Below are 454,097 nucleotides of genomic sequence, written 5' to 3' on the forward strand. Positions count from 1 at the left end.
ACTCTTTGTACTGTCTTTGCATCTCTTACCTAAGTCTAAAGTTACTCTAAAATGTTTTATAAACTGAATGTTATTAAATTATCAAAATTAGCATTAAAAATTATTCCAAATAAAGCATAGGCCAATCTCCAGTATCTCAAACCATTCACATCAATGACACATGATTTCTCAAATATCTTTAACATTGGTTTCTTCACCACATGCACAAGGTCTTTAGGTATAATGAAATGTGAGCTACATTGATAAAATGCGGAACAGGTTTGATTATTGCCGGCTGAAAATTGTATCTTAAATCCTTGACTGCTTTGTTGGACAACTTCATGGTATTTGACTCTCAGAGCAAATGATCTACATCTTCTCAGTCTTCTATTTTCACACCACTGCTGGTGCTAACGGTTCTACTCAGATAACATTCTTCCAGAGTTGAAGAGGCTTACTTTCAGGCACACGTTAATACACTATGTGTATACTCCATACAGTGCATCCACCCATACCTGAGCTTCCTCTTATTCTTCATATTCCAAGCAAGAAAAGAAATCTTGCCTAGTTTGGGTCCTTAGAGCAGCTGCATCCTTTGTATCACCTAGCTTTGTAAGCCACAGAGCCTCATTTCCACTGTACTCTGTTAAAAGTTAGAAAAATCCCCCTAGTTGTAGGATCATCTTTAGGAAAATAAGCTGCCACATTAGGATTTCCCATTCATAAAGTAGTTTCAAGAGTCTTCTGCCAAGATGGTTTTCCTTCAATGCAAGTACAATAACTTGGCAGCCAGTTTTTTTCGGTAAGCTCCCCGTTGTATGTAGAATCGTACAGGTCAGCCAGCTAGCCACGCCAAACCACCTTCACCTCAGAACCTGCCCACCTGCCTCCAGGCTGCCGCCTCTGGTAAATTGCCTGCTTCTGCCGTAAACCTTAGCTTAAATGATACCTCTTCTTTGGAGCCCTTTTTAATCTCTTTCTGCATCCCCCAAATTGATTATTTCTTCCTTTAGGTCACAAACAGCATCAATTTTAGTGCTTATGTAATACTTTGTTGCACTTCTTTTCATTATCTCTTGACCAAGTAACTCCCTTGAGGACAGGAACCATGGTGTATTCATTGCCTGGTTCTTGGGAGGCTCTTGATGCTTACTGGTTAAATACAAATGACCTTTACATTCTATTTCTGGACTTCATAGTTACAATGTGAAATTATATTAAGCAAGGAATCACAACAATCTAATTCAGTTCATAAAATAGTATTGGGCAACTGAAAGGGTGGACTTGCTAAAATAACCAAAAAAGGACAATTACAGGAAATTATCTAACTCATAGTCTCTCAGTAAGGACTAAGATCAGTCATATGTGCTTTCAATGTCTCCCTCTGCCTCTCATGCTGACGGGCAACCTGAGAGGACTCTACTTTCATGACATAAGAGAAGAGCTAAAGGAAATGTAAATTTTTAGAGCTATTGACTAAAAACTGCCTTTTAGAACTTGGTTGTTACGGCCTTGAAAAGTTCCTGAATGGCCAATGGAGGGCGCAAGCTACAGGTCTCACTTTCCCAAATTGTATGTTTAGGTCAGAATGCTGACGAGATCACAGTCACATGGTGATAAGCCTGTCCGCTGCTAAGAAGAGGAGTGATATGATAGCAACAGTTACCAGTGCCCTGTTAATTTGGCCACAGCCCTAAATCTTCACCCCATTTACAACCTCAAAATAAAAAGCCTGAGTACCTGATTCTGCCAGCACTCTCCTACCTTTCTCCCTTCTGTGTTGGCCCTTTTCCATCTGGAAGGGTAAAGTAGACTTTCTCTTCTTTCTATTCTAATCTTTGTCAGGGGAAAGTTTTCTCAAAATTCACATCTACCAGCCCACACTCTCACAGAATCTTTATAATCATGTATTCTTTATCAGGGGTCCTCAAACTACTCCCCGCAGGCCACATGAGGCGGTGTGATTGTATTTGTTCCTGTTTTGTTTTTTTACTTCAAAATAAGATGTGTGCAGTGTGCATAGGAATTTGTTCATAGTTTTTTATTTTTTATTTTTTTTTTTGGCTTTTTTATTTTATTTCGTTGCTTATTTTTTATTTCTTCACTTTTTTTTTTTTTTTTGTTGAGACAGGGTCCCACCCTATGCCCCTGAGCAGAGTGCGGTGGGCGTGGTAGCTCACCACAACCTCAGACTCGGGCTGCGGGCACCCGGCTGCCTCAGCCTCCGGAAGCCGCTGGGATTACAGGCGCTCGCCGCGGCGCCCGGCTGGGTTTTTCCATTTTTTCACGAGTCGGGGGTCTCACTGTCGCTCAGGCGAGTCTCGAACTCCTGAGCTCAAGCGATTCTCCCTCCTCAGCCTCCCACAGTGCTGGGATTACAGGCGTGAGCCACCGCGCCCGGCCATAGTTTTTTATTTTTTTAACTATAGTCCGGCCCTCCAACGGTCTGAGGGACAGTGAACTGGCCCCCTGTTTAAAATGTTTGAGGACCCCTGCATCGATCACTATCCCAGGAATCAATTCACTGCTTGGACCACAGCAACATATTTTCTATGTTGGCACTATTTCACTTGGTAATCTGTAGTCATCTTAAATACAATATCTAAAGTAATTCTTTCTCCCCACCTTCCCCACTGAAAAGAGAAAAAGAACCGGGAGGGGAAAAGGAAGGAAGCAAAAAGAAGAAAAAAGGAAAAATAGTAACCATATTTTGCTCCTAACTCTTCTAGCTCTTTCAAGTAATCTCTGATTCAAGACTTTTAGAGACTAAGGGAACCTCAGAGCATTCAGGATAAAACGTGAGTATAGGTGAGGACACTGAAGTATGAAGAAGCTGAATGGGGCCAGGCGTGGTAGCTCATGCCTGTAATCCCAACACTCTGGGAGGCTGTGGCAGGTGGATTGCCCTGAGCTCATAGGTTCAAGACCAGCCTGAGCCAGAGCGAGACCCCCCACCTCTGAAAATAGCTGGACATTGTGGTGGGCACCTGTAGTCCCAGCTTCTTGGGAGTCTGAGGTAAGGGGGTCACTTGAGCCCAAGAGTTTCAGGTTGCTGTAAGCTATGACACCACAGCATGCTGCCGAGGGCAACAAAGTGAGACTCTGTCTCAAAAAAGAAAAAAAAAAAAAGCTGTATGACTTGTCTCAGTTCTCTTAGCTGTTTTGGATAAGAAAATAGATGTGGAACCCAGAGGCTTAAGTCTAGTACCCCTAACCTACTAAGTCTAACCCCTTGGTTCTTAGTCATGACAATGCATTAGAATCACCTGTGCATTTTGTGAAAATAGCATTTTACTTAGTCTGGAGAGCTGGGCCTGTGAATGTGACAAAGCTGCAGATCTGATGAGGCATAAAGCCTTACTGGTTTTCTGCAGCCTCTCAGGCTCCCTCCTCAGTTTCTGCCCTTATTTCCACTTTGCTAGACTATACCCTAACCCTCCGAGGCCAGCATCCATGCTTCCATCTTTCTTCTTCTAATACAGTTTTGCCAAATGGATTTCCTTAAACTATTTTTACTGTCCCCCTAGTCTAAAATCTTCAATGGCTTAACCCAAAGATTCTGAACCCCCAGGGCATAGAAAAGTGAACTGAGCTCTTGTTTAAATTTTAATTTAAAATTTAAAACAGCTCAGTGCTGTTCCCAGTGGTTAGGGCACCAGCCACAGACACCAAGGCTGGCAGGTTCGAACCTGCCTGGGCCTGCTAAACAACAATGACAACTGCAACAAAAAAAATAGCTGGGTGTTGTGGTGGGTGCCTGTAGTCCCAGCTACAAGGAAGGCTGAGGCAAGAGAATCGCTTAAGCCCAAGAGTTTGAGGTTGCTGTGAGCAGTGACGCCACAGCACTCTACCTAGGGTGACATAGTGAAACTCTGTCTCAAAAAAAAAAAGAAGTTCTAATTCTTCCAATTGTTAGCAATTCTGACTTAGCAGATCTGGGGAAAAATCCTGGGAATCTGAATATTTAACAAGCATGGGGCAGTAGAAAGGGGGTTAATTCTCACACAGATGTTCCAAAAAAATGACACTATGAAACATACTCCTGTATTAAAATAAATGTTAGTTCTTCAACCAAGCGTTTGTGGCCCTCTACCATCAGCCCATCCTCTTCAGCCTTATTGTTTACTTCTTCCCAACTCCTATGAGCTCTCAATAAAGCATGTTGAATTTCAGCCCTAATTCTACCTCTTTCCTTTACTCATGTTGTCCCCTTTTCCTGGAATTCTTCACTTCTTTACTACCCTCAACATACTCCTCCCTGTATGAATATTACGCATCCTTCAAGGCCCGGTTCAAAGTCTCTGCCATGAAAATGGCCCAAGTCCTCTTTCCCATACTGATTTCTCTCCACAGATCTATGGTAGTGAGTGTTACATGACATAATTTAGCAGTAATATCTTGTCTTATCAGACTTCTGAGTGAGGCCCACCTTCACTGTGTAAGGAGCAAGTCATATTTCTTATCTGTCATCAGGGCACCTGACCTCATAGAAACAAAGTAAGCTGCTTAGTAAAATATATTTAATTATCTTGAATAACTCAATGATTAATTTGTATTTGTCTTTTTGTTTTACAGTCAAAAAAAGTGAAATAGAGTGTCTCATAAGACTTTTTCACCGCTTGGTGGGAGGAATTGGTGGAAGATTGGGCAACACTGGGCTAGACTGTAACACATTTCGAGCCATCCTGCACAGCATGTTTGGAATGACTGATGATATGTTGATGAATAGGGGTAAGAAGTCGTAAGAGACTAAAATGGGCCAGTCTTAGATATGTGTAGCAAATATGTATGTATTCAAATTTCATCAAAGACTTTGAATTTTTTCAATGCCACATGAGAAAAGCATAAGTCTGGCAAGTGAAGGGCTGCAAATAATAATTGGCTTGATTGTACGGATTATTTTTAATACAAACTCACTCAGAATTTCATATCTCATAGCTGTTCAGCTCTGAGAAATATACTAAACTAAATAAGCCAGCAGTACTGTTTTTTTGTTTTTGGTTTTTTTTAGAATTTTTTTTTTTTTTTGAGACAGAGCCTCAAGCTGTCACCCTGGGTAGAGTGCTGTGGCATTATAGCTCACAGCAACCTCCAACTCCTGAGCTTAAGCAATTCTCTTGCCTCAGCCTCCCAAGTAACTGGGACTATAGGCGCCCGCCACAACGCCTGGCTGTTTTTTTGGTTGTAGCTGTCATTGTTGTTTGGCGGGCCCTGGGCTGGATTCGAACCCGCCAGCTCAGGTGTATGTGGCTGGCGCCTTAGCCGCTTGAGCCACAGGCACCGAGCCAGTACTATTTTTTAAAAGATAAGCAGACTGTGACTTTTAATCATGATGCCTTTAGTTTTACGTGCTATAGACATAAATTATCAAATGGCTTCTTTTTTTCCCTAAAAATGAAGCATGTATCAGTCAGTATAAAAATGGTAGTGACTCATTATACTGGAAAAATCAAAGAACATATATTTAAAATAAGAAATTGGGCTGGGCGCAGTGGCTCACACCTGTAATCCTGGCACTCAGGGAGGCCAAGGTGGGTGGATTGCCTGAGCTCACAGGTTCAAGACAAACCTGAGCAAGAGCAAGACTCCCTGTCTGAAAATAGCTGGGCATTGTGGTGGGTGCCTATAGGCCCAGCTATTTGGAAGGCTGAGGCGAGAGAATTGCTTGAGCCCAAGAGTTAAAGGTAGCTGTGAGCCATGACACCAGCAGCTCTCTACTGAGGATGAAAAAATGAGACTCTGTCTCAAAAATAAATAATTTAATTAAATAGGAGATTATTTAATGTGATCCATCCAGTTAATTTCAGTAATACAAAGGGTGCAAAAAAATACGTATTTTAAAAGAGGAAAATACTGTTATTAAAATTGTAATACTCAGGCAGCGCCTGTGGCTCAGTCGGTAAGGCGCCGGCCCCATATACCGAGGGTGGCAGGTTCAAACCTGGCCCCGCTGAACTGCAGCCGGAAAATGGCTGGGCATTGTGGCGGGCGCCTGTAGTCCCAGCTGCTCGGGAGGCTGAGGCAAGAGAATCGCTTAAAAGCCCAGGAATTGGAGGTTGCTGTGAGCTGTGTGATGCCACGGCACTCTACCGAGGGCGATAAAGTGAGACTCTGTCTCTACAAAAAAAAAAAATGTAATACTCAAGTCACATTTGAATTCTTCAATTATAGGAGATACAACATGTAATATACAAGATAACATGTTATTGACGTTATATTGAGTATTATAATTTTAAGACAGATTTTCCCTTTCTTAAAATGTGTACACCTTTTTTGGCACCCCCTGTAGATTTTTAAATGTACACTTTGATGAGTTTCAACACAACTATGAAATCATCACCACAAATAATTAACATATCAATCATCTCCAAAACAGTAAATATTTTAACTTATTTTTGTATAATAATACTAAGATTTCATTGGTAATTTAAAAATAATGTATTTTAGGGGTGGCACCTGTGGCTCAAGGAGTAGGGCGCTGGTCCCATATGCCAGAGGTGGCGGGTTCAATCCCAGCCCCGGCCAAAAAAAAAAGAAAAATAATATATTTTAATAATTTACCTTTAGGTACTGTGCAGACATTTTAGAACAGAATTCCCGTCACTCTTTATAAAATAAAAATTACCACATTGATTAGCTCCAGTTTGTTTCTTGACTCATAGTAACTGTACAAAACATCACAAATGAAGGTCATCATTGCTCATGGAGAAGAATGACTCTCTTCTGACCAGGCATGGTGACTCACAACTGTAATCCCAGCACCTTGGGAAGATCCCTTGAGGACAGTAGTTTTAGACCAGCCTGGGCAACACAGTGAGACTTCATCTATACAATAAACAAAAAAAATCAGCAGCACATCTGTAGTCCTAGATACTTGGGAGGCTAAGATATCAGGATTGGTTCAGCCCATTGTTTGAGATTACAGTGAGCTATGACCACTTCACTGCCCTCCAGCCTGGGTGACAGAGGGAGATCCTGTCGAGACAGAGAATGAGAATGACTCTTGTTTTGTTTGTTTGAGATAGAGTCTCAAGCTGTTGCCCTTAGTAGAGTGCTATGGTGCCACGGCTCACAGCAACCTCAAACTCTTGGGCTTAGGCGATTTTCCTGCTTCAGCCTTCCAAGTAGCTGGGAGTACCAGCGCCCGCCACAACAGCTGGCGATTTGTTGTTGTTGTTATTGTTGTCGTCGTTTTAGCAGACCCGGGCTGGGTTCGAACCCGCTACCCACTGAGCTCCAGGTGCCACCGAGAATGACTCTTTGGTTTTTTGTTTGTTTGTTTGAGACAGAGTCTTGCTCTGTATTCTGGGCCAGAGTTCAGATGTATGATTATAGTTCACCTCAAACTCCAGGCTCAAGCAATCCTCCTGCCTCAACCTCCCAAGTAGCTGGGACTATAGCCTGTGCCACCATGCCTAGCTAATTTTTCCGTTTTTTATAGAGATGAGAGTCTTGCTCTTGCTCAGACTGGCCTCAAGTGATCCTCCATGCTCAGCATTCCACAGAGCTAGGATTACAGGCATAAGCCACTGCACCCTACCACATTTCTAGTAGTTTTGATTCTTTCATGAAGACTGAAGAAACCTTATGTTCCCATTAATATGAAAGAAACGTTTTTCTATTTATTCAAACTTATATTAATAAACTATAAAATAGCATTACCTTACAGTATACTTGTCCCTTCCTTTTTTTCAGTGTTTTTTGCATTTGACAAAGACAATGATAACTACATAAACGTTAAAGAGTGGGTTAAAGGATTATCAGTGTTTCTTCGAGGGACTTTTGAAGAAAAGCTAAAGTGTAAGATTTCTATATGTGATTATTGGCTTAGTACTATATATTGGTAATTTTTTATTTAGTGACTGCTTAAATATAATATTTCAAAATATAAAATCAATGTCCTCTATAGCAATCTTATACAAATAGTGCATGGCAGCTTAAAAAAAAACCAACAGGTGAAATGAGTGGAAGGATTATAAAGTAAAAGCCCCCAGGGGCCTCAACACTCCCTTCACTGATTCTGTATGCACAGTGTTACTTGGCTTAAGTCCCAGGCTAAGAACAGCAGCTAGGAGCCAGGGCTTGTGCTAATTCTGACCAGCTGGCAAGGCTGAGCTTTCTCAGGCTGCCTCTGGGCACAGGAGGAAATGGGCCTCACCATGGGCCAGTGCATGTGTTACATAGGGGCCATTCCTTATCTTTTCATCAAAGAAAATGTGAGGAGTTGATACATGACAAGATAAAGCACGCATTACCACCCAACATTCATACTTCCATGTTAGAGTTGGTTTAGATGACTGACAGTAGAGGGAAGTGAAGAGAGGGTAACAAGACAAGCCCCAAAGGAGGACAATATTCAGTGGCGCTGCCTACAGAAAAAGGAAGGTTATGAATTCCAAAGACAATAATCTTCCAATTTACAATTGTGCCTAGAATTTGCTCTGACTTGTACCATTGGGGTAATGTTCGTTTCCTATGCTTTACCCCTCTGGTGTCAAGAATTTGGATGAGGAACTCTGGAAAGAGAATAGGTACAATTTGTTTATTTGTTTGTTTCTGTAAAATATATGTATGTAATTTGGCATCTTTACCATTTTTAAGTGTATATTTTAGTGGTAAAAGATACATTTATATTCTTCCCCCCTTTATTTCCTCTTCCCCACTGCCCTTCCTTGCCTTTGGTAACCACCATCCTACTCTTTGTTTTCATGACATATACTTTTTCTTTTAGAGACAGAGTCTCACATTATCACTCTGGTAGAGTGCTGTGGCCTCACAGCTCACAGCAACCTCCAACTCCTGGGCTTAGGCTATTCTCTTGCCTCAGCCTCCTGAGTAGCTGGGACTACAGGCACCCGCCACAAGGCCTGGCTATTTTTATTTTTGTTTTTGCAGTTTGGCCAGGGCCGGGTTGGAATCCACCACCCTCAGTATATAGGGCTGGTGCCCTACCCACTGAGTCACAGGTGCCACCTGACATATACTTTTTCAACTCCCACAAATGAGTGAGAACATATAATATTTGTCCTTCTGTGCCAGGATTATTTCACTTAACGTATGGCCTCCAGGCTTGGCACCCATAGCACAGTGGTTACGGTGCTAGCCACATACACCAAGGGTTTGAACCTGGTCCAGGCCAGCTAAACAAAGACAACTGCAATAAAAAATAGCCGGGCATTTGTGATGGGTGCCTGGAGTCTCAGCTACTTGGGAGGCTGAGGCAAGAGAATTGCTTAAGCCCAAGAGTTTGAGGTTGCTGTGAACTGTAACACCACAGCACTCTACTGAGGGCAACATAGTGAGACTCCATCTCAAAAAAAAAATATGAGCTCTAGTTCTGTGCATGACAAGATTTCATTCTTTTTTTGTGGGTGAATAATATTCCATCATATATTTATGTATCTCATTTTTTTCATCTGTTGATGAGCATTTAGAATGAGTCCATATTTTGGCTATTGTGAGTAGTGCTGTAATAAATATGGGAATGAAGGTATGCCTTTGATACATTGATTTCCTTTCTTTCAGATATATACTCTATAGTGGAATTGCTGGATAATGTACTAGTCTTATTTTCAGTTTTTTGAGGACCTTCAAGGAACCATTTTAAGTAGCAATTTTCAAGGGAAAAAAGTGCTTAAAATGTGTAATTGCTTAAGAAAAGATTAGAGTTATATGTATGTGAGCAAATTTTTATCCCTTCTTGTTCTTCCACTTGAATTTGAATTTGGGACATTGAAAACAAATTCCTTAAAGATAACATTTTAAAAATTGTAGCAGAATATTTTCAATTATAAAATTTCTTTGACACTTAAAATTTGTTTCCTCCACTCTAATTTTTTGTGAGATAACATTTAAATATAGTTTCCACTTGAATTTGCTCCAATGTTCTTATAGAAAAGTCTCACAGAGAAGTGAAAAGCTAAGTTTCATGAATGTAAATTCTTGTAGTAATAGTAACAATAATACTCATTGAAAATGGTTGTGACAAATTGTCTTCCAACCCTTAACTCTGAGTTAAGGGTTTTTGTCTTTTGAGGCTAGGAGTGTTTCCTGCAAACAGCAAATGGATGGGTCGTGTTTTTTAATCCAATCAGCCAATCTGTGCCTCTTCAGTGGGAAATTGAAGCCATTAACATTTACTGAGATAATTGATTAGTGTGGTAGCATTCTACTCATCTTATTTGTGAAAGTCCATTGCTTAGTTTTGTCTTTTGCATCATTGTGGAAGCTAGGTTCTGTCCTTTAATTTCTGGGTGCTTACTTTGCTGGTGGTCCATTGTGATGGTCAGTGTGTAGAACAGGTTGAGGTATTTCTTGTAGAGCTGGTCTTGTTGTGGCAAATTTCCTCAATGTTTATATATCAGTAAAAGATTTTATTTCTCCATCAATTTTAAAGTTTAGCTTATCAGGGTATAGAATTCTGGACTGGAAATTGTTCTGGTTAAGTAGATTAAAGGTAGATGACCATTGTCTTCTGGCTTGAAAAGTTTCCTTAGAGAAGTCTGCAGTCATCCTGATTTGCCCCTGTAGGTCCATTGGTGCTTACTCCTGGCAGCTTGCAAAATCTTTTTCTTTGTCTTGACTTTGGACAGGATCATCACTATGTGTCTTGGAGAAACTCTGTGTGAGTTGAGGTGACCTGGGGTCCCATATCCCTCTTAAAGGAGTGTGTCAGAATCTTTGGTGATATTTGGGAAATTTTCATTTATAATATTCTCTAGTATGGCTTCCATTCCTCTGGGGTATTCTTCTTCCCATTCTGGGATGCCTATAACTTGAATGTTTTAATGCTTCACAAAGTCCCATAATTCTGTCAGTAAATGTTCTGCTTTCTCTCTTTTCTTTTCTACCTCTTTAACTATCTGAGATATCTCAAGAGATTTGTCCTCTACCTCTGAGATTCTTTCTTCTGCTTGATCTAATCTGTTGCTGATACTTTCTATTGCATCGTTAAGTTCCCTAATTGACTGCTTCAATTCCTTCAGCTCTGCTATAGCCTTTCTATATTCTTCATATCGTTCATCTCTTTTTTGATTCTGTTTTTGTATTTCCTTTTGGTTATTTTCCACTTTGTCAGCAATTTGCTTCATTGTTTCCTTCATTTCCTTCATTGTTTTCATCATCTGTATTTTAAATTCCCCTTCTGTCATTTCTAACATTTCTTTATAGGTGGAATCCTCTGCAGTAGCTACCTCATAGTCCCTTGGCAGGGTTGCTCTGGACTGGTTTTTCATGTTGCCAGGATTTTTCTGCTGATTCTTTCTCATGAGTGTTTTCTTTTATCTGTTTCCTTGCCCTGATTTTCCTTTCACTTCCTCTTGATCTTTAAGTTACTGTGCCTCTGGCCTAAGATTTCATTGAGTCCAGTTCTCCTCATGAAGGTCAGAAGTCTCTCACTTTCACTCTGTGTCCCCAAAGGGATGTTTCTGGGAGATCCCATCAGCCAGAGATGCCTGGAGTCTTCTCACCCTGATCTGTGATGTCCAGTTTCAGAAGATGAGATCTTTTATCTGTTGCTTCCTGAGCCAATTACTATTCTGTGGCTGAATTGAATCTATTCTGCTGAATTGAAATCAGCATCTGGAATCTCTTTTTTTTTTAAACATATTTTTTTTATTTTTTTTTTTTCTGGTTGCAGTTCAGCTGGGGCCAGGTTTGAACCCACCACCCTCGGTATATGGGACTGGCGCCTTACCGACTGAGCCACAGGTGCCACCCTGGAATCTCTTAATCTGTCACTGCCTTTGGCTTCCCACATATTTAAACTTTACATGGTATATCATTCTTTTTTTAATTTTTTTTGCAGTTTTTTGGCAGGGGCTGGGTTTGAACCCACCACCTCCGGCATATGGGGCCAGCGCCCTACTCCTTTGAGCCACATGCACTGCCCTGATATATCATTCTTTTTTTGCTTCAGGAACAAGGATTTTTGTCAGTAATACAAATGGCCAATTGGGAAGAAACCAAACACAGATACTAAGCTCTTCCAGCAGGGCCAGGTAAATGGAATCCAGAAGAAAAGAGGGGTTGTACTCTTATTTTCAGATACATGTGGATTTAAAGCAACTAAAGTCAAAAAAGAGGCTCATTGCCTGTGGCTCAAGCGGCTAAGGCGCCAGCCACATACACCTGAGCTGGCGGGTTGAATCCAGCCCGGGTCACCAAACAATGACAGCTGCAACCAAAAAAAAAAAAGAAATAGCTGGGCGTTGTGGCAGGTGTCTGCAGTCCCAGTTACTTGGGAGGTGGAAGCAGGAGAATAGCTTGAGCCCAGGAGTTGGAGGTTGCTGTGAGCTGTGATGCCACAGCACTCTACCCAGGGCGACAGCTTGAGGCTCTGTCTCAAAAAATAAAAAGACAAAGATGGTCACTTCATATTGGTCAAGAGAAAAATAAAACAAGAAGACATTTCAATTCTAAATATTTATGTACCCAATTCAAATGCTCCCAGATTCTTTTTTTTGAAAATTTTAAACATTTTTATTTTATTTTATTTTATTTTTATTAAGTCATTTGTACATAGATGATAAATACATTTATCCCATTATGGGATTCAATGAGTTGATTGTTTGTACAAATTGGAGTGCTTACAACCAGCTAATCAACATAGCTTTCACCCTATTTACCCAATTATAGCATTAAGACATTTGTGTTCTACACCTGATAGATCCAACTTGTACTTGCAATGTGTTCCACAGGTATGGTCCCCCTACTAACCCTCCCTCTATTACCCATCCTCCTCCCCACTCCTGTCCCTTCCCTCCTTCATCCTAGGCTATAGTTGTGTTTCATTTTTCTTTTTTTATTTTTATTTTTATTTTTCTATTTCTTTTCTGTGTTTCATTTTTCATATGCAAGTGTGAGTAATTATAAATTGGTTTCACAGTAGTACTGAGTACACTGGATATTTTTTTTCCATTCCTGAGATACTTTACTAAGAAGAATATTTTCCAACTCCATCCATGTAAACATAAAAAAGGTAAAGTCTTCATTTTTTTTAATGCTGCAGAGTATTCCATGGTATACATATACCACAATTTATTAATCCATTCATGAGTCTATGGGCACTTGGGCTTCTTCCATGACTTGGCAATTATGAATTGAGCTGCAATGAACAATCTGGTGCAAATATCTTTATTGCCAGATTCTTGAAACAGACCTTACTTAGTCTGAGCAATATGATATCCTATAACACCATGATAACAGGGAACTTTAACACTCCTCTCACAGAGCTGGACAGATCCTCTAAACAGAAATTAAACACAGATATAAGGGTCTTAAATGAGACCCTAGAACAACTGTGCCTGGTAGACGTATATAGAACACTCCACCCCAAAGATAAAAAAATATACATTCTTCTCATGCCCCATGGAACATTCTCCAAAATTGGTCATATGCTAGGACACAAAACAAACCTCAACAGAATCAAAAGAATTGAAATTTTACCTTGTATCTTCTCAGACCACAAGGCACTAAAAGTGGAAAGCCAACAAAACGTTCAACCCCACACAAAGGCATGGAAATTAAACAACCTTATGCTGAATGACAGTTGGGTGCAGGAATAAATAAAAAAGAAAATTATTAACTTGAGCATAACAACAATGAAGACACAGCTACCAAAACCTGTGGGATATGGCAAAAGCAGTCCTGAGAGGAAAATTTATCACTTTAGATGCCTACATTCGAAAAACAGAAAGAGAGCACATCAACAAACTCACAAGCCATCTTATGGAATTGGAAAAAGAAGAACAATCTGAGCCTAAATCCAGCAGAAGAAAAGAAATATCCAATATTAAATCAGAGATTAATGAAATTGAAATCAAAAGAATCGTTCAGAAAATTAATGAAACAAAGAGTTGATTTTTTGAAAAAATAAATAAAATAGATAAACCTTTGGCCAGACTAACTAGAAATAAAAAAGTGAAATCTGTAGTAACCTCAATCAGAAATGACAAAGGGGAAATAACTGATGAATAACTCTGAATACTACCAGAAACTCTATGCCCAGAGATTTGACAATGTGAAGGAAATGGATCAATATTTGGAATCACACCCTCTCCCTTGACTTAGCCCAGATGAAATAGAGCTCCTGAACAGATCGAAGAAACAATAAAAAAATCTCCCAACAAAAAAAAATGCTCTGGTTGGGCGGCGCCTGTGGCTCAGTGAGTAGGGCGCCGGCCCCATATGCTGAGGGTGGCGGGTTCAAACCCAGCCCCGGCCAAAACTGCAACAAAAAAATAGCCGGGCGTTGTGGCGGGCGCCTGTAGTCCCAGCTGCTTGGGAGGCTGAGGCAAGAGAATCACGTAAGCCCAAGAGTTAGAGGTTGCTGTGAACCGTGTGACGCCACGGCACTCTACCCGAGGGCGGTACAGTGAGACTCTGTCTCTACAAAAAAAAAAAAAAATGCTCTGGTTCTGATGGCTTCACACCAGAATTCTATCAAATCTTCAAAGAAGAGCTTATTCCCTTACTGCAAAAATTATTCCAAAAAATTTAGGAGGAAGGAATCTTCCCCAACACATTCTATGAAGCAAATATCACCCTGATACCAAAACCAGGAAAAGGCCCAATTAAAAAGAATTTCAGACCAATTTCACTAATGAATATAGATGCAAAAATTCTCAACAAAATCCTAGCCAATAGATTACAGCTTATCATCAAAAAAGTCATACATCATGATCAAGCAGGTTTCATTCCAGGGATGCAAGTTTGGTTTAACATATGCAAGTCCGTAAACGTTATTCACCATATTAATAGAAGTGAAAAGAAAGACCATATGATCCTCTCAATAGATGCAGAAAAAGCATTTGATAAAATCCAGCATCCTTTTCTTATTAGAACACTGAGGAGTACAGGCAAAGGTGGCACATTTCTTAAACTGATCGAAGCTATCTATGATAAACCCACAGCTAATATTTTACTGAATGGAGTAAAACTGAAAACTTTTCCACTTAGAACTGGAATCAGACAAGGTTGTCCTCTGTCACCGTTACTATTCAACATAGTGCTGGAAGTTCCAGCCAATATGATTAGGCAAGACAAGGAAATAAAGGGCATCCAATGGGAGCAGAGGAGGTCAAAATCTCCCTCTTTGCTGATGACATGATCTTATACTTAGAGAACCCCAACGACTCAACCACAAGACACCTGGAAGTCATCAAAACATACAGTAATGTCTCAGGATATAAAATCAATATCCACAAGTCAGTAGCCTTTATATAGGACAATAACAGCCAAGATGAGAGGCTAGTTAAGGAAACAACTCCCTTCACCACAGCTTCAAAGAAAATGAAATATGTAGGAATATACCTAACAAAAGAGGTGAAGGACTCTATAAAGAAAATTATGAAACCCTGAGAAAGGAAATAGCAGAAGATATTAACAAATGGAAGTATATGGGCAGCGCCTGTGGCTCAAAGGAGTAGGGCACCGGCCCCTTATCTCAGAGGTGGCGGGTTCAAACCCAGCCCCGGCCAAAAACAGCAAAAAACAAACAAACAAACAAAACAAATGGAAGAATATATCATGCTCAAGGCTAGGAAGAATCAACATTGTTAAAATGTTTATACTTCACAGAACAATCTACAGATTCAATGCCATCCCTATTAAAATACCAACATCCTATTTTCAAGACTTGGAAAAAATGATTCTGCGTTTTATATGGAACCAGAAAAAAACCCATATAGCTAAGGCAGTTCTTAGTAACAAAAACAAAGTTGGGGGCATCAGCATACCAGATTTTAGGCTGTACTACAAAGCCATAGTAGTCAAGACAGCATGGTACTGGCACAAAAATAGAGACATGGATATTTGGAATTAAATAGAAAACCAGGAATGAAACTAACATCTCACAACCACCCAATCTTCAATAAACCAAGCAAGAACATACACTGGGGGAAAGACTCCTATTCAATAAATGGTGCTGGGAGAACTGGATATCCACATGTAAAAGACTGGAACTGGACCCACACCTTTCTCCACTTGCAAAAATTGATTCAAGATGGATAAAGGACTTAAATTTAAGGCATGAAATGATAAAAATCCTCAAAGAAAGTATAGGAAAAACACTGGCTGGAGATATTGGTCTGGGGAAAGACTTCATGAAGAAGACTGCCGTGGCAGTTGCAACAATAACAAAAATAAACAAATGGGATTCAATTAAACTGAAAAGCTTCTGTACAGCCAAGGAGACAACAACCAAAGCAAATAGACAACCCACCCAATGGGAAAGGTTATTTTGCATATTTTGAATCAGACAAAAGCTTGATAACTAGGATCTATAGATAATTCAAATTAATCCACATGAGAAAAGCCAACAACAACAAAAAGAAAAAAAGAAAAAGGAAAAAGCCAACAATCACATTTATCAATGGGGAAAAGAGATGAACAGAATTTTCTCTAAAGAAGACAGACAAATGGCTAGCAAACATATGAAAAAATGCTCATCATCCCTAATTATTAGGAAATGCAAATCAAAACCACCCTGAGATATCATCTAACCCCAGAGAGAATGGCCCACATCACAGAATCTCAAAACTCTGGCGTGGATGTGGAGAGAAAGGAACACTTTTACACTGCTGGTGGGACTGCAAACTAATTCAACCTTTTTGGAAGGAAGTATGTAGAACCCTCAAAGAACTCAAGCTAGACCTCCCATTTGATCCTGCAATCCCATTACTGGGCATTTTTTCCCATCTACCCAGAAGGGAAAAAATCCTTTTATCATAAGGACACTAGCACTAGACTGTTTATTACAGCTCAATTTACAATCGCCAAAATGTGGAAACAGCCTAAATGCCCCCCAACCCAAGAATGGATTAACAATCAGTGGTATATGTACAGCATGGCATACTATTCAGTGATTTAAAAAAAATGGAGCCTTCACAGCCTTTGTATTAACCTGGATGGAAGTGGAACACATTATATTTGGTAAAGCATCACAAGAACGGAGAAGCATGAATCCTATCTATTCAATTTTGATATGAGGACAATGAATGACATGGTGGGGGGTGGGGGAAGGGCAGAGCAGAGAGAGAAAGAAGGAGGAAGGAGGTGGGAGAAAGGAAGAGCAGAGAGAAGAAAGGAGGGAGGGGGGTGGGGCCTCGGTGTGTGATACACCTTGTGGGAGCAAGGCATGATTGTAAGAGGGACTATACCTAACAAATGCAATCTGTGTAACCTGATTTCTTGTCCCTTCAATGAACCTCCAACAATAAAAAAAGAAAAAGAAAGAAAATGGTTCTGACACTGAATGCAGCTGTACATGGTTGTACAGCATCACACTATAAAAAAACTTTCCTCCTCAAATCTGACTTCCTAAACATGTTTCGTATATATTTAAAGATACGTTTATTTGGGGATAAATACTACCTCTGGTAGGGTTGTGTTGCAAACTCATATGTATGCTATAGACTGGAGAAATTTAACAGAAAGACACAACTAATATGATAACTCTGGAGATTTATTCCTGACTTAGCTTTTGCTAAAACATTTAATGAGACTATAAACTCCACAAGAGCTCCATCACTACTGTGTTTCCAGGACCTGAATAAAGTCATTTATAGGATGAACAAGTGAACTTTGGTGCTTACACCATAGATGTCAGTCATGGAATTCACTCCAGAAAGAGGTTATTTGATAATTTTGGAGAGTGCAGATAGGCAGGCCCAAGGAGATGACTGGCTCACTATCCAAATATACTGAAGAATGTTCCTTTGCAGTGATATAATGAAGTGTGTATTTTGTTTTTTTATTATATGTAAGAAGAGAATCATAATATTGGTACAAATACAGATAGATACACATACATTTACACGTGTGTGTATATACACATTGCCTGATTAAAGGTTTAAAAAATTAATCTCTTTTATTTCAGCTTTATAATATTTTTAGATCTTCAATATATATTTTTTTGAGACAGAGTCTCACTATGTCGCCCTGGGTAGAGTGCCATGGCATCACAGCTCACAGCAACCTCTAGCTCTTGGGCTTAAACGATTCTCTTGCCTCAATCTCAATTAAAATCTGGAAATTTTAATATTTTTTTTCCACATCACAAGAGATATCTGGGTATCTTATAGTAAGAAATATAATAAAGAATGTTTCATTCCAAAATCTCTCTACTATGCAGTGGATTCAATTGATAATCGTATGATGTATAAATTGTTTTTATCCTTTGGTGTCATCTATTGAAATACAGAGTGTCTCAGTCACCATATATAGAAAAAATGAACAAACTCATGTTACATCTTATATATTTTTAATATTTAGATATCAATACGTAAAGATTTTGTGAAATTTTGTATGAATATTTTGTAAATAAAGGTACATTTAGCTACAATTTCCCCTTTCCCTACGTATGTATGTGCGGCAAACTTGGGGACACTTACTAAAGAGAAGACTAATGACGTTCTTATCCAAATCCTTTCAACTTCTTGTGCTTTAAAAGTCTGTTTTGAAGTTTATTATTTGGATGGAGATGGTTACATTTCTCGAGAGGAAATATTTGACATATTGAAGGACAGTCTACATCAACAAGCATCTGAAGAAGAAACTGATGAAGGAATACAGGAGTTGGTAGATATAACAATGAAGAAAATGGTAAGAAAGAAACACTGTGATGCATAATATTCAATCAAGTGGATGTTGAATAAAGCTCAAGATTTAAAAATGATTTATTTTCCTCCATGATGAATATAACCTTTATGAGGGCTGGGTTTTTTTTTTCCTTCTCTGCTCTATCCATTGCCTAGAACAGTGCCTGGCTGTTAATGGGTGCTTAATAAATACTTATGGAATAGCTGGATGACTAAATGAATCACTATACAAAATGGATGTTAGCAGGGTGCGGTGGCTCACGCCTACAGTCCTAGCACTGTGGGAGGCCAAGGCTGGTGGATTGCCTGAGCTCAGGTGTTCAAGACCAGCCTGAGCAAGAATGAGACCCCATCTCTAAAAAAAAAAAAAGCTGGGTATTGTGGCAGGCACCACCTGTAGTCCCAGCTACTTAGGAGGCTGAGGCAAGAGGATCACTTGAGCCAAAGAGTCTGAGGTGTCAGTGAGCTATGCTGCTATGACACTCTACCAAGGGTGGCAAAATGAGACTCTCAAAAAAAAAATGGATGCTAATATATTATTTTAACATATTTTACTATCAGTTAAAACTTCATTAATTTGGGAGGACACCAGATTCAATTCATGTGAATTGTATGCTACTCTATTTTTTCTTCATGACCTCACTCCTCCCATCCATCTAAACACTCATTACAATAAAATAACCTAATAAAAATAGTTAACCCTTACAGAGTGCTATGTATATGCCAGGCCTTCAGAGATGTTAATGTATTAACTCATTTTATTCTTAAAACAACCCTATGAAGTAGAAACTACTATGTATTATCTCCATTTTGCAGATGAGAAAACTGAAGTACAGAAAGGTTTACCCAAGGTCATCCCAGAGAATGGGGTGCAGAATTCATCTTTCAGTGAAACCTTTAGTATCTCCTTATTATGGACAACTCTGTTGAAGGTGTTTGGACCATGTTCACCCTTTTCTTACTATGACCCTAAACTGGATACTGTGAGGTTTTGTGAATCTAAGGCAGTCCAGGCCCAGCTCACCTACATTACTCTGAAGTTTAGGAAAGAAGTATCTGATGAAGAAATATCTGATGGGGGCTTCAGAGTCTCAGATTCAGCTATGCAGGATCTAGAATACCCTCTTCTTTTAGAAATGCTCTGACTAGCGACTGCTAGCGCTGGTAGAATTCTTAAGAGACAATATGTCTCCAACTACAACCACCTTCTTATTTTTATTTTTTTGCAGTTTTTGGCCGGGGCCGAGTTTGAACCCACCACCTCTAGCATATGAGGCCAGCATTCTACTCCTTGAGCCACAGGCACTGCTTTTTTTTTGAGATGGAGTATCATTATGTCGCCCTCGGTAGAGTGCCGTAGTGTCACAGCTCACAGCAACCTCAAACTATTGGGCTCAAGTGATTTTCTTGCCTCAGCCTCCCGAGTAGCTGGGAATACAGGCACCCGCCACAACACCCAGCTATTTTTTGGTTGCAGTTGTCATTGTTGTTTAGCAGGTCTGGGCTGGACTCGAACCTGCCAGCCTTGGTGTTTGTGGCTGGAAGCCAAGCCGATGCCTTGTTTCTTAATAGAGCAAATACACTTTTATCCTTTTTACCTGATGGACTCCCAAGTATTCCTTTGAAGAACAAGTCCTAAAAAAAAATTAAACTTGAAAATCAGTGCCCTATTGTACTTATCACAAAAGTAGCAATATAATAGTGGGCATCTTCTCTTTTTTGTTTTATATCTCCAGTTAAAGTACTTTAGGGGTAGGAATACACTTAATATATCTGAGGTAACTCAGATATGCCAATAATAGGAAGAAAGTAAGTTGCCTCCGTAAATAGATGACCTTTTGATTTAAATAAATAGTGCCTACAGAAGTGTGAACTTATAGTTTTACTTGGTAAAACCTATTAGCTATTTTCATGCAAAGTTTCAAACTACTCTATCATTTATCAAGTATTTATTCCTCTTTAGGATTATGACAAAGATGGCAAGATATCATTTGCAGACTTTGAAAAAGCAGTGAGAGAAGAAAGACTTTTGTTGGAGGTGTTTGGACCATGTTTACCAGAAACAAAGGTACAGTTACAAGTGCCAATAGCCCAAATCAGTTGAGGACTTCTTAAAATTTCAGGTTAATATGAGCGTATACACAATTAGGTTATATACATTGCTTTTGTAAGGTTAAAGTCTGTGTTGTAATTGTGTCCTTCACCCAGGAAATGTGCCATATACCGGTGCAATGTACTTGTCAGGTCAAAAATAAACCAACCCAGTTTGGCGCCCATAGCTCAACAGTTAGGGCGCCGGCCACATGCACCAGGGCTGATGGGTTCAAACTCAGCCCAAGCCAGCTAAACCACAGTGACAACTGCAACAAAAAAATAGCCAGGCATTGTGGACAGCATCTGTAGTCTCAGCACCAAAGGAGGCTGAGGCAAGAGAATAGCTTGAGCCCAAGAGTTTGAGGTTGCTTTGAGCTGTGACACCACAGCACTATACCGAGGGCAATAAAGTGAGACTGCCTCAAAAAAAAAAAAAAAAAAAGGAGGAAAGAAAAAGAAAGAATGAAAGAAACCAACCCCTTCCTCATATTTTAATTTAGTTTTTCTCTCATGTGAGCATGTAGTTGTTAATCCACTAGTTTCAAATTGGTTAGGAAGGTGTTACTTGCTAAACACTCGCTTCTGTGGGCCCAGAGCCCCCTGTTGGAGTTCAGACAGTTATAAAAGCTCAGACCTATCTTAGTGTTATGGGCCCCAAGACAACTCTACTATTTCAGTGACTATATTCAACAGACTTTTATTGAGACTAGCTGACAGCAACCTCAAACTCCTGGGCTCAAGCAATCCTCCTACCTCAGCCTCCCAAGTAGCTGGAACTACAGGCAAGTGCCACTAAGCCTAGCTAATTTTTTCTATTTTTAGTAGAGACAGGGTCTTACTTTGCTCAGGCTGGTCTTGAACTCCTGAGCTCAAGTGAACTACTTTATTCTTAGAAAGGGCCTTGCTCTGTTGCCCTAGCTGGACTGCAGTGACATGACCATAGTAGCTCACTGTTGCCTCAAACTCCTGAGCTCAAGGCATCCTCCTGTTTCAGCCTACCAAGTAGCTGGTACACCCTACCATGCTTAGCTAAGTTTTAAATTTTTTTGTAGAGAAGGGGTCTTGCTATGTTATTCAGGCTTAAACCCTACATTTGAATTGTCTGGAAATGTTGGTAAAATGGAATGTGTGGGCTTGTAGTTCAGCTGCTAGGGTGCCAGCCACATACACCAGACCTGGTGGGTTGGAACCCAGCCTGGACCTACCAAACAATGACAACTACAACCAAAAATAGCCGGGCATTGTGGCGGGCACCTGTAGTCCCAGCTACTTGGGTGGCTGAGGCAAGAGAATCTCTTAAGCCCAAGAGTTGGAGGTTGCTGTGAGCTGTGATGCCACAGCAATTTACCCAGGGTGACACAGGGAGACTCTGCCTCAAAAAAAAAAAAAAAAGGGGGGGGGGAATGTGTGAAAGGCAGGCTTTCAATTTGAAGAGATTGATGGGGCTCAGTGCCTGGGGCTCAAGTGGCGAAGGCGCCAGCCACCTACACCTGAGCTGGCAGGTTCTAATCCAGCCCAGGCCTGCCAAGCAACAGTGATGGCGGCAACCAAAAAAAAAAAAATAGCTGGGCGTTGTGGTGGGCGCCTGTAGTCCCAGTTACTTGGGAGACTGAGGCAGGAGACTCGCTTGAGCGCTGGAGTTGGAGGTTGCTGTGAGCTGTGATGCCACGGCACTCTACCCAGGGCGACAGCTTGAGGCTCTGTCTCAAAAAAAAAAAGAGATTGAGGGGTGAAAACAGTACAGATTAACGGACTGAACTGGCGTAACTACTCAGAACAGGTAACAGTTCTTCACCTGCTCCCTGAGAGATCATCTGTAGCTCAGTTATCTCCAGCTTTTTTTTTTTTTTGAGATAGAGTTTCACTGTTAGCCTCAGTAGAGTGCTGTGCCATCACAGCTCACAGCAAGCTCAAACTCTTGGGCTTAAGTGATTCTCTTGCCTCAGCCTCCCAAGTAGCTGGGACTACAGGTGCCCACCATAAGGCCTGACTATTTTTTTGGTGCCGTTGTCATTGTAGTTTAGCAGGCCCAGGTCAGGTTCCAACCCGCCAGCCCTGGTGTACGTGGCTGGCACCCTAACCACTGAGCGACAGGCACCAGAGCCACCAGCTTTGCTATTCAAAGTGTGGTCTGTGTACAAGCAGCAGTGACATTACCTGGGAACTTGTTCCCTCACCCTCTTCCCACCCTCTCCCCCTGAGTCTCCAAAGTATCTGATAGCACTCTCATACAGTACACAGTATATACGTGGTCATACATAGTACTCTCACTGCATACATGCAGTGTTTGTTTTTCTGTTCCTGGGATACTTCACTTAGGATTTTGGCTTGCATTTCCATCCAAGATGCTGCTAAAAACATTTCTTTTCTTTCTTTTGTAGAGACAGTGTGTCACTTTACCGCCCTTGGTAGAGTATGGTGGCGTCACACAGCTCACAGCAACCTCCAGCTCTTGGGCTTAGGTGATTCTCTTGCCTCAGCCTCCTGAGTAGCTGGGACTACAGGCACCTGCCACACCACTCAGCTATTTTTTTGTTAGTTTGGCCAGGGCTGGGTTTGAACCTGCCACCCTCGGTATATGGGACCGGCGCCCTACCCACTGAGCCACAGGCACTGCCCTATTTTTTGTTAAATCATAGCTGTGTACATTAGTGCAATCACCTGTACCCATTCTAAGATGCACCATAGATGTGGCCCTACCCATTACCCTCCCTCCACCAAAACCTCCCCCCTTCCTTGGCCCTTTCCCCATAGTCTTGTGCTATAGTTGGGTTATAGTCTTCATGTGAAAGCTATAATTTAGCTTCATAGTAGGGCTGAGTACATTGGATACTTTTTCTTCCATTCCTGAGATACTTTGCTAAGAAGAATATGTTCCAGCTCCATCCATGTAAACATGAAAGAGGTAAAGTCTCCATCTTTCTTTAAGGCTGTATAATGTTCCATGGTATACATGTACCACCATTTGCTAGTCCATTCGTGGGTCAATGGGCACTTGGGCTTCTTCCATGACTTAGCAATTATGAATTGGGCTGCAATAAACATTTTGGTACAGATGTCTTTGTTATATTGTGACTTTTGGTCTCCTCGGTATAAACCTAGTAAAGGAATTATAGGATCCAATGGCAGGTCTATATTTAGGTCTCTAAGTGTTCTCCAAACATCCTTCCAGAAGGAACGTATTAGTGGGCATTCCCACCAGCAGTGTAGAAGTGTGCCCTTTCCTCCACATCCACGCCAACATTTCTGGTTCATTATTTTTTATGGCTAAATATGATTTCATTGTAGACCAGAGGTGCCAAAAAATGTATCCACATTTTAAGAGATGTCACCTATGCATTACTTTTTGAAATTAATTGAGATATGGCAGAGATATGTAGTATGATGTTCGCACAAAAAATGGGGTTAATCAAATGAATGCTAGCGTCACCATACCACAGAAAGGACAGGCAAAGAAAACAGCAGACGCATGGTTGTCGTTCAAGGAACACAAGACCATTTTGAAGTGGTGTTTGAAACTTGAGAACGTCATGAAAGTACAATGACAACACAGGTGTCAGTATGCAGCAAAACCTCCAACACACCTAACAATTAATTGCATGTGTTTGTGGTAAGTTTGAGACACATGGTACTGATGTGCACAAGGGAAGATGTGGGAGGCCTCACACAGCAGCCAGTCCTACTTCTACTACAGTGTTGAACAGTTCACATGCTTGCCATGGAAGTCTACCACTGTGCATGACATAGGAGTAAGCAGAATAAGCAACCATTCTTAAAACAGAAAAATTTTGGAAAAGTTTTCATTCCAAGATTATTATAAGCACTGAGAAGTGAGCGCTTACCTCCAGAATTAGCCAGGACAATGGACAGATGAAGTGCTGCCACTGAGTTTCCCCCATGTTCTCCTGACTTAACACCCCTTGACCTCTACCTATCGGACTTTATAGGATGTGGTGCACCACAGAAAACCGGCCACCCTGGCAGTACTTCCTAATAGAACTGAAACACAATGCTCAGCAATACAAGTGGATACTTTGGTCGACGTTGCTCAAGTAATAGTTCTATGTATCAGAACTGTCCAAATACTGATGGCAACCACTTTGAGTACCTCTTGTAATTGCAGAAATAAAATGTGACTCATATTCATTTATCAGTATATGTTGTTACAATTTTAATATTTTTTTCCTTTCTTAAAATGTGTACACTTTTTTAGCACCCTCTGTGTATATACACATTTTCGTTACCCACTCACTAGTTGATGGGCACTTTTCTTTTCCCAAAGGTTTCTTTCATCATGATCAAATAGTGTGTATGTTGGTGGGGGTAGGGAGGAGTGCCAGCTTCCACAGGGTCACAGACCAGGAACCCATGTAGGCATGCAGAACCCTGTAGCAGCTCCTCCCTTTAGGGCTATCAGAGAATTTTTTTTTGAGACAAGAGTCTCACTCTGTTGCCTGAGGTTAGAGTGCCATGGCATTGGCCTAGCTCACAGGAATGTCAGACTCCTGGGTTCAGTGATCATCTTGCCTCAGCCTCCTTGAGTAGCTGGGATTACAGGATCATGCCACAATGCAATTACAAGAGGTACTCAAAGTGGTTGCCTGGCTAATTTTTTTTTCCTATTTTTAGTAGAGACAGGGTCTCACTCTTGCTCAGGCTGGTCTTGAACTCCTGAGCTCAATGGATCCTCCTACCTTGGCCTCCCAGAGTACTAGGATTACAGGCGTACTGAGTCTGGCCAGAGAACTTTTCTAAAAACTGTGGTATAATACACCTAATATAAAATTGACCATTTTAACCATTTTTAAGTGTACAGTTCAGTAGTTTTAAGTATGCTCACACTGTAATGCAAACAATCTCCAGAATGCTTTTTCTTGGAAAACTGATCCTCTTTATCCATTAAACTCCCCAATCCCTCCCCACAGCCACTGTGATCAGAATCCACATTTTAACAAGATCCTGAGGTGGATTCATAGCACCTTATAGTCTGTGAATCCTGATCTAGAATGTAATTTATTCTTTGCAATTCTATGTTTAGGTCTCCAATACACCTTTTACCTGAGATTTCAACAAAAAATAGATCTAAATACTTCACAAGAAAGTAGAGGCTAATCCCTTGCCTGCAGCTTCTTTTAGTATCATCCACCACTTACAGCCACCCTAGCAAATTTGGATTAGTACATCATGATAACTAAAGTTGGATCTTATTTACTGGCATGTTTGAATTCAACCAATGAGGCAAGCTGCCATTAAGGATAAGGAGAAGTTCTAAACAGACGCCATGTACAGCATATAGTATGGGCCTTCCCAAGTTGTTTTATCAGTCAAGTAAGTGGGAACAGTCTGAACACATGTGGATTTCAACCACATGGTCCACTAGCAGAGAAAAGTGTGGATATGCCACAGTAGTGGTAAAAGTCTACAATTTACAAATACTCATGTTTTTGATCGCAATAGATGAAGTAAATTCTTCTTAGAAGTTAAAATAGTAAGCTTCTAATTTCAGCTTTCTTCTAATACTTAATTTTTACTTTTTTACTTTACAGAAATGTCTTGATTTTGAAGCCGTGGCATTCAGAAACATCCTGACTTCTTGTTTTTGAATGTGAACCATTCAATACTTGTATGAAAATCAGAAACAGATCCTGGTTGTCTACCTTCATTTGTGTTGTAAAGTTTCTATATTTGCTTCAATTAATTTACAAATAGTTATGACAATGTGAGAGATAATGTTATATATGACACGAACAGTTTCTGTTAATATGAAATATGGATCAAAAATAAATGATTTTAGATAATAGTTTGAATGAAATTACAAAAAGGAGTGCATTAAAAAATACCAGCAGTAGAATCACTTGAAGTATTAAAATGATAGGTGAAAAATAAAAAATAAATATTCTCTTTAAAAAATAATTGACTTGCTGCATGCAATCTATATTCTTCTTCTTTGTTTACATGGAAGACTTGTATGGACATCTTCCAGCTTATCCTCTGGAGGGTTTGGAACAGATGAAATAACCTAGTTAAAAAAGAAGAAAAAAAAAAAAAAACCATTAAAACTTAGTTTTTCTAGAAGAGTAAATAAGTCGGCTGGGTGTGGTGGCTCATGCCTGTAATCCTAGCAATCTGGGAGGCCGAGGTGGGTGGATTGCTTGAGCTCAGAAGTTCGAGAACAGCCTGAGCAAAAGTGAGACTAAAAATAGAAAAAACTGAGGCAAGAAGATCCTTTAAGCCCGAGTTACAGATTGCTGTGAGCTATGATGCCATGACACTCTACCCAGGGCAATAGCTTGAAACTCTGTCCCCAAAAAATAAAGAGTAAATAAGCTGTTAAAAGAGGTAGGAGATATATCCAGTAGTTCAATCCTTACTATCACTTATTTCTAGGACAAGTTTTCACTGTGTTACCCAGGCTGGTCTAAAACTCCTGGGCTCACGTGAGTAGCTGCGACTACAGGTGCACACTATGCACATTGGCATCACTGTCAAGGCTGAGTAGGCCCAAGTTCAAGGCCCAGTATATAACCTAAGCACACAGCAAAGTTTTTTGTTCAAACATTGATGATAGTAAATTTCTAACACCATTTAAAAACACTGAAGGTAAAAAAGTAAACATAGGCTCTACTTTAACATTCCTTTCTAGATCTAAAGTCACTTGTTATTTTATGGATGCAGAGAGATATCTTGGTTTTGCATTCTTGAAACAACAATGTTTGATTTAAAGACATGGATGCTTGTGTGGTAGGTGGAATAAAACCTTTAGACAAGTAAGTAGAAAACAGTATGATCCTATTTCCTAGGAGAAAAATGAAAACCAAACACATCATCAGAACAAGTGGACAATAAGTTAAACCAGAGTACCATTTGCTTCATTTCAAATAGAAAATTATTAGAACAATCATAAATTTTATTGAAATTTCTTTTTTTGTTCTACAATTTTTGTATCTAGAATTTAGACTTCACACTTTTTTCCTGAAAATGCAATCAGCTCTGGCTGAGTGAATGTATCAATATTAATGTATCAATATGGCTCAGTTCAGCCAGAACTGAAGGAAGTAAAGGGTGCCAGCACAAGATGAAAAACTTAAGAAGGCTTAAGCATAAAAACTGTGCCCATGGATTTTAATTATTTTAAACAATTCCTCATCTTTAACCAGACAATAATTTTTCTGTAAAAAACGTACATAGAACAAATTAAGCTACCTTAGCCTCCCTGTTCACACTGTAAAATACGTGTGCAACTATGTGAACAGCACTTTCTGAAACCTTGGATTTATAGGTAATGGTCATGATCTTCAGTTTATAAAGTGTCTTTCAAAACCTAATGTAAATGCTAACTTTTATTTGTTTTTAGGAAATGGAAAATGATTATTCAACATTTTGAAAAATCTACCTAAATAACATAATCTAGGTCTAATTATTTAAGAAGTTTACATCTGGGCGGCGCCTGTGGCTCAGCGGGTAGGGCGCCGGTCCCATATGCCAGAGGTGGCGGGTTCAAACCCAGCCCCGGCCAAAAAAAAAAAAAGAAGTTTACATCTGAAGGGCGGCGCCTGTGGCTCAGTTGGTAAGGCACCGGCCCCACATACTGAGAGTGGCGGGTTCAAACCCGGCCCCGGCTGAACTGCAACCAAAAAATAGCTGGGCGTTGTGGCAGGCGCCTGTAGTCCCAGCTACTCGGGAGGCTGAGACAAGAGAATCGCTTAAGCCCAGGAGTTGGAGGTTGCTGTGAGCTGTGTGAGGCCACGGCATTCTACCGAGGGCCATGAAGTGAGACTCTGTCTTTACAAAAAAAAAAAAAAAAAAGTTTACATCTGAAATGTAGACTTGGAGGCCCAATAGAAATCTCACCATTTTTTTTTTCTTTTTAAAGATAGATTCTCACTCTGTTGCTTGGGCTGGAGTGAAGTGGTGTCATCATAGCTCATGGCAACCTCAAGCGAACTCAAACTCCTGGCGCAAGTAATCCTTCTGCCTCCGCCTTCTAAGTGGCTGGGACTACAGGAATGTACTACCACACCTGGTCACTTTTTCTATTTTTGGTGGAGATGGGGGTCTCCTCCTTGCTCATCATGGTCTCAAACTCCTGATCTGAAGCAATCCTAGGCCTTGCAAAGTTGTCCTAAGATTACAGGTGTCAGCCACCATGCCTGGTCTTTAACCACTTTGACTATGATGTAATCTGTAATAACTTTGAATTTAAGAAAAACAATTTATATTTTCCTGATCAATTCCGGCTCATATTTAGATCTAGGAAACTTATAAAAAAAAAAAAAAAAAAAAAGGAGGCACTGAGCTCCACTGCCACAGATTGTTTAAAGCAAGGATTCAGTACCAAAGCAAATAAATGTTAGTCAAATTCAGTTAATTCAACAGAGGAACTGTATGAAATAAAATCTTAAAAGTAAAAAAAAAAATTTATAATATTATAGTCACCACAATTCTCCATTTACTTTTTTTTAGTTTTATAGCCAAATTGTCTCCATAAACAGTTTTTTTAAGTGATCTTACCTCTTTAAGTTTATTCCGAATTAAATTTGCTGTTGTATTCAATGAGTCATCATGCATGTCCACTTTCGGTATGTCTGGTAATAGAGGCCCAATTATAACCTCATTTCTACTTGTGCCTGTTTCAAGAAAAGTTCCAAGTTTATGATCGTCTTCTCTCCTTCTTTTCCGCTCTTGAAGTTGTGTTGTCCTAGGCATAAATCTGTCAACTGCCTCTGAAGAAGTAATAGATTTTTGTGTAACAGAGCAGGCCACTGAGTTTTTAAAAGCGTTCACCTGCATTTTCTGCAAAGAGTCACTGTGGTTACAATGCTCCACTGTTTGATCACAGTTTCCACCATCCTTAGAGTCTGAGTTTGATGCTCTGTCCATGTGCTCTCTGGATGAACACGTACATTTTGAGGAGAAATAACATAAAGGCAATTCACAAGAATAAGGAAGACAAGGATTTGAGTTTCTTGTAGAAGCATTCAAAGCAGCTGCACAAAATCCAGACATCTCTGAATGGAAGTTTTGTCGAAAATCTTTTGTGTCTTTACGCTCCGCAACCAGTTTCTTCTTTGTCATGTAATGGTCTTTGTATTATAATATAAAGGTGAGGGAAAGAGAAACAAATAGTTCACTTACTGTTTTCATCATTCCAAAATAATACAACTTTGAAAACAAACATCAATTTAAAATGTTAACATTCTACTCAAAAAACTTTATTTTGGGGGCAGGGAATACATTCATAAATTCATACATCTGAAAGGTAAAAAGGATAATAAGGTATCTGGTATCAAGCTTCATCCTTTCCTTGCTCCCTACAGACCTGGTTTCCATATCCACTAAGTAATCACTGTTCTTTCTTACTTACCTGTCCAGTATATCTTATTTTTATCTCTTCCTACCTATATCTCTTTTTCTCCCCACTAAAAAAGGTAACCTATAATATCCATTTCTCTGCACCTTTGCGTTTTCCATTTAACTGTAGATCTTATAGAGTCTTTCCATGTCACAAGTAAAGCTTCTTTTTCCAACAGTTTCAGAGCATTTGACTACATGGATGTATCATGCTATTTAGTTTGTGTTTTTAGCTATTAAAGGAAGCAATATCCTGGGCCCAATTTTAGGGGCTACATAGGCCTCTTCCCTGGTCTACCCTCCTAAAGGCAGAATGCACCTCCAGAGTGGAATGTGGAAGGTATGGAAAGATGAAATTAGCTACATGTGGATGTTAATGTTAATACATGGGAGGTACATTATTGTAGTCTCTCTACTTTTGTATGTTTTAAAATTTCCATAGTAAGTTTTTAAAAAATGAGACTAAATATACAGATATACCAAGTAGATGCTAGAATGCTGCAGATGAATGGAGAGCTTGATGGACTGTTAGAATGGAGGCCAAACAAATCATAGTAACTACATCACACTGCCACTTAAGCCTGCAGCAACAGTGATTCTAATTCTTCGCAAGTCAACAAGCAAGGCAAAAAGGTCTTAAGAGGAGGGGAGCAAAGAACAAAGATAATGCTATCTTGCTATCACAGACACTGAGATGAATAACGCAAAAAGCAAGCTCTGGACAGAGACTCTAAAGCAGTGGTTCTCAACCTTTCTAATGCTGCAACCCTTTAATACAGTTCCTCACGTTGTGGTGACCCCCAAGCATAGAATTATTCTCGTTGCTAATTCATAACTCTAATTTTGCTACTGTTATGAATCATAATGTAAATATCTGATATGCAGGATGTATTTAGGCGACCCCTGTGAAAGGGTCATTTGACCCCCAAAGGGGTCGCAACCCACAGGTTGAGAACCGCTGATATAAAGACTTGGGTTTTAATCTCTTATTTTACTCCTAATTTATCTCTAATGATATAGGCCAGTTATAAACTTTCTGAGTCTTAGTTTCCTCACCTCTCAAAATTAGGACACAAATCAGATAATCTGAAAGGTCTTTCTCCAGACTAATACTTTGTAATTTCCTTTGCTACGCAAACATGCATGTTTTTCTGATGCCAGTTATTTAGGTATCTGACAAGTTAAAGTTAAATGTCTAAACATGACCAGGCATTCTCAACAGCTCTCTTGCCAGAATTTAGGTAAGTTTTCCAAGCTTGTGACTGATTACAGAAGTATGTGGGACATTCAGTCAGCTGGTCACAAGTAGAATTTTTCCATGACTAGCAGATGGAAACTATCAGCAAAGCATAATTGTTTTCCAACGGCTTCGGGTCAAAGGCTTAATTCCTTACTGGGACACAAGGCCCTTCATGATTCACTTAACTACTTTTCTAAACTCTCTCCCTGAAACCTCTGTACTTTGTTTATACTTCACTAATCATAGTTCCTTAAATACAAGATGCTCATTTATTTCTCCGATGTTTAAACATGCTGCCTGCATAACCTTTCTATCTCTTTGGAAAGACCCTTCAAGACTCAGCCAGTTCTCACATTCTGTAGGAAATTTTTTATGAACTAACATTTCTCCTTTCCCAGCCCAGATTATGCATTACGCTGCACAGAACCCTGTAGTTTATACTTATTGAATACTGTGATTATTATTTACTTGCTTCTCTTCTCACCAGACTGGGAATTGCATGATGGTATACCTAGCAGAGTGCCTGACATGGAGGGAACATTTAGTAACAGGCTTTCCATACCTTTATCTTTAGTAGTTCTTCCTATATATACCTTTCTTTCTTCCAGTTTTTTTCTAGTTTCTTCAACTGTTTCAAATTCTGGAGCATAGCATACATGAAGCAATCCTCCAAAGAAACTCTGTTCATCCATTTTTCTCTTGGCTGTCCTGAACAGAAATATGTGATAGCATGGTTTATTAATCTAGATTTACTTAGGATGAAAGTTTAATTTGTATATAACACATAGATACATGATCTAAAGAGCAAAGTCCAGCTTTGTTACATTATATACATCTTATGGACTGGTAATCCATATGCTCTGCTTGTGGATGGTATGATCGTACTGACCCAGTGTGTACCCTTAAAGCAGAAGTTCTCAACCTGTGGGTCGTGACCCACAGGAACTGTATTAAAGGGCTGCAGCATTAGGAAGGTTGAGAACCACTGCCTTAAAGCCTTCCCTTCCATTCCCTTTCCCAATGGTGTTAGTAGGTTGTGACCTAAGCCACCTAGACATATCCAGACCCTCTTTAACTAAGGACGCAACTGGTTGGCCTGAGGTACATAAACTGTGGTCATATAATAGAGCTTGTCTCTGTGTTAAGTTAAACGGTGCTTGAGAGTTAATTCATACCCATTTTAGCCTTTTCAGCAAAGTGTGTTTCTATACTGGGATTCACATATTTAAAAAATCAAATTAAAAACACTATAATTATAAAACTTTCGCAACTAAGCAGTGAGAAAATGAGAACATTATTTATTCAATAAATATTTATTGAACATCTATGACTGGCCAGGCACAATAAATTTAAGTACTTCTGTATTCAGGGATAATGATGAGTCTCTAACATACGCCAGGCAATGTCACAAGTGTTTCATTTGAATTAATACCTCACAACAACCTTATGATGAAACTGTAATACTGGGACATTCTGTAGCTGGCCATGCTCATACACTAATTTGTGCAGCTAGTATTCAAACCCAGATGTCTTACTCCAGAGCCTCCTAGAGTAGGTGCTGTGGAAAATACAAATCTGTAGCAAATATGCTTCCCAAACCATAGGGAGCTGTCAGGTTGGTTAGGGTAAGTGAGATCACATATAACAGCAGCCCAAGGGCGGCACCTGTGGCTCACTGGATAGGGCACTGGCCCCATATACCAAGGGTGAGTTCGAACCCAGCCCCGGCCAAACTGCAACAAAAAAACAGCCAGGCACCTGTAGTCCCAGCTACTTGGGAGGCTGAGGCAAGAGAATCGGCTAAGCTCAGGAATTGGAGGTTGCTATGAGCTGTGACCCCATGGCACTCTACTTAGGGTGATAAAATGAGACCCTGTCTCTTAAAAAAAACAAAAACCAGCAGCCTGAGAACAACATATGACCCCATAAAATCAAGTGCTTTGTGGTAGACTATGAGTTCTACTGATAGCATACAAAACATGAATTGTAATAGCCAAGAAAGGATGGGTCCCAGAGCAGATTAGTGACAAGAATAGGGGTCAACATAAAAACAGATTACAAAAAAAAAGCCATTACAGGGCAGCGCCTGTGACTCAGGGAGTAGGGTGCCAGCCCATATACCAAGGGTGGCAGGTTCAAACCCGGCCCCAGCCAAACTGCAACAAAAAAATACCCGGGTGTTGTGGCAGGCGCCTGTGGTCCCAGCTACTCCCGAGGCTGAGGCAAGAGACTCGCCTAAGCCCAGGAATTGGAGGTTGCTGCGAGCTGTGTGATGCCGCGGCACTCTATTGAGGGTAACAAAGTGAGACTCTGTCGCTACAAAAGAAAAAAAAGCCATTACAAACTTTAGCCTTATTGGAGCAGAGGGTCTGTTATATAACCTCAGTAGGTCTTTTACAGAAAAGCAAAAGCAAGCTTAACAGAATTAAACAACTTGTCCAAGGTCATCAAACCAGGAAGGAGTGGGACTGAAAAACTTACTCCAAACCCTATTTTTAATCCATCACACTACAGCACAGAAATTGCTAATCCTGTGATGGGATGGTGCTTTGGTAAGTTTAACCTTTAAAAAGACTGGAGGAACGTAAAAGTAATATAAGGCCATAGTAAGTTACTGGGTAATTTAGGTAGAAGGAGGAAAACCTGGGGCCAAAATGATAGTACTAGGAATGAAGAAAAGGAGGCAGGATGCTTAACTTGCATATTACCTTGCACTCTGTAAGTTCACAAACTTAATAAGATACACTTCAGTAAAGTCTTCTGCTGGGTATTCATCTAGAGCATTATACTGTTCAATTGCACCATATAGAGCAAATCGCTCCACCAATTCTTTCATCGCTCCCACTGCAGGAACTCCTTGTATTAATAAGTACCGAGATTCCAAATTTATTGTATATACCTAAAAGAAACGAAGACTCATTAAACTGTTTCGCAAATAAGCCTAGAATAAATCTGTCTCTGTTTTTAAAACACAGAGCTTTGAAAACAAAAAATAATCTGTTCCAAACCAGTCAGCAAAACCCCAAAAACAAAAATTTTGCTACTCCCTCTGGACAAAAAATAACATACTCCCCGTGGGAGGTTATCTAACTGAGGCATATAACAGAATATCTTCAGACGACATTTTTTTCCATAAGTTGAGTCTGCAGACGTTACTGGGAAGAGTCACTCACAAATACTGAGTGCTTACCACATACCAAGCAATACTACAAACACGGAAGAGCCAATGATTAAAAACAAACCCTGTTCTCCTGGAGTTGATCTTCTAATAGTTGAACAAAGGGGTGGTAGGAAACTCTGGTATTTGACTCGGGGTACTTCACGCCGTCTCCTTGAGATACATACCTGACAGCAGCCTTGTCAAGCCCTTATTTAGTTAGCCCGGCCTTGTGGCCACTTGAGCTTACATAAAGCTGCCGAGGATAGCGAATGAAACAAGTATCACTTTACCTTGACTGCACGAGGCCGTCGTCCCTCTCGGTATTTGGCTCGCGTGTCGCATACCTCCCTCTGGACGTGATGGTCAAATAAGCCCCCAAGCTGCCCGCCACCCGACGCCATCTTGCCCGCTTTGGTCAGCTCAAGAACAACAACATCCGCCTTGCTGACCTCCTGTTTATCCAATAAGAGAGCTGAATGGGTGAAAACGTGCCAGGATTGGCTGGAGAATCGACTGCGTCGGCTATCGTTTCCTGCGCGAGAGGACTGGGTGAACGAAGTGCTGCCTCCTAGCGTCTCGGCGGAGAGGTCCGGTGGGTGCCAGAAGCTAGTTTGTCCCATCCCCTACAAGCGCACCGCGAGAGGCGCAGCGGGGAGGGGGGCGGGGCCTCAGGGGGCGGGGCCGATCGATCTTTCGAGCTACGACTCCCTTGGCCTGCCCGGGCCGGGGTCAGCCGCAGCGATCGGTGGGCGACCCGGGACCGGTGCTTCTGGACCATGTGGGGTAGCGATCGCCCGGCAGGTGCTGGTGGAGGCGGGGCGGCAGTGACTGTGGCCTTCACCAACGCTCGCGACTGCTTCCTTCATCTGCCGCGGCGCCTAGTGGCCCAGCTGCACTTGCTGCAGGTAACACGCCGTCCCCGGGACGTCCTCTGCAGCCTCAGGTTGGACGAGACCGAGGCCTTTTAGGGACTTAGCGTCTGCTTGGGACTTTGTCCTCAGTGGGGGCACCGGCTGCCTTCAGGACGCCCCTGATCGGTGTAGAGTCCAGACTGAGGGCCCCTCGAGGGCAGGACCGTTCTGGGTAGAGTCCACTTCTCCCACCTGGTCTAGGACACCCCGGGCCGTTAACTTGTCTTACTCCAGGTCTTCTCAATCGGTGAAAATGGGCTTTGAAACGTCCTAATATTCTACCTCTGTATTCAGAAATACACTTTAGAGTGGAAAAGCTCTTGAGAAGTCGTTTATTTTTATTTCGAAAAATGTTTTACCTGCAGTCTATTTCCAGTTACCTGTGCTGCTGCTTTCTATACCTTAACAGGGATTGAGCACCACGTCCCATTAGCAGGAAAAGTTATAATGATGCTTCTTGCCAGCATCATTGGAACACAACTGAGGTGTGCTAAGAACGTGCGGTGGAATTCTGTATACCTGCACGTAATGTAGTCAGGATCACTGGAACCTCTGCGGTCTGCAGCCCGTCTGGACGTTGTGGGATCTCACAGTTATACCTACTAGGAGATACGGCATCCATATTTTCATAATCAAAAATAGAGGCACAGGGTCTCGCAAATTTGAGTGTGGGGACAAAGGGATAGGATATTTGAAATCTTACAAATCGGGGATAGTACCCACCACTGGCTAAGCCATGCAAGAAATATCTAAGTTTGCAATAATTTCAAGCATCTCATTTTTTCCACTTTAGCTATTTGACTGTAGTTATTTTTCTAGATTTTTTTGTCAATCTTTCAAAATAAATCAAATGCAGCAGAATCTTTTCTTTGTGTTTTTTTTTTTTTTTGTTTGTTTGTTTTTTGTAGAGACAGAGTCTCACTGTACCGCCCTCGGATAGAGTGCCATGACGTCACATGGCTCACAGCAACCTCTAACTCTTGGGCTTATGTGATTCTTTTGCCTCAGCCTCCCGAGCAGCTGGGACTACAGGCTGTTTTTGTTTTTTTTTTTAAACCTTTAAGTAGGTAATCTTTTGGCCTCGACAAGTTTCCTTAATGGCTAAAGAAGAATCAGTCACTGTCACCAAGTTCTAGGTAGAATTTGGCTCAGTGCTGTCTGGATGAACTTTGATGACAATTCAGATGAAATCTCATCTTTACATGCATCACTAGTAAAGAATTAGGTTGTCTTGATCTTTGTTTTAAATTTTGAGCCTTCAAGAAGTATTCATAAGAATTAATACATATCATATCATATCACTTTGAAATGTAAATGTATTCAGCCCTAGAATAAACTGTTTCTATTCACCTATAGCAGCAGAATATGCCAATTTTTCTTTCCAGTTATCAAAGTAATATACATGTCATCTAAAAAAATTGGAAAGCATGGAAAATTATTAATGGGAAAGTAAAAGCTACCCATAATTTCGGAACCTTAAGGTAACTAATACTGATAGTTTAGGTCAAATCTTCCAATTTTATTTTTAATCTTTACTTTTAACAGAAATGAGATCCTACCTACACCCATAGAGTTCTGTGTCCTGCTGTTTTTAAATAATGTTATGAGTGTTTTATTTTGTTAAAAAGTAATTAACATTTTAAACTGTTAAACAGTAGCCTAGCACAAGTTTGCCATAATTTTAATTGTTTGTTGTGATTGGCCATTTAGTTTGTACTCGGTTTTTAGACATTAAAAGTGATCCTATAATTATATTTTAATAAAATGTTAAAAATAGCACACCTTTGTTTATAAAATATTGTTTTCACTTCCAGTTATTTCAGATAAACTCCCAGAATTTATTGGGTTAGAGGGCAAAGAGAAAGCAGAAAAGTTCACAAGTTGGGAGTTAATAGGTTGAACTATTGTATTTGGGCTGAAGCATTGAGTACAAATACAATATAGATAATATAGTAATGGAACAATGGTTTTCTGGCCTGCGTAATGCTTACCTTGAAGCTTGTAAAAATACAGATGTGCTGGTCTTTCCTCAGACATACTACAGCAGAATCTTTCAGAGTAAGCTTCAGGCATGTGTAATTTTACTTTATTTTGGGACAGAGTCTCACCCTGTTGCCCTGGGTATAGTGCCATGGCATCACAGCTCACAGCAGCCTCACACTGTTAGGCTTGAGTAGCTGGGACTGCAGGCGTATACCACAGTCCCTGGTTAGTTTTACAGTTTTAATAGAGACGGGGTCTCCCTCTTGCTCAGGCTGGTCTCAAACTCCTGAGCTCAAGCAATCCACCAGCCTTGGCCTCCCAGAGTGCTAGCATTACAGGTGTGAGCCACTGTGCCCAACCTCATCTGTAATTCTAAAAATATCTTCAGAAAAAAAAAAAATCTTCAGGCTACTTAGATGCACAAGAGTTGAGACTCACTGTTCTAGAATCGTAAAATGTTAATGGTGGAAAGGACCTTAGTTATCTAGGGCATTAATGAATTTAAGGGAACTGGCACTCTTAGGCCAGTACCATTTCCATGCGGTTAATTTGCCTTCTTGTCTATCGCTTACCCTGTGAAATCCAGTTTAGCTTTCTGTCTGTTTCTTCTATAACCAATCTCCTTCCCTCTTCTGTTCTCTTACTCATGCCATTCCTCTAAAGCATTTTTACTCCTTCTGTACAAATTCTGTGCCTTTAAAAAGAGTGTAATCGTACCTCCTCCACATAGCTTTCCAATTTTCCTTTCCCCACATTTGTCTCCTTTTCAAAACATCACTATTGATTTTATGTAACAGTTCTCATTTGTTAAACTCTATTCTGTGTTTCAAGTACAGTCTTCTCTTGTTTGCCTAAATCTTTATTTCAGGATTGAGTAGCCGGTACATGCTTTAAGTTAGGATTTCTCAGCCTAGGCACTGTTGACGTTTTGGGCTGGATAATTTCTTGTTTGGGGGGCTATCCTGTACATTGTAAGATGTTTATATACCCTTGGCCACTATCCACTAGATGCAGAAACCACTTTCTTCCCACAGTTGTGACAACCAAAAATGTCTCCAGATGTTGTCAGATGTATACTCGAGGCCAAAATTGCCCCGGGTTGAGAACCACTGCCCCCACTCAGTAACCTTGTCAAGCCACTGGGCTTAGGACTTGCTATGATCTCAGTAGGGGGAAAAGATTCATATCCATGTTGAATGCAAACAAATGAACCAAACATTGCCACCCAGATATGGCCACACATTTTGTCATTTCCCTTGTGTTAGCAAGAGGTACATATCCTAAGGCCTTGGACCTGAGAATTCTAAGGCATTTCCAACCTAAGGTTTCATCTGAAGATTTTCTTTGTGATAATACTGATACCACAATTTGGGCTAAAGCAGATTATTCATATTGATTATTCTAATCAATTATTCATTGATTAGGTTAAACTCTTGGGACAGAGGTACCTTTCTAGCTATTTCTCCCCTCTACCTGAATAGTGAAGGACTCTGTGATTCAAGGTATTTTTCACATAAAAATGAACTCAGAACATTGGTCTGCAAAGGTCACTAAATCTAACTGAGCCAATTTTATGACTGTATTGAGCTAGTTACTATATTATAACCAAATGAATAATTGAAGTATTTTCCTATTTAATAAAGTTGATTTTTCATTTTATTAGTGAGCTAGTAAAGTTCTCTTTTTTTTTTTTTTAACATTTCAGGGTATAGTTCATATTTCCTTATTTAATGTCTCTGGTTTTAAAGGTTCACATGAAATAGGAGAATTGATCTGGATTATATCCAGATCACTGAATCTAGGGGGCTTGGTCACCTTTACACTTGTAGCTTCAGCTCACACAGTGACAGCTGAGATAGGAACTTAGGACTTATTTCTAATTGCAAATCTAGGGCTCTTCCTTCTTTATCAAACTGCACTCGAAAAGATTATGTGTCAGAACTGTTCTGGTGGACTGTTCTGTGAAAATTGTGAGAAAAATTATATTGCCTCAGAAGTGGCTCCAGTGTCCTTTTTTTTTTTTTTTTTTTGGCTGGGGCTGGGTTTGAACCCACCACCTCTGGTATATTGGACCGGCGCCCTACTCCTTGAGCCACAGGCGCCGCCCGGCTCCAGTGTCCTTTAAAACTCATTCTGTTTAAAGAAACATAAACGGTACCTAGTTTTGAGCTAGTAAAACTTCATGTACATGAATGAATTTGATAGTTAATATTTTAAATTAACATTGATAGAAATGGATGAATTTAATAATAAATACTGAAGTTTCCTCATGTAATAATTCTTGATGGCTATTAATCAAATATTTACTTTTTATTAAAAAAATGACATATGTGGCTCGGAGCCTGTGGCCCAAGTGGCTAAGGCACCAGCCACATACACCTGAGCTGGTGGGTTCGGATCCAGCCTGGGCCCGCCAAACAACAATGATGGCTGCAACAACAACAAAAAAAGCCAGGAGTTGTGGCGGGCACCTGTAGTCCCAGCTACATGGGAGGTGGAGGGCAGGAGAATTGCTTGAGCCCAGAAGTTGGAGGGTGCTGTGAGCTGTGATGGCACAGCACTCTACCTAGGGCGACAGCTTGAGGCTCTGTCTCAAAAACAAAAATAAAAACAAACAAAAAAATGACATATGTGTGAAAATGCTCCCAATGCAGTATTAAGTAAAGACAAACTTATTAAATTGTTCCTTTAGTATACAACTATGTAAAAAATTAACTTTCATATAGAATAAATAATTAGCAAGAAATGATAAAATTGTTCACATAATTGTCTTTTTCTGGAGGGAGTGTCAATTCTTTTTTTCCTTCCAAGTTTATATATTTCCCAAGGTTTCTATAATGAGTTTATAATTTATAATTTTTTAATCCTGGAAAACACTATTTTTAGTCTTTGGCCACAGATTTACACATTTCATATGATTGCTCTTTCAATGAGAATAAATTGTATATTTTGCTTTTTGAAACTTATACTTCCATAGTTCTATGAACCTTTAATATTATTCCTTAAGAAGCCACAGTATACAACATTTCTGGAAAGGACACACAATGCTATGAGTAATTATCTCTGAGAACAAGGACATGTCTTCACGCTTTACCCTTTTATACATTTTGTGTGTTTACCATGCGTATTTATTACTCTTCTAATAAATAAGTAGATAAATATGAGATTGTATAATCCATTTGGTTGGCGTTTCATAATTCTAAAGTCTATATGTTATTAAAGACCTTGATATATGTTTCTGATTCTGTACTTCTACATAATTGTTATATATATGGCTCAAAGGCTGTGTAAGTTCAGTGACTGCATGTTACCATTTTAAGTTCTGAAATGTTTGAATCAATTTATAATGCTATCCTAAGAATATAAGGGTATTAGTTTTACTCATTAGCATCACCAGCATTAGTTGTTGGAAATGAGTATGGGTTTTGAAATGTTAGGACAGATGTGGATAACAGAGAGCTGTCAACTGTCTATAGTACTCTTTGTGTGTGTGTGTGTTGCAGTAATAGTTTATTTTTATGTGGACCTTGAAAAATATGTAAAAACTTTAAAAACTTTTCGCCTCCCCTCTTCTCATGTGAATAGAATCAAGCTATACAAGTAGCCTGGGATCGCCAGCCTGCATTTTTGAGCTGGGTGGAAGGCAGGCATTTTAGTGATCAAGGTGAAAATGTGGCTGAAATTAACCGACAAGTTGGTCAGAAGCTTGGACTCTCAAATGGGGAACAGGTAAGTGCATCATATGATCACAGTAAGTTTCTTCCAACTTTATGTAATATAGCAAGGAAAATAAAAGTTAAGATTTTTTTTAGAGAAGGTGAGATCACACCTAATTTATATGCCATTATAGCTAGTCTAGGAGATTCAAGCTGACTTATTTATTGTTAGATCATTATCTTATAGTTTACCGTGCTCCCAACTTAATTTTTTATTTTACTGTGACTCATTTTTCAAGTCTTTAATTTTGTTTTTGATGTTATTTTTCTTTATGGATTACTGGGTTTTACTTACTATTATTGGACTTCGTTTCATTTGTTTCTGACATACTGTCTAATCTTCCATGGTCTTACTTGATTTAAAAAAATCAATTCTAGATGGAATTATTATTTTTTCATTTTTGGATTCCCTTATGCATTTAATGTGCTTAAATTGTAAACCCCCAAACTTAAAGACATGTATCTATTTTTGTTTTATGTTCATCAATTTATTCCTTTAAAATTTTTTAAACTATAGAAGTAATGTGTATTCATTGTAAGTATTTTACAATTGAAAGTAAAAAATGAGTGTTTGCCTTTTTCCCAACCCTAGCTTCAAAATGAATTTTTACTGTTTGGCAGGATCTCGCTAGATCTTTAGTATTTAACAAATGGGATTATACATATTCTCTGCAACTTTTACCCCACAAAATATATCAGGTACCTCTTTTTATATAAGACAGACAGTAAGCATTGAACCTTTCTCTATTGTAGCAGTGCTGATCTCCCAAAGAATCATTGGAAGAAACAGAAAGTGGCCTGGCTAGCTCAGGAGTCCTCAGTTCTTGGTAGACAGGAATTTCCTTGTGCTTCCTCAGAATCAGTCTCCTGTTCAGTAAGGAAGGTACTGAAAGGAATTTCATTGAGGAATCTGAGAAAGGCGCTCAGCAAAATTCTGCTGCAATCCACAAAAGCAGAGAGGAAGGGCTGGTTACTTAGAATATTTAACATGCCAAGTCTTTGAGGTCACTCCCTTAAACCATGGATATGCCTTTAAAAGGGGAACGGAAGCAAGATGGTGGACTCTAGCTTATTCAGACATACCAACATTGGTTTGTTCTGTAGAATAGAGTGAGAGGGTATTTACTTCTAGCTGTGAAGGATTTTACTTTTGCATAATTGTTCTTGATTTCTTTTTTAGTGTATTTTTCACTTTTCTGGAAACAGCATGGTTTGAAGTTATGAAACTAACAGTTGTAAAACATCTGGAAATAATGAGAGTGTATGTTAGATCAAACTGTGGCTTGACCACATTGTCATTTCTTCTTGTATTTTTTCCTTACATGTCTTCCTTTTAATGATTATCTTTATTGTTGCAAAATGTGTGTTGCGCTAGGTTGTATTTTTCTTTGTTTTATAATTAGTTGTGAAATAATTTTTCCTGAAATGGTGAGTATATCAAGGCCTAGCTAAGAATAAATACTTAAAATTTGTCACACAAAAGACTATATGCACACTCTCACACACCAAAAAAGATAAAAAGGTGACCTTTTATTTCCTAGGGATACATAAAATAAAAGCTTTGGCAATTAGTTTTAAATTTTCAATTTGTTTCTAGGTGTTTCTCAAGCCATGTTCCCATGTGGCCTCTTGCCAGCAAGTTGAAGTAGAACCCCTCTCTGCAGATGACTGGGAGATCCTGGTAAAAAAAACAAGATAAAATGATCTCATTTTAAAGTTCAAGTGCTTCAAAATATCTGTAGAGTTCTCTTTTCTGGACTTTCTTGTGTCTTCTGAGGTGGTTGGAGTTATAAGAGAGAATTGGTGGAGAGCTGATGTATGACATGAGGATTATAGAGACTGACATTGTACTGTGACTCCAGGTGTGCTAGCGCACACCTGTGATCCCAACCTCTCAGGAGACTGGGGTCAGAGGGTCACTTGAGCCCAAGAGTTGAAGGGTGCAGTGAGCTGTGATCATGCCCCTGCAGTCCAGCCCGCATGACAGAGTGGGACCCTGTCTGCAAAAAAAAAAAAAAAATTGTACTGTATTTGGGTTCCATGTTAAATGAGTAGATTTAGCTGTGTAAGATGATGAGTATGTTAATGTATTTCACTATAGTGCCCTTTTTATTATCTATTTGTATCCCATATCATGCTGTATACCTTAAATATACACAATGAAATTTATTTTCATGGCATGGACAAAATGTAAAGGGAGTTGATTTTTTTTTCTGTTGGTTCTAGGAGCTGCATGCCGCTTCCCTTGAACAGCATCTTTTGGATCAAATTCGAATAGTTTTTCCAAAAGCCATTTTTCCTGTGTGGGTTGATCATCAAACTTACATATTTATCCAAATTGGTAGGTGCTATGTCAATATCTGCTTTCATGCTCTACACCACTGTAGCCCTGAGTCCAAAGTAGAAATGAACATGTACTCATGAACTTTATTCTCTACACAGTTTCACTAATGCCACCTGCCACTTACGGAAGGCTGGAAGCTGACACCAAACTCCTCATTCAGCCAAAGATACGCCAAGCCAAGAAGAATGCATTTGCAAACACAGAGGATGCCTGTGGGAAATTTCATAATTATGGGGGATACCAAAAAGGAATGACAGAGGAAATTCCAACCAAGCAACTTCAGTCAAATACTGTACAAGTCATGGGATCTAATAAAACAGAATCAGAGATTTTGGTGAACTCATCATCAACCTCAGGCTTATGGACTATGATAGGAAACATTTTTTCTTTTGGATCTAAGAAAAAACCGGAGACATCCTGGGGTTTAACTGAGATTAGTGCATTCAGAAATGCACAGTCAGAGGTGGTTCCTCTAGATAATATTTTCAGAGTATGTAAATCTCAACCTCCCAGTATACGCAGTGCATCAGCAACGTCTGTCTTTCACAAACACTGTGCAGTCCATGTGTTTCCGTGGGACCAGGAATATTTTGATATGGAGCCCAGCTTCACTGTGACCTATGGAAAGCTGGTTAAGCTACTTTCTCCAAAGCAATGGCAAAGTAAAACAAAGCAAAATGTGTTGTCACCTGAAAAAGAGAAGCAGATGTCAGACCTACTAGATCAAAAAGACATTAACTCAGATCATAGTGAAGAAGCTGGTAAGGCCTGTGTGCTACAGGTAGTCTGGAATGGACTTGAAGAATTGAAGAATGCCATAAAATATACCAAAAGTATAGAAGTTCTCCATCTTGGGAAAGTCTGGGTGGGTGGAAGTTTTGTAAATTATTGGGGGGAAATTTTATGTTGCTTAAACTTCCTCAAAAGTATTAGTTAGAATATTTTGTATATAGGGCAGCGCCTGTGACTCAGTGAGTAGGGCGCCAGCCCCATATACCCAGGGTGGCAGGTTCAAACCCAGCCCTGGCCAAACTGAAACAACAAAAAAATAGCCGGGCTTTGTGGCGGGCGCCTGTAGTTCCAGCTGCTCCGGAGGCTGAGGCAAGAGAATCACCTAAGCCCAAGAGCTGGAGGTTGCTGTGAGTCCCGTGACATCATGGCACTCTACCGAGGGCGATAAAGTGAGACTCTGTCTCTACAAAAAAAAAAAAAAAAGTATTTTGTATATAAATTGAAAGCCAATAAGAAAGAAAGTATCGGGCGGCGCCTGTGGCTCAGTGAGTAGGGCGCCGGCCTCATATGCCGATGGTGGCGGGTTCAAACCCAGCCCTGGCCAAAGTGCAACAAAAAAATAGCCGGGCGTTGTGGCGGGCGCCTGTAATCCCAGTTACTTGGGAGGCTGAGGCAAGAGAATCGCGTAAGCCCAAGAGTTAGAGGTTGCTGAGAGCCGTGTGACACCATGGCACTGTACCCGAGGGCTGTACAGTGAGACTCTGTCTCTACAAAAAAAAAAGAAAGAAAGTATCTAAAGGTTCTGGGCTGGGGTGGGGGGGGCACAATTTTGCTTATTAGGGCAAAGCCCAAGTTCAGGTAAAGATTATGTATTTATGGCCAAATAAGCTTGGACAGTACAGGCCCAGAGAGGTCAAAATTACTTGCCTGACGTTGCATAGCTAATAAGTGATAGAACTAGGATTCAAGCCCAGACATATTGGCTCTGGATTCATGCTCAGCTCAGAGTGCCCTACAAAGCTTCACGGGTCTTAATGTTTGCAGATTTGTTGCCAAGTTCTTGAAAGTGAAGAAAGAACTTGTTACATACTGGGGGAAATGCCCAGTGTAGAGAGAAATCCGTGGCATGAGATAACCTTCCTGCTCCCTGTGATGGCACCTGGGCTGGAATGCACCCAGGAATGGGTTAGCCTGTTGAGATCTGCTCTCTAACTTGAGTATAACTTGGAGAGGAAGTGGACAGGGTAACCAGTATTCTACCTCCTTATCCTCACCCCTCAAATATTAATGCTAAATGTTAAAAGTCTTTATTTCTCCCTCGTATTAGAATACAGGATGCATAATAGACTGGCCGTTACTCTGTTTCAGAAGATTAAGAATGGGCCTCAGTCCTTTCCAGCTTGTAAGGTTTCAGTTGGTGCAGTTAGTCTGATGAGTTTTCCTTTGTAAGTTCCCCGATGTTTTCACCTTACCGTTTGTGGGAGTTCCTCTTTCACATTAACTTTCATCAGGTTGATGGCTCTATGTCGTGTGATCGCCTCTTGACTATGACTCTCCCAGGAGTCTGTTGTACTTCTAGTACCTAGATGTCCAGATTTCTAGCGTGACCTGGGAAATATTCCTCAGTTATTCCCTCAAATAGGTTTTCCAGCCCTTGTGTATTTTCTTCTTCACCCTCAGGGATTCCTGTAATTCTTATGTTGGCCTCTTTACATACTCCCATATTTTTCATAGGCTTTGTTCGTTCCTCTTACTTCCCTGTTCTTTCTCCCTGACTAACTTGTTTAATTCAAAGGTTTTGTCTTGTAGGTCTGAGATTCTTCTGCCTGGTCTAGCCTATTCTTAAAGCTTTCCACTGTGTTTTCTATTTCCCGAAATGAACTTTTCATTCCAGAAGCTCTGCTTGATTTTTTTAAATAATTCAATTTCTTCAATGAATTTTTCTTTCATTTCCTGCATTGTCTTTGTGGTTTCTTTATGTTGGGTTTCTATTTTCTCTTGTATTTCATTAAGCTTCCTTACAATGCATATTTGAAATTCTTCCTTGGTCATTTCAATATTTTCATTTTGGGTGATTTCCATTGGTATGGAGTTATTGTGTTCTTTTGGGGGTATCCTTTCAATCTGATTTTTTTATATGTCTGGAGTTCTTTTGCTTATTCCTTCTCATCTGGAGAAGTTGTTGCTTCTTATTTTTGGATTTTCTTTTGTTTCTCTGTTAGCTTTAAACTGTCAGTTTAAGAGATACCACTACATCCTCAAATTCCGAATGTCAAATGCTGAACTCATTAAGATTCAGTTGGTACTGCCATTAGATGGACACATCCTCTTGTTTCCTTGAAATCATGTGGTGAGGATAGCGTGAAAAAGTCCTGATGGTCGCAGGCCTGGGAACCAAGTTGAGAAAGCAGTAAGAAGTCTGCACTTCCCTCTCTACTTTAAAGATTGAAGGGCCATAGGCAATGAGAAGTGACAATAGTTGAAATCAGATACTAAAACAGGCTTGACTTGAAAGATCAAAATAAATCACTTGGAGATATGACTAACAAATTAACATTGACTTGAGCCTTTATTATTCTGTGAAGTATAGTGGATTTCTTTAAGTTTTTAAGTCAGGATATGCACCTTAGAGTTTTTATTTTGTGCTTTTTTCTACCAAGAGAGTTGCCTTTATGACTTTCAGTGTTTATATTTGAGATGAGAAAAATTTTGAACATCCTTTATTGAGATAAAATTTAAAGTATATAATTCAGTCACTTTTAGTATATTTCAAATTTTACCCTTTGCCTTTTCGATTAAGTTTTTGTCTGGATTTAGTGGCACCTCCTGCACATTGACTGATGGGCTTTGGCCATTCCAGCTTTTTCATTGGCTCTCAGCTTTCATAGATGAAGACTGCTTAAAGATTGCAAATAACGTTTAATTTGACTGTAATTGTACTGTAGTTTAAAAGATGATTTTTGTGGATAGAGTCAAATACAGTTATTTAAAGCTCTAATTCTGAAGAATATGTGAAGGGAAGGAAATAAATCTGTGGGAAAATTTAAATATTTATGGTATAGTAGTATCTGCACATCCGTCTGGTTATATACTATTGCTATCGTCTGAATGTTTGTGCGTCCCCCCTCAAATTCATGAGCTGAAATCCTAATCTCTAAGGCAATGGTATTAGGAGATGAGGACTATGTAAGGTGAGTAGGTCATGAAGGTGAAGCCCTCATGAACAGGGTTAGTACCCTTGTAAGAGAAACTCAAGGGAGCTCATTTATCCCCTCCTCAATGTGGAATATAGCAAGAAGACCCTGTCTGTAAAGAGGACCCTCACCAGATGCCGTATTTGCTGGCACCTTCATCTTGGACTTCCCAGACTCTAAAACTGTGAGAAATAAATTTCTGTTGTTGATAAGCCACCCATTTTATTGTATTTTGATATAGCAGCCCAAACGGACCATGACAACTATGGGTTTCTGGGATAGCTTCTATAATTTCACCTGAATTCGTAGAATACGAATTATGCTATGAAATATTTCCCAATCAAGCTTTGAATATACTTAACGTTTTTGTTTATGTATTTTTAAATTTCAGATGCCAGATGACCTGATGAAGAGACTAAATATAGAAATGCATGCAGTAGTCAGAATAACTCCAGTGGAAATTACTCCTAAAATTCCCAGATCTCTGAAGTTACAACCTAGAGAGAATTTAGTGAGTTCAATATATATATTATGTCAAAATTCTCTTACAGGTGTTTTAAATTTTCTGGTTGCTTTAGCTGAGTGATAAGGATGTTGTACTTCTTTTTGATAGAAAGACAAAGAAGTCTTTTCTTAACATGTGTTAAGATATATATAACATAAGATATGCCATTTTAACCATTTTTAAGTGTACAATTAAGGGGTATTAATTACATTAATAATGTCATGCAACCATTACCACTGTTTTCAAAATTTTGCCATCACCCTCATAGAAACTTTATATTCATTCAGCAATAACCCCTCGTCTTTTCTCCACAGCCCCTGATATCCTCTAATCTATGTATTACTTCAAATTTGCTTATTCTAGATATTTCCAATAAGTGAAAGCACATATTTGTCCTATGTATCTGACTTAATATACTGAAAGTTCATCTATCTCGTAACATGTGTCAGAACTTTACTCCTTTTTATGGGTAACTAATATTCTCTGTGTGTGCCACTTTTTTTTGTACATTCATCTGTTGATGGACACTTGGGTTGTTGGCTATTGTGAGTAATTCCGCACACGTTGTGTGCAAGTATCTGTCTGAGTTCCTCTTTTCAGTTCTTCTGGTTATATGCCTAGGAGTAGAATTGCTGAATCATATAGCAGTTCTGTGTTTCATTTGTTCAAAAGCCAAAAGGTCTTTAATAAACGATAAATATATATGTTGTGCCAATGCAAATTGGATAATTTTGGCTTTTAAGGGAATGATATTTTTGCTGTACCCATGTAATTTTTAAAAATGTCTGCCTTGCTTCAATATTAATATTGCAGCTTTAAAGAGTACTAGACTGTTTTACTTTTCAACTCAGTTATTTCTTTGGAAACTAGTATGGTCAGGAAATGAGATATTGAACTTAATTTAACGATATTTTTAGGCCAGGCATCGTTGCCTCTTTTGCACTTTGGGAGGCCTATTTAGGAGGATCACTGAAGCCCAGGAACTAAAGACTAGCCCGAGCAACATAGTGAGATCCCGTCTCTACAAAAAATAGGAAAATTAGCCAGATGTGGTAGCACATTCCTGTAGTCCCAGCTACTGAGGAGGCTGAGCCAGTAGGATCACTTGAGCCTTGGAGTTTAAGATTGCAATGAGCTAAAGTAACACCACTGCACTCTACCCTGGGCAACAGAGTCAGATGCTGTCTCAGAAGCAAAACAAAACAAAATTGTTTTAATATAGTATTACCATTTGTATCAGTTTGAGTTAGCAGTTCCCACAAATTTTAAAAGAGAAAAATTACTGTTGTATTATATATTCAAGAAAGTGAACACACGCACATCCACACACAACTCCAAGCCTAGAATTGAGGATTTTGCTTTTCTCCTCTACAGTGGAGGGAAATGAGAGAGAATGGGGTTGGAGTGGGTATTGAGTGAGCCAAATTATGTTTTGTGTTTCACAGAAAAGGAGCATTTAAAACTCTTCCGCTTAACATAAATATTGCTCAGGCCCCACTGTACTCATTGTATGTGTATTAACTGTAATGTAAAATCCCAAATCTGTACCTATAGAATATGAAGATCATTCTCTGCCTTTGTTTGGAAAGATTTACATTTTATTAAAAGGATAAAATATAAAAAAAGACTTAAAGTTCAGATATGAGGATAATTCGTCATTATTCTTTTCTTTTCTCTGGCAGCCTAGGGACATTAGTGAAGAAGATGTAAAATCTGCGTTCTATTCATGGCTCCAGCAGTCTACCACCACCATGCTTCCTTTGATAATATCAGAGGAAGAAGTTATTCAGCTGGGAATTAAAGATGGTGGGTAAATTTGTTACTTTGACTTTTTTTAAAAAATACTTCTTTTTTTGCTTTATTAAAGACAGGTCTGACTCTGTCATCAGGCTGCAGAGCAGTGGCATGATTGTAGGTCACTGTAGCCCCGAATTCCTGGCCTCAAGTGATCCTCCCACCTCAGCCTCTTGAATAGCTGGGATGACAGGTGTGTGCCACCACACCTGGCTAGTTTTTTGGTTTTTGTAGAGAGGGGGTGCCCCAGGCTTGAACTCTTAGCCTCAAACGATCCTCCCACCTCAGCCTCCCAAAATTCTGAGATTATAGGTGTGAACCACTCTATCTAGCCAATCATGCATTTTTAATTGTTTTTCCAACCTGTGACACATATGAACAGTGAAATATGTAAAATTGAACAGTAGATTTTACATATTGAACAATGCCTTTAATTTAAATACATTTGACATTTAAACTGTTAAATTATTTCATCTCAGTTTCATACTAACTCTCCATTTACTACTTTCTTTTTAATAGGGTTGAAGGAGTTTTCTCTGAGTATAGTTCATTCTTGGGAAAAAGAAAAAGAAAAATATATTTTTCTGTTGAGTACCAATCTGCTACAGAAGACCACAATACAAGTAATTGCAAACCATTGGATATTTACTAAAACAATGCGCCATATGTGATTATTAATAAAGTATGAATTTCCTTTTAACACCTTGTATCCTGAAGTATGTTAGAAACCCACACAATAAGAGTAAGGAATAACTTGATTTAAAATATTTTATTCTATAATCTTTTAAAATTGTTTATGCAAATTATTTAGAGATGAATGTCTTAGCACAATAAAGCTTCAACAATAGAGTTAATTGTCTTAACTCGCAAATGGATTATGATTTAAAATTCTTCTACTATTGAAACAAAAGAAAACTTAGTTTTAAGGGTGTGATTTTAAAAATTTCTATTTTTACATGTAAGTTTGCCGAACATTTTTTTTGACAGTTCTTAGATTCTCAGCTTGACACAAATATTATCAGATCACTTTTCTTCCAGAAGTATTTTAAAAGTGGTCTTTTTAGAATATTATTTTTTAGTTAGGCTATTCATTCTTGTCATTATAGAATTAATAATGCTCTAGTTCAGAATTTCAGTGGTTTGTAACTAGACACTGTTTCTTTACTTTTAAAATATAATTGAAGCAATACAATTCAGAGAAAATACAAAAAGAGTAATTCTGACACAAATTATAATTGCACATAAAGATATATCTGCTAAATGTATTAAGCTGACTTTCTTTCTGTTTATTGACCATAAATATTTATGTTCCCTGGATGAATAAATTATTATTGTCAAGGGTGTTTTAAATAATTACCTTGCATGTATAATTTATCTATTCTCTCTGGCGTAACAGAATCAGCAGTTCAGTTTTCTGGGACCCTCAAAAAACAGGCAAAAGACATACTTTGAAATGTAAAACTGATTTTTCCTTGCTACCATAGGTCCTTCTAGATGCTATGGTAAAAGAAGAAAACAGTGAGGAAATTGACTTTATTCTTCCTTTTTTAAAGCTGAACTCTTTGGGGTAAGAAGTTATGGCCAAACTAGTACGTTTAAAACAGAGACGTGTTTTGACACTATGTCCGGCAGGCTTTTCGCGTGTAAATATTAAAGTGCATGTTAATGTCAATGAGTTGTCTTCCTAATGCATTAGTAGATATTCTTCCAAAGATTGTCTCTATCTTCACACCTCGTTTAGTATTGTAATTTGCCTAATCTTCTTAGATAACTACAAATCTAAAGCTTACTAGAAATTTTTCTTTGAGAGTTGATAATTTGCGATTATGTTGATTATCTAACAAAAAGTCACTAGGGGTATTTGTGTTAAGACAGAGTCTTTAAGGAGTTCTATTAGGGAAAAACTTTTAGTTACTGCATATGTTAGGAATCAGATTTGGCATTAATATTTTCATTGTCTTGCGTAAAAGAGAATTTCTAAGATTTTACTCTTTTAAAATTCATTAATTAGACTGAGAAGGAAAGTTTTAGCATTTTTGATAGCTGGATTTTATCCTGCTCCAGTCTTTTATCATGTAACAATTTGTGTATTTTGCAGAGGAGTGAACTCCTTAGGCAAAGCCTTCATGGAGCACATCACTCATAGCCTCCTGGGGCGCCCTTTGTCGCGGCAGCTGATGTCCCTTGTGGCAGGACTTAGGAATGGAGCCCTTTTACTTACCGGAGGAAAGGTGTGTACTTAAAATATGCTCACTGTCATGAATAACTTTTAATTTCTCTTTCTTTGGGTTTTAATCACATATTATATAGGGTTATTAATATGAGATATGGATAGCATTCATTTATTGACTTATATTTTTGTGTGCCTGCTATTAGGTATTGGGGGAATGATAATGAATTACTATATCAAAGGGTAACACTCTACCCAAGGGGATAAAAAAAAATGAAATTAAATGAGAATAAGTTTCATTTATCTAGAAAATTTATTTAATATTTATATTCCCTTCTATTAATATTTAGTGATGCATTATCTATTTTGAAAGGTAAAAATTTAAATATTAGTGATTGTTTAAGAAATTATAAAAAAATGAATTTTATGAGTATTTTATGTCTATGCACTGTAATGGACACTGGGTGTAGCCAGCTTCTAGCATATTACCAGTTTAAAGGAAGAGACTTATATTTCTGTAACACCTGCATATTCGGCCCAGCCTCTACAGTGAGGTATACTTATTGATTGAGGAGTCCGAATCTTGGTGGTTGCCACAATGACAGAAGATATTTCTGTGATTGAATATATTGCAAACTCTTATGAAAAATTATTTTCTAGGGAAGTGGAAAATCAACATTAGCCAAAGCGGTCTGTAAAGAAGCATTCGACTCTCTGGATGCCCATGTGGAGATAGTTGACTGTAAAGCTTTACGAGGTATGAATATGGTAACACACTACATGAATCCTTTCTTTTCTTTCTTTTTTTTTGAGACAGAGTCTCAAATTGTCACCCTGGGTAGAGTGCTGTGTGCTATGGCGTCATAGCTCACAGCAACCTCCAACTCTTGGGTTCAAGCAATCCTTTTGCCTCAGTTTTTCTATTTTTAGTAGAGATGGGGTCTTGCTTTGTGCTCAGACTGGTCTCAAACTGGTGAGCTCCAGCAATCCACCCCACCTTAGCCTCCGAGAGTGCTGGGATTACAGGCATGAGCCATCGGGCCTGGCCTACATGAATCCATTCTTTAGTAGAAAGATGGAAATGTTGTTATTAATATGATAAACACAAATATCATCTAATCTTTAATTTTTTTGTTTATTATACAGTGACTGAAATTTCTTAGAAATTTTAAGTCTTGGCCTTTCTTATGTTTTTGTTTTTGTTTTTGAGACAGAGTCTCACTTTATCACCCTTGGTAGAGTGTCATGACATCACAACTCACAGCAACCTCCAACTCCTGGGCTTAGGTGATTCTCTTGCCTCAGCCTCCCGAGTAGTTGGGACTACAGGCGCCTGCCACAATGCCCGGCTATTTTTTTTGTTGCAGTTTGGTCGGGTCTGGGTTTGAATCCACTACTATCAGTATATGGGTCTGGCACCCTGCTCACTGAGCCACAGGCGCCACCCTTTCTTACGTTTTGATAAAATTTCTAAAACTCTCCATATTTGATGGAGGCTTTTTTTTTCATAGCCAAAACTCACAGACCATATTCCTAGAAATGCCAACTTACACCATGCTGAGAAAGTATTTAGAATATACTGTAGTGGTACAAATGATCTCTAAATTACTATGGGAAACTGATAGAGTGATTGCCTTAGGGAAGGGAACACGGGTGGCTGTGGACAATGAGGAGACTTACAATTTCACGTAGTATCCATACTTTTGTATTTTTTAAAATTCTAGGCATTTACATTGTTAATTATTCAATTAAATTAACTCAAAATGGTTAGCTTTCCTCCCTTGGCTGCTACTACAGCATGGTCCCAACTAGTTTTTATACTTTCAATCTCATACCTGGTAAATGATAAGAACGGAAATAGCCTTTGAAAACTCATCACTTTATCTGCAATAATGGTGGTTTTCAGGCTCTGTCCATCTTTGAGTCCTGCGGGAAGCCTTAAGTGAAGACTTTACTTTAGATCTAAGTAACAGGAAGTCTTTATAAAGGCTTATGAATTTTTGTGTTTTCTATTCTTTGAAAGTTAACTTGGTAACTCACAGAAAGTTCAAAGCCAAATTTGTGATTCAGATATAGCAGCTGTGGGGTTTCTAGGCGACTACATTTCCGTTCAATTTTATCTGAATCTTGATCCTTTATTCTCATTTATGTTTTCCCACATCCTGTTTTTATTTAACTATTTTATTATAAGCTATTGGAAATTCTCTATAGAATGAGACTGGGTATAAATAAATACATAACATACAAAAATTATAATAGCAAATTCCTTTTTTAGTTTTATAAAATTTGGCACTTACTGAGTCCTCAAGAAGTGTATTGAACAGTGAGTGTATTGAACAGTGTTAGTGATTAACGAGTTAACTGGTATATTAAAAAATACATTGAATTTTCATAGTTAAATCAATATTGAGGCAGCACCTGTAGCTCAATGGTAGGGGGCCAGCTAAAGTAACAATGACAACTGCAACAAAAAAATAGCCGGGCGTTGTGGCGGGCACCTGTAGTCCCAGCTACTTGGGAGGCTGAGGCAAGAGCAACGCTTAAGCCCAAGAGTTTGAGGTTGCTGTGAGCTGTGATGCCATGGCACTCTATCTAGGGTGACAGCTTGAGACTCTGTCTCAAAAAAAAAAAAATCAATATTGAGCTTTTCTAATGCTTTCAAAAGGGCACCCTGAATTTTCCCAGCATTGGAATAACATTGAAACCATTTTATATCTCCTACATTAAGGAAAAAGGCTTGAAAACATACAAAAAACCCTAGATGCAGCTTTCTCAGAGGCAGCATGGAGGCAGCCATCTGTTGTTCTGCTGGATGACCTTGATCTCATCGTTGGACAGCCTGCTGCCCCAGAACATGAGCACAGTCCTGATGCTGTGCAGAGCCAGCGGCTCACGCATGGTAATGCATCCACTGCTGGCTTAAGATCCTTTCCTTTTGTTGGTTAGCACTTTTAGTCTTCATCACAAGTCTCTCTTCAAAGAATAGTTTTTTTTTTTTTTGTGGTTTTTGGCCGGGGCTGGGTTTGAACCCACCACCTCCGGCATACGGGACTGGCGCCCTACTCCTTGAGCCACAGGCGCCGCCCCAAAGAATAGTTTTTTTTATGTTACATTAAGTGTTGCTCTTGAGACCACTGGTAGCATTTTACAGCGGTTTTTTATTAACAAAATTGGTAGAGTAAAAACAGTACCCTACAATTCTGCAACTTCAGGGTTAGTATTGAGAGCTTTTCATTCTCTTTTATTTATTAGAAATTGTCTAATTTATAGATTGTTCATTTGACAAATATTTGTCTTCTCAAAGTCTAGAAGAAAGAAAATGGTTTGTGTACAGAATGATATAGTTCTGTTAATGGTGGCCGCCATGTATCACCTGCCCTTTAAGGGATGTTTAGAGAAAGTAAGTAATTTGACCAGGGTCACCAACTAGGAGGTGATAGGCTAGACTATGCTAAAAGTCTATACAAGGCTTTTTAGAGTAGTTTATAACTGTGCTGAGCTTTGGTAGATGCCAAGGAAGTAGGATTGCTTGAGGCCAGGAATTCAAGACCAGCCTGAACTAAACTGAAGGTGAGGTAGGGTAAGGAGTTATCAGGGAAGGCTTTCAAAGTAGTTTATAACTGAGCTAAGTTTTGATGGAGGAATGGAAATTAACTTGAAGGAGTTTCATGCTAATGAGGAAGCAAAAGAAGTGAAGTGTGGTCTACAGGCAAAGGCACAGAAGGACAAGACATCACGATATGTTGGGGAAAATACTCCACTGACTGGAGTTTACAGTGTGAAGAGAGGACTGGGGGGCAGGAGAGGTTGGAGAGTCTGGCAGTATTAAGCTGTTTCAAGGTTTTAAGTGCTGTAATAGATACAAAATATAACCACAGTGGCTTGGGTTATTATTAAACTAGTGTTAATCCCAAATTTTGAATTTTATAGGATCTGTAAAACTAGTGTGACTACTCTCAAACTAGACCTTAAATATTGGGTCTCTTAGTCTGGTGTTAAGGGAGTGCTGCAGCTCTCCAGGGCTGGACTCAACTAGGCACTGTTCATGCCTGTTTCAGTTCTGAGTTCACTTCAGATTTGATACCAAACGTGACAAGACCTGTGTACAAAGAGGCTGTTCAGGAAGTCATCAGAATATGAGCTGGATTTTGCTTAATAAACAGAAAACAATATGAAAATTGGTGACCCACTTACTTTATAAGATCTAGGAGTAGACGACCTCACTGTTGTGAGTACACGGTCTGAGTTTACAGTATCTCCTAGGCCTCCCGTAGAGCTTGGCCCATACCAGGTCCTCAAGTGATAAATCAGTGACTGAAGGGATGGACTAATTTTTAAAAGGCAGGAAGGAGCTATACCATACATAACTCCACCTTAAAGCTCAACCTGAGGGTATCATTATTTTTAATGAATGTATAATTTTAAAATTTCATGTTTCTTTTTCATGAGCTCTTACATGATACTGCTTGATTCCAGCTTTGAACAATACGATCAAAGAATTTATTTCCATGGGGAGTTTGGTTGCACTGATGGCCACAAGTCAGTCTCAGCATGCTCTACATCCATTACTTGTTTCTGCTCAAGGAATTCACGTATTTCAGTGTGTCCAACACATTCAGCCTCCTAATCAGGTAATATATTACTTATAAAGATATTGAAATATGTACCTTTTTATAGAAATTATTTATTTTATTAACGATTTATGGCTTTAACTTATGCTTCTATTAATGATCTTAAGAATATTTAAAAGTTAACATTTTAACTTTTAGAATTGGGTGGGTGGGATGTCTTATGTCTATAATCTTAACCTCTAGAGACCAAGGCAGGGGGATCACTTGAGGCCAGGTGTTCAAGACCAGCCTCAGCAAGAGCAAGACCCCATCTCTACTAAAAATAGAAAAATCAGCCAGGCATTGTGGCCCACACCTGTAGTTCAAGCTACTCGGGAGGCTGAGGCGGGAGGATCACTTGAGCCCAGGAGTTTGAGGTTGCTGTGAGCTATACTCTAAGCCGGGGTAACAGATAAGACTCTGTCTTGGGGTGGTGCCTGTGGCTGGAGGAGTAGGGCACCGGTCCCATATGCCAGAGGTGGAGGGTTCAAACCCAGCCCCGGCCAAAAAAAAAAAAAAAAGACTCTGTCTTGTCTCAAAGAAAAAAAAGAAAAGTTACCATTTGGTACATATTGTGCTAGAGGTACAAATTACAATTTATAACCGTCTGAAATATTAATATATATTTTGTAAGGAAATTATGTTTTTGAAAGCAATATTTCTTCTGAATGGGAAGGAAAAGTGAGAAATACAGATAGATGTTTTTTAAAAATATGATCAAACATTTTTTTTCTACCAGCACATATGGTCCTTGGTCCTCTTTGGGGATTCATGCTCCTGAGGGTTTTTATGGCAGAGAGCTGAAAGAAGTATGCTGAGGCATATTTTAAACTATTGTTTAAAATCTTCACCTAGCATCTACACTAAATATTCAGACCCTGTGTTAATTGACTTACTGAAGAACAAAAGTAATATACCTATTATTAAGTATAATAGTATGATAGTGATATTAGCCTTTGAATATGTTTTTAGAAATAAGTTTTATAATAACCAAAAAATGGATCTCTTTTTTTTGTTGGAGACAATCTCACTCAGTCAACCTGGCTAGAGTGCTGTGGCTTCATAGCTCACGGCAACCTCAAACTCTTGATTCATCCTCCCGAGTAGCTGGGACTACAGGTGCCCACCACAATGCCTGGATATTTTTTAGAGACAGGGTCTAACTCATGCTGGTCTCTCAACTCCTGAGCTCAAGGGATCCTTCTGCCTCAGCCTCCCAGAGTACTCGAGTTACAGTCATGAGCCACCACACCAGCCCAAAAAACTGCCCTTAAAGGAACCATATATCACTAAAAATCCTTCTCTCTGGAGAAAGAAATGGCAATCATTTATCAATGTGATTTTTTTTTTTTACAACTTTATCGAGATACAATTTAAGTACAATAAACTCACATTATTTAAAGTATACAATTTGATCCGTTTTACCATATGTATATATCATAAAAGAAATCAATCATCATCACAATTAAGACAACAAACATTTCTGTCACTCTTGGAAATTTCCTAGTGCCCTTTTGCAATCCATCCCTCCCCCACTTCATCCCCAGGCAACCACAAATCTGCCTTCTGTCACTATAGATTATGTCAACCTGATTCTTCAAATATATGTACTAAAATGTACAGTTGAATGAAATCATAAATTTGAATTTTGTGTTTTTTCTTTAGGAGCAAAGATATGAAATTCTGCATAATGTAATGAAAAATAAACTGAACTGTGATATAAACAAGATGACTGATCTTGACCTGCTGCACATAGCTAAAGAAACTGAAGGGTTCGTGGCTAGAGACTTTACCGTGCTTGTGGATCGAGCCATACATTCTTGTCTGTCTCATAAGAGTGTATCCAGCAGGGAAGGTATGTTTTACTAGCAGATCCTGAACCTGGAATCTGCTTTCTATTGGGGAAAAATGTAATTATAGTAAGGCAAGAATTAAATACATTCCATTGTAGTATTTGAATAAGTAGTCAAAAATTAGCGTTTGTAGGCTCAGCGCCTGTAGCTCAGTGGGTAGGGTGCCGGCCACATGTACTGAGGCTGGCGGGTTCGAGCCTGGCCCGGGCCTGCTAAATGACAATGACAACTGCAACCAAAAAATAGGCAGTGCCTGTAGTCCCAGCTACTTGGGAGGCTTAAGGCAAGAGAATTGCTTAAGTCCAAGAGTTTGAGGTTGCTGTGAGCTGTGACGCCAAGGGTGACCTAGTGAGACTCTGTCTCAAAAAAAAAAAAAGAATTAGCATTTATAGCTAAGATAATGGCATATATTTGAAATATGGCTACCAAAAGAGGTTTTGTTTATTTTTAAACAGAATTAGTTTTAACAACATTGGATTTCCAAAAGGCTCTCCGAGGATTTATTCCTGCATCTCTGCGAAATGTCAACCTGCATAAACCTAGAGACCTGGGCTGGGATAAGGTTGGTGGGTTACGTGAAGTTCGGCAGATACTTGTGGACACTATCCAGTTACCAGCCAAGGTACTTAAAAAAAAAGTAAATACTTACCCCCAGGGGAACCACTGAATCACTGGCTTTGGCTGTCTGTGCTTGCTTGCCCAATCTCAATTTGATTCAACAGGTATTTACTGAGTTGCCAAATAAATGTCCAGCACTATTTTTGGTGCTTCAGCAGGTTTTAAAAAGTATTTGATACATTCCTTGCCCCTAAGAATGTTAAAGGGATGCTGAGATAATAGTTACAGTAAATACATTGTGATGCAAATTTCATTAATTCTGTTTTGCTTGAATCATTCAAATTATCCTGAAGCAAGATGAACTGTCTGCTGGGATTTGAACAGAAATAGATAGAAATAAACTTGGAGGTGTAATAGTCACCGAGATCCACAGGACTGGTAGATTAAGCTAGATTTGCAGACTCTGAGAGTTCTAGCGAGGCAGAGTCGGCAGGCAGCATAGACCAGGCACAAGGCAGGGTAATGGGGGCAGATTTAGACTGTTTCTCAGAAGATAGGATGGTAGAATCTAGGAGATAGTGTGTTTTGAATGAGAGATCAGGGGTCCATGCAAATAGGTAAAAGGATATACATACAGGTGAGTAAGGACCAAGGACCTTGGTGATATGAAACTGGATGACAACTCCTGAAAATAGTGGCTGTGAGGGCATGGGATACGTTGAGCATAGCACAGGATAGGGAGTTGAAGCCTGTATGAGAGAACACAGATGTGAAGTAGGAGCCAGCAGGGTGTGACCCGATGTCAGGGCTGGCATCAATCATTAGCATCTGTATGCAGTCCATGGAGACCATGTGCATAGCTGCTGACTTTGGGCCTCGTTCAGATTAGAAGGAGGCAGAAGGGAGTTGGAACTCTGCCAGCAGGTGGAACAAGCAAGCATACCTAATAAAGGAGACCCACATATTGCTGACAGAAACCTCGTGTTTGGTTCACCTGTTCAAAAACTTCTCTTGGTGTCTGAATAGTCGGATTTAGAAGGTAATTGAGAAGCATTTAATCCCGTATTTAGCCTGGAGACTCTTGGGAAATTTTTACTGTCTTTAATTGAATATATTTAATGGACACAGCTGTCATAACTTGCCCCATTGAATTATACAAGTGTAAGTAATATTAATAAGTAATAATATACTTATTAAAAGATTGGGTTTTATGATTAGTTGCATAATTGTAATGAATGAATTGATTGGTTATACATTGAATTATAAAAGTGTAAGTTGATACACTTAGTAAAAGATTGGTTTTAATGTAGTACTTTTACAGTGTTTTTAAATGACAGGAAAAATGGAAAGAAGTTCCAATGTATTTATATGCATTTTATCTAGAATGTCTTCCATGGTTCACTTGGGGAAAATCTATGGCAGTTTCTTTGAGTTCATTTACTATTTTTAGCAGGAATTTTATTTTCTACTGTTATGCTTGCTGTCTATAAAGAAAGGTAGCATATGAAGCCAGGAGACAATCAAATTCATGCCCATGTAGGAGAAAAATTTGTTTCAATTCAAGTTAGGGGGAGGGGGGAAAGAAGGCTTTGGGGGTACTCTCACTTAACGGGCACAATGTAGGGGTGCATGGCACACCTTTTGGGTACAGACACAACTACAAGAGCGACTCTATCTAACAAATTCAAATATTGTGACCTGGTTGTTTGTCCCCTCACATTAACCTGAAATTTAAAAAAAAGGTAGCAATTATCACCATCTGAATACTTTTCTCCTATATATTGATCTTAGTCACTTCTGTTTAAACTTGACCTCTTTTTCTTATTTTTTTATGTTTCTCAGTATCCAGAATTATTTGCAAACTTACCCATACGACAAAGAACAGGAATACTGTTGTATGGTCCTCCTGGAACAGGAAAAACCTTACTAGCTGGGGTAATTGCACGAGAGAGTGGAATGAATTTTATTAGTGTCAAGGTTTGTTGTGCATATTATCTTTACTTTTTCTTTTTTTTTAAATTGTAGTAAAATTTACATAATGTGAATAACCATTTTAAAGTATACAATTTAGTGGCATTTAGTGCATTCACAAGGCTGTGCAGCCACCCCCTCTCTCTAATTTCAGGACTTTTTCATCCTAGTTCTTCTCATCCCCTGGCAACCATTAATCTGGTTTCTGTCTCCAGGGATTTGCCTGTTCTGTTTATTTCATATAAAAGGAATTATGTGGTATGCAACCTGTGGGCCTGGCTCCTTTCACTAAATGTAATGACTCATAGTTCATCTGATCACAGCGTTTATCAGTACTCGTTCCATTACTCAATATGACTGAGTAATATTCCATTGTATGTATATGCCATACTTTGTTTATCCATTTATCACTGCAAACGTTTGAGTTGTTTTCACCTTTTCAAAATACTTTTTTTTTTTTTTTAATGAGTTTTTTTTTTGTTTGTTTGTTTTTTTGTAGAGATAGAGTCTCACTTTACTGCCCTTGGTAGAGTGCCGTGGCGTCACACAGCTCACAACCTCCAACTCCTGGGCTTAGGTGATTCTCTTGCCTCAGCCTCCAGAGCAGCTGGGACTACAGGCACCTGCCACAACGCCCAGCTATTTTTTTGTTGCAGTTCGGCCGGGGCTGGGTTTGAACCCACCACCCTCGGTATATGGGGCTGGCGCCCTACTCACTGAGCCACAGGTGCCACCCTCAAAATACTTTTAAAGGGTACTATTTTTTTTAGTATTTTCAAGGGGTACTAGTAATTTTTGAAATACTAATTAAGAGGTACTAGTGTTTTGGTCAAATGGATATCTTGTATAGTAGTTAAGTCTGGGCTGTTGGTATGCCCATAACCAGAATAGTGTTCCTTGTACCCAACAGCAAAGTTTTTATCCCCTATTGACTATTATGTTTTTTCTACCTATTGACTATTATGTTTTTTCTAACTATTGACTATTATGACTATTATTGACATTTGTATACAAATTTTGGTGTAAACATGTTTTCATTTTTCTTTCTTTTTTTTTTTTTTTTGAGACAGAGCCTCAAGCTGTTCCCGTGGGTAGCAACCTCCAACTCCTGGGCTCAAGCGATTCTCTTGCCTCAGCCTCCCAAGTAGCTGGGACTACAGGCGCCCGCCACAACGCCCAGCTATTTTTTGGTTGCAGCTGTCATTGTTGTTTGGCAGGCCTGGGCTGGATTCGAACCCGCCAGCTCAGGTGTATGTGGCTGGTGCCTTAGCCGCTTGAGCCACAGGCACCAAGCCGTGTTTTCATTTTTCTTGCATGTAAACTCAGGAGTGGAATTGTTGGTGGTAGGGTAATTCTCTATTTAACTTTTTAAGGAACCACCAAACTGGTTTTTGTTTTGTGTACCATTTTACATTCCCACTAGCACTGTGTAGGAGTTCCTGATTTTCCACGTCTTCAACAGCATTTCTTGATTGTGGATTAGTCTCACATTTGGAATCTGGTGGGGCGGTGATCTGTTTATTAAAGTTGTATGAAATTGAGTAATGAACCACCTCTCTCACGGGGCTTATATATTCTTGCTTAAGGCAAATCCTCATGCATTGCGAACAGACTTATATTAATAAACAAATACTCAGATAAAAGGGCAAACTATACTTAAAGGCAGAAGGAAACCTAGAAGACCAGAGGCTGGAGACCATTCTGAGGCAGAAAGGTGGTTTTTATGGTTCTGTTACTTGCTGGCTATGTGTCACCCTTGTTGTGTCACACTTGGTCTAAGTTTGTTCAGGTGTAAGGTACTTGTGGAAAGTAAGGGACATGCTAGCAGACCGTTTTGGGTAACATCTCACACAGTCCACCACTAGTAGGTTAGTGTGGCCTGGCGCCTAGGATCTTAGCTGGACAGTTTTAGCACCCCAGTAATACTAGTTCACCAAAGGGTGATTAGATTCCCAGGTAAAGGAATCATATATTGTATCCTTATTCAAAACTGATTGATAATCCGAAAGCCAGCTTAATAGTTGGGTTTTGCCTACCCGCTTTTATCACATGGTCTTGTGAGCTGGATACATGGATAGCCTGGCAATGGTGGGGAAACACTAAAACTTTAAAATTGTTCTATCTTCCTTTTTCTTGGGGAAACCATGACTTTTCTTTTTTTTTTGTAGAGAGAGAGTCTTACTTTATTGCCCTCAGTAGAGTGCCATGGCGTCACACAGCTCACAGCAACCTCCAACTCCTGGGCTTAAGCGATTCTCTTGCCTCAGCCTCCCGAGTAGCTGGGACTACAGGCACCCTCCACAACACCCGGCTATTTTTTGTTGCAGTTCAGCCAGGGCCGGGTTTGAACCCGCCACCCTCGGTATATGGGGCCGGCGCCCTACCGACTGAGCCACAGGCGCCGCCCCATGACTTTTTATACTTGCGCTAGAATGTAGTTTCGCTACTTTTTAAAACATATAATTTTCAAGATTAAATCTTGTGGATTATTCCATTAGGGAGGACACTTATCCAGTCCCCCTTTAGGAAGCCTTGAAATTACAATTTGCGGGTGGCACCTGTGGCTCAAAGGAGTAGGGCGTTGGCTCCATATGCCAGAGGTGGCGAGTTCAAACCCAGCCCGGCCAAAAAAAATAAAAATAAAAACGAAATTACAATCTGGGCTGAGTTCTCAGTGGAAAGGTCTCAGCAGGACAAGGTGGATCCTGGGAGGCATGCTTCAAAGATAGGTTTCCTTCACTGACACCATTATGTTTCCTTGTTCCTATTATTTTACCTTAGTTATTGCTTGTAACCTCCTCTAATCCTGTAGTCCTCTGACCGTATTGAGGGAATGTAATTAAGTACTAATATATTAGTATTAGTAATATGTTCATAGATGTCTAGATGGCTGAGTATTAGAAATTTGTTATTTTGGTCACACATCCTGATCAGTATTTGGTCTTTTGGAAGTAGTGATTTTTCACTGGAGATTACTTTAGGACCTATTCATATTAAGAGATCCAAATTTAAGGAAGGACTATTCTCATTATTGATTTTGCTATATGTAGAGAAGCTCTTTTGAAAGTTTTTCAGTTGCATTTCAGGAAAGATGATGTATTTTTCCACTCTTGTCCAAGTAAATTGGTTTCAGTAATTGAAGATACTAGCTAACGTCATATGTCTCTACATATTTTTTTTTTTCTTTTTAGAGACAGAGTCTCACTTTATCGCCCTTGGTAGAGTGCCATGGCATCACAGCTCACAGCAACCTGCAACTCCTGGGTTTAGGCGATTCTTTTGCCTCAGCCTCCCGGGTAGCTGGGACTACAGGCACCTGCCACAACGCCCGGCTATTTTTTTGCTGCAGTTTGGCCGGGGCCAGGTTTGAACCCACCACCCTCGGTATATGGGGCTGGCGCCCTACTCACTGAGCCACAGGCGCCGCCCATCTCTACATATGTTTTTTGTAATCTCCAGAGATTTGAGATAGATGGGACTTCGTCTCTAAAATTTTTAAACATTCATTTCTTCATTCAACAAATGATTATTCAGTGCTCACGTGGCAGGCTCTGTTTCTGGCATTGGGAACTTAGCAGTGAACAAAACTGCCCTTTTGAGTTTATGTTTTACTAGTGGAGACGAGCAAATAGACACATGTAACATATAATCTGTCAGGATCAGATGGGGAGAAAAGCAGGGAAGTGTGGAGTAACTGGTGTGGGTCATCGATGGGGTTGTCTGGCAAGGTTTTTCTGAAGATTGGCAGAATTCTAAATGAAATGAAGCAAGAAGCCATGAGAATATCTGGGGACAAATGTTCTAGGCAGAAGAAATACCAAGTGTAGAACTTGTGGTATGATATTTATTACAGCACATATTGCTTTTAAAAATGTATTTAAGAGGCATTCATTTAATCATAATAAAAATTTCCATGGATTTATTTAGACTTAGTAAAAAATCAAAGTTATGTTTTCTTTTCAAATAATTTCGTTTTATCTCAGCTCTAATTTTATTTTACCTAATAGGGGCCAGAGTTACTCAGCAAATATATTGGAGCAAGTGAACAAGCTGTTCGGGATATTTTTATTAGGTTGGTTGCCTATGTGTTTTTTTTTTTAAATAACTATTATTACCATTCAGTGCTTTGGGGATTTTTATGAAGAACTGATGTGTGAAACCTGTGAATTATTAATAAATTAGAGCAGCAGTTCCCAACCTTTTTGGCACCGAGGACCAGTTTCATGAAAGACTATTTTTCCATGGTGAGGGAGTGTGAGTCTGCAAGCAACTGATTTGTTGTGGTCTCTGTGCACTTAAACCCCTCTGCTAATGATAATCAGTATTTCAGCCACCCCCCAGGGCAAGTATCACCACCTCAGCTCCCCTCAGATCATCAGGCTTTAGATTCTCATAAGGAGCATGCAACCTAGACCCCTCCCAAGCACAGTTTATGGTAGAGTTCATGCTCCTGTGAGAATCTAATGCTGCTGCTCTGACAGGAGGTGGAGCTCAGCGGTGATGTGAGTGGTGGGGCGTGGCTGTAAATACTATGTACAGATGGAGCTCAGCTCGCCTGCCTGACTGCCCAGAGCTCAAGCTGTGATGTGAGTGGTGGGGCGTGGCTGTAAATACTATGTACAGATGATGCCTGACTGCCTGCCCATAACTCCTGCTGTGTGACCCAGTCCAGGTCCACAGCCAAGGAACAGAATTAGAGGAAAAGGATTCTGTCGTACCAAGTGCTACTTAAATATAAAACATTTTAGATACTACATTATGGAAATTATTTAGTTTTATATTTACAATGGAACTATTCATAAGTGATTATTCAGAGAATTCTCAGTAGGTCCTTATATGAAGCAAATAATTACCCCAATTTATCTCTAATTTTTAACATTTCTAAATTACTTTTTTCCCTAATTCCTAATTTGTCTCTTATAAATCAAGATTCCATGTGGCCAATTTAATTATAATAGAGTATAACTATTATGGCATATACTATATAAAATTGCATATGAATACAAAAGATAGTATTTTTTTTGTTTTTTTGGGGGGGCCGGGGCTGGGTTTGAACCCGCCACCTCTGGCATATGGGACCGGCGCCCTACTCCTTGAGCCACAGGCGCCGCCCCAAAAGATAGTTTTTAAAGGAGAAAATATTTATTCAAATGTGATGGCATTATGGGGAATTTTTTTTTTTTTTTTTGTAGAGACAGAGTCTCACTTTATGGCCCTCGGTAGAGTGCCGTGGCGTCACACAGCTCACAGCAACCTCCAACTCCTGGGCTTAGGCGATTCTCCTGCCTCAGCCTCCCGAGTAGCTAGGACTACAGGCGCCCGCCACAACGCATTATGGGGAATTTTTTAATTGAAAAGTTATTTTGTGAAAAAAAGTTACTTTGTTCCATTCTTCTAAAAATGTTATTATAAAAGTATGTAATTAAGAGAATGTATATAGCCAGACGCGATGGCTCGTAGATGCAATGGCTCACACCTGTAATCCTAGTACTTTGTGGGGAAGATAGCTTGAGGCCAGGAGTTCAAAACCAACCTGGGCAATATAGTGAGACCCTGTCTCTACAAAAAATTTAAAAATTACCTGGTCCTGGTAGCATGTACTTATAATCCTCACTTCTGTGGAGTCTCAGGCAGGAAAATCACTTGAGCTCAGGAGTTTGAGATTACGATGAGTCATGATCGTGCCACTGCACTCCAGCCTGGGTAATAGAGACTCCATTGCCAAAAAATTAATTAATTAATATATTTGTATATGTATATAATTACTTTGTGATCTGAATTGTCTGAGATTATTTAAATGTGAATTTAAATATTTAAATGTGAAATGTTGTTTATTTTTCCCAGAGCACAGGCAGCAAAACCCTGCATTCTTTTCTTTGATGAATTTGAATCCATTGCTCCTCGAAGGGGTCATGATAACACGGGAGTTACAGACCGAGTAGTTAATCAGTTGCTGACTCAGTTGGACGGAGTAGAAGGCTTACAGGGTAATAATTATAAATACGGAAATACACTGTTATAACAAAATGTCACCAGGTTTTAGAAAAAAAGTGTTCTTTTTCCTTCCAGGTGTTTACGTATTGGCCGCTACTAGTCGCCCTGACTTGATTGACCCTGCCCTGCTTAGGCCTGGTCGACTAGATAAATGTGTATACTGTCCTCCTCCTGATCAGGTGACAATTTCATATTTAGAGTCCAAAACCCAACAAATGCTACACTCTTTGCTTGTGAACTTTACTTCTGCCAGGTAATAGCAATTGTCCTTAGAAGACCAGCTTTCTTAGGCAAAGGCTTCAATCACTGTTTGCTCAAAGCATAAAAAGATTCTGAATTAGATGCAAAGCCTTTCTTGCCATTTCCATGCTAAGTGAAAACTTTACAATCCTTCAATGTTGGCTAATTGGAAAAAAAGGGCAAGAAACCTTTGTCCACATTCTGTGTTCAAAGATCACACCCTCCATTATCCTGTCAAAAAACTCTGATACAGAATCAAGCATATGAACAGTGAGCATGTGCAGGTTTCATAGAGATATGATTTTCAACTGTTTCTAGCCCTATGTTGTTCCAAATCTTGTTTTCAAATTTAGAAACTAATGAATAAATGAATGAAAGAACAGATAAACAAATAAACAAAGGCATAAAGTATCTGGATATATGTCACATGCAGCTATAACTTAAATTATTTTGATTTTCCTTTTGAAATGTTTTCTTGGCACACTTGCCCAAATCTAGAGAATAAACACTGTCTGAATAAGAATTTTTTACACTGAATAGTTAAGAATGTTGATTTTCATTCATTTTACTACATCGGTTCTTTCTGTTAAGGAAAAATTTCCAAGGAAAATAAATAATAGACTGGTGGTACCTTTCTCAACTTAGTTGTAAAGTTTTATTAGCTATAGAAAGTTAATGTATAAAAAAAAATCATAAAATATGCAGTTGAAGATAGTACTTAATTTTATTTTTCATTTTTTAATTAGTTAGGTTTTTTTTCCTTCAGGTGTCACGTCTTGAAATACTAAACGTTCTCAGTGACTCTCTGCCTTTGGCAGATGACATTGACCTTCAGCATGTGGCGTCAGTAACTGACTCCTTCACAGGAGCTGATCTGAAAGCTCTCCTTTACAATGCCCAATTGGAGGCCTTACATGGACGGCTGCTCTCCTGTGGACCCCAGGTAAGTTATATGATAAGATTGTTATTATGACATTTTATGAGTGATAAGAGTAGTTCAGTGTCAAAATTTCAACCTTAAAAAAAATACTACTTTTTAACAAATTTGAGAAACTATATAAAAATTAAAGTTGGCTGGGTATGGTGGCTAATGCCTATAATCTTAGCACTGTGGGAGGCTGAAGTGGAAGATGCTTGAACCTGGGAGTTGATGGCTGTAGCAGTGAGCTATGATGATGCCACTGCACTCAAGCCCAGGCAGTAGAATAAGACCCTGTCTCAAATAAAAAAGAAAACTTTAAATTTCCCATTAGTTGAATGTTCTGTAGTTGGAATATATGGATTTTTAAGAGAGTTGATAATCATGATGAGTTTGATTACCTAGATATTGGCAAAATTATGTTAATATTTGAAGGGATATTATTTAATTTGGGATATGTCCTCATCATTCTTTGATCACTTCCTTGTAAGATAACAGTAAGAGGTTCTTGGTTTATCTTGTACTTTCTGTACCCCGACCTTAGGATCAGCTTTTTCTCTAAAGATAGTTATTTTGATTTGAATATTTATAGTGTATAATTTGAACTCTGTTACATCATAGCCTTTACCATATGTTTTCTAGGAATTATTTTTCTGTATACTCCTCCTCCTCACATTCATTTTATTTTATTTTTATCTTTTATTTATTTATTTTTTTTTTGAGACAGAGTCTCACTTTGTTGCCCTCGGTAGAGTGCCATGGCATCACAGCTCACAGCAACCTCCAGCTCTTGGGCTTAGATGATTCTCTTGCCTCAGCCTCCCTAGTAGCTGGGACTACAGGTGCCCGCCACAATGCTTATTTTGTTGTTGTTGTTGTTGTTGCAGTTTGGCCGGGGCCAAGTTCAAACCCACCACACTCACTATATGGGGCTGGTGCCCTACTCACTGAGCCACAGGCACCACCCAATATTTTTATCTTTTTATTTTTTGAGACAGGGTCTTCCTCTGTTGCCCAGGCTAGAGTGGTATCATCAGAGCTCATTGCAACCTCAAAGTCCTGGGTTCAAGTTATTCTCTTACCTCAGTCTCCTGAGTATCTGGGACTGTAAGCACTAGCCATAATGCCAGCTAATTTTTCTACTTTTAGTAGAGACAGGGATCTCACTCTTTTTCAGTCCGGTCTCAAACTCCGTGGCTCAAGTGATTCTCTTGCCTTAGCCTCCTGAGTATCTGGGACTATAAACACCCTCCACAACACCCAGCTAATTTTTCTATTTTTAGTAGAGTCAAGGTCTTGCTCTGGCTCAGGCTGGTCTTGAATTCCTGGGCTCAAGCAGTCCTTCCTTTTCAGCCCCCAAAGTGCTAGGATTACAGGCATGAGCCACCACACCCAGGCTCTCTCAAATTTTGTTGAAGATGTTTACCAGGCTAAAACTTTCTAAATCAGATGCTCCCAGGTTTTTGCTATTTATTTTGTCTATTTAAGTTATTTTTTCCTTGTTTGTAGAGTACTCTATAATGAGAAAGTACTCTATGACATGCTTAATTCATCAATTTGGAGTAGAAAATTATGAGCTGAAAGGCACAGGCGTGAAAGTGAAATCTAGAGGTCTGAGTCCTAGCTTTGTAAGCAGACTTTCTGGGGAGAATGGTTGGCAAATTATTTATGCTTTCCATCTTGTCTCTCCTTATTTATTTATTTATTTTTTTCAGACAAAGTCTCACTGTCACCCTTGGTAGAGTGCAGTGGCGTCACAGCTCTCAGCAACCTCCAACCCTTGGGCTTAAGCAATTCTCTTGCCTCCCAAGTAGCTGGAACTACAGGTGCCTGCCACAGCGCCTCGCTATTTTTTTTTGTTATTTTTTTATTTTTTTATTAAATCATAGCTGTGTACATTAGTATGATCATGGAGCAGCATACAATTGGTTCATAGACCGTTTGACACATTTTCATCACACTAGTTAACATAGCTTTCCTGGCATTTTCTTAGTTATTTTGCTAAGACCTTTACATTCCACATTTACTAAGATTCACATACACCCTTGTAAGATGCACCGCGCCTGGCTATTTTTTATTGCAGTTGCCGTTGTTGTTCAGCTGGCGTGGGCTGGGTTTGAACCTGCCAGGCTGGTGCATGTGGCTGGTGCCATAACCACTGTGCTACAAACACGGAGCTGTCTCTCCTTATTTTAATAAATTTTTACCATGTGCCTCAAAACCACTAGAAAATTAATAAGAACTTTTTGAAAAATGCCTTCAGTCTCCTTGTATCGCCCTGTTAGAATGGTGTCTATGTGTATTATTTATTTCGGAGTTGTGAATTATTGTGATCTTTAAGCTAATTGTCCTTCTGTATATTTTAGGATGGAAGTTCCAGCTCTGATAGTGACCTAAGTCTATCTTCAATGGTCTTTCTTAACCACAGCAGTGGCTCCGATGACTCAGCTGGAGATGGAGAATGTGGCTTATATCAGTCCCTTGTTTCTCTAGAGATGTCTGAGATCCTTCCAGAGGAATCTAAATTCAATATGTACCGGCTCTACTTTGGCAGCTCGTACGAGTCAGAACTTGGAAATGGAACCTCTTCAGATCTGGTATCTTGTGCAGTCATTACACAGTTCTGAAGTAAAAAGCTGTGTGTTGGTGTAAAGTTGGACAGTGATTTGGCTCCTAACTAGCCCCACATATTCTTTCTGGCTGGTTGGTTCTTCAGTAAAATAGCCTTGTTTTTCTTACACACACTAATGAGTAATTTTCATTCCTTTTTAAAATTTTTCAGACAGGGCTGAGGGCAAAGGGGAACCAAAGGTAGTGAGGAGTGGGTGGTTGTGGTTAACCTTTGCTTTTTGTCAGGTTTGTCTCTCCATTAGTGATGTTTAAAATAGATCTTTAGTAGCAGATCTATTTTATAGTAAACTTAAATTTTATTATTACAGAAAAGTTGAGGATCATGAGAAATTTGATAATGTCAAAGATCTCTGACAATAAAATGTTCATCTGTTTGTGATAGTTTCATGGAAAGTATAAAGGAAAATGTTTAGATTAAATGTGAGCAGTATCACTGTTCTACTAGCATTTAACCCATTCCTCTTCTCAATTAATAGTGGTTCACTGTTACTTCATTGCTACATATTACAGTTTTACACATATTTAGTTACATTTTTCTTGGTTTTCATACATTTACTTTATTGATTCAGGTTTTAAAAATATAAAAGTAATTTATTTTTATTCCCAAGAATAGCAAGGTAGTGTTTCAATTCTAGTTTTTAATTCTGTTTTCTATCTAGAAATATTCTGGGACCTTAATATAACTTTATTTACTGAAAACTAAGAGTAAGGCACATTTTGAATTCAGAGACAAGCAAATTAATTGTTAATGGAAATTCAATTTTTACTTCTGCACTCCTAAAGTTTTGGGTGTTTAACTCATAGCTACTACACTTCTTTTAAATTTGCTTTTCAAATAGTCAAAATATTATTTTTTATTTTAAAAAACAACTTTAGGCTCAGCACCCGTAGTACAGTAGTTACAGCGCCAGCATTAGTGTGTTGGGCATTAGTGTGTTAGATTTAAGTAACAAAGCAAAAAAACAAAGCCTGCATTAATAACAGTTTTCATTTTATGGTAGTTCTATAGCATAGATACCAGTGAACCTTTATAGAATATGAACATTTAAACTTTATTAATTTCAGTTAATTGAAATGTGAATGTAACTATGTTAAAGTTTTATTGCTTAAAATTTTTTGTTTTTATCTTTGGTAAACACATAGTTTTTTTCTCTCTTCTTTTCTATTCCCTCCCACACCCCTCCCCAACCCCCCCGCCCCCGCCTGTCTTTCTTCTTTCTTTACTGTAATTAACCACGCAGAGCTCACAGTGTCTTTCTGCACCAAGTTCCATGACTCAAGATTTGCCTGGAGCTCCTGGGAAAGATCAGTTGTCACAGCCTTCGATGTTAAGGACAGCTTCACAAGAGGGCCACCAAGAACTCACCCAGGAGCAAAGAGATCAACTGAGGGCAGATATCAGTGTCATCAAAGGCAGATACAGGAGCCAAAGTGGAGTATGACTGTTTTTTTTTTTTTTTTGGTAGAGACAGAGTCTCACTTTATGGCCCTCGGTAGAGTGCCGTGGCCTCACACAGCTCACAGCAACCTCCAACTCCTGGGCTTAAGCAACTCTCTTGCCTCAGCCTCCCGAGTAGCTGGGACTACAGGCGCCCGCCACAACGCCCGGCTATTTTTTGGTTGCAGTTAGGCCGGGGCCGGGTTTGAACCCGCCACCCTCGGTATATGGGGCCAGCGCCCTACCGACTGAGCCACAGGCGCTGCCCGGAGTATGACTGTTTTTCTCCACCATTATAATTGTTGAAACTTCTTAAAAATTGTTGTTCTTTTTTATATGTATTTCTTTGATTTGTAAAAGATCTATATAAACAAGAGACCAAAACACACTGACTCAGTCAAACCGTTGTTTGTTTCCTCGCTCTCAAACAATTTTTAGTTACCCTATGAGAAAGGAAATGTACTGACTCTTGAAAAAGCTGCTACTTTTTGTATCACACCCCTGTGTTAACTTTCTACTAATTTCCTTTTTCATTTAAGGGGGATGAATCTCTTAACCACCCAGGACCAATCAAGACCAGTCTAACTATCAGCCAGTCACACTTAATGACTGCACTCAGTCACACAAGACCATCCATTAGTGAAGACGACTGGAAGAATCTCACTGAGCTGTAAGTACAGATTCTGATTTGGAAGTAGAGGTATTATGACAGTTGACATAGTTATTCACATAAGCCTTTAAAGTTCTTTCTTTTTTTTATTTTTGAGACAGAGTCTCACTACGTCCCCCTCAGTGGAGTGCCACGACATCACAGCTCACAGAAACCTCCAACTCTTGGGCTGAAGTGATTATCTTGCCCAGCCTCCCGAGTAGCACCTGCCACAACGCCCGGCTATTTTTTTGTTGCAGTTATCATTGCTGTTTAGCTGGCCTGGGCTGGGTTCGAACCCGCCAACTTTGGTGTATGTGGCTGGCACCGTAACCACTGTGCTACGGGCACCGAGCCTGAAGTTGTTTTTTAAAATAAAAAATAATATTTTGACTATTTTAAAAGCAAATTTAAAAGACATGTCGTAGCTATGCATTAAACACTCAAAACTTTAGGAGTGCAGAAGTAAAAATTGAATTTCCATTAACCAATTAATTTGCTTGTCTCTGAATTATTTATAAAGGGCTATTTTAATGTTAGCAACTTTTTTCTTTTAATTACAAAACTTTTTTGACATAATTTCATAATCTATGAAGTGACGATGACATTGCTATGCTACAATATTAATTTTTGGACATTTAAATTATTTCCAGGCTTTCATTATTTATAAGCAATGTACTAATGAACTTTCTTGTAGCTAAATGTTTTACATATCCTTAATTTTTTCACTGGGTTGGAGATAGAATTGTTGTATTACAGAGTGCTCACCTATTTCAAGGCTTTTGAAATGTGTTGCCAAACTTCCTTCCAGAGCACAGTACGATATGAGTGCCAGTGCTGCTGCACCCTCACCAGCACTGATTGTTGCGGTGTTTTCTTGAACCTGTCCCATTGGAGAAAAATTTTATCTTGTTTAACAATTTATATTTCTTCTATTAAAACTAGATAGAAGTTTTACATATATATATATAATATATATATTATTTTTTTTTAATTGAAATAAGAGCCTCGGTGGTGCCTGTGGCTCAGTGAGTAAGGCGCCGGCCCCATATACCGAGAGTGGTGGGTTCAAACCCAGCCCCGGCTGAACTGCAACCAAAAAATAGCCGGGCGTTGTGGCGGGTGCCTGTAGTCCCAGCTGCTTGGGAGGCTGAGGCAGGAGAATCGCGGAAGCCCAGGAGCTAGAGGTTGCTGTGAGTCCTGTGTACATCATGGCACTCTACTGAAGGCAGTAGGGTGAGACTCTGTCTCTACAGAAAAAAAAAAAAAAGAAATAGGAGTCTCACTATGTCACCCTCGGTAGAGTGCCATGGTGTCATTGCTCACAGAAACCTCAAACTCCTGGGCTCAAGTGATTCTCTTGCCTCAGCCTCCCAGGTAGCTGGGACTATAGGCGCCCGCCACAACGCCCAGCTATTTTTTTTGTTTTAGCAGGCCCAGGCTGGGTTTGAACCCACCAGCCCCGATGCATGTGGCTGGTGCCCTACCCACTGAGTTACAGGCACCACCCTGAAGAAGTTATGATTTTTTAACATTATCCATTGTTATTTGTATTTTGTCTTTTCTAACTTGTCTCTTCAGCTCCTTTGCTCCTTCTTCTATTGGAGGGCAACTTAAAAAACTTTGTAAAAATTCTCTAATTTCTATTATAAGAAATATTTTCTAATTGGTTATGTTTTCCTTTCATTCTTAAAATATAATTTTGTTTACAAACACTCCATTATCATTTGTTTTGTAGTTATAATATGAACATATATTAAATGCCATCTCTCTTACCTTTTTTAAGGTATGAAAGCTTTCAAAATCCAAAGAAGAGAAAAAATCAAAGTGGAACAATGTTTCGACCTGGACAGAAAGTAACTTTAGCATAAAATATACTTCTGAATTTTTTGAGGTGGGGGGAAGAAGATGGGTTGTCTCTACATTATAACAGTAAAAAATGGTGTCTGTAAATTTCTCTTTGATTTAACAAATTTGTTCATCTGTAAAATCACAGCTTGGTAAATTTACTAGGATTATGTAATGATCAGGATTATTTAAGATTAATACTCTAGAATGAAGTTTGTATATTTATAACAGATTCTGTATTTTATTTCCTATAAATCTGTGTTGAAATGAAATAATGTTGGCCAAATGGTAACACTAATTTATTTCTCCTTTGAAGGAAAGACAATAGAAAATGTAATTAAGTAAATTTCTTGGAACTCACAGTTGCATATTCAACATCTTTGCAGCATTTAACAGATTTTTCTGCTTAGCAACTTCTTGACTGCTTTGGAAAATAACTAATTACCTACTGATCCAATTATCTCTTCTTATTATATCAGAAAATGGAAAATGTACATACATTTCAAATGAATTTAATTACCCCCTCAACCAGAAAAGACATCACATCCCCCTAATATGCTACATCTATCTCCAAATCCATTCCTCTCCTGGTTCCAGCAGGATTTTATCTTGATATTCTCTAATCTGTGAATTAAATTGTAAAGCTACCATCAATACAAACTGTGTATCTAATAACTAACTTTGTGGTACCAGGGTAGAGGAAAAGAGAAAGTTAATTAAAATATACAAGTGTATATTAAAAGTTAATTAAAATATACAAGTATTTGTATTTAAAATATAAATATATAAGACAGAGATGACTTATAGTTAGTGACGCTTACCTCTTCTGCAGGAAATAGGAGGCCATAGTTGATATTTTTTATTTCTCTATTACTTATTCCATGTTCCTCTGACTTCAAGCATCGCATCATTGGATTGGAGAACTTTTCTAAGTGGGATTGCCTGAAACCTTCATTCCATCTGACCCGTCAGTAGGCCTGTCTGTCTAAGGTTGCATCTTCCATTAAATATGCTCATTGGCCAGTATGGTCCATGAGGTTCTAGCTATACTTCCCCCATCCATACTCCATGGTTACGTCAACTCTGTATTCCTTCACTAGAATCAGTTTACTCAGCCAGCATCATAACCCTCCCCCTCCAAATCATTGGAATTATTGCTATGTTCCCTAGTAGAACCATTCCTTCTTTGGTTACCTCCAAACCAGCAAAGCCCAGAATCACAGGGGATGGAAACAAAGATTTTATGGTGTAAAACTGAGAAGTGCTATTCACCCTTGCACTTTGGTTCTCAGATCCTTGACTTGGGCATTGTCCCTGCTTCACAGTGTATACTAGATACACTGCATCTCATAGAGCAGTGCCTGGGCCTCAGAAAGAGTTGTCTCCCCAGAAGTCCAGTTATTGCAGGTTGATAGGTGTTTATGTTGGTGAGTTTCGTAGGTAGTCACTGCTTTACTCTTGTCACTGTAAAGTGAGTTTCACAATCAAAAGCATAAAAGCTAACATAAAAGCATTTAGTAAGTGCATGAAAGGTATTCACAGAAGTTTGGAAGATGGACAAAGCAAATAGAATTCCAGTATATGTCCCCTCCGCAGAGGACGAATTGCTGCCTCTTCCGTGATAGAAGGAGGTCAGATGTAACCAACCTGCTGCCAGGCTCTACCCCTAGCAGGGGTGTCCAGCCTTTTGACTTCTCTGCACCACATTGGAAGAAGAGTTGTCTTGGACCACACATTAAATACACAAACATGAAGGAAAGCTGTGAGCAAAATAAAAAAACTTCATGCATAATTTTTGTGATATCCATCATCACAGATAAGCAAAGAAGTCCTCACATAATCCTCATGTGGCCTACGCCTGCAATTGAACACCCATGGTTGGTCACTGCTACTGATAAGCATGATGTCAGGATAGCCAGGCAGCCAGGTCAGCCATGCTGAGGGTATGTCCACCTTATGGAAGCCACACGGGGACTCACCATCCCTGCCACCTGGACCCCTTTGTGTATGTGTTTAGTAAACAAGTACCAGGTAGCTGGAAGAGAAGCTGATTAACATTCATAGAGAGGTCATCTAGGCCACCTGATTATTAGAAGCACTAGGACCTTTAACTGAGCCTTCACATGGGACACAAGTGTTCTTCCTCTATGGGCCCATCCCAAGACCTCTGGGCATACCTTTCCCCAGACCTCACAGCCAATTGTGCTCTTTCTAAATTTCTGACTATCTAGTTACCAGCCACTATGAGTCTGCACTGATTATTGTATCAGCCACCTCTCCCTCCCGATAAAATGGAAGAAATATGTTGCTCAGAAATCCTGTTCCCTTGGAAGATTTCCTATCTCCACTGTTTGCCAATATAGCAGTAATGCCTTCACTCTGAAAAGCAGGTCACGGTGTAATTCTGGGTCTCCAGGAACTGGTGTTAGTACAGACTTGTCTCTGATGAGTCCCAGGATAAGTGGTTTTGTGAGTGGCCTTGGCTCCTTTGGGAAAGACTTAGAGAAAAGAAGGTTTCTGGCAAGAACTTACAGCATTACTGCAGGGCTTTTTCCCTGAGATACCTGGTTTCTTCATTCTTGGTCTGACATAGGCCTGAAAATTGGGTGCAAAGCCATGACTATATTGTGAAGACTCAAATCAGGCATTTGTTAGTAACAGGAAGACCTTTGTTTTTTCTTGAGATGGAGTCTTACTTTGTTGGCCTGTATAGAGTGCCATGGTGTCATAGCTCATCCTCAAACTCCTGAGTTCAAGTGATTACCTCCTAAGTAGCCCCCACCACCAGGCCTGGCTAGCTTTTTCTATTTAGTAGAGATGGGGTCTCACTCTTGCTCAGGCAGTTCTCGAACTCCTGAGCTCAAGCAATCCACCCACCTCGGCCTCCCAGAGTGCTGGGATTACAGGCATGAGCCACCTCGCCTGGCCAAGACGTTTTTCTTTCTTAATTTCATATTAATATGAGGGTACAAATGATTAGGTTACATCATTTACATTTCTAAGGTAACAGGAAGACTTGTAAATTGTAAGAATCCAGTAGGATCCTTGCTCATGTACAGTATTTTGTTCTTAAGGGCACCACACTTAAGCAGCACTGAAGATGCCTGAAGTTCAGACCACGGTAAATAACGTGCTGGCTTTACTGCTGGTCGTGGTACTGGGCCTTTCACATGCCAGCCTGACCTCTGCCACCACAGGAGCCACACACCCCCACTACAATTAGCCCATTTCTATTGCAGCATCTCCCATGTGCATCCTGATGTTGAAGATTCTATAGATAAGCTCATTCAACATCCAGTCCAACACCATCTTCCCGGCCTTCCATCAGAAAGGGAATCACTGAGTCACATGATCTCTGTTGCAGCCACATGTGACTATTTGACACAGAGTTGGGCAATGAGTGTAGGTAGAAGTCCCTGGCGAAGGCTTCCTTTGTGGAATGAGGCACAATGCCTGCAGATACAGCCACCATCTTGCAAATATGAGGGTGAAAAACCACAGGCACCTGATGGTAGGACAAGAAAACAAAGGATCCCCGTTGTCTGATGGCATCACTGAGCTGACATACCAGACTGAATGTCTTACTCCTAGATTTTTTAATGCCTGAGACAGATTAGGCCCCTTGTTTACTTCTCTGAGAAGAGCCCAGAAGCAATCTCCACACCAGATGACATCATCCAGTTGATGTGTCTCAAAGTCGGCCCATCCTTATACTTCCAGCTTCCCCCAAACCCCACATAAGATCAGCAGTCTGCTCTGCTAAGGGAGCTTGGGCCTGACTGGCATAGCTCTCCCTGACCATATAGCAAGCAAATTCTGCTTCGTATTTTAACTTCAGGTATTGAGTTGGGGCTGGGGATGGGAGGATCCTTTGATCCTAACCTGAAATCTAGCCTGATTGGGGGAACATCCAGTAGAGCCCAGATTATCAGTTTACTGGAATTTTCAAAATTTTATTTTATTATAATTTTTTATTACTATACCCAATGCTATCAGTACAGGCAGTCCCCAGGTTACAAACAAGATAGGTTCTGTAGGTTTGTTCTTAAATTGAATTTGTATGTAAGTTGGAACAAGTACATTGACCTATTACCTGTAATAGCCTCCATTTGTAAGTGCATGATGTATATCAGTTGAACGTTTGTAACTTGGGGACTTACTGGAATAGCGTCTGTTTGTAAGTACGAGTTGTATATAAGTCAGATGTTTGTAAGCCAGGGACTACCTGTACTATATTGCAGATTTTACAGGACCAGGTTTTTGTCTGCGCTGCTCCCTGTAGTAACCTAGAACAGTACTTTGCACTAGAAATCACTCAGTAAATAAATAATATTTGTGAATGAATTTTTTTCTCCACTGAAATTAAGATAATCTTTTGAATAAAGAAGAAAGATGTTAAAGACAAATGAAAATGGAGGCCACAAGCCAACCACGTGATAAAAACTTAAGTCATCCCAAGTCACTGGAGTAAAAGTTGAAGAGGGAGATGGCATTTAGAAATATGTTCCATTGTTGAACAACGAAACAGGGATGATGAAATGAGATAATGTGTATGAACATGGGCACAAAGCATGGGCCAGTTCATGGGGGAGGAATTAGTAGAAAACCAGTGTCCCTTCCATACAGAATTTCCTCTTGGCTTTTGTAAGTAGAGAACCTCTTAGACTGTTAAGCCACAACAGTAGCCCCAAGTGTAGTGGTACAGGTTATGCCTTCCTCAAAGATTCCTGGGGGAGTTGAGAATGAAATCCAAAAGGCCAGGTACAGGTGGATTGCCTGAGCTCATTGCCTCTGCTCAAATACAAAACAGAGTTTGCTTGCTTTATAGTAGGAGAGAGCTCACACCTGTAATCCTAGTACTCTGGGAGGCCAAGGTGGGTGAATTGCCAGAGCTCATGAGTTCAAGACCAGCCTGAGCTAGAGTGAGACCCCATCTCTAAAAAAAAAATAGCCAGGCATTGTGGTGAGTGCCTGTAGTCCCAGCTATTCCGGAGGCTGAGGCAAGAGGATCACTTGAGCCCAAGAGTTTGAGGTTGCTATGAGCTGTGATGCCATGGCACTCTACCCAGGGCAAAAAAGTAAGACTCTGTCTCAAAAAAGAGAGAGAGAGAATGGAATCCAGCCTCCAGTCTCCATGGTGCTCTGTGCTCTAGTTTGGATCTTTTTTTTTTTTTTTTTGGCAGTTTTTGGCTGGGGCTGGGTTTGAACCCACCACCCCAGTATATGGGGCTGGCACCCTACTCCTTGAGCCACAGGCAGATCTTGATCAACCCAAATGGCTGCCATTTTGAAAATTTCACAAAGGTACCAAAAGTACTGAGAGCCTGAGTCAAAATTTGACCAGCTTCCTTTCTGTTCCAAATTTAGGAGTAGCACTGTAAGGATTAATATGAATTAAAAACAAGATGCTTAATTCCACCTGTTGAAAATAAGGCAAGAAATTTTCCTCCCTTCTCTTACATATCAGAACATTAGCTTAGAAAACTTTTAAGTACTTTCTCAGTCTCTTTGACATACGTATTTTTTAGAAACTAAATAAAACTTTTTTCATTTTTATGACCTAGGAATGTTTTTCTCAAGGCATGGGCACTCTGTCTTTGAAATATACACATCAGGAGATAGCACACCTCTCCCAGTTTCTGTGGGAGGCCTTAGCAGCCTTACTTCAGCAGGCACCTTGCTCCAAGTTGTAAAAGTACTTCCTGTCATAAAGATTTGAGTTTGCAGCTCAATTCACAATAGCCAACCGAAGTGCCTGTCAACCCGTGAATGGATTAATAAACTGTGGTATATGTACACCATGGAATACTATTTAGTCATAAAAAGATGGAGACTTTACATCTTTTGTGTTTACCTGCATGGAATTGAAGCACATTCTTCTTAGTAAAGTACCACAAGAATACAAAAACAATTGGTGTCACCAGTAGCTCAGTGGGTAGGATACCAGCCACCCAGGGTGGCAGGTTCGAACCTGGTCCAGGCCAGCTAACAACAATGGCAGCGGCAACAACAATAAAAAAATAAGGCAGCGCCTGTGGCTCAGTGAGTAGAGCGCCAGCTCCATATACCGAGGGCGGTGGGTTCGAGCCCAGTCCTGTACAAACTGCAACAAAAAAATAGCCGGGCATTGTGGCGGGTGCCTGAGGCAAGAGAATCGCCTAAGTCCAAGAGCTGGAGGTTGCTGTGAGCTGTGACGCCACAGCACTCTACCAAGGGCAACAAAATGAGACTGTTTCAAAAAAAAGAATAGAAAAGCAAGAATCCAATGTACTTAATTCTAATACGAAACCAGCAGATAAACAACAAACACAATTATATTCAAGTGGGAGGAGGGGAAGAAGAGAGAGGGGAATGGGCGGGAGGGTGGGGGATTGGTAAGCTCTTACCTGATGGGTACAAAGAAAGGATATAGAGCACATCCCCTGCACGAAAGGCTCAAGTACAACCTGAACTTTACCTTAGAAATGCAAACGATGTAACCTAATCATTTGTACTCTCATATTAACCTGAAATTAAAAAAAAAAAGATTTGAGTTTGTTTTTACACCATCCCCAAAGTTGATTAGATAACATAAATGGTCCCCTCAATTGCCAGGTAAAGTTAGGATGAACTGTGTGTGACCAATTGTGTTGTCAATTTCTCTTAGTTTAAACTAATTATTGTTTATCTTGAAAACATACGTGATGGGTTGTATATGGTGGCTATATAAAAGCGTGAAATTTCCTTCTATTTGTAATCTCTTAGCAAATTGTGATATGCTTCACATTCTGGTTTGATGTTGACTCAATAAAACTGTTTCTTTTCTCTACTACCTTTGTAGAAAGGATTTCTAGGTTAAGAGAAGATTCTTTTAAAAATTATATTTCTCCAACAGCAGCTTCACCCTTTATTCTAAAATGGCTGTCTTTTTTACTCACACCTTTGCTATGCATGAAAAATATTTAAGATATAATGATGTTTTTGTTATAAACCTTCCTCTCACCGAGCTTTGGCTAAACAGGTGGCTCACAGAAGTTAGAGTAATTGTTATAGAAATAGTGAAGATGGGCTTATACCTCTAATCCTACACTCTGGGAGGCAGTGGCAAATGGATTGCTTGAGCTCAAGAGTTTGAGACCAGCCTGAGTGACAGCGAGACTCCCCTAGCTGGGCGTTGTGGCCGGTGCCTGTAGTCCCAGCTACTTGGGAGGCTGAGGCAAGAGGGTCATTTGAGCCCAAGAGTTTGAGGTTGCTGTGAAGTATGACACCACAGCACTACCCAGGCTGACAGAATGAAACTGTCTTAAAAAACACACACACACACACACACACACACACACACACACACACACACCCAAAAATGAAGTTGTTACAAAAAGTTGAGGTTATGATTGCAACTTTTCTGTCATGCCAATCTGTCATGTTGGATCAGAAACACAGGTTAGTGATTCCCACTTCTTTTATAGAAAGAAAGAAAGAAAGAGAGAGAGAGCGAGAGAGAGAGAAAGAAAGAAAGAAAGAAAGAAAGAAAGAAAGAAAGAAAGAAAGAAAGAAAGAAAGAAAGAAAGAAAGAAAGAAAGAAGAAAAAGTGAAATCATGTAAATTCAACCATATGCAGGAATTTTTTTAAAAAATAAAATTTAGGTCGGGCATGGTGGCTCATGCCTGTAATCCTAGCGCTCTGGGAGACCAAGGTGGGTGGATTGCTTGAGCTCAGGAGTTCGAAACCAGCCTGAGCAAGAAAGAGATCCCGTTTCTACTAAAAATGAAAAACTGAAGCAAGAGGATCACTTGAGCCTAAGAGTTTGAGGTTGCTGTGAGCTATGACCACACAGCACTCTACTAGGGCGACAAAGTGAGACTCTGTCTCAAAAACAAATAAATAAAAGTAATAAAAATAGAATTTAGATTTTAAATTTGCATTAGATTCTTTGGGACACAGTACTGTTATTTCTCAGAGTAGCATTTCCCCAATTTCTTTTGGATTCTATGTAGGGCAGTTTTGCAGTGACATTATAGTGCTGGTTCCATGATACTTACTTTGCTTCTTTAGGCCTCTGATTCCCTTTCTGTAAAATGAGGGAATTCGATTAGATGGTCTGTAAATGTATATGAATCTTTGAAAAGCCGTTTTCTTCATTTGGCTCATGAGCCACAAACACATGTGTATCTATGATAATTTTGCACTTAACTCAAAAAACTAAATCCTGGGGCGGAGCTTGACCGGGCAGTTCTCTCACAATGGCTCCCTGCGGCCCAGCTCAGCAGCTCAGTCTGGGGCCCCCTAGACAATGCCCAACATTCTCCCACTCCTGCTCAAGCTCTCCCTAAGGCAGTTCAACTGAGTGCCAAGTCCAAAAACACCCAAACAGTTCACAGCTTTTCAAGAAATCCTGTCTTCTAAGCTAACCCTAAAGCTACCTTTCTGCAGAAATTAGACTCAAGAGGAATCTTCAGCCCACAGGGACAAGAAAGCTGGTCCAACTCAGTGACAGAAGCTAAAAGCTGGGCAGAGCAGAACTCACCAAGAAACAGAGCTGCGATTTCCAGGGACATCCGGGCTGGTGAGCTGCAGTTATCCTCAGAAAGAGTTTTAAGATGGGCTGGTGATCAGTAGAGACTGATCACTTCAGGGTGCAGTGGGAGGAGCTGGTGAACCCCTGGACTCCAGTAACAGATTAAGGATCCATCCTGAGGTTTGAGTCTTCAGTCCTGAGTCCTGTTCTGCCCTGGACATGCTAGAAGCAAAGGCACAGTCCTCCTGGGCCTCCTGTTCCTTGCCCACAGCATAAGGATAATCATACTTGTATCTCACAAATGTTCTGAAGAATAAGGTCAAATTTTTGATAACCTTCGAGTTTTGTAAAAATAATATCATAATATTATGTTGTCACCTACTCATTACTGATGTTATCATTATATTGGATTTTTTTTTTTTTTTGCAGTTTTTTTTTTGGCGCGGGCTGGGTTTGAACCTACCACCTCCGGCATATGGGGCCGGTGCCCTACCCCTTTGAGCCACAGGCACCGCCCATTACATTGGATTTTAAGCTCTCCTTTTGTCTTTGGATTTTAAGTTCTCCTTTTTAGAATACCTTGGCTGATTAGCCCCCTGATACTTTAGTTATTCCTGGATTCTGTTGCCATTTTTGTTGCTGTTTGAGAGTTTATCTATTTTAACCTGCTTGAATAAACATTTTTAATTCTTAATAAAAAAACAAACAAACAAAAATCCAAATCCTATTTCCTCGAAGCGTTCAGCGTGGAAGCCCAGAGCGAACTCTGGCGGCGCCGCGCGGCGTCGCTGGCCCGACCCAGGCTCTCCGCGGGCCCTCCCCGCCGGTCTCCTGCGGCCGCCCGGTCCGCTGACCCCCGCAAGGTCAAGCGCCCCGCAGCTGCAGCACTCCTGCCGTTTTCTGAATCCCCAGTGTCTTTCTAGACTTTTATAATCCAAGACACAGGACTTATGAGCACTATTCTAGGTGGAAAACCAGAGATGAGACAGGGAGTCCAAAAGCTCGAAGTTGGACGTGACCTTTGCGGAGGGGACCCGCATGCAATGTGGCTACGGGTCTCAGCCATCTGACGCTACAGTTTGTCCCATAGAAGCATCAGATTAGGAGACATAAATCCCCAGTGTATAGAGTTCGTAACTGGATCGCACCTCTCCTGAGCTCTCACGCCCTTATTTCCAGTCACCTAATGGATACAGGAGTCTCTGGGACGCCTTAGAGTCGTCACGTCACTAATCAGAACAGAAGCAACAGGTGCAATCGCCTGGAAAGAACAGCTGATTTTTCATCTCCCACAAAGTGACGCTTATGTCTTCCTCGGCCACCCTCCCTCATTCTCTATTTTACAAATGATTATTAGGTTTCATTGACTTTATCTCCCTTATTTTTTCCGGGTGGGGACTACAGGGGCTCACCGAGCGCAGTGCAGTGACGCCATCGTGGCCCCCTGCAGCCCGGGGCTCCTGGGCTTCTCCCGCCTCAGCCCCAGAGCAGCCAGGACCACAGGTACGACACCGCGCCTAGCTATATATACATATATGCATTACAGAATGGACCATTTTAACCATTGTTAAGTGTACAATTCAGTGTTAAGTGCATTCATCACGTTATTCAATGGCACTACCATTTTCAGAACTTTTTAATCACCCCAAATAGAAACCTTGTACCCATAATATTCCTCTCTCCCTTCAGCCCTGGTGACCTCTATTTTGTCCTTATGAATTTGGCTATTCTGGGTAATTCATATAAGTGGAATTATTCAATATTTGCCCTTTTGTGTTTGGCTTTCTTTTTTTTCTTTCAGAGATAGTCTCACTTTGCTGCCCTCGGTAGGGTGGTGTGGTGTTACAGCTCATCACAGCAACCTCAAACTCCTGGGTTTAGGCGATTCTCTTCCTCAGCCTCCCAGGTAGCTGGGGCTACAGGCGCCTGCCACAACGCCCGGCTATTTTTTTGTTGCAGTTTGGCCAGAACTGGGTTTGAACCCGCCACCCTCGGTATATGGGGCCAGCGCTCTACCCACTGAGCCACAGGCGCCACCCTTGTGTTTGGCTTTCAAGGTTCATCCCTGTTATAGCACATCGCAGAATTTCATTCCTTTTTATGGCCAAATAACATTTCATGGTGTATATATATATGTTTCGATAATCCATTCATCTGTCAATGGACATTTGTGCTGTTGCCATGTCCCCTGGTTAGCTGGACTGCTGTCCCGGAATACCATAAACTCATAAACTGGACAGCTTAGCCAGCAGACACTTATTTCTCACAGTTGTGGAGGCTGCAAAGTTCAAGATGAAGGTGCTGGCAGCTTTGGTTCTAGTGAGACCTTTGGTCCTGGCTTGCAGACAGCCACCTTCCGGCTATGTTCTCACACAGCGTGGAGAGTTAAGAAGGCTTCGGTCTTTTTTTCCCTCTTCTTATAAGGACGGTAATCTCATTATGGAGGTTTCACCCAAACGACCTCATCTAAACCTAATTATTGCCAAAGGCCCTTCCTCCTGATACCAGCATCTTGAGGTAGGGTAGGCAGGGCTTCAATATATTTATGGACATATTTACTGAAGCGGGGAGAGGGAAGGACACAAACATTTAGCTCACAATACCAGCTTTTGACCTAGGTATTTATTTTAAAATAGCATTTTTTTTCTTATATAAGTAGTGAATGCTAGTAATACAAAATTGAAAATGTATGAAGAAGAATATAATGTCCCTGGCCTGGGTAGAGTGGCATGGGGTTGGTGGTCCCCATCTCATAGCAAAGCAACCCCTTGATTATCCCAGCTTAGCTTTTGGTCTGCGCCCATGTCTGGGTCATGTCTTGGACAGATGAAAAGAAAAAAAATTGTAATGAAAAAGAATATAAAATGCACTGTAATTCCAACTATGTCAATTGTGGACATTTTATTTCCAGTTTTCTTTACATGCATGTGTGTGTGTGTGTGTGTGTGTGTGTGTGTTTTCTACCAATTTAAAATCTTTATGTAATTTTGAGTCTATTTTTTGTATCAAATATATATATTTTTTTTTTGGCCGAGGCTGGGTTTGAACTCACCACCTCTGGAATATGGGGCCAGTGCCCTACTCCTTGAGCCAAAGGTGCCACCCTACATTGAATATTTTTATAAGCATTTCCCCATGTTACTAAACATTTTTTTGTAAACAGTACCTCTGATGATGCATAAAATTCCATTACAAACATATCAAAATTAATTTTCCTATTGTTGGATCTTTAGATTGTCACTTTTTTTTTTTTTTTTTACTATTTTAAACAATACTGGAAATGACTTTTTTTTTCTGGAAATAACTTTTTTTTTTTTTGTAGAGACAGAGTCTCACTGCGCTGCCCTTGGTAGAGTGCTGTGGCGTCACACAGCTCACAGCAACCTCTAACTCTTGGGCTTACGCGATTCTCTTGCCTCAGTCTCCCCAGCAGCTGGGACTACAGGCGCCCGCCGCAAAGCCCGGCTATTTTTTTTGTTGCAGTTCGGCCAGGGCTGGATTTGAACCCGCCACCCTCGGCATATGGGGCCGGCGCTCTACTCACTGAGCCACAGGCGCCGCCCCTGGAAATAAATTATTTTATTTATTTATTTTTTTTGTGGTTTTTTGGCCGGGGCTGGGTTTGAACCCACCACCTCCGGCATATGGGACCGGCGCCCTACTCCTTGAGCCACAGGCGCCGCCCAGAAATAAATTATTATTATTATTATTATTTTTTGTAGAGACAGAGTCTCACTACTTTATGGCCCTTGGTAGAGTGCCTTGGCATCAAACAGCTCACAGCAACCTCCAACTCCTGGGCTTAAGTGATCCTCCTGCCTCAGCCTCCCGAGTAGCTGGGACTACAGGCGCCCGCCACAACGCCCAGCTATTTTTTGGTTGCAGTTTGGCCGGGGCCGGGTTTGAACCTGCCACCCTCAGTATATGGGGCCGGCGCCTTACCAACTGAGCCACAGGCGCCGCCCGAAATAAATTATTTTTAATGTGGATTTTTCTTTTTGTTCTTGTCTTATTTATTATTATTATTGATAAGATGTATTAAAGGACATTAGAACTTTGTGAATCTCATACAACTTTAGGACACATACTAATAACATGCTTATTTAAATATAAGCCAAAGAAAGTTAAACGTTATTCGGTATTTGACAATGCTTCCTGTATGGATTTTCATATACCAAATAAGGCTGCTATGTAGCTCTTAAATTTTCAGTGGCTATAATATTTAGAAAGCTAATGCAAGGTCAGAAATTTGATTTTGAAAAGTTTGTCAAATATTAAAGGTTTATAACATTTATTGTCATAAAACACTTATTTTCATAAAGTACGATCTCAAGCTACTATAGAATAGTCATTTTTTCAGCCAAAGTGATAAACATTTCAAAAAGCAAAAAATATTACTCTCATAACTTTCATGCTTATTTAGTTTTAATAATTTGAAGTATTTTTGAAACTTTTGAATTAGGCAAATTATTTTTCCAAAAGCCACTTTTCTATGTCTCCTTATAAACTTTTTTCCCAAGAAAAAAAATCTACGTGCATTTTTTTCCTTCTGTGTATATAATTGTTTCTCTTATATTTGGTAGTTTTTTTATTTGTTTGTTTGTTTGATTGTTGGGGATTCATTTAGGGTACAAGAAGCCAGGTTACACTGATTGCATTTGTTAGGTAAAGTCTCTCTATATTTGGTAGTTTTGATTACATGCATTAATTATAATATTAACTCTTAGTAACTCTTACTTTTAATCTAGCGAGTTAAAGTAACTTTGTGTTGTTATCAGTCCCTAATTGTATTAGTATGCCTAAATATATTTAGCTTTCTCTCTCTCTTTTTTTTTTTTACATATACACGTTTATTTGGTTTTTGTCCGTGTTTTATATCTTCTTAGAATGGATTCCTAGAAATGGAATTATGGGAATAAAAGGTATGGAAATATTTTTAAGATTATTGATACACACTGCCTTTCCAAAAGGCTATGCTAATTTACATTGCCACCAGCTGGATGGGGTGTCCTCTGTGCCTCTGAGATGGTTCCTACTGGTCTCTGCTCTGGAATTCACAGCCTGTGTGGGCCCCTTTAGTTGATCTATGTGACCAATAACATAGGGCAGAAGTGATGGGATGTTACCTTTTCCAGAGTAAGTTATAAAAAAGATGGTGGTGTCTGTTTTGGGACGGGCATGTGCACCATGAGGGATCATTTGCTCTGGGAAAAGCCAGGCAGTGAGCAAAGCCAGGGAGAGGTCCACACAGTGAGAAACTGGGCCTCCTGCCAACAGCCACAAGAGGGAACTGTTTCTCCTGTTTCATTGCTTTTGCTTTTTGATGTACACAAACTTTGTTTATCATCTAATCTCTCTTTCCCTATATACTCTCCTTCCCTACCTTTTAATTAAAAAAAAAAAAAAAACTTACCAAATTAATACATATGTATGGTAAAAAGTCAAATAATTCTATATATAGAATTTTTAGAGTGAAAAACATTATAGAATGTTTACAGGGCAAAACAGGGGTTCCCTGCCTTCTCCTTCAGTCTCAGTAACTGTCTCGGGTGGAATTTGATCAGAGAAACAACCACTGGGAGCAGGATCTAAGAAATTTTATGTGATTGTGAGAGCTCACTGACCGGTCTATGGAGGGCTGTTGCTTCTGTGTTTGGAGGTGAGGTCTTAAATGAGCTGGGCCCACCGAGAAAGGAACAAGAGACACACCCTCACCAAGTCTCCGCCTCAGATGACACAGGTGATCTGCAGGAGAAACTGTGCCCTTACCTGGAGCTAAACGTGCACCTGGCCCAGGAGTTGCTGAAGCTACAGTCACTCCTGAGTTCTTTCCCAGAATCATGGCGTGAACATAAGAAATTAATGAAATCTTTGCATTTAATTTCTGAGCTGATCATTTAGCTCCCTTGCAAAAGTTTAAGAACTACTATTTATATAATGTTCCATATATGTATGGGGCTAAAAACCAGTGGTCCCTCACCACCAGTTGGACAGTGTACAAATATGTGTGCATGCCCTTTGTAGAAAATTTGGGAAAATACTGAGAAATATAAAGCGGAAAATAGTAGCTATAGAAAACCTCTGCTGATGCACTAACATTCTGGGAGTATTTTGTTTGTGGAATTGATTTTTTTGTTTGTTTGTTTTTTTCCCAGAGGCAGAGTCTTACTCTGTTGTCCAGGCTAGAATGCAGTGGCATGATCATAGCTCACTGCAGGTTTGAACTCCCGTGGTCAAGGGATCCTCCTGTCTCACCCTCCCGAGTTGCTGGGACTACAGGTGTGCACCACTTGGCTCAGATCTATATTATACAGTTCTATTTCTGCTTTTGTTCTCATATATTGTGAACCTGTCCCTTATCACTAACAATTTTCATTTCGGATGCACACACACGCTGTATTTTATCTAAACATTCCCTTCCTGTTGCTCATTCAGGTTTCCTCCTCCCTGGCATTGACCTTCCCCAGGCTTACATTTCTTAAGGGTGGGAGGTACACTCTCCTACAAAAGGTATGGCTCATGGCTAGGCACTGTGGCTCATGCCTGTAATCCTACCACTCTGGCAGGCTGAGGCATGACAATTGCTTGAGCTCAGGAGTTCAAGACCAGCCTGAACAAAAGTGAGAGCAGTCTCTACTAAAAATAGAAAAATAGGCAGGCATTGTGGAGGCTGCCTATAGTTCCAGTTACTCAAGAGGCCGAGGCAGCAGGATTACTTGAGCCCACGAGTTTGAGGTTGCAGTGAGTTATGCTAATACCACAGTACTATAGCCTAGGCAACAGAGTGAGGCTCTGTCTCAAAGAGAAAAAAAAAACAGGTATGGCAGAGACATCTGGTGTGAAGGAGCACATTTTTTTTTTTTTTTTTGCAGTTTCTGGCCAGGACTGGGTTTGAACACGCCACGTCCAGCATATGGGGCCAGTGTCCCACTCCGTTGAGCCACAGGTGCCACCCAGCAGCACAGTTCTTTTTTTTTTTTTATTGTTGGGGATTCATTGAGGGTACAATAAGCCAGTTACACTGATTGCAATTGATAGGTAAAGTCTCTCTTGCAATCATGTCTTGCCCCCATAAAGTGTGACACACACCAAGGCCCCACCCCCCTCCCTCCATCCCTCTTTCTGCTTCCCCCCCATAACCTTAATTGTCATTAATTGTCCTCATATCAAAATTGAGTACATAGGATTCATGCTTCTCCATTCTTGTGATGCTTTACTAAGAATAATGTCTTCCACTTCCATCCAGGTTAGTACGAAGGATGTAAAGTCTCCATTTTTTTTAATGGCTGAATAGTATTCCATGGTATACATATACCACAGCTTGTTAATCCATTCCTGGGTTGGTGGGCATTTAGGCTGTTTCCACATTTTGGCGATTGTAAATTGAGCTGCAATAAACAGTCTAGTACAAGTGTCCTTGTGATAAAAGGACTTTTCTCCTTCTGGGTAGATGCCCAGTAATGGGACTGCAGGATCAAATGGGAGGTCTAGCTTGAGTGCTTTGAGGTTTCTCCATACTTCCTTCCAGAAAGGTTGTACTAGTTTGCAGTCCCACCAGCAGTGTAAAAGTATTCCCTTCTCTCCACATCCACGCCAGCATCTGCAGTTTTGAGATTTTGTGATGTGGGCCATTCTCACTGGGGTTAGATGATATCTCAGGGTTGTTTTGATTTGCATTTCTCTAATATATAGAGATGATGAACATTTTTTCATGTGTTTGTTAGCCATTCGTCTGTCATCTTTAGAGAAAGTTGTATTCATGTCTCTTGCCCATTGATATATGGGATTGTTGGCTTTTTTCATGTGGATTACTTGCCCATTGATATATGGGATTGTTGGCTTTTTTCATGTGGATTAATTTGAGTTCTCTATAGATCCTAGTTATCAAGCTTTTGTCTGATTGAAAATATGCAAATATCCTTTCCCATTGTGTAGGTTGTCTCTTTGCTTTGGTTATTGTCTCCTTAGCTGTACAGAAGCTTTTCAGTTTAATGAAGTCCCATTTGTTTACTTTTGTTTTTGTTGCAATTGCCATGGCAGTCTTCTTCATGAAGTCTTTCCCCAGACCAATATCTTCCAGTGTTTTTCCTATGCTTTCTTTGAGGATTTTTATTGTTTCATGCTTTAAATTTAAGTCCTTTATCCATCTTGAATCAATTTTTGTGAGTGGGGAAAGGTGTGGGTCCAGTTTCAGTCTTTTACATGTAGACATCCAGTTCTCCCAACACCATTTATTGAATAGGGAGTCTTTCCTCCAAGGTATGTTCTTGTTTGGTTTATCGAAGATTAGGTGGTTGTTAGTTTCATTTCTTGGTTTTCAATTCAATTCCAAGTGTCTATGTCTCTGTTTTTGTGCCAGTACCATGCTGTCTTGAGCACTATGGCTTTGTAGTATAGACTAAAATCTGGTATGCTGATGCCCCCAGCTTTATTTTTATTACTAAGAACTGCCTTAGCTATACGGGGTTTTTTCGGGTTCCATACAAAACGCAGAATCATTTTTTCCAAATCTTGAAAGTACGATGTTGGTATTTTGATAGGAATGGCATTGAATATGTAGATTGCTTTGGGAAGTATAGACATTTTAACAATGTTGATTCTTCCATCCATGAGCATGGTATGTTCTTCCATTTGTTAATATCCTCTGCTATTTCCTTTCTGAGGATTTCATAGTTTTCTTTATAGAGGTCCTTCACCTCCTTCGTTAGGTATATTCCTAGGTATTTCATTTTCTTTGGAACTATGGTGAAGGGAGTTGTGTCCTTAATTAGCTTCTCATCTTGACTGTTATTGGTGTATACAAAGGCTACTGACTTGTGGACATTGATTTTATATCCTGAAATATTACTGTATTTTTTGATGACTTCTAGGAGTCTTGTGGTTGAGTCTTTAGGGTTCTCTAAGTATAAGATCATGTCGTCAACAAAGAGGGAGAGTTTGACCTCCTCTGCTCCCATTTGGATTTCCTTTATTTCCTTGTCTTGCCTGATTGTATTGGCTAGAACTTCCAGCACTATGTTGAATAGTAAAGGTGACAAGGACAACCTTGTCTGGTTCCAGTTCTAAGAGGAAAAGCTTTCAGTTTTACTCCATTCAGTAAAATATTGGCTGTGGGTTTGTCATAGATAGCTTCAATCAGTTTTAGAAATGTACCACCTATGCCTGTACTCTTCAGTGTTCTAATTAGAAAAGGATGCTGGATTTTATCAAATGCTTTTTCTGCATCTATTGAGAGGATCATGTGATCTTTATTTTTGCCTCTGTTAATATGGTGGATAACGTTTATGGACTTGCGTATGTTAAACCAGCCTTGCATCCCTGGGATGAAGCCTACTTGATCATGATGAATGACTTTTTTGATGATAAGCTGTAATCTATTGGCTAGGATTTTGTTGAGAATTTTTGCATCTATATTCATGAGTGAGATTGGTCTGAAATTCTCCTTTTTGTTTGGGTCTTTTCCTGGTTTTGGTATCAGATTGATGTTTGCTTCATAGAATGTGTTGGGGAAGATTCCTTCTTCCTCAATTTTTTGGAATAATTTCTGCAGTACAGGAATAAGCTCTTCCGTGAAGGTTTGATAGAATTCTGGAGTGAAGTCATCTGGACCAGGGCATTTTTTGGTTGGAAGATTTTTTATTGTTTCTTTGATCTCAGTGCTTGAAATTGGTCTGTTCAGGAGCTCTATTTCTTCCTGGCTGAGTCTAGGGAGAGGGTGTGATTCCAAATGTTTCTCCATTTCCTTAACATTGTCAAATTTCTGGGCATAGAGTTTCTGGTAGTATTCAGAGATGATCTCTTGTATCTCTGTGGGATCAGTTGTTGTTTCCCCTTTATCATTTCTGATTGAGGTTACTAGAGATTTTACTTCTCTATTCCTCATTAGTCTGGCCAATGCTTTATCTATTTTATTTATTTTTTCAAAAAAACAACTCCTTGTTTCATTAATTTTCTGAATGATTCTTTTGTTTTCAATTTCATTGATCTCTGATTTGATTTTGGATATTTCTTTTCTTCTACTGAGTTTAGGCTTAGATTGCTCTTCTTTTTCCAATTCCATAAGATCTCTTGTGAGATTATTGATGCGCTCTCTTTCTGTTTTTCGAATGTAGGCATCTAAAGTGATGAATTTTCCTCTCAAAACTGCTTCTGCAGTATCCCACAGGTTTTGGTAGCTTGTGTCTTCATTGTTGTTCTGCTCAAGGAAGTTAATGATTTCCTGTTTTATTTCTTCCTGCACCCATCTGTTATTCAACAGAAGATTGTTTAATTTCCATGCCTTTGGGTGGGGTGAAGCATTTTTGTTAGAGTTGAGTTCCACCTTTATTGCCTTATGGTCTGAGAAGATACAAGGTAAAATTTCAATTCTTTTGATTCTGTTGATATTTGTTTTGTGTCCCAGGATATGATCAATTTTGGAGAGTGTTCCATGGGGTGATGAGAAGAATGTATATTCTTTATCTTTGGGGTGGAGTGTTCTATATGCGTCTATCAAGCACAGTTGTTCTAGGGTCTCATTTAAATCTCTTATATCTTTGTTTAATTTCTGGTTAGAGGATCTGTCCAGCTCTGTAAGAGGAGTGTTAAAGTCCCCTGTCATTATGGTATTATCAGATATCATATTGCTCAGACTGAGTAAGGTCTGTTTCAAGAATCTGGGAGCATTTAAATTGGGTGCATAAATATTTAGAATTGAAACATCTTCTTGTTGTAATTTTCCCTTGACCAATATAAAGTGACCATCTTTGTCTTTTTTGACTTTAGTTGCTTTAAATCCACATGTATCTGAAAATAAGATTGCAACTCCTCTTTTCTTCTGAATTCCATTTGCCTGAAAAATTGTCTTCCAACCCTTGACTCAGAGCTTTAATTTGTCTATTGAAGCCAGGTGTGTTTCTTGCAGACAGCAAATGGATGGCTTGTGTTTTTTAATCCAGTCAGCCGATCTATGTCTTTTCAGTGGGGAATTCAAGCCATTAACATTTATTGAGATAATTGATAAATGTGGTAGTATTCTATTCGTCTTATTTTGTGAGAGTCCATTGCTTAGTTTTATCTTTTGCATCAGTGTGGAGGTTAGGTTCTGTCCTTTGGTTTCTGAGTTCTTACTTTGCTGCTGATCCATTGTGGTGGTCAGTGTGCAGAACAGGTTGAAGTATTTCCTGTAGAGCTGGTCTTGTTGTGGCGAATTTCCTCAATGTTTGTATATCCGTAAATGATTTGATTTCTCCGTCAATTCTGAAGCTTAGCTTAGCAGGGTACAGAATTCTGGGCTGAAAATTGTTCTGTTTAAGTAGATTAAAGGTAGATGACCATTGTCTTCTTGCTTGGAAAGTTTCATTAGAGAAGTCTGCGGTCACTCTGATGGATTTGCCCTTGTAGGTCAACTGGCGCTTACTCCTGGCAGCTTGCAGAATCTTTTCTTTTGTCTTGACTTTGGACAGGTTCATCACAATGTGTCTTGGAGAAGCTCGGTTAGAGTTGAGGCGACCTGGGGTCCGATATCCCTCTGAAAGCAGTGTGTCAGAATCTTTGGTGATATTTGGGAAATTTTCTTTTATAATGTTCTCTAGTATGGCTTCCATTCCTCTGGGGCATTCTTCTTCCCCTTCTGGGATTCCTATAACTCATATGTTGGAATGCTTCATAAAGTCCCATAATTCTGACAGTGAATGTTCTGCTTTCTCTCTCTTCTTTTCTACCTCTTTTACTATCTGAGTTATGTCAAGAACTTTGTCTTCTACCTCTGAAATTCTTTCTTCTGCATGGTCTAACCTGTTGCTGATACTTTCCATTGCATCTTTAAGTTCCCTAATTGACTGTTTCAGTTCCTTCAGCTCTGCTATATCCTTTTTATATTCTTCATATCGTTCATCTCTTATTTGATTCTGTTTTTGGATTTCCTTTTGGTTATTTTCCACTTTATTAGCAGTTTCCTTCATTGTTTCCATCATTTCTTTCATTGTTTTCAACATGTGTATTCTAAATTCCCTTTCTGTCATTTCTAACATTTCTTTATAGGTGGAATCATCTGCAGTAGCTACATCATGGTCCCTTGGCGGGGTTGTTCTGGACTGGTTCTTCATGTTGCCTGGAGTTTTCTGCTGATTCTTCCTCATGAGTGATTTCTTTTATCTGTTTCCTTGCCCTAATTTTCCTTTCACTTCCTCTTGCTCTTTAAGTTCTCATGCCTGTGGACTAAAGGTTACAGGATCAGAAGGGTGAGAAGGTTGAGGAGCAAAAAAGGGATGAAAGAAAGGAGGACCGAGTGATAAGAAAAAAAAGAAAGATAGAGAAACGAGAGGGGGTGGGGATAAGGAATATTGACAAAAAGAAGAGAGGCACAGAAAGAGAGAGACAGGGCAATATAGGTGTACAGTAGGGTACTTTGATACAAGCTTAAAAAAACCCCACCTTCTGGGGTTGCCCAGTTGGGTGGTTCCCTTGAGGTCAGTAGCTCTTTGCTAACCTGATCAGACACAGTACCCCACCTCCACCAAGTAGAGAGGAAAGACAAAAATGCTATAAATCAAACCAAAACAAGCAAACAGAAAACTTTACGGGATAAAACTGGGTGAAAAACCAAATAATAGCGGTAGAAACACTAGCAAAAATGAAGTTCTAGTTATTGAAAATGGCAGCAATGGGAAATTATAATTAAACTAGAAAAATTGAGAAAGAAAAGGATCTGTATGGAAAAGGTTGAAATTAAAAAACAAAACAATATCAACAACATCAAAATAAACAAAAAAACCCAACCAAACCAAAAAAAAAAAAAAAAACACACCCCAAAACAAAGCAGTATGTATATGTTATTAAATATTGTCTGGGCAACACGTGGTCTTCTGGGGTATGAGATGTTAATCACAGTTCTGATACGACTGGAGGCTGCTCATTTCTCAAACCCCAGCAGGTAGACACCCTAAATCTCTCTTCAGCCCACTTAAAAGGCACTTTGAAATTTTAACCTTCTGAGCAGAAGCTTTCCCAGGAAAGTGCTTGTCGCTGGAATCACTGCTGAAGTGGCTATCCACTTACCCAGTGTGCCAAAACCGGTCTCACTCTGCCCCTGAGGGTTAGGGCTGCAAGGCGGCTCAGACCCCACCCTTAGGCTACTTGGTCGCTGGGTTACCAGCTCCCACCCAATTCTAGCTCTGTGACCCTGAGGGCAGAGCTTGCCGGGGCAGACCGCTCACAATGGCTCCCTGTGACCCACAGCCAAACACTATTAGCTCCGTCTGGCTCAGCGGCTCAGACTGGAGCCCTAGACAATGGCCAAAGTTCTCCGCACTCTCGCTCAGGCTCTCCCCAAGGCAGTTCAACTGAGTGCCAAGTCCAAAGACACCAAAACAGTTCACAGGTAAGGCCTTTCTGGTTTGCAGTCTCGCTGCTACTGAACTTACAGTTGCGGGCGGGTTTAGACGGATTGAACACACGCGACCACTTGCCGGTTTTCCACTGTTTTAGTCCTCCTCTTGGGGTCCAGAAGTCTCTCGCTGACTCCCTGTATCCTCACAGGGGTGATGATTGGCAGATCCCACCAGCCAGAGATGCCTGGAGTCCTATCTCCCCAGACTCACGGTGCCCAGATGCAAGGAAGCTATTACTCGGCTGCCATCTTGCTCCCCCTCCCCATTCTTCAGTTTTTCTAAAATCTATTTATTGATAAAGAATCTATCTGCTCCATTCTAAGTACTATAATATTGTTTTTTGGTTTCTATTTTAAAAATTTATTATTTTTATTTATCCATTTTTAACCAGTTTCACTCTATCACCCTGGGTAGAGTGCTGTGACATCATAGCTCACAGCAACCTCAAGTACTTGGGCTTGAGCAATCCCTCTTGCCTCAGCCTCTCCAGTAGCTGGAACTACAGAGGCCCACCACCATGCCCGGCTAGTTTTTCTGTTTTTAGTAGAGAAAGGGTTTCACTCTTGCTCAGGCTGGTCTCAAACTCCTGAGCTCAAGCAATCCACCTGCCTTGGCCTTCCAGAGTGCTAAGATTACAGATGTGAGCCACTAGGCCTCGCCTGGTTCTCTTTTTAAATATCATTTTTGGGTAGAAAGCACTAAATTGTTTAAATGACATAAAATAATTCCAAAGCAAATACATAGTGAAAAATACATTTTAATCCCAAAAATTTGAACACTGGCATTTACAAAGTTATTAACCATGTTATTTACAATCAGTTTTACGATAGCACCTGTGAACAGAGAGATGACTATTCACATGGAGCTACCTTCAATTGCTTCTTTCTAACTCACAAACACTGTGTAGAAATAAGGTAACACTTAAAGCTACTATAGCTCAAAATCATCATGATCCACTTTGATTCTGACAAACCTACCTGGGGATGAAGAAGGTTTGTAATCAACAAATTAAAACTGTTGATGACTGTGCTATAAAATCCTGTGGTTTGGGAGGAAGCTTCCTTTTGGCTCAAACAGTGAAGAGCAACTTTCTATCAAGATCAACTGAAAGAGTCTGTTTTTTTCTTTCCTTCTTTATTATTATTATTTTTTTTTTTTTTGCAGTTTTTGGCCGGGGCCGGTTTGAACCCATCACCTCTAGTATATGGGGCCAGCACCCTACTTCTTGAGCCACAGGCGCTGCTCTAACTGAAAGAGTCTGAATGCCTGTTTGTGACAAAAGAACTAGATGAAAGTTTTTAAAAACCTAGGCTAATAAAATCATTGACAACTTTCCTTATGCTTAAAGCAGCCAAAAGTCTGGCACAACATTTTCTAGATGAGAAAATGAGGCTGTGTGGCTTCATGATAGATTCTGTTGGTCACAGAAACATTTTATTTGATTAAGCATTTGGTCTGGAATGCAAACTTTAATTAATATATTCTTCTTATAGAAAAATACAATCCATTTTATGACTTTCTAGAAATAAATTAGGGGGGGAAATAGACACTACTTGTTCCTAATATCTCCCTGGAAATGACAGTCTTGCTGGAGAAGACATACACATATAGAATATAAAATTTAATTTCAAAATATATTTCATGCTTGTCTACTTTTAATTTTTTAAGTAGTTATAAATAATCTAATCATTACTAGATAGTAGGGAAAAAACTTCTTCCATTTAAGAATTTCATTAAAGAAGTATGTGGCATGTCCTGTAATAGTACAAATACAAAATAACTGGAAATTCAGTTTTAATTTGTTAATTACAAGTGATTAGCAACCGTTTCCTTAATAGTTATTGCAGGAGTAGGTCCAACATGAGTCCATATGTAGCCCTTCTCTGGTCTGGTGGGAACTGTGGGGAACGGTGATGACCGTGACTTGAAATACTCAGAAGGTGCGTGACAAACAAATTCCAAGTATTCCATCTTCCTTGGAAGATCTTCCTCTGGCCCTAGAAGGGAGCCAATGGAAAGGTTAAACACATTTTGGAACATTTATATCATTTTCGGAAAATGATAAAATTCCTAAAGCCTGGGAGAGAACACCCTAGGGGTGACCTGACATTAGCCCTCAAAATGTGCATTACTCTGAAATTATTCTCCATCATCCTTTCTTCTTCTTTTACTTACAGGGGTCCTCAAACTTTTTAAACAGGGGGCCAGTTCACTGTCCCTCCGTTAGAGGGCCGGACTATGGTTTAAAAAAAAAAAAACAACCTATGAACAAATTCCTATGCCCACTGCACATATCTTATTTTGAAGTAAAAAAACAAAACGGGAACAAATGCAATCACACTGCCTCATGTGGCCTGTGGGCCGCAGTTTGATGACCCCAAGGCATATGACATGCTCCCCAAAATAATGACTCCACAGAGAAAGGATTCTAAAAATAATACTGAACACTTCTATAGTGTTATTATGTGCCCACACTGTTCTAAGTACTTATGTATATCAATACTTTGAATCCTCATAACACTGAGGTAGGCACTATTATTATTTCCATTTTATACATGAGGAAAGTGAGGCAAGCCAGATAAAGGACCCTGCCAAAGTCACACACAGCTGGTAAGTGGCAGGGCTGTGTTCTGACCTCCAGACAGGGATGAGCATCAGAATCTGGGGATTAGGAAGAAGAGGTGGGAGAGGAGCCCTGGAGGTGATCTGGACACATCACCGCCTCTGCCAGGACTCTAACCCACAGATTAGGCAAGTGAAGGTCCACTGTTCTTTATATTTATCAGCAGAAAACCACAACTGTTTGGTCATGTAACAACTTGATATGTAGGTGAGAAAAACAGCAGTATGCTGCTTGTCCCTGGAGTTCTCTCTAAAAAAGAGAAATTTATATGTTTTTTTCTCAGGATGCAAAAGTAAGGCATGCTCACTGCAGAAAGACTGGAAAGTTCAGGGTAACTTTAAAAATCAGAATACTTTCACAATTCTATTAGCAGTAACTTCTTGTGAGTCTACATCAAGAATTGTTTGTACACAACTTTTGGAAGCATTGAAATCAACAAAAGCACAGTGGCTGCCATTCCCTATACGATATGCTATACGAGGTCTATGACGGCACGTGTGGCATGCAGAGCGATGCATACTGAGGCTCTAAGATTTTAGAAATAACTGGAACTGTTCTTTCAGACATTATTTTTGAATATATTTTTATAAGTAACCTAAATAACTTAGTTCCTGAGCAATAAATTATTTTAGTACATAATTTGGGAAAATCTTATCCATATCACTTTTTAGTAGGTATACATTGCTCTAACTTAAAATAACTGGTAGCATTCAAACTCCAGCTTTAAAAAATGTCTCTCACATTTTCTGTAAAACTCTTTACCTTTTTTGGAGGACAGAGTCTCACTTTGTCACCCCTGGTAGAGTGCAGTGGCTTCACTGTAGCTCACTGGAGTCTCAAACTCCTGGGCTCAAGTGATAACTCTTCCCTCAGCCTCCCTAGTAGCTGGGACTACAGGCATGCCATCAGGCCTAATTTTTCTATTTTTAGTAGAGACAGGTCTTGCTTTTGCTCTAGTTGGTCTAGAACTCCTGAGCTCAAGCGATACTCCTGCCCCAGCCTCCCAGAGTCCTAGGATTATAGGCGTGAGCACCATGCCCAGTCTGTTGTGACATTTTTATACAGGTACACAACGTAAATTAATTGAATCAGGGTAATTGGGGCATCCATCGTGCCAGACATTTAACATTTCTTTGTGTTAGGAACATTATAATTCTACCCTTTTAGTTATTTTAAAGTATACCCTACTCACTTTGTTGTGCTATCAAATATTGTCCACTCTCTATTTTTTTATCCATTAACCATCCTCACTTTATGCCCCCCTCCCCACCTCTCATAACCATCTTTCTACCCTCTGCTGTTGTTCTCACCTATATGTATCAATTGTTTTTAGTATGAGTGAGAACATGCAAGATTTGTCTTTCTGTGCTTTGAAGCCCTAACTTCTCAGGTGATAGTAATTGGAGATGGGACCTTCAGGAAGGTAATGAAGGTTAAATGAAGTAAAAACATGGGGCCCTAATCCAATAGGACTAACGTCCTTATAAGACACCAGAGAGCTCTCTCTCCAGGTGCACACTCTGAGGAAAGGCCATGTTAGGATATAGCAAGGAGGTGGCCATCTACCAGCCAGGAAGAAAGCCCTCGCCCAGAAACCAATTTTACCCAGATCTTCTTCTTAGACTTCAGCCTCCAGAACTTAGAAAAAATAAATTTCTGTTGTTTAAGCCATCCAGTCTGTGGCATTTTGCCATGAACGCCCAAGCCAACTAGTACGTTCTTTTATATAACACTGCAGAATTAACTAAGTTCAAGAACCCACACCATTTGCCAAACCCACCTATGATGTAGGATGCGGGATCAAACTGGTCTCTGGGGCTAGAGAGAGTGGGAATCAGCCACGTCAGCGCCGCACTCTTCTCACAGTACTGGTCCTGGATGAAGCCCCGGATCTGAGCGTAGTACGGCTTTCCATCTTGTTCATCAATCACAGAAACAACATCACCAATCTGGTAATATACTCCCTGAGGGAAATAAAAGATAGTCCCATATTTAGAACAAAAATAGAACAGTACTACAGTGATGAATGAAACTTCCTTAATATGAAAGCAAGTTTTCAAGGTAGTCAATAAAAGGTCTTAGAGATGGTCTAATATATATATATTTTTTATTTTTTATTTTTGGGATACAGAGTCTCACTATGTTGCCCTGGGTAGAGTGCTGTGGCATTGCTCACAGCAACCTCAAACTCTTGGGCTCAAGTTATTCTCTTGCCTCAGCCTCCTGAGTAGATAGGTATCATTTATATTTTTGATGCCAATTTCTGAAGTTGTTTCACCTTTGAAAAAATTATATACATACACACATGTGATTATATGATAATTTACATCTGGGAAAAACATTTGTTCATTATTTTTATTTTATATCACAGCAATATTATCCCTACTTTTAAAAATGGACTATAATTTTTTTAGAGCAGTTTTAGGTTTGTAATAAAATTGAGCAGAAGGTACAGCGATTTCCCATATGTGCCCTTCCCCATCCAGGCTTAGCCTCCTCCTTTGTCAATCAACATCCTCCACAGAGGGTACACTTGTTACAACTGAGGAACCTGTGCTGACACAACACTATCACACAAAGATGACAGTTCACGTCAGTGTCCACTCCTGGTGCTGTATATCCTGTGAGTCTGGGCAAATGTATAATGATATGCATACACCATTACAGTATCATACGGAGTAGCTTCACTGCCCTAAAAATCCTCTGTGCTCCATGACTATCCCTACCTTGTTAACCACAGTCTTGATGCTGTGACTTGCTGTAAGCCGTATGAGACAGAGACTGCAGCTGAGGCTCCTTTATCAACTCAGCAGTCTTTGTTTTTTTTTTTTTTTTTTGGCCAGGGCTAGGTTTGAACCTGCCACCTCCAGCATATGGGACCGGCACCCTACTCCTTGAGCCACAGGCGCCACCCTCAACTCAGCAGTCTTTTTCTGTACTGCCTTGAAAATCTGTGCTTACCTGGTAAAAATGTACTCTACACATTTCCCTCCCTAATTATCCATTCAAAGAAAATGAATTGAAACTGAAAGAAATGAGAGAAACTCTTCAGATCATCATCAGTCTTCAATTTGCCATCCATCTCCCAGACCCATTGTTTGTCTCTTCTACTCCCCATTCAGTTTCATATCCTCCTAAGAGACAATACTGGTACTTCTGGCATCCAAGGCTTTGTGTTTTATTCATTTCCTGCTCCACTGTATACCCAACTAATCTGTGTATGTCCTGTGTTTAAACCTTCCTGATGCCTCTGCTATCCCATGTCCTCTTCCCTGATCTTGAACTGGAGATAACCTCTCCTTTGAACATCCACAACAGCTGACTGAAATCTTCATGATGCTCAGCACTTCCTTAAATGAATGTAGTTGTCAGAAGGCCACACTGTCATTGACTGTGGGGATACGTACTTCATCGCTGCTGCCCCAGAAGCAGGGCCTTTGCAGTAGGTAAAGCTTCAGGGGTGTGTACATCACCCATAAAAACGATTCTGAAGAAGTATTTCCAGTAACTGAGCTGCAACATGAGCACCTGATAGGCCAGGAGTTTCCCCTGGAGGATCTTATCCGTGTGTCTGAAGTGACTGTCACCCTGGATCACTCTGAATAGGTCTAATTAACGCAGGTCATGGTCCACTAATTGCTGGCTCCTACCCATCACCAGGTGGTCCTTCCTCCCAGCTACTACCCCATATTTCTATTTTATTTATCACATTAGTAGTTTGCATTTATGTTTTGCTTTGTCCAAATATATCACAGGCACTCAAACATATGCTGAATAATTATTACTCCGAAACACAGAGTAGCATGCAAGTGGTTAATATGCTAACACCTTAGCACCATTTCTGGACTTAATCTGGAAACTGCACATTTAGCTGTGAAGGTAACACACAAATCTGAACATGTGATGATCATCTTTACTATTCACTAAGTACCTACTCTGAAAAGTGCCTGACAGATATGAGTTCACTTGACCCACTGAGGTAGTTACTATTCACCATTCTACAGATGAAAACATTAGAGAGGTTGGTCCCGATCACACAGCCAGTGACAGCAGGAACTGAACCCTAGGCTTAGGCTCTGGTACCAGACTACCTCACTCTATGACATGCTGACTATATGACCTTGGACAAGTTAATAAACCTCTTTGTATCTTACTGTCCTCATCCAGAAAATGTGGATAATATCACCACCTCACACAGTGGACTGAATGAAATAAAGCATGTAAAATGCTCAGTGCCTGATCCACAGCAAGCTCATACTAAATTTTAGCCATTTTATTACTGACAATTTATGAAATGCTGGAAATACAGGAGAGACATCTGCCTGTGTACAGATTGTTTTTGACTATACAGGTTGTAGGCTAAAAAAATAAAAACGTGGGCGGCGCCTGTGGCTCATGAGTAGGGCGCCGGCCCCATATACCGAGGGTGGCGGGTTCAAACCCAGCCCCGGCCAAACTGCAACAAAAAAATAGCCGGGTGCTGTGGTGGGCACCTGTAGTCCCAGCTACTCGGGAGGCTGAGGCAAGAGAATCGCTTAAGCCCAGGAGCTGGAGGTTGCTGTGAGCTGTGTGATGCCACGGCACTCTACCGAGGGCGATAAAGTGAGACTCTGTCTCTACAAAAAAATAAAAAAATAAAAAAATAAAAACGTACACTTAAGGGCATAATCACTTGCTTTCCCAGGGTCTGATCAACTTGGATCAGGTATAAAGTACTAACTCACACCACCTCCCCCTAAGTGGCAGTTTACACCCACAAGCACCAAACAGCCTTGAATGGCTGCTGCCAGGCCCAGAGGTTTTTCTGTTACAACAGCTCCTTTCCTAAGACTTCCAGTTTAAAAATAACAGTATGTCACTTCTCTCAATGAAGCATCAGATGTCCATGGGCTTTGGCCCCAGGAAACCGGACCTTCTCCTTCTTTTCTGAAAACATCTTGGATTCTCTCACCATGGACTTCCAGTAAGTTTCAATCCCCAATACTGCCCCTATACCTGTCATCTCTGCTTAAAGGCGTTTTAGAATCTCTGGGCCTACTTTGCCCATTAAACATCCCAGCTTACATCCTCTGCTAGTCCCAATCCTACTTCTGTCTTCCTAACCCTTCAATGCCAACACATTGACTAAGATAGCTTAGTTTTTCATGGCTCCATACTATACATTAGCATTTTAAGAACAATCTCCACAATCTACAGTAAAAAAATACCCAAGCCTCTCATATCACATTTCAGTAGGCAACTCCTCCTTCCATCCCAGTTCTGGGTGAGACAGTTACATTTGGGGGAAAATAGTTTAGAACGGACAAAAAGCATAACCACACCTTATACAAATATGGAATAAGAGACCTTTAGAATAATCCAACATTTTAGCAGCACATTATACAATAGGCCCAATTCTTTCTTCAGTAACTCTATAGAAGCTTACCTTGTAGAAGATTGATTCTGCAGTGATTATGGTGGACACTGACTCTGGAGCTTTGATGGGCTATGAAAAAACAAAAGTAAAAACATCAGCACATTCATAGTACGTAAGCATGCATAGGCATTTTCCCAGCCCTATCCAAGAATTCAGTCATTTGAGAAATGTTAAAATTTGTTGTTTGGTTTTACAAAGTGAAAAATTATCTCCTTGAAGACATTTCCTATTTCAATTATGGAACTGCGCCACTCCACATCAATTTTTTAGCAATCCTGAATTAAGGCTTTAGGAATTTTCTTGGGAGTTCTTTGAAATTTGCCATCTTCCAATAATGGCAAACTTTGAAATCCCTTCTAAATCTGCAATATACCCTTCTGTGCCACAACGTAGTGGGTAGGCCTCTCCAATCTGTCCTACTTGAGACCAGCTTTGAAGAAAGGGGTTGCAGAGATGATGAAATAACTGCAGATAACACAGTCCATCATACTTAAAAGGAATATATGTGATACAAATAAAAACAAATGAATATTTAACATGTTTTGTCTGGTCAAATGTCTAAATTACAAAAACCTCAAATTAGGGATAACTATTCTCAGTTAAGACTCTGTCATCTGCACAACAGTCTACTGCAGGGGCACTCTGTATTTTATACATATAAATGAATATGTCCATCTTCAGAAACATCACTTGCTAGTGAATGAAACAATCCTGTTCTGAAAGGAAAGAATATCATACTGAGGCTTAAAGGAGATAGAGTATTGTCCACTGTCCTCTGTGTTTATAGGAACAGTGAGAACTTACTGCAAGTAAGTACTTTGACTACCTCCTGCACATCCTTCAATAATAATCTTTTTTTTTTTTTTTTTAGAGACAAGAGTTTCACTTTGTTGCCCTTGGTAGAGTGCTGTGGCATCACAGCTCACAGCAACCTCCAGCCCTTGGCCTTATGTGATCCACTTGTACCAGCCTCCTCAGTAGCTGGGACTACAGGAACCCACAACACCCGGCTGTTCCTTTTGTTGTTGTTGTTGCAGTTTGGCCGGGACCAGGTTCAAACCTGCCACCATCGGTAAACAGCGCCAGCACCCTACTTACTGAGCTACAAGTGCTGCCCTCCACAATCTTCTTATTGCAGAAAAGATAAAGAAGGTTTAGCAAAATTTTTAATTCTTCTTTTTTTTTGTTGAGATAGAGTCTCAAGCTATCGCCCTGGGTAGAGTGCTGGGGCGTCACAGCTCACAGAAACCTCAAACTCTTGGGCTTAAGCAATTCTCTTGTCTCAGCCTACCAAGTAGCTAAGACTACAGGTGCCCACCACAACACCAGGCTATTTTTTGGTTATAGTTGTCATTGTTGTTTGGCAGGCCTGGGCTAGATTCGAACCTGCCAGCTCTGGGGTTATGTGGCTGGTGCCCCAGCTGCTTGAGCTACAGATGCCAAGCCAAAATTTTTAATTCATATTCATCAAATTCATAATCCATTTTCTGGGCCTATAATAATAGAAGAATATGGGATGATGAGTTCCAGTATTATTATTTAATTAGATCTTTAAAGAATGAAAAAAAAAAGTTTGGCAGGTATAGCTGGCCATCTAAAGAACCATAATCTCTCTTCTTCCTTGGAATAGAGAACCCAATAAAATGGGTTTAAGGCTGATGTTTCTTTTAAATTCATATTTATATTTTCAAGGGGGGGAGCTAAAAAAATAGAAAGGGTATTATTAACTTTATAAACACTAAGTCTCTTGCAATAAGAGCTCTTTCCCTTTGGTGAGTCTGGACCACTCCCCAGCATACTGCAGAAGTTTCCAAGGGAAGACTCCACATTCAAAGGTGAGAAAAGAAGGCAGCAGCAGGACTCACTATACACAGTCATTACAGTAAGAGGCGTTGTTCATGATCATCTTACATTTTTTAATTTAAAAATATGTCTTCTCCCTTTTCCTTTAGTAGAAACTTTCTTTTCAGCAGCTGGAGTAGATTTGTATTTAGTGTTTCTGAGCCGAGCAGACCTCCTGTGAATTTCCTGCTTACTCTGTTACGTAAACAAAGAACAAAAAGAGAAATAAAAACTGTAGAAAGGTTACTGTCCCAATACAACCATCTTACATGGATCCCAGAGTATGCACTTTATAAGGTCATTTAATGAACACTTATGCTGTCATTTAAAACAATGACATAATATCCTACTTAATAACATGATACATAACAGAAATAATCTTTATTAACAGGGAAAAGGTCCAGGGCCTACAACATCGGCTGCATGATCCTGTTTACGACTGTGTGGGTACTGGTCTCTTGAGATGCCTGGTTGCTCCTACCCCAAATATTATTACAATGGGGCAATTTCTGAAGGGCTTTTAAGTTTCTTGCTTCTTTATACTCTGAATTTCTCACAATAAAAAGAGATGCTTAGGAATGGGCCAACCAGTGCAGCCTTCCTCAGGCGGTGAGGAGGGGCGTCCAGGTCCCGCAGGGGCAGCGCGATCCGGGACGCCCGCGCCCGGACAGCCTCCGCGCGAGGGAGCTCACCTGCTTGGCGCCGCCGCCCCCGTTGCTCTGCGGAGGGGTGGCCGAGGTGCTGGCGAAGGTCGCCGCGCCGAAGCCGCCGCCGCCGCCGCCGCCGCCCCCCGTCCCGCCGGCCGCCCCTGAGCCGGCGCCCCCGCCGCCCGCGCCGCCCCGGCCCGTGCAGTGGTGGCAGAGGATCTCCCCCTGCGGGCCCTTCTTCCACATGGATGACGACGTGGTCTTGCAGACGCTGCAGGTGGGCTTCAGGCCCAGCGGCATGGTGGCCGGCTCGGGCGGCCCCCGCGGGCGCAGAGACACGGGAATGGCGGCCGCTGGCCCGGCCGCCCGCTGGCCGGCCTGCCTCTCCCGGCGACAGGAAGAGCGGCGAGGCGCCGAGCGGTCCGCCCAGGGACTGGGCCGTGGCCGCTGCCCCCTGGAGGCGGAAAGCGGGTCCCGCCGGCTCCGCACCCAGCCCCAGCCCCAGCCCCGGGAGGCTGCGGCGCCGGGAGGCGGAGCCAGGGCGGGGCGTGCCTGACCGCGGCCGCGGAGGCTTCCGTCGGTGGGCGGGGCCACGCGGGCCGCCCGACCGCCTGACCGGAAGAGCAGTACCCGCAGTCCGGGCGCTCGCTGCAGTTCCGCTAGCTGTCGCTTAGGGGCGGGGTTGTCAAACTTTTTTGGTTTACGGAGTAGACATGCCAGGTAAAATATAGGATGCCCAGTTAAGGTGCATTAAACATAAACAACACATCATTTTTTAGCATTAATGTGACCGATGGAATAATTGGAATAATCGTTGTTTGTCCAAAATGCATGATTACCTGGGCGTCCTGCATTTTTATTTGCTCAATCTGGCATTTCTATTCAGGACTCCTGTACACTCTTAAAAACTGTAATTTAGGCTCTGTGCCCGTGGCACAGTGGTTACGGTGCACAGCGCCAGCCACGTACACCGAGGCTGGCGGGCTTGAGCCCGGCCGGGCCAGCTAAACAACAATGACAACTGCAACAACAACAACAAAATAGCCGGGTGTTGTAGCAGGCACCTGTCATCCCAGCTCCTTGGGAGGCTGAGCCAAGAGAATTGCTTAAGCCCTAGAGTTTGAGGTTGCTGTGAGCTGTGATGCTCCAGCACTCTACAGAGGGGTGACATAGTGAGACTCTATATTGTAATTTAGACACTATCTCTCGAAATATTTTTGCTTATGTGGATTATATCCATGAACATTTATGTATTTGAAATAAAAATGCAGTTTACAGTCTAAAATGTCAAGAGGACACTGCTTAGTCATTGGGTCACGTCATTAAATATGCCAGTAAGAAAATGAGAGTGGAAAAGGCAAATAACTGGGTTAGCATTGTTGGAAAACAATTTTGACTCTGAGGACTGCCTGCGAAGGTCTTGGGATCCAACAGTTGACAACCAACTGAACTAGGAAGGCGCTTGATTTGAAACCAGATGGCTTCTATTAATGTCCCCAGTCAGAATGGGCCTAGCTGGAGAAACGGGACTCTCCTCAGCTTCACTGGGTAGAGCAGTGGGTGCAAACCCTCTTCATGACCCTGAGTTATCTAGACTTGGTATCCTAGGACAGATAGATCGTGATGAATATCTTGGGTTGGGGAAAGAAACGTGCATTAAATGCCTGTAGCGAAATCTCACTTAGTGCTGATAACAACCCTGGAACGAGGTACTATCCCTGTTTAACTGTTAATCAGTCATCACTGGAGTACTGCAGTTTGGACTGGCTGCCATCACAGCACCTGCTCTTGGCACCACCTCTTGGCTTTTGATAGCCTCCAGGGGCGTGGCTCAGTCTTCCTGGCTCTAAGTCTAAGTTTCTGCAACAGTAAAACAAAATGACTTTCGGCCAGGCGCGGTGGCTCATGCCTGTAATCCCAGCACATGGCAGGTCAAGGTGTGTAGATTGCTTGAGCTCACAGATTCGAGATCAGCCTGAGCCAGAGTGAGACCTCATCTCTAAAAATGGCCAGGTGTTGTGGTGGGCACCTGTAATCCCAGCTACTCCGGAGGCTGAGGCCAAAGAATCACTTGAGCCTAAGACTTTGAGGTTGCTGTGAGCTGTGACACCACTGTACTCTACCGAGGGCGACAAAGTGAGACGACTCTGTCTCAAAAATAAATAAATAAATAAATAAATAAATAAAACAGTAGATAAGATTGTGGCCTAACAGCTTCTATCCGTCTTTATTTTCTTTATAAAGCCTTGCATGGATGTAAAAATATTAAATAAAATTTCTATATTCTCTCTTGTTAAGCTGTCTTAATGCTAATTTAATTCTCAGGTCCAGCCATAGAACCTAACAGGATAGAAGGAAGTTTTTCTTCTCCCACAATGCACTCTGTGAGGAAATGTAGGTACTGAGTTCCAGGCTCCTTAATGTATCTGTCTGGCTAACAGAATGCCTCTCCCTGCACCTCATCTGCAAGTTGCTCTCTCTCATTCACTGAAAACTTCCACTCCTAGCTCACCAGCTCCCTGTCTACTACAGGACACTGTTCTGGGTGAGGTCAACATTCACAAATACAGTTGTCCCTCAGTATCTGTGGTGGTTTGGTTTCAGGATCCCTTAGGAAAACAAAATCCACACTTGCTCAAGTCCCTTATTTAAAATGATGTAGTATTTGCACATAATCTCTAGATTACTTATAATACCTAACACAATGTAAGTCCTATATAAATAGTTGTTACACTGCATTATCTTTTCATTTCATATTTTTATTTTGGCATTGTTCTTTTGCATTTTTATTTCTTCGAATAATTTCCATCTGTGGTTGGTCAAATCTGTGGCTACCACAGGATGACAGTATAACCACCCAACACCCAGCATCTCCAAACCTCCTCATCCCACTCATTTTTTTTTTTTTTTTTTGAGACCAAGTCTCACTTTGTCGCCCTGATGGAGTACCGTGCTGGGCTTAAGTGATTCTCTTGCCTCAGCCTCTCAAGTAGCTGGGACTTCAAGCGCCTGCCACAACACCCAGCTATTTTGTTGTTTTTGTTGCAGATGTCATTGTTGTTTAGCTGGTCCTGGCTGGGTTGGAACCCACCAGCCTTGGTGTATATGGCTGGCCCCATAACCATGTGCTACGGGTGCTGAGCCTCATCCCACCCAGTTCTATCTCTTGTCTTTGTCAGTTCCTAAGTCCTGGCTGGACTCTGTAATCTTCTGAGATCATTGGGAAGATTTATATATCTTTTCTTATAAATTTGCTATAATCTTTCAAAATGAAGTATAATGCACATAACTGTAGAGTATACATCTCATATGTGTACAGCTTAATTATCACAAAGTAACCATACCTGAATAACTGAATCAAGAAACAGATGCCCAAACCATAGATTTTGTAAATTCCCTTTATTAGGTTAAGGAAATTTCCTTCTATTTCCAATTTTGTTATGAATGTGTAGGATTTTTTTTTTATAAACTTATTTTATTTTATTTATTTTATTTTTTTATTTTTTTTGTAGAGACAGAGTCTCACTGTACCACCCTCGGGTAGAGTGCCGTGGCGTCACACGGCTCACAGCAACCTCTAACTCTTGGGCTTATGCGATTCTCCTGCCTCAGCCTCCCGAGCAGCTGGGACTACAGGCGCCCGCCACAACGCCCGGCTATTTTTTTGTTGCAGTTTGGCCGGGGCTGGGTTTGAACCCGCCACCCTCGGCATATGGGGCCGGCACCCTACTCACTGAGCCACAGGCGCCGCCCGAATGTGTAGGATTTTATCAAATGGTTTTATCTATGAGATGATCATCAGCCTTTTTTCCCCTTTTATTAATGTGTGAATTACACAGATTCTGAGTGTTAAATTAACATTGCACTTCCTGGAATGAACCCAACTTGGTCATGATGCAGTATCCTTTTTGTGTATTGCTGGGTTTGGCTTAGTAGTATTTTGGAAGGCAACTATGTTTATCAGTGCCATACTTATTTACTACTATTTTGTTTAAGATTTTTACATCTATGTTCATGAGTGACATGGGCTTGTAATTTTCCTTTCTTGTATCTTTGTTGGGTTTCAGCATCAGACTGTGTCACCCAAAGTTAAAGACTTGGATTTTATTTTGAATGATACAGAAAACTATTTGAGTTCCTTTTTTTTTGAGACAGAGTCTCAAGCTGTCTCCCTGGGTAGAGTACCGTGGCTTCACAGCTCACAGCAACCTCAAACTCTTGGGTTTAAGTGATTCTGTTGTCTCGGCTTTTCAGGGGACTACAGGTGCCCACCACAATGCCCAGCTATTTTTTGTTGCAGTTGTCATTGTTGTTTTAGCTGGCCTGGGCCAAGTTTGAACCCGCCCGTCTCAGTGTATGTGGCTGGCGCCCTACCCACTGAGCTACAGGCGCCACCCTATTTGAGTTTCTTACATGTGCTGATGTGGAAAAATCTCCTGTACTATTAAGAAGAAAAGAAAGCAGATTATAAAACAGTGTACAGCATAAGAACATTTTGTGTAAATTGAAAAGTTTTGTGTGTGTGTTGCCTTTTCATAGTCATTATAACTAAAACTAACAACTGTTGACGATTGATGTCAACAGAGTGATGAAGGAGGGAGATTTGTTCATTTTGTACCCTTTTGTATTGTTTGACATTTTTTAAACACATGCACCCAAGCATTCATTACTTTTATTAGAAAAATAAAAAGAAGAGACAGTATCAAATAGGAAAAGAGGAAACAAAAGCAGGTTTTTGATCCTAAAAATCTTTTCTTTTTTATTATTATTTTTTTTTTATTAAATCATAGCTGTGTACATTAATGTGATCATGGGGCACCATACTCTAGTTTCATAGACCATTTGACATATTTTCATCACACTGGTTAACATAGCCTTCCTGGCATTTTCTTAGTTATTGTGCTAAGACGTTTATATTCCACATTTACCAAGTTTCACATATACCCTTGTAAGATGCACCGCAGGTGTAATCCCACCATCCCCCTCCCTCTGCCCACCTCCCCCCCCCTCCCTTCCCTCCCTTTTTTTTTTGAGACAGACTCTCAAGCTGTCACCCTGAGTAGAGTGTTGTGGCATCATAGCTCACAGCAACCTCCAACTCGGGCTCAAGGGATCCTCTTGCCTCAGTTTTTCTATTTTTAGTAGAGATGGGGGTCTCACTTTTGCTCAGGCTGGTCTCAAACTTGCGAGCTCAAGCAATCCACCTGCCTCAGCCTCCCAGAGTGCTGGGATTACAGGTGTGAACCACTGCACCTGGCTGACCCTAAAAATCCTCTCCCAGCTGGAGGCAGGGATGCACAGTAGATAGTGCCTGGTTCAATGACTGACAACTGGACCTTCTTTCCAAAGCTCAGTTCCTCATCTATCCGTGAGGATGAGATTCTGTCCACCTCAAGGTGGTGTGAAGACTGTCTGTTAGTGTGCTTGGCACACGGTCCGGATTCAGTAAGTGAGGCTTCTCCATGCAGCCGGAGCTACAGACTCACAAAACTCTTGTGCATATGCAGCGGCGTGTGTGAAGACAGATAATGGCTATAAGTCAGAGAAGGTGACTGGGGGTCAAATCAGAAGATGAGGGAAATGGGTCAGAGAAAAGAAAGAACTCAGGACTCTCCTGTTCCCTTGGCCTCAGGAAGAACATGGACCATAGTAGGCCAGGCCAGGGCTGCCTGAGGTGCTGGGGAGAGATCTCAGACTAACACAATATCTCAGTCCATTTGTGCTGCTAAAACAAAATACCTGAGACTGGGCAATTTATAAAGAACACATCTGGAGGCTGGGAAGTCCAAGATCAAGATGCTGGCAGGTTTGGTGTCTAGTGGGGGCCCATTGCTCATAGATGGTGCCATCTATGTGTCCTCATGTGGTAGACGGGCAGAAGCACAAAAGGAGATGATGGTGGAGAGTTCTTCCAGCCATGTTATAAAATTACTAATCCCAGCTGAGGACAGTGGCTCATGCCTGTCATCCCAGCATTTTGGGGATGCCTAGGAGTTGGAGATCATCCTGAACAACACAGCAAGACCCCACATCTTTAAAAAAAATTGCTTTGTGACCCTAACACTCTAGGAGGTCAAGGTGGGTGGATTGCTTGAACTCAGGAGTTTGAGAACAGCCTGAGCAAGAGCAAGACCCTGTCGCTACTAAAGAAAAAAAAAAAAGGAAAAATTACCCAGTTGTTGTGGCAGGTGCCTATACTCCCAGCTACTTGGGAGGCTAAGACAGGAGGGTTGCCTGAACCCAGGAGTTTTGGGGTTGCTGTGAGCTAGGCTGATGCCATACCACTCTAGCCTGGCAACAGACTGTGTCTCAAAAAACAACAACAACAAAGATTGGTAATCCTATTTGCTCAGTCATGAGAGTTGTACTTCATGACTCAATGTCCTCCTAAAGGCTCCTGTAGCACAGCTCGGCTCCTGTAGCACAGTGGATACTGCACTGGCCACATGTACCAAGGCTGGTGGGTTTGAACCCAGCCTGGGCCTGCCAAACAACTGCAACAAAAAAATAGCCAGGCATTGTGGTGGGTGCCTGTAGTCTCAGCTACTTGGGAGGCTATGGCAAGAGAATCACTTAAGCCTTAGAGTTTGAGGTTGCCGTGAGCTGTGACACCACGGCATTCTACTGAGGGCAACATAGTGAGGCTCTGTCTAAAAAAAAAAAAAAAATAGAAAAAGAAAAGAAAGAAATAAAGACTCCATTTCTTATTATAGTGACAATTAAATTTTAGCATATGAATTTAGAGAACCCATTTAAACTATAGCACACAAAGAGAAAGATCCTCAGTCTGGACCCAGAGGACATTTTCAGTTGGAGCACTTGGAGACAATTTGGTACACAGGGAATGTCGAAGAAAATCCTGGTGGTGATGGGTGATGGGTGATGGGTGTGTGTGTGTGTAAGCTGTGACCACAGAAACAAATAATTCCTAAGGTCTTAAAATTTACAGTAAGGGAAAAGAATGATGCTAAATTCCCCAGAGGACTGTCAATGTCAACATGCAGTCTAATTTGCATGTTCATTAATTAAAATTCTTAAGATTGAAAAACAGAGCAAAAGCATAAAATATATCCCAGGACTATTTTCAAAGCGATCATGTTCACCATATTTGTGAACGTGATCTGCTCTCACGTTCACTCCCGCTCTCTGATGAGTCTGGGCGGAAGTGGTTCCTTGACCAGGCACGCCCTTGTCTTGGATATCTTGGGAGACACGTCACTGAGTCTTTACCTGTCAGTGAGGATAATAGAACATACCTCACAGGGTCAATGTGAGGATTAAAAGAGTTAGTACATGTGGAGTTGTAAACAACTTTGAGATCTAGTAAGTGCTTGATTAATGTCCATTATGAGGTTGGTAAGAAAGAAGGAAGAGTTGGAAGAAGCGTTTCTTCTGACCAGATTGTGGTCACCAGTCGTACCCCGACATGTAATCCTGTGAATCATGTGAATTATATTTTGGAAAAAGATCACTCAGGATATTCTCTCTGCCCAGAATGTGCTTCCTCCCAACTCTTCACACCTAATCCTAACCATCTTTCGAGAGTCAGCTCAGACCCACGCCAGAAGTTGCGTTCTCCTTCCTCTAACTCCCCAACTTTGAGTGGCTGTTCTTCCTATGCTCTTCCCCCTTCTGCCTTAGGTATCACTGTGTGTCTCCTCCCACGGGCTATGAGCATCTTGAGGAAAGGACTTGTGCCTTTTTCCTTGTGTTTCTTCTACTTTCCCACTCCTTGCCCATAGTAGATGCACGCTAATTAGTGGTTTAATGAGTAGACACCTACTTCAACCAGCCTTTTCTCAGCCACAATCTCCACTCGGGAGGACTTTCTACTCCCACTTCTCTCCCTGACGAGAAACTCGGGAAAGGGGGCTCATCGTAGTAGCCACCACCTAGTCATCAGACTTCTCTCACCAAATTGCCTGAATCAGGCTCCTCCACGGCTCCCCAGTGGCCCGAAGCCCGCGAGTAGCAAGGTCTCTCTCTGTGCCAGGCATGGGAGACACCAATATTATCTTTTTTTTTTTTTTGAGACAGAGTCTCAAGCTGTTGCCCTGGGTAGAGTGCTGCGGTGTCACAGCTCACAGCAACCTCCAACTCTTGGGCTTAAGTGATTCTCTTGCCTCAGCCTCCTAAGTAGCTGGGACGACAGGCACCTGCCGCAACGCCTGGCTATTTTTTGTTGCGGTTGTTGTTGTTGTAACTGGCCCAGGCTGGGTTCAAACCACCAGACTTGGTGTAAGTGGCCGGCGTCCTACCCACTGAGCTATGGCTGCGGCAGCCAATATCATCATTACTGAGCAGGAAAACCAACAGCCATTTTGATCACAAATGAGTCATACTTATTTGAAAGAATTGCGAGGGGTCTCTGATGGGCTGCCCTGGTGAATTTTCATGACCGTTTTCCTCCTGCGTGGTCAGGGCACACCACATCTTCCGGTGGCCTCTTGCTCCCTGACATGGAATTGGTTGGGAGGTTTGGTGTAGGCCTCCCTAGTCTCAGCATAGAGTGCACTGGCATAGCTGTTAGGCCAGAATGAGGCTGGGCACATTGGGCTTAACTTAGAGACCCTCTCCTAAGCTCCAAGTGCCCCCCTCCAACTGCCACCCCTCTAACTGTCGCTCAGAACCTTGCCTCAACCCCAGCACCTGCCTGTGCTTTGGACGACGGCTGGCTCTGGAGCTGGGAGAGCTTTCTGAGGACCAGGTAAAGCTTCCCTGGGTGATTCAGGCACCAGCCAAAAACTATTTACCTTTGGTTTTTCTTTCTGTTTTTGAGCACTTTGAAAATTTTGCTGCCTCTCCTCCTTCTGATTGCAGGTCACTAGGCAGGAAACTAACTTGGTTATTTGAGCATCTTTTAAATGCTTCTCAGCTTGTTGTGAAAACTGCTTTCCTCGGAGGAGTGCCAAACTTCACCAAAAAGAGACATATTTCTTTTTCTCTTCAAAATGTAAATATCTTTTTTGTTATTATATAAGTAATAAATGCTCATTAGAAATACACAATTCAGGGGGTGGTCACCAACTGGGCGGTGTTAGAGATAATCATATTAACAGTTTGTAGCATTATTCCAGTCTCTAGGACTGCGTATGTAAACCATGAATTCAGCTTTCCTAAGTAGTATTCTCTAAGCTTACTTTTTATTTTTGTTTTAATTTTATATTAATATGAGAGTGCAGATGATTAGGTTACATTGTTAGGTAGAGTCCTAAGCTTTTTAAATTCAAAAGTGTGTAATAGTGAACTTTCCACATTAATCCATTATATTTGTTTTTTTTCCTATGCCAAATTCACTGTTCCCCTGCTGATGGATATTTAGACTGTTTTAAATTTTTGCAGTTACAAGGAATGAGGCAATGAACTTCTTTATACATGTATTTTTCCTATTTGTCTAAGTATGTTTATGGGAAAAATTTCTGAAATGTGGCCGGGCAAAGTGGCTCACACCTATAATCCCAGCACTCTGAGAAGCACTCTGCTTGAGGCCAGGAGTTCAAACAGCCTGAGAAAGAGTGAGATCCCATCTCTACTAAAAATTAGCCGGGCATTGTGGCAGGTGCCTGCAGTCCCAGCTATTGAGAAGGCTGAGGCAGAGGGGTCGCTTGAGCCCAGGAGTTTGAAATTGCTATGAGCTAGGCTTACTACCACACTCTAGCCTGGGGCAACAGAAAAAGACTATCTCAAAAAGAAATTTTTTTTTTTTTTTTTTTTGCAGTTTTTGACCGGGGCCAGGTTCGAAACCACCACCTCCGGTATGTGGGGCTGGTGCCCTACTCCTTTGAGCCACAGGCGCCGCCAGCAAAAAGAAATTTTTTTTTCTTTTTCTTTTTATTTTTTTTTTTTTTTTTTGAATGGTGATAACTTTTAATAGTTTTATAGTGACAACATACCAATTTTCATATGTGTACATACATTTAAATAGACCATAAATACCCATATGGCAGAATATCTACCTCTTGGCAGAAAAAACATCTTTCCAACTAAACAGCCTTAATACTGAGAAAAACAAATGTGAGGTAAGTTTTCATAAAAAGTGACTATACCCTATATTATTTTTACTGTAAAAATTCAAGTAGTTATAAAATCCTTGTCTCAAAACTCAAAAATGGAACTGTAACACACATCTTCAAATGAAACAATATTTTGATTATAAATAGATAAAATAAATAGTTACTTCTGCTGAAATTCAATCATGCCATTATTTTCATGTATGTCTATATGGGATTTTCATTGTGAATAAGAAATACCTGTCCCTTTTTAAATCAAAGTATATTCTAATTATGAAAATGTTATTTCTTTTAAAAGATCGCTTTTCATAGGATACACACTGATTAGTATTTTAGTTTTTAGGAACATCTTTAGAATGAGTACTGGCCTTTTAACTGCATCAGTTGAAAAGTCAAATTCTATTTTTTTCATTTTCCCTAGTTATCCCAAATCCTCTTTTCTCATGTTCAATGTGCAGGACTTTTAACTGGCACCAAGTAGTCCTCCTATAAAACCCAATTTTTTCAAAGTAATCTTCCAGTTTTCCACTTTCCAATTAACCCCACGGAACACATTTAATGAAAGTCATCTGAACAGAATACAATTTGAATCAGAACAAATTAACTTATTTTACATTATGTAGTGACCTATGCAATCAACATTCAATAACATTCAGTGTTCTCAGAACGAAATTTGTCCTTTTAACAAGACAATATATATAAACTAAATAGTATACAGTGCTCTGAAGTTGGCACTGAAAAGTAAAAAAACAAAAACAAAAAAAACCCGACACTGAACTGTTTCTTTCAGCCTTAATGTTATTTTCAACTCCTTTTATACCAGGCTGGGCAATGACCTTCAGCAAAAATAACAGAATAATTCTCTAACTAAAAAGTGTTGTTTTCAAATAAACAAAGTAGTTCTACAATGTTCTCACAGCCCCAAAAATGACATATGAAAACCCCCCCACAGAAATTCTTCTGAGGTATTCCATCTTCACTTCTCAAGGGCATCCACAGCAAGTGAATGCTCCTTTTCACTCCTCAATTACATGCAATGAGACCTCTCTTCGAATTTATGAAATTTGTACCACTTGCACCTATTGTGGGAAACTTCCCTTTCGAAGGAGTCCCCTTATGCACAAGTTTTTGTTGCAGTCAGGTTCCTGAGCAGAAGAATTTGGTTATCAGATTCAGAAGTTTCTGCCGAAAATTCAGTTTGTCTCCCAGTCTCCTGAGCTGAGCAGCACACTCCTCTTCCAGCTCAGTGCGCGCGGGGCTCGGTTGCGCGTTCTTACGCGCCTTCTTCCCGGCCATCTCCGCAAGTGCCGCCGCGAACGCTGCTGCGGATGCCGGGGTCTCAGTCTCCCAGCCCGAGCACCTCGGGCGTCTGCAGGATGCGAAGTGCGCGCGGGCAGCCGGGCGGGACCGGGTGGCGGTACGGGAAAACCGAGAAGCACGAAGCTACCAAACGCACAGTCGTGCCGGGAACCTCTGAGGTCCCCTTTTTTTTCTTTTTAAATGTAACTGTTGGATCTAAAGTAATACACATTTTGAATTTTGATAGATGATGCTAAATTGCCATCTGCCAAAAGTTAATGCACCCGAGGGGCTATCCCAGGGCTACCTTACCCACTAGTCACAGTAGGCCCAGGGCCCAGGGTCTGTGACGGTTTTAGGAGTCATGAAAGTATTATAATTTTTTTTTTTTTTGAGACAGAGCCTCAAGCTGTCGCCCTGGGTAGAGTGCCATGGCATCATAGCTCACAGCAACCTCCAACTCCTGGGCTCAAGCGATTCTCCTGCCTCCACCTCCAAGTAGCTGGGACTACAGTTGCCTGCCACAACGCCCGGCTATTTTTTGGTTGCAGCCATCATTGTTGTTTGGTGGGCCTGGGCTGGATTTGAACCCTCCAGCTCAGGTGTACGTGGCTGGCACCTTAGTCACTTGAACCGCAGGCACCAAGCCGAAAAGTATTAGAAATTTTTTAAAAATCAGAAGGAATAATAGAATTTAATAATAAATATATAGTATATAATGAATTTAGCCTGGATTATATGCATTTTAATACCAATGCAGTCATAAAATATAATTTTTTTAAAATTCTTTTTATTGTTGCAATTTGGCCAGGGTTGGGTTTGAACTCACCACCCTCAATATATGGGGCTAGCACCCTACTCACTGAGCCACAGGCACTACCCCATAAAATATAATTTTTAATAGTTTTGTGGAAGAGGGCATGAGGGCAAATGTGTACAAGGTCAATGAAAGTCATAATGTAGCCCTGGAGTATCTTCATACCCTTGCAACTCTGAGAATTATCTTTATAATCTTTGCCAGTCTTTTATGCAAAAAATGACATCTCACTATTATTTTTACATGCAATTCCTTGTTTTTTTGTGCAGTGTTGTCTCCTCCTAAATTTACTGACCATTTATTTTTTATTTATTTATTTATTTTTTTTGTAGAGACAGAGTCTCACTTTATGGCCCTGGGTAGAGTGCCGTGGCCTCACACAGCTCACAGCAACCTCCAACTCCTGGGCCTAAGCCATTCTCTTGCCTCAGCCTCCCGAGTAGCTGGGACTACAGGCGCCCGCCACAACGCCCAATTTTTTCATTGCAGTTCAGCCAGGGCCGGGTTCGAACCCGCCACCCTTGGTATATGGGGCTGGCGCCTTACGGACTGAGCCACAGGCGCCGCCCATTTACTGACCATTTAAATTGTCTTTATGAATTGCCTGTGTATGTTTTCTCATCCTTTTACTAGGTTGCCCATCTTTTCCTCCTTAAAGTTCTTTTTATGGTATAGCTAACTACTGGACATATCCTCTTGACAATTTTGCATTTCAGATTTATTGGTATCCTTTGTAATGGCATCTAAAGTGTTCCTATACTCCACATCTGCCAAGCATTTCTTTCACGGTATCATTCTTACAAAGGTTTATGTAAATATTCTTGTATCTTCTTATAGAATATCTGTGGCTATTATCAGTTTTGATAATATTTTTAGTTCATCTGGAATGCATGTTTGTCTAAGATGTGAAGTACCTATTAGACTCTTTGTTTGCCAAGTACATAGTTAATTGTTCTAACACTGTGGGACAAAATTTGCAATTCCACCTTTATCAGATATTAAATTCTCATATAGATGCCATTATTGAATCTCTTCCAGCCTACTGATCCCTTTATCTCTTGCCACAATACTACCACAATTTTAATTATAAGGTTCTGTGACATTTTGATTTCGGCTAAAGTGTACCACCACCCCTTCCCCTATAATCCTTTTCTTTCACTTTTTTTCTTGATTATTCTTATACATTTGCTCTTTCTGATAAACTTTAGAGCTACATTTTCAATTCATTCCATCTGAAGGATTTTCAAAATTCAGAGATTAATCTGAGGGGCATCTTTACCACACTGCACTCGCTTCTCCAAGAGCCTGGGCCCAGGCCTGGGGAACCTGTGGCTTCAAGGCCATTATGTGGCCTTCAGGATCCTTGAGTGAGGCCTTTTGACTGTATCCAAATTTCACAGAACAAATCCTAGTCCTAGCACTCTGGGAGGCCAAAGCAGGTGGATTGCCTGAGCTCAGTGTTCAAGATCAGCCTGAGCAAAGTGAGACCCCATCTCTACTAAAAACAGAAAAACTAGCTGGGCGTTATGGTGGGTGCCTATAGTCCCAGCTACTCTGGAGGCTGAGGCACGATTGAGTATTGCTTAAGCCCAAGAGTTTGATGTTACTGTGAGCTATGATGCGATAGCACTCTACCCAGGGCAACAGAGTGAGACTCTGTCTAAAAAAAGAAAGAAAGAAGGAAGGAAGGAAGGAAGGAAGGGAGGGAGGGAGGAAGGAAGGAAAGAAAGAAAGAAGAAAAGAAAAGAAAAAAAGATTTATTCTGTGCAGTTTGGATTTGGTTGAGGAGCTGCACTTGTGGGTCTAGAGCAGTGGTTCTCAACCTTCCTAATGCCGCGACCCTTTAATACAGTTCCTCGTGTTGTGTTGACATAAAATTATTTTTGTTGCTACTTCATAACTGTAATTTTGCTACTGTTATGAATCGTAAAGTAAATATCTGATATTCAGGTTGGTCTTAGGCGACCCCTGTGAAAGGTTGAGAACCACTGGTCTAGAGTGCTAAATGTGGCCGTGAGGCTGCAGGTTCACCTGTTTCCAGTTGGCCTTCAGCCTGTCCACGCCTTTGCCATCTCGGAAGTCTTCTCCTCAAACTTCTGTGTGGCTGTCGGTGCGACAGGCAGCCAGCAGCAGGGGCTTGCCTGAGTCTTCATGTTCCCCAGGAGATAACAGAGACCTTTCGATTTGCCATGTTGCCAACCAAATCCATTTAGTTGTGGTTTTCTAAGAACTGTGTTGAGCCTGGAAATTGGTGTGGCAAAGCTTGCCACCACCTCTCATCTGATTTCTAGTCTCTTTCCTTCCATTTTGGCTTGCTCTGGGCCATTCTCCTCCTTGTAGCTGTAGTAGTCTTTCTGGGCAGACCCTAGTGGTCCCCTGCTAGAAAACCCGCAGTGATGCCCCATTGCACAAGTTTCCTGCTGTTACAAATTACAGTGGACCTAATGTCTTTAAACAACAGATTTATTATCTTACCCTTCTGAAGTCTAAAACCAGTTTCACTGGGCTAAAATCGAGGTTTCGGCAAGGTTGCATTCTTTTAGGAGGGCCCATTTCCTTGTATTTTCTGCCTGCGTTCCTTGGCTCATGGCTCCTTCTTCCATCTCCAAAGACAGCAACTATGTAAATCAGACATCTGCTTCCACTGTCTTGTTTCCTTCTCTCATTCTGTCCCTCCTGTCTCCCACATGGAAGTATGATTATAAGAACTCCTGTGGTTGATGGGGCCCACCCAGATAATCCAAAATTATCTCTCCGTCTCAAAGGCCACTTAATCACGCAATGTTCCTTTTGCCATGCAAAGTAACATACTGACAGGTTCCCAGAATTAGAATGTGGAATCATGGGGGGACCTTATTCTGCCTTCCATCCCACGACCTTCCGGATAAAGTCCACACTCCTTCACTTGCCTTGCCCATTCCCAGTGAGGTGTCCGCACCACCTCTCTGTCTAATCTCATTCCTCCTTCCCCTGGAACTCCCTGCTTCACCTGTGCAAACTTCTTTCAGTTTCTAGAACCTCTTGTCTTCCTCAAGTCCTGATCCAGGTTGGTTCTTCTGTCTGGGAAAACCTTCCCCCACCTCTTCACTTGACTAACTTCTACACAACTTATACCTATGGCTTAAACCTTGCTTTCTCTGGGAGCTTTTGATAACCTCTTCTATTCCCTACAAATTCCTCCGGACTTTATTAAGGGCTGTGATGTCATCCTCCAAAGTTCCTAGCTTGCTTAGATTGCTTTTCATGGTATTGCTTGTTTGAATAGCCTGTCTCCCACAGTGTAAGCTCTTTAAAAGGCTGAGACAACAAGGGAAGCTCCATGCTTGGAGCTCATTAGCTCCTTATAAACTGATATATTATAAAAAATATTAATTTCACAGGGCTGTGCCTGTAGCTCAGTGAGTGGGGCACTGGCCACATACTCTGAGGCTGGTAGGTTGGAGCCTGGCCTAGGCCTGCTAAACAACAATGACCAACCGCCATTATTTGCAACCAAAAAATAGCCAGGTGTTGTGGCGAGCACCTGTAGTCCCAGCTAGTTGGGAGGCTGAGGCAAGAGAATCGCTTAAGCCCAAGAGCTTGAGGTTGCTGTGAGCTGTGATGCCACAGCACTGTACCGAGGGCGACATAGTGAGACTCTGTCTCATAAAACAAATATATTAATTTCATAATAGAATGTGAATTATTTTACTCTATTTGCCTCATTTTAAAAGTATTTGTCCGTCATTCATTTATTAAGCACCCCCTTGGTAAGTATTGAGACAAGGCAGTTAAAATTAAGAAAAAAATCGTCTGACTATTACGAGGTTGCTAAGCTTGCAGAGTTATGATCTTAAGGACATGAACAACAATTCTCTCCTTCCAGGAAAATGGACTTGGAGGTTAGTGAACCAATAGACTTTAGTTCTGGAGATCATCAATATCTGGTTCGGAAAACAGCAGATCAAAACCCCGATTCTAAATCTGGTCGGCAAGAACCACGGTCCTCAGCTGAACCCCAAAAAACTCAGCATAAGCCACTAACAGAAAGCGCTAATGAGCGGTTGAATACTTTTGTGGTACAAGTTTTTGATGAGCCCAACACAAATAACAGCAATGAAAATTTTCCCTCTGCATTCACTGAGGCAGCAACCCGCAAAGGTAAGCATAAAGACATTTGTTTTTTTATAAGAGAAAAGCAGATGTTCTTTTTTTTTTTTGTAGAGACAGAGTCTCACTTTACCGCCCTTGGGTAGAGTGCCGTGGCCTCACACAGCTCACAGCAACCTCTAACTCTTGGGCTTACGCGATTCTCTTGCCTCAGCCTCCCGAGCAGCTGGGACTACAGGCGCCCACCACAACGCCCGGCTATTATTTTGTTGCAGTTCAGCCGGGGCCGGGTTTGAACCCGCCACCCTCGGTATATGGGGCCGGTGCCCTACCCACTGAGCCACAGGCGCCGCCAGAGCAGATGTTCTTTTAAAATGCTCCCACAGGGCGGGTTGTCAGGAAGATTTAATTTTGTTTTTAGTTTTTCCTAGTCATGCTTTATCATGAAACATTGGTATAGACTGCCCCCAAATTGTCCAGGGCATTCAGAAATTCATAATAAACATATGATAAACAATTTTTGTGCTTTTAAAAAGGGGGATGTGAGTTCAGTGCCTGTGGCTCAGAGGAGTAGGGCACCGGCCCCACATACCAGAGGTGGCAGGTTCAAACACCATCCCAGTCAAAACCCGCAGGAGAAGAAAAATATTAAATAAATACATAAATAAATAGGCTGGCGTGGGGTGGGGTGGTGGTGCATAGCACAGTGGTTAAGGCACCAACCACATCCACCAAGGAGGCTGGCAGATTCGAGCCGGTCTGGCAAGCTAAACAACAATGACAACTGCAACAAAGCAAAAATAGCCCGGTGTCGTGGTGGGCTCCTGTAGTCCCAGGTACTTGGGAGGCTGAGGCCAGAGAATCGTTGACGCCCAGGAGTTGGAGGTTGCTATGAGCTGTGACACCACACCACGGCAATCTACGGAGGGTGACATAGTGAGAGTCTGCCTCACCAAAAAAAAAAAAATCAAATAAATTAAAAAATAAACGGGCGGCGCCTGTGGCTCAGTGAGCAGGGCGCCGGCCCCATATACGGAGGGTGGCGGGTTCAAACCCGGCCCCGGCTGAAGTGCAACCAAAAAATAGCTGGGCGTTGTGGTGGGTGCCTGTAGTCCCAGCTGCTCGGGAGGCTGAGGCAAGAGAATCGCGTAAGCCCAAGAGTTAGAGGTTGCGGTGAGCTGTGTGACGCCACGGCACTCTACCCGAGGGCGGTACAGTGAGACTCTGTCTCTACACACACACACAAAAAAAACAACCCGGCGGCGCCTGTGGCTCAGTGAGCAGGGCGCCGGCCCCATATGCCGAGGGTGGCGGGTTCAAACCCAGCCCCGGCCAAACTGCAACAAAAAAAATAGCTGGGCGTTGTGGCGGGCGCCTGTAGTCCCAGCTGCTCGGGAGGCTGAGGCAAGAGAATCGCGGAAGCCCAAGAGTTAGAGGTTGCTGTGAGCCGTGTGACGCCAGGGCACTCTACCCGAGGGCGGTACAGTGAGACTCTGTCTCTACAAAAAAAAAATAATAATAATAAATAAATAAATAAACAAATAAATATTAAAATCAATCAAATAAAGAAGTAAATAGTCACAAAAAAAAAGGGGGATGTGAACTCATTATTGAATGTAACGTGTTCTTTTTTTTGAGACAGAGTCTCACTCTGTTGCTCTTAGTAGAGTGCTATGGTGTCACAGCTCACAGCAACCTCAAGTTCTTGGGCTTAAGCGATTCTCTTGCCTCAGCCTCCCAAGGCGTCTGCCACAACGCCTGCCTTTTTTTTTTTGGTTGTAGTTGTCATTGTTGTTTGGCAGGCCCGGGCTGGGTTCGAACCCACCAGCTCTGGTGTATGTGGCTGGCGCCCTCGCTGCTGAGCTACAGGTGCTGAGCCGTGTAAAAAGTTCTTACCTACCATAATAGTGGCTTAAGTTTAAAAAATTAATAATTCTGGCAGGGCGCAGTGGCTAACGCCCGTAATCTTGACACTCTGGGACAATGAGGCCGGTGGACTGTTGAGCTCAGGAGTTTGAGAACAACCTGAACGAGAGAGAGACCCAAAGTCTACTAAAAATAGAAAAACTAGCCAAACGTGTGGCAGGTGTCTATAGTTCCACCTACTGAGGGCTGAGTGAAAAAGTCAAGCAGGCGTCCTCAAACTGCGGCCAGCGGGCCACATGAAGCCGTGTGAATTGTATTTGTTCCCGTTTTGTTTTTTACTTCAAAATAAGATATGTGCAGTGTGCATAGGAATTTGTTCATAGTTTTTTTTTTAAACTATAGTCCGGCCCGCCAACGGTCTGAGGGACAGTGAATTGGCCCCCTGTTTAAAAAGTTTGAGCATGCCTGGTTAAGAGGATGGGAGAGGGAGGGGCAGAGAGGGGGGAGGATGGGTGGAGGGAGGGTAATGGGAGGGACCACACCTACAGTGTACAAGGGTACATGTGAAATTAACTAAGTGTACAATATAAATGTCTTAATACAACAACTAAGAAAATGCGGTGAAGGCTATGTTAACCAGTTTGATGAAAATATTTCAAATTGTATATAAAACCAGCACATTGTACCCCACGATTGCATTCATGTACACAGCTATGATTTAATAATAAAAAAAAAAGTCAAGATGATCACTTGAGCCCAGGAGTTTGAGTTTGCTGTGAGCTATGATGCCATAGCACTCTACCTGGGGCAACAGACTGAGACTCTGTCACTATATATGTGACACATAAATATATATATTAATTCTAATTCAATATCCTAGGTATTAATCCTGTGTAAGTTGGGAAATACAGTCAGCAGTAAGTAATAGAAATCTAGAAAACTGTGGCTTAAATAAATGAGAAGTGTTTTGGTTTTTTTTCTCATGAAAGATGAAGCTTGAGGGTAGGTAGCTCAAGGCTAGTCCTGTAGGTCCTGGGTGTCCACTTTGTCATCCTTAGGCCTTTTTAGGGACTAGACAACTTGCAGGTGGCCTATGAGCTTTGAATCCCCTTGCTGTGGCCCTCACGTTCCATCCTGTGACTGGAAAGATGCTTTTGCCTTTGAGATAAGAAAGGAAAAGGCAAAGAAGCTCCAAAGGAGGGCTGCAGCGCCTACAACTCCAATGGGGTGCCATTCATGGACAGGTGTCCTGAGAGCCAGATCAGACTTCTTTTCAGAGGCATTCCCAGGAACCACACCCAAGAGTTTTCAATGACATATCACTGACCCTACTGGTATCACATGACCACCTCTATTTGTAGTTTTTCGGTTGGGCCCATTGCCACCTTTGTAAGATCTAGGTCAGATAGTGAGGAAGTCAGGGAGAATTGATAGTTACTTAAATAGCAGTTGGCTGGCTCTGCCACAGATACCAAGCCTCCATGCGGTGTTATGCAAGAGGAAAGTTATTGCATTTCGTTCTTACGATCACTCTGTAAATGAAGTTGTCATATTGCCATTTTTGCAGATGAGGAAATGAGAAGGTACTATTGAAAAATATGTAAAGCCTCCTCACCAATGTTAGAGTTGGTTATTTGTATCTGCTTCTCCTGGAGGGCAAAGGCTGGGCTGTTCCCCTTTTTAGAAATTACCTAATAAGGCCGAGCGAGGTAGTTATAATCCTAGCACTCTGGGAGGCCGATGTGGGTGGATCACCTGAGCTCAGGAGTTTAAGACCAGCCTGAGAAAGAGTGAGACCCTATCTCTATCAAAACTAGAAAAGGTAGCCAGCCATTTTGGCCGGCACCTTTAGTCCCAGCTACTCAGGAAGCTGAGGCAAGAGGATTGCTTGAGCTCAAGAGTTTGAGGTTGCTGTGAGTTTATAAGGCCATGGCATTCTACCATGACTGGTAGTATGACTGAGTGAGGCTCTGTCCCCACCCCCAAACTAATTAATTAAAAAAAATAAGTAAAAATAAAAATTACATAGTATATAAGAAAATGAAAGTACTGTGGGGAAAAAAGAAAAATTGTAGCAAGATAATGGATTAAGAATTATGGGTGAGGGCGGTGCCTGTGGCTCAAGGAGTAGGGCGCTGGTCCCATATGCTGGAGGTGGCGGGTTCAAACCCAGCCCTGGCCAAAAACCAAAAAAAAAAAAAAAAGAATTATGGGTGAGCCAGCCATGGTGGAACACACCAGTAATCCCAGCTACTTGGGAGGCTGAGACAGGAGGATGGCTTGAGTCCAGGAGTTGTGGGCTGTAGTGCGCTATGCCAATCGGGTGTCTGCACTAAGTTAGGCATCAACATGGGGACCTCTGGGGGGCAGGGGCCATCAGGTTGCCTAAAGGAGGGGTGAACCCACCCAGGTTGGAAATGGAGCAGGTCAAAAAACTCCTGTGCTGATCAGTAATGGGATTGCACCTGTAAATAGCCACTGCACTCCAGCCTGGGCAACATAGCAAGACCCCATCTCTTAAAAAGAAAAAAAAAAGAATTATGGGTGTTACAATTTCTAAAAGCAACTTTATGGAGATATAATTTACAAAGTATAAAATTTTAAGTGTACAGTTCAGTGGGTTTTAGTATATTTCCGGAGTCATTAAGCCATCACCACAATCAACATAGAACACTTTTATCACTTCAAAAAGAAATCCATCCCCGGGCAGCACCTGTGGCTCAGTGGGTAAGGCGCCGGCCCCATATACTGAGGGTGGCGGGTTCAAACCCGGCCTCGGCTGAACTGCAACCAAAAAATGGCCGGGCGTTGTGGCGGGCGCCTGTAGTCCCAGCTACTCGGGAGGCTGAGGCAAGAGAATCGCTTAAGCCCAGGAGTTGGAGGTTGCTGTGAGCTGTGTGATGCCACAGCACTCTACCGAGGGCCATAAAGTGAGACTCTGTCTCTACAAAAAAAAAAAAAAAAAGAAATCCATCCCCATTAGCAGTTACTCCCACTTGCCCTTCCCTCTCCCTACCAACTGCTAATCTACATTCAGAAGACTCTATGTCTGTGTCTCTTCTGAACATTTCCTATTAATGGAATCATGCAACATGGGGTCTTTTGTGAATTTTTTCCTTCACTTAGCATAAGGTTGTCAAGATTCACCTGTGTGGTAGTGTGTCCGTACTTCATTCCTTTTTATGTCCATATAATATGTTTATCCAGTCATCAGTTGATAGACATCTGAATTGTTCACATTTTTAGGTTATGAATAATGCTGCGATCAACATTCATATTCAAAGTTTTGTGTAGTCATGTATTTACATTTCCCCTGACACCTAGGACTTGCTGTATGTGATAACTCTATGTATCACCCTTTGAGGAACTGCCAAACTTTTTCAAAGTAGCTGCACCCTTTTACATGCAACCAGCAATGTCTGAGGGTTCCTGTTTCTCCACCTTGTTGTCAACACTTACTATTGTCTGTCTTTTGGATTATAGTCATTCTAATATGGGTGAAGTGGCATCTCATTGTAGTTTTGATTTGCATTTCTTTTTTCATTTTGAGTCAGAGTCTCACGTGTCATGGCCTTAGCCTAGCTCACAGCAACCTCAAGAGATCCTCCTGCCTCAGCCCCCTGAGTAGCTGGGACTTAGATGCCCACCACATCCGGCTAATCTTTCTATTTTGTAGTAGACACAGGGCTTTGCTTTGGTCAGGCAGGTCTTGAGCACCTGACCTCAAGCACTCCTCTTGACTCAGCCTCTGAGGGTGCTAGAATTACAGGCATGAGCCACCATACCTGCTCTTTGATTTGTATTTCCATGATGATTAATGGTGTTGAACAGCTTTTCACATGCTTATTGGCCATTCATATGTCTTTTTTGGAGGAATTATGTGCTCAAATCCCAAATTATGTGCTCAAACCCTTTTGGCCACTTTTTAAAAACACAATCCATTTTATTTTCTCTCATGATTCTGTGAGTTCCCTGGTTTAGTCAGGCAATCCTATACTTGTCTTCATTGGGCGCCCCCATCAGTTATAATCAGATGGTGGCTGAGGCTGCTATGTAGCCATCCTGATTCCACGACATGCTGGCAATTGTTGATTTTGACTGTCTTCTTGTAGATTGAGCTTTTCCACTACACAGCAGCTGGTTCCCAAGAACTGTGCCAGGTGGACAAGTCCCGACGTATAAGCAATTTATCAAGCATCTGCTTGCATCACACTTACAAATGTTCTGTTGGCCAAAGCAGGTCATGTGACCAAGCCCAGGGTCAATGTTAGAGGGCACTATATAATCTTTGCTCATTTTTTTTTTTTTTTGAGACAGAGTCTCACTATGTCACCCTCAGTAGAGTACTGTGACATCACAGCTCACAGCAACCTCAAACTCTTGGGCTTAAGGGATTCTTTTACCTTAGCCTCCCAAGTAGCTGGGACTACAGGCACCCACCACAATACCTGGTCATTTTGTTGTTGTTGTTGCAGTTGTCATTGTTGTTTAGCTGGTCCTGGCTGCGTTCAAACCCGCCAGCCTTGGTGTATGTGGCTGACACCATAATCACTGTGCTACGGGTGCCTAGCCAGCTTTGCTCATTTTTAAATGTGTTATCTGTCTTTTTGTAGTTGAGTTGCAAGAGTTCTTTATATATTCTGAATACTAGTCCCTTATTGGAAGTCCCTTATTGAGAACCCTTTGTAGGTTTTCTTTCACATTATTGGTTGTGTCATTTGAAGCACAAAGTCTTTACTTTTGATGAAATCCAATTTACCTGTTTTTAGTTTTGTTGTTTGTGCTTTGGTGTCATATCTGAGAAATCAGTGCCTAATTGATGCTTATGAAAACTTACATCTATTCTTTCTTCTGACAGTTTTATATTATGTATTTATGACCATGATCCATTTTTCATTAATTTTTATGTACAGCATTATGAAGGGATCCAAATTTATCCTTTTTTATGTGGATATCCAGTTAGTCCAGTACCATTTGTTGAAAAATTGTTATTTCCTTGGGAAATTGTTCTGGTACACTGGTTAATAATCAGTTGACCATAAACAGAAGGGTTTACTTCTGTACTCTCAACTCTATCCCATTGATCTCTCTATGTGTCTATTCCTACAAGGCTAAGTCTCACTTAATATTTATTCTTTTATGGTCCCTGCTAAATAGTAGATGCCAAATTCATGTTAGCTAAATGAATAGTTTGGCGTAGGCAACATATCTTTGGGAATATGTGTTCTGATATTTTGATTGAGATAGATCAGTCCCATTGCTATGTTGTCATACTTCCCCCACACAGAAATTGCCCAACAAAATGATGGAGTTGGGTGGCACCTATGGCTCAAAGGAGGAGGGCGCTGGCCCCATATGCTGGAGGTGGAGGGTTCAAAACCAGCCCCGGCCAAAAACTGCAAAAAAAAAAAAAAGATGGAGTTGATGATCCCATAAGTTAACTGAAGCAGCATGATTTCATTTTTTCCCTTTTAAATTGGAAGAAAGCCACAACAAAAGTAAATTGCCATTACCAGTGACATATTCAGAGGGCCCCAGGAAAGCCAGGGAAAGCAGTAGGAAATAAGCAAAAAGATACGCCACTGGCTTGGCACCTATAGCTCAGTCGGCAGGGTGCCAGCCACATACACCAGAGCTGGCGGGTTCAAACCCAGCCCGGGCCCGCCAAACAATGACAACTATAACCAACAAATAGCTGGCGTTGTGGCGGGTGCCCGCGGTCCCAGCTACTTGGGAGACTGAGGCAAGAGAATCGCTTAAGCCCAAGAGTTTGAGGTTCCTGTGAGCTGTGACGGCACAGCACTCTACAGAGGGCAACATAGTGAGACTCTGTCTCAAAAAAAAAAAAAAAAAAAGGAAAGAAAGAAAAGAAATGCCACTGTACTGTGCACTGTGCTTTGTCCTGTTTTTCACTCGGAACTCTTTAGTCTTACTAATAAATCACCACGTTGTCTGCGTTGTCTGGTTTCTGCATCAGTAAGTTGAAGACAGGAGAGTTACTAAGACAGGTGGGGAGAGAATCTCTACCAACTCTCTGCAGCCTAAGTCTGTCTTGAGAGAGGTGAACTCTCTACCTGCAATCTTGAGGCGTTGCTGTTGCACATTCCATGAAGGGGTGTAGTGTAGCTGGATCCCTAGTGATGTGCCTGGATATCTTAAGACTTTCAGATCATTTTTCATCCTAAGGAGGATGGGGTGTGCATAATAAGAAGCTAAATCAGGCCAGGCAGGGTGGCTCACACCTGTAATCCTAGCATTCTGGGAGACCAAGGTGGGTGGCTGAGCTCCCGGAGTTTGAGACCAGCCTGAGCAAGAGTGAGACCTGTCTCTGAAAATAGCCTGTTGTTGAGATGGGTCCCTGTAGACCCAGCTTCTCAGGAGGCTGAGAGGCAAGAGGATTGCTTCAGCCCCAGGGGTTTGAGGTTGCTGTGAACTATAATGCCACAGCACTCCACTGAGGGCTACAGAATGAGACCCTGTCTCAAAAAAAAAAAAAGTTAAATCTTTGATTTGTCTTGAAAATGTTGAAGCTGCAATGGACAAACCCTCAGATCTCTACTAAAACATCTCTGATGATCCTGAGTGTTCTCTAAGAGCTCTGCAGAGCTGTATTTCTGATATTTCATTTGATGACTGTACTCTAGCACTGCTTTTCCCATCCTCAAAAACTCAGAGAAAAAATTCCTTCCACTGCATTTCAATAATAGGTAATTACATTTGTATTTTTACTTTCACATACTGTGTCATGAAAATAATGTTTGTGTTTTCTCAGCTTTCATTACAAAAGTGTTCTTCATCCTGTCAGTTCAGTTGTTGGTCACTGTAGCAATTATGAGCGTGTTTATTTTCTGGTAAGTCTTTATTATTAACATCAAATTAAACATTAAGTTGTTAATGTTAATTGTTATTGAATCAGCTTGATTTAATTTTGATCATTTAAAAATAATGCGTCTCTTTTTTCCTAGTCATTCATAGGAGATAATATTTCTATAGATTTGTTTTTCTGAGGCATTTCTTAGATCAAAGTGGTGGTAGATTACCAGAATTTAACTTCTGAAGCCAAGAACTTTTTCTTGCTTGTATTTAGGGTATGATTTTCTTTTCTTTTTTATTGAAGAAAAGGCATACAAATGTATTTAACGTACATACAGGGGAGAGAATCACTGAGTGATTACTACACTATTTTTTTAAAATTTCCCACGTGGCACCTGTGGCTCAGTGGGTAGGGCGCCGGCCTCATATACCCAGTGTGGCTGGTTCGAACCCAGCCCCGGCCAAACTGCAACAACAACTAAATAAATAAATAAATAAATTTCCCCGAGCTATTTCCACAGATAAAACTGGATAAAACCAGCTGGGCATGGTGGCTCATGCCTGTAATCCTACCGCTTTGGGAGGCAGAGGCTGGTGGATTGCCTGAGCTCACAGTTTTAAGACCTGAGTCTGAGCCAGAGCAACACCTCGCCACTAAAAACAAACAAACAAACAAACAAAATAGCCAGGCATTGTCTTGGGCACCTGTGGTCCCAGCTATTTGGGAGGCTGAGGCAAGAGAATTGCTTGAGCCCAAGAGTTTGAGGTTGCTATGAGCTATGACACCACCGCACTCTACCAAAGGTGACAAAGTGAGACTCTGTCTCAAAAAAAAAAAAAAAAACGGATAAAGGGGAAAGGGTTGGGTTATAGAGATGCTGGAACACTGTTAAATTCAAGAATTGTTTCAGGAACCGTGATTCACCACTGCTTATATCCATCCCATGAAAATCTACATTTATGAAACAAATATATGAGAAATTAACTTCTTTGGCTTCTAGCACATATCAATCCCAGTATTTTTAAAAATGAAAACCTTGCTGGGTATGGTGACTCACCCCTGTAATCCTTCACTCTGGGAGGCTAGATGAGTGAATCCCTTGAGCTCAAGAGTTGGAGACCAGCCTAAGCAAGAGTGAGACCCTGTCTCTAAAAGTAGCTGGGCATTGTAGTGGGCGCCTGTGGTCCCAGCTACTTGGGAGGCTAAGGCAAGAGAATCACTTGAGCCCCAGAGTTTGAGGTTGCTATAAGCTGTGAAGCCATACCACTGTACACAGGGTGGCAAAGTGAGTCTCTGTGTCTCAAAAATACATACATACATATATAAAATAAATGAAAATAAAAACCTTCACCAGGACATTTGCATTGACCCAGATATGACTTAGAATTTCTTATGAATATATTTATTTTAAGAAAAACAGTATTTAGGGGCAGCGCCCGTAGCTCAGAGGGTAGGGCGCAGGCCACATACACCCATGCTGGTGAGTTCAAACCCGGCCTGGGCCAGATAAAAGCAACAATGACAACCACTACCACCAACAACAAAAATAACCAGGCATTGTGGCAGGCCCCTGTAGTCCCAGCTACTTGGGAGGCTGAGGCAAGAGAATCGCTTAAGCCCAAGAGTTGGAGGTTGCTGTGAGCTGTTATACCACAGCACTCTACCCAGGGTGACAGCTTGAGACTCTGTCTCAAAAAGAAAAGAAAAGGAAAGAAAAACAATGTTTCACTATTTCATTCCTCATGTGTCATGAATTACATACATTTCTCCCTTTATTCTCATGATGTTGCTTTATTTCTACTTAAATATCACATTAGTTAGCAAAATACACTATTTGCTATGTAAATTTATAGTAATTTTTTTTTTAACAGGAAAGATTTAAGAGTGTGGGTACACAAAACCTCCTGGATTTTAATTCTAATTCTGTAAGTATTACCGGGTTTAATAAAACATGGTTTTTCTACTGGTTATTTAATGCCTGAAATTCTTTTACTATTAAAAATGAGGTGAAAGAGGGTGGGTGCAGTAGCTCACACCTGTAATCCTAGCACTCTAGGAGGTCAGGAGTTCAAGACCAGCCCAAGCAAAAGTGAGATCCTGTCCCTAATAAAAATAGAAGAAAAAAAAAACCACTAGCTGGGTGTGGTGGTGCACACCTGTGGTCCCAGCTACTTGGGAGGCTGAGGAAGTGATCCAAATTTGAGAATTTGAGGTTGCTGTGAGCTATGATGATACCCCAGCTCTCTACCCAGGGTGACAGAGTGAGACACTGCCTCAAAAAAACAAGAAAAGGAAAAGAAAAACATTTTAAAAAATGAGTTAAGAGACCAGGCTCAGGGGCTCACAACTATAATCTTAGCACTCTGGATGAGGCAGGAGAATTACTTGAGCTCAGGAGTTTGAGACCAGCCTGAGCAAGAGCAAGGCCTTGTTTAAACTAAAAATAGGAAAACTAGCCAAGCATTGTGGCAGGCACCTATAGTCCCAGCTACTCAGGAGGCTGAATCCAGGGGATCACTTGAGCCTGAGTTTGAGGTTGCAGTCAGCTACAATGATGACATTGCACTCCACCCAGGGCAACAGAGACAAAGTTATAACATTCCTGAAATGTAAGATTATAGGGATGGAAGACAACCAAATTAACTGTTGCCAGGACGTAGGGTTGAGTGTATGTGTGGTGGTGTTACTATTGTCAACCTAATGGCAGAGAGAGAGGCTCTCCTAAAGAACAGTGCATTGGGGAGCGGCAGAAGGATTGCAGTTGGGATACATGAGCCACGGAGGACCACAGGTGTCTGCAGAGCGGAGGAGGTAAGGAGAAACCTTTTAAAGACAAAGAGGAGAGGTTCAGGTAGGCTATTTAATTTATTTATTTCATTTCATTTTATTTTTTTGTAGAGGCAGAGTCTCACTTTATCGCCCTCGGTAGAGTGCCGTGGCGTCACACGGCTCACAGCAACCTCCAACTCCTGGGCTTAGGCGATTCTCTTGCCTCAGCCTCCGAGTAGCTGGGACTACAGGCGCCCACCACAACGCCCGGCTGTTTTTTTGTTGCAGTTTGGCCGGGGCTGGGCTTGAACCCATCACCCTTGGTATATGGGGCCGGCACCCTACCCACTGAGCCACAGGCGCCACCGGCGCCACCCTATTTTATTTATTTATTTTTTTTTTTTTGAGACAGAGTCTCTCACTACGTTGCCCTCCGTAGAGTGCTGTGGTATCACAGCTCACAGCAACCTCCAACTCTTGGGCTTAAGTGATTCTCTTGCCTCAGCCTCCCAAGTAGCTGGGATCATAGGCGCCCACCACAACGCCCGGCTATTTTTTGGTTGTAGTTGTCATTGTTGTTTTGGTGGGCCCGGGCTGGATTCCAATCCGCCAGCTCCGGTGTGTGGCCAGCTCCTTGAGCTACAGGTGCCGAGCCAGGTAAGCTATTTTAAAGCAGAAATCACAGGTCACCAAGGCTTGTGGCAGGAGCTGGTGGAGACAGCCCTCATGAAGCAAGTGTTTTTGTGAGAGCAGCTTAATGGGAATGCTATGTCAGTGAGGAATTTCTCATGATACATCCCGTTACAGACACGTGCAGGATGTGCAGGCCAAGTCAGCATGTCTTGTGGGTTTTGAGTGGTCCTTGTAAGTGTTCTTACCTTGGACATATCTGAGACACAGCAGTGTGAGGTCTCGTCCTTCATGACCTTCTGGCTCCACTTTGGGTCAGACCTAAGTGGCTCCTTCCTGGCATCGGCAATTTCTACTCCAGAAAGGGGTAGGGTAGCACAAGGGAGGGTCTTTTTTGATGTTTTCTTGATCGAATAATTCTGAATCTTGATTGCAGTGGTGATTACATGTATCTACACGTAGATTTCCATCACGGTTCTACAGCACAGAGTAATACATACATACTGTCCCAAGGTCAAGTTACTGGTCTGGGTGTTGTACTATAAATTCATAAGATGTAACCATTGGGGGTTACTAAGTGAAGGTTTCACAGGACCTCTCTGTCCCTTTACAACTTCCTATAAATCTGTAATTATTTCAAAATAAAATTTTTTTTTTTTTTTGTAGAGACAGAGTCTCACTTTATGGCCCTCGGTAGAGTGCCGTGGCATCACACAGCTCACAGCAACCTCCAACTCCTGGGCTTAAGCGATTCTCTTGCCTCAGCCTCCCGAGCAGCTGGGACTACAGGCGCCCCCCACAACGCCCGGCTATTTTTTGGTTGCAGTTTGGCCGGGGCTGGGTCTGAACCCGCCACCCTCGGTATATGGGACCGGCGCCCTACCGACTGAGCCACAGGCGCCGCCCCTCAAAATAAAAAATTTTAAATGCCCCATAGATTATCTGTGGATGGCAGTGAGTAAAGTTAATTTTAAAAGCTAAAAAAGAGGTAAAACTAATAATTAAAATTTTTGTTTACTTTATAATACTTAATATGAGTTAACATAATGATATATATATCTGTATCTATACTGACTTATCTTAGTATAATATAGCATGTGGTATAGTCACCGGAAGCAAATAACACGTGTTTTTAAATTATTCTCCAGCGTAGCATATATTGTGGTAACTATTGTACTTGCTTGCTGTGGGCAACTCCGCCGCCAGGTGCCTGCAAATTACATTCTCCTGGGATTGTTTGTAAGTAACCCTTGTTAGCACCTGTTCTAGGTCACCTCTGAAACATATTTCTTGCATATTATTAAATTTATTCCTTTAATTGTGGACACTCTTCCTGTGGTAATACAAGCAGAAATTATTTGTGAAACATTTTCTTGGTGGAATTCTGGTTATAATGATGTAAAAAAACTTACAAGACAGCATCACACCCTTTTAGTAAGTTAAAGAATTTGGGGATCCTGGGCTATTGCTTTGTGCAAACAGGAAGGCCACGTGGAGGGAACCCACACGGAGTCTGGGCTACCTTTCAGGAACAGTTAACCTGACAGTTTTTGGATTTCTATCAGTCTAACAAACACATTTTATTACAAAAGTGGAGTCCATATCTAGTTCCCAAACTTGCATGTAAGCAATGAACATTTTTTTAATTTTATTTCTATTTCAAGTCCCATGGGGAGCAGAAACCATCTTGAGCTCAGCTCTCCCTTATTTCCATGACTCATGTCTCAGTGCTTTTCCAGCACCAGAGAGTTGGAGGCTGGGAGGCTTCTGGTCCTCGGCTGTCCTCACGGTCCTGGTTTCGGGTTCCTGGTCCCCCAGGGCCTCATTGTGATGGCATCCACCCATGAGGCCTCACCACTTCTGCCCGTTGTCTGCTGTCCCATCGGAGTCACAGAAGACTGTGTGACTCCTTTTCTTATGGCACATTCTTTTCTGCATTGCCCGTAGGGACTCTAGGATCTTGCCAGCTCTCAGCAAAAGCTCCCAAACTTTCTAATCCTGCAGGGAATCTGAATTTCTATCATTTTACCCCGTTCCCCAGGGCTTAGCTCCCCAGAAGGTTGCAGGTCTTTTCCTCATGCAGGGACTCACCTGCGTCTCAGAGTCATTCTCTCACCCTTGACTCTTTCTCTCTCACTTAACAGTCGGGCCACCCCTCTCTCCTCACAGAGGCCCTGGTCTCCCTGAAGCTGATAGTAACTCCTAGGGTGTTTTGCTCCTCCTGAGAAATCCCGCAACTGTCCCAGCATGATTTGGGATAGCGTCAGCTAGTGACTCTTTTGAGAGAGTTTGTTTTTCTTCCCAAAATGCTTCACATGAGCATCTTTGCATGTAAAGATTTACTTACCAATTGGCTCTAAATCAGATTTGAGACAGCTAATAAAAATATCCACAATATAAGAAAATAAGATAAACTTAATGGGGAAATCTGGTAGAAGGAAAAATAGGGTAGGTAAATATAGTGGTTAGTACAGTGTGCAAAAAGCATAAGTGTCCTGTACACCTGAAAACCCAGGATTTGGATCCTGGTGCTCTCCCAGCAAGCAAGAGCGCGTGACCAGCGGTGAGGTTCTCTGCGCCCAGTCCAGGCAGGTCCCTGGCGTTTTCCGTCCTGAGGCTGGAGAAGACTGGATGTCTGCGGTCCAGATTTGGACGTTTTCTCTCCTACCAGTCCCTGTGCTGAGAGAGTGCAGACCCCGCCAGACAGAGGGACACGGGGATCCTGAAGCAGAGGCTGTGGTGGCAGCTCCAGAGGGAGTGCCTTCTTCCCAGGAGGGTTTGAATTTCTTCTTTTAAAATTTAAAGTGGCTTTAATGTTTATTACAAGAAGAGATAAATTATTGGTTTCCAAGGGAGCTTCATCTTTGAGGTTTTGCTGTTTATCTCAAAGCAAGTAAAAGCTTAAGAGAAGATAAATTATAGAGGGGCATAGAATTAGTTATATTTTCTAAATTTAAGGCCGTGTCTAACAGTTCAGAAATATATGGGAACAGGTATTTTAGAAAATGAGAGAAAAAAGGAAAACACTCATATGCACTGAAGAGAGGTTTTGTCCCATAGCATTTTGCCCCAGAGCCTGTTCTGAGTTTTGAAGTTATCACACAGGTTTGACGTATAAGCCACCTCCTGCTCACTGTCCCCCTCCTCCGAAAACCACAGCAGGTTTCCAGCCTGGAACGGCCCCTACCTCCGCTTCACCTTAGTCTCTTCCACTTACAGACCCACAACACTCATGGCACAGTCACACGTGCCGCACACACACCACACACGACACTCATGCCACAGTCACACGTGCCGCACACCCTTACACACACCACACACACAACATTCATGCCACAGTCACACGTGCCGCACACACACCACACACGACACTCATGCCACAGTCACATGTGCCGCACACACACCACACACAACACTCATGCCACAGTCACACGTGCCGCTCACACACCACACACGACACTCATGCCACAGTCACACATGCCGCACACACACCACACACGACACTCATGCCACAGTCACACATGCCGCACACACACCACACACACCACTCATGCCACAGTCACACGTGCCGCTCACACACCACACACACCACTCATGCCACAGTCACACATGCCGCACACACACCACACACGACACTCATGCCACAGTCGCACGTGCCGCACACACTTACACACAACACACACACAACACTCATGCCACAGTCACAAGTGCCGCACACACTTACACCACCCACGACATTCATGCCACTGTCACACGTGCCACACACACTTACACCACCCACGACATTCATGCCACAGTTGCACGTGCCGCACACACTTACACACACCACACACACAACACTCATGCCACAGTCACACGTGCCGCACACACTTACACCACACACGACACTCATGCCACAGTCACACGTGCCACACACACTTACACACACCACATACACCACTCATGCCACAGTCACACGTGCCACACACACTTACGCACACCACACACACAACACTCATGCCACAGTCACACGTGCCACACACACTTACACCACACACGACACTCATGCCACAGTCACAAGTGCCGCACACACTTACACACACCACACACAACACTCATGCCACAGTCACAAGTGCCGCACACACTTATACCACACACGACACTCATGCCACAGTCACACGTGCCGCACACACTTACACCACACACGACACTCATGCCACAGTCACACGTGCCGCACACACTTACACACACCACACACACACTCATGCCACAGTCACACGTGAGCACACACACCACACACGACACTCATGCCACAGTCACACGTGCCGCACACACTTACGCACACCACACACGACACTCATGCCATAGTCACACGTGCTGCACACACTTACACACACCACACCCACAACACTCATGCCACAGTCCCACGTGCTGCACACACTTACACCACACACGACACTCATGCCACAGTCACATGTGCCGCACACACTTACACCACACACGACACTCATGCCACAGTCAAACGTGCTGCACACACTTACACACACCACACACACAACACTCATGCCATAGTCACACGTGCCACACACACTTACACCACACATGACACTCATGCCACAGTCACACTTGCCGCACACACTTACACCACACACGACACTCATGCCACAGTCACATGTGCCGCACACACTTACACCACACATGACAATCATGCCACAGTCACATGTGCCGCACACACTTACACACCCACGACACTCATGGCATAGTCACACCTGCCGCACACACGACACTCATGCCACAGTCACACGTGCCGCACACACTTATACACCCACGACACTCATGCCACAGTCACACGTGCCGCACACACTTACACCACACACGACACTCACGACACAGTCACATGTGACGCACACACTTACACCACACATGACACTCATGCCACAGTCACATGTGCCACACACACTTACACACGCCACCCCCCCACTCATACCGCAGTCACACGTGCCGCACCTACTTACACACGCCACACACATACTCCTTTCCTGTGCTACTGGAGCTGGAGAAACATGGAACAACTGAGCTAGTAGGAGAGGAAGAAAATTGCCTGTGAGAGGAAGGGTTGGATGCCAAAGTGCATCGTTAAAATGTCATTTGCTCGTGGATCAGACACGCCTTTTTTCCTATAGTGCAGGTCAGAACAGCCTACTTAGGTGAATTTAACAAGGTGGAGAATTGGGCAGCCTCCACTAGGGTTAGGCAATCCAGCAGGGTGATCCCAGATGATCAGACTCTCCAGGACCCCAGTCCCTTCCCAGCCTCTACTTTGGGCCACCATTGGGCGTGGGCATTCACAGCCTGCTGCTGCCTGGCACTTGGGATAGGAAATGCCCTTGTTTCTACTTGGTGAGACTGGGGAGTTCTTTCCTGGCTCTTCCCATGGACCAGCGGGTCTGCTGGGGATCTGCATTTCTCTGACAGAGCAGCCAACAGGCTCAGGGTGTTGCATACAGCTGCACCAGCCCAGGCCTGACTGTGGGCCAGGGAACAACCTTGGTCCATTTGGGTCCTACCCTCTGGCCTGACTGGCCACTGGGCAGCCTGCTTTCTCCTATGGTCCCCTTGTCCCTGGCTCCTGCAGTGGGGAGAATGTTCCAGCCCTCCTTCCTCCCTAAGCCAGATCTCTTGGCATGTGGCTGAAGGTTGTCACCCAAGCATTGCAGAAAGTGTTAGGACCCAAACTGTTGCTGAAGTGTCCGTAGACACAGCATTTCCTTAGATAAAATGTTAGGGCTGCATTGATTAATGACAATATAGTGTACAAAGGAACTTTTTACCTTGGTTTCCACATTCATAATCATATATATTTAATTCACTGTATATGTTAAAGTTACTATTGTGTTCAAAGGAATTTTTACTAATAAAAGAATTTTCTCATGTCAGTCCCAGGGAGAATATTATGGGTTGTTCAGCTCTGCTATTCCTTTCCCATGATCGCCCTGTAGCTGTGAGCGTCAGGGCAGTACATACCCTCACCTGCTCCCTGGCCATGTTTGGCCTCATGCCTGGAGAAGCAGGCTTCTGATTTCTTGTGAATTTTGTTTTTAGACGATTCTTCAAGGTCTGATGCTAGGAATTGTGACAGAGTAAGTCTTTGATACACATTTCCTTTGATCTGTGTATGCTTTTCTTTGAATGTATGTGAACAGTAATCACAATCTCTGCTTTTAGTTTCTATAATGTCAATGAAGTATTGTGGGCAACAGCAGCAACCACTCTGGTGACCCTGTCACTCACTTTATTCGCTCTACAAACAAAAGTACGTATTATTGAAACAGCTTTCTGTCACAAGGGAATGTGCTAGATGTGTCCCTCTGTCCCTCCCAACCCACTTTCTGCATTCCTTGGGGGCTTTGTCTGTCCTGTGGCCCTCACCCCTTGTGGCCCTCTTGCCTTGGGCTTTACAAGGGCTTTGGCCAATGGGAAGTCCGAGGTGAAGCCTGGGGGGAGGAAGAGGTGTTTATTCCCATGGCATACCCCATCTTCCCTGCCCCCAACATGTTCCTCTTAAGCAGGACGTGTCCCTTATCAAAATTCACTGTGTCTTGAGGGGGCCAACTCAACACTGCCCCCTCTCCTTTCCCCTTTGGGCCCAGGGCTGGTGACAGCTCTCTAGCTACCTGCCTGGCTTGCTGCATGACCCCCTGTGCCCCTGCGGACCCTTTTATAGATGGTTCCTTTATAAACCAACTCGCCTGAGATCATCCTATTTGATCGTGCAGTGCCATCCGTCTGTTCCCTGCTAGGACTCTGACAGAGACAGGGACTTGGAAAATTAAAAAGTTGTACAGTTCACCAGGGCTCACAAGCACCAAGATTTCCCAGAGAACACCCATCATCATTCAGGATTGTTCCTGTTAAACTGTGAGCTGAGCCAGAGTTTCTCTGGCCATAAGATGTTCCTTGAGATTTGATGGGGGCATTTTTCTGCAGCCCTCCTTATAGCTCTGGTCCCTTTCCCTTAGTAAACAAAAGTCAGTTTAATAACTTACCCAGAAAGAAGTGTATTTCCAAGTTGTTTCTCAAGTCACACTGATGCTGCTGGTTTGAGAACCACACTTAGGCACCTAGTATTTTAGAGTATTCCCTTAGTGTGTTAAGGGCCGGGGACAAAAAGGGGAGATAAAAGAATTTAGTTTAGTTTAGTTTTTTTTGAGACAGAGCCTCAAGCTATTGCCCTGGGTAGAGTGAAGTGTTGTCACAGCTCACATCAACCTCTAGCTCCTGGGCTTAAGCGATTCTCTCGCCTCAGCTTCCCAAGTAGCTGGGACTGCAGGAGCCCACCACAATGCCTGGCTATTTTTTGGCTGTAGTTGTCATTGTTGTTTGGCAGGCCCAGGCTGGATTCGAACCTGCCAGCTCTGGTGTATGTGGCTGGCAACTTAGCCATTTGAGCTACAGGTGCCAAGCTGGAATTTAGTTTTTTTAGTTTTTGTTTTTGAGACAGAGTCACACTATGCTGCCCTTGGTAGAGTGCTGTGGCGTCATAGCTCACAGCAACCTCAAACTCTTGGGCTTAAGAGATTCTCTTGCCTCAGCCTCCTGAGTAGCTGGGACTACAGGCACCTGCCACAACACCCAGCTATTTTTTGTTGCAGTTGTCATTGTTTAGCTGGCCCAGGCCGGGTTTGAACCCGCCAGCCTTAGTGTATGCAGCCCACGACGTAACCACTGTGCTATGGGTGCCAAGCCAAGATAAAGGAATTTATTTATTTATTTTTAGAGACAGAGTCTCACTTTGTCGCCCTCAGTAGAGTGCTGTGGAGTTACAGCTCACAGCAACCTCCAACTCCTGGGCTTAGGCGATTCTCTTGCCTCAGCCTCCCGAGTAGCTGAGAGTACAGGTGCCCGCCATAGTGCCTGGCTATTTTTTTATTGCAGTTTGGCTGGGGCCGGGTTCAAACCCACCACCCTTGGTATATGGGCCAGCGCCCTACCCACTGAGCTGCAGGAGCCACCCAAGATAAAGGAATTTAGAAAACGCTCTTGCAAGAAAATATTTTTTGCTGTATAATCCATTTTTATTTTTTTTAGGCCAGAAGATGAGTATCTTCTTTTAAAACAAACAAACAAACACAACCCTAATTGCCTCAGGCTGATTCGGGTTGCTAATTTATAAAGACAAACAAAAATATTATATTAATAAATTTCAAAATTACAGAAGAGTCATTAGCAGTTATTTTCAAAAGCTTAGTACGTATTTTTTTTTATTACAACATATGCATTTAAATGTAAAAAGGATACCCAGTTAACATCTTGGTGTAGTTCATTCCATTATGTTTTCTATACACCTGCTTTTAAAAAATATGAGCAGTATGATCATACTACGTATACAAATTTACATCTTAACTTATTCAATGTACCTTTTTATTAGGGAAAATTTCATATAAATACAAAAATAGTGTAAAGAACTCCCATGTCCATTATCCAGTTTAAAAAATTATCAGCTCATGGCTATTATAATTTTATCCATAATTCTACATTTTTCTCACTCCTGAAGCAAATCCCCATCAATATAGAGCTTTTTATGGAGCATTTTTTGGTGGGTGGGGCTAAAGGATTTCCAGGGTTCTCTGAAAGGGTCTGGGTAAATGATTAGCAATGAGCCCTTGTCTGTGGGATGGAAGATCCGTCTCTAAATGCCCTGAAACTCCCTATAGATGATGATTGAGTTGTTCAGATGCTGTTTCTGTTTCCTCAGTGGGATTTTACCTTGCTAAATGGAATGCTGTTCGTTGTCTTCGTTGTATTTTTCATCTTTGGAATTATCATGATATTCGTACGAACATATGTAAGTGGGATTTCATTTAGAAACCTCAGAGAATTGTTAAAAACACAGGTGAAGGGCTGGCTGTGTTAGTCTGAGTCCTCTGAAAAGTAGGCATGCAGTTGGGTTAAGCAAGCAAGGATTGTTTTTTACCAGAAGAAATGTCCGTGAGAAACAAGGAAACAAGGGGGTCAGCCCTGGGAGGTGGAGGCGGAGCTCCCAGGGAGGCTCAGCAAGACCTCCAAGAAGCCCCTGAGCTGAGGCCAATTGTCAGGGTGGTCTCCAGTCTCCCAGGGAGAGCCCTGCTGATCCCAGCTGGTACCTAACAAGTGGAAACCTGGCCCAAGCAAACAGCAAGGGGCGGCCCAGCTCAGCAGCTGAGCCCATGGTCAATGGCACTCCCTTCCCTGTAGCTGAGGGCCTCTGAGGCTGGTGGTCTCTATGGTCTCTATGGCCACCCAATGAAGCAGGGAACTGGGACGAGAATCCCGAGCTCCTCCCTAGACAGCTAGCCTTCTCCCAGAGGGTGATAGGGGAACCCCACACAAGGCAGGCCAGACTTCTCTTGTAATGGAGTGGGAGAGGCAGCCTTGTTTAGCTTTTTCTGACAGCAGCCTAGAGGAGGCTCCTTAATTTCTAATTCTAACTTTTTTCTTTGTTTTTTTGTTTTTGGCCGGGGCCAGGTTTGAACCTGCCACCTCCGGTTTATGGGGCCGGTGCCCTACTCCTTGAACCACAGGCACTGCCTCGGCCTATGTATTTTTCACAAGGCATCACGTTTAATTCTCACAGCATTCCCGAAAAGTACATACCTCATCTATTTTATAGATAAGCACATAGGCTCAGAGCAATTAAGTACTTCCTCTGAGTCCCTCAGGGAATGAGTGGCTGGGATGGCATTGAGGTCCAGTCTGTGTGACTCCAGTGGCCACACTCTTCCTGCCACATTGCACTGTGTGGGGGCTTCTGAAGGGCTGTGGAGAGTGACAGGCACAATCTGGCCCTGGGATGGAGGCCCTGTTAGAAGGCAGGTCCACGGAGGGCTGGCCTAGGGCCTGTGACCCCTTTGGCCAAGCCCCACTTGGCACAAATGCTGAATCATCAGGCTTCTTTGGCAACAAGTAAGCTTGTGATGTGATCTTCAGACATACATATAACCAATAGTTCTGACGGAATTGGTTCACCTTCATGAGTGACCACACACAGGCTTACAGCTAGGGACGTTCTATCTATATTTTAGCAACAAACTCAAAGGCATCACAAAGATTTGCCTTAAAAGACCGTGGCCTTCCATGTATTATTATTAATGGTAGCAGAGATATTGTAGATAATAATAATACTGCAAGTATTTATTATGTGGGTTCCAGTATCATTTAGGTGCAGTTAAGAAACTGTTTCCTATTAGATAGGTGGAACTTTTTTTCATGAATATCTCTAATCCTCACTCATATGTTTAAATGGACCGCTCTGATAAGAGCCTAGTCCTGAATCTACGTGCTTACTTGACTTTGGCAATTTTAAATCCTCTGAGGGACTCCAGTTATAAGGTGTTTCCTTGCTATTAGCTCAGTCTGAAAATACATGTCTCCCACTGGGTTTTGATCTTCCTTCTCCACCAAGAGGCTTTCTGTCTTTGGTGAGAGCCAGGAGTGCTGTGCCCATCCCTCTCAGAACCTCTTTCTCATCCTGAAGAGTCAATCTCAGATTTTTCTCAGGGGTTGCTCACCACTTCCTATCCTCTTCCCACACAAAGCCAAACCCTTTGGCATTTAGACCAGTCCCACATTCTGATCAGGGCTGTTCTGGTTGCAAGGAGCATGCCCTGCTCAGAGGGAGGCAAAGACCCAGAAGGCAAAGACCCAGAGAACCTCGTGGAACTCCCAGGTGAGAAGAAGAGCTGGAATTCCCAGGAGCAGAAACCCTCCTTTCCTTTCCGGGGCTGAGTTGACGGGCCATCTCTGCTTATAGCAACAACAGCTCCAGCACTGGCTAATGAGACAACAGCCTCTGAAAATTGATTTCTGGCTGACTTGGTTCGTCTGTTTAAGCCCAGTCACATAACAGAAGCTCCTGATCAATCAACAGACTCACTGTTTTGAGAATGGCTATGTGGTCATGGCAAAAGGTGAAACATGTCTAATACTTTCTATTAATACTTGCCCTTCCACATATGCGATCTCTAGCACTTACTTGCTGAATGTTAGTTGATATTGGCAAGATTAGTCTTCATTTGCTTGCTCATTGGAATTGAGTGAGTACTCTTGACTGTGTTCAAGAGAAGATTAATTCCCTCGAAGATCTAGCTTTCTTAATATTGGGTCTTCTCTGAGAGCAGTGATCTAAGTGAAGCTTCTCATGGCTGCAAATCTTGTGTTCAATGTACTGTTGTGCTTCTTCTCCCTGCAGTGGTTGCACCTGCTGTATGCTGGAATCGGAACTGTGATTTTCTCATTAGTAAGTGCATTTCTCCCTTTCTTTGATAAAGAAAGCAGAAAGAGGGATGGAGGGAGGAGGGTGGGGCCTTAGTGTGTGTCACACTTTATGGGGGCAAGACATGATTGCAAGAGGGACTTTACCTAACAATTGCAATCAGCGTAACTGGCTTATTGTACCCTCAATGAATCCCCAACAATAAAAAAAAAAAAAAAAGAAATTAAAAAAAAAAAAAGAATGCGGTATGAGCATTGACAAGCTCTTTTGCTAGCTCTGGAATTACATGGGGTCAGTAATGTACTGAAGTCCTCCTATGACTCCCACTTTTTTTTTTTTTTTTTGAGACAAGAGTCTCACTCTGTTGCCCTGGCTAAAGTGCTGCAGTGGAGTCACCATAGCTCATAGGAACCTCAAACTCCTGGGCCCAACTGAACCTCTTGCCTCAGCTTCCAGACTAGCTGGGATGACAGGCACCCGCCACCACGTCCAGCTAGTTTTTCTATTTTTGGTAGAGACAGGATCTAGCTCTAGCTCAGGATGGTCTCAAACTCAATTCAAACAATCCACCTGTCTCGGCCTCCCAGAGTGTTAGGATTAAAGGCACAAACCACCACTCCCCGCCCAGCAACACCCTCTTAAAGGATCATTTTTGAAATCACCACCCTCAGGAAAGCTCAATGGTTTTCATGATCCACGAAAACACCACTTTTCTTGTAAGGGGCAATATTTAAGAAGAGAATGAAGCGTGATTTTTGCAGCAGGGCTGTGGCTTCAGCCCTCGCCTCAAGACCAGTTCCTATTCTTTCACAATAGGAACTTCTCACAGGGAACTGTTGGGGGCTGATGCATCTGAGAACCCTCTTCCCTACCATTAAGTCCCATCTCTTGCTATTATATCTTTAAGACTATTTTAAGGCATATTTTATTTAAAAGTAATACATGCATGTATTTTAAAATTCAAACAAAGAAGATTATAAAATGAAAATAAAAATCTACCTCTTATCCCTTTCCCCAGAAGTATGACCATTAACCATAGAATTTTTCCAAAAATTCTATTTTTTTTTTTTTTTTTTGAGACAAAGGAGTTTCTTACTGTTGCCCAGGATAGAGTGCTGTAGTGTTATAGCTCACAGCAAACTCCTGGGCTCAAGAGATTCTCTTGCCTCAGCCTCCTGAGTAGCCGGGACCACAAGTATGCACCACTACTCCCAGCTAGTTTTTCTATTTTTAGTAGAGATCAGGATGTTACTCTTGCTCAGTCTGGTCTCAAACTCCTGAATTCGAGGGATCGACCTCCTTGGGCCTCCCAGAGTGCTAGGATTATAGGCATGAGCCACCGCACCGGTCTTTTCAGAATTTCTTTACACATATGCACCATCTCTTCTTAGCAAATGTAGTGATACTATGTATAAGGTTGTACCTTTGCTTTTTCACTAGAAAATAATGGTCTCTACATGTCGTCAGATCTGGGCCTAATTCTTTTAGAGGGCTGCATGGAATCCCATTTTATACTTCTATCATGTCACATCTTACAGGGTTTATCTTCTTAACTTTGTGTTTTGAAAGTTTCCAAACATATCCTTAAGGATGGAGAGTGGTGTAAGGCACTTTGTATATTGTCGCTAAGCTTAAAAACTGTCCACATTTTGCTTCCTTTTTATTATCGTTGGAATTGTGTCATATCTTTTAAATGTTAGAAAATTTCACACCAGGAGGTTAAAGCTAAGTGTGCATATTTCAAAAAAAAAAAAATTTTTTTTTTTTTTTTTGGGAGACAAGAGTCTGGCTTTGTTGCCCTTAGTAGAGAACCCTGGCTCATAGCTCACAGCAACCTGAAACTCTTGGGCTCAAGCAATTCTCTTGTCTCAGCCTTCCGAGTAGCTGACCCAATAGGCACCTGCCACAACATCCAGCTATTTTTAGAGATGGGGGTCTTGCTCTTGCTCAGGCTGGTCTCAAACTCCTGAGCTCAAGTGATCCTCCCACCTGGGCCTCCCAGAGATTTCAGTTTTTTTCATTTCTTGTCTTGTTATCAAAGGAACCGATTGGTGATCATTTACCTTTATTTCTATGCTCTCAGATGTGTGTCCTGATGCTTGCCGGTGTATCTCTTGTTTCTGTTTTAGGCATAGTTTATTTCCATACAAAGGATGTTGGTGTTTCTGCTGCCTGTTTGCATGCAGAGCAAAGACTGTTGGAGACTCAGGCAGGTCTCCTTAACAGGCAAATAGTTGGGAGGAGGAAATTGGATTGGGGGTGTGTGCATGCATGCCTAACCACCAGAGCTATGGGGGTGTGAGGCAGGGTGCCACGCTTCCAAATGCTCCCAAGAGGCCAAGTCCCGGCTGGGGGTTCCTTGTGGGCTGGCTGTGTCTTGGGTGGTGTCTGAGTCCTGGTCCTTCTTGGTCCCAGCTCTTCTCTCTCTCCCATTTTCCCACCTGCCCTTGAGCACATCACTTCTTCTGAGAAGCTACAATTCTAACTATCCCATCCATGTCTGCGAAATGACTGAGTCGTTATTCTCTCTTATAGGAAAAAATAAGTGAAAGTCAAAGATTTATGAAGGGGAGGGAGAGGGAAAAGCTCCTCCCCATGGGAGTTAGGACACCAAGGTGATGGAAACTAGGAGCAAAGCTGGATGCTCAACCACTGGGGCCTTTTTGTAGACTGACCAACTGTCCCAGTTTCCCTGTGACTAAGAGGTTTCCTGAGATACCCAGAATTCTTGGGACACCCAAAATTCCTGGAGAAATCAGAATGGGTGGTCATTTTAGCTCTTTTTCTTCCAAAGGTGCTGGAATGAGACATAGGGAGAAGGGGGTTGGAGGAACTCAGTGGTTCAGGTGAGGCACTGCTTTGGCATCCACCAGGCTCAGGTCTAATTCCTTTCTCTGCCACTTGAGGCTCAGCTAAACCTCAGCTACTTCATCCCAGGTTGTTCCCACATTACACAAGACAATGTGTACAATGAAACAAGTGTGAGGCAGCCCAGAATGTGCCCGATAACTCTTATCCAGTTCCTTCCTGCCCTTCCTCCTCATTCATAGGAGCCCAAGCAGGAACCAGGAGCCCAGGAGAGCAAATATCTGAATTCCTTGGGGTATGTTTCACTGAAGCAGATGTTGTTCTGCGATGGATTATTCTAAACAATCTCTAACACAATGTTGATCTGTCTGGTGGCTTCTGTCTCGAGTCAGGATAAAAGGGATTGTACTTGTTGACTCTTTTTTCGTCCTCAAATGCCTCGTGTTGTCAGGGTCTGTCATTTTGCAAAAAATACCAGGATGAGAGAGGGCTCTCTGACTTTTTTTTTGGAGACAAGAGACTCATTTTGTGATCCTGGGTAGAGTGCCATGGCATCATAGCTCACAGCAACCTCAAACACTTGGGCTTGAGCAATCCTCTTGCCTCAGCCTTCCGAGTAGCTGGGACTACAGGTGCCTGCCACAGTGCCTGGCTATTTCTTTTAGAGACGAGGTCTTGCCCTTGCTCAGGCTGGTCTCGAACTCCAGAGCTCAGGCAATCCATCCACCTTGGCCTCCCAAAGTGCTACGATTATAGGCCTGAGGCACACTGCACCTGGCCTCTCTAACCTTTTTTATCTTGCTGTTGAGGAACTCGTAATTTCACCTACTGCAGCTGGGCTAAAATACTGATGCTGGGAGTTACTCATAAACAAATGTCCTCTCCTCCTCAGCCTGTTTTGGATGGACTGACACCATCATCACAAATCCATCCTCAAATGGCAAGTTTTACTGTCACCCAAATCTCTGAGAATCCAGAATCATTATTGTGTGTACTGTCTTTATTTTTATTCTTTGTTCAGTAAGGACATGGGGAGAGGAAGTCAAAAACATAGGGCATTTTATAGCTTTGTCCCCCTGGTCTACATTGCTGATGAAAAGCACAATTTTGTTTGGATTTGGAAAGCAAAAGAAGTCTCCCGACGTGCTTCAGGAGGATGAAACACCTGCTTTTCTACATAGAGCATGTATTTGGGGACATGGTGAATAACTGAGGTGTAAGGATAAGACATTCAGACACAGACTGACTTTTTGCAGTATTTTTCTTGATGCTAAAATGTATGATTTTAGTAGTTAATTTCTCTTCCTTTTTTTCCAAGTACTTGGTGGTGGATGTGCAGCTCATGATGGGAGGGCACCACCGTTACTCCCTGAACCCTGAAGAGTATATTTTTGCTGCTCTGAACATCTATTTGGACATTATCAACCTTTTCCTCCTTATTTTGCAATTGATTGGTGGCAGATAGTAAAGCCAAGGCTGGCTCATGTGGAGAAGAGGAAGGAAGGACAACACGGACATGTCGCCAGGCTAAGACATCCAGCTTCAGAAGCCCTTTCATTTAAAGAGAATTTAAGAATACTTTTTATTTTGTCAAATGAAACCTAGTGTTCAGTAGCTGTAGCTGTTATGTTTTTAGTTCTCTGGGTACATAGTGAAACTTTCTGGGGGACATTTTTGATATCTGTAAATTCAAAAGATGAGTATTATAATTACAAAGATTTGTGAATGTCCATTACTTAGTTGAAGTTTTAAACAATATCTTTCCTCATGAATAAAATTGATTATAGAAACCTTCATTTAATTCTCTTCTCTTGATTTGTACTTTCTATGGGAATATTTTTGGCATCTGATTTTCATTAGTGTCAAATAAACCAAAGAATTTTGCTTTTCTCCTGGATTCTATCATCAGACTGGAGAAAACAATATTATCTACCTGGTAGGGGTTAAAAAAGATCAACCAAGTTAATGGACTCAAAGGCCCAGGACAGAGCATTAGCTGCTATTATCACAGTTCCAATGATGCTTCTGGGCTTAACTAGAGAACACCTCCTCTCACTGGCCTCCTTCGAAGCCACATAATAGCCTTCATTTTTATTTTTAATTGTGATAAAGTAAAAATAGCATAAAATTTACCTTTTAAACCATTTTTTAAGTGTATAGCTCAGTAGTGTTAAGTCACAACCGATCATCAGAACTCTTTGAGACAGTCTCAGTTGTCTTCGGGTTGAGTGCCATAGCCTCATAGGTTGCAGCAACTTCAAAATCTTGGGCTCAAGTGAAAACAGGGAATGATAAACTGGCAGGATTTGGGGAGCTAAAGCTCAGGGTTAGACAAACAGAATTAGGGGCCATGACAATTTGGTGAGATCTGAGGCTGTGAGAACAGAGGAAATCGCCAGGAATGAGAGAAAAGGAAGGAGCACCCAAAGGCCAAACTCTGGGAATGTCCATCATTAAGGAGATGGAAGGAAGAGAAAATGTCTCGGTCACCAAAGTAAGAACTACGAAGAGTGACAGGCAGCATAACATCACAGAGGCTGGTGGACTTTCAGGAAGGTGTTGGCGAAGTACAGCTGTAATTCACTTTGGGCTGTGGTGTCCCTGGTTCTTGAGGATGCATCCCCAAAGGTCAAGGCACAGTAAAACAAAGAACAAGCCCCCTAGATTTGACAACACCATGGTCACTGGCTCTGAGGGGCAGAGAGGACCAGACTTCACTGAGGCAGGAGTGGCTGTTGCAGAATGAGAGGCCACACCCTGAGGGAAGGACAGAAACAGCAGGGAAGACCAAGGTGGTGCTTTTTCTTTTCTTGTTTTTTCCAGGACAGGAGAAAACTGGGGAAATGTTTAAAAACAGAAGGAAATGAAGGTGTTAGAAACTGGGAAAAATCAGAGTGGGGAGAGAAGGAGACGGCTTTGGAGAGGCCAAGGGCCCTTTTCTTCTAAAACTGGAGGGAAGGACTGGCCCAGTCACCTGGGGCAGCCTCTTTTGAGGCTGAGAAGACCTTATGCAGAGGAGGCAGAGGGGAAGGCGTTCTGTGGCTGGCGGCTTACATCTCAGAGAACCCGAGGAACTTTGACCCAGCTGCCCTGGGCAGTGGATGAGGGAGGCAGCTAGAGAGGACTATGATAACTTCCCCCTGCATTATCTTTTTTTTTTTTTGAGACAGACTCATTTTGTCATCCTTGGTAGAGTGCCATGGCATCATATCTCACAGCAATCTCAAACTCTTGGGCTCAAGTGATTCTCTTGTCTCAGCCTCCCTATTAGGTGCCAGCCACAACATCTGGCTACTTTTAGAGGCTAATCTAGAACCTGTGAACTCAGGCAATCCCCAAGTACTAGGATTGTAGGCATGAGCCATGGCGCCTGGCTCCCTCCTGCATCATCAAAAGTATTGGAGGGAATAAGGCAGTGAGTTGATGGAATTTACAGATCTCAAGTAAAACATCTGAATGTACAAGCACTATGCACATCCCCAGACATATGACAGGTTGATTTACTTGTTGCTTCTGTTGCCCTATCTCCTCTACTTTCTGGTTATGATAATTCTCAGATGGAGATTCTAACAGAGTTTCATACTGTGTTTATAATCTCATTACTACAAGCAAAGATCTGCAATGTGGGCTTAACTTCTAAAATGTGAGCATGTAGAAGAAAAGGGGACTTTAAATCCACTCGGCAAAAAAAGTCTCGGAGGACTCGCCACTGCTGCTATGTCTGGATATCTTGACAAACACTTCTGCACATCCACCTGCTCCAGGTTTTAGTAGTGAATTAATTTCATACAAGGAAGCAAATTCAATTGGGAAGCTTACGTTTTGCATTTTCTCCTTGGCATGGAGGAAATCATACATGTGCAGTGACAGAGACATCGGACAACTGCTTTCTTCACTGTTTGCTGTCCCCACACATTAGGCATTTCTGTTGTCTCAGCAGTGTTTCCAACCACATGTAGCCTATTGAGTGAGGTGAGTTTGGCATATACCACAGTCCTGGCTAATTTTTCTAATAGAGATGGGAGACTTGCTCTTGCTCAGGCTGGTCTCGAACTCCTGAACTCAAGTGATCCTTCCACCTTAGCCTCCCAGATTGCCAGGATTACAGCCACCACACCCAACCTGCTTAGTTTCTAAGAAACTACCAAATCTCAAAATAGACCTTCCATTTGATACCACAATCCCATTACTAGGCATCTACCCAGAAGAAAAATCATTTTATCATAGGACATTTGCACTAGACTGTTTATTGCAGCTCAATTTACAATCGCCAGGATGTGGAAATGACCCAAGTGCCCATCAACCCAGGAATGGATTAGTAAACTGTGGTATATGTATACCATGGAATACTATTCAGTCTTAAAAAAAAGATGGAGACTCCGTATCTTCTGTATTAACCTGGACAGAGTTGGAGAACATTCTCCTTGGTAAAACATCACAAGAGTGAAAGAACGAGTATCCAAAGTACTTGTTATTAATGTGAGACCAGTAGACAAACTAATACGTGCCCACCCAAGAGAAAAACTCAATTCAAGTTGGGGGAAGTGGGGAAAGGGAGGGGGATTGGTGTACGCCCACCTAATGGGCACAACGTAAGGGTCTATGGCACACCTCCTGAGGGCAGGAGACAACTACAACAGGGACCTCACCTAACACAAACACTGTAACCTAATCATATGTATCTAAAAGAAAAAAAGTGATCAAATTGTTTTCCAGGGTGGCTGTACCATTTTATATTGTGTTTGGTGGCTGCAACAGGCAGGTGGTGATGTTGTGCTGGGAAAGACTGACTTGACTGCCCTGAAGTCTTCAACTAAAGCAGTGATTTCTTTCTCCTCTTGGGATTCTATCTTGTTTCTGCTGGACTACCTGTGAGGGGTACAGACAGGTTGGGAGAATACCTCATTATCACTTCTGTATACATGACAGCCCTTGTAAGGGAGAATAGCATCGATGATTATGAGACAGTTAAGTGTGGGCACAGAACACATCAATTCCATTACAAATTCAAATGTGGAAGTAACATTGAATAGCCCAAAGGAGCCGGAGAATGGGCACGCGCCACAACACCCAGCTATTTGTAAGATAGGGTCTCCCTCTTGCTCAGGTTGGTCTCGAACTCCTCAGCTCAGCCAATCCACCTGCCTCAGCCTCCCAGAGTGCTAGGATTACAGGCATGAGCCACTGCGTCTAACTATTGTCAACTACTTCTGTGGCAGTGATGGCTTTCGCATCCAGAGAGAACCAGGGCCCAGGGCCTTCTTTCTCTTCCTATGTATAAGGCCACATTTTACCCTGAAGTCTTTGGCACCTTCTGCCACTCCTGCACCCAGCACCTTGTTCTTGGTGCTGGGTTGGTTGGCTGTGAGAGCAGCCTGTGCTGCACTTTCAGGCAAGTACATTTACTTTTACTTTTTTGCATTTACTTTCACAATTGAATAGTGTTGAGACTGCCTATGGCTTAATCAAGTGCTCTTCTAATGTTTTCAGCCTACCCAAAGCTATCTAAGAGCAAGGTTCTTATTTCTATACCATTTCTTTTATGTCTGGGGACTGACTCAGCAGTCACAGCCACACTGTGTTTCAAGGGGGGCCTCAGGAACTGCTGATCCCTCATTACATCATGAAAACATTCCTTCCCCTGCCTGCGGGATTAGCAATCAAGAAACCACTGGGACAGCTTGTTTCAATCCTACCTCTTGTCCTAAGGCTCTGAACATTACTTCAACTCCTGTTTTTTCATAGGTAGGAATAGTGGGAACTCTTAGTTTCACCCTATAGCCACCACTTGGGTGAGAGCATTTGTTACAAGATCCCAGGGAATCTTACATTCTGAAACCTGGCCAGTGTTTCCGTTCCTAGAAAATTATTTTTGTCAGTCTCCTATCCTCATTGTCAAACCTGTTGGGTCAAGTTGGGAAGTGTGGGTACGCCTCTAATCCTAGCACTCTAGGAGGCTGAGGCTGGTGGATTGCTTGAGCTCATGTACTCAAGACCAGCCTAAACAAGAGTCGCACCCTGTCTCTAAAAAATAGCTGTGTGTTCTTGGGGGTGCCTGTAGTCCCAGCTACTTGGGAAGCTAAGGCAAGAGGATTACTTGAGCCCAGGTGTTTGAGGTTGCTGTGAGCTATGACACTACAGCACTCTACCCAACTCTGTCTCAAACAAAACAAAACAGAACAACAAAAAAGGTAAGGTCTAGGATTTCATTCTATCCTACTTAAAAACCAGTAAGTTAGCCTGTTGTTACGGTCTCATGAGTGCTGAAGACTCCTGGGTTGGAGGAGCATGCAGAATGAACATCAGCATATTTGTGGCAGCTCCCCTTATCTCCAGTTCCCCAGGGGCAATGCAATGGGTCTGGACGGATACCGAGCACACAGCAGGTTCTTGTTACACCTTGGTTGAATATTGTGAGAAATCCACCACTTTTATAGCAAGCAGTTAAGCCTATTCCTTGTCCTCAAGGTTACTGTTTATGTAAATCTTGAGCAATGACTCAGGTAAAATTGTTAACTTGGACTTGCATTCTTGGCACACCCAGTAAGAGTGTTGTGTGCTAACTGCACAGGCACTCAAGAGGCCCAAAAAGACTGAATGTCTAATATCACCATTTCTGAGCTTTGGCTTCATCTTCTCTTTGTATTTGTCTCAATAAACTGATGCCGCATGTAGGTTAGGCCCTTGGGCAATAAATGCTTAATAATAGCTGGCCAAGAGATAACTGCCTGATCAAGAATATCATTAAACTGCAGTTTCAAACACTGAAGAAAAATAATTCCTTCAAAAGTTAGGGCACCACTTAGTTTGTGAGCTGTCAGTCCTAAGTGGAACTGAGAGGTAAGGAAGACATTTCTGGTCTTTCTTTTTCCTCCCTCCCTCTCTTACAGTACTGTCACCTATGCTGGAGGACAATAGCTCAATCATAGCTCACTACAAACTTGAATTCCTGCACTCAAGTGATCCTTCTTCCTAGCCTCTTGAGTAGCTAGCATTACGGTACACACCATCGTATCTAGCTAATATTTAAAAAAAAAATTTTTTTTTTTTTTGTAGAGACCATGTTGCATAGGATGGTCTCAAACTCTTGGGCTCACACAATCCTTTCTAAGTGCTGAGATTATAGGCATGAGCTACTGCACCCAGCCTGGAGTCCATCTTGCTTTAATAACCACTGACCCCTGCCAATTCCTAAACTAAGGACTGTCAGTAATACTAGTCTAGAAAGAGATACTTCTATATTTCTAGAAGGCAATCTATTACTCTGGTGAGGTTATAACAACTGACAAAGCAATAAATAGAATGTGGCTAAGGACAAGACCCAGTAATTCTGTCTGTAGCACAATGCAGAGATGAATCTGTGACTTAGCCCAAGAGCAGAGTACATGAAACACTTTTTCCTAGGAGTTATTTCAGCCTTTAAAACACCCCCAAATTTTGCCTTATCATTTAATATTTAGATTGTATGGTTTTATTATTCAGAGACGGACCAGCCATAATGGTTTTTAAATTATGACCAAACTTCAATAAGTCTCAGATTTTAATTTGCAACAGTAAGTGACAAATATCTGAGAACAAAATGAGATCAAAGATTGCAATAAAGAACAAAAATGAGATCAAAGATCGCAATAAACAACATTTGGAATAATTCAGCATATGAACATTAGTAGTTGAGCTTCAGACCCACACAATGGAAGACATAAATAAAAACGACATGACTCCAATTACCACTGGCAGATCCTGTAGAGCACCAGTGGTCCTGGAACTTGTGTGTGGGCACTAAAGTTCAGATGTCAAGGTTTGTTTGGTAATTCAGAACTGGTAGAGAAAGAGTTTTTATTCATATGGCATAATTTTTTTTCCTTTCCTAAGCAATGTCAAAAAACATATCTTAAAATTTAATTTTATTTGTGTTTCTATTAGAGATTTCAAGGAAAAGCCATAATATTCTTCTCCAGAAGGATACAATGATTAAAATAAAATGAACACTGTAGTCATGTTTAACACACTGTCATGCAGTGGTTTTTTTTGGTTTATCTTTTGGGTATAAAATGCTAAGTGGTCTACTGCAAATATATTAGGCACTAATCAATTACATGTAAGAACCAAATTGATCTTATCACTTTGGAAGGGATTTAATCTGAAAAAAAAAAAAAACAGTTTCTGACTTGGTTAAAACAAAGTCTACAATGTAATGAGACAAAATGGAAGTAGTTTAAGTAATAAATGTTTAATCAAAGAACTTTACATATTATTAACAGCATTCATTTGGCCAAACATCTACATGTTTGTAGAATCCTACTGTATATAAAGTGGGAATGTATCAAGTATAGACTATGAAAGTGCAAATAACAAGTCAAGGTTAGATTAACTTTGTTTTTTTTACATTATAAAATTAACCTGTTTACAAAATAGGCTTTGCCAAACTTTATTACTGAATTGTAAAGTCAATGACTGTGTTGTTTTTAAAATATGTACCAAGGAAATACAAATTGGATAATGATCATTTTCATGCTCAGGAGAGAATAGCACAGAAACAAAAGATACTGCACAAGGTGCAAGGAAACCAGAACCCACCCGTGTGCGCCACCTTCACCCAGAGCACTCCTCACCTCACTGCAGCTTCGCAAGACGCCTCAAAGGTGATGCAAAGACTCTTTCTATTGAAAAATTACAACTTGGACTAAAAACTTATTGGTGTTGATGTTTTTAATCCAAAATAAATTTGTAAAAAAATCCTTTCATGGACTATTACAGTTTAATATACAGTAATACACTGTAGATAAAGTTACGATTTTCCCCCACTAACTTTAATAGGAATTTGATACCAACGTTTCTGATAGTTGGAGAAATAAAAACTAACGTGGATCTTTGATATCCCTGGCATAGGAGCTATTTCCCACACAGTTTATCCTAGGAAAATCTCAGGAATATTACATACTCTAATATAATGTCCTAGCCATATTAATTTGAAGTAAAAAGCAAGGTTTGGGAAAAAAGTAATCAAAAACCATAATCACAACCCATGTGGATATCAATACTAACATAACCTTTTATCCAGCCCAGGACTTGCCTGTACAATCTCAGCACTGAAATTTTGGTATTTGTAGATTTCTGGTAACAATCAGACAAAATATTAAATGGAGTGCTGCACTTATCTATTTTGCTTATGTTATGCTAATTTTGATAATATGTAAGTAAAACACCCATTCCAACTGTTTAGTCTAGTTTTAATTACACACTGTACCATTGTATCTTAATTACAACTAAGACCAGTATTTTCTTCACAGTAAGACACTAATAACTAGGAAGTTGATTTTTTCAACACTAAACAGTAATCACACAGCAAATGAGTATTGTGCAATAGAACAAACACGTCAGCATTTGCTATTTAGGCAAACAAACTGATCGAACATTTAGTTGTTATATTTACTGTAAAGGCAAGGCCATGGGTGGTTTTATGGAGGTCTTTGCAATTCATAGCATAGTTACTTCAGAAGAGACATTGAAATTGGAGTTACTCACTTATTTAACTGGCAACTATCCATTTAGGTGAGGCAAAGGCACGGTAACATGTTGCGCAGGATGTTTTATTGAACATTTTAATAATTGTGGGATTTACTATCACTCATGAAAACTCCACTGTTGCTATTTTATAAAACTCTTACCATTAAAAGTAATTGCACCCATTAGTAATTAGAATGCACTGTAAAATTGTGAAAACAAAGAACTATGATTGCACTTTCAATAAAGTGTCTCTTAAAATACAGCACCGCTGTTGCTAATCAACTGTATTTTAATATTAAAATAAACTGTTTTTAACAGCAGCATTAGGTTTAGTTAACTTAAGCTACAGGCTACATTTATTTAAATGCAGTCTCCATGGCAACGAAACCCCATTAAATTCTGGAATATCACTGCTACTGAGTGGCACCTTTTACTCCCTGGAGAATGCTGACACTGCCCTGGAGCACTCTAGGACACTGCACACCTAAATGCCTTGTTAGTCAGCGTGAAAGTCAGAGTTTGGCACAAGTGGACTGTATATAGACAGGGAATGAAATCTCTGATTCATGTGAAAATTAAAACTAATCACACTGTGGTAGATGCAGCACTAAAGAGAAGCCTTGGATACCTCAATTCACATTGCCCAGACACAAAGGAAGGACGTTGTGGAAGAGCACGAAGAGATTGAGGACACATGTTACTAGATCTGTCCAAAATGAAATTCTAAAATGAGGAGAACTTTTTTTTGAAAAGGAAAGCCACCCAAAGATTAGGGAGCAAGCCTTTAATTTAAATGCTGAATTTAAGTATCTTCAACTCTAGGCTAAACAGAGGACTGTGTTTTTGTTAGAATATGGAACATAACCTATTTCATTTGTGTTTCTCGCTCTCTCCAGCTCGTTTTTGTCAGCAAAAAAGGGAAAAGCTATCTAATTAAATAGAAAAGAAATTCCCTGTAAGGTTAAAATTGAAAATAAAGCTACCATTCATGTGAACTCCTCTGTATTCAACACTAATGTCAGTGGTTTATTATTGAGTTGGAATTAAGTGAATCGAAGTCTCTATCAAACATACTCCACTTAGCATACATCTGTACCTGCAATTGTTTTACAGTCCAGATATTTGCGGTTCACACTAAATGTACTTGTTCAAGCCAGTCACTTGAGGTTTGAGGTGTCTGACTCGAAACATCTGAACTGTCCCCTTTGTTGGCTGCCTCATTACCACTGTCACCAGCTTGAGACACTGCTTCCCCAGTCAAAATATTTTCTTCCAAAGGGTTTTCTTCTATCTGGGTTCCTCTACCTTCATTGACACTAGCATCTTCAAACACTGAAGCTTCTTCTGGTGGCACCAGTTCCACATCCCTCACACCTTCTGACCCATCTTTGACACAGGGGAGCTGGGAATCTGCACTGATTTCTGTAGTTGCTGGAGGAATCAGAGCAATACTCTGAGGGTTCATGTCATGAAACCAAGCCATGATATTTCCCAGAAGATTGTCATTGATGTTGGGGTCTTGGCCAGCTGATTCGGGGTCACTGGATGAGGGACAGAAATCACTTCTTGCCTCACTGAGTGGGTGTGAACTCAGGGTGTCAGTTGAAAATGGGTCACTTTCTGTTCCTAGTCTTAGGAGGCTGTCACCAAGTTCCAAAAGCTCAGAGCTACTCAAGGCAGCCCGAGGGCTATCTGTATTCCTGGAGACAGAGTCCAGTCTGGAAGGTAAAGAAGTGCCTATAGCTCCTAGGGATGCTTCGTTACTAAGGAAGTCTCTAGTTTCTTCATCGATGGCCAGCCCCGACTCTTGCAGTGATAACTGTATTGCAAGAAGTATATTGGGATCATCTTCATCCAAGGAACTCAGAGCCTGGGGTGACAGTAAGTAAAACCACTTTAAAAGTTGACTAAAGGAAAAGATTTAACCCAATCAGGTTTACAAATTTTCCTTTTCCAAAGTTACCTCTACCTATATAAAATTATTTAATCTCCTCAGATCTTAACTCTAATTTTCTCCTTGATCATGCTAAAGAAAAAAAAAAAAAACAACAACAAAACATTCCCTAAGATAAATCTGAAATACAGGAATCTATTTCTGGAGCACATCTTCAAAACAAAGATTTTAGAATAGAAAGAAGGAAAAAAAACAATAAAATAAAAAAAGGAAACCACACTAAACAGAGAGAAGCAAAAGCATGGGCAATGAGGCTGCTCAGAAAGGCTACCTGAAGAGAGTCCTGGTTTTCAGAGCGACTGGCAGGGGTATAGTCACGCAGGGAAGAGCTGTGCAGGACGCTCATAGATGCAGAACTGACCACTGATGTGCCAGGCCTGCGGCTGCTGCCACCCTCTGGGATATCTGTGTCAAAGCAATTGGTACCAGAGGCAATTTAGTGACACATAAGGCTTATTCTTTTTTCCCCATACATCTTGTTATTTTTAAATTGGCAGTTTTTCTTTCAGTGGTGGTGAAAACCTGTGTTCACAGGTTTACTTAATCATTCTGGGATTTCTCACCCACATCTGTCTCACCATGAGCAGTGTATATATCCAAATACTATCACTTCAAATCCATGACTTCTTTGCATTTTTGCATGCACTGTACATGCTTCATAAATGCAAGTGCGACTATGCACTCTTTTCTTTTTGGATTTCTTAAAATTAAAGTATTTGGGGCTTGGCACAGTGGCTCATGCTCCTAATCCTTAAACTCTGGGAGGCTGAGGTTGATGGACTGCCTGAGCTCAGGAGTTTGAGACAAGCCTGGGCAAGAGTTTTTATACTAAAACCAGAAAAACTAGCTAGGTGTTATGGCGGGCACCTATAGTCCCACTACTTGGGAAGCTGAAGTGAGAGGATCACATGAGCCCAAGAGTTTGAGGTTGCTGTGAGTTATGATGCCACGGCACTCTACCCACTCTGTCTCAAAAAGAAAAAAAAAAAAAAGAAGAAGAAAAAAAGTAATTTGGAATTGCAATCCTAAAGAACAACTTTTTAGGGGTGGCGCCTGTGGCTCAAAGGAGTAGGGCGCCGGCCTCATATGCCGGAGGTGGCAGGTTCAAGCCCAGCCCCGGCCAAAAAAACTGCAAAAAACAAACAACAACAACAAAAAAAACCCCAACTTTTTATTCTCATAGAGTCTGACATTATAGTTTGAATTTCTTTTAATTCAACACTTAAAAAGTTAAATAATTAATATAATTTACCTCTAATACAAGAAATTCTTTCTCATTTTAAATAATGTCTACAGGAGAACTAAGGCTAGGAGGAAAATACAAACATAATAACACTACAATTTCTTGAATGCTTACTAGGTGGCTTTTTTTTTTTTTTTTTGAGACAAGAGTCTCATTATGTTGCCCTGGGTGGAGTGCTGTGGCGTCACAGCTCACAGCAACCTCAAACTCTTGGGCTTAAGCGATCCTCTTGCCTCAGCATCCCAAGCAGCTGGGACCACAAGCACCCACTGCAATGCTGGCTATTTTTTGGCTGTAGTTGTCATTGTTGTTTGGCAGGTCCACTAGCTATGGTGTGTGTGGCTGGCGCCCTAGCTGTTGAGCTACAGGTGCCGAGCCTACTAGGTGGTTTACATGTATTATTTAATTTAATGCTCACAATGAGCTTATGAAGTGGCACTATTATTATTGCTTTCTTAAATGAGGATACTGAAGCTTAGATCGGTTAAGTGACTTGACTAGAGTCACACAGCTTATGTGCAGCAGAGGTGGGGGTCATAAACTCACGCAGATTTGACTATCACCTCTCTGTTCCTAAACTCCCTGGATTTCTGTATCCTGTGACAAGAGAAGCATCTCTATCTTTCCTATATATCTCAATGACAAACTCTTCCACAAACATTTATATCTGCCAGTTTTAAGAATAAATTCAGGAGAACTAAGAGATTAAACCATACTCAAACCAAGAGCTTACCTAAAGTGCTTTCACTTGGCTCATCAGGGTCTGGAGGATTACTAAGCAGACTGTGCACATCTCCTCGACGGCGCTGTTGTCTGTGCCTCCTCCGATACTGAAATTCAGCATATTCCTGCATAAACCAAAGGTTATAAAATACAGGAGAGCATGCACTTTTGCAAATGCAAATTAAAAAACTACACACTTTTTTTCAAGGTGAAAAAATTAGTGATTTTATATATATATATATATATATAAAATAAAATCACTTAGCTTTAGAAAAAGAAACGGTTTTGTCATGCCAAGGAAATGGAAAAGGCAAAATGGAAAAAGAAAATTTTTAAATAGTCACTACAATTGCCTAGATAAATTGGGAATACTTGCAAGCCTCAATTCTAGATTATATGACTGATGATTAAGAGTCTTATGACCTAAAATTATAATTAATACCACAATCATTTTCTAAGTTGGGCTCTTCCTGGAGGTCTGGTTTTTAAAAAGTGACTGTAACATATATAATAGAAAAGGAATAACAACAACAACACAAAAGAACACACACTGTGAAGTTTTTGCCAGACTACTATATTTTCTATTCTTTGGGACTACAACATACCACACTCCCAAGATAAATGACTACAGTAAGAGAAAAGTATTAGATTAACTTTAAAAAATATGATATTTGGCTTCCTTCTTATACTAGCCAATATGTAGTGCTATCCGTAACACAGGTAGGAGAAGTGTTTTCCATTTACCACATGGGAAGAGCACAGACTTAGATGCCCTGAGTATATTTTATATTTGTGACAACAGTTTAAAGCTCTTTTGCTATTAACAGAGGCTACAAACTGGGATTACCTGCTATTACCCGGGTACAAATGTACCCAGTTTTAGTGACAGGAGAAAAGAGAACAGAAGAGAGGCCACGGCGCATGACACCAACATAAAAAGGCTAATTTTGATAATCAACAGAGACTCTTCCAGGGATAAACACTAAGATACTCAGGTTTATGATTACCCATTTATCCCAGAATATTTGATATGCTTCTATTGTAAAAGTACTAAATGAAGATAAGTTTGTATCACAAATAAAACTTTCACATCATACCACTCTAATTGAATTTAAACTATTTCATCTAAGTAGTTGGAGTCTTAATAAGAGGTTATCAGATTAAAAATTAATGAGTGAAAGATACTCCAAGTGCCCTGAGGATTATATTAATTATTTAAGTTGCTAAGCCAGGGCATTATTTCCTCTTTTCCTGGAAATCCATGATCTCAAGCTGGTTGACTTATTATGTATCATAATGCCTCAAAGGTCCACTGAGGAGCACCACATTTATTAGAGATAGATGGTCTGGAAATTTTTATTTGAATTCAGGGTTTTGATAATGGAGAATTTGCCTACTTTGTAAACTTGATACTGGTACAAAGTATTATGAATTACATAAACTATTATTGACCATGGATTAGAAATAATTCCACTTTAAGAAAATTACACAGTTTAAAAAGAATCGAAGGAAAATTGATGCACGTCTATTATGATAGAAAACCCTCAGATGGCATTCTCCCACAATGCAACAGGCTTGAAAAAATCGTTCTCATAAAATTAATCTGAATATTCCATGGACTCCTAAGATCTTCAAATAAGCATATAAAATGACTTTAGTTAGATGCTCCAAGTGGTTTAAGAGTGTTAAGACTACAAAGAATACTGTCAAATTTTAAGATACATAGGGGAAAAAGTTGCCAGAAGTTTTTGTTTTAAAGAATAATTATTACCACTTATTGAGCCCCAATTTTGTCACTTACTGAGATCTTTAAAATCTCCAGAATTTCCATGGGATACTATCATCCACATTTTAAAGATGAGAAATTAAGGAAGACCACACCCCTAAAATCTAATGTGACAGAGCTAGAACTTGAATTCAGATGTCCCTCAGACTTTAAAAGTATGCTCTTTCCACTGAGCAATACTGCCTTTAAAATGGCATAAAACAAATATTGATGCTTGCCACTGATACATTCAATTTAAAATAAAGAGAAGGAATTAACTTCATTGAAACAACAGAAGTTCAACCAAAAGGCTATTGGAGGTTGGTACTAATTAAAAAAAAAAATCTTTACATCAGATAAATGTGCCAACATCATAACAAGGCTTGAGGGAGGTATGAAAACTTATGAACTACAAACTACAAAACAATCTGTAAGCTTATTTTTTCCCTCACAGTCTATAGTAAGACACAGAGCTATTATTTAAAAATATAATTTTGGTGTTACTTGATATACATATGCAGAATTTGTAAGTATGGTAATTCTTTAGATTTGCAGTAAGGTTTACATAAAAGCTTGGTGTTTTCAATGTGCCAAAGACTTTAATGAAAATGAAAAGTGTGGCGGCGCCTATAGCTCAAGCAGCTAAGGTACCAGTCACATACACCAGAGCTGGCAGGTTCGAATCCGGCCCGGGCCTGTCAAACAATGACAACTACAGCCAAACAATAGCTGGGCATTGTGGCAGGCACCTGTAGTCCCAGCTATTTGAGAGGCTGAGGCAAGAGAATCGCTTAAGCCCAGGAGTTTGAGGTTGCTGTGAGCTGTGACGCCATGACACTACCCAGGGCGACTGGCTACTGTAGCTTAAGGCTCTATCTCAAAAAAAAAAAAAAAAGTGATGGGCGGTGCCTGTAGCTCAGTGGGTAGGGCACTGGCCACATACACCGAGGCTGGCGGCTTTGAACTTGGCCTGCGCCTGCTAAACAACAATGACAACTGCAACAAAAAAAGTAGCTGGGAGATGCGGTGGGTGCCTGCCATCTATTTGGGAGGCTGAAGCAAAAGAATCACTTAAGCCCAAGAGTTTGAGGTTGCTGTGAGCTGTGATGCCACAGCATTCTACCCAGGGTGACAGCTTGAGACTCTGTCTCAAAAAAAAAAAAAAAAAAAAAAGGTGAGTTAAATAATTTTTATAAAATTTATCGATTCATAAAAAAAAATTTAGTGACAGTTATATTAATAGGTCCTTAATGGTTAAGGACAAACACTTCAGGATTCCTAAAGTTATCATCAGAGCCAAAAAACTACAAGATGATACCTATGTGATCATGTTTACTTTTACTAAACACTGCTGCTCCTCTGAACTACTAAAATCTTCAGTACTTTTTTTTAAATAATTGAAACTTGTTTATTCTTCTTTCGGGTGAAAGTTTTCTACAATATCCCCAAAGCTGCAATTGTATTTATAACATAGAAACAATCAGTATAGGATCAGATAAAAAAAAAATTCATTATTCATTTTAAAATAAAAATTTCATTAATATATTAAAGCATTTTTGTAATTTAAATGAATTTAAAATTTCCATGAGGCTCTAGATATAAGTGGTTTCTCAAATCAGTATTTTCTTGTATATATATATATGTATATATACCTATACAAAAGGCCATATGATTGCAAGTATCCCTAACAGCTGAAAAAACAAAATATCTGATTTAAATAAGCCATAGTCATGTCTGGATAAGAATCTATTTCACAATCCTTCAATAAAGGTTTCATCATTTGTCCCACCCCTTTCCAAGAATTAAGTTGAAGGGTTATCATAATATAAGCATCAAATGGTACATTTTGTTTTATGAAGAACAAGGATGGAGAAATGGAAGTAGGGAGAACTGCTAAAACCATTTAAAAATCAGACTCAACAGACAGTGGCAATTTAAATCTCAGAAAACAGTTATGTAATTAAGATTTTTCACTCTATCTTATTTTTATTTACCACAACTGTTATTTGCAGTGTATTTTAGATCATATATATAATTCATTTTTATATCTATCTATATATTTTATATCTATCTATCTATCTATCTATCCATCTATCTATCTTTCCAAATTTTGTTGTTGTTGTTGTTGCAGTTTTTGGCTGGGGCTGGGTTTGAACCCGCCACCGCCGGTATATGGGACCGGCGCCCTACTCCTTGAGCCACAGGCGCTGCCCATCTTCTGTATCTTAAAATGATAAATCAATAACAACAAAAAACCATATAAGAAGAGTGAGAAAGTCTTAAATGGAAGCAGAAAGCAACTAAGCAAAGCGTTTCTTTCTGCATAAACACATTGTTTATTAATTATGCTAATTAATGTCATATTACTAATGTCAAGTTTTCCACCTTAGCAACTGATTATAAATCAATTCCCTAAGGTTGCTGCAGTAACTTTAAAAAACTGATTATTTAGGTTTTTAATAGCTTCAGATTAAAACAATGTAACAATTAGAAATGCATTTCTAATAAATAACATGTATGTCACTACTAACAAAATAGAAGATATTTTCCAAAAATTTATGCTGTAAATTTTCCTTAATTCTGATTGTTCAATAATTAAAAACCCTAGAAGTGGAATGCATTTAACAATGTAATGATACTTCAATACATTATATAGCTAAATGTAGGTTCTGTCGAAGCATTTTTGTTACAAAAGAAAGAGAAAGCATTGCTGATAATCTCAGTAGGATTCAGAACAGATGAGGGTACAAACGCAAGCAGGGCTGCACTAAGGAAAATACAAAAAACAAAACCAAAAAATGCCCCCCCACAATCAATTACCTCAGGTGATGCAAATCCTAAATATTCCCAATCCCATGTTCCACCAGCAAAGCTACAAAGAAATTAGACATACCATTTGATTTATTATCAGTACTACAAAGTATACACAATCAGACCCTTGCCCTTTGAACATTACTTTTAATTCCTCTGCTTTGAACTTACTTAATCAAAGTAGACCAACTATTACAATGTAATTAAAGTTATACTTTTATTATTTCTTTCAAATTCTAGTGCCTTTATGTTTGTGTAAAATGGTGAAAAAAATGAAAATCACCATGTTATAAAAAAGTATTTTGACCACTTGTTTTTATTTTATAATAAAAAATTACTTATAAAAATTAATGTAAAAATTGGTTCAAACTTCTAATGCTTATAATTACTATAAATAAAAAACTGTTTAGATTTATAATGGCTGAAGTAGCGTAAATACATGAAATAAAACAACCAAAACTCAACTGCTCTTTAATGGATAAATTTGGATCAATTAAATAACTTTACTAATATAAGATTTCTCATTTCTTCACAACTTAACACTAAAATACAACCATAACAAGTTGGCAAAATTCCCAAATTCTACATCATGTTTATGACTGTCATATTACTACATGTATTACATATTTGAAATGATGAATTAGAATACTTTTTGAATTATGAGCTCACCTAAAATGTGAAATTAATGTAGCCTAATTTAGTCTGTGGAAGTACACAATGACAAATAAAAAAATAACATGAAAAGAAATAGCGTTGAGGAAAAGAAAAACACCAAAAGAAGTTAACATACTTTTATCAATTACCCATATTTTAGTTATAAGTGATTTCTGGGAATATGAACCCTCCTTGGATAAAATATAAAACTGGCATTTGTAGCTACAGCTAAGATGATTTCCACAGAGCACACATCATTTTTACCTGCGCCTTGGAGCTTCTGGTGAGTCTGCAGGAGCAACGCCCCGAGCCACGGATGCCAGGAATTCTTGCCTCTTCTGCTGTACAAGGCATGCTGCTTTGATGATCTTATGGCGCGGTGTGCGAAGGTAAGGCCTATTGACTTTTTGGGCAAGGTCTTCAGTGACCATTTCTAGGTCTGTCTACAGTAAGAGGAGTTAGCAAAAGGGATGACAGGCTGAATGGGTTAGTCAATAGCAAATCCAGATTCTATTTGGTTTCTCAGTTAAATCTAACTCTTTTGAAGTCAGAAATTAATGCTAATTGAAAACAACTTCCTATTGATCATGTTTTCTACTTTCCACATTTATTCAAAATTATAAAAAAGAAAGATCATATACGAAGTCATTTTAAATTCAGGACAGTAACAATCATTTGATAGAGATTTATAGCAAGGTAGTTGGTATAAATTACAAAGTAGAGAGTAGAGCTGCTGTCTATAAGGAATTTATAATTTGTCTGTGTGAATAAAACTAACACATTTCAAGGCACTTCGTAAGCAAATACATGCTGCTGTGATGCTGACTATATATAAATGCTAGGTCAGGTGCAGTGGTTCATGACTGTAATCTCAGCACTTAAGAAGATAAGAGTTGGGAGGATTGCTGAGGCCAGGAGCCTAAGACCAGCCTCGGCAACAAAGTGAGACCCTGATGCCTGTAATTCTAGCACTCTGGGAGGCTGAGGCGGGTGAATTGCCTGAGCTCATGAGTTTAAGACGAGTCCGAGTCAGAGCAAGACCTCGTTTCTAAAATAGCCAGGCACTGGGCGGCACCTGTGGCTCAGTGGGTAGGGCACCGCACCATATACTGAGGGGGGTGGGTTCAAACCTGGCCCCGGCCAAACTGTAACAAAAAAATAGCTGGGCATCATGGTGGGCGCCTGTAGTCCCAGCTACTTGGGAGGCTGAGGCAAGAGAATCGCCTGGGCCCAAAAGTTGGAGGTTGCTGTGAGCTGTATGATGCCACGGCACTCTACCAAGGATGATAAAAGTGGGACTCTGTCTCTACAAATAAATAAATAAATAAAATAGCCAGGCATTGTGGCAGGTGCCTATAGTCCCAGCTACTTGGGAGGCTGAGGCAAGAGAATCACTTAAACCTAAGAGTTTGAGATTGCTGTGAGCTGTGATATGACAGCACTCTACCAAGGGTGACAAAGTGAAACTCTGTCTCAACCTCCCCCCCCCAAAAAAAAAAAAAAAAAAAAAAAAAACAAAGTGAAACCTCCGTCTGGACCAAAATTTAAAAGTTAGCTGGGTGTGGTGGTATGTGCCTGTAGTCCTCACTACTTTGGGAGGCTGGGATAGGAGGATTACAGTGTGCTATGATTATGCCACTGTACACCAGCCTGGGCAACAGAGCAAGACCCTGTCTCAACAAAACAAAACATGTGAAGGAAGGCAAAACTATTGAGATTGGGGTTTGATCTGGAAGGCTTTATGGAGAAAATTAATATTGAGCCTTGAAGAAAATGTAAGATTTAAATTAGCAGAGGAGGTATACTCTGGTTTCTCTTCAGATCGCACAAATCTTTCGCCTTTTAAATTAGCAGAGGATGGTTTAAACAGATGACATGAAAATTGTAACAAGAAAACTTGGTGGCTGCAAAAAGGGAGGAATGTACAATGAAGTTATTTAGCTATGGTAACATCAGATGGCTTAGGTGTTTTTGTTTTACAAATACTTTAAGTTTTGAGTTATACTATTAAAATAAACTGGTAAACAGCAACTTTATCATCTAGTATGTAATGTCATTTGTTTTATTTATGTATTTATTTTTTTTAAGAGATGGGCGGGGGCGGGGGGGTGTCTCACTATGTTGCCCAGGCTGGAGTGCAGTGGCTTTTCACAGGTATGATCCCACTACTGATCAGCATTGGAGCTTTGACCTGCTCTGTTTCCGACCTGGGCCGGTTCACCCCTCCCTAGGCAACTTGGTGGCCCCCTGCTCCCAGGAGGTCACCATATTGATGCCAAACTTAGTGTGGACACCCAATTGGCATAGCGCATTACACCCCAGAACTCCTGGACACACACGATCCTCCTGTATCAGCCTCTTGAGTAGATGGGATACAAGTACCAGCCACGGCACCTAGCTAGTTTGTTTTATTTATGATGATAACATCCTAATTACATAATCAGAAATAGGTCAGATTTCAGTTTCAAACAGTTTAAAACAAAGAAATAAATGCTGTAGAAAATGTTTGCATACCTCAGAACTCATTCAACCTAAACAGTCACTAATTTAAAAATCAAGAAAATTTTAATTAATTAATTAATTAATTAATTAATTTTGTAGACACAGAGTCTCACTTTATCACCCTCAGTAAAGTGCCATGACATCACAGGACTCACAGCAACCTCTAGCTCTTGGGCTTATGTGATTCTCTTGCCTCAGCCTCCTGAGCAGCTGGGACTACAGGCGCCCGCCACAATGCCCAGCTATTTTTTGGTTGCAGTTTGGCCAGGACTGGGTTTGAACCCGCCACTCTCAGTATATGGGGCCGGCACCCTACTCATTGAGCCACAGTGACGCCCGAAAATTTTAATTTATTACTGTTAACTTTTCTTTTATCTAAAAAACGTTTTAAAAATGAAAGTAATCACGGGTGGCGCCTGTGGCTCAGTTGGTAAGGCGCCGGCCCCATATACCGAGGGTGGCGGGTTCAAACCCGGCCCCGGCCAAACTGCAACCAAAAAATAGCCGGGCGTTGTGGTGGGCGCCTGCAGTCCCAGCTACTCGGGAGGCTGAGGCAAGAGAATCGCTTGGGCCCAGGAGTTGGAGGTTGCTGTGAGCTGTGTGAGGCCACGGCACTCTACCGAGGGCCATAAAGTGAGACTCTGTCTCTACAAAAAAAAAAAAAAAAGAAATCAAAAAATGTTTCTTAAAAAAAAAAAAAAATGAAAGTAATCACAACTAAATTAAATAAAACTTAATGGTTACGAAAGGAGAAAATCTGTTTTTCATAATAATTGCTACCATTTAAATGTAATTTAAAAAAGATATCTTACTTGCATTAATTCAAAAATTTCTTTCTTTGTGCTTTTAGGTTCCAAGAAAAATCCATATGGGTAAGAACACTTGAGAATGCGTCGAGTTTTTAAGAGCACATGAACTGCATCTTCAATGAAAGTGGTATCTGGACAGCCTCCTTCAGCTATAAAGTAATTGAGGCACAGTAAAATGTCTTTGCAAATATGCTATTATAAAATTAATTAACTATGTCTTCTTTTAAAAAAAAAGAAAAAGAAAAAAAGAAGAAACTGAAGTAGCTGTAGAATACGTATTTGAACCAATTTGCAAACCTATATAAAACACTCATTTGTGACATATACCTGTTTACAAATGTAGCACTTGCCCCAGCACCCAAGGAGCACTGATGGAAGCCAGGAAGAAATGCCTACTCTCATCGTGGATTCTATTTTCACCCACTCCGGATAAGCTAGTCAATCCAAAGGTTTCATTCTTTATGGTTTTTCAGATTATCCCTAGAGAAACCTTGCGGCTTAAGAATTAGAACAAATGCCTCTTTGCTATGTTGTAAAAAAATAATAACTATAATTATGCTTCTGCAAAAACAACACTAACATACAACATTTTGGGAAACACGTAGATAACTAATGCTAGCAAATAAAATACTTCAGGGAAAGAAAAGGAGGAAGAATGAGGAATAGAGAAGAAAAAATTGCCTTATATTTGAGATCCTTCCTTCAAAAATATCATTATAACATTCTAGTTTTTTGCTTAACTGCAGATAAACAGAAATGAAACGAGAATCTCTATTCATAAGTACTGCTGAAAATCATATTTTTCTGCATGCCTACAGAAAGAAACTAAATATGTATATATACAAACTGATACGCAGATCACCCTAAAACTTCTGAGTAGACTCCATCCCTAGGATTAAAACAAAACAAAACAAGAAAACTCCTCTTGTGACAAATGTGAGAATTCATCAAGTTTTGTTTTTTCCTTTCCAGTTGTTGTATGTTTTAATTCTTCGTCATATTTTACTACACTGAAAGCTCTAGAATGTTGAACAGAAACAGTAATTCATATCTATAAATATTTACTGAAAATTACTGTATCATTAACAGTTCTTAACACTAATGATATATTAGTGACCAGGCAAAAATCCCTGATGAAAAACTGCAGAACTTGTGAGGGTTTTCGCCTTTCCATTTACATTGCAGACAATACTTCAAAAGTTTGGTATTTGGGCAGCACCTGTAGCTCAGTGGGTAGGTTTCTGGCCACATACACCCATGCTGGCAGGTTCGAACCCGGCCTGGGCCAGCTAAACAATTTATATATATTTTTTGCAACAACAACAAAAACAAAAAAAATAGCTGGGTGTTGTGGCAGATGGCTATAGTCCCAGCTACTCAGGAGGCTGAGACAAGAGAATAGCTTAAGCCCAAGAGTTTGAGGTTGCTGTGAGCTGTGATGCTAGAACACTCTAACCAAGGGTGACAGAGACTGTCTCAAAAACAAAAACGTTTATTTGTGTGAGATAGTTAATATGAGTAATAAAGCCTAAGAACTAATAATAAACAAGGAGACTAGCAGCTGTTGATACTCTCCACCACTCTACTTCATTTAATTTATGGTGCTATATTAATTAGGGAATTATCCTCATGGAAAGGATGCTAGTACTTAATCTTTTTATAAATTTGAAGAAATCCAGGTATAATTCATCACATTTTTAAGCTTTAAATGTACCATCTAATTAATCTAATTAATAACATCTAATTATTTTAAAAATGTGACTTATTTCTTTTCTTTCTTTTTTCTTTTTTTGTGGTTTTTGGCAGAGGCTGGGTTTGAATCCACCACCTCCAGCATATGGGACTGGCGCCCTATCCCTTTGAGCCACAGGCGCCACCCAAAAAATGTGACTTTTTAAAAGAAACATACCAGACCCTATAATGTGTGGTCATTGTGGGATATTATAATCTAATGGTATAACCAATATTCAATCTATGCTTTGGGATATTCTTTTGAGACAGAGTCTTACTTTGTTGCCCTCTGTTGAGTGCCATGGTATCATAGATCACAGCAACCTCAAACTCTTGGGCTAAGGTCATTCTCTTGCCTCAGCCTCCCAAGTAGCTGGGACTATAGGTGCCCGCTACAATGCCCAGCTACTTTTAGAGATGAGGTCTCACTCTGGCTCAAGCTGCTCTTGAACCTGTGAGCTCAGGCAATCCACCCACCTCTGCCTCCCAGAATGCTAGGATTATATGCGTGAGCCACCACGCCTGGCCCTGGGATATTCTTTTGTAACTTCCAATTTAACATTCACAAGTTAGTCCCTTCTTGTTTTGACCCAAAGGTCATTATTTACTGTTGAAATGATTTCTTCCACAACTGTACCTGACTTCTCCATTAGGCTGCTAATGCTACTCTGCTGAATTTTAGTAAGAATCTTTGAGTATTTAGTGACATGACAATTGGGTAGCAAGTGCACCTTGCTCTTTTGACTGCCGTTTAGGGCCCATCTACTTTTTCCAACATTGTAGAACATCAGCAGTGGTACCGAGCAAAATCATGATGTGTTTTTATCTGGTAAGAGCACAGGCATTACAGGAGCAGGCTAAGCACTAGGGAGAAAATCCAATCACAGATGAGTAGGCTCAGCTGCACTCAGGGCTCCAAAGAACTCAAAACATGACCAGAACAAACTAATGGAGGTAAGGTATTCCTTTTGCAGACGTCCTCAAACTGCAGCCTGTGGGCCACGTGAAACGGTGTGAATTGTATTTGTTCCCATTTTTTTTTTTTACTTCAAAATAAGATACGTGCAGTGTGCAAAGAAATTTGTTCAGTTGTTTTTTTTTAACTATAGTTCGGCCCTCCAACGGTCTGAGGGACAGTGAATTGGCCTCCTGTTTAAAAAGTTTGAGGATGCCTGCTTTTTTTTTTTTTTTGTAGAGACCGAGTCTCACTGTACCGCCCTCAGGTAGAGTGCCGTGGCGTCACACAGCTCACAGCAACCTCCAACTCCTGGGCTTACGCGATTCTCTTGCCTCAGCCTCCCGAGTAGCTGGGACTACAGGCGCCCGCCACAACGCCCGGCCATTTTTCCGTTGCAGTTTGGCCGGGGCTGGGTTTGAACCCGCCACCCTCGGCATATGGGGCCGGCGCCCTACTCACTGAGCCACAGGCGCCGCCGAGGATGCCTGCTTTAAAGGCTTAACCTACCAGTGAAGTGACGTAAGCATAGAAAGATACATTAATGTTAATTTTCCCACACATCACTTATAACTTACTTTCTTTGAGTGCTCTACTCAATTGTTCCATCTTTTCTTTGGCTGTTTTAAGAAGGCGTTGTTCTAACTAAAGGAATAGAAATAAATAATGTAAACCATTCTCTTTATTCAGAACAGTGTAGTTCAGCTCTCTGAAATGATTTGGTACATACCTGATAACTATGCTCATGGTTTTTAAATCTTGTGTAATAGTGCATAAATCTGTCAAGTTCTTGAAATCGTTTGTGTTTTTTCTCAGCCTAGGAAGCAAAAGTCCATAAAATGATCTTTTTCATAAAAACTATTAAAGTTGTTGTTTTGGGGGAGAATCATTGGAAAATTTTATTATTAATAGGTAACACTGCACTCAGATTTGTTGATTATTTTATTGAGAGAAAATAATAACCAATACATTTCCAAGCCTCCCAGAACAATCTTGTATTTGTATTCTTTATGACAAACCACTAAATCCATATTCCCAGAGTCAAAAGCAAACAGATTTTCAGTGTTTTACTACATAGCTAACTGTAATGGAATGAACTGTGTCCCCAGTAAATTTGTATGCTGAAGCTCTAATCTCCAATGTGACTGTATTTGGAGAGAGGGCCTATAAGGAAGTGGTAAAGAATAAATAAGGTCATAAGGGTGATGGTCTACTTCTGATAGGGCTGGTGCCTTTATAAGAAGGGGAAAGGATACCAGGGGCCTCTCTCTCTTTCTTGGCCATGTAAAGACACAGGGAGAAGGGGACCATCTGCAAGCCAAGCGCATCAAGAATCAAATTAGCTAACAGCTTGATCTGGGATTTCACAGCCTCTAGAATCATGAGAAATAAATTTCTGTTGTTCAAGCCCCCCGTCTATGGTATATTGTTATCACAGTTGAGCAATCCATGACACTTACTGTATACTGTATTGTTGATATTATGTTAAAATTGGTTTTAAGTCTTTACAGAAGCAGCCTGGGTGGGATATATCAAACTTTTCATATCACAGAATTAAAGAAAAAAAAAACTTAAAAGGAAAGAAGCTCTCAAGATTATAGAGCTGTTTTGTTTAAATTAAAGGTAAGTACATTTAATTTAATGCTTCATTAAGATGAAGATATAGGAAATGAAGAGACTTGAAATACTGTCAACAGCATCATGTGCCTTAGAGTGAGGCTATGGCTTCATCAGTTCTGTTTACCTCCACGGTCATTTCCTTGGACTGCTCCTCCACATGCTGAATTACTTCATAGCGAGTACATCTGTAATAACCTCCAGTGGAAGAACTATGTTTTTTCCATTCTTCTAGGCAAATCCAGCAAAAGTCATATTTGCACTTCAAAAGAAAACATACACATAAACATTTCCTCATGTTAATATACAAATTATTTTATGCTTTATAGCCAACAAATTTGTAATGATTAAGTAATCCTGCTGTGTAGCCAGGAACAAATCTTCTCAAAGACATACCCTCTTTCTCTTATTTCATCTGGAGACCTTATCTGCATTGGAAAGATGTGGCAATAGTTTAAAATTATTTAAATTTAAAATCAGGATAAATTAATTGCAAATCACAATATTATGAGGTGTTCACAAGGAATCATTAAAAATATTAATAAGAAATTCTTTCCAAATAATAAAAACAGATACAAATGTTTCACATTTAGGTATGTGATAATCTGACCTTGGTCTATAAAAGCTCTACCAGTCTAGCTAAAATATTTCTAGTAACTTTGACAAACTGATTTTGAAACCAAAAGATTAAAAGATCTCTAAGTACAATAGCTGTTTCTCATTTAATGAAAATTTAACTTAATCACCACAATAATTATACAATGCCCAAAATAGAAGCATTCTAGTATGAAAATACATCCTTTTATGCTTACAGATTGGCCTGTGTTGTCGTCTGGTACTTTTATGATTTATTTATTTTTCCCTACATGGCTGCCCAGTTGTTCTAACACCATTTATTGAATAGTTTATGTTTCTCTACTGGTTGAAGATACCATCTTCACCATATTAAATTTCCATGTATCTGTGTCTGTTTTCTGGGTTTCCTTTTTATTGTTTCATTGATTCATCTTTACATTCATCTTTACATCTGATTCATTTTACATGTGCTAGCACCATACTGTATAATTACTGAGACTTTATATTATGGCTTAGTGTGTGACAAGGCTAGCTCTCCCTTACTGTTCTTATTCAGAGTTTTATTAATCACTTTTGCTTTGTTTTCCCATTTGAACTTTTGAATTAGTTTACTTAGATACAGAAACAAAATCTGTTGATAGATTTGTTGGCATCTTCCTATGTAAGAACTTGGCTGTCTTTCCATTCATTTGTCATATTTGTGTCTTACAGAGGGTTTAAATTTTAATTTACTGATGTTTTTCAGTATATATTCTATCTGGTTGTTGCTGGTAAAAATGAAGGCTTCTATTTTCTGCAGAGTACTATAGTATAGTACTACTTGACTTTTTGTTGTTTTAGTAGTTTTTTAGTTGGTTCTTGTGGGTTTTCTAGGTATACAATTTATGTCATCTACAAAATGTAATAATTTTATCACTTCACTCTTAATTTTTATGTCTCTAATTTCTTTCCATTATCTAATTATGTTGACTGGTTATCTTCAATTCAATGTTAGTAATATTGGTTATGGAAAACATTCTTATTTTTTGAGTTTAATGAGAGTAACTTTAGTGTTCCTAGTAGGGATGCTAGCTTTTAGACCAATTTATTTTTGTCATACTAAGGAAGAATCCATTCTATTCCTATTTCTTTGAGTGTTTTTGTAAAGAATGGTTGTTGATTTTTCTGTCAAATGCCTTTCAGCATCTGTAGGAAATATGTAATTTTTCTGCTTGGAGGTATGAATAACACAAGATACACCATCAGCTTTCCTAATACTGAATTATTCTTGTACAGATTTAGCATCTTCAATCAAAAAACCCAAAATGCTTCAAAATTCAAAACTTGGCAGGTGCTGACATGCATTTAGAATTTTTGAATTAGAAATGCTCAATGAGTCTAATACAAACATTCCAAAATTCAAACAAATCTGAAATCTGAAATACTTCTGTTCCCATGAACTTCAAATAAGAAATAGTCAACCTATATTCTTGGAATAAATTCTACTTGGCTAATTACTCTTGAATGTGCTCTGCTGTATTATGTATACTAATATTACTGCTTTTTCCCAACTCTAGTATCTTATTTAGGACTTCTGCATTGTCACATATAAGTAAGATTAACCTACAGCTTGATTTTAATTTTTATAATCTTGTCAAGTTGTTTTTAAGGTTCCATTCCATTTTCAGATTATGAAAATAATCTAAAAGTTAAAACTTTTTTAACTTCTAAGAACATATAAATAACATTGAAATTACCTGCTTCTTGAAAGTTAGAAAAAATTCTATTGTGATGCTTTAAAGATTAGTGGGGAAGATGTTTGAAAAACTTTTTTCTTATATGAGAATAGGTTTATTTGCATATTCTACCTCTTCTACAGTCTTTTTTGTTTGGAGACAGAGTTTTAGTTTGCCGTCCTTGGTAGAGTGCTGTGGTGTCACACAGCTCACAGCAACCTCCAACTCTTGGGCTTTAGGTGATTCTCTTGCCTCAGCCTCCCGCGTAGCTGGGACTACAGGCACCTGCCACAACGCCCGGCTATTTTTTGTTGCAGTTTGGCCAGGGCCGAGTTTGAACCCGCCATCCTCGGTATATGGGGCTGGTGCCCTACTCATTGAGCCACAGGCGCCGCCCTCTACAGTCAGTTTTAATAAATTATATTGTTTTAGAAAATCAATTCATTTAAAATCCAAGTTCAAATTATCTTGAAAAGTTGTGCAAAGTTAGTCCTTATTATTTTAGTTTGCTTTGTTTCTCTGATTGTAGGTATACCTTTTATTGCACATTACTTGCTTGTGCTTTGTAGACACCAATGTTTTGTTTTACAAATTGTTTGACAAACCTGTCTTAGGTAAGTCTATTGGCTATTTTCCTAACAGTATGTACTCACTTAAAAGAAAAAAAATCAATAAATTTTTTATTTTTATTATTATTTTTATTTCAGAGTATTATGTGGGTACAAATGATTAGGTTACATTGTTTGCATTTGTTAAGTAAAATCCAAATTGTAGTTAAGCCCTTCACCCAGGAGGTAGGCCATATACCCCTCCACAGTACACATTAGGTGAGAGCTAAAAACAATGGTTAGATGCCACCAAGTAGGTGGCAATGCCTTAATTGAATGTGAATGTCAAGCCCAAAGGCCTCTTCCATCCTTGTCAAGGGGAATGCTAACCTTTTCCTTTCATATAATACCACTATGTGTTCACTTTGTGTCTCTGTGTCACATTTTGGTAATTCTAACAATATGTCAAACTTTCTCATTACTATATCTGTTACAGTGATCTGTGATCAGTGATCTTACTATTGTACTCGTTTGGGGATGCCATAAACAATTCCCATATAAGACAGTGAGCTTAATCAGTAAATGTGTGTGTTCTGTTTATCCCACTGACTGGCCACTTCCCTGGCTCTCTCCCTCTCCTCGGGCTTCCATATTCCAAGACACAACGATATTGAAATTAGGCCAGTTAACAACTCTACAATGGCTTGGAAGTGTCTAATTGAATGGAAGAGTCATACATCTCTCACTTTTAATCAAAAGCTAGAAATGATTAAGCTTAGTGAAAGAAAGGGATGTTGAAAGCAGAGACAGGTCAAAAACTAGGCCTCTTGTGCCCAACAGCCAAGTTATGAATGCAAAGGAAACATTCTTGAAGGAACTTAAAAGTACAACTCCAGTGAATACACAAACTATAAGAAAATGAAATCACCTTAGTACTGATTTGAAGAAAGTTTTAGTGACCACGGAATCAGCCACAACATTCCCTTAAGCCTAATATTCTTCTTATTCTATGAAGGCTGACAGAGGTAAGAAAGCTACAGAAGAAAGGTTTGAAGCTAGCAGAGATTGGTTCATGAAGTTTAAGGAAAGAAGCCATTTCTATAATATAAAAATGCAAGGTGAAGCAACAAATGCTGATGTAGAAGCTGCAGCAAATTACTTGTATTTAGCTGATAGATAACTGATGGAAGGTGGTGACGCAAAACAACAGATTTTCAACATAGATGAAATGCCTCCTATTGGAAGAAGATGTCATTCAAGTCTTTCACATTTAGAGAGAAGTCAATATCTAGCATCAAAGGTTCAAAGGTGATAGGCCGGACTCTCTTGGTAGGGGCTAACACAGCTGGCAACTTTACAGTTGAAACCAATACTCATTTACCATTTTGAAAATTCTAGCCCCCTAAGAAATATGCTAATTCTACTCTGTGATCTATCAATGGAACAATAAAGCTTGTATGACAATACAGCTATTTACAACTTTTACTAAAGATTTTAAGCGCACCGTCAAGATGTAGTGCTCAGAAAGATTCCTTTCAAAGTGTTACTGCTCATTGACAATGTACCTGGTTACCCAAGAGCTCTGATAGAGATACACAAGATTAATGTTGTCTACAGGCCTGCTTATATAACATCCATTCTGCAGCCCACAGATCAAGGAGTCATTGCTATTTTCAAATTTTATTATTTAGAAATACATTTCATAAGGCTCTAGCTGCCTTAGTGCTTTCTCTGATGGATCTGGAAAAAAGTAAATTGAAAACCATCTGGAAAGGATTCACCATCAAGATGCATTTAAGAAAGAACATTTGTAATTCATGGGAGGAGGTCAAAATATCAACATTAACAGGAGTTTGGAAGAAGCTGATTCTAATCATTGAGGACTTTGAGGGGTTCAAGACTTCAGTGGAGAAAGTCACTGCAGATGTGGTGGGACGAGCAAAAGAACCAGAAAGAATAGATTCCGAAGATGTGACCGAATTGCAGCAATCTCAGGATCAAACTTGAATGGCTGTGGAGCCACTTCTTAGAATAAGCCAAGAATATGGTTTTTTGAGATGGAATCTGCTCCCAGTGAAGATGCTGTAAACAGTGTTGAAATAACAACAAAGAATTTATTATATAAATTAAGAGACTACATAATTTCACTGATAAAGTGGCAGAGTTTGAGAAGACTGACTCCAATTTTGAAAGAAATTTTACTGTGGGCAAAATGCTATCAAACAGTATTGCACACACAGGGAAATCTTTCGTGAAAGGAAGGGTGAATTCTTGGCACTACAGATGACATTAATTGTTTTCTTAAGAATTGTCACAGCCACTCCCAATCTTCAGCAAACCAGCACCCTTATTGGTCAGTGCCACCAATACTCATGTTAAGATTCTCCACTAGTAAAGTCATTATCACTTGCTGAAGGCTCAGATGATTGTTAGCATTTTTAGCAACAAAGTTTTGTAAATTAAAGTATGTACATTTTTTAGATGTGATGTTATTTCACACGTAACAGACTACAGTGTGGTGTAAACATAACATTTACATGTACTGAGAAACCAAACAAATGTGTGACTCACTTTATTGTAATACTTTCTGTGTTGTGATATTTGGTTTACTGCAGTGGTATGGAAATATCCTTGCCTATATTTCATTTATTCCTTATATTCTGTATTTGAACTTCCTAACCTTCATTTTTTTTTTATTATGTTAGTTTTGTGGTTTATCTATCCTGTTTTTCTTCAGAAAACCATTTTTTGGATTTATCAGTTGCATTATTTTTCAGTTTTTAACTCACTGATTTCTGCCTTAAAGATAAACCACCAGTTCCCTTCTTGTTTTTAAGTTTGTTTTCCTAAATTTGAGTCATATCCTTAAATTCATTTCTTATTTTGTATTGTTTTAAGGGAGTAAGACTGTGCACATTTCTGAGCATTGCTTTAGAAAGGGCCCTCAAATATGATAAAGTTCATTATCCTTGTTTTCTAGAAATTCTTTAATTTCCATTTTTGCTTCATTTTTCACTCCAGAGTTGTTTGAGAGAGTAACAATTTCCATGTAAGAAGATCTTTTTATTATTAATGTTTATTTTATTCTCTTATGATGAGAAAAATGTTGTTTGTATAATTTTCTATTTTTTGGAATGTTATCAAGGTTTTGGTAATCAATGATCAAGTTTTTGTGACTGTTCCTTGGGCATTTAAAAAGATGGCACAGTCCACATTTTCGGATACAGAGTTTGTATACACGGCAATCAGATATACCTTAGTAATTATAGTATTTAAGTCTTCTATATTTTTACTGATTTGTTTGCCTGGTATATCATGGACAGAAAAATTAATAAAGTATTTGTTTGCATGTGTTCCCTTCACAACATGTACTTGGACAATAAATTGTGTACTTGGTTTAGGCTCTGACAGTATTAAATTATTTTTCTTTTCGGTGTAAGCAAACTTTGTATCTGATATAATACAAGTATCTTTTTTCCAGGCAGCTTTATTGATTTCTCAAAATTAGTGGCAAAACGTTTTACAAAACAGCCAAATATGACAATTCTTGGTGGGAAAATACAGAATTTTAATAACTTTTATTTTTTAGTTGTAGCATATAGTTTTACACAGTCAGATGAAGAAAAAGTATACTGTTAAGTGACTTAAACTACTATTTAAGAATGCAAAATTTAAATAGTTCATGCAAAATCATCTTAAGGGAAATGAACAGAGTAAGCTGATTTATCCTTAAAATAAATCAGTTTTCTTTAGAAGACCAAATCTGTCATTCAACATCTTTGATATCAGAAAGTATTATAAAAACTGCCTACTGAATCATAATCAACACTGAGGCATGAAAAAAGAAAGGCATATTATATTTCAGTCTTTTTGTTAGAGCTGGATTCAATTACACATGACACGTTATTCTACCTACACATTATAAAATACTCAAAGTATACAATTTTGTTGCAGTAAGGATATTTACTTTTCAGTTTTTATTGGTCAGTGAATGTACTCAGAATGTATGTTCAGTAAGGCTTACTATAATACACTTACACGGTATGTAAGTAATTGTTTCTTTTAAATGAAATAGAAGCTTACTTTGTTTAAGGCTAGATTGCCTAATACCATCAGCCTGATGAATTCATGAAAATATTAATTTACCTAATATTTATTTATTTATTTAGACAGAGTCTCACTGTGTCACCCTTAGTAAAGTGCTGTAGCATCACAGCTCACAGCAACATCAAACTCTTAGGTTTAAGTAATTCTCTTTCCTCACCCTCCCAAGTAGCTGGGACTATAGGCACCCGCCACAATGCCTGGCTATTTTTTTTGTTGCAGTTGTCATTGTTGTTTAGCTGGCCTGGGCCAGGTTTGAACCTGCCAGCCTCGGTGTATGTGGCTGGTGCCCTACCCACTGAACTATGGTTGCTGCCCCAATACATATTTATTAAGTATTTACTACTGGTAGGTGTTTGATTCTGTCTCAGGAGCCAAAATTAGCCAACTGCTAATTTTTATGTTTAATCTGTATTTCTTTATATATCTAGGTAGTCTATATCAGATTTTTCCAAAGAAAAAAATCCAGATACGGATGTTGGAGAAAAAAGCATAATAGAGGAAATAATTTTGGTCCAATCTGTAGCTGAACTAACAAGCACTCCTGAGTATTTTGCGCACACTACTGCACTAGCTTTCCCTTTCTACCTCTTTGGGAATCCTTATTATTGCCTCACTAAGACAATTCACCTATAGTAATTTTGTAATAATATAGACTTACAAATTAATATATATTAACTGACATTTATTTGCAAATAATAATAATAATAATCATTAAGCTTAAAGATTAAAATGTACACAATACTTAGAAGATGTTAATATATTTTACTGGAATCTTCTTCATATTTAGGTTTCTTTTACATTCTAAATTAGAAATAATTATGCTGTCCTTTCAATAATTTTAAATAATATTTTTAAATATGAATGACATTCCTAATGAGAAAGGAAAAAAAATCAGAATATCATTATAATTTTAAAACAAAAATGTTCAAAAATATAGCATGGAATAATAAAATATTATTAATAACATTCCAATATATATTTGTTTTAAGCACACAGTAGTTCCTTGCTGCACAACTAAGAAATATTATATTTCCTTTCTAGCCTTTGAGCCTCTAACAGTCATTATTTATATTAATTATTTTTAAGCCAAGTGGATCTCTGGTATTTTTATTTTCAATATGGTAATTAGCTACTTATTCAATTGATAATTTCATTAGTAGACTTCAAGTCTGGCCACTGCTTTGGGTTCCTATGTTAAACACAATTGTCCCTTGGCATCTGTGGTTGGTATGGTCCAAGGACTCCCTACAGATGCATAGCAAAATCTGCAGGTGCTTAAGTCCCTAATATAAAATGATGCAGTATTTGTATATTACTATGCACATCGTCCATTATACTTTAAATCATCTCTAGATTACTTATAATACCTAATGCAAGGTAAGTGCTATGTAAATAGCTGCTATAATATATTGTTTAGGGAATAAAAAAAAGTCTGTACATGTTCAACATGGAACTTTTCACTTTTCATTTCAAAAGTTCAACATAACTTTTTTACTGAATATTTCTGATCCATGGTTTGTTGAATCCACAGATGCAGAATCCAAGAATACAGAACCCACAGATAAGGAGGGCCAACAGTGTAGACATCCAGTCACAGACATGTTTGAGATTTAGACTTGGGAACTGCCTGGGTCTTGGTTTGGGTCTTGAGTCTATCCTCTGTGCTCCAAAATCAGCTTTGCAAGAGAACTCTAAGTGCAATGAGTTCCGCTCCTGCAGCCTTGATCTTCTGAGCTCAAATGATCCTCCTGCCTCAGCCATACAAGTAGCAGAACTGTAAGTATGTGCCAACACACCTAATTTTTTTTTTGGAGACAGAGTCTCAAGCTGTCACCCTGGGTAGAGTGCAACCTCCAAATCTTGGGCTCAAGTGATCCTCTTGCCTCAGTTTTTCTATGTTTAGTAGAGATAGGGTCTCACTTTTGCTCAGGCTGATCTCGAACTCGTGAGCTCCAGCTATCCACCCTATTCGACTTCCCCGAGTGCTAGGATTACAGGCATGAGCCATTGTGCCTGGTATAACACACCTAATTTTTAAATTTCTTTTTTTTTTAACAGATGGGGTCTCTTCATTTGCTATACATATTCCAGAATACATAAAGCAAATTGTGTATACATACACACACACTCAACTCTCTTAAGACTCTCACTGGGGAAGGTGACTGGCAGAGGAACCAGGCATTTCTGATCTTCTGGCCAAACACCATAAAATACCTATACTTTAAACATTCAATGTGAGTATAAAATTTAGTAATACAAATCAACATTTAATGTTATTCAACAAACAATGGAAAATGCACTCTTCCTAGAACTTATCTGAAACTCAACAAGATTTTTTTGTTTACAGCTTTTCTCCCTTGAATGACAAAGTATATTAAGATTCCAACTGCAAAGCATGCAAAATCCTCTTTAACATCTTACCTTAGCACACTGCATGTGGTTGCAGCCTTCATTCTTCTGTATTGGAGACTTACAGTTTGCACAGGGCTTGGAGTTAGTTAACAACCAGAGACAATTGGCAGCATCCTCATAAGCTTCACTAACTCCCACAACTTTTAAAAATTAAGCACAAACACAAAAATAAATGATTTTGGAGGGGGGGCACTCCAGACTTTTCTTTGCAGGCTATCTTTCAATTTTAATTATATATTTATTTTCCTATTAGGGTCTATGACAAAGTTTTAAAGCTGTTTTATTTTGAATAGCACAATTATAAGAAGCTCTATTTCAAAAGCCTTATTTGTGAAACCTGGTTTAAAAGAGATTTCTACATAAACTTGCATGCAAATAAATGGAAAGAAAAAAATCTAAAATTAAAAAAGTGCAATATTCCTCTCTTTAAAATAACTATTATTAAAAGAAAATTATAAAAAGAATAGTTACTTTAGACAATAATTTCTTTTACAGGCCAGCTATAAACATAATTATCAGAAACTCTTCATTATAATAAAAAACATAACTATCTTTCTTATCCATCATTATTTTGGATAAACTTAAAATAAATCTGATGTGACATATCTAAAACTAAATTTATTATTTCCAAACCCACTCTTTTGTCTGTTCCCTGTCCTGACAAATGATAGGATCATTTATCCAGTGCCAGTCTATGAAGAGTATAATATTTAACACCCTCTTCTTGCCTTCACTTAAGGCACCTCCCATTGATACCACCTCTTTCTCTCTCATATCTGTTTCTCTTCTATTTCTAGTTCTTATTGCTTTAGCCAGGGTCCTCCACACCTTTTGCCTAGACAACTAAAGCACAGAAAACCAATCTATTTCGCTAGTTCCTTTACCTTCTCACCCGCAAATGTACTGCCTGCACAGTGATTTTTTTTTCTTTTTTGCAGTTTTTGGCCAGGGCCAGGTTTGAACCTGCCACCTCCGGTATGTGGGGCAGGCACCCTACTCCTTTGAGCCACAGGTGCTGTCCAGCGCATTGAACATTTTAAAATATCTGATCTGAGAAACACCTCCCCAAACCTGAGGATGGCCAGCGGCAATCGTGAAAAACAATCATGAGGCGAAATCAACAGAAAAACTCTGGCAATATGAATAGTCAGAGTAGATCAACTCCCCCAAGGATCAATGGGGCAGACACAGCACAAGATCCCATGCACAAACAAATAGCTGACATGTCAGAAATCGAATTCAGAATCTGGATAGCAAATAAGATCGAATTAGAATTCCAAGCAGTAACTGAAAAGATATCTCAAGAATTCAACGAATTCAAAGACCAAATGACCAAAGATTTTGACACATTGAGACAAGAAGTTGCAGCCCTCAAAGATCTGAGAATCCCTCAGTAACAGAATGGAGCAAGCAGAAGAAAGGATTTCTGAGACTGAAGGCAAAGCTTTCGAACGCTCCCAAACGCTCAAAGAGGAAGAGAAATGGAGGGCAAAAACAGATCACTCTGTCAGAGAGCTCTGGGATAATTCGAAGAAAACCAATATTGGTCTTATAGGGATCCCCGAAAGCAATGAAGTGACTTCACAAGGCACAGAGTCTCTTCTCCATGATTATGAAGGAGAACTTTCCAGACATGCCAAGAGATTCTGAAATTCAGATAGCAGACAGTTTCAGAACTCCAGCACGACTCAACACAAATAAGACATCCCCCAGACACATCAATCAACTTCACTAAAGTTAATATGAAGGAGAAAATTCTGAAAGCAGCCAGATGAAAGAAAACCATCACGTACAAGGGCAAAAATATTAGAATAACTGCAGGTCTCTCTGCTGAAACCTTTCAAGCTAGAAGAGGATGGTCATTGACTTTTAATCTCCTAAAACAAAATAATTTTCAACCCAGGATCCTATACCCAGCTAAACTGAGTTTCATTTATGACAGAGAAATTAAATACTTCAATGACATTCACATGTTGAAGAAATTTGCCATAACTAAACCAGCTCTCCAGGATATTCTCAGACCTATCCTCCATAAAGACCAGCGTAATCCTCCACCACAAAAGTAAACCCACCCAGAAAATTTTGATCAAATTCCAACTTCCACAGTCACAAAAGGATTAAAAATGACCACCGGACTCTCGAAAGGCTTATCAATACTCTCAATTAACGTGAATGGTTTAAAGTGTCCTCTAAAGAGGCACAGGTTGGTTGACTGGATACGAAAACTCAAGCCAGACATCTGCTGTATACAAGAATTGCATCTTACATTAAAAGACAAATTTAGACTCAAGGTGAAGGGATGGTCATCTATACTCCAGGCAAATGGAAAGCAGAAAAAAGCAGGCGTTGCAATCCTATTCGCAGACGCAATACGCTTTAAACAAACGGAAATAAGGAAGGATAAGGATGGACACTTCATATTTGTTAAAGGTAATACTCAATATGATGAGATTTCAATTATTAATATTTATGCACCCAACCACAATGCACTCAATTTATAAGAGAAACTCTAACAGACATGAGCAACTTGATTCCCTCCAGTTCCATAGTAGTTGGAGATTTTAAGAACCCTTTAGCAGTGCTGGATAGATCCTCCAAAAAGAAGCTAAGCAAAGAAATTTTAGATTTAAACTTAACCATTCAACATCTGGATGTAACAGACATCTACAGAACATTTCATCCCAACAAAACTGAATACACATTCTTCTCATCATACTCGAAAATCGACCACATCCTAGGCCACAAATCTAACCTCAGCAAATTTAAAAAAATAGAAATTATTCCTTGCATCTTCTCAGACCACGATGGAATAAAAGTTGAACTCAATAACAACAGGAACCTGCATACCCATACAAAAACATGGAAGCTAAACAACCTTATGCTAAAGGATAGATGGGTTATAGACAAGATTAAGAAAGAAATTACCAAATTTTTGGAACAAAACAACAATCAAGACATGAATTACCAGAACCTCTGGGATACTGCAAAGGCAGTCCTAAGAGGGAAGTTTATAGCATTGCAAGCCTTCCTCAAGAAAACAGAAAGAAAGGAAGTTAATAACTTAATGGGACATCTCTAGTAACTGGAGAAGGAAGAACACTCCAACCCCAAACCCAGCAGAAGAAAGGAAATAACCGAAATCAGAGCAGAACTAAATGAAATTGAAAACAAAAGTATTATACAACAGATCAATAAATCAAAAAGTTGGTTTTTTGAAAAGATCAATAAAATAGATAAACCTTTGGCCAACCTAACCAGGAAAAAAAGAGTAAAATCTCTAATTTCATCAATCAGAAATGGTAACGATGAAATAACAACAGACCCGGGCGGTGCCTGTGGCTCAGTGAGCAGGGCCCCATATACCGAGGGTGGCGGCTTCAAAAATGGCCCCGGCCAAACTGCAACAACAAAAAAATAGCCGGGCGTTGTGGCGGGCACCTGTAGTCCCAGCTTCTCAGGAGGCTGAGGCAGGAGAATCGCCTAGGCCCAGGAGTTGGAGGTTGCTGTGAGCTGTGTGATGCCACGGCACTACCGAGGGCGATAAAGTGAAACTCTGTCTCTACAAAAAAAAAAAAAAAAGAAAGAAATAACAACAGACCCCTCAGAAATTCAAAAAAATCCTTAACGAATACTACAAGAAACTCTACTCTCAGAAATATGAAAATCTGAAAGAAATCAACCAATACCTGGAAGTACACCACCTAACAAGACTTAGCCAGAATGAAGTGGAAATGTTGAACAGGCCAATATCAAGTTCTGAAATAGCATCAAAGTTCTGAAATAGCATCAACTATACAAAAATCTCCCTAAAAAGAAAAGCCCAGGACAAGATGGCTTTACGTCAGAATTCTACCAAACCTTTAAAAAAGAACTAGTACCTATATTACTAAACCTCTTTCGAAATATAGAAAAAGAAGGAATATTACCCAACACATTCTATGAAGCAAACATCACCTTGATCCCCAAACCAGGGAAAGACCCAACAAGAAAAGAAAATTATAGACCAGTATCACTAATGAACATTGATGCTAGAATACTCAATAAGATCCTAACAAACAGAATCCAACAACACATCAAAAAAATTATATACCATGACCAAGTAGGATTTATCCCAGGGTCGCAAGGGTGGTTCAATATACGTAAATCCATAAATGTAATTCAGCACATAAACAAAATAAAAAATAAGGACCATATGATTCTTTCAATTGATGCAGCAAAAGCTTTTGATAATATCTAGCTCCCTTCATGATCAGAACACTTAAGAAAATTGGTATAGAAGGGACATTTCTTAATAGAGGCCATCTACAGCAAACCCACAGCCAATATCATATTGAATGGAGTTAAATTGAAATCATTTCCACTTAGATCAGGAGCCAGACAAGATTTCCCATTGTCTCCATTGCTCTTTAACATTGTAATGGAAGTTTCAGCCATTGCAATTAGGGAAGAAAAGGTGATCAAAGGTATACACATAGGTCAGAAGAGATCAAACTTTCACTCTTCGCAGATGATATGATTGTATATCTGGAAAACACTAGGGATTCTACTACAAAACTTTTAGAAGTGATCAAGGAATACAGCAATGTCTCAGGCTACAAAATCAACACCCATAAATCTGTAGCCTTTATATATACCAACAATAACCAAGCTGAAAAAACAGTTAAAGACTCTGTTCCTTTCACAGTAGTGCCAAAGAAGATGAAATATTTGTATACCTAACAAAGGACGTGAAAGATCTCTACAAAGAGAACTATGAAACTTTTAAGAAAAGAAAGAGCTAATGATGTTAACAAATGGAAAAACATACCATGCTCATGGCTGGGAACAATCAAAATTGTTAAAATGTCTATACTACCCAAGGCAATATTTAATTTTAATGCAATTCCTATTAAAGCTCCATTGTCATATTTTAAAGATCTTGAAAAAATAATACTTCGTTTTATATGGAATCAGAAAAAACCTCGAATAGCCAAAACATTATTTAGCAATAAAAACACAGCAGGAGGAATCATGCTACCAGACCTGAAACTGTACTATAAATCGACAGTGATCAAAACAGCATGGTACTGGCACAAAAACAGAGAAGTAGATGTCTGGAACAGAATAGAGAACCAAAAGATGAATCCAGCTACTAACCGTTATTTGATCTTTGACAAGCCAATTAAAAACATTCAGTGGGGAAAAGATTCTCTATTTAACAAATGCTGCTGGGTGAACTGGCTGGCGATCTGTAAAAGACTGAAACTGGACCCACACCTTTCACCATTAACTAAGATAGACTCTCAGTGGATAAAAGATTTAAACTTAAGACATGAAACTATAAAAATACTTGAAGAAAGTGCAGGGAAAACTCTTGAAGGAATCAGCCTGGGTGAATATTTTATGAGGAGGACTCCCCAGGCAATTGAAGCAGTATCAAAAATACACTACTGGGACCTGATCAAACTTAAAAGCTTCTGCACAGCCAAGAACATAGTAAGTAAAGCAAGCAGACAGCCCTCAAAATGGGAGAAAATATTTGCAGCTTATACCTTCTATAAAGGTCTAATAACCAGAATCCACAGAGAACTCAAATGTATTAGCAAGAAAAGAATATGTGATCCCATTTCAGGGTGGGCAAAGGACTGGAAGAGAAACTTCTCTAAAGAAGACAGACACACTATCTACAGAAAAGCTGATGAAAGGAAAAGCTCATCATCCTTAATCATCAGAGAAATGCAAATCAAAACTACTTTGAGATATCACCTAACCCTAGTAAGAGTAGCCCACATAACAAAATCCCAAAACCAGAGATGTTGGCGAGGATGTGGAGAAAAGGGCACACTTCTACACTGCTGGTGGGAATGGACACTAATATGTTCCTTCTGGAACGATGTTTGGAGAATACTTAAGAGACCTAAAAATAGACCTGCCATTCAATCGTATAATTCCTTTACTAGGTTTATACCCAGAAGACCAAAAATCACAATATAACAAAGACATCTGTACCAGAATGTTAATTGCAGCCCAATTCATAATCCATTGCTAAGTCATGGAAGAAGCCCAAGTACCCATCGACCCACGAATGGACTAGCAAATTGTGGTACATGTATATATACCATGGAATATTATGCAGCCTTAAAGAAAGATGGAGACTTTACCTCTTTCATGTTTACATGGATGGAGGTGGACCATATTCTTCTTAGCAAAGTATCTCAGGAATGGAAGAAAAAGTATCCAATTGTACTCAGCTCTACTATGAAGCTAAATTATAGCTTTCACATGAAGGCTATAACCTAATTATAGCACAAGACTATGAGGAAAGGGCCAAGGAAGGGGAAGGGAGGGGGGAGGTTAGGGAGGAGGGAGGGTAATGGGTGGGGCCACACCTATGGTGCATCTTAGAATGGGTACAGGCGATACTTACTAAAGGCAGAATACAAATGTCTACATACAATAACTAAGAAAATGCCATGAAGGCTACGTTGAACAGTTTGATGAGAATATTTCAGATTGTATATGAAACCTGCACATTGTACCCCTTGATTGCACTAATGTACACAGCTATGATTTAACAATAATAAAAAAAAATAAAATACAATTTTTGAATGTGGGGAAAAAAAGAAAAAAAAATCTTTTAATTAATTCTCACTGACTACAAGAAGTCTGGTAAGTTTCTCTCACCCTCTCTCCTCAATCAACCCTATACTCTTCATCTTCTTAAACGTAATTTATTCTACTATAATTTGAGATCTGCAATCTTAAGGAATGCCATGACTTTTAAAGTCTAACTTTAACATTTTATATCTCCCCTAACCCACACCCATAGAATTAGGGACTGGAAAGAGTTCTGGAAGCCAATAAAAAATGATTTTTTTTTTAAATTTTGCATTTCAGAATGCACGGTGGTTTTGTTTACTTTTCTAGTTCTCACTACACTGGGAAGCCCTACATTTTCTTTATTGAAAAGACATACGAGAAAATCAGTTTAGTATCACTGAATGTGGCCCATCTAATCAAAGCCTTGACACTTTTAGAATGGAGGTGGAGTTAAGTGGCTAGCCCTACAGTCTAAAGCATGGGACTTCCTTTTGAAGTTCAAAAGGAAAAGTTCTGTTAGGTATGGTGGCTCACACCTGTAATCCTAGGACTCTGGGAGGCGGAGGCACGCGGACTGTTTTAGCTCAAGAGTTTGAGACCAGCCTGAGCAAGAGTGAGACCTCATCTCTAAGAAAAAATAACTGAATGTTGTGATCGGTGCCTGTAGTCACAGCTCCTCAGAAGGTCAAGACAAGAGGATCGCCTGAGTCCAAGAGTTTGAGGTTTTTGTGAGCTATGATGCCACAGCACTTTACCCAGGGTGAGAAAGTAAGACTGTCTAAAAAAAAAGGAAAAATTACCCAATTCTTAGTATTAGCCCCTTGAAGAGGAAAGGGACGAAGATTTGGGTTAACTGACCCCCTTGGAAGTGGTGCTGTACATGAACTGGAGGGGCTGAGAACTCGGAGCAACCCTTTGATGGAGCCTGTGAGAGCAGGTTTGGGGTTGTCTTACTGAAAGAAACCCCAAGTGCCTATCTACTTTAAGTCTGTACCAACAACAGAACAGCACTAGTTTTTATTTCCACATAGTAAAGAGAAATAATAGCAGGCATGAACGGATCAGACTTCACTGCAGTCCTAAACCCAGTTGGTAGATGATTTGAGTAAGATGTTGGTGAGGAAAAATGCTCAAATAATTTGGTAGAAGACAGGTGTTTCAGAAGGAACTTAGTATACTTAATGCTAATGAGGTCAAGCTGTGAAGGCAGTGCTGTTTACAAAGGGTACTGCTATAAAACCTTATCAGTAATATCTCATTCAATGGTTCTCAACTTTTCCTAATGCTATGATGTATTTTCATTGTTACAAAGGGATCACGATTCACAGGTTGTGAACCGCTGATCTAATTTTTGTTTAAAACTAGTGGCCTTTCTCCTCCCTTCAGCATCAACATTATTTTTAGCTCAGAGGCTCTAACATATTCTTATGATCCTTATTGTTCATTGTTATCATAAATAAAGCACAAAGCAATCAAAACAAAGCAGCTGTGTAACTTGCAGCATAACAGTTTTTTTCTCCCGCTCTTGGAGAGGATGCTAGCTCCCAACTGCATTCTAACAGATGGCATGAATTAAATCATATATAGGAAATAACCAACTATTACTATAAGAACTTGTGTTGGAGAAAATGCCTTCACTTCCAATACTCTGAACATGCTTATTTCAAACATCTGTCCCTTTGTACATACTGTTTTTATTTTATTTTTTTGAGACGCTCTCAAGCTGTCACTGTCGGTAGAGTGCTGTGGCATCACAGCTCACAGCAACCTCAAACTCTTGGGCTTAAGTGATTCTCTTGCCTCAGCCTCCCAAGTAGCTGGGACTACAGGCACCCACCACAATACCTGGCTATTTTTTGGTTGTAGTTGTCATTATTGTTGTTTGGCGGCCCGGGCTGGATTTGTACCCACCAGCTCTGGTGTATGTGGCTGGCATTCCAGTTGCTTGAGTTACAGGCACCGAGCCTGTACATACTGTTTCTAACATCTACAATACCTCATTGTCAATCTATCTGATGAGTTTTTTCTATTCCAACTGACTTTGAAACTCTTACTTTCACTTCAGCTACATGTCTATTATTCTTTGATCTTCTTTTCTTAATAATATAGTGTGCTTATATCTCTTTGTAAGAAATATTAATTTCATTTAATGAAGTATTAGAATGTAACAAAATCTAAAATCTATTAGTAGAATCAACATGTATGCAACTGCAAACACAGTTGCCTTTAAGGACTGAATTTTTAAACAGATAATCTGAATTCCATTCAATAACCACTTATTATGTACTATGAAAAAAATGGGTCTAAAAATTTTATAGATTGAACATCATTTCACAGAAAATATAGTCATTCTTGCTTCTTACTCTGATTAGATACAATATAGGCATTTAAGTACTTAAAAACAGTATTTGAATTTTTATGTGGAATTAATTCTTTGAACTGAATTCAGCATATTTTCTAATACTCTTTCTCATTAATTAGATCTTATCACTCCTTTTGAGGCTCCTACTTCAGACTTTGGAAAACTAAGCATAAGAGAGAAAACTATTTCACAAATCTATAAATTTGATTAAAAATGCTATGCCTTTTTTTGCATAAAGTGCAAAGTAAAAGTGCTTATGATCCAAAATAATGTGCAAACTTGAAACAGCACTTAATCAGACTTTTCTTTTTTGGAGTATCATTTTTGTTTAGTTGTTTTTGTGTTTTGTTTTGTTGTGGGATAGGGTTTTTCTCTGTTGCCCAGGGTGGAGTGCAGTGGTATGATCACAACTCATTGCAATCTACAACTGCTGGGCTCATGTAATCCTCCAGCCTCAGCTACCTGAGTAGCTGGGACTTTAGGACTATGTCCAACTCATTTTTTTGTATTTTGTAGACATATTATGCACTCAAATTTCTGGCCTCAAGTGATTCTTCCCTTAGCCTCCTGAAGTGATGGGATTATAAGGTATGAGCTATTATACCCAGCCTACTTTTGTATATTTAATGATGGTGTCCTACTTTAGTATTATAGTTGGTGTACTACTGTTCACGTTAAGCCTCATCCTAAATTTCACAAACTTAAGTGACCATTAATATTAATAGTAACCTACTGGTCACCATCTTTCAGTGTGGAGGACACAAGTTAGTACAGTAAGAAAAGTTTGGTATTTTTTAGCAATTAGAGACCCACTGTTTCTACAACAACAAGTCTGGTCTGGCCTGAGAGAGCATCACCCGGCTCCAGGAACAAGACACCCATCCGTGTTCTCAAAATGGGGGATCCCGGTTCCACAGCCTGTGAGGACCCTGGATTTTACCCTACTTGGGACCCCTCACTGTAATCCTCCTATTATTAACCATTGCCCTTTACATCATTTAAGTCCTGTCCTTATTTATTCAAGACATGGTAAAAAAGGTGTCAACCACAGTTGCTACCCAATTTCTATTACTCTTCCAATGTATCCTAAACCTGCATAGTCCTACCAAAATCTGATTCATTCCAATGCAGACAACTTATACCCTATTCAGCCAGAAGCAGTTTCTGAAGACTGACCATGACCCATCGCCCCTTTTAACAAGAGTCAGGAATGTTGGACGACTACCAGTCCCCCTACCAGCAACCCCCATCCTGAACCCGAAGGGCCTAACTAGCCCCACACCAAAGGTCTGTGTCTGGAAGGACTCTATCCATGAGAATCTTCCAACAGGCATTGGAATCTATCCACCCCTATGGCCCTATATAAAAAGAGGCCCCCAACCACCCTTGTTGGAGATGCCATTTTTGCCTTGCCTAGGTGGGTCTCTGATCTCCCTTCAATAAACTTGGCCTGAACCTTTCTGTTCTTGGTCTTGCCTCTGGGGTGCTGCCACACCACCTTTCAGTTTAGAGATTCACACCATTCTTCTTATCAGGCACGTGTCCTGTGTCAATCAACCCAACCTAAACATTAGTTTCCGATAAAACAGGATCACTAACATCAACTTTATAACATTTTTGTGAGGAACAGAGCTATGTATGTATAAAAATCTCAGTGACAGTAGGTATAAAGTATATAATATAAGTAAATTTATAGAATCACATAATAATAAGAAATTAACTTGTATTATTCTTTATTGGAAGCTCTTAGGGAAACAAGAAGCTTTCTCTCACTATAGATCATACAGTATTTCCCATGAAGTACAGAAAAGCAAGTTGGTCCACCCTACAAAAAAAAAAAAAAGAGAGAAGGGCTGTAGGGGGAGGGTTAAATGTGACCCCTTTTACTCCATTTTCTTCAGATTAAAGTTAGTCTATTAGAAATATGGAACTTGTTCATGATTCCTCCAGGTCAAAACTCTATGATCTCCAAAAGGATGGTGGTTAGAGGTGTGATATTTACATTGGAGTGCTAACATTAACAAACTTGAAAACCTCTTCTTTTTTTTTTTTTTTTCAGTATAACTAAGAGAAATTTTATGTAGGAAGAGCAAAGAGAAAATTTAGAGCACTTTCAGAGACTTTTGCATCACTTGATGCAAGTGATGGAGAAAAGGTGAAAGACTGAAAATCTCTTAATTAAAGACTAAGACAAAAATCACATTATCTTTTGACTGCTAGTAGGAAATATGTAGCATAGCTATTTAAAATTACTCTTACGTTCTTCTGGTTTCATTTCAGTTATTTTTTGTAGCCAATTTTTCCATGTTTGGCAGTCACAAGGCTCATGTGCTTCACCAAGGCATTCCCTAAAGAAGAAAACACAAAAAAGGCAATTAAAAAATATTTTCCATCAATATTAAAGAAAAATACAGTAGAACCTCCATAGTTGAACACCACCCTATATTGATTACCTCAAGTGGACCTAATTTTCATAGACTGGACATACACCACAAGTACGTATCAGTCTTAGGCCTAGTTTCTTATGTTCACCACCTCTGTATGTTGACCAGTTTGTTAAGTCCTTTGGGTGGTTCTAGTGTAAGGGGAAAGTACTCTGCCAATTTTAAAGTTGGAAAAACTAAGGCACAGTGGCAAATCAGAGATGAAGTACTTTAAAAAAGGAAGTGAAAATGTGATTCCAAAGCTTGATACCATCAGACTACTGTTTTAAAGTCAGTATGAATAAATATACTGATAAATTCATTTATACATTTCAAAAGATCTAAATAGATTAGCTGATATTTATAACTTATTTTTGCATGCCTTAAGAGCTATGAAACATTTTAATTAGGTTTTAGTCTCTCTAATATTTTAAATTCTTGCTACTGAAGGTATGTTCCCATGGCTAGCAGCATTGCCATTACTGAAGAAGAGCAGGTCCCATGAGACTTGTAGATTAATCCGTATTTTGTCACAATTAGCACATGACCCTTCTTCATTTTAAAGTTTGAGAAGCACTGTTTTAAGTCACATTCTTGCAGTTGTAAGAATGGTTGGTCTTTACAGTGAAATGACAGAGAAATTACTAAGTCATAGTTTTTCAGTTACGGCTAAGAACGGACTTGTCTCTCTCCATCTCTGCCTTCTCTTGCTAACAGGGACCCTATAGAGTTCTATTTTCACAAACCAATGAGCAGCCCAGCAGACAAAAAGGAAATGTAAATTTCCTTTACAGTTATATACCTAGTAACTAAATCAGCCTTTTAGAATTTGTTCCCATAGCTTTAAGTTGTTTCTAAAAAGCTCAGGAGCACGTCTGGTGCCTGTGGCTCAGTGAGTAGGGTGCCGGCCACATACACCAAGGCTGGCAGGTTCCAACCTGTCAGCACCCCTGACTTGCTGAACAATAATGACAACTGCAACCAAAAAACAGCTGGGTTGAGGCGGGAGCCTGTAGTCCCAGCTTAAGGGATCTCTTAAGGGATTCTCTTAAGAGAATTCTCTTAAGAGAGGGATTCTCTCTCTCTTAAAGAGAATCCCTTAAGCCCAAGAGTTTGAGGTTGCTGTGAGCGAGCTCTGGATAGTGAGACTCTGTCTCAAACAAACAAACAAAACAACAACAACAAAAAAAAAACAGGCCTCAAATTCTCCCTAAAATGATATCTCAAAGCAGAATCAACAACAGGATCCGAAACACCTACGGTATCTGTCTGCAGTAGAAAGGCAGAGGATACAACACTCACAGTGCCCTGAGAATTTGGCTATAATTTTTTCTTCTCTGCCCCCCTTAATTTCAACAGCTTCATCTTGCTGTGGGCATTCTCCTTTTCTTTCTTTGGGATGATATGCTGTCTCCCTGCTCCCTTTTCTCCCTCTCCTCCTTTCTCTTTCATTCTCTCCTTCTAAGAAGACAAAGTAAACGTTATACTTTCATATCTTGGTCTAGGTATGGATCTTGGTCTAGAGAAATTATTTTCTCGTCCCCTGAGCACTTACTTTCCACCTTAGCAGCAGTTACTTTTACCTCTGCATATGCAGTTAACAGCTAACACAACCCAATTTACTTTTATTGGAATTTGGCAAATTTTTATTTAAATAATTAAAAACATCAACTTATTTATAACTCAATTTTTATTATTTCTACAGCTATATAAAAAATCAAACACTATCAATGAATCCCCAACAATAAAAAAAAAATCAAACACTAAAAAGGCCCTAAAGCCTTTATGAATTGCTCATTTTAATCCAATATAATGCTATCTTGTGTAGTACAAAGGTAATTAATTATTCCAATAATAAAAATACATCATGTTGGGGGAAAGAAAAAAACACTCTGCAGGTGACATCATCATCATCATCTCACCTTAAATAAAGATCTTATTTGCAAAGGTTAACCTTATTAAGAAAACACACTGGCTGACTCAGGTAGAATCTTACAAACTAAGAGAATAATACCTCACCATATTAATAATGTACCAACACTATTATTTCATTAGGATGACTATTATTAAAAAAGAAAAACTCAGAAAATAAGTGTGAGTGAGGATATACAAACATTGGAACCTTTGTGCACTATTGAAAGAAATGTAAATGCTAATGTAGCTGCTATTGAAAACAGTTTGGTGGTTCCTCAAAGTTAAACATACCATTTACCATGATTCAACAATTCCACTCTTAGGTATGTACTGACAAGAACTGAAAACAAAGAATCAAACTTACATACTAATGTTCTCAGCAGCATTATTCACAACAGCTAAAAGGTAGAAAACAACTCAAGTACTAGTCTCTTACAGCCATCTGATCTTTGATAAACCCAACCAAAAAAAAAAAAAAAAAGAGAGACAGAACAACTCAAGTGTCCATCATTAGATGAATGGATAAACAAATTGTGTATGTGTGGTGAGTCAGCATGTACATTATTCAGCCATAGAAAGGAATGTATTCTAATACCTGCCACAATATGGATGAACTCTAAAAATATTTTGGATTCTACCTACATTAAATATATAGAATAGACTAAATTCATAGAAAAAGTAGAATAGTTTGAGTACAAGCAGCTAGAGGGAGGAAAAAATGGGAAGTTACTGATTGATGGTTACGAGTTTCTGTTTGGGATCATGAAAAAGTTTTGAAAATAAATAGAGGTGGTGGTTGTACTGTGAATGCAATTAATGCCAATGAACTGCATATTAAAAAATAGTTAAATGGTTAATGAGTTGGGTAACACATGCTGTAGTCTCAGCTATCCTGGAGGTTGAAGTGGGAAGATCACTTGAGCCCAGGAATTTGAGGCTGTGGTGTGCCTGCACTCCAGCCTGGGGAACACAGTGAGACTCTATAGAAGAATTAACAACAACAAAAAAACAAAAACAAAGGAAGTGGATACAAGGGGTCTTCAAAATGTTTATGAAAAATGTGTATTATCAAAAACTGTGAGGATTTCAAATTTTTTCACACAAAAATAAACTCATACTGATTTATTAAAATATATCCGAATAAGATCTAGTTTAGGATAAGGCATCTGTTTGAAAAGAGCCCCTTTTAGGGCAACATGAATTCTGCTAAAATTGAAGCAAGAACAAATATCAAATGATGAAGCTTCACATGTTTTGCAAAAAGTTTATGAAAACAATGCCCTAGAGAAACCAGCAATTTACAAATGGGTAACTCGTTTAAAAGGAGAAAGATGATGTTGAAGATGTAACTTGCAGCAGCAGACTACGCACATCAATTTGTGAGGAAAAATTTTTTATCCATGCCCTAATTAGAGAGGACCAACTATTAACAGCAGAAACAGTAGCTGACACCATAGACATGTCAAATGGTTTAATTTACACAATCTGTCTGAAAAACTGAATTGAGAGAAGGTTCCATCAATGGGTGCTGAACCGGTGCCCAGATCAGCTACAGATAAGAGCAAAGCTTTCAATGACAATTTTATATAAGTGGGATCAAGATCATGAAGCATTTCTTTAAATAATTGTTAAAAGGAGATGAAACATGGCCTTATCAATACAATCCTAAAGATGAAGCACAATGAAAACAATGGCTATCAAGAGGTGAAAATGGTAAGTGGATCTGTTAAGAGCAAAGGAAAGGTCACAGCAACAAGTTTTTGGGATGTTCAAGGCATTTTATTTGTTGACTTTCTGGAGGGCCAAAGAACAATAATATTTACTTATTTTTTGAGGACATTAGCCAAAGCTTTAGCAGAAAAACACCCAAGAAAGCTTTATCAGAAACACTTTCTCCACCACGACAATGCTTCTGCTCATTCCTCTGATCAAACAAGGGCAATTCTGTGAGTTTCAATGAGAAATCATTAGGCATCCACAGTCCTGATTTGGGTCCTTTTGACTTTTTGTTTTCTAATCTTAAAAAAAATCTTTAGGCATACCCATTTTTCTTTGGCTAATAATGTAAAAAAAGACTGCATTGACATGGTTAAACCCCCAGGACCCTCAGTTCTTTAGAGATGGACTAAATGGTGATATCACTGCTTACAAACATGTCTTGAACTTGATGGAGCTTATGCTGAGAAGATTACATTTTTTATCTGTTAATTCCATTTTTTCCGAGAACTTTTTGAAGTCTCCTCATGTATTAATTAGACTCACTTTAAAATCAACCCTACTTTCCAGAAATGTAAGGGATATCTGTGATAACTGTTAAATTTAATTTGGCACACATACTAGCATAATCTAGAGTAAGAAATATGCCACAGATCTAGGAACAGTATTTCCATATGGTGTTTGAGAATACACGTGGGAATGCAGAATCTACATTTCTCACAACTCTTTAAAAATAAAAAGTCTGTTTATCACATATATCTTAATAAAGCTGAAAAAAAGTCTTGATGTACAAAATACCCTTTATATATATGCAGTATAAGATTTTTTTCTCTTGAGGAATAAACACCATGTTCAATATTCTTTTTCTAGTACAATCAATACTAGCATACATTTTCTGACCATAAAAAAAGGAAAAAGTCATGGGGGAAAAAAGCTGATGTTTTCAAGTAGTCTGAAAAAAAACGCCACTTCCTCAAAAGGTCATACTTGCTTATCAGTGTGTGGGCTCTTGGAGGCTGTGTTCTATGACAGCAACAGGTTTTCTTTTCTAGAACCTCTCAAGAAGATACAGCCCTGACACTTTCTTGGTTCCTAGCCCAATCAGCAGAATTACTTCATGGTGTTACAACAGGTTGGCACAATTTCTACTAGTTTCCAAGGTGAAAAGAAGCTTATAAATAAAGGAGATGCTACAGAAATGATTGTAAATTAAAAAGGTTGCCATTTAATACTATAAGCTTGAACCTATCCAAGGTATGCAATGCCATTAGACATAATAGGTGAATGACAATCTGGATTATCAATGCAGGGAAGAGAGGTTATTCTGAGAAAAGTAAGGAAGATACGGGAATGCTATATTCCTGAGGAACGTTTTAACCAATGAATGGTGGCAAGTATTCTAAAGGATCTGGTATCTGTTGTTGAAACTGCACCTGTTGGCCGGTGCCTGTGGCTCAAATGAGTAGGGCTCCGGTCCCATATGCTGGAGGTGGTGGGTTCAAACCCAGCCCTGGCCAAAAGCTAAAAAAAAAAAAAAAGAAAAGAAAAAAGAAAAAGAAACTGCACCTGTTGCTGGTAAAAGATCACAAAGAAAAATGTATCTAATCTTATGTCCTCAACCCAGTTCAAATATAACTGGATGGTTAACCTAACAACAGATCAATGAATGGCTCTTTCCTTGAAAATACGTCAATATGTACAACTGTTGTCAGGAATATACAGGTTCTGAAAAGGAAAAACCTTCCGCTCAAGTTTCAAGCTTCATTATTACTCGATGGAAGAAATTCCTATCAAGACGTTGGTAACTTCAGTTCAATGGCATTTCAGAACATTAGTGAAAAATTCCGAGTGACTTAAGTCCTCAATTTTAGGATTCTCCCCTTTAGCTAACATGTTTGCGTATACTAGACAATGTTCTAAATACCTTACATGTTCTTACATTTAATTCTCTTAACAACTTTTTGAAATTGGTAGTATCTGTCCCTACTTTACATGTACAGACAGTTTTGGTAACCTGCCAAAGGGCATACAAGTAGTGAATAAATGAGCTAAAATTTGAAGCTAAATTGTTTGGCTCTGGAACTAGCACTCTTCATGTTGATACTGTCTATATCAGATAAGAAGGCATCTATTTTATTGCTATATCATTATAATGCTAGTTTAGTGGCAGAGCTAAGTCTCAAATGCAGGTCCTGTGTCTCCCAGATTTATGTTAATCTGAGCTCTACTGAAATTTGATAAAATGAATTCTTAAGGAATATCTATTCAGGTGGGTATGCTACTCTGTACAGAGTATACATGATATTTAAATAAAGTCCTACAAGAGAACTACCAAATACATAGCATCATGTTTTAATTTCTGCTGTATTTTCTGCTAGTTGGCAGAACTCTGATACTTAAAATAGCTAGTTACTGCCAATGTGGAAAACTCTTTTCCTCGTAACTAGACATATTAAGCTAGGAGTTTAAGACTGATTTGCAAGAGATGATGCAATACTGGTGTTAGGTCCACAAATAAGGATTATTTCATCTATTTTACCCAGGGGACTCTTGGAGACGCTCTTTGTCTATGGAGATGGAGATGAAGCATGAAACTACTGCTTTTGATTCAATTAAGATTCATGATCCTAACAAGGGAATAGATGTTAATCAAATTTTTATCAAAAAAAATTTTTTTTTATCGTGGGTACCAAAGAAAACAGAATGAGCTGATGATAACTTTAATGCAAAGAAGCTCACTTTCAGACCTTCCCCCAAATACCTGACCAGTCTGTTACTGCATTCTGATCCAGTGGAAATCTTAAGTGGACTAGAAACTTGATACCACAGTATCATAAGTTTCTCAACTTGTGAATCACCACTATTCAAACCTACTTATTAGGGTTCAAATTTCTTAATGGTAGTGACATCATTTTGAAGGCTTCTTTACATAGTTGCAGCAAATAAACTTTACATTGCTAGGTGACAATATTAAAAACCTCACCATATTATTATTTAGACTATTCCTGCTAATGCCAGTGAGTAACTCTAAAATATGTTTCACTGTCTATTGATTTATAAGAGGAATTTCAAGTAAGTTTCTCAGTTTCCAGACCTGAGGACATTCTAAACTAAGAGAGGTGAAAAATGACCATTCTACCAGATGAAATTCCAAATATTCTCTTGACAGATGAAGATTTTGGTGGCCAAGAAGTATTTGTTACAACAAATCTTTGAAGAGTTGTCTCAGAGAAAATGTACTTTGTGTCAGTTTATAGGGAAGTTACATAGTAGCATATTTTTTAAATACAAAAACAAACATCCCACTTAAGACAAAAAATCAAGGACAAAGGTCACAGTTCAAGTCACCTTTCATAGGGGTAGCCTAAGACCATCCTTCATATCAGATATTTACATTACGATCCATAACAGTAGCAAAATTACAGTTATGAAGTAGCAACGAAAATAATTTTATGGTTGGGGGTCACCCCAACATGAGGAACTGTACTAAAGAGTCGCGGCTTTAGAACCACTGATCTAAAGTGTATCCATGTATATGCAATAATTCTGGAAATGAGCAAAAAAAAAAAAAAATACTATTTTTTTTGATCATCTAACTAACTAAAATAGAGCAGTTTAATTGATTCTACTCTGAATAAAGCAGAATGTTGATGGCTGACATAGTCAAACGAGTACACAGAGTTACAAATCCTCTCCTGCATTGATTTATCAGCAGTCCATACTTACTACACACTAAAAATTAAACAAAGCTCAAGACACAAAAAGCCTAAAGTCTTTGGTTTCTAAATAGAACTGTATATTAGAATTTGACAGATTTTTCTTTTTTAAATTAGAGCCTCACTTAAAAATCTACTAAATTAAAATCTTACTTTTTGGGGCCCTGGATAAAAATTTAAAAAGTGATGCTTAGTAATTCTGGGTACCCCTGGTTAAGAATCACTACTAAAGACATCTGGCTCAAGCAGCTAAAGCGCTAGCCACATACACCTGAGCTGGCGGGTTCGAATCTAGCCCAGGCCCGCCAAACAACGACAACTACAACCAAAAAATAGCCAAGCGTTGTGGCAGGTGCCTGTAGTCCGAGCTACTTGAGAAGTGGAGGCATGAGAATCACTTGAGCCCAGGAGTTGGAGGTTGCTGTGAGCTGTGATGCCATAGCACTCTCTACCCACAGCGACAGCTTGAGGCTCTGTCTCAAAAATAAATAAATAAGTAAAAAATAAAGACATCTATTTTAAGAAGAGAAGTTAAACTAAATATTTTGTAATCCATGGTCAGCAGTTGGGTGCTAAGTGCTGTTAAGTTAGTTTAAGTGGGCTTTAAAATCAAATAGCTGAGCTCTACTACCATTTCTGTTATTTCCTAGTTGTATAACTTTGGGGAACTTCTCTGTGCCTGAGTTTGCATATTTGCAAAATTGTCGGGAGAATTCAATATTTAACAAATAAGCATATGACAAATAGGAACTATTATTACTTATTAGACTTTTTTTTAATTAAAAGGAACAATACCAAATATACTACATTCTGATTCAAGATACTAAGTCTCTTTAAAAACTGTTAAAAAGGTGGCTAGGCTGATTTCAACTTATACTAACCAGCAGAAGAGGTGTCCTTTTCCACAATCCACAGCAGGAGCTCTCAGCAATGGGAAACTGAGGGTATCAGATCCAGATGTATTTGACCCTTGTTTTGTTAGTCTGACTGCTCTCTCACAGCCTGGAGTAGGACACCATTTAATGGCAGGATTATTTTCAACAAAGGCCTGTTTAAATATCAATAACAGAACATAAAATGAATTCTAATACAGAGCGTACCTTTATGATGTTTTACTTTACTTTAAAGCAAAATAAATAAGTAAATAAATAAAAAGAATGAAATAAAATACAAGCTGTTGTCAGTCTTAAACACTACTTAAAATAGTATTGGAAAATACTGAAAAAAAATTAAGGAGAAAGTGGCAACTAACTCTGTAATGACATGATTTGTAAATTTTTTTATTAGATCATAACTATGTACATTACTGCACTTATAGGGTACAATGTGCTGATTTTATATATAATTTGGAATGTTTACATCAAACTGGTTAACACAGCATTCATCTCACTTATTTAATTGTTGTTTAGACATTTATACTCTATTCTTAATATATTTGACATGTGCCCCTGCAATATGCACAATAGGTGAGGTCCCATTGATTACCCTCCCTCCACCTGTCCAATGCCCCCTCCCTTCACCCTCCTCTTCTCTCCTTCTTTCTGAGGATTGTTAAATTTTTTAATTAAAAAAAAAATTTTTTTTTAATTTGAGACAGAGTTTTACTCTGTTGCCCTGGGTAGAGTGCCCTGGCATCACAGCTCACATCAACCTCAAACTCTTGGGCTCAAGTGATCTTCTTGCCTGAGCCTCCCAAGTAGCTGGGACTACAGGTACCCGCCACAACACCCAGTTATTTTTTCTATCTTTAATAGAGATGGAGTCTCACTCTTGCTCAGCCTGGTCTTGCATTCCTGAGCTCAAGCCATATACCCGTCTCAGCTTCCAAAAGTGATACTAGGATTACAGGCAAGAGCCATCATGCCTGGTTGTTGATTTTTAAATTTATGTGTATATATATATATTTTTTTCCTTGAGACAGAGTCTCACTCTTGTTGCCCTGGCTAGAGAGCCATGGTGTCACCCTAGCTCATAGCAACCTCAAACTCTTGGGTTCAAGTGATCCTCCTGCCCCAGCCTCCCGAGTAGCTGGGATTACAGGTGCCTGTCACAATGCCCAGCTAATTCTGCATTTTTAGTAGTAGAGATGGAGTCTCACTCTTGCTTAGGCATCCCTTGAACTTCTAAGCTCAAGCAATCCTCCTGCTTTGGCCTGCTAGAGCGCTAGGATTGCAGGTGTGAGCCACTGAGCCCAGGCTATTTATGTATTCTTTAATCTTATACAAATCCAAATGACAACAAAGACGAATGTGATTATTCAGTCAGAAAGTGTGTAATTTAAAAATGTTTACTTAGCCAGGCTCAGTGGCTCATGCCTATAATTGTAGCACTCTGGGAAGCCAAGGAGGGAGGATCACTTTAAGACTAGACTGAGCAACCGTGAGATCCCCCATCACTACAAAAAGCAGAGAAACATGTGCTTGTAGTCGCAGCTACCTGGGAGCCAAGGCAGGTAGATCCTTGAGCCCAGGAGTTTGAGGCTGGAGTGAGTTAAGATGAGACCACTGCATTCTAGCCAGGGTGACAAAGCAACACTTTCAAAAAATCCAACCAAACAAAAAACCTCAATTTTCTCACACAATGTGCTCTTTTCTGATAAAATATAACTTGAACTTGTGTGTAATTATTTGTTATATTACAATAGCAAATTTCTAAGTGGTATCCTAATAATACATAAAAATCAATATTATAATACCTTCTAGGTTAAATAAGCTGGGCTCTTATTTGGAAATGCACATAATAGCATTTAGACCAGTGGTTCTCAACCTTCCTAATGCCGTGACCCTTTAATACAGTTCCTCCTGTTGTGGTGACCCCCAATCAACTTTAATTGTTGGTTAAAGTAGCAATGAAAATAATTTTATGGTTGGGAGTCACTACAATAGGAGGAACTGTATTAAAGGGTTGTGGCATTAGGAAGGTTGAGAACCACTGATTTAGACTAAGAAAAATCTTCACAAGGCAGTTAAAATGTAACTTTTAAATCACATAAAAAAGAAATTAACTTGCATGTACTTCTAAATAACTCCTGAATGAAGATAAAGACAAAATAAACATTATAATTCATTACATAAAACTATTACTTGGAATAAAAAACAATCTATTTCCTAGTTCAGAATCTTTTTTTTTTTTCTTTAAGATAGAGTCTCATGATGTCACCCTGGGTAGAGTGCTGTAGCATCATAGCTCACAGTAACCTCCAACTCTTGGGCTTAAGCGATTCTCTTGCCTTAGCCTCCCAAGTAGCTGGGACTACAGGTGCCTGCCACAACACCTGGCTACTTTTTGTTGAAGTTGTTTAGCTGGCCTGGGCTAAACCTGCCACGCTCAGTGTATGTGGCTGGCAGCTGAACCTGCCACCCTCAGTGTGTGGCTGGTACCATAACCACTGTGCTACAGGCGCCGAGCCCCTAGTTCAGAATCTTTATTTCTCAATATTTTACAGTATTTAAGAGTACAAAATGTAATGTCTAATTTGAACATTATCTTGATCAGTTATAAAAGTGCAAAAGGAAAATTAGTGATAGTTCTGAGCAATAATTTTATCTTTTGTAAATGACTAATACTTAAGCCTTTCACTTTTCCTGTTATTATAATAAAATAAAACTTTAGTTTAAAATGTTAATTAATGTCACCATTCCTTTATGGAACTTTTCTGAGAAACTAAAGTTAAAGCCCATTATTTTGTGTTTTTGAAAATAAAAAGAGTAATACCTGTTACAAAGGTTTAATAAATTAAAATTATGGAAATCAGACAGATAACTGGCAGCATACCTTAATATCAAACTGTAGGTATCTTTTGTCCATCTCCTTTGAAACTACACTTTCTATAATATCCACAGGCACAAGCTGGAAGCAATCATATGCAGGGCAGAAAATGTTGTGAGCTTCGCCTTCTTGAATTTTCAGATTTAAAAACCTATTAAAATTATCAATTGACAGCAAAAGGGCAAGAATATAAGTTATGTGTAGATTATAATTTTTTCTTTATGATGAATTTTGTTAGACTATAATTAAAACAATACTAATAAAGCACAGAATGCAAAGTGCAATACTTATTACCCACTGAATCATTCATTTTATATATGGATATATATGTATACATATATATAGACACACACACACACATACACCAATATGTTTTATGTAATTTTACATGTTTTTGCTTTGCTTTACCCTCTCCAAAAATTTGAAACAACATTTTTATTTAACATTAAAAATTCAGACATGAATGGTTTGGAAAGGTCATATTTAATTCTCAATATTCTATACCTTTAAACATTTTTTTTTTTTTTGGGGAGAGAGAGTCTCACTTATTTGCCCTGGGTAGAGTGTCATGATGTCATAGCTCACAGCAACCTCAAACTCTTGGGCAGGGGTCCTCAAACTACGGCCCACAGGCCACATGCAGCCCGCTGAGGACATTTATCCGGCCCGCCAGGTATTTTTGCCACCCTGCCTGTCCTATTTAGCAGTCGACTCGTCCTGGGCCGCAGTGCGCATGTGTGGAATGTGCGCCAATGCTGGGAGACTCCACTCCTTCTCTCTGTCTCTCCCGCCCCTTCTTCTCTTTTACTCTCCCCGCTGGGTGTTTTTTGCTGTCCTGCTCAGCAGCCCACTCATCCCGGCCTGCAGTGCGCATGTGTGGAATGTGCCCCACACTCTCCGACTCCACTCCTTCTGTCTCTCGACTCCTCCTCTCAGTCTCTGATTAATTGGAGGAGTCGCCAGGTTGCTTGTGCAGAGCCTGCTGCTGCCTAAGGACTGAGGTAAGAACAAGTTAGAATTTATTTATTTATTTATTTTTGAAGTTAGGAGATTTTATTTTTTATTTTGCAGTTAGTAGGGCCTCTTTTTTGTGGTTAAGGGGGGCCTTTTTTTCTCCGAAGTTAGGAGGTCTTTTTTTTTTTGCAGATGGGGGCACCTTTTTTTTTTTTGAATTTAGAAGAGCCTTTTTTTTTTTTAAGTTGGTTAGCTGGTTGGGGGTTGTTTCTAGGGGGGTTGCATCATAGTGATAATGCAAATAGTCAGTGCTCAGTGCTAATGTAAATTGTCAGTGCTCAAGAGATAATGCAAATGGTCAGAGCTCAGAGGTAATGCAAATAGTCAGTGCTCAGTGGTAATGATAACTGTAAATGCACAGTGTTAATGCAAATTGTTAGCACTCAGTATTAATGCAAATTGTCGGCAGTGTTATCGCAAATGGTCAGCAGTCAGTTTTAATGCAAATGGTCAGTACTCAGTGTTATCGTATGGGGGCCCCAAACTGGTAATTTGCCTAGGCCCCATGGGAACTTAATCTGGCTCTGCAAACAGTCAAGGAGTAGAAAACCCAATTTAATTGACAGTAAGTGCATTTATATTCTGATTGCTGTTCAGTTGTGTGTGATGTTGTATGTTGTGTGCTATGTAAGCCCCGGTTCACACTGTTGTGATCTCTGAGCAGCGCAAGTTCAGCCATATGCTTGTAGGGCTGAACTCGCATTAGATTTGGAAGAAAAAAGGCATACGTGCCTTCTTTTTTCCTGCAGTGGAATCTGATTGCATGGGTCTTCTCACAGATCGCAGTGTGGTTCTCACAGGGTAGTGTGAACTGGAAAGGTGGTGGAGGACCCGGCTCTGTAATCGTGCTAGTTCCTGAACTGCACCAGTGAGAGCCTGAGGTAAAAGCGGAGTTCTACCATATGGGCACTGGCGAGGCTGAAATGATGTGGACTGCCAAGGCTGCATTGATGGGCAGTGCAGACTATATGTGTCTGTGTGGGCAAACTTATTGCTGGTATATTATTTTTGGAGCACTGTGTGTGTGTGTATATATATATATATATATATATATGTATGTATGTATGTATTTTACTAATAGCAATTTGGAATCCCTAGGAAATAATGATATCAAGAAAGAGAAAAATTGACTCGGAGTATAGGATATTCAAAGAACAGTGGACTTATGATTACTTTTTCATGCAGTACAAGGAAAGAGCTGTGTGTTTAATATGCCAGAATATAGCATCTGTGTTCAAAGAATACAATTTGCGTCAACAGTATCAAACTCAATATAAAGATAAATATAATTGGTTGGAGAAGTGATAAAAGATAAAATATTAGAACTGAAATATACATTGACAACTCAGCAAAATACTTTTGTGAAGCAGAAACAGCTAAATACTTCATCATTGCAAGCAAGTTTTCAAGTTGCCAAGCTAATAGTGTGTACTGGCAGACCATTTGTGGAGGGAGAATTTGTTAAAGAATGCCTTCTTTTCTGTTGCCAAAGAGATGTCTCCAGAGAAGGCTGATTTATTTAGTACAGTGAGCCTTTCAGGACCCTCAATTATATGAAGGATTGAAGAAATGGGAGAAAATTTGCATCAGCATTTGCAAAACTCTGCAAAAAAACTTTCCTATTTTTCCTCAGCACTCAATGAAAGTAATGATGTTCGTGATTCTGCACAACTTCTAATTTTTATTTGTGGGACAAATGACTATTTCGAAGCCACAGAAGAGCTTGCTGCACTGCAAAGCATCAAAGAAAAACTACAGGAGAGGATATTTATGAAAAGGTTTGCCAAACTGTGAATAGTTTGGAGCTGGACTGGGCAAAACTAGCCAGTGTGACAACTGATGGTGCTCCTAGCATGGTGGGGGTTTTTTTTTTTTTGGCATAAAAATATGGAACGCTTCACGAATTTGCGTGTCATCCTTGCACAGGGACCATGCTAATCGTCTCTGTATCGTTCCAATTTTAGTATATGTGCTGCGGAAGTGAGCATGAGCATGGTGGGATTTAAGAAAGGAGTAATTGGGCGACGCCTGTGGCTCAGTGAGTAGGGCGCTGGCCCCATATGCCGAGGGTGGCGGGTTCAAACCCAGCCCCGGCCAAACTGCAACAACAACAACAAAATAGCTGGGCGTTGTGGCGGGCGCCTGTAGTGCCAGCTGCTCGGAAGGCTGAGGCAAGAGAATCGCGTAAGCCCAAGAGTTAGAGGTTGCTGTGAGCTGTGTGATGCCACGGCACTCTACCCGAGGGCGGTACAGTGAGACTCTGTCTCCACAAAAAAAAAAAAAAAAAAAAAGAAAGGAGTAATTGCTCGCATTAACCAAGAGATGGACAAACATAACCATTCTCATCCAATAGCCATACACTGCCTCATTCACCAACAAGCGCTGTGTAGTAAATCACTGAAGTGGGACTCTGTTATGAAAACTGTGGTATCTTGCGTTAACTTCATTAGAGGTAATGCACTAAACCACAGACAATTTCAAGAATTTCTGTCTGAGCTAAATGTTGCCTGTGAAGATGTTCTGTACCACACAGAAGTCTGTTGGCTGAGTCGAGGGAGAATTTTGAAACATTTCTATGACCTACTTCCACAGATTACAGCTTTTCTGCTTTCAAAAAACAAAGAAGTACCAGAGCTCAATGATGCAGAATGGAAATGGCACCTTGCCTTTCTGACAGATGTAACAGAGCTACTCAACAGTTTCAATGTGCAACTTCAAGGAAAGGGGAAGCTCATCTGTGATATGCAATCACATGTGAAAGCATTTGAAGTAAAATTAGTCCTCCTCATCAAACAAGTGAAAGAGGAAAATTTCTGCCATCTCCCCACAATTCAAAGTCTGTTAGCAGAAAATACATTGGCTGCATTCCCAAATAAAACATTGTGGATTCACTGGAAAAGTTGCAAAAGGAGTTCCACTTTAGATTTAAAGACCTTCATCTCCATGAACGGGACATACAGCTTTTCTGTAACCCATTTTCTATTGACATTGAAAATGTGGATACAATTTACCAAATGGAACTGGCTAACCTGCAGAATTGTGACTCTCTGAAAGATGCATTCAAGTCAAGCAGCCTTCCTAATTTCTATGCATCTCTCCACTCTGAGACATATCCTGCCTAATCTCAGGAACCATGCACTCAAAATGGCAACCACCTTTGGCAGCACTTATGTCTGTGAACAGACTTTTTCCAGAATGAAACATCTGAAATCTCCAACCAGATCTAGACTAACTGATGCACACTTGCATCACTTGTTATGACTAGCAGTGACAAATATGGAACTCAACATTGACTATATCATTAGCCAAAAGCAGGCCCACAGTTCCCATTGAAATCCCATTGAAATACAGTAAGTTTGTTGATTTAACTTTACTTGTTCTTCATTTTAAATATTGTATTTGTTCCCGTTTTTTTTTTTTTTATTTCAAAATAAGATATGTGCAGTGTGCACAGGAATTTGTTCATAGTTTTTTTAAAACTAGAGTCCGGCCCTCCAACAGTCTGAGGGACAGTGAACTGGCCCCCTGTTTAAAAAGTTTGAGGATCCCTGCTCTTGGGCTTATGAGATCCTCTTGCCTCAGCTTCCTGTACAGCTGGGACTACAGGCCCCCACCACAGCACCCAGCTAGTTTTTCTATTTTTAATAGAGACAGGGTTTTGCTCTTGCTCAGGCTGGTCTTGAACTCTTGAGCTTAGTCAATCCACCTGCCTCCCAGAATGGTAGGATTATAGGCACCTGGCCCAATGGTACAGAAGTTAACCATACACAATTCAAGGTATTTTAGGGTGGCATTAGAGCATTACTTTTTGAAGAAAAGGTTTTCCCCTTATATTCAGATGAATATTAAAATGAGTTTTATATCCTACTCTAGGTATACTAGTTGAGGTAGTAAAGAAAAGGCATTCCATAAAGTGGCAGGAATCTAGCCCAAGGTTAGAGTGAGTGGTTAAGAGCAAAGTTTTTGAGTTAGAAAACTCCAGGTTGCCGCCAGCAAGTTATATGCTCTTAAGTAATTTATTTAACTGCTCTAAGCCTCAGTTTTACCACATGGAAAATGGAGATAATAGTATGTACTTCGCAGAATTGTTAAACAGATTATATATGTGAAAAATCAGCCTGGCGGGCGGCGCCTGTGGCTCAAGGAGTAGGGCGCCGGTCCCATATGCCGGAGGTGGCGGGTTCAAACCCAGCCCCGGCCAAAAAAAAAAAAAAAAAAAAAAGAAAAATCAGCCTGGTGCCTGGCATAGCATAAGAATTTATAAATTTTAGCAAGGATTACTATGATAATTGTTGTTTAATACTGCCTATAGAAAAGGAAGAAACAAACTTTTGAAGTGAAAATTATTGTATACTGGATTTAACACTTAGACCTAGAAAAAAAAATGGAAAATGATGCAGTTAAATCACAACTCTGTAGTCATCACCGTCAACAATTTGATTATTCCATTGACTATAATATCTTCATCCTTTGGTTCTCTCAGTCTCTTAATGCCATTACACTTAAAAAAAAAAAAAAAAAAACCCTCATCAAGACCTCATCATACCTACTCCCTTTGCTCCATCGTCTTCTTCCAGACCCTTATGTTGGCACTTCATAGAAAACAAGAGTTCCCATCCGGTAGTCCTCTGTACCACACCCCAAACCTAGCAGTATCTTTAGTGTTAACTTTAGCTATCTCTGCTATTCCCACTCACTCTACTGAAAGAGGGCTTGCTTTTTTACTCCCAGGCTAATCCTCAAATCACCTTGCCAGCTCTGGTACTTAACTATCCATTACCCTAACCTTTCTCTGTCTAATGCCTCTTATCTTGGGCAAGATAAGAGCCCTTATACATGCTCAAGTTTTTCGCACCTGAAAACACCTGTGTGAGGCCAGATTTTCTTAATATATGTCAACCAAAACAATATATTACAACAGACTGAATACAGAAAGCAGTATCTGCTTTCCACTAAGCTAGATATTAAAGAGATTTGCAAAAATGTAAGAAAATGCCAACCTTCTCACTAAATTATTTCGGAAATAGCTATAATTCATAGTAAATGTTATTTATGTTAACATTTGGGTTTGTTATTGTTAACTAAATTAATAAATATTGACAAATTTTTCAGTATTAACTTCTAATATAGTACATATGGGTACATATAAAACATATAAACAAAAACTCTTTAAAATCCTCAACAATTTTTAAGAGTATAAAGAGGTCTCAAGACTACAATTTAGAGAACTGTCAACTATAGAGTTCCCTTGAAAGGTTCCATAATAGGAATCCTTTCCTTTTAGCTATGAATAGGTTCCCTGGAAAGTTGGATATAGTTTTTAATATTTATAGCTCCTTATGAAAATGCAGTTTGCTTAGTCTGACTTACGACATGATGTTTCGAATTAATTTATGTATTCTGAATATAGCAGAGTAGATTTAATCCTCTCTGGGGAATTAAATGATAGAACTGAGAAAACCTCATTGAAAACAGGATCATTTTCCAGTTAACCATGTTATTAATTCTCATCAAGATATAATTTTATACTAAATTTATTTGTGGAATGTGGACTTGATGAGTGTCAGTGAAAGATAAATCTGGGACAAACTACCCATATTTTTACCTTGTAGGTCAGCTTCACAGATGATGGCATACATAGGTTCTCTCTGCTTATTACAATGCTTAGGAAGATAATTAAATAAATAACACTTACTGAGTGATTACTATGTGCAAGGCCTTGTTTTAAGCACTTTACATATATTAAGTTGCTTAGTAAACTGACAATAAACCTATAAAGTACCTACTATTATCACCATTTTATAAATAAGGAATCTGAGGCACAGGCAAGTTACCACTTACCCAAATCAACATCTAATCAATAGCAGAGTTGGAATTCACAACCCAATGGTCTATTATATCCAGAACCTGAGCTTATATCTTTAATAGTAGGAAAGAAATTCTATTGTAGGTAGAAAATAATGACTCCCTTTTATTTAAGCTGTTGGTATAGATGTTTTAAAGTATTTGGCTGGACTAATGAGATAAGGTCTGGAAATAAGATAGATTGAGGGGCTTTCAAATTGTCTGAGGACTTTTAAAAATTCTTCCTCATTTTTTAGACAAGGGCTTCTTTTTCTATATGCCTATAAAAGACTGATATTAAAGATAATTCTATAAACACATGTATCACTCAACATGAAACTTGTCTTACTGGTGCTTGATTTGATAAGGATTGGCAGCAGTGGATAGAAGAATTCTAGGAAGGGTGGAAAGGCACCAAGGAAACTAATAGTTAGATCTTCCAAATTTAAATCTTACCACAAACTTCTCATGGCTAGTTGTGATAAGTATGGGAGATGGTTCCTGTGATCAAAGTTAGGTGAGGAATGTCAATGAAGTTAAAAAAAAATTCAAGTAAATCCCTAGGGGACTCAGTTTTCACATAGAAACCAAGACCAACACTTAACAATTTTAAGCTAAATAGAGTAACTGGGATATATTTTATGCCTCCAGAAAGACTGCTATCCACTCTCAACTCTGACTCTTACTAATTAGTTTACCTATAACAGCTACACTGATTTGATCCTATCTAACTAGACTCAAAATAGAATCCAGTTATGTTTTAAAACAACCATATACTCCTATTTATTCTGACTTTTTTAAAAATTATTTTTTATTAAATCATAACTTTGTACATTGATGCATTTACAAGGTTCAGAGTACTGCTTCGATATACAATGTGAAATGCATATATTGAACTAAGTAACACGTCTATCATAATTATACTCATTTCTTAATAGTCTTGAAATGTACCATTGCATCATGCACATTAGGTGAGGTTCCCCCCAAATTCTGACTTTTCAAAAAGCAGAATTTTGCCTCATACTCCAATTTGGAAACAGACAAAAAAAAAAAAAAAAATACTGAAAATGAAACTAGAATAAGTGATCAGTGGTTTCCTACATATTGAGGGGTAAGGAAAGGGAGATAAGAGATCAAAAAAGGCAGAAGAGATTCAAGAGGAAATTGTTTTTTGTTTTGAAATGAGGAAACTTTTGAGAATAACATTTATGTTCATTATCTTTATTGTGGTGATAATCTCAAGAGTATATACACTGTGAAAACTTATCAAATTATTTATTTTAAATGTGTCTTTTGATATATGTCAGCTGTCCCCAACAAAGCTGTTAAAACAAAACAAAACAAAACAAAACAAAACTTGCTCAGGTTCTTACTCTCTCACCTACATAACGTTTCTTAGCTCCCTACACTTGCTACCCAATATTCCATGGAAAAAAGTTTAAGAACTTCTGATTTTTAAGATGTCCTTAAATACTGATGATGTACTTCACTTAGGTCATCAAACAATAGACAGCTATGTATGTACACAAAGATAAAATAATATTATATTATTCATCATACTGATCTTTGTTTACAAGAAGTACATTAGGGCAAAGTTAATGGATGGTGAGAAAGTATAATTCTTGGCAATGTAATGAAACATAAATATGAGAAGCAAATAAGTTTTCCATTTGTAATATATACCCAACCATGTCTAGCAGAGATAATTAACTTTAAATTCATTAAAAAAAAAACAAAAACATTCACATTCTTACCGATTTTCAAGGCTTTGGTGCTTCTCACAAAAACTCAGAAATAGCATAAAAACAAATGCTTAAAATCTCTGGGATATAAGACAGAAAATGATTCTTGATATTTAGGTGCAGGTTTGAAATTTACATTAGACTTACTATAAATTAAAATAGTAAGGAAAAAAATAGTAAGGAAAATCATTTATATATGTGTGTGTATATATATATGTATATATATAATTTAGCTCTGTTCTTTCAGTACCTATGTCAAATTAAGTAGCATTAACTTAAATAGCTGGGACGTTATCAAAATAAGTAATACAAAAATGCTCTTCCTTAGTAGTAAAGTACAATATATTTTAGTGTAAACCAGAGACCAATAGAAATAATCCACATAATTAAATATTGAAAGCAAATAATTTTATTACCAAATGAGGCGGTTAACATGCAGTAAGAGATTCTAAGATGCTCATATACTCACGACTCCCAACATCCTCTACAAAAGTCATGTCCACAGGGCATATCCACTGGGTCTTCAAATACAGAAATACTGCACATACAAATGTCACACTGAAGAAGAAGAACAATGATTTAAATAGTTATGCTTTGAAGAGAGAACAATACATTCATATTGTTCATTTGTTTAAAGGCAAAAGTACTGTAATTATACATTTTAAAAGTGTTTCAAAGTGTTATGGACAATTAAAGTTAGTGTGCCTCTGAATAACAAATGTCATGACTACATCATTTATAAACTATTGTCAGATTTAAATGTTTTAATGTAAAAGTCAAACTCTTAAGTTCCAAATTTATGTATTAATCAGCAACTATACAGTTGTAAAAAGAAGTATAAGAAACAAATTATTATAATCTATTCAGGTTCAGATTCAATTCCATGTTGCAAAATAACCACTTCAATGTCATGTCCTTTATTCTCTACTTACTCTTGAAAAGTTACAAGAACATAGTGTATGGGTGTGGTGGCTCATGCCTTTAATCCCAGCACTCAGGGAGGCCGAGGTGGGCAGATCACTTGAGCTACCAGTTTGAGACCAGCCTGAGCTACAACGAGACCCCTGTTTCTAGAAATAGCCGGGTGTTGCAGCAGGCACCTGTAGTCCCAGCTACTTGGGAGGCTGGGGCAAGAGAATGGCTGGAGCCCAAGAGTTTGAGGTTCCTGTGAGCTGTGAGGCCACAGCACTCTACCAAGGGGGATAAAGTGAGACTCTGTCTCCAAAAAAAAAGTAAAGAAAATTTACAAAAACATAGTAACTTGTTTTTTTTGAGACAAAGTTGTATTATGCCGCTCACGCTAGAGAGCTGGAGCATCACAGCTCATAGCAACCTCAAACTCTTGGGCTCAAGTGATTTTCTTGCCTCAGCCTCCTGAGTAGCTACAGGTGTCCGCCACAACATCCGGTTATTTTTTTGTTGCAGCTGTCATTGTTGTTGGGCATGCCTGGGCTGGATTCGAACCTGGCAGCTCCAGTGTATGTGGCAGGTGCCCTTAGCCGCTGAGCTGTAGGCGCTGAGCCAGCAGTATTGTTTCTTAATAAAAAGGAAACATTTACTACGGAAATACAGATAGATGACAAACTCCAAAAGTTTTACTGGAACAAATACATAACTATTAAAAACTGTAAATGTTTAAAAATTAGTAGCTTTCAAAAAATTATAAAAAATACTATCCTTGGGCGGCGCCTGTGGCTCAGTCGGTAGGGCGCCGGCCCCATATACCGAGGGTGGCGGGTTTAAACCTGGCCCCGGCTGAACTGCAACAACAACAAAAAAAAATACCCAGGCATTGTGGCAGGCGCCTGTAGTCCCAGCTACTCGGGAGGCTGAGCCAAGAGAATCGCTTAAGCCCAGGAGTTTGAGGTTGCTGTGAGCTGTGTGAGGCCACGGCACTCTACCGAGGGCCATAAAGCGAGATTCTGTCTCTACATAAAAAAAAAAAAAAAAATACTATCCTACTTTTGGTTTAAAGTGACTATTACAAACTCAACTTTTAAGAATATGTTGTATTTAAAACTTTAAGCAACTGGAGTTTTTATGTGATAATACTGTAGATGTTTTCCCCAAACTTTTAAGTTTTCTGTTTTGAAATGAGAAACGAAAGCCTTTTATTTTTCAATCTATAGTTCAGAGATCACAAAATTATTATGATAATAAATATTTATCCAATATTAAAAAAAAAAATAAATCCGGGGCGGCGCCTGTGGCTCAGTCGGTAGGGCGCCGGCCCCATATACCGAGGGTGGCGGGTTCAAACCCGGCCCCGGCCGAACTGCAACCAAAAAATAGCCGGGCGTTGTGGCGGGCGCCTGTAGTCCCAGCTACTCGGGAGGCTGAGGCAAGAGAATCGCTTAAGCCCAGGAGTTGGAGGTTGCTGTGAGCTGTGTGAGGCCATGGCACTCTACCGAGGGCCATAAAGTGAGACTCTGTCTCTACCAAAAAAAAAAAATAAATCCTTAAAGAAGGGCATAGGCAATGGTACATTTCAAAACTATTAAGAAAAGAGTATAATTGTGATGGATGTGTTAATCAATTCAATGTAAGCATTTCACACTGCATATCAAATCAGTATACTGAATCCCATAAATGCTTCAATGTACACAGTTATGATTTAATAAAAACAAACAAAACAAGACATAGGATTTTATCACAAGGACACAAACAGAGGCTCCCTGGTTAATATTAAATCATTTAAAAGTTAAAGCCTAAAAACAAAACTATGAGAAGTACAGTGAATACCATACCAAACTGGTATCTAAATCCCCAGGAGATAAACTGATTTCATCTGGAGAGGTGACCGATGAGCGTGTAGTCCTTGGCGTTCTTGGGGAAGGGAGTGTGTCCCAGGCATTATACCCGCTTGGTGGAGGAGTTGGCATTTGAACACCTGATCGTTGGCAGCAGTTCTCTGGATTGGACATCCAAGCTTCAAGTAATTTCTCTCTGTCCCAGTCTTTAAGGAAAATAGAAGGGATATCTCTCAAAAAATAGAAATATAGTGATGTTTTAAAAGTTTCATAACAACAAAAGAAACAGTAAGGATAAATCAAAAAGATAGAGGTCATCTAAGGAAAAAGGTACTTACATAAAAGTATTAATTGCAAGTGAGTATCTATGTTATTTTTATTATTTTAAAATTTAAACCTCTTTATAACCTACTATAGCTAACGACCATATCAATATCTAAGAATATGGTCAAAATTCCCAGTAACTTTTACTAATAATCAAAACAGGTGACTCCTATCACTTTCAGAATTTACTAATTTTTGTGGATAGGTTTAATTACAAAGGGAAAAAAAAAATCTAACAACTGAAAAATTTACTTTTTCAAGAAAAATATACAATTTTACGATTGGCCTCACTGGTATCGATTTGTAAAATGATTAGGTATAAATTCTGTATTATACCTAATTGAATCAGGCTTAACTAAAAGCAATTACCTTCCTGCTGTGAACACTTTTAAAATAGCCAAATGAAACTAGTGTTAAAATGTCCATAGCCTTAAAAGTCTACATTTTTAAAGACAACAAACTAATACATCCAAATATTTTCCATAGTGTTTACATACATTATCTCATTTATTTCCCCCCAGCAAACACTTCAACCACCATTTAGGTAAAGAAACCAAGACACAGGGAAGTTATATACCTTGCCCAAGCTCACACAGAAATTTGAAAACAAAAGCCTGTGTTCCTTCCACTATCACATACTATTTCTCAAAAGTATTAAAGGGTGAATTATTTACTGTGGGCCTATTCTATGAGGTTTACACCTGAATACAAATAACTGTGTAATTTTTGTACATAAGATTTTATTCAACTATATTGTCAATGTATTTGGTGGTTTAAGTCATACTAAAATGACTTAAACATGCAATGAAGTTAAAAGAAGTTTATTTCCAGCTAAGGACATGTAAAGGGTACAGAAATGTAACAGAGACTTAAATAGTTCTGTGAAGTTGTAGTATAGGATGCTGTGGTTTGAGAAGGTGGAAAACAAAATTGGAAATAGGGGTCATATTACAAAGGGGGAAAAAATCTAACAACTAAAAAGAACTGCATACGTATGAATTCCAGAAAATGTTGCTAAATGGACCTCAGAATTCTAACAGGTCATTACTCACTAATTAAGATCGGGCCTGTATGAAATAATTCACTTTCTGTGGTACTGCTGATTGTCCCTCTAAACTCTGGGCAATTCCAATACTGCATTACAGACCTAACTTTGCTACCTATGACAAATTTATAAGCATATATAAAGCAGCCATTTACATTTCTCATAAACAGCTCTGACTTCTGCTTCTAAAACATATGGCATAAAATTTGGCAAACCTACTAATTTTATCAGTAAAAAAACACCTTAATGCAAACCTTTATAAAATGCATTCCTTTATTTAAACACACATTTATGGAAGGATTGCTAAAGATGAGAGTACTAAATAAATGTTTTCTCTCCCTGGGATGTCTTGTAAAAATCACTTTTTAACCTGACTACTTTTTTGTTCTGCTGGCATCATATAATATCTTTATGTTTTCTTAAAACTTGACTGGCATGCAGATATTTGATAATATCACGAAGACAGGTAAAAGTATCCTTTCCTTTGTTTTTTTTAATAGCTATCTAGAGATTTGCAGTATGTTAAGCAAAATTAATTTGAAGTCCATGTTCACAAAAAGTCATCAATTTCAGAAGAGAGTAATGAGTAAATTGCTTAAATTCCTTATGTCTTACTTTCTCATCTGTTAATTGGGGATAATTCCTAACTGTCCTATAGATTGCATAAAAATTAGTGGAAGTAATACAGGTAATATGACTGAAATAGTCAACTATCTTAAATTGTACACAAACTTTACGAACACGCTGTACACACAAGCACCAGAAATCAAGGCTTTAGCTAGAGGAGTTTGATGAGGGAGCATGAACTACTTTGCAAACGTAAGAAACAGTGTTAAAGAATAAATAAATAATGTCCAGGGAGCAAAAGAATCAGTTTTTCTAGGCTAAAAAAATCTTTATTAATAATCTTATCTTGTCCCTTAGAGTAAAGCTTTGGTTAGGAAAGAATGTGAAAAAAAGGAGATGGCTTTAGCCCTTTGAAGAATGACAGACTAAAATAAAGTTTAAAACAACAAAAAAACTTTCTGTTAAAATGAGGTATAATTTAAGTCTGAATTATCCTACTGAAGATAGGGTAGCAACTTTAAGGAATCCTGTTTAAATGGTGGCAAATCACTTAATTAAAGTGCTTCATTTGGATTATCTTCTTTTACTTGCAAATTATGAATATGGGGCGGCACCTGTGGCTCAAGGAGTGGGGTGCTGGTCCCATATACGGGAGGTGCAGATTCAAGCCCAGCCCCGGCTAAAACCACAAAATAAATAAATAAATAAATAAATAATGAATATGTTGACTAAAAATACACTTTTGAAAACACAATATAAAGATTTTATATTCAGGCAATTAGAAGGGAAAGTTAAAGGAGGCTATAAAAATTGATGTAACCTTTACTTTTAAGTAAGGCTAGAACTATATATTCATTTTTTAAAAATATTTTTAATATATTTTTTTTTTTTTTAGAGACAGTGTTTCACTTTGACGCCCTTGGTAGAGCCATGGCGTCATAGCTCACAGCAACCTCAAATTCAGTCCTGTAACTGGGACTACAGGCACTAGCAACAGCGCCCAGCTATTTTTAGAGACAGGGGTCTTGCTCTGGCTGGTCTCAAACCTGTAGCTCAGGCAATCCACCCACTTCTGCCTCCCAGAGTGCTAGGATTTCAAGTGTGAGCCACCACACGTGGCCCAAGACCTTTGATAGGAAGCTCTGGCTAGCCATTGCTATCTAGCCCTGCAAGAGAAGTATAGTTTCTACTAAATGCACATTACTTTGGCACCATTGTAAAGTCAAAAACTTATAAGTTGAATCATTGCAAGTTGGGAACCATCTATTATTTTACATAAACAGAATATTACACAAATTTTATCTCCTTTTGACATCCTGAATATCTCTTCAAGTAATCTAGCTTAACATAACTTCTTTTTAATGACTACATATTAACCCATTGTGTTAAATAATTTCTGTGTCATGATAATATCACAAAGACAGGTAAAAGTATCCTTTCCTTTGTTTTTTTTTAATAGCTATCTAGAGATTTGCAGTATGTTAAGCAAAATTAATTAATATATATATAGTGGAACATATATAAAATTCCACTATACATATATTGTATATATATAGTATATATATTGTGTATATATTTTGTGTGTAGTATATATATATTGTGTATATACATATATAGTAGAATTATATATATATAAATATATATAAAGTGATAGTTCACTGCTGTTTTAATTTGCATTTTATTGACAATCAATGAATTTAAACAACTTTTCATGTGTTTTTTTGCCATCTGGATTTGCTCTTTTGTGACTTACCTATCCATATCCTTTCATCATTTTCCTGTTAGGTTATTTACTAATTTCTTGTCAATCGAAAGGTCTTTTTATAAATAAATATTAAATAATATTGTTTCCAATTCAAAATTTTGCCTCTTTAAGGTATTTCTACAAAAAACATTTTGAAAAAAAATCACTATACTTTAATATGCTTACCTTTTTTTTAGCTTTTTGCTTTTGTCTTAGAAACTCAGGTTTTCCTCTGTCCTCAGTTATTTACATGTAAGTCTCCTAGAACTCTTTGCGTTAATTAATTTTACATTCCTCATCCTTTCAATATAATTTTTTTTTTGTATTATGACTTAATTCAGGTGGTTAGACCATATGAGCACTATTTATTAAATTATCTATCTTTTTCCTACTGAATATAAATAGTATAATATAAGAATATTCTATGGAAGGGAAGACTATCATCTCTACTATAAACTAAATTCTTAAGTATTATAAATTGGATTCTGTATTCTGTTTCAATGGTCTAGTTGTCTATATTTGTACAAGTACCATACTGACTGAATTACAGTGGCTTATACCATGTTCTAGTTTGGTAAGGCTAGTTCCTTTCACTGGAACTGAATGAGTACACCTGATCTCTCTGACTCCCCAGGAAACCGAGAAGGAACTAAATAGGTAGGCATAGACCTCTTATTTAGACCTCAGTTGGGCTCAGAGCACAAGCAGACAGCTACAGAGGAGGTGTTGTCTTGACAAAGAAAAATAACAAGAAGAAAACCAAACAGAACAGTTAACCAGTGAAATGTACAGCTCATCAAGGAGGAAGATGGGAAACTAAACAAATAAAAAATTAGTAAGAACATTAAAGAAAATCAAGATTAGCAAAAAAGATTTCTTGGGACAAAAAGTCACAATTTTAAAAAATCAGTGGTAAAATAAAAAGAATGCTCCCATTTTAGACCAGTGGTGAAGAACAAAGCAAAAGTAAAAAAGAACATTTACCAAAAAACTCCATAATTTTTCTGATGATTAAAATAATATATATGTAAGGCTGCCCTGGAGGCTCATGCCTATAATCCTAGCACTTTGGGACGCTAAGGTGGGCAGATCCCTTGAGCTCAGTAGTTGAAGATCAGCCTGAGCAAGAGTGAGACCCCCTCTCTACTAAAAATAGAAAAACTAGCTGGGCATTGTGGCAGGCAACTGTAGACCCAGCAACTCAGAAGGCTGAGGCAAGAGGATTGCTTGAACCCAAGCTTTTGAGGTTGCTGTGAGCTATGACACCAGGGTATTACCTAGGGTAAGGGAGTGAGACTCTATCTCAAAAAAAAAAAAAAAAAAGACAATGCATGTCATTAAGCCCTCATTATAACAAGAAAAAAAAAATCCACCACAAATCAAACCCAAGGAAAGTGAAAGATGCTGATAAAGGTAAAAGTAGAAACTATATGTTAGGAAATAGAAAAAATATAACCTATAAAATGCAGGAAAAAGACAAAATCTATGAAGTGAAAAATAAGAAAAGCTAAAGAAATAACTAGTATAGAAAACTCAGATATGCTCTTTGCAAATGAAAATGAGATACAGCAATATGCAGAGAGATAATCAAAAGAATTGTAAGAAAATACAGTATCTTTCAAAGTGTAAACTTTTATCAGTATAGAGCTGCTACCTTGTTTGTGATCTCTTATCTTCATTACTCAGCCCAGAGTCTAGTTCAAAGTATAGACTTGATAAATACTGCTTGAAAGAACAAATGGATGTAAAACCACATACCAATATAATTAACATTTGGATGAAGTAGATAGTGTTCTAGGAAAATTGTAAATGCCTAAACTAAAGAACTCAAGGAAAGGTAGCAAAAAGCATGGAAGAAACTAAAGAATATAATCATGTTTTTCTTTAGAAAGTATAGGTCTCCGATGGTTTCATAAGCAAGTTTTTCTAAATTTTCAAGTAGCAATGGATTCTTGTGCCTTTTATGAACATAAAGAATGAAAAAAAAATTCTTAGATATTTTTAAAAAGCTGTTATAAAAACCTGAAATGCCAAAACTCAATACTCCATTTATAAAACAAGTCTTCTTATTTCACACTAACAGTACACATAGTTGGTCAAGTAGGATGAAGAATTATAAGATGAAGAGTTATAAAAATAATTATGTAGGCATACCTCAAACATTTACAAAACCTGTAAGTTTACTAATTCTTTTTATGTAAGACAAAGGCCTTTTCTTCTGTATCATTATGCTTCTATTTCCTGTTTCTTGCCTAAATTGTACCTACCAAATATATTGTCTATAATTTCTCACTGTTTCTTTAGAACAAGGTTTAAAAGACATTATGGTAGCAATCTGAATGCAGAGGTCTTGATTTTTATGATTTCTCCCTTCCTTTTTAGTTGTTTCACTTACATATACTATCAAAGCTATTTTAAAACTAACTTGCCTTTATCAAGGCTATCCAAAACATCCAACTTACTTGATTTCAACAAATACTATATTTTTACTCATGTTTTATCAGTAATGGTCCATGTAATCAAAGTAAGATGCACAACTGGGATAATCAGGTTTGATAAGTGACCCTAGGTAAGCATGCAATTCAAGCCAATTGCATGGGGATGTTGAAAAGGATCCTGCTAGCCAGGAGGAGCACTTAGTCTATTTAACAAAGAAAATCTTAAAAGTTTTAATTTAGTGTTGGTTAACAGAGCATTTACTATTTTATAATGTCAAAATCTAACAAAAACGTTAGGAAACCAAATAAAGCTTGATATATTACCCTAAGACCAAATATGCCTTATTACTGGAATATAAAAACAGTTGAATGTTAGGAACTATAATTTATAATACCAATGCACCAAAGGATAAAAATTGGTATTATCATTTTTTAAAAGATCTGGTAAAAGTGAAACATCCTGAGGCTGAGGCAAGAGTTTGAGGTTGCTATAAGCTATGACACCACAGCAGTCTACCCAGGGCAACAGTGTGTGTCTCCAAAAAAAAAAAAAGAAATTATTTTCATATAGTATTGAGAAATTTATACTATACATGATAGTTATAGCATAAAGGATGGGGCAATGGCCTTACACATAGTTGCAAGATGCTTACATTTTATGCGAAGTTGTATTATTTTAATTCTTAATTTATACTGTAAAAAGACAAGATTGTACAAGGTACACAATAGTCTAGAGAGCAAACGTTTTAATAAATACAAAGGAAAATAGCTAAAAGCCCAACAGACAATTACAATAAAATTCTAAAATTATTTAGTTAATTCAAAAGAGAGCAGGTAAGTTGGAACAAAAACCAAAAGAGAACAAAAAAAATAGTGACATGGAATACCTAAATGGAATCATAGCAACATTTACATTAAACATTAAATGGACTAAACAGTCCAATGAAAAAGGAGAGGGTATCTGAATGGATGAACAAAACAAGACTCAACTACAGGGTGTCCCAAATGTCACCCTGTATACATGTATATATACATACATTCATACTTTGGGAAAACAGCAAATTGTAGCTAAATGTACCTTTATTTTAAAAATATTCATTACAAAGTTCTAAAAAAATCTATAAAACATTTCTCTATGTGTTGATATACAAATATAAAAAATATTAAATATGAATAATTTTACTATGTACGGTGATCTTTGGGATGTCCTCCATATGCTACCTATGGAATATACAAATAGCTTAAGAAAGCTAAACTGCTATATTAAAATCAGATAAAGAAAAAGAATAGGAAAAAGGAGACATTTCATGATAAGAAATACATCAAAAAGATATCATCATAAACATGCACAAGCTTAATATCAGAGTTTCTAAATACATTAAATAAACTTAACAGCATTGAGGAAACATATACAAATCCACATTCATAAATGGAAATTTTAACATCCCTCTGTCACGAACTGATCAAATAGTCTTTAATTTTTATTAGTAAAGACATGGACATTTAAACATCATTAACCTTAATTCACATTTATAGAACATTACACAAAACAATTGCAGAACACATTCTTTTCAAATGCATGTGATATAGTCCTCAAGACCATATGCCAGGCCATTAAATAAGTCTCAACAAATTTTAAAAGACTAAAAACTAATAAAATTGAAGTGGTGAAAAGATATCCATAAAAATCACAAATATTTACAAATTGGTCTTCAGTGGAGAAATAAGAGTTGTCTTAGGCCACACATTAAATACACAAACACAAATGAAAGGTAAATCACAAAAAAAAAGTCTATGCATATTTTCCATGATGTCCAATACCACAGACAAGCATAAAAAGTCCTCATTAAATCAACATGAGGCCTGTGGACTGCAGGTTGGATAACCCTGGACTCTGTATCATCCTAAATAATAGATAAGGCAATAAAGAAAGAGAAATTTTACAATATTTTTAAATGAAGGATAAAGAGAATATAAGATAAAATTTTTGGCCTCAACAAACACTAAAAAGATATGAATGATAACTCACAAAAAGAAATGCAAATGTCCAGTAAGTTGGTCAGCAATGCACTGATGCTAGGTACTAGTCCAGTGTTCTTCAACCTTTTTTAACCTCACAGCACACTTGAACCTATAGTTAAACTTTCATGACACACTTAAATTATGTTGATCCAAAAAAAGAGTAAAAAAAAAAAAAAAAGAAATTATTGTGCTTTGAATTTCTTCGGAAAATAATTTAATTAATGATCTTTAAAAGTTTTCATGGAACACCTAAGATCTTCTTCACACAGCACACCAGTGTGCTGCAGTGTATCAGTTAAACATCACTGGTTTAGGCCAGGTGAGGTGGCTCAAGCCTGTAATCCTAGCACCCTGGGAGGCCAAGGTGGGTGGATTGCTTGAGCTCAAGAATTCGGAGACCAGCCTGAGCAAGAGTGAGACTTTGTATCAACTAAAAATGAAAAACTGGGCGGGAGGTGGGGTGCGGGGGCGACAAAATGGCTGACTGAAGCCAGCTTTCCACAGAGGCTCCCGTCCAGAAGTAGAGTTAAAAGGACAGAAATTTAGCAAGTAACCTGGTAGATTAGAGCTGCACCAACAGAGAAGGTTGAAGAATGCACATCAACCCCGCTGAGGCAAGCTGCGACCCCAAGGATACAAATAAAAGGTACGAAATCCATCACCAAATGGAAGGGAGTCCCCTCCCCCATGAGAACGACTTGGAGTGCCCCACAAACAAACGAGCAGAGTTCAAAGGTCCTCCCACTCCACTCCACTGGAGAGACCCTCTTAAAAACTGGACATACCTCCCTGACTAGGGTGCCACAGCCTTCTCCTGCCAGGCGTAAAACTGTACAAAACTGTATATATTCTCTACCTGCAATTCTGAGCACCTAGCACTCCCCTCCACTCTCACTCTAAGGTCTGGAGGCCTGGCCCCCAGGAGTCCAGATTCTTGAGTGTTTTCTCGAGAGGTAAGGACGGGGCCTGAACTGCTGCTGATCAGTGCTGATTCTGTGGAACGGGAGTGAGGAGAGGACGGTCGGCTGAGAGGGAACCACATTGAAGCGGCGGTGCCCCGAGGTGCAGAGCAGCAGCCAATTTTGGAAACGATAGGGCTCACTCCCCAATATTCCGAAGACACACCCTCTGTCTCCCTGGGCAACCAGAGGAGGCTGGGCATCTTCCCAGGTGGCAACCACCGCAGAACAGATCTGGGATGGAAATGCAGGCCCCGTGAGTAAAGGGTTTGCCTGAAGCGGTACCGGCCTAGGTGGAGCGCAGGGACTAGAAAATGCATGCGCAGAGCTCGGAGATTCCCAGGGCAGGGCTGACCCAGAGGACCGCTTTACTGAGCCTAAGATGCACCCAGTCTTCAAGGGATTGTCAGCCTATAGACAAAGGAAGGCAGGAGACTAGAACTGACAGCTAACTGAATACAAACCTGCAGGAGCAAAGACAGGGCCTGAGGCGTAGGCTCTGGGAACTCAAAACAGCTTCTCTTCTGCAGGGGAATTTAGCAGGGACAGAAACAAATTCCCGCAAAGTTGTTCTGTTCTGTTCTGTCAGTAACATCAATCAGTGGCGGGGCTGGAACTGAGTGAACAACACCCAGCCTCCATCAAGCGCCCATGGTTGTCAGGCCTTACCTCCCCCTGCTGGATAGACGCAGAGCACAGCAGCCTGGCTGAGCAGAAATAGATTTCCTTGTGATTCAGGCAGGTGCAAACCCCTGGAGTATCTGTTCACTAGAGGCAACTGGGTCACAGCCCTATGGGGCTATCAGTGACTGGGTGTGACAGAGGTGCACGGTGGGGAAAGAAGCATCAACCTTCCCAGACTAATCTATTTGTTGCGTGAATCCTCCTGACTTCACAGAGCACCGGAGCAAGTCATATCTGAGTTGTCACCAGACCCCTGCGATCCAGTTGCCACAGACTTTTTAAAATCCTCGAACTGAGCCAGATGCTGACTGAGACAATTGATTTGGGCCTTTTGAACTGAGCCAACCGCCCGAGGACAATTCAAGTGGTGCCCTGGGTGTGTGGTGTAGGAAGGTTTGATTTTACTTTTCCAATTGTTACCTGTGGGGGGCGTGGTGACTTAATTGCTGGTATTTCTCCACAGTTGAGACTTCAACCCAGAGTAACTGTTTCACTAGGGTCAAAAAGACACCAGCTGAATATAAGACAATACCACATAGCCCCACCACACCAAACAGGTCCCCAGTTTCTCAGGTCATAGCACTGTACGGGTCCTTGACAAAGCTCCAGGGGAAAAATCAAACGGTGTAAAATAATCATGGGGCGGAATCAGCGGAAAAACTCTGGTAACATGAATAACCAGAATAGATCAACCCTCCCCCAAGGACAGATATGGCAGATGTAACTGAAGATCCCATTCATAAACAGCTGGCCGAGAAGTCAGAAATTGAATTCAGAATTTGGATTGCAAACAAGATTAATAGAATGGAGGGAAATTTGGAATTAGAAATTCGAGGAGAAATTCAAAAGTTGTCTCAAGAATTTAACGAATTTAAAGACAAAACCACCAAAGATTCTGACGTACTGAAGCTAGAATATGCAGCCCTCAAAGATCTGAAAAATACAGTAGAATCCCTCAGTAACAGAGTAGAGCAAGCAGAAGAAAGGATTTCTGACATAGAAGACAAACCCTATGAATGCTCCCAAACTCTCAAAGGGGAAGAGAAATGGAGAGCAAAAACGGATCATCTCTCAGATAGCTCTGGGATAATTCGAAGAAGGCTAATATCCACCTCACTGGAATCCCTGAAAGTGATGAAGTGGCCTTGCAAGGCATAGAGGCCATTCACCATGAAATTACGAAAGAGAATTTTCCAGACATGCCAAGAGATTCTGAAATTGAGATAGCAGACAGTTTCAGAACCCCAGGAAAACTCAACCCAAATAAGACATCCCCAAGGCATATCATAATCAACTTCACTAAAGTTAATATAAAGGAGAAAATTTGGAAAGCAGCCAGACGTAAGAAAACCATTTCCTACAAAGGAAAGAATATTACAATGACTGCAGATCTCTCTGCTGAAACTTTTCAAGCCAGAAGACGGTGGTCGACTTTTAATCTCCTAAAGCAAAATAACTTTCAACCCTGGATCCTGTATCCAGCTAAACTGAGTTTCATTTATGATGGAGAAATGAAATACTTTAATGACATTCATATATTGAAGAAATTTGCCATAACCAAACCAGCTCTTCAGGATGTTCTCAGACCTATCCTCCATAATGACCAACCCAATCCTCTACCACAAAAGTACACTCACTCAGAAACATTGGCTCAAACGCCAACGTCCACAGTGGCGAAAGGATTAAAAATGTCCACTGGACTTTCAAAAAACTCAATAACCAAAATTGTACCAGACTTATCAATATTATCCATTAATGTGATGGCTTAAACAGTCCTCTGAAGAGGCACAGGTTAGCTGACTGGATACAAAAACTCAGGCCAGACATTTGCTGCATACAATAGTCACATCTTACCTTAAAAGACAAATATAGACTCAGGGTGAAAGGATGGTCGTCCATATTTCAGGCAAATGGTAATCAGAAAAAAGCAGGTGTTGCAAGTCTATTTGCAGACACAATAGGCTTTAAACCAACAAAAGTAAGGAAGGAAAGAATGGTCACTTCATATTTATTAAGGGTAATACTCAATATGATGAGATTTCAATTATTAATATTTATGCACCCAACCAGAATGCGCCTCAATTTATAAGAGAAATTCTAACAGACATGAGCAACTTGATTTTCTCCAGCTCCATAATAGTCAGAGATTTCAACACTCCTTTGGCAGTGTTGGATAGATCCTCCAAGAAGAAGCTGAGCAAAGAAATTTTAGATTTAAACCTAACCATGCAACATTTGGATTTAGCACACATCTACAGAACATTTCATCCCAACAAAACTGAATACATATACTTCTCATCAGCCCACGGAACACACTCCAAAATCGATCACATCTTAGGTCACAAGTCTAACCTCAGTAAATTTAAAGGAATAGAAATTATTCCTTGCATCTTCTCGGACTGCCATGGAATAAAAGTTGAACTCAGTAACAACAGGAATCTGCATACTCATACAAAACATGGAAGTTAAATAACCTTATGCTGAATGATAGCTAGGTCAGAGATGAGATTAAGAAGGAAATTGCCAAATTTTTGGAACAAAACAACAATGAAGACACGAATTATCAGAACCTCTGGGATACCACAAAGCCAGTCCTAAGAGGGAAATTTATACCACTGCACCCTTCCTCAAGAGAATGGAAAGAGAGAAAGTTAACAACTTAAAGGGACATCTCAAGCAAGTGGAAAAGGAAGAACATTCAAACCCCAAACCCAGCAGAAGAAAAGAAATAACCAAAATTAGAGCAGAATTAAATGAAATTGAAAACAAAAGAAGTATACAATAGATAAGTAAATAAAAAAGTTGGGTTTTTGAAAAGGTCAATAAAATAGATAAACCTTTGGGTAATCTAACCAGGAAAAAAAGAGTAAAATCTCTCATCTCATCAATCAGAAACGATAAAGACGAAATAACAACAGCTTCCTCAGAAATTAAAAAAATCCTTAATGAATATTACAAGAAACTTTATGCTCAGAAATATGAAAATCTGAAGGAAACTGACCAATACGTGGAAGCATGTCACCTTCTAAGACTTAGTCAGAATCAAGTGGAAATGTTGAACATGCCAATATCAAGTTCTGAAATAGCATCAACCATACAAAATCTCCCTAAAAAGAAAAGCCTGGGACCAGATGGCTTCATGTCAGAATTCTACCAAACCTTTAAAGAGGAACTAGTACCTGTATTACTGAACCTCTTCCAAAATGTAGAAAAAGAAGGAAGACCACCCAACAAATTCTATGAAACAAACATCACCCTGATCCCCAAACCAGGAAAAGACCCAAAAGAAAATGATAGACCAATATCACTAATGAATATAGAGCAAAAATATTCAACAAGACCCTACCAAACAGAATCCAGCAACACATCAAATAAATTATACATCATGACCAAGTCGGTTTTATCCCAGGGTCTCAAGGCTGGTTCAATATACATAAATCTGTAAGTATAATTCAGCACATAAACAAATTAAAAAACAAAGACCATATGATTCTCTCAATTGATGCAGAAAAAGCTTTTGATAATATCCAGCATCCCTTCATGATCAGAACACTTAAAAAAATAGGTATAGAAGGGACATTTCTTAAACTCATAGAGGCCATCTACAGCAAACCCACAGACAATATCGTATCGAATTGAGTTAAATTGAAATAATTTCTACTCAGATCAGGAACCAGACAAGGCTGCTCATTGTCTCCACTGCTTTTTAACATTGTAATGGAAGTTTTAGCCACCGCAATTAGGGAAGAAAAGGCGATCAAAGGTATCCACATGGGGTCAGAAGAGATCAAACTTTCACTCTTCGTAGATGACATGATTGTATACCTGCAAAACACCAGGGATTCTACTACAAAACTCTTAGAAGTGATCAAGGAATACAGCAGCATCTCAGGTTACAAAATCAACATTCATAAATCAGTAGCCTTTACATATACCAACAATAGTCAAGCTGAAAAAACAGTTAAGGACTCTATTCCATTCACAATAGTGCTAAAGAAGATGAAATATTTGGGAGTTTATCTAACAAAGGACGTGAAAGATCTCTATAAAGAGAACTATGAAACTCTAACAATAGAAATAGCTGAAAATGTCAACAAATGGAAAAGCATACCATGCTCATGGCTGGGAAGAATCAACATTGTTAAAATGTCCATACTACCCAAAGCAATATACAATTTTAATGCAATCCCTATTAAAGCTCCACTGTCATACTTTAAAGATCTTGAAAAAAATAATACTTCGTTTTATATGGAATCAGAAAAAACCTCGAACAGCCAAGACATTACTCAGAAATAAAAACAAAGCAGGAGGAATCGCACTACCAGACCTCAGACGATACTATAAATTGATAGTGATCAAAACAGCATGGTACTGGCACAAAAACAGAGAAGTAGATGTCTGGAACAGAATAGAGAACCAAGAGATGAATCCAGCTACTTACCGTTATTTAATCTTTGACAAGCCAATTAAAAACATTCAGTGGGGAAAAGATTCCCTATTTAACAAATGGTGCTGGGTGAACTGGCTGGCAACCTGTAGAAGACTGAAACTGGACCCACACCTTTCACCATTAACTAAGATAGACTCTCACTGGATTAAAGATTTAAACTTAAGTCATGAAACTATAAAAATACTAGAAGAGAGTGTAGGGAAAACCCTTAAAGAAATCGGTCTGGGCGTGTGTTTTATGAGGAGGAACCCCCAGGCAATTGAAGCAGCTTCAAAAATACACTACTGGGACCTGGTCAAACTAAAAAGCTTCTGCACAGCCAAGAACACACACTGTAAGTAGCAAGCAAACAGCCCTCAGAATGGGAGAAGATATTTGCAGGTTATGTCTCTGACAAAGGTTTAATAACCAGAATCCACAGAGAACTCAAACGTACAACTAAGAAAAGAACAAGTGATCCCATCGCAGGCTGGGCAAGGGACTTGAAGAGAAACTTCTCTGAAGACAGGCGCACGGCCTACAGGCATATGAAAAAATGCTCTTCATCTTTAATCATCAGAGAAATGCAAATCAAAACTACTTTGAGATATCATCTAATTCCAGCAAGATTAGCCCATATCACAAAATCCCAAGACCAGAGATGTTGGCGTGGAGGTGGAGAAAAGGGAACACTTCTACACTGCTGGTGGAAATGCAAATTAATACATTCCTTTTGGAAAGCTGTTTGGAGAACACTTAGAGATCTAAAAATAGATCTGCCATTCAATCCTATAATTCCTCAACTAGGTATATACCCAGAAGACCAAAAATCACATTATAACAAAGATATTTATACCAGAATGTTTATTGTAGCCCAATTCATAATTGCTAAGTCATGGAAAAAGCCCAAATGCCCATCGATCCACAAATGGATTAATAAATTGTGGTATATGTACACCATGGAATATTATGCAGCCTTAAAGAAAGACGGAGACTTTACGTCTTTCATGTTTACATGGATGGAGCTGGAACATATTCTTCTTAGTAAAGTATCTCAAGAATGGAAGAAATGGAAGTATCCAATGTACTCAGCTGTACTATGAAAGTAATATATAGCTTTCACATGAAAGCTATAACCCAGCTATAAACTAAGAATAGGGGGAAGGGGGAGAGGAAGTGGAGGGAGGGGAGAGAATGGGCAGAGGGAGGGTTATTGGTGGGATTACACCTGCAGCGCATCTTACAAGGGTACATGTGAAACTTAGTAAATGTAGGATATAAATGTCTTAACACAATAACTAAGAAAATTCCAGGAAGGCTATGTTAACCAGTGTGATGAAAATGTGTCAAACGGTCTATATAAAACCAGTGTATGGTGCCCCATGATATAAAAAAAAAAAAAAAAAAGAAAAACTGAGGCAAGAGGATTGCTTGAGCTCAGGAGTTTGAAGTTGCTGTGAGGTATGACGCCATGGTCCTCTACTAAGGGCAAAAAACTGAGACTCTGTCTCAAGAAAAAAAAAAAAGAAAGAAAAGAAAATCACTGGTCCAGTCTACCCCTCAAAGCATTTTTTCTAGAATGAGTTCATAAACTCAATTTTCCAATTTGGTATTAAATACCTCACTTGTAATTAACAAATGCAGAGGTTTAATTAAAGGCATATTATCTGAGCTTTAATTTCACTGTCAAGAATTTATCCGAAGTAAATAAACAGACAGATACACATGGATGTTAGTCACAGAATTATTTATAACAGGAAAAAGAAAAAAATAGTGCAACTAATTAACAATGGAGTACTATATGTTTATATACATTAGAACCTCCATAGTTGACCACCTCTCTACATTGACCACCTTGTTATATTGACCTAATTTTTATTGACTGGACATGTACCACGTGTACAAATCAGTACAGGAGGCTTAACTCCTTATGTTGACAACCTATGTATGTTGACCAGTCTGTTGTAGTCTGTTGGAGGGTCAATTTACAGAGCTTCTACTGTAGTTGTTTTTTTCCTTTATCAAAAAGTGATACAGGCTGGGTGTGGTGGCTTATGAAAATCAACCTAAGGAGGTGGTCAGTGCAGCAGGTAGTCAACTAAGGAGGTTGTACTGTATATAACTTTTATACACAAATTAAACACTATATGCTTAATTTTTGTCTTATCTCTATAAATACTGTTCAGCACAATTTCTGTTTGTCTCTATCATATCAGTCTACTTAGAAAAATATTTACTGAATACATTTTTATGTTCCATGCACTATGTCAGACAGTGTGAATAAAATGACAGGAAAAATCAGACACAATTCTTATCTTCAAGGAACTTACAGTCTAACAAGGAGAAAGACATTAGCAAAATAAATGCCTGAACAACAAAAGAAAAATAACCACTGTCAGAAGCATTATGAAGGAGAGGTAGAAAATCCCAGTCAGGGGTGTCAGAAAGGGCAACCCTGGGGAAATGCCATGGAGTGAACATCTACAGGATGAGAGAGAAAGGACAAGACATGTTAGCCAGATGTAACACAGGATGTTCAAAGGCCTTGTGCAGGAGGGAAGATGGCATCCTTGTGAAATTAAAAAGGTCAATGTAGCTGGAACATGGAGACCAGAGGGGAAGCACGCCATGTGAGAAGAGGATGGAGAGACAGGCAGGGGATCAGCCAGGCAGAACTTCTCATAAATACTCTGAGAAGTTCATAGTATTCCTTCAGTTTAGGAATGATAGGAAAACAATGAAAAGTAGAGATTCAGAATAGGAAGGAAAAGTTGTCATGGTTAGATATGAAAGATTATTCTTTGCAACATAAAAACTGGCTAGGGTAAGGATGGAAAGAAAGTAGACCAGACAGGAGGCTATTGTGGAGTCTAAGCGAGAAATAATGGTAAATAATGATAGGTAGTGGCAGTGGAAATGAATGTAGAAGAAATTTAAGATATGGGAGGTGAAACTGACAATTCAGGAATGATAGGATGGGAAAGGAAATATCAAAGTTAGTGTCCCAGATTTCTGCCTCGAATACCCAGTTGGTTGGCTGGTACTGCTATTTATGGAGTAAGAGATTGCCAGAGAACCAGGTACAGTTGGAAGAGCATGATTTTAGACATGATGAGTTTAAGGAGCTTTTGAGATACACTGGAAAGCTTTCAAAATGGCAGTTATATATGGTATGAGGTATGAAGGCTCAGAAGAGAAGTCTAGTCCAAAGGGAGAAATCTATACTTACAAGACTTGCCTTAGGAGAACACATTTCCTAGGAAAAAAGCAGAATAAGAGGAGAAAATATGGAATATCAATGTTTAGTTGACCAAGACAATGACCCTCTAAAGGAGTTAAAAACAATATCTCAATATAAATTTATACTAAGCACAAGCAATTTGCTTTGGGTTCATATTTTGTAAATTTCATTTATTTTTCTCATTAGGTAGCATTCAAATTGCATAAATTACTTTTATTACTGGAGGAACAATGCCCAGAGAATGCCCTTTGTTTTCCCAATAGTACAGTCCTCCTTAAAACTGAATTGCTAGGTGGCACTTGTGGCTCAAGGAGTAGGGCGCCAGCCCCATATACTGGAGGTGGTGGGTTCAAACCCAGCCCCATCCAAAAACTACAAAAACAAACAAACAAAAAACCCAAACAACTGAATTGCTATATTTCTGCCTTCTGCTTTGTCTAGATCAACATCATTACCTGAGGACTAAATTTGACAACAGATGTATAATATTCAGATCATTTTCTTCTGTAAAGCTGAATGAATGCTACCAAGGATATATAATCCATAAATCTTTGAAATAGTTCAGTTTAACAGATCTGTTTTAATACAGCCTGTCCTGGCTTTAAGAACAATTACAGAAAACTGTAGCTCTGTGCACTAACATCATTTATCTCTGTAAAATCTTAATTTGATTTTCAAACATCATTGATGATATTTAAACAAAATAGAAGAAATGCTCATTTAAAAACCTGCATTAGGCTTGGCGCTTGTAGCTCAAGTGGCTAAGGCGCCAGCCACATACACCAGAGCTGGGGGGTTCAAATCCAGCTGAGAATTGTGGCAGGTACCTGTCGTCCCAGCTACTTAGGAGGCTGAGGCAAGAGAATCACTTAAGCCAGGAGTTAGAGGTTGCTGTGAGCTGTGAGGCCTTGGCACTCTACCCAGGGTGACAGGTTGAGGCCCTGTCTCAAAAAATAAATAAATAAATAAATGAATACTTGCATTACCCTCTATTTTATGCCTTAATAGGGGGATTAAAAATAGAACAAACATTTTAGTAAGTTATCACAGAATAGACAAATGCCAAGTAGGAAAACTTAGCTGGATTTCACCTTATTGGAGTTTGTTCCTATTATGTGAAAGAAGTAATTTAGGGAAATATCAATGGAACAAAAATGAAGTTGATCACTTAATAATACTTAATGGTACAATATATAAAAAATAAGGATGAAAATGTTTTTAATTATAGGTAAAGGTGGACAAAGAGTCCATGTGATACTGTAACTTATGAGTTAAGATACATTATCTGACTCAATACAGATACCTGTGGCAGAGATGCCTACCTGTACAAAGCAATGTTGTAGCATACAACTGTTATTTGCAGTTAGGTGTAGCCACATGACTGAATTCTGGCCTACAGAACATGCGTAGGACTGATATACGCCACTTCCAGGACTGGCTCCTAAAATTTCCCACACTTATCTTCTATCTCTTTTCCTTTTCTTACTGACTGACTGGAATGGAGATAATCCCCAGGTCAACCAATGAAGTTATACTGTTTCAGATGGCAATGTCTTGGTCAGTTAGGATCCCTGAATGACTGTGTGGAGCTGAGTCCTTGTTGTACCTAATGTAAATGGAAATGCTGTGTACTAGTACACAATTAAGAAATGTTTGCTGTTTTAAACCTACACTTTCATTTCGGCAGCCAGCCTACCAACTGCTACCAACTGTGATAGTTGGGGAGTTGATGACAGAACTCTCCAAAGATGCATAGCTTCTAGCTTCTACTGTTCTGCCAGCTCTCTACATTGTATGTAAATGCATACTCTACATTTAAAAAGCATCTTATGAACCTTACCTTAAAGCAGTGGTTCTCAACTTTCCTAATGCCAAGACCCTTTAATACAGTTCCTCGTGTTGTGGTGACAAATGGTTGGGGTTCACCACAACATAAGGAACTACATTAAAGGGTCACGGCATTAGGAAGATTGAGAACCACTGCCTTAAAGAAATGCAATTTAAGGTATTTTGTATTTCTGTATAACTCTTTATATTATGACTCTTAATATTATTATTGGCTAAAAAGAAAATATTTTGTCCTTATATGATTTTAAAAGATATTCAGAATTTCTTTTTTTTTTTTTTTGTAGAGACAGAGTCTCACTTTATCACCCTCGGTAGAGTGCCATGGCGTCACACAGCTCACAGCAACCTCCAACTCCTGGGCTTAAGCGATTCTCTTGCCTCAGCCTCCCGAGTAGCTGGGACTACAGGCGCCCGCCACAATGCCCGGCTATTTTTTGGTTGCAGTTCAGCCGGGTCTGGGTTTGAACCCGCCACCCTCGGTATATGGGGCCGGCGCCCTACCGACTGAGCCACAGGCACCGCCCAAAAGATATTCAGAATTTCTAAATTTGATTTTTGACCTAGGTCTAAATTTTTTTTCATAGAACATATGTCAAAGTTTACAAAGATGATAATAGAGAATTATAATTTTATAACAAAAAGGTACATTTAAAAAACATAACAACGGGCGGCGCCTGTGGCTCAGCGAGTAGGGTGCCGGCCCCATATGCCGAGGGTGGCGGGTTCAAACCCAGCCCCGGTCAAACTGCAACAACAACAAAAAATAGCCGGGCGTTGTGGCGGGTGCCTGTAGTCCCAGCTACTAGGGAGGTTGAGGCAAGAGAATCGCGGAAGCCCAAGAGTTAGAGGTTGCTGTGAGCCGTGTGATGCCACGGCACTCTACCCGAGGGCGGTACAGTGAGACTCTGTCTCCACAAAAAAAAAAAAAAAAAAAACATAACAACATTTCTGATACCTATTCATTCCATAACTATTTCTGATGGATTAATATGTTATATATGGTGGAAACAAACAAAGAAAAAACATTAAAAACTGCCCACGAGGAGCTCCAAGGTTAATATACAAGGAAATAAAGAAGAAACGGTATGAAGAAAGACGGCCCAATAGAAACCTGTGATTGTTCCTCTGACAATGACAGAAGCAAAGTCAGGCGAGTGATCATACTATTTGGTTTTGACATTATATCATGAAAAGAGGCACTAAAAAAGGGTGAAAGATAGTTTTGCATTGCCTATGCCATCCCTCCTCCATCCCTTGAGAGTGCTACCCAAGAGAGAATCTGTGCAGGTGGGGGTGGGGAGAGGAAGGAAGAGCGAAGCGATTGTAGGACTTCACACTGAAACTAAGGGCTTCCCTGGCACAGGGGAACATAGCACAGGGTAGAAATCATGTTGCTCACAGAGGAAGCACTTAGACCAGCTCTGCCAGAGAAAAATCCTTTACCCAGAAACCCATGTTCTTGGTAGTTCCACAACTGGCTGACACAAAGATACCTGGGGCCTGGAATAAATTCAAAAGGCAGTGGGACCCCGAAGCTGCAATCCTTAGGCAATTCCTGTGGCTGTGCTGACTCAGAAACAGTAGACATGGGGTGCACATAACCCAGTGAGACATTGGAGGTGGCAGACAAGCCAGTACCTGTTGATAAGAGTCAAATAGAGGGACTCGCCCAAATAGAACTGATTCACCCAAATAGAATAGACCTGCCCAAATGGAATATCCCACCCAGGAAAGAGGGAATGTACCAACCCCCACCCTTCTGACCTTTTAGGTATGAAGGTTAAGAAGAGAAGTCTAGTCTTAGTGACTTCCTTCTCAAGCTCAGCTAACCTGCACCCCAGTGGAATAAAGGTTGACGTTGCCCACACAGAACCTGGACTCCATTTCCTTTCATTTCACTTTTCAGAATAATCTTTTATTTTTGGTCTTTGACCTCTCAATCTGTGTCAGCCCACATCCCAACCAACTACATATAGGCAGTGCTGCTCGGGGAGTCTTCTACTTAAGGAAAGGAAAGGGAAAAAGACAGAATGGCTGAGTGGATTAAAAAAAAAAAAAAAAGCCAACTATATGCTGTCTTTAAGAAACACACTTCACCTATAAAGACACAAACAGACCAAAAATAGAGAGACAGAAAAACATACTCCATGCAAATGGAAACCAAAAAAGAGCAGGAGTAGCTATACTGCTATAATATAAAATAGATTTCAAGATAAAAACTGTAAAAAGAGACATAAAAGGTCATTACATAATGACAAAGGGGTCAATTCAGCAAGAGGATATTTTAATTCTCAATATGCATCCAACCCTGGAACAAGCAGATAAATAAAACAAATATTATTAGATCTAAAGAGAGAGATAAATCCCAATAAAATAATCATTGGAGACCTCAAACACTCCACTTAGACATCAGACAGATAATTCAGACAGTAAATCAACCAGGAAACATTGTATTTAATCTGCATTACATATCCAATGGACTTAACACATCAGACATTAACAGAACGTTTCATCCAACAGCTATAGAATACATATTCTTCTCTTCAGCTAATGGATCATTCTCAAGGACAGACCATATGTTAGGCCACAAAACGGTTCTAAAAAATTAAAACAATTGAAATCATACTATTTTCTCTGACTACAAGGTTAATCAACAAGAATACTAAAAAATATATAAATGCATAAAAATTAAATATTAGAAGAGATTAAGAAGGAAATTAAAAAATTTCTCAAAACAAATGAAAAGGGAAACACAACATATCAAAACCTACAGGATATAGCAAATGCAGTAATAAGAGGAAAGTTACAGCAATAAGTGCCTCATAAAAAAAAGAAGAAAAGCTCCAAGTAAACAACCTAATAATACATCATAAAGAACTAGAAAAATAATAGCAAACCAAACCCCAAACTCATAGAAGAAAAGAAATAATAAAGATCAGAGCAGAAATAAATGAAAACGAAACAAAAAACAAAAACAGAAAATCAATGAAATAAAAAGTTGGTTTTTCAAAAGATAAACACAATTGACACAACTTTAGCCAGAAACATCAAATAAATACAAATAAAAAATCACAATAAGATATCACCTAATTTCAGTGAGAACGGCTCCTATTAAAAAAGTCACAAAGCAACAGATTCTGGCGTGGCTATGGAAAGAAAGGAAGACTCATACACTGTTAGTAGGATTGCAAACTAGTAAAAGCTCTATGGAAAGTAGGATGGATACCTCAAAGAGCTAAAAGCAAACCTACCACTTGATCCAATCCCACTACTAAGTATGTATCCAAAGGAAAAAAAATTTTATGAAAAAGAAAGACACTTGCATTTGAATGTTTATAGCAGCACAATTCACCAATTGCAAAGATGTAGAAACAAGTGACCAACAATAAATGAATGGATTAATAAAATGTGGTACATGTATACCATGGAATACTACTCAGCCATAAAAAGTGGTAATCTAGGAGCTAAAGGCTTCACTACTAAATTCACCAAGCATTCAAAGAAAAACTAATAATAATGCTACTATTCAAAAAAAAAGCAGAGAAGGGAATATTCCCAAATCCATTCTAAGAGGTTTTTATCATCCTGATACCAAACAAGAAAAAGACACAACAAAAACAGAAGACCATAGGCCCATATGAAAATAGATGCAAAAATCATCAACAAAATATTAGCAAACTGAATTCAACAACACATTAAAATGAGCATTTATCATGATCAAGTGGGACTCACCGAAAGGATGCAAGGATAGTTCAACAAATGCAAATCAATTGTGTGATCTATCACATCAACAGAACAAAGGACAAAAACCATATGATTATGTCAACTGATACTGAAAAAGCATTTGATAAAATTCAACATCTCTCCACGATAAAACTCAACAAACTGGGTATAGAAGGAACTTACCTCAACATGATAAAAGCCATATATGACCCACAGCGAGCATCATACTGAATGGGGAAAAAATGAAAGCCTTTCCTCTAAGATCTGGAATAAGATAAGGATGTCCACTTTCACCACTGTTATTCAACATAGTACTGGAAGTTCTAGCTAGAGCAATCAGACAAGAGAAAGAAATAAAGAATTTCCAAATTGGAAAGGAAGAAGTCAAATTATCCTTTTTTGCAGAGGACATGATCTTGTATCTAGAGAAACCTAAAGACTCCACCCAGGAACTGATAAACATATTTAATGAAGTTGCAAGATACAAAATCAACATATAAAAAAATCAGTTGCATTTCTACATGCCAATAGTAAAAAAATCTGAATCAAGAAACCAAGTTATAACAGTTTATAAAATGAAGTACCTAAGAATAACCAAAGTGAAAGATCTCTATAATAAAAACTGTAAAACATTTTTGAAAGAAACTGAAGAAGACACAATAATTTGAAAGATATTATTCCATGCTTGTGAACTGGAGAATCAATATTGTTCGAATGTCCATACTACCCAAAGCGATCTACAGATTCAATGCACTCTCCATCAAAATACCAATGAAATTCTTCACAGAAAAAATAATCCTAAAACTTATATGGAATCCATAAAAGACCCAGAATAGCCAAAGCCATCCTGAGCAAAAAGAATGAAACTGGAGGAAGCATATTACCTGACTTCAAATTATACTGCAGAGCTATAGAAACCAAAACAGCAGGGTACAGGCATAAAAACAGACCCATAGACCAACGGAACAGAAAAGAATCCAGAAACAATCCACACATCTATAATGAACTTACCTTTAACAAAGATGCCAAGAACATACACTGGGGAAAGGACAATCTCTTCAATAAATGGTGCTGAGAAAACTGTATATCTTTATGGAGAAGCATGAAACCAGATTCTTATCTCTTACCATATACAAACATGAAATCAAATTGGACTAAAGGTTTAAGTCTAAGACCTCAAACAACTATAGGAAAATATTGGGGAAATGCTTTAGGATATTGGTCTGGGCAATGATTTCTTTTTCTTTCTTTTTTTTTTTTTTTTTGAGAGAGTCTCACTTTGAGGCTCTTGGTAGAATGTTGTGGTGTCATAGCTCAAACTCTTGGGCTCAAGTGATTCTGTTGCCTCAGCCTGCCAAGTAGCTGGGACTACAGGCACTCGCCACAATGCCTGGCTATTTCTTTTCTTTTTTTTTTTTTTTTTTGAGATATAGTCTTATTATGTTGCCCTCAGTAGAGTACCACGTTGTCACACCTCACAGCAACTTCAAACTCTTGGGCTTAAGAGATTCTGTTGCCTCAGCCTTCCAAGTAGATGGGACTACAGGCGCCCACCACAATGCCTGGCTATTTTTTTTGTTGCAGTTGTAATTATTGTTTAGCTGGCCCAGTCCAGGTTTGAACCCACTAGCCTGGGTGTATGTGGCCGGCAACCTACCCACTAAGCATGAGCGGTGCCTACTTTTCTTTTTTTATTTATTGTTTGGGATTCATTGATGGCACAAAAGAATCTGATTGCATTTGTTAAAGTCCCTCTTATAATTGTGTCCTGCCCCCAAGAGGTGTGCCATACACCATGACCTCCACATCCCCCTTTCCTCCCCTCTCCTTCATTCCCCTATTCTACCCCTTGTATTACCTCATCTATTGCCTTCATATTAGAACTGAGTACATTGGATTCCCTTTTCTTTTCTTTCTTTTTTTTTTGAGACGAGAGTCTCACTCAGTTGCCCGGGGTAGAGTACCGTGATGTCATAGCTCACAGCAACCTCAAACTCTTGGGCTGAGGTGATTCTTTCGCCTCAGCCTTCTGAGTAGCTGGGACGATAGGTGCCTGCAACAATGCCCAACTATTTTTTTTTTAGAGATGAGGTCTTGCTCTGGTTCAGGCTGGTTTCCAACCCCTGAGCTCCAGCAATCCACCCGCATCTGCCTCCCAGAGTGCTAGGATTATAGGTGTGAGACACTGCAGCCAGCTTAGTAAATTGGATTCTTGCTTCTCCATTCTTCTGATACTTTACTAAGAAGAATGCATTACACCTCAATCCAGGTTGATAAAACGCCCAGCTACTTTTTAGAGATGGGGTGTCACTCTTGCTCAGGTTGGTCTTGAACTTGTGAGCTTATGCAATCTGCCTGCCTTGGCCTCCCAGACCACTAGGATTTACAGACATGAGCCACTGTGCCCAGCTGGACAATGATTTCTTGAGTATAACCCCAAAGCACAGGCAATCAAAGCAAAATTGGACAAATATGATTACATCAAACTAAAAAGCTTCTCTACAGCGAAGGAAACAATCAACAAAGGGAAGAGATTCCCCACAGAATGGAGAAAAATATTTGTAAATTACCCATTTGACAAGAGATCACTAACCAGGATATATAAGAAGCTCCAAGAACTCAACAGGAAAAAAATCAAATAATCCAATGAAAAAATGGTCAGAAGACATGCCAATGGCCAACAGGTATATGAAAAAAATGCTTAACGTCATTAGTCATCAGAGAATGGGAAATCCTAGTACATGGTTGGTGGAAATGTAAATTAGTGCAAGGCTATAGAGACCACTATATAAGTTTCTCAAAAAATCAAAACTAGAACTACCATATGACCCAGCAATCCCACTGCTGGGTATATATCCAAAGGATAGGAAATCAGTACATAGAAAAGATACCTGCACTCCCGTATTTATTGCAGCATTATTTATAATAGCCAAGATTTGGCATCAACCCAAATGTTCATCAATGGATGAATGAATAAAGATATTGTGATACATATACACAATTAAATATTATATAGCTACAAAAAAGAATGAAATCCTGTCATTTGAAACAACATAGATGAAACTAGAGAACCTTACGTTATCTGAAATAAGATAAGCACAGAAAGACAAATCTCACATGGGAACCAAATATAAAAATAATTGGTTTCATGGAGAAAGAAGGCAGAATGATGGTTACTAGAGGCTGGGAAGAGTAGCGGGGATGGAAGGATAAGGTGGGGATGGTTAATGGGTGCAAAAATATAGATGGACAGAATGAGAAAGATTTGACAGCATAACAAAGTAAAATAACCAACAGGGTAGAATTGGAATGTTTCTAACACAAAGAAATGATAAATGCCTGAGGTAACAGGTACCCTAATTACCCTTATTTGATTAATTCACATTGTATGCCTGTATCAGAACAATACATGTACTCTATAAAGACATACAATTAAGCCACAGCACTCTACCCAGGACGACAGCTTGAGGCTCTGTCTCAAAAAAGAAAAAAAAAAAAAAAAAAGATATACAATTATTGCCTACAATAATTTTTAAGTAAATAAAGAAACTGAAACATTCTATTTTAAGTATGTTAGACATATATGCATGGGATATAATAGACATAGACCTTCCAACAGGAAGAATGCCAATGTAGTCACTGCTCTATAGACTTGCACTAATTTACATTTCCACTAACAGTGTGCTAGGATTTCCCCTTTGTCTAATCCTTACTAGCAACTGTTATTGCCTGGCTTTTTGACAATCATTTTAACTGGGGTGAGATGATATCTCATTGTAGACTTGGGGAGACATAGTCAGAAAATGTTTTCTAGAAGAGGTGATTTCTATAAGTTGGAGTGGGTGAAGAAATGGGGAGAAGCCTATGTCATGATGTCTATTAAAACAATCTGGATTATTTTAAATCTGTGAATAACCAGTGAAGAGTTTCCAGCAGAGGAACGACTTGCTTAGATTTGCATTTTAGAAAAATAATGGCAATATGAACAAGTAAATAAGAGAGAGAGAAATGGCAAAACTGGAGACTAGGCTCAGGACACCACAGTTTAAAATGAAATAGTTAGAGCTGGAATTTACATTAGTGTCAGTGGGTATGGAAAGAGCTAGAGAGAGTTGGAAAAGGCTGAGAAATATTTAGGAAGAGAAATGATGGGACTTTGGCCCAACAGAATAGAGATGGAGGAGTAAAGTATGGCCTTAGAGTTTGTGGCTAGGAAAATTAGGTGACTATTGGTGTCTACTAATCAAGAAAGTGGGAAAATGACAAGTTCAGCTGTGGACATCCTTACATGGAAGTTAAAATAATAAGTAAACATTTAGAAATATAGTACTTGCTTACAGTTCAGGGGTTTTTGAAACCACTGATTTCAGCAGATAAATATGCACGGCAGTGTTTCTCAGAGAGTAGTCCATGTGGTAGGCCTGTATACAACACATAATTTTTATGCCTCACCCCACACTTAATGATTTAGACCAGGAGTTCTCTAACTTTTTTAACAGGGGGCCAGTTCACTGTCCCTCAGACTGTTGGAGGGCCGGACTATAGTTAAAAAAAAAAAAAAACTATGAACAAATTCCTATGCACACTGCACATATCTTATTTCGAAGTAAAAAAACAAAACGGGAACAAATATAATCACACCGCCTCATGTGGCCCGCGGGCTGCAGTTTGAGGACCCCTGATAAGACTCTCTGGAGTTAGTAGTAGGAATCTATGACAATTTAGACTGTGGGAAACATTAACATTGGAGCAATATTTACCCAATTATTAATAGTGGTGGTCAATGGAGGAGATTTAAGTTTTCTTTTGATCAAAAGAGTATATAAAAATTTTGGAAAGTGGCATTGTATAGATACAGATGTATAGTTAAAAAGGCTAGAGACTCAAAATGACTAAAATAGTCATTTACTATATTCTTTTTTAAATGTATTTTTAATTTTTTGTTAATTCAGCATTTACCTTTCTCTTTAAAAACACTTTCTAAATAAGAAAATACTTTTCTTTGAAATTAGCCAATGTCAAATATCATGTGTACAATGAGAGTCCAACCTAGCATGTGACAACTCCCAGAATGTCTGATTTAAGAATAATAGAAAGCTTAGAGCAAGCTGAGTAAAGATGGTTATGTTTAAAAACAGAAAAACCAAAAAAACCCTTAAGAGAGACAGTACATTCCTGAGTTGACTCTCTTAATTTTACCTTGTACATTTTATAGGGAAATATATATTTTACATAAAATATATACAATTGATAATACTAATAGCACCATTCTTAGGTATTTAATTGAGCTATAACCATTTTTATATGAATGACTTCAGTAAAAATTACTGACAAAACCAGATCAGGATTATGAATTTCAATGCCCAATCTCACTCAAATTGGACTCACTTGTAAAAGGACACACTCTATAAATTGATTTAGTAGCTCAATCTTTAAAAAGAACTTTCTAATGTATCCTCTTTGATTCATAGCCAGTTTATACTTTAAAATACAAAATTTTACAAGGACTTGAGTATTGTAGTAACCACTACACAAAAAACAATTTAGGTTTATTTAAGAAACCATTTTGTTTCATATTAAAATACAAAAATAATCATATTTAACTCTGAAAAGCTTCCGAAGGCATTCACGTTATCAAAAGCATAAAACATTTTTTCTTTCATTACCGTGAGCTCGAAGTAAAGCTTCAGCAGTAAACAGAGGAGCCTGAAGCATGTCTGCAGTTTCCACAATAAGCATATCTTTCAATCTACGAAGATCTTGAGGCCTTAATCCTTCATATGGCTTCAAAAAGAAAAAAAAATAACATTAAATTGGCCATTATACTCTTAGAAGTATCAAAATACCTATAACAAATATATAGTTGGCACCCATATCCATGGTTTTGTAACTATGGATTCAACCAACCATGGTTTGAAAATACTTGGGGAAAAAAATGGTTATGTCTATGCTGAACGTGTATAGATTTTTCCTGTTGTTATTCCTTAAACAATACAGTATAACAACTATTTTTTATTTTGCAAATCAACTGGTTGTGAATGCATGTGTGTTCATTTAGGGAAGGATGTAGCCACTGAATTATCAAACATTTACACTTACTAAAAAGTTCTAACAGTCAATATGCAGCACTCCTTTTTTGTTTTCTTTTTGGATATTCTTTTCTGCTTGTTTTTTTCCCCAATGAATCATAGATTTATTTTATCAAATTCCAAATAAGATATAATTGGGATTGCTAGTGCGATTATATGATACCTTAATATTAATATGGACAAAAGTGACAATACCATATTATATAGACTTCTCATATATACATCATTTCTCTATTCAGCTAAGTGTTAATGCCCCTTTGTTTTCTTCCTACATGCACTGTATCATCTCAAGGTTTTTATTCCTTTGATATCCTTGCTGTGCTTTTAAGAAAAAAGATATAAAGAATAAGACACATTCCAAATCAATTACTGGTAACATTTTGCCAGACTTGTTTCGAGTCCTTTTTAAAACCAAAGAAGCAAAAATGTATAAAGCTAAAATAATCTGTGACATGTTTTCCCCATTCTATTTCCTTAATCTCCTCACTCTTTGCCTATGGCAATCACTATTAGAAATTTGATTAAATGCTGTCATAATACTATGACATAACATTATATAGATTACTAGGCAATTTGCTTTGTTATTTTTATTCAATATTATGCTTTTATCATTAATATTGAATACACATATCCATTTTAATCCTTCAGATATAGGTAACAAGCTTATCATAGTAAGCACAGAACTAAACATTGAGTATATTGGTAAAGTTGCAGTGAACTGGCTCTCAGACATAGTGTAAATGAAAATAAAAATTACAATATCATTTAACAAACCAGCATTATATATCATGAGCCTTAAAGTAAGTCATCTTCTGACAAAGTAATTTTAGTTGTAGGCCATCTATCCTAAAGTATAATCACAAATGTGGACAAAATCTGTTATCTGCAATGTTACTTATAAAAGTAAAAAAATGCAAATAACCCAAATATACATTAAGGAATTTATAGGACACTCACATGTTAGAATAATCAGCGTTATTCAAAATGATTTTCACGATGAGTTTGTAAAAATTAAGAGATGTTAAGGAAAAATCTCTATTGGATATAATATATATAATATCAAAAGATAAAATATGTCAAGAGAAAAATAAAAGGTAATCCTGAAATATGTTATAAACATTATCTGAAAGGGGTTGAATAATATTTAAAACTTTCATTCTGCTTCTTTTTATGAAGAGCATGTTTCTACAATAAAAAAATTCATGGATGTTAAAGAGATACCAGTAGTGGTAGTATACACAGACAGTCTATACAGCTATTCCTTTTTAAAATGATGATGCAGACTTTGTTAAATACATTTCATATCATATGGCATTAATAGCCTACTTCACTTATATATACATTCAGCTATATTGCTGTGAATCTCTCCATACAGGAATTCCACGACCTTAACTAGAAAAAGAAATGGATCCAGGTGCACTTGTAGACCCAGCTACTCAAGAGGCTGAGGTAGGAGGACTGCTTAAGCCCAGGAGTTCAAGGCTATAGTGCGGAGTGATTGTGCCTGTGAACAATCACTGCAGTCCAGCCTGGGCAATATAGCAAAACCCCATCTCTTAAAAAAAAAAAAAAGAACTTTAAGCTGTTCTGTATGGGAATATCATGAAATAAAAGAGAAAGAAGCACTGCAACTTAATCCAAATTATCCTTAGAAAAAGTCTCATGTATAGTTTGCTTTTAAGCTAATTTATGATACATATTTTTCCTTGCAAAAACCTAATAAGCCCTTTAATGGTTAAGTTTGTACTACTTGTTCCAGTATAAAAGTTATACACTATGAGGCTGGGTGTGGTGGCTCATCCCTGTAATCTTAGCACTCTGGGAGGCACAGGTGGGTAGATTGCCTGAACTCAGGAGTTCGAGACCAACCTGAGCCAGAGGAAGACCTTGTCTTTAAAAATAGCTGGGCGCCTGTAGTCCCAGTTACTCGGGAGGATGAGGCAAGAGAACTGCTTAAGCCCATGACTTTGAGGTTGCTATGAGCTGTGATGATACAGCACTCTATCAAGGGTGACAAAGTGAGGCTGTCTCAAAACAAAAACAAAAACAAAAAAGCCCTGAAAGTTATACACTATGTATATCTTAGCTTCCAGAAAATGGGTTCCAAATCCAGACTTGGGGTTGCAGGTACTTCTCTTTGCCTTAGGAATAAAAGTAAATATTTGATATTCCCAGTGGTAGCATTTTTATATTTCTGGGTCTTATTTCCTAAATGTTCTTTTTCAGATTAGCCATCATCCTACCTCATTTATGTTGAGCCAAATAAGTAAAGAGAAAAGGGTAAATTTAATGATTCCATAGATTAGTGTTATCTGGAAACTGAAAGTGCAAGTAACTAATGAGGGGAAATTAGCTTTTGTTGAAATTTTGACATAATATATGCAAAGATTTGATTTTACATATATTAAGAAAGATGGTTTAATATAAAGCAATCTGTACAGATCCAGTTTTTTAAAATGCATGCAGTTTTAAACTTAAACAGTTAACACAGGAAGAGAAATAGTGCTTAAAGGACAAAGATATATTGCCTTTATGGACACATAACATAGTCCCTTTGGATCTTCATGACAGAACTGTAATTAGGTCACGTGAAGTATTTCAATGCATTGCTCAGTCCTGAGTGTATACTAGTTCTCTCTTCTGTAGAAAGGATTAAAATGAAGGTGCTTTTTCTCTTTCCTGTTACAAAGATAAACTGCTTCTAATTTCAAGATTAAACACAAACCAGCAATGATCTTCAGAGCAGTTAGTACCAATAAAAAAAAAGAAAAAGGAAACTAAATTAAGAAATAATGAATGAAAGTACCTCTTTTGGATCAGTGCATACTATTGCTACCAAAAGACCACTGAAATGTGAAATAGCCTAATACAAACTGCACTACTTTGATATCATGTATAAAATGATAGTTATTTTCAAAAAATTATTCCAGAAAGGCTATGATACAAAGGAGTTATGAAAGTATTTGTTTTTACTATGTTTTTCTATAAGAGAAAATAGTCTCTTCTATTCTCCTTTACTGCCCCAACTGTATAGGTAAAACATGTTCACTGAGACAGATAGACAGACAGATAGATAAATAGAAAAGAAAAAAAAGGAGAGAAAAGAAAGGGTATTTATTTACCCAAATGCACTGGTAACTTAAAATTTTAAAAGATGTGAAAAGACATGCAGGGGAGCTGAGTATAATCCCAATTTCCCTTAATAACATTCTCTCATTAGCTGATCCCTGGGCTTAGCGCAGGGCATTAGAGGGAAAAAATTAGCTGGGAAAGTCTTCCGGATTCCTAGACTCTTTTCTTCATTTCAGTTTCCCTTCTCCTTACACAAATGATTTTGCCTGGGCATTAAGACCTAGGCTATCTGCACGCTGACCTAACATGAAGGCAGCTGCTCTTGTAGTGCAGGGGAGATTTAAACCTACTAAGGAGGGCAGGTGACTTTGACAACATCCAACATACAGGTTTCTTGACAGATAAAGAAACTTGAGCCTTCCTGAGTAATAGACTTGGGAGGGGAAGGGAGATTCTTTAGATGAGTTTTTACAGGAGAACATTGCTTGCTTCTTCTTTCATATACTCAGAAGTAGTCACACAATTCTACTCCTACAGTCTGACCCCTATGCAGGTCTAATACTCACTGGATTTTATGTTCTTTGAGGATTTAAAAACTGAACATACTCTTCCCATTCATCACTTTAATACATCACCTAGTTTTTATTTCTTTAAAGCAGTTACCACTCTTGGAGATTGTATGTTCACCTACTTTTTAAACTTACGTGTTTTTCTCTCCTTGCTGTAGTATAAACATCTAGAGGGCAGGTTCTTATCTTTGTTTCTATATGTTACCTCCAAATACCTAAAACAGTGTCTGGAAGACTAGTCATCCATAGATTTCTTAAATACTGGGATTAAGAAGTGAATTTTACCCATTTGTAAACTAATCATTTGGAGAAAAGGATAAAATTGAGATGTGTTAAAAAGAAGTTATACAGAGAGTTACACACTGTCTGGATCATTAACTGAATAAAAACTTCAGCTAAAATATACACTTTAGGCCAGGCGTGGTGGCTCATGCCTGCAATCCTAGCACTCTGAGAGGCTACGGTGGGCAGACTGCCTGAGCTCCGGAGTTCAAGACCAGCATGAGCAAGAGCCAGATCCCATCTCTAAAAATAGCTGGGTGTTGTGGTGAGTGCCGGTAGTCCCAGCTGAGGCAAAAGAATCCCTTGAACCCAAGCGTTTGAGGTTGCTGTGAGCTATGACACCATGACACTCTATCAAGAGCAGCAAAGTGACAGAGACTCTGTCATAAAAAAGATAAATAAATAAACAAACAAATTAATTAATGAATAAAATATATACTTTGCTTTCAGAACAGAAATTCTAGAAAGTACCTAATTACATGACCTCATATATACATATAGTAGGCCATGTAAAACCATGAGAATAGGCAAAACAATCCAAAAGTCAAGTAGGGTCAAAGTAGAAGGTAAAATAATAATGTTTTTTTTTTTTTTGCAGTTTTTGGCCAGGGCTGGGCTTGAACCCACCACCTCTGGCATATGGGACCAGTGCCCTACCCCTTTGAGCCACAGGCACTGCCCGGCAAAAAAATAATTTTAAAGAAAGCACCGCTTTTTTCAAAAACTGAAGTAAAACTAAAATAACACAAAATTAACCACTTCAAAGTGTGCAATTCAGTGACATCTAGTACATTTGTAATGTTGTGTAACTGCCGCTTGTATCTAGTTCCAAAACATTTCATCACTCCAAAAGAAAACCACATACAGAGTATTCCTCCCTCTCCCCAGTCTCTGGCAATCACCAGGGTGCTTCCTGCACTATGGACTTATCTATTCTGGACTTTTTATGTACCTAGAATCATTCAAATATGTGATATTGTGTGTCCGGCTGCTTTCACTTAGTGCAATGTTTTCAAGGTTGATGCATATTATAGCATTATTACTACTTCATTCTTTTTTACAGCTGAATAATATTCCATTATGTATATATATTTCATATTGTTTATCCATTCATTAGTTAATAAATATTTAGGCTGTCTCACCTTTTGCCTAGTATGAATAGTGTTACTATGAATATCTGTGCAGAAGTATGAAAGTTACTCTTTACATTATGAAAATAGTAGATAAAAATAATCTAATATGTATTAAAAACAAAGTTAGAAAACTAGAAAAAATGTAGGGGCATATGAGTATAACATTAGCATGTTACAAATTCAGACGACAAAAAAATACTCAATATTCTCTAAGTGAAAAACTTAGGATATAAAAAAATACACAAAGGTCTCATAGAAAGCATTAAGAAAACACAATTCATACAAAATGAGCGAATGAAAAGTCAATTCACAGAATAATCAAAGAAATAAATTAAAACAAGGTACTATTTGTCCTAACTGGCAGAAAATAACAGTGATACATATTTAAATATTTAACAAGAGTTTAGGAAAAAGGAACTTCTAATATATTACTGGAAAAAAAAGTAAATTAATATAATCCTATGGGATGGCTTATGAGCATCTGTTGAAGTTCAAAATATTATGATCCATCAAACCAATTTCTAGAAATCATACAGGGAATATACATTTAAAATGTTGCATAAATGCAGTAATAATGATGATATGATAATCAGTATTATAGCAGCATTTACCTAACACTTAAAGTGAGCTAGACACTGTGTGAGCATATATAGATATGTATTAACTCATTTATGGATCACTACAACCTTAGGAGGTAGGGGCTATTATTATCCCTATTTTAAGAAGGGACTGAGTTGGAGAGTTTAAGTAATCTGCTCAAAGTCACATAATAAGTCAGTATTCAGGCCAAGATATGAACCTGGTCAGTATGGCCCTAAAATCCTTATTTTTAACTGTAACAATGTCATAATATATATCCAATAGGACAAATACTGTATAAAAGATAAAAATATCTGAATGACTTAAATGTTCAGCAGTAGATAAATCGTTAAAAGATAAAGGTTTTTCTTTTCCTTTTTTTTTTTTAAGACAGAGTCTCACTCTGCCACCCCGGGTAGAGTGCTGTGGATACATAGCTCACAGCAATCTCAAACTCTTGGGCTAAAATGATCCTCATGCCTCAGCCTCCCAAGTAGCTGGGACCATAGGCGCCCATCACAATGATGGGGTCTTGTTCTTGCCCAGGCTGAACTCCTGAGCTCAAGCAATCCACCCACCTCAGCCTTCCATGGTGCTAGGATTGTAAGCGTGAGCCACCATGCTCGGCCCCTAAAAGATAAAGATTACAGTTCTGACTTAGGAGAGAGATTCATGATATATTAAGTTGAAAAACTATCTTAGCAGAGCTCAATGCATGATATAATTTTCCTTTTTACATTATGAACTCAATATGTATTATATTTGCCTAAGTCTGTTAGTATATACAAGAAACTGTTCAGTAACAATATTCATTATAAACTTCAGGAAATGCACCAAAATAGAAAAAAATAATAGTGAAGCAAATTACCACAATGACCATTTTTGTATACTTTGATCTTCTTCCTATATAGTATTAAATTGTTACTACTATATCAAACTGTTCTGTATCTTTTTAAAATTTAATATAATAGTGTATTGTAGTTATGTTAATTTAATTTCAATTTTATATCTATTTATAAGTATGCAACGACTATTACTTTCTTTTTTTTTTTTTTGAGTCTCACTATGTCACCCTCAGTAGGGTACCATGGTGTCACAGCTCACAGCAACCTCAAACTCTTGGGCTAAAGTGATTCTCTTGCCTCAGCTTCCCAAGTAACTGGGACTACAGGCACCCACCACAAAGCCTGGTTATTTTTTTTGTTGCAGTTGCCATTGTTGTTTAGCTGGCCCAGGCCAGTTTCAAACCCACCAGCCTCGGTGCATGTGGCTGACGCCATAACCACTGTGCTACAGGAGCTGAGCCTTGACTATTACTTTCTGATTTAATTACAGATTAAATTATAGATTAAATTAAAATTCTCTAAATGTGTTAGAGAAAAAAAACCAAGTAGTCATAAATGTCTTTTAATTTAATTATATTAACATTATTTTGGAAGAGCATTGTTCAAATGTTGTCTTCTGACTAAATGACTATATTAATTATTACATTAATAATTTCTGTTTGACTTAAGATCACAGACTATCAAAAGATGGCTGGACCTGATGTGAGAAGAATCAAGTTCAGGTTACTTTGACCCTGGCAAATTATTCAACTATTTTCTAATTTACCTTTCTGATTAAAAAACCGAGGGTAAGATTCCTGTATGGTTTAAATAACCACATGAAAGGACTAGTAAAATGCCTAGGACACACAGAGGCCCACATTCTACGTGTACTTAATCTGAATAAAATTGCCTATAACACAACCTAACTAAAGAAACACAAAAGGTAAAAAAAAAAAAGGTAAATTTCAATTTCAAGAAGCTTAGTTCATTTGGTCATATGTAGAATACAAAAGCTCAAAAATTGCTGGAAATTAATTGAAAACATAAAACAAACAACACGATTGTTTTTCTAAACACATATAAACCAACAGTTACATAATTTGTTTTAGAATCAAGTTACCACTGAACATTGAGGAATCAGAGTCATTTGGGGAAGAAAACATTTGCTGTGTTGTAATTTCTTTAAGAAGTATCTATGAATGTCTGTTTTGTGTAAGCAGTGTGTCAGACACTGGAAATGTTCTTTTGAGTAAGACAGATATAGCCTCCATGAAGTTGACAATCTAATAGAAAGGCAATAAATAAATAAACAAACAAATACATAAAATAATTATAACATGCTAGTTCCTATAAATGGGGTACAAGGTTTCAGAAAGATAAGAAGGATAGGTTTTGAGATCTATAGGTTTTGAGGATAGGTATTATACAGCAGGATGATTATAGTCAATAATAATGTATTGTATATTTCCAAATAACTAAGTAAATTTCAAATGTCTTATCATAAAAAATAGGTGAGGCATTTGATATGTTAGGTTAATTTAATCATTCCATATTTCACACATTTCAAAACATGACACTTCACCCCATAAATGTATAAAATTATGATCAATTAAAATAGTATTAATATAAAAAGGCAGAATTTAAAAAATAAAAGAACGTCATTATAGTAAAGAATAATGGAAAGTGAAACACAAGATTGTTTCTCCCAGACAGCCAGAAAAACTGGGAGAAGAATGCAAAGGGAAGACCAAGTGCAAAAAAAAATGCTTTGGTGTAGTCTAGTTATTATAATTAAAGCAGAGTGTGCTGGAAAAAAAAGAAGGAAGGAGATAAGTAAGGAAATTATTACTGCAGCTCAGATAAAAAGGGTGGTGAGAGTCTAGGGAGGTAGGAGTAGAGATTAAAAAGAACAAATGAATTCAGGTTCATATGTATATTTTTGGAAGTAAAACTGACGGATTCCCTGACTATTTGGATATGATGGCTAAGGAGATGGGAGGAATCAAGAATCCTTGCCACATTTATGCTTGAGTAACTCAACGGACAGAGGTGATGTTTACTGACCAGAAAAGACTTAATGGAAAACCAGAAGAGAATGTTCTCCCCAAAGCCATGCCAAGAGTATTTCACTAAGAAGTGACTAATTATGTCAAGTACTGCAAAGGAATTCAAGTAAGATGAGGAGAGAAAAGCACCTACTAGATTTGCCAGCATGCAACTCTGGGACAAGTGCAGTTCCATCACAGTAGAAGGGAAGAAAGTCATACTGCAGTAGGCTGAAGAGTCAATGGAATGTGAGGAAGCTGATATGTATAGATAACTTTTAAGTTTTATTTCTCTTATAGGAAGATCAGAGATACGAGGCTACAACTAATGGGAGACAAAGAGAGGGCTGGGGAAGGGTAGTTGATGGTTTTGTTTTTTGTTTTATTTTTTAAAATGGGAGTTACCAAAGTATGTTTGTTCATGAGACCAATCCAGAGGAGAGAGTGAGTGATGAACAGGAGTGGAGCCTAAGAGTAGCAGTAATGAACAGGATTACACATTAGCACTTTTATTTATATGTAAGTGAACATACTCACATATGTCAGAGAAAAGATCCTCCAGCCTAGGTTTTCTGAATATATTTATATATATATGGCTATGGATATGACAGGTTATTTAGCAAAGTACAAAAAAGACCAAACTGAGTTTTAATGAAGAAAAAATAAACTCTCATATAAAATCTAAAATCATCACATATAATTCTTTTATTTTAAAAAACTGACCTCTCGTTTGTCTAATGCAGCATATTCAGCTTCTATTTCTTCAGCCTCGGGATCCCGGGAGAATACCATTTGAGATTCCAGATTGAGGGCCAAATCTTTGTGGTGTTGCTTTTCAGCACAATCACAAGGAGTGTCTTTATTTTCATTCTCAGCAAACAAGTCTCCTCCATGTTTTACTAAAAGCTAAAAAAGTTTTTTTCAAAAACTTGCAACCACAGATTTAAGTGACAAGTTATTTCATGCTATATTTTTAAAGCATTAAAAATATAATAAAATTAGCATAACAAAAATGCACTAATAGGTATAGCATGTATTCAAAATGACAGTAAAAGATATTTAGATACCAGTGGCTTCTGATTTTAAGTAATCCTTTTTCTTCAGTAATACGAGTTCTTCTGTTTAAAAACAACAATAAAAATAGCAACCCCCGAAATAATTCCTCAAATTTAAGAAATTCTTAATCATTTTGTTCAACAAAAATAAAGTTTTACTTAAAGATGGGAAAAGGTTATAATTAGTCAATGCTTTAAATGTAAAAGTTTCTTATAATTTCTATAAATTTTTCTTAAATAAGAATACTGCTTGCTGATACTGTTGCTTTAACCACTAATAACTGGATATCCTGACCTACCAGACAAAGGTTTTCACTTGCATTATTCGTTATCCAGTGTAACACTAAAATGAAATTAAGATAAACAGTCACTGACTGTCTTTAATATTCCCCAAATAAGTGATAGGAATAGCTATTTATAGTCACAGTGGGAAGATAGTCTATCAAGCAATCTCTCTTTGGCCCAAAGAAGTCTTGCCTCTGAAACCACATGGAATAATCAGTTGGCTTGTTCACTGATAAGGTTTCTGCTGGCTTTACAGAAGTTAAATATGTTGTTACTAAGGGACAGGTGCAAGCTTTCTTCATTACGTCTGCAGAGACATTAGGAAGGGCATGAACAATATGATGGTCATATCTAGGACAACTCTAAAGGACAGCCTGACAACTAATCATAAAGATCATTTCATGATTATGAATTATTTCACATTCATCATAATATACAACGGTCATCATTCACTGAGTGTCTTCTCAGTGCCTCGCGCTATGCTAATAACTTTAAACACATTCACATTTAATAATAACAGCCCTGAACTACAGGGATAATATCTCAGAAAAATTAAGATAGTTTTTAACCATGACTAGATGCTATACTGTCTCATAGTATATAGGCTGATCACATAAATTGAAGAAGTCAAATGCGTCCTACTTCCATCTTGATATGGAACTCTTATTTATGACCTAAATGTAAATATTTTTTAGAGATTTTCATTTTGAATGAGGGTTAATCAAAATGGTAGCTTCTTTTCACTCTCTTCCAAATAATTTTTATCTTTTCTAACAAACATATAACCCTCCTATAAAGTTTTTTGGACATTGAATCCTTCTGGTCCCCCTACTGACATCCTAAGAGTTCTGACAAATCAAGGAACTTATATCAACGCCAGGTCTGGAAGCCACAAGCTACCTTGGTGAGCCCATTGGATTTGACTTAAGCTTCTTGCTCTAGGCCAGAGGTATGCCTCAGAGGTAAGATGGCTTAATATTTTAAGTGTAAAAATAAGTGAACAAAAACACCCCTAGAATATAAAATAATAGCTTAGAACATTTACTATCTGGCCCTTTACAGGAAAGTATTTGCTGAGGATAGCTCTAAGCGGTCATTGTGGCAGCCACCTTCCACAATCTGAGGACATGTTTTATCAGCTGCTATTTACCCTGTAGAATCTTTAGTCTAGCTGTAGTCTGAGCAACAGTAGTGTCACTTGGGAGTTTGTTAGAAATGCAGGTTCTCAGCCTTACTACCCAATCTCTTTGTACCCCAGGCCTCTGAATCAAAGTCCAATTCTGATCTCCAGGAGAATCTTTATGCTCATCTGTGAATGAGAAGCAATGGGACCCTACCAGTATGACTAAGGAAATGAATATATTTGTATTACCCTATTCAATATTGGGGGCTTGTAGCAAGTACATACATAGACTTACCACGCAGGATCTATTACCATTTTTAGCCTCTCTGCTTCACAGGTTATCTAACACCTAAATATGAAATAAACTATTTTTTTCTGACTGCTGCAGAACTAAAGAGATGACTTTATTCTTGGGTTCTCTGTTTAGTACTATGGAAAATGGTTTCTAAATTGCACACTGAGATAGCTTTCAAAGTTATAATTTGATTCACTTTCATAATAGATACTACCATAAAGGGAAACCAAATATTAGCAAACAAGACCAACCATCTTTAACTTAATTATTCCCTTACCAAAAGGAAAGACAACAAAATATAAGAACTTGTGCCCTAAAAGAATCTTTGTGAAGGGAACCTTGTTAAAAGGATATGGTAGTTCCTTTAGGAAAGATGTTTAGAGAACACTTAGAGATCTAAAAATAGATCTGCCATTCAATCCTATAATTCTTCTACTAGGTATATACCCAGAAGACCAAAAATCACATTATAACACAGATATTTGTACCAGAATGTTTATTGCAGCCCAATTCATAATTGCTAAGTCACGGAAAAAGCCCAAGTACCCACTGATCCAGTAATGGATTAATAAATTGTGGTATATGTACACCATGGAATATTATGCAGCCTTAAAGAAAGATGTAGACTTTACCTCTTTCATGTTTACATGGTTAGAGCTGGAACATATTCTTCTTAGTAAAGTATCTCAAGAATGAAAGAAAAAGTATCCAATGTACTCGGCCCTACTATGAAACTAATTTATGGCTTTCATATGAAAGCTATAACTCAGTTATAACCTAAGAATAGGGGGAAGGGGGAGAGAGAGGAGAGGGAGGGGGTAGGATGGGTGGAGGGAGGATGATTGGTGGGATTACACCTACGGTGAATCTTACAAGGGTACATGTGAAACTTAGTAAATATAGAATATAATTGTCTTAACACAATAACTAAGAAAATGCCAGGAAGGCTGTTAACTAGTGTGATGAAAATATGTCAAATGGTATATAAAACCAGTGTATGGTGCCCCATGATCGCATTAATGTACACAGCTATGATTTAACAAAAAAAAAAAAAAAAAAAGGATATAGTAGAGTATAGCCTCCATCCATTGGGGGGTGGGGGGTGGGGGGTTTTAAAAATGTATGTGAGGAGAGGGGATGTGTGTGAGTCATTGTTTAGGGTCACTACCAAACACTCTTAGAACTTGGGTAAGACTAGTCATCCGTCTTCTGCAAAGAGTCCCCTCATGAGTTTGATTTGGAGTTGGGGGAAAGAATATAAAGATCTGTGTCTCACTGCTATAATTTGGCAACTATAGAGACTCGTAATCAATGATCAATGGTAGCATTTGTTTTGACAATGAAAATTTGCCTGTATGGAACCTTTGACATGGAAGCTAGCTAACAACAACATTGTCTGACATCGAAGGGGAATGTATTAAAAGTACCTGAGCTTTGCTGACTGTTGGGGCATAAGGTCAGGAACACCAGTAAGTAAAAGATGTATTAGGTAGAGATACCGGTTAAATTGTTGCACATCTGGTGTATTATTTTGATGTAAGAGAAAGTTACATCTGGTTCTGAAGGGATAGATATTAATACTTATTAAATGCTTCAACCAAAGCATCCTAACTATCATTTTCCTCACTCTCAAGAACTCAATAGGACTTTATATTTTATTCAAAATAAAAGTTTTTAATCTGTCTGGAACACTTGGTGGTATAAAAAATATTCCATCTCAAAATAACATAAAATTATCTCTAAGCACATTTGTTCTTCTATGCTACCTTTCTTTCCATTCATAATTCCAGAGAAAGAAGGGTAGGGGTAAAGAAGGACTTAGAGGTAAGTCCTAGTTGTTAAGACAAAACCCACGCCACTCCTTTGATACAATCTACATGGCTGGTGACTCTGGGTAAGCCATTTCACTGCTTTGTCTCAGTTTACATAGGTCCATCTGCAAATTATGGCTTATAGATGTGCAATTTCAAGAAAAGATGTTTTGGTTTGGTTTTTTTGCAGTTTTTGGCCAGGGCCGGGTTTGAACCCACCACCTCTGGTATATGGGGCTGGCGCCCTACTCCTTTGAGCCACAGACGCTTCCCAATTTCAAGAAAAGATGTATAATGGGATTATTTTTAAAGTCTGTTCTAATTCTAAAATTATCATTTCATCATGTATTCCCTCTACCTCCACTCTGACTTCCTATTAGTTCCTGCTACAGGGGCCCTTTATCTTAATCCTGCTATCCTTCCAGTTACTTTCCAAATAATTTCTCTCTCAGTCACATTTCTCAAATTAGTGATTAATATACACTGTCTATTTCTGCAGCAAATGACTCAATTACTCTCAGCAATCTTACTTCTACCCAGACCATTTTACTGAAACAATATTCTGGAAAGTCATTAGTACCTCTTAATTCTCAAATCCATCAACCTTTCTCAATCTTCTTTACCTTTCTACCTCATGTCACACAACTGACTACCTTCTTTCCTTAAAATTCTTCTCTTGACATCTTTCACATTGATCATCTTGGCTTTCTTCCCACTTTTTCTGTTTCCTTTATAGACTCCACTTATTTTCTTTTTTGTTCTCATCACCTTTAAACATAGGCATTCTCTAAATCAATGCTGGGACTTTAACTGTTATTTTATCTAGAAACCAAAGTCTTTTCCTGGGATCTCTCATCTATACATTATCTTGCTTTAGTTGTCAACTCTTGGTAGATGACACTCAATTCTAAATCTATATTATTTATTCCCTAATATTTAGTTCTAATTTTCAATGGTTTGTCTACTTCAAGTGGAAAATCTAAGACCTCAGTCTCCATCCTTCTAAATGAAAACTCAATTCACCCTTTAGTCCAACCAATTCCTTCACTTTATTTTACTTTTCCAATGTTTGTTAATTGATAGCAGGCTTCAAAGTCACTCAGGTTCAAAATCATACCCAGTTTACCTAAAAATAAATTAATTTTACTCATTTTAGACATGATAGCACATTATTATAGAAAATGTAGGCAAATCAAAGAGAGAAAATGATACTATTCAAAGATAGCTCATTACGGTCCTTATTAACACTTTAAAGCTTCCATCACTTTTTTTTTTTTTTTTTGAGACAACCTCACTATGTCAAACCTCGGTAGAATGCCGTGGTGTCATAGTTCACAGCAACCTCCAACTCTAGGGCTTAAGTGATTCTCTTGCCTCAGCCTCCCCAATAGCTGGGACTACAGGCACCTACCATAATATTAGCCCAGCTATTTTTTGGTTGGAGTTGACATTGTTGTTTGGCAGGCCCACGCTGGATTTGAATCCACCAGCTTCAGTGCATGTGGCTGGCGCCCTAGCCACTTAGTTATAGGCACTGAGCTGCTTCCGTCACTTTTAACCTTTCTCTCCCTTGCTTTCTTGTATCAACTGATCTAGTCACAAAATGCTATCAGTTCTTCACAATGTCCCTTATATCTGCTTCATTCTTTCCATCTCTAATACCACCACACAAATCGAGGCACTTTATTAGTTCACATCAGAAATAATGCAGTAATCTTCTCACTTCTATCATTCCTTCTAATATGCTGGTTCTCAACCATAACTGTCTACTGGCATCATCTGGAGAACTTTAAAATTCCAATGTGTAGGGTCCACCTTAGAAATTTTAATTTTATTGGTTTGAGGTTTCTGTCCAGCCACACTTAGAACCCCTATGCCAGCACAATAGTTTCCCAAACTATCATCCGGGTAGCTTGATACTCATATTAGGTGTATCTGGAGAGGGAACTGTAAAAGGCATGTACAGTTTTTACAGATGATTCCAACGCAGGTGGTCCATAGATGGATGTTCTAAGCTAAGGCTCCTCAACTATGTAACTATGAATCACCTTGGGATTTTGTTAAACTACAGATTCAGCTAGTTTGGGATGGAGCCTGGAATTTTGCATTTCTAACAAGTTCCAAGGTGACTGATGCCAATGTCCACCTGGAGAAGACTGAGTAGCAAGCCTTTAAGAAACACATTGTATATCAAATCATCATATTGTACTCCATAAATGTACACAGTTATGATTTAATATAAATTAAGTAAAAAGAAAAAACAAAAGACACAAAAAGAAACCCTGCTTCAAAAGTAGCCCTCTCAAATCTATCCTACATTACAAACCATTAAGCTAATCTTACTCTACTTGCTTTCATAATATCATTTCTCCAATAAAAAATTTTCAGTGGCTCTATTTTCTATAAAAGAAACACCAAATTCTTGACCTTGACATTTAACAGTTCCTGCTTATGGCTTCTATTAACCTTTTAAGTCATCTGTCTTACTATTCCCCCACAAAACACTTCAATCTTCATGTGCTTGAGACCAATGCTTCTCAAACTTTCACATTCAAAAGAAACACCAGCAGAACTTGCTAAAACATTTCTGGAATTTACTCTCAGAGATTTAGTTTTGGAATGTGGAGGTCTGGTTGGCCTAAAAATTTGTATTTATAACAAGTTGCCAGAAGTTATTGATACTGCAAGTTTGTGATCCTTATTTTTGAGTGGCCTGCTCCAAATATAGTAGAACCTCTGTTAGCCCCGAGTCTATAACAAACTGGTCAACATATGGAGGTGGTCAACATAAAGAACTCAGCCTACTGTACTGATAGGTACATGTGGTGCATGTGCGGTCTATAAAAATGAGATCAACTTAAGGAGGTGGTGAATGTAGCTAAGTGGTCAACTACGTAGGTTCTACTGTATTATACTGAAATCCCAACCACTCAAATCTTACCACTACCCATGAAATCTTCTAGGATATGTACAATCAAAGTTATCTCTCTTTCTCTTCAATACTTACAACAGTCACTGCCTAAATATTTAATATAGCCCTTAACATTAGAATATTTGGGGAACAATAAAGAGATCATAACTCCCTTAATTAAAAATTAGATGGCCTGGCACAGTGGCTCACACCTATAATCCGAGCATTCTGGGTAGATTGCTTGAGCTCAGACATTTGAGACTAGCCTGAATGAGGGTGAGACCCCCGTCTCTACTAAAAATACAAAAACTAGCTGGACGTGGTGATGCATACCTATAATCCCAGATACTCTGGAGGCTGAGGCAAAAGGATTGCTCAAGCCCAAGATTTTGAGGTTGCTGTGAGCTATGATGTCATAGCACTCTACCCAGGGTGACAAATTAAGACTATCTCCAAAAATAAATACATAAATAAAAAATTAGAAAACTGAGGCCCACATAGGCAAAGTTACTAGGTTGCTGAGCTCAGACTGTAATTCCTGTATTCTTTTCAGTTTTAAAATTCTAGGTGCTAAAAACATAATATAATTTGGGCAGCATCTATGGCTCAGTGAGTAGGGCAGTGGCCCCATATACGGAGGGTGGAGGGTTTGAACCTGGACCTAGCCAAACTGCAAAAAAAAAATAGCTGGGCATTGTGGTGGGCGCCTGTAGTCCCAGCTACTTGGGAGGCTAACGCAAGAGATTCACCTAAGCCCAAGAGCTGGAGGTTGCTGTGAGCTGTAATGCCACAGCACTCCATCGAGGGCAACAGAGTGAAACTGTCTCTGGAAAAAAAAAATTAAAAAAAAAAATAAAACAATTAAAAACAAAACATAATATAATTTAGGTAAAACTTATCAGTCTGACCTGTGAATGGTTGTTATGACTTTTCAATGAAGTGTGGAATGCTCTGATTACTGCAAAGTGTCAAATAGCCCTGTGCCTATAAAGGAAAAGTGTGACTTACCACCTTTGGTTTTTTAGTGACCTCTATTTGATTTGATAATAAGTAGCTACATTTAAAACTCTGAATAAGCAAGTATGGCATGGGTGCATAAGAAATACATAAGAGAACATTTGCTTTGAAAAAATCCTTTTCACTAATAGTGAAGGATTACCTAAAACAACAACCTCTGTCACATCCACCATTTATAGACTCACTATCACAGGCCAAGCATTAATAGAAATAAAATGAGGCCTAATCATTGGACTTATTTTAGGGAAGTCTCCCAAACGAAACCCATTATCACTCTGCAAAGACCATTTCTATTTCAAAACCTCTCAGCAACTAAGAAGAAAAAAGTGCATTATTTAGTAATTTTTGTAAGACTTAAGGTGTTCTTTTTTTTGTTTCACGTTTTAAAAAGAGACAAGTTCTTGCTTTGTCTCCCAGGCTGGAGAGCAATGGCATGACCAAAGCTCACTGCAGCCCTGGGACCAAATGATCTTCCTGCCTCAGCCACCTTAGTAGTTGGGACTATAGGCATGGACCACCACATCCAGCTAGTTTTTCTTATTTTCTCTAGAGACAGAGTCTTGTTATATGGTCCAGGCTGGTCTCTAATCCCTGGCCTTAAACAGTCCTCTGACCTTAGACTCCCAAAGTGCTGGGATAATAGTTGTGAGCCACTGCACCTGGCCTAGCTTTATATTTTAAAATCTGGAGTTTTAAAAAAAACAACAATAAAAAAAATAATAAAATCTGGAGTTTTATTTTTATGTACTGGGTACCATGCCACAGTATTTTTTAAGTACTTTGTATAACTAAAGCATATAGGACTTGTTACATATCAATAATGCTATTTCTATCTTTTAAAATAAGCTTTTGAAGTATGGAGTCATCTTTGCTTTCATTTCCCACTTCTTTGCATTGTGGAGTGTACACTGCAAACTACAAGCCAAAATCTAACCTGCTGCCTGTTTCTGTGTCTCTCACAAACTAGAAATGGTTTTTACATTTTTAAATGGTTGGAAAGAGGCAAGTAAATATTTCACAGCATGTAAAAATTATTAGAAATCCAAATGGTGATGTCCATAAAGATTTATTAGAACACTACATTCTCCTTTGTTTATGTAGTGTCTGTGGCTATAATGGCAAATTGCTTAAAATAATTACTATATGTACAGCTTCAGGCTATAATGGCAAATTGCTTAAAATAATTACTATATGTACTTTTACCTCATACATAACTCTGAAAAATTAATATTCATGAAACTCCAGATTTTCTACTTAAGCAAGTTCTTAAAAATATATCAAAAAGAGGATATGACATAAAGCACTTGGTATCACAAAGTGGCCATAAAAATAAAAAGGAGGAACTAGCCAAACGAGACAAGGAAGAGCTCTCCTCTGCCAATGGCTGGTGAGAATTTGACACAATAATTAAAAACAGTCCAAGGTGTATCCAGGTATCAAGACTGGATGTGGGGATAATAGTAGCACCATCAGTCAAAAGTAGTATCAAGAATCAAAGTCCTAGGCAAGTCTCTAGTGGGCAGAAATGGAGAAAGTACAATTCTGGAAATGCTGAATTTGAGAGACTGTTGGAATATAAATGTGAAGAAGTTAATCAGGCAGCATTACAGCATGAAAAACTTCTGGAATCGGGGTTAGGCATGATAGACACAGGTACCAATGCAATTCTACAGTGATACCTTCACACATGGAGGCTCCCAAAAGAACTCTATGATTAAAGGATTTTAATTTTATGTTCTGTTTCTCTGTGTATGTGTGGTAGATGCTTATTATAGAACATAATTATTAACGGGAGATGCAAATGATAACTTCATCAACTCTATACTTAGATAAAGATACACAATTATTTTCAACTAGAGAGGACCTATTTTCATGAATGGAAAATCCTTAAGAGTTAAAAAACAAGTTGGCTTTAATCATGGGGAAAACATAACCTCTTTAGTCTTAAAAAAAGACACTGAAAATGGGATATATTTTACTGCAATAACAGACCAAAAGAAAATAAGTGCTAAAAGGGGTCTTTGAGATGATTTTTTTTTTTTTTTGTAGAGACAGAGTCTCACTTTATGGCCCTCAGTAGTGTGCCGTGGCCTCACACAGCTCACAGCAACCTCCAACTCCTGGGCCCACGCGATTCTCTTGCCTCAGCCTCCCAAGTAGCTGGGACTACAGGCGCCCGCCACAACGCCCGGCCATTTTTTGGTTGCAGTTTGGCTGGGGCCGGGTTTGAACCCACCACCCTCGGTACATGGGGCTGGCGCCTTACCGACTGAGCCACAGGCGCCGCCCAAGATGATTTTAAGATTATCTATTTCCACTACCCAAAAGGAAACTTACAATAGCTAAGTAATACATGCAAGATCCAACAGATAGTCATGGTGAGGACCAAGATTAAAAACCAGTGCTCTTTCTACCATGCTATAATCTTTCAGTTTTATGAAACATTAATAAATATCTGGTGACAATCTTTTAATTAACCTAAATCTTTGTATCATGCTTGATTCAGCATTATGAAAATTAGGAATCATTGTACAAACGTTAGGTTAAAATATTATTCTTACAGCTGAAGACTAAAACCAATGATGCAGAGAAATAAGTTTAGGAAAAAATATAGGGTATCCAAAGGTCACCCCTAAAGTCACCACACATGGGCAAATGAGAAACTGTAGCTAAATGTACCTTTATTAACAACATTTTACAAAATAGTTACAAAACATTCTCTATGCATGACCACCTCTTTGTAAATTTTTGTAATAAATATTTTGTAAATAAAAATTTTGTAATAAATATTTTGTAAATTGTACATTTAGCTACAATTTCTAATGTTCTCCATGTATAGCAACTTTAGGGGGGACCCTTTAGATACCCTGTATTTAAATTACACATGATAGGATGGTGCCTGTGGCTCAGTGAGTAGGGCGCTGGCCTCATATACTGAGGGTGGTGGGTTCCAATCTGGCCCCAGCCAAACTGCAACAAAAAAATACTCAGGCATTGTGGCGGATGCCTATAGTCCCAGCTACTCAGGAGACTAAGGCAGGAGAATTGCCTAAGCCCAAAGAGCTGGAGGTTGCTGTGAGCTGTGACACCACAGTACTCGACTGGGGGAGACAAAGTGAGACCCTGTCTCTTAAAAAAAAAATTACACATGATAGTAAACTTGGTAAGAGAAGTCTAAGCCTTTCCTCACTGAAGTAGTATGAAATCCCCTGAAACTAGAGTATTCTATTTTTCTAGAATACTAGAATTTTAGTATTTTTCTAGTATATAATTCTAGTATTCTAAGAACTAATTACATGAGGGTATGCATTTTAATGTACAGTCAGCCCTTTGTACCCTTGACTCTGCATCCATGGACTTCACATCCATAGATTCAACCAACTACAGATTGCAAATAATTGAAGAAAAAAATGGATGGCTGTGTCTATATAGAACATTTACTTTCCTTATCATTATTCCCTAAACAAAATAGTACAATAACAATTTACATATCACTTACATTGTATTAGGTATTATAAGTAATCTAGAGATGATTTTAAGTATATGGGAAGATATGTTAGGTTATATAAAATACTATACCATTTTATATAAGGCATTTGAGCATCTGTGAATTTTGGTATCTGAGAGGGCAGAGGTTGGCCCTACAACCAATCCCCTACAGACACTGAAGGATAACTGTATTTATTTTATACACGCACACTAGAAAACACATTAAGGCCTCTGGAAATAAGTTAATATATGATTTCCTACGAAATTCTTCTAGTTTAATTAACAGTAAGCATAATCAAAAATCACTGAGGGCCTATGACTAGGGAAGAATATAGTTAAATAACTATAAGAGATTAAAAATAAATCTATGTGGGTAAAATGAAGTGCTGACATTTGTTAATGAAAAACTAGAAAAAATTTAAGGGCTGTATTTGGAATGTTTTACATTAAGTCAAGGAGCTCTTCTAAATATAGAAAATGAAAACAGTCAAAAATGGCATGATTTATGTAATGTGATTTGCTGATAGATCAACAACTAACACACACATTCACATATACATATCAAGGAAATCATCAGATCTGTCAGACAGTACAGTATAAACCAGGTACTAAGCTCCCTCACTGAGCAAAAAATAATGCTGGTAAAAACATCACACTCAATTTTTTGAACAATTTAATAACCCGTGTCTTTGCAAACATACTTCAAAATCAACAACTACTAAAACAATGCTTAGAGAAATTTTGGAAGCAAGATATTAAGGCAATTTAAGACCATTATTTCTACTATCAGGAATAATCTATTTTCTACTCTTACCCACTTAAGAAATGCAATGCACTCCCAGTAATAATGGTGACTCACTAAAGCAGGGATTCTTCCACAGGAGGGCATTGAACAGTATGTAAAAAAACCTCAGGAATTCTGCTATTAAGTCTCGCCCTCCCAAATCATAGGACAGTCTTCTACCATACTGAATCAACAGAAAGCATTACTGCCAGTGGCAGTAGTGGCAAAGATGACAAAGGAAATGAAATGACAAAGATTCAAAGAGATTAACAAGTACTACAAATAATAGCAGTAAACAAAAGACATGATCACAAGCATTGTGGAAGTGAAAAGAATTGACATTTCTTCAGATATGCCAAAGAAATCATACAAGTGGCTATAATCTTTTAACATGAATAAGAAAATAGACCATCATATTATTGGTATATTAATCGATTTACAAATATAAAGTATATATACATGAATAACCTTAAGGAAATATGTTTTCTGGTATGTGGTTTAATCTGATTAGGATCATTGCTTTTCCAATAAAGGTATACATCTTTAGAAGTGAAGATGTTCTGTAATACAGTCTAAAATTCTCCCCCCACATACTTAAATACATCTTCACAACAAAATAATTTCTATGAGCTATGTATGGACTGACATAAAATTGGTAGCTGAGAAAAACCCATTCTGTTGTATGTATAGCAGTGATGATACTATATGGAGTATGGATTTCTTAGCTTAAAGATCCCATATTATATGGGTAATTTTATCTTAGCCTGTGGTTCAATAATTCATACATGTAAATAATATGTTATAAATTTATATATGAAATACATATGGGAATTTTAAAATAGCATGTATTCAGGAATACTTTAATACAAGTTAAACAGATAAATAACACATTTTAAAATTATAAGATTTTAAAAGATCCCAAAATAAGGTATTCATTAAAATTTATCTGTTGCGTAGTACACTGATCAATTCAACATAAGCATAGGTCCTAACTGCCAAGATTTGTCATATCCAATATGTATAAATTTTATAAACTGGTTATCAAAAAAAGCAGACTGTATCTCCTCTAAAACTATTACTTCCAAGATGACAGTACTGTATTGATAGCCTTTATCTTAGGAGATGTTAGCAAGTTTTTAATTGTTCTTGATTCCATTTTATTTCAATGGCTAACTGCTTAGTTGTGGGGATCCTCCCCCCCACCTAAACAGTCTACCTTCAAAATAAAACAATGAAACAACTTTATTTCAAAAGGGGACATGGTTCTTTCAGAATGATGAAAGGGGCAATAATGACTAGCCAAATTACTAAGGAAGACAAACACCATTATATATTATCAACACACAAATTTTACAATGAAGAATATTAAAAAAAAAACACAAAGTTTTACCTCTACACAGGCTTTCATCCCTGAGGCAGCAGCATAGTGCAGGGGTGTGTTTTTTTTGTTATCAACAGCATCGATAGCTGCTCTCTCATATTCACCCTGGTCAAGTTTTGCTCCTTTCCATCTTAAGATCATCTGCAAACAATCTGCTCTTCTGAAATCATCTTCTGCCGGGCGTGCTAAGCGAGGATGAAGGGCTCCTTCAGATATCATAATTTGAGGTCCCATACACAACAAATGCATAGATGTTTCATTGTGCACATTCCGTTTATTTGGATTACCATCTCTACCAAAAAGAAAAGTCCTAAAATGAAAAAGGGAAGATGTATGAAAATCACAAAAAATAAATTTAAAAAATAAGCTCCACTTCTAATTGATAATCCAATTTCTACTGAAGTGTTGGATTTACAATAGGTTGAATGATTAATTCTTATAGTTCTAAAAAACTCTAAGAACAATACTAAGAAAAATAAATTTGAACATCTTTACTGTACTTGCTAACAACAGAGGAGGGAAACAGGAAGACAAGAGAAATGGAAGTGGGGAAGGAAAAAAAAAGAAAGCAAAGTGGCAATTTACAGATTAGTATGTCAATTACATAATTGTCTTTGGGTATATTAAGCACCTCATACCAATTTTTTTTCTTCTTCCTTTACTGCTCTGCTGCTTTTTCTCTCGTGTATGTACTTATTTAATTAGGAGGGTGACAACCAATATAAGGATAGCAAGTAATGTCTAAGTTTGAGACTAAATTTTAAATGTGGAAACAATTTTCTTTACTTGAAGCTCCTCAGCTAGCCTTTGAAATAATAAGGCATATATTTATACAGTATCTTAGTTCATTTAAGCTGCTATAACAAAAAATACAACAAACTGGGTAGCTTATAAATAATATACATTTCTCACAGTTCTAGAGGCTGGGAAGTCTGAGATACAAAGATGCCTGCAGATTAGGTGTCTCGGGTCCATTGCTTATAGACGCCTTCTCACTATGTTCTCACATGGCAGAGGGGGCAACACAGCTCTCTAGAGACTCTTTTATAAGGGTACTCACTAATCTCATTCATGAAGGCTCTGACCTTATAATCTTATCACCTCCCAAAAGTTCCACTTCCTAATACCATCATGTTGAGGGTTAGGATTTTAAACGTAGGAACTAAGGGGTGAGGATGGGGGACATAAACATTTAGACCATAGCACATAGTATAATACTTTCTGGGAGAAGTTAAGTTGTGTTTAATGCTAGAAGATGAAGATCTAATTACATAGTGGTAGCATTTACCAAAGATAGGTCTATATGAGCTGACTTAACTATTGCCAAACTCAGACCTAAGAGCTGTGCCTAGCTACTAAAATCTTCATGAGCTATGGTCACAGGATTAATAGTTGAACTAATTCAGAGGCTACAATAGGATATTGCAAAGTGGGATGGAAAAGCTCTGCTACAATATGGTTAGCCTATACTCAAAAAATACACAAATACCAGAATCCACAGAAAACTCAAAACATATTAGCAAGAAAAGAACAAGGGATCCCATCTCAGGCTGAAAAAGGAACTTGAAGAGAAACTTCTCTGAATAAGACAGGTGCACGGCCTAAAGACACATGAAAAAATGCTCATCATCCTTAATCATCAGAGAAATGCAAATCAAAACTACTTTGACATATCATCTAACTCCAGTAAGATTAGCCCACATCACAAAATCCCAAAACCAGAGATGTTGGCATGGATGTGGAGAAAAGGGAACACTTCTACGTTGCTGGTAGAAATGCAAACTAATATGTTCCTTTTGGAAAGATGTTTGGAGAATACTTAGAGATCTAAAAATAGACCTGCCATTTGATCCTATAATTCCTCTACTAGGTATATATCCAGAAGACCAAAAATCACATTATAAAAAATACACAAATACACTATGAAATAATGTGCACACAAATCCCATATCTGAAGACAACTGCCTGCATTTATTGTGGAGAGCTGAGACCATAAGGATTCCTATATTCAACTGCATAACAGCAATGGGAAGGGAGGAGAGCTAAACACTAAAACCTACCTACATGTGGATTGGTTTAGGATAATTTAGCTTGGAACACACGGCTCTGACAGAAAAGAAACTGAAACATACTGGCATGGACTATTCAATTTGAATAAATTAGCCTAGCTGGTATGAAAAAAGGCTAGAAAGTCCAGCCTAAGACAGTAAAAGGTCCCAGGCCACTTTTAAAACAGTAACTCTGGATCTCTCCTGCTCTTACCAAGACTCAGAGAGCTCGGCAGTACAGCCTTTCAAAACTAGCATGTCCACAGCAGGAACAAATGAATTATTACTATTTACTTATGATAAGCAGGCCAGTTCTTCATATGTCCATTTCCCAAAGGCACAATGCAATTATAGCACTGGGCTCTACGCTGTAAGGTAGGCAGAATAACACCACTACTCCAAAGATGTCCAGTCCTAATACCTGACCTGTAAGTATGTTACTTTTCATGATCTAAGGAACTTTGCAGACGTGATTAAATTCAGAATTTTAATGGAAGATTATCCTGGATTATCAAGGTGGGCCCAGTGTAATCAAGTATCTTTACGAAAGAGATGAGAAGATGCTATGATGCTGGCTTAAAAGATGGAGGAAGGGGCAATGAGACAAGAAATGCAGGCAGCTGTTGGAAGCTGGAAAAGATTGGAGAAGGGATTTTACCAGTGGCCTCCAAAAGAAACAGCCCTGCCAACACCTAACGTTTAGGTCAGGGGGACCATTATAAGATATCTAACCTCCAGATAACATAATTTATGTTATTTTAAACCTCTATGTTCATGGTAATTTTTGACAGCAGCAATAGGAAACTAATACAACAAGGAACCCTGAAAATGACAATCTGAGGTCTTATATGGTAAGGCTTGTATAGCTGACCCTCTTCCCGCTGGAGATGGATGGGGGAAAACATATCCAAGTATAAACAAATTCTCCTAGAGAAAGATTCTTGGTTCTTATCCTTTGTAATGTAAAATATGTCTCTATAGGAAAGATAAGACTAACTTTCTTTAGGTTTTACAATTTAGGGAATGTCTCCACGGTTCCAGGGCGTTCATCCATTCTTCACCCCCTTCATCAATAAATGTTTTTCTCATAGGAAGTACATCTCTCTGGAGTTCTCAATCTCTATTCAGTCATAACTTAAGTTCCAAGGGTCATCTTTTAGCCCATGTCCCAAGCTTTAGTGTAATTTACTCAGATTTTTTCTACAGCTTCATATAACCTTTATGGTCCCCTAATGCCTGCAGCACACTCCGCTATTTTGTTTCCCAGAAACTGATTCAGTTCATACAAGCCAAGACTATTTAGAAGCTTCTTTTTTTTGTAGAGACAGAGTCTCACTTTATTGCCCTTGGTAGAGTCCTGTACCATCACAGCTCGCAGCAACCTCCAGCTCCTGGGCTTAGGCGATTCTGTTGCCTCAGCCTCCCCAGTAGCTGGGACTACAGGCGCCCGCCACAATGCCAGGCTTTTTGTTGCAGTTTGGCTGGGGCTGGGTTTGAACCCACCACCCTCGGTATATGGGGTCGGTGCCCTACTCACTGAGCCACAGTGCCACCCTAGAAGTTTCTTTACACAAAGCTCCCCTCCGCAGTTGAGCTGGCTACTCCTTTATCTTCACGTAACATTCTAATTATAGAACTCATTTTTATCATAGTTACTTTCTTACACATATGTTCTTTTCTCTAATTAGTTTATAGGCTTCTGAGGCAGGGCCTATATTCTATTCTTTCATGAATTCTCAGTGTAGTATCAGATACGTAGTAAACTCATGCTATGATTTTAGACAAATGAGCTGGATACATATCAAACATTCTTGATCAATATCAGTGGCACTGGATTGGTGATTCTACAGCCAACACTCTAAATCTCTTGAGCTGATAGGGTACACAGGTCAAGAACATTTCATCTAGTACCAGATTGCTAGCTTCTAATACCAGTTGTCATGTTCTGAGTGACCTTGGGAAAATTATACAATAGCTCATAACAATTAATACATACCCTTTGACCAAGTAAATCTATTCCTCAGATTTTTTATCTTTTTTATTAAGACACAGTCTCATTCTGCATCCACACTACAGTGCCATGGTATCAGCCCAGATCACAGCAAATCTCAAAATGCCTGGGTTCAAGCAATCCTTCTCTCGCCTCAGCCTCCCAAGTAGCTGAATTACCTGCCATCATACCCGGCTAATTTTTCTATTTTTAGTAGAGACAGGATCTTGCTTTTGCTCAGGCTGGTCTCGAACACCTGAGCTTAAGGGATCTTCCTGTCTCAGCCTTCCAGAATACTGGTATTATATGTGTGAGCCACTGCACCCAGCCCTTAGATTTTATCTTAATAAAAATAAATTTTCTTTTAAGGCACAAAAACCTAGGAACAATGACATTTAAATAATAATAACATTTAAAGCAGTGTTACTTTAAATAGACATTTAAATGTGTGGTAGTAAGAAAAATGGAAAATATAAATCCTTCTGTACCTACATGAATGCTTATAGCTAAGTGGAAATATAAAAACATGATTTCAGAACACCCAGCTAGCTCAGTTGATAGAGCATGACAGTTTAAGAGTAAAAACATGATTTCATTTCCCTTCACAATCTTCTGAATATATGTATCTATGGATTAAAAACTAGTTAGGAACATGAACTCAATCTAGTAAAGGAAACAGGAATATGAGTAATTTCGTTTATATAGCCATTATGTTGCTTAACAGTTAAAAATAAATATTCCCTATGTCAACTGCTGACAAGACTCACAATTATATTTCTCTGTATTTATTACTGGATTATAGTAGATACAAAAATTAAAATCTACCTTACAAGTGCAACTAATACCTCTTCTAAGATGCATTATCAATCAAAAAGATTTTATTTTCTTAAAAATTTAACTAAGAAAGATATTATTATAATTAATTCAGATTCTGAAGTAGTCTGTACAACCATATTTATCCAGCACTTCCTATCTCCATTTCCAAAGTATCAGTTTCTCTTTTAGTTTGTTTAAGAAAGTTCAGGTTCTTATCACCATAAAATTTAATGTAAGTTGAGAGGACATCAGTTAATATGGAGAGATCTTTCTTTCTTTCTCTATCATATTAAACATCTCTAGATCCTTTCTGACACAGGGAAGAGAAAGTGAGACACTTCTGCAAATGTTTTCATATCCCATCTGTCAGGCTCTGATTAAATAAAACAAACTCATAAAGTATATTATTCTGAACTTAAAGTATCAAAATTGCTTCTTAATTCATATTTTCTCAGGAAAAGATTATCAAATTTATTAAACACAGTACCATACCAGTATAAATATTTTGTGTTAAAACTACTTATAAATTTAGATATTCAACATTTATTAATTACATTAGAAGTTTTCTCTCATCTGTTTAAATTCAAAATAGATTCTTCCTTAGGTTTACTTAAATGTATAAATGAAATTGTGAGTGTGTGTGTGTGTGTGTGTGTGTGTGTATATAAGCTTTAAAACCCTTTCTGTAACTCTGTTAGTAGTTAGGGAATGTATTTGCCTATGTGCATATAAGATTAATTCTGGAACAGGAATAGGAAAAATAGCAGAGAAAGAAAAACATTTATCTATGGGGGTAAAATCTACCCCTTTCAGTTGACCCTAATAATCCATCTAGGAGCCATGTGCTTTTTCTAGATTATTTCACTGTTAATTTTCAAATAGCCCATTTATAGCCTTTACCTGTATTTCTTCTACATTGTCCACTTTAATATGATCCTATTCTTATCATTATCCTGAAGTTTCAATCTCTCTTATAATCAGGAATTTCTTAAGAGCTAAATTCTTCCTCACTGTATTTAATTTTTGTTCTAAACTTTGAACTACTGTTTCGTTTACAACCTGACTTTTCTATTACCTGGGTTTCCACAAGCACCCACGTTTTCAACAACCCTCTTAATATTTTTTAGTACAACTTCTCCTTCACCCATGATGATTGGCTCTACTTCCTACCCCCTTTATTGGAAGCAAATTTCAGTTCTTAACTCCACTTGCTTCTCCATACATATTCCCTTATTTCAGACGGCACATTCACTCTCAAAGCCATTTCTTTTTCAATGGCTTCTGTGAATAATTTTGTAAGTTGTGAAGTATGATCAGAACGTAAATGACAAGCAGTGGTGGCAGAATCATGGTTTCCCTCAAAGGATTGTACTACAGGTTGAGTACCTCTAATCTGGAAAGTCGAAATGCTCTAAAATCCAAAACTCTTTGAGTACTGACTTGACCTTCAAAAGCAACGCTATTGGAGCATTTTGGATTTTGAATTTTCATTTGGGATACTCAGATGGGTAAGTACAAGGCACATGTTCCAAAATTGAAAAGACCAAAATCTGTAACACTTTTAGTCCCAAGGAAAATAAAGGGATATGTAGCCTATAGTACTTCTGTAACAATTCTTAATGCTCTATCACCTTATGTGACTTTTCATTTGACCTCTAGACCATATTCTAACATCACAGGCTTCTTTCTCCTACACCTCATTTCACTATCTCATACACAACTAAGCTCCCTTCAAAATAAATCTTTTTACCCAGAGCCTCAATCTCTTGAAATAACCCGAGTCTTATACTCCCAGCCAATAACCTATATTACAACTTCAGTTTCTTTAAAAAATCTTTTATGCAACAAATATTGATGGAGCACTCACTATTTACCAAATATGATTTTAGGAGTTAGGGATAGTGAAAAGAAAACAGATTAAGTCCCTACCCTTATGGGATTTGCATGCAAGAGAGTGGGGTGGGAGAAGAAACCTGCATTTCAATTCTTTGAAAAGAACTTAGTAGCTCCTGCAATACAAAAAAAAAAAAGTAAAGAAATAGAAATCAATAATTGGAAATTCTGTTTTAACTAAGCCACAAAGCTACAGGCCTTCAAATTGTAAGTGCTCCAATAAAGACAGGCTCTAATAAAGATTTTATATTTTATTTCTTCTCAAAAATAAGCACTTTATTTCCAATGAAGCAAAAGAAACTATTCTATAGAAAATACAACTAATAAATTAAATATTCCAATTAGAGAGTGGTGCCTGTGGCTCAGTGAGTAGGGCGCCGGCCCCATATACCAAGAGTGGCAGGTTCAAACCTGGCCCCATAGCTGGGTATTGTGGCAGGCAACTATAGTCCCAGTTACTCAGGAGGCTGAGGCAAGAGAATCACCTAAGCCCAAGAGATGAAGGTTGCTGTGAGCTGTGATGCCACAGCACTCTACCGAGGGTGACAAAGTGAAACTCTGGTCCAAACAAACAAAAAAATCCAATTAGAACATGGCCTTTGTGCTACATTAATCATGAGTATGGATTTAGTTTCCCATAAAAGAAAACAGTGAGGTATGATATAATATAAACACAGGGCAGTTGGTTTGAAAGAGAGAGGGATGCAAGCTAGCTGTGAACTCTTCTTTTACCATATTATTTTTGCCTAACACAAAAAGAAAGTGATTCCTGAATTACAAGTAACATAAAGTTAAAAGAAACAGAAATTAAATCAAGGCCTTACCTACCTTTGTCTATACATAATATGCTATATGTTAGGATTCTATCCAAGCTCAGATAGAGGGTACAATGTAGTGAGAGAAAAGAATCGCAGATAACATGAGACAAGAGAAAAAAATAACATCAACTGGCCAGGTGCGGTGGCTCACGCCTATAATCCTAGCACTGTGAGAGGCCACCACAGATCACCCAAGCTTAGGAGTTCAAGACCAACCCAAGCAAAAGTAATACCCCATTTATACTAACGAAATTAGAAAAAAACTAGCCAGGCATAGTGGCAGGCACCTGTAGTCCCAACTACATGGGAGGCCAAGGAAAGAGGATTGCTTAGAATTTGAGGTTGCTGTGAGCTATGACACCATAGCTCTTTACCCAGGGTGACGGAGGAAGACTCTGTCTCAAAAAAAAAAAAAAAAAAAAGAATTAAGCAGGGTTAAATATAGTAAAATAGTTTAAGCTACTAAAAACAAATAATTAGAGTTGTTATTTTACTTGATGCAGATGAGTAAATGCTTTTTATCCTTATTCTACATGACATAAATATGTTAACTGTTAATTCTTTATTCTAAAATAATCATTGAAAATAATAACCTGAGGAGGAAGGCAAGATGGCTGACTGGAGCCAGCTTTCCATAGAGGCTCCCATCCAGGAGAGTTCAAGGACAGAAAGTATAGCAAGTAAGCTGATGGTTTGGAGCTGAGCCAAGAGAGCAGGTTGAAGAATGCACATCAACCCTGCTGAGCCGAGCAATGACCCCAGGGATACAAACAAAAGTTACAAAACCCATCTCCAAGGGGAGGGGACAGCTTGCAGTATACTTTTTACAAACAAGCGAGGAGAGTTCAAACACCCTCCCATTTTACCCCATGGGAGAGACCCACTAAAAACCGGACCCCCTTCACCTACTAGGGTGCCATGGCACTCTCCTGCCAGGCATAAAACTGTATATATTCTCTACCTGCAATTCTGAAGTCCCAGCACTCCCCTCCACTCTCACCCTGAGGTCTGGAAGCCTGTCCCACATGTAGTCCAGATTCTTGGGCATTTTCTCAAGAGGTGTGGAAGGGGCATGGGCTGTTGCAGGTTTGTGATGATTCTGCAGGACAGGGGTAAGGAGAAAACAGTGGACTAAAGGAACCATTCCGGAAAGGGAGAGGTGGTGCTCCCCCCCACCTGACCCTGGCACAGAGCAGCAGCGGCAGCAGCGGGAACAATAGGGCTCACACACCTGGGGATATTTGGGAAGGACACTCCTTTTCTCTCTGGGCAACCAGAGAAAGCCAGGCATCTTCTCCAGTGGCAGAAACTGGCGGAATAGATCTGGGACAATAACGCAGGCCCTGTGAACAAACGGTATGCCTGAAGCAGGACTGGCCTGGGCGGAGCATAGTAGGAGGGAGAATTAAAGACGAATGCACAGAGATGGCATACTCTCGGGGTGGAGCTGAGCCAGGACTGCTTTAGTGAGCCTAAGAAACACCCGGCCTTCAGGGGATCATAGCTGAGACAAAGGCAGGAGGGAAATCGAAAGCTGAGTGTAACCTCTAACCGCACCCACCCCATCACAGACTGTAGGGGAAACAGAAATACCAGCTCTGGGCAGCAGCACAGAACGGACCTGAGTCACGGTTTCTGTGAACTCTAACATCGCCTGCTTCACAGGGGAATATAGCCAGGACAGAATCACAAATTCTGTGCAAATATAAGTGTCAGCAACATCAATCATGGGTGGGGCTGGAACTGAGTGAACCCCCACAGCTCCCATTAGCCACCTGAGGTTGTCAGGCCTCAGTTTCCCCTGCCAGATGGTGGCAGAGTGCAGAAGCCTGGCTGAGGAGGCATAAGATCTCTCTGTGACTCAGGCAGATTCAAACCCCTGGAGTACCTGCTCCTTGGAGGGAACTGGGTCATAACCCTGCAGGGTTACCAGTGACTGGGTGTGATAGAGGTGCAAGGTGGGAAAGGAGGCATCAACCTTCCCAGACAAACTCATTTGATGTGGGGGTCCTTCTGACTCCACGGAGCACCAGAATGAGATACTGGAGCTGCCAACAGACCCCTGATATCTAGTTGCCAGAGACCTTTTGAACTTCCTCACTTGAGACCGGGTGCTGACTGGAACAATTGATTTGGATCTCTTGGACTAGACCAATCACCCAAGGACTATCCAAAGTGGTACCCTGGGTGTATGGTTGTGGGAAGGTTTGATTTTCCCTTTTCAGTTGTTGCCCGCGGCGGGCGGGGTGACTTAATGGCTGGTATTTCTCCACAGCTGAGACTTCAACCCAAAGTAACTAATTCACTAGGATAGGACAGAGACCAGCTGAAAACAAGAGAGAGCCACTTAGCCCCACCACACCAAGTAAGTCCCTAGGTCTCAGGCCATAGCACTGCACGGGTCCTTTGCAAAGCTCTAGGGGAAAAGGTACAAACACCAGTCATAGTTCTTAGGCAAAGGGCTGGTTAATCACTACTTCAGGAACCCCCAAACCCAACTCCACCTTATCTGCTAATCTAGCCAAATGGTATAAAATAATCATGGGGCAAAATCAGCAGAAAACTCCAGTAACATGAATAATGAGAGTAGATCAACTCCCCCAAGGAATGATATAGCTGATACAACTGAATATCCTATTTATAGACAAATGGCTGAGATGTCAGAAATAGAATTCAGAGTTTGGACTGCAAATAAGATTAACAGCATGGAGGTAAAGTTGGAATTAGAAATTCAAGGAGCAATTCAAAAGTTGTCTCAAGAATTCAATGAATTCAAAGACAAAATCACCAAAGATTTTGACAAACTGAGACAAAAATTTGCAACCCTCACACATCTGAGAAATACAGTAGAATCTCAATAACAGAATGAAGCAAGCAGAAGAAAGGATTTCTGATACTGAAGACAAAGCTTTTGAATGCTCCCAAGCACTCAAAGAGGAAGAGAAATGGAGAGCAAAAACAGATCACTCTCTCAGAGAGCTTTGGGATAATTAGAAGAAAACTAATACTCGCCTTATAGAAATCCCTGAAGGTGACAAAGTTGCTTCGCAAAGCACAGAGGCCCTTTTTCATGAGATTATGAAGGAGAACTTTCCAGACATGCCAAGAGATTTGAAATGCAGATAGTTTCAGAACCCCAGCATGACTCAACGTGGAATAAAACAACTCCCAGACATATCATAATTATCACAAAAGTTAATATGAAGGAGAAAATTCTGAAAGCAGCCAGACGTAAGAAAACCATAACTTACGAAGAAGAGAATATTAGAATGACTGCAGATCTCTCGGCTGAAACTTTTCAAGCTAGAAGAGGGTAGTCATGGACTTATAATCTCCTATAACAAAATAACCTTCAACTCAGGATCCTGTATCCAGCTAAACTGAGTTTCATTGATGATGGAGAAATTAAATACTTTAATGATATTCACATGTTCGAAGAAATTTGCCAGAACTAAACCAGTTCTACAGGATATTCTCAGACCTATCCTCCATAATAATCAGTGCAATCCTCCACCACAAAGGTAAACTCACTCAGAAAGTTTTGATCAAATTCCAACTTCCAGGGTGGCGACTGTGGCTCAAAGGAGTAGGGCACTGGCCCCATATGCCGGAGGTAGCGAGTTCAAACCCAGCCCCGGCCAAAAACTGCAAAAAAAACCCCCAAAATTTCAAATTCCACAGTGGCAAAAGGATTAAAAGTGTCCACTGGGCTTTCAAAAAACTTGATACCCCCCAAATTCTACCAGGCTTATTAATATTCTCCATTAATGTGAATGACTTAAATTGTCCTCTAAAGAGGCACAGGTTGGCTGAAGGGATACAAAAACTCAGGCCAGATATCTGCTGCATCCAAGAATCTCTTCTTACCTTAAAAGATAAATATAGACTGAGTGTGAAGGGATGGTCATCTATATTTCAGGCAAACAGAAATCAGAAAAAAGCAGGTATTACAATTTTATTCACAGATACAATAGGCTTTAAACCAACACAAGTTAGGAAAGATAAGGATGGTCACTTCATACTTGTTAAGGTTAATACTCAATATGATGAGATTTCAATTATTAATATTTATACACCCAACCAGAATGCACCTCATTTTATAAGAGAGACTCTAACAGATATGAGCAACTTGATTTCCTCTAGCTCCACAATAGTCAGAGACTATAACACTCCTTTAGCACTGTTGGATAGATCCTGCAATAAGAAGCTAAGCAAAGAAATTTTAGATTTAAACCTAACCATTCAATATTTGGATTTAACAGACATCTACAGAACATTTTCTTCCTAACAAAACTGAATACACATTCTTCTCATCAGCCCATGGAACATACCCCCAAATCGATCACATCTTAGGTCACTCGTCTGACCTCAGCAAATTTAAAAGAAGAGAAATTATTCCTTGCATCTTCTCAGGCCACGATGGAATAAAAGTTGAACTCAGAAACAACAGGAATCTGCATACTCATACAAAAACATGAAAGCTAAATAACCTAATGCTGAATGATAACTGGGTCAGAGACAAGATTAAGAAGAAAATTACCAAATTTTTGGAACAAAATGATAATGAAGACACGAATTATCAGAACTTCTGGGATACCGCGAAGACAGGCCTAAGAGGGAAATTTATAGCATTGCAAGCCTTCCTCAAGAGAATGGAAAGAGAGGAAGTTAACAACTTAATAGGACATCTCAAGCAACTGGAAAAGAAAGAATATTCCAATCCCAAACCCAGCAGAAGAAAACAAATAACCAAAATTAGAGCAGAATTAAATGAAATTGAAAATAAAAGGATTATACAACAGACCAATAAATTAAAAAGTTGGTTTTGTGAAAAGGTCAATAAAATAGATAAACCTTTGGCTAACCTAACCAGGAAAAAAAGTAAAATCTCTAATTTCATCAATCAGAAATAATAAAGTCCAAATAACAACAGACTCCTCAGAAATTCAAAAAATCCTTAATATTATAAGAAACTTTATTCTCAGAAATATGAAAATCTGAAGGAAATTGACCAATACTAGGAAACACACCACCTTCCAAGACTTAGCCAGAATCAAGTGGAAATGTTGACTAGGCCTATATCAAGTTCTGAAATAGCATCAACTACACAAAATCTCCCTAAAAAGAAAAGCCCAGGACCAAATGGCTTTACATCAGAATTCTACCAAACCTTTAAAGAAGAACTAGTACCTATACTACTAAACCTCTTCCAAAATATAGAAAAAGAAGGAATATTACCCAACACATTCTACAAAGCAAACATCACCTTGATCCCCAAACCAGAGAAAGACCCAACAAGAAAAGAAAATTATAGACCAGTATCACTAACATATATTGATAGAAAAATATTCAACAAGACCCTAGCAAACAGAATCCAGCAACACATCAAACAAATTATACACCATGACCAAGTGGGTTTTATCCCAGGGTCTCAGGCTGGTTCAATATATACAAATTTATAAATATAATTCATCACATAAACAAATTAAAAAACAAAGACCATATGATTCTCTCAATCGATGCAGAAAAAGCTTTTGATAATGTCCAGCATCCATTCATGATTAGCAACACTTAAGAAAATGGGTATAGAAGGAACATTTCTTAACTGATAGAGGCCATCTACAGCAAATCCACAGCCAATATCGTATTAAATGGAGTTAAATTGAAATCATTTCCACTCAGATCAAGAACCAGGCAAGGCTGCCTATTGTCTCCACTCCTTTTTAACACTGTAATGGAAGTCTTAGCCATCGCAATTAGGAAGAAAAGGTGATCAAGGGTATCCATACAGAGTCAGAAGAGATCAAACTTACACTCTTCGCAGATGATATGATTTTATATCTGGAAAACACCAGGGATTCTACTACAAAACTCTTAGAAGTGAACAAGGAATACAGCAGCGTCTCAGGTTACAAAATCAACACTCATAAATCTATAGCCTTTATATATACCAACAATAGTCAAGTTGAAAAAACAGTCAAGAACTCTTTTCTGTACACGGTCGTGCCAAAGAAGATGAAATATGTGGGAGTTCACCTAACAAAGGACGTGAAAGATCTCTATAACGAGAACTATGAAATTCTAAGAAAAGAAATAGCTGAAAATGTTAAGAAATGGAAAAACATACCATGCTCATGGCTGGGAAGAATCAACATTGTTAAAATGTTCATACTACCCAAAGCAATATACAATTTTAATGCAATCCCTTTTAAGGCTCCACTGTCAGACTTTAAAGATCTCAAAAAAAAAAATACTTCGTTTTATATGGAATCAGAAAAAACCTCAAATAGCTAAGACATTACTCAGAAATAAAAACAAAGCAGGAGGAATCATACTACCAGACCTCAGACTATATTATCAATCAATAATGATCAAAACAGCATGGTACGGGCACAAAAACAGAGAGTTACATGTATGGAACAGAATAGAGAACCAAGAGATGAACTTAGCTACTTACCGTTATTTGATCTTTGAAAAGCCAATTAAAAACGTTCAATGGGGAAAAGATTCCCTATTTAACAAATAAACAAATTTAAATGATAAAGATTACATTAGAGAGTAATGAAAGATTAGGCTACCTGTGTCAAATGAAGGCAGAAGAGAATTTGCAAAGCCAAAGAGAATAATGAAGACAATAAGGCAGTGTTATAACTTAATCAAGATAGACCATTAAAAGGCTATACTTTAGGAAAATTAATCTTTACATGAGATTATAAAAGGAGCATAATTGCAAAAAACCCATTCAGGAGCCAAATACTTTAAGTATTAGGGACAGGGGTTAAGACTAAACTAAGCTTGAGGCAATGGGAATGGAAAGAACTAAATCTAGGAGTAAAACTTAGCAAACTTAGTACCAGGTTAGGAAAAGGAGAAGACTAAGTCAAGGATGACTGAAGACATTTAGGATCATAGAGATAGACATAATAAACATGACTGAATTACCAAGGATACCAAAAAAATGTATACTCATTTTAAGCCATTATCTATGTACTACTTTTCGAAGTTGAAATGAATTACTATATGACAGAGTTAATCGAATGAATGGCAGTGTCACCATGCCACAGTCAGGACAAAGAAAATGGCAGAAGCATGGTTGCCATTAAGGAGCACAAGACCACTCTGAAGTGGTATTTGACATTTGGAGAACACCGTGAAGTACTACAACAATGGAGGAATGAGTATACAACAGAACCTCCACATGCCTAACAAATGTGTGCGTTCATGTAAGTTTGAGATGCATGGTACTGTGTGTGACGTCCATAAGGGAAGATTGTGCAGAAGGCCTCGCACAGCAACAAGTCCTGCTTCTTCTGCTGTGGTATCGGAAAAGAATACACATTCACCATAGAAGTGTATCAAACAATGGGCATGCGAGACAGGAGTTAGCAGAACAAGCATAACAAAGCATTCTTCAAACAGCAAAATGTAACGTTTTCATCTCATGATTATAACATGCACTAAGATATCAGAGCTCACCTCAATAAGAATTTTCTAGTACAACGGATAGGATAAAGAGGTGCAGTTAAGTTTCCCTCACACTTTTCTGACTTAGCACCCTTTACTTTTACTCATGGGGGATGTTAAAGGATGTGGTGTACCACAGAAAACTGACTACACTGGTGGTACTTCAGGAAGAAATTAAACAGCAGGCTCAGTGATACAAATGGACACTTTGGTTGACATTGCTCACGCAGTAGTTCACTGTAATCAGAAGTGTCTGAATGCTGATGGCAACTACTTTGAGCATCTGTTGTAACTGCAGAAGTCAAATGTCTTCTTTGTTATGCTTGTTCTGAAAACATGTATTCATCTTTTATTATTGCTATACATTGAGTATTACAGATTTAATACCGTTTTTTCCTCTCATACATTTTTTGCATTCTCTGTATACTGCATGTTAGGCAGCATAATAAATATATAACACATTGATTAGTTATCCTGTAAGTTCTGTGAAATAAATGTCCATTTTACAGATAAGGAAACTGAAGTCCACAGTGACTAAGTAACTTGCCTTGCTAATAAATTGCTGAGGCAGTTCTGAAACAGAGGTTGACATGACAATAGGGATTAGAAGTTGTGGTTAAAGCCCAAAGCCTACTGTCATCTACGTGGGCAACAAGCTTTACCACTGTGAGAGTTCTGATGAATTGTTTAACCTTACTGTGCTCCAGTTTTCTCATATAAATAATAAACTACTTCATACTACTTTAAGGAGGAAGATAATACATGTGGAGCCCTATTAATAGAAAACAGTGAGCCATCAAGAAATACTTACCACTATTATCAGTGCAATATGCTGGTGTCATTAACATAGGGAAGACGCAATTTTGAAATGGAAGACAGAATTTCAAACAAGCGAAGCTGGAGATGGCTTCTAAGTATGTATTTTTAGATAAATGAAAATAAAAGATAAATGCAAAAAATGAGGTAACAAATACACATAGAATTCACAGTATGCTTGATAAGTCATAGGGCTCAATCACCTACATTCTTTATGGAATTTTTCTCATTCACAAACCCTGACTTTAAAAATATTTCCTAATGTATAGTACCAGCTACTCGGGAGGCTAAGGCAAGAGGATCACGTAAGCCCAAGAGTTTGAGGTTGCTTTGAGCATGGCACTCTACCGAGGGTGACAAAGTAAAACTCTGTCTCAAAAAGAAAAAAAAAATTTTCCTTATGTAATGATTTTGTAAAACTTCTACTTACTCTAAGAAACTATGCTAGATGCCAGAAGTGAAAAAGGAGATACCTAAAATAAATTTACAATAGAGGGAGACAGGGAGAAGATACACAAAATTGTAAAATACAATGAAGTATGTATGAGTAAGGCAAACAAATGAAAAAGAGCTACAAAAGTTAAAATTTGGGTTGTGTCAATCTAAGATAGATGTGGCATGCACAGAACCTTGAAGGAAGTGAGGGGAGTACAAAAGGGCTGAGGAAACTCCAGGCCAAGAGAGCAGCAGGATGTGGCAGACTGAAAAATCATGGCATATTGAGGGCTACCAAAAAGAGTAGCTTAATTTGAACAATTTGTATACTGAAGAAATAGAAAGAAGACTGCTAAGATTTTGGTCAAGTTCTAAAGAGCTTTGAATACTAATTTTAAAATCATATTTCACAGTATAAGCAAAGCAGTGTTTTTCTTTCTCTTCTAGCATCAGATTTCTATACCTGCATAATCTACTTGTAAAAAAAAATCAGTTTTTTAACTACTGCTATATCCCTCTTCCTTTTATTTTATAAGCTAGCAAATATCAAATGTAATTCCCATGGAATTAGGTGAAATCTTCATTCTAAATATATTTGCTATATCACTAATGCATTCTTATTGAAGAAATATTTTTTAAAGTTCCTTAATACTTCCAGTTTTAAGAAAATGTCTTTCACAGGTGGCGCCTGTGGCTCAGTGAGTAGTGCACTGGCCCCATATACTGAGGGTGGCAGGTTCAAACGCGGCCCCAGCCAAACTGCAACAAAAGAATGGCTGGGTGTTGTGGTGGGCACCTGTAGTCCCAGCTACCCAGGAGGCTGAGGCAAGAGAATTGCCTAAGCCCAGAAGATGGAGATTGCTGTGAGCTGTAACGCCACAGCACTCTGCCGAGGGCGATAAAGTGAGACTCTGTCTCTAACAACAACAACAAAAAAAAAATGGGTGGCTCCTGTGGCTCAGTGAGTAGGGTGCCGGCCCCATATACTGAGGGTGGTGGGTTCAAACCCAACCCTGGCCAAACTGCAACAACAAAAAAAATAGCCAGGCGTTGTGGTAGGCACCTGTACTCCTAGCTACTCGGGAGGCTGAGGTAAGAGAATGGCCTAAGCCCAAGCCCAAGAGCTGGAGGTTGCTGTGAGCTGTGATGCCACAGCACTCTACTAAGGGCCATAAAGTGAGACTCTGTCTCTAAAAAAAAAAAAACAAGAAAAAAAAGTTTTGCTTTTAGAAGTCTTTTCAAGTAACTGAACCCCATTAAAGGAAAGGAAACTCAAATCTGATCATGACTATATAAGGCAAGTGCACTTGTTTTTCAACTTAAAATAGCTAATGAAAGCTTAGAATTTTGTATTTGGCACCATTTCCTGTAACCTTTTGATAGCTGATGAATACTTTTCTAGAATTGAAATGCTGTGTAAGTTAAATACTATGCTATTATAAAGAATTCATGCTATGAAACATATTGAGGATCAAAATATATTTATACCACCAAGAATATGTGAACTGACCTCAGTATTAAAACTTTTAGTCTGGCTGGGCTTAGTGGCGCATACCTGTAATCCCAGCTATTTAGGAGGCTAAGGCAGGAGAGCTTTAGCCCAGCCATTTGACACCGGCAACAGAACTACACAGCAAGATCCCTGTCTCTAAAAGATTTGTGGTCTAATTAGGTATTATAAAGAAAACCATACTAAATTGTAATAAAGAAAATCATAGCTAATAATTTAGGCATATCCAGTTTTAGAACAGTAACTTATTACAATACCTCATTATGCACATAGGCCTGGATATATTTTCAAAGATTATAGTTCTTTTTTTCCCTTTTACCAATTTGTTACCAATTGGTTTACAGTAATACTTACCCTAATATTCTATTCATTCCATGTCTAGCAGCATAGTGTAATGGAGTATTGTGCTGGTAGGGTTCCCCATAAGATGTGTTTGGATCAAGGGATTCTTTTAGCTGAGGGTTGTTTTCATATATTTGGCAGGCCAAGTTTTCATCACCATTGATGAGTGCTTTACGGAATTTGGTGGTTGTATTTCCCATGTTTTGTTCTGTTTTTTCTGACAGGCAGTTGCGGCACTTTCTCCCTTCCCCCTTCAGCCACTTCTTGAATGCTTCTGCAACATGGTTCACATTCTAAAGGACGAAAAGATATCTAGATTGTAAAGCAATAATTACAAAGCAATACCATGAAAAGTCAATCACACAATTAAGAACACTAATAAAACCTGGGAAGCATACGTAAGAAAATTATCTACATTAAATTTGCCAAATTTATCTTAATATTAAGCCATAAAAATCTCACATTTTTAACACTGTCAAAATTAACTTCTTGTTAAACTGTTATAGTTTCTCACACAGAGATTGCTATGGTTTCCCAGGCTGTACCTTGCATATCTATATATATGAGGTTTTTAATTTTCCATTTTTCACAAGAGCAGGAAATGAGCTTGGAATTAATTTTGTGATTGAGTACACTTAAATTTCTATGTTAATCACGTATAAATCTTACTTAGCCAATTTGTGCTATAATGAAAAATGTATGAAACTACTCAAATAAAAAATGCAGAAAGTGTTAAAATGCAATAAAGGAAAAGTGTAACTGCTCAGTACTTATCATATCTAAGAAAAAGAGTTAAAATGTAAATATATAAGACAGCACAACTCACTCATACTCAGTCACAGCAAACTAATAAAACTGATTATCCAGAGAACAATGGAAACAATGAATATTCTACCTTTTAAGATCATTAAGTTTCTTTCGGCTACAAAAAATATAAAACAAGACTGAGAACATCAAATATTTATGCATACTAAGTTTGAAAAGAAGTTATAATAATGATCATATGGGCATTTACTACTGAAACAATGTGAGGTGGGTGAGGGGAAGGAAACAAATGAATTTAGTGTTTGAAATAACTTATTTGCCTACACTAGCTATATGATTTTAAGCAAGTTAATCACCTTTCCTTATCAAAGAAAATGACCATTTCTTCTGCTGTGAGGATAGTAACAGCTACTTTGTTTAAAGTACTTTGCATAGTTCTTGGTTAATGTTCAATAAATGCTAGTTTTGTTCTATTCCTATAAATGTTTCTAAATCTATTCTTGAACTATGACCAAAAAACAGCATATGCAAGGCCGATACAGAAAATAAAAAACACCTATGCAAGAAATGGAGTTCAAGCTCTCTAACATTGGACTAACAAGAGAAAACTAAAAACAGGCTGGGGCCAAATAAGGAACTTATATTTGAACTGAGAAGAACAAATAATTAAATGCTTTTATTCAGGGCAATAATATAATTATTTCATGCTTTAGAAAATTAACTATAGTGACTTTATAGAAGATAGAACAGAAGAAGGAAAATTTAAGAAGCAAAGAATACAAGAATCTATTATCCAGTTAATTCAGAGGAAGGCTAGACACTAAAATGTAGCTTAAAAAAAAAGCTTAAAAATAACATAAATGCTACTCAATCTTTGTACATTGTGATTCTCAACCATGGTTGTATACCATAATAACCTAGAGAACTTCAAAGAGTTATACTAGTCAAGCTAAATCCCAGGCCAATTAAACCACTCTCCTGGGTCACACCCAGGCATTGGTATTTAAGTTCTTGGGCAATTTCATTGTACAGACACTACTGTGTAAAAAGCTCCTGGATCTCTCCAGCTGAATATCAGGGTGAGACATCTGTCAAGCCTATCTGTAGGCTGAGAGATAGCAGCACATTAATAACCAATTTGGGTTGGTTATTATGGGTTTTTTATTTTAAATATACAAATACATATGTACAGTAGAAATCTTTAAAGGTTGGTTATTATGGATTTTTTATTTTAAATATACAAATACATATGTACAGTAGAAATCTTTAAAATATGAATCAAGAAAAAGGACAAAAAAAACCTTATTGTCTTATTTACTGAAGGATAATCACTGTTAGTATTTTGATAACTACCCTATTTATATTTGTGTGTGTATATATTTGTATGCATACATACACTATAAATACATATACATTAACTGAATTATACCACTTAATTTTTAGATTTTTATTTAATTTTTCAGAGATTTGAACCTTTGGCCTAAAGACTACTTTTATTATCTCATTTTGAATAAGAGGAGCAAATCATTCCCTCCCACATTCTATATTTATCACAAATACACTACAGGGATTTTTCAGGAACAGCCTGGATTTACTTTATTTTATATTTTTGTTTTTCATTATTCTTAGTGAAATAACTTATGTTTTGTTGTACTGTTCCAAGCAAGTAATGGTTTATTAATCTTAATAAGAACTCCAGTTATTTTTATCTATAAACAAATACAGAGAATTATTATGTGGGTTCTAAAAGGTCTTTCCTAAGGATTTGGAGACTTTCAGTTGTTTTGTTCTTATCTTTTCTGACAGAATAAAATTACAAATGTTTTCAGAATTGTGGATTAGATTAATACATAACACATTTTCTTTGATTTACATGATCACTTTAGTAAAATGTTCTACAAGAAAAATGATTTATATCTAAGATGGGAAAAAAGAAAATATCTGAGAAAGCTATAACCTGGGGTACTTGCTTAAAATAACAAAGATAACTCTAAAAAAATCAGTAATACTCTCAATGTACATTAAATATTATTAATTATGTTGAAAGCATAATGACACTGGGAAGCTATTTTGTGGCTTTCAGTTATTTTCAAGTCTTTCTTTCTCTTTCCCTCTCCAGGGTCTCCCTCTGTCACCAAGGCTGGAATGCAGTGGTGCAATAATAACTCACTGCAGCCTTGAATTCCAGGGCACAAGAGATCACCCTACCTCAACTTCCTGAGTAAGTCAGGACTACAGGCATGTGCTCCCATACCCAGCTAATTTTCTTTTTCTTTTACTAGAGATGCGAGTCTCCCTATGTTGCCCAGGCTGGTCTTAAACTCCTAGCCTTAAGCAATACTCCTGCCTGTGCCTCCCAAAGTACTGGCATTACAGATGTGAGACACTGCACTAAGCTTCATTTTTCAAATGTGACCAATAAACCTGAAAGTCACCAGGAAACAGTCATGGTTCCATTCTCCTCAGATTTATCCTCACAAGACTTGTCTACAAATTTGCCAGATGTGTCTGTTCTTTCACTTTTTCCTAGCCACAAGAAGGAAAAAGTTGCTTGAAGTGACACTTCCATCCTTTGTTTTCATCAAAATCTTAAGTAATATTTCTCTAACTCTGAGATAAATCTATGTATAGAAAGCTTTATGAAGCAATTAATGATTATCAAAGAGGCAAAAATAATTTATTTTGGGCATCTAAATCTTTACAAGAAAACCTGGGCAAGAACTCATATTCTTTGACTAGTAAAGCACAGCACTTATAAAGTATTTAATGAAAAACAAAACAAAACAAAGAAAAATGTAGCCTGCCTCCGCGCCTGTAGTACAGTGGTTATGGCGCTAGCAACATACACGGAAGTTGGCAGGTTCAAGCCCAGCTTGGGAGGCTGAGGCAAGAGAATCGCTTGAGCCCAAGAGTTTGAAGTTGCTGTAAGCTGTGACGCCATGGCACTCTACCAAAGGCAACATAGTGAGACTGTCTCACACACACAAAAGAAATGTAGCCTGACTATAGAAAGCTATACTCAATTTCTGATTAACCTTTAATTGAGAATAGCTGTGTAATTCTAGCTTTAAATCTTTGTCTCCCAACTTCCCCATTCATAGATTAATAATCTGCAACAAAAACTCAGGTGTGCTGAAATTAACAAACTACTCCCAAAAATCTTTTACAGAAGATGAAGTTCTTTAGAAATAATAACCCACTTCTTATCTGTCTGTTTCCACAAAAGGCAATTATTTTTAGCTATGGACTCTAGTTGTTGACTTAAAATAACTGGCTTTCATTTTTCCTCTAATTAGATAGATAACATACATACATAATATACATATATACACATACACACTCAATTCACTGTTCTGCAATTATCTGAACTATTGATAAGAATAACAATCTTAGGCTCGCACCTGTGGCTCAAGCGGCTAAGGTGCCAGCCACACACACCTGAGCTGGCGGGTTCGAATCCAGCCCAGGCCCACCAAACAACAATGACAGCTGCAACCAAAAAACAGCCGGGCATCGTGGCAGGCGCCTATAGGCCCAGCTACTTGGGAGGTGGAGGCAGGAGAATCGCTTGAGCCCAAGAGGTGGAGGTTGCTGTGAGCTGTGATACCACTGCCCTCTACCCAGGGTGACAGCTTGAGGCTCTGTCTCAAAAAAAAAAAAAAAAAAAAAATCTTAAATCTACAACTAAAACTTCTCTTTAGCCAGTATAAAAACAAGCAGAAAGTTCATTCAACCCCAGCAGGTTCCAACACAAACCCATCCCACTCTAGGTAAAAATCAAAGAGATGAGTTTCTAAGAAGATTCCAGAAAGCTCAAAGTCCAAAGAAATGCTCTAACAGATTCTGAAATAATATTTAGAGAAAAGGAGAGGATGATTAAAAAAGAGACTCTGTAAGAACTTTCAAGGGATAAGGCAATGAAAATTAAGAATAGAAGAAAAAAGGCCAGGAAAAGTCAATACACTATAGCAGACCAGAAGCATGTGAACAAATAATAAATACACTGAGCTATGAACTCTGTTTACTCACCTATTCAACATGCATTTATTGACCTATGGTGATTTTGTCTTGGTAGCAAAATCACCCAGAGGTGACTGCATCTGGCCTTAGGGAGGGCAAGGCCAGTGTGAGAATTTTAAATGTTCCCCAAGTAATTATAATATACAAGTCAAATAGAACCACGGACTAGTTTTGAAACTATGCTAAGCCAAAGAGACAGGCATGAAACGTCACAGTGAGAAGCAATTTAGTAGGAGTCAAATTGTTTCTATTTTACCAAGTAACTTAACTTCTTTAAATTGTTTCTTCATCAGTAAACACCACTATTAATACATACTTTCTTCAGTCAAAAAATACAAATGAACAGACAAAAATCATGGAATCTATGGTGTTTACATGTATACTCTAGCACAGGTATATGGACAAATATTGTAAGGCTTTGATTTTATTCCGTGTATAACAAGGACTCATTGTAGCTTTTTTGGTTTTGCTCTTTTTTTAGGTCTTACTTTAATATTTTTAGTAAAATTTATTTAAGATTTATCAATGTTGATATAAAAAACAATAGTTCAATTCTTTATATTATTGGGTAGTATTCCATTGTATGGTAGTACCACGATTTGTTTAACCATTCACAATGTTTCATCATCTTTGAGTAATAAAATGCTGTTGCTGATTCCAGTGCAGGGCAATTATTAGTAGCTCCCATAAAATTCACACACAAGTTTTGTCTGAACATAAATTTTCATTTCTCTTGAGTAAATTTTCAAGAGTACAATTGCTGGAATACGTAGTAAGTCACATGTTTAATTTTAAAAGTAACTACCGTCTTGTTTTCCAGAGTAGGCATAGCAGTTTTCATTTCTAGCAACCATATGTAAGAGTAGTTTCTGTGAATCCTGATTAACATTTGGAATTGTGAGGGTTTTTTAAGGTGGATTTTACTCCCAATTTTTGGTAGGTACTCTAAAAGATATACAGTGGTATTGTGTAATGGTTTTACCTTCCATTTCCCTAGAAACTAGTGGAAATAAATGTATTATGTGACAAAATTAATTAATTGAAGAAAGAAATCTTTTTATTTATTTATTCCTTTTATTTAGGTAATTTTTTTTTTTTCAAGAAGAGGTCCTGCTCTGTCACCAAAGCTGGAGTATAGTGGAGTGATCATAGCTCATTGCAACCTTGATTGCTTGGGCTCAAGGGACTCTCCTGCCTCAACCTCCTGAGTAGCTGGGACTACAGATGTACATCCAACTAATTTTTTTTTTTTTTTTTCTAGAGACAGGGTCTTGTTGGTCTCAAACTTCTGGGCGCATGTGATCCTCCTATCTCAGCCTCCCAAAGTGCTGGGTTTAGATGCATAGGCCACCACACTTGGCTTATTTCTTCCTTTTTAATCTTCATGGCTTCTATTTCTTTTTCTTACCTTTCTACATTAGCTAGATGATTTTAAGATTCGTGGGGAAAAGTTTAAGAAACAGGATATTCACACAGATTCAAAGCATCACCCTCCAAAATATCACATAATTATAAAGTAAAAAAATAGCCATTTTGCATTGGAGAAACAAGGGAGATAACACCTTAACCAAGTGATCAAAGCTAACACATTGATATCCTATACCTCAATCTGATACATTAAAAAAGGTATATTAAGTTTTATAGCATTCTTGTAAAAGAATACATAACACTAATCTAAATATGAGAAAATATCACACAAACTCAAAATAAGAGACACTCTACAAAATAACTTATCAATACACTCCCCAAATGTCAAGGCCATAAAAGACAAGAAAAAACTGTGTAACTGTTCACAGGCTAGAGGTGACTGAGGAGACATGACAAGTAAATGCCACATAGTATCCTATCTTCGATTCTGGAATTTAAAAAAGGACATTAATGGAAAAGTGGTGAAATCTAAATAAAGTGTAGAATTAATAATATTGAACCAATAGTCATTTCTTCATTTTGATAACTGAAATATGGTTATAAGCAAAGTGTTACCATTAGGGTGAAGGGTAGACAGGAACTCTTTGTACTATTTTTGCAACTTTCTGTTTGTAACTTACATAAAATATAAGTAGTAAAAATATTTTCTAGCTTCTATATTGGGAAAGGACTATAGACAATCATGAAAAGAAATAGGAAAGCAACCTGGAGACTACTAGGGTATTCCAAGCAACAGATGATACTTTCTTGGACCAGGACTGTGGCAACTGAAGTGTTGAGAAATGTTTGGACTATAAATATATTTTAAACAGTACTTACTCAAACAGTGTTTATGATTTATACTCAAATAGTGTATAAATATAGGTTATTAGTCACGCAACAAAATAAAGTAACAAGTGGGATAAAATAAGAGCAATTATTCACAAATCCTTGAAACATGTGATGGTCACTGGAAAAGAAACAGAAAGGGCACTCTAAGAAAAATCAGTGCTATTTACTACTATTTTTGGGCATGAAATGTCTTATGAAATGTCTTAACCAATGGCATTAAGAAGTTGGGCCATGCACAAATCACAAGGTCCAACAGCACTTCTAGGTTAGATTTCTCTATTTTGGGGGGAGGGGGATGGGAATTGAGGAAGAAAGAAAACGGTTTAAAACTCTGCTGCCGCCACACAGCTCTGGCGGTTCCTGTGCTACCTCCTGCCCTATAGATCTGCTCTCACGCTTTCTATGCTGCTGTCCAACCCCACACCTTGGCTTGATGGCTCCTACACCAGCTCCAGGCTTTCACAACTCTGTCCATGAAGTTTCTATGTGGCTGGCCTGGCCCCACTGCCCTGGCTCCAAGGCTCCAGCTTGCTGCCAGGCACGTAGATAGGCCCCTGAGTTCCAGCGTAGCTGGTATGCCCAGCAGGTCCTAGCTTGAAGGCTCCACCACTACCTCTGGAACCATGGTCTAGTGCCTGAGTCTCCTGTGCTGCCTCTGGAACACGTAGCCTTGCCCCACAGCTCCTACCAACAACCTTGAAGGAATCACCCTCAAGGTCCAACATTCCACCAGGGACCTGCTAGCCTTGAGCCAACACTGTACCAGGACCCAGTTGGAACCATCTAAAGAACTCTGGCAACAGGAAAAAGCAAGTTAGTTCAACAAACCCACAAACCCAAGGGATCACGGTGGATCAATAGCAATGGATGCCAACCAAAAGGAAATTGCTCAAATGTCAGAAATAGAAATCAGAATATGGATGGCATAAGAAGAATAGAATTGAAGAGAAAATTGAAAACTACCACAAAGAAACCAAAAATTTATTTTAGCACATCAATGAAAAATATGAAAAAGTCATTAAAGAGCTAGACAGTATAACAAAAGATACAACAGAACTTAAAGAAATGAAAGAGTCATTGAGAGGATTTTAAAATAGAGCACAAAGCTTAAGCAACATGCTAGAACAAGCAGAACAAAGAATCTCAGACAAGGCTTTTGAACAAACCTAGTAAGTCAAATCACTAAATTATGATCCATCACATAAACAGAAGCAAAACCAAGACCAAATGATCATCTCAATAGAGGAAGAAAAAGCATTCAATAACCCAGCACCCTTTCATGATAAAAACCCTTAACAAAATATGAATACAAGGAACATACCTCCAAATAATAAAGCCGTTTATGATAAACCCACAGCCAACATCATGCTGAGTGGGGAAAAGTTGAAAACATTACCCCTAACAACAGAAACCAGGCAAGGGTGTCCAGTGTCACCACTAGAAGTCCTAGCCTAAATAATCAGGCAAGAGAAAGAAATAAAGGATATCCACATCAGGAAAGAGGAGGTCTAACTATCTTTGTTCTCTGGTGATATGATCTTATATTTAGAAAATCCTAAGGATTCTATCAAATGGCTCCTAGAATTGATAAAGAAAATCAGCAAAGTCTCAGGGAAAATCAATGTACACAAATCAGTAGCATTTCTACATACTATTAACAGTTAAGCAGAGTCACATCGAAGACTCAGTACCATTTACAATAGCTACAAAGAAAATAAAATACATAGGAATTTACTTAACCAAGGAGGTTAAAGATCTCGACAAGGAGAACTATAAAGCACTGATGAAATGTATACCAGGGAGGGAGAAGGCAAGATGGCTGACTGGAGCCAGCTTTCCACAGAGGCTTCCGTACAGGAGAGTTAAAGGACAGAAGTTTACCAAGTAACCTGATGGATTAGAGCTGAGCCAAGAGAGAACGTTGAAAAACACACATCAACCCTGCTGAGGCAAGCTGTGACGCCAAGGATACAAACAAAAGGTACAAAATCCATCGCCAAGCGGATGGGAATCCCCTGCCCCATGAGAATGGCTGGCAGTACTCCATACAAACAAGCAAGCAGAGTTCAAAAGTCCTCCCATTATATCCCATGAGAGAGAGACCCTCAAAAACTGGACCTACTTCCCTTACTAGGGTGCCATGGTGCTCTCCTGCCAGGCATAAAACTATATATATTCTCTACCTGCAATTCCCAACATTCCCCTCTACTCTCATTCTGAGGTCTGGAAGCCTGACCCCCAGGAGTCCAGATTCTTGGGTATTTTCTGTTTTTCTTTTTTGTTTTGTTTTGTTTGGTTTGGTTTTTTGTAGAGACAGAGTCTCACTGTACCGCCCTTGGGTAGAGTGCCCTGGCATCACACGGCTCACAGCAACCTCTAACTCTTGGGCTTACGCGATTCTTTTGCCTCAGCCTCCCAAGCAGCTGGGACTACAGGTGCCCGCCACAACGCCCGGCTATTTTTTTGTTGCAGTTTGGCCTGGACTGGGTTTGAACCCGCCACCCTCAGCATATGGGGCCGGCGCCCTACTCACTGAGCCACAGGCACTGCCCATTTTGGGGTATTTTCCCAAGAGGTGTGGACAAGGCATGGACTGCTGCTGGTCAGTGCTGATTCTGCAACATGGAAGTAAAGAAAGGACAGTCGGCTGAGAAGACAATCACACAGGAGCAGCAGTACTCTGAGGCACAGAACAGCAGCTGCAGTGGCAACAATAGGGGTCACACTTGGATATTCCGGAGTCATACACCCTGTCCCTCTGGGCAAGCAGAGGAGGCCAGGCATCTTCTCTGGTGACAGCCACAGGCAGAACAGATCTGGGACAGAAATGTAGGCCCCATGAGTAAAGGGTCTGCCTTAGGCAGTACCAGCCTGGGCAGAGCACGGGGACTAGAATACACAGGCACAGAGCCGGCAGATTCCCAGGGCAGGGCTGACCCAGAGGACTGCTTTCCGGAGCCTAAGATGCACCTAGCCCACAGGGGATCATTAGCTGAGAAAAGGAGGGCAGGCAGACGCTGGAAATGACAGCTAACCGTGCTGCTCCAATACAAACTGCAGCCAAGACCGGGCAGCGGCAGAGACAGGGCCTGAGTTGCAGGTTCTATGAACTCAGTGTCTGTTCTGTCAGTAAAATGAATCAGGGGCGGGGCTGAAACCAAGTGAACAGCCCCAGCCTTCATTAAGCACCCAAGGTTGTCATGCCTTACTTCCCCTGCCGGATAGTGGCACAGAGCAGCAGCCTGGCTGAGGAGACATAGATCTCCCTGTGATTCAGGCAGGTGCAAAGCCCTGGAGTATGTGCTCATTGGAGGCAACTGGAGTATGTGCTAATTGGAGGCAACTGAATCACAGCCCTGCGGGGTTATCAGTGACTGGGTGTGACAGAGGGGCAAGGTGGGAAAGGAGGCATCAACCTTCCCAGACTAATCTGTTTGCTGGGTGGGACCTCCTGACCTCACGGAGCACCAGAGCAAGTCATATTTGAGTTGTCAGCAGACCCCTGCAGTAACCCCTAGTTACCGGAGACCTTTTGAACTCTCCCACCTGAAACAGGTGCTGAGTGAGCCATTGATTTGGACCTCCTGAACTGTGACAATCACCTGGGGATTATCCAAGTGGTACCCTGGTTGTGTTGTTGTAAGGTGGCTTGATATTCCATTTCCAATTGTTGCCTGTAGGAGGCGGGGTGACTTAATTGCTGGTAATTCTCCATAGCTGAAACTTCAACCTAGAGTAACTGACTCGCTAGGGTAGGACAGAGACCAGCTGAAAACAAGACAGAGCCACTTAGCCCTACCACACCAAGCAGGTCCCCAGTTTCTAAGGCTGTAGCACAGTACGGGTCCTCAGCAAAAAAACTCTGGTAACACGAATAACCAGAGTAAATCAACCCCCCCCCCCAAGGAAAGATATGGCAGACGCAACTGAAGATCCCATTCATAAACAGTTGGCTGAGATGTCAGAAATCAAATTCAGATTTGGATTGCAAACAAGATTAACAGAATGAAGGAAAAGTTGGAATTAGAAATTCCAGGAGCAACTTAAAAGTTGACTCAAGAATTCAACGAATTTAAAGACAAAAGCACCAAAGATTTGGACACATTGAGAAAAGAATTTGCAGCCCTCAAAGATCTGAAAAATATAGTAGAATCCCTCAGTAACAGACTAGAATAAGCAGAAAAAGAATTTATGATATTGAAGACAAAGATTTTTAACGCTCACGAACACTCAGAGAGGAAGAGAAATGAAGAGCAAAAACAGATCATTTTGTCAGAGAGCTCTAGGATAATTCGAAGAAAGCTAATATTCTAGGATAATTCGAAGAAAGCTAATATTCGTCTTATAGGAATCCCTGAAAGCAAAGAAAGTGGCTTCGCAAGGCACAGAAGCTCTTCTCCATGAAATTATGAAAGAGAATTTTCCAGACATGCCAAGAGATTCTGAAATTCAGATAGCAGACAGTTTCAGAACCCCAGCACGACTCAACCCGAATAATACATCCCCCAGGCACATCATAATTAACTTCACTAAAGTTAATATGAAGGAGAAAATTCTGAAAGCAGCCAGATGCAAGAAAACCATAACCTACAAAGGGAAGAATATTAGAATGACTACAGATCTCTCTGCTGAAACCTTTCAAGCTAGAAGAGGGTAGTCATGGACTTATAATCTCCTATAACAAAATAAATTTCAACCCAGGATCCTGTATCCAGCTAAACTGAGTTTCATTTATGATGGAGAAATTAAGTATTTTAATGACATTCACATGTTGAAGAAATTTGCCATAACTAAACCAGCTCTCCAGGGTATTTTCAGACCTATCCTCCATAATGATCAGCACGATCCTCTACCACAAAAGTAAACTCACTTAGAAACTTTTCATCAAACTCCAACTTCTGCAGTGGCGAAAGGATTAAATATGTCCACTGGGCTTTCGAAAAACTCGATACCCAAAATTCTCCCAGGCTTATCAATATTCTCCATTAATGTGGATGACTTAAATTGTCCACTAAAGAGGCACAGACTGGATGACTGGATACAAAAACTCAGGCCAGATATTTGCTGCATACAAGAATCTCTTCTTACCTTAAAAGATAAATATAGACTCAGAATGAAGGGATGGTCGTCTATATTTCAGGCAAATAGAAATCAGAAAAAAGCAGGTGTTGCGATTCTATTTGCAGATACAATAGGCTTTACCATCAAAAGTAAGGAAGGATAAGGACGGTCACTTCATATATGTTAAGGGTAATACTCAATATGATGAGATTTCAATTATTAATATTTATGCACCCAACCTTAATGTGCCTCAATTTATAAGAGAAACTCTAACAGACATGAGCAACGAACGTGATTTCCTCCAGCTCCATAATAGTCAGAGATTTTAACACTCCTTTGGCAGTGTTCGATAGCTCCTCCAAGAAGAAGCTGAGCAAAGAAATTTTAGATTTAAACTTAACCATTCAACATTTGGATTTAACAGACATCTACAGAACATTTGATCCCAACAAAACTGAATACACATTCTTCTCATCAGCCCACGGAATATAGTCCAAAATCAATCACATCTTAGGTCACAAGTCTAACCTCAGTAAATTTAAAAGAATACAAATAATTCCTTGCATCTTCTCAGACCACCATGGAATAAAAGTTGAACTCAGTAACAACAGGAATCTGCATACTCATACAAAAACATGGAAGTTAAATAACCTAATTCTGAATGATAGCTGGGTTATAGACGAGATTAAGAAGGAAATTACCAAATTTTTGGAACAAAATGACGATTAAGACATGAATTATCAGAACCTCTGGGATACTGCAGTCCTAAGAGGGAAGTTTATAGCACTGTAAGCCTTTCTCAAGAGAATGGAAAGAGAGGAAGTCAACAACTTTATGGGACATCTCGAGCAACTGGAAAAGGAAGAACATTCAAACTCCAAACCCAGTAGAAGAAAAGAAATAATCAAAATTAGAGCAGAATTAAATGAAATTGAAAACAAAAGGATTATACAACAGATCAATAAATTTAAAAGTTGTTTTTTTGAAAAGGTCAATAAAATAGATAAACCTCTGGCAAACCTAATTAGAAGTAGAAGAGTAAAATCTCTAATTTCTTCAATCAGAAATGATAAAGGCCAATACTAACAGACTCCTCAGAAATTCAAAAAATTATTAATATTATAAGAAACTTTATTCTCAGAAATATGAAAATTATGAAGGAAATTGACCAATACTTGGAAGCACATCACCTTCCAAGACTTTGCCAGAATCAAGTGGAAATGTTGAACAGGCCTATATCAAGTTTTGAAATAGCATCAACCATACAAATTCTCCCTAAAAAGAAAATCCCGGGACCAGATGCCTTAACATCAGAATTCTACCAAACCTTTAAAGAGGAACAAGTAGTTATATTATTCAACCTTTTCCAAAATATAGAAAAAGAAGGACTACTACCCAACACGTTCTATGAAGCAAACATCACCCTGATCCCCAAACCAGGAAAAGACCCAAGAGGAAAAGAAAATTATAGACCAATATCACTAATGAATATTGATGCAAAAATATTCAATAAGATCCTAACAAACAGAATCCAGCAAAGCAACACATCAAACAAATTATACATCATGATCAAGTGGGTAAGATCCCAGGGTCTCAAGGCTGGTTCAATATACGTAAATCTATAAATATAATACAGCACATAAAGAAATTTTAAAAAGGACCATATGATTCTCTCAATTGATGCAGAAAAAGCTTTTGATGATATCCAGCATCCTTTCATGATCTGAACACTTAAGAAAACTGGTATAGAAGGGACATTTCTTAAACTGATAGAGGCCATCTACAGCAAACCCACAGCCAATATCGTATTGAATGGAGTTAAATTGGAATCATTTCCACTCAGATCAGGAACCAGACAAGGCTGCCCATTGTCTCCATTGCTCGCTAACATTGTAATGGAAGTTTTAGCCATCGCAATTAGGGAAGAAAGGCGATCAAGGGTATCCACATAGGGTCAGAAGAGATCAAACTCTTGCTCTTCGCAGATGATATGATTGTGTATCTGGAAAACACCAGGGATTCTACTACAAAACTCTTAGAAGTGATCAAGGAATACAGCAGCATCTCAGGTTACAAAATCAACGTTCATAAATCGGTAGCCTTTATGTATACCAACAATAGTCAAGCTGAAAAAACAGTCAAGGACTCTATTCCATTCACACTAGTGCCAAAGAAGAGGAAATATTTGGGAGTTTATCTAACAAAGGACGTGAAAGATCTCTATAAAGAGAACTATGAAACTCTAAGAAAAGAAATAGCTGAAGACGTTAAGAAATGGAAAAACATACCATGCTCATGGCTGGGAAGAATCAACATTGTTAAAATGTCCATATTACCCAAAGCAATATACAATTTTAATGCAATCCCTATTAAAGCTCCACTGTCAGACTTTAAAGATCTCAAAAAAATAATACTTCATTTTATATGGAATCAGAAAAAACCTTGAATAGCCAAGACATTACTTAAGAAATAAAAGCAAAGCAGGAGGAATCACAGTACCAGACCTCAGACTATACTATCAATCAATAGTGATCAAAACAGCATGGTACTGGCACAAAACTGAGAGGTGGATGTCTGGAACAGAACAGAGAACCAAGAGACAAATCCAGCTACTTACCATTATTTGATCTTTGACAAGCCAGTTAAAAACATTCAGTGGGGAAAAGATTCCCTATTTAACAAATGGTGGTGGATGAACTGGCTGGCGAACTGTACAAGACTGAAACTGGACCCACACCTTTCACCATTAACTAAGCTATACGCTCACTGGATTAAAGATTTACACTTAAGATATGAAACTATAAAAATAGTAGAAGAACGTGCAGGGAAGACTCTTAAAGAAATCGGCCTGGGCATATATGAGAAGGACCCCCTGAGCAATTGAAGTAGCATCAAAAATACACTACTGGGACCTGATCAAATTAAAAAGCTTCTGCACAGCCAAGAACACAGCAAGTAAAGCAAGCAGACTGCCCTCAGAATGGGAGAAGATATTTACAGGTTATTTTGCTGGTTTAATAGTTTAATAAAGGTTTAATAACCAGAATCCACAGAGAACTCAAACGTATTAGCAAGAAAACAACAAGTGATCCCATCTCAGGCTGGGCAAGGGACTTAAAGATAAACTTCTCTGAAGAAGACAGGCACACAGCACATGAAAAAATGCTCATCATCCCTAATTTTCAGAGAAATGCAAATCGAAACTACTTTGACATGTCATCTAACTCTAGTAAGATTAGCCTGTATCACAAAATCTCAAGGTTAGAGATGTTGGCGTGGAAGTGGAGAAGAGGGAACACTTCTACACCGCTGGTGGGAATGCAAACTAATACGTTCCTTTTGGAAAGATGTTTGGAGAACACTTAGAGATCCAAAAATAGACCTGCCACTCGATCCTACAATTCCTCTACTAGGTATATACCCAGAAGACTAAAAATCACATTTTAACAAAGATATTTGTACCAGAATGTTTACTGCAGCCCAATTCATAATTGCTAAGTCATGGAAGAAGCCAAAGTGCCCATCGATTCACGAATGGATTAATAAATTGTGGTATATGTACACCATGGAATATTATGCAGCCTTAAAGAAAGATGGAGACTTTACCTCTTTCATGTTTACATGGATGGAGCTGGAACATATTCTTCTTAGCAAAGTATCTCAAGAATGGAAGAAAAAGTATCCAATATACTCAGCCCTACTATAAACTAATTTATAGCTTTCATATGAAAGCTATAACCCAATTATAACCTATGAATATGGGGAAAGGGGAAAGGGAGGGAAAGGGAGGGTGAAGGAAGGGTGGAGGGAGAGTAATTGGCGGGACCACACCTACAGTGCATCTTATAAGGGTACATGTGAAACTTACTAAACGTAGAATATAAATGTCTTAACACAATAGGTAAAAAAATGCCAGGAAGGCTATGTTAACCAGTGTGATGAAAATATGTCAAATGGTATATAAAACCAGTGTATAGTGCCCCATGATTGCATTAATGTACGCACCTATGACTTAATAATAAATTAAAAAAAAAAAGAAATGTATACCAGGGAATACTATTCAGCCATAAAAAAGATGGAGAGACTACATCTATTTACTTGGATGGAACTGAAGTGACTCTCAGTAGAGTGTCACAAGAATAGAAATGGAAGTATTCAATGTACTTAATACTAACATGAAACCAGTAGAAAAACAACTGCATACTCCTATGAGAGAAAAACACAGGTATATTCATGGGGGGAGGGAGGGAGCAGTAGGAAAAGAGGAAAGGGTTAGGAGGCAGGGAATATGCTAGGTAAGCTCTCACCTAAAGGACACAATGTAAGGGCGTACAGCACACCCCTGGATAAGAGTTCAACTACAACTTGAACTTTACCTTAGAAATGTAAACAATGTAACATAATCATTTGTACCCTCATATTACTCTGAAATTAAAAAACAAACAAACAAACAAAAAAAACAAAAAAAATTACAGATGACACACACAAGGGGAATACATCCCATACTCATAGACCGGTAAAAAAACATCATTAAAACGTCCACACTGCCCAAAGTGATTCAAAGATTCAATATAATCCCCATCCAAATACCAACATCATATTTCATAGACCTAGAAAATATAATTCTTTGTTTCATTTGGGACCAAAAGAACCCAAATAGTGAAAGCAATCTTAAGCTAAAAGAAAAAATTTGGAGGGATCACATTATCTGACTTCAAATTATAATAGAAGGCTACAATAATAAAAAACAGCATGATGCCTATATAAAAATGGAGAAATAGATCAATGGAACAGAATAGAGAACCCAGAAATAAAACCATCTTCCTACAACCAACTGATCCCTGACAAAGCAGACACCAACATACATTGGAGAAAGGGAAGTCATATTCAATAAATCAGAGGTCCTCAAACTGCGACCCGCGTGCCAGATGAGATGGTGTGATTGTATTTGTTCTTATTTTGTTTTTTTTTTACTTCAAAATAAGATATGTGCAGTGTGCATAGGAATTTGTTCATAGTTTTTTTTTTTAAACTATAGTCCGGCCCTCCAACGGTCTGAGGGTCAGTGAATTGGCCCCCTGTTTAAAAAGTTTGAGGACGCCTGCAATAAATGATGCTAGGACGATTGAATAGCCACATGCAGAAGAATGAAACAGGACCACTATCTCTAGCCACACTCAAAAATTAATTCAAGATAGATAAAAGACTTAAATGTAGACATGAAACCCTAAAAGATTTAGAAGAAAACACAGGGGGCGACGCCTGTGGCTCAGTGAGTAGGGCGCCGGCCCCATATGCCGAGGGTGGCGGGTTCAAACCCAGCCCCGGCCAAACTGCAACAACAACAAAAAAAATAGCCGGGCGTTGTGGCGGGCGCCTGTAGTCCCAGCTGCTCGGGAGGCTGAGGCAAGAGAATCGCGTAAGCCCAAGAGTTAGAGGTTGCTGTGAGCCGTGTGACGCCATGGCACTCTACCCGAGGGTGGTACAGTGAGACTCTGTCTCTACAAAAAAAAAAAAAAAAAGAAGAAAACACAGGAAAAAAATCTTCTAGACATCAATGTAGGCAAAAAAATTATGACTAAGACCCCAAAGGCAAACACAACGTGTCTATAAAGTTCATGTGCAATTTTAAAATAGTTTAATGTTTTAAGCTATCTTAAATTACACATGAACTTTACGGACACCCTTTATAGGAGCAACAACAATAAAAAAATAGATGGGTTTAATTAAAGTGAAAAGCTTCTGTGTAGCAAAGGAAATAATCAGTAAACAACCTACAGAATTGGAGAGAACTTTTGCAAACTATAAATCCAATAGGTTAAAGCCAAGATCTACAAAGAACTCAAACACATCAGCAAGAAAAAAAAAATCAATTGAATTAAAAAAAAGCAAAAGATGTAAAAAGAAGTTTTGCAAAAGAAGATAAATGGCCAAAAAACATTAAGAAATGTTTAACATCACTAATCATCAGAGAAATACAAATAAAAACCACAGATACCAACTTACCCCTGTCAGAATGGCCATCATTAAAGTCAAAAAATAACATGCTATCAGGGATGCAGAAAGAAAGGAACACTTATACACTATTGGTAGGACTGCAAATGATCATAACGTCTGTGGAAAACAGTAAGGACATTCTTCAAGGATATAAATGTAGACTTACCATTTGATCCAGCACTCTTACTACTAGATATCTTTTCAAAGAAAAGAAGTCATTTTATCAAAAAGACACTTGGCCTTGAATGTATATTGCAACACAATTCACAACTGCAAAGATGTAGAATCAATGTAATTGTCCATCAATTTCATGAGTAGATAAAGGAAATGTGGTACTTATATACCATGGAGTACTATTCAGCCAAAAAAAAAATTTTTTTAAATTAAATAATGCTGTTTATAGCAACTTAGATAGACCTGGAGCCCATCACCTTAAGTGAAGTATCTCAGGAATGGAAAAACAAACGCCACATGTACTCTCTAATGAATGGGGGCTAAACTATGGGCACACATGAGCACAAATAGAGCCTTTGAAAATTTTTGTTTTGGGGTGGCGCTTCTCAGTGAGTAGGGCACTGGCCCCATATACAGAGGGTGGAGGGTTTGAACCCAGCCCCAGCCAAACTGCAACAAAAAATAGCCATGGGTTTGTGGCAGGCACCTGTAGTCCCAGCTACTCTGGAGGCTGAGGGAAGAGTATTGCTTGAGCTCAAGAGTTTGAGACTGCTGTGGCACTCAACCCAGGGCAACAGAGACTCTGTCTCAAACAAACAAACAAACAACAACAACAACAACAACAACAAAAAACCAGCAAGAGGATTAGGCCTACAGGACAAAGTTTGCCAATCCTTGGTTTAGTGGAACAAGAGCAACAAAGCAGAACAATGTGAGTGGGAACCCACATCCACTCCTAGTTCTTCACAAATCACTTAATTTCTGTACCTCAATTTCCTCATCATAAATCTACACTTTCTCATTTATTAGGTGTCTGATCTTTACAAAGGTAAAAAACTACATAGATACTTGTATATGCATTTTCAACTTTATTCTCTGCAAAAATTAATTCCATTTTCATGATTTTTCTAGGTCACTGAAAGTATTAAAGTTCTCTCCTATGTACCTGCACTTAACAAACACAGTCATGCATTATTTAATGTACAGATACAGTCTCATAAATGCATCATCAGGTGATTTTGTTGTGCAAAATCTTACACAAGTCTATAGTCCTATTACACATCTAGACTATATAATACCCTACTGCTCCTAGGCTACAAACCGGTACAGCATGTTCTGTACTGAATAGTGTAAGCGGTTGTAACACAGTAATAAGTAGTTGTGTATCTAAACATAGCTAAACACAGGAAAGGTACAGTAAAAATATGGTTTAACAGATAAAAAATGTACATTTGAATTACGCTGAATGAAGATTTTGGACTGGAAGTTATTTTGGGTGAGTCAGTGGGTAAATGGTGAGTAAACGTGAAGGCAAAGGACATTATTGTACAGTACAGTAGACTATTTGCTGTACACTTAAGCTACACTAAATTTATCTTTAAAAAGTAATTGCACATGGCTCAGCACCTGTAGCTCAGCAGCTAGGGTGCCAGCCACATGCACTGGGACTGATGGATTTCAAACCAGCCCAGGCCTGGCAAACAACAATGACAACAACAACAACAACAACAACAACAACAACAACAACAAAATAGCCGGGTGTTATGGCGGGCATATGTAGTCCCACCTACTTGGGAGGCTGAGGCAAGAGAATTGCTTAAGCCCAAGAGTTTGAGGATACTGTGAGCTGTAATGTCATAGCACTCTATCGAGGGTACCATAGTGAGACTCTATTTCTTTTTTTTTTTGCACTTTTTTTTGGCCGGGGCTGGGTTTGAACCCACCACCTGCGGCATATGGGGCCGGCACCCTACTCCTTTGAGCCACAGGCGCTGCCCGAGACTCTATTTCAAAAAACAAACAAAAAAAGTAATTGCACAATATTACAAGGTCACTTGGCAATAAAGATTTTTCAACTCAACTATATATAATCTTATGAAACCAGTGTCCTATGTCATTATGGAACATGTAAACATATGCCCAAAAGTCACCTATAAAACAGCCATACCCAGGAAAATGGGAAATTATAGCTAAATGTACCTTTATTTACAAAATACTCATTACAAAATGATACAAAGAAGTGGCCAACATGCAAAGAATATTTTGCAAATAAAGGTACATTTAGCTACAATTTCCCATTTTCCCTGTGTATGGTGACTTTAGGGGCAACTTTAGGACACTCTGTATATTAAATGAAAGTGACACAGAACTCATAAGTATAAAACCTGGAGCAGGAGATTGACCTCACACTGGCAATATACAACACATACACACACGTACACATACACATTCCACTTTGGAAGCAAGCAAAGAGGTCTTAGTCTGAAATGTTGCTAAAAATGAAATCTGGTTTAAGAGATTTGAGGTTTAGCATGCCAAACTGCATATTAAGTTGAAGTGCAGGATGGCTTTACTCTGAAAGAAGCTAGTTAATACACACAGTCTACAGGAAAACTTCCAAGTATTAGAGAGCAGTGAAAATGATCTGAGCTAATGAAGTTCTTTTCTTTGTAAAAAGAAAAAGAAAGCAACTTCCCTATAATATGCATTACAGAATTAAAATTCACTTTTCTGTTATTCTGCTATCTTAATAGGGCAGCATTCAAAATAAAACGGCTGCGTAAATCCAAAATTATCATGATAGTAATAAGAAAAAAAAATGACCAGTTTAGCTGTCTCAGGTTTCTCAGAAAGGAAGGAAAAAGAGATAATCTAACTTCTCTTGGCTTCTCTTGGATAGCTTTTAGATCTACATAGCTTTGACAGTGTAAAAAAGGATCCTAAACTTAGAAAAAGAAGAAATTAAATAGCTGCAAAAAAACTATTTTCAAAAGACCGCTTCTTTCTGCCAAACTGGCAAATGAACACTGAAAATAGCTAGCATAAAGTCCACAAGTAGAAAATTATCCAAACTTGGGATACAACTATTGTATGAAATATCATTCTAACTTTTCCATTTCCTATGAAAACATATAATATTACCTATAATGATCCAGCTTTCCATTTAAGTACATTTTTCTTTCTTTTTTATTTTTTTTGGTAGAGACAGAGTCTCACTTTATGGCCCTCGGGTAGAGTGCCGTGGCCTCACACGGCTCACAGCAAACCCCAAGTCTTGGGCTTACGCGATTCTCTTGCCTCAGCCTCCCAAGCAGCTGGGACAACAGGCGCCCGCCACAACGCCCGGCTATTTTTTTTTTTTTTTTGTAGAGACAGAGTCTCACTTTATGGCCCTCGGTAGAGTGCCATGGCCTCACACGGCTCACAGCAACCTCCAACTCCTGGGCTTAAGCGATTCTCTTTGCCTCAGCCTCCCGAGTAGCTGGGACTACAGGCGCCTGCCACAACGCCCGGCTATTTTTTGTTTGCAGTTTGGCCGGGGCCGGGTTTGAACCCGCCACCCTCGGTATATGGAGCCAGCGCCTTACCGACTGAGTCACAGGCGCCGCCCACGCCCGGCTATTTTCTTGTGGCAGTTTGGCCGGGGCTGGGTTTGAACCCGCCACCCTCAGCATATGGGGCCGGCGCCCTACTCACTGAGCCACAGGCGCCGCCCTTAAGTACATTTTTCAGACAGCTGAAATTTTTCTAGTAATATTTGACTTCCATACATTTGATTTTTCAACTACTCAAAATATTATGTTACATTATACTTTAATTATTATTATTATTTTTTCTTTTTGCTGTTTTTGGCCAGGGCTGGATTTGAACCCACCACTTTTGATATATGGGGCCAGCACCCTACTCCTTTGAGCCACAGGCGCCACCCATTGTACTTTAATTCTTCACAACAGTTTATCAAACTTTTAATTCAGAATTTCATACAGTGACCAAAAAATAAACATTTCGGGCTCTAACGATATGCCAGCAAATAGTTTAATTTTACCACTTTTGGCATCTCTATTTAGTCATCAGCGTTTGCTTTTATAATTTTTGATGTATTGTCTTTATTTTGAAAACATAAGTTAAAATAACTGCAGTTATTGGGAACCCAAGTTCTCAAAGCTGATGTATTTGAGACAAAGGCAAAAATTACTTAGGTCCCTAAAGGTGAACCTTTGGCCTCAACTGAGGCTCTGTAAACTTAAATCAATCACATTTTAAATTAATTACGTATTACATATGTAAGTTTAGAAATTCATAGTTAAATATTATTTTAAAGGGAATCATTAATATCACTGTTTGTAAGCATCATTAAAAGCTTGAGATTTTTTAAAAGCGAACTTTGAGAATCTTATTTTATTATACTTCAGAGAACTGAACTTCTCCCCAATATATCTCTAATAATTAAATCTATACAAAATTAGTACAATTTTATAAAATAATATTAATAGAGAATAACCCCCTTCCTCGAACTACAAACAACAAATATAAAATTATTTAGAATATCTTCACTGGAAAAGACCCAAATTCACTACATACCATTTTAAAGTCAGTTAAGTCTTCCTAATTTTGCTCTGTCCTTCACTGTAAGGTACTATAATAATTTTAGAATTATTACTGTTATGGTGGAAAAATCTAGAAGTATTGTATTGTATCAGAGTATAAAGCTATTTCACTTCTAGAAGCTCTCATTTCTTTTCCTTTGTTATCCCACTGAACATAAGTGAATTAAATTAAACCAAATTTATTCAGTATTACAATATCATTTGTTTGAGGGCTTTCTACTCTACTGTTGAAAAAGAGTTAACATAACTTTAGACCAGGCGTCCTCAAACTGCGGCCCATGGGCCACATGAAACGGTGTGAATTTTATTTGTTCCTGTTTTGTTTTTTACTTCAAAATAAGATATGTGCAGTGTACATAGGAATTTGTTCATAGTTTTTTTTTTTAAACTGTAGTCCGGCCCTCCAACAGTCTGAGGGACAGTGAATTGACCCCCTGTTTAAAAAGTTTGAGGACGCCTGCTTTAGACAGTCATCCTTAGAAAGATCTGCTTGCGGGTGGAACCTGTGCTCAGTGGGTAGGGCGCGGGCCCCATACATGGAGGGTGACAAGTTCAAACCCAGCCCTGGCCATATTGCATCAAAAAAATAGCCTGGTGTTGTGGTGGGCACCTGTAGCCCCAGGTACTCAGGAGGCTGAGGCAAGAGAATCGCCTAAGCCCAGGAGTTGGAGGTTGCTGTGAGCTGTGAGGCCATAACACTCTACCAAGGGTGATAAAGTGATACTGTGTCTCTGAAAAAAAAAAAGAAAGATCTGCTTACAAGACTAGCCCATGGTTGGTGCCTAGAAACTTTTATTTCAGGAAGGTTCCCTGAAATCCACTTTTTTCTAACTGAAAAGAATGGTTCACTGTGCCTGAATTGCTTGAACAAATAATGTGGTATGATATGTTAATATCTGCTTTTCTTTTGGGAGTCTGAAATTTTAATACATGCTAGACAGAAGGTGCCTGTGTAATCAGGTTTCAATAAAAACCTTGAGCATCGCGTCACTAACATGTTATACGTTTCGTCACAAATCAATGCCAGAAGAATTAAACACATCTTGTGTGGCTCCATAAAAAGATTCTTGAAAGCTTGCGCCTGGTTTCCTCTGGGATTCAATCCATGCACCTTTTCCCTTTGTTAATTTTATTTCAAATCCTTTAGTATAAAAAATTTTAGCTGTGAATACAACTATATTCTGAGTCCCATGAGTCTTCTAGGAGGATCACAGAATTTGGAGTAGTCTTCAGGATTCCTGAACAAGGTGGTATTATAAATGGGATTCACCAATCTCAAAAAATATGGTGAAAACACGGTTTGGGAAAAGAAGGAATGAAGAGGTGTATGAAGAATATGACAAACCTTTGGTGCCTGGGTAACTATATAGTTACCCATGATATTAAACAGTAGATGAGCTGCTTTCTGTTGTGACAGGTGTAAATTACCTTTGGAATTTGAAAATAATAGATTCAGTGGTGGAAGAGTTGGCCTGCTTATTCAGTGGCTGCTTTGCCAATGCTGGCTGAGGCAAAGGGAGACAGGAGCACATCATAGGTGGTATCTTTTGTTTTTTGTTCTTTTGTGGCAGATGGGAAGACAAAGAGCCCAAACATTTCCAAAGACAAGCTTTGGGTGGGCTAAAAATATTATAAGTTTACACTGTTATCTCCTCTAAGTGGGCAGAAAAAGGGATAAATCAACTCCTAGAGCTGCATAAGTAAGGGGAGGGCAATGTCCTACAACAGTTTTTTCAGCCTACCTGCTGCTCCACTGACCCATCCCTCTTGCATTCCAGCCACAATCTATACCAAACTCCCAGCCCCACTGCTGCAATCTGAACCTATAAATATGAAATTTACTGCAAGGGGTTTAAATAAATATGTAATTATTATGAGGAAAAAAATTTTTCACAAAATGCTTCTGTATTTGTGGGCATTGCATCTGGATGTATGATAAAACTGATGTAAAAGGTTGTATGCTTATAATTTCATAAATGCTAGACTGAAAAGTAAAATTCAGGTAAAACTGAAAAGAAAAATTCTTTCTCTTTACTTCAGCCAATATAGGCAAAGCAGCCAGGAAAAAAGCCAGCCAACTCTTCTGGTGTTGGATCTTCTACCATTTTCAAATGTCACAGGCCATTTTGTTGCTGGTGAGCAGACTTAAATTCAAACATATTAAATATTAGAATAAGTCTCCACACTGATGATTTTTGCCTATTGAAACTTCTGCAAAAGTGGGCATATAAAAAGAGAAGCAATCTTGGCCAGGCATGATGGCTCATCCCTGTAATCCTAGCACTCTGGGAGACTGAGGCATGATCGCATGAGGTCAGGAGTTTGAAATCAGCCTGAGCAAGAGTGAGACTATCATCTCCACAAAAAATAGAAAAATTGAGCTGGGGCATTGTGCCATGTGCCTATACTATAGTGCCAGCTGCTCCAGAGGTGGAGCCAGTAGGTTTGCTTGAGCCCAAGAGTTTGAGGTTGCAGTGAGCCCTGATGCTACTATATTCTAACCTGGTTGACATAGCCAGATCCGTCTTAAAAAAAAAAAGAGGCAATCTCTAGATATACACACACTTTTAGAGTTTTAAAAACCACTTTTAGTTGCTAATGAGCTTTTATAAAATCAGATGTCTGACCCTTACAGGCTGATGACTTTCCTGCCTGATGTGCTTTTTTGAGTAGGTTGATTTGGATTCTAACAATGACCAGATAAAAAGGGATTAAGAAAGCCTTGCTTATCACTTGGACTTAGAACACAATTCTATGGCTTTCCTGCTGCAGAAGACTAGCTGTTAACTTTTTTTGAATTCTGAATTCATACGTTCTATTTACCTCTGCCTGACTGTAAGCTCAAATAGGGTATGTCTGATATAGGCCTTTCAGCCTCAGCATGAGCTCTATTGAACTGAAAGTAGGCATAAGCTCAATGAACAGAACTTAGACTCAAGGATTGTTGCAGATTTAAGACACCCCTCTGTGGGCCTTAAGCTATGAAAAACATCAATGGATACCAGCTGGATTGTCTGGGTTGCATCCAAATACTCACAGGAAAGGGATTATTCTCAAATGGGACAATCTAAAATTGGGCTGCTAATTGAATCTGTTTTTGATGAAGTGGCTAATTGCATTCCTAACTTGTGATTCCTGCCAAAAGCTACAAGTTGGGGCATATCACAAGGAGTACTTCCCTGAGAAACTAGATTCTAGACTCCCTCTAATGGATGCCTCACTGCTTTTGACTTGTGTTCAGATTCCTGATCACTTGCAATTTACAACAGTGGAATTGTAATTGGACTCTACTTCCCTCATCTTTCTCCTGGTGCTCACTATGTAGTAAGGCAGCTTGATTATGAAATGAAACTTTCCTCAAAAAGGGATTGTATTTTCCTAGGCTGTTCATGCTCACTAGGAAGAAAGAAAAGGAAGTTATATAAGTCCATTATAAAAAATCTTGAAAACTCAGGAGTTAATCCTGACCAATTCCTGAATACAATGTGTCTTTCTGATTAAATTATATAAAAAATATTTTTCTGAGATACTTTAGTTCGTCATGCACTCAACCCTTATGGATTAAAAATTTGGGTGAGAACAAAAGATAACTGAAAAACCATAAAGTTAAAACTTGTGAATGGGACACGCTAATTTTGTAACACCAGATACAAAACAAAACCCTGGCACATAGGGAGGCATGAGAAAGGGCATTAATAATTTTTGTTTTTCAGAACTGTTTTTGGAAGTGTTCCCTTCCCCTGAAGGAAACCTTCCCATGCTGTCTTTCCAAGTATCTTGAGTACCTTCAATTCACACTGACTGGTGAGCCCACAATCATGCTGGACAACCCCGATTAGGGAACAGCACAAGCTAGCCCAGTTCCTGTACTTTCATGCAGAACATCTCTAGATGTCAATCAGACATTATGAAGAGAATGAACTGATATTATGGACAAAACAAACGTGTCTGAAACTGACAGCCTTTATGCAGTTCTGAAACTCAACATTAAACCGAAAAGAACACATGATCCCATCTCAGGGTGGGCAAGGGACTTGAAGAAAAACTTCTCTAAAGAAGACAGATGCACAATCTACAAACACATGAAAAAAAGCTCATCATCCTTAATCATCAGAGAAATGCAAATCAAAACTACTTTGAGATATCACCTAACCCTAGTAAGAGTAGCCCACATAACAAAATCCCAAAACCAGAGATGTTGGCGTGGAGGAAAGGGCACACTTCTACACTGCTGGTGGGAATGCACACTAATACGTTCCTTCTGGAAGGATGTTTGGAGAATACTTAGAGACCTAAAAATAGACCTGTCATTCAATCCTATAATTCCTTTACTAGGTTTATACCCAGAAGAACAAAAATCACAATATAACAAAGACATCTGTACCAGAATGTTTAATGCAGCCCAATTCATAATTGCTAAGTCATGGAAGAAGCCCAAGTGCCCATCGACACACGAATGGATTAGCAAATTGTGGTACATGTATATATACCATGGAATATTATGCAGCCTTAAAGAAAGATGGAGACTTTACCTCTTTCATGTTTACATGGATGGAGCTGGAACATATTCTTCTTAGCAAAGTATCTCAGGAATGGAAGAAAAAGTATCCAATGTACTCAGCCCTACCATGAAGCTAAATTATAGCTTTCACATGAAGGCTATAACCCAACTACATCACAAGACTATGAGGAAAGGGCCAAGGAAGGGGAAGGGAGGGGGGAGGTTTTAGGGTGGAGGGAGGGTAATGAGTGGGGCCACACCTTGGTGCATCTTAGAATGGGTACAGGTGATACTTACTAAAGGCAGAATACAAATGTCTACATACAATAACTAAGAAAATGCCATGAAGGCTACGTTGAACAGTTTGATAAGAATATTTCAGATTGTATATGAAACAAGCACATTGTACCCCTTGATTGCACTAATGTACACAGCTATGATTTAACAATAAAAAAATAAATAAATAAAGAATAAAAAAAATAAAATTCCAAAAAAAAAAAACTGAATCAAGGACTGCATTAGGAATTCTAGGGTAGGAAATTCAGTCATGGAGAGGGCATACCTGAACTATTTAATATAAGTGCTCCTCAACTGAACAATGAGGTGATGTCCCAATGAGGACATTGTAAGTCAAAACCTCCGTAAGTCAAAAAAGCATTTATGCAAATTGACCAAGGAGTTGACAAAAATAAAAAGTATACTGAATGTCCCAATAAACCCATCATAAAGTTGAAAATGTTTAAGTCAAACTATCATAAGTTGGGGGCTGTCTATGTATGTCCTGCTTGAGGTATCCAAACAATTGTGAACTCTTTGTTTCCAAGGGTACTACTATGAGTAGCCTCTGGAACTGTACATCTTTCATGTGCCCTGATTATCATGATACTACTGAAAAGCATACAGGTCACTTTCAATTTAGCCAGATTTATGCTGTGTCTGAACTGATGCCTTAGGCCAGATAAAAAAGAAACTTAAATGAAGAAACTTAAAAAGGAAGCCACCTGCCCTTTTATGATAGACCTCTATAATTAATGAAATTTGTTTTAATTGGCTAAATTCCTGACTTCTAAAGAGAATACCTATTGAGACACCTTGGCCAAGTGTCTAGGGAGGTAGACTGCAGAAAGGTGTTAACACACTAGGCTTGAGACAGTTAACCCCTAGAAAGGCCTGCTTGCAAGATTGGCCCATGATGGGTACCTAGAAACTTAGATATCAGGAAGGTTCTCACCATTCCCTCATTGACAGGAGTGGTTTACCATGCCTAAATTGTTTGAACAATGTGGTGTATGTTAAACATCTACTTTTGGTCTTGAATCTGAATTTTGGTATATTCTAGAAAGAAGGCTCCTATATGACCAGCCTTTAATAAAAACCTTGGGTACTGAGTCTCTAATAAGCTTCCCTGGTAGATGTGTCAAATGTGTTGATGCTAGAGGAATTAAGCACATCTTATATTACTCCATGAGCCCTGGGGAAAATTAGAAGCAATAACACTAAAAAGTACTTGAGTGTCTAAGTATCTAAAATCTATGACTTTAAACTGTAGAGGAAACTTAGCCCTGATCTATACCGTAAGACTCATTTTCTGAGTGGGGCCTATAGCTTAAAGAGTAGGGCGCCGGCCCCATATACTGGAGGTGGCAGGTTCAAACCTGGCTCCAGCCAAAAACTGCAACCACCACCACCAACAAAAAGACTCACTTTCTGCTTGAGAGACCTGGAGAATCACAGGAATGGTACGTGAATTGTGTACATGCAGGAGATCAGAAAACTGGCCTCTAAAGCAGAACATCTATGTGAGGTGTGGCAATGCCAGGCCTAATGGTTATGGGAAAGATTCTCTAGATTCAAAAGGTTTCTAGATACTAGCGGCAGAGCCTTGCTTAAGGTCTGAATTTTGCAAAACAAATTGGAGACATTCTATCTGACACTTTTCCATATTCCCCCTTCAAATGCTAATGTCTGATAAGTAATTTTTAACTACTTTCTCCTGCTTTGTGATAATAAAGACAGACCCAAGGTTAACTCAGGAAGGCTCCTCCCAGAGTTCCTCGTCTCCCCACATATACCCAGACTTTGTGTTAAGCCTCTTCATTCCTCACACCAAGACTCCCCTCATGCGGTTACCCCAGACCCCTTCATTGAACAGTTATATTCTAAATATAGATTTATGTTACTCTATTAATAAAGAATTCCTTTTACTGTTAATACTATGTTTTACTATATTGTGTAAATCCCACTAAGCATGAGATCCTTCCATTTTTTGGAAACTGTGTGTATACAAGTTAATAATCACATCAAATTACCATTTTAAGTTTGGCACCTTGGTGTGTGTCTACAGTCCCAGCTACTCAAGAAGCTGAGGTGGGAGGATCTCTTCAGCCCAGGAGTTTGAGGCAAGCAGGGACAACACAATAAGACCCTGTCTCTTAAGAAAAAAAATCCCTCCCAGCAAGAGAGACAGGGGTGGCTAGGGGCATGGAGGAGCCAACACAAAGAGAGGCTGTTTGTGAGGTGGGGTGCAGGGTTCACTATGTCAGATGACCATTAGAGGGCCAGCACTAGCTCCTCCTCATATTCTTTCTCCAACCAGCAAACTGAGAAAGAAACAAACACCCCGAAGAAGGAGAGGAAAGCCAGCATGAGGAAAAACTCCAAATTCCTCTCTATCAGCGCCAAGAGGATTCAAAAGAAACTGGCAAACATCACTTTAGACCCCCCACCTAACAGGAGTGCTGATCCCATAAGCCATAACATCTATGAATGGAGATCAACCATTCCAGGACCTCCAGGATCTGGGTATGAGGGTGGTGTATTCTTCCTTGATATTACTTTTACACCAGAATATCCCTTCAAGCCTCCAAAGGTTACATTTCAGACAAGAATCTATCATTGTAATATTAACAGTCGAGGTGTTATTTGCTTGGATATATATCGAAAGATAACTGGAGTCCAGCACAAAGCATTTCTAAAGTCCTCTTTTCTATCTGCTCACTTCTTACAGACTATAATTCTGCCCACCCATTAGTAGGAAATATTGCCACTCAGTATACAACAGAGCAGAATATATCAGAATGGCCAGACAGTGGACCAAGAGACATACTACATAAAAACATAAAAACCCATACATTGGGTTTTCACAATTCTTAGATTATCTGTCTGTCACAGAAGAGAACTGATAATGATTTTGAAGGGGTGGGGGACAGTGGGAGTTGGTAAAGAGTAGGGTATTTCTGGTTTTTTTTTTTTTTTTGGCCGGGGCTGGGTTTGAACCTGCCACCTCCGGCATATGGGACTGGCGCCCTACTCCTTGAGCCACAGGTGCTGCCCAGGGTATTTCTATAACAGATATTTAGTCTTATTTCCCAAGATTTGGTTATAACTTAAGGTATCTTACTGTATTACACAGAATTGGTAATAGGAACTTTTAAAACTTCATTAGTTCTGCAATATTACCTGAAATGTAGTACAGAAAAGAATGTACATTTAGATATTTGGGTTCAATTGCTTGTAGTCTGTAAATTTAAAACAGCTTAATTTTGTACAGGTTACATACATGGCCATTTGTAAAGTACCTCTAAGACTATATATGTTCTTTTTTGGGGGGAGGAGATTTGTTTCCCTTTCTTGGAAGGGAATATTGATTATTTAACAGTTTTTAGAGAATATCATCTCATATATATAAAATGGGCATGTGGCTGTAAGACAACATACAGGAAATGAGTAGCTAATGTATTTTATTTTATATGCCAATCTACTTTGTTAAAGGTTTGAATCAGAACTTGTGGAAACCTGTAGTGAAATACCTTAAACTGTTAACTATAATGCGTAGAATAGGAATTGCTTGTGGATTGGTTATATGTTGTGGACTACTTAAGTCTAATTTGTTCCTGTGTTAATAAACAATATTAAAAAGGATCACTTGAGCTCAAGAGTTCGAGACCAGCTTGAGCAAGAGAAAGACATCATCTCTACAAAAATAGAAAACTTATCTCGGTGTGTTAGCAGATAGATGCCTGTAGTACTAGCTACTCAGGAGGCTAAGGCAGGAGGATCCCTTCAGCCCAGGAGTTAAAGGGTAGGGTGAGTTATGATGATGCTACTATACTCCAGCCAGGTGATAGAGTGAGATTCTGTCTCATAAATAAATAAATAAAATAATTCTAAATTTTGCAGATTTTTGGCCGGGGCTGGGTTTGAACCTGCCACCTCCAGCATATGGGGCCAGCGCCCTACTCCATTGAGCCACAGGAGCCGCCAAAAAAAACAACAACAATTTTTTCAATATCTTTCATTAGAAAGAAATCATGTGAAAAGGTTATTTTATTAATTTTCAATTAAAGGGGAAAATAAACTTCTAGTCCACTTTCAAATATATAAAAAAAATGAAAATGATTATAATACTCAATTTAAAAAAAGGTTTAATTCTGAAGAAACTATGAACAAAAGTTTCTCTGTTAAGTAAATTGTGGTAAATCTATTCAATAGAATGGGTAATTTAGGTACTAAAAATCACATGTATTTTATGTGAGAAAATGCTTACAGATAAATAATTATCTGTAATTATATGCAATATATCACAAATACATAAAATATACACAAGGAAACATACTGCTAACTCTGGTTCTCTCTCTGTGGCAAAACTATGCAATTGTACTTGGAATTTTTCTGTTATTCTCTTTGGTATTTTTCAAAGCTTCCATAAAAAAGGTATTTAAAAATAGATCTAATGATAAGTATAATATGTGAAAGTAATAATTACAAAAAGATTCAAGATCTAGATTATATGTTATATAAAATACAGTTGACCCTCCATATCCACACTATATGTTACATAAAATACAGTTGACCCTCGATATCCACAGGTTCCACATCTGCAGATTCAACTGCAGATTGAAAATATTCAGGAAAAAACAATAAAAAGTAACAATACAAAAAATAATTTAAGATATAATACTATGCCATTTTATTTAAGAAACTTGAGCATCTGTGGATTTTTGTTATCTGTGGAGCATAGGGGTAGAAGGGGTCTTGGAATCAATCCCCCACAAATACTGTGGGACAAGTGTATGTAATACATATTGTTGGAATGATATACAATCAAGATGATTCAGCACCGTTTATAACAGCATCATAGTGGAAACAAAAATCTATCAAAAGTTACACAAAAAATCAACTGTACTTTTATAAATTAGCTGCAATCAGTTGGAAAATAAAATTTTCTAGAATTCTATTTATAATTATCATGAAAAACATAAGATACTTGGAAATAAATTTAACATAAAATGTAAGACCTCCTTGCTGAAAACTACAAATATTCTTGAGATTAAAGAATTAAATAAGTAGAGAAATAAACCACATTCATAGATTAGAAGACTAAATATGGAAATGCAAAGGACCTAAAATATCCAAAGCAATCTTAAAAAAAAAAAAAAAAATCTAGGGCGGCGCCTGTGGCTCAAGGAGTAGGGCGCCGGTCCCATATGCCAGAGGTGGCGGGTTCAAACCCAGCCCCGGCCAAAAAAAAAAAAAAATCTAGACAATTTGATTATCTGATTTTAAGGCTTACTTAAGATGGTGGTATTAGCATAATGTTCATCAACAGATCAGTGGAACAGAAAAGAAAAAAAGTACTCAGAAGTAGACACATTTAAATAGCATTGTGATTTTTCAACAAAGGTACAAAGCAATCTGATGGGGAAAGTTAACTCCTTTTATCATATGACAGAATAAATGGATATCCTTATGAAAAAAACACCTGACCCTTCTGCAGATCATATATAAAAAATATAGATCACAGACCTAAATGTAAAAGCTAAACCCCCAAGGTTAGTATCTAGAATGCACAATGAACTTTTACAAATGGAAAACAACAAAAAAGTAATATCTTACTACTGGGATTATTGTTCCCAGATCCCTGGGAGGATTCTACTTTACTGTCCTTTTATATCAATGTTGTTCATATGACTTGCTCTGGCCAGTGAATTTTAAGTAGAAATAAAGCATGACATTTCTGAAAGCCAACATGTGATTCTATCACTGGTCTTTTTCTTATTACCATTTAAGACCCAGGAAGGAACTTCTCTGTCAGTATAGGTCCCAGAATGAAATGACAAAGAACAAATACAAAGCAGATCTCTGCAGTTGACATGTTAAGTGAATGAAAAATAAATGTTTGTTATTATTAGTGACTTAAATTTTGTGATCATTTGTTTCTATAACTTAGTCTCAACTGATACAGCAATAAGTAAGCAATTCACAGAAAAGTAAACCCAAAAAACCTATAAACGGAAGCTAAACAGTTAAACTTTATTGTTATCATATAAATCCAGAAGATAATCCAGAACTCTTATATATTTAAACTACACCAAAGTCCTAAGCTCCTCCTGTGTTTACACTGTCATTCTTAGCATGCAGTTTCTACCTAGTTGGTGATAAAATGGCAGCTATATCTCCAGACTACATTCCAAACTTGGTATGTCTCATCCTTTCATCTTTGTCTTAAATACCATGTCCTCAGAGACATTTTCCTTGAATATCTTTTCTAAATAAGTTTTTTTTTGCTGTTATAGAAAATGAGTTAAGTAGAAATTTTATTTCCAAGCTCTTCAAAGATTATTACAAACACAAATAATGTATCCTTCTAAAAGTGTTACAATTAAATCAAAGGCACATCATAAAGTACTGGTGTCATGAATTCTTTTAAGTTGTAATATTTTCAAATTAAGTTATTTTTAACCACTTACAAAGTTCTGTAGGTCACATTTTAAATGTGTTTAAAGACATGAAATAATGTAAAATTTTTTTTCACATACAATTACAAAGTAGACGAACATAAGAATACAAAGGCTGATTCTGCTTCTTAGGGGCAAACTAAAACACAATATTCATCTTTCCAAACAAGTTTGCTAAGAAACAGCTCTCATGTTTAGTGTTAAAAATAAAACAATCTTCTCATTTAGAAAAATCAAGACATCTTTTGATTTGTAAAGCCTGTTCTTCTCCCCCAACTGTAACTTTCTTGTTCATTCAGAAATTGTAAATTTATGAGAAACAAGTAAATTTTCTTATGGTATAAAAATCCTTGTCAGGAAAAACAATTACAAATATTTGATTTTTTTTAACAAACAAAAATGTTTTCCTTTCTAAAATGAAAACATCCAGTAAATAAAATAGACCTAATATTCCAGGCATAGCAATAGCAGTAATTCACTTATGAAAGATGTGTGTTTGGTATATCTGGAGGTAAGGTTTTGTCTTAAGTATAAAGTACTTTACAAAAAAATTCAGGCCATTATTATTTAAAACTCCACTCCTTCACTCAGTTTCTTTATTTGTAGTAGAAACTCATCAATTCCTGTGGGATTTTGACTATGGGACCCAGCCACTGGAAAGGACTAAAATATCTAAAAGTCATTGGCTGGGGAAAGTGTTTTCTTGAGACTTGGAGGCAGTCATTCATCACTTTGTACTTGAAGGCATTCCTCAGAGAACTTCTTCCCTAGACTCTTCAGAGTAAAGCACAGGATCTGGGCTCCCAGAAGGGTTTGCTTCCAGCTGGAACGCCCACCAGCAGGGCATCCTTGCAGGCATTCTTCATGTAGTACTGCTGAAGCTCTGCGGTCGCCTGAGACACCTTGATGCGCTCCATGCTGGCTTCCAGCTTGAACTGCTCCACCAGGTGCTGCAGGGCACTCACGCTGGCCCCGGAGGACATGGCAGCCTCTAAATAAATTTTTAATCTAGCCCTCACATTACTCTCTATCATTTAATCCATGTAAATTTGACTTATTTATATGCTTACTGTTTGGCCACCCCACTAGATTATAAACTTGCTAAGGACAGAGGCCATGACTGTTTTATTCCATGGTAGAAAGCCAGCAGCTAACATTGTGGTGCATTTAAAAAGCTCAATAAATATTTACAAATCTATTTTTTAAATGTATAACTTAGGTCTTCTCTCTGCCACAAACCCTTTCCCTCCTCCTAGAAAAATCACTACCCTTAAATTCGTTTTTAAAAAATGCTGAATAAACTAAGACAGCCTCTACAGAAAGTAAAGAAAATCCTCAAAAAGCTAAAAGCAGACATTCCGTTTGATCCCGCAATCTCACTACTAGGTATTTGCCAAGAAATAGAAAAATCATTGCAGCTCAATTCACAGTCGCCAAGATGTACAATCAACCCAAGTGCCCATCAATCCATGAATGGATTAATAAACTATGGTGTATATATAATATGGAATACTATTCAGCCATAAAAAGATGGAGACTTTACATCTTTTGTAGTAACCTGGACAGTGTTGAACAATATTCTTCTTAGTAAAGTATCATGAGAATGGCAAAGTATCCAATGTACTCAATGCTAATATGAAACCAGTAGAACAAACTACATGCCCACATGAGAGGAAAAACACAATTAAATTGTGTTTAATTTAGTTACACAACACAAGAGGAGAGGGGATGGGTAAGCAGTCACCTAATGAGCACAATGTAAGGGAATATGGCAAATCCTGGGTGAAGAGCTCAACTGCAACTTGGACTTTACCTAACAAACGCAAAGTAACCTTATCATTTGTACCCTCATATTAATCTGAAGTAAAAATAAATACTGCAAAATAAGCTAGGTGTTCATTACTAGGATAGACCATATAAACGACGGTTAATCACACAATGAAATACTATGCAGTAGATAAAAGATACCCAAAAAGTTTTACATGTTCGTTAACGAAAGGAATTGTCTATTTGCACAAATTATACACTTGTAAGTAAAAATATTTCTTTGTAACTCCCATAGATAAATGCAACATCAAATTACTGAGCTCAAGTGATCCTTACACTTCAGCCTCACAAGTAGCTGGGACTACAGGCCTACACCACTATGCCCAGCTAATTTTTGTATTTTCTGTAGAGACAGGATGTTACTATGCTGTCCAGGTTAGATTCAAACACCTGGACTCTTGCCTCAGCCTCCAAAGTGCTGGGATTATATGTACGGAGCCCCGGAGCTCAGCCTCTCTCATCTATCAGGTTTCTTTTTTTTCTTTTCTTTGAGACAGAGTCTCACCATGTTGCCCTGGGTAGAGTACCGTGGCATCACAGCTCACAGCAACCACAAACTCTTGGGCTTAAGCGATTCTCTTGCCTCAGGATCCCAAGTAGCTGGGACTACAGGTGCCCACCACAATGCCTGGCTATTTTTTTGTTGTAGTTGTCATGATTCAGCAGGCCTGGGCCAGATTCAAACCCACCAGTCCCTGTGTATGTGGCCGGGGCCCTAACCACTGAGCTAAGGGTGCTAAGCTGTCTATTAGGTTTCTTAAAACATGTTCTAAGGAAGACGAGAAACATAAACTTTACCTCTTTTAACAAAGTATCACTAATCTTTATTTAAACAAAGTTTCTAAAAATGACTGCATAGATTGAACTATGTAAACCAGGGGTCTCAAACTATGGCCTACGGGCACAGGCGATGTGACTGTATTCATTCTCATTTTGTTTTTTTACTTCAAAATAAGATATGTGCAGTGTGCATAGGAATTTGTTCATAGTTTTTTTTTAAACTGTAGTCTGGACCTCCATCTGTCTGAGGAACAGTGAACTGCCCCCTGTTTAAAAACTTTGAGGACCCCTGATAAACACAAAAAGTATAAAGAACAAAACTCTAATCAATGGATTAACTGTGCTCTTCTTTAGAGAAAGGCAATTTACAGGTTTGATATTACACTTGTTAGATATTGTTGCTAAAGAAAATATTTAACAACAGAGCTTAAGAATACATGTGTAAAAGTGGATTTTAAAAAAGCCCAAAGGTCTAGATTAATTAGGAGATGAACACAGGACAATCTAGTCCTATGGTTTACACATATATACTTTCTGTTATTTCATTCTCATACAATCTCACCTGCATTTTACAACAGAGAAACAGACTTTGGGAGTTTACTCATTTTGAGGCCTTATAGCAGTGGTTCTCAACCTTCCTAATGCCGCGGCCCTTTAATATAGTTCCTGTGGGTCATGACCCACAGGTTGAGAAACCACTGCCTTATGGAATATTGAGAAAATTCTCAGTTTGAATCCTAGCTCTACCACTTACTAGGTTATAAGCTACTTAAAATCTTTGAGTCTAACATGTAAAAGTAGATAATTAGGCAAGCTTCCCTTCTGGGATATTATAAAACAAGGGTATACATACAATGTTTGTTAAATAGTATGTACCTAGTATAATGTAGCTATCATCACTGTGATTACTAATTAAGTTGTCCAAAATCACACGGCTGTATCTATTTCCAAACTCTTCTTTCTTTAAAAAATATTTAATAAAACTATATATAGTATCAACATTGGAAAATATATAGAAAAGCATAAAGAAGAAAATAAAAAGATCATTGTAATCCCTAAATGCTAAATTAGTCACTGTTAACATATTGATATTGGGCGGCACCTGTGGCTCAGTCGGTAAGGCGCTGGCCCCATATGCCGAGGGTGGCGGGTTCAAACCCGGCCCCGGCCAAACTGCAACCAAAAAAAAATAGCCGGGCGTTGTGGTGGGCGCCTGTAGTCCCAGCTACTTGGGAGGCTTGAGGCAAGAGAATCGCTTAAGCCCATGAGTTGGAGGTTGCTGTGAGCTGTGTGAGGCCACGGCACTCTACCAAGGGCCATAAAGTGAGACTCTGTCTCTACAAAAAAAAAAAAAAACATATTGATATTTTCTGCTTCTTTTCCCTTACATTGTACATACGTATACGGCCTTCTTTTTTATTGCAGAACTGGATCGTGCTGTACAATAAAGTTGGAATCTTTTCTTTTGTACTTAACTATCTTGAGCATTTCTTTATGTAATTAAATATCCCTTGAATATATTTTTATTTTATTTTAGAGGAACAGGGTCTCATCCTGTTGCCTAGGCTAGAGTGTAGTGGTATTACCACAGCTGACTGCAATCTCAAACACCTGGGCTCCAGCAATTCTTCTGCCTTAGCCTTCTGAGTAACTGGGACTATAGGTGTGTAGGCACAAGCATAATATAGGCTGATATTCCAGAGAACTTGGGCAGAATGGCCCCAGGCCTCAGTACCCCGTACTCTGCATGCCTATAGTGGCAAGGGGAGGGTTGGAATGCTCAGCAGATTAGATAAGAAACTAGTCTGGGTCTGAAAACCATCTAGATAGCAATCAGCAGTTTAGCAGAAACAGGATTGCAGTAGAGTTAGAAGGCAGTTGACAATTACCCTCAAGCTGTGGCTATCCAGCCTGTGGGCTGTAACCATTCCTCAGTAAGCCCTTAGGATGGAATTGTTTAATCCCTGGTTTAATACTTTACTGTCCTTCAGGCAGTCTTCTTTGATCAAAAGACCACCTGTCTGAGTTATAAGACTGTTAAGTTTTTACTTTTTTACTTTGTATGTACATGCCCCAAAATCCTAATAAAAGGCTCTTGAGATTCTGGTTCCAGGCAGCACCTATCTGCCTCACTACAAGCTGATACAGTGCCTGTCTCTCCAGGTCTCAGCAGAAACTGTGTGTGTGAATTTCTCACTCTGGTCCTCTCTCTGTCTCCCTGGGCAGTTGGGAAAGTCCCCACTTAGAGAATTCTCAGTCTGCCATGGTGCAGCTCCCTCCCACACTGCAATAGAGGTGTCTGCTGGGCCTCATTCTTGCTCACACTGGTTGAATATATTTTAATAATAAGTAATAATCTAATTCTAATACACAAATAATAATTTAGTTTCTGCTTTACATTTAAGTTGGCTCTAATTTATCACCAAAATGGGTAAACTTATATATATATATATATATGTGTGTGTGTGTGTGTATACACACATATATATATATCTCAGAACCTATTTCTTACAGGATGCTTTAAGCCATGCAGCGCTATTTTCTCATCAAAGCCCCTACCATTAACATACACATTAACATTCAAGTTCTGATTTGCATCTAAAAGAAAGAGTTAATTAATTTGTTCTTTATACATCTTTAGCTATTAATATTGAATTTTAGCATTAAGAACATTCTATTGCCATAGAAACTAAATATAATTAAGGCTAAGAGCTTCCTCAAGTCTATTGCCTATTCTCAGGGCACAGACCTAGTCCAAGACTAGAAACTCTCCAACATCAGAAAAAGAACCTGAATTCTATGCACCTGACTCAATATTTTTGGATTCACTTTTATATTTCATATACCTTAATGAAATATAAAAGGACAATAGGCAACTGGGCACGGTGAGTCTGGGGAGATAAGACTCCAGATATCTCTGGCTGGTGGTATCTGCCTATAATCATCCCTTTGAGGATACAGGCAGTCAGCAAGGGACTTCTGGACCCCAAGAGGAGGACAAAAACAGTGGGAAACTGGCAAGTGGTTGCGTGTGTTCGATGGACCTAATCATGCCAGCAACCGTAAGTACAAGCAGCAGTGAGACTGCAAACCAGAAAGGCCTTACCTGTGAACCGTTTTGGTGTTTTTGGACTTGGCACTCAGTTGAACTGCCTTGGGGAGAGCTTCAGCAGGAGTGCGGAGAACTTTGGGCATTGGCTGGGGCCCCAGACAGAGCCACTGAGCTGGGCTGCAGGGAGCCATTGTGTGAGAGAACTGCCCCAGCAAGCTCCACCATCAGGGTCCCAGAGCAAGGATCGGGTGGGACCTAGTTACCTAGCGACTGAGCAGCCTAAAGGCGGGGAGTGAGCTGCCCTACAACCTTAACCGTTAGGGGCAGAGTGAGACCGTTTTGGCACTCTGGAGGCTTGGGCTGTTGCCCAGGGTAGAGTGCCATGTTGTCACAGATAATAGCAACCTCAAATTCCTGGGCTTGGCGCTGCCCACATCTCCATAAGATCTGTGCCGCGACCCTGCACCAACTGGGCCCCCACATGCCCTGACCAGGAACTGCGGGAGCCATGCAACCCTGCATCCTCCATCCTGTGTCCAGCCTCCACACTGGCCCGCTCATCTGGCCAGAGATACTGGTAGCCGTGTGCCCTCTGGAGCCCTCCTTGCCTCCACGCAGAGTCCTTCTCCTGGCCAGAGACTGCTGAAGCATCGGGCTTTCTGTGCCAAAGTCACTCGAGGCCAGGCACTCCCAGAACCATGCACACCACCCCCAACCCTGTTGCTGGATCCGGGTATGTCACACACTGCAGCTGCTTCCACAACCAGAACTCCCTAGCTAGAGCAGCCCCAGAGGAACTACATAGGGTCAACTCCCACCAAAGATCAAGCAACAATAGAGTGAGCCCACTGGGATATAATCTTCAAGAGACACCTCCCCAACTCTGAGGACGGCCAGAGGCAATGGTGAAAAACAATCATGAGGCAAAATCAACAGAAAAACTCTGGCAATATGAATAATCAGAGTATATCAATTCCTCCAAGGATCAATGGGGCAGACACAACACAAGACCCAAGCACAAACAAATAGATGAGATGTCAGAAATCGAATTCACAATCTGGATAGCAAATAAGATTGAATTAGAACTCCAAGCAGTAACCGAAAAGATATCTCAAGAATTCAACAAATTCAAAGACCAAATGACCAAAGATTTTGACACATTGAGACAAGAAGTTGCAGCCCTCAAAGATCTGAGAAACACAGTAGAATCACTCAGCAACAGAATGGAGCAAGCAGAAGAAAGGATTTCTGACATTGAAGACAGAGTTTTCTAATGCTCCCAAACTCTCAAAGAGGAAGAGAAATGGAGGGCAAAAACAGATCACTCTCTCAGAGAGCTCTGGGATAATTCGGAGAAAACCAGTATTCATCTTATAGGGATCCTCAAAAGTGACGAAGTGGCTTCACAAAGCACAGAGTCTCTTATCCATGAGATTATGAAGGAGAACTTTCCAGACATGCCAAGAGATTCTGAAATTCAGATAGCAGACAGTTTCAGAACTCCAGCATGACTCAACCCAAATAAGACATCCCGAAGACACATCATAATCAATTTCACTACAGTTAATATGAAGGAGAAAATTCTGAGAGCCACCAGACGAAAGAAAACCATTACCTACAAGGGGAAGAATATTAGAATAACTGCAGATCTCTCTGCTGAAACCTTTCAAGCTAGAAGAGGATGGTCATCGACTTTTAATCTCCGAAAACAAAATAACTTTCAACCCAGGATCCTATACCCAGCTAAACTGAGTTTCATTTATGACAGAGAAATTAAATACTTCAATGACATTCACATGTTGAAGAAATTTGTCCTAAGTAAACCTGCTCTCCAGGATATCCTCAGACCTATCCTCCATAAAGACCAGCGTAATCCTCCACCACAAAAGTAAACTCACCCAGAAAATTTTGATCAAATTCCAAATTCCTTGGGGCGGCGCCTGTGGCTCAGTGAGTAGGGCTCCGGCCCCATATGCCAAGGGTGGCGGGTTCAGACCCAGCCCCGGCCAAACTGCAACCAAAAAATAGCCGGGCGTTGTGGCGGGCGCCTGTAGTCCCAGCTGCTCGGGAGGCTGAGGCAAGAGAATCACGTAAGCCCAAGAGTTAGAGGTTGCTGTGAGCCGTGTGACGCCACGGCACTCTACCTGAGGGTGGTACAGTGAGACTCTGTCTCTACAAAAAAAAAAAAAAAAATTCCAAATTCCACAGTCACAAAAGGATTAAAAATGTCCACTGGACTCTCGAAAGGCTTATCAATATTCTCAATGTGAATGGTTTACACTGTCCTCTAAAGAGGCAGGAGGTTGGCTGACTGGATACAAAAACTCAAGCCAGATATCTGCTGCATACAAGAATCGCATCTTACATTAAAAGACAAATATAGACTCAAGTTGAAGGGATGGTCATCTATATTCCAGGCAAATGGAAAGTAGAAAAAGCAGGCGTTGCAATCCTGTTCGCAGATGCAATAGGCTTTAAACCAACCAAAATAATTAAGGATAAGGATGGACACGTCATATTTGTTAAAAGTAATACTCAATATGATGAGATCTCTATTATTAATATTTATGCACCCAACCACAATGCACCTCAATTTATAAGAGAAACTCTAACAGACATGAGCAACTCGATTTCCTCCAGTTCCATAGTAGTTGGAGATTTTTAACACCCTTTTAGCAGTGCTGGATAGATCCTCCAAAAAGAAGCTAAGCAAAGAAATTTTAGATTTAAACTCAACCATTCAACATCTGGACTTAACAGACATCTACAGAACATTTCATCCCAACAAAACTGAATACACATTCTTCTCATCAGCCCACAGAACATACTCCAAAATTGACCACCTCCTAGGCCACAAATCTAACCTCAGCAAATTGAAAAAAACAGAAATTATTCCTTGCATCTTCTCAGACCATCATGGAATAAAAGTTGAACTCAATAACAACAGGAACCTGCATATACATACAAGAACATGGAAGCTAAACGTTATGCTGAAGGATAGATGGATTATAGAAGAGATTATAAGAAGGAAATCACCAAATTTTTGGAAAAAAAACATCAAGACACGAATTAGCAGAACATCTGGGATACTGCAAAGGCAGTCCTAAGAGGGAAATTTTTAGCACTGCAAGCCTTCCTCAAGAAAATGGAAAGAGAGGAAGTTAATAACTTAATGGGACATCTCAAGCAACTGGAGAAGGAAGAACACTCCAACCCCAAACCCAGCAGAAGAAAAGAAATAACCGAAATCAGAGCAGAACTAAATGAAATTGAAAACAAAAGAATTATACAACAGATCAATAAATCCAAAAGTTGGTTTTCTGATCAGATCAATAAAATAGATAAACCTCTGGCCAACCTAATCAGGAAAGAAAGAGTAAAATCTCTAATTTCATCAATCAGAAATGGTAAAGATGAAATAACAACAGACCCCTCAGAAATTCCAAAAATTCTTAACGAATACTACAAGATACTCTACTCTCAGAAATATGAAAATCTGAAAGAAATTGACCAACACCTGGAAGTACGCCACCTACCAAGACTTAGCCAGAACGAACTGGAAATGTTGAACAGGCCTATATCAAGTTCTGAAATAGCATCAACTATACAAAATCTCCCTAAAAAGAAAAGCCCAGGGCCAGATTGCTTTACGTCAGAATTCTACCAAACCTTTAAAGAAGAACTAGTACCTATACTACTAAACCTCTTCCAAAATATAGAAAAAGAAGGAATATTACCCAACACATTCTATGAAGCAAACATCACCTTGATCCCCAAACCAGAGAAAGACCCCAAAAGAAAAGAAAATTATAGACAAATATCACTAATGAATATTGATGCTAAAATACTGAATAGGATCCTAACAAACAGAATCCAACAACACATCAAAAAAATTATACACCATGACCAAGTCGGATTTATCCCAGGGTCTCAAGGCTGGTTCAATATATGTAAATCTATAAATGTAATTCAGCACATTAACAAACTAAAAAATAAGGACCATATGATTCTTTCAATTGATGCAGAAAAAGCTTTTGATAATATCCAGCATCCCTTCATGATCAGAACACTTAAGAAAATTGGTATAGAAGGGACATTTCTTAAACTAATAGAGGCCATCTACAGCAAACCAACAGCCAATATCGTATTGAATGGAGTTAAATTGAAATCATTTCCACTTAGATCAGGAACCAGGCAAGGTTGCCCATTGTCTCCATTGCTCTTTAACATTGTAATGGAAGTTTTAGCCATTGCAATTAGGGAAGAAAAGGCGATCAAGGGTATCCACATAGGGTCAGAGAGATCAAACTTTCACTCATCACAGATAATATGATCTTATATCTGGAAAACACTAGGGATTCTACTACAAAACTTTTAGAAGTGATCAAGGAATACAGCAATGTCTCAGGCTACAAAATCAACACCGAGAAATCTGTAGCCTTTATATACACCAACAATAACCAGGCTGAAAAACAGTCAAGGACTCTATTCTTTTCACAGTAGTGCCAAAAAGATGAAATATTTGGGAGTACACCTGACAAAGGATGTGAAAGATCTCTACAAAGAGAACTGTGAAACCTTAAGAAATAGCTGAAGATGTTAACAGATGGAAAAACATACCATGCTCATGGCTGGGAAGAATCAACATTGTTAAAATGTCCATACTACCCAAAGCAATATATAATTTTAATGCAATTCCTATTAAAGCTCCATTGTCATATTTTAAAGATTTTGAAAAAACAATACTTCATTTTATATGGAATCGGAAAAAACCTCGAATAGCTAAAACATTACTCAGCAATAAAAACAAAGCAGGAGGAATCACGCTACCAGACCTGAGACTATACTATAAATTGCTAGTGATCAAAACAGCATGGTACTGGCACAAAAGCAGAGAAGTAGATGTCTGGAACAGAATAGAGAACCAAGAGATGAATCCAGCTACTTACCATTATTTGATCTTTGACAAGCCAATTAAAAACATTCAGTGGGGAAAAGATTCTCTATTTAACAAATGGTGCTGGGTAAACTGGCTGGCAACCTGTAGAAGATTGAAACTAGACCCACACCTTTCAGCATTAACTAAGATAGACTCTCACTGGGTAAAAGATTTAAACTTAAGACATGAAACTATAAAAATACTTGAAGAATGTGCAGGGAAAACTCTTGAAGGAATTGGCCTGGATGAATATTTTATGAGGAGGAATCCCCATGCAATTGAAGCAGTATCCAAAATACACTACTGGGACCTGATCAAACTAAAAAGCTTCTGCACAACCAAGAACACAGTAAGTAAAGCAAGCAGACAGCCCTCAGAATGGGAGAAAATATTTGCAGGTTATAAAGGTCTAATAACCAGAATCCACAGGGAACTCAAACATATTAGCAAGAAAAGAACACGTGACCCATCTCAGGGTGGGCAAGGGACTTGAAGAGAAACTTCTCTAAAGAAGACAGACGCACTATCTACAAACACATGAAAAAAAGCTCATCATCCTTAATCATCAGAGAAATGCAAATCAAAACTACTTTGAGATATCACCTAACCCTAGTAAGAGTAGCCCACATAACAAAATCCCCAAACCAGAGATGTTGGCGTGGATGTGGAGAAAAGGGCACACTTCTACACTGGTGGTGGGAATGCACACTAATATGTTCCTTCCTTCTGGAAGGATGTTTGGAGAATACTTAGAGACCTAAAAATAGACCTGCCATTTGATCGTATAATTCCTTTACTAGGTTTATACCCAGAAGACCAAAAATCACAATATAACAAAGACATCTGTACCAGAATGTTTAATGCAGCCCAATTCATAATTGCTAAGTCATGGAAGAAGCCCAAGTGTCCATCGACCCACAAATGGACTAGCAAATTATGGTACATGTATATCAAAAGAAAAATGGAGACTTTACCTCTTTCATGTTTACATGGATGGAACTGGAACGTATTCTTCTTAGCAAAGTATCTCAGGAGTGGAAGAAAAAGTATCCAATGTACTCAGCTCTACTATGAAGCTAAATTATAGCTTTCACATGAAGGCTATAACCGGACTACAGCACAAGAATATGGGGAAAGGACCAAGGAAGGGGAAGGGAGGGGGGAGGTTTTGGTGCAGGAAGGGTAGATGTGGGGCCACATCTACAGTGCATCTTAGAATGGGTGCAGGCGAAACTTACTAAATGCAGAATACAAATGCCTACAAACAGTAACTAAGAAAATGCCACGAAGGCTACGTTGAACAGTTTGATGAGAATATTTCAGATTGTATATGAAACCTGCACATTGTACCCCTTGATTGCACTAATGTACACAGCTATGATTTAACAATAAAAATAAATAATTTTTTTTAAAAAAAGGACAGCATATAATAGCTTGGAACACCTAGAAAAGAACTGAGACTTGAGCCATTATGCTTTCTGCCATCCTTAAGAAATGATAGCAGAAATGAACTTAAGTGCTACAGTGACTCTTTGCAACTGAAAAGTTAGGACCTAATTCAAACCATGATCTGACAATAGGGTATAATACCTAAAATGAAAAATGTAAAGTATATGACTTCCACATCAAGTACATAAAATAAAAGTCTTGTTATGCCAAGAGAAACACAGTAAGAGAATAAGATGCTTCTGTGGGACCTAACTACTCCAAATAAGGTACTTATAAGGCTACCTCAAAATACTAAAATCTACAAAACCCTCAAAAACCAAAATAGGGCCCGGTGCAGTGGCTCACGCCTATAATCCTAGCACTCTGGAAGGCTGAAGTGGGTGGAATGCCTGAGTTCACAGGTTTAAGACCAGCCTAAGCAAGAGCAAGGTCTCTAAAAATAGCAGACATTGTGGCAGGCGCCTACAGTCCCAGCTACTCAAGAGGCCGAGGTAAGAGAATCATTTGCACCCAAAAGTTTGAGGTTGCTGTGAGCTATGATGCCAGCACTCTACCGAGGGTGACAAAATGAGACTCTGTCTCAAAAAAAAAAAAAAAAAAATAGGACCAATACTTTTAATCCACTTAATGGAAATATTTAGGTATAAACATTTTTTTGGAGAATATAAAAAAGCTATGGTTTAAAGTTATAAATCATGATGTAAAGTCATCCAAAAGTAAGATACATACCAAAATATTATTACAACTGTTAACAAACACAACAATGATAGCAATTAATAATTTATATACTTAGAGTATTAAAGAATAATTATTATTCAACTTAATACATTAACTTAAAAACTGCAATTCATGGGGTGGCGCTTGTGGCTCGGTGAGTAGGGCACGGGCCCCATATATGGAGGGTGGTGGGTTCAAACCTGGCCCCGGCCAAATTGCAACAAAGAAAACAGCCGAGGCGTTGTGGCGGGTGCCTGTAATCCTAGCTACTTGGGAGGCTGGGTCAAGAGAATCGCCAAAGCCCAAGAGCTGGAGGTTGCTGTGAGCTGTGTGATGCCATGACACTCTACCGAGGGCAACAAAGTAAGTGTCTCTACAAAAACAAACAAACAAACAAACAAAAAAAAAAAACCCTACAATTTATGCCAGGGGAAGTATTTTGCTGAAAATGGGGGAGGGGGGCGGGGGGAACCCTCAAACAAATTTCAAATCCAAACAGAAGAGGTATAGAATATATTGATCTTACCTTTTTTTTTTAGAGATAGAGTCTCAGTTTATCATGGTCGGTAGAGTCCTGTGGCATCACAGCTCACAGCAACCTCCAGCTCTTGGGCTTCAGTGATTCTCTTGCCTCAGCCTCCCAAGTAGCTGGGACTACAGGCACCTGCCACAACACCCAGGTATTTTTTATTGCCGTTTGGCCAGGGCCAGGTTCGAACCTGCCACCTTCAGTATATGGGACCGGCACTCTATTCACTAGGCCAAAGGTGTCATCCGAATGTATTGATTTTAGAAGAAGAATAAATGTTGGAAGTCAATGATTAGTAGCCTACATTAGAATCATAGGATTTTCAGGTGTACTTCTCAGAGAAAAGTACTGTAGGCAAATCAAATAATAAATTCATGCAACAAATATTTATCAAGCCCCTATCATATGCCACACATTATGCTAGGTGTAGGGAAATACAGCAGGAATAAAATAAACTAAAATCACTATTCCAATGGAGTTTATGCTCTATGTTCAATAGTACTATGTATATGGTGTTATTTTTAAAAATAAGGCCAGGAAAGAGAGAATATGTGTTGGCATAATGTTTAAACAAGGTAGTTAGACGAGGCTTACCAAAATGACATGTGAATAAAGAACTGAAGGAAGTGAGGTAGTAAGCCATGTGTTACCTGGAAGATAGAGTATTTTGGGCAGAGGAAACAGCCAGTACAGAAAGAAGTATGTCCTATGTGCCCAGCAAACAGAAAGGAAGCCAGTGTTACTGCAGTATAGAGAATGGGGAAGAAAGTAGTAGTGTACGAATTCAAGAGAAGTAATGGAGGCAGGCAAACTGTTTCCGTAGGGTCTTCAAAGTCACTATAAATCACTACACTTTTACTCCGGCTGAAAAGGGAAGACACTGGAGCATTTTTAGCAGAAGAATGAAATGACCTGACATATTTAATAGGATCGGAAAGGCCTGAAGCAAGGAGACCATCTAGGAAGTAGGTACACTAATTCAAGTAAAAGAGGAAGTAGTGGAGGTGTTGAATACTTAATCAGATTCTGGAAGTACTCTGAAGGTAGAAGCAGACAGAATTAGCTGACAGACTGAAACAAGCAAGTGAGACAGAAGGAAAAGATAAGAATGACTCCAATGTCTTGGTCTGAGCACCTGGAAGGATGAGGCTACCAGTACCAAGAGGGGACGATTGTAGGAGGTTTGAGTGTGAGAGGAGACCTGCTTGTATGTGAACAAATTACATCTGAGAAGCCTGTGACAAAAGGATAAACATGCCTGAAGCTGAAGTGTGAAGTCTAAGCTGGAGATACAATCTGGGGATTGATAATGTATAGATGGTATTAAATTGCTTACACAAAGTTTACAAAGATATAAACTTGCTGATATATGTCACATGTATTTTTCTAATTTTAAAATGCTAGGATTTTTTTCCTGCCTATCTAGACTACTGAATTTTAAATTATTTAATATATACATGTGGAATATGACAAAAAATTAGAAGCCAGAAATCCAACTAGGGAAGCAGAAGTATGCACAAACTATACCAATGAATAAAGGGTATGGATAAGGAAGATGGTAAGAAAGTCAAATCTTAACTACACAACTTTTAGGTTACAAACTGTACCTGGACATTACACTATGTGCTACATTTAAAACTGGTCCTTAAGGCCAAGTGCGTTGGCTCACACCTGTAATCCTAGCACTCTGGGAGGCTGAGGACGTTGAACCTGTGAGTTGAGGGTGGATTGCCTGAAGTCTGGAGTTTGAGACCAGCCTAAGTCAGAGTGAGATCTTGTCTCTAAAAAAATAGGTGGGCACCTGTAGTCCCACCTACTTGGGAGGCTGAGGCAAGAGAATCGCTAGGGGCCAAGAGTTTGAGGTTGCTATGAGCTGTGATGCCACAGCAACCTACTGAGGGTGAAAAAGTGAGACTCTGTCTCAAAAACACAAAAACAAACAAACAAAAAAAACCTGGTCCTTGATGTGTTGTTGACGCTATCTAGGTCTAAGGGCAAAAAATTCCAAGTGGAGAGATCCCTTTAAAACCATAATCTAGATGGCAGATGGTTAAGAGAACCTCCTGAGTAAACAGACCTGCAACATCTTACCCCACTCCAACTCAACCTGCACCTGACTGCTAGATTAATTTTCCTATGTCCATCCAAGTTTGTTTTTCCCTTCTCTTATGACCTAGGTTTGGAATTATAGTCAATTTCATTCATTTTTTAAACCCCCCACCCCCACCCAAAGCTTTCTAAACCATCAGAGTTCCTCATCTAAAGCATAAAACACAGAAAAATGATTTCAGGAACTATTTCTAAAATTCTCCCAATGATTATATACAACTAGTATCATTCTAGAAGCATAGGTGAGAAATAAATTAATTTCATTCTACAGATTAACGGCAATACCAGCAGCACCTGGAATCTTGTTAGAAATAACACCTTCAGGCCTTACCCAAACTTACTGAATTAGAAACTTTGGAGTTCGGATCCAGCAATCTGTACATTAACAAACATTCCTGATGATTCTGATACATGCTAAACTTTGAGAACCTATGGCTTAGAGCAGTGGTTTTCAACCTTCCTAATGCGGCAACTCTTTAATACAGTTCCTCATGTTGTGGTGACCCCCAACCATAAAATTATTTTCGTTGCTACTTCATAACTGTAATTTTGCACTGTTATAAATCATAATATAAATATGCAGGATGGTCTTAGGCAACCCCTGTGAAAGGGTTGTTCGAACCCCAAAGAGGTCACAACCCATAGGTTGAGAACCGCTGGCTTAGAGCATTAAGGTTCAATTCCGTCAAGGAATTTCAGTTGAAAAGGCTACTAGACTACAATAGTTGGGTGTTGTGACAGCGCCTGTAGTCCCAGCTACTTGGGGGGCTGAGGCAAGAGAATCACTTAAGCCCAAGAGTTTGAGGTTGCTGTGAGCTGTGATGCCACAGCACTCTACTGAGGGCAACATAGTGTGACTGCCTCAAAAAAAAGAAAGAAAGAAAGAAAGAAAAGTCTACTAGACTACAAAATCCTTGAACACTGGAACCTTATTTTTCACTTTCTCTTGCTTCATGCATCTGACATTTAACTAATATTCAGAGGTCCTGAACAGTTAAAAAACAGTAATGTCCCCCTCCTATGAGTCTCCCTATTTCTCCTCATTCTCCATCATTCTATATCAAATTATTTCTCCTCATTCTCCATTATTCTATATCAAATTATCAGCCCAACCTTTATTCTCCCTTAGTCCTCCCTATTTTATACAAAAAGTAATGTTGTTCCCCTCAGAATATCATATTCCAACTTTTAAGGTAATTCTGTGGATGACAAATCACATTTGGAGCAAGTAAGACTCTCAGATTATTTATCCAAATGCAGCAACACTGAAGTAAGAAAAAGTGGCCACGCTGGTCACAAGGCAAACACACACGCTTCCATTAAAAGTTAAGAAAGACCAAAGAATAAATTATCTCTAGCTATTTTTACATGGCCTGAGTTTAAACAGCTACTTTAATTGATTTAATGAAGGTGTTAGAATGACTGAGAGATTGGATAATCTTTATTTTTACAACTGCTTTCTGTAAATAAAAACAAATATATCACCAAAAAGTATCAGTGCCTTTTTTACATGTATTTATTGGCAAGAGTACGTGCCCTTTCTTCATTCCTTGCTTTGTATGTTAAATATGATAAAAATAACCTTAACGTTAGTGAGAATGCTCTCCGTCTATCTAACAAAATGGCATATCTTATCCCCTACTGTCCTATCAGTTCAACACTACATTTTCCAGAAACTAATGTCAAGACTATTCACAACTGCTTCTTTGCGACAATTTTTCTGACCAACATTTGTCTTCTTGCTTATATACTCTATCTGACACCGTGGAGCTCTTTTGATACTTTGTGTGCCAACCTGAAAACCATTTTAACTGTACTCTAATCTTACAAGGGTTCTAAAGCAACATACAGATAATATAAATTAAGAGGAAATAAGTGCTGTGGAAGGGAGTGCAATATACTCATACATAGGAACAATCTGAGCATTAGAGTTGTGAAAATCTTTTAAAGTTATGTCTTAAGTTAGCCCTTTCTTGCTCTCATTTTATAAAAGTCATAATATTAGTACACTGTCTTGTACTGTTGATATCTAGCCCTTATTTTAAAATACAAACTCCTTGAAAATAGAAACTACATTATTTTACACATCTCTGTATTCCTCCGCATTTACACAGGTTCTCAATAAATATTTAACTAATACTGGAATATTCTTTAATGTATCTGATAAATGTAATAGGTGCCCTTGCTTCCACATTCTACCCTCAACTGCATTTTCTCTAGTACAACCAGATTAACTTTAAAAGGCAGATGTGATGTTGTCCAATTCCATTTTAAAACTTTCTGAAAGTTCCTGGCTCTAAAGAAAAGTCTCTGCCAAGACTATCCCTTCACAGCCTAGTTCTTACAACTTAGCCCTGTCCACTGAACTACTAAAGCTTCTAGAATGTTCTTCCTTTCCCTTACGAGTTCCTCCCCCCAAAGATAACTCCTACTAGTTACTGGTGCTTCAGCTTGTAAGTCATTTTCTCTATCTAAAGTTCCCTAATCATAGCTCCCCCAATCCCTACTTAGATGGCCTGCCTCCTTAACTTGATAGCTTACCTCTGAAAATTATAATTACGTGTTTATCTACTTCCCCAGCTATCTGGTAAATCCCTTAAGGAAAAGGATCACACCATTTTCAGTTTTATACCCATTGCTTACCATAGTAACTAGCACACAAAACTTTACTGACTATTATTTATTAAACATAAAGGCAGTCCCCAGGTTACAAAACGGATAGATTCTGTAGGTTTGTTCTTAAGTTGAATTTGTATATATCAACAGGAATAGGTACCCGTAATAGCCTCCAATCATAAGTGTGAGTCATATGTACATCAGTTAGATGTTTGTAACTCAGGAACTTAATTCAGGGACTTACTATAATAGCCTTCTTTCATAAAAGCGAATTGTACGTTAAGTCAGATGCTTGTAACTTGGGGATTGCCTGTAATGATAAAGTCCTGTGTTCCCAGCAATCTTGGTTTCCTAATTGGAGAATATAATCATGTTTATCTCCCTGTTTGCTTGTTAATAAGTTTGAAATAAAAATTTCTTTAAACATGGCAGCCCAATAGGTTAAAGGCAAAAAATTTTCTGGGGCCTTATTCTGCAGACACATTTATTATGGCACAGAAAGGAAAATCAATATTATTTGTTTTAAAGAACAAAAAAAAATATTTCACAAGAACTTGTTATTCTAGGGGGCATGTTTTATCTGGGCCTCATCCCCAGAGGTTACAGTCACTAAAGGGGGTATTACCCACAGTTAAAACAAAAATGTGGATGGTGAAAGAACAGAAAGAAGCTGCTGCTCAGCCCAGGATGCCGTCTCTGAAACATAAGGTGACAAGCCTGGATGACTAAACAGAAAGACAAATGAGCCTGCATCCTGATGGCATTGTAGAGCCACCATACCAGCTCTAGGCATTCTACCTCTACCTTCTCATAACTTGAGAAAAAGAATCCCCCTTATTTGTTTTTACTTCTGTGGCATCTGAACAACATTCCTATTTGATAGGAAAGTTAGAAGAAAATTTAGAAAAAAGTTTGTAAAATCTAGATAGGAGAGAAACACTCTTAAGGTAAGAACATTAGAAGTCACAGGGAAGGGCGGCCCCTGTGGCTCAAGGAGTAGGGCGCCGGTCCCATATGCCGGAGGTGGCCGGTTCAAACCCAGCCCCGGCCAAAAACCACAAAAAAAAAAAAAAAAAAAAAAAAAAAAGAAGTCACAGGGAAAAATACATAGATGATTACATAATATGCCAAAAGAAAAATTTATGGTAATTGATAACACAAACTAAGAAAAAAACCCAAAACACTAACAAAACATATTTGCAAAGAAAGTTAAAGGATTATATCCATATACTTATGGATATAATAAGTATATCAAAGAACCCCAACAAACTGGTAAGAAAAAATCCAAAAGGAAAAGAATAAACGAGGGTATGAATAAGCAATTCATAGACCTGAAAATCAAACTGACAAATAAATACATCAAAAGATGCTCTGCCTCATAAGTAGTTAAGGAATTGCAGAATTAAGCACCACAAGAAGCTACTTCTTTGTTCGTTTTATTATCAAAAAAAAGCATTCAAAGGCGGCGCCTGTGGCTCAAAGGAGTAGGGCACCAGCCCCATATGCCAGAGGTGGCAGGTTCAAACCCAGCCCCGGCCAGAAACTGCAAAAAAAAAAAAAAAAAAAAGAAAAAAAGAAAAGCATTCGAAACATTTATTCTCAGACATTAATGGTGACAGTAAGAACTGTATCAACATTCCTGGAAAATCATTTGGCATTATCTATTAAAATTAAATCATTATATACTATGCATAAAGATATTCATTGCAATGTTATTCATAATAGAAGACTAGAGACAACCCAGATGTCCAAAATGAATAGTTATGGTTTTATTATTGCTACATAGAACAAATCACTGCAAACTTAATGTTGTTATTTCTTTTTTTTTTTTTTTTTTTTTGTAGAGACAGAGTCTCACTTTATGGCCCTCGGTAGAGTGCTGTGGCATCACACAACTCACAGCAACCTCCAACTCCTGGGCCCAAGCGATTCTCTTGCCTCAGCCTGCCGAGTAGCTGGGACTACAGGCACCCGCCACAACGCCCGGCTATTTCTTGGTTGCAGTTTGGCCGGGGCCAGGTTTGAACCTGCCACCCTCGGTATATGGGGCCGGCGCCCTACCCACTGAGCCACAGGCGCCACCCAGTGTTGTTATTTGTTACAACTCTGTAGGTTTACTTGGCAGTTTCTCTGCTGGTTTCTTCTGTGGTTATTCTAAGGGCAGATTTAGCTAATGGGTCAGTTGGGCTAGCAGATCCAGGACCTTTCATCTGCTGGTTGGTGCTGGCTAAGGGCTGGGGCATTTTTGTTCTCCTCTAAGACACACCTTATCCTCCTATAAGCTAGACCAGCTTCCTTACAGGCAGCTGCAGGAAAGCATTCTAGGAAGACTTTACAGAGTTAGCTCCAGAACTCACAGATCATTTTTACCATATTCATTGATCAAATTAAGTCATAAGGCCAGTCAAGACTCAAGAGATGGAGAATAGATTCCACTTCTAGATAGAAGCAGCAACAAGGGCACAATGCAAAGAAGAATGCATACCAGGATAGGAGAAATTTATGATCATTAAACATAGTACAAGTAGGTAAGTGTAGGTGTGTGTGCGGGTATGTGTGTGTGTCTGGATGTATATTATATACAATGAAATACTAAGTTGTTAAAAAGAATGAGGTGTTGCTTTATGTATTCCTGAAAAGTTTTTCAAGATGTTAGGTGAAAAAAACAAAGTACAGACCATTCAAGATAGTATGTTACCATTTATGATGGGGGAAATTGCATATATATTTTATCACGTTTGTTTGTAAATTCTTTGTATTTAAAAATTATCTAGGGGTGGTGCCTGTGGCTCAAGGAGTAGGGCACCAGCCCCATATACCAGAGGTGGCAGATTCAAACCCGCCCCAGCCAAAAACTATAAAAATTAACTAAATACTGGGATATGAGAATGCAGGACTGAGAATGCAGGGCTGAGAATGCAGGGCAATGACTGCACGCAGGTAAGGTGAGCAGAGGTGTGAGCCAATTATCCCAAGGACAATGGATGCTGTGAAGGGATATGGAGCTACAAAGAGTCACGGGCCCAGTGAGGGTTGTGGACCCACAAAGAAGCACAGGTCAGCAGGACCAGCAGTCAGGGATGCACGGTGATAGGGGCAGATGCAGATAGGAGATGGTCTGCAGGGAGAATGGCAACTAAGTAAGCAAATAAGTAAAATGGAGCAAATAATAAATATATTGAGGCTAACGAGAAGACAAGTTTCTTACTGCCAAACAAGGCATTCATAAACACTGAAAGGGGCAAGGCTAGAAAAAACCCTAGGGTACCGGACTGAAACTGGAACTACAGAAATAACCCTATGATTTTATGATACATACACACAGAGAATTATATGTATATGTTGTATATATGTATGTATACAAACCATACACTCATCTTAATTCTGTCCACCAAAAGGGCTTGGAAGCAATGACACCCAAGAAGGAATGAGCACACCTGGCTTGGTGTGCTCATTCCTTCATTTCATTTTTAAATAATATCATTTTTAAATAATATCTTTTACAAAAACACAAAAACAAAAAGAGTGCTCCTTGGAGAAATGGCTGATTCTACAGGAGAGCAGGCAAGGCACAAGATAAACCAGGAACAGCTCGTTCTGCCAGAAAGTTCTAAGGAAATGCACAACGAATGAGATAGGAGCATGATAAATGGGCACAGGAGCCAGCTTGCAGCTTGAAGAGGCTCCCAATGGCTAAATCAGGGACAAATTAAAAAGCAAAACTAATAATAGCAACAAATCACAGGACATTGGATGAAATCAAAATCTATTGCTTCTTTACTGTTTTAATTAATAAATGGGGGAGAAAAAATACTACCTTATAATTAAATACTAATATCCATAGAAGGAATAATGGAACTAAAGAAATATCATCTGGCAATCATCATAAAAGTAATAATTAAGGTGGGAGTCATCAATGACATCCACTAAAGCAGTGGTTCGCGACCCACAGGAACTGTGTTAAAGGGCCGCGGCATTAGGAAAGTTGAGAATCACTGCACTAAAGCCACTGAGTGGCAGTCTGATGAGAAACAATACTAGCATAATCTTGGAATACATCTCCACAATTCTAATCAATTACTAATGGATACAAATGTGATCTTGTTAACATCATTACTAGAGAGTGGCATGATGGTTTGACATCGCATGTCTCCGGATACAATGCACTGAGAGGGCACAGCACCATTTCTGTGGTATTCCTGCCAAGAATGCATGACCTGATTGGGATCAGGAAGAAACATCATAGAGATCTAGGATGAGGGTCATCCTAAAGAATATAGGGCTTGTACTTTCTAAAATTGTCAAGGACACGAAAGATTTGAAAAACTGAGGCTGAAGAAGTCTAAAAGGACATGACAACTAAATGTAACATGTGTTCCTAAATAGGATAGTGGACCAGAAAGAGATATTACTGGGATGTAGATGGAATTTGTGTAAGTTCTTTAAACTAGATTTGTACCTGTACTGATTTTCTGACTTGCAAAGTTGTATGTTGGTAGAGAGTGCCTTATTTCTTTTTTTTTTTTTTTTTTTGCAGTTTTTGGCCGAGGCTAGGTCTGAACCCGCCACCTCGGGCACATGGGACCGGCGTTCCACTCCCCTGAGCCACAGGCGCCGCCCAGAGTGCACCTTATTTTTAATAAACAGAAACTACAGTACTTAGGGGTGATGGGACACCATGCCTGCCATTTGCTCGAAAATGTTTCAGAAAAGACTGATAACAGGTATGGGTATTTATATGTACACATAAATAGATACATACATATGGAGACAGAAAGAGGAAAACAGGCAATGAAAGAAAGGCAGTAAAACATTATCAATGAGGAAAATCTGGGTGAAAAGGATACAAGAGTTCCTTTTTTCTTTTCTGGCATTTTTTCTGTAAGTTTGAAATTATTTCAAAATATATTTTTTTAATCTGAAATAAAGCTGTGATGTAGAACATCTAGTGATGAGCAAATGTGAATCAGCTATTGTTTAAGGCCAGGAAACAGAATCAAAGCCTTGGCCTAATAAGTTGACTTACATACTTCTTTTTGCCATTTTTATCATGCTCTGAAAGGATACATTAACAAGGAGGGCAATGTTTTTCTGCCTGTCTGGAGAAAGAAGAGCATCTCAATGTTTCAAATGGAATTTCCTTTCTCTTCACAGATTTTAAATGGGCATTTAACAGCTCCATAAGGAAAAGAATCCTGACTCATTCATCTTTGTAGTCCCAGCACTAACACATTTACAATTTAGTCATTGTTACGCTCTTCAACAATTATACCCTAAATATTGTTCAAATCAGAAAAATACAATGACTTGAGAACCAAGGATTTTGCTACACTAAAAGGGAAGGACTATGTCAAGTTAAAATACATATATATCAGACAGAAGTTAGAAAAACATCAAGGATTACCTTTCTTAGGAACCCTAAGAGTATTAGTTATGTGCTTAACAGGCCTATAAACAGAAGAGTGTATAACCAGTGTAACCAAACGGCATTTGACTCAAGAACAACAACCTGTTAAGTATTTAAAAACACACACACAATAAAAGATTTAGGATACAAATGAGGCAAAATGTTAGAGTGTCTAAAAAATTATTACATTGAACTATGTCAAATTGCCGATAAAGTATATATCCTACAAAGAATAGATGAGTAAGATCATTTTCAAATCTGAACGAACACATTTTTCATTGCAGAAACCAAAACTCTCAACAGCAGTTAGATAGTTGCCAAAATTAAACTCAAAATTTTAAAAAGCTAAATAGATTTCACATGGCTTAATATCCTACCCTTCCTAAAGAATACATACATTTAAAAATTTTTAGTACATTTTAGGCTCTTAATCCCACTGCTGAACTTAAAAATAGTTTTATATGCCTGAAAATCTGTTCAGTTAACCATAATGAACTTCACAACTATGCCTTTTCAAAATTTTAAACAACTGAAAACTACATTTTAATAGTGTATAATACATATTTTAGAACACAAAAAATACCAGTATCTTATGAAATTAGGATTTTTCCTCTCAAAGCACTATTAGAGAATTTAAAACTCTTATGACTACATTACAACTCTTTTCCCTTAAGGAGTATAGATCAAATCTTTTTTAGCATGTTACAAGTAAAAAAAAAAAAAAATCAAGACTATAAACCAGGATCTGTATGGTTTTTAAATGAAGATAAAATACTTCTGAGGATTGGTTCTAAAAATTAAATGAGATCATATATACAAAGCACTTAACATGGTTGCAAGCACAAATTAAATGTTCAATAAATGGTATTTATTAAGTTTATTCTTATAGAAAGGACGTGGACCAACCCTACAATAAGTAATGTAAAAACCTATTAGCAATTTTTGTGAAGGCATACAGATGGACTCACAGTCAATATCTAGACTGGTAAACTCAGTAAGGAAAAGAATCTTGACTTACTTATCCTTGTAGTTCTATAACCTGTAACACAGTGCCTGGCACATATAGTAGGTACTCAATAAAGATTTACTGAAATAGGCTCGGTGCCTGTAGCTCAAGCAGCTAAGGTGCCAGCCACATACACCAGAGCTGCCAAACAAAAATGACAACTACAACTAAAAAATAGCCGGGTGTTGTGGCAGGCACCTGTAGACCCAGCTACTTGAGAGGCTGAAGCAAGAGAATCACTTAAGCCCAGGAGTTGGAGGTTGCTGTGAGCTGTAATGCCAAGGCACTCTACCCAGCGTGACGGCTTGAGGCTCTGTCTCAAAAAAAAAAAAAAGGATTTACTGAAATGAAATAAGGATAAAAGTAAGTTATCTGGAAAAGAAATTTAAAAAAAAGGTCTGAGGTTGTCTGAAATGAACAGAGTCTGAAAATTACTATTCTCCCTCACCAAGTCACTTTGAAAAAGGAACTAAAATATTTAAGCATTTTTAGAATTGTGCACAGAAACTCCCCTCAGACTGGTCTCTCCAATAATGATTGAGCCCATTCTCTAATCCTTTTTGGTAAATGTGTCAAATGTAAAGTCTAATATTTGAGGGAAATATTTTAAAATTTAATCTAAATAAAGGGGGGAAATTACCCAAAGCACTGAAGAATCTTGTCCAATTTCCATTCAAGGAAAATCAAGTTAACTGAATTCATAATTCTTCTATCTACCTATATATGATAATGAGCTTGAACTTTAATCTACAACTAAGAGTAAACACACGTATTTCACTTTCACAAGTTTGAGTGTACACCCTAGAAAAGGAAGAGGAAAGGAAATCAATTCTCTCAGAAGTGGCAGTGCCACAGAAATACAAAAGAGTAGCTAACAAAACTTATTTCAGATGTGTCAGCAGCCACCTCCTATATCCCTTGCTTACAGCACAGTCTTCATGGGAATAATTAATTTTCATATTGAAAACTCAAAATTGTCACTGCATTGGATGAAGGAACTGTAGGAATATGATCAATTTTAAAGAAAGCAAGCAAAAGCCACACCCTTAATAACACACCCAACTCTGCACCGTGCTTGGTTCCTGTGCCAAGTAAAATAACTGTTTCCAGAGAGACAGGTGGAGCTACATCTCCTGAGTCTACTTCAAACGACAATCTGTCAACAATGTGAAGTTACAAATTAAACAACAGCTCCAAATCAACTGCTGAAAGGAGGTTTTTCGGGGAAAAATATTAAAGACATCTGTCTTCTTTAATGAAACAGCAATATTTTTCAGAATAAAACACCAAAGCCACTAGCGTATATTATAAAGTGGTTGACAGAAAAATAACAACTTGCAATATACAGTGTAAATTATTTCTAGATTATCATTTGCTTCCTATGGTGGCTTGAAAAGTAACAAATGCATGAAGGCCTATGTTATCCAATAACTGACAGCATTAAATTTTAAAATCTAATTTCTAGAAAGTTCTGTAGCAGTTTAAAAAGCAAACCCTAATTTTAATGAGGAAAAAGGTGTCATCCAAAACCTGGAAATACATAGTAAGGCAGTTAATTTTTTTTTTTTTTTAACTAAGAATCAGGAAGGTCATAAGGACCAAGGTATGTTAAGTAACATCTGTGAGTGGCTCAAACAAACCAAAAAAAAAAAAAGGTTTCTCTGAGACTAAGAATTGAAAATAATATCTTACCAAATACAATCTAACATTATCTTTTTTTTTTTTTTTTTTTTTTGGCCGGGGCTGGGCTTGAACCCACCACCTCCGGCATATGGGACCGGCGCCCTACCCGTTGAGCCACAGGCGCCGCCCCAATCTAACATTATCTTTAAAAATCAGTTTAATGTTTAGATTTTTTTAACTACGGAAGTCACCACTGACAAAGCAAAAGTTTTCAATACAAAGATTTTTACACTATACACACACTTTGTAAATTATGAACTAGATGTAAATCAAAACACTAAAAATCATCTGAAGATATCCAAATACTATATGAAACATGAGACTTTATTTTCAATTTATTTCTCATATCTACTAGTAAAGCTCTTCTGGAATGAGTCTTCGTATCTATGTAAGACTGATAAATATGTCATTCCGTGTGAATATAGCTTGTGAGACTAATTCTCAAAACCTCCTCAGGAGATGCTTTATTTATTCCAGCTCTAGGTTAACAATGTCCTGCGACTCAAACACCAACATATAGTTAGAAATAAAGAAGAGTGAGGATACAGAGGAGCGCTCCATTCTTTTGTTTCGGTGACAGAAGCTGCAAAAATAAAGGTTCAGTTAAGCCATAGGCACCTATGCCCACCCATCACAGCCCTGCAGAACATTTTCACCCATCCGCTGATATTCAAGTCCCTAGCCCCTAAGGTCTGCAGAACCCGCGTCTGAAATCTCCCCGCACAGCTCTAGAGTACAGATAGAAAAAAAGGGAGGACACAGAACCTCTCTGAGGGCAGAGGGACAAGGAGATGCATCCAGATGAGGATGGGACGCTCCAGAGACCTGATGGCTTGCAAATTCACCGGGAGAAAAGCCCTATGGGGCAGAGGATGCTGCCTGTTAGGAGTAAGGACAGACAGACGGACAATGCTCCACAAGGGAAGTGGGGCACACTCGTAGGCGACCCATGAGGGTGTGAAGTAGGGAGCTCTTAAGTCGCAGCCCAAAATGGGTTAAGACGGCCTCAAACAGATTTTTACCGCGAAGCTAAGACTTACGATTACTTCTCAGGCTGAGGGTAAGGGTCGGGTGGACCTCGAAGGTCTGCAGTTCTGCCTCCGTCGCGGCCGCCCTTGCCTCTCACGCTGAGCTGGTGACCTCAGGTACCCTCCCCGCCCCACCCACCCGAGCGACCCTTCCTCGCGGCCGGGGTGCACCAGCCGGGTGGAGACTGATGGAGCCGAGGGTGCGCACGGGAGGGCCGCAGGAAGCGCTGCGGGAGCCCGAGGCGCCCGCGGCGAGGCTCAGACTGGGTGGGCGCCCCCCATCCTTCTCCGGCCGCCGCGCCGCTTCACTAGGGGGAGGGGAAGAGGGGGCGGCGGCTCTCGCCTCCGCCTCGCGGTCAAGTCCGGCTCATGCTCCAGCCTTGCGCGCGCGCGCAGCCCCGGCCGCCCTCCGCCCCTCCCCCGTCTCCGGCTCAGCAGCTAGCGCCCCCGCGGTCACCACCCCTATCTCCTAGCCGCCCGCCACCAGTCCCACAGAGCCTGCAGCTCCTGCGAGAAGCAGCAAGAACGGTAGCAGGTCAGCAGCCGACCCGGAAGCTCTTACCCTGCAAACCGCGAGGCTGCAAAGGGTGTGAACCCGGAAGCGATTTCCTCGCCGTGGTTGCGGCGAGCTAGAAAGCGAAGGCCTTTAAAGACTTGGAAGCCTATAGCTTGGGGACAGGATGAGGAGTCAATAGTGATGAGGTCCTAGAAGAGGGAAGGACAATAAGGAGCCGGTGGGTAAGAGGTTCTTGACTGCAGAGATCGGCTCCTCGAGGCGCGGTGTGGGGAGCGCAGCGGAACCCTCCGGGCGGCGACCGAGGGTTTTCCTGCCACAGGAAGTTGGGCCGGGCCGTTGTGCCTGGGAGAAGGGAACCAGGAATGAGAAAGCGGTGACGGCACCCCCCTCAGGTGACTGTCCCACCCAGTGAGTTGAATGTAGCAGCCGGAGAGGCACTCGGCAGCCCTCACGGGCGCCCCTCGGTTTCCTTCGGGGAAACAGGAGCAAGATCCAGATTCCAGCGAGAGAAAACAGGTGGGACACTGAACCATCTCCACATCTAATTGCTTCAGGCAAGGATTTTATTTTTTGTAAAACAATTACGGAGAAACCAAAGCCACTTTTGGGGTGGAAACTCTTTGAGCAAAGAGGCTTGCTCTTTTCCCGATAGTGGACGTTGTTGATGGGTGGTGGCAGAGGAAAAAACCTCCCAGGCGGAGCGTTTACGTCGTCATTGCTGAGAAAAAGTGATTCACAGCTTGTCATTGTAACTCCTCCCCTTTAGAGCTTTCTTCACCCTTTAAGGTTTTTGTCTTTGTTTACTTTTTCTCCATGGTGTTTTTAGCTTCACCATAAGTCTTTTATCTAGTGGCTTAACTCAGCATCTCAACCTTGTTCCTTTCCCACTCTCTCAGCCTGCATGTCTTCACAATTTCTGTTTGCAAACATTGTCTAGCATCCTTAAGGAATATTAACAAAACGAACAAACCTGCTCATGGGAGCAGTGGATAGGGCGCCAGCCGCATAAATCGAGGGTGGCTGGTTTAAACCCGGCCCCGGCCAGCTAAAACAACAGTGGCAACTGCAACAACAACAAAAAAATGGCAGTTGTACACCTCCCTTTTCCCGGTAACAGGGACAATTAGAAATGCCCTACATATTTTCTAAGGATCTCAAGTAGGTAGGTACCACCGCCCGTCCCCGCCCAATTAAGAACCACTTCTACCAGGTCATTTATAAGGACTCATTACTTAAGCTACGTAGTACCATTGGTGCCTAAACATTTTCAAGAATAGAGTGAACCATATAACAAAATAGCACATATTTCCTTTACTTAATCACTTAAACCCTTATCTAAAACTCAATTTAAACATATTGCAAACACTAGTTGTACCTCTATTAATTTTAGCTTTTTTCCATCCGTTTGCGGTTTCTTCCGTAGAAATTTTATCTGCCTGCTAGTAGCTTTTCCTATTTTCCTGACCTAGCCTTCTTTTTTTTTTTTTTCCATTTCCTGGAAGAATGTAGATTTCCGATAATCAGGTATGAATACTTCTTGAAAATCAATTTTAAGAATTGATTTTGGAGATGTAGTAATATTGAATGGTTTAAAAAATAAAATACTCCTCATAGTTAATGTCTTTTAAAATCCAATCATGTTTATTTACCTTTTGAAAGTTGAGAGTTGGGCAGCGCCCATAGCTCAGTGGATAGGGCGCCAGCCACATACACCAAGGATGGCGGGTTCGAACCCAGCCAGGGCCTGTTAAAAGAACAATGAGAACTGCAACAATAACCAAAAAAAAAAAAAGAAAAAGCTGGTCATTGTGGCAGGCGCCTGTAGTCCCAGCTACTTGGGAAACTTGAGGCAAGAAAATCGCTTAAGTCAGCCAGTTGAAGGTTGTTGTGAGCTTGTGACGCCCTGGCACTCTACCGACGGCGACATTGGAAGATGCTGTCTCAAAATAAATAAATAAATAAATAAATAATGAAAGTTCAGAGTTCTGTGCAATACTAAATATTCTAGAGAAATGATGAGTGTTAACAAATAAAGCACTTTGCTACTAAATGTTTCTTAACGAGTTAACCAAGACAGGAATTGATTTGCTTTAAATTGTGTTTAGAAAACTAAGAATTGCTTAATTTCTTTTTTAGGTGTTTAATAGAAAAAATGGTTTCTGTAATTGTGCAGTGTATATTATACAGTGGTATTCACAATACAGTATCTTCTTTGGGGTTTTGCGGTCTTTAAGGATGCATTCATCTTATATAATTTGTAAGGTTATTATTATTTAAGTCATTGGTAATCCGGGGTTAAAAATACTTGCTAAATAGAAATACTAAGAAGAGGCGGCGCCTGTGGCTCAGTGAGTAGGGCGCCGGCCCCATATACCAAGGGTAGCAGGTTCAAACCCAGCCCCGGCCAAACTGCAACAAAAAAATAGCCGGGCGTTGTGGTGGGTGCCTGTAGTCCCAGCGGCTCGGGAGGGTGAGGCAAGAGAATCACATGAGCCCAAGAGCTGGAAGTTGCTGTGAGCCGTGTGACGCCACAGCACTCTACCAAGGGCAGTAAAGTGAGACTCTGTCTCTACAAAAAAAAATACTAAGAAGAAAAAGGCCTCATTTTTTTCAAATGGTGTAGGAAAGGTCTGTTGCATGAAGTGCGTTTAAAGAATGATCTTATGAAAAAATTGTACTGAAAAAAAATTCCATGAAGTATAAAATGAGAATAAATGTTATGTCCTCAAAACTTTTCAGAAAACGAAATGCCTTCATCTTAATGTTTTACTATTGTATCTCTGGTGAAACATCTATTTTTTGAACCTACATCATTGAAAATTTTTCAAATTTAAAATAAATTTTAAGATTGAGGCCAGACATGGTGGCTCATGCTTATAATCCTAGCAAGAACTGAAGGCACCAAAGAAAGACTCTGTCTCAAAAAATTAAATAAGTAAAATAAGTAAATTTTAAGATTAACTATTTAAATTATTTTATTTAAAATGAAATTTTTGTATATTAGTGGTTGTTTTAATCTTATGCTGAAGTGTATGTAAAATGTCACAAGTTACTGGATTTTAAAAGAATTTCTTTTAAAGGAAATTTTGCGATCATAAAAGACAATTTTTAATTATTTGGGGACTTGAACTAAAGATTTCAAAATGACATTTTCAATTGCAGTTGAGAAAACAAAATAAATTATCTCCTCAAACAACATTCAAAACCTTTTCTTGAAAATGGTCTCTCTTGAGATTTGCAGCAGTAAGGAACTCATTAAATATGAACAGATCATTTTAATGCATAATGGCTGTTAAAACACTGAAGAAAGTTCATCTTAACATGGCCAGGAAAGAAACTCTTTTTTGATGATCTTTTAGAAATTTGCTAGTGTGTGTATGAAAGCAATCTTTTTTTAAAAAGTAGATGAAAGATATTAAATACAAAGATGCATTTCAGTCTAACCATGAAAAATATTAATAACACTTTATAAAGAGAACTGTTGAACAACTGAGTGTGGTCAAAATTCAGTTACTTGTTGGAAGTTACCCCATGGAGACTTAAAATTACTGGGAGAAAAGTATGTACATGTACACACACATAGAGTGAATATATTTGGGGAAAATTAGATTATCTAGGAAATTCATAAGGAAAATGGAAAAGATTCTTAAGTCATCATCAGAAAGCTTTTATTGACTTGACCAAATGGTTTTTGGCTCTGTGATAGGCAATTCCAAAAATATTATCAACTATATGTTAGCTCATCCAAATGTCTGCAGTTTAACTTGCTAAAGATTCTGTAGTGAATGTCAATGGATTATAAAACAGCTCCCTAGTTCCAGTTTCCAGATTGTTGGCAATATAACATTCACTTGGGGAATTTATGGAAAAATGTAAGTGTGTATTATTCTGAATCACTATTCCAAGTTATTATTTACTTTATAAGATATTTAATAATTGTATCACTCTTTTAGGTCCCAAAGGCAGATTCTTACAATGCAGTGTAACACCTGTAAAAATGTTCACCAATGTATCACTATTTTTGAAAATTTTACCTTTAACAGAAAAGAAAAAATAACTACAAGGAAATCTTAAATTATAAACTTAAGGTTTTGAGTAGTTCAGTGGTAAAAATCAAAGTCCTTTCTGACTTGCCTTTTAGATACTGTATACTTTAATTTTTAAATTCTTTTTCACAGTGTAATGCTACCAATTGTATCATTTAATCTTTCAAGCAATGGGAAATCCAGAAAACATAGAAGATGCATATGTTGCTGTTATTCGTCCAAAGAATACTGCTAGTCTTAATACTCGGGAATACAGAGCTAAGTCATACGAAGTGAGAAAATTTGATAACATTTTATTTCTACCATTTACTGTTATTCTGTATTATCATTTACCTATAAAGCCTTAGTATGTCTTATAATTCTTATTGACAAGCTAATTATTCTAGATCTCTGTTACTATGTGTTTTTTTCTGCTGATGGCCTTTTACCATTTGCTATTCATTCACATGGTAAGGTTATTAGATACTAGAAGTTACTTGTTTGTGTTTTCCTTATAATACATAGGTTTCACTTTTAGTATAATTTATGGAATAGCTCTCAAAAATTTTTAAAGACAACTGCAAAAGTCAATTCATTTAAAATTTCATTCCAAACATTTTTCTTGGTTTCTTTTCCAAATAAATATTTTCAACAAGTCATTTCAAAGTATCTTTCATCTAAAGTTAAGTTTCAGGCAATTAAGTTATTTCTCCATAGTTTTAAATTGTATTTCAAATATTAATATACATGCAATTGAGGCAAAATTATATATATAACAAAATAATTATCTTTTCTATGCAACAGGTTCCAAGCAGTTTGAAATACTTATAATCTAATCTATCTGGCATTTTGCTTAAACTGGTTGTTTAAGATTATCTAAATGATGTTAAAGGTCACTATAGGGGTTCCTAACAGGCCACTCCTTTAGCAGTGCTCTGGCTTACCATTTCTCAATCCAGGCTGCACTGTAGAGTAACCTGGGGCACTTAGAACTGTAAGAACCAGGACTCCAGGCCCCAGACATTCTGATTTAATAGGTGTGTGATGGGGCTGGGCATTGATATTATTTTAAAGCTTTCCAAGTTATTCTAATATGTAGCTAGAGTTGAGAAAGAATGCTAGCTTATAATATTCCAGGGCAAGCAATTTGTATTTTAAACTTTCTCTTAATATTTTTCTCATCTAAGATTTTGTTGCATGAAGTTCCCATTGAAGGACAGAAAAAAAAGAGAAAGAAAGTTTTGTTGGAAACTAAACTTCAAGGCAACAGTGAAATATCACAAGGCATATTGGATTATGTAGTAGAAACCACCAAACCAATTTCTCCTGCAAACCAAGGCATCAGAGGTAGGAAACTTTTCTTTTTTAAACACAATTTGCTTTAAATACTTGTAGAGAAAGATTTTTTAAATAAATAAAAACTTTTTCTATTCCTTTACATTTAAAAAAACTTGCAAAAGACTTAGAGTTTTTTTAAGGTACAACCAAGCCCCTTGAAGGGTAACTAGACTGTAACATTTTTTTTTTTCTTTTTTTTTGTAGAGACAGAGTCTCACTGTACCGCCCTCGGGTAGAGTGCCGTGGCGTCACACGGCTCACAGCAACCTCTAACTCTTGGGCTTACGCGATTCTCTTGCCTCAGCCTCCTGAGTAGCTGGGACTACAGGCGCCTGCCACAAGCTGGCTATTTTTTTGTTGCAGTTTGGCTGGGGCTGGGTTTGATCCCGCCACCCTCGGCATATGGGGCCGGCGCCCTACTCACTGAGCCACAGGCGCTGCCCTAGACTGTAACTTTTTTTTTTTTTATTTTTTTTATTTTATTGTTGGGGATTCATTGAGGGTACAATAAGCCAGGTTACACTGATTGCAATTGTTAGGTAAAGTCCCTAGACTGTAACTTTTTAAAAGTTGGAAAATATTTAAAGATGTCATAGTCCTTAATGATTCTATAGAGGAAATGTGGGGGTAGTTTGAAAACTAAAGGAATAAAATTATTTTTGTTAGAAGTATAATTAAGTATCATTGAATTACTATTTTTATTTGTCTACTTCAGGACAGATGAAACTATAAACATCTCTCCATAAGGTTAGAGATAAGAGTTGCCAAAGTTCTGTAAATGACCAGGTAGCAGAGGTTTTCTTCCTGTTTGCTTATAGGAAGAGGACCCTTTTCAAAGAGCCAAACAGAATTGTAGAAATAATAACTGAACAGTTGAGGCCCCACTTAAAATATTAGATAATTTATAGGCTTTGAAAGTGATTAAAATTAATCATCATTTTTCTCAGGCTGCAGAAGCAGATAGCAGTCAAAAGTTACAAAAGCTATACGCTATGTCTGAGAATTATAGAATTGAAAAAGTAAGGCTGTCAGTCAAACAGCAGTTGCAAACAGTTAAAGAAGTAAAGAGTGCCTCTCTGTGCCTACTTTCTTGGTTTTTCAAAGCATAATTCAGTGTGTTTTTTTTTCTGTTTATAGGTGTTTATAGAGATTAGTTGTACATTTCATCTGTTTAGGTAAAGAGACTGTTTTTGTTATAGAGATAAAGCTGAATCCTGCGGTTTTATTTATTATTTTGGATATTTATTCTCTAGAGATGTATAACTGAATTATTAGCCTATGTTTCGTAACTTCTGGCTGTACCATTTACTATATTTTAGCTCCCTAAAAGGTTACTTTCCTCAGTAGGGCCTAAAGGGTTTTTATGAGTTGGGACCATAAACATTGTAACTCGGGATTATAAGTAGTTCCTAGTAAATTTACAGATCTGTAATATACATTCTGAGTCTCATAAAGAGACTCCCTAATTATAAGGTTCACTTTTTTTTTTTTTCAGACAGAGTCTCACTTTTTCGCCCTCAGTGGAGTACTGTAGTATTATAGCTCACAGCAACCTCAAACTCTTGGTCTCAAGTGATCCTCTTGCTTCTGTTTTTCATTTTTAGTGGAGATGGGGGTCTCTCTCTTGGCTCAGGGTGGTCTCGAACTCCTGAGGTCAAGCAATCCGCCTGCCTCAGCCTCCCAGAGTGCTAGGATTACAGGTGTGAGCCACCACGCCCAGCCAAGGTTCTCTTTTTTTTTTTGAGACAGAGTCTATGTCTCCCTGGGTAGAGTGCTGTGACATCACAGCTCACAGCAACCCCTAACTCTTGGGCTTAAGTGATTCTTCTGCCTCAGCCTCCCTAGTAGTTGGGACTACAGGCACCCACCATAAAACCCGGCTATATTTTGGTTCTAGTTCTCATTGTTGTTTGGCAGGCCCAGGCTGGATTCGAACCTGCCACCTCCAGTGTATGTGGCTGGTGCCCTAGCTGCTGAGCTGCAGGTGCCAAACCCAAGATTCACTTTTTAATAAAACGATTAAGAAACCAACCTTAGCTTAAAATTCTGTTTGCTTATAGGAAGAGGACCTATAAGCAAATCCAGGCTGCACTGTAGAGTAACCTGGGGAGTATTGGCTTAGGAGTATTGAGGAAACTGTCCTTTTGTATAATCAGGGAATGTGAAAGACTTTAGATGCCACAGATTTGCCAATCTTTTCTATCTTAGTCTTGGACTTTTCTGATAAATTTTTATCCAAACTTATCTCACTGTTGCCAAATTGTTATAGTCAACAGGATCAATCCTAAGGTCAAATTTCTGAGACAGAAATCTGATTAGTGCCTATCACATATTTGAATTAAAATTGACAAGTCGTAATTTGCTGGGAATTATCCAAGCTCTGCCACTAGGTCCGTTCACCCAGAGGAATATGGAAGAATGTCACTGTTAACAAAATGTTCCCTTGGCCCAGAGAGCTGTGTAGTTTCCTTTAGTTATGAGTGAACAGGCACCCTGAAACATCTAGCACAATTTTGTCCTTTATATTTAGAAAATAAACGGTACTAATAAATTTTCAGATAGCTTTTAATAGGAAAAATAGAAAAGTTCTACTTAATGTATCAATGAGGCATACCATATTTTGCGTATCCTATTTAATTGAGTTTTTCTAAAACTATGAAATTTATTATAATAAGATTCCTTATATAAATATGTGAAAATCACAAATGACTATAGTATCAGTAGTTATGCTTCCCTTTTTTGTACAGTGCTTTACAAAGCACTAACACAGATTCATAAAATTGTTATTTTTTATTTTTTTAATTGTTGGGGATTCATTGAGGGTACAAAGAACCAGGTTACATTGATTGCATTTGTTAGGTAAAGTCCCTCTTACAATTGTGTCCCACGCCCAAGAGGTGTGTCTCCCCATTCCCTCCCTCCCTCTGCTTCCCCATTCCCCCACCCCCAACCATGTGTAGGTCATCAATTGTCCTCATATCAAAATTGAGTACATTCTTGTACTCAATTCTTGCTTCTCCATTCTCGTGATGCCTTACTAAGAAGAATGTGTTCCACCTCCATCCAGTTAATACAAAAGATATAAAGTCTCCATTTTTTTAGTGGCTGAATAGTATTCCATGGTATATATAGACCACAGCTTGTTAGTCCATTCTTGGATTGGTAGGCATTTAGGTTGTTTCCACAGTTTGGCTCATAAAATTCTTAAATTATTCCTGTGAGTTGGTACGTTGTCATTTTGACATCTGTAAAATGGAAATGCAGACATAGGTCATCACTTGCTAAGACCATATTGCAATTAGTAGAGAAATTAGGACAAGAAACCTTATTTCCCAAATGTAGTCAGTGATTTTTGTTGTTCTATAAGAGATCTCATAGTTGCATATATAATTTGCAAAGTAAGCAATTAAACAATAGATCAGAATTGGATTTGGAGAAACAGCCAGGCAAGAAAGATTAAGTAGGGATAAGACCTCAGGGAACAGCGATTCTGAAATTTATTAGAATATTATTCTCTATTTGACATTTACATTTTATGTGAGTCCATTTTATATAATAAATGGGGGCTGTAATAGGCCTTCATAATCACAAATAGTAACTCCCAATATTTTGTTGAATAAATGAAGCTATTTGAAATACTTACCTGTCGGCGGCGCCTGTGGCTCAGTGAGTAGGGCGCCGGCCCCATATGCCAAGGGTGGCGGGTTCAAACCCAGCCCCTGCCAAACTGCAACAAAAAAAATAGCCGGGTGTTGTGGCGGGCGCCTGTAGTCCCAGCTGCTTGGGAGGCTGAGGCAAGAGAATCGCGTAAGCCCACGGTTGCTGTGAGCCGTGTGACGCCACGGCACTCTACCGAGGGCGGTGCAGTGAGACTCTGTCTCTACAAAAAAAAAAAAAAAATACTTACCTGTCCACAGGTTGTATTTCCCATTTGTTGGCTAGGCATTCTTATCTAGGTTAGGAACAAGTTTCTGTTTCTTGGGGTGAGGAGATTGGAAGAGTCGATAAATATCATGGCAGAGGTTTCTAGAGGATGAGGGGTTTTACAATACAAGGGTGGTAGGCTGTTATTTATAGTCCTGTTATTGCCAATTCAGGAAAAACAGACTCAGAATGGTGGTGGTTACAATACCGAATAGTAGTTTGTAGCCCAGATTTCAGTAAAAATTGAAATTGAGGATGGAGGAGGATACAATTTAAATTGCATGTTAAAGAGCCACTAAACATTAAGACTTAAAAACTTACATATAGTGGAATGTAGTAAATACATTCAGAATGTACTGCCTTTTGACTCCACAGGGTACATTGCTGTTTAGCTGTTCTGTCAGTGGTTAGCAAGACAGTTTTCTTCAGTATGCATTGGAAGCTTCTAGTGAGTTAAGACCAGAACTTAAATCTACAACTTGATTGTCTATAGAATGATTTTGAATTTATCAGAATTTTCAGTTTTTATTAGTACATGTAATAAAATTGACTGTATGTCTGAATTCCTCTTAATTCTTCCTTTTGAAATACCAATTTTGTAAATCTTAAGATAATTTATAAGATTTAAAAGCCTATTGTTTTTATCTTTGCCAACCTTTTTTAAATGATTAGGAAAACGAGTGGTACTAATGAAAAAATTTCCTCTGGATGGAGAGAAGATGGGGAGAGAAGCAGCATTATTTATTGTTCCATCAGTTGTCAAAGGTAAAGTCTAAATTTGTTTTAAAGTCTTTATGTACTTTAGATGCTAAGTGAAATTTTACTAAGGAACTTAGGAATTAAATTTACTGCTAAAATATTGTGAAACACATTTTCTAAAATTAATAAAAAAGGAAATTTGTTACTAAAAATGCTTTAATTTCAAAGTAATGTACAGGGAGGGTTCTTGGCTGAGCAGTAATCTTTTTGTTTCAGTTTTTAAAAGTAGGATGAAGAAGTAAGGAGAGAAGGCATGTTTGAAATTAAAATGTTCAGGTTACTATAAGGGATTTGTTTCAAAAGATATGCTAGAGATAGAGCAGAAATTGATATTTAAGTATTCTGGAATATTAACTGATTATGATTAGAACCTGTTTTGTATTTGGGACAAAAAAGGGTCTGTAATAGTTCTAGAATACTCTGCCTAATAGTGGTGTTAATATTAAGAATGTAGCTCTAATGTGATAATTTAATTTGAGACTTTGATATCCTAGAATAATAATAACCTTAATTACATTTCATTGCAGACCTTATAGCCCACAAATTTTTTTTTTTTTTTTTTTGGATTTTGGCCGGGGCTAGGTTTGAACCCGCCACCTCTGGCATATGGGACCTGTGCCCTACTCCTTGAGCCACAGGCACCGCCCAATAGCCCACAAATTTTGTGGCCTTGGGCAAATCTCCTGTTTAATCTTTTCCTCTTTATTTGTAAAATAGGTACAATAATGTCACCTATCCACACTTGGTTCATAGTGCTAGAAAAATTCAATGAAGTATTAGATATGGAAACAATAGAGTACTGGCCTCATGTGAGATAGTAATAATACTGATGATAGACTGTGTTAATGACTTGCCTAGGGAGACGCTATCAGCCTACTGCTGCTTAGTACTAACATAAGTATTCTACTATCCAACCCTATTTCAAATATATTTTCTCAGACATACTTCAGTTAAAAAATTAAATATTTTGTTCAAATGTTATTGAAAAATTTTAAGTAAGTTTTACAACATTGTTGAGAAAGAGAAAACAATTTTTGTAGTCCTCCAAGATTCTAAATACTGTATTCACTTCTGAGCAAGGTCACAAAACTAGCAATCACTTGAATCTAGGTCTTCTTATTCCCAATCTAGAACAATTTACATTACACTTAACAAGTTTTAATTTTTCAACATATTGTATATTTTTAAGTGGAAAACATGCAGGTGTAAACTTTTTTATTGATAGAATAATTCATTTTTTCTTTTTCAGATAATACTAAATATACATATACTCCAGGATGTCCAGTTTTTTACTGCTTACAAGATATTATGCGAGTCTGTAGTGAATCCAGTACTCACTTTGCTACACTTACCGCGAGGATGTTAATAGCCTTGGATAAGTAAGAAATGCCATTACAAATGTTTTTTAATTAATTAAATATATGTTTTTAGTAGAAACTAGTTCTGAGAGACACAAATACTTTTGGAAGAAAATAATGAAAATAATACATGGAGGCCAGGCCAAGTGGCTCATGCCTATAATCCTAACACCCCTGAAGGCTGAGGTGGGTGGATTGCTTGAGCTCAGGAGTTTGAGACCAGCCTGAGCAAGAGTGAGCCCCAGTCTCTAAAAATTAGCCGGGTGTTGTGGCATGCGCCTGTACTCTCAGTTCCTCAAGAGCCTGAGGCAAGAGGATCCCTTGAGGTTTCTGTGAGCTGTGAGGCCACAGTACTTTACCCAGGGCGACAGTAAGACTCTGTCTCCAAAAAAAGGAAATAATACATGTATTAAGAAAGCTAAGTTTTTAAATTTTATTTTAATTTTTTTTTTTGAGACAAGAGTCTCACTATGTTGCCCTCAGTAGAGTGCTATGGCTTCACAGCTCATAGCAACCTCAAACTCTTGGGCTTAAGCAATTCTCTTGCCTCAGCCTCCCATTAGCTGGGACTGCGGGGGCCCACCACAATGCCCAGCTGTTTTTCTGTTACTGTTGTCCAAGGGTCCTCAAACTACGGCCCGCGGGCCACATGTGGCCATGTGATTGTATTTGTTCCCTTTTTTTTTTTTTTTTTTTTTTACTTCAAAATAAAATATGTGCATTGTGCATAGGAATTTGTTCATAGTTTTTTTTTTTTTTTTTTTAAACTCTAGTCCGGCTGTCCAACGATCTGAGGGACAGTGAACTGGCCCCCTGTTTAAAAAGTTTGAGGACGTCTGCTGTTGTCATTGTTGTTTAGCAGGCCCTGGCTGGATTTGAACCCACCAGCCCCTGTGCATGTGGCCAGTCCCCCAACCACTGACCTACAGGTGCCAAGCCAAGTTTTTTAATTTTAGAAATGAAAAATCCCTAAGACAGGATTGTCCTGATTTATTTACAGCTTATCAATTTTGTTCTTCAGAAATGACAAGTGCTTCCCTGGCTTAATAATTAAGATTTCCTTATTACAAAACTAGATTTAGTATTGAGTTACTCTCATCAGTGAAAAAGTCATATAACCACTCATGTCTTTGTTTTCCTGTGACAATAGAGCTCATGTCACCTACATCTCTGGTTTAAGTATTAAAAAGTACTTATGGCTCAGTACCTAGAGCTCAGCAGCTAGGGTGCCAGCCACATATACTGGGGCTGGCAGGTTCGAACTTGACCCAGAGCCTGCCAAACAACAATGACAACTGCAACCAAAAAATAGCTGGGCCTTGTGGCGGGCACCTGTAGTCCCAGCTCCTTGGAGGCTGAAGCAAGAGAATCACTTAAGCCCAAGAGTTTGGGGTTGCTGTCAGCTATGATGCCACGGCACTCTTCTGAGGGCAACATAGTGAGACTAGTCTCAAAAAAAAAAAGTACTTCTTATTTTTTTAAAGGAGTTTTTATTATGATGGCATATACATTTTAAAAAATTATTGCTGTGTCCCTTAAAATTTTTATTAAAGTACTTGTACACTGATCTGATCTTTACAAATTATATGAATGTATCAAATTACCACGTGTATCCTGAAACAATGTACATCTATTATGCATCAATTTTAAAAATTTAAAAATCGATTTGTTTTGTAAAAATAAATAATAAATGACATATTTAACCAACACCAACTAATGTTATAAAATTCAGAAGGTAATATTAGAAGATGTCACCTATCTGAGATAGATGGTCTTCCTTTTTTATCTTCACTTTTGAATAGATACTTCTCTCTCTCTCTTTTGTTTATTTTGCCAGGTGGTTAGATGAACGTCATGCACAGTCTTACTTTATTCCAGCTTTATTTCGTCCTTCTCCTCTTGAGAGGATAAAAACGAATGTCATAAACCCTGCATATGCTACTGAATCGGGTCAGACAGAAAATTCACTACATATGGGCTATAGTGCAGTAGAAATAAAAAGTAAAATGTTAGCTCTAGAAAAAGCAGATACTTGTATTTACAACCCTTTGTTTGGATCAGATCTTCAATATACAAACCGGGTAAGATTTGAATGAATTTCACCTCTAGTAAAAGTAAAAGACATTTATCCCAAATTTAAATTTTTACTTGACATATATATTAATACATCTATTACTAACCGTAAACATTAAGATGACAATGCTCTTAAGGGTTTTTTTATTGTTGTTTTTCCCTTTTTAGGTAGATAAAGTGGTAATAAATCCATACTTTGGGCTAGGAGCTCCAGACTACTCAAAAATCCAAATTCCCAAACAGGAAAAATGGCAGAGAAGCATGAGCAGTGTCACAGAAGACAAGTACTGTTTTGGTTTTACTCTACATTGCTTTTTTTTTAAACTTACATACTAATGTTAAAATATTGTTTAAAATTATATATGCAATTAGTATGCAATATACTCACTAATTCGCATAAGTTTAGAGATATACAGCTTTCACTGATGTGTTACATTGGTTTTGAAACCATTTCAATTTTAACAAACCATTTGTATTTTTTTTTTATTTCTTTTTAATGATTAGGGAACGACAATGGGTAGATGATTTTCCTCTCCACCGAAGTGCCTGTGAAGGAGACTCAGAATTACTAAGCTGTCTTCTCAATGAGAGATTTTCAGTCAACCAATTAGATAGTGACCACTGGGCGCCCATTCATTATGCATGCTGGTAAATAGATTACTTTTTTTCTTTGTTTAGAAAGAATAAATTCTTAGTTATAAATGTTAATATTTGTTTTCAAAACTGTTCTCATTTCGTACAATTTTTCTCTTATCATGTTTGCTTTACTTTGTGTTTTGATATTTGATTACTGTATATGTGCCGCTGTTCAGAATCGCAAGGTCTGGCCCATGAGAAAAGTAGTGTCGGTGTTCTTAGGCATTGCCAGGTCATACACACAAGGTCCCCTGTTCACTCTTGCAGTTTTTGTTTTGTATTAAGGTTAAGGTTATATTATGTTAGTTTATCATTACTGTAAAATTTGCATGTGTTGACTCTTTATGATTTGACCTTGCATCCTGTTAGGAAAGTATCCTTTCGTTCTTAGGGAAGCTGTGGTATCAAAAAGCCTCCAGAAGCCTTCCTTGAAATCACAGACTCCCATTTTTTTAGATGTGAGAGTTGGCATAGGATTGGAGTTAGCTCTATCCACTAGTTGCCCAGTATAGCTCTTGTTCTATTCTTCTCACATAATAATTTTCCCCTTCAGCTGGGCTGAATTGGTCTTCAATGTGGTAGTTAACTATTTTCTTAGGCTCACCTCTAGAAAAGACATAAGGAAGTTTTTTACCATGGAAAAGTTGCTTTGACCTATTGTTTAAAGTTCCTTGACTAATTGAAGAAGTACTGCATTATCTACTCTCTGCTAAAGTCCAGTGTCTTAGCTATGTCACGCTGAGCAATGTACTTCACTTGTCTGCATCTCAGTTTATGTTTGTATAAAATGCAATAATTAGATCATTTCTAGAGTCCTTTCAACTCAAAATTCTTTTGATTTCTCTGATTCTAATATTTGAGATGAAGGAGCTAAATATAATTCCTTTTAATATGTATATTTTTCTGTTTCCTTAAAAATACATGTTTTTGTTCTGTGAATATACTGTTATATTTTGCATTACAGTGAATGTTTGTATTTAGATTTAGAGTTATCCTAAATTGTCTTTCTTTTCTTTTTTTTTGAGACAGAGTCTCAAAGTCTAGTCTAACCTTGCCCAAGTTAAGAGTGCCATGGTGTCAGCCTAGCTCACAGCAACCTCAAACTCCTGGGTTAAAGCAAATTTCCTGCCCTCCTGAGTAGTGGAGACTTACAGGCACCCACCACTATGCCCAGCTAATTTTTCTTTTTTTTTGTCTTTTTTTCAGTAGAGAAGGATTTTGCACTTCTGAGCTCAAGAGACCCTTTTGCCCAGCTACCCTAAATTGTCTTTAACTGAACTAATAGTTGTTTTTCAGATTATCAGTAAATACTGGTAGCAGAAACAATGCTAAAAGAAATCATATGTTTTACCAGGAGCTAAACAAAAAGGCAGAGAATAACAGTTCAGACCTCAAGAAAGTATGCTACAGAATTGGGAAAGGCAAAGACAGTGAATTTTTAGTTAAGGAATCCCGAATTATATTGTTGTCCTTTTCTGTGTTGGGGGTTATTTTGTTCTGCAATAAAAGAATGATAATGTTTCAACTACCTATTACATAAAAACAAAAGTATTACGGTATAGTAGTATATTATGTACTTTGGAATGTACCTTGGTTTCAGTCCCAACTGTTAGTTCCTAAAAGTATGACTTTTCTCAAGTTACTAAATGTCTCTAAAGGTCTATTTCCTTGTATTACAAGATAGGCTTAAAAATGTTACTTTCTTTAAGGTTAAAAGAGAAAATACGAATAAGATTCTTTGAGAGCATATAATAAAGCTTTGATGAGTAAGTGTTATAAAAATGCAAAGATCTTGATTCCTAAATCTAAAATTCATTTTTGTTACTTGAGTATATCAAAGAAAAGAGTTTTGTTCTTTATAAAATTAATTTTCCGTCATTCGGAAATAATCAAGTTTAATACAATAGTAGTGATAGGGGTTATCTTGCAATACTTTTAACCAGGTGCATCATTTGCTTGATGGAAATTTGAATAAAAATTATTTAGTAAAGAGCTTAAATTGCTTCATTTTGGAACTGTACTCCTTTTCACTAATTGGTATAAGGATCAAGAAAGAACACTGGGCTGTTGCACTCAGAGAGACCAGAGTTTGGTCCTGTCTATAAGGTTAGACAAGATGTTTTACCCCTTTGTTCAGTTTTCTCATCTTTAAAATGAGGGTTTTGATTAGTAATTTTCAAACTTTCTGATCTTGGGTTCCCTTTTCACTCTTAAAAGTGATAAGAACCCAAAGAGCTTAAAAATAACAACAAACATGTATATGAACATAACATAATTTTATGAAAAAATACCATATTAGCAAAAATAAGATTAATGAGATGAGTTGCATTATTTTACATTCTTACAAATTTTTAGCTTAAATTGCGGATAGCTGTATTCTCAGATCTGCTTCTCCTTTCAATCTGTTGTAATACCATGTCACATAGCTTCTAGAAAACTCTATGCTTACGAGAAAATGAGAATGAAAAGGGCAAACAATGTCTTAATACTTTTTGAAATTATGTTTGAATTGGAGGAAACTTAGAAAGATTTTCAAGGCTCTTCATGAGTTTCTGGATCACTTTTTAAAGACCACTGATTTAAATCATCCCCAGGATTCCTCTAAGATTTTTTAAATTTCCAGGCTGGTAACCATACACCTAAAAACACCTAATAGTTTCTTTGGCTAAATTCGTAGAGCCTTAAGAATTTAAAAAAATTCTTTATTTTCTAGAATCCCATCACTCAGAAAATGTGTCAACTGATAGACTGTATTCTCTCACCTCTTTATCCTTCTTGTTCTTGTATGCTAATCATTTTGATTCATGTTTTGAATCATATCAGCATCTTGTTTCTCTTGATCATTTGAAGCTTCAGATCATTACTAGAGAGTTGCTTTTTTTTTTTTTTTTTTGAGACAAGAGTCTTAACTCTGTCACCCTTTGTAGAGTGCTCTGGCATCACAGTTCACAGCAACCTCCGACTCTTGGCCTTAAGCAATTCTCTTGCTTCAGCCACCCAGGTAGCTAGGACTACCGGCACCCGCCACAATGCCCTGCTATTTTTGTTGCAGTTGCCACTGCTGTTTTAACTGGCCAGGGCTGGGTTTGAAGCCACCACCCTCGGTATATGGGGCTGGCACCTTACCCACTGAGCCACAGATGCCACCCCACTAGAGAGTGTTTTTTAAATCGTGATGGTTTGGGTCCCTACAAATTATTGTCTCTGATTTCATTTGGGCCTTCACTATAGCTCAGCTGTCTATTTTATTACATTGATTCTGTTATCCTGTTAGTCCTTCCCTACAAGCTATTTTAAGCCTTTTTATTCTCAAATATGTAAACTTCCATTACTTTTCATTTTCTGCTTTCATAACCCCTATACTGTCTTTACTCCTTATTTTCAAAGAAAACTGAAGCCATTAGAAATGTCCTTTTCCATTGCTAATGATCAGTTTTTGTTCTCATTTCCTTTATCTTAGGGTAGAAATCCTTCTTGTTTCCCATTAAATTCATTCTTTCTTTTTCTACCCTTTCTTTCCTCTTGTTTTTATATATGCACAGTTAGTTCTCTCCCCGCCTTGAGCCTTAATTTGAACCTGTTGCAGCTTCTAACTACTATAGTGTTTCCTTCCTTCAATAGGTAGACTTCAAAGGGGTGTGGACAACACTCTGCTCTCTCTTTTATCACTCTTCATAAATCATCTTAACCTTTTCTGAGTTTTTAATGTCTTTCACTGCTCTGTAGCAGTTAATACTATTGATCATCCCTGGAGTTGAAAGGGTGTAATGTAGTTTTAATGAAGGTCAGTGCAAATGCAAAATATTATTGTTACTTTATTACTATTATCATTGAAATACGAGCCTCCATCCTGTGATCCAAGCATGTGACATAGTATGGAAACTACTAAGATTCAGATTCTAACTGTGGCTAATAACCATGAGACCTAGGGCAAGTTACTTGATTGGATCAAGCTTCATTCTTCTCATCTGTGCAGTAAAAATACCTCTGTCTACCTCATAAGTTGCTGTGATGATTATTTTAAGTAATTATATAAAAATGGGGCTGGCCTTGGTGACTCATGTCTGTAGTACCAGCACTTTGGGAGGCTGAGGCAGGAGAATCACTTGAGCTCAAGAGTTTGAAGTTGCTGGGAGCTGTGATGACACCAGGGCGCTCTCCCCAGGGTGACAAAGTGAGACTCTATCTCAAAAAGAAAAGAAACAGTTTCATTTGACAATAACAATTCATAAGAAATCCCTAATCACTGAAAACATCTATGTAGATGTTTTAATAATCCCTTGCTCTCTGTCTTAGGAAAAATAATAGATTTCTTTGAGATTATCATCCAAAATTTGGATTTTTTAAACATTTCAGATGACTTTTTAAGGTACGTTTTAATTTTTTCTTAATAGGTATGGAAAAGTTGAGGCCACTCGCATATTGTTAGAGAAGGGGAAGTGTAATCCAAACCTTTTAAATGGACAGCTTAGTTCTCCACTTCATTTTGCTGCTGGAGGAGGACATGCAGAAATAGTACAGATTCTCCTAAACCATCCAGAAGTTGACAGGGTAAGTATTTTCTAGATTTTTTTTTTTTAATCTTCAAGTAGTGAATAATAAGTAATGACACTTAAATATTCAATTATACATTTGCCAGGTCAGCTAAAAGATAAAAATAAATTTGGGTACCTTATAGAATGAGTAATATTTATATATGAGTTGTGCTTTTGAACATAAATTTTTAAGAAAAATTTTATTCTGGTAAAATGTTCCTCACACAAAATATGTAGTCTTAACCATTTTTAGATGTACAGTTTAATGCCATTAAATAAATTCACATTATTAGGCTGAGCGTGGTGGCTCACATCTATAATCCTAGTACTCTGGCAGATCAAGGCAGCCAGAGCTTATGAGTGCAAGACCAGCCTGAGCAAGACCTTGTCTGTAGAAAATAGCCTTGCATTGTGGCAGGCACCTGTAATCACATCTACTCGGGAGGCTGAGGCAATAGAATCACTTGAGCCCAAGAGTTTGAGGTTGCTGTGAGTTATGATGCTGTGGCACTCTACTGAGGGTGACAAAGTGAGACTCTTTCTCAAAAAAATAAAATAAAATAAATTAACATTATTGTACAACCGTTACCACTGTCCATCTCTAGACGGACATAAAATTTATCTTCTTTTCATTTTATATTCTGTTTCCCCAAAAATATCTTGAAAAAGGAAAAAAAGATTTTTCTACCCATTTTCTAGAAATTGTAGTAAAAAGCATTTCATAAAGGGACAAATAATAGTGTTAATACCTTTGTTATACCTGTATCAGAAGTTTTAAAAAACAGTAATTCCATTATTGCTTTGAATCTTTTTTCTCTGGCAATTTCTGTTTAATTATAGTATGTACTAAGTATGATTAATACTTGACAAGAGTATGAACCTTTGGTTAGTTGAATGACATTTTCCTTAGAATACCATATATTTGTAATGCCTTTTTTCCTCACTCCCTTCCCCCACTTCTAGCATATAACAGACCAACAGGGAAGATCTCCATTAAATATTTGTGAAGAAAACAAACAAAATAACTGGGAAGAAGCTGCAAAATTATTGAAAGAAGCTGTCAACAAGCCAGTAAGAATTATCTTCATAAGTTGTTAGAGCCAAACATAGTATTTAAATTGATAGGTTGAGAGAGGGGGAGGGTGGTTAAAAAAATTAAAATAAATAAATTGATAGGTAATTTGAGGATCTATGCCAAGGAAAGATGAATGAATGGATAGCTTCTTTAATGCTATAAAACCTCATTGTTGGACTTCATAGTTATAAAATTTTTAACCAAGTTACATGATTTATCATCATTCATTTCCTAGTATGAAAAAGTTCGAATATACAGAATGGATGGATCATACCGTTCTGTTGAATTGAAGCATGGAAATAATACCACAGTACAGCAGATAATGGAAGGAATGCGTCTCTCTCAAGAAACCCAGCAATATTTTACTATTTGGATTTGTTCAGAAAACCTCAGTAAGAAAATTTTTATTCGGTTGTATGAGTTTCATTATTCCTTTCTTGGAGTAGATGGTTAAACTTGTATATATATATGTTTATTCTTGACTTCTAAATTTTGAAATAATACAATGTTCTTCCTTTCATATAAATTATTAATGTTCAAACTGCTGAAACAGGTAAGTCCTTGGGCCCCCATTCCTCCACGAAAGCATTTTTTAAGTAGTAAAAACTTAACATTTTTCTTCTCTAGCAATTGCATTTGATTTGAATACCAGTAAATGTTGTACTCATACAACTTGGCTGCATTTTCAGTGCTTATCACAAAATAATATAGATATTCTTTTTCCTTACAGTATTAATTTTCTTTTTAAATCAACCTTTTTATTTAAAATCAGCCTGTTACTATAGATTTGTCCCTGAAAACATATTGAAAATGCATAAAAATTTAATTGATTGATGTGATTGGTTATTTGATGATTTAATTGTATTCTTTTAACAATAAGTCCTACTTTCTATGTCATAAAAAATAGGTTACAATAGGGCCAGGTGCAGTGGTTCATTCCTGTAATCCTGGCACTCTGGGAAGCTGAGGCAGTTGGATGCTTTGAGCTCAGGAGTTCAAGACTAGCGTGAGCAAGAGCAAGACCCCATCTCTACTAAAAATAGCAGAGTGTTGTGGTGGGTGCCTGTAGTCCTAGCTACTCAGAAGGCTGAGGCAAGAGGATTGTTAGAGCCAGGCAGTTTGAGGTTGCTATGAGCTATGATGATGTCATGGCACTCTACCCAGGGCAACAGAGTGAGACTCTGTCTCAAAAAACGGAACAAAACAAAAGGCTATAATGAAATTAAGGGTTTTATATACATTTTATAGATTTTATTTAGGAATTATTCTTACAATTCTTATGTTCATAAAAACAAGTGAACTACAAATCATGGAGCAATACTGATTAAAATAAATAATGATTTAAATTTAGACCTTTAATTTGTAAGTATTAAAACTTAAGTGCAAAAAAAAGGACTTAAGTGCAGATAGTCTAATACAAAGTTTCTATATATTGAAGTAATTGATTTTGTTTTATATTATTAATTATAAAAGAAAAGATTTTTTTTTAGGCCTTCAACTCAAACCATATCATAAGCCTTTGCAACATGTTCGTGACTGGCCAGAAATACTTGCTGAGTTGACTAATTTGGATCCCCAAAGGGAAACACCTCAGCTTTTCCTAAGAAGAGATGTGAGACTTCCTTTGGAAGTTGAAAAAAAGGTTTGTTTGGAAATCTTATTTACAATAATTGAATGTACAGACCCTGCTGAATTTCTGTTTTAGGCACCAGAGGCCGAAATTGTACTGTTTCTATTATTGGGGGGGGGTTATCTGTTTTTCTGTTTAATTCTTACATGCATGTGGTGAGTGGTAGAGTTTCAGTTAGTCTACTTTCAAAGCCCTTCATTGGTTTTTTCATTTCTACTCCCATTATCTTAAGAGTACAAAACAAATGGGGAAGCTATCCTAAAGAAAACTAGCAATTAGATGGGGCAGGAAATTATACAGAAAAAAATGTTTTTAGAACATTTAGAAAGGAAGTACAGTGTTAAGGATAAACTTAATAAAGGGCTATTCTGTTGTGTAAATTTCAGAGGAGGAAAAAGATACATTGGTTTGGGAAAGAGCGAAAAAAAACATTCTGGGTAGAGAAGATGATTTTTGTAAAGGGGGGATATACAAAAGATATTCTCAACACTGAATAGGTAGCTCTTCTTGACTCAAGCAGAGAACTTTATAGATAGTAAAAAATGAGAATAGAATATACATTTGATAAGAATATGTTAGAGGCGGTGCCAAAAGCTCAATCGGCAGAGCACCAGCCACATAAACTGAAGCTGGTGGGTTCCAATCCAGCCCTGGCCAGCTAAAAGCAACAATAACAACTGCAACACAAAAATAGCTGGGCATTGTGATGGGCACCTGTAGTCCCAGCTACTCGGAAGGCTGAGGCAAGAGAATCGCTTACGCCCAAGAGTTTGAGGTTACTGTGAGCTGTAATGCCACAGCACTCTACTCAGGGCGACAGTTTGAGGCTCTGTCTCAAAAAAAAAAAAAGAATATGTTAGAAACAACTAGAAAGTGTGTTTGGATTTAAACTACTGTAAATTTTAGGGAAGAGGTAAGATAGTGCCATAGGAAAGACGAATGGATGAGGGAGAAACCTGAAAGAGAGGTTGAAACAGCTTAAATCAATTATGATAATCTAAATAGCTATGAAAATTGGAAAAAAACAATTGTTCCAATGTCTAACCACATTGATGAAGGAAAAAATTACAATGCATTTCATGATTCTTTATCCAAGAGAATATTCATATTCTCAATATTAATACTAAGAAATATTAAAGATAAGCAAATTTCAGCACATGAAAATTTCAACAGCCATATCCAAACTTGGTAAATGTTTTGTATGTAACTACTCATCCCTCTTATCAAGCTAAAGAAAGATTTGATCCTCTCAGCCAGATATATTGAGTTACATAAATATTTATATGAATTTACCAAAAACCATCTTAATTATTTGTTAAAAGTAGAATTACATTAATAGAATGGGGAGGGAAATGAGGACCCACATGATAATCTCAGTTGATATAGAAAAGTCACTTGACAAAACCCAACACTCATCAATAACAAAAGGAAAAACTTATCAAAAACTAGAATTAGGTGGGAATTTCCTCATGGGATGAAGAACATTAATGAAAACCAATAACTAACAACATACTCACTGGTATAAATTAAAAACTTTCTTCCCAAGATCAGGTACAAATTGAGGATACCCATTCTTACCACTGCTATTTAACATTGTACTAAAAGTTGTGCAGAGGCCCCCCCCACCCTACCCCTCTTAAAAAAAAAAAAATTAGCCAGACATTGTAGCGGGTGCCTATGGTCACAGCTACTTGCGAGGCTGAGGCAAGAGGATTGCTTGAGCCCAAGAGTTTGAAGTTGCTGTGAGTGGCAATTCCATATCACTTTACCAAGGGCGACTAATGAAACTCTGTCTCAGAAAAAGAAAAAAAGGGCTTGGTGCCCACAGCAAAATGGTTACGGCGCCAGCCACATACACTGAGGGTGGCGGGTTCGAACTCCACCCAGGCCAGCTAAACAACAATGACAACCGCAACAAAAAAATAGCCGGGCGTTGTGGGGGGTGCCTGTAGTCCCAGCTACTTGGTAGGCTGAGGCAAAAGAATCAGTTTAGCCCAAGAGTTTGAGGTTGCTGTGAGGTGTGACGCCATGGCACTCTACCAGGGGTGATAGTGAGATTCTGTCTCAAAAAAAAAAAAAAAGATAAGAAAAAGAAAGTAAAGCCATCCTAATTGGAAAGGATAAAGTAAAACTGTCTGTTTGGAAATGACATGATCCTAGACATAGGAAATCCCAAAGAATCCGCAAGAAAGTTACTATAACTAATAAATTCAACAAAGTTTTAGGATAAAAGTTCAACACAAAAAAATTATTTGCATTTCTATACACCAGCCATGAATAATCTCAGAAGGAAATTAAGAAATTTATTAAATAGTATTATCGAAGAGAGTAAAAATATCTAGTAATAATTTAACAAAAGAAATTTAAGACTTGTACTCTAAGAAGTACAAGACATTGCTGAAAAAGTAAGACCTACATAACTGGAAAGATATCCCCATATTCCAGGATAGGAATACAGTATTTTTTAGATGTCAATACTAGCAAAATGATCTATATATATATATGTTTAATGTAAGCCCTCACAAAATTCCGACAGCCTTTTTTACAGATAGTAGAAGATAATCCTCAAATTCATATGATTGCAGAGGGCCTCAACTACTCAAAACAATCTTGAAGAAAGAATAATAAAGTTGAGGGATACATATTTTCCAGTTTCAAAACATATTACAAAGCTATAGTAATCAGGCTCAGCGCCTTTAGCTCAAGCGGCTAAGGTGCCAGCCACATACACCAAAGCTGGTGGGGTTCGAATCCAGCCCGGGCCTACCAAATAACAATGACAACTACAACCAAAAAATAGCCAGGCGTTGTGGCAGGCACTTGTAGTCCCAACTACTTGGGAGGCTGAAGGAAGAGAATCACTTAAGCCCAAGAATTGGAGGTTGCTGTGAGCTGTGACACCACGGCACTCTACCCAGGGTGACAGCTTGAGGCTTTTTCTCAAAAAAAAAAAAAAAAGCTACAGTAATCAAAACATTGTGGTACTAGCATAAGTATAAACATACAGACCAATGGGTTGAGAGTTCAGAAATACACCCATATATCTAGAGCCAATTAATTTTTGACAAGGGTGCAAAGTCCATCTAATGAAGAAGGAATAATCTTTTCAACATATGGTATAAGGACAAATGGAAATTCACATTGCAAAAGTATGAAATTGGACCCCCCCATACTGTAGACAAAAGTTAATTCAAAGTGCGTCAATGTCCTAAATATAAGAGGTAAAACCATAAAACTTAAAGATCTTTGTGACCTTGGATTTGACAGTGGATATGACACTAAAATTATGGGCAACAATTGAAATAATAGGTAAGTTGGACTTCATCAAAATTAAAAACTTTTTTGCATGAAAAGACATTATCAAGACTGCTTGCAAAATTGAAGAAAATAATTGCAAATCATAGGACTGATAAGCTCTTACTTATATCCAGAATATATAAAGAACTCATACAGCTCAACAATAAAAAGACAACCCAATTAAAAAATGGGCAGAGGACTTGAATAACATTTCTACGGTGAACTTAAACACATACACTACAAGCACATGAAAAGACGCTCAACATCATTAGTCATTAGGAAAACGTAAATCAAAACCATACTGAGAAATAACACTAGGATGGCTTTTAAAAAAGTGGAAAATAAATGTTGGTGAGAAATTGGAACCCTGTACACTGCAGTTGGGAATTAAAATGATACAGCTGCTGTGGAAAACAGTTTAGTGGTTTTTCAAAAATCTAAACGTAGAATTGACATATGATCCAGCAGTTCTACTTCTGAGTACAATAGAACCTCCATAGTTGACCATCTCCTTAAGTTAACCTAATTTTAATGGACCAGACATGTACCATATGTACATACCAGTACAGTAGGCCTAGTTCCTTATGTTGACCACCTCTGTATGTTGACGAGTGTTACAGTCGTTCAGGTGATCAGCTGATAGAGGTTCTACTGTACGTGTATATGCTGGAAAGAATTGAAAATGGGTTAGAACAGCTACTTGGATGTCATTTCACCATTATTCATAATAGCCAAAAAGCTATTGTCCACAAATGAGTGGACAGTGTGATATATATTGATACATACAATGAATATTTCTTACCCACAGAAAGGAATGAAGTTCTGGGTACAATAAGGATAAATCTTGAAAAGCTGGACATTGTGGTGGGTACCTATAGTCCTAGCTACTTGGGAGGCTGAGGCAAGAGAATTGCTTAAACCCAGGAGTTGGAGGTTGCTGTGAGCTGTGACACCCCGGCACTCTACCGAGGGCAACATAATGTGACACTGTCTACAAAAAGAAAGAAAATATGTTAAATGAAATAAGACAGACACAAAAGGACAAATATTGTATTATCCTGCCTATATTAAGCAATCTAGAATAGGTATATTCATAAAGACAAAAAGTAAACTAGAGGTTACCAGCGGTATTGTGTTGGAAGGAGGAATGAGTTAATCTTAATTGTTACAGAACTCTTAGCGAAAATAGTGACGGTAACGCAACATTGTGAAAGTAATGACACTGACTTCCACACTTATAAATGGTTAAAATCACAAATTTTGTGTTACACTTATTTTACCACAATTTTTTAAAATGTATTAGATTTGTCAGATATGCATGTAAGTAATGTAAGTATATTAGTCTTGTCTTCCTTCCTCACCGAAGTAATATTTTAAAAGTTGGCTGATAGGAGCTGCAGTGATACTTGGATGATAAATAAATTGCATAATTATGCTATATTAGTGGACTCAAGTAAAAAGAAAGCAAGACTTGTTAAATTCTTGAGGTAAATCACAATATCATTATACTCTGTTAAAATAAGTTGTGTTCTTTCACTCATAATTAAGAAATTCCTGTTTCTATCGCCTGATAAATGGAAGATTGCACTTATTGATCAGCATCATCCTTTAGGGATGAAAACAGCCTGATTCTGTGGCACCAGTAGCTCAATGGGTAAGGTGCTCACCATGTACACCAAGGCTGGTGGGTTTGACCCCGGCCTGGGCCAGCTAAAACAATGACAACTGCAACAACAACAAAAAGTAGCCGTAGCACAGTGGTAGTGGCTCCAGCCACATACACGGAGGCTGGCAGGTTCGAAACCAGCCTGGGCCAGCTAAACAATGACAACTGCAACAAAAAATATCTGGGCATTGTGGCGGGTACCTGTAGTCCCAGCTACTTGGGAGGCTGAGGCAAGAGAATCGCTTAAGCCCAAGAGTTTGAGGTTGCTGTGAGCTGTGATGCCACAGCAGTCTACCAAGGGTGACATAGTGAGACTCTGTCTCAAAAAAAAAAAAACTTATTGAATGTTTTATTGGAAATTGTAACTTACTATCTAATCAAACTTTAAATTTACTAAGTCAGTTTTTATTAGAAAAATAATGCTTCCATTCAGTTTTTTTCCAACGTATTATTTTGTTACTTTTTTAAACCATGGGACATTGAAAAGTAATACCATACATCATTTATTAGATTCATTAATTGTTAACAGGTCACATTTGCTTCATCTTTTCCTTATGAACCATTTTTAAAGTAAGTTGCAGATATCATGGCACTTCATCATCTCCACATATTTTGGCATGCATCTCCTAAGAAAAAGGATGTATTTACATGGTTTACATACTACAATATTATTTTCACCTAATAAAATTAGTATTTCTATATAACATCTAATATCTGCTCCAAATTCAGATTTTTTTCTGACCAAAGTTTTTTACGTATAGCCCCCACCTTCAGAATACACTCAAGGTTCGTGCTTTTTATTTGCTGTCTTTAGTCTCTTTATGAAAAAAAAAATTCTGAAATTCTGTTTCTATTTTTAAAAATAAAGTATTATAACATGGAAAAATGGAATTAGTATGGCAAAACCATAAGGTAGGATCATGGTGAATTGTATCTGGAACTTGACTATTTATTGAGAAACTTTATAACTTTATAAGTGAGATTATTTCAAAGTAGAAATACAATCTATAAATGAGCATTTCTCAATCTTTATTAATCTCATTAGATAAAGTGAAATTAGTTTCTAAAACTTTAAAAAGATCTATGCTGGAGGCGGTACTTGTGGCTCAGTGGGTGGGGAGCCAGCCTCATATACCGAGGGTGGTGGGTTCAGGCCTGGCCCTGGCCAAACTGCACTAGAAAAATAGCCAGGTGTTGTGGCGGGCACCTATAGTCCCAGCTACTCAGGAGCCTGAGGCAAGAGAATCACCTAAGCCCAGGAGTTGGAGGTTGCTGTGAGCTGTGATGCCACAGCATTCTACCAAGGGTGATAAAGTGAAAGTCTATCTCTTACAAAAAAAAAAAATCTAGGCCGGGCGTGGTGGCTCACGCCTGTAGTCCCAGCGCTGTGGGAGGCCGAGGCAGGTGGATTGCCTGAGCTCAGAGGTTCGAGACCTGTATGTAACAGCGGTGAGCCAGAGTAAGACCCCATCTCTACTAACATCAAGAACACTGCCAGAGGAAGACAAAAAAGTAGTACTTCAAACGAAGAAGAATGAACAAGAAAGTTGAAATTAAAAATAAAAAATTTAAAAAATTAACAAAAAAATCTATACTCTTTTAACATTATTTGAAAGTGGAAAGTCTTATAGTCTAATAAAATTTTTAAATGTTTTAAAACTTTTTAAACTATATTTGTCCTGGGAATGAACACACTTTCTATTATCTCATTTGAAGTTCCCTACTATATTATATGAAGCATAAGTAATAGAAGAAATGTTGCAGAAATATAGGTAAAATTATGCTAGAAATAATCCATTATTCATAAACCAATGAAAACATTATTAGAAAGTAAATCAGGGGCGGCGCCTGTGGCTCAGCGGGTAGGGCGCCGGCCCCATATGCCAAGGGTGGCGGGTTCAAACCCAGCCCCGGCCAAACTGCAACAACAACAACAAAAAAAATAGCCGGGCGTTGTGACAGGCGCCTGTAGTCCCAGCTACTTGGGAGGCTGAGTCAAGAGAATCGCCTAAGCCCAAGGATTTGGAGGTTGCTGTGAGCTGTGTGACGCCACGGCACTCTACCAAGGGCGATAAGGTGAAACTCTGTCTCTACAAAAAAAAAAAAAAAAGTAAATCAGGGATTAGCAAACTACAGCCTATAGGCATATTCTACCTGCTGCCTATTTTTGTATAACCCACAAGCTGGAGTTTTTTTTTCAGTGGTTAAAAACAATATTTCATGTTGTAAAAATTTTATGAATTCAGATTTTAGCATCTGTATATACAGTTTTATTAGAACACTACCATACCTGTTTGTTAGGGTTGATGTATTATCTGTGGCTATTTTTGTACTACAATTACAGAGGTTACATGGTTTACAAAGCTTAAAATATTACTGTCTGGCTCTTAAAAAACAGCCAAACCCTGTTCTAAAGCAAAAAGAAATATGTAGCTTTTGCTTTTCCCATATTGTGACAAGTTGTATATTTGTAAAAGGAAATTATAGCCTAATAAATTATACTTTCTCTTCTAGATTGAAGACCCACTAGCAATTCTTATTCTTTTTGATGAAGCCAGATATAATTTATTGAAGGGTTTTTATACCGCTCCTGATGCCAAATTGATAACATTGGCAAGTCTTCTGTTACAAATAGTTTACGGAAATTATGAGAGTAAAAAACACAAGCAAGGTTTTCTAAAGTAAGTGCTTAATTCATTGCATGGTCCTGTGCTATGTTTAAGATTCTTTTTAACCAAGGGAGCTTAAAAATGTTATTCAAATTATTTACACTTGGCCGGGTGCCATGGCTTATGCCTATAATCCTAGCACTTTTAGGTGGATGGATTGCCTGAGCTCACAGGTTCAAGACCAGCGTGACCTCCTCTCTAAAAATAGTTGGGTGTTGTGGTGGGTGCCTGGAGGAGGCTGAGGCAAGAGGATCGCTGGAGCCCAAGAGTTTGACAGCACTCTACCAAGGGCAACAAAATGAGACTCTTGTCTCCAAAAAATAATAATAGCAGGACGGCGCCTGTGGCTCAGTCGGTAAGGCGCCGGCCCCATATACTGAGGGTGGCGGGTTCAAACCCGGCCCCAGCCAAACTGCAACCAAAAAATAGCCGGGCGTTGTGGCGGGTGCCTGTAGTCCCAGCTACTCGGGAGGTTGAGGCAAGAGAATCGCTTAAGCCCAGGAGTTGGAGGTTGCTGTGAGCTGTGTGAAGCCACGGCACTCTACCAAGGGCCATAAAGTGAGACTCTGTCTCTACAAAAAAAAAATAATAATAATAATAATAATAAATAAAATTATTTACACATAACATTGGTTTGGAATTGAATAATACAAAACATGGACTGAGGGGGAAAAAACTATAATAGTAAAGCATTCTTAAAAGGTATAGTCCCCAAAGTTATTTTTCTTATATTTGACTATAGTTTGATATACTTTATATTTTTTCTTTAACTTTTTTTTTTTGAGATAGAGTCTCAAGCTGTTGCCCTGGGTAGAGTGCTGTGGCATCACAGCTCACAGCAACCTCTAAACTCTTGGACTCAAGCTATTCTCTTGGCTCAGCTTCCTAAGTACCTGGGACTACAGGTGCCCGCCACAACGCCCAGCTAGTTTTTTGTTGCAGTTGTCATTTTTGTTTAGCTGGCCCAGCCTGGGTTCTAACCCACTAGTCTGGTGCATGCGGCTGACATTATAACCACTGTCTACAGGCACCAAGCTAACTTATATTTCTTTATGATATGTTTACGTAAGTTGACTGAAACCTGGCTTGTATAAATAGTAAAAATGTTTTATAAGGCAGATATATTTAAGAATCCCACCATGAAAACTAGTTTCATGTTCGGTGTTTCAGAGAAAACACAGAGTTTAGCACATTTATAATTTGCTTATTTGTAGTTTTCAATTTTCAGAAACATTTTCTGGTATTGAAAGAAAAAACATTTCTCTAAATTGATAGTTAAGATTGTGGCTTTTTGCTAAAAATTTTTAGAGTTCTCTGATATTTTAAAGCATAGTAGTTTTTAGTTTATGTTACGTAAAGCCATATATGACAGAATGATTATTGTACTTTAGCTATTAAAGATGATTTATTTAAAGGATGTTGGCATGTGTGCTTACAGTGAAGAAAATCTAAAATCCATTGTACCTGTTACCAAACTGAAAAGTAAGGCACCTCACTGGACAAATCGAATACTTCATGAATACAAGGTAAGCTAAATAATAGAAATAAACAGACATTTTATAGCCTAATTGAAATTTTGTTAGTGTATTAATATTTTAAATATAGGTACATTACATTTATAGTCATGAAATCAAAAATGGATCTTCTTGGTCACAAGGTCTGAAATTGAAAGCAGTTAAGATATTTTTACTGAATACCTTCTGTATGCTGAGTACCTTCTATGTGCTGAATGCTGTGGTAAGGGCTAAAGATAGTTCGACATAAGATACTATCCCTACCCAAAGGCACTTAAAACAGAATAGACAATATTTTTAGATCTTGATTTTTTTAAATATTCAAGAGAAAAAGTACTCTTAATACAATGTGCCATAATTTTATTCTTCTGTGGGGCATCCTTGATTTTAGAAACTGTTTAATACACCTATGTGGACTATCAAAGATACGTTCTTTTTACACATCTCTTTTATTTTTATTTTACTGTATTTGTTTTTAGAATCTTAGTACAAGTGAGGGTATCAGTAAAGAAATGCATCACCTTCAGCGCATGTTCTTACAGAATTGTTGGGAAATTCCTACATATGGAGCAGCATTTTTCACAGGACAGATATTTACAAAGGCAAGTCCCAGCAATCATAAAGTCATCCCTGTGTATGTAGGAGTGAATATAAAAGGACTTCATCTCCTCAACATGGAAACTAAGGTACATTTTTAGCTATTTTTGACCATTCATACTGTATACTATCTAAAGGAACAATGCCAGCCTACATGAAGAATCTAGAAGTAGCATATATAGAAAACTGTTCATTGCAACTTCATTCTTCAGAGATGAGGGGGAAATCTAAGTGATTATTAGTAAGCGATTAACGTATTACATTTCTATTTTGGAATATCCTTTAGCCATGCAAAAGAATAAAGAATATTTTTGTGCAGAATGATCTCCAAGATATATTTAATGAAAAAGCAAGGTGCTGGGCGGCGCCTGTGGCTCAGTCGGTAAGGCGCCGGCCCCATATACCGAGGGTGGCGGGTTTAAACCCAGCCCCGGCCAAACTGCAACCAAAAAATAGCCGGGCGTTGTGGCGGGCGCCTGTAGTCCCAGCTACTCGGGAGGCTGAGGCAAGAGAATTGCTTAAGCCCAGGAGTTGGAGGTTGCTGTGAGCTGTGTGAGGCCATGTCACTCTACTGAGGGCCATAAAGTGAGACTCTGTCTCTACAAAAAAAAAAAAAAAAAAAGCAAGGTGCTAAAACATATGCAGTGTGCTATCATTTGTATAAAAATAGAAGGAAGTGAAGTCTATCTTTACATAAATACATGTTACTTCTCCATGGATAAAATACTAGAAGCCTTTAGAGAAGGGAACCAGGTAACTGGGAACAGCAGTTAGGATGGAGACTTTTCACTATATACCTGTCTTAGCCAACCAGTCTACTACAAAGTACTGTAGACTGGTTGGCTTATAGATAAAAGAGGTTTATTTCTCACAGTCTAGAAGCTCAAAATTTGACATCAGAGCACAGTATGGTCAGGTTCTGGTGTGGGCCTTGTTGATTGCAGACTGCTAACATCACATGACAGAAGGAATGAGAGAGTCTCTGGGGTTTATGTTAGAAAGGCACCAATCCTATTCATGAGGGCTCCACCCTCATGACATAATTGCCTCCCAAAGACCCCCTCTCTTAATACCTTCACATTGGTAGTTATGATTTCAACATACCAATTTGAGGAGTAGGGACAAACAGTCTGTAACAGTGCCATTTCATACCTTAATTGGTTTAACTGTGTGATTACATTACCTGTTTGAAACATCAATTAATTTGAAATTAAAAAATAAAGATTAAAAAGGGAGAAATATGTGACACAAAGGCTTTAGTTTAAAAATTAGAATTAGAAGGGCGGTGCCTGTGGCTCAGTCGGTAAGGCGCCAGCCCCATATACCGAGGGTGGCGGGTTCAAACCCGGCCCAAGCCGAACTGCAACGAAAAAATAGCCGGGCGTTGTGGCGGGCGCCTGTAGTCCCAGCTACTCGGGAGGCTGAGGCAAGAGAATCGCTTAAGCCCAGGAGTTGGAGGTTGCTGTGAGCTGTGTGATGCCACGGCACTCTACCGAGGGCCATAAAGTGAGACTCTTGTCTCTACAAAAAAAAAAAAATTAGAATTAGAACTTTTTGCATAGAAGGATGAGTGTGCAAAAGATTGTGAATATCTACCAGAATCCTTCAAAGCTTTTTTTTTCTTTTTTTTTTATTATTAAATCATAGCTGTGTACATTAATGCAATCGTGGGGTACAATGTACTGGATTTATATACAATTTGAAGTATTTTCATCTAACTGGTTAACATAGCCTTCACGATATTTTCTTAGTTATTGTGTTAAGACATTTATATTCTACATTTAGTAAATTTTACATGTACCCTTGTAAGATGGACCATAGGTGTGATCCCACCAATTACCCTCCCTTCACCCATCCTACCCCTTCCCATCCCTATCCCCTTTCCCCATATCCTTTCATATGAAAGCTATAACTTGGTTTCATAGTGGGGCTGAATACATTGGATACTTTTTCTTCCATTCTTGAGATACTTTGCTAAGAAGAATATGTAGACATGTAAGAGGTAAAGTCTCCATCTTTCTTTAAGGCTGCATAATATTCCATGGTATATGTATACCACAATTTATTAATCCATTCTTTGGTCAGCGGGCACTTGGGCTTCTTCCATGATTTAGCAATTATGAATTGGGCTGCAATAAACATTATGATACAGATATCTTTGTTATAAAGTGATTTTTGGGCTTCTGGATATATACCTAGTAGAGGAATTGTAGGATGGAATGGCAGGTCTATTTTTAGATCCCTAAGTGTTCTCCAAACATCTTTCCAAAAGGAACATATTAGTTTGCATTCCCACCAGCAGTGTAGAAGTGTTCCCTTTTCTCCACATCCACGCCAACATCTCTGGTTTTGGGACTTGGTGATGTGGGCTAATCTTAGATGATATCTCAGAGTAGTTTTGATTTGCATTTCTCTGATGGTTAAGGCTGATGAACATTTTTTCATATGTCTGTAGGCCATACACCTGTCTTCTTCAGAGAAGTTTCTCTTCAAGTCCCTTGCCCACCCTGAGATGACATCACTTGTTCTTTCCTTGCTAATGCGTTTGAGTTCTCTGTGGATTCTGGTTATTAAACCTTTGTCGTAGACATAACTTGCAAATATCTTCTCCCTTTCTGAGGGCTGTCTGCTTGGTTTACTTACTGTATTCTTGGCTGTACAGAAGGTTAAAAAGTAGTGGAGACAATGGGCAACCTTGCCTGGTTCCTTATCTGAGTGGAAATGATTTCAGTTTAACTCCATTCAATACGATATTGGCTGTGGGTTTGCTGTAGATGGCCTCTATCAATTTAAATCTTTTTTTTGGTTTGTTATTGTTATTGGTTTTTATATGACATTTTAAATTGACACATGATAATTGTATATATACGTATGAGTTACATGGAATATTTTGGTACATGTTATAATGTGTAAAGATCATTTCAGGGTATTTAGCTATTCATTACCACAAACATTTATCATTTTTTTATGTTAGAAACACTTCACTTCTTCTGGCTATTTTGAAATATACAATATAGCACTAATATAATCCAGTTCAGGGGTAGAGGGGAGAGGACATTTGGCAGGAGAGAGGGCATGAGGCAGGATCTCACCAAATGTGCACATTGTTAGGGTGTATAACATGCCTCCTGGGTGAGGGTCTCTTCTACAAATGGAACTTTACCCTGGAAGTGAGAATAATGTAACCTAAAATTTATACCCTCATATGAATCTGAAAAAATAAAAAAATACTAATAAAACAAAAATTCTTGAGCACATAGATGCTAATGTAATAAGTACCTCTAAAATAAATATTTTAAACAGGAAAAAACACACAAAGGTCATTATTGTTATTATCTATATTCACCCTACTATACTATCATACCCTTGAATTTATTCCCTCTGTCTAACTGTATGTTTGTATCCATTAACCAGCCTTTCTTTTTTTTTTTTTTTTTTTTTTTTTGTAGAGACAGAGTTTCACTGTACCGCCCTCGGTAGAGTGCCATGGCGTGACACAGCTCACAGCAACCTCTAACTCTTGGGCTTACGCAATTCTCTTGCCTCAGCCTCCCAAGCAGCTGGGACTACAGGCGCCCGCCACAACGCCCGGCTATTTTTGGTTGCAGTTTGGCCGGGGCTGGGCTTGAACCCGCCACCCTCGGCATATGGGGCCGGCGCCCTACTCACTGAGCCACAGGCGCTGCCCCTAACCAGCCTTTCTTTATCCACCCCCCCAACACTTCCCAGCCTCTAGTAAATATCATTCTACTCTACCTCCCTGAGATCTTATTGCTTTGCCTTGCAATCTCATAAATGTAGAAAAATGTTTGATCGCAGATATAATAAAAATTCCAGTTAAGCATGTGATGAGTTTTTCAAGCCTATGTTTAGGGGGAGAAAGGTGTTAAGTTTCTTTTCTTTCTTTTTTATTTTATTTTATTTTTTTGATATTTGTTTTTCTATGCATGGCTTATTTCACTTAACACAAATGACCTCAGTTTCATCCATGTTGCTGCAAATGACAAGGTTTCGGTCTTTTCTGTGGCTTAATAATATTTTGTGTGTATATACCACATTTTCTTTATCCATTCATCCACTGATGGACACTTAAGTTGATTCTTTATCTTTGCTGTTGTGAATAGTGCTACAGTACACATGGGGGTGCAGGGATCCCTTAGATATACTGATTTCCTTTTCTTTGGATAAAAACCCAATAGTGAGATTGCTGAATCAAATGGTAGTTCTGTTTTTAGTTTTTTGTGCAAATTCCATACCATTTTTTCTTTTTTTTTTTTTTTTTTTTTTTGTAGTTTTTGGCCGGGGCCAGGTTTGAACCTGCCACCTCCGCTATATGGGGCCGGCACCCTACTCCTTTGAGCCACAGGCGCTGCCCCATACCATTTTTTCATAATGGCTGCAGTAATTTACATTCCCATCAACAATGTGTAAAAGTTTCCTTTTCTCCATATCCTTACCAGCATTTGTTTTGTGTATGTGTTGTTATTGTTTGGTCTTCATGATAAAAGCCATTCTACTTGAGATTATATATCATTGTGGTTTTGACTTGCATTTTCCTGTTGATAAATGATGTTGAGCATGTTTGCATATACTTGTTGGTCATTTGTATGTCTTCTTTTGAAAAATGACTATTCACATCTTTTGCCCACTTTTTGATAGGATTATATGGTATTTTTTTCTGTTGTTTTTGTAATTTATTCTGGATATTAATCCCTTGTCAGATAATTAGTTTGCTATATTTTTTCCTATCCTATGGGTTGTCTTTTCTCCTATCCTACAGGTTGTCTCTTTACTCCGTTAGTTACATTTGCTATATAGAAACTTTTTAGATTAATATAGTCCGTGTGTTTTTTTTTTTTTTTTTTTTGTTACAACCATCATTGTTGTTTGGCAGGCCCGGGCTGGATTTGAACCCACCAGCTCAGGTGTATGTGGCTGGCGCCTTAGCCGCTTGAGCCACAGGTGCTGAGCCCTAGTCCCATTTATTTTTGTTCTTTTGCCTGTGTTTTTGATGTCTTAGCCATAAAATTCTTTGCCTATGCTAATGCCCTGAACTGTTTTCCCCTGTGTTTTTTTACTAGAAGTTTTATAGTTTTGGATCTGTGTTTAAGACTTTTTTTTTTTTTTTAAGACAGCCTCACTCTGTCATCCTGAATGGAGTGCTGTGGCATCATCATAGCTCACAGCAGCCTCATTTTCTTGAGCTCAAGAGATGCTCCTGCCTCAGCCTCCCAAGTAGCTGGGACAACAGGCACCTACCACAATGCCTAGGCTATGTGTTTAAGTTGTTAATCCATTTCGAATTGATTTCTGTAAATGGTGAGAGATAGGGGTTTAGTTTCCTTTTTTTTTCTTTTTGAGACAGAGTCTTACTATGTCACCCTCAGTCGAATGCCATGGTGTCATAGCTCACAGCAACTTCCAACTATTGGGCTTAAGCGATTCTCTTGCCTCAGCCTCCCAAGTAGCTGGTACTACAGGCGCCCACCATAACACCCGGCTATTTTTTTGTTGCAGTTGTTTAGCTGGCCCAGTCAGGGTTCAAACCCACCACCTCAGTGTATGTGGCTGGCGCCATAACCACTGTGCCTCGACGCTGAGCAGCTGAATGCAGCCATTCTTCTGCATATGGATATCTAGTTTTCTCAGCACCACTTATTGAAGAGAATGTCCTTTCCCCAGCGTATGTTTTTGGCACATTTGACTATAAATACATGGATTTGTTTCTGGATTCTGTTCCATTGATCTCTGTATCTATTTTTATATCAATATCACGCTATTTTGGTTACTCTAGCTTTGTAGTATATTTTGAAATCCGGTGGTTTGATGCCTCCAGCTTCATTCTTTATGCACAAAATTCCTTTAACTGTTGAGGATCTTTTGTAATTCCGTATGAATTTTAGGATAGTTTTTTTCTCTTTCTGATAAGAATGTCATTGGTATTTTGAAACAGATTGTACTGAATCTGTAGATTGCTTTAGGTAATATGGTCATTTTGTAATAACAATATTAATTTTTCTAATCCAGGAGGAACATGGTGGAATGTCTTCCCATTTGTTAGTGTCCACTACAAGTTCTTTTCTTAGTTTTTTGTAGTTGTCATTATAGAAGTTTTTCCCCTCCTGTGTTAAATTTATTCCTAGGTGTTTTATTTTTTTAGTAGCTGTTGTAATTGGCGTTGGTTTCTTGATTTCCTTTTTAGCTAGTTCATTATTGTTGTATAGAAATGCTACTGGTTTTTGTATGTTCATTCTATATCCTGCAACTTTACTGAATTCATTTATGAGTTTTAATAATTTTTGGTAGTCTTTAGGTTTTTCTCTATATAAGATCATGTTCTTTGAAAAGATAGACAATTTGACTTCTTTTCCAGTTTGGATGCCTTTATTTCTTTCTCTTGACTGATTTCCCTGCCTAGAATTCTGTGTTGAATAGAAATAGTGGTAAAGTGAGCATTATCATCTTCTTCCAGTTCTTAAAGGACTTTCAGCTTTTCCCCATTAAAATATGGAGTTCTAGGAGCTCAAGAGTTCGAGACCAGACTAAGGAAGAGTGTGACCCCATCTCTAAACAATAGCCAGGCATTGTGGTGTGTAGTCCCAGCTACTTGGGAGGCTGAGGCAAGAGGATCACTTGAACCCAAGAATTTGAGGTTGCTGTGAGCTATCACGTCATCACACTCTACCTAGGGGAACAAAGTGAGACTCTTGTCTCAAAAAAAAAAAAAAAAGTTAGCTGTGGGTTTGTTATATAGTCTTTATTGTGTTGATGTGTGTTCCTTCTATGTCTAATTTGCTGGAGGTTTTCATTATGAAGGAATGTTAAATTTTACCAAATGCCTTTTCTCCATCTCTTTTTTTATGAATACATAAAAATCACTTCTCCACCTCTTGAAATGATCATAAGTTTTCTGTCCTTTATGCTGTTGATGTAATGTATACATATATTGATTTGCATATGTTGAACCATACTTGCATCTCTGAGATAAATCCTACTTCACTAAGTATATTATCTTTTTGCTGTGCTATTGGGTTTAATTTGCTAGTATATTGTTGAGAATTTTTGCATCGGTCTTCATCAGGGATATTGTACTGTTTTCTTTTTTTATTGTGCTCTTGTCTAGTTTGGTATCAGGGTAATGATGGCCTTGTAAAATGAGTTAAAGAGTTCTTTTCTGTCCAATTTCTGGACTAGTTTGAGAAGAATTGGTGTTATCTCTTTATAAGTTTGGTAAAATTCAGCAATGAAGCCTTCTGGTCTTGGGGTTTTCTTTGTTGAGAGACTTTTTATCACTGATTCGGTGTCATTATTTGTTATTGGTTAGTTGAGGTTCTTCAATTCTTGTTGGTTCATTCTTGGTAGGTTTTATGTGTGCAGAAAATTATCTTTTTTCTAGGTTTTCCTATTTGCTGGTCTATAATTGTTCATTGTGGTCTATAATGATTTTTTGTATTTTTGTACTATCAGTTTTAATGTCTTCTTTTTCATTTTAGATTTTATTTATTTGGGTCTTCTATTTTTCCTGGTTAGTCTAGCTAGCAGTTTATTGATTTTGTTTATGTTTTCAAAACCCCAATTTTTGGTTTTGTTGATCTTTCCTTTTTCAAGTTTCTATTTCATTTAGCTCTGGCCTGGTTTTTATTTCTTTTCTTCTCATTTAGGGTTTGGTTTGTTCTTGTTTTTCTAGTTCCTTGAGGTACATTATTAAACTATTCATTTCAAATCTTTCTGGGTTTTGTGATGTAGAAATTTATTGTTATAAACGTCCCTCTTAGGTGGTGCCTGTGGCTCAAGGAGTAGGGCACCAGCCCCATATACTGGAGGTGGCGAGTTCAAACCTGGCCCCGGCCACAAAAAAAAAAAAAAACTTCCCTCTTAGCATTCTTAGATTTTGCTACATTCCATAAATTTTTGTGTGTGTGTTTTTATTTTCATTTATTTCAAGAAATGTTTTTATTTCCTTTTTAATTTCTTCATTGACCCAATGATTGTTCAGGAACACATCGTTTGTTATTACTAACTTGAGGTCATCTTCATATATCAACATATTTTACTATGCTGTTAGATATACCTGTGGGTGGAGATAGAGAATACCTACAGACAAAGAAGAGAATAGTGTCTGATTTCAGTAATTGACCTGAAGCTTGATTTCTGAAGTCTATATAGTCAGCTTGCTTTTGTTCATTTCCCTACTATTTCTATTAGAACTATTTTCTTCACACAAAAAATGATGTAATGTATACATGTATTGATTTGCATATGATTTGCTGATTATTAGTTTGTAACAACTTTCAATTGCTACAGGAAATGAAGGAGAAATGTCCCAAACCCATTTCAAAAAATTTTTTCATTCCTGAAATTTTTCATTCAGGTCATTTTGTACCAGCATCTACAAATCCTTTTTCATAGAACTGGATGGTGATGCTGTGGATGTAATACTGTACCATTTCTCCAAGCTGTATTTTGTTTGACTTCTAATAGCATTGCAAGTTTAGACAACAATACAAAGTTTTACATAGTAGTGAAATGATAGCAATATCTTTATAACATCTCATATTATGAATAATGTTCTGGTCAAGAGTTGAATAAGGGAGATAGCAGAAGGAAGACAGAAGGATGTTAGTAATATTTTTGAACAGTCTGCTCTTTCAGGATAAGAGGCTCAATTTCTAGAGCGATAAATAAAAATGCTATCCTTGGGTATATAAAAAGATGATTGAACCTGAGGGTAAACATTTTCTGTCCATGCAGTCATTACCTTGTGCCCTGTAAGGCACTGATAAATTTGTGGCACCTTTGAAAACTCTAAGCTGATTACATATTCCAGCCATCAAATGTGTGAATAAGCAGCTTGTCTTTGCCTTAGATTCACCAAGATCTACCTGGATTGCATTTGGTAAGCTTTGCTAAAATGGAGTAAACACATTCACCTGCAAAAATACCTCCATTTACATTTAAACTCTAAATGGGATATATTACCCTCAGAACAAATTCTCAAGAAAAGCCATAAGAGATAGCTGTGGCTTTTTTGTTATTAATTCCTTTTACTTTCTAGGTCTATTTCTCTTTGAAATAATCAGAGTTGTTCATCAGAAAACATAGCTAGTCAATTATATATGCTTGTCAGAGACTTTTCTGTTCTACTTACATAAAATAATAAACACTATGGGTAGATGAATGCATGGTGTTGCAACTTGGCATTTCACTACCGGGAGTGTGTTGCAGTCTTCACAACTGAATTGTACTTGTTGTTATGTCTTTGACCTTACTGGTACCACTACAACACTCAGGCAATAGATTATCCTTTGCTGAGGTCAGTTTATGTTGACCATAATGTCCTTCTGAAGTGAAACTGGATTGTTTAAACACCCATGTAGTACCATTCTACATGACCATTTGTCAACATCACTATTTCATTTGTCTCCTGGTCACCTGTGTGCTACTTCTGATTCTGTGAGTTTTCCTTTTCTGCCCTTAACTATCCTTCTCAACTATTTCTCTTGTGATTTTTTTACTTCCCTCATTAAGTATCTTGCCCATTGTAGGTTTTACCTTCTAATGAGAGCTGCTTTTTCCTTCAAGAGCAGAGTGATTACTTAAAACCACCATGTGGATGTGGACTCTTTGGCTCTTCCTTTCCATTCATCTATTTCCTTTGTTTGTGTTTCTCAAGAATTCCTTCCTCACTACATATTGTTATTTAACAACTGAACTTTTAACTGTGGGCTCAGTACTTTTGTTGGAAATCTGACCTCCATATAATTGAGGAGTTCCTATTCTACACCTATTTTTTTTTGTATATAAAACTGTTTTGAGACCTTATTAATGGATTATTTTCCTTTTTAACAAAAGAAATTTCAAGTGAATGATCCCCAGAATAGGTGGTTTAAAGTATCTTGTCTCAATGTTTTAGTCTGTACCTTGGTAAGTAATTAATTTAGCATCTCCTGTATCCTATGTATAAAGTTGTAGTGGTATTGTATAATATGAATGTAGATAGCTGATTTTTAAATAAGGATGTTATTAGTTTTCCATTATACATAATATATGCTCATATAAATTGATTATAGTCTTTCATTTACAGAACCTCACTTGTTTCTTTTTCTTTCTTTTTTTTTGAGACAAGAGTTTTATTTTGTCGCCCTCAGTAGAGTGCTGAGGCATCACAGCTCACAGCAACCTCCAACTCCTGGGCTTAGGTGATTCTCTTGCCTCAGCCTCCCCAGTAGCTGGGACTACAGGTGCCCACCACAACACCCAGCCATTTCTTTGCTGCAGTTTGGCTGGGGCCGGGTTCGAACCCGCCACCCTCGGTGTATGGGGCCGGCGCCCTACCTATTGACTCACAGGCACCACCCTACAGAACCTCACTTTAAAAATGTCCTCACCCATTATCTTTTTAGCGTATCTATAGTTTATTATTTACTGTCAGTATCGTAAGAATTGCTGTTTAGAGAAGCTTATGTTGCTGAACATGTATTTTGAAGAATGGCATTTCTTTGTATATGTCTACACAAAGAATAGGGCAAAAAAATAAGAGTTTCTGCTAGGAGAAAATTTAAGAATATCTCAAATACCTACTTAAATACAGCATTATGTTAGGAAAGTATAGGAATAGGTTACTCTAATATTTCTTTCTTCTTCTTTTTTTTTTAGAAACAGAGTCTCACTTTATTGCCCTCAGGTGCTGTGGCATCACAGCTCACAGCAACCTCCAACTCCTGGGCTTAGGTGATTCTCTTGCCTTAGCCTCCCGAGTAACTGGGACTACAGGTGCCCGCCACAATGCCCGGCTATTTTTGTTGTTGTTGTTGCAGTTTGGCCGGGGCTTCGTTCAAAAACCGCCACCCTCGGTATATGGGACCAGCACCCTACCCACTGAGCCACAGGCGCCGCCCTTCCTAATATTTCTTTTTAAATAGTTCTGTTAATTTTATAAAGGGTACATTATTAATTTTTGAAGTTATATTTATTTTTATAATAAATATATCAGTGTGTATATTTTCAGTGGAATGAATTGTTTAAAATAAAAATCAGCAGGTTGCCCCATTACTTAACTTTCAGATCTGAAAGTACTATATGAGTATTTGAAAGAAAGATATTGAATATTTAGACAAGATCATAGGAGACAAGAAATAAAGAAGAAAGAAACTAAGTTAAACAGTTTAGCCTGTAGAAAGTAAAACACTGTGGTACACTGCAATTTCCTAAAAATCACTGATACAATGAGAATCTTGAAAAATTTTTGTCAATCTTATACAAGGAATATCGTTGCTCAACACAGTCTTCTGACAGTCTGCTGATCCTATGTGGTTCTGGACAGCAGACTGTATGAGACTGGTGTAGACACTTTGAATAAGCTTTATTATAACATTCAAAACAATTATATTTAGACCTGAATAGATAAATGTAAATAGTAGGAAATAGGTGGTATTTTAATACATACTTCAATATAACGATTTCTTATTGTGTTGCAGGCTTTACTCATCAGTCTTAAGTATGGTTGCTTTATGTGGCAATTAGGAGATGCCGATACTTGTTTTCAGATCCATAGTATGGAAAATAAAATGAGCTTTATAGTACATACAAAACAGGTAAATATCTATTATTTTGTATTTCTAATTTGAACTATTGTATTAGTAAGGTTATTTCTTTTTTAAAAAGTGACATAGTCCAGCAGTGGATAGGGTGCCGACCACATACAAGGCTAGCGGGTTTGAACCCGGTCCAGGCCAGCTAAAACAACGATAGCTACAACAAAAAAAACAGCCCGTCGTTGTGGCAGGAGAGTCACCTGAACCCAAGAATTTGAGGTTGCTGTGAGCTGTGACATCATAGCACCCTACCCAGGGCAACAGCTTGAGACTTTGTCTCAAAAAAAAAAAAAAGTGACATAATCCATTTAATTTTAAGGAAAGTCTTTAATATTATATGAAATTAAAATATTTAAGATGAAGGAAAAAGGCAGGCCCTACCCAAGCAAGGGAAATCAGAAATTTATCTACATTGTTGATTTTAGTTTTATAATAATTAAATACCTGTGCCATTTATTTTAATTCTGGCGAATATTCCCTGTCTCTTGTTTGAAGGTATTAAGTAATTAATTCTTCCTTCTTCTTGACCTGTATAAGCCCCTAGTTATTTATATCCAGCAGGTTGCCATATTTGCCCTTTAAACATTCTTATGTGTTTCATTTTATATTTATCACTGACGTGTATTTTACTTTGTAGGCTGGTCTTGTGGTGAAACTGTTAATGAAGCTAAATGGACAGTTAATGCCCACTGAAAGAAATTCATGAAAGGAAAGTAGCTGATACTCAAGCCACCACATTTTGTAATGCAGTTTTTTCCATGAAAGATTTCTTAAAATATTACTTTTAACAAGACATTTAGTCTCTTGTAATATATACATATACTATTACATTGTACAGAATCTGTACTTATGTTTGGTGTGTAATATGCCGATTAGTTTTATATAATATCCTCATAAGCTATTCTAATTTTTGAGAGAAACACAAAAAAATTATAGATTAATAGACCATATAATATTAGAAAAATACTAAGCTTTATAAATAGTTATTTTTGGTAAATGGAAGAGAATTTGGAGTGGAATGTGATGATATTAAAATGTAGCTTTGGTATAATTGTGTGTGTTATTTCTAAAAATGTTGAAGTCAGCATGATTTGAATAACAAAAATGTATTTTCTACTTGAACCAAATAACTCTTATTTAAAACCATTTTCTGTAATCTATAAACATATCTCAATGTGTTTTTAAAAGTCTTAGTTAAATTGTTTGTCTTATATAGGATAATCTTTCTCATAGTATAGTTCTTGAACCCCTTGTATCCTAATTCCCTGGATGCCTCTTAAAAATGAGAGCAGATGGGTGGCGCCTGTGGCTCAAGGAGTAGGGCGCCTGTCCCATATGCCGGAGGTGACGGGTTCAAACCCATCCCCAGCCAAAAACCAAAAAAAAAAAAAAAAAAATGAGAGCAGAGAGAGAGAGAGAGAAGGGGGGAGGGGGGAAGGAAGAGCAGAGAGAGGGAAGGAGGGAGGGGGTTGGGGTCTCAGTGTGTGACACATCTTGTATCTTCAATGATCCCCAACAATAAAAAAAGAAAAGATAAAAAGAAATACAAATAAATGAAAATTTCAGAGACTGACTCCAGATAAATTCAGTCAGTATCTGGAAGTAGCAGAGCCTGGAAGCTTTTCCTAAGTTTGGTTTTATTTCTTGCTTTTTTTCTGTTGAAATAATTCCAGATCCAATAAGGAATTTAGATTATTAAAGTTGAGATATTACATAAAATTGCCTGGCACATAAGCATATACATATATACATACACATTTTAAGTAACAATCTTTGTGAATTATAGTTGCATTTTTAAATACATGCTGTATTTTTTATGAGTGAACTTGGCAGTTGATTTATTGTATATTGCCTTTATATTGTAGGAAGTAGATCATGAAATATCTGATTGTTTCATTTAGGGAAGTACAAATATAGATGAGGAGAGCTAACTGGATTAATGTGCTATTTAATAAGCTAGAAACTATGGTTTTTTCAAATTAATAGACTTATGGATTCTAAATGAATTCAGAGATAAAATAGTAATATTGAGGTTGTCCTACAGATTACCAGTAAGTTTTATACATCATTATCTACTCTTTACATTAACTTCTGCTTATTTTTAATGGTGATGTGTCTAAGCCTTATTAAAAATTAAGATTATATGTTAAGTAAGGTTAATAAGAAAGGCTGATTTATCTTTGATTCTATGCTAGGCTTTTTTTTTTTTTTTGAGACCAAGATTTACTATGTCACCCTGGGTAGAGTGCTGTGGCATCATCATAGCTCACAGCACCCTCAAACTACGGGGTTCAAGCAATTTTCCTCCCTCAGCCTTTCGAGTAGCTGGGACTACAGGTGCCTGCCACCACATCTGGCTATTATTTTTTTCTATTTTTATAGAGATGGCATCTTGCTCTTGCTCAGGCTGGTCTCGAACTCCTGAGCTCAAGCAGTCTACCCATCTCAGCCTTCCGGAGTACTAGGAGATTACAGACATGAGCCACCATGCCCAGCCCTGTGCTGGGTACCTTTGATTCTACATAAACAATTTGCTGTTCAGTGTCATTCATTCCAGTGGCTTCAACTGTTACTAAATACCCTGTTGACTCCCAAACCTAGAATTTCAACATCAACTTATCTTCTGAATTCTAGATCTTTAATTTCCAAGCTCCTATTATTCTAACTTCATTTAAATAGCCTACAAAGAACTTTGGTTTCATCATAGCTTAAAACAGAATTTGTTACCGCTGTTTTATTCTCTGCTTCCACTGTATTCCCTATGTGGTTAATGGCATCATCAAATTGCATCCAGTTACTTAGCTTTGAAATCTGGGAGTGATCTTTAGACTTCCCTCTTTTCTCACCCTGCACATTCTGTTGATGAAGTCTTGTCGAATGTTGTGTGAGCCCTTTCCCTCCCTCGCTGATTGCACTGCAGTCATCCTAGTTCAAGTCCCCACTGTCCACTCTTTGGCTTTGCAGTACCTTTCTACCCTTAAGATGATCTCTATGCCCTGCCTGCCTGCCTCTTTGTTACACTAATGCCAAGTTAACCTTTCTCATCAATCTGAGTATATTATTACCCTGTGAAATCTTTCATGATTACCATTAAATGTAGAATTACATTCCAAATTCCTTGAGGCCCTTAATACACTATTGCTAACCTGCCTGTGAAGATTAATGGCTAACCACTTCTCCCATGTTTATCCTACATGCCAATACAGAGCCATCCTAACCCTGGCTCTGCAGTCACATGGAGGAATTTAATACTTTCTTTTTTTTATTTAAAATTAAAATGAGGGTACAAATGATTAGGTATGTTAGCATTTGTTAGGTAAAGTCCCTATTGCAGTTGTGCCCCTCACCCAGGAGATGTGCCATATGCCTTACATTGTGCCCATTAGGTGAGAGCACACCAACTTCCTTCCCTTTTCCTCCCTCCCCCAACTTGAATTAAATTGTGTTTTTCTCTTGTGTGGACCTGTAGTCATCCGTCTACTGTCTTCATACTAGTATTGGATATTTGCCTTTTCCCTTCTTATGATACTTTACTAAAGAGAATGTTCTCCACCTCTATCTAGGTTAACACAAAAATTATAAAGCCTCCATCTTTTTATGGCTGAATATTATTCCATGATATACATATACCATAGCTTTTTAATCCATCCATGGGTTGATAGGCCCTTGGGTTGATTCCACATCTTTTTAAAAAAAAAATTTTTTTTGAGCCTTTCGGCCGGAGACGCCATCTTCCAGTAATTCACCAAAATGACAAACACAAAGGGAAAGAGGAGAGGCACCCGATACATGTTCTCTAGGCCTTTTAGAAAACATGGAGTTGTTCCTTTGGCCACATATATGCGAATCTACAAGAAAGGTGATATTGTAGACATCAAGGGAATGGGTACTGTTCAAAAAGGCATGCCACACAAATGTTACCATGGCAAAACTGGAAGAGTTTACAATGTTACCCAGCATGCTGTTGGCATTGTTGTAAACAAACAAGTTAAGGGCAAGATCCTCGCGAAGAGGATTAATGTTCGTATTGAGCATATTAAGCACTCTAAGAGCCGAGATAGCTTCCTGAAACGGGTGAAGGAAAATGATCAGAAAAAGAAGGAAGCCAAAGAGAAAGGTACCTGGGTTCAACTGAAGCGCCAGCCTGCGCCACCCAGAGAAGCCCACTTTGTGAGAACTAACGGAAAGGAGCCTGAGCTCCTGGAACCCATTCCCTATGAATTCATGGCATAATAAGCATATAACATGGCACAAAGGAGTACTAGTGGACCCATGTTTTTAGGAGCAAGAACCTATTTATTCCCCATTAGCTCATGGCATAATATGTGTACAGCATAGCACACAGGATAACCAATAGACCCCATGTAACAGTGATACAAGGTGCTGGGACCTATTTCCCACGAATTCAAAAGTCAATTAACACTTTGTCACATTAAATGGCAAGGTGCCTCCCTGAGCTGCTGGAACCTCTTCCCCTATGAATTCATGGCATGGTAGATACAAATAATAGCATAAAAATGTTTCTTGTTCATTCACTACAAGTGTGTTTTTCCCCCCCCCCCAAAGAAGTATTAAAGCAAATTTTAATGTGTCCTAAAAAAAAAAAAAAAAAAAAAAATTTTTTTTGAGGCAGTTTCATTTTGTCACCCTGGATTGCGTACCTGGGTAACATCATAGCTCACAGAAGCCTCAAACTGCTGGGTTCAAGGGATCCTCTACTCTCAGCCTTTCTAGTAGCTGGGACTATAGCTACTAGGCTAGTTTTTCTTTTTTAGTACAGAGTGGGTCTTGCTCTTGCTCAAGCTAGTTTTGAACTCCTGAGCTCAGGTGATCCACCTGCCTTGGCCTCCCAGAGTTTTAGGATTATAGGTACAAGCCACTGTGCCCACTCTTATTCCACATGTTGATGATTGTAAATTAAGTTGTGATAAACAATCTATGTTTTTATAGATTGCAACTATCCTATGGTAAAATGATTTTTTTTCTTCTCGTATCTAGTAATAAAATAGCAGGAGCAAATGGAAGGTCTATTTTGAGTTCTTTGAGGATTCTCCATACTTCTTTCCAAAGAGACTATAATAATTTACCATCCTACCACCAGTGTAAAAGTGTTCCCTTCTGGCTCGGCGCCCATACCTCAGTGATGAGAGCGCCGGCCATACACTAGGGCCAGTGGGTTCAAACTCAGCCTGAGCCTGCTAAAAAAACAATGATGACAACAACAAAAAAATAGCTAGGCATGGTGGTGGACCCCTGTAATCCCACCTACTTGGGAGGCTGAGGTGTGAGAATCTCTTTAGCCCAAGACTGTGAGCTGTGACACCACGGCACTCTACCAAGGGTGACAACATGAGACTGTCTCAATAAAAAAAAAAAAAAAAAAGTGTTCCCTTCTCTCCACAACCATGCCAACATCTACAGAAATTGAATACATTCTAATTCAATAATTTTAGGGTGAAGCCCAAGCATTTCTGTTTTTAAAGTATCCCATGTGCTTCTGATATACATCTCAGTGTCAGAAATGTAGTTAATATCCCACTTTAACTAGGAAATAGCTGAATTTCTTTCCTTTCACAGATGGGTGAGGATACAGTGAAACCACATCAAAGAACTCCCTGCTCCCTGGAATACAGGGTACCCTTCTGGAGTTGTACACTATGGCAGCCCTATAGAGAAAGAAGAGACTGTTAAGAGTTGCATAGCTATTAAAGACTTAAAAACATATAGCATGAAAGAATCAATTTTCAAAATGAGGATTGGGAAAAAAATTGATTATTTCATTATTTGTTATGACCATAACAAACTACACATAACATTGGGTAAATTCAAACAGCTTTTAATGAATGCCTCATATGCATCAGGTATTATATATGCATTTGTAGATAAAAGATATTATACTATTTTCCTTTCCTCATTCTTTCAGTAAAATATGAGTGCATAATTATGTGCCAGGAATACAGTGGTAAGGAAAACAAAGTCCTTGCCTTCAGGGAATAAAGATGAAGGAGGGAGACAATAACTACAGAAATATGTATATAATTATAAATTCTAATTGTTAACGGTAAAAGAAAAATGTCTAAGCATAAAAAGGGAAACTTAATCTAGTCCTAGAGATCAGGAGAGGCTTCCCTGAGCAAGGATTTTTGAGTTGGCATCTGAGGTATGAGCAGGGAGTAATTAGGTAAAGACAGGTGAGCTGGAAGGGAAATGAAGGGAATGTTCTGACTCAAAGGACAGTCCTGGAGAACTGATGAGAGGGAATTTTAGTTTTCCTATGTTCAGCTAAGATGTGAACTCATTGTTTCTCCAAATTACAGCAAATGAATTTCCATTCATAAAATATAAATAAAACCTGAATAGCTAACGCTACCACATGATAAATTAGAGAAAAACTGGCTGAAGAATCAGAAGATTAAAAGTTGCCAAAATTGACCCTAGAAAAATTACAATGCTTGATAAAAATATTAACAAAGGAAAACTTCATATAGATCTTGACCAAATTTAATAGAAGAAATGCAGAAATATAATTTAGATTTTAATTTGATGCTGCAGAATGCTGAAAGTGAGAATTCATCTCTGAGCTGTTCAGTGGACCTGATTCTGTTCACCCAGCACAGTTCGCTTGTTCTGCTGAGTCAAAGGAAGAGCAAGAAACTGGGGGAGTGGAACATGAGACAGCTGGGACTCCAACATAGCATAATAGAAGCAAAGTTTATTTAAAGCAAAAGAATACATTGTATTTAAATTAAAGCATATATAAGCATAGACTTTTCCAGAAGAATGGGAATTGTCCCTGGAGAGAGAGAGGAAACACCACACAAAGGCAATACACAAGTGTAAGTATTTTCATCTCAATTCCTCCTTCATTTATGTGTAAGAATTCCCACTGGTTCCCCTAACACCTTCAGGTGTGCTATCCTGCTTTCATTGGATGTGGATTACCTCAGTTGTCACATAAATCAAATTTATTTTGTATCAATGATTATTAACTTACTTTGCTAATGATAGTATGATGGTATCTGTTAGTCTTGTTTGTAGCAATTATGGTGTTCATCCTTCTGCGATGTGGATTCTTATGGAGGGGAGTCATTGATGGCTAGAGGTCATTAGTCATAGGCTGGAAATTATATTTTGAGGGGACAGCACATACTTGGTTAACTAGGTCACACTTACCCCAAATTCCTCATTTAGCTTCAGGGCCCTTTCCAACTTTCTTGTCCAGAAGGCCATAATTCTCTTGCCACCTTCCTATAACCCTTTTAACTTCCTTTCATCCCTAATCAAGGAAGTCAGTCACAAAGACTCTAATTGGAAGAATTTAATATAAACAAAAAACTAATACTAATCAATTTCTTGCTTTACAATTTACATAGAAAAATGATTCCAAAGAAATAATATTGGTCAAGTGAACATGGAAAAACCATAAATTATTTTTGCTGCACTGTATAGAAAACTGATCAAGAAATTTTATCAGACCACATCTCTAAAAATAGCCAGGTGTTGTGGCAGCCCCTTGTACTTCCAGCTACTTGGGAGGCTGAGGCAAGAGAATCTCTTAAGCCCAAGAGTTTGAGGTTGCTGTGAGCTATGATGCAACGGTACTCTACCAAGGACGGCAAAGTGAGACTCTGTCTCAAAAATAAAAAATTTTTTTTATCAGTTTGCGTGCAAGAAGATATTATCTCTAGCCGGGCGTTGTGGCGGGCGCCTGTAGTCCCAGCTGCTCAGGAGGCTGAGGCAAGAGAATCGCTGAAGCCCAAGAGCTAGAGGTTGCTGTGAGTCCTGTGACATCATGGCACTCTACTGAAGGCAGTAAAGTGAGACTCTGTCTCCACAAAAAAAAAAAAAAAAAAAAGATATTTTCTCAACAAAAATACTTACCATCTGTGATGATATGATTGCCATTCAACATCTGTTTTCATAAACAAAGTCAGAATGTCTCTAGGCTCATGTATGTTATCTGGAGAGGCAGGGAAATGAAAGGGATTGAAAAGGCCTTAATGGATAGGGGACATACCCTGGGAGTTCTTAGAGCAAGAATACTTGAGATAAATAACTTTGGGGTATCTTAGGGAGTAGATGAGAAAACCAGTTTCAATACATTGAGCTAATTTCTATGATAAAAGGAAAATACTGGGGGTTGTTCAGGATCCAATGGCAAGGCACCCAGAGGAGAAGGAAATTAGGAATTTATTCCCCTATTATTTAAATTAAAATAATAGCTAATATTTAAAACGGTGCATTATTACTTGAAGCACTTTTAGGTCTACTAATTCATTAACTATTAACAACAGTCACTAGGAGGCAGATACTATTTCCATTTTACAGATAAGAATATTGAAGTAGAGAATTATCTTGCCAAAGAGAATTGCCTAGCTAATAAGTTGTGGAGCCGAGAGTCATATCAAAACAGTCTGGATTCAATGTGTAAGTGAATTAGAAATGTGATGTATGGTTATTATAAAAACATAAGATTTGTTTTCTATCTTAAAAAGCTTAGGAGCCAAAGTTCCTAATAAAGTGTATAAATGTTTTCTTTTTCATATATTGTATATCTTTGAATATAGTTGTATACAGAGAAGCTGTGTTACTTGTGTAAGGTCAAAAACTAGTAGTGTTGAGAGTCAGAATTCAAAATCTGACACTCTGAATTCAGACATTAGAGAAAATTAAATATTAGAAAGAGAGGTTTTAAAAAAAAAAAAAAAAAAGGGCGGCGCCTGTGGCTCAGCGGGTAGGGTGCCGGCCCCATATGCCGAGGGTGGTGGGTTCAAACCCAGCCCCGGCCAAACTGCAACAACAACAAAAAAATAGCCAGGCGTTGTGGCAGGCACCTGTAGTCTCAGCTATTTGGGAGGCTGAGTCAGGAGAATCGCCTAGGCCCAAGGATTTGGAGGTTGCTGTGAGCTGTGTGACTGACGCCACAGCACTCTACTGAGGGCGATAAGGTGAGACTCTGTCTCTACAAAAAAAAACGATCAAATCTTGAAAGAATACTATCTTTCCTGTTAATGAGGTGCCATTAGAGCCTTCATGAGTTGACTAGCTCAGATTTGCATGTTAAAAGATCACCCTGGGCCTGTCAGTGTGCAGAAAGGCTTAAAGGGGAGGTTCAGAGCAAGAAGGTATAATGTAATCCAGGCCTAATGGCAATAGGGAGAAATGCTGCTGTGTTTTGACAAAACCTCATGACCTTTTAGATAAGGGAAATTAGAGGTAAAAGTAATTAGAGTAAAAATAATTCCTCTCCTGTCCTGGGAAGCCAGGAAAATGGTACCATATACAGTAGAACATCTGTAAGTTGACCACCCAAGGAACTGTAACTGGTCAACATACCAGATGGGTGGTCAACATAAGGAGCTAAGCCTACTGTACTGATATATACATGTTGTACCTTCGGTCTGTGAAAATTAGGTTAACTGAAGGATGTGGTCAATGTAGGGAGATGGTCAACTATGGTGGTTCTACTGTACTGCCTAAGATGGGAATGGAGGAAGAAGTTTTGAAGAAATGTGTTGAGTTCTGGTACCCAAGGGACAGACAAATGGAGATCCTCAATAGACAATAGAATTAACAGGCCTGAAGCTTAAAAGACTCAAGGAGGTGGCAATAGAAATTCCAGAAAGAGAACAGAGTAAGCAGCAAACCAAAGAATGGCAACGTTTGAGAAATGGACAAAGTAGGGCAACCCAGAAAGCATCCTGTTAGAACAAGTGGATACCAGTATGGAAAAGAAATAACTTGGCACCATTCTGCATATTGTGTATCTACTTAATAAAGTTTATATGGGTGAAAATTAAATGTTAAAAGAATATTGAATGTTGCAAAGGAAAAACAGGCTAGCTTATTTTAGTGTCAGAGAACACATTCACTTGTGGATCTTTTTAAAGTGGCTAGGAGAGATTAGAGGTGTTTAAAGTACTTTTTCTTTAAAAAAAAATTTTTTTTTTTTTTGAGACAGTGTCTCTGTTACCAAGCTTAGAATGCAGGTGTCATTATAGCTCATTGCACTACTGGGTTCAAGTAATTCTTCTGCCTCAGCCTTCAGAGCTAGGACTACAGGCATGTACCACCACACCTAGTTTTTTTATTTTTTTGTAGGGAATGGGCTCTTGCTGTGTTGCCTAGGCTGGTCTCTAACTCTTGGATCCTTCTGCCTTTGCTTCCCAAAGTCCTAGGATTATAGGCATGAGCTACTACACCTGGCCTTAAAATGCTTTTTAACTGTACACTATAAAACGTCAGAAGGAAAGCAAAAGAATTGGGGGATTTGGAACAAGTGGAACTCATACATGGCTAGAAGGAATGCAGAGTGGTACATCAAAATGATTTTGGAAGCAATTTAGTAGTTTCCTAAAAAGTAAATATACACCTACTATAGGACCCAGCATTTCCTTTCCCAGGTATTTATACAAGCAACTAACACTTATGTCCAGATACGTGATACATTTAAATTTTTTTCATTTTTTTGAAACAGAATCACATTCTGTTGCCCAGGCTAGAGTGCCATGGTGACAGCCTAGCTCACAGCAACCTCAAACTCCAGAATTCAAATGATCCTCCTGCCTCAGTCTTCTTAGTAGCTGGGACTACAGGCGACCGCAACAATGCCCATCTAATTTTTCTATTTTTAGTGGAGATGGGGTCTCACTTTTGCTTGGGCTGGTCTTGAAATGCTGACTTCAACCTATTCCCTCATCCCCCTTCCTCAGTCTCTCAGAGTGTTAGGACTACAGGGATGAGCCACCACGCCTGGCCTATTATTCACCTGTAAATTGAAAATTGGGATTTGATGGTGACGGCAACTGTACCATAGGTCCATAGACAAAAACAATTTTTTTTTGTTGTGCTTTTTTTTTAATTGTTTAGGATTCATTGAGGGTACAAAGGATTAGGTTGTATTGATTGCATTTGTTAGATTAAAGTCCCTCTTATAATTGTGTTCCCTCCCCAAGAGGCGTGCTGTACACCATGATGCCCACCCCTTCCCTCCTACCCTCTTCCCAGTCTCTCTTCCCCCTACCCCTCCACCTTGTGTTAGATCATCTACTGGCTTCATGTTAGAAGTGAGTCCATTGGATTCTTGTTTCTCCATTCTTGTGATACTTTACTAAGAAGAATGTGTTCCTCCTCCATACAGGTTAATACAAAAGATGTAAAGTTTCCATCTTTTTTTTTGGCTGGGGCTGGGTTTGAACCTGCCACCTCTGGTATATGGGACCAGCACTCTACTCCTTTGAGCCACAGGTGCCACCCGTTTCCATCTTTTTTAATGGCTGGATTGTATCCCATGGTATATATATACCACAGTTTGTTAATCCATTCCTGGGCTGTGGTGGTCATTTAGGCTGTTTCCACATTTTGGCGATTGTAAATTGAGCTACAATAAACAGTCTAGTGTAAATGTCCTTATGATAAAAGGATTTTTTTTCTTCTGCCTAGTAATGTTATTATAGGATCAAATGGAAAGTCTAATTGGAGTTCTTTGAGGATTCTCCATACTTCCTTCCAAAAAGGTTGCATTAGTTTGCCACCGCACCAGCAGTGTAAAAATGTTCCCTTCTCTCCACATCCATGCCAGCATCTGTAGCTTTCAAACTTTGTAATGTGGACCCTTCTGACTGGGGTTAGGTGATATCTCAGGGTGGTTTTGAATTGCATTTCTCTAATGATCAGGGATGATGAGCATTTTTCATGTTTGTTAGCCGTTCATCTGTCTTCTTTAGAGAAGGTTCTATTTATGTCTCTTGCCCAGTGATATATGGGATTGTTGTTGATTAATTTGAGTTCTCTGTAGAGACAAAAACAATTTGAAAATAGTTGCAGGCTATGGAGAAAAAGTCTGAGAAAAGCCTGAACTTACCCTTCCTGTTAAGGCGGCTTCTCCCTGTCTCCTCATCAAGGTGGCAGTCACCAGGACCAGGACCAAGCCTCCTACTCCAAAGACACCAAAGCCCCCTGCAAAGGAAAGGGAAAGTAAGCCTTAGAGATGAGTCTGTGGGCACTAATACATTGGAAGTTTCCTATTTTTTTTTTTTATTTGTGGTTTTTGGCCAGGGCTGGGTTATGAACCCACCACCTCCCGCATATGGGACTGGTGCCCTACTCCTTGAGCCACAGGCGCCACCCGGAAGTTTCCTATTAAACTAAGAACCTCTTCAACATCACCTTGAAATGTAGAAAGAGCTATGTGTTCATTTTCCATTTTTCATCAAATAAGATAAATGAATTCCAATGACATTTTAAAATAATTTACTTTAATAATAGTAAAATTTGTATTGGTTTATAAGAATAGACACAAAGAAAGGGGCTTCAAGGGATATGGTAGAAAAACCCGGCCGGCTGAACCAGGAAATCTGAAGGGCCCATAAGAACGTGGATGTTAAGTAACCTAAGTAACCAAAGACCAATAGAAAAGTGCAATACTGCCTGGAGGCACAGAGAGGCCAATGAGATTTTCGACCTATTTCTCTTTCCTTTTTTTAAGAGACAGGGCTTTGTCGCTCTCAGTAGAGTGCTGTGGCGTCACAGCTCATAGCAACCTCCAGCTCTTGGGCTTAGGCGACTCTCTTGCCTTAGCCTCCTGAGTAGCTGGGACTATACGCGCCCACATTTTCGGCCAATTTCAAACAATATTTATACCCCTGCAGGCCTTTGCATTTCTATCTCTCTAACCTTTTCTCCTTAAGGAGAGGGACCCACTTCCAACTCTCTTTGGAAGTGCTCTAAACTTTATTTTTGTTCTTTGGAAATAAAATCTGTTACCCTGAATCTTGTGTGGGTTACTTTTGCTTTCTTTCCACACTGCTCGTGCCGCTCCAGTGTTATTTTCAGTTTCCACTCTCTTCTACTTTTGATTAACAACCCCCCCACCCCTACCCAGCCTAGCTGCCCACCCTATGCCCTGAGCAGAGTGCAATGGTGTCATATCTCACTGCAACTGAGTAATCCAACCAAGTCACCTGGGTTCAGGGACCCCAGAATCCCAACAGTTTATTCAATTTTGTTATGTTTTAGATGTTGGTATAAATAAACCAAACAAGATAACCTTTTAAGTTTTCTATTTCTCCTTTCTGAAAGCTCTGTATCAGGTTCTTAAATTACATCCTCATATCCTACAAATAATTGTTTTCTGGTGAATATTGTGTTTTAGTTATGTTAGGCTGGAAGTAAATTAGAATCTTTTTGTAACTTTGACTTGGCCTGCTATGTCTGGGTGATGAGACAAAAGGAGGTCATAATCGCCCCAGCTTTCTCACAGCACAACCACCTTTTCTGGCCCCACACTCCCCAGTACCCTTCCCAGTAACCACAAAGGCAGGCTACCCTCCAAAACTCTAAATCCTGTTGGTCTCAGAGATCCCTTTTTAAACACTGGCACAATCGCCACCTTCCTGAGCCCAGGAACAGTCTTTCCTGGCCCCCAGTCTTCAGCAGGGTTTGTGATCTGAGACCTGCCGTGTCTGAAGAATAGGCTGAGGGAACCGAAGCAAAAGGAGGTAGGACTCCGTGAAGGGGTTTGGTTGACAGTGACAAACTGGGTCTTTCGCTTCTCCACGTATGGTTTTCACCCGCCCTGTTACTGCCTGCTATTCATCCGGTTACCGGACTTCGAAATCAGACAGTAAAATAAAGCTCGAAATGTTGGACTCAGGTTGGTTAAGGTGGGAACCTCTGAGGATCACTGTGGTTCTCCATTGCGAGTTAGACTTAGATATCCTGCCTACCCACGACCCCCGACCAATTAAATCAGAACAGACAGAGCGGGCAGTAAAATCTCCGGGGAGATTCCGGAAGCGTTCTTGACCCGGCCGCGGCAGCCAGCACATCTCCCTCCGGGAGAACGGAAGGCAGACCCCGGACCTCCTGCGAGTATCCTAGTGTGACCAAGGCCCAGCTCACAAACGCGCGGAGGCGCGGCCAGGCCACAGTGCGGCGGCGCGGAGGGCCCGGCCCCTCCCGCCCCCTTCCGGCCCCTCTCGGCCCGGGCCGCCGGTTTCCGCCGCGCGCCCTGCGGGCTCGGCCGAGGTGAAGCGAAGCGCGCGTCTGGCCTCCGCGGCAATCTGGGATGAGCCCAGGTGCGCCCCTCTGGTTTCCTCTCAGTCTCCCGGTTCCAAGGGGTGCCCAGCTCTCGGGGTTTGCGTGCTGGCCCTCGTTGCTGCAGCCTCCGTTGTGTGGCTTCTCCCCACACTCTAGGAGACTGTGGAGGCTTCACCATATAGGTGAAGTGAGTCCTGTGGCTCTCTGAATGTCCACGCCTTTCAGATCCGTAACAATTACATTAGGCCTTGGTTCAACTTTACTAATGTTTATTAAAACACAGTTTGGATCTATTTTTGCCTGTCAAACTGGCAATCTTTGTTTTTAAGTGAGACTCTGGGTGTTTATGAGCATGATGGGAGAAAGACTTACGCACACATTTTTGGAATGTTTTTTAGCTGTGTGTATAAGCCTTAAAAATGCTCATGTGGGAACGATTATATAATGAATGGCTCATTCAACAATGGAATATTTTGCGGCCATAAAAGATAATCTTTTCAAATAATATTTAATTACAAACATATTACATATGTTTTGTGATGATAGAAATATTGACTGTCTGCACAGTTGAAAGAATAACACCCCTTTTGCCCTCTCAAGCTCCATATCCTCAAATATAGTAGGGTAGATGGGGGTCAAAATAGCACCTTTTTTCCTGATAAAACCCTTTACAGAAAATGGTCTTGGTTGGCAGTAGATTTGTGAGAACTTGGCCTTGAATTCAGCATAATTACTGTCATCACACAGTTGCACAATCTTGGCCTCCCTTACAGTGTTAAGCCCAATTACTCTTCAGAAGAAGGCTAACTACAACACAGGCAGAAAGACTTAAGGAGAGAACCTGGACCCAGCTGAGCAGAGAAACACTGTGCCAGTGTTCTGCGGGCAGGAGAGGAGACAGAGTCAGAATAAGCGTGTCCATAATAGAATGCGTGCTCCTTTCTCCTCCAGCCTAATGTAAGGCTGATCTCATGCCTCTCAACACTACAGGTGTAGAGACTGCCAATTCACTAATGCTGTTATCTCGCAAGCTCTTTCATGCTTGTTAGGAGAGCTAAATCCTTCCCCATGCCCTTTTCACCAAGGTGTTCCATCATTGAGCTATACAGTGTTTCTTATAACTCTCACTCCTCCTAGCCATAGGCTATACGGGCTGCTACAATACACAGAACGTTCAAATTATCCCCTTTTAGCTATTTTGACATGTACAACAGATCTAAACTATAGTCACCTTACTGATCTATCAAACACTTGGTCTTATTTCTTCTATGAACTGTATATTTGTACCCATTAATCAATGACTCTATCTCTGCCCTTCCCACACCCTCCCTGGTAACCACCAATTATTCCCTGTCTTCATAGGATACACTTTTTCAGCTCCCACATATTAATGAGAACATGCAATACTTGTCTTTCTGTGCTTGATTTATTTCACTTAACATAATAACCTTCGATTCCATCCATGTTGGTGCAAATGACAGAATTTCATTCTTTTTTATGGCTGAATAATACTAGTTCATTGTGTATGTATACAACATTTTCTTTATGCATTCATCCATTGGTGGACACTTAGGCTGATCCTATATTTTGGCTATTATGAATAGTGCTTCAATAAACATGGAGTTCAGGTGTTTCTTCAATATATTGATTTCCTTTTTTTGGATAATGCACCCAGTAGCAGAATTGCTGGATCCTATGCTAGTTCTATTTTTAGTTGTTTTTGTTTGTTTTTGAGGAGGGGTACCTCCATGCAGTTTCCACAGTGGCTGTACTAATTTACATTCCCACCCACAGTGTAGCAGTGTTCCCCCTTCTTCACGTTCTTGCAGGCATTTGTTATTTCCAGTCTTTGTGGGGGGGGGGGGCATTTCAACTGGGGTGAGATGATATCTCATTGATTGTGTTCTCTGATGATTAGTGTTGTTGACCATTTTTTCATATACCTGTTGGTGATTTGTATGTCTTCTTTTGAGAAATGTCTATTCAGATCTTTTGCCCCTATTAAAATTGGATTACTGGGTGGTGCCTGTGGCTCCGTGGGTAGGGCACTGGCCCCATATACCCAGGGTGGCAGGTTTGAATCTGGTCCTGGCCAAACTGCAACAAAAAAAATAGCCGGGTGTTATGGTGGGCACCTGTAGTCCCAGCTACTCGGGAGGCTGAGGCAAGAGAATCACCTAAGCCCAGGAGTTGGAGGTTGCTCTGAGCTGTGATTTCACAGCACTCTACTGAGGGCGATAAAGTGAGACTCTGTCTCTAAATAAATTAATAAATAAAATTGGATTACTGTGGAACCTCCATGGCTGACTACCTCCCTACTCCCTACATAGACCACCTCAAGTTGACCTAATTTTCATAGACCATATATGCACCTCATGTACATATTAGTACAGTAAGCCTGGTTCCTTATGTTGACCACCTCTGTATGTCGGCCAGTTAGATACAGTCCCTTGAGTGGTCAATTTACAGAGATTCTACTGTATTTATTTATTTATTTATTTATTTATTTATTTATTTTTGTAGAGACAGAGTCTCACTGTATCACCCCTCAGGTAGAGTGCCGTGGCGTCACACGGCTCACAGCAACCTCTAACTCTTGGGCTTCCATGATTCTCTTGCCTCAGCCTCCAGAGCAGCTGGGACTACAGGCACCCACCACAACGCCCAGCTATTTTTTTGTTGCAGTTTGGCCGGGGCTGGGTTTGAACCCGCCACCCTCTGCATATGGGGCCAGAGCCCTACTCACTGAGCCACAGGCGCCGCCCTACTGTATTTATTTTTTTCTATTGAGTTGTTTAAGCTCCTTACATATTCTGTTATTAATTCCTTGCAGATGAATAGTTTGCAAATGTTTTTTCCCAGTCTATGGGTTGTCTTTTCACTTTGTTCATTGTTCCCTTTGCTGCACAGAAGCTTTTTAGCTTAATGTAATCACATTGATCTGTTTCTCCTTTGGTTGCCTGTGTTTTTTTTTTTTTTTTACTGTTATTTGCATTTATTTTATGTTGCATCTATTCCCATGCCATAAGTTTTTGTTTCTTCAGTTTCTTCTGGGATATATTTTTCTTCCATGGAAACTCCTCCTCTGATTTTTGGAACAATTTGTTCCTTTTCAGTAGGGATCATCTTGATATGAGTAACTCACGTATGGGTTAGTCTAACCAAGAGCTCTGTAAATTTGACGATACTTCTTGGGTGTCTTTTCACCCAGATGTGACTAGAGAATCTACATCTATACCTTTAAGTTCAGCATTACTCTCTGCATTTTTAAGCATGTGCAGCAAAAATTCAGCACTCTTTTTGGGCCACTGACCCTGTCCGGCTCCACTGTTTGGCCTACCATCTTCCACTGTAACATTAGAATGGTACACACTGTTTCTTCAAAGTGACATCTTCAAATACTTGGTAGCTTTTTGTATATGTATACCCTTAAGGACCTGGGCAGTTTCATGTATCTTCTTTTTTTTATTTTTACAGTTTTTGGCTGGGGCTGGGTTTGAACCCGCCACCTCCAGTGTACGGGGCCAGTATACTCCTTTGAGCCACAGGCACCGCCCTTCACATATGTTCTTGAAGTGAACATGAAGATTTGAATTTCTTCTTGACTTGCATGAGTTTGCCTTGTTTTCTGGGTCAAGTGAGTAGCAAATCATTTTCTCAGATCACCTCAGGTCACTTCAAGGAAGAACTGGTTACCTGTGTTTTTGAGGTCTTACACAAAATAGCTTTGCTCATACCAATGACCTAGACTGTTTTCTCAAAGTTTTCTTTTACTACTTTCATAGTTTCATTTCTTAGATGTAAATCTATAATCCAGTTTGATTTTATTTTTGTGTATGGTGAGATGTGGAATTCTAGTTTTATTCTTCTGCATGTGGTTATCTAGTTTTTATAGTACCATTTATTGAAGAGATTGTCCTATCCCCAATGTATGTTTTTGGCACCTTTATCAAAAATGATGAAATGGGTATAAATGTATGAATTTATATCTGGGTTCTCTAGTCTATTCCACTGGTCTGTGTGTCTGTTTTAATGCCTATACTATGGTGACTTTGTTACAGTTACTATGGCTTTGTAGTATATGCTATTTTTTTAAGAAAATATTTTTAATCTTTTAAAATATTTTTTATCTTATTATTTTTTATTTTCTTATTTTCTTGAGACAGGGTCACCCAGGGTAGGGTGCTGTAGCATCTTAGCTTGCAGCAACCTCAAACTCTTGGGTTCAAACAATCCTCCTGCCTCAGCCTCCCAAGTTGCTAGTACTACAGGCACCCGCCACAATGCTCACTAATTTTTCTATTTTTAGTAGAGAGTGAGTCTTACTCTTGCTCTGGCTGGTCTCAAACTCCTGAACTCAAGCAATCCAGAGTGCTAGGATTATAGACACGAGCCACCACACCCAGCATATATTTTTATTTTAAAATGTTAAGGGGGGGCGGCGCCTGTGGCTCAGTCGGTAAGGCGCCGGCCCCATATACCGAGGGTGGAGGGTTCAAACCCAGCCCGGCTGAACTGCAAACCAAAAAAATAGCTGGGCGTTGTGGCGGGTGCCTGTAGTCCCAGCTACTCGGGAGGCTGAGGCAAGAGAATCGCTTCAGCCCAGGAGTTGGAGGTTGCTGTGAGCTGTGTGATGCCATGGCACTCTACCGAGGGCAATAAAGTGAGACTCTGTCTCTACAAAAAAATAAAATAAATAAAAAAAATAAAATGTTAAGGGGGAGGCTTGGTGCCTGTAGCTCAAGCAGCTAAGGAGCTGTGATGTTGACTATTTTTTCATTAGTCTATTGGCCATTCATCTATCTTCTTTAAAAAAAAAAAAACTCAGTTCTTATCTTTGCTCACCTTTTAGTAGGATTATTTGTTTTCTTCTTTCTGATTTGTTTGAGTTCTTTGTAGATTCTGAATATTGGTCCTTTGTTGGCTATATATGTTGAAAATATTTTCTCCCATTCTGTATGCTGTCTGCTTACTCTGTTTATTATTTGCCTTGCTGTGCGTAAATGTTTTAATTTATTTAATTCCCATATATTTATTTTTGTTGTTGCTGTGTTTGCCTTTCAGGTCTAAGTCAGAAACTCTTTGTCTAGGCTGGTATCTAAAAGAATCTTCCTACATCTTATTCTAGAATTTCTCTGGTTTTAGGTTTTATTTAAATTTTTAATCCATCTTAATTTAATTTTCATGTATGGTGAGAGATTGGGATTCTGTTTCATTCCTGTACATGTGTCTACCCAATTTTCCCAGAACAATTCATTGAATTCATCCTTTCCCCAGTGTGGTTTTTGGTTGCTTTGTTGAAGATCAGTTGGTCATAGATATATGGTTTCATTTCTGGGTTCTCTAGTCTGTTCCATTGGTCTATGTCTCTACGTTGATACTAGTGCCATACTGTTTTGGTTACTATAGCCCTATAGTATAATTTGAAATCAGATAATGTGATGCCTCCAGATTTATTCTTTTTGCTTAAGATTGCTTTGGCTATTTGGGCTTTTGGAAGGATTTCATATTAAGTTTAGAATTATTTTTTCATTGATATTTTGATAATAATTGTGTTGAATCTCTTTATCACTTGGGCATTGTGGACATTTTAACAATGTTGATGCTTCCAATCATTTTTCGTCCCAAAAACTTGGGACGTTTTTCCATTTCTTTGTGTCATTTGTGAATTTTTTCATCAATGTTTTGTTGTGCTCTTTGTAGAGATCTTTCACCTCTGTGGTTAAGTATATTCCTAAGTATTGTATTTTCTTTTCAGCTATTGTAAATGGAATTTAGTTCTTTTATTTACTTATTTATTTATTTATTTCAGACAGAGTCTCACTTTCTTGACCTTGGTAGATTGCCATTGAGTAATAGCTTACAGAAACCTCAAACTCTTGGGCTCAAACAATTCTCTTGCCTCAGCCTCCAGAGTAGCTGAGACTACAGGTGTCCACCACAATACACAACACATGACTGTTTTTAGAGAGCAGGTCTCGCTCTTGCTGGGGCTGGTCTCAAATACCTGAGCACTTCAAGCAGTCCACCCGCCTAGGCCTCTCAGAGTGCTAGGATTAAGGACGTGAGCCACCACACCCATCCAGGATTTAGTTCTTGATATGACTGTCAGCTTGACATCCTTTTTTTTTTTTTTTTTTTGAGACAGAGTCTCACTTTGTTGCCCTGAGTAGAGTTGAGCAATCTCAAACTCTTAGCCTCAAGTGATTCTCTTATCTCAGCCTCCCCAGTAGCTGGGACTATAGGCATCTGCCACAAGGCCCACTATTTTTAGAGATGGAGTCTCACTCTTTGCTCAGGCTGGTCTCAAACTCGTGAGCTCATGCAATCCACCCACCTCTGCCTCCCAGAGGGCTAGGATTACAGGCGTGGACATTTTTAAGTATATAGAAATGCTATTGATTTGTGTACATTGATTTTATAACCTGAGACTTTTGTTGAATTATCAATGCTAGGAGTGGAGTCTTTAAGTTTTCTTTTTTCGTTTTTTTTTTTTTTTTTTTTTTGAGAAAGTGCCTCAAGCTGTCACCCTGGGTAGAGTGGTGTGCTGTCACAGCTCACAGCAACCTCCAACACCTGGGCTTAAGCAATTCTACTGCCTCAGCCTCCCAAGTAGCTGGGAGGCGCCCACCACAAAGCCCAGCTATTTTTTGGTTGTAGTTGTCATTGTTGTTTAGCAGGCCTGGGCTGGATTCGAACCTACCAGCTCTGGTGTATGTGGCTGGCGCCTAAGCTGCTTGAGCTATAGGCGCCGAGCCTTTAAGTTTTCTAAATTCAAGATTATATCATTGAAAAACAGGGAATAGTACGACCTCCTATTTCCTGATTTAGATGCCCTCTTTATCTTGCCTGATAAGTCTGGCCAGAACTTCCAGTATTTTTTTTTTTTAAGACAGATTCTCACTCTATCACCCAGGCTAGAGTGTAGTAGCATGTTATAACTCACAGCAACTTCAAACTCTTGGGCTCAAGTACTGCACACTAAATGATTTTGCCACCGGAGCTTCAACATTATTTTGTTAATTTGTGATGTTTCTGTGTTTTCAACGTTAAGCATTTAAGTCTATAAACTCATCCCTTAGCACTGCTTTCTCTATATCCCATAGATTTTGGCAGCTTGTGTTACCTTTGTCATTCAATTTGAAAATTTACTTATTTTCGGGCGGCGCCTGTGGCTCAGTCGGTAAGGCGCCGGCCCCACATACCGAGGGTGGCGGGTTCAAACCCGGCCCCGGCTGAACTGCAACCAAAAAATAGCTGGGCATGGTGGCGGGCTCCTGTCGTCCCAGCTACTCGGGAGGCTGAGGCAAGAGAATCACTTAAGCCCAGGAGTTGGAAGTTGCTGTGAGCTGTGTGATGCCATGGCACTCTACCCAAAGGGCATAAAGTGACTCTCTGTCTCTACAAAAAAAAAAAAAAAAGAAAGAAAATTTACTTATTTTCATCTTGATTTTGTCATTAACTCAAGGATCACATGGTACTCCCCTTTTAGTTCTGCTAGCATGGGCTTCCTCACCACCAGCTATTAGTTTACAAATCTTTCCTCTGTGCTGCTGAGTGACACATTTGAGTCCTAAGGATAGGGGATCCAACCTATCTGATCCTCCAAGTTCAATCCCTGACTGCGCCAAGGAGAACTGAGCTAATCTCATGTTGTCTGTGGAGTGCTTAAGCAGGCTTATGTCCTACTGCTTCAGGATATGACCTGCTCTTCTGCAGTAGCCAGGTGGGCAGCACCATGGAGGGGCAGCAGGCAGGGAGCTCACAGTCCGAGTATCCCTTTGCCTACTGCAGATCTTTAAGAGGAAGAACATGACCCCATTCTCTGTGAGCAGGGTGGGTGGTGCCAACAGAAAGGAACCAGCTGCCCCTGGGAGCACCAGCTCAATCATCCTCGGGGTACCCGTGCTGACCAGTATGGGAACTTCCATGGCCGCATCAGCAGCTGTGGGCAGGGAAGGGGAAAAAGAGAAGAGTCTGAATGGAGGTGAACTGGCACTCTGGTCCCTTTGTTCTGATGGCCCACTTGGCTTGCTGCACTCTCCTCTGCACTGAAGGCAGCCTGCCCTAAATGTTCAGGCTCTGGGATCACACAATACCCCTGAAACCCACTCTGAGTGGGCCCATTGGGAAGGTTTGTATGGGATCCAGTGACAAGAAAACTGAAGGGCTGTAGCTTCCTGGGCAGGACAAAGGTATGCACTGGGTAGAAAGGCAGTGTGGCATCTGCTGCCTCAGCTTGGCTCTGCCGTGAGGGGAAGTGACTGTGAGGAGCTCGCAGCCTGGTGCTATGTTCTCAAGAAGCTCCCAGTTTACTGTCAGCAGCAGTGTTTGGGCTGGAGAGGGTAAAGAAGCTCTCCAAAGCCCCGGAGCCTACAGTTTGCCAGAGGTGTGAGGTGGGGAAAAGCAAATTCCCCCCAGCTACTATTTCAAGGGGGCTCCAAATTCCCCGGGGGTATCTCTCTGCCAAAATCTTGCTTTGTCTTGTTCTGCTCTGCAATTTCTTCCTGTGGGGTCTCTTGGAGGTTCTGGCACTTTTCCTTCAGAATTATACCTGGGCTATATTTTTTCATCTCAAACTTTTGCTTTTTCCTGAGATGATCTATTGACCAGTGTCTTTAGTCAACTCTCTTGCCTTCTCCCTCCAGCTCTGTTCTTTATAACCAGGATTGCTTTGACTATTCAGGATCCTTTGCAGTTCCAAATAAATTTTAGGATTGTTTTTCCTATTTCAATAAAGAACGCCCTTGGTATTTTGATAGGGATTGCATTGAATCTTTAAATTGCTTTGGGTAGCATTTTCATTTTAACAATATTAATTCCTCCAATCCATAATCATGGAATGTCTTTCCTACTTTTGTGTCCTCTTCATTTCTTTCATCAATGTTCTATAGTTTGCTTGTCTAGATCTGTCATTTCTTAAGTTAACTTCTGGGTATTTTATATTTTTTGTAGCTATTTTAAATGGGATTGCCTTCTTGATTTCATTTTAGACTGTTAGCTATTAGTGTACATAAATGCCATTGATGGTACTTTGATTTTGTGTCCTGCAACTCTACTGAATTTGTCTGTCAGTTCTAACAGTTGTTTTATAGAGTCTTTAGATTTTTCTAAGTATTAGATCATGTCCTGTGTGAGCAAGGGTGATTTGACTTCTTTTCCAATTGAGATGCCTTTTTTTTCTTTCTATTTCCTAATTGCTCTGACCAGGATGTTCAGTATTATGTTGAATAAAAGCAGTGAAAGTAGGCATCTTGTTTTGTTACAGATCTTAGAGGAAAGGCTTTCAATTTTTCTCTATTCAGTATGATGTTTGCTGTGAGTTTGTCATATATGATCCATTTTTAGGTGTGTTCCTTCTATATTCAGTTTGTTAAGGGTTTACATCATGGAGGGGTGTTGAATTTTATTGAAAGCTTTTTTAACATATATTGAAACAATCTTTTTCTTTTTTTCCTGGTTCTGCTGATGTGATGTATGATGTTTATTGATTTGCATATGTTGAATCATCCTTGCATCCTTGGGACAAATGCCAACTGATCACGATGAATGATCTTTTCGATCTGTTGTTGAAATTCAGTTCACTAATATTTTGTTGAGAATTTTTGCATCTATGTTCCTCAATGATATTTACCTGTAGTTTTCTTTTTATGTGTGGTCTTGTCTAGTTCTGGTATAAGGGTAATGCTGACTTCATACAATGAGTTGGAAAGTAGTCCTTCCTCTTTAATTTTTTTTTAGTTGTTTGAGTAGAACTGGTATCAGTTCTTTTTTAATGTTTGACAGAATCGAAACAGTGAAGACAAAAGCTAAATCCTAAGCTTTTATTTGATGGGAGACTTTTTATTTCTAGGATAAATGCAACTTAGTCATGAAATATTAGCCTTTTGTGTATGCCATCTTTATAATATTTAGAGCAGCTTTCTTTTTTCTTTTCATGGGGGGGGGGAGGCGGGCAGAGTCTCAGTCACCTTGGATCATAGTTCACAGCAACCTCAAACTCTTGAGCTCAAGTAATCCTCTTGCCTCAGCTTTGCGAGTAGAGCAGTTGGGACTATAGGCACCCGCACAATGCCTAGCTAGTTTTTCTATTTTTTTAGTAAGACAGGGTCTTTTGCTCTTGCTCAGGCTTGCCTCGAACTATGAGCTCAAGCAATCCACCTGCTTCAGCCTCCCAGAGTGATAGGATTACAGGCGGGGTCTGCCACGCCCGGCCTGTAATGTTTAGAATTTTTTCGTTTTGTTAATGACTAAAATCGGCCTACAGTTTTCTTTTTCTTTTTTTGTAGAGACAGAGTCTCACTGTACTGCCCTTGGGTAGAGTGCTGTGACATCACAGCTCACAGCAACCTCTGACTCTTGGACTTAAGTGATTTCTTGCCTCAGCCTCCCGAGCAGCTGGGACTACAGGTGCCCGCCACAACGCCGGGCTATTTTTTTGTTGCAGTTTGGCCGGGGCTGGGTTTGAACCAGCCACCCTCGGCACATGGGGCCAGCGCCCTACTCACTGAACCACAGGCGCCGCCCACAGTTTTTTTTTTCATATTGTCCTTGTTCGATATTGACGTCAAGCTTAGTGCTAACCTCATAAAACAAGTTGGAAAATGTTCTCTTTTTTCCTATTATCAGAGAAAGTTTGTGAAATACTGAAATCATACCAGTTGAATTGAATTGACAGGATTTTTATTTAGGGAATTGCTTAGACAAGTGTTGGAGGACCAAAAGGTAAAGAAAGAACTTCAGTAACACAGAGATAGTAAATATAGAAAGTAGCTACCATCCTTGAGGATGACAGGACAATGGGAGAAGATTGGGATGTTAGAAATGACAAGCTTGATTTTTTTGTTGTTGTTGTTATTAGGCATGTTTAGAGGCTTTCCTATTCTAGCATCATTCATTTAAATAATGAACTAATATAAATCTTTCTAGGTGTCCCATGGTAGTAATTGATAAATAAAAGTTGCCAAATAAAAATTATAATGTACAATTCAGCAATAAGAGAATTGTCCACACAGTTGATAATAACTGTAGTCTCTAGTAATATTTAGAATTCAAATTTGACTAATGAAATTAGTTATAGACTATTATTTTCATGTGAAACTGACTTGAGCATAATACTGTTGACTGAAAATCAGACATTTCCAGTTGGTTTTGTGAGTTTTGAGAATCTGGATATTATATTTCATTTTTGGAAAGGTTAGCTCTGTAAGGGCCAATTCTTTGAAAATGTAATTTTTCACAAAAAAATCACATAAAGGAAAATAAAACATAGACATGAAGAAAGAAAGAAAGGAAGGAAGAAAGAAAAGAAAGAGAGAGAGAAAAGAGAAAAAGAGAAAGAGAGAGGGAAGGAAGGAGGGAAGGAGGGACAAGCTTGGAGGAGGGACCTACAGAGCTGGGACCCAGTCCTCTGAGGGGTGGTGCTGCTCAGCAGGGGGTGCTGGAACCTCAAGAGTTGCACAATAGACTCAATTGGCTGCAGTCCATGCAAGGACTGTTTCACTTCTAGTTTACTCTTACAGAAAGCATTCCCTTTCTTAAGCCATTTCACTTCTACCCATTGGAAAATTATCATAATGTACTGAACTTGTACTACAAGTGGAATACTTTAGTAGCTTTGTGGACCTACAAGGTCCACAGTGCGAACAGCACTCTCTACATGTGTCATTGTAGGTCACTGGGTATCCATCCCCTTTCTGTCCTCCAAAAATGTATTGAATTGGCTCATTCCCTAATATCTCCTTTCTCACTTTCTTTCATCCTTTTTATTCCTTTCTTTAATTTTAATGTGATTTCAAGAATAACATGTGATAAATACATGCCACTAATAAGCTATCCTTAACCCAGAATCATATACAAAATTGGTTTGTTGTGAAAGTAACCAATTGGTTTGTTTTCATGTTTATTAAATTATTCGTTATAGAATATGTATTAAAATTCATCCATAATTTTGACATCTGTATTATGTCTTTTCTTTTAATGTCAACATTTGTTTTGTAGATTCAAAGGAAAAAACATGAAAATTAAAATCAGGTTACAATCTTGAACTGGTATAAAACACATCAGCATATAAGATGTCTGAAAAGGAGGATACATCAGAAGAGCTAGAGGAAAGCTCCAGTACACTGAGGAAAGGATCTAGGTCACAGTCAGCAGAGGAGCCTAGATTAACTGAACAAACATCAGACTTGTTAAGTGAAGATTCTGATAACCAGGAAGAGAAGCTTTCCAACCAGATTTATGAAGCACATCCTGAAGAGGCTATATTAGCGTCAACAACTTCCTCTGAAAGTACATCTGAGAAAAATGAAGAACCAAAGAAAAGTATTACATTTTCTGAAACAAACTCTAGAAATGCCAGCTTACTGTCCCAAACAGAAGCTTCACAAAGTTTACCATTACTTACTGAGATAACTGCAGAATATCCAGGTTTCAGTAGCTTCCTATCTTGTGAAACAGAAGGAAAAGTTACTGCACAAGTCTCTGAAGAAAATCAGAAACAGCTTGGTGTAGAGTCAGATAACTTTACAGTTAACCTTGTGGCCAAGGGTTTACAAGAATTCCCCAAGGACATTTTAAAAATCAAATATACAAAGTATCTCTATTTAGATAAGAATCAAATCAAAACTTTTGATGGAGCAGACTCAAGTGACCTGCTAGGACTTGAAATTCTATCCCTGCAAGAAAATGAGTTATTATCACTTCCATCTGAAATTCACTTACTCCATAATTTAAGGATATTAAATGTCAGTCACAACCAAATATCACACATACCTACAGAGATATCACAGCTTGGGAATATCAGGCAACTCTTTTTTGATAACAATTACATTGAGAATTTTCCTTCTGACTTAGCAAGTCTTAGAAATTTGGAAATTTTAAGTTTGGGTAAAAATAAGTTAAAGCATATACCAGACACTCTGCCTAGTTTAAAAAACTTAAGGGTTCTCAATCTAGAATATAATCAATTAACAATATTTCCTAAAGCTCTGTGTTTCCTTCCAAAGTTAATGTCACTAGACCTTACTGGAAACCTGATAAAGAGTTTGCCAAAAGAAATTAAGGAACTTAAAAATTTAGAAAAACTTTTACTGGATCACAATAAACTTACATTTTTGGCTGTGCAGATTTTTCGATTACTCAAAATAAAAGAACTCCAACTAGCTGACAATAAGTTGGAAGCTATTTCAAACAAAATTGAGAATTTCAGGGAACTTAGGATTCTTATGCTTGATAAAAATCTATTGAAAAATATACCAGAAAAAATTTCTTATTGTATAATGTTAGAATGTCTCAGTCTTAGTGATAATAAGTTAACAGAACTTCCTAAAAATATCCATAAGCTTAAAAATTTAAAAAAACTCCACGTAAACAGAAATCATATGGTAAGAATAACTGAAGATATCTTACATCTTCATAACATATGCAGTCTAGAATTTTCAGGAAATATAATCACAGATGTTCCCATTGAAATAAAAAACTGCCAAAAAATAACTAAAATTGAATTGAATTATAATAAAATAATGTATTTTCCAGTGGGACTGTGTGCTTTAGATTCTCTTTATTATTTGAGCTTTAATGGAAATTATATTTCAGAAATACCCGCAGATATATCTTTCAATAAACAACTGCTTCATTTAGAGTTTAATGAAAACAAATTCCTCATATTTTCTGAGTACTTTTGTTCTCTTATTAATCTTAAATACTTGGATCTTGGTAAAAACCAAATAAGCAAAATTCCACCATCTATTTCCAATATGATATCACTTCATGTACTTATTTTATGTTATAATGAATTTGAAATTTTCCCTAGAGAACTGTGTACTTTAGAAAATTTGCGAGTACTTGATCTTTCGGAAAACCAATTACAAAATATCCCTTCAGAAATCTGTAATTTAAAAGGAATTCAAAAATTAAACTTCGCAAGCAATCAATTTATATGTTTTCCTATTCAACTATGCCAGCTTCAATCACTGGAAGAGCTAAATATAAGTCAGATAAATGGAAGAAAGGTAAGAGACTGATATTAATATTTGAGGTCTTTGAGGGGAAGGAGCTGTTGGAGGATTTCAGAATCTAAACTGCACTGTAGCTGTGTGTGTGTGTGTGTCTTAAACTTAGCTGGACTGTCTTATGTGAAAAATAGGTCTTACCTCCTTCCAAATAAGCCTTATACAATCACTTCTCAACATAAAAGCTTTATAGAAAAATATTTCATTAGAATTAAATGTAAAGCAATTAAAACAACAATTTTATAGATTTCTTTTTATTTCAGCTTAATTATAAAAGGAGTTTAAAGTTATGAATGTCATATAAGCACACTATTGAAAATTTGGACAAGTGAAAAAAGTAAAAACAATCAACCTACAAGCATACCTTTGTAATGCAACTTACTTTTACTCTTTTTTTTTTATGTTATGTATATAATTTTATGAGCATTTATTAAAAGACTACATTTAGTTTTAAATTCTTCTATTTTCACTTAACTTATAAGCATTTCTCCTTGATATAGTGTAGTCTTCCCAGTAATTGATATAACCAATACATGATTTATATAACTAATCCTCCGTTAGGCATTTAATAATATCATAATTTTTCTTCATATAATAATAATGCTGTGACGAGTTTCCTCATAAGTATAGCCTTTTCAAATTTTAGATTATTTCCTTAGGTAATGTTCCCTGAAGAAGTGCTAGATTTGGCCAGGCGCGTTGGCTCACGCCTGTAATCCTAGCACCTCTGGGAGGCCGAGGTGTGAGCATTGCTTGAGCTCAGGAATTTGAGACCAGTCTGAGCAGGTCCCCCATCTCTGCTAAAAATAGAAAAATTAGCCGGGCATCATGGCATAAGTGCCTTTAGCCTCAGCTACTTGGGAGGCTGGCCCAGAAGGATCACTTGGGCCCAGGAGTTTGAGGTTGCAGCGAGTTGCAATGATGCCACAACTTTCAAATCATGGCAACAGAGCGAGACACTGTTTCAAAAAAAAAAAAAAAAAATTGCTAGATCAACCAGAATAAACTTACTTATAGCCTTAAAGTTTAGCATTTTCTTTTCTTTCTTTCTTTCTTTTTTTTTTTTTTTGTTTGCAGAGACAAGAGTTTAACTTTATCGCCCTCGGTAGAGTACCGTGGCGTCACACAGCTCACAGCAACCTCCAACTCCAGGGCTTAGGAGATTCTCTTGCCTCAGCCTCCCAAGTAGCTGGGACTATAGGTGCCTGCCACAACGCCTGGCTATTTTTTTGTTGCAATTTGGCTGGGGCTGGTGCCCTACCCACGAAGCCACAGGCGCTGCCCTAATTCAGCAATTTTCTTTTACTCAAAGAGTAGATTTTATAAAAATATCTTTTTTTTTTTGAGACAAATCCTCAAGCTGTCACACTGGGTAGAATGCTCTGGCATCACAGCTCACAGCGACCTCCAATTCCTGGTCTCAAGCGATTCTCCTGCGTCCGCCTCCCAAGTAGCTGGGACTACAGGCGCAGGCCACAACGTCCGGCTATTTTTTGGTTGCAGCCATCATGGTTGTTTGGCAGGCCCAGGCTGGATTCAAACCCGCCAGCTCAAGTGTATGTGGCTGGCGCCTTAGCGGCTTGAGCCAAAAACACCTTTTTAAAAGTAGAGCATTACTTTGTATTAAGATCATAATGAATGAAAAGAGCACAGCTATTATTTGGCTATCTTTAATGCTGGGCCATTATCTAAAGGAGACTTCCAAAGTCTATGTTCCAAAAACCCTAGTCCAGTGAGCTGCTTCTTAAAAAAAAATTTTTTTAAGGGCAGCGCCTGTGGCTCAAAGGGGTAGGGCGCTGGCCCCATATTCCGGAGGTGGTGGGTTCAAACCCAGCCCTGGCCAAAAACTGCAAAAAAAAAAAAAAAAAAAAAATTTTTTTTTTTTTTTTAAGAAGTGAAGCTTAGGGCGGCACCTGTGGCTCAAAGGAGTAGGGTGCTGGCCCCATACTAAATAAATAAATAAATAGAGAGTTCAAATCCAGCCCCGGCCAAAAACTTCAAAAAAAAAAGTGAAGCTTATATTATCAAATAGTTTTGAGAAGCACTTGATTCTTAAAGAATTACCATAAATATTAGATTATTTAAAGCTCTGAAGAGTTCCTTCACTAAAGAAATTAGTTTATCTCTATTTAATCCATATTTCCCAAACTTATTTGACCATTTCCAACATAACATCTATTACATACCTTTCCAAAAAGGCTACTGTAGAGAATACTTGCTTATGTAGATGGAATAAATAAATAGTAATACATCTTTCATTGCATTTAAAAAGTTGCTATTGGAAGGGCGGCGCCTGTGGCTCAGTGAGTAGGGCGCCGGCCCCATATGCCGAGGGTGGCGGGTTCAAACCCGGCCCCGGCCAAACTGCAACAACAACCAAAAAAAAATAGCCGGGCGTTGTGGCGGGCGCCTGTAGTCCCAGCTGCTCGGGAGGCTGAGGCAAGAGAATCGCGTAAGCCCAAGAGTTAGAGGTTGCTGTGAGCCGTGTGACGCCACGGCACTCTACCAAGGGCGGTACAGTGAGACTCTGTCTCTAAAAAAAAAAAAAAAAAAAAAAAAGTTGCTATTGGACAGGCACAGTGTCTTATGCCTGTAATCCTGGCAGTTTGGGAGACTGAGACAGGATGATTACTAGAGGCCAGTAGTTTGAGATCAGCCTGAACATTATAGAGAGACTATGAGTCTACAAAAAATAATCAGACATGGTGGCCCACACTTGTAAGTCTCAGCTACTCAGGAGGCTGAGCCAGAAGGATTGTTTAAGCCCAGAAGTTTGAGGTTGCAGTAAGCTGTGATGACACTGCATTTTAGTCTGAACAACACAGGAAGGTCTTGTCTCAAAATAAGTAAAAATAAATAAATAGTCTTGTACTAACAGACACTTTTTAGTTCTATAATATAATCAACAATTAATTCCTTGACTAATTTATAACCCTCTTACTTTTTCCTCCTTTTAACTGTGGCTATCACTAAAGTTGTGCCCATAACTTTCTGTTTTCTTTTCTCTTTCTTTCTTTCTTTCTCTTTCTTTCTTTCTTTCTTTCTTTCTTTCTTTCTTTCTTTCTTTCTTTCTTTCTTTCTTTCTTTCTTTCTTTCTTTCTTTCTTTCTTTCTTTCTCTCTCTCTCTCTCTCTCTCTCTCTCTCTCTCTCTCTCTCTCTCTCTCTCTCTCTCTCTTCTCTCTCTCTCTCTCTCTCTCTCTCTCTCTCTTTCTCTCTCTCTTTCCTTTTCTTTTCCTTTTTTTTTTTTTTGAGACAAAGTCTCCTTCTGTTATCCTAAGTAGAGTGCGCTGGCAACCTCAAACTCCTGGGCTTGAGAATCCTCTTGCCTCAGTCTCCCAAGCGGGGACCACAGGCGCCTGCCACAACGCCCGGCTAGTTTTCATCATCATCATCATTATTATTATTGTTTTTGTTTTTGTTGTTTGTAGAGATGAGATCTCACTCTTGCTCAGGCTTGTCTCTCAAACTTCTGAGCTCAAGAAATGCACCTGCCTCAGCCTTCCACAGTGCTAGGATTACAGGCGTGAGCCACCTCACTCAGCCAACTTTCTGTCTTCTATTCACTCCTTCCTAGACCTCCCCACACCTGCTGTCACTTACATTTCACATGATCCCTACATTACTGGAGCTGATCTTGCAGGAGTGCCTCATAGTTCACAAATTTTCCTGGCGATTTCATGTTTTGTTTTTCTGTTGTCTCAAACTTAACTTCAAAATCAAGTCATTTTTCTTCCAAAATAGCTCCCTTCAAAAATTCTCCATTTCTGAACTTTCTTCAGACCTGCCAGGCTAAAAATCATGCAATCATCTTTGTTCTTTTTCAATCACCATTTATACCTAATCTTATACCAAAATAATCTTATTTTTTCCTCTGAAAAAGCTCTTGAATCATCTGCCTCATTTTCCAATGTCACTGTCTCCATCTCCTGGTCCATGGGCAGTCCCCATTGCATGCTTAGATTATGCCAGGAGCCTCCTGGACTATCATCTGTGTCTCAGTCTCCTCACTTTTAGCAGGCCTTATCAAAACCATCAGACGTCATTCCAGAGAATTATTCTCAATGTATGATCATACTTGCCTGTCAGGAATTCTGATTGCCTACTCAAAGTGGGTGGCTGCCAAAGGAAACCAGTCCACATCATTGCAACATCATTTCCAATGTCACCAAATGGAAAAAATAATTTATAAGAACTCCTCTCAAGAAGAATATCCTAGGAGAGGTGGGGAGGGTGATGGATTAAAAATTACCTATTGGGGGCGGCGCCTGTGGCTCAGTCAGTAAGGCGCCGGCCCCATATACCGAGGGTGGCGGGTTCAAACCCGGCCCCGGCCGAACTGCAACCAAAAAATAGGTGGGCGTTGTGGCGGGCGCCTGTAGTCCCAGCTACTCGGGAGGCTGAGGCAAGAGAATCGCTTAAGCCCAGGAGTTGGAGGTTGCTGTGAGCTGTGTGAGGCCACGGCACTCTACCGAGGGCCATAAAGTGAGACTCTGTCTCTACAAAAAAAAAAAAAGAAAGTATATACCATAAAAAAAAAAAAAAAAAATTACCTATTGGACCAGACCTGGTGGCACCTGCCTGTAATCCTAGCACTCTGAGAGGCCGAGGCAGGTGGATTGTTTGAGCTCAGAATTTCTGAGACCAGCCTGAGCAGGAGTGAGACCCCATCTTTAAAAATAGCCGGGAGCGCCGGGCGCGGTGGCTCACGCCTGTAATCCCAGCACTGTGGGAGGCTGAGGAGGGAGAATCGCTTGAGCTCAGGAGTTCGAGACTCGCCTGAGCGACAGTGAGACCCCGACTCGTGAAAAAAATGGAAAAACCCAGCCGGGCGCCGCGGCGAGCGCCTGTAATCCCAGCGGCTTCCGGAGGCTGAGGCAGCGGGGTGCCCGCAGCCCGAGTCTGAGGTTGTGGTGAGCTACCACGCCCACTGCACTCTGCTCAGGGGCATAGGGTGGGACCCTGTCTCAACAAAAAAAAAAAAGTAAAGAAATAAAAAAATAAGCAACGAAAAATAGCCGGGAGCGGCACCTATGGCTCAGTGAGTGGGGCACTGACCCCATATACCGAGGGTGGTGGGTTCAAATCTGGCCCCAGCCAAACTGCAACAAAAAATAGCCAGGCATTGTGGCGGGCACCTGTAGTCCTAGCTACTGGGGAGGCTGAGGCAGGAGAGTAGCCTAGGCCCAGGAGCTGGAGGTTGCTGTGAGCTGTGATGCCAGAACACTCTACCAAGGGTGATAAAGTGAGACTCTGTCTCTACCAAAAAAAAAAAATAAATAAATAAAATAAAATAAATAAATAAAAATAGCCGGGCGTTATGGTGAGCACCTGTAGTCCCAGCTACTCAGGAGGCTGAGGTAAGAAGGATCACTTGAACCCAAGAGTTTGAGGATTCTGTGAGCTATGATGCCAAAGCACTCTACTGAGGGTGACAAAGTGAGACCCTGTCTCAAAAATAAAGAAATAGATAAAAATAAAAATTACCTATTGGATACAATGTATACTATTCAGGAGACAAGTGCACCAAAAGCCCAGATTTCACCACTATACAGTTTATCCATGTAACCAAAAACCACTTGTGCCTCTAAATCTATTTAAATAAAAAAATAAGATAAAAACCTAGGGCGGCGCCTGTGCCTCAGTGAGTAGGGCGCCGGCCCCATATGCCGAGGGTGGCGGGTTCAAACCCAGCCCCGGCCAAACTGGGACAGAAACAAAAAAACAGCCGGGCGTTGTGGCGGGCGCCTGTAGTCCCAGCTGCTCGGGAGGCTGAGGCAAGAGAATCGCGTAAGCCCAAGAGTTAGAGGTTGCTGTGAGCCGTGTGACGCCACGGCACTCTACCCGAGGGCGGTACAGTGAGACTCTGTCTCTACAAAAAAAAATAAATAATAAGATAAAAACCTAACTGAAATTTAGAAAGAAGAAGAGGATCTATGTGGTTGAAAATATTACTTTGATAATACCCTTGGGGTAGAGAAGAAAATGCCCAAAGAATTAATTTATATAATATCAGTTAATGTACACAGCTATGATTTAATAAAAATAAAATAAAGAAACTAAATATATATATATATATATCAGGTAGTCACTCAACAGTCAGCTGAAGATAAATCAGGTTAATCACAGGGCTTGTATTTTGCTGAAGAAAGATTCCTAGCAGGGGTGTACTTTCTATAATAGTCCTATTATTGCACTGTTTACAGACACTTCCCCTAATACATGTTGAACAAGTAGTTAATGAATATTTTTTTAGGGCGGCACCTGTGACTTGTTAGTAGGGTGCCAGCCCCATAGCCCGGAGGTGGCGGGTTCAAACCCAGCCCTGGCCAAAAACTGCAACAACAACAACAAAAAAGAATATTTGTTTAAATGAATGTCAAATAATGGACTTGCCTGCCTGTCTTGATCTGACTTCTACTTCATAGGCCAGGCTCTCCAGTTTTCCTGCAGCCTGGTTCCATGCTCCTTTCTCCTTGCACCATCTCCTTCTGCTTCCCATTACCTTTTTTTTTTTTTTTTTTTTTTGTAGAGACAGAGTTTCACTTTATGGCCCTCGGTGGAGTGCCGTGGCATCACACAGCTCACAGCAACCTCCAACTCCTGGGCTCAAGCGATTCTCTTGCCTCAGCCTCCCGAGTAGCTGGGACTACAGGCGCCCGCCACAACACCCGGCTATTTTTTTGTTGCAGTTTGGCAGGGCCGGGTTTGAACCCACCACCCTCGGTATATGGGGCCGGCACCTTACCGACTAAGCCACAGGTGCCGCCCCCCATTACCTCTTTTTTTTTTGTAGAGACAGAGTCTCACTTTATGGCCCTCGGTAGAGTGCCGTGGCCTCACACAGCTCACAGCAACCTCCAGCTCCCGGGCTTAAGCGATTCTCTTGCCTCAGCCTCCCGAGCAGCTGGGACTACAGGCGCCCGCCACAAAGCCCGGCTATTTTTTTGTTGCAGTTTGGCCGGGGCTGGGTTTGAACCTGCCACCCTCGGCATGTGGGGCTGGCGCCCTACTCACTGAGCCACAGGCGCCGCTTTTAACTGGTCAGCTTTTTACTGGCCATTTTCATGCATAATATATATTTAGCCAGAAGTGTCCCATGACTTCCATTCAATGCTAATCGTTCTTAAGACGCTATTCAGGTTCTATTTGCTACATGAAGCTTTTCTTTAGTTCCCTGATTTGTACTGATCTACCTTTTCTAAACTTTCATTCGTCTATTATTACTTGCATTCTTTATTTTGGTACTGGATTACCTATTGCTTCCTGCTGTTTTCATTTGCATGTACAGTAGAACCTCCATAGCTGACACCTCCCTACTTTGACCACCTCCTTAAGTTGACCTCATTTTCATAAACCGAACATGTACCACATGTACCTATCAGCACAGTAGGCCGAGTTCCGTTGACAACGTCCATATGTTGACCAGTTTCTTACAGTGCCTTGGGTGGTCAATCATGGAGGTTCTGTTGTATTTTATTCCCAGAACTAAATCTCAATCTCTATGTCCTCTTCGCTTTAACAGAGTGTTTTAATTCCTATTATGTGCAACACTTCTTGTAGTAGGAATTTTTATTTGAGGCCACATTGCCAAACTGTGTGACTCCATTATTGAACATTTACTTAAAAATGCACTGTGCTTAGGACACATACACAAAAATCACAGAACATGTGTATATGTAATTTAAGAGTCTTAGGAAAACACACAAAGGATGAATAAAGAGCAATGCTGATGAGAGAAAGAGTAAAGAGATGGAATGTGGGATGGAGTGGCTGGGAAACACTTCAGGGAGAAGGAGAAGCCACAGCAGCAGCAGGTTTAGGGAGAGAAGAATAGGATAAGGAAGTGGTGAACACTGTGCATTGGGCGAGTGAGAAAAGTGGGCTAGCAAGCCATAGTGTTGAATTGATGGCATTGGTCACGCTGGGGAGGTACGGGGGTGCCACCCAGTCTCCTGTGGGTTTAAGCTAGAAGAGGAAGTCGATCACAAATAATTTGTGTCATAATGAAATTATCTCCTGTTTAAGACAAAAAATAAGCGAAAAAGAACTCCCTCCCTTGATTTGATTTTATAAAAAATTTTAGTCATGCAAATATATATGTATTTATAAAAGTATAATTATTTAATCTTTGTTACAGTTAACAAGTCTTCCAGAAGAGCTGTCTAATATGACTCAACTTAAAGAACTTGATGTCTCAAATAATGAAATCAGAGAGATTCCAAGAAATATAGGAGAACTGAGAAATTTGGTTAGTTTATATGCACACAATAATCAAATAAGTTATCTTCCACCATCTTTTCTATCTTTAAATGATCTCCGGCAACTAAACTTGAGTGGTAAGTTTTAAGCATAATCAATAAGAGTATAAATGTCTGGGTTGCAAGTTTTGCTGACAAGATGCAGAATGGGAGACAGCCAACATAATGTATTAAGTGCCCATTGGTGAGAAATGGCTCTCTTAGAAAACGAAAGCTAAGTATAAGGTCCAATTGCTACCCCAGGTTATAATCCAGTGGGGGAAGCCGAACATACCTTTTCATTTCTTGTCTCAATTCTCTGCCTAACACAGTCATTCAGTGTTTCCTCCCTTTCTGAACCTGACCTCATCTTTTCCTCTACACACACCTATGCAACCTCAGGTCAGCAGCTTCTCTGCTCTCCGTTGTCTGTTGGCTCCCCTGGTCCCAGTCCTATACCCTACAATATTCTAATACCTTACACACGATCTTTTACAAAGTGCTACAATAATCAAATCAAAATCACATTGTAGAAAAGAAAATAAATCACTCAAACTAATCAGAAAAGATTTCCCAAGACACAACAAATACTAGGCTGATATTTTTCTTAATAATTTCTGTTATGAAAATAGTAAATCCCTATGTAAATACTCCCAGATATAGGATGTTAATATTTTGTAATATTGAGATATTTTTGATTGTTAAGAAATAAAGTAGTAATACTACTAGAAGTAACCACTATACTGAAATTAATAATGTTCAATAATGTTTCAATAATGTTTTAATACTTACATATCCCTCTCCATGGAAAAGTGGTACTGTTGAGTTTTTTAATCCTATTATTATATCATATTGCAAAATGATAAAGTATATTTCAGAGTAATCTGTATAATAACAGACCACTTGGTAATTTGTGCTTCGCATTCATTATATTTCTAAAAATCATTCCATGTTAATATATACATAGACGTAGTTCATTTATTTTAAAAGACATATAATGCTCAATTATATGGTAAAGCAACAACAATTCATCCTGGAGACAGACAATTAGGTTGTCTCTAATTTATTTGCTATTGTAAACAACCTTGTACATGTTTCTGGTATATGTCTGTTTGGGTTTCTCTAGGGCAACGGTTCTCAACCTGTGGGTCGCGACCCCTTTGGGGGTCGAATGACCCTTTCACAGGGGTTGCCTAAATACATCCTGCATATCAGATATTTATATTATGATTCATAATGGTAGCAAAATTAGAGTTATGAAGTAGCAGCAAAAATAATTTTATGGTTGGGGGTCACCACAACATGAGGAACTGTATTAAAGGGTGGTGGCATTAGGAAGGTTGAGAACCACTGCTCTAGAGCATAAAGCTGTAGGTAGAGGGCCAGGCGCAGTGGCTCACCTCTGTAATCCCAGCACTCTGGGAGGCTGAGGCAGGTGGGTAGCTTGCGCTCAGGAGTTCAAGACCAGCCTGAGCAAGAGTGAGACCCCATCTCTAAAAATAGCCTGGCGTTGTGGCAGGTGCCTATATTCCCAGCTACTTGGGAGGCTGAGGCAAGAGAATCGCTTGAGCCCAAGAGTTTGAGGTTGCTGCGAACTATGACACCATAACACTCTACCAAGGGTGACAAAATGAGACTGTCTCAAAAAAAAAAAAAAGAAGAAAAAGCTGTAGGTAGAATTGCTGGATCAGAGCCCATGTACATCTTCAACTTCACCAGATTTTGACAAATTGATCTCCATAGTGGTTTTTATCAGCTAACTGCATGAACAGTTGCGTTTACGGGATTATGTTTTTCAGCTGGAAGTAGCTTTTATAACCAAAACTCATCTTATTAAATTTAAAGGATTTCCAGATTAAACACAAAGCTCATCTCTTTTGCTACAATAATTCTAGTAGTAAAACCTACAGTAGTAATACATAATACTTAGTCAGATATAATGTAACTGACATTTGTCTCCGGAATGCCCCAAATTCCCAATACAGTTGCTGTCCAGTTTGCTCTGGTTATTTCATAGCCACTTTATTCATAATAAGTTGCAAAAAGTCAACTTTGCAATTGATTTTTTTTTAATTTTTATCTGTGGTTATGACAAAGTTTTACCATATTTTAGGGAGGATATCTATTTTGTCCAAGTGTAGGACATACTCCATTCATCTGCTATTTCTGCATTTAAAAAAAAATTAAAAAGCCAATCTGAGCCTCCCGGCCTATTGGAGAATAAAACCACCGATTAGAAGCATCAGGACAGAATGGGAAGGAACATCATATGCTTTTTCAGCAAGCTTAGCCAGTTCTCTTTCGGTCTCCATCAGAATTAGAAAATACTAAAACCCACTGTATCAGGCAGCGCCTGTGGCTCAGTGAGTAGGGCGCCAGCCCCATATACCGAGGATGGCAGGTTCAAACCCAGCCCCGGCCAAACTGCAACCAAAAAATAGCCGGGCGTTGTGGCGGGCGCCTGTAGTCCCAGCTACGTGGGAGGCTGAGGCAAGAGAATCGCTTAAGCCCAAGAGCTGGAGGTTGCTGTGAGCTGTGACACCACCATGGCACTCTACTGAGGGCGACAAAATGAGACTCTGTCTCTAAAACAAAAACAAAAACAAACAAACAAAAAACATAAAACCCACTGTATCAGTCAGGGTCCAATTAGAAAACAGGAAGCACACCTGGTTAATGACTAAGTAAATTTTTATGTGCTACATAACTGGAAGGATTAAAAGAGTCAAAAATTATAGAGGTAACAATAGCAGGAAGCAATAATTATCTCCATGGCTGTGAAAAAAGAGAAGTTGAAATTATTAAAACATAGAACGTTGTTGGTCCAGGTACAACAGCTCACCATGCCTATAATCCTAGCAATCTGGGAGGCTGAGATAGGTGGATTGTTTGAGCTCCAGAGTTCAAGACCAGCCTGAACAAGAGTGAGAGCCCATCTCTACTAAAAATAGAAAAACTGGGAGGGCATTGTGTCAGTGCGCCTGTTGTCCCAGCTACTCTGGAGGCTGAGACAAGAGGATTGCTTGAGTCCAGGAGTTTGGGGTTGCTGTGAGCTATGATACCATGAAACTCTAGCCTGGGGTAAGAGAGTGAGACTTTGTTTCAAAAACAAAACAAAATGGAAAAAAAAAATCTTATAGCCAGGCATCATGGCAGGTGCCTGTAGTGGCTGAGGGAGGAAGCTCTTCTGAGCCTAAGAGTCTGAGGTTGCTGTGAGCTATGATACCACAGTACTCTATCTAGGGTGACAAAGTGACACTCCGCCTCAAAAATAGAAACAAAAAAACCCCCAAATACAAAAACAACTTAGACGCTTAGAACAAGGGGCAGCAGTGGTAAACTCTGATGTCTGAGGTAGGAGCATTAATTGGCAGATGCTGTGTTCTCTGAGCTTGGGGCTGGGGGTGGAGGCGTGGAGCTGGTTCTCCAAGTGTTAGAAAAACTGCAAACTGCATTCAGCTATTGCTGTGGAAAGGCATTGCTGCTGGTGGGGTAAAAGAGAGTTGTTGAGGTGACATAGGAAAAACTGGTGAGGAAGCCCACAGGAATGAAGTTGGAGCTAGGAGACAATACCTGAACAATTAGCATACCCAGTCACCAGTTCTTATTGCTGGATATATATGACGAAAAGTACAGGGCTTAAAGGTGGAAGGGCTGAGTTCAAGTCTTATCCTTTAATGTTTCCTCCATTTATAAAATGAAGCTAACAGGAAAACCTATGTCATATTCTTGGTTTGAGGACTGAATGAAACTTTAAAAGCGGATAACATACTATAAGCATGTTATTCAAACAAAAGTCTTGAAGAGTATTTTATCTCATATTAATATAGCCATTCCAGCTTTCTTATGCTTACTGTCCTTATGGTTTATCTTTACTATCAATTTACTTTCAACATATCCATGTCTATTATTTAAAGTGCGCCTCTAGTAGACAACCTTGTTTGGCCTTGCTTTTTTGTCTTTTATGGAAATCTCTGCCTTTCTTCCTTGTTTTTTCTTTTTCTTTCTTTCTTTCTTTTTTTCTTTTTCTTTTTTTTGAGACAGAGGCTCACTCTGTTGCCCTGGGTAGAGTTCCTTGGCGTCCTAGCTCAGAGCAACCTCAAACTCTTGAGCTCAGGCAATCCCCTTACCTCAGCATCCAGAGGAGCTGAGACTACAGGCTCCCACAATGCCTGGCTAGTTTTCCTATTTTTAGTAGAGACAAGGTCTCACTTTTGCTCAGGCAATCCACTGGCCTTGACTTCCTATAGTGTTGAGATTACAGGCATGAGACACAGCGCCTGGCCAATCTCTGCCTTGTAATTGGAATGTTTAATTAACATTTAATGTAATTATTGGCATGACTGGATTTAGATAAGCCATTTTAGTATTTTTTCTCTGTCCCACTGTTACTCCTTTCCTTTTTCTTGCATTGTTTTTCACTAATTGCTTTCAGATTTCTTTTTTTTTTCTTTTGAGACAGAGTCTAATTATGTCACCCTCAGTAGAGTGCTGTGCTGTCACAGCTCACAGCAACCTCAAACTCTTGGGCTCAAGCGATTCTCTTGCCTCAGCCTCCTGAGTAGCTGGAACTACAGGCATCCACCACAATTCCTGGCTATTTGATAGTTGCAGTTGTCATTGCCAAATCTGTCAGCCTTGATGTATGTGGCCAGCGCCCTACTCACTGAGCTACGGGTGCCAAACCTCAAGATTTTCTTTTTTATATTTGATTTTCAGCAGTTTGGCTATGCTGTGTTTAGTTGTATATGTGTGCTTTAGTTACAAAAATGAAATTCACATCACATAAAATTAGCAATTCTAAAGTGAACAATTCAGTAACATTTAGTACATTAACCATGTACAACAACATTGTGGTATACTACTTCCATTTAGTTCCCAACATTTTCCTTAACCCAGCAGGAAATCCTATAACTATTAAGCAATTGCTCCCTGCTCTCCTCTCCCTCCATTCCCTGGAAGCCACCAATGTGGACTGGGTCTCTCTCAATGTAATTCACCATCTGAATAGTCTTAAGAAGAGTTGCTTGTACTTCTCACTAGAGAAGTATCATATGACAAAACATAATTTCTATTCATGATTTTCAAAAACAAACAACAAAATAATCTCTTGGCAAACCAGAAATAGAAGAGAACTTCTTTTTTTTTTTGGCGGGGGCTGGGTTTGAACCGCCACCTCCAGCATATGGGGCCGGCGCCCTACTCCTTTGAGCCACAGGTGCCACCCTAGAAGAGAACTTCTTTAACCTATAAAAATCTTACACCTGGTATCACATTCAATAGTAAAGGATTTAATTCTCACCATGATCAGTAATAAAGCAATTCTCACTAGTCCTACTCAGTGCAATAAGCTAGGAAAAAATAGTAAAAATTAAATAGCTTGGGAAGGAAGAAGAAAACATTGTCTCTGATAATAGAGATACATTGTCTAGGTAGAAAATCCCAGAGGATCTGGGCAGCACCTGTGGCTCAGTGAGTAGGGCGCCGGCCCCATATGCCGAGGGTGGCGGGTTCGGACCCAGCCCCGGCCAAACTGCAACCAAAAAAAATAGCGGGCGTTGTGGCGGGCGCGCGGGCACCTGTGGTCCCAGCTGCTCGGGAGGCTGAGGGAAGAGAATCGCGTAAGCCCAAGAGTTGGAGGTTGCTGTGAGCCGTGTGACGCCACGGCACTCTACCCGAGGGCGGTACAGTGAGACTCTGTCTCTACAAAAAAAAAAAAAAAGAAAAGAAAATCCCAGAGGATCTACAAAAATCTACTACAACTAATAAGTAAGTTTAGTAAGATTGCCATATATAGTTAATACATAAAAATCAATCGTATTTTTAAAGACTGGTAATGAATGATTGGAAATTGGATTTTTTTTAGAGTACAACTTTAATTAATTAATTAATTAATTTTTATTAAATCATAGCTGTGTACATTGATATATTCATGGGACATCATTCACTAGCTTCACAGACCGTATACCAAGTTTCAAAAAAATATGGAATGCTTCACGAATTTGCGTGTCATCCTTGCGCAGGGGCTATGCTAATCTTCTCTGTATCGTTCCAATTTTAGTATATGTGCTGCCGAAGCGAGCACTAGAGTACAACTTTAAATAGCACCAAAAACCCATGAAAAAGTTGTGAATAACTCCTACAAAATGTATGCAAGATTGGTATGATAAAAACCACAGAGATAAAATTACTGAAACACAACCTGAGTAATGGAGAGAAATTCTTCATAAATTGGAAGCCTCAATATTAGTTAGTTCTTGCAAAACTTATCTCTAAATTTGGCTCAGTTCTTATGAAAATCCCAGGATAGTTTTTTATTTTAGAAAACAAAGAGGTAACCAGTCACAGTGGCTGATACCTGTAATGCTAGCACTCTGGGAGGCCAAGGTGGGTGGATTACTTGAGCTCACATTGAGACCAACCTGAGTAACAATAAGACCCCATTTCTAAAAATAGCTGGGCATTGTGGCAGGTGCCTGTAGTCCCAGCTAGTTGCGATGCTGAGGCAAGAAGTTTGCTTGAGGGAAATTAGGAGGAAAGATAGTATTTTCAACAAGTGGTACTAGAACAACTGCATGTCCAAAAGCCAAAAGAAAACAAAAGAAAAGCAACAACCACTACACAACTTTGATCCCACACACTAAATGTGAAAAATTAACTCGAACGACAAAACTAGATGTTAAAGCTAAAGCTATAAACCTTTTAGAAAGAACATAGAAGATAAATCTTTGAACCTTAGCAAAGATTTCTTAAATTCACCAACATCACAATCCACAATTTATAAAATTATCCACAAATAATAAAAATAATTTACAAGTTGGATTTTATCAAAATTAGAACTTCTACTCTTTGGAAGGCATTTTTAAGAGAAGAAAAAGAAAAGCCACAGTCTAGAAGAAAATATTTGCTTAATTTATAAAAAAAAAACCCTAAAAACAAAATTAAGAAGTCAACAATAAAAATTTGTATAACTTTTTTTTTTTTGAGATAGAGTCTATGTCACCCTCGGTAGAGTGCTGTGGCGTCACAGCTCACAGCAACCTCCAACTCTTGGGCTTAAGCTATTCTCTGACCTCAGCCTCCCAAGTAGCTGGAACTATAGGCACCCGCCACAGCACCTGGCTATTTTTCTGTTGCAGTTGTCATTGTTGTTTAGCTGGCCCAGGCTGGGTTCGAACCTGCCAGCCTCCGTGCATGTGGCCAGCATCCTACCACTGAGCTAAGAGTGCTGCCAAAATTTGTATAAATTTTGAATAGATAATTTACAAAGACTGTATATGAGTGGCAAATAAATGCAAGAAAATATGTTCAATAACATTAATCAATAGAGAAGTACAAATTAACTCTATAATGAGCTATTAGAATAGCTAAAATTAAAATCAGCCAATACCAAAGCTATTGAAATGTGGAGTGACTGTGACTTTGATACAGTGATGGGGGGATGCAAAATGGTACAACCACTTTGGAAAACAGTTTGATAGTTTCTTATAAAGTTATATGTGTACTGGGGTGGCTCCTGTGGCTCAAAGGAGTAGTGTGCTGGCCCCATATGCCAGAGGTGGCAGGTTCAAACCCAGCCCCGGCCAAAAACTGCAAAAAAAAAGTTACATGTGTACTGTACCCATTAATCTTACTTCAACAACATTTTTTTTTTCTGAGACAGAGTCTCTCTCTGTTGCCCAGGCTAAAGTGCCATGGCATCAGCTTGGCTTGCAGCAACCTCAAACTCCTGGGCTCAAGTGATCCTCCTGCCTCAGCCTCACAAGAAGCTGGGACTACAGGTGCCTGCCACAATGCTCAGCTAATTTTTCTTTTCTTTTCTTCTTTTTTTTTTTTTTGAGACAGAGTCTCAGCCACCCTGGGGTTGAGTGTTGTAGTGTCATAGCTCACAGCAACCTCAAAGTCTTGGGTTCAAGGGATTCTCTTGCCTCAGCCTCCTAAGTAGCTGGGAGTATAGGCATCCATCATAACACCCAGCTATTTTTTAGAGATGAGGTCTCACTCTTGCTCAGGCTGGTCTCGAACTTGTGAGCTCAAGCAATCCACCCACCTCAGCTTTCCAGAGTGCTAGGATTACAGGTGTGAGTCACTGAGCCGAGCCCACAGTTCTACTTTTTATCTTAGGTTTATATTAAATTAGAATGATATCGGAAAAATCACATTAAGGGAGGTAGAGCTTAATCCTATTCTCCTGTGAGGGTAGCCTAGATTTAGTGACTTGTTTTCAAGAATAGAGTATGCACCAGAAAAAACATCATAACATTATATTGGAGAAACCAGACATATACTCTGTTAGCCAAGGGACTGTGGTTACCATCAGTACCTACCCCTGAAACAATGTGGTGAGGGCACTTCACTTCTGTGGTATTCTTCCCCAAAACCCAGAACTCCAGGCTAAACATGAGAAAACATACTAGACAAATTCAAATTACGGTATGTTCTACAAAATTCCTAACCAGTGCTTCTCAAAACTGTCAAGGCTGGGCAGCGCCTGTGGCTCAAGGAGTAGAGTGCTAGCCCCATATACCGGAGGTGGTGGGTTCAAACCAGCCCCGGCCAAAAAAAAAAAAAAAACTGTCAAGGCCATGAAAACAAGGGGAGACTAAGAAACTGTCTGAGACTGGAAGAAACTAAGCAGACCTGTAATTATACGCAACGTGGTCTCTCTCTTTTTTTTTTTTTTTTGAGACTTAGTCTTAAGCTGTCACGTTGGGTAGAGTGCAGTAGCGTCACAGCTCACAGCAACCTCAACCTCTTCGGTTTAAGCGATTCTCTTGCCTCAGCCTCCCAAGTAGCTGGGACCACAGGCACCCGCCACAATGCCTGGGTATTTTGTTGTTGTTGTTGTTGTTGTTGTCGCAGTTGTCATTTTTATTTTAGCTGGCCTGAACCAGGTTTGAACCTGCCAGCCTCTATGTATGTGGCTGGCACCCTACCCAGTGAGCTACAGGCATCACCCTGCAACCCGGTCTCCTGCAGTGGATCCTGGGATAGAAAAAAGACACTGATGGAAAACTAATGAATACAAATAAGTCTGAAATTTGTTAATAGTAATGTAGCAAAGTTGGGTTTTTTTTCTTTGTTTTTTTTTTTTTAAACTCTATTTCCATAATAGATTACCAACGTTGGTTTCTTACATTGAACAAATGTAATATGATAATGTGAGGTAACATTAGGACAAACTAAAACCAAGTGAGGAGTATATAGGAATTTGCTATAATCTCTGCAAGTTTCTATAAATTTAAATAATTTTTTTTTGAGACAGAGTCTCACTTTGTCACCCTTGGTAGAGTGCCATGGCATCACAGCTCACAGCAACCTTAAACTCTTGGGCTCAAGCTATCCTCTTGCCTCAGCCTCCGAGTAGTTGGGACTATAGGTACCTGACAAAATGCCTGGCTATAAATAATTACTTAAATAATTATTTTAGGCTGGGCACCTATAGCTCAAGTGGCTAAGGTGCCAGCCACATACACCAGAGCTGGCGGGTTCAAATCTAGCCCGGGCCTGCCAAACAACAATGACAATTACAACCAAAAAAATAGCAGGGCATTGTGGTGGGCGCCTATAGTCCAGCTACTTGGGAGGCTGAGGCAAGAGAATCAATTAAGTCCAGGAGTTGGAGGTTGCTGTGAGCTATGATGTCACAGCACTCTACCCAGGGCAACGGCTTGAGACTCTGTCTCAAAATAATAATAATTATTATTTTAAAATTATTTAAAAGTTGACTTTTTAACTGGGTGTGGTGGCATGTGCTTGTATTCTCAGCTACAGGAGGCTGAGGCAGAAGGACTGTTTGAGCCCAGAAGTTCAAAGCTGAAGTGAGCTATGAAGATGCCACTGCACTCCAGTCTCAAAAAAAAAAAAAAAAAGTTGACTATAAGAAAAGTTGGGTGGAGGCTGGACACGGTGTCTCATGCCTGTAATTCTAGCACTCTGAGATGTCAAAGCAGGTGGATCACCTGAGCTCAGGAATTTGAGACTAATCTGAACAAAGTGAGACCCCTGTCTCTACTAAAACAGAAAAACTAGCCAGGCATTGTGGGGCGCCTATAGTCCCAGCTACCTGGGAGGCTGAGACAAGAAGATCGCTTGAGCCCAAGAGTTTGAGGTTGAGGTTGCTGTGAGCTATAAAGCCAAGGCACTCAACTCCAAGATGACTAAATAAGACTCTGTCTCAAAAAAAGAAAAATGTTGGGCACAGTAGTACATGCCTGTAGTCTCTGTTACTCAGAAGGCCCAGAAGTTCAAGACCAGCCTAAGCAATGTAGTAAGACCTCATCTCTAAAAAAATAAAAAAAATTAAAAAATTTACTATCATACATCACCTACTTTGTATGTATTAAAAGAGGATGGCTTCCTGTCTCATTTCGCCATCAGAGGGGAGAAAGGAACCACATCTCTGTTCCTAAACACCCTTGTTTTTATTCCTATCATGTGGACGTTAGTAAGTTCTTATTACTTGCCAGCATTGTGAGGGTCTTCTGATACTGCGCCAAAAAGATGTTATGATATCTTAGTTGTTATTTATCCCTATAGTTCTACAGAAAGGTATAATCAATTATAATTCTTTTTCAAATAGGAAATAATCTGACAGCTCTGCCTAGTGGTATCCACAAGCTTTCTTCACTGAAGGAGATAAATTTTGATGACAACCCTTTGCTGAGACCGCCAATGGAAATCTGTAAAGGAAAACAGTTGTATACTATTACATGCTATCTACAGAGGGCAGATGAAAGAGATGGTAGGTGATGAGTGAGTGATTAGATTACATGTCATTTTCCAATACCATCTGTAAATTAAAAGACAGTTTGCTTTAATTGGAGGCAGAAATATTAAAATATTTGTCTTCTTCCTTTTCCAAAGGTTAGCTTATTTTGATAATTCAGATTACTTAATTCAAATCCACAAAAATTGAGCCACCAAAAACAGGCAACTCCAAGTGGAGAGGGGCTGCTTCCTACCCCTTGGCCTTAAAGCCCTTCAATCAGTGTTTCATTGTGGTTGTGGCCAGACTCAGAGAATCCACATGTGGATTTCTTTGTCCGTTCTGATCTGTTTTGCCAGATGTAGTTCTAAAAGACATATTTGACTGTGAAGGAAGTTCACAGATCCTTTCTATTGATGCCAGTCAGGATTTGGCCTACTAGGACTATCTATCTGAAATCCTTGGAAAATCTTCATCCCTCTGTGGTTGAGCCTTCTATTACAGCATGCTTGTTTTCCTTAAATTTCCTTCTGTTGGACCAGATGGAGACTGGTTTCTCCTAAAATTTTTTTTTTTTTTGAGACAGAATCTCACCATGTTGCCCTTGGTAGAGTGCTTTGGCATCACAGCTCACAGCAATCTCAAACTCTTGGGCTTAAGCGATTCTTTTGCCTCAGCCTCCCAAGTAGCTGGGACTGCAGGCACCCACCACAACGCTCACCTATTTTTTGGTTGTAATTGTCATTGTTGTTTGGCAGGCCTGGGCTGGATTCCAACCCACCAGCTCCGGTGTATGTGGCTAGCGCCCTAGCAGCTGAGCTATAGGCACCAAGCCAAGGTAAACTTCTAAAAGAGAAGCTTCACTGTCCAATTTTTTCCTTCAGCCTGGGATCCCAAAAATTAGTTTTCTCCCTAGAACTCTGATTTCGTCACTTATCATCACTACTTAGAGTAAATCTGGATTTTGGTCCTCCAATTTAATGCCACAGAATAGACCAATAAGTATTGATTCAGATTTGGGGAAATGGAATTTCAAAAACTATTCCCCTCAAATCATTCTGTCACCATCTTATCTACATAATCAGGAGCTTGTACCAGCACAATTTCATAATCTAGCGAGATAGTCACTAAAAATATACAGTCAAGGGCGGCGCCTGTGGCTCAGTCGGTAAGGTGCCGGCCCCATATACCTAGGGTGACGGGTTCAAACCCGGCCCCAGCTGAACTGCAACCAAAAAATAGCTGGGCGTTGTGGCGGGCGCCTGTAGTCCCAGCTACACGGAAGGCTGAGGCAAGAGAATCGCTTAAGCCCAAGAGTTGGAGGTTGCTGTGAGCTGTGTGAGGCCATGGCACTCTACCGAGGGCCATAAAGTGAGACTCTGTCTCTACAAAAAAATATATATATATACAGTCAATTGTAAGCCGCAATCTACATCCATATACACCGCTAGCTTTTAGCATTTGCAAGACTTGGGCTTCACTGATCAAAGGAATCTAAGAGATAAAATTAATAGTGACAGTTACTATGTAAAATGATTGTACTAATAATTAAAAGATTTCTTTTAATTATTAAAAGGGTAATTTGATTTGTTTAAAATAAAATTTTTAGGGGTTTTCAAGATTTCTGTTAGGTATAATACTTCAGAGAAGGGCTTTACAGTTACAAAACTGAAACTTCTTACTAAAATTCTGTACCTCAAGTTCTGGAGGAAAGGGGATTCATGTGGTTCTAGCCTCTATGGGGAAAGTGCAATGGGCAATGGCAACAGATCAAAGGCCACAAAAACAAGAGAATCCTAGCGCTTATCTCCTTTCCCTGTGTCCAGGGAGCCTTCATACTGCAGATTTGGCACCCAGTAAAGGTGGGGAGAATTCATCAGGGAAGATGTGTTTATTCTGCAATTAACAGATAACATGAAGCCCTTTCTTAAGCTGTTACTTAGGGGGTTAGAATTTTTATTTATATCATTAACATGCAATTTAGCCTGAGGGTGTTACATATAAAATTTTTATAACAAAAAGAGACTAGAATATATTTGAGATGATCGTGGGGTGGGGGATCTCTAGTGTTTTTTTTTTTTTTTTTGATAGACATCTAGGAAGTTCATTGATTGAGACTCAGCATAGCAGATATTCAAAGTGATAATAAAACTATAGTAATTTAGCAAGTATATAGTAAAAAGACAAATAAATTAATGTACCAGGAAAAGAACCCAGCTTATATGAAATTTTAATAAATGATATTGGAAGACATGACAAATCAATCAGAAAGGGTAAGACTGTCCACTGAATGATCTGGAGAGACATGTTTAGATAATCAGAAAAGAATCAATTTAGATTTTCATCTCACATCATATATGGAACTTTAATACAGGTAGACTAAATATAAACTCTTAACAAATAATGAGAGTCTATAAATGACTCTGCTCTCTGGAAGAGCATGTCTTCTTTTGGCATTAGAGTGAAAATTAAAATTATAAAGTAATTTGTCATCATTTTACAACATAAAACAATGTATATAAAAAACCAATTATGATATAGAGGGCTAAGAGCTTTTCTTTTTTTTTATTGTTAAATCATAGCTGTGTACATTAGTGCAATCAAGGGGTACAATGTGCTGGTTTCATATACAATCTGAAATATTCTCATCAAACTGTTTGATGTAGCCTTCATGGCATTTTCTTAGATATTGTATGTAGACATTTGTATTCTGCCTTTAGTAAGTTTCGCCTGTACCCATTCTAAGATGCACCATAGATGTGACCCCCACCCATTACCCTCGCTCCACCCTAACCTCCCCCCTCCCTTCCCCTTCCTTGGCCCTTTCCTCATAGTCTTGTGCTATAGTTGGGTTATAGCCTTCATGTGAAAGCTATAATTTAGCTTCATAGTAGGGCTGAGTACATTGGATACTTTTACTTCCATTCCTGAGATACTTTGCTAAGAAGAATATATTCCAGCTCCATCCATGTAAACATGAAAGAGGTAAAGTCTCCATCTTTCTTTAAGGCTGCATAATATTCCATGGTATACATGTACCACCATTTGCTAGTCCATTCGTGTGTCGATGGGCACTTGGGCTTCTTCCATGACTTAGCAATTATGAATTGGGCTTCAATAAACATTCTGGTACAGATGTCTTTGTTATGTTGTGATTTTTGGTCTTCTGGGTATAAACCTAGTAAAGGAATTATAGGATCGAATGGCAGGTCTATTTTTAGGTCTCTAAGTATTCTTCAAACATCCTTCCAGAAGGAACGTATTAGTGTGCATTCCCACCAGCAGTGTAGAAGTGTGCCCTTTTCTCCACATCCACGCCAACATCTCTGGTTTTGGGATTTTGTTATGTGGGCTACTCTTACTAGGGTTAGGCGATATCTCAAAATAGTTTTGATTTGCATTTCTCTGATGATTAAGGATGATGAGCTTTTTTCCATGTGTTTGTAGATCGTGCATCTGTCTTCTTTAGAGAAGTTTCTCTTCAAGTCCCTTGCCCACACTGAGATGGGATCACGTGTTCTTTTCTTGCTAATATGTTTGAGTTCTCTATGGATTCTGGTTATTAGACCTTTATCAGAGGTATAACCTGCAAATATTTGCTCCCATTCTAAGGGTTGTCTGCTTGCTTTACTTACTATGTTCTTGGCTGTGCAGAAGCTTTTTAATTTGATCAGGTCCCAGTAGTGTATTTTGGATACTGCTTCAATTGCCTGGGGAGTCCTCCTCATAAAATATTCACCCAGGCCGATTCCTTCAAGAGTTTTCCCTGCACTTTCTTCAAGTATTTTTATAGTTTCAGGTCTTAAGTTTAAATATTTTATCCAGTGAGAGCCTATCTTAGTTAATGGTGAAAGGTGTGGTTCCAGTTTCAATCTTCTACAGGGGTATAATCAAGGGGTACTGGCCAGTTCACCCAGCACCATTTTTTAAATAGGAAATCTTTTCCCCACTGAATGTTTTTAATTGGCTTGTCAAAGATCAAATAACAGTAAGTAGCTGGATTCATCTCTTGTTCTCTATTCTGTTCCAGACATCTCCTTCTTTGTTTTTGTGCCAATACTATGCTATTTTGATCACTATCGATTTATAGTACAGTCTCAGGTCTGGTAGCGTGATTCCTCCTGCTGTATTTTTATTGCTGAGTAATGTTTTGGCCATTCCAGGTTTTTTCTGATTCCATATAAAATGAAGTATTGTTTTTTCAAGATCTTTAAAATATGACAATGGAGCTTTAATAGGAATTGCATTAAAATTATATATTGCTTTGGGTAGTATAGACATTTTAACAATGTTGATTCTTCCCATCCATGAGCATGGTATGTTTTTCCATTTGTTAACATCTTCAGCTATTTCTTTTCTTAAAGTTTCATAGTTCTCTTTGTAGAGATCTTTCATGTCCTTCGTTAGGTATACTCCCAAATATTTCATCTTCTTTGGCACTACTGTGAAAGGAATTGAGTCCTTGACTGTATTTTTGGCTTGGTTATTGTTGGTATATATAAAGGCTACAGATTTATGGGTGTCGATTTTATAGCCTGAGACATTGCTGTATTTCTTGGTCACTTCTAAATTTTTTTTTTTGTGTGTGTAGAGACAGAGTCTCACTTTATGGCCCTCAGTAGAGTGCCGTGGCATCACACAGCTCACAGCAACCTCCAACTCCTGGGCTTAAGCGATTCTCTTGCCTCAGCCTCCCAAGTAGTTGGGACTACAGGTGCCCGCCACAACGCCCGGCTATTTTTTGGTTGCAGTTTGGCCGGGGCCGGGTTTGAACCCGCCACCCTTGGTATATGGGGCCGGCGCCTTACCGACTGAGCCACAGGCACCGAACCACTTCTAAAAGTTTTTTAGTAGAATCCCTAGTGTTTTCCAGATATACAATTCTATCATCTGCGAAGAGTGAAAGTTAGATCTCTTCTGACCCTATGTGGATACCCTTGATCGCCTTTTCTTCCCTAATTGCAATGGCTAAAACTTCCATTACAGTGTTAAAGAGCAATGGAGACAATGGGCAACCTTGCCTGGATCCTGATCTAAGTGGAAATGATTTCAATTTAACTCCATTCAATATGATATTGTCTGTAGGTTTGCTGTAGATGGCTTCTATTAGTTTAAGAAATATTCCTTCTATACCAATTTTCTTAAGTGTTCTGATCATGAAGGGATGCTGGATATTATCAAAAGCCTTTTCTGCATTAATATAAAGAATCATATGGTCCTTATTTTTTAGTTTGTTTATGTGCTTAATTACATTTATAGATTTAAGTATATTGAACCAGCCTTGAGACCCTGGTATAAATCCCACTTGGTCGTGGTGTATAATTTTTTGATGTGTTGTTGGATTCTCTTTGTTAGGATCTTATTCAGTATTTTAGAATCAATATTCATTAGTGCTATCGGTCTATAATTTTCTTTTCTTGTTGGGTCTTTCCCTGGTTTGGGGATCAAGGTGATGTTTGCTTCATAGAATGTTTTGGGTAATATTCCTTCCTTTTCTATATTCTGGAAGAGGTTTAGTAATATAGGTACTAGTTCTTCTTTAAAGGTTTGGTAGAATTCTGACATAAAGCCATCTGGTCCTGGGCTTTTCTTTTTAGGGAGATTTTGTATAGTTGATGCTATTTCAGAACTTGATATAGGCCTGTTCAACATTTCCACTTCGTTCTGGCTAAGTCTTGGTAGGTGGTGTACTTCCAGGTATTGGTCGATTTCTTTCAGATTTTCATATTTCTGAGAGTAGAGTTTCTTGTAGTATTCGTTAAGAATTTTTTGGATTTCTGAGGGGTCTGTTGTTATTTCATTGTTACCATTTCTGATTGATGAAATTAGGGATTTTACTCTTTTTTTTCCTGGTTAGGTTGGCCAAAGGTTTATCTATTTTATTGATCTTTTCAAAAAACCAACTTTTTGATTTATTGATCTGTTGTATCATTCTTTTGTTTTCAATTTCATTTAATTCTGCTCTGAATTTGGTTATTTCTTTTATTGTGCTGGGTTTGGGGTTGGAATGTTCTTCCTTCTCCTGTTCCTTGAGATGTCTCATTAAGTTATTAACTTCCTCTCTTTCCGTTTTCTTGAGGAAGGCTTGCAGTGCTATAAATTTCCCTCTTAGGACTGCCTTTGCAGTGTCCCAAAGGTTCTGGTAATTCATGTCTTGATTGTTGTTTTGTTCCAAAAATTTGGTGATTTCCTTCTTAATCTCGTCTATAATCCATCTATCCTTCAGCATAAGGTTGTGTAGTTTCCATATTTTTGTACGGGTATGCAGGTTCCTGTTGTTATTGAGTTCAACTTTTATTCCATGATGGTCTGAGAAGATGGAAGTAATCATTTCTATTTTTTAAAATTTGCTGAGGTTAGGGTGGCGCCTGTGGCTCAGCGAGTAGGGTGCCGGTCCCATATGCTGAGGGTGGTGGGTTCGAACCCAGCCCCGGCCAAACTGCAACAAGGAATGGCCGGGCGTTGTGGCGGGCGCCTGTGGTCCCAGCTGCTCGGGAGGCTGAGGCAGGAGAATCGCATAAGCCCAGGAGTTGGAGGTTGCTGTGAGCTGTGTGACGCCACGGCACTCTACCGAGGGCGGTAAGGTGAGACTCTGTCTCTACAAAAAAAAAAAAAAAAAAATTTGCTGAGGTTAGATTTGTGGCCTAGGATATGGTCGATTTTGGAGTATGTTCCATGGGCTGATGAGAAGAATGTGTATTCAGTTTTGTTGGGATGAAATGTTCTGTAGATGTCTGTTAAGTCCCGATGTTGAATGGTTAAGTTTACATCTAAAATTTCTTTGCTTAGCTTCTTTTTGGAGGATCTATCCAGCACTGCTAAAGGAGTGTTAAATACTCCAACTACTATGGAACTGGAGGAAATCAAGTTGCTCAAGTCTGTTAGAGTTTCTCTTATAAATTGAGGTGCGTTCTGGTTGGGTTGTAAATATTAATAATTGAAATCTCATCATATTGAGTATTACCTTTAACAAATATGAAGTATCCATCCTTATCCTTCCTTATTTCTGTTGGTTTAAAGCCTATTGCATCTGTGAATAGGATTGCAACGCCTGCTTTTTTGTGCTTTCCATTTGCCTGGAGTATAGATGACCATCCCTTCACCTTGAGTCTAAATTTGTCTTTTAATGTAAGATGCGATTCTTGTAGGCAGCAGATATCTGGCTTGAGTTTTTGTATCCAGTCAGCCAACCTGTGCCTCTTTAGAGGACACTTTAAACCATTCACATTAATTGAGAATATTGATAAGCCCTCAAGAGTCTGGTGGACATTTTTAATCCTTTTGCAACTGTGAAAGTTGGAATTTGATCAAAATTTTCTGGGTGGGTTTACTTTTGTGGTGGAGGATTCCGCTGGTCTTTATGGAGGATAGGTCTGAGAATATCCTGGAGAGCCGGTTTAGTTATGGCAAATTTCTTCAACATGTGAATGTCATTGAAGTATTTAATTTCTCTGTCATAAATGAAACTCAGTTTAGCTGGGACAGGACCCTGGGTTGAAAGTTACTTTGTTTTAGGAGATTAAAAGTCGATGGCCACCCTCTTCTAGCTTGAAAGGTTTCAGCAGAGAGACTTGCTGTTATTCTAATATTCTTGCCCTTGTAGATGATGGTTTTCTTTTGTCTGGCTGCTTTCAGAATTTTCTCCTTCATATTAACTTTAGTGAAATTGATTATGATGTGTCTGGGGGATGTCTTAGTTGGGTTGAGTCACGCTGGAGTTCTAAAACTGTCTGCTATCTGAATTTCAGAATCTCTTGGCATGTCTGGAAAGTTCTCCTTCATAATCTCATGAAGAAGAGACTCTGTGCCTTGTGAAGCCACTTCGTCACTTTCGGGGATCCCTATAAGACAAATATTGGTTTTCTTCGAATTATCCCAGAGCTCTGTGAGAGAGTGATCTGTTTTTCTCTTCCTCTTTGAGAGTTTGGGAGCGTTCAAAAGCTTTGTCTTTATTGTCAGAAATCCTTTCTTCTGCTTGCTCCATTCTGTTACCAAGGGATTCTACTGTGTTTCTTAGATCTTTGAGGGCTGCAACTTCTTGTCTCAATGTGTCAAAATCTTTGGTCATTTGGTCTTTGAATTCATTGAATTCTTGAGATATTTTTTGGGTTACTGCTTGGAACTCTAATTCGATCTTATTTGCTATCCAGATTCTGAATTTGATTTCTGACATCTCAGCTATTTGTTTGCGCATGGGAACTTGTGCTGTGTCTGCCCCATTGATCCTTGGGGAAGTTGATGTACTGTGACTATTCATATGCCAGAGTTTTTCTGTTGGTTTCACCTATGATTGTTTTTCACCATTGCCTCTGGCCATCTTTTGAGTTGGGGAGGTGTCTCTCCAAGATTAGACCCCAGTGGGATCACTCTAATGTTGCTTGATCTTTGTAGGGAGTGGCCCTGTGTAGTTCCTCTGGGGCTCCCCAGCCAGGGAGTTCTGGTTGTAGAAGTAGCTCCGCAGTGTGACACACCCAATCCAGCAACAGGGCGGGAGGTGGTGCACACGGTTCTAGGAGTTCCTGGCACCCAGTGAGTTTGCCACAGAGAGCCCAAGGCTCCAGCAGTCTCTAGCTAGGAGAAGGGCTCTGTGCAGAGGCAGGGAGGGTTCCAGAAGGCACACGGGTACCAGAGTCCCTTGCCAGACGAGGCAGGGAGGGTTCAGGATGGAGGACGTGGGGTTGCGCGTCTCCCACAGTTCCTGGTCAGGGCATGCAGAGGCATGGTGTGTGCGGGTCACGGGTCGGGGGTCGCAGCCAGCTCTTATGCAGGTCCGGGCGGTGCCAGGCCCGGGAGTTTGAGGTTGCTATGAGCTGTGATGCTACAGCACTCTATCCAGGGCAACAGCCAGCGGCTCCAGTGTTCCAAAACCGGTCTCACTCTTCCCCTGAGGGTTAAGGCTGTAAGGCAGCTCAGTCCCCGCCTTAAGGCTGCTCAGTCACTAAGTTACTAGCTCCTGCCTGATCCTTGCTATGCAACTCTGAGGGCGGAGCTTGCCGGGGCAGTTCTCTCACAATGGCTCCCTGTGGCCCACAGCCAAACACTATTAGCTCCATCTGGCTCAGCGGCTCAGTCTGGGGCCCTAGACAATGCCCAAAGTTCTCTGCACTCCTGCTCAAGCTGTCCCCAAAGGCAGTTCAACTGAGTGCCAAGTCCAAAAACACCGAAACAGTTCACAGGTAAGGCCTTTCCAGTTTGCAGTCTCACTGCTGCTTGTACTTACAGCTGCCGGTGGGATTAGGTTGATCAGACACATGCAACCACTTGCCAGTTTTCCACTGTTTTTGTCCTCCTCTTGGGGTCCAGAAGTCCCTTGCTGACTCCCTGTATCCTCAAAGGGATGATTATAGGCAAATCCCACCAGCCAGAGGTGCCTAGAATCTTATCTCCCCGGACTCTCCATGCCCTGTTGGAGGGAAGCTGTTACTCGGCCGCCATCTTGTTTTGTCCACCTCTAGTTCTTGAAAATTCTCATCATCTATCAGTCAACAAAAAATAGATCTACTTTGAATTGTCTGGAAGCTTTTAAAGAAACTAAAAACATTAATTTCTAAGTCAACACTTACTAAAAAGGTGACATGAATATAAAATAAACATATATATGTATATATGCACTCTATTTTTAGCAGATGTGAACTTAATTTCTCACATTATGCGCATAAAGAAGCACATAAAATTGTTGCCCACATTCTTCATTAAAGCATGTAAATGACAACCAGAATTGAAGGAAAAAGTCAAATTCTTTTCAAATCCTGGAAGAAGTATAGGACTTGAAAATCACTTTGAAGTTGCTTATGATAGTCTTTTTTTTTTTTTTTTTAATTTGGCCAGGGCTGGGTTTGAATCCGCCACCTCCGGCATATGGGACCGGCGCCCTACCCACTGAGCCACAGGCGCCACCTTTATGATAGTCTTTAAAACACTCATTTTAAGTGTAGCATTTTTCATATTCTTCATGTAGAAGAAATGGAGCAAATGGTTCAAATTTCTGTTTACATTTTAGATGTATATGGTTATTTTCAATTTTACCCACATAAACATTTGATAGCAGCACAGAGAAAACTAAATATAACACTAACTCAAAGTAGAGTATCTTTTTCAAAAGAGATAAATTTTCTTTTATGTTCAAATGCAGAAAAAATCTTAGAGAAGATATTCAAGATTGTTGCCAACAACATCACTGAAATAAATTTTGAATTTTTGTGTCAAAAACTAAACCTGAAATACTCAGAATATGATATATCTACCAAGAGGTATGTATGAATGACAACATTTGGTACAAGTTTATTTTCATATTCTGATTTATATTATATTGATTTTACATAGTTTTGAAACATTCACTTAACATAAACTCATTTTGTGTAGAAGACAGATTTCAGTTTATTACATATGTATTTGCATTCCCTGTTGTGAAGCCATACAGTATAAAAAAGAGCAAGAACTCTCAAAAAAAAAAAAAATCCCAGATGGCTTTGTGACTTTAAGTAAGTCCTTTAACTTCTCTGTGCCTCAGTTTCCTTCTTTCTTTCTTTTTTTTTTGGATTCAGGGTCTCATTTTGTCACCCTTGGTAGGGTGCCATGGTGTCACAGCTTACAGCAACCTCAAACTCTTGGGCTTAAGAGATCCTTTTGCCTCAACCGCCCAAGTAGCTACTACAGGCACCTTCCACAATACCCAGCTATTTTTTTAGAGACTAGGTCTCGCTCTGGCTCTGGTTCTGGCTCAGGCTGGTCTTGAAGTCATGAGCTCAGGCAATCCACCCTCCTTGGCCTCCAAGTGTCTCAGTTTGTTCACTGGTAAAATGGATGCACTTATCTAAGAGACCTGTCATGAAAATCAAGTGAGACCAAGCTATAAAGATATAGTACAAGGCCAGGTGCGGTGACTCACACCTGTCATCCAGCACTCTGGGAGACTGAGGCAGGTGGATTGCCTGAGCTCAGGAGTTGGAGACCAGCCTGTCAAGAGCAAGACTCTGTCTCTAAAAGTAGCCAGGTGTTGAGGTGGGCACCTGTAGTACCAGGTGGTACTACCAGGGCACCAGCTACTTGGGAGGCTGAGGCAAGTGAATCGCTTGAGCCCAAGTGTATGAAGTTCCTCTGAGCTATGATGCCACCACCACACACTACCAAGGATGACACATTGGGACTCTGTCTCAAAAAAATAAAATAAAATAAAATAAAAATAAAGTACAGTAGTGGTAATGTACTGGTTTATAGTAAATAATCCACAACTGTATATTGAGGTCTTGAGAATTCAATATAAGTTAAATTATAAGGAAACTGTAAGGAAACTTTCTATGTGCAAAGCTCTGTGCCAAACTTTTAAATATAGATTCTTGCCACCAATTAATTTCACCCTTACCTCAATCTGGTAAATTGTTTTGAAAACCTAGATATACAATGTTTAAGTAGTTAAAACAAAGTTCTTAACTGGTAATTGAAATCATTATTATGTTAATATTTTTAGCACTGCTTCATTGAGTGAGACAGCCTACCAAACTCTTGTTATGTGGAAAAAAGAAAGTGACGACTCACCACTAACTGCTGCTGCTTTACATGACCAACTAATTCGGGCGCTGACCATGATAGGAGCATATGACATCATTGACAAAATAACAGCTTTGAGTCTTTTTACACGTACAATGAAATTCTAACCAGTGGATCACTAATAAAAACTGAAAACTTACGATGAATTTATATAATTGAAACTGTGTTTTTGAACCCTCTCACTTCATTTTAACATAGAATTGCCTATCATTTTTCTTTTTATGCATTCCTAAGAGATGACAATTTATAACCACCACTCTAATGTTATCATAATAAGGTATTATAGACACTGTTTTGCATATTGTCAGGGTCCTGGCCGGAGAGCAGCATCTGCTGAGACCTGTGGGAACTGGCAGTAATCAACTGAAGAAATATAGAGTTAGAAGCAACAGTAAAGAAAGACAAGAGACATAGAGTAGAATAAAAAGTGGGAGCTCAGAGGTCCATTGCCTGTTGTAAGATTCTGGCAATGGCCCAGAGTATTTGCTCCACTGTGATTTGATTGAAGTCTATTTGCCAGAGGGTAAGATGAGGGAGGGAACAAAGACTCAGCAGTTTCTCAGATTGACCATATGAGCTTCTATTGTTATTATTATTAACTTTAATAATAATAATAACAAGTGTAGCCTTCAGAAGTCTGAAATCTGACCCTTGTATTGGGAGAGCTTTCTGCTTGAGGTCACACACATAGATTTCTAGGGAGTTGTTAAGCTCCACTAGTTCTCTGTGGAGTGAAACGCCACTAGTGTTAATCTCCTGGGAGGGATCGGTGGGAGGGAGGCATTTTTCTCCCATCACCACCACAGAGGACTTTCCTCTGCTATAAGGGATGTAAGCTCTTCTGTCCGTATTTCAGAGTTTGAACTCAGAGACTGGTCTCTGCCCCAGGCAAATGCAAACCTCCACAATGAGTATCTGTTCTGCCTGTTTAATGGGCAGGAAATGCCCTAGAAGATGTATCTTTTCTAGGCCATTGTCATAGCTTCTTCTATGACCATTATTCTCCTCAGAGTACTCACAGACCCAACAGGGTGTTTGTAAGCTGTATCCCCCAACAGGCTAGAATTTCAGAAAAGGCAAGAAGCTTGCTAGCAATGGCTAGCTTAAACGTAAAGTAGCTGACTTTTCTTTGTTCTGACCCACTCAGCTTACTTTTTTGTTTTCCTCTTTTTCTGGGGGTGCTTTCCTTTGTCAAGAATGGGGTCCTCAGTCCTCATTTTCCTAGCATATACTTAGTCTGTCACCTTGTGATGATGTCTTTGAATTTGAAAATAATTCCATTAAAAAATTTCTGTTAAAAAATATAAAAAATGAAAATTTCTGTTATATGACGCTTTTGTGTAACCCAAGAATTATAGGTAATAATGTTTTTAGTGATTTTCTTTTTTCTTTTCTTTTTTTTTTTTTTTTGAGACAGAGCCTCAAGCTGTCACCCTGGGTAGAGTGCTGTGGCATTACCGCTCACAGCAACCTCCAACTCCTGGGCTCAAGCGATTGTCCTGCCTCCGCCTCCCAAGTAGCTGGGACTACAGTTGCCTGCCACAACTGTTTTTAGTGATTTTTCAATGGAGTTAGAAAGCAGAACAGGCTTGGCACCTGTGCCTCAAGCAGCTAAGGCGCCAGCCACATACACCTGGGCTGGCAGGTTCAAATCCAGCCCAGGCCTGCCAAAGAACAATGATGGCTGCAACCAAAAAAATAGCTGGATGTTGTGGTGGGCGCCTGTAGTCCTAGCTACTCTGGGAAGCGGAGGCAGGAGAATCACTTGAGCCCAGGAGTTGGAGGTTGTTGTGAGCTGTGATGCCACAGCACTCTACTCAGGGAGACAGCTTGAGGCTCTGTCTCAAAAACAAACAAAAAAAATGGGTGGCGCCTGTGGCTCAGTGGGTAGGGCGCCGGCCCCATATACGGAGGGTGGCAGGTTCAAACCCAGCCCCAGCCAAACTGCAACAAAAAGATAGCTGGGCATTGTGGTGGGTGCCTGTAGTCCCAGCTACTCGGGTACTTGGGAGCTGAGGCAAGAGAATCACCTAGGCCTAGGAGTTGGAGGTTGCTGTGAGCTGTGTGACACCATGGCACTCTACCGAGGGTGATAGAGTGAGACTCTGTCTCTACAAAACAAACAAACAAACAAACAAAAAAACCTTAAAAGAAAGCAGAACAGTTTCTTTTTAGATGCTGGCTTAAAAACAGAAATAAATATACCATTCATACTTGTTCTGCATTAGGAATGGCATAGCTCTGATAAACATCAGGAATCCTTCAGTTGAGTGTCCAGTAGGACTGGTAGAGTGGCTACCTGTCTTTCCCTTTCTTCTGGTATCAGAAACACTATTTCATAGACGAAATACCTTGCACATATTTTAGGTGGAGCTAACCTTATCACATGCAAGTCTCTTCCCCCTTCCTTGCAGCCACTAACCTCATCTTCTCCCATTTAACCCTAGTGATTTACTTAGGCAAAGCCATTTGACTCAAGCCAGGCCTTTAGCAGTTTCCCTTAGAAATTTCTGCAAGCTATCAAGCACCCTTCTTGCTGGTAGATTATGAGTCTTGGTATATTATACACAGCTTTTGGTAGTCTGTTACCAGATGAAGAGCGTCTGGTTGCCTGTCACTGTCAGCCAATATGTAGAGATGGGGATAGGTCCACCAAATGTTATTTGTCTGGTGGACAAATAATGTCTGGCTGGGATTCTTGAGAACTGTGAGAGCAGCCTTTCCAAGACTGTTC

General features: G+C 38.9%; 10 protein-coding genes, 3 non-coding genes and 2 pseudogenes across 20 annotated transcripts; 7 read left to right on the forward strand and 8 right to left on the reverse strand.

Moving 5' to 3' along the window:
• The first annotated feature begins 18,950 nt into the window (after window positions 1–18,950).
• On the forward strand, window positions 18,951–26,321 carry LOC128598486 (calaxin-like). Its single transcript, XM_053608920.1, has 3 exons — window positions 18,951–19,510; window positions 20,542–20,646; window positions 26,219–26,321. The coding sequence occupies exons 1-3, from the start codon at window positions 19,373–19,375 to the stop codon at window positions 26,273–26,275; spliced, it is 300 nt and encodes a 99-aa protein (XP_053464895.1). The 5' UTR covers window positions 18,951–19,372; the 3' UTR covers window positions 26,276–26,321.
• Window positions 24,051–34,858, reverse strand: RBM48 (RNA binding motif protein 48). 3 transcript variants are annotated; one of them, XM_053608916.1, is made up of 5 exons: window positions 34,714–34,858; window positions 33,972–34,162; window positions 31,826–31,971; window positions 29,184–29,755; window positions 24,051–26,691 (listed from the first exon to the last, which is right to left on the reverse strand). In XM_053608916.1, the coding sequence occupies exons 1-5, from the start codon at window positions 34,822–34,824 to the stop codon at window positions 26,605–26,607; spliced, it is 1,107 nt and encodes a 368-aa protein (XP_053464891.1). In that variant the 5' UTR covers window positions 34,825–34,858; the 3' UTR covers window positions 24,051–26,604. The 3 variants fall into 3 exon arrangements, with proteins under 3 accessions (XP_053464891.1, XP_053464892.1, XP_053464893.1); XM_053608917.1 differs by lacking the exons at window positions 33,972–34,162; window positions 34,714–34,858 and adding an exon at window positions 33,437–33,559; XM_053608918.1 differs by lacking the exons at window positions 31,826–31,971; window positions 34,714–34,858 and having other exon boundaries at window positions 33,972–34,083.
• Window positions 34,859–35,112: 254 nt separating this feature from the next.
• Window positions 35,113–74,935, forward strand: PEX1 (peroxisomal biogenesis factor 1). Of its 2 annotated transcripts, XM_053608921.1 has the most exons (24): window positions 35,113–35,328; window positions 40,903–41,046; window positions 42,631–42,714; window positions 43,260–43,374; window positions 43,476–44,242; window positions 47,695–47,814; window positions 49,491–49,614; window positions 50,122–50,225; window positions 51,087–51,169; window positions 51,701–51,833; window positions 52,433–52,529; window positions 54,501–54,671; window positions 56,249–56,403; window positions 58,048–58,237; window positions 58,691–58,857; window positions 60,636–60,770; window positions 64,772–64,836; window positions 66,609–66,751; window positions 66,834–66,937; window positions 67,765–67,941; window positions 70,284–70,514; window positions 71,790–71,984; window positions 72,526–72,656; window positions 74,422–74,935. In XM_053608921.1, exons 1-24 carry the CDS (start codon window positions 35,200–35,202, stop codon window positions 74,504–74,506), a joined length of 3,849 nt encoding a protein of 1,282 aa, XP_053464896.1. In that variant the 5' UTR covers window positions 35,113–35,199; the 3' UTR covers window positions 74,507–74,935. The 2 variants fall into 2 exon arrangements, with proteins under 2 accessions (XP_053464896.1, XP_053464897.1); XM_053608922.1 differs by lacking the exons at window positions 71,790–71,984; window positions 72,526–72,656; window positions 74,422–74,935 and having other exon boundaries at window positions 35,137–35,328; window positions 70,346–70,495.
• Window positions 74,936–85,693: 10,758 nt separating this feature from the next.
• On the forward strand, window positions 85,694–85,808 carry LOC128560631 (uncharacterized; annotated as a pseudogene).
• An 11,279-nt stretch (window positions 85,809–97,087) lies between these two features.
• GATAD1 (GATA zinc finger domain containing 1) lies at window positions 97,088–107,406 on the reverse strand. The gene is made up of 5 exons (XM_053608923.1): window positions 106,922–107,406; window positions 106,299–106,424; window positions 104,397–104,456; window positions 100,752–100,935; window positions 97,088–98,345 (listed from the first exon to the last, which is right to left on the reverse strand). The coding sequence occupies exons 1-5, from the start codon at window positions 107,174–107,176 to the stop codon at window positions 98,155–98,157; spliced, it is 816 nt and encodes a 271-aa protein (XP_053464898.1). The 5' UTR covers window positions 107,177–107,406; the 3' UTR covers window positions 97,088–98,154.
• A 10,513-nt stretch (window positions 107,407–117,919) lies between these two features.
• LOC128560343 (phorbol-12-myristate-13-acetate-induced protein 1-like) lies at window positions 117,920–118,343 on the reverse strand. Its single transcript, XM_053553946.1, has one exon. The coding sequence runs from the start codon at window positions 118,180–118,182 to the stop codon at window positions 118,024–118,026; it is 159 nt and encodes a 52-aa protein (XP_053409921.1). The 5' UTR covers window positions 118,183–118,343; the 3' UTR covers window positions 117,920–118,023.
• Window positions 118,215–150,673, forward strand: LOC128598322 (protein lifeguard 1-like). The gene is made up of 9 exons (XM_053608696.1): window positions 118,215–118,303; window positions 122,868–123,142; window positions 131,730–131,808; window positions 136,319–136,409; window positions 141,252–141,289; window positions 141,375–141,462; window positions 143,905–143,994; window positions 146,377–146,424; window positions 150,527–150,673. The coding sequence occupies exons 1-9, from the start codon at window positions 118,215–118,217 to the stop codon at window positions 150,671–150,673; spliced, it is 945 nt and encodes a 314-aa protein (XP_053464671.1).
• Window positions 150,674–157,419: 6,746 nt separating this feature from the next.
• Window positions 157,420–349,740, reverse strand: ANKIB1 (ankyrin repeat and IBR domain containing 1). Of its 4 annotated transcripts, XM_053608656.1 has the most exons (21): window positions 349,625–349,676; window positions 328,184–328,306; window positions 288,581–288,861; window positions 270,446–270,746; window positions 257,009–257,191; window positions 247,356–247,473; window positions 218,663–218,871; window positions 216,385–216,473; window positions 207,322–207,466; window positions 204,429–204,595; window positions 196,038–196,126; window positions 184,847–184,977; window positions 175,607–175,741; window positions 174,593–174,679; window positions 174,441–174,507; window positions 171,180–171,325; window positions 168,130–168,308; window positions 167,221–167,272; window positions 162,646–162,760; window positions 160,941–161,074; window positions 157,420–160,585 (listed from the first exon to the last, which is right to left on the reverse strand). In XM_053608656.1, exons 3-21 carry the CDS (start codon window positions 288,766–288,768, stop codon window positions 159,845–159,847), a joined length of 3,276 nt encoding a protein of 1,091 aa, XP_053464631.1. In that variant the 5' UTR covers window positions 288,769–288,861; window positions 328,184–328,306; window positions 349,625–349,676; the 3' UTR covers window positions 157,420–159,844. The 4 variants fall into 4 exon arrangements, with proteins under 4 accessions (XP_053464631.1, XP_053464633.1, XP_053464630.1 ...); XM_053608658.1 differs by lacking the exon at window positions 328,184–328,306 and having other exon boundaries at window positions 162,646–162,742; window positions 349,625–349,740; XM_053608655.1 differs by lacking the exon at window positions 328,184–328,306 and having other exon boundaries at window positions 349,625–349,740.
• LOC128560647 (U6atac minor spliceosomal RNA) lies at window positions 178,606–178,728 on the reverse strand. Its single transcript, XR_008373116.1, has one exon. It is a non-coding gene; the product is annotated as a U6atac minor spliceosomal RNA (small nuclear RNA).
• Window positions 210,211–210,317, reverse strand: LOC128560493 (U6 spliceosomal RNA). Its single transcript, XR_008372991.1, has one exon. It is a non-coding gene; the product is annotated as a U6 spliceosomal RNA (small nuclear RNA).
• LOC128598263 (ubiquitin-conjugating enzyme E2 E1-like) lies at window positions 318,270–318,846 on the forward strand (annotated as a pseudogene).
• LOC128598264 (guanine nucleotide-binding protein G(I)/G(S)/G(O) subunit gamma-10-like) lies at window positions 323,247–323,453 on the reverse strand. The gene has a single exon (XM_053608661.1). The coding sequence runs from the start codon at window positions 323,451–323,453 to the stop codon at window positions 323,247–323,249; it is 207 nt and encodes a 68-aa protein (XP_053464636.1).
• A 489-nt stretch (window positions 349,741–350,229) lies between the features above and the next one.
• Window positions 350,230–393,941, forward strand: KRIT1 (KRIT1 ankyrin repeat containing). 2 transcript variants are annotated; one of them, XM_053608660.1, is made up of 17 exons: window positions 350,230–350,683; window positions 354,308–354,447; window positions 355,342–355,501; window positions 360,089–360,181; window positions 361,425–361,554; window positions 363,371–363,614; window positions 363,775–363,890; window positions 364,111–364,254; window positions 368,637–368,793; window positions 369,741–369,848; window positions 370,088–370,244; window positions 371,343–371,494; window positions 378,960–379,126; window positions 380,553–380,640; window positions 381,108–381,314; window positions 392,703–392,819; window positions 393,457–393,941. In XM_053608660.1, exons 2-17 carry the CDS (start codon window positions 354,346–354,348, stop codon window positions 393,523–393,525), a joined length of 2,211 nt encoding a protein of 736 aa, XP_053464635.1. In that variant the 5' UTR covers window positions 350,230–350,683; window positions 354,308–354,345; the 3' UTR covers window positions 393,526–393,941. The 2 variants fall into 2 exon arrangements, with proteins under 2 accessions (XP_053464635.1, XP_053464634.1); XM_053608659.1 differs by having other exon boundaries at window positions 350,230–350,645.
• Window positions 393,942–410,363: 16,422 nt separating this feature from the next.
• Window positions 410,364–451,515, forward strand: LRRD1 (leucine rich repeats and death domain containing 1). Its single transcript, XM_053608482.1, has 6 exons — window positions 410,364–410,496; window positions 418,860–420,871; window positions 429,009–429,207; window positions 439,691–439,852; window positions 449,949–450,066; window positions 451,284–451,515. Exons 2-6 carry the CDS (start codon window positions 418,934–418,936, stop codon window positions 451,468–451,470), a joined length of 2,604 nt encoding a protein of 867 aa, XP_053464457.1. The 5' UTR covers window positions 410,364–410,496; window positions 418,860–418,933; the 3' UTR covers window positions 451,471–451,515.
• Window positions 435,087–435,193, reverse strand: LOC128560468 (U6 spliceosomal RNA). The gene has a single exon (XR_008372967.1). It is a non-coding gene; the product is annotated as a U6 spliceosomal RNA (small nuclear RNA).
• Window positions 451,516–454,097: the final 2,582 nt, after the last annotated feature.

This window comes from Nycticebus coucang, chromosome 11, assembly GCF_027406575.1.
Source record: "Nycticebus coucang isolate mNycCou1 chromosome 11, mNycCou1.pri, whole genome shotgun sequence".
Classification (NCBI taxonomy): domain Eukaryota; kingdom Metazoa; phylum Chordata; class Mammalia; order Primates; family Lorisidae; genus Nycticebus; species Nycticebus coucang.

Coding starts and splice junctions, on each gene's coding strand:
- LOC128598486 (XM_053608920.1), top strand. CDS start 19,373: ATGTATTATCTCCATTTTGCAGATGAGAAAACTGAAGTACAGAAAGGT. Junction 19,511..20,541: donor TATGGACAACTCTGTTGAAG/GTGTTTGGACCA, acceptor ATTCCTCTTTAG/GATTATGACAAAGATGGCAA. Junction 20,647..26,218: donor CATGTTTACCAGAAACAAAG/GTACAGTTACAA, acceptor TTTACTTTACAG/AAATGTCTTGATTTTGAAGC.
- RBM48 (XM_053608916.1), bottom strand. CDS start 34,824: ATGGCGTCGGGTGGCGGGCAGCTTGGGGGCTTATTTGACCATCACGTC. Junction 34,163..34,713: donor GACGGCCTCGTGCAGTCAAG/GTAAAGTGATAC, acceptor CGTTTCTTTTAG/GTATATACAATAAATTTGGA. Junction 31,972..33,971: donor GTGAACTTACAGAGTGCAAG/GTAATATGCAAG, acceptor ATTTCTGTTCAG/GACAGCCAAGAGAAAAATGG.
- PEX1 (XM_053608921.1), top strand. CDS start 35,200: ATGTGGGGTAGCGATCGCCCGGCAGGTGCTGGTGGAGGCGGGGCGGCA. Junction 67,942..70,283: donor TGCTCTCCTGTGGACCCCAG/GTAAGTTATATG, acceptor TGTATATTTTAG/GATGGAAGTTCCAGCTCTGA. Junction 72,657..74,421: donor TGGAAGAATCTCACTGAGCT/GTAAGTACAGAT, acceptor ACCTTTTTTAAG/GTATGAAAGCTTTCAAAATC.
- GATAD1 (XM_053608923.1), bottom strand. CDS start 107,176: ATGCCGCTGGGCCTGAAGCCCACCTGCAGCGTCTGCAAGACCACGTCG. Junction 106,425..106,921: donor GGGGCGGCGGCGCCAAGCAG/GTGAGCTCCCTC, acceptor TTTACGTAACAG/AGTAAGCAGGAAATTCACAG. Junction 98,346..100,751: donor TCCCGCATCCTACATCATAG/GTGGGTTTGGCA, acceptor GCTCCCTTCTAG/GGCCAGAGGAAGATCTTCCA.
- LOC128560343 (XM_053553946.1), bottom strand. CDS start 118,182: ATGGCCGGGAAGAAGGCGCGTAAGAACGCGCAACCGAGCCCCGCGCGC.
- LOC128598322 (XM_053608696.1), top strand. CDS start 118,215: ATGCCGGGGTCTCAGTCTCCCAGCCCGAGCACCTCGGGCGTCTGCAGG. Junction 123,143..131,729: donor TGAGGCAGCAACCCGCAAAG/GTAAGCATAAAG, acceptor GTGTTTTCTCAG/CTTTCATTACAAAAGTGTTC. Junction 141,463..143,904: donor TATTCGCTCTACAAACAAAA/GTACGTATTATT, acceptor CTGTTTCCTCAG/TGGGATTTTACCTTGCTAAA.
- ANKIB1 (XM_053608655.1), bottom strand. CDS start 288,768: ATGGGAAATACAACCACCAAATTCCGTAAAGCACTCATCAATGGTGAT. Junction 216,474..218,662: donor GGGATTTAGATACCAGTTTG/GTATGGTATTCA, acceptor CTTCTTCTTCAG/TGTGACATTTGTATGTGCAG. Junction 161,075..162,645: donor GCCAAGTGAAAGCACTTTAG/GTAAGCTCTTGG, acceptor GCTTTGACACAG/ATATCCCAGAGGGTGGCAGC.
- LOC128598264 (XM_053608661.1), bottom strand. CDS start 323,453: ATGTCCTCCGGGGCCAGCGTGAGTGCCCTGCAGCACCTGGTGGAGCAG.
- KRIT1 (XM_053608660.1), top strand. CDS start 354,346: ATGGGAAATCCAGAAAACATAGAAGATGCATATGTTGCTGTTATTCGT. Junction 355,502..360,088: donor TGCAAACCAAGGCATCAGAG/GTAGGAAACTTT, acceptor TTAAATGATTAG/GAAAACGAGTGGTACTAATG. Junction 363,891..364,110: donor AGCAGTGTCACAGAAGACAA/GTACTGTTTTGG, acceptor TTTAATGATTAG/GGAACGACAATGGGTAGATG.
- LRRD1 (XM_053608482.1), top strand. CDS start 418,934: ATGTCTGAAAAGGAGGATACATCAGAAGAGCTAGAGGAAAGCTCCAGT. Junction 420,872..429,008: donor GTCAGATAAATGGAAGAAAG/GTAAGAGACTGA, acceptor TCTTTGTTACAG/TTAACAAGTCTTCCAGAAGA. Junction 439,853..449,948: donor GAGGGCAGATGAAAGAGATG/GTAGGTGATGAG, acceptor GTTCAAATGCAG/AAAAAATCTTAGAGAAGATA.